The sequence below is a fragment of the Triturus cristatus genome, chromosome 3_2, assembly GCF_964204655.1.
Source record: "Triturus cristatus chromosome 3_2, aTriCri1.1, whole genome shotgun sequence".
NCBI classification, from domain to species: Eukaryota; Metazoa; Chordata; class Amphibia; order Caudata; family Salamandridae; genus Triturus; species Triturus cristatus.
This window is the reverse complement of record NC_140584.1, coordinates 915,341,361-915,918,076: the sequence shown is the minus strand read 5'-3', so window position 1 is coordinate 915,918,076 and position 576,716 is coordinate 915,341,361. Positions and strand designations below refer to the sequence as shown.

The 576,716-nt window shown below is 48.8% G+C and overlaps 1 protein-coding gene across 1 annotated transcript; it reads left to right on the top strand.

Moving 5' to 3' along the window:
- Positions 1–229,677: 229,677 nt before the first annotated feature.
- LOC146858451 (L-asparaginase-like) lies at positions 229,678–564,769 on the top strand. Its single transcript, XM_085647122.1, has 9 exons — positions 229,678–229,788; positions 387,977–388,072; positions 443,409–443,572; positions 506,117–506,200; positions 535,961–536,060; positions 536,545–536,607; positions 564,065–564,278; positions 564,324–564,579; positions 564,694–564,769. Exons 1-9 carry the CDS (start codon positions 229,678–229,680, stop codon positions 564,767–564,769), a joined length of 1,164 nt encoding a protein of 387 aa, XP_085503248.1.
- The last annotated feature ends 11,947 nt before the right edge of the window (positions 564,770–576,716 follow it).

Sequence of the window (576,716 nt, the reverse complement as noted above, 5' to 3'; positions counted from 1 at the left end):
AAACTGCTGAATTATAGAGACAGAGACACGGCCCTGCGTGTGGCGCGGGAAAAGGGGAAGCTGCAATATGAAGGGATGGATATCTCCATCTATCCCGACTTTACGGCAAAGGTACAGGAGGAACGCAGGCAGTTTGCACCCTACAAAAAACAGCTCCGCGACTTGGGCCTGGACTATGCAATGTTATACCCGGCGCGGCTCCGTATCAACAGGCAGGGGCAGTCGCACTTCTTCACGGACCCGAGGGAGCTGCAGCGATCCCTGAAAGAGTGGTCGAGGGAACAGCGGCGTGGAATACAGGACAACGCGACTGCCCGGGCGGAGGTCTCCGACCTGGGGGACCAGGACTAGATCACTGGCGGTGACCGCTTGATACGCTTTGTCTCCTGGTAAGGGGACGCTGCCCTGTTGCAGAGGCTGCCGCTCCCCTGGCGGCTCTGCGGCAGCTGGAACTTTGTTGGCGTGTAGGAGACGACGAACGCCCTGGAGGACTCTGAGGCTGCAGCTGGGTGAGAACATTCTGTTGTGTTGGGGGAGCCCCGGGTGTCGCTGCCCTAGAATTGGTGGGGGGGCGAGAGACTGGTCCTCTTCCACGGTTCTGATCGGGGGCGGGATAGCCCTGTGGCCCTAAGCATTGCGAGACTTTGGTGGGTATGGCGCCTGGAACGCACTGCATGGGCTGAGCTGCGAGATAAATGGGCTATGGCCTGGTTGACTGTCCGGGGGAGGTTGGGGGGTGCTGTGCAGATTCAGATAGACTGGGGAGCTCGCCGCTGATGGGCGGGCGGGGGTACCCCCCACCGCACCTACTGGAGGGGAGGCGATATTCGCTCGAGCTGCACTTAGATTGGGGGTTTGGAGGTGGGGGCATGGCCACATGGTGGACTCTTGAGAGTTTAGAGTAGCTGCTCAACGGAGGCCCCTGCCCCAGTGCTGATAGCTCTCTTGGCCCCCACGGGGGCTGGTTCAGGGATGGTTTTGTATGGTTGTTGTGGGGTAGGGTGGGGGGAGGGACAAGGGATCTGTCTGGCCAGGTTGGGGACGGTCGGCTGTGGGTGGGGGGCTGGGAAGTTAGGGGGACGTTCTGCTTTGGGCATTTGTGATAAGCACTGTCTTTTGTGTGGCAAGCTATTTGATTTACTGGTGTGTGGCTGTTTCAGACTGTCTGAACTTGAGGGGTGGGCGGGGACTCCCTGCTGCCCTAAGTGCAGAGGTGATTTTTGTATGCTTAACCGGGATGACTGGAACGGGTGAACGGATGGGTGACCCTGGTGGGGAAGCTCTTAGAGCGCTGACGTGGAATGTCCGGGGGCTGAATGACTACCGCAAACTCAGAAAAGTCTTAAACTATCTCCACCGACATCACATTGACCTGGCACTGCTCCAGGAGACTCATCTCCCACTTACAAGTAAGTTGTTAGCGGCGAAGGGCCTGGTGGGCTCCAGCGAGGCAGCAGGCTTTACATCGCACTCCAGGGGGGTAATTACCTGGGTAAACCCACGATCGAGACTGCGGTTGACGTCGCTGCTCTCCGACCCGGACGGGCGCTACTTAATAGCGAGGTGCGTGGGTAAGGGCCACGACTTGATTGTGGTCAATGTATACGGCCCTAACTATGATTCCCCTGACTTCTTCGATGCACTGGCGGCACAATGCAGGCTGCACGTGCCCACTGGCATGGTATGGGGTGGCGACTTTAACTTCACATTCAATCCGGAGTTAGACCGCTCCTCGGGGCCAGCCCGCCGCCCAGCGACCGCCGCCCTACACATGCAGGCGGAGTTGATCAGGCTCGACATGCTTGACGTCTGGCGACATCGTCACCCGGGTAAAGGGGGCTACACGCATTACTCGGCATTTCACGATGTGCACACCAGAATAGATTACTGGTTGGTGTCCCGGTCACTGCTCGCGTGCGTTACGGACTGCGAGGTGTTGCCGCGCACTTTGTCGGACCACTCCCCTCTGCTGCTGGCCCTGACCACTCCGCATCGGCGAGTACCGCCGTTCACGTGGCGGCTGCCGCCGTATTCACTGTTGGACGACGTGTTCCGTGGGGAACTGGCGGACGAAATAGACACGTTCTTTGAGGTCAACGCAGGCACAGTTCAGAGTTTCCAAATCGTGTGGGACTCGTTCAAGGCTTATATTCGTGGTGTAGCGATGACTAAGCATTCGGGAGTGCTTAAATCCATCCGGCGGCGGCTCGGGGCCCTGGAGACGCAGATAGCTCAACTGGAGGTGAGTCAGGGGGCTTCGGTGGACCCTGAGGTGGCCACGAGGCTGCAGCACCTGGTCACTGAGTTCAATAGTGAAGCGGACCGAGAGGTGCAACATATGGGGAAGTATGCCACAGCCCGCACGTACGGGGAGGGTGAGCGCCCGGGATCCTTACTAGCGGGAATACTGCGTAACTCTAGGCGACCCCTGGTCATTGATGAGCTCGTCACTGCTTCGGGCGATGTGATTACCGAGGAGGAGGGGATCATAGAAGAATTTAGGGCCTATTACGCTGGACTGTATAAATCGCAGTCCTCGCGCATGGAAGAGGATATAGACGACTACCTCAGTTACCTCAAAATGCCGTTTTTGTCCAACTCGCGGCGGGAATTCTTGGCGCTGCCCATACAAAAAGACGAGATCTTGGAGGCTTTGGGAAGTATGCGGGCGGGCACTGCCCCGGGAGCAGACGGGCTGACGGTGGCCTTTTATAAAGCCTTCCAGGACCAGCTCCTCCCGCACCTTATGGCCCTTTTTGACGACATTTGTCTCGAAGGTAGTATGCCCGACACGATGCGAGAGGCCCTGCTTGTTACAATTCTAAAACCCGGGAAGCCTCCCAACCAGTGCGGATCCTATAGGCCACTCTCACTGATCAATGTCGATGCCAAAATATATGCGAAGGTGCTGGCCACGCGTTTGGCGCTTCTGGTGCCGGAGCTCGTGGTGCCGGAGCAGGCGGGCTTTGTCCCATCCAGGAATCTCACGTACAATATCCGCACGGTCCTTGGAGTCATGCAACATGTGCGCCCAGAGAGTAAGGCCATAGCGCTCTTCCTTGATATGGAGAAAGCGTTTGACTCAGTGGAGTGGCCGTTTATGGTGCGGGTGCTGAGGAAGCTTGGGCTAGGAGAGCCTTTTCTGCAGATGATCGGGGCATTGTATTTCAGACCCACTGCCCGCCTTCGCCTCGGAGATCGTGTCATGGAGCCGTTTGCAATCACTAGAGGGACCAGGCAGGGTTGTCCTCTCTCCCCACTTCTTTACGCGCTGGTGGCGGAGCCCTTAGCGTGCGCAATAAGAGAATACCACAGATTCGAGGGAATTAACTTTCCCTCTTATAAGATTGGTATTTCTACCTATGCGGACGACACGCTACTGTACATCAGAGACCCGGAGGAGAATCTCGCCTCTATCTTGCGGGAGGTGGTCCGGTTTGGGGCGCTGTCGGGCCTCAAAGTCAACTGGAACAAATCGCTGGCATTTCCGCTGACCCCGGCAACATTGCCGTTTCCTATGGAATACCCCCTGCAGTGGACAACGGACTCAATCCGCTACCTGGGCATTCGGCTACACAGGGACCCGGAGGTCTTGCTGAGGGAAAACTATGGGGTGGCTTATTCCAAACTCGTGGATGAGGTGGAAGAGTGGAACAGGCTGCCCCTCTCGCTGATGGGCAGGATAGCCATTATGAAAATGATCATCCTACCGCGATTTCTGTTCCTCTTTACCAACATTCCTATAGTGCTGCCCAGGTCTTTCTTTGCACAGCTGACTCAGACCCTGGTCCGACTGGCTTGGGGTGGTAGACAACCGAGAGTCCAGTGGAAAGTGCTGACGTTGCCATACGAGATGGGGGGACTTGGAGCTCCGGACCTGGAGAGTTATTACAGGGTGGCGCAGGCGTCCCATCTGCATGCGTGGATACACGCTGAACCAGATGTCCCACATGTGCTACTGGAGCGCTTGTTCGCGGATCCGGTACCACTCCCGGCGACGATCTTTCTGCCCGTGGATCGGAGGGTGGGACTGTTGGACTCGCTCGGAACTACTAACCACGCGTGGCACATGCTTATGAAACGGCAGGAATGTGACCTCTTATACTCCCCGCTGATGCGGGTGGAGTGGGCAGTTTGGCTCTCTCCTCTGCGAGAAGCAGGGGTGACGCGGGCGCTGGGTGCTTTGGGTATAGTTAGGATGGCTGACCTGTTCCAAGACGGCGTGGCTAAGACGCTGGAGAGTGTTGTATCGGCACAGCCGGGGTGCACGTTACTCCAGCGCTTTCAATTCCACAGGGTTCGGGGCGCACTGCTGTCTCTTCTGGGGCCGACTGCGGCGGAGCCGCCCGAGATCCCGGAGCTTACCTATGTCATTAAAACTGCGGCGCCGTCCAAGCTGGTCTCGATACTCAAAAAGATTGGGGATCAACACAGGGAGCCCCAGTGTTCTGCTGCGCGGCGAGCCTGGCAAACGGACCTTGAAATGGACATTTCGGATGAGATGTGGAGATACTGCTGCTCCAGCACTAAAAAGGTCTCTTTGAACGGTCGACACCGATTAATACACTTTAAGTTCTTGCAGCGGGTCTACTACACCCCTGAAAGACTACATAGATATGGGTTGCGCCCCACGGCGGAATGCGAGCGTTGCCATGCTCTTGTGGCTGACTTCCTACACATGGCCTGGCTTTGCCCAGGTGTGGCCCGGTTCTGGACGGCGGTATTCCGTGAGTTGAGCCAGATCTTGGAAAAAGAGATCCCCCCTGATCCAGCTCTAGCGCTTTTGGGCTACTCCAAGCCGCTTCCGCGGGCGCTGAGGCGACTGACGGATGTGGCGTTGCTGATTGCGAGACGAGTCGTGGCGGCCTGCTGGATGAGAGGGCCTCTTCCCACTAAGAAAAGATGGGCCAGGGATATGCTGTACTGTAGCACATAGGCGGAAACGTATAGCGAACTGTTGCCCCCTAGGAGTCGCCCTAAGAACTTCTGGGCGCTGTATAGCACTTACATGACAGCTGGAGACTCTGAGGAGGTTGGTCGAGGGGAGACGCAGCATGAAGCCCCGGAGGTGTGCGGTGGGGTAGTGGAAGGTGTGCCACCGGATTAGAGTTCGATAGAGGTGAGATAGGCTATGATGATAGTGTGACGTTTGAGAGAGCGACTGGTTGGCGGGAGGAGGGTCGGGGTGTCCCCTGTATGAGGCGTGTGCTACCTTGCGGCGTACTTGCGAAGCGGAAACTGGAACCGCAGGATTGGCCAGGCCTGGAAGCATGGGGTGTGATGTCTGGCCGGTGTTCGGCGCCCTGGTTAGAGACAGCGTGCATGAGTAGACATGAAACGGGTGAAGACAGTTGCACGATGGCGAACGGGGTGGGGGGCTGGGTGTTGAGATATGGTGTACGAAACTTCAGGTGCTTGAGCAGACTGCCTGCAGGTTGGACGAGTGGGCTGGTTAAACCACGGTGCAGGCTGGGGGGGCATACGTATCACATGCGTTGGAAGTGCTTCAGCCCGGACTGTATTATGTAGAACTGCAATGCCGCCGGTCCTCCGGGATGTCGGCTAAATGGCTGTGTGAGAGCTGCAGGACCGTAACAGATGTGTTTTCTGAAGTAACCCATTGTATAAGGAGCATACGGCAGTCTGCTATGTCTATTTACTATATCTCAATAAAGGTTTTTGAAAAACTTAAAAAAAAAAAAAAAGTAGGGGCCTGACTTCTGTGCATTTCCAGCCGTCGGGGAAGGTGCCGGTCGTGAAGGTGGTGTTGATGGTGTGTCGTAGATCTGGTGCGATGGCGGCTCTGTGGTAGATGTGTGGAGGAAAGGGGTCTGTGGGGGCCCCGAGTGGATGCCTTTCATCGTTACTGCTGTCTCTTCGGTCGTGACCAGTGTCCAGGAGGAGATGGTGGGCTGGTTGGCGCTGGCTGAGGGTGAGGTGGTGGCGGGGTCGGGTGTCTGGCCGTTCAAGTTGTCGTAGAGGATCGTGATTTTCATATGGAAGTACGTTCCAAGCTTGTCGCAGAGGTCCTGGGAGGGGGTGATGTTCGTGATTTCAATGGGGGGGCTTGGTGGACTCCTGGATAACGCTGAAGCGTTCCTTGGAGTTGTTGGAGTTGGCAAGGATTTTGTTGTGGATGAAGGTTATTTTGGTGGTTCTGATGCGTTGAAGGTATTCCGTCATGGCGTTCTTGTAGGTGCTGTGGTTTTCAGGCGTCTTGCAGTTTCTCCAGTTCTTCTCGAGGCGTCTGCAGGTTCGTCTGGCCTCTTGTAGTTTGGTGGTGAACCAGGTGGCTTTCCTGGGACACTGTCTGTTGGAGTTGCGTTGTGGGGCAAGCTTGTCTGCGCAGTTGGGGATCCTTGTGTGAAGTTCCCTGGCTGTGCGGTTGGTGTCAGTTGTGACAGCGGGTGTGTCGCGGTTGAGGGTGGCGTTGAGCTGCTCCTCGGTGACTCTGCTTCAGTTCCTTCGTGGAGGCCTTGGAGCTGGTTTGGGCAGCTTGGGTTTGTCGACGATGAAGTGTACGCAGTGGTGGTCAGTCCATGGTGGTTGCGTGGTGTGGCTGAAGTGGATGCTGTTTCCTCCTGCGAAGATGGGGCCGAGGGAGTGTCCTGCCTTGTGTGTGGGTGTGGTGATGAGTTGTTTCAGTCCGATGTTGGCGAGGTTGTCCAGGAGGGTGATGGAGTTGGGGTTGATGGGGTTGTCGAGGTGGAAGTGCAGGTCTCCTACGAGTATGGAGTCTATGGAGGCAATGGTGTGGGGTGCTAAGAGGTCAGGGGGTCTGTAGGCGAGGGTGCAGCGGATAGTGGAGTTGGGGTTGGTCTGGATCTAGAAATGCAGGTGTTCGGTGGCGTAGAAAGCGTCGCTCGAGGTAAAAAGGCGGAGGGAGTTTTTGTGTGCGATGGCGGGTCCTCCTCCTGGGTGGTTGTGGCGGTCTTTTCTCTGGATCTTGTATCCGTCCGGGATGGCGATGTCGGGTTAACAGTAGGCATTGGTCCAGGTTTCTGTGAAGAAGGCGACGTCTGGTGAGAGGGTGTCTAGGAGGTTGCAGATCTCAACGGCGTGTCTGTGCAGGGAGCGTATATTGAGAATGATGCACCCCAGGGCATCAGCGGTGGGCGGTGGTGAAACTCTGACGGCAGTGGCGGCAGGAGAACTGGCTGTGGGTTGTGTTCAGTGTTGCCCACTGGCAGAGGATGTTCCTTCCGGGGTTGAGTATGAGGAGTGCGGCTGAGTCGTAGCTGTGGATGAGCGCAGACGGGCTTGCCTGAGGTGCGCCTTTCGGCGCACCAGCGGCGTGACCACCCAGCAGCTGCCATTAAGTAGAGGAGGGGGGAGGGACGAGCAGCTGGGAGGAGGGAGCGGGCGTCAGCAGGGGGGAGGGGCCCCAGGGGCAGCAGCGGCGGGCACGCTAGGACGGCTGGCACAGGGATTACCAATTAGACAATACTGGCACAGGGATTTAAACAACTATAAAATAAGAGCTGTACAGTTAAGGAAAAAGAGAGGCAAGAACGGCGCAGGACACAACGAGGGGCACTGACCGGCAGGAGCGAGTTGGCAGACTGGGATGGTCACAGCAGGAGCGCAGTGGCCTCGAACACCAGGCAGATGATGGCACAGGGTCAGCAGCGAGGCAAGGCACAGAGGAGCTGCCGGGGAGAGAGCAGATCACAGACCAGAAGTCAGAGGTCTTGCTCACGCTCCCCCGCAGTGGCCGTCATTAAGTAGGGGAGGGGGAGGGACGAGCAGCTGGGAGGGCGGGTGGTGAAAGGATGTCTATGTTACAAGGAGAATTGTTATTGTGAAGGAATGGATGCCTTCCTGCACAAAAACAATCTCTCAAGGCATTTTCCTCTTTCTATGTCTGCTGCTGATTCCAAAAGCACATTTCCAGTCTACAGCTTAGTCAGTCAGTTAAAAATACTTTATTCGGGTAATTAAAACCATAAAAGCATAAGTATACATAGAAATCTTAAACATGCTCTAAAATACAGTTTCACAGTACAGTAAAACTTTCCAAAAGTTACATTGTAAGAATAATAATGTCTAAAATACATTCTTGTGGCAGAGGTTTACTGCTGCGCTGGTACTCTGGAGGAGTTACAGAGAGCAACAGAAAATCTGTAAGAAGCAAAATCTGTAGGCGGTGATCATGAAAAAGCATGGCCAACCCTAATTTCGACCCTACTTATAAAAGTTCCAGTCAGAATACAACCATTTACAAACATAGAGGAAATTAACAAAAAAGGCGGTTCAGGAAGGCAAAACTGGTATAGCAGCGGGCTATGTAACTTAAAACCTCACATCGTTATAGGAAAAAGAGTAGCAAAGGAGATAAAGGGAAGCAGGTTGATTAAACCACATTACAAACCTTGAGATCGCAGTATCACAAAGATTGCTGGACAGCAAAAAGGAAGCTACCAAGAGGAATTGTGGAACAAGCTCTTACAGTCCAGCAAACACCCAAACAGCAAAAGGTTCTGGCATGTGGTAAACAGGCTGCTATCTGGAAAGGCCAGACATCAACATGCAGGAATTAAGGTGGATTCTTGGGAAGCCCATATCCATGCAATGTACGCTGAGCCAGTCATAGATGGAGAGGGAGATAGTCAACCTTCCAATTCTGAAACCTGGGAGTCCCAAAGGACACAGCGAGTTTCCGTAACTTATGGCGGCCAGGTGAACCCAACGAGTCCGAGAGTTCTGTAAGAAACTACCAGCACAATGTAAGTTTAATGGTAGATATAGATCATCTAGCAAACATACCGAAGAAACTGAAGCCTGAAGGGGCCGCGGGCCAAACTGACTCATTTAAGTGAGATTGGGCTCACTATCTAGTAACTCTTTTCAACTGCCTATATCCCATCAACTTTATTCCAGACTCATGGACAGGTAACATATTTCAACCCATCTACAAGAATGGAAACCCAGCCTCACCAAACAACTATAGGCTCATTGCTTTAATTGACATAGAAGCAAAACTATATGTATCATGTTTATTCTATCACCTACAAGCATGGGTAAATGAAAAAACCTGATACCACGAATACAAACAGGGTTCAGACTAGGCATAGGGACACTAACTTGCCTAACAGAACTAAGCATCCTACTAGAGAAGGCCAAACTCAGTTGTTTGGGTGCTTTGTAGACCTGAAGTCTGCCTTTGATCTGGTTCCTCGTGATTGGCTTTGTGCAAAATTGGAAGAATGTTGGATCCCAAATTATTTGCTGGTGGCAATCACAGCATTTTACACAGAAACCTAGGCTCATGTCAAAATAGAAGAAAATAGCTAGGTCACAAACATAATCGCCACAAATAATAGCCTCAGGGCGGCGTACTTGCCTCATGTCTGTTTAACTTATATCTAGAAGTTGTTGCAGGAGCTCTCCCACAAGCCAATAGCCACCCCACAATCCTGGCTTCAGAGAAATTAGGATGCTTGCAGTATGCAGATGATATTATTCCCTTGAGTCAAACACCAATAGACCTGCAACGCAACATGAATGACCTAAAAAACTATATGGATGATCATGGATTAGAGCTACACTTTAAACAAAACCTAAGTGCTTCATTTGGTTGATACCAAGTTTAAGTAATTCACCTGGGGGCATATTACCAGCCCCCATCGCCACCACAACGTCACTTTTTGTGACGTTGTGATGGCGATAGGGTCAGCGCCCTATTACCAAGGTAGCGTTAAACCACATACCTTGGGCAGCACACATGGAAAAAGCAAAATGCCAAGGTTTTTTTTATGTGCAGGAAGGTGTTCCTTCCTGTACATAAACACACCTTTTTTTCAATGAGAGGCACTTCCTAGATAATATGCCGCCTGGTTTTTAGAAGGCAAAAAGGTTGAGGTTGCTACTACATATAAATATTTAGGCATCAAATGATCTTTAAACAGCATGTAGCCGCTATGCACAGTTGTTAATAATTGGTTTCAAATTACTGAAAAAGAAACTGTCTGTCATTTAGCCTTCTACTTACTGTAATGTTAGCGCAACTAATGCCAACGGTGGCCTACGATACGAAGATCATGCATGGACGTCGATAGCTACACTCAACAGGATCCAAATGCAAGTGTTTACAACTGTGTTTCCCATAGCAAAAACAGCTTCCCCAGCCCAGGTTTGTCTAGAGTTTGGCTTTAACAATCAATCACTTCAAAGCATGAGTTGTTTGTCAAACTGTGCTGGAGACTGTGCGCTTCGGAGAGTAGCTCCATTAACAATCTATGTTGGCTTGAAATTGAGAAACAACAGCGCAATAACCAATAAGGCTCATGGAAAGAATACTTAAGCCAGGCCATTGTCATGCAAAACACTTGGGCTACCAGTATGGGAAAATCCGCCTTTAACCGTGTAACTCCTCAACCCAATTCCTTTCTCATCTACCAGACGAAACATGACTGGACAGTGATCAACTCTAGTTTCAAGTTTATTTATTTATTATGATTTGGAACTCCGAAGATTTCCACATAGAAGTACATCTGAAAATCAACATTACACTCCATAAAGATAGACAGCGGAGTATTAAATTCATCATAGCATATATATAAACACAGAAACACCTATAAATAGAAACCATCCTATAACTTTTGAGTGCCAAGGGGATTGATCCATAATGAATCAGATTCCCATAGATAGATACTTGCCGACTTGTATGAAAATTATAATCTAATGCTATCATAAAACTTTCAACAGTAAAACCTTATAATAAAATGCGGAATTTGACAATTCGCGATACAGTACTAGGTAACGAGCAGCATAATCATATGTAAAAAAATAAATTTAAAAAAATGGGAATTTTTCACTTCACATTACAGCACAAGATAACCAGCAGCGTAATAGCAGTGCGAGAGTATTTAAAACTTCACAGAACACGTTTAAACATACAGTACTCTATAGCTAGCAGCAAAGTTGGTAAAGTGAAAGTGCTCAGATGCATACATAGTAAATCTGCATACAGTCATCGTAAACTAGCAGCAAAAAAAGTTGGAAAAGTGCATGTACTCAGGTGCGTACATAGTAATTCAGCATCCTTTACTCCTTGGTTAGCAGCAAAAGCTATGATCCGTAATAAATCAAATTACCATAGATGGACACTTGGAGATTTGTATGAAGATAATGATCTAATGCTTTCGTAAAACCTTCAAAAATAAAACCTTATAATAAAATACGGAATTTGACAATTCGCAATACACTACTAGATAACGTGCAGCCTAACCATGTAGTAAAAATACGGAAATTACTATACAGTACAAGTAACCAGCAGCATAATAGCAGTGCAAGAGTATTTAAAGCCTCACAGAGCAATTCTCAGCATACAATGCTTGATAGCTTGCAGCAAAAAAGGTTGGTAAAGTGCAAGTGCTCAAATGCATACATAGTAAATCAGCATACAGTACTCGTCAAGTAGCAGTCAAAAAAGTTAGAAAAGTGTGCGTGCTCGGATGTGTACATGGTAATTCAGCATCCTTTACTCCTAGCAGCAAAAGAGGGCAGGTTAAAAAAGTGCAAGTGCTCAGGAACATACAAAATGAATCACTCATTACTACTCTTATATATATTTAAAAATTGTTTAAAAAAGCTACAAAATGTAAAACACATAAGTTCAGATGGGGGCGCCAGCAGACAGTTACGGGCCTCTTCTGCTGTGGTGATATTATACTTTGAAAAACAATTCCTTAGGTATCTGCGACGTACTGGTTGTAATCTGGGGCTAACAAATAGGACATGATTTAAGTTTTGTATACAGGAGTTACATAAATAAGTCTTTCCTGTCTAGCGATGCCCTCCCAAGCTCCCATTACAATTCTTAGACGAAGAAAATTCAGCCTAAGCAACAGAATGACCCTCTGACTCCATGTTTAAGATTCCATAAAACATAAGGTTGAGGTTTTTTGCAAATACTGCTCCCCACAATACAATCATTATTACTATTCTCTGTGCATATTTTAATGTCTCTTTCGCGGGAAGCCTCATAGATTGTTTTCTTAATTCTGATTTTCAAAGCCCATTTACAAAGATCCGCCGCACTATCCTTGTCTAAGCCGAATATTGTTATGGCTTTTAAATAATTCCAAAAAAGAGCATTCTTTTCTTTCATATTAACAAAAATGTCCTTGTGTAGTGCTACCCGCAACAAATTCTCGGAGCTGTTTAATAGTGCGTTGCTCCATCTTAAGCACGCAGCCATAGATAGCACATAAATGGAGAGTAAACCAAATTCAAGCCTAATCGCTGCAATAGGAGCGGCGCGATTCAAATTACATATTTGGCGCCAGATCTGCCCCTCCACTTTATCAAATTTATCCCACTCCTGAGCGTCTATTGTTTCACAAGCATAGCTCAGTGCTGGTGGTATCTTTATTATATAGACTGATAAGATATGAATGAAGTGTCTTTTCCCGCAGTGTGTGTAAAAACAATTGATTGCAAAGGCCTGTGAAATAGCCTTGCTTTTACAGTGGTCCATATGATTACTAGCGGAACATCTGTTCGTAAAGATTTTTCCTAAATATGGATAAAACTTAACTACTTCTAGTTTCTCTTTTCCCAGGAACCAATGCAAGTTTTTCTGACTTTACATCCTTGATAACTAAAAATCATATCTTTACTGTAAAATATTTATTTTTAAATAATATTCTTCTGAGTACCTAACCAAGTCAGCAAGGCGTCTTTGAAGTCTCTGAAGTCCGATTGGGGTTAAATCCATTATTATGGCATCATCTGCATATAGCAGACAGCTCAGCTTTAAATTTGCTGATTTAGGAGAATCCCCTTTGCTGAGCCCCACTCTTCTTGGCAAATCATTATTGTATTAAAAGTGATCCAGATATCCTTATAGTTAGCAACACCATGCGGACATACACTAATGTCTTGCCCACAATCAGTGTAAAGATTGCTAATGAAAAAATCAGGTAAAACCAAGCTCCCTTTTAATCTACGAGCCTGGTCCATGGGGATCATTTTGGTATTCCTGGCAAAGGCTTTCCAACTGTCAACATCCTCATATCACATTCCAGTTCCACAAATAAGATGTTTTGATCACTGAACTGGTTCCACTTGACCTCAATGGGGCATATTTACAAGGAGTCCTTCGCCTTATTTACCAGGCGGCGTAATCCACTTAGCGTGTCTTAACGCCACCTGGTAAATAATGCCGCTATTCATGCAGCACTTAGCATGAAAGGGGCGTGCAGTGGGTATTGCTTTGGGCATTGCACCGCAACACCCATTGCATTTTGACTCTGTCCCATATTTACAAGGTATGGTGCATCGTCAAAAGTAAGACGAGGAAATACCTGGTCTTAAACAGGTGATACTGGGATTGCTGTTCCCACATGTGCTGCATTCTGTACACCCAGGCCCTCGTCACCAGCTGACTGGACTACGGAAACGCCCTATACGCAGGAACCACAGCCAAACTTCAGAAACGACTTCAGCGCTTACAGAACGCCTCCGCACGACTCATCCTCGACATCCCCCGCCACAGCCACATATCCGCCTACCTAAGAACCCTTCACTGGCTCCCCGTCAGCAAGAGGATCACGTTCAGGCTCCTCACCCACGCACACAAAGCGCTCCACGACAAGGGCCCGAATACCTCAACAGCCACCTCTCGTTCTACACCCCCACCCGCCAGCTCCGCTCCGGCAGCCTCGCCCTCGCCACCGTCCCACGGATCCGCAGAACCACCACCGGAGGAAGATCATTCTCCTACCTGGCAGTCAAAACATGGAACTCCCTCCCCGCACAGCTACGAATGACCCAGGACCTTCTCACCTTCAGGAGACACCTCAAGACCTGGCTATTCAAGCAGTAGCGACACCCCCCCCTCTCCCTCCAGCGCCTTGAGACCCTCACGGGTGAGTAGCGCCCTCTATAAATGTACTGATTGATTGATTGATTGATTGGATAGAGCAAATCGCCTGTTAAGATTGTTTATATGCAGGAAGGTGTCCCTTTCTGCACATAAACACGCCCCTGCTGCCAGGCACCCAGGCAAAATGGCGCTAGGGTGCCTACGCTGACGCTAGCCTGCTTATCTGAAAGAAACACGTAGTGATAGATTACCTTAGAATTACCCCCAGGCATCAGACTGGATCCGGAAAGTTTTTGTCAGCAGTACCACTGCGCGTCGGAAGGTGGCGTCGTGCAGGTCTGCGGGCGTCGTTGGCGTCGTGGTCGCCGAGATGACGTCGCGCCAGCTAAATAGACGCAGCCCTCGCGCGCTGACGTTATTTCTGTCTTTTTCCATGCCAGCAAGCGCAGATTCGGAGAGAGCGGTACCCCCCAGTCACTTTTTGACTGAGTTTTTCGAGGCCTTTTTGTCTCTATTTTCGAGTAGATCGACTCCTGGTGCCGTAGGGATGCCTGGCTTTAAGTCCTGTGGGGACTGTCATCGCATGATGTCGGTGACGGACCCGCACCTCATGTGTCTCTGCTGCCTGGAGCGCGACCACGACCCCAAGTCGTGCCCCGACTGCGGGAGCGGTCCCGAAAGTTGCTTGAAGTCTGGAAGTCAGCTCCACGCCGCTTAAGGTCCCGGTCCCGTGTGAGGTCGAGGGACCGGTCGCGAAGCCATCACCATCGTTCGTCGGGATCGAAGTCTTCGCACTCGGGGTCAGGTAAGACGAAACATCACAAGAAGTTGAAGAAGCATCGTCGTTCTCTGACTTCCCCCCACCTGTCATGCGACGCGGCTGAGGGTGCGGGTGGTGCCTCCCCCACGGCTCTGGCAGAGCCTACGCAGTCACCGTCGGCCTACCCGCTCTTCCTGGGTTCGTCGGCAACTCCGGCCCAAATGTAGAAATATCTGTCAGCCATGGCCCGCCTCTTTGGGCCGTTGGACCCCGCCGGTGCGCCTTCGGGCCCCACGGGCCCGTCTGGCGGCCCTCGCCCTTCACTGTCGGCAGCTCCGGCTCCAGCATCGCTGTCGGCTCCGGCCCCGGTGCCGCAGGGATCCAGGCCTGGATCCCGGACGACGTTGGTTGACCTTGTGACACCTCCACCGACGTCGACCCCACTTGTATCACCTCCAACTTCGCCCGTTCCCCTGGACATAGTCATCCCCGGTTTCAGCCCTGATGTGGACAAGGCGCCGGAACGGCGTCACTCTACACCGATTCCGACACAGATGGGGCCTTTCTACCCCTATGTCCAGCCTCCTTATTTTCGGCCTGTTCATCAGCCTTCGGAGGAAGGGGAGGACTGGGAGGGGTCTGAAGACCCTCTCACAGCACAGTGTGAGTTTGACTCGGACTGGGCAGAGGAATTGGGGGATGCCAGTGGTCTTGATACCTCTCCTGACCGTGGCATGCTAACTCCTCCTACCGTGGCTACGGAGGAGGGTGCGAGTTACGCAGTGTTGTTGCCTAGGGCGGCCGAGGCTCTCCACCTCAAACTACCTACAGTGGCCGTCAGGACTAACCTCCTGACAGAAGTGCTTCAGCCGGCGGCTACCTCTGCGGAGCCACTGCTGCCTTTTAATGATGCACTTTCCGACGTTCTTTTGGGCACCTGGTCCAGACCCAACACAGGGTCTCCTGTGGATAGGAACGTGGGCCAACGCCATCGCTCAGCCCCGGGTGACCCCATTTTCCTTTCCCAACACCCCACCCCTGAGAGCTTGGTTGTCCAAGCCTCTGCGTCCCCAAGTGCATTCCCTAAAGCACCCCTGGACAGGGAATCCAAGAAACTGGAACAGTTCGGTAAGTAGATTTTCTCTTACGCCAGTTCAGGGCTCCAGTCTGTAAACACTGCATGCCTCTTGGGCCGTTATTCCCACTCTGTGTGGGATACTGTGGCGCAAGTGCTGCCTGAGTGTCCGGAGGAGGCGCGGACAGTGCTCTCTCAAGCTATTGCTGAAGGGAGGGATGCAGCAAAGTTCACAATTCGATGTGGCCTTGACACCGTCGACTCGCTGGGCAGGGCGATTTCCACGACAGTGGCGTTCCATCGCCACGCCTGGCTGAGGACTACTAGATTCTCTGGGGATGTTCAGAATTCCCTGATGGACTTGCCCTTTGATGGCATTCGCCTTTTTGGTAACAAGGCAGATAGTGCGTTGGAGCGTTTTAAGGACTCGTGAGCTACGGCCAAGTCCTTGGGCCTTTCCGCCACGAGCCCTCTCTGCCTTCTGCTTTTCGCTTCTTTCGTGGACACGGAAGGGCCACCCGAAACGTTCGCTTCAGAGCCACAGGTCGCCACAGCAACGGTCTCAGCGCGGCCGCAGATGTGGGAACTGCCGAGGCGGGTCAGGGGGCCAGCGGGCGGGTCAGTCCACTTCCACCCCGGCCACCACTGCCCCAAAACCGTCCTAGGGCGGTTTTTCAAGCCGATCAAACGCCAGTGGGCGGAAGAATCTGCCATCACCTCCGCCTCTGGCGCACTATCACTTTGGACAGGTGGGTTTTACAAATAGTCCGAATGGGCTACTCTCTCTCCTTTGAGACTACCCCTCCAGCCATGCCAACCCAGTACCACCGCATGTCGGGGGATCACTTGGTACATCTTCAACAGGAAGTCGTGGCTCTCTTGGCCAAGGGGGCCTACAAGCTCGTTCCTGTGCCAGAAGTAGGACTTGGTTGTTATTCCCACTACTTTCTGGTGCCCAAGAAGGGCAAGGGCCTGCGTTGTATTTTGGACCTCAGGGACGTCATTCGCTTCCTCCGGAAGGAGAAGTTCACGATGCTAACCTTGGCTCAAGTCTTGTCTGCCCTCAACCCTGGAGACTGGATGGTAGCGTTGGACCTGCAGGACGCATATTTCCACATTCCTGTCCTGCCGGCCCACAGGCATTACCTGCGGTTCACGGTAGGCCACGAGCACTTTCAGTTTACCGTGCTCCCCTTTGGTCTTACCAGCACCCCTCGGGTGTTCACGAAAGTGATGGCGGTGGTCGCAGCTCATCTGCGCAGATCAGGGGTCCCAGTCTTCCCCTATCTGGATGACTGGCTGTTGAAGGCGGGCTCGCCCCAGACAGTCGTCTCCCACCTCCAGACTACAGCCAACCTCCTACATTTGCTGGGGTTCTCCATCAATGTGCCGAAGTCGCCCCTGATTCCCTTTCAGAAGCTCCTCTTCATCGGAGCGGTTCTGGATACGACACACTTTCGGACCTATCCTCCCGAACGGCGAGTCTAGGATATTCAGGCTATGATTCCGTTCTTTCAGCCTCTATACTGGGTTTCGGTCAGGATGATCCTGAGGCTGTTGGCCCTCATGGCCTCCAGCATCCTGCTGGTCACTCATGCCAGATGGCATATGCGGGCTCTGCAGTGGGATCTGAAGTTCCAGTGGGCGCAGCATCAGGGGTACCTGTCCGGTTACGTCCAGATCTTGGAGGGCACTGCACAACAGCTGCAGTGGTGGCACATGAACCGGCATTGGGTCAATGGCAGATCCCTCTCCCTTCCACAACCGGAGCACTCAGTGGTGACGGATGCGTCCCTCCTGGAATGGGGGCCACATGGGAGAGGCGGAGATCAGAGGCCTCTGGTCTCCGGCGAAGTCCAGGCCCTATATCAACCTTCTGGAGCTTCGGGCGATCTGGCTTGCACTGAAGGCATTCCTTCCCTCTGTGAATGGGAAAGTAGTGCAGGTGTTCACAGACACCACCACCACCATGTGGTACTGCAACAAACAGGGCGGGGTGGGGTCGTGGACCCTATGTCAGGAGGCTCTGCGCCTCTGGACATGGCTGGAACATCAGGGCATTTCCCTGGTGGTTCAACACCTGGCAGGTTCACTGAACGCCAGGGCAGACGAACTAAGCCGCAGGTGCATGATGGATCACGAATGGCGTCTTCGCTTTGACATGGCGCAAGGTCTCTTTCGACAGTGGGGAGAGCCTTGGTAAGATCTATTCACCACCGAAGAGAATGCGCAATGTCAGCAGTTCTGCACGTTGGAATTTCCAAGGCGGCACTCGCTGGCGACGCTTTTCGTCCCGAGTGGAGTTGCGGTCTGTTGTACGCCTTTCCTCCTATACCACTTCTGCCCAGAGTACTGAAGTAGATCAGGCGCGACCGGGCCCAAGTCATTCTTGTGGCTCCGGACTAAGGCTCGAAGAGTTTGGTATCCTGAGCTACTCAGTATGACCATCGATCCCCCGATCCAGCTGCCTCTTCGGGAGGGTCTTCTGTCGCAGCAGCAGGGGACGGTCCTCCACCTGAACCTGTCCAGCCTCCACCTCTTTGCGTGGAGATTGAGCGGCGGCAGTTGATTCCTTTCCACTTGCCTCCTGAAGTCTGTGATGTCATTCTGGTAGCCAGGCGTCCCTCCACTAAGTTGGCATATGCCTGCAGGTGCAACAAATTTGTGGTATGGTGCACAGCAATGTGGATTCCCTTTTTTCCTCTCTTTCTGAGGTCCTACTGTTCCTTCTTTCTTTGGCCCAGCAGGGCTCTGCTCTGGGCACTTTCAAGGGCTACCTTTCTGCTATTTCGGCCTTTCTCAGGCTCCCTGATCAGCCCTCTCTTTTCAAGTTCCCTGTTGTACATAGATTCCCTTAAGGCATTACTCATCTTTTCCCTCCTATTCCCTTCGTAATGCCACACTGGGACTTGAACCTGGTTCTAACATATTTAATGTGAGCTCCCTTTGAGCCTCTTCACAACTGTCCTCTTCGTCTGTTAACTCTGAAGACTGCTTTCCTGGTTGCCATCACCTCTCCTAGGAGAGTGAGTGAGCTCCAGGCTCTTTCTTGCAAGCCTTCTTTTCTATCTGTCCATCCAGACAAGGTTGTGCTCAGGACACGTCCATCCTTTCTGCCAAAGGTTGTCACTGCCTTTCACATCAGGCAGACCATCACTTTGCCCACCTTCTTTCCGCCTCTGCATCCTTCCAGAGAGGAAGAGAGGCTCCACCGTCTGGACCCAAAACGTGCGCTCTCATTTTACCTGAATCGCACACAACAGTTCTGGGTGGATGATGGCTACGTTGGCGCCAAGAATGGTCGGGCCGTACACAAGTGGACTATCTCGAGATGGGTTGTCTTGTGTATTAAAGCCTGTTATTCTCTGACTAAAAAGGAGCCTCCGGTGAGGCTGGGCGCCCATTCCACCAGGGCCACGGCTGCCACTACGGCATTGGGACGTGGCGTACCCTTACAAGACATCTGTCAGGCAGCCACGTGGGCCTCGCTGCACACTTTTACTAAGCACTATAGCCTGGACAGCCAAGTCCAGAGCGACAGCTTCTTTGGCCGTTCTGTTCTCCGGGACTTTCTGGTGTGATCTTGGTTCGCAGACCCACCACTCGGGTTGGTATTGCTGGGGTATTTATTCTAAAGAAAAGAATCTATCACTACGTGTTTCTTTCAGATGAAAAAGTTACTTACCTTCGGTAACCATATATCTGTAAGAAACATTAGTTAGTGATAGATTACTTACCGCCCCACCAATCCTCCCCGTTCTACGAACTGATTTCTAGGGTTAAGGTCATCCCTTTCAGGGCCCTAGTTTCAATGCACCAGTGGTCAGTATCTTGCATGGCTTTGCGTTCCTGGGGCGGAAAGTCATGTACAGAACTGACGTCAGTGTGCGAGGGCAGCGTCTAAATAGCTGCCGCGATGTGATCTCGGCGACCACGACGCCAACGACGGACGCGGAGCCGCACAACGCCACCTTCCGACACACAGGGGTACTGCTGACGAAAACTTTCCAGATCCAGTCTGGCGCCTGGGGGTAATTCTAAGGTAAGGAATCTATCACTAACTAATGTTTCTTACAGATATATCGTTACCGAAGTTAAGTAACTTGTTCTTTTAGCACCAGGGCTAAGGAAAATGCAGGAGCATACTGTATTTTTGTAAATACCAAGCACACTCTTCATTTTAAATATGTTGGAGCACGGTGTTACCAATTTTCCCTTTTAATTTAAATATGCCACAAAGTGTTTAACACAGTGAACCAGAAAAGCTGTTATAATAACAGTATCAATTATGGAATTACATCCGCTCCCACTAAATGTTGGAATGGCTTCAACATGTATATCATGGTCGACGTGCTGCAAATTACTATCTGAAATGATGCCCATGAGCAAGCCCCTCTGTGGGGTGTGCTCGAAATGAGCAATGTTATAACATTTATAACATAAATCATCATACATAATGCAACCCATTTGACATAAATGAATATTAAAATCATCCAGTATGATAACCGAATAACGTAGATTCTGTTTTTCGGCATATGGGTCAGGGACAGTTCTTAAGCTTAACAGATGTTCAGTGTAATTAACTTGCACAAACGAGTTATAAAAATTTACGACCAGCAAGCTCAGGGCATTCTTAACCTCTTCAGTGCCACGCCCTTTCCCCGCCCTGTGCCGGGCGTTGCATTAGCGGGCGGGGTTCATGACGAGATAGTCTCGTCATGGGCACAGCGCAACCGCGCTCCATGACGAGACCATCTCGTCATGGGCACTGAAGCGGTTAAAATCTAGCTGAACCACCAACAGGTTACTAGAGCCTGTCTCTATTAGGTGGGTACTTCATTTAATTTTATGGGAAACTAGGGTAAGTAGACCTCTTTTAGCTCTTCCTGAGAGTTTAAAATTGCACTTTCACTTTAGTAAGCCATCTCTGGATTTGTTACCCTGATCTAAAAGAGTGCCCCTATTTAAGGCCTATTATTAGCAAAAACAATGGCTCCTGTGGACTATTATCAACCTTATACTGATATAATGATGCACAATGGCGATGTAAAGGGTTAGAGTGATGTTAAAAGGAGAGCAGACCACACCTGGTTCCGTGTGAGTAGGGTCTCCCTTGTTTCTGGTTCTCCTATTTAAGGCCTGACAAGGACAGCCATTTCAGACAGAATCAGAAAACTGCTGCTTTATGAGCTTCTGAGGATTGACGTATTTTCCGTATTCAAAAAACGAAAAATTCAAGTATAAAGAACAAATTGACAAGAATCATGCTTAATAAAAAATTATCTACTGGCTCTTCCTCGAGTGGCGGCTCTTCCACTAAGGTGGAGGAGCATCGCCCATCTGCTCTAAAGGGAAAATAAAATGATAACATCTTTATTATCATTTTATTTTCCCTATTGCAGTCAGTGGTTGGGCGGGACTGGCCAGAGCAGGGGGGGAGTGGTGTGCACTCTCCAAGTGCGCATGAACTGTTTGGCCGGCCCTCTTGGGGGGTTCCTACCAGGCTGCATTACAAGCCCTGGTCAGGAACATGCACGATGCCGATCCATGGTGCTCAGACCAATCACAACGCTCGTTGTGATTGGCTCAGGGGAGACTTTCTGCCTGGGTGCTTCCTGCTGCCCCCATTCGGGACAGGAAGAATAAGAGAATGAGGACTTTGGAGAGGCGGTGGCCAGCCGTTGAAGGTAAGTCTTTTTTTTAATGCATTCCTGCCCCCTACCCCACGCCTTACCACCCCCGTCTGGTAGCAGCCGCTACTGGATGTCTACATAGTTGCTGTTTCAGTGTCCTGAAACTGATGATTTTAAAACATGTCACTGTCAGTACCTGTACTTCCTGTATTTTTCCAGATTGTAAAATGGAGGGGCAGTGCTCTTCAAAGGTCCATCATGTTTCGATGACCTCCAGATAGGGCTCTGTGTCTCCTGATGGTCGAGATGGCATTGATACAGGAAGAGGCATTCAGGAGGTACCACAGGCAGCGTTCCTGGTCACCACCTTCTTGCTCGCCTCCTATACTTTCTTTATTGTTTCTCTAGCTGAGGGTTCTGTGCTCATTGCTTCTGTTGCTTGCACTGGGTAGCCTTTGAGTCATACAAATGCGTAGCAATAGACTTATTCGATTGAAGCCACTGTGCAGTCCATGCTGTATAAACCGCTGCTCTTCGGCAAGACTTTCAGGCTATTTTGACTTCTGTGAGGAGGGTTGAGATTCCAGTTCTCTGTTAGATACCTGGGAATTAGTTGTAATCTAAAATGGTCATGTCCTCCAATTCATCAACTTTTCTTAGACTTAGGTATGGTTTATATATCGGCCTTCCAAACTCCATAAGAGGAATTCTGTACAAGGAATATCAAATCTGTTACTGGAGAAAGTCATTGTTCTGATCCCGCTGGAGCAGTTGGGCGCGGGGGTGTTCTCCAACCTAACCCTGGTGCCAAAAACTGGGGGAGTAAATGTTTATATCAGAAATGTCTGCTTATGGATGGTGTGATTGCAGAGATTATTCTGATGGTGGCACCAGTAAACTTCCGGTGATCCATACACTTGGAGGGCACATCATTTCATATTCCAAAAGCAAATGACTGTCAGCAGTTACTTTACTTAGCAGTTTTTCAGGCATTATCAGTTTCATGTCCTGCCCTTTAGATTGATGCCAGCTCATCCTCAAGGTCCTGTCTCACTTGGTGGATCTTTGTTATGTAACATTAATTAGGTACATCTGCACCTCCTTTTTGAGACCTTTCTCACAGAACATCAGGGCATATTTACAAGGGCCATATCCCCGCTTTTTTGGCTTTTAAAGCCAAAAAATCGGAGATAAAAATATCGCCCTATTTACAAGAGGGTGATAACATGCATTAGCGCATGTTAGCACCCTTTTACCCAACGCCTCCCTTTGCATCTCTAATGAGATGCAAAGTGGGCGTCACTGGGCAGTACAACCTTGTAAATATCACTGATTTACACATCGCGATATTTACAAGGCTGTCCACGCATTGTAGCAGACGTTAGTTTTTGGCGAAAACAGCTGTTTTCTCCAAAAACTAACGTCTGATAAAATGCAGACTTAGCTATACTTACCATTGGTGTGGATTATGCTGATACGACCACAGGGTCGTATCAGCAAGGTTATCTCCGTTTTCAATGGAACATCGGTGGAAAACCAGCGATGTTCCATGGAAAACATCGCTATCACTGGGAAATTATTGCTATTACGCTATGCGTTGTTAATACAGCGCTAGCATGGCGATAATTTCCTGCGATAGCCAGCGATAACATTTTTTTCGCTACGAGCGGCCAGCGATAATCATCGCTGCCGCTTGGTAATATGCCCCCAAGTCTTTGATTGGATACTGAAATGGGAAAGTCTAATCTGATTCCTTGTCAATGGAGGGAGTTCATAGGTGCACTGTTTGACAAATCTTTGGTTTGTGCATTCTCCCACTTGCTGGGAATGTGAAACTGAGGTTTTTGATTATGGAGTCTCCTTAACTTAGTCTCTGAATGCAGTCCCAGGAGAACATGGCCGCAGATATTTCCATGGGGGCTTGACCTGGCAGCATCTGAAATCCATTGATCAAGACATTCTGACCTGCTGGTTTTTTGAATCCAAACCCATTTCGGTTCCCTGTTAAAAGTTTTTTCTCTGGTGGCTGGGGAAGGATCACCTCAACAGGGATGTCAAGATTCACCCTCAGCAGATTTTGGTTTTTACTTTAGATACTCGAGGCCGGGACTGGAGTACTAGATTGGGCATGGACTCATCTCTAATCCTATAATTCAACGGGGAGACTTCTATCTTCTTCTACTACATGAAGCTCAAGGTTGTGACGAAAGCAACACAGTTCTTTCCTGTACTGTTTGTTTGGTGCGGGAGGACACATCTGCGACCCAGTCACCTACCAACAGATTGGGGCAACACGTCTCATTCCTTTGCTCTGTTGACTCATTCTGTGCTGTCATGCTTGGAAATTTATCTTTCAGGCATGAAAACGTTTTGCGCTAACTCTCTCAATCGAGTGTTCGTGCCTCGATGGCTATCTCTCTTGTTCCAGGATATTTTGATACACATGGACCTTTCTATAGCTGGGCTTGTTCACCTTCTGCCAGCACCGTGATGCTATAGAGGGCCTAGGAGTTGAATGCATACGGGTGCTCTATTTGGAGGATGTCCTTGGTGGTTGCAGGGGCCTTCAGTAGTCCAGGTGCCATTGGGTCCTTTGAGCTTGTTGACAGTATTAGAGATCATTTTGTGCGTGGTATAAGGCGTACATCACTTCCACATTGGCATGTGATCTCATTGCTGTTTTTAATTTTCAATGTGTCTTCTCTGCTGTATGATGAATTGGCAGTAACCAGGGCTCTCCTCAGCAGGGAATCGTACTGAGATTCCATCCTATGGGTTTGCAGTTAACTCTGGGTTTCAATTCACAGGTTATGCCTCGATTCCACCTGTCCCAGAATGTTGTACTTTCTGCCCCAGGGGTTCTGATAATTCTGGTCCAGGTGTTTTTCATTTCCCTTGATGTGGGGTAGGTGGTGTGGCCCGTACAGCAGCTGTCTTCTAGTCAGATGCTTTGTTTGCTTCTTCGGGCATAGTCATTTCTGGGGTGCATCTGTCTCCCTTAGGAGGAGCTGGATTTGAATATGTTGTCCAGGGTGGCCCAGGCTGCCTTTCATGGTCGGTTCAGGGCTGCTGTTAGGTTGACTTTAATGGGGTTTGAATGGTGGATATTTTGCTTGGGCTTCTGTGAATACCTTTGTTGCTTATTACCATTTGCATGTTTTTCTGTAATCCTTTGGGCCTGCTATCCTCAGTGTGGCTTCTTTTCCTCTTTGTCCGGTTCTGTGAGCCTGGTGTTAGTCATTACCCTCCATTAAGTCCCATATGATTTCTCGTCACTTGCTATGTGTGTATTTTTACTAATAGTTCGGTTTCTGACGGAGCTTCCTATATTACACGATGTGTCTTTGTAGATTTGCTTCGACCCTGTTGGAGGAGAACCTGATAATAAAACATATATGAGGAGTTTACTTGCTTGCTGCCTGAAGTTGTGATGATTACCTGAGAATACTGAGGGATTTGACCCAATAGTTTGGGCTTCTGGAGCCTCTTTCAAAACTAAAAGGGCAAATCAAAGTGAATTTTGTTTTGTTCTTTTTGTGACCTATAAAACGTTACAAAGAGGATTCCCCCCTGACAAGGGAATATACTGTTTGTACCCATACCATGCAAAACTTAACTGTGACATTTGCTCATCTACAATTACCTCCAGAACAAAAGCGGATAGAGAAAAAAAAAGATAGGAGGTTTTCATAGTTTGCTGAAGTAGAGGTCCTCCTGTCCCTGAAGAAGGCAGCAACCCCCTCTGAAGAACCTTGGGGGCTGATTTAGAGGAAGGTGGTGATGGAAGCTCCGGTGCTTTCTGGAAAAAGAGCTAAATTGGCCAGAGTATCCACTCAGAGAAATTTCTCCATCTTTATAGGAAATTCCATATGTGGATTTGCCTCCGGATGTAGCACTTTACCCAGACGGAAGGGGATTTACCCTTACCGCCTACCTCTTAGTCTCGCTCTTGGAACTAAGCTTAGGAGAGTAACTTCAAAGGGCGGGAACAGCTTTCCTAAATCCCTGTTTCAAAAATTGTTTAGTTCCTGACTTGTTTCTGAAGTCTGCTAGCTCAGATAACCTAAAGCAATTCTTTATCATAAATGATATGATGATTTATCCCCATTCTTCCTGGGCTCATTCTCAGTCATTAGAGAGGGCTCTCCTGTGGATGACTAGGGTTCCAGCCTTCCCTGTGATAGTTTCTGGGCTTCTTTTTCTTCTCCTCATCAATCGGAGCAGCCAGTGACTCATCCCCCTCACTCCAACCAGGAATGGCAGTGATGAACACTGTGGGGCATATTACCAACAACGGGCGCTAAATATTGTTATGCGCGAGTAGCGCGATTTTACTTATCGCCAGCTATCGCTGGATTTTATCGCCCGGGTAGCACGTTATCAGCAACGATTATCACCCAGGTGATAAAAATCAAGCAATAGCCGGCGAAATGCGGGAATATCTCTGGAAATCCAGCGATATTCCTGCAGCGATAGGGAATTACTTGTAAATAGCCCATGGTGGTTGTAGCCTGAGATTCCACCCCCCATTACACATATAGCTAAGTCTGAATTTCTGCAGACGTTTGCTATCAGCGATAACCGCAGTTAGTGCGGGTTTTGACATCGCTATGGGTGTCAGGGCAGGCCTTGTAAATACTGCGATGTGTCGTTAGCGACTTATTCCCTGTGGTTTTGCTCGGGAACGCCTACTTTGCATCTCATTAGAGATGCGATGCAAGGCGTAAGCAAAACCGGTGCTACGACAAGGAAACACGTGCTAGCGTGTCCTTGCTGATACTGCAATGCCATTATCGCTGCTTTTCGGCCGAAAACGGCCGCTAAAGCGGTAATAATGGGCTTGTTAATATGCCCCTGTGACTTTAATTGTAAGAATTCCATCTGCGTGCTGTGAACTCGCAGACTTCTATATGTCAATGTAGCTTTATTAATAGCAAAAGTAGGGGCATATTTACAAGGGCCATATCTCCGCTTATTTGGCTTTTAAAGCCAAAAAAGCGGAGATAAAAAATATCGCCCTTTTTACAAGAGGGTGCTAACATGCATTAACGCATGTTAGCACCCTTTTTTTTCTGACGCCTCCCTTTGCATCTCTAATGAGATGCAAAGTGGGCGTCACTGGGCAGTACAACCTTGTAAATATCGCTGATGTGCACATCGCGATATTTACAAGGTGGCCCACGCATTTTAGCATACGTTAGTTTTGGGCGAAAACCGATGTTTTTGCCAAAAACTAATGTCTACTAAAATCATGACTAACCCATACCGAACATGGGGGTTGGATTCTTGTGTTACGATCACATGATCGTATCAACAAGCATATCGCCGTTTTGCAGGGAACATCGCTGGAAAACCAGCGATGTTCCCTGCAAAACGGCGATTACCCCGCTATCGCTGGAATTTATATCGCCATTGCGCTATGCGTTGCAAGCATGGTTATAAGTTCCAGCGATAGACGGCGATAAATATAAAAGCGCTAAGCGCACTTGTCGATATTTATCGCCGTCTGTTGTAAATATGCCCCCAAGGGGCATATTATCAAGAACTGCGTTAAAATTATCGCCGCTTTAGCGGCAGAAAACTGACGCTAAAGCGGTGATAATGAGCTTGATAATATGCCCTTGAGAATTCCAATAGAAGCCCAGGTTCACACCAGAACATGGGCAAGGGCATATTATCAAGTCCATTATCGCCACTTTAGCGGCAGTTTCCTGCCGCTAAAGCGGCGATAATTTTAACGCCGTTCTCGATAATAAGCCCCTAAGAGCCTCATTTATGAGGAATTGGCGTGGGGCAGCGCCCCATCTTTTTGCTGCGCTGCCATGCGCCAATGTGAAAAGGAAGGAATGCAGCGTAATTATGAAATACAGTGCATTGCTATCCTGGTGCACAATTTTCTGCCTAACGGCAACGTAGGCACTCTTGCAAAGTGGTGAAAGGGTTCCCTCGTTGCAAGCAGGATTGTTTTTGTGCAGGAAGGTGTACCTTCCGGCACGAAAACAAACCTGAGAGGCGTTTTCTTCTTTCCATGTGTGCTGCAGAATTCAGCATACATGGAAAGAGGAAAAAACAAGGAGAAATAAACATATTTCTCATCGTTGTGCCTGCTCTGGGTAGGCACAAGATTTTGGCACTGCCCCAGGTTCACATGATTAGGTAAATGTGGGGCTGTGTCAAATTCCATGGGTGCTGCGTGGGAAAAACCCCTGCAACGCCCATGGAAAGCCTCTTTGATGCACAGTAAGGCATGGCAGTGACTTGTCCTGCTTTGTCTTACTCCATATCTATGAGGCCATGCAAAACCATGCAGAGTGGCTTTGTACTGCCTCATAGATATGATCGAGAGGCTTGCGCCGCTGGAGCGTCAAAAAAGTGGCGCTTTAGTGGTGCAACCCTCTCATAAATAAACCCCTGATTGTTCTAAACATTGTGGCGTGCCTTATACAGAAAGTGTGATAGAGGGATTGACACCTACTGGTCAAGTACAGTGCTGTGCTTCAAAATGGTTGATCTGAAGCCTATCAACAACTGTGGGTTTTCTGTAAGAGGTACAGAATGGCCAAGCAACATCACAAGTGGATTAGGTTTATTGCCCAAGAATTTGAGACGTCCTTTAGGGAAAGTACAAAGCTCTAGCAGGTGCCCTAAAAGTTGTTGTCTACCTGACATTTTCATAATCTCTCTCAGCCATGATACACGCTCCCCAACTTTCGGATATAGGTGTATCGGGGTCGGCATGGGGCTGGATTAGGTTCTTACTGGAGGGACGGGTGCAACAAGTCTGGCTACCACCGGCAGCGTCTGCCCCTTTGCCGGTTACTACTGGGGTCCCACAGGGGTCGTCCCTTAGCCCCCTTTTGTTCAATATCTATGTTACTCCTCTAGTCGTGCTGGCTGAGGCTTTGGGGTCTAAGGTGATCGCTTATGCTGACGACACCCAGCTACTTTTCACCTGGAAAAAGGAGGAGGATTCCGTGGCCTCCGTTCAATTTTGCCTGTCTTCGGTGTTTAAGTGGCTTGCGGACGCCCAATTAAAATGTAATAAAGACAAGTTGTATATCCTCTTGTATGGCACTTTTCCCTCTGGTTTTAGAGATTTGAGCTGGCCGTCTGAGTTCCCGCCACCGTCTTCTAGCAGTAGTACCACGAAGAATTTGGGAGTTTGGTCTGAGGATAATTTATCTTTCGCCACCAAAGTCAAGAGACTTTCAGGGTGCTGCTTTGGTCTCCTCAAAGAGACAGTTGTCCTCGCGCTCATTCTTTCCCACCTGGATTATGCTAATGCTCTTTATGTGGGGATTCCGGCATACTCCCTTAATAAACTCCAGGTGGTGCAAAATGCGGCGGCTTGGCTCCTATTAGAGATCCCCTTAAGAAGCAGTGTGCAAGGTCATCTTCGCTCTCTTCACTGGCTTCCCATGGCGGCCCGGGTGAAATTCAAATCTATTACCATCGCCCATCGTACTCCTGCATGGTCATGGGCCAGCTTATCTGCGGAAACGTTTCTCTTTTTACGTCCCAGAGAGACAGCTCCGCTCCTCCGCTCTTATTCTGGCAAAAGTGCCCCGTTTCTACAGGCTTGGTGGCTGTTCCCTCACCGTTATGGCGGCTCAGGCATGGAACGCCCTTTCGTTTGTGCTTCGCAACATTAACGATCCTGTGGCTTTTTAAAAATTGTTAAAAACTTACCTCTTTGTTTAGTGCTGACGAGCTTCTTAGTCCCTCTGTGCTCGCGCCGGGACACTCCTTGGAGTAGCTGTGCACGTTAGAAAATTATATAACATAACATAAAATAACTTTTACCCGCTGGAGCCTGAACCCAACTTCAGGACAGCCAGCGCCAGAGAACGTCGAGCACCATAAGAATGTCCATGTCATTAAGGCAAGTTTGTTTACTAGTGCAAACATCCAAGGCTGATCTGACCATTTGTCCTTGTAGGTCAAGCTAGTTCTGCCTCAATTTCACATAGAGACAAACATTTTTCTGGATTTTCCATCACTTCATTTAAGATGCCATTAGTTTCCATTAACTTCTGCATCAACAGGCTCTCTTATTGACTTTCCTTACAATATTTGAAGATCATTTTCTCTGAGGCAGTAGAGAACAGAGGCAAAATATCACCTTGATTTGATTCTTTCCATCACCCTACAACGGTGAGTAGACAAAATATCGGAAATGTAATATCGATATACAGAAATATCGAAGTCAAAATATCGATGGAACAATATATCTCTGTCATTAATATCGATGTAAAAAATGTCGAGATTGTTATGTGTAGGAAAATATCGAGGTATAGTATATCGAAAGACATAGGTGCCGATCACGATCCGGCAAAAACCGGGTACGAACCGTCGGACGGAGCACAATCTCCGCCCGACGCGTACCCGGTCGTCAATTTTTACAAACAAGGAATTACGATTCGCACGGGTACACCATTACCGTACGAATCGTAAAAAAGCCCGACCGAACAAAAAAACACCTACCAATGCGATCCGGGAAAGCGCCGACCTGACGTCGGGACGCTCGCAGCCAGCCATTCACGACCCAGGAATCACGATTCGCACCGACGTCACCCCGCACGGTGAATATTTTGCGGCAGCCAAAAACTGCCGGGAAATCAGGACGACGCGAACAAGGACCACCAGTACGCGACGGACAGACGACGACGCGAACAAGGAGGACCAGTACGTGACGGACACACAGGACGACGCCACCAAGGAGGACCCGTACGCGACAGGACGACGCGATCAAGGAGGACCCGTACGCGACAGGACGACGCGATCAAGGAGTACCAGTACGCGACGGACAGACATGGACCCGAACCTACGAGTCATCCCTGCCCTCATAGCAGTCCACCTCCTCTACAGGTTACGACGCAGACGCCGCAGAAGGTCAGAATAACTAAGGGAGGGGGGAAAGTGGGGTGGGGTGGGGGTGGCAGGACCAGGGCAGGCCACAAAACAACCACATAAGTCACACACCACACATGGCCTGGACATACCTGACTCCCATGCCCTGGTCACCACGAGGGGGTGGGGGCGTGTCCTGATAAGCCAGCGACCGCCACAACGGAAGTCCGTCACCACGCGAACCGGCAACACAACCAGACAGGTACGTCCCGTACCCACGCCTGAAGAGCGTGGGTACGAGTCGGACCACGCCCACACACGTCACCCCAACAATGGCGGGACGGATCGCACCCACGTGGCAAAGGCCTGGGTACGGGCCGCACAAACATCACATAGCGTGGGGACGGATATGTACGGACCCTACCCCCACCCCGTATGCAAGGAGCGCACCCCCCACCCCAACAGTGAAAGTACGACCCGTACCCCCACCCGCGTATGCATGGAGCGTACCCCCACCCCAACAGTGTAAGTACGACCCGTACCCTCACCCGCGTATGCATGGAGCGTACCCCCCACCCCAACAGTGTAAGTACGACCCGTACCCTCACCCGCATATGCAAGGAGCGTACCCCCCACCCCAACAGTGTAAGTACGACCCGTACACCCACCCGCGTATGCATGGAGCGTACCCCCCAGCACAACAGTGTAAGTACAACCCGTACCCCCACCCGCGTATGCATGGAGCGTACCCCCCATGCCAACAGTGTAAGTACGACTCGAACCCTCACCCGCGTATGCATGGAGCGTACCCTCCATGCCAACAGTGTAAGTACGACTCGAACCCTCACCCGCGGACGTACGGACCGTACCCCCACCCCCACCAGTGTAAGTACGACTCCTACCCCCACCCGCGGACTCACGGACCGTACCCCCACCCCAACAGTGTAAGTACGACCCGTACCCCCACCCGCGTATGCATGGAGCGTACCCCCCAGCCCAACCGTGTAAGTACGACCCGTACCCTCACCCGCGTATGCAAGGAGCGTACCCCCCACCCCAACAGTGTAAGTACGACCCGTACCCCCACCCGCGTATGCATGGAGCGTACCCCCCAGCCCAACAGTGTAAGTACGACCCGTACCCTCACCCGCGTATGCAAGGAGCGTACCCCCCAGCCCAACAGTGTAAGTACGACCCGTACCCCCACCCGCGTATGCATGGAGCGTACCCCCCAGCCCAACAGTGTAAGTACGACCCGTACCCCCACCCGCGTATGCATGGAGCGTACCCCCCAGCCCAACAGTGTAAGTACGACCCGTACCCCCACCCGCGTATGCATGGAGCGTACCCCCCATGCCAACAGTGTAAGTACGACTCGAACCCTCACCCGCGTATGCATGGAGCGTACCCTCCATGCCAACAGTGTAAGTACGACTCGAACCCTCACCCGCGGACGTACGGACCGTACCCCCACCCCCACCAGTGTAAGTACGACTCCTACCCCCACCCGCGGACTCACGGACCGTACCCCCACCCCAACAGTGTAAGTACGACCCGTACCCCCACCCGCGTATGCAAGGAGCGTACCCCCCAGCCCAACAGTGTAAGTACGACCCGTACCCTCACCCGCGTATGCATGGAGCGTACCCCCACCACACCAGTGTAAGTAGACTCGTACCCTCACCTCGAATGCATTGAGCGTACCCCCACCGTGTATGTTCCAAGCGTACATATCCTGAAATCGGAGGTGTGTGTGCAGAGTCCACCCAGCAGTGCCCTGAGACAGGAGGGGTGGGTGTGGAGTCCTCCCAGCAGTGCCCTGAGACAGGAGGGGTGGGTGTGGAGTCCTCCCAGCAGTGCCCTGAGACAGGAGGGGTGTGTGCAGAGTCCTCCCAGCAGTGCCCTGAGACAGGAGGGGTGGGTGCCTATCACTCCCAGCAGTGCCCTGAGACAGGAGGGGTGGGTGCCCATCACTCCCAGCAGTGCCCTGAGACAGGAGGGGTGGGTGTGGAGTCCTCCCAGCAGTGCCCTGAGACAGGAGGGGTGGGTGTGGAGTCCTCCCAGCAGTGCCCTGAGACAGGAGGGGTGTGTGCAGAGTCCTCCCAGCAGTGCCCTGAGACAGGAGGGGTGGGTGCCTATCACTCCCAGCAGTGCCCTGAGACAGGAGGGGTGGGTGCCTATCACTCCCAGCAGTGCCCTGAGCCAGGAGGGGTGGGTGTGGAGTCCTCCCAGCAGTGCCCTGAGACAGGAGGGGTGGGTGCCTATCACTCCCAGCAGTGCCCTGAGACAGGAGGGGTGGGTGTGGAGTCCTCCCAGCAGTGCCCTGAGACAGGAGGGGTGGGTGTGGAGTCCTCCCAGCAGTGCCCTGAGACAGGAGGGGTGTGTGCAGAGTCCTCCCAGCAGTGCCCTGAGACAGGAGGGGTGGGTGCCTATCACTCCCAGCAGTGCCCTGAGACAGGAGGGGTGGGTGTGGAGTCCTCCCAGCAGTGCCCTGAGACAGGAGGGGTGGGTGTGGAGTCCTCCCAGCAGTGCCCTGAGACAGGAGGGGGGGTGTGGAGTCCTCCCAGCAGTGCCCTGAGACAGGAGGGGTGTGTGCAGAGTCCTCCCAGCAGTGCCCTGAGACAGGAGGGGTGGGTGCCTATCACTAACAGCAGTGCCCTGAGACAGGAGGGGTGTAACACATGTGTGTGAGGCCAGAATTATCCACATGCATACTGGCTACAAGGGAACGTGTCCCCATGAACTCATGTCAACAGACTCCACACACAAGTACAGTGATCACCAAGGATGCCACGATTGTTGCAGGTGGAGACATGGCCCTGCATGCATGGCCAAAGTAGAAGGGCTCCATCACACACACAGCTCATGTAGACACAGCTCTGCGCTAAACATTGGGAACACCCTGCAGGGAAGAAAGCTGGGTACACAGAGGAAGGAATACACCCTGGGACAAGTGCACCATGCAGTAACTGCTTACATGAACAAAGATAGTTAGCCAACACCTTGTGATGGCACACAGATCCCAGGGTCCCACCAATGAGCAGTACACTACTACATATCCCACACACCCAAACCCTTACACACCACCCAAAACCATGTAGCAGCCCCACCAACACCAATACCAGCATAGCAGTAGTGTGATAATGAAAACAAAATTAAGCTTTATTCAGCATGAGCACAATGTCCGTGGATCGCAGGCAGTTCAATCTTCACAAAGCCCATAGGGCAGTCAATGATTCTCAGCTGGATGGGGGACACAGTGGGATGCGTGTCCCCTACCTTGCCTGCACAGTCAAATGGCATCGTCTTCCACACTGGTGAGGGCATCAGGGGGGGGGGAAGCAACAGGCACCGCAGGGACATCAGGGCAAAGGGGCGGCGTTGTGGGTGCAGGGATGGAGGACTCCACCACAGGGGGTGGGTCAGTGCCAAAGGCGGAGGCCAGGATGGCACTACACACCTTTGCAAGGTCCTCCAGGGAGTCCCCTGCACCCGAAGGGACCTCAGGCCCCAAGGTGGGGGGGGGTCAGAGGGATGGGTCGCAGCGCCACCGGGGGAGGGTGGAGACAGGGGGGGAGACTCAACCACCCTGACCGGGGACCTCCTTGACCGCTTGCGTGGTGGTGTAACTGTGGGGCTCAGGGACAGAGCGGCCATGAAGGAGTCCTTGGGGGAGATGTGGCCAGGAGAGCTGAGGGGAGGGGATTTGGAGGGAGTGGACTGGGTGGAATGCGGACTCCCACTATGGCTGCGTGTCACACGTTTGCCCCCCGACCCAGTGGGTGTGCCTACCTCACCCTGTGTGTGCGTGTCAGGAGGAGTGCGGTGGACCTTCCCTGCTGGTGTGGTGCCCGTGTCCGTTGATGTGGGTGCATGCCGACGTCTGGGTGTACGTGGGACAGGCATGGGAGTGGGAAGTGTGGATGGGGCAGGGGTAGGTGGGGGGAGGTCGCGCTGCAGGAGACCCACTGCTGCAGTCAGTGTGGAGTCTATGGACCTCAGCAAGTTGCGTTGGTCAGCCTGCGATGAATGAATGCCCTCCAAGAAAGCCTCGATGTTGGTGAGGGTTTTGCCGTGGGCATGGAGGACATTAAGGATCGCAGCCTGACCAACCTGCAGTTGCCGCTGGATGTCCACAGACTCTGCATTGGCGGCAGCAGTGGAGACAGGGGCAGGGGGTGCGGTGCCTGGCAGGAAGGAGACATGCTGTGACCGGGCACGCTGGGAAGGGACACGAGCAAGTGGGAGGCGGCTGGTGGGAACTGAGGGGGCGGTGCGAGGTGTTGTTCCGCTGTCAGCTGCTGGTGCAGCCACCGCCCACTCGGAGACATCCTCCTCGGACCTGTCAGCTTCGTATTCTGACGTGCCAGTCGACAGGTCCTCGGCCGCACTATCCTCCACCTCTGTCCCACTCGATGTGCCAGCCGCGATTTATTTATTTATTTAAGCTTGTACCGCGCACAGCTACCCACAATGGGTTTCCCGGCGCCAGGGATAGACTGTAGAAGAAAAGAGAATGTCACCTTGACTTAAGGCCTCTGCCGACTATTGGTCACGCTTAGTAAAGAGCAGGGTCTTCAAAGCCTTACGGAAGCGGAGTAAGTTGGTCTCAGATTTTAATGCCAATGGGAGGGAGTTCCAGTATTTAGGACCAAGAGTGGAAAAGGAGCGGCCTCCCATTTTTGCCAGCTTCCATCTTGGTACTGTGAAATTGCCAATGTCCGATGACCTTAATGAGCGCAGGGGTCTATAGGGTTTTACCAGCCCCTGAACATATACTGGGGCGCTACCCTGCTTAGCCTTGAACATATAGCAGAGTGCCTTGAATTTAACGCGTTCTGGGATGCTCAACCAATGGAGGTCACGCAAAGCGGCAGTGGCTGAGGTGCGTCTGGGGACATTCTTTAGCAGGCGCGCGGCCGCATTTTGCACCACCTGCAGCACATGTATAGTAGCTTTATCTGCGCCCAAATAGAGAATGTTGCCATAGTCCAGGCGTGATGTTACAAGTGCCTGGACTACAGTTCTGCGAGAGGAGAGGGGGAGCATCCACAAAATCTTGTGAAGCCATCGCAAGGTTGAAAAGCAGATGGCTGAGACCTTAGTAGCCTGTTGTCTCATAGTTAGCCTGTCGTCAGTAATGACGCCCAGGTTGCGAACTGCCGTAGATGGTGTAGGCGCATTTCCCAGTTCGATGGGCCAATGGCGAGGACCCCAAAGATGTTTCTTCTGTCCCAGAATGACCACCTCGGTCTTCTCCCCATTCAGCTTGAGACAATTTCTCCGCATCCAGTCGGCCACAAGAGTGAGGCCCGACTTGAGTGCGGAGATGTTGTTTACGTCTCTCCCTGACAAGGAGAAGACAATCTGGGTGTCATCTGCGTAGGAAAACAGGGTTAGCCCAGCTTGTTCGACTATGGTTGCCAAGGGTTTAACATAAATATTAAATAATAAAGGGCTAAGAATTGAGCCCTGGGGGACGCCACGGGTGGAAGGACAAATGGCGGAGGCAGCTTTAGAAGAAAACACTTGGAAGCTTCGGTCACTAAGGAAAGACACCAGCCAGGCCAAGGCCTGGCCTGCCACACCTAGAGATTTCAGAGAGTCAATGAGGATGGAATGTGACACGGTGTCGAAAGCTGCGCTCAAATCCAGCAGGATGAGCGCCATGGTGTTTCCCTGATCGACACCGTGCCTAAGACTCTCTGTCACCCCCAGGAGGGCTGTCTCGGTTGAGTGCCTAGGCCGAAAGCCCGACTGAGAAGGATGGAGAAATCCAGTGTTTTCAACCAGTTTGGAGAGCTGAGAATTTATATGTCTCTCCAATATCTTTGAGAAAATTGGCAACAAAGATATAGGGCGAAAGTTAGCAGGATTTGAAGGATCTGCACCCTGTTTTTTTAATAACGGTACAACCATGGCGTGTTTCCAAGGTTGTGGGAGATGGGCCTCGCTCAGAGAAGCGTTGAGTAATTTAATGATGGGGGGATGAGTGAGGGGATCTAATTGTTTTAATATTTTGGCCGGGAGAGCGTCCTGTGGGGAGCCCGATCTCACACTATTTAAACAGGAGAGGAAAGAAATGGCGTCTAAGGGCTGCCAAGTAGTGACTACTGCATCAGTGTCATTGTTTTCCAATTTTTGGACTATGTCAAGGGCAGTGTACATAGTACCTGGAGGTGTAGTGAAATTTTCATAGATAAGATCAACTTTATCTATGAAGTAATCCGCTAAGGACTGACACTGAATGCCATCAAGTGCCGGGGGAGGAGGGATCGAGTTAGCACCAGTCAATTTTTTGACAACAGAGAATAGCACCTTTGGGCAGTTTTGTGCATCAGTCACAGTTTTCCTTGTGTAGTCTGCTTTAGCAGTTTTACAACTGTAGTGGTATTTTTTTAAGGCTTCTTTATATGTGGCTTTACGTGAAGGAGAATAGCCTTGTCTCCATTTACGCTCCAAGGTCTTACAATGTGAGCGGAGGCTTTTAAGTTGTTCCGAATACCATGGAGCAGGAGGGTGGTGTGAAAATGCGGGCTTTGATGTCATTGGAAGCGCTGTATTGACTGCAGTGGTTAGCCAGAGTTCAGTGGCGCAATTGAGAGCGGCAGTTGGTAGTTCAACACATGGAAGTGTTTTGATCAGTAGTTTATTGAGTTCTGGCAAGTTAATCTTCCCCCAATTCCGAACTGGCCGCGTAGTTTCCACCTCAGGTCTTATTACTGTATCAGCCATGTCATAAGAGAAGGGGACAGCTAAGTGGTCGGACCAGGTGATTTGTAGGGCTTCACGAGAACAATCTAGGGACAGGTTAGATAGGATCGGGTCCAGTAAGTGACCGGCACAATGAGTGGGACCTGTGTTTAGAAGTTGAAGGTTAAAAGCTTCCAGAATAGGGAGAAGCTGATTCCTATTAGGGCACTCATGGTCGTCAAAATGTATGTTTAGGTCCCCTAAGATTGTGAAATTAGGCGCTTTAAGCAGTACTGGGGCTAGGAAGTCCGGTAACGATGTTATCCAAGGGCTCGCTGTCCCAGGGGGACGGTATACCAGTAGCCCTGACAGCGTAAATTGGGGGGTAATGGATAATTTAAAAAGGGCTGATTCACAATCTTTTTGAGTGGTGTCTACCAATTTACAAGTGTATACATTTTTGTAAATAATTGCAATTCCTCCGCCCCTACCGGAAACTCTATCCTGACGAAGAATGGCGTAGTTAGAGGGAATGGCGTCTGCCACATCCGGGCCCGAGCAGTCTCTGAGCCACGTCTCGGTCAGGAATATAGCATCAGGTTGATTTTGATCTAGAAAATCGTGGATATTGTATCTATGTTGTGGTAAGGATCGGCAATTTATGCTCCAAAATCTTAAGAGGGGGCGAGTGGAAGTTGTCCTAGAGCATACCTGTCTCTTTCGTCTGCCTTGATGTTGGAGGGATCTGCATGTGGTAGGGGTTTTTAGTGAAAAGTTGCAGCGAGGACAGCTGAACTTGTGAGGCGGGAAAGGATAGGTGGAGCAGTTATTATTGGGAGCACCACGTAGCGCAAATAACTCTTCGGAGGAGTATGTAAGAGTCATGATGGATATAGTGGCTTTACTCACCAATAAAGGGTATGCCAGAGCCCAGAGCCCAGCGCCCAGCCTAGCGCGGACGAGCGCAGACGGGCAGGACTCTGGCTGGACTCCGGCGCGACTATGGCGCGCCCGCTGTGCGCGTTCGCTGCGCGAAGCAATGGACGTCTGTTTTTATACTGTCCCTATCCAAAATGGCCGCCGCCGTCTGCTCGAGCGTGGCCCTCCTGAGTCAGCCCTGAATCGGCTGTACACCCAGGGAAGGAGGCAGGTGAGCGAAAGTGCAGCGCTCCCTCCAGAGAGTAAGCTCAGTATTTTAAATCGCCTGAGCGGTAAATAGATCGAGCAGCGCGAAATTCCGTGACTGCTTGCAGGGGGGGGTAGGACACAAAGGATAATCACAGTAACAAGTTAAAATCTGAATCAGAGCGTTTTTAAAAGCTAGCAGCCCGGCTCAAGCCTCAGGCTATAGTGAAGGTAATCAGCGATGTCACGGCTGGCACTGGTGCTCGGTCCCTCCGCCTTGCCTGTGTCCATGTCTCCCTCTGTGTCCCCCAACGATGCTGTGGGCAGGGTGGAGAGACAGAAATTAATCAGACAGCTGTACACATCAGTCACATGAGTCCAATCGACATAGGTAACACTGCATAGCCTGAAAAGTAAGATCCCTAACATCTACTAAACAAGGTACCGATGTAGGGCATGAAACACACAGTTGGTTGAGCCACCATGCCACTGAAATACCATGGAGAGCATGAGACAATAGCTAAACACAGGAAACGGAGTCTGACATAGCACCCAGGCCCTGGGGACAATCCAGCACTGCATCTGCACCACACAGCGTTGGCAAAAATACCGATGACCAGGGAGCATATCCATGAACTTGAGACACATGCTGCATAGGTAATGCTGAAAACATGCCCAACATGACTCGGTCACTGCACATTGCGTGTGTGTCCAGACACATCACACACTGCCCAGACCCAGCAAGTAGAAATCAGGATTTGACACATAGGTATTGCCCGCCCCAACAAGACCCTACACGAGGCAAATTGTTGAGACACAGGTGGCACCAACATCTCATAGTCTGGGTGATACACACAGGGGCAGGCAAAAAGCAAGATTGGACGCCAAACAGCCAAGGTGCGCCTGTACAAATAATGAGGTACCAGTGCCCATCCTCAGATGAGTATAACAAGACACACAGGCACTGGCAACTGTGAGTATGAAGAAGGACAATCAGGTCAGGCTGCACAGTGGACACCTATACAAAATAGCACGTCTATATACATGGTGACAGGGGACAATGGCACAGAGCACAACCTACGCTGTAGACACTGAGATTGGCCACGTTTATGATGACACATACACCACTGAGGAAAAGGTGCCCCAGGGGACAGTAGTGGGCACGCAACTACATGCTACTGAATGGTAATGACTGCAACACACGTCACCATCCCTGCACTATGTGTATCGCACACTCATGCACATCATGTCACAGGCCACTACATAGGACATGCGCGCTGTAAGGCATGACACATGAGAGACCAACTCCCATGTCTGGAGTCAGCATCAGTGCCAACTGACATGGAACCCACATGCAGTGAACTTGACAGTGCACAGGCAAGGTCCCACAACCTGTTACACACCACCCCCACACATGATGCTACAGTCATTGTTCTCGTGGACAAAGCGCCAGCCTACATTACCTTGTGAAGGAGTGACTACACACAGACCAGGGAACACATTGCAAGGAGGGGAAGGGTGGCAGGGGCGCAGCGCTATACTGGGGCAAACAGGATCTGCACAGCACCTTTAAACCCTGCCAGTGAATTCATGCTACTGTGCCCTTACAAATGCCGGTGACACACAACAATATTCACACATGTACCTACCCCCTTCCGGCTGCTGCATCGCCTGTAAGCGCCTCTCCAGGTCTGGAAAGACCACCGGCAGCACACGCCTGTGGAGGTGGCTCAGACGGCGGCGGCCGCGGTTCTTGTGGCTCTCAGGTGAGTCCCCCAGCAGGAGCCGTGCAATCCTCCGCGTCCAGCACCGGATATTCTGCCAGCGTTTCCTCACCTGGGGCAGGCTCCGCCTCCGACCATCCACACCCCTCACGGCACTGACGGCGGTCAGCCAGATCTGCTCCTTGGCAGTGGCGCCTACCTGTGAGGAGGAACAAGTGACACCACATCAATACACCAGCCACATGTCACAGAGAGACATATGGGTACAAATTAGCTGGTTACAACAAGGCATGTCATGCAGCCAACGCATTGCACCTTTGTCATAGGGACATCATCCCCTGGTGAGGGAAAAAGCAGTACGTGCCACAGTGGGTACACAGGTGGAATGATGGCAATGTCACAATCAATGATCAAGGCTCACACTGTGCATCACACCCACCCCTCCTGTCTCAGGGCACTGCTGTTAGTGATAGGCCCCCACCCCTCCTGTCTCAGGGCACTGCTGGGAGGACTCTGCACACACCCCTCCTGTCTCAGGGCACTGCTGTGAGTGATAGGCCCCCACCCCTCCTGTCTCAGGGCACTGCTGGGAGGACTCTGCACACACCCCTCCTGGCTCAGGGCACTGCTGTGAGTGATAGGCCCCCACCCCTCCTGTCTCAGGGCACTGCTGTGAGTGATAGGCCCCCACCCCTCCTGTCTCAGGGCACTGCTGTGAGTGATAGGCCCCCACCCCTCCTGTCTCAGGGCACTGCTGTTAGTGATAGGCCCCCACCCCTCCTGTCTCAGGGCACTGCTGTGAGTGATAGGCCCCCACCCCTCCTGTCTCAGGGCACTGCTGGGAGGACTCTGCACACACCCCTCCTGGCTCAGGGCACTGCTGTGAGTGATAGGCCCCCACCCCTCCTGTCTCAGGGCACTGCTGTGAGTGATAGGCCCCCACCCCTCCTGTCTCAGGGCACTGCTGTGAGTGATAGGCCCCCACCCCTCCTGTCTCAGGGCACTGCTGGGAGACATCAGGCACCCCCCCCCTGGGACCCCCCCGACAGTACATGGCATGTGTTACACCTGGACACAATGGCAGAAGTCACAGTCACAACATAGGGACAGTCTGTGGCAGTGGCCTATGCACTCACCTGATACCCTGGTCGCCCATACAGCATGGAGTACTGTGGGAGGATCACATCCAGCAGAGCCATGTTCTCCTCCAGGGTGAATGGCTGTGTCCTCTCCACAGCCCTTGACATGGTTCCAGGGAATCAGTAGCAGCAGCTGGGTCGACGAATGCAAAGATGTGCAGGCAAGTACTCCCTCATGGGACCTGGCTGCCTTATATGTGCCCTTCTGCCCAGTCTCATGCACAGGAGTACAGAGTGATTGGTCACTCACATTTGCATCCTATGTTTCCACCAATCCCTTCAAACCTAGCAGTCTGTGGGTTCTCTATCGGTTTCATTCTCCTGCATGATGTCAGCCCCACAAACACATTGCAACAAAGTAGAAGAATTCCAACTGACTTCTGCTGTGCACCTTCCCGAATAATTTCGAAATTTGAACTTGGTCTCCATGACAACCAGCATGCATGTAGGCCTTAATACTTGTCCCCTATGTAATTTGGAGCATCACACACAGGTACGGTGCGTTTCGGGGCCCTAGGGCACCCCAAATGCATGGCAACGGCCCGTACATGCATGCCTACGTTCACTATCACTATGGGTCTGCACGCGTATGCGTACTCGTAGTGGTACGGGCCGTACACTCGCATGTACGCTCACTATCACTACGAGTACGCATACGCGTGCAGACCCATAGTGATAGTGAGCGTAGATGCGTGTGTACGGTCCGTACCACTACGGGTACGCATACGCGTGCAGACCCATAGTGATAGTGAGCGTAGATGTGTGTGCACGGTCCGTACCACTACGGGTACGCATACGCGTGCAGACCCATAGTGATAGTGAGCGTACATGCGTGTGTACGGTCCGTACCACTACGGGTACGCATACGCGTGCAGACCCATAGTGATAGTGAGCGTACATGCGTGTGTACGGCCCTATCACTATGGGTCTGCACGCGTATGCGTACTCGTAGTGCTACGGACCGTACAAATGCCTGTACGCTCGCCATCACGATGGGTACACATACGGCAGCACTCCCACAGTGATTTGGGAACATACACAGGCCCTCTTAGCAGCAGTACGGCGGTTTTTACACATCACTGTGGTGATAGGCGACACACAGGTAGGAATAGGGCGGACATACTTGTCCATGGATGGACATACTTGTCCAGGAATGGACATCAAGGCATCGTCTGTGCATTACTACATGTGTGGGGCACAGGTGTCACAGGCTGTGATGTGGAACATGCCTCCTGAGTGGAGAAGGCACCAGATGTATGATGAGATGTGTACAGGTGTACTGTGTGAGGGTGCAATGTGTGCCAGGCATGCCCATGACTCCTTTGACATGTGTGCATGTCGGACTGCGCACTTGGGGTGAGCGTCACTGGCATGGCACGGACACCAACACACGGAAGTGTCCCATGATGCCCGGTACAGGGGTCATGACACATGACTTGTCACTACCCACAGTGCACAATGTGACTATGTCATATATGTGTCCGGGATTTACATCAGGTTGATGTTGTAGCACCCTCAAAAGCTGCAGCCGTTGCAGCAACCAACATGTGGCTGTGTGTAGATTGTCATTGCACACTGTTCCGCACACCATGCCACATGTGCATGGGACACGGAGTAGCGTGACAAGGCCATGTCAGTATCCTCACAAGGAATGTGTGGTGAGTCATGACATGTGCACCTTCATGGCAAGGTGTGTGGGCTGGACTAGTGTAATGTCATGTGACCTGTGGCTCCAGTGTTCCGCTACCAGTCTCTGCAATCGGCATCCCACTTCTGCTGATGTGTGGGTGTATGTCACTCCTGTCTTGCGTCGGGCTGTTCACTTGCACTGGGACACAGCTATTCCCATGGCGTGGCATGGGGAGGTTCTCAATCACCGTGTGTAGCTGGGTCTTGGAAGGAGTGTCACCTTGCATCCATACGTGTCCTGGGCATGTAGCACATACCTGACTCCCTATGTAGCATGTGTGTATTGCCAGATTTACATGTGCTCAGTAGACATGAGTTGTTGTCGTAGTGCACTCACTCTTCCTTGTCACTTCCTCATTACTGCAGAGCACCGCCTCTTGCCCGGATAATTCCAGACTTGGCTGCCATGCAGGAGAATGACAGCATCCGGCTCTACCGCTTCACCCAACCGTTGATTCTGGAGTTGACGGCGAGACTGACACCACACCTGCAACCGCTGCACAGGTATCCCACGGCACTGACACCCCAGCTGAAGGTAATGGCTGCCCTCCATTTCCTTGCCACGGGTACCTTTCAATATACCATAGCTCATGTTGGTGGCATGTCCCAGAGCATGTTCAGCGGTGTGCTGCATGATTTCTTAGAGGCCATGTTGATTCACCTGGATGACTTCATCAAGTTCCCAACCCCTGAACAGATGACAGAGGTCAAGCGTGGATTCTATGCCCTGGGAGGGATGCCCCATGTCATTGGGTCCATTGATGGGACACATGTAGCTTTGGTACCACCACACGCACGGGAGGTGGCGTACCGAAATCGGAAGCACTACCACTCCATCAATGCCCTTGTGGTGTGTCTGTCCAACATGGTGATTTCACATGTCTGTGCTCGTTTCCCAGGATCAGCACACGATGCCTACATCATGAGGCGTAGCGGGATGCCTGATATGATGATGCAGCTGCGCAACGAACGGGCATGTGTTGTTGGTGGGTACAGTCTGTCTGTCCTGTATTCTGTATAGCCGAGCAGCACGACCGCTTCGCCAGTTCTAACGATATCCATGTGCTTTCCTTGTAGGGGACGCTGGCTATCCCAACATGCCTTGGCTGCTGACACCTCTCCGCAACCCCATCACGCCGGCCCAGCTCCGCTACAACACCGCCCATGGCCGGACAAGGCGAGTGATAGAGAGGACGTTTGGCATGCTGAAGAGCCGATTCCGGTGCCTCCACAAGACCGGCGGCGCACTCCCATATGCCCCGGCGAAGGTTTGCAAGATCTTCATGGTCTGCTGCATGCTGCACAACATGGCAGTTGAAAGAGCTGTGCCACTCATCCTGAATCAACATGACGAGGACCATCCACCCGTGGAGGACGAAGGGCTTGGCAATGGGGCTAGTGATGTGGAGGATGTGGAGCCGCAAGAGGACATCCGGACTCGGCTCATACGCGACTTCTTTGCTTAGTGGTGAGTACCAGTGTCTGAGTGTGCACGCATTGGTCCCCGTGTGGCATGCGTTGTGATGTGTGTCTCCACCTGCATGTATGGCACGTGGGTCAGAGGTGTGTGTGGGTGTGTCACTGGAGTGATGGTGGCAGTGATGGTAGTATTTCCCCAGTCATAATTGTGACCTAGCATGTTGTCATCCATACATGTGTCGAGTAAATGCACATGCAAGTGGCTGTGCTTTTTGTGGCTGACTTCTTGTGTGTCTCTCTTCCCCAGGTACCTGCGCATGCCGTTTGCTGGTTGCATTGTTGTGGCACTGCTATTCCTCATGGACATGACATCGTGGGCTGACTCAGCGTTACAGGCACGGACACGTTTGGAAGTCTCCATGGGGTAAGGGATGCATCTGGGGTGTATTGGGTGTGGCAGTTGTTCACGATGTGTGCACACTGCCCCGGTCGGGGTTTGGTTCCTCTGCAGACATGTGGCATCCCCATGGGACACGACATGCAGCTGGGTACACCTGAATAGATGGGCTGCCTGGTTGTCAGTCATCAGTGATGGGATAGTGGATTGTGATGATGGCATCAATGTGTGTGACACTGCCCTCGGACACATACGGTTAACATTGTCTTGACATGGCGTGGGACTTCCACATCAGCGGATCTATGGTGTATGTCAGGCTCTCCGTGTGCAGCTGTGGGTATTTAGCTGTTAGCCGACACTTGTGTGCCAGTTCCATGGCTATCACGCATTTGTGCTGCAGAAGGGGGGTGCCAGTGTTGGACCCACATGTTACTCCACATGATGTGTTCATGTGTACTTCAAGTTGCCTCTGCAATCCCAAAAACATGACTAATAAAGGTGTCCCTATGCCTCCAAGGTGCCTCTTCTCAGTCAATGCTGGTGTGTTGGCACGGTGCATCCTGCATGTCTGGCATGGTATTCCCTGATTGTGGCTATGTGTCAATGTGTCGAGTGGCAAGATGCAAGCTGTGTGTGTGTGCTGAGACTGTGTATTGGGCATGATGTCCATGACTGTGTGGGTATTGTGACATGTGCCATCCCCATGCATCCAACGTTGTCCATGACCCCATTCTCTGCATCCACCGGACTCAAGCTTGCAGGACATGGTTCTGCCACCTGTCTACACATACCTGGGTGCCCCCCAGGACACTGGCCAGGATCCCTGACCTCTGCGCATGACTGTTGCTGTACTCAATGTGTCTGTCAGCACGGTTGTTCGGCCACCCCCTCAGCTGGTTCTGCCCATCACGGGTGTGTATGGTGCTCCATGTCTGTCTTGCCTAATAAACTGTGACCCATGTGTCCTGTGCCAGACTCAGGCCCCAGGGTGTGGATGGTTGAAGAGAACAGATGACTCAGGCATGTTTAGACTGTACAAGACACATGTTAGGTAATAATGCTACCAGCAGGCATCTACTCTTAATAGTGTGATTTATTATTGGGGGGGGGGGGGACAAAGTGAGGGGCTTTCCGGGATTAGGGAATCCAAAGTTCAGTAGGGGAGTTGGTGTCCTTGCCATTGGAAATCCTCAGAGTCCATGCCACAGTCTTTGTCAACATTGGTCAGCCAGTGACCAGCAGGGCCATGTGGCAGAGAATGTCTCTTGATGCTGTGATGCTGTTGCTCCAGTGGGCCAGGTGCCAGGCCAGGTGTCCTGGGAGATGGTGATGTAGCAGCCACCCTCACGGTCCTTTCCGTGGACGACCCGGCTTCCTGCGGGGAACCTCAGCAGCAGGCCGTGACGACGTCTGGGATGCTCCGTCGGATGTTTCCTCCTCCTCCTCCTGATCCCTCCCTGTGGGTGGTGATGTTCTCCGCCTTCTGGCACAGGGAGGGTCGGCCATGGTGTCGGCCATCCGACGGAGTGTAGCGTGAATCCCCTGGAACGCCGTCACTTACTCAGCCTGTCTGTCCTCCATCCTCCGTTGGTGTACCAGTAGACAGGCTATTAGCTCCGCATGTTGCTGGGCCTGCTGGACCTTGATCCCCTCGAGGACGGACACAACCTGGGCCATGCCCGTGGTGTCCTGCCGGTATGAGTCCAGGATGTCACGGACATGGGAAAATACCGGATCCCCAGCCAACTGGTCAGGCTCGCGCCTCCGCCGTCCTCCACTCCCACCACCCCTGCCCACTTGCGTCTGGCCTGCACTTGTGGGCACATCGGGTCTCCGGGACCCCTGAGGGGTGGCATTGGCGTTGTCGCCTGCCTCCTCCTGGGTGCCCGGGACACCGTGTCCCTCCTGGCGAGCCTGGCTGCATTGTGGTGTTGGAGCAGGGATCCTGGGTGTCTCCTGGGATGTGGCAGGAGTGGGGGTGGTGGTTGGCACGGTTGTACCTGACGCAGGTGCTGCAGGTGGTTGGACACCAGAGGGGCCAGGTCGGTCGGGGTCGTCCGCAGAGTGGTGAGAGTGGTCGCTGCCGGTGGGATCGGTCTCCTGCAGATCCGGGTCCTGTGAGTGTTCCCCCCCAGTGTTGGGGGGTGCAGCACGACGTTGACCTGTGTGTGAGAGAGACAATGTTAATTTTGGTCCATGCAACATCCATGTTTCATCCGTTTCAAAGTTGGCACATTTCCTCTTGGAATTAGGATCTGTCTTGCATTCCACTCACAGTGCACTTGTGCATGGGTGTGTCCCTTGGGCACCAATTTGGCCCCTTTAACTATGTGTGGCACAGTCTTGCTGCGTCAAGTGTGACTGCAGTCAGCAGTGGAGTGTGCAGGTGTGGCGAGCCATGCATTTGCGCCTTCCTTGTAGCACTGTACATGTGCACATGGAGTGGATCCACACACTTATATGATGCAGGTAGCTGTCCATGTGCTCGTGTACAGGTTGTGACATGGCCCTGCGTTTTGCCATGATGAAGAGGGGGGGTTCTGGCACTGGCCACCCTTGTCTACATGCACGCAGTCCACCTGCTGACGAGCAGACATTCCCACACTCCAAAGGACTGATTTGCTCTCCCTGTGTCTCCCTCCTTCTCTGTCCCCCTCTCCCTCCCTCTCTGTCCCCCTCTCCCTCCCTCTCTGTCCCCCTCTCCCTCCCTCTGTGTGTCAGCCTCCTCCCTCTGTCCGTCTTCCTGTGTCTCCCTCCCTCTCTGTCCCCCTCTCCCTCCCTCTCTGTCCCCCTCTCCCTCCCTCTGTGTGTCAGCCTCCTCCCTCTGTCCGTCTTCCTGTGTCTCCCTCCCTCTCTGTCCCCCTCTCCCTCCCTCTCTGTCCCCCTCTCCCTCCCTCTGTGTGTCAGCCTCCTCCCTCTGTCCGTCTTCCTGTGTCTCCCTCCCTCTCTGTCCCCCTCTCCCTCCCTCTCTGTCCCCCTCTCCCTCCCTCTGTGTCCCCTGCTCCCTCCCTCCGTGTGTCAGCCTCCTCCCTCTGTCCGTCTCCCTCCCTCTCAGTCCCCCTCTCCCTCCCTCTGTGTCCCCCTCTCCCTCCCTCCGTGTGTCACCCTCTGTCACCTTGGCCCAGCTTCCTGGGCACACACTGTTAGCAGATCTTTGAGTGGCCCTTGGCCTGTTGATGTGAGTTTGTTTCTGATCTCCAGGCACCCATTTTGTCTGATGTGTGTCTGTGCGCTGCTGCTGTGGTGGTGTGTGCTGCCACTCTTTCACAATGTTGGCTGTTCATTAGCTGCTGTCATGTGCAAAACAGTGCCTTCACCCCCATGTGTTGATGCAAGGCGTCCGCCATTTGCTGGCAAGTCATTCCTGTGTTGGGACACACTGTTTGTCTGGCTGTGACCTAGCCCATATGGGCAGAGGGCATTGTTGTCTGCTTTGGAGTCGCACTATGTGATTTTTGGTGCCCAGCCTCCCGCCATCCGGGTTACCGTGTCATGTGTTGTTGTCTTCTGTGGCCTGTGACTTGACATTGTCCAGCTGGGTGCATGGGGCATGGTGGCAGCAGTGGCATGTGCCTGCTCATGGAGTGTGGTTGAGTCATGCGATGGCTTGTGGTGGTTGCGTGCCTGTTAGTAATTTTGGTTGTGGTTGCAGTTCCCCCCATGTGAGGTGCGTTGTTTGTGGACTCACCCGGGTCTCGGAGTCCTTCTAATCCTTCAACTGCCTCCACCGGCAGTATGGCCATCACCCTCTCCTCCCAGGGATGGTACTGTACGGCTCTGCGGGAGGGCCCTCCTCCGGTGGCGTTGGCCTGGTCGTGTTCCTCCTGCCTCTTGGCTCTGACCCTCCTCCGCAGATCGTACCACCTGTTCTGGCAATCCTGCTTGGTCCTCCTGGTGTCCACAACGGCATTCACAGCATCGACGATGGTCTGCCACATGGCTGTTTTGGCTGCCTGGCTGGTGCTTCTGACCAATGTTCCAAAGATCTGTGGCTCGACTCTGAGGATTTGATCAACAAGGACCTCCAACTCTCGGTGACTGAACTTTGGATTCTTGGTAGTGGGCATGGTGAGGGGTGTGGGTGGGGATGGTGTGGGTGTGGGGGGTGTGTGGATGTTGGGGGGGGTGTGGATGGTTGTGTGTGTGTGTGTGAATGTGATGAGAGGGTGTTTGTGAGGGTGGTCGTGTGAAGGTGTGCAAGTGTAAGGTGTGGTGTAGCTTGTAGTCTGGTTCTGTGGTGTCTGGCAGCAGTGAGTCTGTTGCAAAGGCTCATGGTTTGTGTGTGTGGGCCCTTTTTATTGGTCCATGGGTGGGTGTGGCAGTGTTTGAAGTTTGGGTGGGTGTGTTATAAGGAGTGGTGGTGTATTGGGCCTCTGTTTGTTTTTGGCAGTTGCAGGTCAGTGATTGTGTTATTTTAGTGGTTGTTGGCCATGTTTAGTGGCTTTGTGCCTTTCGAATGGTGTATTCTTGTGTTGTTTTGTTTTGTCCTGGTTGTGTACGTGCGTTTTGAGCGTGTGTACGGTGTGTACATGGGCCATTTGGTTGTACGATTATGTCCTTGTGTGTGGCTTTGTACGACTCGTACATGCGGTTGTGATGTTGGGGCATGGGGTGCGCTCCGTACTTAGGAGGTTGTGTTGGGGGTGCGCCAGGAACTACTGGGGTGTACATAGACGGTGGTACGACACGTACAGGGGTGGGGGGGTGTACATTGACGGTGTTACGACACGTACTGGGGTGGGGGTACGACTGGAACGTACTGGGGTGTAGGTACACGGGGGTATGACACGTACTGGGGTGGGGGTGGGGCTCGAACGTACTGGGGTGTAGGTTCACGGTGGTACGACACGTACTGGGGTGGGGGTACGACTGGAACGTACTGGGGTGTACATAGACGGTGGTACGACACGTACAGGGGTGGGGGGGTGTACATTGACGGTGGTACAACACGTACAGGGGTGGGGGGGTGTACATTGACGGTGGTACGACACGTACAGGGGTGGGGGGGTGTACTTTGACGGTGGTACGACACGTACTGGGGTGGGGGTAGGACTCGAACGTACTGGGGTGTAGGTTCACGGTGGTACGACACGTCCAGGGGTGGGGGTAGGACTCGAACGTACTGGGGTGTAGGTACACGGGGGGTATGACACGTACTGGGGTGGGGGTACGACTGGAACGTACTGGGGTGTACATAGACGGTGGTACGACACGTACAGGGGTGGGGGGGTGTACATTGACGGTGGTACGACACGTACTGGGGTGGGGGTACGACTGGAACGTACTGGGGTGTAGGTACACGGGGGGTATGACACGTACTGGGGTGGGGGTACGACTGGAACGTACTGGGGTGTAGGTACACGGGGGGTATGACACGTACTGGGGTGGGGGTACGACTGGAACGTACTGGGGTGTAGGTAGACGGGGCTATGACACGTCCAGGGGTGGGGGTAGGACTCGAACGTACTGGGGTGTAGGTACACGGGGGGTATGACACGTACTGGGGTGGGGGTACGACTGGAACGTACTGGGGTGTAGGTACACGGGGGGTATGACACGTACTGGGGTGGGGGTACGACTGGAACGTACTGGGGTGTACATAGACGGTGGTACGACACGTACAGGGGTGGGGGGGTGTACATTGACGGTGGTACGACACGTACAGGGGTGGGGGGGTGTACATTGACGGTGGTACGACACGTACTGGGGTGGGGGTAGGACTCGAACGTACTGGGGTGTAGGTTCACGGTGGTACGACACGTCCAGGGGTGGGGGTAGGACTCGAACGTACTGGGGTGTAGGTACACGGGGGGTATGACACGTACTGGGGTGGGGGTACGACTGGAACGTACTGGGGTGTACATAGACGGTGGTACGACACGTACAGGGGTGGGGGGGTGTACATTGACGGTGGTACGACACGTACTGGGGTGGGGGTACGACTGGAACGTACTGGGGTGTAGGTACACGGGGGGTATGACACGTACTGGGGTGGGGGTACGACTGGAACGTACTGGGGTGTAGGTACACGGGGGTATGACACGTACTGGGGTGGGGGTACGACTGGAACGTACTGGGGTGTAGGTAGACGGGGCTATGACACGTACTGGGGTGGGGGTACGACTGGAACGTACTGGGGTGTAGGTACACGGGGGTATGACACGTACTGGGGTGGGGGTACGACTGGAATGTACTGGGGTGTACATAGACGGTGGTACGACACGTACAGGGGTGGGGTGGTGTACATTGACGGTGGTACGACACGTACTGGGGTGGGGGTACGACTGGAACGTACTGGGGTGTACCTAGACGGGTGGGGGTATACATATACGGGGGGTACGTGTCGGATGTACGGGGGCTGGGGGGAGTGTTGGGCGCGTATGCGGGCACATGTCTCCATGGTTGCTATAGGTGTTCGGTGCGGACGGTGTTTTTTCCATACGGTTGTACGCTCGGACGCACGGGATGGATCGTGATTCCTCGGTCGGACTTGGCTTTTCACGTTTGTAAGGTAAATCGTCCGAGATCGTGTCGGACACATTTTCCGACCCGAGGACGTGTGGGGAATGATTCCCAGTGCGGTTCGTATGGACTTTTTACCATGCGAATCGTGATTGCCAGTTCGTACGGCACTTGTACGATTCGTACGGTAAAAAGACCCGATACGAGTCGCACGGGGGAATTTTTTGCCGGATCGTGATCGGCACCATAATATCGTGTAGTAAAAATATCGTAAAAGGATAGTATTAATTAATGTTGTTATTTGTTAAAAATTATTGTTTAGAAGTGTCAGCAAATGTTTATTTAAGTGTATTAAAAATGACAATTTTGTTTCTATTAATATAATTTTTTAAATTTTGATATATAATTTTAGGAGCGGGATGTTGGGTTTATAGGGGATAAGGGTGGGGAGTGTTTTAAAAATATATATTTGAACTAAAATATTTTAATACATTTTTGTAGAATTTGAATTTTAATTTAGAACAAAATTGTAATATTTAAATTTTAATTATGAAAAAAAAAATTTTAGTGGGATGTTGTGTATATAGGGGTTAAGGGTGGGGAGTGTTTTGGAAATAAATATTAAATTTAATATTTTATGATATAATTTTTGAAATATTATATTAAAAAAAAAAAAAAAAATCACATTTGTTTTTAAAATTTAAATGTGAAAATTGTAATAATAAAATAAATGTAATAAGTGGGATTTTGGGGTTATAGGGGATAAGGGTGGGGAGTGTTTTAGATATATATTTAATATTTAATATTGAATTAAAAAAAATGAAATTTCAATTTTGGTATGAAAATTTACAATTAAAAATTTGACTAATAAAATTTAATAATTTATTATATAATTTTTGAAATATTATATTTAAAAATTTCAAATTAGTTTTTAAAATTTAAATGTGAAAATTTTAATAATAAAAAAAATGTAATAAGTGGGATTTTGGGGTTATAGGGGATAAGGGTGGGGATTGTTTTAGATATATATTTAATATTTAATATTGAATTACAAAAAAATTAAATTTAAATTTTGGTATTAAAATTTACAATTAAACATTTTACTAATAAAATACATTTAATAAGTGGGATTTTGGGGTTATAGGGGATAAGGGTGGGGAGTGTTTTTGCAATATATTTAATATTTTATAAAAAAAAATAGAAAATTTAATTTTGGTATTAAAATTTAAATCAAAAAAAATTACTAATAAAATAAATGTAATAAGTGGGAATTGGGGGTTATAGGGGATAAGGGTGGGGAGTGCTTTCGAAATATATGTAATATTTTATATTTGAAAAAAATAATGGAAAATTCTAATTTGGTAATAAAAGTTAATTTTAATCAGTTTAATAATAAAATAAATGTCATAAGTGGTATTTTGGGGTTATAGGGGATAAGGGTGGGGAGTGTTTTAGAAATATATAATACATTTAATATTAATAAAAAATTATTTACATTTAGAAATGTTCTTTGAATTAACATTTAACAATTTTAAGAAGATAATTCATTTAATAAGAGTGATGTAGGATTTATAGGGGATAAGGGTGGGTAGTGTTTACAAATTAGTAATTGTTTTAAAAAATCTAAAATATATAGTAACCCTAATTCAATATAGATTGGAGTGGGAATAGTACATTATTTATGGTCAGTGTGCAGCACCTACTTTAATTTATTATAGACTGGAGTGGGAATAGTAAATTAGTTATGGTCAGTGTCAAGCATCTACTTTAATTTATTATAGACTGGATTGGGAATAGTAAATTATTTTTGGTCAGTGTCCAGCATGTACTTTAATTTTTTATAGACTGGAGTGGGAATAGTAAATTCTGTATGGTCAGTGTCCAGCACCTACTCTAATTTATTATAGACTGGAGTGGGAATAGTAAATTATTTATGGTCACTGTCCAGCACCTACTTTAAGTTTTTATAGACTGGAGTGGGAATAGTAAATTATTTATGGTTAGTGTCCAGCACCTACTCTAATTTATTATAGACTGGAGTGGGAATAGTAAATTATTTATGGTCACTGTCCAGCACCTACTCTAATTTTTTATAGACTGGAGTGGGAATAGTAAATTATTTATGGTCAGTGTCCAGCACCTACTCTAATTTATTATAGACTGGAGTGGGAATAGTAAATTATTTATGGTTAGTGTCCAGCACCTACTCTAATTTATTATAGACTGGAGTGGGAATAGTAAATTATTTATGGTCAGTGTCCAGCACCTACTCTAATTTATTATAGACTGGAGTGGTAATAGTAAATTATTTATGGTCACTGTCCAGCACCTACTCTAATTTTTTATAGACTGGAGTGGGAATAGTAAATTATTGATGGTCAGTGTCCAGCACCTACTCTAATTTATTATAGACTGGAGTGGGAATAGTAAATTATTTATGGTTAGTGTCCAGCACCTACTCTAATTTATTATAGACTGGAGTGGGAATAGTAAATTATTTATGGTCACTGTCCAGCACCTACTCTAATTCTTTATAGACTGGAGTGGGAATAGTAAATTATTTATGGTCACTGTCCAGCACCTACTCTAATTTATTATAGACTGGAGTGGGAATAGTAAATTATTTATGGTTAGTGTCCAGCACCTACTCTAATTTTTTATAGACTGGAGTGGGAATAGTAAATTATTTATGGTCAGTGTCCAGCACCTACTTTAATTTTTTATAGACTGGAGTGGGAATAGTAAATTTTTTATGGTCAGTGTCCAGCACCTACTCTAATTTATTATAGACTGGAGTGGGAATAGTAAATTATTTATGGTCAGTGTCCAGCACCTACTCTAATTTATTATAGACTGGAGTGGGAATAGTAAATTATTTATGGTTAGTGTCCAGCACCTACTCTAATTTATTATAGACTGGAGTGGGAATAGTAAAATATTTATGGTCAGTGTCCAGCACCTACTCTAATTTTTTATATACTGGAGTGGGAATAGTAAATTATTTATGGTCACTGTCCAGCACCTACTCTAATTTATCATAGACTGGAGTGGGAATAGTAAATTATTTATGGTCAGTGTCCAGCACCTACTTTAATTTTTTATAGACTGGAGTGGGAATAGTAAATTATTTATGGTCAGTGTCCAGCACCTACTCTAATTTATTATAGACTGGAGTGGGAATAGTAAATTATTTATGGTCAGTGTCCAGCACCTACTCTAATTTATTATAGACTGGAGTGGGAATAGTAAATTATTTATGGTTAGTGTCCAGCACCTACTCTAATTTATTATAGAGTGGAGTGGGAATAGTAAAATATTTATGGTCACTGTCCAGCACCTACTCTAATTTTTTATATACTGGAGTGGGAATAGTAAATTATTTATGGTCACTGTCCAGCACCTACTCTAATTTATTATAGACTGGAGTGGGAATAGTAAATTATTTATGGTTAGTGTCCAGCACCTACTCTAATTTATTATAGACTGGAGTGGTAATAGTAAATTATTTATGGTTAGTGTCCAGCACCTACTCTAATTTATTATAGACTGGAGTGGTAATAGTAAATTATTTATGGTCACTGTCCAGCACCTACTCTAATTTTTTATAGACTGGAGTGGGAATAGTAAATTATTTATGGTCAGTGTCAAGCATCTACTTTAATTTATTATAGACTGGAGTGGGAATAGTAAATTATTTATGGCCAGTGTCCAGCAACTACTCTAATCTGTCTGGTATTTAATGAAAGTTAATTACATTGATATAGCAATAATAAAAATATATTTAAGTGAATATTATTTGTATTTTATTATTATATATTGGATTTGTACTAATTAATTCAATATTTATAGTTTAGGATAATAAATACATGTAAAGTTTTAATGTGATATGTTTGGAATATTTAATATTATTAGTAGGAAAAATATATGAATATTTTGTATTGGAATAATGGGTAATGGCATTCTGTAATTTTATAATATTTATTGATTTTTATTTTTTTATAAAAAAAAAATTCTATATGTTAAATATTCATAATAGAAGATCAATATTAATAATCAGAGAAACACAATTAATAAGACAAGAACATGGTTTTTATTGTAGTTTTTTAAATTTTTTATTGTTTATTCATTTGAGTAAGATCATTCAGAAATAGCATTATTTACATTGTAATTAAATTCAAACATATTGCATATAGGTCAGAACAAATTTTATGTACATTTAGTATATTTTGTAACATTTTTTAGTAAATTAAACATATTATTAATAATGTTGTACAATGTAGTGTTTTAAATTAAATTTAACATAGCAATAGGTTTTGTAAATCTTTATACAAAACTTTTGGCAAATATTTTCATATATAAACATTTTAATATTTGTTGTACAAACATGTTATACCTTTTTTATTAATATTAATATGTAAAATATTAATATTAATTATTTTTACAATTTTTTCAAAACAAATATATTTTTAACATAAAGAAAATTTTAGTATTCATGCAAAAAAATGTTAACAATTTTTCATACATTGTTCTGTAGTATTATCTTTTTAGAAATTATAATAATAAATATTTTAAATTTTTTAATATTTATTTATATAATTTTAAACATTAGGTACATTTGTTGACAATTTGTAGGTACATGAAAAAAATAGGTCTATTTTTGCTAAATAATATAAAATATTTGTGTGTGAATTTACTGTTTTACCTGATTTAATTAGGGCTTTTTAGTATAGTTAAATGTTTTATTATGTTTTGGGCACTCTATTTTGTAACCCGGTAATGTTGTTTTGGGTCATTTGGTTTGAAGGGAAGCTCGCGGTTGGGAGTTACTTCGCGTTGTGAAAGGTAAGGTTTGTTTTATATGTTTTAGATGGTTTAAAACTTTATTTTGAGCCTAGTTAGATAATGTTTAGTGTAGCTGTACATATATTAGTTATATTTGGAAATGTTATGTGTTAGAGTTGCGTGTTGTGTTTTTACGTGTTTTTAACGATGTGTAGGCATGTTTCGAGAGTTAGGTTTAAGGTGTTTAATGTATATTTAGAACTGTTTTAAATCTAGTATTATTGTTAGTAAGTGTTTATGTGTTGTTTTATGTGGGTGGGAATGTATGTTGCTTTGTTTTTAACATTTCTTTTCTAGGTTATTCGTTTCGGATGGACTCGTTTTTTTTTTTAAAGAAGTGTGTGTTCGTTTTATTGAACAATATGTTTTTTACACTTCTTTAAATGTTTCGGTTTTCATGGATCGTTTTTTAATATTTTTAGCTATTTTCGGGTTTTTCATGGTTTTTCGAGGGATATTTGGTGAATGGATTATGGATTTAATCGACAGTTGTATTTTTGCATTTTTTTTTGGGAAACTTTTTTTTTATGTTTGGATTGTGTAAGCAGGAAATGGATTTTTCAGACTTTGGAATAAACTTGGTAAGTTAATTTATTATTATTTCTTGTGGGTGGGTATTGTTTAATATTATTGTTTATTTTTATTTTATTACAAATATTATTACTGTGTGTTAATATATTTTTGACAATATGTATAAATATGTTACACACAGTAATTATTTTTGTAATAAGATAAATATATTTTATGTGTTTGATATTATTGAAAATGGGTAATTAGTCATTTATTTGTATTTGTACTTTAAAGAAGTGTTTTAGCTATGATGTTTAGGTATTCTAGGCCTTTGGTAGTAGGGTACAATTTTACTTGTTGCTCTAGATATTTATACATTTGTTTAGTTTGTTTTGAGGTTTTTGGAGTTAGCTGAGTTATGGATTGTTCCATTCGGAACTCTTGATAACTCTGTTCTTTTTGTAGGCATGATATAAATCTTTCTAGTGTTGGTTTTGTTCTGCCTGTTGATTGTAGGAAGGCGTTATGCCAACCTTCAACTGCGTTATTAGTTTTGGATTCTCCATTTAATGTGCTTCTGTATACGTTCCACCAGGGAATTAAGAATTTAGGGTTTCTTCTGTGGCCAGATCTATGTAGTCTGCCGACCCATGTATCTTCGAAATAGTCCAATAGTGAACTTAGTTTTTCTTCATTTTGTTTGTAGAAGGCGCTGTCTATTAAAATGTTGTAATGTTCTGTTACGTCTGTGTCAGGTACATAAGCTAGTGCTATGAGTTTTTTTATTTGATATGCAAAAGATGAATTAGTTGCATATTCAATGCTTAGGGCTGATTTTTGCATGTGTCTCCATAGGCATTGATTAAAATGATAGTAACAGCCTTGTATGGAGGTATGGGGGTGTGTTTTTAATATAGTATTAATCATTGCATGTTCAAAATCTAGTATTATTTTTTGTGGGGAAAAATTATTTGTTTTTTGGTTTATTGTATTTAATAGTTCAGTGTATGTGGAGTTATGTTTGTTTGGTAATAATGTGTAAATTAATGGTATATTGCAATTGTGATATAGGACATGTATTGTATATAGTTGGAAAAAGGGTTTGGGACATATGGTAAAAGTCCCATCCATCATCCAGTTCTGTGATTCTTGTAGTTTACAGAGATTATTAGCTGTTCCAAATATTATTATTCTTTTGTCATTGTTTTTATTATCAAAAATGACAAATGGTTCTTTGTTTAAAGTTATACTTTGTTCTGGACTTAGAATAACTTCACTATATGGTGCCGATCACAATCCGGTAAAAAATTCCCCCGTGCGACTCGTATCGGGTCTTTTTACCGTACGAATCGTACAAGTGCCGTACGAACTGGCAATCACGATTCGCATGGTAAAAAGTCCATACGAACCGCACTGGGAATCATTCCCCACACGTCCTCGGGTCGGAAAATGTGTCCGACACGTCCTCGGACGATTTACCTTACAAACGTGAAAAGCCAAGTCCGACCGAGGAATCACGATCCATCCCGTGCGTCCGACCGTACAACCGTATGGAAAAAACACCGTCCGCACCGAACACCCATAGCAACCATGGAGACATGTGCCCGCATACGCGCCCAACACTCCCCCCAGCCCCCGTACGTCCGACACGTACCCCCCGTGTATGTATACCCCCACCCGTCTAGGTACACCCCAGTACGTTCCAGTCGAACCCCCACCCCAGTACGTGTCATACCCCCGTCAATGTACACCCCCCCACCCCTGTACGTGTCGTACCCCCGTGTACCCCCACCCCAGTACGTTCCAGTCGTACCCCCACCCCTGGACGTGTCGTACCCCCCGTGTACCTACACCCAAGTACGTTCCAGTCGTACCCCCACCCCAGGACGTGTCGTACCACCGTCAATGTACACCCCCCCACCCCTGTACGTGTCGTACCACCGTCTATGTACACCCCAGTACATTCCAGTCGTACCCCCACCCCAGTACGTGTCATACCCCCCGTGTACCTACACCCCAGTACGTTCCAGTCGTACCCCCACCCCAGTACGTGTCGTACCACCGTCAATGTACACCCCCCACCCCTGTACGTGTCGTACCCCCCGTGTACCTACACCCCAGTACGTTCCAGTCGTACCCCCACCCCAGTACGTGTCGTACCCCCCGTGTACCTACACCCCAGTACGTTCCAGTCGTACCCCCACCCCAGTACGTGTCGTACCACCGTCAATGTACACCCCCCCACCCCTGTACGTGTCGTACCCCCCGTGTACCTACACCCAGTACGTTCCAGTCGTACCCCCACCCCTGGACGTGTCGTACCCCCCGTGTACCTACACCCAAGTACGTTCGAGTCGTACCCCCACCCCAGGACGTGTCGTACCACCGTCAATGTACACCCCCCACCCCTGTACGTGTCGTACCCCCCGTGTACCTACACCCCAGTACGTTCCAGTCGTACCCCCACCCCAGTACGTGTCGTACCCCCCGTGTACCTACACCCCAGTACGTTCCAGTCGTACCCCCACCCCAGTACGTGTCGTACCACCGTCAATGTACACCCCCCCACCCCTGTACGTGTCGTAACCCCCGTGTACCTACACCCAAGTACGTTCCAGTCGTACCCCCACCCCTGGACGTGTCGTACCCCCCGTGTACCTACACCCAAGTACGTTCGAGTCGTACCCCCACCCCATGACGTGTCGTACCCCCCGTGTACCTACACCCCAGTACGTTCCAGTCGTACCCCCACCCCAGTACGTGTCGTACCACCGTCAATGTACACCCCCCCACCCCAGTACGTGTCGTACCCCCGTGTACCGACACCCAAGTACGTTCGAGTCGTACCCCCACCCCAGTACGTGTCGTACCACCGTCAATGTACACCTCCCACCCCTGCACGTGTCGTACCCCCCGTGTACCTACACCCCAGTACGTTCCAGTCGTACCCCCACCCCAGTACGTGTCGTACCACCGTCAATGTACACCCCCCACCCCTGTACGTGTCATACCCCCCGTGTACCTACACCCCAGTACGTTCCAGTCGTACCCCCACCCCAGTACGTTCCTGGCGCACCCCCAACACAACCTCCTAAGTACGGAGCGCACCCCATGCCCCAACATCACAACCGCATGTACGAGTCTTACAAAGCCACACACAAGGACAAAATCGTACAACCAAATGGCCCATGTACACACCGTACACACGCTCAAAACGCACGTACACAACCAGGACAAAATAAAACAACACAAGAATACACCAGTCGAAAGGCACACAGCCACTAAACATGGCCAACAACCACTTAAATAACACAACACTGACCTGCAACTGCCAAAAACAAACAGAGGCCCAATACACCACCACTCCTTATAACACACCCACCCAAAATTCAAAAACTGCCACACCCACCCATGGACCAATAAAAAGGGCCCACACACACAAACCATGAGCCTTTCCAACAGACTCACTGCTGCCAGACACCACAGAACCAGACTACAAGCTACACCACACCTTACACTTGCACACCTTCAAACGACCACCCTCACAAACACCCTCTCATCACATTCACACACACACACAACCATCCACACCCCCCCCCAACATCCACACCCCCCCCCACACCCACACCATCCCCACCCACACCCCTCACCATGCCCACTACCAAGAATCCAAAGTTCAGTCACCGAGAGTTGGAGGTCCTTGTTGATCAAATCCTCAGAGTCGAGCCACAGATCTTTGGAACATTGGTCAGAAGCACCAGCCAGGCAGCCAAAACAGCCATGTGGCAGACCATCGTCGATGCTGTGAATGCTGTTGCGGACACCAGGAGGACCAAGCAGGATTGCCAGAACAGGTGGTACGATCTGCGGAGGAGGGTCAGAGCCAAGAGGCAGGAGGAACACGACCAGGCCAACGCCACCGGAGGAGGGCCCTCCCGCAGAGCCGTACAGTACCATCCCTGGGAGGAGAGGGTGATGGCCATACTGCCGGTGGAGGCAGTTGAAGGAGTAGAAGGACTCCGAGACCCGGGTGAGTACACAAACAACGCACCTCACATGGGGGGAACTGCAACCACAACCAAAATCAATAACAGGCACGCAACCACCACAAGCCATCGCATTACTCAACCACACTCCATGAGCAGGCACATGCCACTGCTGCCACCATGCCCCATGCACCCAGCTGGACAATGTCAAGTCACAGGCCACAGAAGACAACAACACATGACACGGTAACCCGGATGGCGGGAGGCTGGGCACCAAGAATCACATAGTGCGACTCCAAAGCAGACAACAATGCCCTCTGCCCATATGGCCTAGGTCACAGCCAGACAAACACTGTGTCCCAACACAGGAATGACTTGCCAGCAAATGGCGGACGCCTTGCATCAACACATGGGGGTGAAGGCACTGTTTTGCACATGCCAGCAGCTAATGAACAGCCAACAGTGTGAAAGAGTGGCAGCACACACCACCACAGCAGCAGCGCACAGACACACAGCAGACAAAATGGGTGCCTGGAGATCAGAAACAAACTCACATCAACAGGCCAAGGGCCACTCAAAGATCTGCTAACAGTGTGTGCCCAGGAAGCTGGGCCAAGGTGACAGAGGGTGACACACGGAGGGAGGGAGAGGGGGACACAGAGGGAGGGAGAGGGGGACAGAGAGGGAGGGAGAGGGGGACTGAGAGGGAGGGAGACGGACAGAGGGAGGAGGCTGACACACGGAGGGAGGGAGAGGGGGACACAGAGGGTGGGAGAGGGGGACAGGGAGGGAGGGAGAGGGGGACTGAGAGGGAGGGAGACGGACAGAGGGAGGAGGCTGACACACGGAGGGAGGGAGAGGGTGACACAGAGGGAGGGAGAGGGGGACAGAGAGGGAGGGAGAGGGGGACTGAGAGGGAGGGAGACGGACAGAGGGAGGAGGCTGACACACGGAGGGAGGGAGAGGGGGACACAGAGGGTGGGAGAGGGGGACAGGGAGGGAGGGAGAGGGGGACTGAGAGGGAGGGAGACGGACAGAGGGAGGAGGCTGACACACGGAGGGAGGGAGAGGGGGACACAGAGGGTGGGAGAGGGGGACAGAGAGGGAGGGAGAGGGGGACTGAGAGGGAGGGAGACGGACAGAGGGAGGAGGCTGACACACGGAGGGAGGGAGAGGGGGACACAGAGGGAGGGAGAGGGGGACAGAGAGGGAGGGAGAGGGGGACAGAGAGGGAGGGAGAGGGGGACAGAGAGGGAGGGAGACGGACAGAGGGAGGAGGCTGACACACGGAGGGAGGGAGAGGGGGACAGAGAGGGAGGGAGAGGGGGACAGAGAAGGAGGGAGACACAGGGAGAGCAAATCAGTCCTTTGGTGTGTGGGAATGTCTGCTCGTCAGCAGGTGGACTGCGTGCATGTAGACAAGGGTGCCCAGTGCCAGAACCCCCCCTCTTCATCATGGCAAAACGCAGGGCCATGTTACAACCTATACACGAGCACAAGGACAGCCACCTGCATCATATGAGTGTGTGGATCCACTCCATGTGCACATGTACAGTGCTACAAGGAAGGCGCAAACGCATAGCTCGGCACACATGCACACTCCACTGCTGACTGCAGTCACACTTGACGCAGCAAGTAAGACTGTGCCACACATAGTTAAAGGGGCCAAATTGGTGCCCAAGGGACACACACATGCACAAGTGCACTGTGAGTGGAATGCAAGACAGATCCTAATTCCAAGAGGAAATGTGCCAACTTTGTAACGGATGAAACATGGATGTTGCATGGATCAAAATTAACATTGTCTCTCTCACACACAGGTCAACGTCGTGCTGCACCCCCCAACACTGGGGGGGAACACTCACAGGACCCGGATCTGCAGGAGACCGATCCCACCGGCAGCGACCACTCTCACCACTCTGCGGACGACCCCGACCGACCTGGCCCCTCTGGTGTCCAACCACCTGCAGCACCTGCGTCAGGTACAACCGTGCCAACCACCACCCCCGCTCCTGCCACATCCCAGGAGACACCCAGGATCCCTGCCCCAACACCACAATGCAGCCAGGCTCGCCAGGAGGGACACGGTGTCCCGGGCACCCAGGAGGAGGCAGGCGACAACGCCAATGCCACCCCTCAGGGGTCCCGGAGACCCCATGTGCCCACAAGTGCAGGCCAGACGCAAGTGGGCAGGGGTGGTGGGAGTGGAGAGCGGCGGAGGCGCGAGCCTGACCAGTTGGCTGGGGATCCGGTATTTTCCCATGTCCGTAACATCCTGGACTCATACCGGCAGGACACCACGGGCATGGCCCAGGTTGTGTCCGTCCTCGAGGGGATCAAGGTCCAGCAGGCCCAGCAACATGCGGAGCTAATAGCCTGTCTACAGCTACACCAACGGAGGATGGAGGACAGACAGGCTGAGCAAGTGACGGCGTCCCAGGGGATTCACGCTGAACTCCGTCGGATGGCCGACACCATGGCCGACCCTCCCTGTGCCAGAAGGCGGAGAACATCACCACCCACAGGGAGGGATCATGAGGAGGAGGAGGAAACATCCGACGGAGCATCCCAGACGTCGTCACGGCCTGCTGCTGAGGTTCCCCGCAGGAAGCCGGGTCGTCCACGGAAAGGACCGTGAGGGTGGCTGCTACATCACCATCTCCCAGGACACCTGGCCTGGCACCTGGCCCACTGGAGCAACAGCATCACAGCATCAAGAGACATTCTCTGCCACATGGCCCTGCTGGTCACTGGCTGACCAATGTTGACAAAGACTGTGGCATGGACTCTGAGGATTTCCAATGGCAAGGACACCAACTCCCCTACTGAACTTTGGATTCCCTAATCCCGGAAAGCCCCTCACTTGGCCCCCCCCCCCAATAATAAATCACACTATTAAGAGTAGATGCCTGCTGGTAGCATTATTACCTAACATGTGTCTTGTACAGTCTAAACATGCCTGAGTCATCTGTTCACTTCAACCATCCACACCCTGGGGCCTGAGTCTGGCACAGGACACATGGGTCACAGTTTTCTAGGCAAGACAGACATGGAGCACCATACACACCCGTGATGGTCAGAACCAGCTGAGGGGGTGGCCGAACAACCGTGCTGACAGACACATTGAGTACAGCAACAGTCATGCGCAGAGGTCAGGGATCCTGGCCCGTGTCCTGGGGGGCACCCAGGTACGTGTAGACAGGTGGCAGAACCATGTCCTGCAAGCTTGAGTCCGGTGGATGCAGAGAATGGGGTCATGGACAACGTTGGATGCATGGGGATGGCACATGTCACAATACCCACACAGTCATGGACATCATGCCCATTACACAGTCTCAGCACACACACACAGCTTGCATCTTGCCACTCGACACATTGACACATAGCCACAATCAGGGAATACCATGCCAGACATGCAGGATGCACCGTGCCAACACACCAGCATTGACTGAGAAGAGGCACCTTGGAGGCATAGGGACACCTTTAATAGTCATGTGTTTGGGATTGCAGAGGCAACTTGAAGTACACATGAACACATCATGTGGAGTAACATGTGGCTCCAACACTGGCACCCCCCTTCTGCAGCACAAATGCGTGATAGCCATGGAACTGGCACACAAGTGTCGGATAATAGCTAAATACCCACAGCTGCTCACGGAGAGCCTGCCATACACCATACATCCGCTGATGTGGAAGTCCCACGCCATGTCAAGACAATGTTAACCGTATGTGTCCGAGGGCAGTGTCACACACATTGATGCCTTCATCACAATCCACCATCCCATCACTGATGACTGACAACCAGCCAGCCCATCTATTCAGGTGTACCCAGCTGCATGTCGTGTCCCATGGGGATGCCACATGTCTGCAGAGGACCCAAACCCCGACTGGGGCAGTGTGCACACATCGTGAACAACTGCCACACCCAATACACCCCAGATGCATCCCTTACCCCATGGAGACTTCCAAACGTGTCCGTGCCTGTAACGCTGAGTCAGCCCACGATGCCATGTCCATGAGGAATAGCAGTGCCACAACAATGCAACCAGCAAACGGCATGCGCAGGTACCTGGGGAAGAGAGACACACAAGAAGTCAGCCACAAGAAGCACAGCCACTTGCATGTGCATTTACTCGACACATGTATGTATGACAACATGCTAGGTCACAATTATGCCTGGGGAAATACTACCATCACTGCCACCATCACTCCAGTGACACACCCACACACACCTCTGACCCACGTGCCATACATGCAGGTGGAGACACACATCACAACGCATGCCACACGGGGACCAATGCGTGCACACTCAGACCCTGGTACTCACCACTAAGCAAAGAAGTCGCGTATGAGCCGAGTCCGGATGTCCTCTTGCGGCTCCACATCCTCCACATCACTAGCCCCATTGCCAAGCCCTTCGTCCTCCACGGGTGGATGGTCCTCGTCATCTTGATCCAGGATGAGGGGCACAGCTCTTTCAACTGCCATGTTGTGCAGCATGCAGCAGACCATGAAGATCTTGCAGACCTTCGCCGGGGCATATGGGAGTGCGCCGCCGGTCTTGTGGAGGCACCGGAATCGGCTCTTCAGCATGCCAAACGTCCTCTCTATCACTCGCCTTGTCCGGCCATGGGCGGTGTTGTAGCGGAGCTGGGCCGGCGTGATGGGGTTGCGGAGAGGTGTCAGCAGCCAAGGCATGTTGGGATAGCCAGCGTCCCCTAAATGGAAAGCACATGGATATCGTTAGAACAGGCGAAGCGGTAGTGCTGCTCGGCCAAACAGAATACAGGACAGACAGACTGTACCCACCAACAACACATGCACGTTCGTTGCGCAGCTGCATCATCATATCAGGCATCCCGCTACGCCTCATGATGTAGGCATCGTGTGCTGATCCTGGAAAACGAGCACAGACATGTGAAATCACCATGTTGGACAGACACACCACAAGGGCATTGATGGAGTGGTAGTGCTTCCGATTGCGGTACGCCACCTCCCGTGCGTGTGGTGGTACCAAACCTACATGTGTCCCATCTATGGACCCAATGACATGGGGCATCCCTCCCAGGGCATAGAAACCACGTTTGACCTCAGTCATCTGTTCAGGGGTTGGGAACTTGATGAAGTCATCCAGGTGAATCAACATGGCCTCCAAGAAATCATGCAGCACACCGCTGAACATGCTCTGGGACATGCCACCAACATGAGCTATGGTATATTGGAAGGTACCCGTGGCAAGGAAATGTAGGGCAGCCATTACCTTCAGCTGGGGTGTCAGTGCCGTAGGATACCTGTGCTGCGGTTGCAGGTGTGGTGCCAGTCTCGCCGTCAGCTCCAGAATCAACGGTTGGGTGAAGCGGTAGAGCCGGATCCTGTCATTCTCCTGCATGGTGGCCAAGTCTGGAATTCTTCGGGCAACAGGAGGCGCTCTGCAGTAATTTGGAAGTGACAAGGAAGAGTGAGTGCACTACGAGAACAACTCATGTCTACTGAGCACATGTAAATCTGCCAATACACACATGCCACATAGGGAGTCAGGCATGTGCTACATGCCCAGGACACGTATGGATGCAAGGTGACACTCCTTCCAAGACCCAGCTACACACGGTGATTGAGAACCTCCCCATGCCACGCCATGGGAATAGCTGTGTCCCAGTGCAAGTGCACTGCCCGACGCAAGACAGGAGTGACATACACCCACACATCAGCAGAAGTGTGATGCTGATTGCAGAGACTGGCAGCGGAACACTTGAGCCACAGGTCACATGACATTACACTAGTCCAGCCCACACACCTTGCCATGAAGGTGCACATGTCATGACTCCCCACACATTCCTTGTGAGTTTGCTGACATGGCCTTGTCACGCTACTCCGAGTCCCTTGCATACATGTGCACCTCACATCCGGTAACACATGTGGCATGGTGTTGGGAACAGTGTGCAATGACAATCTACACACAGCCACATGTTGGTTGCTGCAACGGCTGCAGCTTTTGAGGGTGCAACAACATCAACCCGATGTAAATCCCGGACACATATATGGCATAGTCACATTGTGCACTGTGGGTAGTGATGAGTCATGTGTCATGACCCCTGTACCGGGCATCATGGGACACTTCCGTGTGTTGGTGTCCGTGCCATGCCAGTGACGCTCACCCCAAGTGCGCAGTCCCACATGCACACATGTCAAAGGAGTCAAGGGCATGCCTGGCACACATTGCACCCTCACACAGTACACATGTACACATCTCATCATACATCTGGTGCCTTCTCCACTCAGGAGGCATGTTCCACATCACAGCCTGTGACACCTGTGCCCAACACATGTGGTAATGCACAGACGATGCCTTGGTGTCCATTCCTGGACAAGTATGTCCATCCATGGACAAGTATGTCCGCCCTATTCCGACATGTGTGTCGCCTATCACCACAGTGATGTGTAAAATCCGCCGTACTGCTGCTGAGAGGGCCTGTGCATGTTCCCAAATCACTGTGGGAGTGCTGCCGTATGTGTACCCATCGTGATGGCGAGCGTAGATGCGAGTGTACGGTCCGTACCACTACGGGTACGCATACGCGTGCAGACCCATAGTGATAGTGAGCGTAGATGCGAGTGTACGGTCCGTACCACTACGGGTACGCATACGCGTGCAGACCCATAGTGATAGTGAGCGTAGATGCGAGTGTACGGTCCGTACCACTACGGGTACGCATACGCGTGCAGACCCATAGTGATAGTGAGCGTAGATGCGAGTGTACGGTCCGTACCACTACGGGTACGCATACGCGTGCAGACCCATAGTGATAGTGAGCGTAGATGCGAGTGTACGGTCCGTACCACTACGGGTACGCATACGCGTGCAGACCCATAGTGATAGTGAGCGTAGATGCGAGTGTACGGTCCGTACCACTACGGGTACGCATACGCGTGCAGACCCATAGTGATAGTGAGCGTAGATGCGAGTGTACGGTCCGTACCACTACGGGTACGCATACGCGTGCAGACCCATAGTGATAGTGAGCGTAGATGCGAGTGTACGGTCCGTACCACTACGGGTACGCATACGCGTGCAGACCCATAGTGATAGTGAGCGTAGATGCGAGTGTACGGTCCGTACCACTACGGGTACGCATACGCGTGCAGACCCATAGTGATAGTGAGCGTAGATGCGAGTGTACGGTCCGTACCACTACGAGTACGCATACGCGTGCAGACCAAAAGTGATGGAGAGCGTAGGCATGCATGTACGGGCCGTTGCCATGCATTTGGGGTGCCCTAGGGCCCCCACACGCACCGTACCTGTGTGTGATGCTCCAAATTACATGGGGGACAAGTATTAAGGCCTACATGCATGCTGGTTGTCATGGAGACCAAGTTCAAAATTGGAAATTGTTCTGGAAGGTGCACAGCAGAAGTCAGTTGGGATTTGTCTACTTTGTTGCAATGTGTTTGTGGGGCTGACATCATGCAGGAGAATGAAACCGATAGAGAACCCACAGACTGCTATGTTTGAAGGGATTGGTGGAAACATAGGATGCAAATGTGAGTGACCAATCTCTCTGTACTCCTGTGCATGAGACTGGGCAGAAGGGCACATATAAGGCAGCCAGGTCCCATGAGGGAGCACTTGCCTGCACATCTTTGCATTCGTCGACCCAGCTGCTGCTACTGATTCCCTGGAACCATGTCAAGGGCTGTGGAGAGGACACAGCCATTCACCCTGGAGGAGAACATGGCTCTGCTGGATGTGATCCTCCCACAGTACTCCATGCTGTATGGGCGACCAGGTTATCAGGTGAGTGCATAGGCCACTGCCACAGACTGTCCCTATGTGGTGACTGTGACTTCTGCCATTGCGTCCAGGTGTAACACACATGCCATGTACTGTCGGGGGGGTCCCAGGGGGGGGGTGCCTGATGTCTCCCAGCAGTGCCCTGAGACAGGAGGGGTGGGGGCCTATCACTCACAGCAGTGCCCTGAGACAGGAGGGGTGTGTGCAGAGTCCTCCCAGCAGTGCCCTGAGACAGGAGGGGTGTGTGCAGAGTCCTCACAGCAGTGCCCTGAGACAGGAGGGGTGGGTGTGGAGTCCTCACAGCAGTGCCCTGAGACAGGAGGGGTGGGTGTGGAGTCCTCACAGCAGTGCCCTGAGACAGGAGGGGTGGGTGTGGAGTCCTCCCAGCAGTGCCCTGAGACGGGAGGGGTGGGGGCCTATCACTCACAGCAGTGCCCTGAGACAGGAGGGGTGTGTGCAGAGTCCTCCCAGCAGTGCCCAGAAACAGGAGGGGTGGGTGTGGAGTCCTCACAGCAGTGCCCTGAGACAGGAGGGGTGGGTGTGGAGTCCTCACAGCAGTGCCCTGAGACAGGAGGGGTGGGGGCCTATCACTCACAGCAGTGCCCTGAGACAGGAGGGGTGTGTGCAGAGTCCTCCCAGCAGTGCCCTGAGACAGGAGGGGTGGGTGCAGAGTCCTCCCAGCAGTGCCCTGAGACAGGAGGGGTGGGTGTGGAGTCCTCACAGCAGTGCCCTGAGCCAGGAGGGGTGGGTGTGATGCACAGTGTGAGCCTAGATCATTGATTGTGACATTGCCATCATTCCACCTGTGTACCCACTGTGGCACGTACTGCTTTTTCCCTCACCAGGGGATGATGTCCCTATGACAAAGGTGCAATGCGTTGGCTGCATGACATGCCTTGTTGTTACCAGCTAATTTGTACCCATATGTCTCTCTGTGACATGTGGCTGGTGTATTGATGTGGTGTCACTTGTTCCTCCTCACAGGTAGGCGCCACTGCCAAGGAGCAGATCTGGCTGACCGCCGTCAGTGCCGTGAGGGGTGTGGATGGTCGGAGGCGGCGCCTGGCCCAGGTGAGGAAACGCTGGCAGGATATCCGGTGCTGGACGCGGAGGATTGCACGGCTCCTGCTGGGGGACTCACCTGAGAGCCACAAGAACCGCGGCCGCCGCCGTCTGAGCCACCTCCACAGGCGTGTGCTGCCGGTGGTCTTTCCAGACCTGGAGAGGCGCTTACAGGCGATGCAGCAGCCGGAAGGGGGTAGGTACATGTGTGTTTGTTGTGTGTCACCGGCATTTGTAAGGGCACAGTAGCATGAATCCACTGGCAGGGTTTAAAGGTGCTGTGCAGATCCTGTTTGGCCCAGTATAGCGCTGTGCCCCTGCCACCCTTCCCCTCCTTGCAATGTGTTCCCTGGTCTGTGTGTAGTCACTCCTTCCCAGGGTAATGTAGGCTGGCGCTTTGTCCACGGGAACAATGTCTGTAGCATCATGTGTGGGGGTGGTGTGTAACAGGTTGTGGGACCTTGCCTGTGCACTGTCAAGTTCACTGCATGTGGGTTCCATGTCAGTTGGCACTGATGCTGACTCCAGACATGGGAGTTGGTCTCTCATGTGTCATGCCTTACAGCGCGCATGTCCTATGTAGTGGCCTGTGACATGATGTGCATGACTGTGCGATACACATAGTGCAGGGATGGTGACGTGTGTTGCTGTCATTACCATTCAGTAGCATGTAGTTGCGTGCCCACTACTGTCCCCTGGGGCACCTTTTCCTCAGTGGTGTATGTGTCATCATGAACGTGGCCACTGTCAGTGTCTACAGCGTAAGTTGTGCTCTGTGCCATTGTCCCCTGTCACCATGTATATAGACGTGCTAATTTGTACAGGTGTCCACTGTGCAGCCTGACCTGATTGTCCTTCTTCATACTCACAGTTGCCAGTGCCTGTGTGTCTTGTTATACTCATCTGAGGATGGGCACTGGTACCTCATTATTTGTACAGGCGCACCTTGGCTGTTTGGCGTCCAATCTTGCTTTTTGCCTGCCCCTGTGTGTATCACCCAGACCATGAGATGTTGGTGCCACCTGTGTCTCCACAATTTGCCTCGTGTAGGGTCTTGTTGGGGCGGGCAATGCCTATGTGTTAAATCCTGATTACCACTTGCTGGGTCTGGGCAGTGTGTGATGTGCCTGGACACACACGCAATGTGCAGTGACCGAGTCATGTTGTGCATGTTTTCAGCATTACCTATGCAGCATGTGTCTCAAGTTCATGGATATGGTCCCTGGTCATCGGTATTTTCGCAAACGCTGTGTGGTGCAGATGCAGTGCTGGATTGTCCCCAGGACCTGGGTGCTATGTCAGACTCCTTTTCCTGTGTTTAGCTATTGTCTCATGCTCTCCATGGTATTTCAGTGGCATGGTGGCTCAACCAACTGTGTGTTGCATGCCCTACATCGGTACCCTGTTCAGTAGATGTTAGGGATCTTCCTTTTCAGGCCATGCAATGTTACCTATGTAGATTGGACTCATGTGACAGATGTGTACAGGTGTCTGAATAATTTCTGTCTCTCCACCCTGCCCACAGCATCGTCGGGGGACACAGAGGGAGACATGGACACAGACCAGGCGGAGGGACCGAGCACCAGTGCCAGCCGTGACATCGGGGCTGGCACATCGAGTGGGACAGAGGCGGAGGAGAGTGTGGCCGAGGACCTGTCGACTGGCACATCAGACTACGAAGCTGACAGGTCCGGGGACGATGTCTCCGAGTGGGCGGAGGCTGCACCAGCAGCTGGAAGCGGAACAACACCTCGCACCGCCCCCTCAGTTTCCACCAGCCGCCTCCCACTTGCTCGTGTCCCTTCCCAGCGTGCCCGGTCACAGCATGTCTCCTTCCTGCCAGGCACCGCGCCCCCTGCCCCTGTCTCCACTGCTGCCGCCAATGCAGAGTCTGTGGACATCCAGCGGCAACTGCAGGTTGGTCAGGCTGCGATCCTTAATGTCCTCCATGCCCACGGCAAAACCCTCACCAACATCGAGGCTTTCTTGGAGGGCATTCATTCATCGCAGGCTGACCAACGCAACTTGCTGAGGTCCATCGACTCCACACTGACTGCAGCAGTGGGTCTCCTGCAGCGCGACCTCCCCCCACCTACCCCTGCCCCATCCACACTTCCCACTCCCATGCCTGTCACACGTACACCCAGACGTCGGCATGCACCCACATCAACGGACACGGGCACCACACCAGCAGGGAAGGTCCACCGCACTCCTCCTGACACGCACACACAGGGTGAGGTAGGCACACCCACTGGGTCGGGGGGCAAACGTGTGACACGCAGCCATAGTGGGAGTCCGCATTCCACCCAGTCCACTCCCTCCAAATCCCCTCCCCTCAGCTCTCCTGGCCACATCTCCCCCAAGGACTCCTTCATGGCCGCTCTGTCCCTGAGCCCCACAGTTACACCACCACGCAAGCGGTCACGGAGGTCCCCGGTCAGGGTGGTTGAGTCTCCCCCCCTGTCTCCACCCTCCCCCGGTGGCGCTGCGACCCATCCCTCTGACCCCCCCCCTCCTTGGGGCCTGAGGTCCCTTCGGGTGCAGGGGACTCCCTGGATGACCTTGCAAAGGTGTGTAGTGCCATCCTGGCCTCCGCCTTTGGCACTGACCCACCCCCTGTGGTGGACTCCTCCATCCCTGCACCCACAACGCCGCCCCTTTGCCCTGATGTCCCTGCGGTGCCTGTTGCTCCCCCCCCCCCCCTGATGCCCTCACCAGTGTGGAAGACGATGCCATTTGACTGTGCAGGCAAGGTAGGGGACACGCATCCCGCTGTGTCCCCCATCCAGCTGAGAATCATTGACTGCCCTATGGGCTTTGTGAAGATTGAACTGCCTGCGATCCACGGACATTGTGCTCCTGCAGAATAAAGCTTAATTTTGTTTTCATTATCACACTACTGCTATGCTGGTATTGGTGTTGGTGGGGCTGCTACATGGTTTTGGGTGGTGTGTAAGGGTTTGGGTGTGTGGGATATGTAGTAGTGTACTGCTCATTGGTGGGACCCTGTGATCTGTGTGCCATCACAAGGTGTTGGCTAACTTTCTTTGTTCATGTAGGCAGTTACTGCATGGTGCACTTGTCCAAGGGTGTATTCCTTCCTCTGTGTACCCAGCTTTCTTCCCTGCAGGGTGTTCCCAATGTTTAGCGCAGAGCTGTGTCTACATGAGCTGTGTGTGTGACGGAGCCCTTCTACTTTGGCCATGCATGCAGGGCCATGTCTCCACCTGCGACAATCGTGGCATCCTTGGTGATCACTGTACTTGTGTGTGGAGTCTGTTGACATGAGTTCATGGGGACATGTTCCCTTGTAGCCAGTATGCATGTGGATAATTCTGGCCTCACACACATGTGTTACACCCCTCCAGTCTCAGGGCACTGCTGGGAGGACTCTGCACCCACCCCTCCTGTCTCAGGGCACTGCTGTGAGGACTCCACACCCACCCCTCCTGTGTCTGGGCACTGCTGGGAGGACTCTGCACACACCCCTCCTGTCTCTGGGCACTGCTGGGAGGACTCTGCACACACCCCTCCTGTCTCTGGGCACTGCTGGGAGTGATGGGCACCCACCCCTCCTGTCTCAGGGCACTGCTGGGAGGACTCTGCACCCACCCCTCCTGTCTCTGGGCACTGCTGGGAGGACTCAGCACCCACCCCTCCTGTCTCAGGGCACTGCTGGGAGGACTCCACACCCACCCCTCCTGTGTCTGGGCACTGCTGGGAGGACTCTGCACCCACCCCTCCTGTCTCAGGGCACTGCTGGGAGGACTCTGCACACACCCCTCCTGTCTCTGGGCACTGCTGGGAGTGATGGGCACCCACCCCTCCTGTCTCAGGGCACTGCTGGGAGGACTCTGCACCCACCCCTCCTGTCTCAGGGCACTGCTGGGAGGACTCTGCACACACCCCTCCTGTCTCTGGGCACTGCTGGGAGTGATGGGCACCCACCCCTCCTGTCTCAGGGCACTGCTGGGAGGACTCCACACCCACCACTCCTGTCTCAGGGCACTGCTGGGTGGACTCTGCACACACACCTCCGATTTCTGGATATGTGCGCTTGGCACATACACGGTGGGGTTACGCACACTGCATTAGAGGTGAGGGTACGAGTCTACTGACACTGGTGTGGTGGGGGTACGCTCCGTACGTCCGCGGGTGTGGGTACGGGTCGTACTTACACTGTTGGGCAGGGGGGTACGCTCCTTGCATTCGTGGGTGGGGGTTCGAGTCGTACTTACACTGTTGGCATGGGGGGTACGCTCCATGCATACGCGGGTGGGGGTACGGGTCGTACTTACACTGTTGGGCAGGGGGGTACGCTCCTTGCATTCGCGGGTGGGGGTACGGGTCGTACTTACACTGTTGGGCTGGGGGTACGCTCCGTACGTCCGCGGGTGGGGGTACGGGTCGTACTTACACTGTTGGGCTGGGGGTACGCTCCGTGCGTCCGCGGGTGGGGGTACGGGTCGTACTTACACTGTTGGGCTGGGGGTACGCTCCGTACGTCCGCGGGTGGGGGTACGGGTCGTACTTACACTGTTGGGCTGGGGGTACGCTCCGTACGTCCGCGGGTGGGGGTACGGGTCGTACTTACACTGTTGGGCTGGGGGTACGCTCCGTACGTCCGCGGGTGGGGGTACGGGTCGTACTTACACTGTTGGGCTGGGGGTACGCTCCGTACGTCCGCGGGTGGGGGTACGGGTCGTACTTGCACTGTTGGGCTGGGGGGTACGCTCCTTGCATACGGGGTGGGGGTAGGGTCCGTACATATCCGTCCCCACGCTATGTGATGTTTGTGCGGCCCGTACCCAGGCCTTTGCCACGTGGGTGCGATCCGTCCCGCCATTGTTGGGGTGACGTGTGTGGGCGTGGTCCGACTCGTACCCACGCTCTTCAGGCGTGGGCACGGGACGTACCTGTCTGGTTGTGTTGCCGGTTCGCGTGGTGACGGACTTCCGTTGTGGCGGTCGCTGGATTATCAGGACACGCCCCCACCCCCTCGTGGTGACCAGGGCATGGGAGTCAGGTATGTCCAGGCCATGTGTAGTGTGTCACTCATGTGGTTGTTTTGTGGCCTGCCCTGGTCGTGCCACCCCCACCCCACCCCACTTTCCCCCCTCCCTTAGTTATTCTGACCTTCTGCGGCGTCTGCGTCGTAACCTGTAGAGGAGGTGTACTGCTATGAGGGCAGGGATGACTCGTAGGTTCGGGTCCATGTCTGTCCGTCGCGTACTGGTACTCCTTGCTCGCGTCGTCCTGTCGCGTACGGGTCCTCCTTGATCGCGTCGTCCTGTCGCGTACGGGTCCTCCTTGGTGGCGTCGTCCTGTGTGTCCGTCACGTACTGGTCCTCCTTGTTCGCGTCGTCGTCTGTCCGTCGCGTACTGGTGGTCCTTGTTCGCGTCGTCCTGATTTCCCGGCAGTTTTTGGCTGCCGCAAAATATTCACCGTGCGGGGTGACGTCGGTGCGAATCGTGATTCCTGGGTCGTGAATGGCTGGCTGCGTGCGTCCCGACGTCAGGTCGGCGCTTTCCCGGATCGCATTGGTAGGTGTTTTTTGTTCGGTCGGTCTTTTTTGCGATTCGTACGGTAATGGTGTACCCGTGCGAATCGTGATTCCATGTTTGTGTATTTTGACGACCGGGTACGCGTCGGACGGAGAATATGCTCCGTCCGACGGTTCGTACCCGGTTTTTAACGGATTGTGATCGGCACCTATGTGTGAGGAATTGGGATTGAAGTAGTAGTGGTTTTTTTAGTACGTGCTATAGTTCTTTTGAGTGAAGTTACAGATGGCATTTGTGTAGTAGCAGTTTTAGGAATTTTGGGAAGCTGCTCTTTTAAAATTACACTAGTAGGTTTTTGAGAACTTGTGCTAGCTTCCTTTATAGTTTCTAAAGCAGATCTGACTTCGATTTCAGTAATGTTTGGTGGGTGGTTATGTTCTCTAGTGTATAGTACTGTTGTTTGTCGTGTTGTAGCACGCCCATAGCACTTATTAGAGTAATATTTAGTGCATTTCCAGTTAACTTTTAAACCATACACTTTTTCCTGTGTGTAAGTGTATCCCATATAGCATAGTAACATTTTTCCCTTCTGGCTTGTTATGAATTCAGCTCCTTCAGTCATTTTGATGTAGCTTTATCTATGAAAAATATATATTATAGTTATTATATATGATGTTATATTAATTTTCAGTAGAAAAAAACAAGATTTAGTTACTATATACTTACAAAGTTGGTTTTGATGTGTTTGAGTAGAATGCTCTTGATTCTTTATTTGTGGAATTTTCCTCTAGTATTTTCTTTGTCTGGAAAAGAAAAGGAAATTTGTTGTAATAATTGTTTCTATATTTTTATAGGGAATGGTTAGGGGATTTGCAATTGGGATTTAATTAGGGTGGTATTTTAATCTATTAGTTGATTTTTGGTTGTGAAATACTTACTTTTTAGTTGTATCTTTTTTGGTGCTGTTCTGTATTTTCTTAGTTTCTTTTGGAGTTTCCTGTAGTGAAAACATGAAATAGAAAGAAGACATTAATTTATTTATAGTGTATGTATATTGTAATTACAATTTATTAGATTTCAGTCTTCATGAGAATAATATAGTTAACTTACTTTTGATAGTTTTAAATATTTCCTCTATGTTGATGTTCTTATATCTGCAGTTGCAATCCAGTAGATTTTCCTCTTCATTCAATTTCGTTTTTTTGGTTCTGGACTGTGAATGAAGTTGAACTTCTTTTTATAGTGCTGTGCATGTTGTAATATGTGTTTTATTGGTTAGTTTGAATTCGGAGTGTTTTCATTGGTTAGTTCGAATTTTTTTTTTTTTTTTATTCTGGTAGTTAGTTTCCTAATAAGGAAAACGCTAATTAGTGGTTTTGTGGTGTATTATTCTATATGTATTTTTCTAAACATTATATTATGTATTGGATGCATGAATTGATAAAGTATAATTTAATAATATAGTTGTTTAATGTAGGAAGGTTGTTAATAATGTTTTAGTAAAGAGTTAATTATTTAAATCCACTTTTAAATGTAGTAAATATATAATTGTTTAATAATAATTTTGTGTAGAGTTAAAAGACATTATTTGGTGTTTATGTTGTTTGATTTTAGGTTTTAATTAAATGTTATATAGTCGATATTAGTAAAATGGAGATATTTTAGTGGTCGATATTTTAGTTTACGATATTTTGTTATGAAGTATATGTATATTACTGAGCATCGATATTTTTGGATTTCGATATTTGTGTTGGCGATATTTTGTGTACCTATATTTCTGTAGTTCGAAATTGTGTGTTCGATATTTTTGTAATGTTTTAAATAAGTATATGATGTCGATAATAATGTGATCGATTATTTTGTATCGATATATTTGTAGGTCGATTTTTAGTGTTTCGATATTGTGTCAGTGATTCCCCTACAACATCTAAGCATCATTTGTAAGTTAAATAGTGGCAAAGTAATGGAGACAACTTACCCTACTGAGGTGCCAATTCCGATCCGGTAAAAACCGGGTACGAACCGTCGGACGGAGCCTTTTCTCCGTCCGACTCGTACCCGGTGCGAAATCCATCCGAAAATGCAAGTACGATTCATACGGAAACACCATTTCCGTACGATTCGAACAAAACACCGACCGAACAGAAACTAAACACAATTCCGATCCTGAAAGGAGCCGACGTGACGTCGGTACGCATCCAGCCTACGTTTCACGAACCAGGAAGTACGATTCGAACCGACGTCATCCCGCACGGAAAATATTTACCGGCTGCCAAAAACTGCCGGGAAATCAGGACGACACACGCAAGGAGCAGCTGGACGCGACGAACAGACATGGACCCGAACCTACGTGCCATCCCTGCCCTCCTAGCAGTCCACCTGGCGTACAGGAACCGACGCAGACGCCGCAGAAGGTCAGCACAACAACCAGGGGCAAAGGGGGGGGCAGGGGCAGGACACACAACACCAACACATGGTACCAAATCACACATGGCCTGGACATACCTGACCATCAGGGCCTGGTCACTTCCAGGGGGTGGGGGCAAGGCCAGCAACGCAAGCGTCCGCCACAACGGAAGTGGATGGTCACGCGAACCGGTACGTACCCTACCCAGGCCGCAAGAGCGTGGGTACGGAACGTACCACGCGTCCCCCTACGTCACTCCAACAATAGCGGTACGGCCCGTACCCACGTCAGAAAGGCCTTGGTACAGCTCGTACCAGCATTGCTGGGGTCATGTAGGGGTACGCGTGGTACGACCCGTAGCCACGCCCCCAAGGCCTGTGTACGGTGCGGACCCCACGGCCCGCAACAATGGTGGGACGCACCGTACCCACACACCAAAGGCATGGGTACGGCCCGTACCCAGGCACGCAGAGCGTGGGCAGGGGTATGTACGGACCGTACCCCCACCCGTGGAAGTACGGCCCGTACCCCCACCCGTGCATGTACGCCCCGAACCCCCACTCGTGTATGTACGCCCCGAACCCCCACCCGTGTATGTACGCCCCGAACCGCCACCCGTGTATGTACGCACCCAAGCGCCACCCGTGTATGTACGCCCCGAACCCCCACCCCACCCTGGTATGTACGCCCCGAACCCCCACCCGTGTATGTACGCACCCAAGCGCCACCCGTGCATGTACGCCCCGAACCCCCACCCCACCCTGGTATGTACGCCCCGAACCCCCAGCCGTGTATGTACGCACCAAACCCCCACCCGTGTATGTACGCACCAAACCACCACACCAGCCGTGTATGTACGCACCAAACCCCCACCCCAGCCGTGTATGTACGCACCGAACCACCACCCGTGTATGTACGCACCGAACCACCACCCGTGTATGTACGCCCCCGAACCCCCACCCCAGCAGAGTATGTACGCCCCGAACCCCCACCCGTGTATGTACGGACCGAACCCCCACCCCAGCCGTGTATGTACGCACCAAACCACCACCCGTGTATGTACGCCCCCTAACCCCCCCCAGCCGTGTATGTACGCACCGAACCACCAGCCGTGTATGTACGCACCAAACCCCCACCCGTGTATGTACGCACCTAACACACACCCCAGCAGAGTATGTACGCCCCGAACCCCCACCCGTGTATGTACGGACCGAACCCCCACCCCAGCAGAGTATGTACGCCCCGAACCCCCACCCGTGTATGTACGGACCGAACCCCCACCCCAGCCGTGTATGTACGCACCAAACCACCACCCGTGTATGTACGCCCCCGAACCCCCCCCCAGCCGTGTATGTACGCACCGAACCACCAGCCGTGTATGTACGCACCAAACCCCCACCCCAGCCGTGTATGTACGCACCGAACCACCAGCCGTGTATGTACGCACCAAACCCCCACCCCAGCCGTGTATGTACGCACCGAACCACCACCCGTGTATGTACGGACCGAACCCCCACCCCAGCAGAGTATGTACGCCCCGAACCCCCACCCGTGTATGTACGGACCGAAACCCCACCCCACTCGTGTATGTACGCCCCGAACCCCCACCCGTGTATGTACGCCCCGAACCGCCACCCGTGTATGTACGCACCCAAGCGCCACCCGTGTATGTACGCCCCGAACCCCCACCCCACCCTGGTATGTACGCCCCGAACCCCCACCCGTGTATGTACGCCCCGAACCGCCACCCGTGTATGTACGCACCCAAGCGCCACCCGTGTATGTACGCCCCGAACCCCCACCCCACCCTGGTATGTACGCCCCGAACCCCCACCCGTGTATGTACGCACCCAAGCGCCACCCGTGCATGTACGCCCCGAACCCCCACCCCACCCTGGTATGTACGCCCCGAACCCCCAGCCGTGTATGTACGCACCAAACCCCCACCCGTGTATGTACGCACCAAACCACCACACCAGCCGTGTATGTACGCACCAAACCCCCACCCCAGCCGTGTATGTACGCACCGAACCACCACCCGTGTATGTACGCACCGAACCACCACCCGTGTATGTACGCCCCCGAACCCCCACCCCAGCAGAGTATGTACGCCCCGAACCCCCACCCGTGTATGTACGGACCGAACCCCCACCCCAGCCGTGTATGTACGCACCAAACCACCACCCGTGTATGTACGCCCCCTAACCCCCCCCAGCCGTGTATGTACGCACCGAACCACCAGCCGTGTATGTACGCACCAAACCCCCACCCGTGTATGTACGCACCTAACACACACCCCAGCAGAGTATGTACGCCCCGAACCCCCACCCGTGTATGTACGGACCGAACCCCCACCCCAGCAGAGTATGTACGCCCCGAACCCCCACCCGTGTATGTACGGACCGAACCCCCACCCCAGCCGTGTATGTACGCACCAAACCACCACCCGTGTATGTACGCCCCCGAACCCCCCCCCAGCCGTGTATGTACGCACCGAACCACCAGCCGTGTATGTACGCACCAAACCCCCACCCCAGCCGTGTATGTACGCACCGAACCACCAGCCGTGTATGTACGCACCAAACCCCCACCCCAGCCGTGTATGTACGCACCGAACCACCACCCGTGTATGTACGGACCGAACCCCCACCCCAGCAGAGTATGTACGCCCCGAACCCCCACCCGTGTATGTACGGACCGAAACCCCACCCCACTCGTGTATGTACGCCCCGAACCCCCACCCGTGTATGTACGCCCCGAACCGCCACCCGTGTATGTACGCACCCAAGCGCCACCCGTGTATGTACGCCCCGAACCCCCACCCCACCCTGGTATGTACGCCCCGAACCCCCACCCGTGTATGTACGCCCCGAACCGCCACCCGTGTATGTACGCACCCAAGCGCCACCCGTGTATGTACGCCCCGAACCCCCACCCCACCCTGGTATGTACGCCCCGAACCCCCACCCGTGTATGTACGCACCCAAGCGCCACCCGTGCATGTACGCCCCGAACCCCCACCCCACCCTGGTATGTACGCCCCGAACCCCCAGCCGTGTATGTACGCACCAAACCCCCACCCGTGTATGTACGCACCAAACCACCACACCAGCCGTGTATGTACGCACCAAACCCCCACCCCAGCCGTGTATGTACGCACCGAACCACCACCCGTGTATGTACGCACCGAACCACCACCCGTGTATGTACGCCCCCGAACCCCCACCCCAGCAGAGTATGTACGCCCCGAACCCCCACCCGTGTATGTACGGACCGAACCCCCACCCCAGCCGTGTATGTACGCACCAAACCACCACCCGTGTATGTACGCCCCCTAACCCCCCCCAGCCGTGTATGTACGCACCGAACCACCAGCCGTGTATGTACGCACCAAACCCCCACCCGTGTATGTACGGACCGAAACCCCACCCCAGCCGTGTATGTACGCACCAAACCACCACCCGTGTATGTACGCACCAAACCACCACCCCAGCCGTGTATGTACGCACCAAACCACCACCCGTGTATGTACGCACCAAACGCCCACCCGTGTATGTACGCACCAAACCACCACACCAGCCGTGTATGTACGCACCAAACCCCCACCCCAGCCGTGTATGTACGCACCGAACCACCACCCGTGTATGTACGCACCGAACCCCCCCCCAGCCGTGTATGTACGCACCGAACCACCACCCGTGTATGTACGGACCGAACCCCCACCCCAGCAGAGTATGTACGCCCCGAACCCCCACCCGTGTATGTACGGACCGAACCCCCACCCCAGCCGTGTATGTACGCACCAAACCACCACCCGTGTATGTACGCACCAAACCACCACCCCAGCCGTGTATGTACGCACCAAACCACCACCCGTGTATGTACGCACCAAACGCCCACCCGTGTATGTACGCACCAAACCACCACACCAGCCGTGTATGTACGCACCAAACCCCCACCCCAGCCGTGTATGTACGCACCGAACCACCACCCGTGTATGTACGCACCGAACCCCCACCCCAGCAGAGTATGTACGCCCCGAACCCCCACCCGTGTATGTACGGACCGAACCCCCACCCGTGTATGTACGCACCAAACCCCCACCCGTGCATGTACGCACCGAACCTGCTATAAGAATGGGGTGTGCAAAACACCCCCAGCAGTGCCCAGACACAGGAGGGGTGGGTGCAGGGTCCTCCCAGCAGTGCCCAGACACAGGAGGGGTGGGTGCAGGGTCCTCCCAGCAGTGCCCAGACACAGGAGGGGTGTGTACCTATCACTCCCAGCAGTGCCCAGACACAGGAGGGGTGGGTGCAGGGTCCTCCCAGCAGTGCCCAGACACAGGAGGGGTGGGTGCAGGGTCCTCCCAGCAGTGCCCAGACACAGGAGGGGTGTGTGCCTATCACTCCCAGCAGTGCCCAGACACAGGAGGGGTGTGTACCTATCACTCCCAGCAGTGCCCAGACATCGGACAATATACCCCATCAACAAGTTCAGTGACCTACAAGGGTGATACCCCAGATGCAGGCGGAGCCATCGCTGAGCCAGCATGGCTATATTGAAAGGCAACCCTCACACATCCAGGAAATGTAGACACAGCACAGCACAGCATTTGGGAGACACCCTGCAGGAAAAATGGCCTGGGCCACAGAGGACGGAACACACCTTGGGACAATGTCACCATACAGTGAGAGCAAACATGACCAAATACCATTTGCAGAGACCTTTGTGATGGCACGCAGATGGCAGGGTACACCCCATGAGCAGCACACTCCAACATTTCACAGACCCCTAACACATTATCACCACCCCAACGCAGGGAGCACCAGCACCAACAGCAAGTCCAGGAAAGCATCAGTGTGCAAAACAAAAAGAAAAGGCTTTATTCAGCAGGAAAATATATCAGAGAAAATGTCCACTATGTACAAGGGCCATGGGCCAGCCCAGCAGCAATGTCCGGGGGGGGGGTACACATCGGGACGTGTGTCCCCTAGCTTGCCTGCACAGTTCACAAGTCCATTTCATCCACAGAAGAGGGGGCATCAGGGGGGAGGGTGGAAACAGGCACCGCAGGGACAGGAGGGGAAAGGGTAGGTGTTGTGGGTGCAGGGAGGGATGAATCTGCCACAGGGGGGGTGCCAGCGCCAAAGGTGGAGGACAGAATGGCGCTGCACACGTCGGCAAGTTCCCCCAGCGACTCCCCCGTACCCAATCCAACCACAGGCCCCAAGGAGGGGGGGGGGGCAAAGGGATGGGTCGCAGCGCCACTGGGGGAGGGTGTGGACAGGGTGGGGGACTCAACTCCCCTGGCCGGGTCCCGCCTCCACCGCTTGCGGGGTGGTGTCATCCTGGGGCTGGGGGGCACACTCGCAGTGGATGATGCTGTCACTGACTGTTGGCCAGGAGAGCTAAGGGGAGTGGATTTGGAGGGAGTGGGTTGTGTGGAATGCGGACTCCCACTGTGGCTGCGTGTTCTACGTTTCCCCCCCGACCCAGTGGGTGTGCCTTCCTCACCCTGTGTGTGCGTGACAGGAGGTGTGCGCTTCGACTTCCCTGGTGGTGTGGTGCCTGTGTCTGTTGGGGTGCGTGCACGCTGACGTCTGGATGTGCGTGGGACAGGCACGGGAGTGGGAATTGTGGATGGGGCAGGGGTAGGGGGTGTTACGCAGCGCTGCAGGAGATCCAGTGCTGCAGTCAGTGTGGAGTCTATGGACCTCAGCAACTGCCGTTGGTCAGACTGCGCAGCCGACATGCCCTCCATGTATGCCTCCATCTGGGTCAGCACCTGGGTGTGGGCATGGAGGACATTTAGCATCGCAGTCTGACCAACCTGCAACTGCCTCAGGATGTCCACAGACTCCGCACTCACCGCAGCAGTGGTGACAGGGGCAGGGGGTGCGGTGCCTGGCAGGAAGGAGACATGTGGGGACCGAGCACGGAGGGAAGGGCCACGAGCATGTGGGAGGCCGGTGATGGAACCTGAGGTGGCGGGGGGATGTGGAGGGCTGCCATCAGCTGGGGGGGCAGACTCCGCCACCTCTGGGAGCTCAGCCTCGGACCCGTCTGCGTCATAGTCTGTGTTGGCAGTCAACAGGTCCTCCGCCTCACTCCCTTCGGCCTCCGTGCCACTCCATGTGCCAGACAGGACAGCACTGCTGGTACTGGTGCTCAATCTCTCCTCCCGGTCCGTGCTAGTGTCTCCTTCCGTGTCCCCCGGCGATGCTGTGGGCAAGGTGAAGAGACAGGAGAAAATCAGACACCTGTACACTTATGTCACATGAGTCAAATATACATAGGTCACATTGCATAGCCTGAAAAGCAACAGGAGTAACACCTACAAAACAATGTACACATGTAGGCCATGGAACACACAGTTTTTCTACCCACCATGCCACTGAGACACAATGGAGATCATGACACAACAGCAAATCACTGCACCTGAAATTTTAGAGAGGAGTCAGCCTCTGGGGACAAATGTGCACAGCACCTGCACCACACTGCGTCGTCAAAAAGGGATGAGCATGAATCATATCCATTTACTCTTGCCGCATGCTGCAAAGGCAATACATGAAACCAGGCCACACATGACAGGGTCACTGCACCTTGAGCGTATGTCCAGTCAAACATCACACACAGGCTAAACCCAGCAAGGAGGATGAAGCTTCTGACATGTAGGCCTTGTACGCACAAACCACCCACACCTGAGACAATCTCATTGAGACGGAGAAAGTATGTACACCTCTTACTCTGGGATGGAAACACATGGCCTCCACTAATTCATGACTGTAAACACACAGCCCCTGGTGGCCATGTCCACACATCATTGACAGGCAAACATCATCAGATTGTCTCAACAACACACACAGGTAATGCCCACTGTGAGTATGCACAAGCAAAATGGGTCCCCCTGTACAGTGGACACATGTAGCAACCTGTAGGTCCTAACAGTTGAGCCCAGGGTACAATGCCACCCTACGCAACCCATGGCAAAGACACAGTGAATGGCCATATTGTTGGATGACGCACATGATACCTAGGAAGAGGTGCCCCAGGGCACAGTAGTGCCCACACTCCTCCATGGTCCAGGATGGACATGACTGCAAATTAAGCAACCGTCCCTGCACTTAGCAGGCCTCCCACTCAGGCACATCATGTCAGAGGGCACACAATTGGACATGCATGCTGGAAGGCTGTACATTTTGGAGACACACCCCTATGTCGTGATTCACAATCAGTGCCAAGTGACATGGACACCACAATGACTGAAATTGGCCATGGCACACGCAAGGTCCCCATACCTGTGGCACATCACCCCCACACATGATGCTGATAGCATAGGGCACCTGCATGAACTGCCTGCATAAATAACCTTGTGCAAGAGTGGCGACAGACCAGGGAACACATTGCAAGGAGGGGAAGGGAGGGAGTGAGAACAGCACTGTGCTACTTTGTGGAGAAGTTGACGCACTGCACAATCAAACCCTGGCAGTGTATCCATGCAACTGCACACTTACATTGGCTGGGGACACACAACTGACACACATGTACCTACCCCCTTCCTGCTGCTGCCTCTCCTGTAGGCGCCTGTCCATATCGGGGAAGACCACCGCCAGCACACGCTTCTGGATGTGGGTCAGACGACGGCGGCCACGGTTCTTACGGCTCTCAGGTGAGTCCCCCAGCAGGAGCCGTGCAATCCTCCTCGTCCAGCACCGGATGTCCTGCCAGCGTTTCCTCACCTGAGACAGGCTCCGCCTCCGACCCTCTGTACCCCTCACGGCACTGACGGCTTCCCTCCAGATCTCCCCCTTGGCAATGGCGCCTACCTGTGAGGATGCAAAAGAGAGAATACATTAATCCACATGAGCAAAGACACAGAGACACACATATAGAACAATCCTCATTATGAACAGGCCATGGTATGCATGCAACTAATTGCACCTTTGTCATAGGGACATTATCCACTGTGGAAGGCCAAATGCACTACGTGCCAGTGGAAGCACACGGGTGGCATGAGGGGTACCACACACTCACTGACCAGGGATCACACTGTGCCTCACAGGCTACACCAGGATTATGTACAGCACCTCACAGCAGTCACCTGCCCCAGCACACTGATGCTACCTCAGCAGAGTACACAGACACACACAGGTACAGGACAATCACATGGCATTGCCAACTGCGGGTACACACCTCACTCTGCCCATGTGCCAGTAGACGGGGGTGTCACAGGTGTGGGGCTGGCTCAGCACGGCATGCACACAGCACTGCTCCCTGCTCACATCCGATGGCCAGGCCATATCCATCCCTCATGCTGCTTGTGTGCAACACTCCCCATATGCACTCACCCACATGACAGGGGACTAACACACACACCAATGTGCAGGGGACGAACACGGCCTTTGGACACTCACAGCACAGGTACACTGAACAAACACACATCCATGGGTACTGACACCTGTCACACTGGGGGGAACACAGGATCACATCAGGACTGTGGAAACAACATCCCCAGGAGGAGTATGCAGGCAGAATGTGGCATGCACCTTGCATTCATTGTCACAGTAGGCACTATGCAAGTGAGGAGTGCACACAGGAAACACAGCATGCTCTGCATGGGTGACATGAGGCCTTCCACACCCTGGGACCCACTCCAAACAACAGTGCATGTCTGTCACACATGGACACAATGCCAGAAGTCACTGTCACACAAAAGGGGCACAGTCTAAGCTAGTGGAGTCTGCACTCACCTGAACCCCTGGTCGACCATACAGGCTCTGGAACTGTGGGAGGATCACATCTATCAGGGCAAGGTTCTCCTCCTGGGTGAATGGCTGTGACCTCTCCACAGTCCTGGACATGGTGCCAGAGGAATCACTATCAGCAGCAGTGGTCAGGGATGAATGGATGTGCAGGCAAGTGCTCTCTCATGGGACCTGGCTGCCTTATATATGCCTGGCTGGCCTGTTCATGTATAGGAGTACAGATTGATTGGTCAGTCACATTAGCATCCTACGTTTCATCCAATCCCTTCAAACCTACCCCAGTGTGTGGCTTTGCATGGTTTCAGTTTTGATAATGATGTCAAGTCAACATCCACATTGCAACAATGTAGATTCTTTCAAACTGACTTCTGCTGTGCACCTGGTGCTCAAATTCAAAAATTTAACTCAGTCTCCATGGCAACCATCAGGCATTTAGGCCCTTATACTTGTCCCTCATGTGTCCCCTATGTGTTTTCATACATTTACACACAGGTACGGTGCGTTCCACGCCCTAGGGCACCCCACAAGCAGTGATACCGACCGTACATGCGCTTGTACGGTCCGGATCACAATATGGGCGCTGGCGTATGCGTACGCCACAGTAGTACGGACTGTACACGCGCTTGTACGGTCCGGATCACAATATGGGCGCTGGCGTATGCGTACGCCACAGTAGTACGGACTGTACACGCGCTTGTACGGTCCGGATCACAATATGGGCGCTGGCGTATGCGTACGCCACAGTAGTACGGACTGTACACGCGCTTGTACGGTCCGGATCACAATATGGGCGCTGGCGTATGCGTACGCCACAGTAGTACGGACCGTACAAGCGCGTGTACAGTCCGTACTACTGTGGCGTACGCATACGCCAGCGCCCATATTGTGATCCGGACCGTACAAGCGCGTGTACAGTCCGTACTACTGTGGCGTACGCATACGCCAGCGCACATATTGTGATCCGGACCGTACAAGCGCGTGTACAGTCCGTACTACTGTGGCGTACGCATACGCCAGCGGCAATATTGGCCCAGGGACCCTATACACGCGCTCCGAGCGTATGTACGGTGCGTATAACAACTGTCAGTGGTGACAGGCGGCACACAGACAGGAATGGAGCGGACAGGTATTGCCAAGGGTGGACACCAATGCATTGTCTGTGCAATACCACCTGTGTGTGACACAGGTGTGTCAGGATGTGATGTGGCACTTTACCCCTGAGGTGTGGGCAAAGCACATGTACGATGAGCTGTGTACACATGTCGTGTGTGATGGTGCGCATTGTACCACACATCCCCTGCACTCCTTTGACATGTGTGCATGTCGTACACACTAGTGGAGCCATGAGTCACTTGCATGTCCCAGTCACGGACACCCGCACCTGTCCCCTGATGCCAGGTACACGGAATATTACATATGACACGTGTATGGCTGCGTTGCATGCTGCAACCATGTCATGTGTGTGGCATGTCTTTCCATGATTTTGCTGTAGGTGTGTGATTCAATGTGTCAGCAGTTGCTGCTGCCAACATGTGTCTGTGTGTCGATGGGCATGGCACACTGTTCCGCACACCAGCCCACATATGTGATTTGCCATGAGGTGTGTATGTATCCAACTACACGGAGTATCAACACAAGTACATATCCACATGCTCCCTATGTATGTTCTGTCTCGACATGTACTCCTCAAAGGCAATGTGTGTGGCCTGTCCTATTCCTATGACATGTGACCAGTGCATATCGCATCCAACTACCTGTCTGTACCATACGCATACTACCTCTGCACATGTGTGGATGTCTGTGAATCCTGTGATGCGTGTGCATGTTCACTTACACTGGCCCACAGCTAGTCTCATGCCATGTCATCGTGATCTTGCCCCCCTCCGTTAGTGGCTGTCCCTTGGTAGGAGTGTAACCTGACTGGCGTTCGTGTCCAGGAACTGTGGCACAGACCTGACTCACAACGTGGCATATGTGTATTGGCTGTGTAACATGTGCTCAGTGCATTGACGATGTTGTTGTACAGTGCTCACTCTTAGGTGTTCCTTCCATTTCACTGCAGGGCTCCGCCTCTCCCTCGACGTATGCCAGACATTGCTGCCCTGCATGAACGGGACTGTATACGCCGCTACAGATTCAGCCAACGGTTGATTGATGAGTTGACTGGCCGGCTGGAAGCACAACTCCTCCCGCGCCACAGGTATCCAAGTGCACTGACACCCAAGTTGAAGGTGATGGCAGCCCTACATTTCCTTGCCACGGGTACGTTCCAACATACCATTGCTGATGTCGGGGGCATGTCCCAGACGATGTTCAGCCGTGTTCTGCATGATTTCTTAGAGGCCATGTTGGTTCACCTGGATGAGTACATTAAATTCCCAAATCGTGAGCAGTTGACAGATGTCAAGCGTGAGTTCTATGCCCTGGGAGGGATGCCCCATGTCATTGGGTCCATAGATGGGACACATGTTGCGTTGGTACCACCACAGGCACAGGAGGTGGTGTATAGGAATCGCAAACATTATCACTCCATTAATGCCCTTGTGGTGTGTCTGTCCAACATGGTGATTTCACATGTCTGTGTTCGCTTTCCAGGATCAGCACACGATGCCTTCATCATGAGGCGTAGCAGGGTGCCAGAAATGATGCTGCAGCTGCGGAACGAGCGAGCATGTATTGTTGGTGGGTAGACTCTGGCAGTTCAGTGTTTGGCGTCATCTTCCAATCTCACTGCCTGTGCTGACACACTTCTGTCCATGATGTTTCCTTGTAGGGGACGCTGGCTATCCCAACATGCCATGGCTGATGACGCCTGTCCGCAACCCCAGCACGGCTGCCGAGCACCTCTACAACAACGCACATGGGCGGACCAGGAGAGTCATTGAGAGGACGTTTGGACTTCTGAAGAGCCGATTCCGGTGCCTCCACAAGACCGGCGGAGCACTCCCATATGCCCCGGTGAAGGTGTGCAAGATCATCATCGTCTGCTGCATGCTGCACAACATGGCAGTGGAGGAAGCTGTTCCACTCATACTGGATCAAGATGACCAGGACCATCCACCCGTGGAGGATGAAGGGCTTGGTGACGGGGCAAGTGATGTGGAGGAGGAGGAGGCTGTGGAGGACATGCGGAGTCGGCTCATACGCAACTTCTTTGCTTAGTGGTGAGTTCCAGTGTCTGAGTGTGCACGCATTGGGCCGTGTGTGGCATGTGTTGCAATGTGTGTGTCCATCTGCATGTCTGCCAAGTGAGTCAGTGGTGTGTATTGAAGTGTCACTCAAGTGATGGCGCAATGGAAGGATGTTGTCTGAGGGTCATCATTGTCACCTGTCATGTTAACAACATGATACGTGTTAAGTACATGCTTGCGGATGTGCTCCTTTGTGCTGAATCCTTGTGTGTCTCTCTTCCACAGGTCCATGTGCATGCTGTCTGCTGGTGGCATTGTTGTGCTCCTGCTACTCCTCATGAACACAGCGACATGTGCTGATTCAGCGTCACATGCACGGGCAAGTGTTGAAATCTCCTCAGGGTAAGGGATGCCTCACGTCGTTTTGGGTGTGTGAATTGTTTGTAGTCTGTGTGCACTTCTCCGGTTCATGTGTGTTCCATTTGCATACATGGTGATCCTACATGGGGAACATGACATGGGGCAGGCTTCACCTGGAGCCATGCTCAGACTTGGTGACTGTCATGTGGCAGGGGATTGGGGATTGTGATGAGGCCATCATTGTGTGTAACACTGGCCTCGGAAACATACAGGTTGCACCGGGTTGACATGGTGTGTGATTGCCCCATCAGGGCCTCAATGGTGTATAGCGGCCTCTCCGTGGCAGCAGGGGGTGTTTAGCTGTTATCCGTCACTTGTGTGCCAGGTCAATGGGATGCCAGCATCTGTGTTGCAATGGGGGGTGCCAGTGTTGCTCCCACATGTACATCCACATGACCTGTGTATGTGTTGACAGAGTATCATTGTCATTCCAACACACATGACTAATAAATTTGTCCCTCTGTCTCCAAGGTGCCTCTTCCCTGTCAATGGTGCCCTGTTGCCACTGTGCGTGCCGCAGGTCTGGCATAGTTTTCATAGGTGGTGCATATGTGTCTATGTGTAGAGTGACAAGATGCTAGGGGTTTGTCAGGGAGTGGGAACTGTATTATGCACAAGATGCACAGTTCCATCCACCTCAAGGCAAGAGAGACCATCCCCCAGGGAAACTACAACATCTGTGTAGAATCCTACCCTGCAGTCTACGGACATGTGCCTCACGACTCCCATGGTACTTGTCCATATCCGGAGTGCATCTGCACAGCTCTGCTACTGCGTCGGGCAACCAGGCCACATCAACGTCCTAACGGGATGGGGGGAATGTTTCACAGCCAGCTGCAGGATGACCTTCTAGATCCACGCCCACACTCATGATGCAGCCCACAACCCCAACACAACCATGTGGCACAGTGATCCTAAACTGCATTCTGGCATCTCCATGCATCCAACCTTGGCCTAGCCACCATTCTCAACATCCGCCTGACGCAAGCATGCTGCACATTGTAGGGACACATGTCTAGACATACCTGGGAGCGGCAAGCCAGGTCACTCCACATGATCCCTGACCTCTGCGCATGACTGTTGCTCCCCTGAATGTGTCTGTAGCCACAGTTGTGCGGGAACCACTCAGCTGGTTGGGCCCAGCACAGGTGAGTTTGGTACTCCATGTCTGTATCAGATGAGACATTGGGACCCATGTGTGTCCTGGGCAAGACTGCGACCCCACGGTTTGGATGGTTGGAGTTAATTCTGAGATCAGGCATGCTTTGACTGTACGACACACACATGTATTGTAATAATGTAGAATCACGGCATCATCTTGTAAGTGTGATTAATTTATTTGTGGTGGGGTACGGGTTTGTGGGGATGACAAGAGGTGCACAGCGGGAGTGTAGAATCCAAAGTTCACTGGGGGAGTTGGTATCCTTGTCGTAGCAAAATGTCAGAGTCCATGCCACAGTCTTCGTCAACATAGGTCAGACAGTGACCAGCAAGTCCATGTGGCAGACAATGTCATGTGCTGCTATTGGGCCAGAGGGCCAGGTGCCAGGCCAGGTGACCTGGGAGATGGTGATGTTCTGCTGACTCTCACAGTCTTTTTCGTGGACGACCCACCTTCCTGCGGGGACCCTCGGAAGCAGTCCGTGACGATGTCTGTGACGCTCCGTCGGATGAATCCTCCTCCTCCTGATCCCTCCCTGTGTCTGGTAATGGCCTTCGCCTGGTGCCACAGGGAGGGTTGCCCATGTTGTCGGCAATCCGACGGAGTACACCGGTCATTTGGGTTTGCACCGCCACGAGCTCAGCCTGTCTATCCTCCATCCTTCCTTGGTGTTGCAGTTGACAGGCATGTTGCTGGGACTGCAGGGTCTTCATCTCCTGGAGGGTCCCCTTGATGTCATTGAGGGTGGACGCAATCTGGTCCATGCCCCTGGTGTCACGCCGGTATGTATCCAGGATGTTGCTGACCTGGGACACTACCGGGTCCTGAGCTGCCTGGTCAGGTTCGCGCCTCCGCCGTCCTCCACTCCCGCCACCCCTGCCCACGTGCACCTGGCCTGCCGTTGTGGGTGCATCGGGTCTCCGGGACCCCTGAGGGATGGCATCTGCGTTGCCGCCTGCCTCCTCCTGGGTGCCCGGAGGACCGTGTCCCTCCTGGGCAGACTGGCTGGGTGGTCGTGTGCGGGCAGGGCTCCTGGACGTCTCCTGGGATGTGGCAGGAATGGGGGTGGTGGTTGGCACAGTTGTACCTGACGCAGGTGCTGCAGGTGGTTGGACACCAGAGGGGCCAGGTTGGTCTGGGTCATCCACGGAGTGGTGAGAGTCATCGCTGGCGGTGGGGTCATCATCCCGCGGAGCCTGGTCCTGTGTGACTTCCCCCCCAGTGTTGGGGGGTGTTCGTCGACGTTGACCTGTGTGTGAGAGAGACAATGTTGACAGTGTCACATGTGGCATCCATGTTGCATGCATTTCTGATTTGGCACTCTTCCTCTGGGTAGTTGGATCTGTCCTGCATTCCTCTCACAGTGCACTTGTGCATGGCTATGTCCCTTGGCCACAGCTGTCAGGGCTTTACGCATGTGTGAGACACAATCTTAGTTGATGCATCTATTTGGGTACACAGTCAGCAGTGTGGTGTGCGGGCGTAGCGAGCCATGCAGAGGCGCCTTACGTGTTGCACTGTACGTGGCCAAATGGTGTTTTGGCAAGGCAATTTGATGTTGCAGGTAGGGGACTGAAGCATTTGTGACAGGGTTCTTACCGACACGGTGGGTGGGTATACTGGGTGTGTGGTTAGGTCTGTGCCTGCAGCACGGATGGACTCGTGCACAGATTGACACATGGACCGGTCTTCATCTACGGAAGGGGGGGTTGAGGCACTGCCAGACCTGGTCTGCATGCACACAGTCCACCGGCTGACGAGTGGACATGGCCACACCACCCAAGGGTGATTTAGTCTCCCTGTGTCTCCCTTCCTCCCTCCCTCTGTCACCCTCCTCCCTCCCTCTGTCGGTCTCCCTCTGTCACCCTACTCCCTCCCTCTGTCTGTCTCCCTGTGTCCCCCCTCTGTCTCCTTCCCTCTCATTCCCCCTCTCCCTCCCTCTCTTTGTCACTCTCTGTCACCTCAGGCCAGCTTCCTGGGCACACACAGTTAGCCGGTCTTTGAATGGCCATTGGCTTGTTCATGTGAGTTAGTCCCTGTTCTCCGGGCACCCATTGGGCAGTGTGTCTGAGTGTAGGCTGCTGCTGTGGCGGTGTGTGCTGAGACTCTATCAGAGCGATGCATCTTCATTGTCTGCTGTTATGTGCAAATTGTGCCTTCAGACCCATGGCATCCTGCATGGCAGCCATCATTTGCAGGCAAGACAGTACTGTGTGGGTACACACAGTTTGTATGGCTGTGCCCTGGGCCATATGGGCTGAGGGCATTGTTGTGTGCTTGTGAGTTGCTCAATGTTAGTTTTGCTGCCCCCACTCCCAGCATCGACCACATCCTGTGTTGTGTTGGTGTATTGTGTGGCCTGTGACTTGGCATGGCCCTGATTGATGCATGGGGCATGGAGGTGCCAGTGGCATGTGTGTGTTTGTGGAGTGTTGTTGTGTCCGGTGGTGGCTTGGGGGGGGTGGCATGCATGATTGATTGTGTATGGCATCCCCCCCATGTGAGGTGAGTTGTTTGTGTACTCACCAGGGTCTGGGAGTCCTGGCAGTCCGTGTAGTCCCTCCACCGCCAGCGTGGACATCACCTTCTCCTCCCAGGGATGGTATTGTACCGGTCTGGGGGGCGGCCCTCCTCCAGTGATGTTCCCCTGGTTGTGATTGTCAGTCATCTTCCTCTTGACCGTCCTCCGCAGATCGTACCACCTGGATTGGCACTCGTGCCTGGTCCTTCTGGTTGTCCCAACAGCATTCACAGAATCGACGATCCTCTGCCACATGGCGGTTTTTTCGGATATGCTGGTCTGTCTGACCAATGTCCCAAAGAGCTGTGGCTCGACTCTGAGGATTTCGTCGACAAGGATCTCCAGCTCCTCCTTTGTGAACTTTGGATTCTTGGTGGTGGACATGGCGTGGGGTGTGGTTGTGGGGGTGTGGGTGTGGATGGCTGTGGGTGTGTGGGTGTGGTAGTGGAGGTGTGTGTGTGAATGTGATGAGGGGGTGTTTGTGTAGGTGGTTGTGTGAAGGTATGCAAGTGTGAGGTTCAAGTATGGTGGTGTGGGTCGTCTGTGGGCTCTGGCAGCAGTGGGTCTGTTGCAAAGGCTCATGGTTTGTGTGTGTGGTCCATTTTTATTGGTCCATTTGTGGGTGTGGCTGTGTTTGAAATTTGTGTGGGTGTGTTATGAGGAGTGATTGAGTTTTGGGCCTCTGTTTGGCAGTTTGGCAGTTGCAGGTGAGTGTATGTGATGTTTGTGGGGTTGTTGGGCCTGTTTGGTGGTGTGGGGAAACTCTACTTGACTCTCCTTGTGTAAATATGGTTTGTCCGGGTTCAGTACGTGTTTTTTTGGCGTCAGTACGGTCCGTACATGCACTGGTGGGGGTGCGGTCCGTACATTCCCTGGTGGGGTGGTGGTTCGGTGCGTACATACACGGCTGGGGTGGGGGTTTGGTGCGTACATACACGGCTGGTGGTTCGGTGCGTACATACACGGCTGGGGGGGGTTCGGGGGCGTACATACACGGCTGGTGGTTCGGTGCGTACATACACGGCTGGGGGGGGTTCGGGGGCGTACATACACGGCTGGTGGTTCGGTGCGTACATACACGGCTGGTGGTTCGGTGCGTACATACACGGCTGGGGGGGGGTTCGGGGGCGTACATACACGGGTGGGTGTTTGGTGCGTACATACACGGCTGGTGGTTCGGTGCGTACATACACGGCTGGGGGGGGGTTCGGGGGCGTACATACACGGGTGGGTGTTTGGTGCGTACATACACGGCTGGTGGTTCGGTGCGTACATACACGGCTGGGGGGGGGTTCGGGGGCGTACATACACGGCTGGTGGTTCGGTGCGTACATACACGGCTGGGGGGGGGGTTCGGGGGCGTACATACATGGGTGGGTGTTTGGTGCGTACATACACGGCTGGGGGGGGGTTCGGGGGCGTACATACACGGCTGGTGGTTCGGTGCGTACATACACGGCTGGGGGGGGTTCGGGGGCGTACATACACGGGTGGGTGTTTGGTGCGTACATACACGGCTGGTGGTTCGGTGCGTACATACACGGCTGGGGTGGGGGTTTGGTGCGTACATACACGGCTGGTGGTTCGGTGCGTACATACACGGCTGGGGGGGGTTCGGGGGCGTACATACACGGCTGGTGGTTCGGTGCGTACATACACGGCTGGGGGGGGGTTCGGGGGCGTACATACACGGGTGGGTGTTTGGTGCGTACATACACGGCTGGTGGTTCGGTGCGTACATACACGGCTGGGGGGGGGTTCGGGGGCGTACATACACGGCTGGTGGTTCGGTGCGTACATACACGGCTGGGGGGGGGGTTCGGGGGCGTACATACATGGGTGGGTGTTTGGTGCGTACATACACGGCTGGTGGTTCGGTGCGTACATACACGGCTGGGGTGGGGGTTTGGTGCGTACATACACGGCTGGTGGTTCGGTGCGTACATACACGGCTGGGGGGGGTTCGGGGGCGTACATACACGGCTGGTGGTTCGGTGCGTACATACACGGCTGGTGGTTCGGTGCGTACATACACGGCTGGGGGGGGGTTCGGGGGCGTACATACACGGGTGGGTGTTTGGTGCGTACATACACGGCTGGTGGTTCGGTGCGTACATACACGGCTGGGGGGGGGTTCGGGGGCGTACATACACGGGTGGGTGTTTGGTGCGTACATACACGGCTGGTGGTTCGGTGCGTACATACACGGCTGGGGGGGGGTTCGGGGGCGTACATACACGGCTGGTGGTTCGGTGCGTACATACACGGCTGGGGGGGGGGTTCGGGGGCGTACATACATGGGTGGGTGTTTGGTGCGTACATACACGGCTGGTGGTTCGGTGCGTACATACACGGCTGGGGTGGGGGTTTGGTGCGTACATACACGGCTGGTGGTTCGGTGCGTACATACACGGCTGGGGGGGGGTTCGGGGGCGTACATACACGGCTGGTGGTTCGGTGCGTACATACACGGCTGGGGGGGGGTTCGGGGGCGTACATACACGGGTGGGTGTTTGGTGCGTACATACACGGCTGGTGGTTCGGTGCGTACATACACGGCTGGGGGGGGTTCGGGGGCGTACATACACGGGTGGGTGTTTGGTGCGTACATACACGGCTGGTGGTTCGGTCCGTACATACACGGCTGGGGGGGGTTCGGGGGCGTACATACACGGCTGGTGGTTCGGTGCGTACATACAGGGCTGGGGGGGGGGTTTGGTGCGTACATACACGGCTGGTGGTTCGGTGCGTACATACACGGGTGGGGGTTCGGGGCGTACATACGCGGGCGGGGGGTGGTGGGGTGTTCGGCGCGTATGCGGGCACATGTCTCCATGGTTGCTATGGGAGTTCGGTTCGGACGGTGTTTTTTGCGTACGGTTGTGAAATGGGGAGGACGGGAGGGATCGTACTTGCGCAGTCGGACTTTATTTTTCCGCACGGTGGGTTTCTCGCCCGGGGACGTGTCGGTGACTTTTCCCGACCCGAGGACGTGTGGGGAAATCTTCCCAATGCGATTCGTATGGACTTTTTTCCGTTCGAATCGTACTTGGCAGTTTGTACGCTACTTTGACGATTCGGACGGAAAAAAATCCGGATACGAGTCGGACGGGGAATTTTTTTACCGGATCGGAATTGGCACCTGAGTGTAGAACTTCTGGAACAAAAACACAGTATGGATGAGTGGGAACAATGCTGCAGAGTCAAAGAACCCATCCTTTCTTTCTGCTTGATTCTGCAAAGCAGCAATATAGGCAACTCAAGAAAACAAGCATCGGCAAAGCCACTTGGTCTGGCGATTTCAGAAATCAATACAGTAAATGTGCAACAAAGGCAGTGTGTGGGAGAAGCCTTCATTGAACTGTAAATAGTCAACCACACAAAGTAAGTTAATGAATTCACACAAAGAGATCTTTCCCTCTCACTAGTAGTGGCCAGTAGCTCTGCCCCTGTAAAAGGGATTCTCACCTTTTCTATCCATTTTCCTTTTAAATATTGACTGTTTCAGCATAAAAATATATCCCCCTTTTCTGAAGGCAAACAAAGTTAACCACCTGAGAACTTTTAAATGTACATTTTAGCAGCAGCAGCCCGTCCATATGGGCAGCGGGGTCACATCCTGACTTTTCCCCAACAACGAGTGTCTGTCACGCTGAACAAAGGTCAACCTCACAGACACTCTTCGTGTTCAGGCCCGACAGCCAAGAGCTAGACATGCACTAAATGCACATGCTCCTGGCTGCCTGAGCTGACCTTTGCCAGGCTGAGGATTTCACAGCCCTGTGGGCATGACTTCCTCAGCACAGCTGCAGTAAAGGTAAGTTTTATGTTTTGTGATGTTTGGTTGATGCATGCGTATATGTATAACTGTGTGTAAGTGTATTTGTTAGTGAGTGTTGTGAATAGGTGTATGTGCGTGTATGAATGTAGGGGCGTGGATGAGTGTGTATGTGTACGTGTGTGGCCTCCCACTCCCACCTTCCTGCTAAAATTACCGTCCGCCACTAGTACAAAGAGTGGTCTGGGAAGCAACAGAAGGCCCAACCTGAAGCATCATTTTTCTGCCCATTGCATGCCTGTTACCTACTACGTGTAAAATATGGACCTCACTGAACAGTGAGCAGCAATGTGCTGGCACCAATGCACTTAGGCATGTCTGTAAAGCAACGATTCCTGGACTTCGTGCATTTATATGCCAGAAGTTACATGTTATTAACCAATCGCCCATTGGTTGATATTATAATGAGCATTATTACATTGGTAGTCTAAGGGACATATTTACAATGAAATGGCACGGCGCGGCGCTGCAAGCAATTTAGCTGTGCCACGCTGCGTCATTTAAAAAATGCAGGGATGCGCCATATTTACAAGAATACAGTGCATTCCCATGTTTTCCCTTGCGCCGGCGCTAAAAGCCTAGCGCCAGTGCAGTAATCCTTGCACTATGGTGCAAGGGTGCCTGCTTTGCAGGTATGATTGTGTTTGTGCAGGAACGGACACCTTCCTGCACAAAAACAATAATTAATGGCATTTTGCTCACATGCAGAATGCAGCACAGATAGAAAGAGCAACAAATGATGAGAAATACAAGTATTTCTACTCGTTGCGCTATTCTAACGCCTCCTTGACAAAGGCTTTAGTTTTTGGCACTGCCTCAGATTTACATAAATCTGGGGCAGTCTCAAAAAGAAATGGGTGTTGCATGGGAATAACCACAGCAACACCCATTCGCGCCCCTTTGCCACAGAAAACTGCAGCGAGGAGGGCCATATTTACAAGGCGGCGTTAAGCCACACAAAGTGGCTTAGAGCTGCCTTGTAAATAAGGAGCCGATCATTGTGCCACCGGAGCACGAGGAAAAGTGATGACCGGTGGTGCAATGCCCTTGTAAATAAGTCCCATAGCTATAAATAACAAGATTGGGGAGTGCATAGGTAACGCCCTACAAGGGCATTGGAGGTGGATACGTCCTCCACATAGAATCAGTTACAAAACAAAGGAATCACCTCGGGTGGGGGGAAGCTGGGATCAGATATCATGGGTAGTGGAAGGTGTGTATCCTGCAGTGGTTGGACGCACACTGTTTGTTTAAATACCCTTCACACATCAAATTGGCCCTTGGTGTCATGCTTCATCATAGGGGTCTTCCCGCCCCGCTGCAGGACGGGGCGTGCTACGACCTGCGACTACGCGGGAGCACTGATGATGTAGTGCTATGTGTGATGCAAGAGGGAGGGTCTGGGGTGCATGTAGGTGGGTGAATTATAAAAAGGACCTGGCCTCTTAGACATACAAACTTTAGTAGGTCAAGGGAGGCTGGTGCTATTAAAAAGGTGGTGCGGGGATGTCCTGCGTAATGTGTGGATACTCCTAATGAGTCAACATGTTTCGATGCGGCAAGGCATCTTCGTCAGGAAAAGAAAAAGATCCCTCCTATATTTACTATGTTTACTCTAAATAGAGACTAGTAATGTTTGTGAAAAATCAGTCAATAAAGCATTTATATACAATACCTAATGGTATGCCTTAATCAGTGTCTGAAAGAAAGAAAAAGGAAAATATGATAACTGAGTGTCCCCAGGAAACGAAACACGTAGTACCTGCAAAAATAAGCAGTTCGCCACAATGTGACATTTAGTGTTGTTTAACCATAATCCTTTAACGCAAAAGAGGTGTAGTGACCTGTTGGGGAAAAAGGAGACAATACAAGACACACACACAAAAAACGGAAAACACACACTCTATCGTAATACTCTCAATTGGTGAGCAATTAGGAAAAAATGGCGTATAGTCTGATACATACTTATATATATGAGAAAGCAACGCCTCATGAACCTCAAGAACGGGTGGATAGGACGAGGTCACCTGATACTGGCGGGAGAAAGAAAGAGAGTCCTTTACCTTCCGGTTATACTGGAAGTAAAAGAAGTGTCTGGTCCCTGAGACGGCTATGCCGTAATTACGGACCCTGTGAAAGTCCCTAGCTCAATGTAGCTCCATCCCGCGGTTCCGCTGTGCTGCGGGAGAATGCTGAAGGCACTCTATTTATGCAGGCAGTAATTGGTGAAAACCGGGAAACGGTTTCACCTGGATCCTGTCAGCCAAGCAACCGGGGGTGTGACGCAGTGGTACTTCCGGTTGTGAGCTAACGCTGAACTAGGCTCGGTGCGAAGTTGCTCCCCATGCTGGTCCCGTGTTTCTGTAAATAATGCACCCCTTAGTACAGAAAGAAGTTTTTCTTGAGGGCCAGTGTGATGCACTCCATGACCATATTCCTTGGTGTATGATAGTTCCAGGTGGTGGAGAAAAGTACTTCTTCTATAATATCCAGAGTCTCATCATGTGGCAAGCTAGTGTATAAGCTTTCGACATCTAATCCAAGTAGGAGATGTTGTTCAGGATCAAACATAAGGTCTTCAAGAAGCTGCGGGACTGCCTTGGTATCTTTGAGATAGGTGTCAGTATTCTGAACCAATGGCCGGAGGAAAGCGTCGGCAAATTTTTAGAGTGGCTCGAGTATTGAGCCAATCCCTGATACGATAGGGCATCTGGGGCGATGCTCCAGATTTTTGTGAATTTTGGGGATGGTGTAAAAATAGGGTGTTCTAGGTGACTTTTGGATAAGGAAATCTGCCTCCTTTTTAGATATCCAGTCATGCGCTGTGGCTTCTTCCACCATCCCCATGATATGTATCCGGATCACCTCTGTTGGATCATCGAAGAGGGTCTCGTAGTTCCTTTGGTCTCCCAAAAGTCTCCTACATTCAGTGTCGTAGCTGTCAGATGTTTGGATTACGGTTGCCCCACCTTTGTCGGCAGGTTTGATAATGATGTCGGTATTGTTGGCCAGTTGCTGTAGTGCTTCCTTTACCAGTTGCGTGATGTTTTGGAAAGTGGTGTTGTCAGTTTTGAGTATACTGTTTAGGTCTTCCATTACCGCTTTTTCGAAAGCCAATAATTCAATCGGTAGTGTGGAGTCCAATGGTGTGAAAGTGGATTTTGGTCGTAGTCCAGTGTCAGATGTCTTGTGCATTATTTACAGAAACACGGGACCAGCATGGGGAGCACCTTCACACTGAGCCTAGCTGGTCTCTACGTACACCACCTTGAATCCCAAAAGATACTTCACCAGCACAACCCATTCTATGATAACATCATTCTATGGAAGCGTTACATTGATGAGGTTCTGGTAATTTGGAACTGTGACTCTGAATCGGTTACGACATTTATGACTTGGCTGAATCAACAGAACACCTTTCTGAAGTTTACCCACACATCATCCAACAAAAACTTGGTGTTTCTCGACCTAAACATCTACCCAGATGAGGGTAGACTAAAAACAAACACAGATTTTAAACCAACGGCGAAGAATTGTTTATTACTGCATAATAACTTCCACCCAAGACACCTCCGGGACAACCTCCCGGATGGTCAATTCCTCCGCCTACGGAAGAACTGTTCTGAACTAACAGACTTCAGAAGACAAGCCAAGGATCTAGAGAAGAAACTACTGGAACGCAACTACCCAGAACCCATCGTGAAGAGAGGATTAAAACGGGCTAGGAATAATAACAGAGACTCCCTTTTAGAAGATCACACATCACAAGAACAAGAAACTAGACCTATTTCTGTGACCACTTTCAACACTCACTCCAACCAACTGTCACAGGTAATCAATAAGAACTGGAAAATCCTCAACTGCGGGGGCCTCGACTTCCCTAAACCCATGTTCTCCCACAAAAGGGGTAGAAACCTTAGGGACATTCTGGTCCACACCAGACCACGCACACTACCAGCAAGAAGTCCCACTATTACGACTCTACCACCAATCCAAGGTCACCATCCGTGTGACCTATGTAGCACGTGCTACCTAACCAAGAAAAGCACGCACATCACCGTCCTTAACGGCACAACCTGGGAGCAAAGGAAGTTCACAAATTGTAACAGCAGGAACGTGATATATTTGATCACGTGTCCTTGCAGAATGGAATACGTCGGAATGACTACGAGACAGGTTAAGATACGTATCGGCGAACATAGGAGCAATGTACGCTGTAGGAAGAGTACAACCAAGATGGCCAACCACTTCCTAACTATGAACCACCGTGTTGATGACTTTAAATGGATAGTTATAGAACAACTAAACTCCGAGAATGGCCTTTTTGAGAAAGAGCAACGATGGGTGTTCCGTCTAGGTACCCACATAACAGGCCTCAACGATGATATACCTTGGTCACAACTCACATAGTGCCATTGTCACTTATCGACGGGGACATCTGATCTGGTCTCCCTCCTTTTGTCTCTAATTTTTTGATCCTTTTTGACCTTTGATCTCCTGACAACAGGGTGTACGGAACTAAGTCCAACTCGGACGATGGTGAGATATCCCAACACATTCAATTTTTTCAATATATTTTATTATATATTTTTTATAATATAAAACCGGGCTCCTGCGAACTCAATCACCCAATGCACTACATGTAAAGAGTATTTATGGATTTTTTGCTCCCGCTCTCAATGAGCTTTCTCCAATCTAAAAGAGCACAAACTTGCTAGCGCTACAGGTGATACTAATCACTGTGGGCAGCAAGTTTTCATCGTGTACATTGGCCGCTCCATTTGGGTACCGAAAGATGTCTTCTGACACCTAGGTGCCGATCACGATCCGGCAAAAAATTCCCCCGTGCGACTCGTATCGGGTCTTTTTACCGTACGAATCGTACAAGTGCCGTACGAACTGGCAATCACGATTCGCATGGTAAAAAGTCCATACGAACCGCACTGGGAATCATTCCCCACACGTCCTCGGGTCGGAAAATGTGTCCGACACGTCCTCGGACGATTTACCTTACAAACGTGAAAATCCAAGTCCGACCGAGGAATCACGATCCATCCCGTGCGTCCGAGCGTACAACCGTATGGAAAAAACACCGTCCGCACCGAACACCTATAGCAACCATGGAGACATGTGCCCGCATACGCGCCCAACACTCCCCCCAGCCCCCGTACGTCCGACACGTACCCCCCGTATATGTATACCCCCACCCGTCTAGGTACACCCCAGTACGTTCCAGTCGTACCCCCACCCCAGTACGTGTCGTACCACCGTCAATCTACACCCCCCCACCCCTGTACGTGTCGTACCACCGTCTATGTACACCCCAGTACATTCCAGTCGTACCCCCACCCCAGTACGTGTCATACCCCCGTGTACCTACACCCCAGTACGTTCCAGTCGTACCCCCACCCCAGTACGTGTCATAGCCCCGTCTACCTACACCCCAGTACGTTCCAGTCGTACCCCCACCCCAGTACGTGTCGTACCCCCCGTGTACCTACACCCCAGTACGTTCGAGCCCCACCCCCACCCCAGTACGTGTCATAGCCCCGTCTACCTACACCCCAGTACGTTCCAGTCGTACCCCCACCCCAGTACGTGTCGTACCCCCCGTGTACCTACACCCCAGTACGTTCGAGCCACACCCCCACCCCAGTACGTGTCGTACCACCGTCAATGTACACCCCCCACCCCTGTACGTGTCGTACCACCGTCAATGTACACCCCCCCACCCCTGTACGTGTCGTACCACCGTCTATGTACACCCCAGTACGTTCCAGTCGTACCCCCACCCCAGTACGTGTCGTACCACCGTGAACCTACACCCCAGTACGTTCGAGCCCCACCCCCACCCCAGTACGTGTCATACCCCCCGTGTACCTACACCCCAGTACGTTCCAGTCGTACCCCCACCCCAGTACGTGTCGTACCACCGTCAATGTACACCCCCCACCCCTGTACGTGTCGTACCACCGTCAATGTACACCCCCCCACCCCTGTACGTGTCGTACCACCGTCTATGTACACCCCAGTACGTTCCAGTCGTACCCCCACCCCAGTACGTGTCGTACCACCGTGAACCTACACCCCAGTACGTTCGAGCCCCACCCCCACCCCAGTACGTGTCATACCCCCCGTGTACCTACACCCCAGTACGTTCCAGTCGTACCCCCACCCCTGGACGTGTCGTACCACCGTGAACCTACACCCCAGTACGTTCGAGTCCTACCCCCACCCCAGTACGTGTCGTACCACCGTCTATGTACACCCCAGTACGTTCCAGTCGTACCCCCACCCCAGTACGTGTCGTACCACCGTGAACCTACACCCCAGTACGTTCGAGCCCCACCCCCACCCCAGTACGTGTCATACCCCCCGTGTACCTACACCCCAGTACGTTCCAGTCGTACCCCCACCCCAGTACGTGTCGTACCACCGTGAACCTACACCCCAGTACGTTCGAGCCCCACCCCCACCCCAGTACGTGTCATACCCCCGTGTACCTACACCCCAGTACGTTCCAGTCGTACCCCCACCCCAGTACGTGTCGTACCACCGTCAATGTACACCCCCCCACCCCTGTACGTGTCGTACCACCGTCTATGTACACCCCAGTACGTTCCAGTCGTACCCCCACCCCAGTACGTGTCGTACCACCATGAACCTACACCCCAGTACGTTCGAGCCCCACCCCCACCCCAGTACGTGTCATACCCCCCGTGTACCTACACCCCAGTACGTTCCAGTCGTACCCCCACCCCAGTACGTATCGTACCAACGTCAATGTACACCCCCCCACCCCTGTACGTGTCGTACCACCGTCCATGTACACCCCAGTAGTTCCTGGCGCACCCCCAACACAACCTCCTAAGTACGGAGCGCACCCCATGCCCCAACATCACAACCGCATGTACGAGTCGTACAAAGCCACACACAAGGACATAATCGTACAACCAAATGGCCCATGTACACACCGTACACACGCTCAAAACGCACGTACATAACCAGGACAAAACAAAACAACACAAGAATACACCATTCGAAAGGCACAAAGCCACTAAACATGGCCAACAACCACTAAAATAACACAATCACTGACCTGCAACTGCCAAAAACAAACAGAGGCCCAATACACCACCACTCCTTATAACACACCCACCCAAACTTCAAACACTGCCACACCCACCCATGGACCAATAAAAAGGGCCCACACACACAAACCATGAGCCTTTGCAACAGACTCACTGCTGCCAGACACCACAGAACCAGACTACAAGCTACACCACACCTTACACTTGCACACCTTCACACGACCACCCTCACAAACACCCTCTCATCACATTCACACACACACACAACCATCCACACCCCCCCCCCAACATCCACACACCCCCCACACCATCCCCACCCACACCCCTCACCATGCCCACTACCAAGAATCCAAAGTTCAGTCACCGAGAGTTGGAGGTCCTTGTTGATCAAATCCTCAGAGTCGAGCCACAGATCTTTGGAACATTGGTCAGAAGCACCAGCCAGGCAGCCAAAACAGCCATGTGGCAGACCATCGTCGATGCTGTGAATGCCGTTGCGGACACCAGGAGGACCAAGCAGGATTGCCAGAACAGGTGGTACGATCTGCGGAGGAGGGTCAGAGCCAAGAGGCAGGAGGAACACGACCAGGCCAACGCCACCGGAGGAGGGCCCTCCCGCAGAGCCGTACAGTACCATCCCTGGGAGGAGAGGGTGATGGCCATACTGCCGGTGGAGGCAGTTGAAGGAGTAGAAGGACTCCGAGACCCGGGTGAGTCCACAAACAACGCACCTCACATGGGGGGAACTGCAACCACAACCAAAATTACTAACAGGCACGCAACCACCACAAGCCATCGCATGACTCAACCACACTCCATGAGCAGGCACATGCCACTGCTGCCACCATGCCCCATGCACCCAGCTGGACAATGTCAAGTCACAGGCCACAGAAGACAACAACACATGACACGGTAACCCGGATGGCGGGAGGCTGGGCACCAAAAATCACATAGTGCGACTCCAAAGCAGACAACAATGCCCTCTGCCCATATGGCCTAGGTCACAGCCAGACAAACAGTGTGTCCCAACACAGGAATGACTTGCCAGCAAATGGCGGACGCCTTGCATCAACACATGGGGGTGAAGGCACTGTTTTGCACATGACAGCAGCTAATGAACAGCCAACATTGTGAAAGAGTGGCAGCACACACCACCACAGCAGCAGCGCACAGACACACAGCAGACAAAATGGGTGCCTGGAGATCAGAAACAAACTCACATCAACAGGCCAAGGGCCACTCAAAGATCTGCTAACAGTGTGTGCCCAGGAAGCTGGGCCAAGGTGACAGAGGGTGACACACGGAGGGAGGGAGAGGGGGACACAGAGGGAGGGAGAGGGGGACTGAGAGGGAGGGAGACGGACAGAGGGAGGAGGCTGACACACGGAGGGAGGGAGGAGGCTGACACACAGAGGGAGGGAGAGGGGGACAGAGAGGGAGGGAGAGGGGGACAGAGAGGGAGGGAGACACAGGAAGACGGACAGAGGGAGGAGGCTGACACACAGAGGGAGGGAGAGGGGGACAGAGAGGGAGGGAGACACAGGAAGACGGACAGAGGGAGGAGGCTGACACACAGAGGGAGGGAGAGGGGGACAGAGAGGGAGGGAGACACAGGAAGACGGACAGAGGGAGGAGGCTGACACACAGAGGGAGGGAGAGGGGGACAGAGAGGGAGGGAGAGGGGGACAGAGAGGGAGGGAGACACAGGAAGACGGACAGAGGGAGGAGGCTGACACACAGAGGGAGGGAGAGGGGGACAGAGAGGGAGGGAGAGGGGGACAGAGAGGGAGGGAGAGGGGGACAGAGAGGGAGGGAGAGGGGGACAGAGAGGGAGGGAGAGGGGGACAGAGAAGGAGGGAGACACAGGGAGAGCAAATCAGTCCTTTGGTGTGTGGGAATGTCTGCTCGTCAGCAGGTGGACTGCGTGCATGTAGACAAGGGTGGCCAGTGCCAGAACCCCCCCTCTTCATCATGGCAAAACGCAGGGCCATGTCACAACCTGTACACGAGCACAAGGACAGCTACCTGCATCATATAAGTGTGTGGATCCACTCCATGTGCACATGTACAGTGCTACAAGGAAGGCGCAAATGCATGGCTCGCCACACCTGCACACTCCACTGCTGACTGCAGTCACACTTGACGCAGCAAGTAAGACTGTGCCACACATAGTTAAAGGGGCCAAATTGGTGCCCAAGGGACACACCCATGCACAAGTGCACTGTGAGTGGAATGCAAGACAGATCCTAATTCCAAGAGGAAATGTGCCAACTTTGAAACGGATGAAACATGGATGTTGCATGGACCAAAATTAACATTGTCTCTCTCACACACAGGTCAACGTCGTGCTGCACCCCCCAACACTGGGGGGGAACACTCACAGGACCCGGATCTGCAGGAGACCGATCCCACCGGCAGCGACCACTCTCACCACTCTGCGGACGACCCCGACCGACCTGGCCCCTCTGGTGTCCAACCACCTGCAGCACCTGCGTCAGGTACAACCGTGCCAACCACCACCCCCACTCCTGCCACATCCCAGGAGACACCCAGGATCCCTGCCCCAACACCACAATGCAGCCAGGCTCGCCAGGAGGGACACGGTGTCCCGGGCACCCAGGAGGAGGCAGGCGACAACGCCAATGCCACCCCTCAGGGGTCCCGGAGACCCGATGTGCCCACAAGTGCAGGCCAGACGCAAGTGGGCAGGGGTGGTGGGAGTGGAGGACGGCGGAGGCGCGAGCCTGACCAGTTGGCTGGGGATCCGGTATTTTCCCATGTCCGTAACATCCTGGACTCATACCGGCAGGACACCACGGGCATGGCCCAGGTTGTGTCCGTCCTCGAGGGGATCAAGGTCCAGCAGGCCCAGCAACATGCGGAGCTAATAGCCTGTCTACTGGTACACCAACGGAGGATGGAGGACAGACAGGCTGAGCAAGTGACGGCGTTCCAGGGGATTCACGCTACACTCCGTCGGATGGCTGACACCATGGCCGACCCTCCCTGTGCCAGAAGGCGGAGAACATCACCACCCACAGGGAGGGATCAGGAGGAGGAGGAGGAAACATCCGACGGAGCATCCCAGACGTCGTCACGGCCTGCTGCTGAGGTTCCCCGCAGGAAGCCGGGTCGTCCACGGAAAGGAACGTGAGGGTGGCTGCTACATCACCATCTCCCAGGACACCTGGCCTGGCACCTGGCCCACTGGAGCAACAGCATCACAGCATCAAGACACATTCTCTGCCACATGGCCCTGCTGGTCACTGGCTGACCAATGTTGAGAAAGACTGTGGCATGGACTCTGAGGATTTCCAATGGCAAGGACACCAACTCCCCTACTGAACTTTGGATTCCCTAATCCCGGAAAGCCCCTCACTTTGTCCCCCCCCCCCCCCCCAATAATAAATCACACTATTAAGAGTAGATGCCTGCTGGTAGCATTATTACCTAACATGTGTCTTGTACAGTCTAAACATGCCTGAGTCATCTGTTCACTTCAACCATCCACACCCTGGGGCCTGAGTCTGGCACAGGACACATGGGTCACAGTTTATTAGGCAAGACAGACATGGAGCACCATACACACCCGTGATGGGCAGAACCAGCTGAGGGGGTGGCCGAACAACCGTGCTGACAGACACATTGAGTACAGCAACAGTCATGCGCAGAGGTCAGGGATCCTGGCCAGTGTCCTGGGGGGCACCCAGGTATGTGTAGACAGGTGGCAGAACCATGTCCTGCAAGCTTGAGTCCGGTGGATGCAGAGAATGGGGTCATGGACAACGTTGGATGCATGGGGATGGCACATGTCACAATACCCACACAGTCATGGACATCATGCCCAATACACAGTCTCAGCACACACACACAGCTTGCATCTTGCCACTCGACACATTGACACATAGCCACAATCAGGGAATACCATGCCAGACATGCAGGATGCACCGTGCCAACACACCAGCATTGACTGAGAAGAGGCACCTTGGAGGCATAGGGACACCTTTATTAGTCATGTTTTTGGGATTGCAGAGGCAACTTGAAGTACACATGAACACATCATGTGGAGTAACATGTGGGTCCAACACTGGCACCCCCCTTCTGCAGCACAAATGCGTGATAGCCATGGAACTGGCACACAAGTGTCGGCTAACAGCTAAATACCCACAGCTGCACACGGAGAGCCTGACATACACCATAGATCCGCTGATGTGGAAGTCCCACGCCATGTCAAGACAATGTTAACCGTATGTGTCCGAGGGCAGTGTCACACACATTGATGCCATCATCACAATCCACTATCCCATCACTGATGACTGACAACCAGGCAGCCCATCTATTCAGGTGTACCCAGCTGCATGTCGTGTCCCATGGGGATGCCACATGTCTGCAGAGGAACCAAACCCCGACCGGGGCAGTGTGCACACATCGTGAACAACTGCCACACCCAATACACCCCAGATGCATCCCTTACCCCATGGAGACTTCCAAACGTGTCCGTGCCTGTAACGCTGAGTCAGCCCACGATGCCATGTCCATGAGGAATAGCAGTGCCACAACAATGCAACCAGCAAACGGCATGCGCAGGTACCTGGGGAAGAGAGACACACAAGAAGTCAGCCACAAGAAGCACAGCCACTTGCATGTGCATTTACTCGACACATGTATGTATGACAACATGCTAGGTCACAATTATGCCTGGGGAAATACTACCATCACTGCCACCATCACTCCAGTGACACACCCACACACACCTCTGACCCACGTGCCATACATGCAGGTGGAGACACACATCACAACGCATGCCACACGGGGACCAATGCGTGCACACTCAGACCCTGGTACTCACCACTAAGCAAAGAAGTCGCACGGCCACCAGCTGCTGCGTGTGCCACTCCGCTTTGCCCTCTGCCTCGCTGCCCGCCTCATTGCCGGCTGACGCCGCTGCAGTCTGTCTTGCTTTGTAAATCATTTGTGCTTGTTCCGTTGCCTCGTTGCCGGCTGACGCCGCTGCAGTCTGTCTTGTTTTGTAAATCATTTGTGCTTGTTCCGTTGCCTCGTTGCCGGCTGACGCCGCTGCAGTCTGTCTCGTTTTGTAAATCATTTGTGCTTGTTCCTTTGCCTCGTGGCCGGCTGACGCCGCTGCCGTCTGTTTTGTGCTTTGCCTCTGTACAACATTTGTGCTTGTTTTCACTGTATTTGACTTCCTGTGTCAGCGTCTTGTTTGAGCATTTGTGCCTGCTGTTTTAGTCACTTTTGCCCGTTTTTATCGTTCTCCTTCCTGTCTGCCCGCCTACCTCGCCGCCCTCCGCCTTCCCTCCCCGCTCCCCGCTTCCCGCCACCACCGCTGACCACGCCCCCTTTCCCTTCTGCTCCCGCCTCCCAGCTGCCCCGCCCACCCGCGCACTTCGCCTTAAATGGCGACCGTGCGAACGCGCAGCGGGCGCGCCGAAGGTGCGCCAAAGGTAAGCCCGTCTACGCCCGTCCGCGCCAGGACCGCGCCCAGTGCCAGGACCCCTGGACCTCGAAGACCCCGTCCTACACGCCTGACGTACTCAGCCGCCACCCTCAGCGCTCTCAACACCGGCCGACACCCAGAATGCCATCAAGCCACTCCTGGACGTACCAACGGACCTTTCAGCTGCCACGCCTGCAAGTTCTCATGCATCCGATCCTGCCCCGCACCCACCAAGCCGAACACCAGCAGTACCCACCTCAAGTGCATCCTGCTCAACACCCGCTCCGTCCACAGACACGCCATCGAACTCTGGAACCTCCTCGACGCCACAGCCCCTGACGTTGCCTTCCTCACGGAGACCTGGATGAACGCCTCTTCAGCTCCCGACATCGCCATCGCCATCCCAGAGGGCTACAAGATCGTCCGGAGGGACCGAAACACCAACCAGATGGGAGGAGGCATCGCCATCATCCACAAGAACACCATCCGTCTCACGACCAGCACCGACAACACCCTGACCAGCGCCGAACACCTGCACTTCCAGATCCACACCAACCCGACCACCACCCTCAGAGGCACCGTGATCTACCGACCCCCTGGACCACGCACCCAATTCAGCGAGGACATCGCCGACTTGGTCAGCCCGCTTGCCCTCCCCTCCGCTGACTACATCCTCCTGGGAGACCTCAACTTCCACCTGGAGAACAACAACGACCGCGACACCAGCACCCTGCTCGACAACCTCGCCAACCTGGGACTCAAGCAACTGGTGTCCACCCCCACCCACCTTGCCGGACACACTCTCGACGCCGTCTTCTCATCCAGCCCAGACATCGACTTCAGCCACGCCACAGAGCTTCACTGGACGGACCACAGCTGCGTCCACTTCACCTTCAAGAGAACGCCGACCCACCATCACCAACAACAGGCCGCCCGCAGAAGCTGGAACAAGATCACAGCAGACCAGCTCGCCACCTCCCTGAGCCAGCACCCTCCTGCCAGCTCAGCGAACCCCAGCCAGGCCGCCGACAACCTCACGAAGTGGATCAGCAACTGCGCGGACGAACTCGCCCCGCTGAGGACCCCGCCCAGCAGACCCGGCAGCAAGAAGGCCCCATGGTTCACCGACGAACTCAAGAGCTCCAAGAAGAACTGCCGAGCCCTCGAGAAAGTCTGGAAAAGGGAACCGACACCGGACAACAGGACCTCCTTCAAGCTTGCTACCCGGAAGCACCACCAGCTGATCCGCGCCGCCAAGAAAACAGCATTCAAGGACCGGCTGGACAACAACGCACACAACTGCAAGGAACTCTTCAACATCGTGAAAGAGCTTTCCAACCCCAGCGCAGGAAACAACGACATCACCCCATCGCAAGACCTCTGCAACTCCCTCGCCTCATACTTCCACAACAAGATCACAGACATACACAGCAGCTTCGACAACCAACCAACGCACAGCATGACCGAACAACCACCCCCCACCACCACCCTCCACGCCTGGACCCCGATCAGTACCGAAGACACCATCCGCACGATGAACTCCATCCACTCCGGATCACCGACTGACCCCTGCCCTCACCACGTCTTCAACAAGGCCGACGCTGTCATCGCACCCCACCTGCGAGACATCATCAACACATCCTTCTACACCGCCACCTTCCCGGAGAGCTGGAAGCACGCCGAACTCAGCGCCCTACTCAAGAAACCAACAGCGGACCCCACCGACCTCAAGAATTACCGCCCCATCTCGCTTCTCCCGTTTCCAGCCAAAGTCATCGAGAAGACCGTCAACAAGCAGATGGCCGCCTTCCTCGAGACAAACGGATCCCTCGACCCCTCTCAGTCCGGCTTCCGAGCCAATCACAGCACCGAGACCGCCCTCATCGCCGCCACCGATGACATCCGAGCCCTGATGGACAATGGAGAAACAGCGGCCCTCATCCTCCTAGACCTCTCCGCGGCTTTCGACACGGTCTGCCACCGCACCCTAGTACGGCGCCTCAGCAACGTCGGAATCCAGGACAAGGCGCTAGAATGGATCATCTCCTTCCTCGGCGGTAGAACACAGAGAGTCCGCCTACCACCATACAAGTCAGAGGCCTCCGAAGTCATCTGCGGCGTCCCCCAAGGATCGTCTCTGAGCCCCACCCTCTTCAACGTCTACATGAGCCCCCTCGCGGCCATCGTACGCAAACACAACCTCAGCATAATCTCCTACGCCGACGACACCCAGCTGATCCTCTCCCTGGCCAACGACCCCGCCGCCGCCAAAGCCAACCTACAAGAAGGGATGAAAGAGGTAGCCGAGTGGATGACGACCAGCCGCCTGAAGCTGAACTCAGACAAGACGGAGGTCCTCATCCTGGGCTCCTCACCCTCCGCCTGGGACGACTCCTGGTGGCCTCCCGCCCTGGGCACCGCACCCAAACCGACAGACCATGCACGCAACCTGGGCTTCATCCTGGACTCCTCCCTCTCCATGACCAGGCAAGTCAACGCCGTCTCCTCGTCATGCTTCAACATCCTACGCATGCTACGGAAGATCTTCTGGTGGATCCCCACAGAGACCAGGAAGACCGTCACCCAGGCCCTCGTCACCAGCCGACTGGACTACGGCAACGCCCTCTACGCCGGCACCACCGCCAAGCTCCAGAAGAGACTCCAGCGGATCCAAAACGCCTCAGCCAGACTCATCCTCGACATCCCACGAACCAGCCACATCTCCGGACATCTGAGAGACCTCCACTGGCTCCCCGTCAGCAAGAGAGTCACCTTCCGCCTCCTCACCCACGCTCACAAAGCCCTACACGACCAAGGCCCGAGCTACCTCAACAGCCGAGTCAACTTCTACGCTCCCAAACGCCACCTCCGATCCGCCAGCCACGCCCTCGCCGCCGTCCCCCGCATCCGAAGAGCGACTACAGGAGGAAGGTCCTTCTCCTACCTGGCCGCCAAGACCTGGAACTCCCTCCCGACCGACCTGCGCCTGACCCAAGACCACCTCTCCTTCAGGAAGAAGCTGAAGACCTGGCTGTTCGAGCAGTAGCGGCACCCCCCCCCCCAGCGCCTTGAGACCCTACGGGTATGTAGCGCGCTCTAGAAATGTCTTTGATTGATTGATTGATTGATTGATTGATTGAAACGTGTCCGTGCCTGTAACGCTGAGTCAGCCCACGATGTCATGTCCATGAGGAATAGCAGTGCCACAACAATGCAACCAGCAAACGGCATGCGCAGGTACCTGGGGAAGAGAGACACACAAGAAGTCAGCCACAAAAAGCACAGCCACTTGCATGTGCATTTACTCGACACATGTATGGATGACAACATGCTAGGTCACAATTATGACTGGGGAAATACTACCATCACTGCCACCATCACTCCAGTGACACACCCACACACACCTCTGACCCACGTGCCATACATGCAGGTGGAGACACACATCACAACGCATGCCACACGGGGACCAATGCGTGCACACTCAGACACTGGTACTCACCACTAAGCAAAGAAGTCGCGTATGAGCCGAGTCCGGATGTCCTCTTGCGGCTCCACATCCTCCACATCACTAGCCCCATTGCCAAGCCCTTCGTCCTCCACGGGTGGATGGTCCTCGTCATGTTGATTCAGGATGAGTGGCACAGCTCTTTCAACTGCCATGTTGTGCAGCATGCAGCAGACCATGAAGATCTTGCAGACCTTCGCCGGGGCATAAGGGAGTGCACCGCCGGTCTTGTGGAGGCACCGGAATCGGCTCTTCAGCATGCCAAACGTCCTCTCTATCACTCGCCTTGTCCGGCCATGGGCGGTGTTATAGCGGAGCTGGGCCGGCATGATGGGGTTGCGGAGAGGTGTCAGCAGCCAAGGCATGTTGGGATAGCCAGCGTCCCCTACATGGGAAGCACATGGACATCGTTAGAACTGGTGAAGCGGTCGTGCTGGTCGGCTATACAGAATACAGGACAGACAGACTGTACCCACCAACAACACATGCCCGTTCGTTGCGCAGCTGCATCATCATATCAGGCATCCCGCTACGCCTCATGATGTAGGCATCGTGTGCTGATCCTGGGAAACGAGCACAGACATGTGAAATCACCATATTGGACAGACACACCACAAGGGCATTGATGGAGTGGTAGTGCTTCCGATTGCGGTACGCCACCTCCAGTGCGTGTGGTGGTACCAAACCTACATGTGTCCCATCTATGGACCCAATGACATGGGGCATCCCTCCCAGGGCATAGAATCCACGCTTGACCTCAGTCATCTGTTCAGGGGTTGGGAACTTGATGAAGTCATCCAGGTGAATCAACATGGCCTCCAAGAAATCATGCAGCACACCGCTGAACATGCTCTGGGACATGCCACCAACATGAGCTATGGTATTTTGGAAGGTACCCGTGGCAAGAAAATGTAGGGCAGCCATTACCTTCAGCTGGGGTGTCAGTGCCGTAGGATACCTGTGCTGCGGTTGCAGGTGTGGTGCCAGTCTCGCCGTCAGCTCCAGAATCAACGGTTGGGTGAAGCGGTAGAGCCGGATCCTGTCATTCTCCTGCATGGCAGCCAAGTCTGGAATTCTTCGGGCAAGAGGCGGCGCTCTGCAGTAATTTGGAAGTGACAAGGAAGAGTGAGTGCACTACGAGAACAACTCATGTCTACTGAGCACATGTAAATCTGGCAATACACACATGCTACATAGGGAGTCAGGTATGTGCTACATGCCCAGGACACGTATGGATGCAAGGTGACACTCCTTCCAAGACCCAGCTACACACGGTGATTGAGAACCTCCCCATGCCACGCCATGGAAATAGCTGTGTCCCAGTGCAAGTGAACAGCCCGACGCAAGACAGGAGTGACATACACCCACACATCAGCAGAAGTGGGATGCCGATTGCAGAGACTGGTAGCGGAACACTGGAGCCACAGGTCACATGACATTACACTAGTCCAGCCCACACACCTTGCCATGAAGGTGCACATGTCATGACTCACCACACATTCCTTGTGAGGATGCTGACATGGCCTTGTCACGCTACTCCGTGTCCCATGCATACATGTGCACCTCACATCCGATAACACATGTGGCATGGTGTGCGGAACAGTGTGCAATGACAATCTACACACAGCCACATGTTGGTTGCTGCAACGGCTGCAGCTTTTGAGGGTGCTACAACATCAACCTGATGTAAATCCCGGACACATATATGACATAGTCACATTGTGCACTGTGGGTAGTGACAAGTCATGTGTCATGACCCCTGTACCGGGCATCATGGGACACTTCCGTGTGTTGGTGTCCGTGCCATGCCAGTGACGCTCACCCCAAGTGCGCAGTCCCACATGCACACATGTCAAAGGAGTCAAGTGCATGCCTGGCACACATTGCACCCTCACACAGTACACCTGTACACATCTCATCATACATCTGGTGCCTTCTCCACTCAGGAGGCATGTTCCACATCACAGCCTGTGACACCTGTGCCCCACACATGTAGTAATGCACAGACGATGCCTTGATGTCCATTCCTGGACAAGTATGTCCATCCATGGACAAGTATGTCCGCCCTATTCCTACCTGTGTGTCGCCTATCACCACAGTGATGTGTAAAAACCGCCGTACTGCTGCTGAGAGGGCCTGTGTATGTTCCCAAATCACTGTGGGAGTGCTGCCGTATGTGTACCCATCGTGATGGCGAGCGTACAGGCATTTGTACGGTCCGTAGCACTACGAGTACGCATACGCGTGCAGACCCATAGTGATAGGGCCGTACATACGCATGTACGCTCACTATCACTATGGGTCTGCACGCGTATGCGTACCCGTAGTGGTACGGACCGTACACACGCATGTACGCTCACTATCACTATGGGTCTGCGCGCATATGCGTACCCGTAGTGGTACGGACCGTACACACGCATGTACGCTCACTATCACTACGAGTACGCATACGCGTGCAGACCCATAGTGATGTTGAGCGTACATGCGTGTGTACGGTCCGTACCACTACGAGTACGCATACGCGTGCAGACCCATAGTGATAGTGAGCGTAGATGCGTGTGTACGGTCCGTACCACTACGGGTACGCATACGCGTGCAGACCCATAGTGATAGTGAGCGTAGATGCGTGTGAACGGTCCGTACCACTACGGGTACGCATACGCGTGCAGACCCATAGTGATAGTGAGCGTACATGCGTGTGTACGGTCCGTACCACTACGAGTACGCATACGCGTGCAGACCCATAGTGATAGTGAGCGTAGATGCGTGTGTATGGTCCGTACCACTACGGGTACGCATACGCGTGCAGACCCATAGTGATAGTGAGCGTACATGCGTGTGTACGGTCCGTACCACTACGGGTACACATACGCGTGCAGACCCATAGTGATAGTGAGCGTACATGCGTGTGTACGGCCCTATCACTATGGGTCTGCACGCGTATGCGTACCCGTAGTGGTACGGACCGTACACACGCATCTACGCTCACTATCACTATGGGTCTGCACGCGTATGCGTACTCGTAGTGATAGTGAGCGTACATGCGAGTGTACGGCCCGTACCACTACGAGTACGCATACGCGTGCAGACCCATAGTGATAGTCAACGTAGGCATGCATGTACGGGCCGTTGCCATGCATTTGGGGTGCCCTAGGGCCCCGAAACGCACCGTACCTGTGTGTGATGCTCCAAATTACATAGGGGACAAGTATTAAGGCCTACATGCATGCTGGTTGTCATGGAGACCAAGTTCAAATTTCGAAATTGTTCTGGAAGGTGCACAGCAGAAGTCAGTTGGAATTCTTCTACTTTGTTGCAATGTGTTTGTGGGGCTGACATCATGCAGGAGAATGAAACCGATAGAGAACCCACAGACTGCTAGGTTTGAAGGGATTGGTGGAAACATAGGATGCAAATGTGAGTGACCAATCACTCTGTACTCCTGTGCATGAGACTGGGCAGAAGGGCACATATAAGGCAGCCAGGTCCCATGAGGGAGCACTTGCCTGCACATCTTTGCATTCGTCGACCCAGCTGCTGCTACTGATTCCCTGGAACCATGTCAAGGGCTGTGGAGAGGACACAGCCATTCACCCTGGAGGAGAACATGGCTCTGCTGGATGTGATCCTCCCACAGTACTCCATGCTGTATGGGCGACCAGGGTATCAGGTGAGTGCATAGGCCACTGCCACAGACTGTCCCTATGTTGTGACTGTGACTTCTGCCATTGTGTCCAGGTGTAACACACATGCCATGTACTGTCGGGGGGGTCCCGGGGGGGGGTGCCTGATGTCTCCCAGCAGTGCCCTGAGACAGGAGGGGTGGGGGCCTATCACTCACAGCAGTGCCCTGAGCCAGGAGGGGTGTGTGCAGAGTCCTCCCAGCAGTGCCCTGAGACAGGAGGGGTGGGGGCCTATCACTCACAGCAGTGCCCTGAGACAGGAGGGGTGGGGGCCTATCACTCACAGCAGTGCCCTGAGACAGGAGGGGTGGGTGTGATGCACAGTGTGAGCCTTGATCATTGATTGTGACATTGCCATCATTCCACCTGTGTACCCACTGTGGCACGTACTGCTTTTTCCCTCACCAGGGGATGATGTCCCTATGACAAAGGTGCAATGCGTTGGCTGCATGACATGCCTTGTTGTAACCAGCTAATTTGTACCCATATGTCTCTGTGACATGTGGCTGGTGTATTGATGTGGTGTCACTTGTTCCTCCTCACAGGTAGGCGCCACTGCCAAGGAGCAGATCTGGCTGACCGCCGTCAGTGCCATGAGGGGTGTGGATGGTCGGAGGCGGAGCCTTCCCCAGGTGAGGAAACGCTGGCAGGATATCCGGTGCTGGACGCGGAGGATTGCACGGCTCCTGCTGGGGGACTCACCTGAGAGCCACAAGAACCGCGGCCGCCGCCGTCTGAGCCACCTCCACAGGCGTGTGCTGCCGGTGGTCTTTCCAGACCTGGAGAGGCGCTTACAGGCGATGCAGCAGCCGGAAGGGGGTAGGTACATGTGTGTTTGTTGTGTGTCACCGGCATTTGTAAGGGCACAGTAGCATGAATTCACTGGCAGGGTTTAAAGGTGCTGTGCAGATCCTGTTTGCCCCAGTATAGCGCTGTGCCCCTGCCACCCTTCCCCTCCTTGCAATGTGTTCCCTGGTCTGTGTGTAGTCACTCCTTCACAAGGTAATGTAGGCTGGCGCTTTGTCCACGAGAACAATGACTGTAGCATCATGTGTGGGGGTGGTGTGTAACAGGTTGTGGGACCTTGCCTGTGCACTGTCAAGTTCACTGCATGTGGGTTCCATGTCAGTTGGCACTGATGCTGACTCCAGACATGGGAGTTGGTCACTCATGTGTCATGCCTTACAGCGCGCATGTCCTATGTAGTGGCCTGTGACATGATGTGCATGAGTGTGCGATACACATAGTGCAGGGATGGTGACGTGTGTTGCAGTCATTACCATTCAGTAGCATGTAGTTGCGTGCCCACTACTGTCCCCTGGGGCACCTTTTCCTCAGTGGTGTATGTGTCATCATAAACGTGGCCAATCTCAGTGTCTACAGCGTAGGTTGTGCTCTGTGCCATTGTCCCCTGTCACCATGTATATAGACGTGCTATTTTGTACAGGTGTCCACTGTGCAGCCTGACCTGATTGTCCTTCTTCATACTCACAGTTGCCAGTGCCTGTGTGTCTTGTTATACTCATCTGAGGATGGGCACTGGTACCTCATTATTTGTACAGGCGCACCTTGGCTGTTTGGCGTCCAATCTTGCTTTTTGCCTGCCCCTGTGTGTATCACCCAGACTATGAGATGTTGGTGCCACCTGTGTCTCAACAATTTGCCTCGTGTAGGGTCTTGTTGGGGCGGGCAATGGCTATGTGTCAAATCCTGATTTCTACTTGCTGGGTCTGGGCAGTGTGTGATGTGTCTGGACACACACGCAATGTGCAGTGACCGAGTCATGTTGGGCATGTTTTCAGCATTACCTATGCAGCATGTGTCTCAAGTTCGTGGATATGGTCCCTGGTCATCGGTATTTTCGCCAACGCTGTGTGGTGCAGATGCAGTGCTGGATTGTCCCCAGGGCCTGGGTGCTATGTCAGACTCCGTTTCCTGTGTTTAGCTATTGTCTCATGCTCTCCATGGTATTTCAGTGGCATGGTGGCTCAACCAACTGTGTGTTTCATGCCCTACATCGGTACCTTGTTCAGTAGATGTTAGGGATCTTCCTTTTCAGGCTATGCAATGTTACCTATGTAGATTGGACTCATGTGACAGATGTGTACAGGTGTCTGATTAATTTCTGTCTCTCCACCCTGCCCACAGCATCGTCGGGGGACACAGAGGGAGACATGGACACAGACCAGGCGGAGGGACCGAGCACCAGTGCCAGCCGTGACATCGGGTCTGGCACATCGAGTGGGACAGAGGCGGAGGAGAGTGTGGCCGAGGACCTGTCGACTGGCACATAAGACTACGAAGCTGACAGGTCCGAGGAGGATGTCTCCGAGTGGGCGGAGGCTGCACCAGCAGCTGACAGCGGAACAACACCTCGCACCGCCCCCTCAGTTTCCATCAGCCGCCTCCCACTTGCTCGTGTCCCTTCCCAGCGTGCCCGGTCACAGCATGTCTCCTTCCTGCCAGGCACCGCACCCCCTGCCCCTGTCTCCACTGCTGCCGCCAATGCAGAGTCTGTGGACATCCAGCGGCAACTGCAGGTTGGTCAGGCTGCGATCCTTAATGTCCTCCATGCCCACGGCAAAACCCTCACCAACATCGAGGCTTTCTTGGAGGGCATTCATTCATCGCAGGCTGACCAACGCAACTTGCTGAGGTCCATAGACTCCACACTGACTGCAGCAGTGGGTCTCCTGCAGCGCGACCTCCCCCCACCTACCCCTGCCCCATCCACACTTCCCACTCCCATGCCTGTCCCACGTACACCCAGACGTCGGCATGCACCCACATCAACGGACACGGGCACCACACCAGCAGGGAAGGTCCACCGCACTCCTCCTGACACGCACACACAGGGTGAGGTAGGCACACCCACTGGGTCGGGGGGCAAACGTGTGACACGCAGCCATAGTGGGAGTCCGCATTCCACTCAGTCCACTCCCTCCAAATCCCCTCCCCTCAGCTCTCCTGGCCACATCTCCCCCAAGGACTCCTTCATGGCCGCTCTGTCCCTGAGCCCCACAGTTACACCACCACGCAAGCGGTCAAGGAGGTCCCCGGTCAGGGTGGTTGAGTCTCCCCCCCTGTCTCCACCCTCCCCCGGTGGCGCTGCGACCCATCCCTCTGACCCCCCCCCCCCTCCTTGGGGCCTGAGGTCCCTTCGGGTGCAGGGGACTCCCTGGAGGACCTTGCAAAGGTGTGTAGTGCCATCCTGGCCTCCGCCTTTGGCACTGACCCACCCCCTGTGGTGGAGTCCTCCATCCCTGCACCCACAACGCCGCCCCTTTGCCCTGATGTCCCTGCGGTGCCTGTTGCTTCCCCCCCCCCTGATGCCCTCACCAGTGTGGAAGACGATGCCATTTGACTGTGCAGGCAAGGTAGGGGACACGCATCCCACTGTGTCCCCCATCCAGCTGAGAATCATTGACTGCCCTATGGGCTTTGTGAATATTGAACTGCCTGCGATCCACGGACATTGTGCTCATGCTGAATAAAGCTTCATTTTGTTTTCATTATCACACTACTGCTATGCTGGTATTGGTGTTGGTGGGGCTGCTACATGGTTTTGGGTGGTGTGTAAGGGTTTGGGTGTGTGGGATATGTAGTAGTGTACTGCTCATTGGTGGGACCCTGGGATCTGTGTGCCATCACAAGGTGTTGGCTAACTTTCTTTGTTCATGTAAGCAGTTACTGCATGGTGCACTTGTCCCAGGGTGTATTCCTTCCGCTGTGTACCCATCTTTCTTCCCTGCAGGGTGTTCCCAATGTTTAGCGCAGAGCTGTGTCTACATGAGCTGTGTGTGTGACGGAGCCCTTCTACTTTGGCCATGCATGCAGGGCCATGTCTCCACCTGCAACAATCGTGGCATCCTTGGTGATCACTGTACTTGTGTGTGGAGTCTGTTGACATGAGTTCATGGGGACATGTTCCCTTGTAGCCAGTATGCATGTGGATAATTCTGGCCTCACACACATGTGTTACACCCCTCCTGTCTCAGGGCACTGCTGTTAGTGATAGGCACCCACCCCTCCTGTCTCAGGGCACTGCTGGGAGGACTCCACACCCACCCCTCCTGTCTCAGGGCACTGCTGGGAGGACTCTGCACACACCCCTCCTGTCTCAGGGCACTGCTGGGAGTGATAGGCACCCACCCCTCCTGTCTCAGGGCACTGCTGGGAGGACTCTGCACACACCCCTCCTGTCTCAGGGCACTGCTGGGAGGACTCCACACCCACCCCTCCTGTCTCAGGGCACTGCTGGGTGGACTCTGCACACACACCTCCGATTTCAGGATATGTACGCTTGGAACATACACGGTGGGGGTACGCTCAATGCATTCGAGGTGAGGGTACGAGTCTACTTACACTGGTGTGGTGGGGGTACGCTCCATGCATACGCGGGTGAGGGTACGGGTCGTACTTACACTGTTGGGCTGGGGGGTACGCTCCTTGCATACGCGGGTGGGGGTACGGGTCGTACATACACTGTTGGGGTGGGGGTACGGTCCGTGAGTCTGCGGGTGGGGGTAGGAGTCATACTTACACTGGTGGGGGTGGGGGTACGCTCCGTACGTCCGCGGGTGGGGGTACGGGTCGTACTTACACTGTTGGGCTGGGGGGTACGCTCCATGCATACGCGGGTGGGGGTACGGGTCGTACTTACACTGTTGGGGTGGGGGTACGGTCCGTGAGTCCGCGGGTGGGGGTAGGAGTCGTACTTACACTGTTGGCATGGGGGGTACGCTCCATGCATACGCGGGTGGGGGTACGGGTCGTACTTACACTGTTGGGCTGGGGGGTACGCTCCATGCATACGCGGGTGAGGGTACGGGTCGTACTTACACTGTTGGGCTGGGGGGTACGCTCCTTGCATACGCGGGTGGGGGTACGGGTCGTACTTACACTGTTGGGCTGGGGGGTACGCTCCATGCATACGCGGGTGGGGGTACGGGTCGTACTTACACTGTTGGGGTGGGGGTACGGTCCGTGAGTCCGCGGGTGGGGGTAGGAGTCGTACTTACACTGGTGGGGGTGGGGGTACGCTCCGTACGTCCGCGGGTGAGGGTTCGAGTCGTACTTACACTGTTGGCATGGAGGGTACGCTCCATGCATACGCGGGTGAGGGTTCGAGTCGTACTTACACTGTTGGCATGGGGGGTACGCTCCATGCATACGCGGGTGGGGGTACGGGTCGTACTTACACTGTTGGGCTGGGGGGTACGCTCCATGCATACGCGGGTGGGGGTACGGGTCGTACTTACACTGTTGGGCTGGGGGGTACGCTCCTTGCATACGCGGGTGAGGGTTCGAGTCGTACTTACACTGTTGGCATGGGGGGTACGCTCCATGCATATGCTGGTGGGTGTACGGGTCGTACTTACACTGTTGGGCTGGGGGGGTACGCTCCATGCATACGCGGGTGGGGGTACGGGTCATACTTACACTGTTGGGCTGGGGGGTACGCTCCATGCATACGCGGGTGGGGGTACGGGTCATACTTACACTGTTGGGCTGGGGGGTACGGTCCGTGAGTCCGCGGGTGGGGGTAGGAGTCGTACTTACACTGGTGGGGGTGGGGGTACGCTCCGTACGTCCGCGGGTGGGGGTACGGGTCGTACTTACACTGTTGGGCTGGGGGGTACGCTCCATGCATACGCGGGTGGGGGTACGGGTCGTACTTACACTGTTGGGGTGGGGGTACGGTCCGTGAGTCCGCGGGTGGGGGTAGGAGTCGTACTTACACTGTTGGCATGGGGGGTACGCTCCATGCATACGCGGGTGGGGGTACGGGTCGTACTTTCACTGTTGGGCTGGGGGGTACGCTCCATGCATACGAGGGTGAGGGTACGGGTCGTACTTACACTGTTGGGCTGGGGGGTACGCTCCTTGCATACGCGGGTGGGGGTACGGGTCGTACTTACACTGTTGGGCTGGGGGGTACGCTCCATGCATACGCGGGTGGGGGTACGGGTCGTACTTACACTGTTGGGGTGGGGGTACGGTCCGTGAGTCCGCGGGTGGGGGTAGGAGTCGTACTTACACTGGTGGGGGTGGGGGTACGCTCCGTACGTCCGCGGGTGAGGGTTCGAGTCGTACTTACACTGTTGGCATGGAGGGTACGCTCCATGCATACGCGGGTGAGGGTTCGAGTCGTACTTACACTGTTGGCATGGGGGTACGCTCCATGCATACGCGGGTGGGGGTACGGGTCGTACTTACACTGTTGGGCTGGGGGGTACGCTCCATGCATACGCGGGTGGGGGTACGGGTCGTACTTACACTGTTGGGCTGGGGGGTACGCTCCTTGCATACGCGGGTGAGGGTTCGAGTCGTACTTACACTGTTGGCATGGGGGGTACGCTCCATGCATACGCGGGTGGGGGTACGGGTCGTACTTACACTGTTGGGCTGGGGGGTACGCTCCATGCATACGCGGGTGGGGGTACGGGTCGTACTTACACTGTTGGGCTGGGGGGTACGCTCCTTGCATATGCGGGTGAGGGTACGGGTCGTAATTACACTGTTGGGGTGGGGGGTACGCTCCATGCATACGCGGGTGAGGGTACGGGTCGTACTTACACTGTTGGGGTGGGGGTACGCTCCATGCATACGCGGGTGGGGGTAGGGTCCGTACATATCCGTCCCCACGCTATGTGATGTTTGTGCGGCCCGTACCCAGGCCTTTGCCACGTGGGTGCGATCCGTCCCGCCATTGTTGGGGTGACGTGTGTGGGCGTGGTCCGACTCGTACCCACGCTCTTCAGGCGTGGGTACGGGACGTACCTGTCTGGTTGTGTTGCCGGTTCGCGTGGTGACGGACTTCCGTTGTGGCGGTCGCTGGCTTATCAGGACACGCCCCCACCCCCTCGTGGTGACCAGGGCATGGGAGTCAGGTATGTCCAGGCCATGTGTGGTGTGTGACTTATGTGGTTGTTTTGTGGCCTGCCCTGGTCCTGCCACCCCCACCCCACCCCACTTTCCCCCCTCCCTTAGTTATTTTGACCTTCTGCGGCGTCTGCGTCGTAACCTGTAGAGGAGGTGGACTGCTATGAGGGCAGGGATGACTCGTAGGTTCGGGTCCATGTCTGTCCGTCGCGTACTGGTACTCCTTGATCGCGTCGTCCTGTCGCGTACGGGTCCTCCTTGATCGCGTCGTCCTGTCGCGTACGGGTCCTCCTTGGTGGCGTCGTCCTGTGTGTCCGTCACGTACTGGTCCTCCTTGTTCGCGTCGTCGTCTGTCCGTCGCGTACTGGTGGTCCTTGTTCGCGTCGTCCTGATTTCCCGGCAGTTTTTGGCTGCCGCAAAATATTCACCGTGCGGGGTGACGTCGGTGCGAATCGTGATTCCTGGGTCGTGAATGGCTGGCTGCGAGCGTCCCGACGTCAGGTCGGCGCTTTCCCGGATCGCATTGGTAGGTGTTTTTTTGTTCGGTCGGGCTTTTTTACGATTCGTACGGTAATGGTGTACCCGTGCGAATCGTAATTCCTTGTTTGTAAAAATTGACGACCGGGTACGCGTCGGGCGGAGATTGTGCTCCGTCCGACGGTTCGTACCCGGTTTTTGCCGGATCGTGATCGGCACCTTAGTGTATACCGTTACCACTTTCCTTTTTTGCTCCCGCTCTCATTGAACTTTCTTCAATCTCGAAGAGCCCTAACTTGCTAGCGCTACAGGTGATACTAACCACCTTGGGCAGTCATTTTTCATTGTGCGCATTGGCCGCTCCACTTGGGAACCGAAGGATGTCTTTTGACACCAAGTTAATACCGCTACCACGTTCTTTTCGAAGACGCACTTCCGGCAGTCCGCAACCAACACAGGTTAGCGCTCTAGTTTCAGTGTTAGCTCACTACCGGAAGTACCACTGCGTAACACCCCCTGTTGCTTGGCTGACAGGATCCAGGTGAAACCGTTTCCCGGTTTTCACCAATTACTGCCCGCATAAATAGAGTGCCTTCAGCATTCTCCCGCAGCTCAGCGGAACCGCGGGATGGAGCTACATTGAGCTAGGGACTTTCACAGGGCCCGTAAGTACGGCATAGCCGTCTCAGGGACCAGACACTTCTTTTACTTCCAGTATAACCGGAAGGTAAAGGACTCTCTTTCTTTCTCCCGCCAGTATCAATTGACCTCGTCCTATCCACCCGTTCATGAGGTTCATGAGGTTCATGAGGCATTGCTTTCTCATATATATAAGTATGTATCAGATTATACGCCATTTTTTCCTATTTTTTCCAATTTGCTCACCAATTGAGAGTATTACGATAGAGTGTGTGTTTTCCGTTTTTGTGTGTGTGTGTGTCTTGTATTGTCTCCTTTTTCCCTAACAGGTCACTACACCGCTTTTGCGTTAAAGGATTATGGTTAAACAACACTAAATGTCACATTGTGGCGAACTGCTTATTTTTGCAGGTACTACGTGTTTCGTTTCCTGGGGACACTCAGTTATCATATTTTCCTTTTTCTTTCTTTCAGACACTGATTAAGGCATACCATTAGGTATTGTATATAAAGGCTTTATTGACTGCATTTGCACAAACATTACTAGTCTCTTTAGAGTAAACATAGTAAATATAGGAGGGATCTTTTTCTTGTCCTGACGAAGATGCCTTGCCGCATCGAAACATGGTGACTCATTAGGAGTATCCGCACATTACGCAGGACATCTCTGCACCACCTTTTTAATAGCACCAGCCTCCCTTGACCTATTAAAGAATGTATGTCTAAGAGGCCAGGTCCTTTTTATAATTCACCCACCTACATGCACCCCAGACCCTCCCTCTTGCATCACATATAGCACTACATCATCAGTGCTCCCGTGTAGTTGCAGGTCGTAGCACGCCCGTCCCTCAGCGGGGCGGAAAGACCCCATGATGAAGCATGACACCAAGGGCCATTTTGGTGTGTGAGGGGTATTTAAAGAAACACAGTGTGCGTCCAACCGGGGAACTACCTTTACAACGCAACTTTTACAACGCTATGCTTTTACAACGCATGTTTTACAACGCAAAAGCTTTTACAACGCATGCATTTACAACGCATGCTATTATATGGTAAGTACTTTTACAACGCATATACCATTACAACGCATTCTTTGAAAAAGCCTTTACAACGCATGCATTTACAACGCATGCATTTACAACGCATGATGTTATATGGTAAGTACTTTTACAACGCATATACTATTACAACGCATTTTTTAATTTTGGGATTTTAACTTAAATAAATATATATTGTATAATTTAATGTTTTTTAAAAAAAAAAAATTTAAAAATGTGAGTAGTTTAACTAAATATTAATACTAGAGTATTTTTCTAATATAAAAGAGTATTTTTTAAGTTAAATTAATACTTGAGTATTTTTCAAAATACAAAGAGTATATTTTAATTTAAATATAAAAATATAAGATTTAAAAATGAGTATTTTTGTAATATGAAAGAGTATTATTAAAGTTTAATTAAATAAATATAGTTTTAAAAATTAAATGATTTGGCTTATGACAAATTAATAATTGAGTATTTTTATTTTAATTATAATATGTTAATAATTGAAAAAAAGATGTATTAATAATTATTTTTACTAGAGCTTTCTTAAAAAATATATTTAAAAATGTATTTAAAAATTAGTCTTATGAAAGAATTATACTTGAGTATTTTTAAAAAATTACAGAGTATTTTTTAAGTAAATTTAAAAAAAAAATATTAATAATAAAAGAATTGGATTATGATAAATTAATAATTGAGTAATTTTAATTTAAATAAAATATGTAATTAAAAGATAAATAAGGATTATTATTAAATATTAATACTAGACCAATTATTTAAAATTAATAACAATAAATTAAAAAATAAAAATTAGTATTAAGAAAGATTAATACTAGAGTATTTTTAAGCTTCTTATATAAAGTTTAATGTTTGTAAAAAAAAGGAAGAGTACTTTTGGAGTATTATAATAAAAAATTAGAGAAATGTTAAAAAAAAAGATAAAAAAGTAAAAATATTTTTAATATTAAAAGAGTAATTAGAAATGCATTTCAGAAATAATAATACCTAAAGATAATAGAGCAGGAAAAAAAAACTTACTTTAAAAAAAAATTCCCACGCTTTTGCATTGAAGTCTATGAGCTTATTTGTCCTTCATTTATTTTGGCAGCTTCAGAATATACAACCCGCGGAACAAGAAAAGAAGGATCAGAAAGAGAAGAAAGAGCAAGTTTTGAAGGAAAAAGAAAATAGAGTCGAGGTAAGGAACACATTTAGTAAATTTACATTAAAAAAGTTACATTTTAAAAGAATAAATTACAATTTATAAAATAATAACAGTAAACAAATAATGTTTTCAAAATATTTCTTTATTGAAAAAAACTTAAAAAATAAACCATATTTTTATTTATTTTTGCAAAGCAAGGAACATTTTTTAGAAAACATATAAATATTTTAATTACATTATTAAACATTTATTTACAGATTAGTTAAATAAAGTAGTCCGTTATAAATATTGAAGCACGCGATGACGTAATGACGTGAGCGTCGACGTAATGCGCCATTTTGAAGAGCATCGGAGGAGGAAGCAGCAGGAAGCTGATCTGCGTCCAGGTAGGAAATATTTTCACTTTAAATTATAGATTAAACCTTTAATAGTGATACATATATAGTAAGGAAAGAATAAGGAGAGGTTGCGGGAAAACTAATTGATGTTTTAAATGTTTTTAAACATGTCCACAATAATGTCATTAATGTATGCCTATGTCGGGTCGCGAAAAGTTATTGGTTTATTTAAAAAATGTATGTAACTGTTAAAAAATTTAAAGTTACTGTTCACAAAGTTTATTTCTTAACTTCGGAACTAAAAAAAGTGATTTTGTTCTTCATTTCTAAGAGAAAAAAAATAGCGTACTCGTAAATTTTGGGAATTAATGATTGAATACAAATTGGTGTTTATGCAGCATGTGCATTTTGGATTATGGCTTGACATGTACAATTTAGATTGGTTTGAGTTTTGGTGATTTTTTAGGTCGGAAATAAAAAACGAAGTTTTCTGTAATTAAACTAAAGGCGTTCGGTTGTTGAAAAATTGGTCCAATACTACGGAACAGTACATTTGATGACATTGGTAGTTTTGCTAGAAATGAAGATTTGAAACAAAAAAAAAAGGACCCGACTTGTTTGTTTGAAAACTTTTTTAGAAAAAACATTGTATGCCAATTGTAATTTGAAAAATATTTAAATTTGAAGCAAAGCAAGAAAGTAAGTAAAAAACTAATTTTCGAAAGAAAGAATGTTAGAAAGATTTTCCAGGTAGTCTATAGCCACACACAACGAAAATTGTTGTACAATAGCCAATAGTCTCTCAGACATTTCCCTTGTTTTGACAGTTACTCGTGGGTTTAGACTACCTGCAAGTGTTTGGGCTATTCTCATTTCTTGAAAACTTTGCTCCTTCTTCAAAGTTTCCAAAAAAGAGTAGAAGTTTGGATGAGGTTTGCCAATTGTGTGGTTGAAGGAGTTATGCCATCCCTCAATGGCATTGTTTGTTTTTGCTTCTCCCTCTAAACAACTCGTGTAGCAGTTCCACCACTCCACATGGAATCGTGGCTTCCTCCTGCGACCCGATCTGCTTAGGTGTCCAATCCATGTGTCTTCGAAATAATTTAGAATGGGTGCCAATTTTTCTTCGTTACTCGTATAATAAACAGATTCTATAATTGCAGTGTAGTACTCGTCCACACTATCGGGAGCAACAAAACAAAGTGCTGTTAATTTTTTTAGTTCAAATTGTAGTTTGCTATCACGAGAATATTCTGCAACTAGGGATGTTTTTTGTAATTTACGCCAAAATGCCTGGGAAAAATGAAAAAAACATCCCTGAATTTGGGTATCCGTGTACGTTTTAGTGATCACATTGATCATGCTCAATTCAAAATCAATAATTATTTTCCTAGGACTTTGAGATGTTTTACTTTTAATCACTGATAAAAGTTCAGTGTATGTTGCAGAAGTCTTATCAGGTAGCAAACTATATACTAATGGAATTACACTATTGTTAATTTTGGCATGTATAGTGTAAATTTGAGTGAAAGGATGGGGTGTACTTTTAAACGTCCCATCCATCATCCAAATTTCACTACTTTCTAACTTAGCAAGGTTACGTGGGGTACTAAAAATGAGAATTCGTTTCTGAGGGTTTTCGTTGTCATGCAGAAGGAAAGGTTCATCAGAAAAAGAAATAGAAAGATCATGTGGAATTCTAATGTCAGAGAAAGAATGTGGTGTAGATAATTGAATGTTACTTGCCTGCTTTTGTCTTTGAATAATTCTTCTCAAATTAGGAATTATAGGCATGTTACTAGCAACATGACTGGGGACATGCTGTGCAACCTCTCTTAAAATTGATCCTGTAGAATCATTGGAGGTGCTTGCAATAGCTTTCATTTCGTTCACTGTTTCTCTAATTTCTACCTCCATTGCAGAGGCAGAGTGGTTATGTTCTGTGGTTTTCACAACTAAATTATCAACAGTAACCGCTCTGCCACTGCAATGGGTAGTGTAGTATTGCACACACCTCCAATGATTTCTAGTTAAACTTATTCTTTCCTTACTATATATGTATCCTCCATGGTTTAATAAATTTTTTCCCTTCCTGGATTTAATGTACTTCGCAGCTTCAAGACTAGACATTATCTGAAAAGAGAAGAGAAGAAAAACAAATTAGCCTGAAAAAGTAAATGAAATACCTAAAATGTAACAGTTACACCTTCCCACACTTTCCCTACTGTTGCACCTTCCTGGAGTTGGAATAGAAAATTGCACCCCTACACCATCCAACACTTTCCCTACTGGTGCACCTTCCTGGAGTTGGAATAGTAAATTGAACACCTCCACCATCCAACACTTTCCGTACTGCTGCACCTTCCTGGAGTTGGAATAGAAAATTGCACCCCTACACCATCCAACACTTTCCCTACTGCTGCACCTTCCTGGAGTTTGAATAGTAAATTGCACCCCTACACCATCCAACAGTTTCCCTACTGTTGCACCTTCCTGGAGTTGGAATAGTAAATTGCACCCCTACACCATCCAACACTTTCCCTACTGCTGCACCTTCCTGGAGTTAGAATAGTAAATTGCACCCTTACACCATCCAACACTTTCCCTAGTGCTGCACCTTCCTGGAGTTGGAATAGTAAATTGCACCCCTACACCATCCAACACTTTCCCTACTGCTGCACCTTCCTGGAGTTGGAATAGTAAATTGCACCCCTACACCATCCAACACTTTCCCTACTGCTGCACCTTCCTGGAGTAGGAATAGTAAATTGCACCCCTACACCATCCAACACTTTCCCTACTGCTGCACCTTCCTGGAGTTGGAATAGTAAATTGCACCCCTACACCATCCAACACTTTCCCTACTGCTGCACCTTCCTGGAGTAGGAATAGTAAATTGCACCCCTACACCATCCAACACTTTCCCTACTGCTGCACCTTCCTGGAGTTGGAATAGTAAATTGCACCCCTACACCATCCAACACTTTCCCTACTGCTGCACCTTCCTGGAGTAGGAATAGTAAATTGCACCCCTACACCATCCAACACTTTCCCTACTGCTGCACCTTCCTGGAGTTGGAATAGTAAATTGCACCCCTACACCATCCAACACTTTCCCTACTGCTGCACCTTCCTGGAGTAGGAATAGTAAATTGCACCCCAACAACATCCAACACTTTCCCTACTGCTGCACCTTCCTGGAGTTGGAATAGTAAATTGCACCCCTACACCATCCAACACTTTCCCTACTGCTGCACCTTCCTGGAGTAGGAATAGTAAATTGCACCCCTACACCATCCAACACTTTCCCTACTGCTGCACCTTCCTGGAGTTGGAATAGTAAATTGTACCCCTACACCATCCAACACTTTCCCTACTGCTTCACCTTCCTGGAGTAGGAATAGTATATTGCACCCCAACAACATCCAACACTTTCCCTACTGCTGCACCTTCCAGGATTAAAAAAAAAAAATCTTCAATCAGAAAACTTTATGTTATACATTTTGGGAATATTATAATAAAAAAAAAAGAAAATTGTTTGTTAAACTAATTGATGGTTTAAATATAATGTTGTATAAAAATACCTTGTTTTTTTGGAATTGGTTTCCTTGGTGAGGCTTCTGAAGTGGGAATGGCCTGCAGGCTGGAGTAGACACTTATGTGTTGGTTGGAATCGTAAAACAAAAACAATTGTCTGCAAAAGTGTTAAAAGGATAAAATGAGAAAACTGAACGTTGTAGAGAAATGCGAATTTACAATAACTTTTTGCAAAAATGATATTCAATTTAACTTATAGTACATAACACTTTCCCTACTGCTGCACCTTCCTGGAGTTAGAATAGAAAATGGGACCCCTATACCATCCAACACTTTCCCTACTGTTGCACCTTCCTGGAGTTGGAATAGAAAATTGCACCCCTACACCATCCAACACTTTCCTTACTGCTGCACCTTCCTGGAGTTGGAATAGTAAATTGCACCCCTACACCATCCAACACTTTCCCTACTGCTGCACCTTCCTGGAGTTAGAATAGTAAATTGCACCCCTACACCATCCAACACTTTCCCTACCGCTGCACCAACCTGGAGTTATGAAAAAAAATTCTTCAAACTGCAACTCTTTTTTTAATTATTTTGGGATTATATTTACATTAAAAAATAAATGGTTAGTCTAATATATTGAAGGTTTAAAAACAATGCTGTATAACAATACCTTGTTTTTTTGAAATTGCTTTTCTTGGTGAGGCTTCTTAAGTTGAATTGGCCTGTTGGCTGGAGTTGTCACGTATGTGATGGACTGAATCTTTCAGCAACGAAACAAACAATTGTCTTTGGAAAAAAAAGAGAAAATAAAATAACTTAACGTTGTTGAAAAATGCAAATTCTGATTTACTTTTTTAAATTATGACATAGAATATAACTAATACTACATAACACTTTCCTAACTACTGCACCTTCCTGGAGTTAGAATAGAGAAATGTACCCCTACACCATCCAACACTTTCCCTACTGCTGCACCTTCCTGGAGTTAGAATAGTTAATTGTACCCCTACACTATCCATCAGTTATCCTATTTCTGCACTTTACTGGAGTAACAATAGCAAAAGGAATGACTATTAAATTGTGGAAATTATAACACTGAAAATTTAAAATACCTTTTTCAGTTGTTGTTTGTTCTCGTGCCTTTTTGGTAATGCTGGCTGCAGGATAAAGTTATTTTTTAAATTTAATTAATCCTGAAACTTGTAACCGATTTACTCTGGAAATAAAAAAAAGTTTTATAAATGAATGTTACTTAGCCAACGTTGGTTAAAACAAAATAACCAATTTTTGGAAAATATGATATTTGACAAATGAGTATGAGTAACAATTGGTAAAGCAAAACATAATACACATTGAATGCATTTTAAAATAAGAGTAATAATGGATACACCTACACTATCACTCAATTACTCTACTGCTGAACATTCTGGGACTTAGAATACTAATAGTTACCCCAGTAACATGAAACGCTTTTTCAAATGTAGTACCTAACTGAAGTCATATTAGTAATTGTTACCCCTGCACCATGGTATAATTTCGTTTATGATGTAGTGTGAATGAGTAAAAAAATAAAAAAATCACCTTTGCCATACAACACTTTAGCTAATGCTAAAAATATATTTTTAAAGTAAAATAATTACAATTAAATAACATTTACCTTCACAATAGTAAAGGTGAGTCGATTACGTGGAGGTGATGCAAAATTAGGTACACCAATTCTTGATTTTCAAAATATAGCAAGTTTCTGTTTTTGGAAAAGAAAGTAGTTGTTTTAAGTTGGTATATATTTTTAGTGATAACAAATTAGAAACAGTACATTTTAAAAGATAATATAAAAAATTTAAAAACATATTTTGTATGGAAAGCAAACATATTTTACGCTAAAGCAAGGTGTAAAAATATTTTACTGACTTACTAGTAGTTGCAAATTAATAATGCTTTTCCGAACGAATTCAGTGCTCTCTCTGAGGAGGTCGCAGTGGAGGTGACAGAGGGTCAGGTTTTGACGTCTGGTCTCTCTGGTAGTTGATAATCAACTGATTGCAAAATGGTGTCTTCCTGGTATTTATAAGTTTTACTCAGTGTCACTATTAATTTTTTTAAAAAGTGTGTTCGTTGTGTTTTTTTTTATACTTTATTTTACTGTGGAAAATGATAATTTAAAAAAGCATTTAAAAATGTATTGTTTTCATTCATTTGCTCCGTTTTGGCATCCATTTTGGAACATGTCTTTTGGTATTGTTTTCATAGAAAGTGTTGTAGGACAAGTTTTACAAGTGAGATGGATAAAATGGCGCCTATGTGTATGTGTCTTCTGTTTTACTCTGTTTACTTACTTTCCGATGTAATCATGATAAAAATGTGTATGTACTGTTGTTAAATCTTTCGTTCTTTGTGTAAAACTTTGAAATGTGTGAAAACGGAATTTTAGGGGGGATTTTGAGTATTAATTTTAATACTCGAGTATTAATTTTAATACTCGAGTATTAATTTGGTAATGCATTTCAGTAGATTTACGTACAGTTTTTCTCCACATTTTAATACACTTCCCCACCCTAAAACCCCTAATTTCCCTGCATCCCGTGCCAGATTTTATTGTACTTTTAAATAAAAAAAAAAAAAATTCGCGTTGTAATGGTATGCGTTGTAATAGATTTTGTTGTAACAGCACTTTTAAGTATTTTAATAGGTTTTGCGTTGTAAAAGTGTTCGTTGTAAAGTAATGCGTTGTAGTAGTATTTGTGTTGTAAAAAATGCGTTGTAATGGTATGCGTTGTAATAGCATGCGTTGTAACGTCATACATCCGTCCAACCACTGCAGGATACACACCTTCCACTACCCATGATATCTGACCTCAGCTTCCCCACCCCCCCCCCCACCCCCTGAGGTGGATTCCTTTGTTTTGTAACTTGTAAATAAGGCACCAGGGGGCAGATTTACAAGCCCCTTTGCGACACTTTTGTGCTGCTGTTGCGTCACTTTTGTGATGCAGCAGCGGCGTAAACAGTGCAGCCAATTTCCAATGTGACGCATCTAGGGAGATGCATCACGTTGTAAAGATTATACCTGCATCATAATGTATGCAGGGTGGGCGTTCCCAATACAGGAAAGCCTCCCGTGAAATCTACAAGATTTCACTGCGCCACTTCTGGGACGCCAATAAACCCTTATGCCTGCCTAAGGGTGACGCAGGCTGTTTCACATGGGGCTTCCCCATGTGAAAGGACACATTGCTGGGGTTGCGTCTGTTTTCAGATACACACCAGCAATGTGCAACTTTTGCACCGACAGGTATGTCAGTAATACTGACATATCTGTCATTTCTTGCAACATGATGCGTCGCATAGCAAATATGATGCATCCATCATGTCGTAAGGAGGGCGCACTGAGAAGTGTCGCATCGCTGCTTCCACGCAGCGATGGGACACTTCTCATAAATGAGGCTTCAAGTTGTTATGCTAGTGCTGTTATGCTAGTGCTATTTGTCTAAATTCACCCACTTACTTAGGCTCGCAAGTTTGCCAGAACTTGTTTGTATAATAGTAAAAACCGGTAATGGTAGGCAGCCTTCAGTCCCATATCTCTAAAATATTTGAATACTGCTGAATTGTTACATATAACATACCATTGGTGGTTGGATGATAAAATAAATCAAATGGGTAGAATAGACATTTTAGGATTTGAGAAATCACAGCATCATCTGGTTTGATAGCAATGCTATTACAAGCACAATGTGTGAAAGTGAAGTTAAGGTGTACTGCTCCCAAGCACAATGTGCTTGATATTTCTTTTTGCACAGCCTTTAACCATTGATTGCAGAATAGAGTGATGCGGTTCTAACTGACATACAGACAGTTTATGACTTCATTTGGCTTACCAAGCCATAAAAGATCAAAGCAAAACATATAGCATATATGCAATTCATATCATGCATATGTATGTATGTGTGGGATTTATAAAGCGCTGGAATCACCCCCGTATGTAGGGGTATCTCCGCGCTGCCAGAATGAGAGGGTACAGGATGAGCACAAATCAGTCCCGGAATAGTTCAGTCTTCAGGAGTTTGCTGAAATGAAGCAGACTGGGGCATTTGCGCAGGGCACAGTTCTGCCACCTGTGCGTAATTTTCTGTAGCGGGGGACCACAAGCAGCCTTTTCCCTTAAGATCTAAGTAGTCTGCTTGGATAGTAAACTTTAAACTTGTCTGCCAAATAGCTAGGACTTCTACCATAAAGTGGTTTATGGGCGAGGCAGCAAAGTTTGAATTTGATTCTCTGGCAGATAGGAAGCCAGTGAAGCTGTTTCAGAAATGGCCTAGAGGACGTACGAGGTGGCTTTTTGAGAGCCAAGTGTGCGGCAACATTCTGGACTATTCAGAAGAGATTAATTTGCTGATGCTAGCAGAGCGTTGCAATAGTCAAGACGACCAATGACCAGTGCCTGGATCAAAGTTCTTCGGACAGATGGGGCAGCCACTGGAACACTCTGCGCAAAAGCCTCAGGGTGTGGTAGCAGGTCCCTGAGGTGGTCATGACTTGATCCCTCATAGATAACGAGGCATCCAAGCGGTCCCCAAGATTTTTTGCAACAGGTGGCGGGATCGGGGCGGGGCCCAAAACAGCCGCCCATCACTTAGGGGACCAGGTTGTTTGAGCCAAGCCAAACAGCAGGATTTCGGTCTTGGCCGCATTTAATTGCAGAAAGTTCTCTGTCATCCAGGCTGATATGGCAAGCATGCCCTTAGCAAAACGGTGTTCAACTAGCTCTGTATCCTTATCAAAGGACAAGAGCAGTTGCTTATCGTCAGCATAAGAATAGGGAGTAAATCCGTACTCTCTAATAATCTTGGCAAGGCGGGCCACATACACATTAAACAAGGTAGAACTCAAACAAGAGCCCTGGGGCACCCCCTTAGTAAGCTTCAAGGTTTGGGAGCGAACGGGGCCATGATTGATCATCTGGGTATGCTGATCTAGAAAGCTAATAAGCCATTTAAGTGCCTGTCCCTGTCATCCAGACTCTCTCAATTGATAAATCAATTTCTGATGAGAGACTGTGTTGAAGGCTGCTGACAGATCCAATAGAATCAGCAGCACAACCTTGTTGTTGTCCAACGCCATTTTTATATAATCTGTGACACCAATGAGGGTAGTCTCTGTAGAGTGATTGGGTCTTAGCCCAGACTGGGAAGGGTCGAGGGTACCTTGAGATTCAAGATAACCCATCAACTGAGTGTTGACATACTCTTCCACCATTTTGCTCATTAGTGGTAGAAGCGAGATGGGGCGATAGTTGGCAATCACTTTGGTGGGTAACTGAGCTTTCTTCTTGATTGGTAGCACTTGAGCAGCCTTCCAATCAAGAGGGAGTACCCCTTCATGCAGAGATGTGTTAAGGATGTCACAGATGGAGGGTGCCAGGAGAGGAGCTAATAGGGCAAATACACGTGCTGGCATAACGTCTAGAGGGGATCCAGATTAGCATGGCTTCAGCCTGAGGTATCTGTATCGCATTAAAACACTGAAGGCCTTCATCATCACTTCTTAAGGTAGGAGGTTACGAGTTGGAAAGATCCCCGAGATAGGGACCCTGAGGAAATTGATTGTATATTAGGTTTATTTTTTCATCGAAATAATTAGGTATGCTGTCATAAAGACCCTGAGAGGGGAGCATCTGCTGGGTACAGGCTGTGGGATTGGTGAAAGAGTTGAGAATTCTATAGAGTTCTTTTGTTGAATTATCTGCCTGATTGAGTTCTAATATGACATTGGCTTTTCGTGCCTTTTTTCAATTCTTGTGATAGGAAGTGAGAGCTATTTTATAGTTACGTTTCTCTGCTTCCGAATGGCATGCGCGTCAAATTTTCTCCAGGTGTTTACATTTAGATTTTTCATTACGTGAATCAGGGGTATACCAATCTGCCCATTTTTTAGGAGTATTAATTTGTTGCTGTTTCAGGGGGGCAAGAGCATCTATCACAGAAGTAATGGCCTCATTGAAAACCCTAAGCTTATTGACAGTATTCATGTGTTCATTGAAAATAGGAGGCACAAACTTTTTGCTAAAGGAGTCAGACGTGACTATGCCATTGCCTTTGGAGATTTTTTTGGGAGTGCGAAGGAATTTGATTTCTAAAACAGCTATTAATCTAGAACGAAATCAATGAGTGATCTTGTGGGAATCGAAAATAATTGCTGTTAGCATGAGCTGAAGCCATCTTGTTTGCTGCATCCATTTTGTTAGCCTTGTGACTCTTCCGTCTTCACTGTTGCTTGCTTTACTATTCTGCTTAAGTCATCAGCTTTAGTTAACACTTACTATTCTAAACTCAAGCAATGTATATGTGCTGAGAAAAGACCTGTAGCTGCTAGAATGCACCTGACTAAAGACATAACTGTCAACTGTGTCTTGCAACTGTAAGCAGTTCTGTTCCCCCTCCCACCTTGCTAACTAAGTGATTTCCCATCTGCCCATGTATTTCTGTAACTACTCCTGTGTAGGCCTGTACCTTCTATTTGTAACTACATGCTTACTCTGCAACAAACTCTGGGGCAGATTGATATCAGACTTGCGCCACTTTTACGCCGCCGTTGCGTCACTTTTGTGACGCAGCGGCGGCGTAAACCCTGCGCCACGTTGCGCCCAATTTACATCGTGACGCATCTATGGAGATGCGTCACGGTGTAAAGCCGTGCGCCACGTGAAACCTGCGTCAGGTTTCATGTGGGCGTTCCGACACAGGGGGGGGGCGTTCCGTCGCAGGAACGCCCCTGAAAAGTGACTCAGTGAAATCTATAAGATTTCACTGAGTCACTTTCCCAACGCTGATGCGTCAAAACCCTGCGCCTGCTTGAAGCAGGCGTAAGGCTTGACGCACCATGTTAGGGATAGGGTAGGTTGGAACAGTGCTGGAGTTGCATCGCGCTTGCGACACAACTTCAGCACTGCGCCAACCTTATGCCGGCAGATACGTCACGCATCTGCTTGTCCTTGCGCCACGATGCACCGCATTGTAAATGCGGCGCATCTGCGGTGGCGCAAGGGCAAACTTGCGTGACGCATCTTCCCTGGCGCATCCATGCTGATTTGCAGGGATGGGCTCTGTATATAAGGCCTGTGTTCTGTGACCTCAATGTACTACCTCAAGCAGCACTTGTGTGTGCTTTGTGAACGTAGTCCCACTCATGAGTGAATAATAAACTTGTTATTTGGATTCCAGCTTCAGTGCCAATCTCTATTTTGTTGGTCTAAGGACCCGTTGACAGAGAAGGGTGACCCCTGCACCGGTGTGCTCATTGAAAAGCACATTTCCACAGTTGGTGCCCGAAATGTGGGTCCTCATCGGAGACGCGGCAGTCCAAAGGAGTGGTCTTGATGGAATATTGCTGAGGAGACGTCCTGCATGAGGAGACCCTTGTCTTTGCAGCCAAAGTGTTTTTTCCAGTTTTTTTGATTTGACCCTCCAGGTGTTGGCCGGTCCCGACTGAGGCATCCTTTGTTTTTTTTTTCAACCAAGAGAATGGCAGTTGGAAGTTGGAGACTCTTGTTTGGTAAGGTCGCTGAAGCGGCACTCTTGATTTGCTTGGCCAAGATTCTGATTTTGTTTGTTTTGATTTATCCTTTGCAAAATATAAAGGCAGGTAATGTGGAGATTGATTTCTCTCTACTTTGGTATATCTTGGAAACGTAATATTTTACAAACATTTGGTAGCATGTCTGTTCCTAGCACACTCCGTAGGTTGTGTTGCTGTCTTGGTGATACCAAAATGGATTTAGACAAAAGTCAGCTGGTTCCCCCAGAGGGGACACCTAATAGGCATATGTACATTAAATACGGTATTTCTTCCATAATGTATAGTACACTGTGGAACAAATATACGAAAAAGGATCTTGATCTACGATGGCCAGTGAATGGGTCATTTGATTTAAAAAAGATTCAGTATTTAGAGCAGTGTTTGTTTAAGCATAAGAGTCTACAAGATATGTTTGATTGTGTACAAATGTGGGAGAAAGAAGTGCAAGAGAGAGTGAGGATAGAAGAAGCTATAGCAGAAAAAGAACTGCGTAAAACGATATATCAAAAAGAATTGGAATAAAAAAAATAAAGAGATGAAGGCAATAAAAGAAAAAGAGGAAAGGGAGCGTCATTTAGGGATAACTGGCCAGTACCCTATTAGGCGCCCCATTTATCCCATACTTAATAAACCTCAGGATGACTCAATTTTGTTAGCTGGACCTCTGCCCCTGTATACATTTCCCAATGCCCCTGAGGACGCCCACCACAGCTATTCCTTCCTGGGGCTGTGTTGAACCTGGCCCTTTTGCCAGGTTCACCCCCCAAACTGTTTTCATTCATCCTGGCCTTTTTCCCTATGTAGTGTTAGTAATTTTAGGCCTATAGGCACTTTTAGCACTGGGTCCCAGTGTAAATTGCGTGCGCTCTGTGTTACATGTAAGTGAGACTGGCCTGCCCTCCCATAGGAATGCATGGGGGATATGTGTGTCCATGGTAGTTCCTGATGTGAGAGGAGTGCTGGGGCAAGTTTGGTATGTGCGAACTCGTGGGAATGAATGCTGCGCAATGGTGTGCGCAGATTTATGGTGACTGGTGGAGAAGTGCCACTTCTAGAAGTTGGCATGTCTGTGTGCTGTGTGATGTGAATTGCCTGTCTGGCTTGTGATTGATAGGAGCTGAGAGGGCTGGGGAATTCCAGGAGCCAGGGTGAGTCTGCCCGGTGGTGAATGGGGAGATCTGCATATAGATGGGAGGGAGGAGTTGCACCTGGGACCTGAATGGGGCTGGGCCTTCCCTTCACAATGCTGGCTCCACCTCCTGTGGTGCGTCTGATGTCCCTGGCCTGTCCTGTGAATAGAGAGGGGAGCTGGGCAAAACAAAGTGCTCCTGAACCAGTTGTATCTGGTTCTCCCCTTGCCCTACAGTTGCAGAACAAAGGAAAATGCTGTATAAAAGAAGGGGCTGTGACCCCATGAAAATGTTCCTGTTTGTGGACTTGAATCTACCAGGGGCGTGCTGCTGCTGGGGCTCAGGGGAAGGCTTGCCTCCCTGGGCCCTGCACTGCCCCTGGATACCTGGAGAACATTTTTTGGGGGGACCCTTCTGCCCTGCATTACCCCTTGATCCCTAAAGGAACTCTTGCTGGACTTGCTCCTTTCTTTTTTTTTTAGGAGAGACTGTCTTTCTGCAGCTAGCGCCTAGCGAGTGCTACGATTTATTTTAACTATCCCCCAAAGGAGCACGAGGGCTCCGCAGCACTGAGCTGCCCTTCAAGGAGAGGGAATCTCCGGTGTAGGGATTCCCCCGCATCGTGGTGCCTTTCGCGGGTGCCCACCCCGCTTCATGTTTTATTTTTTATAGCAGGAGCCCACCCTGCGTTTCACCGCTGCGGCCCGAGCCGCTAACGAATCTCTCCCCGGGCCGCGCGACTCAAAGTGGAGCTCTCAGGAGGAGAGAGAGCCCCACATGGAAGGTGCCGTTCCAGAGTCCCCGGAGACAGAGTCCTGCCTCCGCGAGGGAGTCCGGTGGGGAGAGGTAGAGCAGCCCCGTCTGGCAGTGGGCCGCTCCAACTACATGGCCAAATGTTCCAGAGCCTAGATGGCTCCCCCAAAGGCAAAGCTATTCTGGAAGGTCCCATGGGGGCCAGAGGGCCCCGTGGTGCCGTGCCCGCATACCTTGTTCCCGTTGCCCCGATGCCTAGAGAGCAGCTGCCACAGTTGGCCACGACTGTAAAAAGGGCCAGAGGAGGCCGTGTTCTTTTCCCACGTTTGCCCCCCATCATTTTTAGAGCCTAGGTGGCTCCAACGTTTGGCACCTTTGTTTTAAGGGCTACTGAAAGCCCATGCCGCATTTGAGTATTTACAGCTGCCCAGCAAGTAGTGCTTGTTTCCAGTCCAGGGAGGACCTGGCTTGGCAGTTCGGGCTGGACTGTTCCCATGGGGCACAGGGTCAAGACTGATTTGCATATGGCTGGGTTCAAACTGGAATGGCATGGTGAGCAAAAAAACGATGGATTTAGGCCCAGATCTCTGTACTGGGGTGAATGTATGACATTGTTCTGCATTCTGTCCATCAATTGTTGTTTTTGCATTTGTCACCCCGAGTGGGAAGGGTATGCTCAGACGTGAGTCCCTTGCTCACCATGCCGCTGGAATCAAGCTATCCTAGCTGACGAGGGCTGAAAGCCCGAAACCGGTCCTAGGATGCTTGTTTCTAGTCCAGGGAGGACCTGGCTTGGCAGTTCGGGCTGGACTGTTCCCATGGGGCACAGGGTCAAGACTGATTTGCATATGGCTGGGTTCAAACTGGAATGGCATGGTGAGCAAAAAAACGATGGATTTAGGCCCAGATCTCTGTACTGGGGTGAATGTATGACATTGTTCTGCATTCTGTCCATCAATTGTTGTTTTTGCATTTGTCACCCCGAGTGGGAAGGGTATGCTCAGACGTGAGTCCCTTGCTCACCATGCCGCTGGAATCAAGCTATCCTGGCTGACGAGGGCTGAAAGCCCGAAACCGGTCCTAGGATGCTTGTTTCCAGTCCAGGGAGGACCTGGCTTGGCAGTTCGGGCTGGACTGTTCCCATGGGGCACAGGGTCAAGACTGATTTGCATATGGCTGGGTTCAAACTGGAATGGCATGGTGAGCAAAAAAACGATGGATTTAGGCCCAGATCTCTGTACTGGGGTGAATGTATGACATTGTTCTGCATTCTGTCCATCAATTGTTGTTTTTGCATTTGTCACCCCGAGTGGGAAGGGTATGCTCAGACGTGAGTCCCTTGCTCACCATGCCGCTGGAATCAAGCTATCCTGGCTGACGAGGGCTGAAAGCCCGAAACCGGTCCTAGGATGCTTGTTTCCAGTCCATGGAGGATCTGGCTTGGCAGTTCGGGCTGGACTGTTCCCATGGGGCACAGGGTCAAGACTGATTTGCATATGGCTGGGTTCAAACTGGAATGGCATGGTGAGCAAAAAACCGATGGATTTAGGCCCAGATCTCTGTACTGGGGTGAATGTATGACATTGTTCTGCATTCTGTCCATCAATTGTTGTTTTTGCATTTGTCACCCCGAGTGGGAAGGGTATGCTCAGACGTGAGTCCCTTGCTCACCATGCTGCTGGAATCAAGCTATCCTGGCTGACGAGGGCTGAAAGCCCGAAACCGGTCCTAGGATGCTTGTTTCCAGTCCAGGGAGGACCTGGCTTGGCAGTTCGGGCTGGACTGTTCCCATGGGGCACAGGGTCAAGACTGATTTGCATATGGCTGGGTTCAAACTGGAATGGCATGGTGAGCAAAAAAACGATGGATTAAGGCCCAGATCTCTGTACTGGGGTGAATGTATAACATTGTTCAGCATTCTGTCCATCAATTGTTGTTTTTGCATTTGTCACCCCGAGTGGGAAGGGTATGCTCAGACGTGAGTCCCTTGCTCACCATGCCGCTGGAATCAAGCTATCCTGGCTGACGAGGGCTGAAAGCCCGAAACCGGTCCTAGGATGCTTGTTTCCAGTCCAGGGAGGACCTGGCTTGGCAGTTTGGGCTGGACTGTTCCCATGGGGCACAGGGTCAAGACTGATTTGCATATGGCTGGGTTCAAACTGGAATGGCATGGTGAGCAAAAAAACGATGGATTTAGGCCCAGATCTCTGTACTGGGGTGAATGTATGACATTGTTCTGCATTCTGTCCATCAATTGTTGTTTTTGCATTTGTCACCCCGAGTGGGAAGGGTATGCTCAGACGTGAGTCCCTTGCTCACCATGTCGCTGGAATCAAGCTATCCTGGCTGACGAGGGCTGAAAGCCCGAAACCGGTCCTAGGATGCTTGTTTCCAGTCCAGGGAGGACCTGGCTTGGCAGTTCGGGCTGGACTGTTCCCATGGGGCACAGGGTCAAGACTGATTTGCATATGGCTGGGTTCAAACTGGAATGGCATGGTGAGCAAAAAAACGATGGATTTAGGCCCAGATCTCTGTACTGGGGTGAATGTATGACATTGTTCTGCATTCTGTCCATCAATTGTTGTTTTTGCATTTGTCACCCCGAGTGGGAAGGGTATGCTCAGACGTGAGTCCCTTGCTCACCATGCCGCTGGAATCAAGCTATCCTGGCTGACGAGGGTTGAAAGCCCGAAACCGGTCCTAGGATGCTTGTTTCCAGTCCAGGGAGGACCTGGCTTGGCAGTTCGGGCTGGACTGTTCCCATGGGGCACAGGGTCAAGACTGATTTGCATATGGCTGGGTTCAAACTGGAATGGCATGGTGAGCAAAAAAACGATGGATTTAGGCCCAGATCTCTGTACTGGGGTGAATGTATGACATTGTTCTGCATTCTGTCCATCAATTGTTGTTTTTGCATTTGTCAGCCCGAGTGGGAAGGGTATGCTCAGACGTGAGTCCCTTGCTCACCATGCCGCTGGAATCAAGCTATCCTGGCTGACGAGGGCTGAAAGCCCGAAACCGGTCCTAGGATGCTTGTTTCCAGTCCAGGGAGGACCTGGCTTGGCAGTTCGGGCTGGACTGTTCCCATGGGGCACAGGGTCAAGACTGATTTGCATATGGCTGGGTTCAAACTGGAATGGCATGGTGAGCAAAAAAACGATGGATTTAGGCCCAGATCTCTGTACTGGGGTGAATGTATGACATTGTTCTGCATTCTGTCCATCAATTGTTGTTTTTGCATTTGTCACCCCGAGTGGGAAGGGTATGCTCAGACGTGAGTCCCTTGCTCACCATGCCGCTGGAATCAAGCTATCCTGGCTGACGAGGGCTGAAAGCCCGAAACCGGTCCTAGGATGCTTGTTTCCAGTCCAGGGAGGACCTGGCTTGGCAGTTCGGGCTGGACTGTTCCCATGGGGCACACGGTCAAGACTGATTTGCATATGGCTGGGTTCAAACTGGAATGGCATGGTGAGCAAAAAAACGATGGATTTAGGCCCAGATCTCTGTACTGGGGTGAATGTATGACATTGTTCTGCATTCTGTCCATCAATTGTTGTTTCAGCAAGTAGTGGGCAGCTGCACCGTTTAGGCCCCCAGACTATTGTTCTCAGCTGCCCAGCAAGCAGTGGGCAGCTGCAACGTTTAGGTTTTGCGCAGTGGCGCAACCTTGACCTTCGCTGCCTAGGCAGCTGCCCTGACTCTTGGGACCTAGGGCATTTGAGCCCTGTTTGAGATGGCCAGTTGGCCGGGGGGGCACTGTGAGTTGTGTAGGGCGCCAGGCCCTAATGTGATTTATGTTCATGTGATTATGCCTACTGTGAGTTATGATTAGGATGTTAGTGTCTAATGCGTTAGACTTCTAATGTGAGTGTGGTGCTAGGAAATATTATTCATTCAGTATAATTTACGCACCCGGTGTTATCCCCCTAAATGTGTTTTATGATTATGAGGTTGGTTCGCATATGATGGTTTATGCTAGTAAGAGTTATTCCCTAATGTAGTTATGCTTAGGAGGTTAGGATCTAATGTGTTTAGACTGGTGAGAGAATTGCATAATGTGTTTATGTTGATGAGGTTGGCGTACAATGCATTTGGCGCCTAATGTGATACTGTGCATAATGTAGTTTATGTTACAGGCTGATGCTAAGAGCAGTGATTCCCAGTGGTTGCAGGTTGTATGTTTATGATCTGCTGTACTTTTACTAAGTTCGCTTTGTGATGGTTCTGACAGTGGTCCATGTGGCCCTGTCATGTGTACATAATCCCTTGTAAATATTGCCCAGTGCCAGTTGTCACAGTGTATAATATGTGCGTACTATTCTAATGTGTTATGATAATACAAAGGCTATTTTATATAACCTTGTGTGGAGTTTCTTTTGTGGTGGGCCTGGGATGTTGTCGCTGGGTGCATGCGCAAATGCTTTACACATTGCCTCCGGGATAAGCCTGACTGCTCATGCCAAGCCACCAAGGGGGTGAGCAGGGGTTATCTTTGGCGTGTAATTTCCTTGCCCTGACTAGAGTGGTGGTTTCTGCCTGGCTTTGGCGCACGCCTTAGCCAGCCAGAAATCCCATTTCTAACAGGCTGCATTCGAGTGAAGGGGCTACTCTCCTCCTGCACCACCGCATCATCGCCGTGAGGGAAACGGCCAGCATTGCAGGAATCCGGTTCCACGAGCCGTGAGGGGAATGGCTTACCGGAACTACAGCCCCCAGCATCCTTTGCCCCGTCGATTGCCACTGACGGTGTGCAGCGCGTCAGGAGGCGCCATATCTTCGCCCCCAGCCTCCCACAGCGCGAGACGCCCACCACAGCTATTCCTACCTGGGGCTGCATTCGAGTGAAGGGGCTACTCTCCTCCTGCACCAAAGCACCATCGCCGTGAGGGAAACAGCCAGCATTGCAGGAATCCGGTTCCACGAGCCGTGAAGGGAACGGCTTACCGGAACTACAACCCCCAGCATCCTTTGCCTCGTAGTGCGAGTAACCGAGACCCCCGTCCTCTTGTGCTAATTGTTTTTTTTTTTTTTTTTATTCACTGAAAGACCCGGATTGTTATCAGTGTTTTGTGGATGCTTAACTAGGGGGGAAGGGTGTGGCGCTAAGCTGGAACACCAAGGAGAGCAGCGGAGAGCTCGCGGCCGCCACCATAGTGCTCACGGGCCAGAACACTTCACGGAAGACACCAGCGCGCGACTGCGGTGCCGGCGTGTACCAGAATCTATAATGATGAATGGCTCAAATGCGCCCAACACAACATCCAACAACAAATCTTAAGTTATCACATTTAAGGAGGAGGTTGGGGCATTGAAGGTGATGATTGAGGAGCCTGTAGGCACTGTTAAAATGTTAGGGGCAGATTTACAATAACTGACGCATCCCTGATTATCAGCAGGGATGCGCCAGTTATTATGCGTCACGGTTCCGCCACCATGGATGCGCCGCATTTACAATGCGGCGCACCATGGGGAAAAAACGGACAGCTGCGTGATGCATCTGTGCCGTAAAGGCAGCGCATTGCTGGACTTGTGTCGCAAGCGCGACGCAGCTCCAGCAAGGCTCTGGGGTGCCCTATCTTCACAATGCTGCGTCAATCCTTACGCCTGCTTCAAGCAGGCACAGGGTTTTGACGCAGCATGGGCTCAAAAGTGACTGAGTGAAATCTTGTAAAATTCATTCATCCACTTTTAAGAGGCGTTCCTGCGACGGAACGTCCCCCCCTGCGCAGGAACGCCTACTTCTGGCGCAGGGCTTTTACAACGTGACGCATCTCCCAGATGCGTCACACTGTAAATACCCCGCAGCATGGCGCTGGTTTTGCGCCGCCGCTGCGTCACTAAAGTGACGCAACGGCGGCGTAAAAGAGGTGCAAGGGGCTTGTAAATCTGCCCCACAGTCTTTAACAACACATTACATATACCAGCAGTTTCCCCACCACCTAACTTACAACAGGTACCAAAAATAGGAGATTCTGTAAGTAGTGGCCCGTCGCATGCTCCTGTAGCTCCATCTCGACGTGCCACTATGGCTCCGACTCTCAAGCAGACAGGTCCCCCCGAAGCTCATCTCTGCAGTACTCAGCAAAAGCATCTTTATTCTCAAGTCGCTGCAACCTGTAGAAGGCCTACCAATGTTTTAACAGTCCCATCTGTGGGCACTAAAGCTCATGTTCAACAGAATAAGCAATCTACTTACCTTCCTATACAAGCACAGACAGTTTTTATGGTTAATGTCCCCAAAAAATTTCTAGCGGCAGTTATGAGAATGACGAATCCTTGAAAAATAAATCAATGCTTTGGTTACGCCATGTTAGGGTTTGCCGCTCACTGATTAGGGAAGATATAATCAGGGCACGGAGATGCACATCCAATAATAAACCTATGGACTGCATCGAACTTACCCTGGCTAGCCCCGACCTGGCGGAAATACTTCTGGCATTAGAGTATAGGACCTGTCCCTCGGATTCTTCATCCATCCAGATTAGGTGCTTTCCAACAATTGCTGCAGCAAGGGCTCATGATAATGTGATATCGCTGCCCACACCAAGAGGCTCCTTACTCGAGGCTGTTGATTGACTATGTCATGATTCTCAGCCCCGGCACAAATCAGAATTTACTCCAAACACTAACATCCAAAGCGCCCCTAGCACTACCCAATTGTGTACTGTTCCTGAACATCTCCTGACCTCATTAATACTTAATAGTCACAGTGGCCATCCTGGTTGTAGCTCGAGGGATCAGGGGGCTGTAGGATATACCAATACCTCTGTTCCACCTTCCATTCTATTCCCCTTGGCCCAACAAATCCCTCCGTGTAATGGTATTTCAACCTCCCAGCTTAAAATCCTTTCTTGGAATGTGGCAGGTCTCCATAGCAAAATGTTGTTACCTGATTGGAACAAATTGATTAAGGAACACCACATCTGTATATTCCAAGAAACATGAAGCCTAGTTCCATTATATAAGTCTGGATATACTTGTTTTTTTACTTCTGCCGTTCGCATGGGGAGGGGGCGGCCTTCCGGAGGTTTTATTGTTTGGGCCAAGATTGATATGGGCTGCAAAATCACTGAACATCAATGTGCGAGCCCAGATATTATGTGGCTCTCGATCAAGGGAAGTAGAGGAGGTGAAACCCTTGAGCTGTTTAATGTTTACATAAGGGGGACACCAGGGGGTAAAGCATCAAATATTGTCTTGTCACTGGAACAGGAGTTATCTAACTGCCCATCAGATTCATATGTTATGATTGCTGGGGATTTTAATTGTACCTTTGAGCCATTAGGCTCTGAAGATTTGCTGGGGGTAGAGGAAGATAATCACAAGTGGGGTGTCCCTTTGCTAAATATACCCCCTATCAAGAAATGGTCACAGGTAGCAATTCAGATTAGTGCACTTACTTTAGAAATCGGACTAAGAGCTGTAAATGGTAGAATTCCCTCTGACGCTGCAGGGGCCAACACATACAATAGAGTCACTTGTCCCTCTCGAATTGACTACATATTAGTTGATGTTAGACTTTGGAGAACCATATTAGATATGGTAGTGGTTCCTTCTACTGATAGTGATCACAACACATTAAGTCTGTCAATGGAAATCCCCTGGGCTCTTTCTTTTTCCCCAATCCAGGGTGCAAGCACCCTCTTATGATGACAAAAGAACTCATCCCTTCGAATTGTAGAAGTTACGTTAAAGGGCCTAGAGTTGCTGCCCAAGAATCCCAAATGGCTGACATCAGGCATACTCTCAGTGAAAATACCCTCAAATTGCGGGAGGCCTTTAGCTAAACGGATGGTTTGTTCAAGATCCCAGAATTATATGAAAGAATGATAGCTCAGATGGAGTCCTTTTTTATCATAGCGAACCATGCTGGCAAATCAGGTGTATGCCGTAAAAATCGCCAGACTTGGTTTAATGGAGATTGCAGACAGAGGAAAAAGGCCTTGATCTTAGCAATACAAAGCAGAAATTGTTCCTTAATAAGAGAAACTAGAAAGGATCACAAAACTGCTGTTAAGTACGCAAAGCTTGAGTGGGATGAGACTCACTGGCAGAACTTAAAGGATGCAAGTGCAGCCAGGGATTCCAGTCTTTTTTGGAACATGGTTAGGCGGTCGGGTAATAAAGATCCCGATTTAATTCCTAATCATGTTAGAAGCCAGGACTGGTATAATCATTTTGGGAAACTTTACTCTGGGACTAATTCAACTTGCCAAAACGGATCAGAAAACCATTTTGGTGCCTGTCCCATTTTGAATGCTATTAACCATTTTACCGTAGAAGAAGTAGAGGTGGCCATAAAGAAAATAGTTCCAGCAAAAGCTTCGGGACCAGATGGCCTCCCGGGAGATTTCTTTCTTGCAGATCCCCCCCAAATGGGCAAATTATATTATGCTTTTAATCAATTCTATTGCAAAGGGCAGTGCAGTACCCGACTCATGGAATGGTGCAGAGGTGGTACCCATTTTAAAACAAGCATTGGCATAGCCAATAGGTCTCGCCTTTGGGACCTTATAAGAGTTTAGCCATGCAACAGTTGTATAACTAAATACTTATAAGGTTCCAAAAGCGAGACCTATTGACTATGCATAGGGGCTGTGCGGCCGCGAAAGTGATCGCGATCAAACATCAAGCGGCCGTAAGGCCGCGAAAGTGAAAGTAATCGTGGTCAAGCGCGGCGCGCGCGTCCGCGCACATGCGCTGTAGCTCTAGGCTGGCCTGGTAGCACTTTTTGGAGCCCTATCAATAAGTCTCGCCAGACCAGCACATGCGCTGGGTCAGGCGAGACCTAAAAAGGTGCAAGGGATGACCCTGCCAACTACCGCCCAATCAGTTTGATTGATGCTATGCAGAAAGTAGTTGACAGGGTGTTGTTGCAGAGAATCCATCATTGGGTGGACGATGAGAATATTCAAGCGGGATTCAGGGCCTGTACATGGACGGTGTATCAAGCATTTAGGTTGCTTTTAAATGTACTGGAAGGTTGTTGTAATTGGCAAGGGCAGTCTTTATTTGGCCTTTATTGACCAAAAGACTGCCTTTGACCTGGTCGCCTGTGAGCAGTTGTGGCATCTACTAGATGATATGGGGATCCCACCAATGGTTCTGAATCTGTTGATTCGTCTTCACGAGGGCAATTATGCCCAAGTGAGGCGGGGGTCCCAAGACCAGAAGACAGATAGGATCCCTGTAAATAGAGGAGTACGCCAGGGTTTTGTCATGCCGCCCACCCTGTTCTTTTTATATATGAACAGGGTGGTTAGCTTTCTCCAAGAATTTCCCTCTGACGCCCCTGCCCTGGCAAGAGAGAGGGTTCCTACCCTGCTCTTCGCAGATGACACACTTCTTATATCTTAGACTCCGGCAGGGCTCCAAAAGCTCCTCTATATAGATTTCATCTTATTTGTGAGTCTAGGGGGCTGATTGTTAACACCTCTAAAACCAAACTTGGGGGCATATCAGCAACACCCGGCTATAATTATCGCTCAGCGCTCTTAGCGTGAAAATAATTATCACCGGGTAACGTGGATTTTTATCGCTGAGATAGCGTGCTATTAGCAACGCTTATCTCCTCAGCGATAAAAATCCTCTCGCTAACTGCCTAATGTGAGATTATCGCTGGAAACCCAGCGATAATCTCACGCAATGTGGCGTTAGCTTGCTGATAGGGACTCACAAACTTAGCCATGATATCCACCCTCGATAGGATATCATGGCTAAGTCAGCCCTGAAGCAGGCGTAAGGAAAGTAGCGATAACAGGGGTTATCGCTACTTTTCCTGATGCTATGCTTCATAGCGTGGGGCTTGATGATAGGAGAAATGTCGCTTAGCGACATTTCTCCTGTCATGTTAGGTCAGGAACGCCCACTTTGCATCTCATTAGAGATGCAAAGCTGGGCGTTAGGAATCCTGTTGCTAAAGCAAGGTTTCATGCGTTAGCGCGGCCTTGCTAATTAGGCGGCGATAATTTTTTAGCGCCTGCTTGTAAATATGCCCCCACGGGTGTTTAACCCCTACAGGCCATATAGAGGCAATTGTACCTTAGATGGAACCCGCTTAGAGCGAGTCGCAACGTTTGATTATTTAGGCATACGACTCGCTGAGAAAATGCATTGGAGTCACCACATCGATAAAATGCTTTTGAGCCGCAAACGTGCAGCAGGAGCATTAGTTAGAGAACATCGCTCCTCGCAGAGCAGACCTGTGGCTCCTGCCCTTACGATCTACGCAGCGAAAGCAGTTAGCTCAGCCCTTTATGGTGCTGAATTATGGGATTTCGATAATGTAGATGGAATTAGCAGTTCTGAACATACATTTTTAAGAGATCTAGGGCCATATGTAGGTAGCATCACATTTACCGACTCATAAATACCGAATTTTACCGATTCGGTATTTATGAATCGGTAAATGTGATGTAGGTAATAATTCGGTAAATTTTACCGAATCGGAATAATTCGGTAATTATGAATCGGTATTTACCGATTCGGTAATGAGGCATACCTTCCCATTGATTCCTATGGGCCTGGAGGCCTGGAGCCCCATAGGAATCAATGGGAAGCCATTCACCATTACCGATTCGGTAAATACCGATTCGGTAATGGGGGGAGCATATTCAAGGGTGGCAGGGTGTCACATTGACACCCTGTTGCACCCCTGAATCTTGCATGTGTGCACATGTGGCGCACATACATGCCCTAAGGGCATGTATGTCTGCCACATGGCACTCTTAAATCTGCAAAATATTACTTTTTGCAAGGTATTCGTTATTTATCACCAACCTGTATTTGGTGGTAAATAACGAATTCTTAATAATAATTTTCACTCATTAGAGTGCTCCCTACATATGATTTCAGGATTCGGTATTTACCGATTCGGAATTTTACCGATTCGGTAATTTACCTAATCCTGAAATATGCCTCCTACATCTCAAATAGCTAAATATCGGTCGGTAACGGGATATTTACCGAATTTCGGCCGTTACCGACCGGTATTTAGCTACCTACATGAGGCCCCTAGTGATGCTCCCCTGTAATGTACCACTAAAACCCCTGGTGAGCGATATGGGCAGGCGTTCTTTTAGAGACATAGCCCGGCTGCGGCCCTTGTTATTCTGGGCCCGGCTGCGATGGACTCCTGAGCTTACCAGCTACGCCTCTGCGCTCATAGAATTGATGGCCTTAGATGGCAACCAAAGAATTAGTTGGTCCCCTAATCTCAAGAAAACACTTTTTGTGCTTGGCCTCAAGGAGTCGTGGGATACTCAAACCCCACCTAGTAAGGTTGAGCTCACAAAGCGCTACTGGGCATGGGTTGATGCCTAAGAGCTTAGCAATTTGAGTTCAGGAAGGCTTACAGAAGAATTTTACCTCCATAAGCAGCGTATACTTTTAGAACTATATTTATTTTTATCGAGACGCCAGGAGATAGGGCACTTTACATATAGTTTAGGGTAGGTTCACTCCCGGTACGAGAGCTAACTGTAAAGTGGAGTGCCCCTCATCAGACGACAGCGGATTGCCCCTGCTGTAAGGCACCGATTGAGAGTGTGGCCCATCTTATGTTTTCTTGCCCCGCCTACAAGAGGGCTAGAACAAGATGGCTTAAACCTATCTGTAGCCAATTGTGCACTTATGAACATAGTGTTGCTTTGCGCATCCTGAAGTCGGATGCGCAAAGCAACCAAGTATCTTGGCCGCGTTTGGATAGTAAGGTTTAAATTCTTATGTGGGACATCTCAATGAATTATTATGCTTTTACATTATTTTTATCCTGAGCTCAATTGGTCTGTTTATTTATATTGCACTGTCACTTTATATAATATCCTGCATACAAATTGGAATCAAATTTATTTTATTGTGTATTAATTTTTTTTTTATGCTTAAGGATTTGCATATTTTAACTGTTGATTTTTGACAACTCATATTTTATTGATGATTGTATGAATGTTAACGCTTTTAAGATACCTGTTATTGAATAAAGCTATCTTTGATTGATTGATTGAGTATGATCTTTCTGAAGAAGAACATCTTTCTTCAGATAATAAAGACTTAGATAAGCAATATGGGCGGCGGACTCGCTCTACTTTGACTGTTGATGAAAAAGCCACTATCAGATCCACTGCTCGCAAAGAAGCTCATGGGACTACTTTTGCCCAAGACCTTGTAGTAATGGTTCAGCATTGGAAAGATTTAGAGCAGCTATATTTTGCAGAGAAGTTTACCTGGGAGGTAATACTTGGTTTTTGAAACGTTTCTGAAAACTTAGGGGCATATTAGCAACGCTTTGTGATAAATATCGCAAAGCGCGCTTAGTGAGTATTTTTTCATTGCCGGCTATCGCTGGATTCCATCGCCGAGATAGTACATTATTAGCAACGGCTATTTCCATGGCGATGAAAAATCCAGCAATAGCGGTGAAAAGTGGGATTATCGCATGAATTACAGCGATAATAACCCAGCGTTAGGGGGGCGGTTGCTGATAGGCCATGGTGGTCTCAGCCACACAATCCACCCCCCCATTGAGTTGAATGGACAAGTCAGGTTTTGAGCAGGTGTAAAAAACCTGTGATACCCACGGTTAGCGCGACTTTCATCGTCGCTAACCGGGTCCCAGGGCCGCATTGCTGATAGGAGATAGGTGTGTTTGCGAGTGGATTCCTGTTGTTTTCGTGGGGCACGCCCACTTTGCATGTCATTAGTGATAAATATCGCTGACATGCAAAGTGGCAAGGGAAATGGTCGCTGTCGCCGGAAAGCTGTCGCTAACAGCTGTTAGCGACAGCTTGTTAATTGGGTGATAATAATATTGCTGCTTTAGTGGCAGAAAGGGCTGCTAAAGCGGCGTTAATGCCCTTGCTAATATGCCCCTTAGAGCTCACTGATATCAATTCTGATTATAAACAATTAAATGATGGAACTTTTCTTTTTTCAAATATACCTGATTTAATTAGGTGACAGACAATGACCCTAGTCATTCTGTGGTTACTGTAAAATCAATGCGTGAAGCTGCGCCTCTTTGTGTTCCTCCAAAGGGTATGGGAACAAGTGCTGATAAAGATTCAGATGATGCAACAGGATAGTTTGTCTATAATTGGGTTTATACTCCCTGGAGTAGAGCAGATGTTATGGCTCTTAAAGCTGCTTTGCCTGATCCACAGAAAAATCTGGCCGCTTTTTATGAAGAAGTGGAAGGAGCTATTAGCTCCTGTACTATGACTCAGCCAGATATTGACATGTTTTTTGAACTTTTTTTGCCCCCTGATATGTGGAGAACAATTCGGAAAATAGATGATAATGTAGCCTATAGTGATACTTGGGTGCATTTAGAAGAAATAGATGCGGCTAGAGAGCCTGCACAGAAACCACAAATAGAGATATTAGATCTTCCCAAAGCTATTGTAATTAAGTTGAAAAAGCGGATGAGTTAGTTTATGATTACTTTACATTATTTGAAGAGACATTCAATGACTTTAGTGGTCATTAACAGATGGCATGGGTAAGCATCTGTTCGTTGACAAATTTGTCGCTAACATGTTGCCAGAAATTGCTAGTCGCCTAAAGGCCAGCGAGAGTTCATGGTCTATGTCTTCACCAGTCTCCCTTTTGACTATGGCCCAGTATTATGAGCGTCAGGAATTAGAAGCAAAAGGCAAAGAGGATAAGAAGGTAAAGGAGTTAAAAACAAAAGTTATGTTGGCTCAAGTATATGGTCCACCATTCAGAGGTGGTGGTAGTGGGCGGACGTGTAGTATATACCTCTGGTGTACCCTCTTTCTCTCGATCAACTTTGTCTTCTGATCAGTGTGCTTATTGTAAAGAGATTGGACATTGGCGTTCTGAGTGCCCCCTTTTGCGAGGTCAGCAGTATCAAGGGGGTCGAGGAAGCATGAGAGGATGCCCAGGGAATTCAGGAAATAGGGGAGGAATAGGAACTTGTCCCAGGTTTGAGGCAGTTGAACATGGGTCAAATTATTCTAATACTTTTGATAGACGAAATCAATATCAAATTATTCGGCTGATAGTCTTAGGGATTCTGATTATGTATAGAAATGCCTAGGATGGGGTAAGGAACCGGTTGAGGTCCCAGTAGATCAGTAAGGTCCTTATATTGATGCAAATGTTTTGGGCTCTAAAGATCGATTTCTGGTTGATAAAGGAGCTACTCGTAGTGCTCTGTCTAAAAAATGGGTTCCTAGGGCTCCCCTGTCTGGCGCATTGATAACATCGATAGGATTTGATGGAACACCTACATCTAGCCCACTGTCACAGCCACTTGCATTTAGTCTTGATAAATTCACTGCAGCATGTCCATTTTTGCTTTCCCCTACCACGCCGGTAGCTAACATTGTGGGTATCGATATGCTCAAACATTTTCGTGCTACAATACGTTGTTCCCCAGAAGGTGTGCGGGTTATCTTAAATGATAACTATCCAATGGTTGAGAGGTCTTGTCTCATTAAAGAAGATATTGCTCTGGCATCTTTACCTAGTACTTTATGGGCTACATCGGATACCGATGTGGGACAAATGGTTATTCCACCAGTGCATATTCAAGTGAAGGAAGGTGCTTCATTGCCTCGATTGCCTCAATATAAAATATCTCGGGAAGGCGAAGAAGCATTGACACACATTGTTTAGGATTTGATTACGGTGGGGGTTGTGGAAGAAGACCCTTATAACATTTGTAATAGCCCTATCCTTCCTATTTTGAAAAGAGACACTGACACTAAAATTTACAGATTCATTATTGATTTACGAGAGGTTAATAAAATTGTGGTGTCCCAATACCCGGTAGTCTCTGACATCACAACACTCCTTACTATGAATCCTCCTACTGCCACTACATTTAGGGTCATTGATTTAAAGAATAAATATTTTCAATACCTAATCACTGATAGCCGTTATTTGTTCAGCTTCACTTTGAATATTAGATCATACAGGTGCTGTAGAGCTCCACAAGGGTATTCAGAGAGTCTTAGCATTTATCGTCAGGCATTGAAAAGGCAGCTTGATTCTTTTCCTGTACCGAAAGGGGTGGCTCTTATTCAATATGTTGATGACATTCTGTTGGCTGCCGATACCCCTGAACAGTGTAAAGAAGGAACACTGTCACTAATATCATTCCTTGCCTCTCATCATCACAAATTCTCTCGGAAGAAATTGCAATTTTGTAGACAGCAGGTTACCTATTTAGGTCACCTCCTGTCTAAGGAGGGACGTGCACTCACACCAGATCGCATTCAGACCATTTTAGACACACCTGTGCCCCGTACTCAGAAGGACGTCCGTGTATTGATTGGCCTTACTTCTTTCTGTAGGCAGTTGATCCTTAGTTTTTCAAACATTATTAAACCCTTGTTGGCCCTTTTGACTAAAGACACTCCGATGCCTCTGAATGCCAGAATGCCTTCCAACAGCTATGTCAAGCTCTTTGTTCTGCACCTGTATTAGGAACTCCAGACTACACTAAGACTTTCACACTCCATGTACACGAGAGGGAAGGTTGTGCCCTCTCGGTTTTATACAGACACACGGTGATAAACAACGTCCTTGTGCATAATTCTCAGCTGTCCTTGATCCAGTTGCTCGCACAGTGCCTGGTTGTTTCCGAGCTGTAGCAGCAGCGGCTGTGTCCATACGTCAGAGTGAGGGAATAGTCTTGTCACATAGATTGCTTGTGTTAGTACCTCATTCGGCTGATGCTTTGCTAAAACAAACAAAGACACCGCATTTGACTAGTGCTCGCTTGACAGGATATGAATTGACACTTTTGACCCCTCATATTACGTTGTTTGACTCTGAATCTTGCTACTTTATTGCCACTTCCAGCTACCCAATCTCAGCCACAAGAGCTACATGACTGTATATCCCTTACTGAAGAACACACAAAGGGTCGTGTTGACCTACAAGATACACCTCTTTCTAGTGTTGATGGGGAATTGTGGGTTGATGGATCCTGCCTGAAATTGCCTGATGGCACTACATCTGCTGCTTATGCAATTACAACACTTCAGACAGTAGTTGAGACAGCTCGTATCCCACAGATGTTAGCTCAAGCAGCTGAGTTGATAGCACTGACAAGAGCATGTGAGCTTAGTACAGAGTTGCTTGTTAACATTTACACTGATAGCTAATACGCCTTTGGCGTGGCTCATAACTTCGGGCAACTCTAGAAAGAATGAGGATTTCTCACTTCACATGGGACACAAATAGTGCATGGGGAATTAGTACATAATCTCCTTACTACCTTGACCTCTCCTAAGAAAGTAGCAATTGTTAAATGTAGCGCACACTAGAAAGTGACTGATAAAATAGGGGCAGGCAATGCCTTTGCGGATCACACAGCTCGAGAGACCGCAATGCAGCGAAGTACCACATCTATGTATGTAGTCAAATCACAGGCTGAACATTGGCATGATGCCAGGCAAGAAGTGCTGGACATGCAACAATCTGCTTCTGTTGAACAGTTAGACCAGTGGTCTAAGGCGTGAGCATTGGATGATGAGGGCTGTTGGAGGAATAAAGAAATGACAAAATGGAAATTACCCACAGCCTATTTACATCCTATGATTCACATGGCACATGGGCGGGCACATATTGGAGCATCCTCAAAAGCAAAGCAACTTATGCAAGTTTGAGATCATCCAGAGATTGTCGGTTCGGCTAAGAAAAAAGTCCAGTCCTGTCTGATCTGTCTCTAGTATAATCCTGGAAAAGGAACACGAACTCCAACAGGAGGGTTTGCAATACCTACTGCACCTTTTGAGGACCTGCAAATGGATTACATCCAGCTTGAGCGCTGTAACAACCTGAAGTATGACTTGGTAGTGGTTTGTGCCTTTAGTTAATGGGTGGAGGCATACGCTACGAAAGATAATACAGCTCTTACTACAGCAAAGGTGGTCCTAAAGGAGTTCTTTCCCCGATTCGGCATTTGCCGAGTTTTGTGGAGTGACAACGGACCCCATTTTATTGGGCAAGTTTTTGATTACCTCATGAAAGGGTTGGGAATGAAGCAGAAGTTTCATGCTTCTTTTCACCCACAATCAGCAGGGCTAGTGGAACGTTACAACTCTACCCTCAAATTTAAATTGTCCAAAATACAGGCTTCCACATCTTTGAAATGGCCTGATGCATTGCTATCTATTAAATCGATACCACATATACGATCTGGCCTCACACCGTATGAGGTGGTTTTTGGAAGGCCAATGAATATTTGGGGGATTCCTAAGCCACGCCCTATACATGATGTACCTTGTGTATTGATGAGTGACTATTTGTCTCAGCTGACTGACAGTTTGTCTTCTATTTATCAACAGGTTCGGAAGACTCTTCCAGACAGGTCGCAAGGTAAGGGCCATGATCTACTGCCTGGTGACTTCGTTCTGATGAAGTCCTTTTAGCAGACCAGCTCCTTGGAGCCTCGTATGCGTGGCCCTGATCAGGTGCTCTTGGCTGCCAGGACTGCGGTTCGAGTGACAAACCGGAAGAACTGGGTTCATGCGACACATTGCCAGAAAGTGTTACAAGACCTAGTGAGCCCAGCTGCATTGGCAGATCACCGCAATATCCTGGATACCGAGAAAGGACAAGCTACGACACCTGAAGGACCTGAGGAAATCTTCCCGGACCACACAATCCCTGGTACATCTCAATATCAGCTGCGACCCAGGAAGAAAGACACTTCGTTGCTGCAAAAGACTGTTTGAGCCACTGTCCTGGGTAGTGAAAGCCTGAGTTACATAGGAGGGTAACCTTTTAGGGACTACTTGTCTCAATCTCAGTGAAAAACCAAACGTCTGCCCAGGACCTTTAGGCACCATCTGTTTTTCAATGACGAGATGAACATGCCTAAGGAAAAGAAGTAAGCTGCTGCAAGAGTTTGTGATCAAAAGAGTATGTTCATTATTGGACTCAATTCGATTGTTGTTATTATTGCTACAATAACATGGGTTGCTAGGGAGTAGCTCCTGCCCGAAATCTACTGACTGCTACTACTCATGTCTCCTTTGAACACCACTATTTTTCTCTTCCTTATTATGAGCAGAAGTACAGAATGTCCTATCTCAAAAATACGTTCATTCAAATGTTGCATCACACCCACAATGCTACGAACATTACCAACTGTTGGGTGTGTGGAAATGATGCCAGCTCATCAGAAAAAGGGAGGAACGCCTTTTATTCCCTTGCCGTTTTCACATAATGGCTCCTGCAGAGCCTGGTTTGCACTATTGTAGGCTTCTCATATTGATAATATTACCAACTTTGATGTAGGAAGACTTAAAGCTCAGTTAAATAGATTTGTTACCCTGATGAGGAATGAGATCCACAAGCTAAAGGAACTGTATGGGAAATGGAGGAGTATTGCCAAGGAAATTCCTCCACACACTTTGTTTTCCCTAACACTCGAACTATCAAAGGTAATGGACCTCCTGATATAGCTGTTACTAGAGCTCGAGCAGACCTTTGTGTGAGCACTATTGGCACTATACCTGTGGGGAAAAGTGACTGTACCTTAGTGTTGAACATTACTGGAATGAACAATAGCAGTTTTTTGTCCTCACATAACACCTATTTCATTTGCAGAAATAAAGGTTTTTACCACCTACCTGTTGGGTGGTCTGGAAGCTGCTTTGTGTCCTTTTTGCTTCCACCTGTGTTTGTGGCACCTGCATCCTACCATAAAGACTATAAACTGTATAATGACATTTCTAACAGCTGATTCAAAAGAACAATAAATCATGATGAGGTGGATCAAACTGATACTGCACTACAGCAGTATATTGAGTGTAATTTGGGACTGTTCTTCTTTGTTGGTGCAGCCTTAAACAGCAGAAAGATAAGGTGCTTAACACGTGTTGTAGAGGCTGTAACCAATCAGACAGCAATGGCGCTTGGAAATATCACAGAAGAACTACAAATTGTGAGAATTGTGGCGCTCCAAAATAGGATGGTGCTCGATGTGATCCTAGCCGACCGTGGTGGAGCATGCCGCATCATTGGGAGCAGCTGTTGCGTGTATATCCCTGACCACGTCCCTTCAGTTTTTGAAACAATTTCTAAAATGCACAAAATAGCCGCTGAAATCCATCAGGATTCAGGGACATGGACTTTGACTGGATGGCTATGGACTATGTTTACTGTATGGGGCTGGAAAATATTGTCAGCCCTATGTATATTTTTTGCGATTCTTTTCACCTGTTGCCTATGTATCCAATGTGGCCCGATGCTTTGTTCCCTTTGTATTTCTACCTGTACCTCATGTATACCAGCTAAACAAAATGTCAATAATGTAAATGCCCGCCTAGCAATGGACCAGGAAATTAATGAACTCATGAGAATAGATGTACAGGATATCTTCCGTGCCCCTTCTAAGTCGTAGAGATGTCTTCAGCCAATGCTAAAAGGGTCGTCTGTCAGAATCGAAAATAATTGCTGTTAGCATGAGCTGAAGCCATCTTTTTGGGACATCCATTTTGTTAGCCATGTGACTTCCGTATTCACTGTTGCTTGCTTTTCTATTTTGCTTGAGTCATCAGCTTTAGTTAACTTCTTCTATTCTAAGCTCAAGCAATATATATGTGCTGAGAAAAGACCTGTAGCTGCTAGAATGCACCTGACTAAAGACATAACTGTCAACTGTGTCTTGCAACTGTAAGCAGTCCCGTTCCCCATCCCACTTTACTATCTAAGTGATTTCCCATCTGCCCATGTTTGTCGGTAACTATTCCTGTGTAGGCCTGTACCTTATATTTGTAAGTACATTCTTACTCTGCAACAAACTCTGTATATAAGGCCTGTGATCTGTGACTTCAATGTCCTACCTCAGGCAGCACATGAGAGTGCTGTGTGGACATAGTCCCACTCATGAGTGATTAATAAACTTGTTATTTGAATTCCAGCTTTAGTGCCAATCTCTATTTTGTTGATCTAAGGACCTGTGGACAGAGAAGGGTGACCCCTGCACCGGTGTGCTCATTGAAAAGCAAATTTCCACAATATGACCACGTCACTGGATAAGGGGGATCAGATGATATGAGGGGTGAATTAGTGAGTATGATGTTCAGGGTATGCCCTACCGAATGGGTAGGGCCAGTATTGATCTTCACAAGGCCCAAAGAGGCCATATGGGCCAGAAAATTCGCAACCTTCTGTGTTCTCACTATCTTCACTATGAATATTAAAGTCCCCTTGTAATAGAAAGTGTTTGGAGGTGATAGTATTCGGGGCAATTTTCGCCATCAGTTTTAAATGAATGTCTTTAAGTGGCACTGGAGGGCGATATATGAGGGCGCCCTTAAGATTTTCCTTGGGGGTCATCTCAATTTTAAATATACAAATCTCCAAATCATTATCAGAGGCGGAGTCCATGACTGCGACTTTCAACACCTCTTTCTAAATTATTGCAACGCCACCTCCCCCTTTTCTTTCTCTGTCTAATTTAAGAATACGGTATTTGTCAGGAAGAGCAAGGACAATATCTGGTAATGAGGAGGGTTTAAGCCAAGTCTCGGTAAGGAAGCCTAAGTCTGGAGAATCGGAGCTCAGCAGATCCCACAGTTCCATGGCATGTGTAGGTAAAGATCGCACATTCGCTGAAAAAACACTCCAAGAAGGGGTCAGGTTAGTGGTGTTGGGTCTCACTTGCCTGTGAGGGGACACACCCACCCCTACCAGTGTATCAGGGCTAGTATTGCCGCCCCCGACTCGGTAGAGACACATGTATCGTCATAGCTGTGAAAATGGCAGTGTAAACAGGAAAAAGGTCCTTCGAGGTTGGCAAAAATAGAGTTTAAAGGGCATGGTGTAATACATTGTTTGACCTGAAAAAATTGGGAGGCCGTATAACAGCGCCTGGAGTCATTATCTGGGGCAAAACGAGCAGGGCTCCAGGTGACATCCAGGGACGGATAGGCGCGGACAGGCTTGCCTTAGGCACGCCATCGGTGCTCCCACTGCGCGTGTCCGCTGTGCGTCGGTACCATCAGCTGCTTAAATGTGTGAAGCTTGGGAGAGTTGTGAAAAAGACTGGAGCGTCACCTACCCAAAATGGCCAACGGAGAATGGCCACATGTGGAAGTGAACTAAAAGACTCTCTGGTCCTCCCTCCACTCAAACAGCCGGGAATGCTGTAGTGGAACGGGGAGGAGCGGACTAGAACACGCAAGCAAGTGGCACAATATAGCGCCAATAAACGCCTAAGTTAAAATATACTACAACATGTCTTAGTAAAAATACACTACACAGCCTTGTTAAAATACCCTACACCTCCAAGTACAGCAGTTAGACCGCGTTATGTCTAAAAACAAATGTGCAAAAGCTGCGTTGTGCAAATCGTAAAGGGAGGTCCCCCACAGCAGAAGTCTGCCACCAAGGAATACACGAGCACGATTATCTATCTACCTGCATATGTCTATAATCAAAATCATTACATCCATAACGATTAAAACAACTCAATAGCAACTGTTGCCCCAATAACGTTATTAACCTTATCGCTTCCTGATATTTAAAGACCCACTAATAAAATTAAGAACAGCATGGCAAATATCTAAAGAATCAAGATGCAATAAAAATCTAGAACCTTCCTGATATGAATTAAAACTGTGCAAGCATAGAAAAGGAAGTAGGAATCAATACCCTTACAGATTTATAAAGTGCATAAAAAAGTAAAAAGTTCAATGTGCTTTGTCTGGAGGAGTTATTTCATGGTCATACACTTTTTTAACAAATTATGCCACTGAAGAGTCTAGTAAGTTGTGTACATTTCTCTTAAAAGTCCTAGGGGTAGTTTTACAAACATTCTACACTGGGTTAGCATCACAAAGGTGATGCCAATCAGCACAAAATGTTTTTTTCCTAATTTACTTTCCAGTGCAAAACTTGTTTTGCACAGAAAAGTACCCTGAAAATAATCCAAAGCAGCACGAAGCACTGCTTTGAGTTACTTAGCACCAAGGGGGCGTTTCATGGGTGGTACATGGGTGTTCCCATGCTACCACCCATGCCTTTTGACGCAAAACCCTATCTACAAACAATTTTGGACAGGGTTGAGCACCAAAAGTTAAAGCCACTTCACAGGATGCATTAGCAGGAGAAATGTTTTGATTTCTACTTTCTTTTCCAACTTGCATGCGTTCTCCATTGTGCAGCACACGTACAAAGTGGAAAAAGTGTTAGGCGTAGTATTTTGTATTGGAAGGGTACAGCCGCGGCCCGTGGAGGGAGTTCCGTGGGGCGGTAAGGCGGGGCGGGGGAGGGGCAGGGTGGGGGGTTCTAAAAACCGGAATATGGATAATTACAGGTAAGTAAACAATTAAATAAGTAAAACGAATTTCGTAGCGCGTGCTGCATCGCATTGTGAGTCCCTATCAACAAGCTAACGTGGGGTTTCCACCGATAATCTCACGGTAGCCAGTTAAGGCCAGGATTTTTATCGCTGAGGAGATAAGCGTTGCTAATAGCATGCTATCTCAGCGATAAAAATCGGCGCTAGCCGGCGATAATTATCCTGGCGCTAAGTGCGCTCAGCGATAATTATCGCCGGTTGTTGTTGATATGCCCCATGGAACTCCGGGGCATATTAACAAGCCAGGCGATAAAATTATCGCCGATTTAGCGGCAGAAAACTGCCGCTAAAACGGCGATAATGGGCTTGATAATATGCTCTATGGAATTCCAATTGAAGCCCATGTTAGACGTCCTTCACATTTAACATGGGCTTCAATTGGAATTCCATAGAGCATATTATCAAGCCCATTATCGCCGTTTTAGCCGCTAAAGCGGTGATAATTTTATCGCCTGGCTTGTTAATATGCCCCCTAGTAATGATGACTGGAGACCTTAAAAGAAGCTCTGGAATGCGCCTACAAAAAGAGAGCACGCGCTGGAGCAACGAGGACATAATGATATGCTGGCGAACAGCCAATTGCTTCTTCTTTTAGAAATGTAATTTGCATTTTTTACCATCCGATTAACATTTCGATTGTTGCATATGCTTATGTTTGTAAATTAAATAAAATATTTAGCCATGTGTGCATTTGCTTGATGTGCACCTGTTTGTGGGAATTGTTCTGAGATTCAAATTATAGAAATTGCTTGGGTGGAGGTCGTTGGTTTCCTGATGAGTCATCGGGAGTCCGCACGATGCAAAAAGTTAAGAGCCGCTGCTTTAGAAGATAAGTGTAAACCGTTTTATAACTTTGTAGTCTTATCATCTGCCACTAGGTGGCGCTGTGGCTACTGAAAGTAATAGGTAAATGAAATGGCACTTTCACGGAGAGAATGAAATGCTAGCGTGAAGCTGCTATCCTAAGGCGCCACGGCGGGGGAGTAAGCTATAATGGGCAGGGTCTGCCGGTGAAGAGAGGGGAAAGAACCTGTGGCGTGGTTTCAGAGAGGGCTGGCATTTCATGGCCACATACCAGATTGGGAATAGCTAAGTATATTTATATAATATTTGCAGCAGGCATAACACATTCAAACAGATTAAAAAATATTTCGGAAAATAAACGTATGCCAGGTATCAAGTTTGAAGCGAGGACCTGTAGATAGGAAGCACTTGTCTCTACTTTCGAGTTACAGGCCCTAGTATCGCGAATTGAAACAGCAGGTAGTTTATATTTGTGGTCACCCTGTGTTCTCCAGGCGTGAGTTGCTGCTGATGGCCAACTGTATGGAATGTACCATTAGCAGTGTGTGACAATACGTTTTGTAAATGTAATAAATATTGTAGAAGGCTATGGGGTGGATTTACAAACGTTGAGGCATATTTACAACAGAATGGCGAAGCATGGCGTTAAGCAAAAATTGCTAACAGCAAGCTTCGCCTGTCTGAAAACGCAGGTATGTGCTGGATTCACAAGAATGCGACACACCCCTGCATATTGACCAGTGCTGGCGCTAAATCAAGCTGCCTAGCGCCAATACAGGCACCCTTGCAAGAGTGCCTGCGTTTGGGGAAATGATTGTGCATGTGCAGGAAGATGTCCCTTCCAGCCAGGGCCTGACTGGTCGTGGTGGGCATCGGGCATATTCCCGGAGGGCCGGATGGATGTGGGGCCTGTTTTGGAGCAGTGGGTGCCGTTTTTCGGCTTGCTCGGTGAGATTTATTGTTAATGAAGAGTTTGAGAAAAGGGTTGAAGCCCGCCCCTAATTTCCATTGGCTGACGTCACCGTTTATGCTAAACGGTGGCCTGCCATTGGAAATGAGGGTTTTTGGTGGACGCCCTTTGGCCTCCAATATGGACTGGGTCACCTGCTTTGCTGCTGTCGCAAAGCACTTTCTTATCTTTATGGGGCCATCTGTTTCTAATTAGAAACACATGGCCCCATAAAGAGAAGAGATCTCCATGCTCCTGCCGCAGCGCGGTCCTCTTTCACTTTCTGGACCGCGCTTTTTTAATTGCGCTGTGCGTCTTAATCTACATGTCTGTCCAGCTGCAGGGTTGACTGTGGCGTTACAACCAGAACTGCAGAATTTGAGAACCATGATTGAATCTTGGCGTGCTCAAAATCCTGTGATTCTGGGCACATCACTTCTCCCCGTGCCTCAAAATGTGATCTTGTGTAATTTAACGAGTGCTCATGCACAGTGATCCAATATCTGAAGCCTTATTCATTAAATCTGCATTCACCATCTAAATTATGTTAAAAAAGTTATTTATTTTCCTAATCATGGGCAAGGGATGGTTTAAAGTGCTGCATCTAAATTGTAATATCACCTGAAACCCTTCCTTAAGTACTCTTTCTGGCAGCATCTCCAAGTTCTGTGTTTATTTATTTTTTGGAAATGTTGTGGCGGTTTCTGTCTGGTAACTTTACATCCAACAACTTACTAAGGCTAGAAACAGGCCCTGCAAACACATATAATTTTGACAGTCCTCCTGCAGCTGTTTTTACCGTTATTCATAAAGGATAATGAAGTACATTCAATATAGCCTTTGCACATACGTGCACATTAATCATTGCCACCTAATTACACTCTACTGAATACCAGATAAATACATCTCACATAAAACCACTATGCCACATACCAACCATCCGTACAAATACACTCCACACCATGCCACATAATTCCCATCAGCATAATTTCACTCATAATACCACACAGTTCCACGCCACGCAATTCTGCTCCATACATTTCCATTCTGCACCACATAATTCAACAACAAACCACATAATTCAAATCAACACACTTACACAACAAATGCATCCAACCCACACCTCAAAATTCAACATCATGTCACACAATTTAACAGCTCACCACATAATTAAATTCCACTACATACCACGCCACAAGACAACATACCAATACACATATTTACACTCCATAACACTCAATCCCATTCTACATATTCCAGCTAATTTAATACCACATAATTACTATCCACATAATTCCACTATACAAATACACACACACACTATTCCACCCCATACAATTCCATAACTAACAAGTTAAATCCAATCCATATAATTAAACTCCACACTACATACATCCACTCCATAAACAAAAGACATTGTCAGTTACAACCCCATTAACTCCAACTTTCACTAATGGGAGACCAATTGCATTGCAAATGCTTTTGTTATTGTACTTTGTGGCAGATCTGCTCCACTGTATCTCTTGGGGCTCTACAAACAAATTTGGTGATGAAGAGTAAATTGTATTTTTCTTAACAACTTTTTAATTAAAAAGTTCTTCTCTTTAATTTCCTGTAATTCCCATAGTTGAAAAAACAAGCATTTGCAATGCAATAGGTCTCGCATTTTGCAAGTTTGAGCTATTGGCAAGTGGGCAGCTGGATGCTGTTGGCGTAGGAGTGGTTGATCATAAGAACTTGCAGGAGACACGTGAACTCTCGTTCAACGTTGTGTGGTGCAGTGTGGCTGCAGTGCAGTGAGCGGCAGCCAGGCCTGAAAGCACAGAGGAGTGCAGCAAGGAGTGCAGGAGTGGCTTGGGACAGAACCAGGGTCCCTGGTGCTGGACACGGTGCAGGTGCAGATAGGTGCACCTGCGCCTGCTGCACGCATCCTTTCATCATCCGTTTGCAGCTGCCATTAAGTAGTTTGTGGGAAAGAGGAGGAGTGCAGGTTGCCGTGGGCGGGAAACGGAAACCAGTTCTGTCACTTCCTGTACGATGGATGATCAGAAATCCAGTGACGTCCCTTTCTGTGCAGATGGTTGATAGGAAATTAAGTTCTCTTTGTAGGTTTCTTCTACTGCCTAGATTTAAGCCCTCATTTATTCCCCATGCTTGCAGTGCAATACAGCAGGTTAAACATTCACACTACACTTATAGCCCGCGCACCTTTTTGCATGACGGCGTTTACATGCATGAGCACATTGAAGCTTGGTACAATCAGACTATAGCATTAGTTCTGTATTGAAGAGATAAAAGTTGGAGAGATTGCGGCACTTGTCCAGAGTACATATGGAAAGATAAACTGTTTTCGAAGCCTGCGTTCTAAATGTTTTATCTTGAGTAACACAGATGCAGGCCATGGAACTGCTAAGCTCGGCGTTTCATTATTGCAAAATATCCAAGATAAGGATTGAGTGAAAACTGGTAATTATAAAACTTTGCATCACTTTGCAAATAACATGAAGGTGTGTTATTACCATGAGTGCTTGCCGCTGTACCTGTGTGCGTGCAATCAGTGCTTGGTGCTGCACTGTAATGGCATTCTTGTAAAAAAAACATCTCTGGGGTAAAAATCTTTCACAACAGGGCACATCATTTGACAGATTATTTTCCCCTTCTTACTACCATACTCCCGTCGGTGCACTGTAGCCACCAGCAAGCCACTTTCGTCCTCATGAGAAGGAATGACGGCATCCGTTTCACCAACTCTCTGAGGAATACGGCTGGGTTTGGCAGGTACCATGCATGCAATCGGAACAACTTGCAAAAAAAAAAAAAGCATTACAAATGCAATAGGTCTTGCCTTTCATTAAGTTAAAGCCATTTGCTTTGCTATACAATACCTGTAGCAAAGCAAATGGCTTTAACTTAATCAAAGGCGAGACCTATTGCATTTTCAATGCTTGTTGTTACTGGGGCTGGATTTGTAGCAGTGCTGTAAAATTGCCCCCCTGTAACAAAAGCGCAGCAGCAGTATTTCAAAGCAACACTAGCTCCTCCCCAACCCCTCTCGGGCAATACGACATAATTGCCAGGGCTGGTATGTGTTCCCAGTCCGCCCTGTTATCTGCACATAAACAACTCAGAATCCAATTTGAAACACCTATGTGTGATGCATTGTTCAGCACACATAGAAGTTGCAAATAATAATTTTTTAAAGATTGTTTATGTCCACAAAGCAGCACACATAAGGCCAGATGTACAACTCACCAATTTACGACTCACAAATTGCGTCGCAATTTGCGACTCACAATTTGCGATTCGCAAATTGGAATGTATAACAGTGTCTCAGACACGGTTAGCAATTCTCTAATGGGGTCGCAAATTGCATGCTTCATGAATTTTAATGAGGCGACGCCATTAGGAATGGAAAGAACTCCCTGGGATGGTGGCCTGCTGGGGTCAGTACCACCATGTCTGGGACTGCTTCTAAATAAAGCTGTGTTTTTTTAAAAAAATGCAGCCTGTTTTCATCCAAGGAAAACGGGCTGCATTTAAAAAAGAAAAATGAAACCCTGGGACCACGGCCTGCTCTTAAAAATATTTTCACAAATACTCAATACCCTGGGGACCCCTTCCCGTTTGCGAGTGGTTTACCACCTACTTGAAGTAGGTGTAAATAGGGGGCAGCATCAAAATCAATGTGTATTGCGGCGGAACTTCCACCACAGCCCCCATTGCACACCCCTTTCACGCTAAGTGTAGTGTGAAAGGGGGCCTTATTTACAAGGCAACGTTACACTGCCTTGTAAATAAGGCGATGGGTTTATCGCCTCAGGAACATCATAAAAAGTGACATTACTGTGGCGATAGAGACTTGTAAATATGCCCCGTATTGCGCTGGGTTAAAATCAAACAAGCACAATTTTTTTTTTGCTAATTTACTTTCCAATGCAAAACTTGTTTTGCGCCGGAAAATACCCCGTTACTTAGTGCCAAGGGGGTGTTACATGGATGGTACATAGGCATTCCCATTCAACCACCCATGCTTTTTGATGCAAAACCCTACCTACAAACAAACTACAGGGTTTAGCGCCAAAAGTTAACAACATTTGAAAGGAGGCTTTAACCCCTTCAGCGCTGGGCGAATTCCGCCGCGGTGCTGAAGGGTTCGAGCGCGGGCGGGCTCATGACGGAACGGTTCCGTCATGAGCACAGCTCAACCGTGGCTCATGACGGAACCGTTCCGTCATGAGCATGGAAGGGGTTAAGAGAAGAAATGTTTTTATTTCTCCTTTGTTTTCTGACCTTGCATGTGTACTGCATTGTCGTCACACATACAAAGAAGAAAAAATTGTAAAGTGTGTCTAAGAATAGTATTTTGTACAGGAAGGCTACCTTCCCTGTACAAATCCTGTGTTACACTGAAGCACGCACCTGAGTGCTATGGCGCTAAGGTGTGTGCTTGACGCACTGCAGCTGAAATCAGCACCGGCGCTTGGGAGAGGGGAGGAGATAGCCATGTCTCTATAGATATTGTGCTGTCCTGCTCCCTCCCTGTCACACAACACAGAGCAGCATCTTTAGCTGTTGCGCTGCATTCCGTGCCTTACCTGAAAATCTGGGCCTATGGGGCATATCAACAAGGGCTTTATCTCTGCTTTTTTGGCATTAAGGGGCATATCAACAACAACCGGCGATAATTATCGCTCAGCGCTCTTAGCGTGAGGATAATTATCGCCGGCTAGCATGAATTTTTATCGCTGAGATAGCGTGCTATTAGCAACGCTTATCTCAATAGCGATAAAAATTCTCACGCTAACAGGCTAACGTGAGATTATCGCTGGAAACCCAGCGATAATCTCACGTTACCTTGTTGATAGGGACAGGCAAACTTAGTCATGATATCCTCCTTCCATAGGATATCATGGCTAAGTCAGAAAAATACCAGACGTAAAAAAGCAGCGTTAACCGCGGTTAGCGCTGCTTTTTTTGTCTCTAACAGGGTTAGCGACATTCTTGATAATAGGAGAAATGTCGCTTAGCGACATTTCTCCTATTATTTTACTAAGGAACGCCCCCTTTGCATCTCATTAGAGATGCAAGGGGAAGCGTAGAGTAAAAGGGTGCTAACATGCAAATTTGCGTGTTAGCACCCTGTTGTTGATAGGGCGCTAGTTTTATCTCTGCTTTTTTGGCTTTTAAAGCCAAAAAAGCAGAGATAAAGCCCTTGTTGATATGCCCCTAAAAGCTAAAAAAGCAGAGATAAAACTAGCACCCTATCAACAACAGGGTGCTAACATGCAAATTTGCATGTTAGCACCCATTTACTCTACGCTTCCCCTTGCATCTCTAATGAGATGCAAAGGGGGCGTTCCAGAGTAAAATAATAGGAGAAATGTCGCTAAGCGACATTTCTCCTATTATCAAGAATATCGCTAACCCTGTTAGAGACAAAACAAGCATTTACAATGCAATGGTCTCGGCATTGGTAAAGTTAGAGCTATTGGCATTGCTCATGACAATGCCGTTTCTTTACATGTTTTAAAAACAAAAACATAAACAAAAATAATGTCATGAGCAATGCCAATAGCTCTAACTTTACCAATGCCGAGACCATTGCATTGTAAATGCTTGTTTATTCAAGCATGCAAAGAAAACAACTGGCTTGGATGAAATATTCACGCATGGAACAGGGCAACATGAGGGTCCTACGTGTGATTATGTGAGATGCCTTCACAAGTAATGAAAAACACCAACACTGAGGGCACATAGTAGGTTTCTTGCTGACAAAAGCGAAGACAAAAAAGTTAGATTGGAGCTTTCCGACTTAAAAAATCTATTGAACTCAGCACAACTCAATTATTTTTTACAACTAAAACAACATTCGCTGTTTCTATAGATAATTAACTTAATGCCAAATTGTAGACTGCACGGCTCACTCAGTAAATTGTACAATCCAACATGGGTGTTGCGTTGAAGTCACTTGCCAATGGCACTTGACCAGCTGCGACGTGACAGCTCAATATTTCTTCTCTGTCTATTACCAAAGGTTCCGCCCATGTCGGATAAATCTGGTGCTCGCCAGGAAGAGGCCTGTGGCGTGATTACGCAATGTTTAGGGCAGGGTCCATAAATAAAAAAAGGGGAGTTAAAGCGCCATTGTAACTTAAATCTTCTGAAGGGGCACTGGCAGCCGCAAATATCAAGTTGTATGTAAATATTTCATAACATCACTCCCTTCAGTGACCGCTTACAGTATTACAGGCGTGAAGTGTATCCAAAGGCGAATAGGAAGACTTAACACATACACCACTAGCGGAATGGACTCACCCGACTACATGAACTCTCGCGATGACGATTTTACCTGAGGATGGTGACGCTACCCCTCCGCACAGGCAAAAACACCACTGGCTCGGACACCCGGATCGGCTTGAACTGGAACTTGCAGCCGAAGCACAGCGCCGAGTCGCTGAAGACGGACACAGAAACGATGGGCCTTTCGAAGATGTGGATGGGGTCCAGGTGCGAGACGATGCAGCCTCCGGGCTGGTAATCGTTGATGACGAAGGAGATCAGGTGAGGGAGCAACGCCGGGACACCACCGCCTTTCTCCGAGGCACAGCAGAAAATGCCTCGGAGAAACGCCACGTCCTTTTCGGATTTGGGGGCGTGTTTTGCTGTTGTCTCCTCCCTGAGACTTCTCGCAAAAAACACGCCCCCCGATCCGAAAAGGACGGGGCTTCAACGGAGTGACTGGACCTCTTCTCCAGTGGCTGGCCAGCATTTAAGAGGCCAGCCAATGGAGAACAGGAGAGAAGAGGGGCGGGTGCAAGCCCCTCTTCTCAAAGTCATTAAATCTCGGAGCGAGACTGCGCAAGCGCAGCCTTCGCAGCCGAGACCTAAAAAGCAGCGCTAACCTGCTAACGCTGCTTTTTTACGTCTGGTATTTTTCTGACTTAGCCATGATATCCTATGGAAGGAGGATATCATGGCTAAGTTTGTCTGTCCCTATCAACAAGCTAACGTGAGATTATCGCTGGGTTTCCAGCGATAATCTCACGTTAGCCACTTAGCGTGAGGATTTTTATCGCTATTGAGATAAGCGTTGCTAATAGCACGCTATCTCAGCGATAAAAATCAACGCTAGCCGGCGATAATTATCGTAGCGCTAAGTGCGCTTAGAGATAATTATCGCCGGTTGTTGTTGATATGCCCCTATGTTTTTAGCGGATGAGCACAAAGAAAATGCCGTCACTCACAGTGAGAGGAACCACTGCCTGAAGGGTGCAATGGATGATGAGGGCTGACTGGAAGCCACTAATATAGATTCATTTCTAGTAACATCCAAAGGTCTTGGCTAACGCCAAACCAAATAAAAATGGATGGAATGGTGAACAATTTTAAACATTCACCCCCGGTACAGAGATAGGGGCCTAAATCCATTGTTTTTTTGCCCACCATGCCATTCGACTTTTAAACCCAGCCATATGCAAATCAGACTTGACCCTGTTACCCATGGGAACAGTCCAGCCTATCCTCCCTGGACCGGAAGCAAGTATTCTGGGACCGGTTTTGGGGTACCACCCCTCATCAACCAGGCTAGCATAAATCCAGTGGCATGGTGAGCACTCATAGAAGTAGCAAATAGTCATTTTTTAATTATTGTTTCTGTGCAGGAAGGGACACCTTCTGGCACAGAAACAATCATAAATAGCGTTTTGCTCTTTCTATGTGTCCCGCAGAATGCAGCACACGTACAAAAAAACAAAAACGAATAGAAATAAAGGTTTTTCTCCTCTTTGAGCCATTTTAACGCCTGCTATTGCATGGCGTTAATTTTCGATGCAGCCTCTTTTACAGATCCTTGTAAATCTTGGGCACCGTCAAAAAGTAATGGGTGTTGCGGTGGAAAGCTCACAGCAACACTCATTGCATGCCCCTTTCACGCAGATACCTGCGTGAATGTCTACCATATTTACATAGTGGCCTTAAGCCACAAAAAGTGGCTTAATGCCACTTTGTAAATATGATACAGGCAATTGGGCCATCAGAACGTCAGTAAAAGTTACGTTCTGGTGACGCAATCCCCTTGTAAATATGCCCCTAAACTGGCCTATTTGTGTTTATTAAAATAATAACTTTCTTTCCATTCCCTGGGGAAAAATAACATTCTATTCCATTCTCCTCTACAATCTGTAAACTTCTGTGCATAGAGTAAAAGGAATTGATAACCCCAAGAATAGTGTTAGAAATTGTATTATGGTTTAAAGAAGAAACAAGATCTATTTAACTGTCTTACATTTGCTTAAATCTTTTCAATTACCTAGTGGATGATTCATTAAAAGGTGAGATTTAAATATATAAACACATTATTTTACTTTTTTTCCAAATAGGAAGACTAGATACACAGGTCCAGATTTACTAAAAAGAAATTCAAGGCAACAGCTAAAGTTACTACCCTCCGTTGCATAAAAGGGAGAAAGCAAGACAGCGCCATAGCTACTAAAATGTGACACTGTTGGAATGTGACTTCCGTAGTCCTCTGGCTTATTCCCCCCTAAGACACACTGCCTCTGCCTATCCGCACTTAAGCTTTTCCCTGCACCAGTGAGCTTCATTTGGTAATGTCTGAACTTTCCAGTACATAGCGTTGAGCCTATGTTTGATCAATATTGCAAAAACAATTAACCTGTTTGTAGCCGTAAACACTTACGGTAGTTTGAATAGCCCTAGCAAGGACCCCTCAGGGGTTCACAACCCTGTGCGACCAGTCACTTCTGTTTGAGCTATGGAAACCGTATCCCAAAGTGCCACAGCACAGGGACATCTTACGGATTTTTGGGGCCCTGGGCAAAAGATATTTTGGGGACCCCTGTTCAGAACAGCTTTGAATTTATGATCCAATTTGGGCCCCTGTTTCCCACGCAGTTTCCGCTTCCTCAGCTGCGTTAGCGATCCAGTTTGCATCATAGGCATTAGCCCCCGATGTAAATGGACGCGCGCAGCTGACAGCGGTAGGATTTAGTGTTTCCTACCCTGCTACTAGGTTTTTAATACTTTTTAAATTGTATATGTGTGGCTGAACTACTCTGTGCTTTTTAACGATTTCTCCTACCTATGCACACTTACACGTTACTTGATTCTGCTTGCCTACACCTCCTCAGCTGCTCAGATTCGCACCTCACTTTTTCTCCAGTCCTGGTCCGCGGCGGCTTATACGCCGATTGTGCGGAGGGCTGGGGCTACTATCGGGATCCTCACTTCTGCCCATGCAGTTTCCGCTTTCTCAGCTGCGTTAGCGATCTAGTTTGCATCATAGGCATTAACCTATAAATTCCCGATGTAAACGGCTGCGTGCAGCGGGTGCGCCGCTAGTGCGCCAAAGGCAAGCCCATCTGTGCCTGTCAGCATCCTGGAGGCGTCCAGCGCCGGCCATGCTGCTCAGTTCCCCTCCGGTGAGTGTCTTCCACTATATTACAATAGGGAAAAACTGCTTAGCTTTAGGCGGCTACCATTATGTCAGCGTACAGCGGCTGATCCGAGCTTGAAAGTAGACTTTTGATGCAATAAGTGCAACTGGTCTCTCTTCCAGCCCAGGAAACTCACACACAAGATCCTCCCACACAACAATAAGTGTAAAAACAATAAGAAAACAGAGTACTTAAAGGCCACCCTTTTAAACTGTCGCTCTTTGCAAAAGCATGAACCACACATTTATTAACTACTTTTAGACAAACAGCCTGATCTTTTATTTCTCACTGAGACCTTGCTGTCTGAAGCCTCCAACCCTACTATCACCTCGGCCATCCCTACAGGTTATAAAATCCTCAGGAGGGACCGACAGAGTGGGAAAGGGGGGAGGTGTCGCCATTATTTACAATCAAAAACTAGACTGCTCTCCCATTCCAATGGAAAACATCGAGGGCGCAGAGTCCTTAGGCTTCCGCTGTACCTTATCCCCCCCCTCATAGCATAGCTGGTTTTCTGATTTACAGACCTCCAGGTGCATTTGGAAATTGTATTACTACGCTTAATACAGCCACCACCTCCCTGCCCTTAGAGTACAACAACTGCCTTATTCTGGGAGATTTCCATATACTTATGGACAATGGACAAGACCCTCAAACAATTTCCTTGTTGGAGACGCTGCAGGCCTGCAACATGTTCCATCTATTTCTCCGGCCACCCATGAGAAGGGCCATACCCTAGACCAAATCTTTCACAACTTTGACATATCAGTAAGCCTGCCTCTTCCCATTACCTGGTCTGACCACCTCCTATTGAAAGTTGTCATTCCCATCTCTGCCGCAGCCCCTTGGGCTAACGCAGGGCAGAGGGTCCCTAATTACAGGGCGTTCCAGAAAATATCCATCCCGATGTTAGCAGACGCCCTCGGCCGTTCCTCTCCGGAACTGTCTGGCTGCCCCGACTCGGACGCCCTCTCAATAGATTCATGGCTGCGAACCAACATTGGTGCAGCGGTACCGGTTGTTTCCCGCTCTTCAAAGCAATCTTCCCCACCAGCTCCATGGTTTAACGATCTACCTGAGGACAGGAAGGTGTATAAAGACACTTTAAAAGCTCATTACATTCTCGTGAAGGCAGCCAAGAAAAACTTCTTTCAAACTAAGGGACATATCAGCAACAACCGGCGATAATTATCGCTAAGCGCACTTAGCGCTAGCATAATTATCGCCGGCTAGCGTGGATTTTTATCGCTGAGATAGCATGCTATTAGCAACGCTTATCTCAAAAGTGATAAGAATCCTAACGCTAACTGCCAAACGTGAGATTATCGCTGGACGAAGTTTGGTGATAGCTTGCTGATAGGGCCTCACATACTTAGCCATGATATCCACCTTACATAGGATATCATGGCTAAGTCAGTTTCAAAGCAGGCATAAGGAAAGTAGCGATAACAGAGGTTATTGCTACTTTTCTTGCCGCCATGCTGCTTTGCGTGAGGCTTGATAAAAGGAGTAATGTCGCTTAGCGACATTTCTCCCGTTATCCTGGGGAGGAACGCCCACTTTGCATCTCATTAGAGATGCAAAGATGGGCGTTAGGAATTCAGGCGCTAAGGCAAGGTTTCACGCGATAGCGTGACCTTGCTGATATAGCGATAAAATTATCGCCGCTTTTCGGCCGAAAACGGCCGCAAAAGCGGCGATAATTTTATATCGCCGCCTTGTGGATATGCCCCTAAGATAGAAAATGCCCAAAATAAGAGTAAGGAAATCCTTAGCATAGTTAAATCCTTTACCGCCCCGAAAGCTGGCACAAAGGAAGAGCCATGCACAGAAGAATGGTCTAAGCAAATAGCTCAATTCTTCCACAAAAAGATCTCTGTGATCCAACAAGCCTTCACTAACATCTCAGAGGAAGAACTGACCTTCTACCTTAGTTCTAATGGCAAATTTCACCTCTTAGATACTCCATCTTTACCAGCTTTCCCTGAGTTTCAGCTTGAAGAGTCACTCACCCTTCTCCAAAGCATTACGTCTGGCTCTCCTACCGACCCATGTCCAGCAAATATCCTGAACCTATTAGCTCTCACCATAAACCTCACGGTAAACCAGCTTTTTAATGCTTCCCTCTCCTCAGGCAACATGCCGAAATTATGGAAGAATGCTAAGATTCTTCCACTGTTAAAAAAGGCTAATGCCAAACCGACGGACCCTGCCAACTACAGGCCAATCTCCCTTCTTCCGGCCCTCTCCAAAGTATTCGAGAAGTATGTAAACAAGGCCCTCCAAAAACACATTGAAGCTGGGAAGCTCCTTCATGAGTCCCAATCTGGTTTTAGGGCTAACTACAGTATGGAGTCCGCTCTGCTGGAAGTGACTGACTGACTGAGCTGGACCAGGGAGGTAAGCCTGTTCTGATACTGCTCAATCTGTCAGCGGCCTTCGATACGGTCCCATTTGAGAGGCTCCTGGAGAGACTTGCTAACATCGGCCTAAGGGGGACCGCCTTAACATGGATGTCATCCTTCTTTGTAAATAGAACTCAGGACATCTGGCTCCCCCCTTTCTCATCTCCGGTTCCGGCCATGAATGTAGGTGTCCCTCAGGGCTCCATTCTGCTACCCTTTTTTGGTCTCGGCCTGGCGAAAGCAGCGCATGCGCAGCTCTGCCATGCAGAGGCTTTTTGGAATCGATACGATTCCAAAGCGTGCACGCGGGGAGACAGAAGATGTGCACGCGGGGATTGGATGCTTTACTGGCGGCGTGATACACTGGAGACTTTTTTTTTCACCGCCAGTAAAGGCAGTCCCCATGTGCACATCTTCTGTCCGTCCCATGATGGGTTGCGCTTGTTACTTCTCGCTGGCTACCACCTCCACTAACACCGTGCCCCCCCCCCCCACTCACAGTTTGTTAGTGCCCCAGACAGTGCTCCCCGCCACAGGCTCCCGCCGCCATAAGTTACATGCTTTTCACTGTCCCACAGGATTCAATAACCCAGTGACACACTATTAAGCCTGCCACGGCCTTAGCGCCAAACTCCTCACAGCCAGGTAACTGGCGCCCCCATCCGCGGGGTCTCCACAGGCTCCAATTGCCACACACTCCCCACTCATGGCAAACAATCACTGCCCCCCACCCCAATCAGCCAGAGCCCTGTACCCACCTGCACCAAGTTAAAGCGAAGGCTCCGACGATCGCCAGGCTCCCCACCCCAACTGACCTTAACAGCTGAACCCTTCACCTCCCAACCTCCCCCCCTTCCTCTGGGCTCTCACTCCAGCTCCCCACTGGTAATCATAATCCCTTGAGCATGCACTCAAAGCCCCCGGTGTCAGCCTCCCTCAGTGCTAGCCTGGCCTCTCCACTCGCCCTCACTGGATCGTGTGAAACGGGCACGCGGGGGCTGGGTTGGGGGGTTCAGCTACTCAAGCCGGGGCAGACAGACCCCTCCACTTACCCACCTTGTGTGTGATATCCGACAGTTCCACACACAGCGCGATTACCTCCCTCTGGCCGAGTAATCATTGAGACGGGTAAAAAGATACCTGCGGGGAAGACAGAGACGGCTGAGTGAGACCAGAAGGGGGAGACGCAGACCTATTCAATGACACCAGGAGAGAAATTCAGTGCGCGAGCAGGAGCCAGCAGCTCGCAGTCTGGATTGCTGCCCCACGCCGGGGCTGGAGGTAGGGTTACAGACCGGACAAACCGGCTCAGGTGGCTGGAAAAGGACAGGGGCAGGAGATGGACACAGGCCCCTGGAGGGGTCATCGGACAAGGTGTGGTGGATACAACAAAGGACAGCCCCGCTCCTCTTGGCCAACACCCTACAGGAGACAGCACACACCCCAAACAAGCACCAACAAATCCCCGACTGTGCTTACAGCCACTCGGAGGCTAATGAGTAGAAGTGATTGTGAGATAAATCACGAAATGCGTGGAGGGGTCGGGGTGTATGTAGTGAACGTGTCTGCGAATAACGCACCATAATCTCCAAAGAGTTCTCAATATAAACTGTACAGAGAGCTGAAAGCATCCTGCAATGACAGGTGTCACCTGCAGAGGGTTGAACATCACCTGTAACTCTAAGGAGAAAGAGGCCTGCAAGCTTAAATTTCGAAGTGGCACCATAGACGGCTGGCCATTTATTCATCGGGGATTTCCCCGGATGGCTGGTGCCATAGACAGAAGGCCGGTTTTAAAAGTCGAGGGCCTCCGGATCTGCACATAGAATTTATGGCAGCAGATAGAGGAGAGATACATTAAATGATCGAACACAGAGGGAAATCGAAGGGGAATGGAGTGAGGTGGTTTCAACATTTTTTGCCATGGCTGCTCTGGTTCCCAGTCTGGCTGTAGGTGCCACCTGAAAGATCTGCAAGTGACCTACAAAAACTGCATCTAGTGGCAAAAACACCATTTGCCTGAGGATGTTCAAGGTCTGCAGTGGCATAATTTATTAAACAAGGGTTGGCAAAACCAACAAGTCTGTCGAGCCTTTTCAATTTTAAGCAGTGGTGGCTGGTGACATTTGAAAGTGGTGAGGTGTGACATTATTGTTGTACTGCACTGCAGCGAGCGAGCGTAGCGAGCGAGCTAGAACAACCTATGGAGGGTTCTTCGCCCAAGAAAATTTAGAAAAAACAGTGGACAAACGGTGCATTTTTAAGCAAATTTGAGGAAGCAGGAAGGTTAATAAAGCAATTGGGGCTGAGCCTAATAAACATAGATCGGTCACTGCACCTCCCTTCCCCTCACTTCACTTCACACAGCTTTGCTCTTGTTGCTGAAAAAGTACAGCACCATCTCAACAAGTCTGACAGCCAATCCTATTGGTGCTAGAAAATGTGGACACTTCGCCATCTGAACCAGCAACCCCTGTACACCAGCCAAAGCATACAAGCTACAAACAATGGCCAACCTGCAGCATGCATTAGTAAAGAATTAACATGTAATATCAAAAGAAAGTCAACTTTAAAAACAGAGTGAATGACGAGTCCATCCCTCATTTTCACACATAAAGTCAAGAGAAGTCCAGTCCAGAGAAGCACTGTACTTGGCACTAGAGGCAGGCAGTCGAAAAAATTAATATCCTGAGCCGAACCAAGCCATAGTAAATCACGCAGCATATAACATGTACAAATATGACAAACAATTGAAATAAAGGAAGCAGGCATTCCATTTGTGAATCAGTCAGAATGCCCGAGAATGCTGGATGCCGGGAGGAATAGCGGACCACTATCCCTGCATTTAGCCTCTCAAAATAGTTTTTCTTTAATTGCAGCCACTGCCCATTAGACCCGGGCAGCATTAAAATCATCTGCCATGGTATGCGGGGCACCTGGGGAGCAGGCTGGCCTCCCCCATCAAACGCTTTCATAAGACGTAAATGCATTCACTCACTTCTACATATCCTCACACTCAATCACACTCCGGTCCTGATAAAAACCCGGCAACCATGCCCCTCCAACTACAGAGACCACATCAAAGCCAGTCTATGGCACATTGTACATTCCACAAACATCAAAAAGCAATAACAGCGGTTCTTCCGTAATTGACGTAAGTGGGAAATATTTGACCATTGAACATTCGTTGAACCAAATATTATTAAGTGTGGTGTGCAATACAAGTGTACTGTCTGCTCTTAAATTTAGGAGACGTCTTATGCTTTCGGTACATGTGGGCAATGAGCATCATTTACACGCACACTTACAAATGGGATTTACATCCTGAATGCATTTAAAGAGGAGCCAGGTTTGTTTAACTTCAAAGCTCCTGAGTCAGTTTATCTCAGATGGACTCAGAAGAGCTCCAAATGGCTTACCAAGAACAAAGAATGTGAACAGCTGGGGCTGGGAAAGACGGGAGCAGTATCTAAAGTTTGTCGTTAGTATTTATATTGTGTATTATAAATCGCATTTAGATAATGCAATCAATAGGGATAAGAAATATGGCGGCGTTTTAGCACGCGGAGACCCCGTCATGTTTTATGAGTGCATTATAAACTTCCATCAGTACAGTAAGGTGTTTGTGATCATACAACAAAAGGCCTGGCACAGCGCCATCCAATATTACAGGACTCCGCCGGAGCGCTCCTGGAATGCTTCGCTGCGCAACGGAGGCAATAAAAAGAGATTTCTTGCGTGCTCTGTGTTGTGGGCTAGCAAAACTCCTCCATCACAGGCACGAAATATCAACCCCCTCCAACACGGCATGCAGGCGCCATTAATCGGAACCGGTCGAAGGCTCTGGTAGGGTCAGCAATTATCTGCTGTTATATATGTCCTGCTGCAGTATACGTGTACGACCACATTATGTAAGTAATAACTACCTATTAGCAGTCACGGCTCGCGTGTCGTCACGGCAGAGTGAAAGATGTCACTGGTTTTCCGGACACTAACTGTAAAACCTGCATGTTATCTGTCAAGAAATCTGAAATGCGCTAAGGCCCTTCTGAGTTTGTGGGAAATGTGTGTGCCAAATGAAGATCACAACTGGTACAATAATAAAACACTTTTTAGCCACGTACAACCTGGCAGGATTTTTACATGGAAAGTACCACAAAGTACACGTTTTTGCAGTTCTGAAGGATGAAAACTTGCACCATTACTATGATAGCCCCATTCCGAATGACAGAGCTCCTAACGGAGGTTACAGAGCGCCGGTAAATACCGCACTCAACAGGTTAATGCTAGAGCAGTGGACTTTGAATCGGGGAACCGGGTTAGAGTCTGGCGGGAGGCTCCAACATCCTGTGATTCTGGGCAAATCACTTTAACTCCTCGTGCCTGACAAAAAAGTAATTTGTCCTTCTTTTTTTTTTTTTTTTTAAACCTTTATTCAGTTTATCCGGGACACAGCTATTCAGCCGACAGCCCGGAGGTTCGGCAGCATAAATGAAGCAACATAGAAATGCAGTCACACTGAACAAACAGGAGACTCAAGTAAAGGTTCAATTTTAAAGAAACACCAACACAAACCAAACCCTTGCAAGGCGTTAAACTTCGAGTGCACATGAGGGGTGCCCATCAGGGGAAGTCCGTCCCATTCGTCTACCAAAGACAATACTATAATGAGGGGAGGGAGGGGGAAAGCAGAGACCCACACTAGGCAATCAATCATCCACAATACGCATATAGCCGGAAAGAATGTCAAGGGGAGAGCTGCTCTTCTGGCTGATCCAGGTCAGGGGGCAGACATATGTCCCCTCTATAGTGATTCCATCGCCCCCATACTGCATGCCATTTCCGCGGGCGCCCTCTAGCACAATACACCGTCTTTTCCCTGAGCATGCACCAGTCCATATTTTCCTTCCACGCTGCCAGCGCGGGGGGCACTGCCGAGCCCCACAGGCGCGCAACATCCCGCTTGGCCACCATGTTCCCCAGGGTAACCCACTGAGTCTGTGCGTCATCTAGATCGGTAGGACCCCAGACGTTCAAGAGACAACACCGCGCCTCCGGTTGCATGACAATGCCCGTCACCTCCCCCATCACTGCATGCACGCGCTTCCAAACTCCACAATCACGCCGCATTCCCAGATAATATGGAGGAAGGTGCCCACCATGCCACAGCCTCGCTTACATAGACCCTCCTCCGAAAATCCCATATGGACCAGCCTAGGACCTGTCACGTAGACTCGATGAAGTATTTTGAGCTGGACCAGCCGCAGACGCGACGGAATCGCAACCTCCTTAGGAGAGGAGACTGCATATTGCCAGTCCTCATCGTCCAGTTCGAGGCCGTCCCTAGTCCATTGATCCCGCAACCCACGAAGAAGGTCAGCCCGGACATTAATCAGCTTCTTATAGATGAGAGAAATCGTGCTCTCCGGCATATGGCCATCCAGAATTCGGTCCTCCAATGGAGAGGACGCAGGCACCTTCTCACCCTCTATAAGGACCGATCGCAAGGCGTGACGCACCTGGGCATAGCGGAAAAACTCAGTGTTCCCCAACTCATACTCCTTCTGCAGCACCTCAAAGGACTTCACCTCACCCCGAGCCAGCAAGTCTCCCACCCTTGAGATGCCGATCAAATCCCATTTCTCAAACCCTTTTGTATGCCAAAGCTTCCCAAGGATATCCGAGTCAAATAGCGGGGTAGCAAGGGTAAGTCTGCCCTTCCAACCCAGGGAGTCCGTCGCCAACTTCCACACCCGCACCGCCACCCGAGTGGGCCCCGTAAGGGACGAGTCCAACGACTTTGTGTACAAGGCCCTGTGGTAATTACCGCCACGCAGTAGCCACCGATCCATAGCGAAGCCGGGGCTCGACGCCGAGCCATAGACGCCATGATTAATCGCGCACAGCTGGGTAGCCCAGTAGTATCTGCGAATGTCCGGAAGCGCAATACCACCATCGTACCACGGAAGCGTCAACTTAGCGATCGCTATACGTGGTCGCCCATCCCACAATAGCGAGCGTTGGAGGCTCTCGACCTCTCTAAAATAACTAGTCGGGACCCAGTCAAGAGTATTCTGCAATGCATAAAGAAAACGGGGAAGAGACATCATTTTAAACAGTGCGGCGCGTCCGAGGAGAGAGAGCGGCAGCCTCCGCCATCCCGCCGCAGACGCGCCAGGGGGGGGAGCAGATTCTTCTCATATCGCAGGATGGGGTTGTGAGAAGTTGGCCTGATGTATGATGTCACTAGTTCTAGTGTACACCTTATATCAGTCCAAATACCCTTATGGTGATTGGTTGTAAAGTCAACCTTATAGACCAGCTATCCTAGTGGTAGCATGGACAAGAGCAGTCTTAGGCTAAACTCTGAATGGCATGTGAAGCCAGCTGTGATACCATATATAATCCCTTGAATACCAAATGAAAGGACACCACAACAGATATATATATAAAATAAAGTGTATTTATTCTAGTCAAACCCTCAGCACTCTTTATGAGATTAGAGGTAAGTACAACACAGTCTTATTTAAGCATACATTAAGTCACACAGGTAAGTAATACAGTTAGGCCCTAGGGGCCACGCAAACCATATACTAAGTAAGTGGTATAAGGACCACTGTCACGGAAATAGAATAGGCCTAGGCCTAGGGAATCGCTTGGGCTACACTACACTAGTTTTAGTTAGGAAGTGGGAGGCCCACGGGATTCGTGTGCAGAGTGGAAACACTCACGCGTAATGCGTAAAAGTCAATAGCAATAGTACAGTTTAGAAAACGGTAGATTTAGGACACTTCCGGAGTAGCTAGGAAGTTGAGACTTGAAAACTAGACACTAGGATAGTCACTATCCTGATGAGCACCGGAGTACCCAAGTTACCTAGCCCACAGGCTGCGGGTGCATAGGGATGAAGATGCGTCGGTTTTCGTCGTCGACTCCTATGGATGCCTGAAGAAAGATGCTGACAGGCAGTCAGTGAAGAGTGTCCGGTGGATCCCAAGGCTGGGATCAAGAAGAGAAGAAACCTGCAAGCAGAAGGGACAGAGTCAAGGTCACTAGCCAGTGACCACGTGGAACCAGGAAGGAACCAGGCGATGTCGTGAAGATTGCAGGTGAAGGTGAAGCTTGTCGCTGCAGCCAGGAGGACCAGGAAGCGTCGAGGACGACCAGGACCAGGAGGCGAACTGTCCCACGAAGGCTCTTGCTGTCGGCGGCGTCGAAGTTGGACTAGGACTCACCAAGCCTTGGCAAGCGGAACCCACGAAGAACGGAGGACTTGCTTCTGGTGCAGACCAGGAAGGTCTGGGGTGCTTCTTCTTTGCAGAGAAGCGGGAGCCAGTCTGGAGGAGCCAAACCAGCGCAGAAGAGTTCAGGGTGCGTCGTCACAAAGGCCACTAGCCAGCGGGCAAGCAACCGGACAGACGCGGCAAGCAGGAAAATGCAGAAGGGCCCCACGCAGGACTCGTGGAGTGTGGGGGGCTGATCTTCGGTGCAGATGGTGCTTGGGGTTGGGGCTTCTCAATCCCCGGTGCACAACTTCGAGGGTGCCTCAGAAGCTGCGCTTTAAGTTACTAGCCACTTTTCCCAGGTAGCCGGTCCCACGTCGCTCATCGCCTCCACGGATCTCAGCTTTGCTGTGGATGTGGATCAGGGTCGGAGAAGTCTGGAAGTCAAGGCTCTGGTCGGGCTCTGCAGTCGGTTCCTCGTAGAACGTGGGCAAAGCAAAGGGTAGTCTCTTGATGGTGCCTGTTTGCACAGGGTAGCCACTCCTTGGCTACAAGGGAGATTCTTCAGTCTTCTTCTTTCGTCGAATGTCGAAGGTCCAGAGTTTCTGTTCAAGTTTGCAGGTTCAGGATAATCTAAAGTCTTGAGGCCCAACTCCCACTCTTATACTAATCTGGGGGGCTGGGATACCTGCTAGGTCACGCCTTATGGGTGGGACCTGGGAGGGGGTGGTTACACCCACTTCCCTTTTTCCAGTTTCGCGCCAGAGCTGGGGCTGGAGTGCCCCAGCGCCGGTTTGAACTGGACTATGCAAGGAACACCTTGTGTGCCCCAGGCATGTCTCATTCCTTTCAGCCCACCCTGCCCCAATACACTAAAGGCTGTCTGGGGAGGTGCTAGCACCTCCCCAAGCAGGAAACCTATTGTCCAGGCCTCCCTGGCTGGGATCACTCCCAGCTGCAGGAGGTCAGACTTGTGTCGTGGCAGCAGCATCCATTTTGTGATGCTGAGGCTTTGGTCAGAGGCTAACAGTTGAAGTATGATTTTAACATGTCTTTCCCTCTAGAAGGGGGGGAATAATATCCTCATGTCCAGAAATGGCATGGGGGTATTATTCCACAGTGTTAGACACCTTACACGACATGTTTCGATAAAGCCAAACCATAGTTACCATAACCGTCTAAGATTATAAGGCACTTTAAGAGTATATGGTAGGCTATATCATAGAACAGCTATAAGGACAAGGTTCCGAAAGCTGCAGACAGGCTCAGCTCATGCTAGAGCACCATCTCACATGTTACCAAGCACTCTGCCTCCAGGATTGTTAAGGCCTGCCATAGGAGTGACTGATAGGTACACATGTGTCTATATGTAAGTTAGGTATAGGAATACTACACCTAAGCAAGGGGTGATTACACGACCTTGCCCCAGCTGAGTGATCAGCCAGTTCTGTCAAAATGGAAGGCCAGGCCAGGGGTGGCGTAATACATGCTGCAGCCCCTGGTAGGCCTAGGGTACACCTATGCCCTGGGTACCTAGGGTACACTGTACAGGGGCCAATAAGGTGATCCTATCCAAATGGGTTATGCACCTAAAGTACATAGTATTAATTTAGAGAGAGAACAGCAGGGCTGTGGGTCTGATTAGCAGGCCCACAGCCACATCTAAGTCGAAAACCAGTAAAGCAAAAGCAAAAAGTGGGGGTGAACATAGAAAGCAGACCCTACTCTCCTACAGGGGTCAGTGGAGATGTAAATCCCAAGATATCGGAAGCCCTGCTGGGCGATCTGGATCGAACAGTTTCGGGGGACAGGTGGAACATCGCCACACAGTACATACAGATACGACTTTCCCCAGTTGATAACAAGGCCCGAGTTCCTACCAAAGGAAGTCAAGACGTCGCAAACCACTATGAGAGACTTCTGGGGCGAGGCAAGGTATAATAGGATGTCGTCGGCGTAAAGTGAGATACGATCCTCATAATCGGGCGACCTTCGGAGGCCACGTATACTCGGGTGCCATCTTATCCACGCTGCAAGCGGCTCAAGAGCAAGGGCGAACAACAAAGGTGACAGGGGGCACCCCTGCCGGGTGCCTCTCCCAAGCTTGAACGGCCTGGAAGCCCTCCCGTTTACCACAACACTAGCAAGGGGACCCTCATAAAGCAACCTCACCCAGCCAACAAATCCGGGTCCAAAGCCAAACTTAGCTAGTACCGCCCACAGATATGCCCACTCCACCGTGTCGAACGCCATCGTGGCGTCAAGTGACGCCACAATAGCCGGCTCCCGCAGCGTGTCCACCCTAGCAATCACACCGTGGAGGCGCCTAAGATTCAAAGCAGTGTTACGATGAGGAATGAAGCCCGATTGGTCCGGGTGGATCAAGTCCTCAAGCACTCGGACCAAGCGGTTCGCCAGGACCTTAGCGAGGATTTTCGGCTCAGCGTTAAGAAGCGATATCGGCCGATAGGAACTACATTTGTCCCGAGGCTTACCGTCCTTATGTATCGCCACTATGGTTGCCAGTCGTTGATCAAGCGGCAGATATCCGGTCCCCCGCGCCTCCACAAACATGGCGCGCAGGTGAGGGGCGATCTTATCCGGACAAAGCTTGTACAATTCGATAGGCAAACCATTTGGACCGGAGGCCTTACCCGAGTTTAACGCCCGAATAGCCCCCGCCACTTCATCAACCATTATATCACCATCCAGGTCTTCCCTATCTACGTCAGAGAGGCAGGGCAGAGCAATATCACGTAGGAGGTCACACGAGTCCGCTGTCGGCCTGTCCGAAACCGAGGTGTACACTACGCGGAAATAATCCGAGAAACATTGGACGATACCGTCGGGGTCAGTGACAATCGCTGCCTCCTCCGTCGTTAACTCCGGCACCACTCTATTGACCCGCTCTTTTTTGTCCAACCAAGCTAGCAGTTTCCCGGCCTTGTCCCCAACATCATACAGACGGCCCTGCTGCTCCCTGCTAAGGGTCCTGGCAGCATTCTCCACCAAATCCCTGTACTCCGACTGCTTCAAACTCAGATTATGCAGCGTGTCCGCTTCCACCCCCTCCTCTAGGGTCTTTTCTAAAGCCGCAATCTCATCCTCAATCTGCACCACCTCGGCGTCCGTCCGTCTCTTGGCGGCCACCACCAGTGAGAGGGCCTCCCCTCTCAAAACGGTCTTAAACGCCTCCCATAGAGACACCGCCGAATCTACCGAATCCTGATTGTCCCGGAAATAGTGATCAACTGCCTTCAGCAGTGCCCTGCGCGTCTTGGGGTCACGAAAGTACCAGGGGTTAATAGGAGCAACCCTACCCCCTCCCACCCGGCCAATATCAAAGCGGACCCACACCGGGGAGTGGTCAGATATGCCGCGTGCCATATGTCGAGCTTCAGAAACTAGCGAGGCATTCGCAGCCAGGGTGAGCACATAATCAATCTGGGAAAGACTCCCATGCGCCCCGGAATGAAAAGTATACTGGCACTGAGCAGGGTGCAGGAGCCTCCAGCAATCCACAAAACCAAAAGTGTCCATGAAGTCCGGAAGCCACTTCTTAGCCCCCCCGGTATCCCTGGGCGGGTGCCTATCGAGCTGCCCAGAACCAACAGCATTGAAATCCCCTCCCACCACCAACAGTCCCTCGGGGAGTTCCAACAAGGCTCTGCCCAGATCCGCAAACGTGGAGGCCTGCAGGGCCGGAGGAACATATACAGAAACCAATACCAATTTTCTACCCTCCCACCTCCCCGCCACAGCTACAAACCGCCCCCTATCGTCAACAATGGTGGAATCAACCTCCAGTGGCAGTGAGGCCCGCACAAGTATGCCCGCTCCCCTGGAGCCCGATGAGAAGCCCAAGTGGGCAATGAATTTGTAGCCCTTCCTATTGAGTGCATAGCACATATTGCCTATAAGATGTGTTTCCTGCAATAGGGCAACGTCAGGCGAGGCACGTTTCAGGAATTGTAAGACGATCCCCCGCTTAATCCGATCACCCAAGCCATTAACGTTCCAGCTAATAATATTGAGGCCCCTACCCCCCATCCCCAAACACCAAGAGACCGTCACCCCCCCCGAAAAGCCACCCCCAAACCATCCTGACAACAATTACTACGCCTTGCAAGAAAAAACCCCCCAACAACCACCCCAACACCCCATGTCCCCCCCCCTCCCTGCACCCCTGCGTCAGCTTACAAAGCCCCCCCAACTTGCAGTGTGCCTGTCGCCCTATCAAAAACCAAATCTACAAAAAGAACCCCAAGGGAGGAAAGAACTCCTAACGGCCCTCCGCCACCCCCTCATTACTGCAGTTAGTCACAAGTCATTGTCCGGGGGAAAAATAAAAGGACTCAACACACGGGGCATCACTCCTGCTCAGCCCGGTCACTGTCCTTTCCCGAGTTACAGTCCCCGCTGGTCCGCCTCCGTGGCAGAGCGTCCAACCACTCTCCGGCCATTTCAGGCGAGTCGAAGAAGAAAGTCCGATCCTCATACACCACACGCAGTCTGGCAGGGAATAGCATAGCGTATTTTAAATCCATCTCTCTAAGGCGCCTCTTTACCCCCAGGAAAGACTGCCTTTGCACCATCTGGGTGAAGTCAGGATAAAAGTTCACAGAGGCGTTCTGAAAAGGAACCGGGCCCGTCACCCTCGATGCTTGCAGGATAGCGTCCCGATCCCGAAAATGAAAAATTCGGGCGACAATCGGCCTTGGGGGAGCTCCCACCTTAGGCCTCCCGCCAGGTACTCTGTGAGCACGTTCTACTGCAAAAAACTTTCCAAGGCCCTTAGGCCCAAGATGGTTCACAACCAAGTCTTCGACGAGGAGGTCCACTGAGCGCTCCTCCGAGGATTCCGGGACTCCAGTAATGCGCACGTTGTTGCGCCTGGCCCGGCCTTCAAATTCCTCCAGCCGACGGGCAGAGAGATCACTAGCAGCCCGCAGCTTCTCGACCTCCGCTTGCAGTCCCAATACATCATCCGCAAGGCCCGTAGTCTTGAGATCCAGGGACTTGACCCGCTCATTGGTTTTTGCCAAATCCGCACGGATCAAGTTAACATCGACCAAAATAGTATCCACTTTTTGTGCCAAGGCATCAAACTGTCGCCCGATCGATGTTTGCATCCCCTCTAGAGCCCCCATAACATCCTGCAACGACAGCTCCGTGGCCGGGGCCGGGTCAGCTTTCTGTACTTCCAACGATTGTCCCGATCCACCAGGGGACCCCTTCTGCTGGGCATAGCGATCCATATTGTTGGATTGGGTATACCCTCCCCGCCTGGTTGTCTTGAGTTTCGGCTTGTCAGCCTCCGCTTTGGCCGACATTGCAGGCTCGAGAGAGACAATTCCGGAGAAAAGTCCCTCACCCAGTTAGCCGAGACAGGCCGGACCGTCACACAACGACCAAGGCTGGCACGAGTCCTCCAGGTATCCGTGGAGCCTCCGGATGCGCTCTCAGGCCAGATCCAGCACAAGGCTAGAAAGTGAAAGTGAAAGTGCGACGGTCACCATCCGCTCGTTCACACCCCGCTGGCCCGCTGTTGTTCAATTAGAGGCCGGGCATCTTGCCAACGCGAGCCCCTGGCATCCCTCGGATGTAGGCCTCAATCCGCCATCGTCCACAACTCCGGTCCCCGACGGGCGATTTTGGCCCGGACAGCGTCAATCGTCCCCTCGATGACTCATCTAAAAGATACCGTGCATAGATGACAGGATGATGAACAGGATAATTGACGGAGGGCGCGAGGGTCTCGGGAGCTCAAAGCTCACGCAGCCATCTTGGTCACGCGCTAGGCTCCTCCCCCAATGTGTCCGTCTTTAATGCAACCGGTACTCATATAAAGGCTGTGATACCTTGGGGTCGAGTTTGCGCTATAGAAAACTGCACAAAAAAAGAAAACCTATCAGTACTTACTGCCTCAATCAAGGCTTCTATACACGTTCTCCTTTTCTGATATTTGTTGTTGTCTCTTTTCTTCGCCATCTCATGGGGGGAGTGTTAAAATAAATTTTAAAAAATCCTTCTCCTGCCTGCATGTCCGCGCCGCCTCAGGTCCGTCCGTTGGCGCCAACAGCTGTACAGCCCCTCTCAGGCTCTCAGCCAATCCTGGCGCTGCCAGCAGCGCCAGGATTGGCTTAGGGCACTGTTACTGCTAGCCCGACTGGCCATTAGGAGACCGAGGTTTGAGCCTTTGCTCAACCCTCGGTCTCCTAATGGGCATGCGCCAACCAGAGCATACACTAGTGCTCATGACTGGGCACGGAGGGAAAATTCGCTCACCTTCCCAATCATGCGCACTTGTGCTGCTGCCTGTTGCCCTTGCCTGGTCCTTCTGACAATCATGTCAGTCAACATGACGCCGGACCGCCCACCCCCTTCAGACTCTGAAGGGGGTGGGCGGTCCGACCTCATGCTGACTGACATGATTGTCAGTTCTCCCTCTGCTTCTTTGAACTTAAGCAAACGGATTAAGTTCACTTAAGTTCAATGACGCCGACGCTGCGGGCGACGCTGCGCGCGGGGGGGCTACGCCCTAATGGAGGCACCGCTACTGATTTTAAGCCAGATCCACTGGCTTTGCAAAAGCTGCAGGAAGTGCTGAATATGTATTTCAGGAGTGTCCCAGCGGCAAGAACAGGGTAGCTGCTGGCAGGGCTACATCATATTAGCAGCCGAGCTGCACAATGTGGTTTCTAGGAATTCAAAATAGTCCTTTTTTTAATAGAAACAGACCAACCAGTGGCATCCCTAACGATTGATTTATTTTCTCATGAAATGGACCAATATGCCTTTTTTTAAACAAAGATTGCTCTTTTTACAATGCATGTTAAAGCCAAGAAATAAATTAACCAAAAGAGGGACAACTGACTGTCCTTCCAAAAGTAAAACATAAACTACAGTGAAACAACCCCAGAAACCGGAGTATTACACCAGTCAAACAATAGAATGGGGGGGGCCAGGTACTCCTCTGGGGTGGTACAACTTGTGATTGACATGGTTTCAAAGCAATGACTAAAGGGGGTGAACTAAAAACTATCCAATGGTAGAGAGGGGCTGGCCCCCGGACTTATGTATATCGTAAAAAATAATTTTTGCGGCCAGCTGCATTGTCAAGCTAGACGTAAAAATGATTAACTGAATGTAACCCAAAGTAATTAACAATGACTGAAATTAGCTCATGCACAAGAACTTTCCCTTTTTGTTCTCCTCAGTGAGTTACTTACTCTAAGTTGGACAGAAATGCCCAAATGTGAGTCCTGTACTTTGCTATGCTACTACAAGTCTTACGATGCACCTCACAGATGAGGTCTAAGGAGGTGAGGCACATTTGGCACTGCTTATGTTCCACTACAGATTGCACATGGATGAGTTCAGGCTGGGCAATCATTCTGGGGCAGGGCCAAGAGTGATTTTCATATGTTTGGTCGCTGTCCACAGAGGCAATTTGAGCACAAATAGGATGGTGGCTCATGTTAAGTCAAGTATTCCACCCATCACTCTTTAGATATAGCTAGAGGTATCAACGCCAAAAGCATTCAGGAGAGACTTTGGCTCAGCCGTCTTCAGCAACTGCTTTAGGAAAGTGTCATTCACTTTTTAGAGCAGGCCAGAGGGGTATTCCAGTGCCACTGTTAGCTACTGGAATAGGTGTGTTGGTTTGTCTGCCTAATGAGACTTCCAATATCAGAGTATCAACTGTGAATACAATGCATCCATACACCACAACGGATGCACATTTGTGTACCTGAAAAGTTTCTACTCTAAAGTTTTCAGGTCTCGCCTACACAGCGTGCATGCTCTGCATAGGAGGAGACCTTTAGGAATCGATTCACTTTTTGGGCTAAAAATGTGCACGCATTGCATTGCTTTCAATGGCAATGCGTGCACATTTGGCAATTCCCTTGTGGGAGTGAGGTTTGAAACCATCTGTTTAATTAACTTGCAACCAGATGGTGCCCCAGCTCGCTCCCGCAAGGGAAATGCTTTGTGTGCTCTTGGCCGCACTCCCCACACCCCTCCCCCCTCAGCTGCATTCCTCGCATCCCACGACGTTTTACCTGCAGGAGCGAGCAGTGCCTCCTTGTTTACATAGAAAGGGTCAGCTTGCCTGCATTACTGAGTATATCGTATATTTAATTCATCGCACAATAAAGTATTAAACATGAACCCGCAGCTTCGTAGCCTAAAAACTGATCCTGGCACCTGAGCATTTTGATGAACTGCTCCCACCTCTCTACCTCTCTCTACATCTCTACCTCGCTACCTCTACCTCTATCTCTCTATCTCTCCCTCTACACCTCTCTCTCTACACCTCTCTACCTCTCTCTCTACACCTCTCTCTCTACCTCTCTACACCTCTCTCCACCTCTCTCTACCTCTCTCTCTCTCTCTACCTCTCTCTCTATCTCTCTCTCTACCTCTCTCTCTCTCTCAACCTCCCTCTCTCTGCACCTCCCTCTCTCTAAACCTCTCTCTCTCTACACTTCTCTCTCTCTACACCTCTCTCTCTCTACACCTCTCAACCAGTTGAATTCCAGGAAGCCCAAACCATCAGTATTTCAAATCTGCGCGTGAAACGTGGGTAGATTGAGCCGTGCAGCTCGGAAAGGGATGTTCTTTTTACATAATTTGTATTTAATAGAATTGGGAAGCAGGAGAACAGTCTCACAGTTGAGATAGGGATTCATGTACACTGGCGACCGCTTGTGAATTGGCTTTAAAACCATTCAAAGATGGCTGCAGCGTCTACGTGGAATGCGGTGGACTAAGTGGCAGCTGGAGCCTTATAGCACTGCTTGTCCTTTAAAAATAAAAACAAGCATTGGCATAGCCAATAGGTCTCCCCTTTGGGACCTTATAAGTGTTTAGTTATCCAGTGCAACAACATCAAGAGGTAAGGTCCAAAACGCGAGACCTATTGGCTATACCAATGCTTGTTATTATATATCTCTCCCCCCTTGCATTTCTGGTAGAGGAAGAGGGCGCCAAAATTGTTTCCTATGCTGATGACACTCAGCTGATTTTTACATGTGAAAAAGGAACCGACTATGACAGGGCAATGATTAGGTCTTGCCTCACAATGGTTTTCAACAGGCTTAAGATCAATCAGCTGAAGTACAATCCTGACAAAACTGAAGTTGTTTTCTTTGGTAATCCCAAAACGCCTGACTATAGCTCTTGGTGGCCAAAAGATCTGCTGCCCCCGCCCACGGAAAAGGAGAAAGTAAAAAATGTAGGAATTGTCATAGACAAGACACTCTCCATGCGCTTTCAAATCCAAAATCTAACTGGCGCTTGCTTTGGCATACTCCGGATACTAAAAAAATTCCTGTCACTGTTACTGCTTGAGAGCAGAAAGATTGTGGTGCAGACTCTGGTGACATCAAAGCTTTACTATGTCAACAGCTTGTACCTCGGTCTTCCCAAATCCCTTATCCAGTGCCTACAAGTGGTACAAAACACAGTGGCCAGAGCCATCCAGAGACCTAAACCCAGATCTAGTATGACCCCTATTCTTAAGTCTCTACACTGGCTCCGCATAAAAGAACGGATCGATTCCAAAGCGATGACCATCATCTTTAAAGCTTTCCACGGCTTAGGAGCCGGCTACCTAAATAAGCTCGTTAACCACTACACAACATCTAGACCCCTAAGATCTTCCAATGCCAACCTGGCCATCGTGCCTAAAATATGCTGTGCCCGCACTGGTGGCAGATCCCTCTGCTTTCTAGTTGCAAAATTGTGGAATAGACTCCCCGAGTCTCTGAGACTAACCACAGACCTACTCTCTTTCTCTCTTTATGAAATACACTATTCCATTTCATTTAATTAGGTCCCTGACAGTGCAAGGAAACACTCCTCCAAATTCTAAGGACCTTATTGATAAGGCCTTGCTTCACTTTTATGCCGCCGGTGCGTCACTTTTTGTGACGCACCAGCAGTGTAAAAAGTGTGCCATGTTGCGCCCTATTTACAAAGTGACGCATCTAGGCAGATGCGTCACTTTGTAAACCCCTGCACCACATTATACCTGCGCCAGGTATAATGTATGCAGGGTGGGTGTTCCCCCACAAAAAGCCTGGTAGAAGTGGCGCATTGAAATCTATGAGAACTCAGTGCGCCACTTCTAGGACGCCATTGCTTCAAAATCTTACACCTACCTCATAGCAGGCGTAAGACTGATGCAGGCCCTTTCACATGAAGCTTGCCCCATGTGAAAGGACACATTGCTGGAGTTGCGTATATTTTCAGACACACCCCAGCAATGCATCACTTTTTCGCCTACAGATACGTCAGATATACTTATGAATCTATAACTCCTTGCGACATGATGCGTCATACAGTAAATATAACGCATCCATCATGTCGCAAGGAGGGTGCACTAAGAAGTGAGACATCACTGCTTTCACACAGCGATGCATCCCTTCTCATAAATAAGGCCCTAAATGTGTTTACATCTAATATTCAGGGATAGTTATGTGTGTTTTCAATATTGTAACATAGCAGCAGCTCACCAATATTACTGCAAATAATCTCTGTGATGCCCTCCCATTTCTTATATGTTAGGCCATGTTTTGATATAAAAAAACTTTTTTATGTATATTGCATGAAACATAAACACAACATTTCTCTGCAAAATAGCTGTACTAGACTCTCACACATCAGGTACATAATAAATTAATTAAAGGAAAACCGTATTTAAAACAATCTATTTAAGAAATATTAAAGGTCATTAGGACAAAACTCTGGAGAATGGAGCTGACTCTGTCAGGGGACCCCCTGAAAGGCTGGGGCCCTATGCCAGAGCCCACTTTGCCCATGCATTAAAACGTCTCTGCCACAGCAGCCAGACAACTCCAAAACATGTGTCCTATATCGGACCCCAGTTGCTGACATCGGGGGGCATTCAGAGGGGGACCCAAACATACGATGAAGTTTTTCCTGGGGTAAGATAAGCCCTATGAAGAATATTATGCTGAATATATTGGAACTTAGCATTCTGTGATACTTTCCTGGGATAGTGGAGCGCTCTCTCCCACTCTTTTTGTGTAAGGTCTCTGCCCACATCCCCTTCCAAGCATCTACGGATCGCTGCAAGTGGATCATGCGTGATGTATGCTAGAGTGCGAACAAGCCAGGTGATGAACCTGCGATGTCTACACATTACTTATAGTGTTTGTATCAAAGGGTGGTGGTCGGGTTCCATATCTGTAATGCCCCACAGGTTCTCCATTGCAGCCAACAAACTGCCATAAGTCAAACAATGGCCTGCCAGGAGTCCATACTCCTGTTATAACCTATCATAGGGCATAAGTACTCCATCACGGAATTATATACCAAGCATGTCGTCTCCACCTGCCAAGTGTCCAATCCCGTCCTGCCCAACAAATCTCTGTGGAGAAGTGTGGCTCAATGATTAGAGCTGCAGACCCTGATGCAGAGGTCTAGCCTGGGACCAGGGTTCAATTCCCTGCCTCGGCAGGTTTTGGGCTCAAAAATTCCACGGACCTGATAATTCTCGCCTCGGTGCCTATTCCAATCATGGAGTCCCACTCTGCAACTCTGGGCAATAGCTTGCTTAATCTCCACAATGGCCCCCACAACGCTAAGGATGCCTGGCCTCCACCTTGGGGTGCCCAGGAGTGGACGCCTCACAGGGAAAGCCAGTATGGGTTCCACAGCGGTATTTGTACAAGCTCCTTGAGACTGTAGTGGGTGAGTAGTGCGCTATACAAGTATTACATTTACATTTAAGGTGAGCAATGGAACTCCAGGGAATCTCAGGCAAACATTGGGGTATGCGCAGCATAAGTCACAGATTACGATAAAAGCTACTTTACGCTGTCCGAAGCACATTGGGTTGGAGTTTGGCATGGGGTCGGACGGTCTGTTGGTTTAGCCTATACGGACGAGCAGGCGCAGGAAGGCCAAGTTCCTCCGTGAGTTGACCCGCTAGCCAATGTGTAGGCCATGGCAACTGTGCTGCCAAAAAAGAATAATGTTTAAATTTCAGGGCACCCAGTCCCCCCTTCTCTACCCGTAGCTGCAGTTTATGACATGCCGCTTCCACTTATTCCAAATGGAACTCCCTAATGTGGAGTGTATGGTGTGAAATGTGGATTTAGGAATATGGACATGGAGATTATGCAAATAGCCAGGGAAGCATTACCATTTTTAATAAAGAAACTATGACCTGCACTGAAAGGGGTAAGGTGCTAAAGGACAACTTTAGGGGGCGTAACAATGCTATGACCCAAGCGGGATTACCATCTATGAGGTCTTGTGCTGCGCAGTAAATATTTACCCCCAGATAGCAAAAAGTGTGGGGTTTCCCAGCGCAAGGGCTGAGAATCCGCTGGGAATTCCTGTCAGGGACAATCTGGATGCAAGGGAAAAAGGGACTTTGCCCAATTTACCCCCAGCCCAGAAGCAGCGCGGCACTCCTGCAATATGGCATAGAGGCCAGCAATACCCTTCCGAATATTGCGTATATATGTTTTAGGACATCATCCGCATACACTGCAACAACATACATTTCATCATCAAGCAAAATAGCCCAGGCCTTGATTCCGAAGACGATGCCCAAAGGCTCCATTGCCAAAGCGATAAGCAATGGGAGCAACAGGCAGCCTTTCCGCTTCTCTCTGCTTACTGGAAAGGAAGGGAAAATAGATTGTTCCATTTTTTCCTGCGCCGTGCGCTCAGTATATAGTAGCCTGATAAGACCTTGAAGGGCCTTGTATGTCGAAGGCTGTTACTGTCGGAAAAAAACCCACACCCAGTCTACCATGTCAAAAGCTTTCTCCAGGTCCAGCACCATGCACACAGCATATGGCCACCGGACTGTGGAGAGCTCCAATACTTTATGCAGGCGGCGGATGTTTTCAGGTAGTCGATCGCCCAGGCACAAAGCTATTCTGGTCCGGGTGAACTAACCCCGGTATATGTTCATATAGCCTGCCCGCAATGACCTTGCTCAGGATCTTGTAGTCAGATCCCAGCATCAATACCGTACTATATGAGGTAAGCTCTAGCAGGTCCTTGTCCGGTTTGGGGAGAGACACTAACAAGGATTCACGTATCATAGGTGGTAGACAACCTCTTATCTGGGCGTCTTGGTATAATTCAAGCAGTTTGAGAGTCAGTTGGTTTTAATGTGCCTTCTAAAAATTAAATTGGAAAGCCATCAAGTTCCAGGGTTTTGTTGGTCGCCGTTCCTCTTATGGCTCCTTTAACTAATCGAGACACTTCTCTGGAGGTCACAAAGACGAGGAAGGAGTGTATGGCTTTGTGGCGATCTACAAATGGAGGGTCATAGAGGGCTTGATAATGCACAGTGAACGCCTCATGGAAATCCACATGTTTCATGGCTAAGTGCCCCTAAGAAGATCTGACCATGGTGATCAGTAAAGTTGGAGTAGCACTGTGTAATTGCCAGGCCTACGGATGGCTTGATTTGTCAGCATCCACATGCATTGTAGCTTGATTTGCACGGAAATCTAGATGATGTAGTTGTTCAGTAAGCTAGGCGTGTTTCCCTAGAGCCTCCATTAATGTGCCCTTCTTTGCACAATCATCAACGGCATCCACCTCCAGTCTATTCAAGGAAGACTAGATACTTAGCAGAACTCCCTGTAAATCGGCCCTCACCCCCACAACTGCACGGACACAATGGCCTCTTAGGATAGCCTTCATTGCATCCCCTTCTATTAGTTGGGAAGTAGAAGTGCACCAGTTTTCAAACAAGTATTGGAAGAGGGACTCGGCAGTCTTCCAACATAGCAGGCTGCAGTCTCCAGGTGGAGACCAGTGGTCGCACACCTCCCCACTCCAGCTGTTGTTGTCAAGGGTTATGGTCAAAAATGGTCTTCCTTAACGGGGGCGTGGCCAGGCGCCTAGGGAAATGGCCGCTTGATCCCGGAGCTCCGCCGGGGCCGTTGGTGTTCCTCGCAATCCGGCCATAATCCGCACGGAGGGGAGCGACCTGAGCTTCCCCCCGGATCCCCTTGATCTGGTGCCCCAGAGAGCTGCTCGGCGACCTTCGGAACGAACCACACCGCCCGGGAAATAGGCCGCGACGAGCGGCGGCGGCAGGGCGCCTCGGCCCTGGAGCTCTGCGACTGCTGCGGGCGCAACTCGAGGCCCCGGCTCGTGGCCTGCTTGGTGGCCTGTGCGGAGGAGCACCGGCCCGGAGGGACGCGGCCACGTGTGCGGCGCTGGATCGCCCCTGGATCCGGGCGCCTGTCGCCAAGGCCGGCGACCAACAGTAGTCCGAGGGAGGGACGCGGCACCGCGATCGAGGCTGGTGCGGAGTGACTCCCTGGCCGGGAGAGGGAGCCATTTGCAGCCGCTGGAGCGGGATGACGGGGTCCGGCCCGGGCTGTTTGCCGAGGAATACCCAACACAGACGACAGGTGGGGACCGCCGATCGCGGCTGGGGACAGCCTGCCGCCTAGGAGCCGGGGAGTGGGGCGTCGCGGCCCGCGCCCGATTGCGAGCCTGCCTGAGTGCGCCGGAGGCCTCCTTCCACATTGGGCCTTGAGAGAGCCAGGGACGCGCCGGAGGGCGCTGGTGCGGACCAGGGGGCGCTCGGTTGCGCGGCGGGCGGAAGAGCTCGCGGCCCCCGGGGCACCCGGACTACCATGAGGCCCAAGGGCGGCGCCGTGACCCAGGCCAACAAGCTTGACCAGTACACGGTGACCAGGGCGCCGCCTCAGACAGAAGGGGCTACGAAGGAGGCTGCAGGCCCGGCGGAACCGTCCTTGCAGTCCATAATGGCCGCGATTCAAACCCTGGGCACAACCCTTGAAACGAAGATGGACAAAATTACTATTGAAGTGAACCTGCTCCGAGCCGACCTTGGGAAAACAACGGACCGCTCCAAAGCCAATGAAGTCGATATCAAGGCACTGCAGGACTCGGAGAAGAGGCTCGAGGGTCGGGTAAATGAGCTAGTGCACCAGCACCGCCTGATGGCCCTGCGGCTGGACGATCAGGAAGGTAGGGCCCGAAGAAGCAATATCCGCGTCGTTGGTGTAGCGGAAGGGCTTGAAGGGGACTGCATGGAGCTCTTTCTAGAGGACCTGATCCTCAGGCACCTGAAACCCAAGCGTCTCTCTAAGTTCTTCACAATTGAGAGGGCGCATAGAGCCCCTATCCCATGACCCAAACCTGGGGCTATGCCACGGACGATCATAGCGAAAATCCTGAACTTTCGTGACCGGGACGCAATCCTCCAGGCGGCGAGACAACAGGGTGATCTAAAGTACGAAGGGGCAACGGTCCGATTCTTTCCTGACTTCACGCTCCAGGTCCAGCGGGAAAGGCGCTCCTTCCAGGGGGTCAAGGCGGCGTTGCGAGATCGTGGGATCAAATACATGATGTTCTTTCCCGCCAAACTGAAAATTATAGCTGGTGGCCGCTCCCTCTTTTTCAACTCGCCGGAGGCTGTACAGGAGTGGCTGGATGCCGGAGAGGCGGCTCAGGGTTCCCGGCGTGAAAATGAGCGGTGGCGCAACGCGGGCCTTCCCGCCACAGAGAGAGAGTCGGTGGCAGGACGCCCAGAGGGTGGTGAGCTGAGTCAGCGGTCCTGGCGTTCCAGGTCGAACAGTCCCCGTTGGGACTCGCCGGGAGAAGGAACGCCGCGTCGAAGCCACGAGAGCTGACACCATGAAGGCATCGAACAGTAATGTATAACACATGTGCCTTCACTCTGAGACTAGATGGCCCTGGGGCGCTATGGTTGCAAGTCCTTTGGGGGCTGGCTCCAGTTTCCATTTGGCACCAGGCCTTGGGGACTGAACGAACTGGGACACCACGGACGGGCGGCCAGGAGGGGGCTGGCCCACGAACTTCCCAAGTACAGTTTCTCGGTGGGTTCACCGGGGCAGGGTTGGGCGACAGGCGCTCTGCTAATTGGGGTGGTGGGTAGTTCGGAACCCACGGAGCAGGGGGCAGGGAGGGGGGGTTTGTTTTTGCAGGAGGGGGTAGGGATGTTGGGGTCAGACACGGGAGGGAGGGGGTGGCCTGACTGTTTTACTAGCTTTGGTGTACACTACCTGTCTTGCCATGGTGGGGTGGGACCCAGGGAGGGGGGGGAGTTGGGGAATTGGTACGGTCACACGAATCTTGTCGACACATATGATTCCGGGGTGGTGGGACTTGGCACCCTGATGAGACGCTGCAATGGCTAGGAGCTGGGAAAAAAGTTTGAAGATCCTCAGCTGGAATGTCAATGGATTGGGGGACAGACTAAAACGTACTATAGTGTTACAATTTCTCAAACGGCACCAGCCAGATGTGGTGCTATTGCAGGAAACACATTTGCTGGGGAATGTTTGTCAGGCTTTAAACAGATATGGCTACACGCTAGCGGCGCACTCAGGTTTCACCACGGGGTCGAGGGGAGCGGGGGTCCTCTTGCGTCGCTCGCTGCCTCTTCACATAGACCTCACCAAGACTGACCCGCAGGGACGCTTCACGGCGGTGTCGGGGCGTTGGGAGGGCCGGACGCTTAATCTACTCTCAGTCTATGTCCCCCCAGGCCTTCAGACCGGGGCCTTTGCAGACCTGGGCTCATTTCTCCTTTCGCTTCCTGAGGGGCAGCTGGTGCTTGGAGGGGACTTTAATGCAGTAGTATCGGGATCGCGCGATAGGCAGCCACCTAGAGAATTGCCACAGGGGCAGAGGTGGATGGCGGACTTTCTAGAGTCCTTTGGGCTTACTGACATATGGCGCATGCTCCACCCCACCGAAAGTCAATTTAGTTTCTTCTCCGGGGCACATCACTCCTTCTCGCGGCTTGACCACATCCTTACTCTGCTGCAGCACGATATGGAGGTACTGGAGGCTGTACTCCTCCCTCGCGGCATCTCTGACCATTCACCGGTCCTTGCACATATCGTATTCGGGAGTAGACGAGAGGGCTGCACTGCACCAATAAATGCCTGGCACCTGAAACATGAAGTCACTAGGAAACACATTTCCACCTCCATATCGCGTTACTTTACAGAGAATGAGGGGTCGGTGGACTCCCCGGTCACCCTGTGGGAGGCATTCAAACCCGTGGTGCGGGGTGAGGCGCTGTCGGCCATAGCGGCTAGACGGCGGGACCGAACCCAGCAGGTCACGACACTTGAGGCGCAACTGGAAGAACTGGAAAGGGAGGCGACGGCTAGCGGGGACCGGGAGGTTAGGCACAAGATGCAGCTCAAGGCTGCGGAATACAGAGCGCTGGCGACCCACGAAGCCCAGGCGGTGGCGCGGCACAAAATCGGCAGGATATACGACCAAGGTGATAAAGCCGGGAAACTCATTGCTTGGCTTGAGCGGAAACAACGTGCCGGTCGGGTGGTGCCTGAGCTGCGCACTGAAGACGGGAGAGTGATTACAGAGCCGCGGGAAATAGTACAACAGTTTGCCGATCACTATCAGCAGGTCTATAGGCGGGAATCGGACCGGCCAGAGGAGGACTCTATGGACCTCCTTGCCGACATACGCATGCCCACTCTCTCGGACACAGACCGGGAAGCTTTGGATAGCCCACTCACTGAGGCTGAGCTACAGCGGGCGATTGGGGACCTCCGCCCGGGTAAGGCGCTCGGTCCAAACGGAATTCCCATAGAGCTGTACAAGCTCCAGCCAGACGTCACTAGTAAACACCTTAAGCCCATGTTCGACCGTAGCAGGGAAGTGGGGCTGTTGCCCCGGGATCAGCGCATAGCGACCATGGTAGCACTCCTGAAAGAGGGAAAACCTAAAGACCTATGTGCCTCCTACAGGCCCATTTCGCTCCTAAACGCGGAACCCAAAATACTGGCGAAAACGTTGGCCAATAGGCTTAAGCCGGTGCTAGCCTCATTAATACACCCCGACCAATCGGGGTTCATGCCTCGCCGCAACACGGCCCTCAATATCAGGAGACTCCATGGGGTGCTAGGGCAGTGCCATAGGCTGCAGGAGGATGCGGTGGTGGTCTCATTGGATGCCACCATGGCCTTCGACACCTTGGAATGGCCGTATATGTTCGCAGTCTTACGCAAGTTGGGCTTTGGACCTCGCTTCATCGAGTGGGTGCGCTTAATGTACGCAGAACCCCTGGCGCAGGTGCTGGTAAACAACAAGGTGTCTGAAGTCTTCACGCTGGCCAGAGGGACTCGACAGGGCTGCCCCCTTTCGCCACTTCTTTTCGCCCTCTCCCTGGAGCCGCTTGCGGCCTGGATAAGACAGGTTGCCACCGTGCAGGGCATAGCGTGGGCGGAGGGGTGGGAGGATAAAATATCGCTGTATGCTGATGACATACTTCTTTACCTCTCTAAGCCGCGTGGATCCATGATCGCGGCGCTGGACATACTGGCTAGTTTTGGTCGCAACTCTGGGTTCCGAGTCAACTGGGCTAAATCGCATCTCTACGTCCTGCACGGGGACCCTCCCAGACTCCCTGCCACTTGTCCTATTCGGGTGGCGAAGGACGGGTTTAAGTATCTCGGAGTGTATATCACCGTTAATAAGGCCCCGCTGTACGAGCACAACCTCAAAGCGCCGCTGCTCCGGCTCCAAAGGGAGGCGAAATCCTGGCAGAACCTCCCACTGTCCTTGCTGGGCCGAGCAGCGCTATTTAAGATGTTATCGCTCCCGCGATTCCTCTACGCGCTGCAAAACTACCCTGACCTGGTTCCGAACAGTTACTTTCTGGCGATCGAGACCGCGGTACGCACCCTCCTCTGGGCCGGGATGCCCCGTATCTCGCTGGCTAAGCTCACGCTGGGGTGGTACGATGGTGGAATTGCTCTCCCCGACATCCGTAAATACTACTGGGCAGCTCACCTGTCCGCGATTAACCAAGGGACATACGGGGACGGGAACGACCCAGCATATGGTATGGATAGGTGGCTGCTTCCCGGTGGGAATTATGAAATAGCACTCTACTCTAAAAGAGGGGCGCGCGGACTCACCGGTCCGACGCTCCACTCGGTGCAGATATGGCACATCGCCCAGAAGAAGCTCGGTTGGTCTGGCGTCCTCACGATGGCCACGCCACTTTGGGCCTCCGAAGCACTGGGCAATCTCAGACGCACCAAGGGGTTCCGTAACTGGGACCTGATTGGCATCTCCCAGATCAAGGACATCTGGGGTCTGCCGGGATCCGCACGTTCGCCCAAATGCGAGAAGCATACGAGCTGGCGGATACTGAATACTTTAGGTACTTGCAGATAAGTCACTCCCTGCAGGCCAATATCCCACCGGAGGCCAAACTGCCACCTGCCTCCCCCCTCGAAGATAGGTTGCTGGACGGACATCTCGCGGAGCACGCCATCTCCCTCACCTACAAATAACCCCCCAGATATACTTCTTCCCCTAAAAGAAAAATGGGTCGTGGAAGGGTTGGAGATAGATGACGAGGAGTGGCTTTATGCCCTGGCTTCCCCGCGTGAAGTCGCGATATCGGCCCGATTGCGGCTTATTCAACTGAAGATTCTACACAGAGTCTACATCTCTTGCACGAGATTACACATGATGGGGAGGGCGGACACAGCGCGCTGCAGGAGGGGTTGTGGGGACACGGGAACCTTTTTCCACATATTGTGGGGCTGCCCGAAGATTCAGAGGTATTGGAGAAGAGTGGTGCGGTGTATGGAGGAGGTGTGGGAAGTGGAGATTCGCCCGGAGGCAAAAAAGTGCATCCTCAATATATGGGAACCAACCGACCTGCCGCCAAAAGGGAGGCTCTGGGTCACACTTGGCCAAATGGTTGCGAAGAGGAACATTGCTAGGCTCTGGGGAAGCGCTGTTCCACCAAAACTATCAGAGTGGAACAACGATATGGACTGGTGCATGCTGCAGGAAAGAACTGTGTATGTGGCGAGAGCGTGCCCTCGTAAGTGGGTTGAGGTATGGACCAAGTGGAACGATTTTAGGGGCGGCATTTGTGAACCTCCTGCCATCGCGCAGGAAGAACCCGGAGATGTTTAGTATCCTGCTGTTGCGGTTAGGGTGCTGGGAAGGGGGAGGCGGCTGCAGCCCCGAGCCTTAGACACTGAGACGAGCGTAGTGTTGACCGGTAGTTAAGGGGTGGGAGGGAGGGGGAGTTTGATTGTTGGGCACCTTAATGCAAATTGGGGCACTCTGCCCATATCTTTGTGGATGTTCTGAAGGACACTAGACCTGCCACATTCTGGTTACACCTTGGTACACCTGCATCCTTCAACGCCGCCGTACCTCCGGGTTGACGGCATAGGGCTGTGTGATTCGAGACATATGCAAGTATATTTACCGCGGCCGGCCCATAAGGGTTGTAGGCTCTCTGCTGTGTACCTTGAATCTTTGAATAAAGGTTTTTCAAAAAAAAAAAAAAAAAAATGGTCTTCCTTAAGTATTTCGGGCCTACTGCCAGCAGCCTGGTGGCCGGGTCACAGAGAATCCAATCAAGATGGACATGTAAATCATGCAAAGGGGAATATTAGGAGAAGTTCCTAATGTCAGGATGGAGCAATCTCCAACAGTTCAGCAAGGACCAGTGTACAATTGTGTGAGCTGAGCCACGGATGCAACTATCGGGAAAGTTGGGAGTGGCGGAGGTGAGCCGCCAAGGCACGGGTCTAGGACTCAATTAAAATCTCCACCCAGTGGGTGGAAGCCTTGGCCAGCCCCCGAGGTACGGCAATCTCAACATGAAACAGACTGATACAGTTTAAATACTTGCACCGTATATATTATACCCGATTCAGACTATGTAAGATGGGTGCCATCCAGTCCGCTGTATGCCTGAGATGTGGGATGGCTGAGGAGACCTTCATGCATACTGTCTGGGACTGTACTACATTTCAACCATTTTGGCTGAAGGTAGTGGCTTGCCTGAGTGAGGTGCTGTCGTGGGATCTACCACTTGAGGCAAAGTTATTGCTACTACATAGCACCAATAGTATTGGGGGGAACCGATACAAACAGCACTTATTGTTTTTAGCCGTCACCATTGCTAAAAGGGATATCGCCCAACAGTGGAAAAGTGTATTTCCTCCTAAGATCAGCAGATGGAAAAATGCAATAGATTAATGTATGAATGCAGAGATTGCTGTGCTTCTGGCTCGGGGATGTCCCCAAAAACATAAGAAAATATGGCTGCAGTGGGCATATTACAGGGGCATAGACTTACCCCAACTCATCGAGTCAGACCCTTGAAAGACTATGTCCCCTGGATGCGATAGGTCTCCGTACAAATGAAAGTTTCATTCGATCACTCCCGACTGCATATTTAGTGGTTCAATTATAATTTGGTGGGATTTGAAATGAACTGCGCAATGTTGGTATTGTTATGTTTGGTAGTTATACAACAAACACAAACAGATGTATATGGTGTTATGTATATCCAGCACAATGTACCCTCTGGCACATGTCCCGGTCAATTCCATGTAAAATCAAGAAAAGATATTGTTAAAAACTAAAATCTCCACCCAGGATCCTCGGAATGTGAGCCCATTTCGTAAGTATTGTGGAGCGACAGGAAAAGAAGAGTTGTTGAGCTGCATTGGGAGCATATATGCTTCCTAAAAGAAACTATCTGCCACCCATCTGCCCCTCAACTATCACATAGCATCCTTCTTGGTCAATCTCCGCACCCAGAAGATGAAAGGGGACCCCTGGGCAGACCCAGACTTACACACCTCTGGCAAATCCAGAATACATTGTACAAAAACATTGCCCTTGCCAGCGCTTTGGCAGGCAGGTATCCCCCCCTTCCACATGAGTCTCCTGTAAAAAAGCAATCTGCTCTCAACTCCGTCTAAGATATTGTTGGACTGCGTGCCTTTTCCTGGAAGTACCTATACCGTGGACATTTCACATGATTATATTAATATTAGTCATCTAGGTATCACAATAGGAGAATTAAATCCCTCCACCAAATAAAATCACTACATAGCACTGTGACTGTCCACTGTTGCACAGGTGTAGTGTCCCATGGGAAGGAGTAAAACAGCATGCTGCATGACTCAACAAACAATAACAATGGAACCCTGAACTTCCTACCCAGGACAAGCCCAGAAAACATGATCACCCAAAGAATGAAAGAACTGTTCAATGAGAGGGAGGCTTCTGAATGTGTGCTAGTGCACACCAACATCGCCCAGGGGCCAGACGAGGGAGGTAGCCAGCGCATCTCCAGATCTTACCATATCCGGGCCGCAAGGTGCACCTAAATCGAATTAATCGGGGAGGCCCATTACTTCTCTGTGATTGCGTAGGAGAATATAGAAAGTCATCGCGAAGGAGACTCTCGAGGGGAGCCATCCCATCGCTACTGCGTAACATCACAGGATCACTTCAGCTGTTTGTGGTGTTATAAATGGTAGAACGATTGAGGTCACACTACTGGCAGAGTAAATGGAGTCAGCGTCCGAGACTCCATCTTCAGAAGGTTGGGCAGATGGTGATCTACGGTCTGCCGGCAAGGCAACCGCCGCCGCAAGGCCTGAGCGTGTTCTTCCTTTGCTTGCTCTGACGTAGGAGCCCCATAGAGTTTGGTGGCCCTGGCACTATGAGATTTACATTTTTTTACGTCATGGGTGTCTGAGTGATGACTGATGTTAATACTGGTGAGGGTGGGCGGACGTCTCATAGTGGTGCTGTTCCACTGAGTCCCAAGTATCTCCTGGTTCCATGATGAAGTAGCTCTTATTACTGACCATCACTTGAGTCTGGCAGGGAAGAGCAAATAATAGAACAACACAACCTGACGTAGCTTGCATTTCAGCCTCAGAAAGAAGGCATGGTGTAACCTGTGAAGACAAAAACTTGTGCATTCTCATATTTGAGTGGTGTGATCATCCTGGCTGCCTGCAACAGAGCATCTTTAACTCTATAGTTCAGGAACCAGGCAACTATCGGTCAGGGAGGAGCCCCTGCAGGTGAATACTACACTGGAACACAGTGAGCACATTCCATCAGAAAGTGGGAAGATGGTAGGCCCGGAGCTACAGTCTGTGACATCCAGGTCTCAAAAAACTTCACGGGGTCATTGCCTTCTGCCTCTTCAGGAAAGCCCACTGTGCGAAGGTTATTCCTGCATGAACGCCCATCAGAATCCTCTGCACAGGCCAACAGATCCTCGCCTTGGTAGTGAAGGAGCGGACCTGACGCTCAAGCTCCTTCACGGATGGATGGAATTAGTGATCTCATGCCCAGCGTGCAAAACACGGTCTGTCAATTTCCGCTGATCCTCTCGTAGAAGCCCCAATTCAATTGCCACAGCATCAACAATAGTGCGCTGATCTCTCTCATATCCCCGATAGCGGTGAGTATCTTCTCGAGTTTGAGATACGTCTGTGTCTCTGCGGAAGGCTTGCTCGGTGGAAGGTCTCAGTCCGCTCCACCTCTGCATCTCATTGCTCCACTCCACCCAAGGTAGAACAGGCACCTGTAAGTGAAATCTGCTGTATTGGAGAGGCCACGGAAGAGTTAGGCATTCACGTCAGACCCGGCAGACCCCCATGTATGCATGCACAGTCAGATGGGGCGGCATGAGCAGTCCCATATAGCAGAGAAGTGAGAAAGGGGCCCCCACAGAACCTACCCCTGGTAGAAACGTACAGCTTCTGAAGGTCGTCTCTAAGACTCCAGTCTCACACTTCCCATGATGTTAATCTGGACCTTGTGGGTTAGCTTCTCAGAAATTTGAGCTAACCACAGTGTAGGACTTGCCCTCCAGTTGTATAATAAATCAAGTCAGTCATGTTGTAGGGCCCCTGTTTCGCATCACTGAAGGGAGGCAATAGCAGTACTGGCATAATTCCAGCAAACGTTTAGCCATTAGGGCAACAGTAGAGTATTAAAAGGAAAGGGGGCAGGAGCCACTCCACCAGACAAGTGTGAGCCCACTGGGGATCATCTGAATAGTGTCTGATCTCCTTGCAGTAGCCAGTAAACTATGCCAGGCCCCACAAGGCCAGAGGCTCCACACAAGAACACACTACGGGTCTATGAGAGTGAACAAGTGCTCTGTGAATACAGGCTCATATGTCCAGTGCAGCACAGGGGCTAGACAGCAAGCACAGGATGCCCCTCCTTTCTGTTTGTGTACCCAGATTCACCTGCAGAGTGGTTGATATATACGGAGGTACTGTGTTAGACTTGGCATCCTTTGTGTGGTTTTCCCTGACTTTTTGCCTCTTCCTCCTGTATTTGTGATGCTGTGCTGGATTTCGTTTTTGTTGGCTTAGATGCTTTGGCGGTGGCGGGGGTTAAGGTGTATCTTGCCTTTCCTGGGTGACTCAGAGCTGAGCTGAGCAGACTTTGGCTTCATTTAGAGTGGTGGGAGGAGTTTCACTTACACCTGAATAGGCAGTGTCTCCTCTGCACAATGCTGTCTGCACCTCCTGTAGTGAAGCTGAGCCAGAACTGGTTTGGACTGGGCTCAGAGACTCTTGCCACACAGAGAACAAAAATAAAATGGGGTATAAGTAGCATACCTAAACCCCGGAGATTTAGATCACTTCTGGACTCAAGAGGAACCTTTTGCCAAGGAGAAGAGCTGGAGAGCTGTAAGAAGGAGTACTGCCCCTTTGCTGTGTGCTTTGCTGATTGGTCTGCAGTTGCTGCTTCTGCCAAGGAAGAGGGAAAACGTTCCTGAAAACCTGCTTGAAGAAGAATCTCCAGGGGGTTGTGTGTGCTGGCCTCCTGTTCTGAAGTCTCAGGAACGCAAACACTTCGCCACCAGCTCCCCTGAATTTCACTGCTGGAATTTCTATTTTTTTTTTTTCTAAACAAATTTTATTATGTCAACCGTTACATAACATTCAGCACTCCCTATCTCAGGAAGCTGTCGACAAGTATCAAACCACGATGTACTGGTGTTGACATCTCGTTTACAATAGTCATACATACAACAAGTATATAACAATAAACTATTCTCTTTATGAACTCTCCCCCCAAAGTGCTGCACCTATTCCATGTCCCATATCTTTGAAGATACCCAACCGCCCTGAATAAACCATGCAGTGTCTCTTCACACACCCCTCTGTCCCGTTTCCTCCGGTATGCATGTCAATGCGTCAATTCCCCCTGGGCCTGTTGGCTCCAGCCATAGGCCCCGGTATTCAGCCCATTTTTCCCAAATTTTCTAATGTTTCTGCGGGCACCCCTTTGCCTTAAACACTGGTTGCTCCATGCCCATGCAAAAGTCTAGACCCTTTTTCCAGTCGGATAACTTTGGTGGGGCCGTTGTCTTCCGCCTAAGTAAGCCCTAACAGTAAAATGTGGCGTTTACACATATTGCCTCCGATACCCTCCATAATATGCAGTATACTCAATCTCAGTGATACGTAGATATCCCAGCCCAACACCTCCGAAAGGCATGCCACGACCCCCTGCCTAAACGTATTAATTACCAGGAAGTGCCATATTGTGTGTATGAGGGAACCATCCGCATGTCCACATCGCAGACACTCCGGCAATGCCACCAGTCCCGCCTTTCAAAGTCTCTGCCTTGTATAATAGACCAGATGCAGATACTTGAACTGTATGAGGCGCAACTGAGTGGCTATCACCGCCCCCCGCGAGGAAACCAATGCCTCCGCCCAATCATCCCCATCTAACTGACCCAGATCCAGTGTCCATGCTTCCCTTAGTTTGTCTAGTGTAGTGGGGCTTTTCATCAGACTGATACATTTTTGCTATTTTGTGTTCCCTTAAGTCCCCTATAAACACCTTTGCTTCGATTGTATTGTATTCGGGGAAGGCGTCTAACTCGGCAATACTGGGTAAGATAGCGTGTCTAAATTGCAGGTACCTGAAGAACTGGGTTTGAGGCATATCGAATTCTATTTGGAGGTCCTGGAACGATTTCAGTGTGGAGCCTCTCATGACATCCTCCAGAGTAGAAATTCCTGTATTATCCCAGGCCCTAAATCCCACCATCGTAGTCAACTGTGGCAATCTCCAATTGTGCCACAGCGGGGTCTCCACAGTTAACCTGCCCCACCATCCCATCCTACAGAGGGATAGTTTCCATAGCCTAAACACCACCTGGGACGCAGTCGGTAAAGTTCGAAGCTTTGGACCTGAATACAGAATAGTGTGCAGGGCCGAGTCCCCCCATCAGCCACCGCTCCACTGCGTATGCCGGTTCCCCTCTGTCCCCATACCACCACTTGTTTAGCACCAGAAGGTGCGAAGCCATGTAGTAGGATTGAATGTCGGTGGTGGCGAGACCCCGGCAATATGTCGATTGATAACAAGTCTGCAGGGCCACCTGGGCCGCGCCCCCATCCCATAGAAACTGTCTCAATGACGCATTCACCTGTCTGAACCCTTTTTGTGGGGTCAAGTACGGGTGATTTTGCAACTGATAAAGCAATCGAGGAAGAGAGACCATTTTAAATATGGCTGATCTCCCATAAATAGAAAGAGGCATATGCGACCACGTCTTCAGCTTCTCCTTAACTCGTGCCCACACTGGGGAGATATTCTTCTTCCATGCTGTAGGTTGCGAGGAAGACAAAAAGACCCCCAAGAACTTCACTCCGTCCATTACAGTCACAACTTCTGACGCCCAGAAACCTATTTCCTCCGCCCCCGTTAGTGGCCAAAGGGTGGACTTACGGGGATTCATGAAGAGACCCGATGATTCGCCAAAGACCTGCATGATGCGGAGCAATCTCGGGCCCGTCCTATTGGGGTTGGTCAGGAAGAACAGTACATCATCTGCATATAAAGCAATGCGGTCAGACATCCCATTGGACCATTCAAAGCCCTGTATTTGGTCATCTATTCTCACCCACTCTGCCAGGGGCTCCATTGCCAGGGCGAATAAATATGGGGCATCTCTGCCTAGTTCCCCTACCGATTGTAAATGTGTTGGACGCAGATCACGCCAACCTCACCGATGCAGTGAGGTCCGTATAGAGCATTTTTGCATATGGAAGGTACCTGGGTCTCAGATTCAACCGGCTAAGGAGAGCAAACAAATATACCCAACTCAGGGAATCGAATGCCCTATCCATGTCCGCTAGGAGCACTGCAGCCAATCCCTCATAGGCTGGGATAGCCACTGATCCGGGTGAACTATTTGCGTTATATGAGGCTGCAGGCGATTAGCCAAAGCCTTGGCCAATATTTTGGCCTCTACATTCAGTAGGGAAAGGGTGCGGTATGATGCATGTTGTTCCGGAGGCCGCCCTGGCTTGTGGAACACTACTACCTCAGCATGCCTCCAATCCCTTGGGAGGCTGCATCGCTCTTTTGCCTCTTTATAGAAAGTAACTGGGAGTTACTGGGAAGTACTTCTCATAGAATTTGCAAGGGAATCCATTCGGGCCCGGCGCCCTGCCTGTATACTGGTTCCCCAGTTCGGCAGATAATTCTTCCACTGTAAGGTGGCATCCACCATTTCTCTAGCCTCGTCCGACAGGGCTCGTGGCGGGAGGTCATCTATGAAGTGCTGTACCATGTCTTCTGACAAAGGTTCCCTAGGGGCATACTGTTTTGTGAAATATTTCGCAACTCGGGTGCGGCCAGCAATGCTGCCAATTACGCCGCAACCTGCACCGAGGCCAAGGGCACAATGCATTGTCCCCCTTGCAATTCAGCTCTGATGCCATTTGATGCTTGCCAATGCCTGCAGTTATCGCCTTTCCGATGCCAGCGCTCTCACTGATGCCGCCAGCATCACGTTATAGAGGAGCCGAGAACCGAAAGGGGTGATTTCACAAACTCTTCGACATCTCATCGCCTCACCGAAAGCGACGCCTCACCACCACCAACTTCCCCTGTCTTGGAGTCGACACGTTGCCTCCTGGTGCACACGATGCCTCACCTCCCCTTTGGCAACCAGGGAACCGGCCTCGACCTCCGCACTGCCGCCTCACCTCCAACACGCCATGCATCGTCCATAGACTTCAGGGCTATTTACAAGCCCCTTGCGCCACCAGTGCGTAACTTTTGTGACGCACGGACAGCGCATTTTACTGCTTCCTATTTATAAGGGCAGGAAAAGCCATCCTGCGTGGCATGGTGGCTTTTCCTGTCCTTGTAAATATGGCCCCTTTCCATGCAGCACTTTGCGTGAGAGGGGTGTTCCATGGGTGTTGCTGTGGTTGTTCCCACAAAACACCCATGGAACCTGACACATTTCCAGATTTACGAGAAATCGTAAACCTGGAAATGCGTCTTAATGCTACGCCTCCCCAGGGGAGACGTAGGGAGGTGCAACGAGGAGACATTTATTAATTTTTCTGTTTTTTTCTTCTTTCTAATAGTGCTGCATTCTGCAGCACACATAGAACGAGGAAATCACCTCTGGTGATTGTTTATGTACAGGAAGGTGTCCCTTCCTGCACATAAACAATCATTAAAAAACAATCATTAAAAAAATGACGTTTTGCAAGTTCTATGTGTGCTAATGCAGCATACATAGAATTTGAGAAACACCATTTCAGATTGTTTATGTGCAGGAATGGAACTCTTCCTGCACATAAACAATCATCCCCGTGACGCAGGCATCCTTGCACTATAGTGTGTGCCAGCACAGGGGAGAGCACAGGAATGAGCTATTTTGTTTCTACAGGTTCTATTTTAGTAATGACTGTTCTAAAGTGTTATTTTGAATCTATGTTTGTTGGATTTTTGCTGTTTTGGTCTTGTTTGGTTTATATGAAAGACAGGGTACGAGTCGGGGGTACACAGCGTCCACCCACTCTTTTCACAGGGTGGACACTGTCACCCCTGCCAAGGAGTTGGGCCCCACAGAAATATGCTGAACTTGTCCAGGTGTTATTTTCAGACACCGAGACATGTTCAGCAGGGCCTGCACGCTGTCTGCATTCTATTCCCAGCAGCAAAGTGCAGGCAGCGAGGGAGCTTTTGTTTGAATATCCTGACTGGAGGCGGCCTGGAACCTCACACTTAATGTAAATGCCATGGAGGGGAAACAAAGGCACACAGCTTGTTATCTGGTCACGGTTACTTAAGAGATGCATGCCTTTTACTTTGTTCAGTCCCTGTATATAAGTGCATGCACTGTACGAATGTCACGTGTGTTAGTCTGTCCCAGTATTTACTCAAATAACAATTTCAATAGCACTATTCTATTTCTTTTATAGCGCTATCCAACCCAATGCAGGGTGTCAAATCTCTTTACCTAACATACACATTATACATTGACAATAAATCATGTATATGTGTAAATCAATGTATAAGATGTTATGCAAAAGTTGGTCGCACACTGCTCGTCACACCAGCAAGTTGCCCCAAAGGACTGTGGTAAATGTAGTGGCGACGGCGGGTACGCCTATGCCACGATGTGTAAAAAGAACAGTATGTGTTGCGTTAGCCATCCCTGGACACGTGTTTCGAGGTAGTTGCCTCTCGTCAGCAGGGAGCAGGTCAGTGTAAAGGGGTGCCGTGTGGACTGCCAAAATGTAATTAAAACAGGTCAAGTACCTCTCATTTGTTAAATCTCATAATGAGGTCAAATGTACTCATCATATACCTGATAAACATATGTGTGAGGTCTTAATAGCTGATGTCACTTCTTATGATGTCACTTCTTATGATGTCACTTCCAGTGATGTCACATGCAATATCACGCGTCGTGAAATCACGGACTGTGATGCCACGTGTCATGATTTCCCTTGCATACTGCCATATCTGGTTATTCATCCCACTTCTGTTTTTTAGTACTTGTGCCCTGGATAAGGATACCTTATTCTTCTAAAGTGGTGTGGTGTCCATTTGTGGTGTTTTCACTATGTTACTGTGTGTTTTGAGTACAAATACTTTACACATTGCCTTTGGGATAAAACTGTCTTCTCGTACCAAGCTACCAAGGGGGTAAGCAGGGGTTATTTGAAGTGTGTTTCCCCCTTACCCTGACTAGAAGCAAGGGTCCCTACTTGGACAAAGTACATACCTCTGCCAACTAGAGATCCTTGTTTCTAACACTGGTGGTCAGTGGTGAAGATTGAACTTTATATTTGTACTTGACCAACAGTAATAGCTGCTCATCACTACACAACCACATACTGGGGCAGATTTACAAGCCCCTTGTGCCACCGGTGCGTCACTTTTTGTGTCGTACTGCTCCATATTTACAAGGACACGAAAAGCCACCCTGCATGACTTTCCACGGGTGTTGCTGTGAGTGTTTCCACGCAACACGCATGGAACCAGACACATATCCAGATTTACGAGGAATCATGAATCTGGAAATGCGTGTGAATGCTACGCCTCCCTTGTGGAGACGTAGGGAGGCGCAACGAGGAGAAATGTATTCATTTCTCCTCGTTTTCTTTTCCTCTTTCTATGTGTGCTACATTCTGCAGCACACATAGAAAGAGGAAATCACCTTTAATTATTGTTTTTGTTCAGGAAGGGTTCTCTTCCTGCACATAATCAATCATTGAAACAGTGCAGTTTTTCAACTTCTATGTGTGCTAATGCAGCACACATAGAAGTTGAAAAACTACATTTTCCAAATCGTTTTTGTGCAGGAAGGGAACCCTTCCTGAACAAAAACAATCTCCCCACGACGCAGGCATACTTGCACCATGGTTAGAGGTTATAAAGCTCCAGATGAAGAAACTTGAAATTGAGAGTGACACAACTCATGCCTTGGAGGAAAGGAAATTGCATTTGACCCATGAGTTGAGCATGAGAGAGCTGGACATCAAGGCCAAACAAGCAGAGTCCAGTGCAAATGGTGGCCAGCGTACAGCCAATACAATCTGGGGGTAAGGTCTACGGGGGATATCAGCAACAACCGGCGATAATTATCGCTAAGCGCACTTTGCGCTAGGATAATTATCGCCGGCTATCGCCGAATTTTATCGCTGAGATAGCATGCTATTAGCAACGCTTATCTGAAAAAGCGATAAAATTCCAGGCGCAAGCTACCAATTGTGCGATTATCACTGGAAATACAGCGATAATCGCACAATGTTTGGCGATAGCTTGCTGATAGGACAGGGCAGACTCAGTCATGATATCCACCTTCCATTGGATATCATGGCTAAGTCAAACTAAAAGCAGGCGTAAGGAAAGTAGCGAGAACCAAGGTTAGCGCTACTTTTCTTATCGCTATGCTTGTTAGCGTGCCCATTGATAATTGGAGAAATATCGGTTAGCGACATTTCTCCAGTTATTTTGAGCTGGAACGCCCAGTTTGCATCTCATTAGAGATGCAAAGTTGGGCATTACGGGAAAGGGCACTAAGGCAAGCATTCAAGCAATAGCGTGACCTTGCTGGTATAGCGATAAAACTATCGCAAACGGCCGCAAAAGCGGCGATAATTTTTTATCGCTGCCTTGTTGATATGCCCCTACATTCAGGTATGGGCTCACACCTTTGAAGTACAGGGAAATATTTAGATCTTTTTAAAAATCTTGAATCCAATATGTGGGTTGACTCTGTGAATCTTTATGGCAGAGCACTGGATGGTTGGATAAAGGGCAGCAAGGTAACTGATCACCAGGGGCTGTAAAATCTGATTGGTTGGGAAACCTTCAGTAGTCTTTGTGTTGCAGAGCTGCACCAGCATCTGATGGATAGTGAGCTGACTGACTCCAGGAAGCCTGCTCAGGAGGAGGGCCCACTGGAACCCAAGACAGTCCCTGGCAACAAGTATATCTAGCTATATGACGTCTTTATGGGAGGAGTGCGGTGTAATATACAAATTCACTACTCGTTACCTACCCAAAGCATATGGGTTGGCTGAGAGATTCAACCGCACCCTGAAAGGCACGATAAAGGGTCTTACAGAACCCATGAGACATAAACGGTGGCGTCTTCTTAACATGCCTGTTGTTTGCCTACAGAAAGGTACCGCAGACATCCTTGTGGTTCAGCCCCTTTTAATTGCTGTATGGGCACCCTGTGAGAGGACCTCTTAGTTTGGTGAAGAAGGGCTGGGGAAAAACTCCTGGTAAGACTCCCCAGGATGTTTTTAGTTACATGCTGGCCTTCAGAAACCAGACTCGATGTTGCAGGAAACTCACCCAGGCGAACCTAGAAGCCAGTCAGGAGGAAATGAAACAATAGTATTGCCAGAATGCCACTCTGGTACAGTTTCAGCCTGACCAAAAAGTGTGAGTGATGCCACCAGTGGAGCCTTGTGTGCTCCAAGACAAGTGGACTGGGCCATTAGAGGTGGTGGAGCCCAAGAGTGAAGTCACCTACTTGGTGAACTAGCAGACTCCTAGGAAACCCTTTGAGGGTTGTACACATGAACCTCCTCAAACCTCACTTTGAGAGGTCTGAAGTAAATATCCTCCTGGCTACAGATGATGGAATGGAAGAGGAGAGCGAGCCTCTTCCTTACTTTCTGCCTGCCAAGGAACATGATGGGTTAGTGGATGGTGTAAGCCTCTCTACCACCCTGACCCCAGAGCAGCGGAGGGACTCTTGCCAGGTGCTGGAAGAGTTCGCCTCCCTGTTCTTCCTGACCCCAGGAATCACCAATTGGTGTGTCCATGATGTGGACACTGGAGACAGGTTACCTGTAAAACAGAAGTTTTACAGGTTTGCTGACAAGGTCAGAGCTAGCATCAAGGAAGACGTTTTCAAGATGTTGGTGTTAGGGGTGATAGAGCCCTCCAGCAGCCCCAGGGCTAGCCCAGTGGTCTTTGTTCCGAAAACTTCTGGACCAGGTGCCAATCCTGAACTGTGGTTCTGCATGGACTACCATGGGCTCAATGCCATCATCAGGACTGATGCTCACCCCATCCCCGGAGCTGATGAGCTCACTCATTGGTTGGGAGCTGCCCAGTACCCCAGTACGTTTGATATAACATCTGGGTACTGGCAGATTGCCTTAACTGATGGGGCAAAAGAGAGGTCTGTGTTCTCAATGCCAAAGGGACACTATCAGTTACGTATCATGTCCTTTGGGTTGAAGAACGCCCCAGCCACATTCCAGAGACTGGTCAACCAGGTACTGTCCAGGCTGGAGGAATTCAGCGCCGCCTACCTGGATGACACTGCTGTTTTCAACTCCAGCTGGGAGGAACACTTGCAACATATCTGTGAAGTATTGAAGACCCTGCAGAAGGCAGGCCTCACTTTCAAGGCCAGTTAGTGCCAGATAGGGAAGGGGTCTCTGGTGTACTTAGGGCACCAGGTAGGAAGCGGCCAGGTGGCGCCCCTACACCCTAAGATCGACACCATTCTGGCTTGGGAGCCTCCCAAGGCCCAGACAGATGTGAGAGCCTTCTTGTTACTGTTCTGGATTTCGTTTTTGCTTTGAGCACTTTGCCACTGCTGATCAGTGTCAAAGTGCCAGTGCTCCCTGTGTAATTGTTATTATGATTGGTTATCCATGATTGCCATATTTGATTCACTGGTAAGTCCCTAGTAAAGTGCACTGAGTGTGCCAGGGCCTGTAGATCAAATGCTACTAGTAGGCCTGCAACACTGATTGTGCCACCCGCATGAGTAGCCCTGTGAAGGTATCTCAGACCTGCCACTGCAGTGTCTGTGTGCAGTTTTAAACTGCCATGTCGACCTGGCAGTTGCCAGGCCCTACCTTCCCTTTTCTAACATGTAAGGCACCCCTCAGGTAGGCCCAGGGTAGCCCCATGGAAAGGGTACAGTGTAGTTAAAAAGTAGGATATGTGCTTATGTGTTTTACATGTCCTGATAGTGAAATATTGCCAGTTACGTTTTTCACTTTTGAAAGGATCTGTCCAATAGGCTAACATGGGTTTTACTTTGTAACCTCTTACAAGTATAACTTTCCATTGGGACAAGACTGTGAAGTGGAGTTTAGGCTCTCTGAACTCAGAATTTAATAACACATCTTTTTAGGGAGATGGTTTTTAAATAGTGTGTTTGAAAATGGCACTTTTAGAAATTAGACATTCTCATTTTTAACCATTCTGTGTGTGTCCGCTGGTTTGTGTATTGACTGTATGGTTTTGGAGTTACAGGGGCTGGGGATGTGCATTCACTGTAGACAGCCACCAAGGGGTTTGAGGTGTGTACTGCCTTTCCTGGGTGACTCCGAGCTGAGCTGAATAGATCTTGGCTGCATTTAGAGTGGGAGGAGTTTCACTTACACCTGAATAGATAGTGTCTCCTTTGCACAATGTTGTCTCGACCTCCTGTAGTGATGCTGCACTAGAGAGGATAGAACCGAATTGGACTGGGTTCAGAGACCCTTGCCACAGATAGAACAAACACAAAATGGAGTATAAGTAGTGGACCTTAAACCCAAGATAATTAGATCACTTCTGAACTCAAGAAGAACCTTTTGCCAAGGAGAAGAGCTGGAGGTCTGTAAAGAGGAGTACTGCCACTTTGCTGCTTGTTTTGCTGGGTTGGCCTACAGTTGCTGCTTCTGCCAAGCAAGAGGACAAAGACTGAAAATTTACTGAGAACCTGCTTGAAGAAGAATCTCCAAGGGCTTGTATGTGCTGTTCTGAAGTCTCAGGGACACAAAGACTTCATCACCAGCTCCCCTGAACTCTGCTGATGGGAGGTCTGACTTGCCAGGAGGTGCCTATTCCTGTTTTGGGCCTCTGGACGTTGCTCCTACTATTGGAAGTTGGAAGAAACTTAAAAGAAAGCAAGACAAACATTGGCATAGCCAATAGGTCTCGCCTTTGGGACCCTATAAGTGTTTAGCCATGCAGCACATTGTCTATTATATTACATTAGCCAATAAAAAACATCAAAGTTTGGGGTAAATCAATGTGTGCTTCGAGGATCTCTATATAGGATGTTACAAGCAATCAAAGGCAGTGGGCAGTTCCTCTCTGCTTTTGAGTCCCTGCACTTCTTTTATTTGGAGCACTTCTCAGCACTGCTGCGAGCTGTGGCATTTCTCAGGAGCAAACGGGTGCCTTGAAAAGTGAGTCCCTGCACTTCCATATTTCACTAAAAACCCTGCTCACGGAAAAAAAGACTCACATTCAGAATAAGGGATCAGTGTTATTATTACAACAGGGTGGCAGGTCCTTGCATAAAGCGGTTCCCTGAGGTAACCATAAAAGATGTGACAACATTTTATGTACAACAGAATATTGAAAAATTCAGGCTTACGGAAAAGGTTAGTATCAGCCCAAATTAAATAAGACCTGAGAATTTGTAGGTTACGATGATGTTGAGAAGCAGGCACACCAAAGCGTAAATACAAATTCCAAACCTGCCTTAAGGCTCCTTTAGGCCTAAAATGAGTTTAACTTGGTGACATCACTCCTTGCTGAAGACATTTTTGAGCTTTCCTTTGAATATGTTTAGTTGGCACTTTCTGGGGCCCCTAATGTCTGGGCCTCTCCAGCCAATAAACGGAAATGACAGAGGGGAACAACAGAAGAACCTGGCAAGAGAACTAGAGAGCAAGGCAGACACACAAACACACACACTGTAACAACCACAGACAGAGTTAGATAGAAGGGACAGGGATATACCAAGAACAACAGCAGAAGAGAGGCCAGAAAAAGGAAAAGCCTGAGGCACAGTACAGAGAACAAGATATAAAAAAGAAGACGAATACACCAAGAAATAAGGCTCAGAAGTTAACATAGGAAGAAGAACGCCACGAGAGAGAATACATAGAAAGAAACAGTGAAAAAAAGCAGACAGCCAAAAGATAAATAGCAGACAAATGCAGACAAACATAGGCAAACAGGCAACAGAAAAGTAGAAAAGCTGGAGAGCCAGAACATATAGAAAACCTAGAAAACCAGTGATTTCTTTTCCTCATTGGTTGGGTGTGGAAAACAGGATAGGAGAAAAGGAGGGTGAGTGTTAGTTAGCGGGCAGTTTAAAAATAAGTCACGGCATCAGCTCAAAACCCTGTGATTCTGGACAAGTCGTGTAGTGTACCTAAGCTAGTTCACACTACATAAAAATTGCAAAAAAAGTTCCTCGAAGTATAAAAGTGGTGTTCCCTCTGTGCTGTGCTTTCCAGCTTGTTACTCTTAATACTCCAAGCAAGTGGCTTGAGTACTTCATGTTGGGACGGAGGTAAGGGTTGACCGGGTGGCCAACTGCAGGAGTACACAGTACCTGCAGCATATTAAAAGAGAAAAAAAGAGAACATCACTTATTGAAGATGAACTGGAGCCCAGTCAGATAAAAACCCTTGCGCAGTTCCCCCATGAAAAAAGCTAGCCTTGAAAATGGTGTGTAGTTAAAAGGGGCACGGCATACAACAAAGTTTGTTTACACATGCATAACACGCTATCTAGGAATACCCTAACTAACATTCAGTGTGACGCCGCGCATCTATTGTCCACCTCCTGTCTCCAATGACGGCACAGACTGGTGGGGGGGAGCTAGATAAAAGGGTGGGAGAGAAGATGAAGCAGCACGAGTGTGTGCAGTGTGAGAGGAGAGCCTTCCCAAGGAAACAGAAACCAAGCGATCTTCACTGTTTTCACTTTTCAAGCACTCGCACTCGTGCTTGTGGCGGCATCCACCTTGCGGGAGCGAGCAGCGGCCATATGTTTGTAATTAACGTGGCCGCGCTGCTGCGCGCTCCCGCAAAGTGGATGCCACCACAAGCACGAGTGCAGTGCTTGAAAAAGTGAAGACCAATGGCTAAAGGCCCTCCTAGCGTAGCGCATGCGTGCTGCCTAGGCGAGACCTAATAAACAACTCTGATGCCACCAAGGATGCCGCCAGTGATGCCGTGACCTGACCCGAGGCCACAGGCACCACTTGTGAAGTGCACGACGCACCGCCCCGCTGTGGCGATTGTGTATCGCTTTAAGTGGGTTCTTGTTCCATGACTAAAACCTGATTATGTAGTGGAATGTTGTTGCTTGAACGGGGAGTACGACCCACAGGCATTTTCCATCGTCACGACTGACGCCAGTGGTACAGGTCTAGGTTGGGTCTTATCTCAAATATCGGACCAGGGGAAAGAAGTAGTCATAGCGTTTGCTTCTCGTTCTCTTTCTCCAACGGAAGAGAAATATTCAGTAATAGAGCGAGAAGCTTTAGCCTGTGTCTGGGCCATAGAACATTTTAGGAAGTTTATATGGAGGAAGAAGTTTTTGTTACGTTCAGACCATAAACCTCTGATGAAACTACTGACGACTGAAGGTTTATCTAGAGCTTCAGCAAGAATTGCAAGGATGTCTATGCGACTCCAGGATTTTGTGTACGAGGTGAAATATGTACCTGGCACAAAAAATGTCATAGCGGATTTCTCAGTAGACTTCCTTTACCCATGAAAGAAATTGATTTGGATCCTTGGTGTGAATTTTCGGTAGCAGGGGTGTTTGATGACACCTCTGGTTTGCGTAAAAATGATTGGCACCAGGAGTGTAGCATGGACAAGATTTTGGAGACAGTTAGAAATAGAGTCATCCAAGGTTGGTCCAATGATTGCAAACGGGATACGGCACTGAGAGCTTTTTGGGAAGTGCGTGATGAATTGAGCTTAGATGGGGATTTTGTTTGCAGAAGTGGGAAAATTATACCCCCATTAGGTATGCGAAACAAAATCATGGTCATTGGCTACAAAGAACACCCAGGAGTTTCTCGCACTAAGAGGAACGTTAAGGCGTTGTATTGGTGGCTGAGGATTGATTTGGAAATTGAAAGATTTGTAAGGGAGTGTATAAGCTGCGAGTGCTCCGACAAAGCACAGAAAACACTTAATCCCCCTATGTCATCTCTGCCTTGCCCAAATTTACCCTGGGAAGAAGTCGCTTTAGATATAATGGGTCCTTTAGAGTGGCAAGATGGCGTTACTAAGTACATTTTAGTTCTTGTGGACTTATTTTCAAGATGGATTGAGGTTGAGGTTGTAACAAAAGTAAACACAGAGACAGTTATTAGTTTTTGGGAGAAATGTTTTTTGAGAGAAGGTTTTCCAGCGTGCACCTTGACAGACAACGGAGTTCAATTCAAGTCTGACCTGATGAGTAAATTTATGGATAGCACTGGCATTGAGCAGAAGTTCGCCGCTTTGTATCACCCAAGGGGTAATTCAGTAGTAGAACGGGTGAATAGATTATTAAAAGGCATTTTACAATTGGCAAAGAAAGGTAATAAGAATTGGGATGATGAACTGAATAAATTGATTTGGTCCTATAGGATAACTTCCCATGATACAATTGGGGAGAGTCCTTTTGGTTTAATGCGTGGTAGATTTCCCCATTGTACAATTAATCCAGGATGGATTGGTAGAAGCAGGAGATATGAGTGGGATGCTGATCTTGTAAGGGAATCCATCATAAATTCACAATGTAAGAATAAATTATATTTTGACAATAAACATGGTACGAAAGAACCATGTGTCAAAGTTGGACAGTGTGTTAGGGTCAAACTTGCGAGAAAATCAAGCAAGTTACAACCCAGGTTTTCGGATCCCAGAACCATCACAAGAGTCATGAGAAACACGGTGCAACTCTATGATGGCAGTGTCCATCATATGAGTCGCATTGCGTTTTCCAATGATCATGGTATTTCTAAAAAAATTATTTTGGAAGGGAGAAGAGACTATTGGTGGATGGATGTGTTTCCTTCCCTGGAAAAACGCAATGAGATGCTAGGGGACACAGATCTGGGCAGGAGTGCACAGTCTATACCTCCTTTGGTTTCTCAGACTTCGCAGGATGGAGCAGGTGGTGTTGTCTCTCATGATCATGATAACATCTGTGGGCATACCCCTGAAGGTGTGGAGGTAAGGGAGGGGCAACATTAGGTAGTGAGTAGTGAATTGGACGCACAGGGTAAAGGGGTAATCAGTGATTGCACCACTGGGGGCAAAACCAGCAAGTTTGGTAGGTGTATCACTGCTCCCAAGAAACTTGATGATTTTGTGCGTTTTTAATTGATGTGTTGAGGTATGTTTCCTTTAACTTTATTTCGTAACAATTTATATGTGTGTTGCGTATTAAATGTTATTTGTTAAAAAAATATATATAATTAAGAAGGGAGATGTGTAGCGATTGTGTATCGCTTTAAGTGGGTTCTTGTTCCATGACCAGAACCTGATTATGTAGTGGAATGTTGTTGCTTGAACGGGGAGTTCGGGAAGACACTATCGGTTGTGCTTTCGGAGCTGCTTGTCCTTGATTTACTTAGCTCCCATGGAATAAATACCTGAATTACATTTTACTCGTGTTTCCACTTCATCATTTTCTCGTGACAACTTCAAGGTTTCTACACCCGCCTGCACTGTAGTTTCGACCGAAGCCAGAGCTCTCACCGACCCTGTCACCACCAGCATCACGTTATCATGGAGGCGATAACCAATGAGGGGGACTTCATAAACTGTTCCTCTTCGCATCGCTTCACTGGAACCGACACCTCACCGCTGATGCCGCCTACATCCCCTCTCCTGTACTCAACACGTCGCCTCGCAGACACGACACGACGCCTTGCCTCCCCTGTGGCAACCAGGGAACAGGCTTCTACCTCGTCACCGCCGCCTCACCTCTACGACGCTGTGCATCGTTCACAGACTTCGTTACCAAGGTACTGTAGTTTGGGGGTCATGTGACTCCTTGCCCGACTACGCGCACCTCGCGGTTGGAGCCGTACTTTGCATTTATGCCTTTCACAACGTCATAATAGCCCAAGGTGGAGCTATTTTGTTTCTACAAGCTCTATTTTTTCAGTAACTGTTCTAAAGTACTATTTTGATATATTTATGTTGGATTTTTGTCATTTTGGTCATCCTTGGTTTAGATAAGGATACCTTATTCTTCTAAACTGGTGTGGGGTATATTTGTGGTGGTTTCACGGTGTTACTGTGTGTTTTGAGTGCAAATACTTTACACATCGCCTTTCGGATAAGTTTGCACCCCAAGCTACCAAGGGGGTGAGCAGGGGTTATTGAAGTAAGTAGCGGAAGTAGCCAAATCAGGTTTCCAGATAGGTTTATTCCACATAAGAGAGAACAGCTTAGACAACCACGACCAAGTAGCACATAGCCCAATCAACCGCCCGTCACAAGTGGAACATGGAACCCCACACGAGTAATAACATTCTATACAGAGAATACCACACACCTTCCCCCTTAAAAGAGGAAACAAAAAAAAAAACAACATTTATATAACCAATGAAACTTACAACATAGTTAACATTTGAAAGGAATCAAGATCTGACAAAATCATTCAATTTAACAGGTAATTTCCTAATGCGAGAACTTCTTCTTAGAACAGATACCTCATCATTTCGTCTCTGACCCGAAACCCCAGGTACCACATTACGATTCACAGGAGGAGCTATGGTTGTTGTTACATTGTCTGGACTTACAGTTGAGTCTACAGTAGCTTCACAAGTTTCTTGAACATTAGCAGAAGGAACACAAAAATCTTGCCCAGAAGAACCCTCAAAAGTATCAAAGAAATTTTGACAGTCATCCCAATTCTCCTTAATTCCCAAATCCTTTTTGGGCATGACATCTAACTTGCTAAAATTATTGTTAGACCTATACATGGACACTCGTCTAAAATTCCAGATTTTCCCACCTTGAACTCTAACAGCTTTGCTAAAAACCTCAATTACTTTGAGAGGATCAGACCACTTAGACCATTTTTTGTCAGGACACCCAAACTTGACACGTACCAAATCACCAATTTTAATTTTATGGTTGGAAAAACGATTCTTGCAATTTCCTCTTTGCATTTTGTCTTGGTATTTTAGTACACGTTCTCTGACAGCTTCAAAATCTACCAAAGGGTCATTAAGTTCGTTAGATTTTAACCACCAAGGTCTGAGTTTCGAACTTGCTTTCCTCCCTCTTAACATCTCGAATGGAGAACACCCCGTTACAGAATGAGGAGAAGTACGATATGTAAGCAAAGTGGCTCTCAAAGCTTTCCTCCAATCTATGTTACTTTTAACAGCCAATTGTATTGATTCTTTTACCACTCTGTTAAATCGTTCCACTTGACCATTGGCCATAGGATTGTAATTAGACACTCTCTTGTGGACAATACCACACTTATTTAAAAACAATTCTAGTTCTTTACTAATGAATTGTGGGCCATTGTCAGAAACAAGTTCAGCAGGCAAACCCTCTCTACTAAAAATATTGTCCAAAAACTCTATGACTTGAGTTGTTGTAATTTTGTCTACAATTTTGACTTCTGGCCATTTCGAGAAATAGTCCACCAATACTAAAGCAAAAACATTTTTCACAGGTGTAAGACCCAAAGGGCCAATTATGTCAATACCCAGTTTTTCCCATGGTCCTTGTGAATATTCAATCGGTGAGACACCCACCGATAGAGGTTTGACAGTCTTGTCACTTTTGGAGCAGAGAACACAATTTCCAACCCATTTATCTACCATGTTGTCAATGCAAGGCCACCAGTAAAATTCTCTTAAACGTCTTTTGGTACATGACATGCCCATATGTCCTTCATGAGATAGATTAATTAAATTGTTTCTGATTCCTAGTGGAGGTACTATTTTATCACCCCTACTTACAAAATCATGTGAGAACATAAGTTCGTCCTTGATTTTAAAAAACGAACTGATATCTCCATTCAGCTTCCTCTCTTCCGGCCAGCCAACACGCAGATAATTTATCACATTGTTCAGTGTAACATCTTTAGACATTTCTTTCCCCCACAACTCTTTTGAAAAACAACTCGAACCCATACTGTGGTTAATATCCTCCATGGTGAATGCTACATCACTTTCTTCTTTGTCCCTATCTAAATCTGGGACATCGGACAAAGGCAAAGACAGTCGTGACATACAATCTGCATGTACATTCATTCGGCCAGGAATATACACCACAGAACACTGATATTCTTGTAATTTTGCAGCTAGTCTTGCTAACCGCGCTGTAAGTGTTCTGCCACCTCCAGCTGCTAACATATTGATTAGAGGTTTATGGTCTGTCCTCAATTGGAACTTTGTTCCCCACAAGAATTGCCTAAAATGTTGTGCAGACCAAGTACAAGCGAGCAACTCCCTTTCAATCGTGGAGTAGTTGAATTCTGCCCCTCGTAGTGACCTAGAGGCATAAGATATCACAAACTCCTCTCCAAAATTCTTCTGCATCAGTACCGCCCCTAAACCTGTGCTACTAGCATCCACAGCCACTATGCATTCACCACCAATCTCAAATGGTCTCAAAAAGGGAGCAGAACTGATATCATTTTTTAGAATTTCAAAGGCTAAATTCTGTTGCTCACCCCAGATGAATTTCGCATTTTTTTTTAACAATTCACGTAGAGGGAATACTTTTGAAGAATAATTCTTCACGAATTTGCTATAAAATTCAGTCAATCCTAAAAAAGATAGCAATTGCTCTTTATTGGTAGGTGCCGGTGCTTTCTGAACACTCCTCACATGGTCTAATTTAGGCTTAATTCCTTCACTTGATATTTCATGTCCTAAATATTCTACACTACTTTTCCTAAACTTACATTTAGAGAATTTCAGTGTTAGCCCTTTCTTTTGTACAGCATCTAAAACCTTTTTTAAATTGGAATCATGTTCCTCAAAATTTCTTCCAAAAATTAAAATATCGTCTTGGAACGCAATCGCACCAGGACAATTCTCCAACACCTCTTTCATGATCCTTTGAAAGACTGAAGCTGCACTAGCTAACCCAAAGGGCATCCTTAAAAATTGAAACATGCCTTCGGGTGTGATAAAAGCTGTTAGTGATTTGGATTCCTCATGTAAGACAATCTGATGATACGCACTAGCCAAATCTACAGTAGAAAACACACACGCACCTGAGAGTGTTGAGATCATCTCATATATGTTGGGCAATGGATGTCTGTCGATCCAGATCTCTTTATTTAGGCTGCGTAAATCGACACACAAGCGTAGATCGACATTGCTTTTGAGGGAAAGAACCACCGGAGAAACCCAGGGGGAAGATTCAATTGGTTCAATAACGTTTCTAGACACCAAATCAGCCAATATGTCTTTCAATTTAGTGCGGTAAGCCAAAGGTACATTACGTACTCTGTGTCTTACAGGTAGTGCTGAGTATTTCAGGATAATCTTGTGTTTGAAATTTGTGTATTCTCCAAGAGTATCTTGAAATACTTTAGGATACGAACTTTTTATGGTTTGAACAAATGCCTCATCCTCTGCCAAAATGCTATACACAGGTGGCGAGGCATTAGGGTCCAATTTGATCCCCAACTCTTGTTGATGTGGCCATCCCAAAATGGATACCCCCTTGGTTGCAACATATAATTTACCCTTGCTCCTTTTCCCTTTAAATTCAAAGTCTGCCCAAATAAAACCTTCCAGGTCAATTTTGTGTCCTGAATAACTACCCGGTTTGATATCCGGAGGCAACAATTGCTTTTTGTCCCACAATTTTTTAAACAGCTCCATACCAATGATAGAGTACCATGCACAAGAATCGATCATCATTAGCACTTCTTTGCCATCAATAAATATTGTACCAGATGGAAAACCCTTGCAATTACTCCCAGTCACGCAAGAGATGCAATTAAATTCATTGAATTCTGTGGAAATGTCTTCTTCATCATATGTTACACAATTAACTTTTTGCGTTGACCTACACATTTTCCCAAAATGACCTGATTTCTTACACTTGATACAAATGTTACTCCACGCAGGACATCCTTTGTAGTTGCCTACATGGTCAAAACTGCCACATCTGTAACATATGATAGGATTTCTTCTATTAGACTTATTATCTTTAAAACTAAACTCCTTTCTGTTAACAAATTGTGGTCTTTTAGTTGTACTTGGTTTTTAACAAGTGATACCTCAACTACAGGATCTTGTACCTTAGTATTACATATTTGAGCTTGGCCTCTAATTTCACTAACAAACTTTTCCGATTGTTCGATGCCTTTGGCAATATTCACTACAGCAGTTAATGACGATTCAGTTCCTAACCACAACCATTCTTGTATTTTCTTACTTTTTGTTTTCATCATTATTTGATCCCTTAACACTTGCTCATAATTAATAGTATCAAATGCACATGAGCCTGCTAATGAGCGTAGGGCAGATACGTAAGTTTCAATAGACTCATCTTTTTGTGTGCGGGAATAAAATTTTAATCTTTCCATTACAACATTGTTTTTTTGTTTCCAAATCTAATGCTCATTTTTTTTACTGCGACTTCGAAAACATTTACTCCTTCTGTACTCTCCAAGGGAGGTAAGTTGTCAAACTCTTTAATACCCTGACCCCCTAAACAGTGTCTCAAAAGGTCTAGTTTCCGTTTGGGAGTACAGCCATCCTCTTCCAAAACTTCTACATAGGCTATGAACATGGGATACCATAGATCCCATTCCATTTTTGGCTCGCCAGCAGAAGGTAAGAAGTGTGGGGGTGCAGAAATATTTGACATGTTAAAATGAAAATAATTCTCTTACAATGAAAATGCAGTTGAATTTTAAAATTATTATGAATATTTAAATGATTTAGTGAAATTATTATTCCACACGCTGAATGAAAACGTTTCCCTATGCTAGCATGTCATATAATATATAAGAGCACATTGATGAGCAAACCAAAACAAAAAAACAAACAAACGAGTAACAAGCTAAATTAAGGAAAAACTAAAACAAAAGAATTTCCTCTTTACATAAGTGGTGTGCGAATCACCAAAGTTAGTGCTCGCCTTTCCTTTTCCCTTGAATAGCTGTTGTTGAAACGCGCTAGTGGTTCAGTACTTCCCTAAATATGGCCGCCAAAACGTGTGATGAAATCACGCTCTCAGCGTGCTACGTGTGCTCTCAGCGTTGTTCGTCGTCATTTTACAAAGATCGTGGGGATGCGCGGAGACCGAACCTTGGCATGGGATTCCAAACTCCGTTGAACGTGAGTTGTTTACTTTTGACCGTCTTGACACACGATCCAGTAAAATAAAATGTAATAAAATGTATAAGCAAACTCCGCTAATCCCAATACCAGCAGCAAACGCTCTCACAAACCACGGTCTCTCCAGGCACCGCAATTGAATCCGCTAGACTGGATGCGAGCGCTGAAGGACTTCTTGGCTTGAAAACGAGCATCAGGTACAGCCTTATCCTTATCCGCAATTCACACGGGAAACTTGACTCACAGTCAGTAATACGGCCGCAGGTGCAATCAAAGCACAATTATTTGATCAGCCGCCGGTGCGTGTGCAATCTCACATACACGCACTTTTAATAGAAAAAATAAAAATGTCTTGGTACCTTCAAGTGAACGCTGTTCTCTCTTGATCCCGATCGTCGCCAATGCGAAGTAAGTAGCGGAAGTAGCCAAATCAGGTTTCCAGATAGGTTTATTCCACATAAGAGAGAACAGCTTAGACAACCACGACCAAGTAGCACATAGCCCAATCAACCGCCCGTCACAAGTGGAACATGGAACCCCACACGAGTAATAACATTCTATACAGAGAATACCACAGTTATCTAAAGTGTATATCTCCCTTAACCTGATTAGAAGCTAGGGTTCCTACTTGGACATGGGTACATACCTCTGCCAACTAGAAACCCCCCGCCAACTTAAGACCAGGTTTTACCTGCCTCCTACTTACACTGCCCTTGTAAATAGGTGGCAGCATTAAAATCAATGGATGTTGCGGTGTAACGCCCACCTAAGCATAGTGTGAAAGAGGGCCTTATTTACAAGGCAGCGTTAAACCACGAAAAGTGGCTTTGCGCTGCCTTGTAAATAAGGCGAAGCCCCTATCGCCACGGAAACATCACAAAAAGTGACGTTCCTGTGGCGACAGGGGCTTGTACATAATAAAAGTAACTCAACCTGGGGCAAACTCCACGTTTAACATCAGAACTGTCTTTTCAACCCTGCCTGCTATTTCAATAAGTAATTACCTACTAATTCTGTGACTCAATAGTTTCTGTGCAAACCCCTGATCTGACCTCAGGGAATTATCAGCAACCGTGTTCAACACAGAACAGGCAGAACCCAGAAACACCCACAAAGGCAGTAGTATACAAAGCAATATTATAAATAAGTGAAGACATTACAATGAAAAGAGGATTACAAAACGCGCCGCACAAAAGGGGACTTGGAGCTTCACATCGCCTCCACCTGGAAAGTTCCCCTTCAAGCGAAGGCCAGCTGATGGCAACGAGGCGCGCAGGTGGGTTTGAAAACGTGTTGCTTCCCGGAGACACGCCTGAGCCCGTGACAAGCTGTTCCTGGTACGGGACTTGTAAATTCAAGCACGTATTGTACTGGCGGCCTTCAGCACTGAACATCGCTTTTGTATCTTCTTGTCTATGCTAACTACGGAATGATAGAGCCCATTGTGTCAGCGTTCTGTTGCTATGGTTACTTGAGGTCTAAGAACGATAATGAAGACAACTCAGAAATCCCTCAACACAATTGGTATGGCGACTGAAACTTTCGATGCTGGGCCATTAACCATTGCTGGCCGTGCCTCCGCTCTGTCCTGAGTTTGCAGAAGCATGTCCGCGGGCCTGGATTAAGATTCACACCTGCATCTGAACTGACAAAAGCGGTGTCATGCCCTCCAACTGCTACCTCTCTCAAATGATCATGAAAAGGTGCAACCATTTTAAATTGTCTGCAAGCTCATGATGGGCACGACTCATTCAAAGGTGATTTCAGAGCCGACTTACAGATTCTGGGGCGCCGTGGCTTCCGCGATCCGCATGGGCTGGCTTGGCATTAGAGACGGTCAGAAGGTACCAGTATCACCCTCCTTCTCTTGTTTACTTTCCTTGTTTCCGCCTCTCTTTTTCGGCCTAGCCAAGACCTTTTGGTTTAATACACTTATGACTATAATATAATTACTTATAGAGGCTTTCACCCAGCCCTCTTCATTCATTGGTCTTTTATTGTGTCACTCATGTTTTCTTCTGCCCTTTGCAGCATCCAGCATGGGGCAGTGGGCCAGCTCTCTTCTGCTATTGGCTGACTTCACTGTGGGTGACCACTTCCTGTTCTTTCATAAGGAGCACAGCAGCACGCAAAGTAGTTCCCTTAATGCTAGAGGCCACCATAGCAACCTGCGGTTTTTGAAAAGGTTTGTCCTTAAGGCAAATATTCTTTATATAAAAAGCAAGGGCCTGGCAGCTCCCCCAACAATAGCATTTTACAAAAGTAATGATGAAATAAAAACAAACATTGCCAAAACGAAAAGGATGGCAGCCAACACCAGACCTGCTGGGGTTGCCAATGCTTGTACTAAGCCTGGCACCATCTCCAGGAATTCCTAGCCACTGGCCTCTGAATGACAATCATATGTGAGTGTCATGGCGGCTTTCTTCTTTCGCTTTCTGGCTCATAGATTTTATTCATTATTACAGTGTTGACTGCAGACTTAATTGTCTCATTGCTCTTAAATATGGGTTGTTCTCATTGCCCAGCTCCATGATATTCATGTGAAGGGTAAATACTATGGTCAAAATGTGCAAGTGACTCAGCGTGGCATTGCAAGCCATTTGGCTGTGCTGCACTGAGTCACTTTCAAAACACAGGGATGCATCATATTTACAATAATATGTCGCATCCATGTGCTTTCCCCTGCACTGGCGCACAATTGTCTGCCATGCGCCAACGCAGGCACCCTTGCACCATGGTGCATGGATGCCTGCGTTGCAGGGAGATTGTTGTTGTGTAGGAAGGCACACCGTCCTGGCACAAAAACAATCATGAGACGTGTTTTCCTCCTTCAATGTGTGCTGCAGAGTGCAGCACACATAGAAAGATGAAACAAAGAGGGGAAATTACAACATTTCTCCTCATTGCGCCTCCCCTAGGAAGGTATAGGTTTCTGACGCATTTCCAGGTTTACAAAAGGTTGTAAATCTGGGAATGTGGCAGAATCCATAGGTGTTCGTGGGAACACCCACAGCAACACCCATGGAACGGCCCTTTCACGCAAAGTACTGCGCGAAAAAGTGTCCGGATTTACCAGGAAATGAAATTCCATGCAGAGTGGCTTTACGTGTCCTGGTAAATATGGCGCAGCAAAACGCGCGGCTGGTGCGTCACAAAAAGTGACGCACCGGCGGTGCAAGGGGCTTGTAAACATGCCCCAATATGAAGACAATTGTTTTTATCCAGGTTTCAAAACATGGGGCCTTCCTCAGGACCAGATAATATTAAACCAATGATGCCTCAGTGGTCTGTAAAGCAATATTATTTGAGCTGTAGCCGAAGTGTTTCTGGACATCAAATAAGTCATACTAACTTGGGGGCATATCATCAAGGCGCTGCGATAAAATTATCTCCGCTTTAGCGTCTGTTTTCGGGCGAAAAGCGGCAATAATTTTATTGCAATATCAGCAAGGTCACGCTATTGCGTGAATCCATGCCTCAGCGTCTGTTTCCTTAACGCCCAGCTTTGCATCTCTAATGAGATGCAAAGTGGGCGTTCCATGCCAAAATAACGTGGGAAATGTCGCCAACCGACATTTCTCCTTTCATCAATCTGAACGCTAACCTGCAGAGCGATAAAAAAAGTAGCGCTAACCGCGCTTTTCGCTACTTTTCTTACGTCTGCTTTTAATGTGACTTAGCTATTATATCCAATGGAAGGTGGATATTATGGCTAAGTCTGCCCTGCCCTATCACCAAGCTATCGCCTATGGCTGTGCGATTATCGCTGGATTTCCAGCGATAATCGCACATTTATCAGCTATCGCTTGGATTTTTATCGCTTTGGAGATAAGCGTCGCTGATAGCGCGCTATCTCAGCGATAAAATCCAGCGATAAAATCCAGCGATAGCCAGCGATAATTATCCTTGCGCTAAGCGCACTTAGCAATAATTATCACCGGCGGTTGCTGATATGCCCCTTAGAGAGGTTAATCGAGTCACTTCCTAATCGCTGAATTGAGCAATTATTGAATATGCCTCTAGTGATAAGTGCTCATGGGCAGGCAGTGCAGAAAAGTGGTTGTGAATGAGACAAAATAAGTTGAGCATTTGGTCCCACATTTACTAAGGCGATGCAAGGGCCTTGCAAGAGTGTTTGCAATCCAGCACATACTTTTTTTGCGCGGGAATGGTGCCTTTTTATCAGTAGAAAAATAGCTTTGTGTTGCTCTTCGTCAGTTTATATCACTAACACTACACTGGCAGACCTGATCAAATACCCAAAGGTTTTGACAGAAAGCCCAGCCTGCTAAAATAGTCAGACTGGGCTTTACATCAAAAAAATAACGCCTTCTTGAAGTAGGTGTATTTAAAAAATGTATTTTTTTATTGGTTTTCAAATAAGAGAAAAGGTACAGCATTGTAATTTATGTATCTCTTGACATGAAATGATATGAAATGAAAACCGTACAGTGGATTAAAGTCAAGTACATTGGACAAGAACCGCTCACTTGTAGGGTGGGAACTCTGTCTAGGATCAAACCCATTGTGGCTGAAGGAGGGAGATCACCGGGTGGATGGAATGGGGTGACAACTCTTTGGGGAATCCTGAGGGTAATTGGCCTGATTTGCACAGGTGGCCAGTAACCTTGCTTGAAGAGGGTAATGTCGGGAAAACTGGGGGTAAAGGCCAATAGGTTGGATGGGGGAATCGCACCCGTGGGGCATCGATGTGAGGCCCAAGGAGCGGCTCTCCTGGGCCCCTTAGCTCTGTGCTAAAAGGGCAAAATGATCACCCCTGGACCCCTTTTCAGCTGCCAGTTCAAATTAAAATATTGTAGTCGCCCTTCAGACTTGCTTTGCTGGCACCCCTCCCTCGGCCTATTCGCTGCATCTGCATGATAACAGCGATGTGAGAGGTGCTCTGCCCCCGCATGACTGGAAAGCAGGGTATTCTATAGGGCTCCCAGCAAATGAGAGAATGACCTCGCATCACAGTGGCCACTGCTCACCAGGCATGAAGGGAAAGGGAGAGATCAGCAGAGAATGGAAGGAGAGACGATTTATTTTTACAATTCTCTTTTATTGTTTTCTTCGTACAAACAGAAGTTAGGCAGAGTTAAGCAAACATTAGCTCTAGCTGAGCATAAGAGAGTAGCGTCTTTTTCATTTGTGTAATTTATGAGAAGCAAAGGAATAATAAATAATTGAGGCAGTAACAGAGCATGCAGAATTGGACTTGAAGGGGTGGGAATGGAAGGGGGGTTGCCCTGTGATGAATGGGGGCCCCCTAATGGACTGGCGCTCCCCAGAACTGTTGGGGGCCCGTCAGCTCCACAGGGACTACAAGGGCCTGTGTTACGCCCCTGCACAAAAGGTGAAACAAGGTAAGAGGGGGGAGAACTGTAATGAATAGCAGCACATGTAGGGGAGAGGCAGTACCAGCGAAATGAGGGTAGAGGTTAAAGAGATGAAACAAAGACTAGAGAATGGAGGGAAGAGGTGGACGTAAAGGGGGCAGAACCAGTCAAAAAAAGATGAGGCTGAAGGTAAAGATGAAAGGTAAAAGGCAGTGCTTGGACCGGAGAGGTAAACTATCAGGAGAATTTAAATAGTGAGTGGAGGAAATGGTGAGGGGTGGATATAAGAGGGCAGGACCTTGAAGAGCAGGTAAGAAGAGGCTAGGCGAGTTATGCAGGAAAGGGGTAGATGTTAAAGAGGTAGATGCAGCGAGAGAAGGTTACAGGCTGGTGAGAGATGAGAGGAAGTGTATAGCAGGGAGGTAAGAGGTGGATGTAATGGAGGCAGAACCATAGGGAAAGGTATGAGGCAGTAGGTGACATGAGGTGAAGTATAGAGCATGGAATGGAAATGTGTACGAGAGGCACAGTGAGGCAAGGTAACAGGCTGGGGTTAGTCAAAGGGGAGAGATGGATGTAAAGGGGTCAGAACAGCAATAAAAGTTAGAAGGCTGGAGGGAGAGGTTAGAGGTGATGGGCAGTACATGGATGGGAGATAAATAAATGTAGATGTAAAAAATAATTTTTAGAAGACCTTAAGCGGAGAAGAGAGAGGGAATGGTGAGAAGCAAATGTAGAATGGCAGAATCAGTGAGAAAAGTAAGAGGGAGGGTGAGAGATGTGGTGAGGTGTAGAGAGTGGAGGAAAGAGGTGGATATAAGGGGGCCCGAATCAGAAAGGGAATGTGACAAAGCCGGGGTAAAGGGGAGGGATGCAGATACCAAGGGCAGAATCCACATGACATGGTTAGAGGCTACAGAAGAGGTGAGAAGTAAACAGAACAGCATGAAGGGGAGAGGTAAAAAGTAGGGCATGGAACGGAGATGTGGATGTAAGAGGGGCAAGACCAGAAAGAGAAGGTGCAAGATTGGGTGGAATGATGGGAGGTAAAGGGTAGAGCATGAAGGTGAAAGATGGATTTAAGAGTTGCAGAACCAGGGAGAGAATTTAAGAGGCTTGCGGATAAATGAGACGTTGAGAGATGAGCATGTGGGTTGAGGTGTCTGTAAGAGGAGTCAAACAAGCAAGAGAACCTGAACCTGAACCTGAACCTCCTGAGGCGGAAGCCGGGAGCGCGACTTGTTTTTTTTTTTTAAACTGTTCCTCACCACTTGTGTCTAGCATTTTTAAATCACTCACCACTTGATCTGTGTTCCCCGTGCAGCCGACTTAACGCTGCTGCGGCAAGAAACCTAACAAATCCACCTCTGGACGCCATTCCGGCGAGCGCCGAGGCCACGTCCCTTCACAGAGGCCACGCCCCCCGCCGCCGCGCATAAAAGGGCGCTGAATACAAGCGTTTACCCAGATCACCTGAACCTCCTGAGGCGGAAGCCGGGAGCGCGACTTGTTTTTTTTTTAAACTGTTCCTCACCACTTGTGTCTAGCATCTTTAAATCACTCACCACTTGATCCGTGTTCCCCGCGCAGCCGACTTAACGCTGCTGCGGCGAGAAACCTAATAAATACACCTCTGGACGCCATTCCGGTGAGCACCGAGGCCACGCCCCTTCACAGAGGCCACGCCCCCCGCCGCCGCGCATAAAAGGGCGCTGAATACAAGCGTTTACCCAGATCACCTGATGAACCTCCTGAGGCGGAAGCCGAGAGCGCGACTTGTTTTTTTTTTAAACTGTTCCTCACCACTTGTGTCTAGCATTTTTAAATCACTCACCACTTGATCCGTGTTCCCCGCGCAGCCGACTTAACGCTGCTGCGGCAAGAAACCTAACAAATCCACCTCTGGACGCCATTCCGGCGAGCGCCGAGGCCACGCCCCTTCACAGAGGCCACGCCTCCCGCTGCTGCCTCTCCCACCACTAAATATGTGCCTTTTTCGGACGCGCAGCGGACGAGCACAGCGGGCGCGCCGATGGCGCGCCGAAGGCGCACCTAAGGCAAGCCCGTCTGCGCCCGTCCGCGACCGACCGGGCCTAGGGCCACCCCACCATGCCCTAACGAGACAATACTCGTCGGCGCAACTACATGGACTCCAAGGCCCGTGGCCGATGGATGACTCCGTGACCAACTACATCGATAGTTTGGGACTGTCTACCTTAAGCCCTTCTCCTTCTCTCCCCTCCCCGTCCCACCCTCCCTCTCTCCCCCTTGCTTCCCGCTCCGATTCCCCTGCTGCACCCAAACCTACTTCCCTCTCCATTTACTATCTCAACACGCGCTCTGCTGTCAAGCACTATCATGAACTCTCTGTTCTACTTGACCAGCACAAACCTGATCTCTTATTCCTTACAGAGACCTGGTTCCGTGATACCTCCCTCCCCTCTTTATTAGCAGCTCTCCCTGCCACTTACTACGCGCTTCGCACCGACCGACCCTCAGGCAAAGCGGGCGGGGGTGTCGCCTTGATCGCCCGCAAAGAACTCCCCTTTCAGCCTCTAACTTTCCCCCCTATCGGCACCTCAGAATTCTTAGTTATCCGCTCCCTTTCCCTCAAAGTTCCTCTTACCTGCCTACTTATGTACCGTCCCCCCCAACCCTCTCAAGTCTTCCTTCCTGGGTTTCAAGAGCTTGTGGCCACCCTAGCGGTTAACAACTCCTCCATTATGGTGCTAGGTGATTTCAACTTTTGTCCCTCTGACCCAGCAGAATGCTCCATCTCCAAAGAATTTTCAGATACCCTTCACTCCCTCAACTTCAACTCTCATGTCCACACCCCTACCCACATTCAGGGCCACATCCTCGACCAGATCTGGTCCCTCAACTGTCCTATAGCGTCCCTCTCCACCTCCCCCTGCTCTTGGTCCGACCACTCCCTGGTTTCTTTTTTTCTACAACTTGGCCCAGCCACCAAGCCCTCGCTTCCCAAAAACATTTGGGCACGCTCTTGGGGCCGGGTGGATGCGGCCCTACTAGCCACCACACTCTCTCCCTCTAGCCCAGATTTACTTGGCCTACCTATTTCAGCACAAGCAGAATCCATCAACTCCTGACTTCTGTCAGGCTGCGACTCGATCGCCCCTCTCAGACGAGTTTCCTCCAGACGGGCCAACGATTCCAACCGCTGGTTCAACGAGGAACTGAAGGCCCTAAAACTTACAGTCCGCCATGCCGAACGAGCCTGGAGATGACATTACTGCCCCAACCTCAAAGCCCAGTACACCTCTCTCCTGTCGCAATACAAAAAAACTATCTTGACCACCAAAACGGACTATTTTTCCTCGAAAATCTTAGCCGCCGAGAACCAGCCCAGAGAAATCTTCTCTATAGTCCACAATCTTGCTTACTCCGATAGAACCACCCTCAAACCTCCCCCGTCACAGTCTCTATGCGACTCCCTGAACACCTATTTCTTGGACAAGATCGCAAAAATCAAAGCCAATATCCCTTCCCCTTCTCCCTCTTTTCTCAATCCCCCTTGTCCTCCTGCAGAGGCTCGTCTTGACTCATTCCCCCTCCTAACGGAAGAATCCTTTCTTTCCCTTCTCCCCTTGGTCAAATCAGGAACCCCTCTAGACCCGTGCCCTGCTCACATCCTCAGGCACATCTTCACGACCTGTGTGCTACCCCCGCTCACCTTTCTCAACAGCTCCCTGTCTCAGGGCGTTGTTACCCCAACTCTAAAAAGAGCTATAATTCTTCCCATCCTAAAAAAACCTGGCGCTGACCCCTCTGCTCCTGTCAACTGTCGTCCCATCTCTCTACTACCCTTTTTAGGGAAAGAACTGGAACGACATGTGACCAGAGTGCTCACCGCCTACGTGGAAGAAAACCGAGTATTAGCCCCCCGTCAGGCCGGATTTCGCCCCGCTCACTCCACTGAGTCTGTGGTGTTATCCGTCCTCGACAACCTTAGAGAAGGCATGGACACCAACCTTCCCCAGGCCTTGGTCCTCCTTAACCTCTCCGCCGCCTTCGACACGGTGGACCACTCCATCTTACTCTCCCGTGTCGGGGCGGCTGGGGTCGGCGGTTCGGCCCGGGTCTGGCTGTCCTCCTTCCTAAGGGACCGCACCCAAGCAGTGCGCCTGGGCGACTTCTCGGCTGAATCACGTAAGGTTTCATGCGGGGTCCCTCAGGGCTCCTCCCTTTCCCCACTACTGTTCAATCTGTATATAGCCCCCCTCATCTTTGCTCTTCAGCAAATGGAGGTCTCCGTATATAACTATGCGGATGACCTCCAGCTTATATTTTCCCTATCTCAATCCCCTGACTCCATGTCTAACTTTCAATCTACTATGATCTTCATCCGGGACTGGATGAATCACAACCACCTGAAATTAAACCCAGACAAAACCGAACTGGGTTTGACAGGTGGTTGTACCAGTCCCTGGTCCCCCCTCTTTTGGCCCCCCTCCCTTGGTCCCCCTCCGTCCCCCTCTTCCTCCGTCAAAACGCTCGGTATCAAACTTAACGATCAACTCACTCTGCACTCCCAGGTGAGCACAGTGGTGTCCTCTTCCTTCCTCTCACTCCGCACCATCCGCAAGGTCTCCCGCTTCTTCTCCTTCTCTGCCCTAAAACTTATTGTACTAGCTATGGTCATCTCTCGATTAGACTACGGCAACGCCCTATACTGCGGCATGCCCGCATACAACATACGATGGCTACAGCTGGTTCAGAACCAGGCCGCTCGTCTAGTCTACAACTTGGCCAAATCCCATCACGTCACCCCGCTTCTAAAATCCTTGCACTGGCTCCCTATCCGTGAACGCTCCCAGTTCAAAATGGGCTGCATCACTTTTCAGGCTCAGTCAGGTTCCGCCCCTGCCTTTATCTCATCTGAGATTAAAGCCTATGCCCCCGCAAGGCAACTGCGCTCATCTTCTCAACACCTGCTGACTGTTCCTCGTTTTCGGCGTAATAAATGGGGAGGCTCAAAATTCTCCACTCTCGCCCCCACCTTCTGGAATTCTCTCCCGGCCCACCTCAGATCCTCCACCCAATACTCTCTCTTCCGAAAGGCACTAAAAACCTTTCTCTTTCTACAGGCTTCCCCACAATAACTCCTCCCTATGCCCCCCGGACCTCCCCGCTCTCTGAGGCTCAGTGAACTGCAGCGCCATGAAACCGCCAGGTGTACGCGCGCTTTAGAAATGATTTAAACTCAAACTCAAACTCAAGGTAATAGACTGGGCAAGAGGTGAAGTGGAAAGTACAGCATAGAGAGGAGAGGTGGATTTCAGTCGGCAGAATCAGGAAAATAAAAGTAAGAGGGTGGAGGAGAGTGAGAAAGTGCCCTCTTTCTGCATGGTTCCCCCCACTTTTTGCTGAATTGCAGCACTTATTGTGCCACCCTTACAGGCCCTGTACCTTCGCACTCACATACTGCCTTTGCAGGCTGCGTGTTTTGGTGCAGAGCAAATTCAAGAGTCGACATGTCACACATCCCTGTGTGCCATGCCTACAACCCACTGCCCTGGCATAGATCAGTCACCCCTCTAGCTGGGTGCACTATACTAGTGATGAGGGTACAGATGCATGAGACCTATACCCCTACAGTGTCTAAGTCCATTCTTAGACATTGTAAGTGCGGTTCTGCCATTAAGAGTATATGGTGCTGGGAGTTTTTCATTACGAACTCCACAGCACCATAATGGCTACACTGGAACTGAGAAGTTTGGTATCAAACGTCTGAGCACATTAAACCTGCACTGATGCCAGTGTGAGATTTAATGGAAAATGCACACAGAGGGCATCTTAGAGATGCCCCCTGAAAACTAACCTACCACTAGTGTCCAGGCTGAGTGGCAGATTTCAGCTGCCACCACCAGACATGTTTCTGGACCCCTGGGTCGAGAGCCTGCTGCTCTCGGGGGCCTGAAACAATGCACATTTTGGGACGAGGTGCCACACCTCCTCCCACAGGAAGGGCAGGGTCCACGAAGGAGAAGCTTCAAAGGCTTACCACCTTTGTGAGCTTCCCCAGGCCACTTGCTGTTTTCAGCAACTGGTCCCCACTGGTTCTGACCCCCACTTTGGGCGAGAAAACCAGCGGGAAAAACAAGTGAGGAAGAGAGGTGTGCCCACCTCTGCCAACTCCACCCCTCAGGTGGGGGAGGCGAGGTGAAGCACAACTCTCAGTCCCTGCCATCTTGCAGATGGGGGGACTCAGCCAACCAGGGAAAGGCTTATGCCCCCTCCCACTGGAGGGTGGCATAATAGGGCTGTACCCACCCCAGGGAGGGATCCATTGGTCCCAACCTTTTACCTACCTGTAACACCCCTAAACCTAGTATTTAGGGGCACTCCTGAACCTTGCTCCTGTAGACCAGAAGATACTACAAGAAAAGAAGAAGGACCAAACAGCCATGCCGAAGCTAACAGGAGGAAGACGCCCACTGACTTGTCCCCAGCCCAATGCCTGTCTCCACCTCGAACCTGCGCCTGCGAAATCCCGGTGTGTCCTGCAGCCAGCAACCTCGAAAACCCGAGAGGACCTGCCTGCCTTCAACCAAAAAGACTGTGTCTCCCGTGAACACCAGATTTGTTCATCTCCAACTTCTGGCTTTGGCCGGACTCTGCGTATCCGCACCACTCTGCTCCCACCGTCCACTGCCCGAGCTCGAGTGGGCAAACACCACGAGGAGGTCCCTCAGGTGATCCTGACCTGAGATCCGGCGACCCCTGACCTGCCTCAAGCCTCCAGCCGATGCCTGCAGCCTAAATCCGGAAGGTCCCCCAACCGTGACCAGGAGCTGGTAAGAAGATCCAACCCTAAAAGGCACCCTTGCACCCGACTCCCCACGGCCTTGGGTGGCCAAACCGACAGTGCCTAGCCAACTCCCAACATCACAACTTACCTCTCAAAGTGGTGGTCTCACCCAAAAGACCTTCGTCTCCGAGCCTGCAGTGCGTTTGCAAACCAGAGTTTCCCCATTGTAAACAACAGGGCGCCCGACGTCTAACAGCACCCTGCACCAGGCCGCCCTAGTGTGCTGAGGGTGCACCTTTGGTGCTACTTTGTTTCCCCTTTTGCCTTGAGCTAAAGTCCAGGAGCTTTGATCCCACAACCAAGTGGCCTGCTCGTCAGCAGCCACCAAGCGGAGGCCCCCTATCCTCCATTGGATAACATTGGGCCTCAGCACTCTGCACCCGGCCACCCTAGTGCCGCTGAGGGTGTAATGAGAGTGCCTCCCTGACCCTGGGGGACCCCTGAGTCTGCCCCCAGAACCTCAAGTCCCACTACCGAATACTTACCTTAAAACCGATAACACTATTTTCCTCCATAGGATAACATTGACTGTATTTCTTGGAAAAGTGTGGAGTTTGAAAACCTAAAGAAATTCTTTAAAATTGTACTACCTAACAAAAACGATTTTACTTACCTGTTTACAGGAAATGTCCCAGTGTAGTATCCAGGTACACTACACTGTGTAAGAAAAGTAATCTCAAAAGTAATTTACCTGTAATTTTACTCAAAATCCTATACAAAGTATATGTACTGTATTCTGAAAAGCATTGCATTATCAGTAGCACTACTGTAATCAAATCAAAATACATTTACAATTGCAAACCAACCTGTGTTACAATCTGTAAATTTACTGCAAAGTACTTATTACTTACCTGTGCCAGGCTTGCTTGGTTCTAGGATAAAATAACTGAAATAATATTTTTATACAAAAACAATTGGTCTGAAGTTCAGTCTTTGAGTGTGTGAAATCATTTGCTGATTGAGTGTGTGCAACAAATGCTTAACACTGTCCTCTGATAAAGCCTTACTGCTCGACCACAACACCACAAATAGAGATTAAGGTGCTATCTAACTTTACCTCTGCCTACCTTTGGGGTTCCACTGGACTCTGTGCACACTATACCTCACTTTGGTATAGTATATACAGAGCCAGCTTCCTACAAGGAGAAGTAAAAATGTCTTTGAACTAGTTTGCTGCGATATATAGTGAGCCTTCTGCCACCAATTGCAATTCCCTGTCTCTTTATTTTCCAGGTAAAAAATTGATTTAGTTTTGGGATGTGTGTCTTCCTTTCCAAAGGTTTTGATCTTGAACCATCCTTTATCTACCTGCAGAATTTTAGCCTGCTCTGTTTGCACTCTTATTCCTCTTTTTAAGAAATCTAGCTCCCAGTAGACTTTTTTTGCTCATGTCCTGACTAGACATTTTGAGATCTTAGCTCATGCCCTGCTGCCTGGCCTTCGGAAACGGTGGTAGTGGGATACTACAGGTCGACCAGGGAACTGTGTGCCCGGCCTGACAAAGCATACTGCCCCACAAGTTAGTGCAGGCCTAATGCCTTGGAGTAAGGCCTGCGGGTGAGCAGACCTGGATGCATGAAAGCGATTGTTTGGAAGGGAGTCGAATTGCTCAGCGCCGGAATTGACAGACGTTTTTTAGTTTTGTCAAGTACATCATCCCATGCTGCTTGAGGCTCCCTACACCGACCCGGCTACCTGACCTGCCGTGAGGTTGAGATCATGAAGAGTGGAGGCTCTGATGGAGGTTTGCTCTGATACTGCTAGACTCATCTGGACACCAAAGTTGAGACTGCGTGATCGGGCCGACGGGAAGTGCTAGGCCGGCCTGGATGTTATTACTGTGTCTTGGAATTTTAATCATGCACGAATCTGGAAACAAAAAGTGCATCAGAATAAAAAAATCAGTTTTAGCTAGACCTAGGCCTAGCTTTTCCATACAATTTGATTAATGTATTGTATTTCCACATAACAGAGCTTTAAAATATTTGCACTTATTATATTAGGGGTTTTATGTGTATGGTTAGGCATTTTAAAGATATCCACACTAGATAAGTAGCTGTTTCAACAATGCAAGAAAATGAATGGTCAATTGAAGTCACTTCTTGTGATGATACTTCCTGTGTTATTACATCTCATGCAAATTAGAGGGGCCTTGCATGTTCTGGTTCTGCCCGGGGTCCGACAAATCCTAGGACCGGCCCTGGGTAGAGGGGATGAGAAGGGAGTCTATGTTGAGTGGAGAAGTGATGAGTCCGCATAAGAGGGGGTAGAAATGTTTCTGGACTTGGGCAGAGTGTTGGTGAACAAGGTATGGATGGGATGAGTCCAGGAAATGGTAATAGGGGCCTGGGAAGTGAGAAAGAAGTTCAAGGAGTCGGGGAGTACGGGTTTCAGATGAAGCGTAGGGAGTTATTCCATGCACCCAAGAGACACCTCCGATCAGCTGACCTCTCTCTGGCCACCATTCCATGCATCTACAGGACCAAAACGGGAGGAAAGTCCTTCTCCTACTTCGCAGCTAAGGCCTGGAACAACCTCCACCTCCGGCAGGTCCCTACACTGCTCCAGTTCAGGAAGGACCTCATGACCTGGCTCTTCAGATGACACCATCACTCAAAGGAGCCGGCCCCCCTTCCCCCTAGCACCTTTAGACCCTTGCGGGTGAGTAGCTGCGCTCTACCAATCCTGATTGATTGACTGATTGAGGTATTAAGGATGAAGGGTATCATCCTAGGGTCTTTCCTCTATGGGCCATAAACTATCCAAGAATTCCGCTATTCGGTGAGTGCAGAGACTTTTCTCTTCTCCCTGTGTAGGGCTTTACTTCCCACTTGGGCACCTCTCCTAAATGTATTGGTTCAATATATTGTGGCTGGGGCGATTGGTGATTTCCATTTGTTTGTGATTGCCTGTTTAGCCAATAACAAACCCCGGTCCAGGAAACAGGCTGGCTCTTTACGGCTTTCCCGGCTGGGGAAGGCCCAGGGCTCTCACCTGCCACGTTTGTTAAAGGGGCACCCATGTGCATATAGAAAGCATGCAAAAAATATGACTCCAATACTTAGAGAGGAGGGGCAAGCCCATAGCATATGCTGGAGGCCCGCTTTTACAAATGATCAGCGGGGCCAAGAGGTGAGTGCTCCTGCGAATATTCTATGGAGTCTAGTAGGGGAAAGATAGGGCTGGTGTAATATAAAGATTTGGATCAATTATATGTGGGGGTAGTAAAGAACTCTTCTCGAGGTAGGTGTTAGCAATGGTAAATGGTAACCAAACCTTCTAATGGTTACGCTTAATCATCTTAAAACAATTATGTTAATTTTCAGCCTTGAAAGGTTTCAATAATCTAATTTGTACTCAGAAATATGCATCCTTTATATCATCATTGCTTTTATGGTTTTTTTTGTATAGTGGGTTCAAATGTTTCACTAAAACACAGGTAGACACCACATTAGAACTGATATGGCGTCCGTGCGGTGGTATCGATGGGAATTTAATTGTTTAAAAAGAAATGCAAAAATGCGTAGCTATCTTTTTTAAAGTAAATAAATACATTATTGATAGTCAGTAAAAAGCTTTCAATACATGATCATTTAAAAAAGCTATTTGGCTGACAAGCCCAAAGAAGCCACACTGAGGTAGATAAAACACTATAATAAAATCTATTTTTGCAAACATTAATACCTCTCAAAGCCACATTAAAGATTAAATGTATTAATGCAATCGGTTTGCTAAGTTAAAGTGGTTCCAGTCCATACAAATTTCAGCATTGTATCCAGAGTTAATAAGACAAGGGTCATGCATTTAGCAAGACTACTGATTAAAGTTCCATCTGTGCTATAAAAACAGGCAGCCATCACTGCTCTACAAGTTCGTATTTGTAGGCAGCGAAAAGCTGGAGCTAGCTGCTTGTTTTGTTCAGTAATAAAAACTAGGGAGCCGCAAATGATACGGATTAGAGATTAAGGGGTATCGGCATACTTACTAATATTTCACACATTATGGTTCAGTAAGGAAACTTGCTGCACTGCATGAAAGAGAAAGAGCAGAAATGCCCCATATTTACAAAGAGATGAAGCATTTCTGCTCTCATTTTGGGCTGGCGCATGGTGTGCTACCTAGCGCCAATGCAGGCACCCTTGGATTATTATTATATTTCTCTGTCCATATATGCTGCAGAATGCAGCACACGTGGTAAAACGAAGTAACGCAGAGTAATAAAGATGTTTCTCATCTTTACTCTTCTGTTGGATGGACGCACCATTCTGGTGCAAACCCAGGTTTACAAGTCTTTGTAATTCTGGGTTTACATCAAAATACATGCTCCACCCATGTAACGCCTCCCCGACACAAAGTAACAATGGGCACCAACTAAAGTTGCTACAATGCACTGCATTAAAGGGACAGAGCAGAAATGCACCATATCTTCTAAGCTATGGCATATTTCTGCTGTCTCCTAGCACTGGCACACTGTGTGCTGCCTAGCACCCAGGCCATGGCACAATAATGACTACAGAGGAAGGGATACCATTATGCACAAAAACAATCCTTAAAGGCATTTGCCCCTTTCTATGCGTCCTGCATAATGCAGCCTAGAAAGAAGAAATACAGATATTTCTCAATGTTACACCTGTTTCAGAGTGGCGTAACATTGTGGTGCAATCCCAGGTTTACTCACCTCAGTACATCTAGTATTGCATCAAAATCCATGGTTGGATGCATGTGAATGCTCATGCACCACCCATGGAAGGTGTCCCAGTGCAAAGTAATGCAAGTAAAAATCCCACGCAAAGCCGAGCACATCTGCTTTGTAAAACCAATTAATATTTTGCGCCATGCGTGTGCCAAAAAAGTGGAGCAACCACAACACAAAATGTGAGTAAATCTGGCTTTGATGGACTCATACATGAGGTCTGCAGTTAGGCAGCGCCGCAGGCGCTGCCCTACGGCAAAAGAAAAGGGCAGAAATACACCGTATCTATCAGATACGGTGCATTCTCGTCCTTTTCCCCTGCACCTGGCGCACAATGGGCTGCCGTATGCCAATGGAGGCACCTTCACACCATGGTGCAAGGGTGCCTGCGCTGCAGGGATAATTATTTTTGTGCAGGAAGGGAAACCTTCTTACACAAAAACAATCACAGGAGGCTTTTTCCTCTTTCTAGGAAAAAGAAAAACGAGGAGAAATAAAGATATTTCTGCTTCTTGTACCTCCCGTGGGAAGGCGTAAGATTTTGGTTCTGCCTCAGAGTTACGATTTCTCGTAAATCTGGGGCAGTGTCAAAAAGCCTTGGATGTTGCTGGGAACGCCCCCAGCAACACCCATGGAAAGCCCCTTTAACGCAGAAAACTGCATTAAAGGGTATAATATTTAAGAGGCAGAATACATTTTCCATAAGTGGCTTAGTGCTGCCTCGTAAATATGGAGCAGGCTCCCGTGCCACAGAACGTCACAAAAAGTGGCGTTCCAGTGGTGCAAGGGGCCTTATAAAGGAGGCCCTGAGTTTCTTATATCAGCTTCTTTGAAATGTAACTTCCTTAGGGCAGATCCCATTATCCTTATTAAGTGATGCTTGCTGGATTATCCCAGCAAGTTTCTTTTTCTCCTCCCTCAGCTCTCCATTAACCCTTTGATTTGTTATTTGTTCGAGGATTGTAACAATAGTTCTTAACCTAACTGTGAACTGATTCCATATTTCTTTTATAACATGTCTCCGTATTGCCTGCAAGATTTTTGAAAAATGGCAGAAAGTTTCAGGCGATGGTTTCAATTCAGTTTTCCAATTTCATATTAGTGTTAGAATCCCATTTTATACTGTTTAACTTATGGAGACCAATTAACAATGGAAGTAATACATGGGATCCAATATTCTTTTATTTGCGAAGTAAATGCTTGAGGATGATGGTTACTCTCCAATCGATGGATTATCTTGTACAGCTATTGTCTGTGTGTTTCGAGGAAGAACGGTTCCAGACAGGCTCACAAGACTGACATCGTGGGGCATATGTACAAGCCCCTATTGCCACGGGAATGTCACCTTTTGTGATGTTTACGTGGCAATAGGGGCTTCGCCTTATTTACAAGGCGGCGTTAAGCCACTGAACGTGGTTTAAAGCCGCCTTGTCAATAAGGTCCCCTTTCACACTGTACTTAGTGTGAAAGGAGTGGGCAGTGGGTGTTGCAGTGAACGTTCCACCGCAACAACCATTGATTTTGACGCTGCCCCTATTTACAAGGGCAGCGTAAATAGGTGGCAGCGCCAAAATTAAAACCAGGCAAAACCTGGTCTTAAATTGGGAAAACAAGGAGAAATGCTTTATGTCTCCTCGTTTTTGCTTTTTGCATGTGTGCTGCCTTGTGCAGAACCCATGGAAAAAGCAAAACACCTTGGATTGTTTATCTTCAGGAAAGTTGACCCTTCCTGCACATGCCACTGCTGCGTCACAGAAGTGCCACAACGGCAGCGCAAAAGTGTCGCACGGGGCATGTATATCTGCCCCTTATTGTTTTACAAATTAAGCACTGCTTTAGAGGTGCTTGTGTAGAGAAGTTGGGGGAAGAAGACGTGTGGGAAAAGAGGTCAGGAAGAGGTGTGACCAGCAAGAGCTGAGAATGGTGCAGGCTGTGAAATGTAGGTACGGTGAGAGATTTGATGTGGTAGAAGTGCACCTGGCTGCAGGCTGAAAGAAATGTGGGCAGGTTTAGATTTGAGCAAGGAGGGGACCAGGCATGGGAACGAGAGTTCAGAGCAGGGGAGGCCTGGGCTGGGAGAGGTGGAGGAAGCCAGAGGTACAGCAGGGATAGGCAATGCAGGCAGAGTTTTTGGAAGCGAGATGTGTAGGAAGTAAGAGGTGGAGGCTGGAAGAGATGTGGGCAGGGAGAGATACTAACAAGAAAGAAGAGGCAGAGAGAGAGGAGTGACCAGAGAGACATGTGAGCAGAAGAGCTCAAGTGAAATGTGTGGCAAGGAAAGATACAGAGATAAGTGGTGTGGCTGAGAGAGGAGCAAGCTGCAGGAGGTGCCGGCAGATAGGCGCGTTAGAGGTGTAGGATGGTAGGGCTCCTGGAAAGGAAGAGTGTGTTCATGGAAGGATACAGGTAGGAAGAAGTTAGGGTAGATGGTGTTGCGGCACAAAGAGGTCCCGCAGGGTGCAGATTAGGAAAAATGCAAGCAGGCAAGCCAGTGGGCGGGTACGGGTGGGGAGAGGTAAGTGAACGGTGAGGTGCGGACAGACAGAGGAACAGGCTACAGGGATGTGAGTGGGCAGTGAGAGGTACAGGCAGTGTGAGGTGAGAGAGGTGCAGGTACGGGAAGGTTTGGTGAAGGAAAAGTCCTGTCTGGGAGAGAAACCTGTGGAGGTGCAGCCAAGGAGATTGGTATGTTTGGCAGTAGAGGTGGAAGTGGGAGTAGCCGTCCTGTGACATCAAGAAAAGGGACCGGGAACCGAACCACGGGGTTTGGTGACCATACTAGCGCTAGAGCGTTTTGGTGTCAAGTCATTGTATAGGCCTTGCCTTTTTCCATAAAGCCCCCCATAGCCACATCCCATACCTGTGTCCACAACAGAACAAACTGGCGACGAATGTGGGATAAACTACACTGTTCCTTGCGGTGATCCTGGCCCATGATTTGCGTCCTGCTCGAGGCCGCCATTTTTCGTCTGCTGCGGGAGTGAGGCAGCCGCGGAGAACTGTATGCGGCCTCAAATCAGGTGAGACTGCCATAAGCCTGTTTGCCCGCCTTCACCCGCATAGTGCTTTTCTGCAGCCAGCAACGCGTCACCTGCACGCGTTTGCAGTGAAGCACCGCTTCAGAGGCCGCGAGGATTGGCTTCGACGTGCATCATGCGGCTGCACCACGGATTACTACGGTGGCCTCGAGACTGTTTGCCTGTGGCCACAGAGCACCTGGCATGCCGCTGAAGCAGTCCTTCCTTTTCCGGGGCCCATTTAGAGTGAACAGTAGCCGGGGATGCCAGGACTAGAAGGAACAAGCATTTGCAATGCAATAGGTCTCGCATTTCCAAGAGTTTAAGCTATTATCATTGTAAATGACAATGCCTTTTATTTATGTTTTAAAAACCAAAACATAAATAAAAGGCATTGTCATTTACAATGCCAATAGCTCAACCTCGCGTAAATGCGAGACCTATTGCATTGCCAATGCTTGTTTTAAACTTGGTTTACCTTTCTCTCATGCTGGTGAGATGGGCCTGTGGGGAGCGCAGCCTGTTGAGCTTGGACTACAACCTCCTTGTCAGAGATGGGTGCCATACCACGGGGCTGGCTCAGCTGTTCATACCTCCAAGGACGATACTTCGATTCTTACTGAGTTAAGCAATGGTGCCCGGTCTGAGAGGCGAGAAAGCATGCGCTCCGTAAAGCCCCATTGAAAGCCTATGATGCATTAAATGAGCGTCATCAGCTTCATACGGACAGCTGTCATTGGTTTAGGATGCTTTGAACATTTCATCTGCAGCGCTAACACAGGAGATGCGAAGGCATTAATAATGTGGAAAAGTCAACAACTATCCCGATGTGGAAGGAAAAAAAACAATGCCTACAGATAGATCGGCATATGTACAGCTGGTAGATGAAAAGAAATGCAAGCATACAACAGCTGGGACACAGACTGTTTAAAAATATTTTTTATAAAAGACTTTTGGAAAACCAGAAGGAAGAGCAGATACATACTAGTGATGACAAAATAAGGCACAATTTATACTCTATGATGAAATATTTGTGTTGTTTTATTAGAAATACAAATAAATACAGTTACAAGAGGAGCAAAAAAAATCGCGGCACATGGCCGTAAAAGTGAAAGCAACCGCGAATTGGAAACATGATCCTCCACAACTGATGGCTGCTCGCTCCCGCAAGTTGGATGCCTGGCGTGCACGAGCTGCTGAAAAGTGCAGACTGATTCCTAAAGTTCTTTTCCTAGGGCAGCACATGCACGTTGCCTAGGTGAGACCTAAAAATGGAACCAGTATAACAGAGCTGCATAAACAATACATCCTTAAGTTAGGACAGAGAAAAAAGGCAAGCTGTACTTTTTGCTGAGGGGGCACACAAGGCAGCCTAATATTTTACGAGCCTCGGTGTCATCAGAGACCTGCGCCTGTTTGCACTGAGAGTGGGCCGCCCCATTGTCGGGGGTTGCTACATCACTGTTGTGCCATTAGGACTACAGTCACGCATGTGTGCATTGGTTTGAGTCATTCGTACTTCATAATTTCGGGGAGGACATGCACCACGCACGTCATGTCTACTGTGCCACCCGTCGAACCCTCCCTGCTCGATGGCCCACCATCGGCACAAGCGGCCAATGGAGGGACTGGTTAGAGCCTCTTAAGACTTACTTTGCGGCGTTGGGCCTACAAGCCGAATGCCAACTCCCCATGTCACTGCACCTGGGTGGTGCTCAACTACACAAGCTAGGGAAGTCAGTAGGGGAAGCTGGACCACCGCATACATACGCCACGCTTAAGACCGTCCTGACCACCCACTTTGGACATCTCACTAACCCTCACTATGAAACCTTCCCACTGCGACAGGCGAGACAGTTCCCAGAGGAGTCTGTAGATGGTTTCTACTCCTGGCTCAAAGAGCTGGCAAGTACATGCACACTGCCGATCGCCAACGATGAGATACGAGTGCAATTTATCCAAGGGTGTGCATCCGCTAAGCTGAGGAAGCATATACTCTAAGCCCCAAGGATGGCAATGGCGGACATACTGGCAATAGGACGGTCGAAGGAGTTGTCAAAGGTGCGAGCAGCGCACATGGAAGCAGCGCTACAACGCCAGGTGAAGACGGAGCCGATCACCGCCGTGGTATCTGGAACTACTGACAAGAGGTTGGAGCGCAGAAAGTCATAAACCTCCAACAGGACATGCTACGGATGTGGAGGGTTTTTTCCCCATCACGGCCCATGCCCTGCCCAAGAAAAAAGGTGCTCTGCATGCAATAAACTTCACCAGTTTGCAAAGGTTTGTCGCTCTGCCACATGGATAGGACAGCGAAACAAACAAGTTAAAATCTTGAACACTCCTCAATCCATGGAAGACGGTGGGGACATGGATGACGATGACGTGGAGGGAGCCGTCCATGTCATTCACGCCATGCAACCAGACGGAGGTCCAGGAAGGCGGAATCTGAAGTGCAAGGTACTGATCGCAGGACACACGGTTCAAGCATTGATCAACACCGACGCGTCTATAAACCTCATGTCGCGCTCAATGCTGCAGACTCTTTCCATATAACCAGCTCTACGGCGCACGTCAACTCAAGTGTTTGCATATAGATCCACCACTCCTCTTTCATTGGCTGGAATATTCACAACCAGTATCGCCCATGATTCCCATTCCACTTGAACTAAGATATATGTCACCCAGGAGGGAGCGGGGATGCTGCTAAGCTGCCGAACAGCGGAACACCTACAAGTAGCGGCCTTCGCATTTGCCATTCATCAAGAAAGCGTGGAATCATTAGTGGCGGAAATGACACTTCTGTTCGAGGTCATAGGATGCCTCAAAGCCCATATGGTCCATCTCCACATTGATCACTCCATTCAGCCAGTGGCCCTCAAGCACAGAAGAGTGGTGTTTCATCTGAGGCTGAAGGTGGAGGAGGAGCTGAGAAAGCTCAAGCAGGCTGACATCATCGAACGGGTGGATGGCCCGACCCCCTGGATGTCTCCCATTGTTGTAGCCCCGAAGCCCAAACAACCAAATTAGGTGAGAATTTGTGTGAGCATGAGGCCACCCAATCACGCAATTAGAAGAGAGCGTCATCTGACCCCCACCGTAGATGACATTGTGGCTGAGGGCAGTGGCTCTAAACAGTTTTCCAAAATGGATCTGCGAGCAGGATACCACCAACTGCTACTGGATCCTGAGTCAAGAGCCATAACCATGTTCACGACACATGTCGGTCTTCAGAGGTATAAGTGCCTTCGCTTCGGAGTGTCCAGTGTTGCCAAAGTCTTCCAAGACACCATCCAAGGGGTGCTAGCAGGCCTAAAATGGGTCTTCAGTGTCAGCAATGGCATTCTCGTGCATGCCCCCACGTTGGAAGAACACATGGACCGCCTGAGAGACACTTTCCAGCGTCTGCAGGAGTGTGACCTTACTCTTCACATAGAGAAATGTGGGTTCCTCTAGAAGGAGATTGCATTCTTTGGATACCGTTTCACCCAGCACAGGGTATCACCGGATCCCTTCAAAGTCCATGACAGCCAGATGGAGCCGGCTCCCATGACAGTGACCAGAGTGAGGCATTTCCTAGACATGGTTACTTAGTGTGGACGTTTAATTCGAAATCTGACAGGCCTCACTGCCCCTCTGAGAGAGCTAATGAAAGCCAACGCCAGCTGGGACTGGGGGCCGACCCAAAAAAAAGCTTTTCAGGATACCAAGCAAGCACTCTCTGCTGACACCACCCTGGTGTACTTTGACTCAGCTCGAGAATCTGAATTTTCAGTGGATGCAAGCCCCACTGGCCTTGGCGCTGTGCTGTCACAGAAACAGGAGGATGGAGAATGGGCTCCCGTAGCCTATGCGAGTCAAGCCCTGATGAATACCGAGCAACTATACTCGCACATTGAGAAGGAAGCGATAGCCGTTCACTGGGGCTGTCACCATTTCCATCTATACCTCTATGGACAGCGGTTTATAGTTCACACGGACCACAAGCCGTCGATTCCACTTTTCATGGGACGTTCCTCGAAGCCTCCACCGAAGATTGAAAAGTGGATTTTACAGTTACAGTAGTATCAGTTCCAGGCAATCTATCACTCAGGGGCGCAGAACCCCGCCGTTTTCTATCCAGGTTTGCTACACTGGCCACAGAGGAGGAAGAGTTTGCGGCAGACGAGGTAGAGGAATACGTCAGGCTAGTGGTGTGGCAATCATGCCCGCGGCCCATCTCCTTGGAGGAGATCGTGAATGCCACGTCAGGAGATGATTGCTTGCACATCGCTGTAGTTACTTCAGGGAGATGGCATCTGCTGCTGGAGAAACTACCTTCCAGGACCGAAGAGGCACGCGCAGCCCTGAGCTCGTCACACAACATTTGTGTTGAACCAGCAGTGTCTCCAGAAGGTTGGCTCATGAGAGGATCTCGTCTTAGTTGTCATTGATGACTTCTCGAAATATCCAGAGGTTGAAATCCTGGAGTCAACCACGGCGAGAAACACCATACCACGGCTGGAGAACATAATGGCCACACACAGACTTCTCAAAGAATTGCGTACGGACAATGGGCCTCCTTTTTCCAGCCACGAATTCTCAGAATATTCAGTGTCTCGGGGTGTTCAGCATTGGAAAATCACCCCATGCTGGCCCCAAGCCAAAGGGGAGGCGTAGTGCTTAATGCACACGCTAAACAAAGTCCTTCGGATTGCACTAGCCCATGGACAGAACATGGAATGTGCACTATACACGTTCCTGAGAGAGTATCGACTTACACCCCACTCAACAACCCAAGTAATCCCGGTCTCTCCCTGTATTAACATGGGAGTGAGGGATTTTATTCCTCAAGTGGAACAACCGTCAAATCTACAGGAACGTGTTGCGGTGAAACTGAGGCAACAGCAGGCCAAGAATGACCACATGTCCAGGATCAGTGGAGCAAAAACAAAATCTTTTGCATTTGGTGATGTGGTCATGGTGAAGATCCGCCATTGACGGGGAACATTCATGCTCCTTTTTGAGATAGACCCCTGGATAATTCAAGCTGTGAAAGGGACAATGTCACGGCCCAGGGGGCAGGAGAGACCATCACAAGGAACGTATCCTGTTTCAAAGAGTACAGTCACCCGAGAAGCCTAGTGACAGAGACACCCTCCAAAATGACGGACGAGGGGTGGAATACGGCATCGAACCCCGTCCCCTGGTAGTCCCTAGTGACTGTCAGCAACCGCAAGGGACTGGAGGAGATGATGGCCAGGAGAGTGAGGGTCGCATGGGAATGGGAGGTACCATCTCCGACCATGTCCTGCAGCATCCTCCCGCCTGAAGGATTTTGTGTTGACCTAAAGTATGGAACAGTGCTGTTGTATATGGTTCTTTTTTCTCTCTATTTTCTCTCTCTATTTCTTTCTTTTTTTGTTTTTCTTTCTTCTATTTAAAATAAAGGAGGAATGTTATGTTTGGCGGTAGAGGCGGAAGTGGAGGTGGCCGTCCTGTGGAGTCAATACAAGGGACCGAAGCCTGACCATGGGGTTCGGTGACCATACTAGCACTTAGAGCGTTTGTGTGTCAAGTCATTGTATAGGCCTGGCCTTTTTAGGTCTCGCCTGAGACAGCGCTTTAGCGCTGCTCTGGCGAGACTTATAGTAAGCGAGTTTTGGAAGTGCAAACAGTGGCTTTTCAGGCCTCCAAGTACAGTGCATGTGCCCCGGGCGCGCGCACCATTTGGCGGCCTGAAAAGCCACTGTTTGCACTTCCAAAACTACTTTCACTTTCGCCTGCCACACGGCCGCGCTTTGAAGTGTGATCGCGATTGCGCGGGCGCTTTGATGTTTTCAGTGAGCCACGCGGCCACTGAGGACATCAAAGCGCCCGTGAACACCATTTGCCACCCCCTTCCTGCTTGTTTAAACTGGCTTGCTCTGTTGTCCTGCTATGGTTATATATATTTTTTAATAAGATGTTAGCTGTCACTGTGTATAGACTACCTGCACTAACAGCCAAGCAGCGACATTGTAAGCTGGTGTTACGCATCTGACCACACCCAGCAGAACAACTGCACGGTCCCCATTTTGCAGATCAAGCGGATGGAGAATTGTTTTCATTTTTCTTTTTACACCTCCCTCCTCATCTTTTAGTGCTCTTTTTGTAGCCTGCTAAACAGAAGATCAATCCGGCCGGAGCCAAGCCCCGCCTGCCTAAACCTCTCCCACTTTCAGAGACAGCAGCGCAGGGGCTTTGATGCGTGTGCGCTCGTGTGTTACTTCAGGGAAAAACTGAAGTGGCCGCCATATGCTTAGGATTTTTTAAACATTTCCCTCAAGTTCTTAACTGTAGGGAGTCTGGACATACACCTCAATGGGAAGTTCTCATTTGCTAAACAAGGGGTTGCCTCCTCTAGGTAAAACATTTTGCACTGTTCTATTTTATCCCGATTTCTTGCTTTCAGCGAGCTCGTGGGCGGCAGTGTTGATATCTGTGTATACATAAAGGCTTGTTCTGCTCCCCTCCCATCCCCCTCCCTTGGCCGCCTGCTTGCTTTGTGTGTGCTCTCTTGTTGGCTCCTAGTATGTCTCTCCCTGTCTCTTTCTCAATTTTTTCTCCCGTCCTGTCTTTCTTAGTCTCTGTCTTTCTTTTGCTTTCCCTCTTTCTATGCCTCTCTGGTCTCCCTTTCTCTCCTCGTCTTTCTCTAGCCATCTGTCATTCTGACGCTCTCTCCTTGTCTCTCCGCCTGCCTTTCTCTGCCACTTCCTGTCTGTCTTATTTTTCCCTCTCTCAGTATCTTTGTGTATCCTTGTCTCTGACTTTCTATTTTCTCCCTATCTTTGACTTTTGTCCTGCTCTGCCTGTCTCTCATTATCTCTCTCTCTGTCCTTATCTGGAATTCCTAATTTCTGTCCCTGATTTTCTTTCTTTCTACATCTCCCTCTCCCTCCCCCTCCTGTTTATTTCTCCCTCTTCCAGGCACCGAGCTATGGGTGTTCTTAATGTCCTGGACAAACTACAAATGTTTGGTGCTAAGTGTTATTTTTGTGGTGCATGGATAATGAACAAGCATTTGCAATGCAATAGGTCTTGCATTTGCGAGAGTTGGAGCTATCAGCATTGTAAATGACAATGCCTTTTATTAATTTGTTTTGAAAACCTGCAAGTGGTGCATAAACACGCACTTTGTACCTATAATTCTTAATTACGAGAAGCAAGGCTGTCAGTAAAAGAGACTGCCAGCTTTGCTTCTCAAAAGCAAGGACTATAAGTACAAAGTGCTTGTTTACGCACAGCCTGCAGGTTTTCAAATGCATAAATAAAAGGCATTGGTATTTACATTGCCAATAGCTCAAACTCTCGCAAATGCGAGACCTCCACCTCACCCTCCACACGTGTCTCCTCACCCTCCGTGTCTCTCCTCACCCTCCGTGTCTCTCCTCACCCTCCGTGTCTCTTCTCACCCTCCGTGTCTCTCCTCACCCTCCGTGTCTCTCCTCACCCTCCACGTCTCTCCTCACCCTCCACGTGTCTCTCCTCACCCTCCACGTGTCTCTCCTCACCCTCCACACGTGTCTCTCCTCACCCTCCACACGTGTCTCTCCTCACCCTCCACACGTGTCTCTCCTCACCCTCCACACGTATCTCTCCTCACCCTCCACACGTGTCTCTCCTCACCCTCCACACGTGTCTCCTCACCCTCCGCCTCACCCTCCACATGTGTCTCCTCCTCACCCTCCACATGTGTCTCCTCCTCACCCTCCACAGGTGTCTCCTCCTCACGCTCCACAGGTGTCTCTCCTCACCCTCCACACGTGTCTCTCCTCACCCTCCACACGTGTCTCTCCTCACCCTCCACACGTCTCTCTCCTCACCCTCCACACGTCTCTCCTCACCCTTCACACGTGTCTCTCCTCACCCTCCACACGTGTCTCTCCTCACCCTCCACACGTGTCTCTCCTCACCCTTCACACGTGTCTCTCCTCACCCTCCACACGTGTCTCTCCTCACCCTCCACACGTGTCTCCTCACCCTCCTCCTCACCCTCCACATGTGTCTCCTCCTCACCCTCCACATGTGTCTCCTCCTCACCCTCCACATGTGTCTCCTCCTCACGCTCCACAGGTGTCTCTCCTCACCCTCCACACGTGTCTCTCCTCACCCTCCACACGTGTCTCTCCTCACCCTCCACACGTGTCTCTCCTCACCCTCCACGTGTCTCTCCTTCACACTGCTGCACGCCACACACTGCTGCATGCCGCTGCACGCCACACACTGCTGCACGCCTCACACTGCTGCACGCCACACACTGCCGCACACTGCTGCACGCTGCACACTGCTGCACGCCACACACTGCTACACGAAACATTGCTGCACGCCACGCACTGCTGCACGGCACACACTGATGCAACCGGCACACTGTTGCACACTGCTGCATTACTCACTGCTGCATGCTGCACGACACTGCTGCATGCAGCACACTGCTGCATGCCGCTGCACGCCACAGTGCTGCATGCCTCACACTGCTGCACAAAACACTGCTGCACGCCGCACACTGCTGCACGCCGCACACTGCTGCACGCCTCACACTGCTGCACGCCTCACACTGCTGCACGCCGCACACTGCTGCACGCTGCACACTGCTGCACTCCACACACTGCTTTTATGCGAGTTTATGCTACTGACATTGTAAATGACAATGCCTTTTATTTGTTTTAAAACCAAAACATAAATAAAAGGCATTGCAATTTTACAATGCCAATAGCTCAAACTCTTATAAATGCGAGACCTATTGCATTGCAAATGCTTGTTCCATAAAGCCCCCCATAGCCACATCCCATACCTGTGTCCACAACGGAACAGAGATGTGCCGGGAGAGATAGGTGCAGGATGACAGAGACAGGGTGACAGAGTCAGACAGGCAGGTGTGTTGATAGAAGAAGGTGCAGTGTGGATGCAGACCGACAGAGGTGTCAGCAAGGAGACATGTGCAGGGAAAGGTACAGGTAGGGAGATGTAAAAGCAGTGAGAAATGTGTTCAGGGAGAGGAACAAGCGCAAAAATATATAATGAATTGGGGAATATGCCAAATTCCAAAATAAAACATCAATAATTAATAACTGAAATAGCTAATTGTTGCTTAAAGTTGAAATGTGCCACATAAGGACATCCAGATGGTGTTAAGTATAAGCAAACTGCAGTAAAATGTTTGAATAATAATTGGAGTGTGAACATTTGTTCTATCTCATAGAAAACGTCCACAAAATGCTAGTTTATAGCGTATTTTTCAGTAAGCTAGCCAATGCACACATTTTTGTTAGAAACACATACTGTTCCACATGCTTAAAATATATTTAGTTTAAACATTTCTGTTTACCTTGTCATGTTGTGACATTCTTGACATTATAGCTATGCTTTTATTTAGCTTCCTACAATGCCTACTTCGACATGTTCTCCTCCTCGTGTGAGAAACAATTATTGTGACAGAAGCATAGCCTAATAATAGCACTGTTTGTTTATTTAACACCTTTAATGGTGCCTAGGTGAGTGTACTGTGGACCTTATTTATGAAGGCCATTGCACCACTTTTAGTGACGCAGCGGGGGTGTAAATAATGCGCCATGTTGCGCCATATTTACGAAGTGACGCATCTAGGCAGATGCCTCACTTTCTAAACCCCTACGATACTTTATACCTGCGTCAGGTATAATGTATGCAGGGTGGGCTTTCCGCCGCAAGAAAGGGTCGTAGGAATGGTGCAGTGAAATCTATGAGATTTCACTGTGCCACTTCTAGGACCCCAATGCGTCAAAACCTTACGCCTGTTTCATGGTAAGGGTGACGCAGGCCCTTTCACATGGGGATTGCTTCATGTGAAAGGAACATTGCTGGAGTTGCGCCAGGCTTCCATCACAAATCCAGCAATGCCTCAGTTTTGCGCCGGCGTATACGTCAGTAATACTGACGTATCCGTCATTCCTTGCGACATGATGCGTCATACAGTAAATATGACGAATCTATGGTGTCGCAAGGAGGGCGCACAGAATGCAGCATACATAGAAAGAGGAAAAATGAGGAGAAATGAAGATATCTTTCTCGTTGGGCCACCCTTACACCTCCCCTGGGGAGGTGTACGCTTTTGGCGTGCCTCAGACTTGCAATTTCTTGTAAATTTGGGGCAGTGTTATGGATGTTGCTGAGAATGCTCCCAGCAACACCCAGGGAACGCCCCTCTCTCGCAGGTTTCTGGTGAAAGGGGCATATATTTATAAGGCCATGAAAAGCCACATAATGTAGCTTTACCTGGCTTTATAAATATGCCAGTGGCACACTGCGCCACCAGAACGTCAAAAAAGTGACGTTCCGGCAGAGCAATAGTGCTGGTAGGGCCTCATAAATGAGGCTTTAAGTTTGCTGATAAAATAATCCACTGTCCCAGATGTCAGGCAGAAGCAATTGATCACCTTCGTATGTTTACTGAGCTCCAGACTTCACACCATTTTCAGAACTGTATTTTATTTTATTTTCAACCAAAAACTTCACGGTGATTGAAAATATTTTCTAATTGTATACATTTATGAGAACTCTAACAATCTATGGGGGCCCATAGATTTATTTATGCTGCATTGCAATTGCTGGGAATATGATTGCTTAGCAATGTTGGGGTAGAAGAATGTTTTAATAATACAGCTATGAAAAGACCTTTGCCAATCATAGGAGTATTAGAATTAATGATAGATGTAGGAATTGGGATCTTCTCACTAATTAAGACTATCAAATATATAACAGTGACTACATTCAAAGGGTTATATAAACAGTTTGATGCTCGATTCTGATCACTGTATTCTCCTCTTCACTAGATTTTATGCTAACTTCCTATCTTCCTACATTGCTCTATATTTACATTCATAGTTTTGCATGCACTAATATGGCCTTTAGCTCTTTTACACAACTATGGGGCATATTCTCAAGGACTTATCGCCGAGTTATTGGCACTTTATCGCAGCCAAATTGGGGATAAATTTATCGCCCCATTCCCAAGCTGGTGCAACAACACCACACCTCAACATTCTCAACGACCAGCCAGATCTGCGATAAGAACACAAAACATGCGATAAGGCGCGTTAGCAGCAGGGAATTAACACCAGCTCTGACCTGGTGCAAAGTCGGACTACAACTTGCACCAGAAAAGGGAGCCCAGCCCAGAGCCACACCTGAAGAACAACAGATGCCATGGAGTCACTGATCATGCAGCTCGGACCCCCAACAGGGCCACAACACCCAATGCCACCACCCCCAGGACCACCACCCACCCAGACCCCACATGCCCCTCCAACCACCACAGAGGCAGAGCAGACCAAGACAGCGGACCTTCAGAAAACGCACCAACCTCACAGACCCAACACCAGAGAATGTCATTGTCCACTACAGGCTCAAAAGGACAACCATCCTACGCATCCTGACCACCATTGCCCTCAGGCTGACGGTACCAACACAGCAGACAACCAACATCCCTCCGCAGACAAAGCTGCTGGCTGTGTTGCACATGTTGGCCTCTGGGACCTTCCGACCAACAACCGCCAGAGTCGAAGGAGACTCACAGCCAGCCCTATCAAAGTTCATCACAACTGTCTTGGATGCCATCATCAGCTTGGTACCCCAGTACCTATACTCCACCCACACTGCACAGGAACAGCTGGACCCCAAGCAAGGCGTCTACGCCATAGCTGGCTTCCCGCACGTGTCAGGGGGCAATTGACTTCACACATGTCCTACTTGTGCCCCCTGGTAACACTTTACACAATTACCTCAACAGAAAGCACATGCATTCCATCAATGTTCAGGCAACAGTGGACCACCTGGGAGTCACCACCAACGTCGTCACCAACTACACAGGCAGTGTGCATGATTCCTACTTCTACCGACAGTACATCATCAACCAGCGCAAACAGGATGGCACCAATGGAAATGCACTGCTCATTGGCAAGTACCAAATGAACACACCACACCCCCCAACTCCACAATCATGCAACTCACAACTCTGGGAATGCACACGTCACAGACTCACATTCAACATGCCAAACAACATGCCCACCCACCAGACACGACTGCTGTGGCAACCTGAGCTAGCCATGTACATGAGCCATCAATGGCATGGCACCTCAGCCACACAATAGCGGAATGTGGGGACAGGTGGGAACCAGGCATGTGCGACAGAAGCAAGTGACCCATGAATGAGAAGGTACACAATGCCAAGTGTGACTGGGATGTGCTGGACAGACTGCAGTATGCAGACCACAGACATATCCATGTCCACATGCACTGATGGTGTATGGAGGGTAGTAGACAGTGGACGCAACCATGTCACCCCAGCAAGTGGGGAAGATCACGGAAATGTAGCTTGGGGCTTCCCCCCCTGTAAGCATGAGCGGAGTGGGCTGGCCCGGCGTACGCCAGGCCAGTGTAGGGGTGTGAATAAAAAGCACGTAGCTCTGAGCGTGGTTCTCTTCCAGAATTCCCAACGTCTCTGCCAGGGCTGCATCTCTCACCCTGCCACGAGGCCGACGCTGTCGCCGTGAACGGGGTTGCCTGTGATCCTGTGCGTCTGCTGTACCCTGGGCCCCAGGCCCCCGATCCCGTCCCTGCGCACCCAGGCCCCACTGCTCACCTGCCAACATTGGCGTGTGTCAAAGAGGGCCCACCACATGCCAATGCAACCCCCGAGGCCCTCGAGCTTAGCAGCCTCCTCAGACCATCACGGCCTCATCGAGCAAGGCCCGCAGTCTTCCTCTCACATTGACGTACTCCACCGGCATACACAGCGGACAAGTAGGTCACACATTTGGAACTGAGTCTTGGTTACACTATGGCAGAGTACATATCCATGGCTGATATTATGTCACTATACTCCCTTCGATGTGGTGCCACCAAGTCTGTGTATAGCATTCCAACCACAAGTGTCTGTGGGCCCTCGCGGACTACTGCCCTCGGTCCACACTGTGCCCGAGTAGGTCACACATTTGGAACTGAGTCTTGATTTCATCATGGCAGAGTCTATATCATTGCACGCAAGGAGAGGTGTAAGAGGAAGACGTGTTTCAGTCGGGAGGAAAAAAGGATCATTGTTACGGAGGTGATCGAGCACTACCAACAACTGCCCTGGTGTCACTAACTCTTTGCATCGCAAGCCGACGACACGTGCTTGTGAGCCCCGGCTGACCGCTGCCTTCGGCCTAAACTGCGGTCCAGCAGGCCTCACACCAATTCAATCCAGTCCGTACCAGGCAGGACACGTCATCGTCGCTGTCTGAACACCCACTCAGCTCTGCTGCTTCTATCTCCGTCAACCACAGGTCACTCCCACATGCCATTTCAACATTGTGTGTTAGAGTTCCAGGAAGAGCTCGCTGAACAGCGGTTGGCCTGCGCTGTCCACTGCCTTCGGCCTCAACTGCGGTCCACCAGGGCTCACACATCAAATCGAGTCCTGACCGGCCCGGACATCGCATCACTGCAGGAGGCACACGCCACCACCGCCAGGATGAAAGTGTTTTACTGCCAGACTATCAGAGTTGCTCACACCGGTCGTGGATGCCATCATCTGCCTGATACCCTGCTCAGCATTACAGGTGCCACTTACTCAGTGCACCACAGCTCATCGACACTTCTGTTTGCTCATTTGGTAACCTCTGTACTTGCTCCGGCTACCACCATGATGCTCCGCTGTTGTCTCTGTAATGCTGGTGTTATCTGTTTCCGTCTTAATAGTGTTCACGGTTGTAGTTGTTACCAGCACCAACCACTCCATTCGGGCTGGCTTACACTCACCCCACACACATCCAGCACAGGTGTCACTGTATATGTGACCCTGCCAATAAAGGGGCCGGGCGCACGTGCCCGTAGCCAGTCCCACAAACTATCTGCGTGTGTCCGTGTGGTCATAATGTATGCATGAGGGTGCCGGGCCCTACAACATTACATTGTGCTGTAGCTTTGTCGTCACCCACTCAATACGTGAGAGGAGTGGACTGGGCCATTGTACGTAGGTCCGGTGTGGGTGTGTGAATGAATATTCTGGGGCTCTGGGCGTGGTTCATTACAGGACATGTGCAAATGCATGTGTCTCTGTTGCAGTGTGGGTCTCCTTTGTGGGGTGTAGGTGGTCTCTGATGGGACTTAGACACCCACGTATCTGGTCCAGTTCGGCTTCCATGAGCTCTGACCCTACCCGCACCTGTTCAGCCACCTCCTTTTGGCATTCTGACACCTGGCATTGGAATGCGATGAGTGCCTCGGTGGAGTGTTGGGAGCCAGCCGTGGTGGGGGGTGCTTCCTGCTGTGTGGTCTGTGTAGGGGCTGGGGTCTCCTCTATGTAGCTTGACTGCCCTGCTCTTGGGGGTGGGTTGCCTAAGATGTCAATGAGCTGTTGTAGGGCGTCAGTGTCGGAGGTGTGGTGGTCCTCTCCAGCATCAATGTTGAGTTGTCTGCTCTGCTCTGCTGGAAGTGTTGTTTGTCCCTCTGCAATGTGAAGGGGAGATGCATGTTGACATTTTGTTGATATGTATGTTGGTGCATTGTTCTTGTTTACATGCAGACTGTATGACGATGTACATTGGGACTGTTTGGGAGGTGCCGAAATTTGAATCGGGACAGTGGACATTTGGACTACATAACTGATGTGAGCTTGTACACATACATTTCAACCTCACAGTTTCCTGCTATGTTAAATGTGATTGGCCTGTTTCTGTGCATGGGCGGACCCAGTTGTGTCCTCTGTTCTGCAGTGTCGGTGTTGCACTTTGTACCAAATTGTCATGGGATGTGCTGTGATTGCTATGTGTGTGTGCTGCAGTGTGCCGCGGGGATCAGGGACATTATCCTGGGTCATTGTGGGTGTGCAGTGTGCTACACATCATTGTGCATGTGTGCCATTGTTCACATCTCTCCCCGTACTCCCAGTCCCTTGTCATTGCTCACCCTGTTGATGTTGTGTTAAGCTAAATTTGCGATGGTTATCACACGTTCTTGAGAATATCCCCCTATAAATGTCTCTATTTTCTGAATATTATAAAAAAATATTGTGGCCCATCACGCTAAGACAAGACTACTCAACTGTCTTTGGTGATGGGACAGGGAACTCAATCACATAGAAACACTTTAACATCCTTGTTATGTTGAGTTTTTGGGGAATTTACAGATTTGAGTCCAGATTTGCTAGGAAATCACGCATCGCAGTGCAGCAAGTAAAGGTGCTGAGCTGCAGTGTGTAAACGGGGGAGAGCAGAACAGCGACATATCTACTAAGGGGCCGATTCCGATGGGCGGTCGGACAGCTGTCCGTAGCCTTACCCTGCGACTGACACGTACCCGGAGCCGGTCCGTCCTGTAGAGTAAGTACGATGCGCATAACTGCCAAAAACATGACCGACACGTAGGCTGTGAATCAAGCCCCATTCTCCGTCCGAGCCGTAACTCCCAAAGAGGAACCGTGTCGCCCGGAAGCAGTATCCATAGCAGTTTCCGGCATGACAAGTACGATGCGTACTTCCTACGCGCCGGTCGAGTCGTCACGTACGGCACGTCACAGCATCCGGAAAACAAGCATATCAGCTACGATTCGCGCCACAAATCAATACACGGCAACGAGACGGACCAGCTTGCAGCGGGACGGAGCAACAAGCAGCGTGTACGACACGAACACATCATGAATTCCATCGCGCAGGTCATTCCAGTACTCTACATCTATGACTGGCTCAGAAACCGACGCCGACGGCGCAGGCGGTAAGTCAAACACCTACCACATAAACTAACGACACGTACCCGCAAAATGGCACACACACACAGGGGATCCATATCCTGGCCACTAACAACAGCCCACCATAGGGGTTGCATGGCCAGCACCCCTGCCACCCCCATTCACAGGGGACCTGTTGCTCATCACTACTGCCACCCCCACCCATAGGGACTATGTTGCCCATCACCCCTGCCACCACCACTCACAGGGCTTATGTTGCCCATCACCCCTGCCACCCCCACTCAAAGGGGACCTGTTGCACATCACCCCTGCCACTCCCACTCACAGGGGACCTGTTGCCCATCACTACTGCCACCCCCACCCATAGGGACTATTTTGCCCATAACCCCTGCCACCCACACCCATAGGGACTATGTTGCCCATCACTCCTGCCACCCCCACTCACAGGGCTTATGTTGCCCATCACCCCTGCCACCCCCACTCACAGGGGACCTGTTGCACATCACCCCTGCCACCCCCACTCACAGGGGACCTGTTGCCCATCACTACTGCCACCCCCACCCATAGGGACTATGTTGCCCATCACCCCTGCCACCCACAACCATAGGGACTATGTTGCCCATCACCCCTGCCACCCCCACTCACAGGGGACCTGTTGCCCATCACCCCTGCCACCCCCACTCACAGGGGACCTGTTGCCCATCACTACTGCCACCCCCACCCATAGGGACTATGTTGCCCATCACCGCTGCCACCCACACCCATAGGGACTATGTTGCCCATCACCCCTGCCACCCCCACTCACAGGGCTTATGTTGCCCATCACCCCTGCCACCCACACCCATAGTGCTTATGTTGCCCATCACTCCTGTCAGCCCCACCCATAGGGACTATGTTGCCCATCACCCCTGCCACCCCCACTCACAGGGCTTATGTTGCCGATCACCCCTGCCACCCCCACTCACAGGGGACCTGTTGCCCATCCCCCCTGCCACCCCCACTCACAGGGGACCTGTTGCCCATCACCCCTGCCACCCACACCCCTAGTGCTTATGTTGCCCATCGCCCCTGCCACCCCCACTCACAGGGGACCTGTTGCTCATCACTACTGCCACCCCCACCCATAGGGACTATGTTGCCCATCACCCCTGCCACCCACACCCATAGGGACTATGTTGCCCATCACCCCTGCCACCCCCAGCCAAGGATGGGTGATGCGCAACACATCCAGCATACGCAAACATCAGGTATGTCCGCAAAATACATCCCCCATGACAACAGTGTGTAGTCTGTGACAAATGCCCACAACAGTGATTATGGCTACGAGCATACAATGTAAGTAACAGCACATTTCTGACCAACACATGAGTGTGACATACACAAGGTAAGCCTCACCATAGCACTGTGGCAATGTAAAAAGAACACCCCCTAACTGTGTAGAGCAGAAGTTAAGTGGGAGCTCACAAAATGCAGCAGATGTTGAGCATTGTGGTGATGGGGACCAAACCCCCCTCAACACAGTGACCAAAAGGTAAGTGTCATCATGGTCAAAGCTGCAAATAACAAACAGCATGTATGATCCCTGCTCCCAACACATCAAACACTTCTGGGGCAAACTAGTGGTTGTGTCCCATACACACAGAGATGTGGTGAGGCTAACAGTGCTGTGAAAACATAACACTCTCGGCCATGTGCAGACAAGCACCACACATGGGGGCTGTCAATGCACACAGCATACAATGACACAACAGCAGAAGTTAGCATCACCAAGCATGCACACATCTCGAAAATAGACACACCAATCAAAACAACATGTGTAGACTCTAGGTGTCAGCTCACAAACTCACATTCCATGCCAGCAATGGCACCCAACAACCATGATGAATGTGTACAATGATGTGAAATGACTCACAGGGACAGCATGCAAAATCATACAAACAGCATCCAGACCAAGGCCCACAACAGCAATACCAATGCACTGGTGCAGATGCACCAACAGGCAAACTCACACTGCACATCAGACACAACATGTGTGTGTGTGTGTCACAGTATCCCCAGGCAACTACACAACACATGAGGGGAGCTGAACCACAGTGACACAGATGTGGACATAGTGCCATACAAAAGTAAACCATCATTGGGACACCCTCAGTGGGCAATCAGGCGTTGGGAGATGAGAGGAAGCACAACAGACACATGTGACACAAGCTGGAATGAACACCAACTAACACAGCAAGAGACTGACACACAACACCACTACCCCCAGGGAACAGACAGTGGGGTGACACAAGCATGCATGACACCTCCACTGTGATGACAAAGGCAGATGTTGTACAAACTGGGAAACCCAGACATGTGTCCTGTGCCACAAACGTACATCACACATACACAAACACAAATCACTCAGCATGGCCCCTCATCCATGGACAAACGGGATCTAGGGTACCATCCATGCAAACATTCACATCAGTCCACCATCAACACCACACACCTGAACTGCAACAATGTGTATCTCTGAAGTCCACATGGACAGGTGACGTTGCACATGCACCCATGAAAAACACAGGAATGTTGCCAGGAACTAAGGTGCACACACACATCACACAAGGACTGTTTACAACCCTGGGGAACGACAGACACACTGCACAGTATGCGGTACATGGCTATGACCTCAAAGGTCATGTAACCTTCAGAATCCCTGCCACAGTCCCAGGACTATGCAGATGCCAAGGAGGAACACAAGGCACCCATGCTGACACCTGCCAGCATCGCTGCCGTGAACCCAAGTGGGAGCAGTCACACACACATACAAATGTCTCAATCACTGAAAACTACCACCTAGGGACAACTACATGATATTGCGAACAAACAAGTGCCTTGAGGAACCCTGACTGTGTCCCATCTGTGTCTGACAACATCATCACCACTCAGAACTGACTAATCACAATGATGATACACCAATTAACAGTAGTGTGTCATGCACCCACACATCTGGTAGCCCATTGGAAAAGTAGTGGGATGAACCCAGTACCACTCAGCAAGCATCAACAGAAACATATCAAGGGAACCCTGTCTGTGTATGAACAGGGATGTGGACACACACACATGCACATACAACACACACCATGGGCCCAGGCCATGTCACTGGACAACACACTAACTTGAGGGGACACAACTCCTGTGGGAGCCCAGCTGTGCCAAACATATTCACCGCAAGTCCCACTCATGTCTGCAGAACACTTGGTTAGTCAGCCATCAGTCACCACACAATGAAGGCTCTGGTCACAACAGCCTGGGTATGGGAGTCTCTCCTAAGTCAGCTGCACATACCCAAAACATATGTCTAGCAAGTTGCACAGAGGACCCAGTTGCTCCAATTACAATGATGCCCAAACCTGTAGGGCCAGTAGTGATGAGCACGAAGTATGTTGAAGTGACAATTTGGACAATGGTAAGCACATCATATGTGCAGGGGTGCAAGCCACTGATGTGACCATGCCAATGAAATGCTCACAGAGAGATGTACACAAATAGTTGATCCAGACACACCCAGGTAGCTGCAAAGGATGACATGGATACCCACCAGAATAGGATACATATCTCATGGACCACAGGGAGTACCTCACATCAACACATCAGTATGCAACATTGTAAACCAAGCATTACAGGTGCAAGGGCATGTAAAACAACATCAACATGATGTACAGCTAAATCAAGTTTACAGGGACAAAGTAAAAAGCTTTATTCAGCATATGAAAAGTGAAACGTCTGTTCCAACAAAAGGCCAATGGCCAGTACATGTCCAAATGGCAAGGAGGAACTAGAGTGACAAATTTAGTATATGAAATGCTAAACGTCTGTGCAACCAAAAGGCCAATGGCCAGTCCATGTCAAAATGCCAGGGAGTGAACTAGAGTGACAACTGTCACACCTTGCTTGCCTGCACTGCTAAGGACCGGGGTCATCCCCTCGGAGGGGCATACATGGGGGCAGGTCAGGCACCGCAGGGACAGGATCAGGGCGCAGCAGAAGGAGGCAGTAAAGAGGTGGGGGATGCCGGCGAGACACTTGCAACTACAGTGGAGCTGACTGAAGTGGTGGGTGCTGTCACAACTGTGGGGCACAAGTCAGATGGGGTGGGTGCCGGCACAACTCCAGTGGGCATGTCAGATGGAGTGGATTGGCTCACCACTGCAGTGCCCAAGTCAGACGGGGTGGTTGTGGACTCCAAAGCAGTGCCTTCATCCATGGGAGCGGAATGGGGGACAGGTGAGGTTGGCAGGGCAGGGGGGGGGCACGGTCCCCACATCAGTGGCACCAACTGTCTGACCAGGTGTGGAGGAGCAAGTGCTAGGGGGGGATGGCCTTAGCATTTTGGGGATGGTGTATCTGGGTGGGGGAGAACGCGGGGCAGGGAGTGGCGGGGGAACCTCTGGAGGGGTGGCCTGGGGGATGAAGGACGGAGACTTTGCCTTGGAGCTGCGTGCTGGCAGGGGGGGTCTTGCTCTTCTTGCGCCGGGGGACTTGCGGGTGGGCGTCTCGGTCTGACTGCGCCTGGGGAAGGGTGTCTGGGTGTGAGGGGCACTCCCTTCTGTGTGTGGGGACTTCCTCTTCCCCTTGTAATCAGGATCTGCTGGGTCGGTGGGGAAGAGGCCAAGGTCACAGAGGAAGAGCTTCTGGGGGGATGGGGTTGCAGGTGAGGCAAGGGAAGGGGGCTGGGAGGGAGAGGTCTCGGAGGACTGTGGAGTGGTTGTGGATGACTGTGTGTGTGTCAGCAAACCAGCCCCTGTGAGTGTGGAATCAGTCCCCTGCACTTGCTTGTGTGCACGTCTAGCCCTTGGTTTGGGGGTTTCTGTGCTTGGGACAGGTAGTGTGCTAGGAATCGTGGGTGGTGCAGGGGTAGGAGGGGTGTGGGACTGTTGGAGGAGGGGCACTGCTGCCGTCAGGGAGGAGGCCACGGACTGGTTGGTCCTCTGTAGGGCAGGCATGCCCGAGGAAATGCCCTCCATGAATGACACCAGTTGTGTCAACAGACCTGTGTGTGCATGGAGGACCTTCAGCATCGACGTCTGCCCTACATGGATCTGTCTAAGTAAGTCCACAGACTCCTCACTCAGGGCAGTAGGGGACACAGGGGCAGGGGGTGCGGTGCCTGGCACAAAGGATACATGCTCACGAACACGGGAGCCCACAGGGACCTCTGGGATGGGAGCCGATGGGAGGGGGGTGGTGGCGGTGGTGGTGGTGGTGGTGGCGGTGGCGGAGGCAGCCTCACTAGCTGGTGTTTGGTGGCTGCTGACACCCGCCTCCACAGGGGAGTCATCCTCAGAGCTGCTGCGGCCTTCTGCTGGGGGGGATGGTGCTGACGACTCCTCTGTGTGGCCCAACTCGCCCTCCGTGCCACTGGGTCCACCTGACTCCTCTCCTTCTGTCCCTGTAAGGTTCTGTGGCTCCTCCTGGTCCGTGGAGCTGTCCCCTCCTGTGGCCGTGGATGTATCTGGATAGGAATAGGAAGTAACAGAACAACATCAGTCACCTGCACCAACTGCACACACCACAGTGAGTACATCACATCACAGGGCAAGCCCTGGCATCATCAGCTGAACACAGCTCAAAGTGCCAACACTGTTTAGGATGAGACAAATGTCATTCTCAACATCAACCATGGCACACATATCCCTCCTTGACTTTCACACATATGTCCGTTGCATGTTGGATGCTAACACACCAATGTGCCAACATGCACCACCCACACATTAGTTGTACATGCAAGTGAACATGTAGGAGTATGTCACTAGACCCACAGCACATCTCTTGCGACTGACTCAGTACAGGTGTCCGGATCAAGGGATGGGCAGAGACTCATTTCACATGCTTGGGATGCATGTCAGCAACACACACTATGATGTACTCATGTCCTGATGGGCAAGGCCACAATGGGGTGCATGGTGCACACTTGAACACAACGCAGGCTCACTCATAGCAAGTTCAATGCCATGGCACTGGGATGCCCTGAAAGTCAGTCAACACTGTCTCCTGTCACAGGGGCAGGGCATCCAGACAACAAAAATATGCACTGACTCCTAGCTCAGGGGTAAATCTGACTCTGCAGATGACCAGCGCACTTGCCCATCCCATGCAAACAACATATCCAGGACCCAGAAAACCCCACATCATGAAAATCATTCATATGAGTCTCAGCAAACACAGATCCATGTACATTAACACATCACGGTCTGCCATGCATATAACCCAGCTGCATGAGGGACACAGTTGCATACACCATTGTGCGCTGTCAGATGATCACACACCTATATGTCACACAGGTCTTGTCTCCCACAGTCAAATTGCAGATGTCATGCTGACCCTCTGAATCATGGACACCCCAGTTGTACGTAGCAACAAGCCACACCCTAATGACACAGAGGCACACACCTGAGTGCACATGTCACTAAGCACAACCTGCAATTTCATACACAGGAGTGGGATTACAGAGTGTTTCTGAATGCTCTTGAGGGGGCATGACTGGGCAGGACTAAGTGAAACAGTGTTTTGCCTTGGAAAGGAGTCAGGTGGCTAAGCAATTGTGACATACTTGATATAAATACTCCTGATGCCCAAAAATTGGAGTCCCCCGCTGCATGGTTTTGTTTTGAATACCCCAGAAACATGTTGCAAGTCAGACCAGCAATTGGTACACATCTCAAGGGCACACACAGTTCACATGTCAGATCTCAGGCATTGTGTAAACAATGGAACCACCCATGAAACACACAACAGAGTCACAGGAACTGATCCTGACTGGTACCTGAAACATAGCTGACTGCAGGGACACAGTGCCCTAGTTACACAAGCAACAGACTGTAGGGGCCACACCTGTGGAACAGATGATGAGGGTGCATCACACAGATGAGGGACCTGATTTTGGGACTACAAGACCTACGTAATGTGGAAGTGTGACCCGGACAAAAGACTGCTGTTTGCATGTCAGACATAGTACACAGATCAGGCATGGACTTACCCCCTTCCTGCTGCTCTCTGGCCTTCAGCTGCCTATCCAGGTCCGGGAAGACCACCGCCAGTATCCGGAGCATGTGGGGAGTCAGGGTCCGGTGTCCGCCCCTCCTGCGTGGAGGTGACAGCTTCAGCTGGACTCTAGCTATCCTCCGGGTCCAGCCCCGAAGGTCCTGCCACCTCTTCTGGCAGTTGCAGATGCGGCGCTTGTAGACCCCCACAGAACGAACAGCCTGGGCGATGGTCAACCAGATCTCCTGCTTCTGGTGGGCATCAACCTGTGAGGATGACAAAGTGAAAAGTACAAACATTACATAGAGCACCCTAATGTATATAACATAATGTCGCTGGGGGTCGCGTAACTAGTTAGCATGGAGGAGTCTCGTTCGTTATCGGAATTAACCAGACAAATCGCTCCACCAACTAAGAACGGCCCGTTCTTAGTTGGTGGAGCGATTTGTCTGGTTAATTCCGATAACGAACGAGACTCCTCCATGCTAACTAGTTACGCGACCCCCAGCGACATTATGTTATATACATAAGGGTGCTCTATGTAATGTTTGTTAAATCCATTCTCTCTTTCTTGTCAATTGCTACAAACATTTCCTTGCCTGAACCTTGTCTTTTGTAAATATTTTCTCCTCTATCAACTGTACGGTACACAGGATTGTGTCCAACTTTGAGAATCCCTTTGTAAATTGGTGTTCTAACTATTGTATTAGTAAAAAATTTATGACCACTGTCCGGCTGGACAAGTCTTTGGAAAATAAGCACTGATTGGGTCCTTATTTACTTTCTTCTCTATCCTATCTTTGCCTAGGGACCTTTGTTGTTTATAACTAAGTGATAGGTCCAACACGGTTGTATCCTATGAATCTGGCCAATCCATTCAAAAGTACGACTTGTAAACGCCTTCCGCATCGTTCAAATCTTCACCTTCATGGAACACTTGAAATTGCAACATTGTTGTAGGCATCCAACTGAATTTCCAGTGCACAACTCGTACAAGTTTTGAATCCGCATCCGTCTCCATGACAGTCCTGAGCCAATGGGTGCGCCCGGCTCGTTCAACTGACTGTACAACGCGTATTTTGAATATACATATGCACCCGTCTCCATATGATTCAATGGCCAAGGCGTACGCCTGTCTCGGACCATGCCTGTCCGACGTGTATGCATGATAGTCACCCGCGTCGGACCTCATTGGATTCAATGACAAGGCGTACACACGGCTCGGGTATGACCCGTGCAATGCATACGCATTGTCACCCGCATCGGACCTCATTGCATTCAATGACAAGGCGTACGCACGGCTCGGTCATGACCCGTGCAATGCATATGCATTGTCACCCGCGTCGGACCTCATTGCATTCAATGACAGGGCGTACGCACGGCTTGGTCATGACCCGTGCAATGCGTACGCATTGTCACCCGCGTCGGACCTCATTGGATTCAATGACAAGGCGTACGCACGGCTCGGTCATGACCCGTGCAATGCGTACGCATTGTCACCCGCGTTGGACCTCATTGCATTCAATGACAAGGCGTACGCACGGCTCGGTTATGACCCGTGCAATGCGTACACATTGTCACCCGCGTCGGATCTCATTGGATTCAATGACAAGGCGTACGCACGGCTCGGTCATGACCCGTGCAATGCGTACGCATTGTCACCCGCGTCAGACCTCATTGGATTCAATGACAAGGCGTGCGCACGGCTGGGTCATGACCCGTGCAATGCGTACACATTGTCACCCGCGTCGGACCTCATTGCATTCAATGACAAGGTATACGCACGGCTCGGTCATGACCCGTGCAATGCGTACGCATTGTCACCCGTGTCGGACCTCATTAGTGTGACTATTAGACGGATGCAACACACATATACTGGCCATGGACACCTGCACACACCTGCCACACTATAGCATTGGCCACACAGTGTCCCATGGCATGTGAGGCTGCATTCCCTGGGTGTTTGAGGGGGCCACATCTGTTTTTTTGTCTGGCACTTTGTGCAGCCACTCCCAGGCTGTTATCTTGTACATGGGGGCAGAGTCCTTTGTGTGTTGTGCACATTAGCACTGTGATGTGCAATTGGACAATAATGGGCATGAGTGAAGGCCACAGTGTCAGGTTAGATATGTTTAAGACATGTCACATACACCCTGAGTCCTGGGGGTGATGGCATGTACGTCACAGTGAGACCTGTAGCCCCAATACTGATGTGCACCCACAGTCTGTGTGCATGTTGTGTCTCAGATGTGTCTGATCACATGTTACCAATGGGTGACAGTCTCCACATCCATGTGGTATATGCATCAATCTTGATGGGGTGTGTGTCTAAGAGACGTACATGTAGGGCCGGCATGAACAACAGTGGCAACTACCTGTGGGACTTACGCTTGCCTTGTGGTGTGTACGTGCTACGCCATGTCCATTGCTGTGTTGATGTGGCAATACAGGGACCCTGGGTTTCTGCATGGCAAAGATCTGTGATGCCTGGGAAACATGAGTCCTCATTTGTCACTGGGGTGGGTATTTTGAACATTGCAGCAGCACATAGGTTGGGTGACACAGCCAGATGATTAGCCCATTGCACTACATGGCACTGATGTGGACATGTGGAATTGAAATGTGAGGTGGTGGTCTTGTAGGTGACATATGTGTTCATGCCCAACAGCACACACCTCAGTACATTGTGTAATGTCATGAACTAGCATGTGATAGTGATCGTGGTCATGGCCACATGGGTGGATGTACTGACAATCTTCCTTTGTGCATCTCTGTACTGCAGGGTACCAGCTGTCCATCGACCGTTCCCAGACCTTGCAACCATGCAGGAACGCGACAGCATCAGACGGTACCGCTTCACCAGGCCACTGATTGAGGAGTTGGTGGAGCAGTTGGCGCCACATCTGCTACCTGGCTGGACATACCCTACAGCACTGACCCCGGAGGTGAAGGTGATGGCAGTCCTGCACTTGTTTGCTACCGGTACCTTCCAGTAACCTGTGGCTACTGCTGGTGGTATTTCGCAAACGATGTTTAGTCGGGTGCTACGCGATGTCTTGGAGGGGATGTTGCAATTCCTCGACCTGTATATCAAGTTCCCGAGCCAAGATGAACTCCCTGAAATTAAGGATGCCTTTTATACACTGGGGAGGATGCCAAGCGTCATTGGATCCATTGACGGGACACATGTTGCGCTGATACCACCACAGGCACATGAGCAGGCATACCGGAACAGGAAGCACTACCATTCGATCAGGGCTCTGGTGGTCTGTCTTGCTGACATGTTGATCACACATGTGTGTGCACGGTTTCCTGGTTCGGCGCATGCTGCCTACATTATGAGGAGTAGTCACATTGCAACGCTGATGTCACAGATGCCAGCTCAGCGTGCCTGGCTTGTCGGTGTGTACTGACTGTTTCTCATTGTGTGTGTTTGTCAGTGTTGTATTCCGCACTCTTACAAAACTCAGCTACTTGTTCATTTTTGTGTGTGTAGGTGACTCTGGATACCCCAACATGCCGTGGTTGCTGACACCCCTCAGGAACCCTGTGACACCAGCCGAGCTGCGCTACAATGAGGCACATGGTCGGAGCAGGAGGGTGATTGAGCGGACATTCGGCCTCCTGAAAAGCCGCTTTCGCTGCCCGGACAAGACCGGAGGCGCTCTCCCATATGAGCCTGCAAAGGTGTGCAAAATAATACTGGTCTGCTGCATGCTACACAACATGGCGGTGCAGAAGGAGGTGCCTCTCATCCAGGATGAGGATGACGACGACCAACGTCCGGCACCTGTGGAGGATCCCGGGCTGGGCCAAGATGCCAGTGATGATGAAGATGATGGTGACGTCCGCTCCCAGCTCATCAACAACTTCTTCACCTGAATGTGAGTTTCCAGTGTTGTTATGTGAATATATGGAGGTAGCCTGGAATGTGTTGAGCCAGCTCTGTTGCTGTCTGAGTGTGTCTGTGTGCCACTTGACTGGATGTGTGCTCTGATGTGTCTATTCAGGTGCTGTGTACTCCACAATAGGGTAGTACTGCTAATTAGTGTTTGTGTAGGTGTTTTGCAACATGTTTTGTGCATGTGTTTTTCATTTCTCTCCTGTTCGTCTGTGCTTTTGACTGTATCTTGTCTGTCCTTCCCAGGGTCCTTTGCCTGTTGTGTGGTCAACACTGACCCCCAACACCCAGAAGCCAACACCAGTGTGGAAGTTGACAATTCCCATCAACTGATGTACCACACATCCCTGGACTTCCATTCTCCAACACATTGTGAGCATGTGTCCACTGTTACGTAGAATTACCATGCAACTAGTGTGGAATAAACGTGTTGCTGATGTGTAATGAACCTGTGCTATGCTTTGTTATGTGCGTTGTCTGTCTTCCCACATCTGAGTGACATCTGCTTACCTCACCTGTGGACTTGTTACCACTGACAGTGCTTGGTGTTGTGTCTGTGCATACCAATGTGTTTCAGGTCAACATCATTGTGTGTGATGAGTAACATGGCCATGGTGAGAATGTTTTGTGTTGCTATAGTGGTGTGTCTCCCTCACATGTGTCACATCCCCATGACTCACCTTACGTTGGTCACATTGTTGCAGTATTTGGCATGCACTGTGTTGTGTAGCAGATCGACTTCGCCCTGAACATGACAAATTGGAATCACAACAGAGGCAAGTATGGTGTACTGGTGAGTTTATTTACAAACATTTGTGAGTGAAGTGCACAGGATGGTGGGTGCTGTACAGTGGTTTGGGAATCCAAAGTTCACATTGGAGTTGGAAGTGCTGGTAGATGAAATGTCCAGAGTAAAGTCCACAGTCGTCTGCTACATTGGCCCAACATGAACCCTCCATGTAATGTGGGCGAGTTGTGTGCGATTGGACATGGTGAACGGGTTGTGCACAAAGAACATTGTCCAGAACAAGTTTGTAGGCCCTGGGGGATGTGCTGGGCCATCTGCCTCTCACATGTCCTTCTTCGGACGACCCCCCTTCTTCCGGGGGGGAGGGATCCTCATGTGCAGGCCTCTGCGGTGCAGGGGACTCTCCGCCAGAGTCCTCCTCCCTCCCTGTGGCGCTGGCAGATGGGGTTGCGACAGATGTTGTGGGCACACAGCGGGGTGGGGACAGGTTGTTGTTGATCTGGCGGAGGCATTGCAGTATGTCCCGATGCACCGCAGTAAGGGCATCCCACTTTGCCTCCATGCGGGCATGGTGGGCGACCTGCTCGTGTTGCATGTCCTTGAGGATCCCCACTACCTGGCCAAATCCTCCGGTGCTATCCTGGTACGCATCTAAGATGCGTGCCAGTTGGGGGTCATCATGCAGTCCAGACCCCTCTGCAAGGCGCGCCCTGTGCCTCCCACACCTCCCAGCACCCCTCTCCACACGGGCAGGACCAGCGGTGGTACGCACAGGTGACACTGGGACCCCTTGGGTGGTGTTGCTGGTGGTGTTGGCTGTAGCTTCCGGGGGGTCCTGTGTCCCTGTGCTGTGGGTGTTGATTGTCCTTGGTCTGTCCGTGTTGGCGGGGGTGCCCTGTCGGTGTCCAGATGCTGGAGGCGTGGGTACAGGGGGGCAAGAGGTTGCTGCTGCTGGTACTGCATGATGGCTCACACCGGAGGGGCCAGGTTGGTTGTCGTCATCCGAACAGGACAATGAGACAGTCAGACCAGAGAGCTCAGTGTCCACCAGAGTCTGGGACTGGATATCCTCGTCATTTGGCGCTGGGTGCCCAGCACGACCTGTGTTTGGATTGGAAGAGACACACAATGTGATTTATGTTTCTACATGCATCGTTGGTTCACAAACATGACATTTTCTACTTTTCAAACAGATGTCTGCCTGTACACTGCTTTTTCCCAGCTTGTCACAGACAGAATTGGATCTTGTTGTTGGACATTTGCCAGCATGGCCTTGTGCTCCCCACAACAGAGCCCAGTGTCAGACATCTTGTTAGTCCCTTCCAACTCCCTGTGAGGCGAGTATGGTTCAGGTTGATCTTGCAGGGCCATGTGGGTGGGTGTAGGTTGTCTGTGACTGCGAGTCCCATCATACTCTTGGCTACACCCCCCTTCCCAGCATGCCCATGCTTCCTCCCTCTTGACTCTGCTTCCCTGTGAGGGGGTCTGACATCAATGGCAAGATGGCTGACTGTGAAATCCTGGTGTTTGTTTGGCTACCAGTCCCAGCATGGCTTTGTGCTTCCCACAACAGAGCCCAGTGTCAGACATCTTGTCAGTCCCTTCCCACTCCCTGTGAGGCGAGTATGGTTCAGGTTGATCTTGCAGGGCCATGTGGGTGGGTGTAGGTTGTCTGTGACTGCGAGTCCCATCATACTCTAGGCTACACCCCCCTTCCCAGCATACCCATGTTTCCTGCCTCTTGACTCTGCTTCCCTGTGAGGGGGTGTGACATCAATGGCAAGATGGCTGACTGTGAAATCCTGGTGTTTGTTTGGCTACAAGTCCCAAGTGAGCCCCTGTGCTTCACACAGCAGCACCCAGTACGGGGTATCTTTTGCTGATATTTCAATGAGGTGTGTGTCAACGCATTGTACCCGGTGAGTTGTGTGGCGTTTGTGTTGGGGGGGTGTCTCCCCATGCTGATTAGTAAGGTCAGGGCTGTCAGTCCTCTTTCCCATCATGAAACGTGCTTCCATTGTAGGGCGTGCAAGTTGTCTTTCAGGATGTCAGTCAGTGGTGTCCTGCTTCTGATTTGCACACAAGCCCTAGCAGGGCCTTGTGCTCCCCACAGCAGGAGCCAGTGTCAGCCATCTTGTCAGTCATTTTCCACTCCACATGAGGGCATGTTTCAGAGGGGTATTGATGGGCCAATCAGGAGGGGGAGCATTATCTGTGACTACAGGCCCCATCATGCTTTTGTCTACACTCACTTCACCTGCATCCCCACTATTCCTTCCTGACAGTCAGCTGCACTGTGAGGTGGTGTGTTTGTGGTGGTAAACTGTCTGGCTGGGTGTATTTGGCTTAGTGCCACTGGCTTGCTCTATTTGTTTGTAGGTTCTTGCATGTCATGACACAGTCCCCAGTCACCATGAGATGGCAGGTATTGTGTTTGTGTGACTGGCATGCACATCTTGGGTTAATTATCTATTGGTTAGTGTAGCTTTGCTTGGGGAGCATGGTTTCACTGTCCCCTTGCCACACACTCTTGGGTATGTTGTTTGTGTACTCACCAGTCTCTGGGATGTCTGTTAGGCCATGGACGCTCTCTGGTGGTAGGATGTCCCGCACCTTCTCCTCCCAGGTCCTGAAGTAGACTGGTTTGGCGTGATCTTTCTTGATGAGTTTCTTGACCCTCCTGCGCACGTCATACCACCGGTTCTGGATATCGTTGTTTGTGCACAACATTGGTGCTTGTGCGTTCACCTTGTCCACAATCCTCGCCCACATCTTGGTTTTCTGTGAGATGGGAGTCCTTTGAACCAATGTACCAAACATGTGTGGCTCTACTCTGATGATCTCGTCTACCAGCACTTCTAACTCACTATGGGGCATATTTACAACGAGGCGATAAAAAATTATCGCCGCTTTGGCGGCCGTTTTCGGCCGAAAAGCGGCGATAATTTTATCGCTATATTAGCAAGGTCACGCTAACGCGTGAAACCTTGCTTTAGCGTGGGGATTTCTAACGCCCAGCTTTGCATCTCTAATGAGATGCAAAGTGGGCGTTCCTGACCTGACATGACAGGAGAAATGTCGCTAAACGACATTTCTCCTATCATCAAGCCCCACGCTATGAAGCATAGCGGCAGGAAAAGTAGCGATAACACCTGTTATCGCTACTTTCCTAACACCTGCTTCAGGACTGACTTAGCCATGATATCCTATGGAAGGAGGATATCATGGCTAAGTTTGTGAGTCCCTATCAACAAGCTAAGGTGAGATTATCGCTGGGTTTCCAGCGATGATCTCACGTTAGCCAGTTAGCGTGAGGATTTTTATCGCTATTAAGATAAGCGTTGCTAATAGCACGCTATATCAGCGATAAAAATCCACGCTAGCTGGCGATAATTATCCTAGCGCTAAGTGCCCTTTGCGATAATTATCGCCGGTTGTTCTTGATATGCCCCCTTCTGTAAACTTTGGATTCTTCTTTAGAGGCATGGTGATGAGTGGTGGTGATGGGGGATGTGTGTGTGAGGGTGCAAGTGATGTTGAGTTGGTGTTGGTTTTGCTGTGTGTATGTGTGTGTGCTTTTGTATGAGGTGCTGATGGTGTGTGAGTTGTGTGATGGGTGAGTTGTGAGTGTGTCTGTGGTTGCTGTGTACTGGTGTTTGCTGCTGGCTGTGTCTCCTGTTTGCAAGGGATGAGGGTAGTGATTGTAGTCCTTTATATAGTTGAAGTTGTGGGTGTGTCTTTGTCCAATGAATTTTTTTAGGGTATTTATTGGCTTAGTCATTGCTTGTTTGGTCCTTTTTTTGTAGGCATGAAGGAGACGTTCATGTGATGGAAACGGACGCTGCTGTTGTCTCGTACGGGCTTCTCCGCCTCGTTCACGCTGCCTGTCTTCTGTGTTTGGTACGCGTCGTTCGCGGCGGTCTCTATTGCTTTTGTGCCGGGGTGTCTGTGCGTGTCGGTTGTGCGGCTTGGTCTCCGTGCGAGTCGGTCTTGTTTTACACGCATTGCATGGTACTGCGCTAATCGTACATCGTGGGTACGGGTCGGTCGGGTTGATTCCGGGTTTGTGTCGGTCGGTGAAAATCGCGTTGGTTTTCCGGCCGGATCACTATTTTCCCTCCGGCTCGGTCGTATGGCTTGTATTCTGTACTTGTCGGTTGTAATTCACTCGCGTTGCATCGTACTGCACGGGTCGTACAGCGCTGGTCCGTGTCGGTCGGAATTCTGTCCGGGTCCATGACGGTCGGTTCATTTTGCGGCCGGAATCGGCCCCTAAGTTGTAGTGCTGGTCTGTTATATTCCTGCACTGGGGCACTTTTAGCTGCCATGCACCAATGCAGACACCCTTGTGCCATAGTGAAAAGGTTTCTGCATTCTGGGAAGCCCAGGGCCTTATTTACAAGAAAGTGCTGCAGCGCTGGACCGCAAGCCCTTTGGCTGCACCTCGTTGCAGTACTTTCAAAGCACAGGGATGTGTCATATTTCCAACAATATTACGCATCCCTGTGCTTTCCCCTGCGCTGGCGCACAATTGGCTGCCATGGGCCAACGCAGGCACCCTTGCACCATGGTGCAAAGGTTCCTGCGTTGTGGGGAGATTGTTTTTGTGCAGGAAGGCACACCTTCTTGCACTAAAAGAATCGTAAGAGGTGTTTTCCTCTTCCAATGTGTGCAGCAGAATGTGGCATGGATAGAAAGAGGAAAAAACTAGGAGAAATTTAAACATTTCTCCTCATTGCACCTTGCTGCGCCTCCCCTGGGGTGGTGTAGCATACTGACGCATTTTCAGGTTTACGATTTCTCATAAATCTGGAAATACAGCAGAATACATGGGTGTTGTATGGGAACACTCACAACAATACCCATGTCACGCCCCTTTCATGCGTTGCGTGAGAAGGGCTATATTTACAAGGACACGAAAAGTTACGTAGGTTGGCTTTACGTGTCCTTGTAAATATGGGGCAGCAGGTTGCGCTGCCGGTGCATCACAAAAAGTGACGCACCGGCAGCGCAAGGGGCTTGTAAATATGCCCCCTAGTTTTTGTACAGGAAGTGGTCCCTATCAGTACAACATCTCTGCTTTAAGGCATTTCCCACTTGTATGTGGTCATGCAATGCACCACACAAGCAAAGTGAGACAAACAAAGAGAAATTAAACATTTCTCCTCAATACGTCTACCTTATGGAGGCGCAGGATTTTAGCACAAATCTCTGTCTCTTTGTAGAACCTGCACAAATGGAAAGAGAAAATTGTCCACATATATTGAAGTTCTTTCTAACAAGCTGTCTTTTGAGGAGACACTCGGTGTCCCAGGTGGATTCAATTGTTCTTTATGTACTTTAGGAAGCAGGTAAAAGGTTGGTATTTTGGGAATATTACTTTTTAGAAATTGATATTCTTCATACTCTGTTAGACTCTGTTTTTTCCATTTGCAATAACATTTCATGGTATCTTACAACCAATTCCTTATGATAGTTGTTATCCACGGTGGTATACAGTCAATGTTATCTAATTGTCTATGGGCCATCTGAGGGGTTTGCCCACGGCGAGACAGAGTAGTTTCCTCCATCGTCAAACCATGGCCTTTCTGCTTCTAAATCAGGCGGGCGTCCCACATTGTTGGCGGGGAGGGGACTCCATCCTCATTACTACTGAGTTCCCTCTACACCCACATTTAGATCAGGCCCTTAAAGTGAAATACTATTTTCCTCATAGCCACTTCTCACTATTTAGGTCACCTTTTAATATGTATGACAGATAGCTCATTGTCACTTCTTCTAAAATTTAACATTTACATGCTTGCAAAATATAGCTTTATTGTTTAATGCAAAACTGTCATGTTTTTTTTAGTAGGCAGGGTTTTGCATCAAGCACCATGAGTGGTTGCATGGGAATGCCCATGCAGCACCCATGAAATGCCCTCTCGGCACTATGTAATGCAAAGGAGCGCTATGCGTTCCTTTATACTACTTTAAAATGACTGTCCAGAACAAAACAAGTTTTGCGCTAGGAAATATATTGGAAAAAAATTATGTCGTTAGGGTCAAAGGTCATGTAACATCACTTTTTTGGATGTCATTGAGTCAAAGGGTGTGTGATGTCACTTCCCCTACACCTGCCATTTTGGTGAATTGACACCTATACCGTCTTCTAATGAATAAAAAACAATACAAAATGAATAATCCCCACTACCCACAAACCAATTAATGTTGTGATATTAGTACCAAACGGACTTACACTTAATATATTTTGCAATACTTATTTTAAACATTTGTCATAGAGTAGTACCTGTGCATGTGGAAAAAATGTTTTAGCTCTTGATCCTTTTTAAACATGCACGAATATTATATACAACAAACACCTTAGTTATAAACATTGAAAGTGAATATTATTGGTATATACAGTTGTTTACTCCACAATGTAAAAAACACAGGGGCATATTAACAAGGGCTTTATCTCCAAAGCCAAAGAAGCGGAGATAAAAATATCGCCCTATCAACAACAGGATGTTAACATGCAAAATCGCATGTTAGCACCCTTTTTCACTACGCTTCCCTTTGCATCTCTAATGAGATGCAAAGTGGGCGTTCCAGAGCAACATAATAGGAAGGTGGATATCTGACTATGGCTACCCCCACATTTTTGCTTAGTGTCTAGCTGGTTTTTCGACTTAGTTGGCCTGAGATCCTGCCAATCAGGCTCTCAGGCTATCTGCTCTCTCTGTAAAATGGACCCCATGTACCCTAGGTACATACCCAATTGGGAGGGATCCCCTTATCAGCCCCTGTACAGTGTACCATAGGTACCCAGGGCATTGGTGTACCCTAGGCCTACCAGGGGCTGAAGCATGTATTGTGCCACCCCTGGCCTGGCCTAACAATTTGACACAACTGGCTGATCACTCAGCTGGGGTAAGTTGGTGTATCCACCTCTTACTTAGGTGTAGTATACCTATACCTAACCTTAAATGGGACACATGTTAACCTATAAGTCACTCCTCTGGCAGGCCTTAACAATCCTGAAGGCAGAGTGCTTGGTTCCATGTGAGATGGTGCTCTGGCATGAGCTGAGCCTGTCTGCAGTGGTCGGAACAACTTCCTTCTACCGTTTCCAGATATCGCCATACCATATACTCTTAAGTGCATTATGAACCTCGCGGTTAAATGCTATCTTTGGTTTGGCTTTATCAAAACATGTCGAGTAAGGTGTCATACGAATTGGAATACTAACCCCTCGCCAATTCTGGCGACGGGGTTAGCATTCCACCCTTCTAGAGGGACACGACATGTACAGTACCTGAAACCCGGGTAAACTCAGACATAGCCTCAGCTCCACAAAATGGACGCTGCCACCACAGACACAAGTCTGCCCTCCTGCTGCTGGGAGTCCTTCCAGCTTGGGAGACGTGGACAAAAGGGTTTCCTGCCAGGGGAGGTACGAGCACCACCCCAGACAGGATTTTGTGTATTGGTCAGGTAGGGCTTGAATGGAATCAGACATGCCTGAGGCTCACAAGGAGCTGGGGCGAGCTGGACAAAGGATTGGGGGTGTAACCACCCCCCTTCCTGGTCCCACCCTTAGGGAGGGACCTAGCAGGTAGTCCGGCCCCTAGAATCCGCTTAAAGGTAGGAGCTGTGTCCTAAGACTTCAGACATCCTGGAATCAACTTAACTACAAGAAGAAGACGGGAACTTCGACGCTCTGCTGCACAGAGGACAGAAGGAAATCTCCCCTATGGTCAGGGAGTGACCATCTTGCTAACGCAAGCACCAACCAGCTACTCGACGTCTGCTTTGCCGCCGCCTCCTGCCGGAGCCCGAGCAAAGAGCCCGACAAGACCTGGACCTCCAGACCTCTCACCGCCCGATCCACAGTCCCTGAAAAGAAGGAACCCATGGAGGCACCGAGACACGTGGAGCCAGCCATCTTGAAAGACCCACGACAAGCTGCAAGCGCGACAACAGAGGCTCCCTACAAGTAGTGCTTTGGGTCCTGAGAAGCCCAACATCCGAGCAGCATCTGCACCAAAGGTGAGCCCTCCAGCATCTCCACGATCTGCGTGGGGCCCCTCTGCACTTTGCAACTCGACGCGCCTGCCCGGTCCCTGGCCCGTTGGCTAGTGGCCATTTTGGCGACGAACCTTGAAAACTACGACGCTGGTCTGGTTGCTCCAGACTGGCCCCTGCTTCTCTCCAAAGGAGCAGCCCCTCTGACCTTGCTGGTCAGAGTTACAAGCTTTCTTCATTCTTCACAACTTCTGCTTTTGCCAAGGCTTGTTTGCTTCCTTCGAGTCGCCGACAGCGAGAGCTTGCGTGGGACAGCTCGTGAACCGACTCCTGGACGTCGTCGACCTTCACGGACCAGGTGGCTACGGAGACAAGCTACCCCTCATCACCTGTTTGCACCCGACAACGCTGGTCACTGGCTAGTGACTGTGAACACTGTCCCCTCTGCTTTCAGGTCTTCTACAACTCCGATCCACTCTTGGATCCACCGCATCTCTTCTGGACCGGCCGCCTGCAGCATCTTTGTCACCAGGCTCCATTGAATTGATAGACGAAACCCGACGCACTTCGAGACCTATGCACCCGCTTCCTGTGGGTGAGGTAAAGCTGGCACTCCGGTGCCCAAGTGTAGAGAAACATCTCTAGTGTCTGTGTTTTAAGTCTTAAGTTCGTAGCCCATCCAGAAGACCCTTCTAGCAGTAACTTTTGAACTTTTACGCACCCATTGAAAACCTATGGGAGCCCGCATGTAACTTTCCTCACTGCACACGCGACCCGTGGACCTCCTGGTCACTAACTGAAGTTAGCTCCTTGTAGGCCCAGCGATTCTAGAGGCCCTATGCCTTTTCCCTTTCCTGTTCGTGGTACTTATACTACTATTTTAGTATATGGTTTGAGTGGCCACCAGGGCCCATCCATATAAAGTGCAACTTCTGTATATTGTAATACTTTCTTGTTTAACGATTTGTGCTCCTGTGCTCATAAAGAGTCTAGGGGATACTTTGAGTAATAAATACATATATATTTTGAATATATATCTGTGTGGTGTCCTTTCATTGGTATAAAAGGGAGTTACATATGGTAAAACAGCCTGCTTAACACGCTTTAACGAGTTTAGCCTCAAAGACTGCTTAGCCTACGCTACCACTAGGGCAGCTAGTCCGAAAAGGTTGACTTACAACCACACCATAAGGGTTGCTTGCCATGGTACAAGGTGGTCACTTTAACTAGTGAACATCATATACCAGGCCAACTTCTCACAGACATTTCTCCTATTATCAAGCTTCACACTAACCCTGTTAAAGACAAAAAAAGCAGCGCTAACCACGGTTAACGCTGGTTTTTTACGTCTGCTAATTTTCAGACTTAGCCATGTAATCCAATGGGAGATGGATTACATGGCTAAGTCCACCATGGGCTATCAACAAGGATATCCCTATCCTTGTAGTTTTATCGCTGCATTACCCGCGATAACCTCCCGAAATGCCGCTATCACTGGATTTTTTATCGCCTAGGCGGTTAGCGTTGTTAATAACGGTTAGCGTTGTTAATAACATGATAACCAGGCGATATTATCCAGCGATAGCGGGCGCCCTTAGCGTTAATTTTCCCTGTTCCTTGTTAATATGCCCCACAGTTTATGTGGTCTCTTGAAAGAGCACTTCACTACTTTAGAGAAACAAGCCCCCTGCTAGTCTTGTAATAGGTTTTAAATCCATCGTCCAGTCACTGATATCATGCTCCTTATGAATTTAACATGCTGACGCGTTTTGACCTCCACTGTTAGACACATGATTCAAATTAGGTTTTCTTCAGGGAGAGCCAAAATAAACTAATCAAGGCATTGTGAATATCCTCTGTAGTGGATTGCTGAACACTTGGTAAAACTCTGAACTGTTTGGCTTTTACTTCATGGGATGAGCAGCTAGGTATTGTGGGCATTTTGATGGTTGCGATAGAGGCAATCCTCTGCTGTCTGGCATAAGATTCTGCTCAGCACCCTGGCAGGAACTGAGAGCCATAATTATCAAAAATTCATCGAATGCAACACAGGACGTCACCTTGCTGCTCTGAGCTGTGTAACAGGAAAAGGACAGGACTGTGCCGTATTTACCATTATACAGCACATTCCTGTCCTTTCCTAGAGCTATTGGCTGTCTAGCACCAACCAGGCATCCTTGAGTCATGTTGCAAGGGTGTCTGGGATGCGGGCAGGATGCTTAGTTAATAAAAACCATTGCATAACGAGAGAGTAAAATTTATCCTTGAACCGTCCTGAAAGAATAAGACATTTGTAAAAATGCAGAGCGGGATATTATCAAAAACGCCGTTAAAATTAGTGCCACATTAGCGGCAGTAAACTGCTGCTAAAGCGGCGATAATGGGCTTGATAATATGCCGCAGAGAATTCCAATAGAAGCCCATGTTCTGGTGTGAACATGGGCTTCTATTGGAATTCTGAAGGGCATATTATCAAGCCCATTATTGCCACTTTAGCAGCAGTTTCCAGCCGCTAAAGCGGCGATAATTATAACGCCGTTCTTGATAATATGCCCCTTAGATTGAAATAATGAAAAGAAATTTACTACAATGTTATGATTAGAATACTTTGACCACTAATGACATAACCTGATATATTGGTGGTTAAAAAGGATGCAAATCTCCGCAGTTGAGGTACCTAATTGATAGTAAAGTGTTTTGTTTAAATAGCACGTGCACCAACGCATTTTACAAAGCAAGCTGTCTTGACCAGTAAAAATGTTAAAGTTATGGAACCAAAGGGCATATTATCAAGCACGACGATATTTCAATAGAAGCCCATGTTGACACCAGAACATGGGCTTCTATTGGAATTCTCAAGGGCATATTATCAAGCCCATTATCGCCGCTTTAGCGGCAGGTTTCTGCCGCTAAAGCGGCGATAATTTTAACGCCGTTTGTTGATAATATGCCCCCAATTCTTTTTCAAGTGCCAAATCCAAACTTTTTGTCACTTTTGTTAAATGGCAAACACTGTACTGTCCAGGCGGCTAAATTTCCCTAACCTTTAGGCGGCTCCATAAGTTGGTTGTGACATTGTTAACCTTCCCCCGTTTCCATTGTCTAGTGTGCAACAATGCATACTTCAAGTTACTGCCTCCTGTTTGCAAACAGGGATTTTCCAGGTTAAATGGTGTAATTTAACATGTCATCAGTGAATAAATATTTGGGGTCATAAGCAGTGCATGGGGCACAAGTTATTGTTAGTTCACTAAACTATAACTGGCGAATTTAAGGGGTTTTTAAACTTTAGTTCTTGTATCATTTCAACAGCAAACTATAACCACTTTTAACTCCTGTTTTTTTCAGTGTATATCTAAATATAGATTCGGTGAAAAAAGAAAGGTTTGACTCTCAATTCAGAAGAACATTGTGCAAGTAGTGAAACCACTGTTGTCCTCGAACATGAGCTCATACAAGGCTGCAGTACTAACTGTAGCCTCTGCCCCATGCACTGCCTATTTTATAAGAAATCTGTGCTATCCCTGAGGTATGAGGATGGAGCCTGCAACTGGAAAGAGATAATGGTCCACATATACTGAAGGGGCATATCAACAAGCAGGCGGTAAAAAATTATCGCCGCTTTTGCGGCCGTTTTCGGCCGAAAAGCGGCGATAATTTTATCGCCTAACTAGCAAAGTCACGCTAACGCGTGAAACCTTGCTTTAGCGTCAGGATTCCTAACGCCTAGCTTTGCATCTCTAATGAGATGCAAAGTGGGCGTTCCTGACCTGGCATGACAGGAGAAATGTCGCTAAGCAACATTTCTCCTATCAGCAAGCCTAACTCTATGAAGCATAGCGTCAGGAAAAGTTGCGATAACCCCTGTTATCGCTACTTTCCTTACGCCTGCTTCAGGACTGACTTAGCCATGATATCCTATGGAAGGTGGATATCATGGCTAAGTTTGTGAGTCCCTATCAGCAAGCTAACGCCAAACTTCGTGAGATTATCGCTGGGTTTCCAGCGATAATCTCACGTTTGGCAGTTAGCGCTAGGATTTTTATCGCTTTTGAGATAAGCGTTGCTAATAGCACGCTATCTCAGCGATAAAAATCGGCGCTAGCCGGCGATAATTATCCTAGCGCTAAGTGCGCTCAGCGATAATTATCGCCGGTTGTTGTTGATATGCCCCGAAGTTCTTTCAAACAAGCTGTCTTTTATTAGAATGTATTAGAATTTATGAATGTCATACTATACTAAAATCATTATTAGTCATTCCAAAACCATGCCTACTAAAAACAAGTTGACACTTTTGCATTAAACAATAAAACCCATTTGAAATAGGCGGTACCAAGGATGAATGCTTTTATTACTCTTTTCCTTTCCTACTTTGCATGTGTGCTGCGCTGTATAGCACACTGGCAAAGTAGAAAAAGTTTAAAAGTTACTATAAGTATAGTATTTTCTACTGGAACAGTGGTCTTCTACTATAAAATCTATACTAGACTCGCGCAAACACCTTTGCACTATGGTGCAAAGATGTATATGTGGTGCTCAGCAGCCTGACTGTATGCCGGTGCTAGGGAGAGAGGAGGAGAATGCCACATCTTTGTAGGTATGGCTCTGTCCTGCTCTCTCCTTCTAACGCAACTCAGCGCAGCACTTTTGGCTGTTGCACTGTTTGCATGACAATTTGGTGAACAGACCCCATTGTATCCTCAACTGAGCTTCCTAGAGCACTACGCATAATTTCTTTGACACAAAGAAACCCCTCATTTTGTTATTCACTGCAGTAATTCTCTGTAGGAAATAGTTTCAAATTTACAGCTTCGATTTGATCAAGATGATGTTCAGGTGTGCCACACTTTTGTCCAATATATCGAATGTTAGTGCTCAAGTTGTTCATTAGAACACCATGGTGAAACTGCAATCAACAGAACCTTATGCTGTGCTGTTCGAAGTACATATTTTACTCTGAATGTCAGACATAGGGGCAGATTTATGAGGGACTTGCGCCCCTTTTACGCCGCCGTTGCCTCACTTTTGTGACGCAGCAGCGGCGTAAACCCTGCGCCATGTTGCGCCCCATTTACATCGTGACGCATCTATGGATATGCGTCACGGTGTAAAACACTGCGCCACATGAAACCTGCGTCAGGTTTCATGTGGGCGTGTCTACTCAGGGGGGGCGTTCCGTCGCAGGAACGCCCCTGAAAAGTGACTCAGTGAAATCTATAAGATTTCACTGAGTCACTTTCCCAACGCTGATGCGTCAAAACCCTGCGCCTGCTTGAAGCAGGCGTAAGGCTTGACGCACCATGTTAGGGATAGGGTAGGTTGGAACAGTGCTGGAGTTGCGACGCAACTTCAGCACTGCGCCAACCTTACGCTGGCAGATGTGTCACGTATCTGCTTGTCCTTGCGCCACGATGCACCGCATTGTAAATGCGGCGCATCTGCGGTGGTGCATGGGCAAACTTGCGTGACGCATCTTCCCTGGCGCATCCATGCTGATTTACAGGAATGCGCCTGGGAACATAAATCTGCCCCATTGTTGTCCAATGGCTGACTAAAATAGTGTAAACTTATAGAAAATGTGTTTTAATAATAACTTTTAGTGCGCCCTCCCTAACTTCTATGATAAAATCGTGCGAAAAACTGTTTTCTGACAAACAGTATTCATCAAATGCCAGCAAACGATGAACATTTTTTAAGGTTAAAATCACATTAGAACACACCACGAATCCTAAAATTAGTATGCACCACAAATAAACGATTTACATTGTGACTAAAATCTCTTATCATCCTTCATATATGTCCTTTTTTGTCACTACACTGCATTTCAATGTGAACCACGTCCTGTAATGTCTGCCACAACGTATTTTCCATGTTGTCATGTTGTAGCCAGCCAATCAAGGGGGTGTCCCTGTAAGACTCTACCACATGCCCTGTCAGTCAGGGTGTGCTCAACTTACCCTCTTTTAAATTTATTTTCAGGATGCCTGGGCCGTGCCTCGAAGTCCTGTATTGGCTGCCTCAACCTATTATTCATGGTGTGACCATCCCTTTTAAATTGACCAATAAGAGCATACTGGTCACCAACAGTACAGATAGCCCTAACTTTGGGGCATATTATCAACGAGGCGATAAAAAATCATCTGCGCTTTTGCGTCCGTTTTCGGACGAAAAGCGGCGATAATTTTAAAGCCCTATTAGCAAGGACACGCTAACGCGTGAATCCATGCTTCTTCGCACTTTCCCTTAACGCCCATCTATGCATCTCTAATGAGATGTAAAGTCGGTGTTCCTCCCCAGAATAACTGGAGAAATGTCACTAAGCGACATTTCTCCTAGTATCAAGCCTCAGGCAAAGCAGCATAGCGACAAGAAAAGTAGCGATAACCTCTGTTATCACTACTTTCCTTACGTCTGCTTTGAAACTGACTTTTAGCCATGATATCCTATGGAAGGTGGATATCATGGCTAAGTATGTGTGGCCCTATTGTATATGTTTATAAATCTTTATAGACATTAAAGTTACAAGATTAAAAATAACAATATGAATTATGATGACATCATAGTAAACAATATTTTAAACATCAATTTCATTCCCTCCGCCCCCCCAAAAATAATACAATAATAGCCTTGCACTCGACATTATGCCCCTCAATTTTTGGCAGTCATTGGGTATATTTACAAGTACTTAACAACGCCGTAGCGTAAATTTTTTGACGTTACGGCGGCTTTCTTTTAACCGGCATATTTACAAGTTGCTACTAACTCCAGTTATCGGCATTTTTCTAGCGTTAACGTTAATTTTTACGCTAGAAATTTAGGCGTCCACGCATAAAAATTCCTGTAAAACACGCAATGAAATATTTAAAAGAAAATCCTTGTACGGCACTAAAGAAAAAAACCGCAGGTAAGTTCAATTAGAGGCAGTTACATTAGAAAATACCTGGGGGCATATTTACAAGTACCTATTGCACCAAGAACAACACTTTTAGTGACATTCCTGTGGCTATATGTACTTTGCCTTACATCCAAGGCAGCGTTAAGCCACTTAAAATGGATTAACACTTCCTTGTAAATAAGGGCCCCTTTCACTCTATACTCAGCGTGAAAGCGGTGGGCAATGGGTGTTACAGTAGGCGTTCCATGGCAACACCCATTGATTTTGGCACTGACCCATATTTAGAAGGCCAGCGTAAATATGGGGCAGAGCCAACATTAAGACAAGGGAAAACGTGGTCTTAAACAGGCGCAACGAGGAGAAATGTTAAATTTCTCCTTGTTTTTGCTTATTCCATGTGTGCTGTGTTGTGCAGCACACATAGAAACAGCAAAAGGCCTTTGATTGTTTATGTGCAGGAAGGGACACCTTCCTGCACATAAATAATCTCCCCCTCATCACTTGCGTTGGCGCTAGGCTGCTAAATTTAGCGCCAGTGCAAGGGAAAATGCAGGGCTGCTCTCTATTGTTGTAAATATGATGCAGCCATGCGTTTTAGAAGTGACGCCATGCTCCGTCACTTCTCTAGTAAATATGCCCCCTGCTCTTAGAAATGGTGCAAACACACTTTTGGCCTCATTTAAGATATTTGGTTCTGGACAGCAGTGCAAGGAGCCTTGCGACGAAACAAAAGGGCAGGAATGCACTCTATCAATAAGATAGGGCGTAGTCATGTCTTTTTCCCAGACGCTGGCACACAATGGCTGCCATGCCCCAACGCGCGCACCCTTGCGCCATGGTACAAGGGTGCCTGTGTTGTGGAGCTGATTGGTGTTGTGCAGGGAGGGACACCTTCCTGCACAAAATCAATCAATCCAGATGATTTCCTCTTTCTATGTGTGCTACAGAATGCTGCACACATTGAAAAATGAAAAAAGGAGGAGAAATGAAAACATTTATCCTGTTTGTGCCTCCCAAACGTGACCCTTGAGGTAGAGTTAGATTCTGACGCATTCCCAGGTTTCTGATTTCTCGTAAATCTGGGAATGCTTTAGATTACATGGGTTTTGCGTAGGAACGCTCACAGAGACACCCATGGAACGACCCATTCACGTAGTTTCATGCTTGAAAGGAGCACATATTTACAAGGTGATGAAATGGCACGTAAAGTGGCTTTACATGGTCTTGAACACATATGCTGTGGCAGGTTACGCCACCAGAACTTCAAAAAAGTGACATTCCAACTGTGCAAAAGTGCCGGCAGGGCCTCATTAATGAGGCATTGGACAATAGAAAAACTCCCACAATTCATCCTTGCAAGGTCAACAACTCCATGGACCCTGCCAGTGCAGCTAGGAGCACCAAGGAGACCACCACCACCAGCCCTGTCATGTGTCACTCACATGAACAACTGCTCAGTTCCCTTTGGGTGATGACTGGACCTGATCCCCTCTAAGTGCAGACCTCGGTAGAGCAGAACGTCAGCAACAGGAAGCTGGAGACCGGGAACCGCAGAAACCCAGAGACACTCCAGAGTCACCTGGAACTGTGGAAGTAGGAAAAACAGACAACCAATCAACCTTAAATTAGGTCATCTTGGGACGTGGTCAAGACAGCCAACATGGTGGTTGCTCGAAGCGCAAGCTCAGCCGCGAACCAACCTGGTTCAACAGATATCAGTAACGACGGCAGCTGCTTCTCCGCACATCTCTTCGTGCCTCGACTGGGAGGGCTCATGGTGACTCCTGAGACACCCAGCGGCCTCCGAAACGACCGAACTACCATGCTGCTACAGAGGCGAGGGGCAGGGCCAGCGGTGCAACGTAGGGCCTGGCCTGAGATGACTAGACTGCCGGCACCTGAGCCTGGGGCCGCGGGCCATAAGAGAGTGTGAAGTCACGTCGCTCCACGTGGCTTTTAGCTAGACTGGGGGGAACCCCTCGCCTACTAGCGTGACTGGGCAGTGCTCCAGAGGGCCTGCACCACAGCGACCGGGCGACTCCAGCCACTCAGCCTGACACATCGGCCCATCTGCTCAGGATCTTCCACTCCCCTCCCGCCCTTCTACTATAGCCTGTGGTGTTGAGCTGGGGCTGCTTGGGGGCAGAGGGCTGACGCCAGAGTGGCAGGAAATAGAGGGTAGGAGGCACGGCTTGGCCCTGGGATTGGAGCGAGGTACCTGAGGATGTAGGCCTGGCTTGAGCTCTAGTGGAGACAGCTGCTGCTGGCCCCCTCGATAGGCGGCTCTAAACTCGACCCCCTGCACAGATAGGTGCAGGGTTGGTGCCTGAGGCTGGGAGGCTCTGATTCTTCACCCTGCCTGGTCCCGCATTCCTGACGTGGCCTGGAGCGCCTTCCCGGGGGCCTCCGGAGCTGTGTCATCATCAGGGCTGTAGGGCTGACACTGCAACGATGGGCTCTATGTAGAAAGGACCTGACTCGGCCTGGGGACGCAAGAGGTGTGCTTGGGGGTGTGCGTGTCCCAGGCTCCGTCCAGAGTCTGCGGATTTTGACCCGCTGTACTGGTCGGTGCAGGGTTGGTGCCTGAGCCACCCCCCTTGAGGAGCGGGCTTTGGGCCGCTCACTGGACTGCTGTGCAGGTGCTGCCAGGGGGGATTCCCTCCGAGGGACCCCCTCGGATGGAAACTGTACCTGCCTGACGGTTGGGAGACTCAGCTGATGACGCCCTTGAGGTTGAGTGGACTGGCCAATGTAGACACACGGAGAATCGGCAGTGGCCCCCTCCACCCCTGTGCGCACTACGAGGCCCCGACTACACAGACAGTGTTCGTCCCCTCGATCCACATGAATTGGCATGCCTGGACCTGGCAGGAAGTGTAGCCCTGAGACACGGGTTGGCGATGGGAGGCCGGTCGCCCCTCTCCCCTCCCCTGACAGCAGGTCCTCCCCCTAGCCCTTTCGGGCCCCAGACCCACTTGTGTTGTCCTGTCTTCAGTCGGAGGCTCGGCCCTGCATGCCTCAAAGGTGATGGGCCCCTCACCCTCACTGACTTACGGGCTGCCCCTAGACCAGACTCTGGAGTCACACCACAAACTCTAGGCTATTTCGCTGCATGGCTTGGTGCAGTCCTCTCGCGTGTAGGGAGCACCCGCCAACTGTGCTCCTTCTCATTCTCTCCTGGGTGCCCGCGGTCGGTGGGGGCGCAGCCAGCAGACGTGACTCCTGTTGTCCCTAGAGTTTTTCGGCATTGTTACTTTTTTCTGCCCGGGGCGTATCCCACCAGACTTCGTGCCCTGGGGCCTGAAGCTGACCTGGCAGGGGCTCAAGATGCTCAGGTCATGGGAAAGGACAGGCCGCACGTGCCGCATCAATGCAGATGCCGATAGACCACTACACCACCAGCTCCAGTGGTCCCACCTCATCCTGTAGGCAATTTAAACCTCCCAGGCTGCGGTGGCGTTGGAGAGGTGAAAATGGACGTTGCTTTGCTCCACCAAGACCTCTGCAATGCCATAGTCAGGATCACAGAGATGAAGTCACTGATCTCTACAGTCGAGGACGATGTCTCAACCCTCAAATCCCAAGTTTCATCAATCCTGGCTCGCATGGCGGAGCTACATGTTCACGCAGAAGATGCGGAAAACCGCTCACTGAGTAATAATTTCCGGAACGTAGGGGTCCCTGAGTCCGTTGGGGATATGGCCCGCAGCAAATGGCAGATCTCATCAAAAAGTGCCTCAAGTCCTGGATGCCCTCCGTTCATCGTCCACATCTTGAACTTCTGCGATTGTGACATGGTCCGTGGCGAGGCACGCACCCGACCAGATCTCCAACATGGCGGCACCAAAGTCCTGATATTCCGGGACTACACCAGGGACGCCCAGCAATGCAGGCAATCCTTCCAAGACGTAAAACAGAAACTACGGAACATGGTTCTGCGGTATTGCTAGGCCTGGGCTAAAATTTCGTTCCGTTCGCGGAAATTGCGATAATTTGACATTTTCGCGTTCCGCGGAAAGCGCGAAAATGACAAAATTTCTGCATTCCGCAGCTTGGCGATAATTTGTTTCTTGCTTGCGCTGTAAAATAATACATTCTCGCGTGCGTGCGATCGCCTTACCTGAATCCCTGCGTTCGCCGACAAGTTTTCTTGATCCGGTCGCGTTCTCCATGAGATGTTGTATTGTTTTTAGCCATTTGCGCTGTCTCGCGACAGTTCGCGCCCGCAGTGACGTCATGCGTCGCGCGATCACGTCTTTCTTCTCGCGATCATGCACCGTGAGAGAACTGAAAACAAGATGGCCGCGCCCGCGAGCAACCACATGGGTAAGTTGGCGAGCCGCAACCATGCAGAAAATCTCACGAACATGCGGGAAAAAAACTTCCGCATCTTCGCGATATTTCCGAGTGTTTGCGATAATTTTTTACATTTTGGCGTTAATTTTCGAAAGTGGATTTCGCAAATTCCGCCCACCCCTAGGTATTGCCTTCTTTTCCCCGCCAGACGCCGGGTCATCTTCCAAAACAAATCTATCTTTTTCAACACACCTGAGGAAACCTGGCAATGGATAATGGAGGAAAGGCCTCTGCTGAAGCACTCCTCCGCCGGGAACCCGCAGCCCGACGGTGGACGGTGGACGTCGCCACACGCTCCCTGCCCCGATCCAGGGGGCGACTCCACTCTTCCCGGCGGTGACGCGGCGGGACTCGCTCGGCCTCTCTGCTGGGCTCCCACTCATCATCACTCCGTGCCAAAGGAGCCCCACCTATAGATCAATTGGCGGGCGAGAGGAATGGCCCTGAGAACGCCATGCAACCTCCATCTCCCTCCTTGAATATCTCCTACGCTCCTCAGCCAGACTCAAACCTTTCCCGTAGTCCTATACTTAACCCAACTTCAGATGTGGAGAATGCCGCTTGATGTGGTCACCATGGATTTTCGACACTTACCGGGGCGCAACTGACTCCTTGCCTTGCCGCCTCAATTGGAACTTAAATCGGCTTTTCAGCAGCAGCTGGCATTACAGTATCCTGTTTGGTTCACCCCAACCCTCATTGTGGATTCATCAAGGAAAAACTAATGTTAACTTTAATGTTTCATTTCCCTTGGGCTACAGATGCTTCTGGGGTAGAAGTAAAGGGAGGGGTGGGAGTTTTGGGGTGGGGTTTTTGTTTTGCATATTTGTTGATTGTTTATGACGTTTTCTCCCCCTTAGGCACAGGTACACTCAGTAATCACCCAGGTAACTGCCATCCCGCAGTCCGATGCATTCTCAGAGCCTCCCCGATGCCCGCATGCTGGCCCTCTCCATGGCCCCCTGTGGGTGCGCAACTCGGCCCATGAGAACATTTGACCCCACCCACCACATTTAAGGTATTATCATGGAATGTTAACGGTCTCCTAGACCGGATCAAATGCTTGGCGGTCTTTGCATTTGCCAGAGGTCCTCCTCCTGTAGGAAACCCACCTTCAAGGCGAATGTTGCCCCTGCCTGTCTCGCAAAGGCTACAACAGGGTCTTTTATGCTGGGTTCTCTCGGGGAGCGAGGAGGGTCACCATTCTCTTGGTTTCCCCCTGTTGGTTTCCTGAATTTCCTGTCATTCCCAAGGGTGTTTCATTGCACTAGAGGCACTTTGGAGGGGCAGGTAATCATTTTGTTGTCCATCTGTGCCCCCCCGGCTGCCTGGCAGACCTATCGTCACTTCTCGCCCGCCTCCCTCAAGGTCTCATCGTGTTGGGCAGTAACTTTAATCCAGTCCCAATGCCGACTCTCGACTGCACCAGACCCACTACCTCCAGGGGCTTCTTACAAACTAGCTCTCTTCCTGGGGCCTTTATGATGTCTGGCGGTCCTGGCACCCGACACGATAACAGTACATGCACACCTCGGACTCCCATCACACACACTCACATATCAACCTGATCCTTCTGTTGGCTCCAGACTGCCAATCACTGAACCACATCGACATATTGCCCAGAGGGGTCTCAGACCACTCCGCCATACTCCTCGGCCTGGGACGCGCACGCACGGCGCTGCGACCATGTGGCGCATCTACGCGTGGTATTTCTAAGACCAAACCTTTGTCCAAACAGTAAGAAAAGAGCTTCAATCCTACTTCCTTAATAACTTTGGATCGGTGGCCCGAGTGAGCATGTTCTGGTCCGCCAGCAAGGCTACCATTTGCGGATTCATCAAACACTTGGTCAGGTTGTGGGAATGTGAGCGCCTTTCCCTTATCACACAGCTGGAAGCCTAGGCCACCTACCTGGAACAACGCCTTCTCTCTACCTCAAGATAAGCCATTTACTGCCAGTTACATCTCGTCCAAGAGGACATACGCCTTCATTCTCTAGGAGCGGCCAAGCTTCTCTGGAGCGCAGCGATGGACAATAGCTACAGATGGGGCGATAAGAATGGAAACATGCTATATTGGCTGGCCTCACACCAGCAGGCCAATAGAATAGTCCTAGAGATTAGAGACGAAGCGAGCCACACTCACCAGGCCCTGCTGGACATTGCCCGGACCTTTGCCCTTTATTATGAGGAACAGTACTCCGTGCCGTGGGACATGGAATGGGCAGGCAGTGATCGCCTCTTGGACGTGGTCGGCCTACCGTCCCTTCCCCCAGGGAGAAACCCAAATACTAGACGATCCCATCACAATGGTGGAAGTTGGAGAGGCTCTCTCAGGGCTGCACCCTGGGTAGACTCAGGGCCAGGATGGGTTCCCCATGGAATACCTGATGAAAAACTGAAACTTACTGCTCCCTCATCTCCTCACCCTTTTCGAATAGGTGTGTCACCTGGGCTCCTTCCCCAACGACATGGACTCTGCTACTATAGTAGTAATCCACAACACGCAGCTCTCCTCTACCTCATGTGCCCACTGCAGTCCCATCTCCTTACTCAACTGCCAAATAAAAATCTTTGCCAGACTCCTGGCCAACAGGCTGAAAAGGGTGCTACCAGTGTGGCTTCATGCCACAAAGAAGCACACAACACTGCATTCAACGGCTCCATGTGGCCTTAGCCCACTGCCACTCCATACCACTTGACCTAGCCTTGCTCCTCAACAATTTCACAAAGGCATTTGATACAGTGGACTGGGACTACCCCCTAAGGTTCTAGCCTGTACCGGCCTAGGCCCGCGTTTCCAAGGCATGGTTGATGTGCTCTACTCCCATCCCTCGGCCCGAGTAGGCGTAAATGGGGTCCTTTCAGACTCCTTCCCTATTAGGCGTGGTACGAGGCAAGGTTGCCCTTTGTCCCTCCTTCTCTTTGCCTTAGCGATGGAGCCCCTATCTGCTTGAAACCTTTGGGCGAGCCTTCGGCCTGAAGCTAAATCCAGCCAAATCAGTGCTGGTTCCTCTGGCTCCATTAAGGTCCTGTTTCGACTGGCAGTCAAAAATCCCCCTCTGTAGGCTAACCTTCAAATATTTGGGTGTATGGGTGGCGCTGCACCTAGAACTCACCCTAAACCTACGACCATTGGTCCAGAAAGCAAAAGTGGACCAGACCAAGTGGCAAAGCCTACCCCTTAATGTGATGGGCTGTATTGCCTCATATAAAATGATGATATTGCCCTGCTTCCTCCTCAACCTCCCGCTCAAGATTTCAAGAGGTCTTGGTTCTGCAAACTAGAGGGCGACACTCAAACCTTTTCATGGTGGCGCCCAAGGCCACGTCTAGCGCTCATTCACTGTCAGCGAGGCCCATATGACGGTTGGCTGGCCATGTCCAGCCTATATCTTTATTAGCTTGCCTCTCAGCTCCTTGTTGGTTCAATAGAGGTGGTTGGACCCGGCCTACAAACTAGAACTCACACGACTTGGTTTCTTTGCTATGCAGGCACTGCTTTATGGTCCCCTGATGCCCGCCTACCTGTTAAAGGTTACACGGGTAGTACCTTTAGCCTGGCGTGCCACCTTATGTCATGTGCAGTAGGATGGTAAACTCACACAACAAACCCCCTATGGCACGGCACCTGCTAAAGGAAGTGACCACACTTACAGGCTTCAGAGCATGGGATACCATTGGGATTTCTCAACTAGGGGACATGTGGTCAGGAACACACTTATGCTCCTTTGCCAACCTACATGAATCATTTTCCCTCACTCGCTTTCAATTCTACAAAGACCTCCAGATCAGGCATGCGCACCATGCCCACATAAACAACGCAGAACAACTCACAGAGATTAATACCCTTGAAGCTAAAATCCTAATGGGCAACCTGGGGTGCAGAGGTGTCTTGCAAATCTTCCACACCATCATAATAAACTCCCCCGGCTCTCTCCACCATCTGCGGACCCAATGGGAGGGTTGGGTGGCTCTCCCTAGATGAAGCGGATTGGCACGATGCCCTGATGGCTCCCCGCGAGCGCACTATCTCCTCCAAACTGAGACTAATACAAACTTGCTACCTTCACATAGCATACCTGCCCCCTTCACGTCTACACAGGGCTGTTCTCCTGCCTGACACCACTTGTCCAAGATGCGCAGCTGCGCCCGCAGACTTCTTCCACATGGTTTGGTCCTGTGTTCCAATACAAGCATACTGCAGTAACAAGTGAGCTGTCAGAAGTTTTGGGGTGGTCGGTACCCCATCTCCAAACCTGATCCTTTTGGGAATAACAGCGTGTGCCGGGGGCAACAGGGCTGAGAGGGCCTTCCTGAGTAGGGCCATCCTGATTGCTAAACGCAACATCACAAAACAGTGGCTGTACCCCGCTCGATCTACTATCTCAAAGTGGCACCGCAGGAATGACTGGTGTGACCAGCATGAGAGGGTAGTGTTTGAAGCGAGAGGTTGTCCTAAAAAATATGGCGGAGTGTGGGGGAAGTGGTTGCACCTTTGACTTGCTGCTCCCAAACTCCAGCTCCAGGGAGGCTCAATGATCTATTTATGTATATGCCCTGGCTCGCTGGTTGAAGCCTGTATTACTGACGATGAATGTTTAACTTGTGCCTAGCTCTTATTAGCCATGCTGTGGCTGTTAAAAGCCAATAAAATCGTTTATATAAAAAAAAATAGGTCATCATCCGGGGGGCCGCTCGGACTCCACACCGGAAGGCCATATCACAGTGGAGCCATTGTTGCTGGGGAAGCATTAGGGGAAGTGTCTGGATCCTGTATTTGAGTTCAATTGCGCATCATCGCTGCTGCATGCAATGCCTTATGCAGCCACGGTCTGTGCAGGTAACAGCAGTGGGGCCGCATGGGGGGGGGATTTAAGGGACAATGCTGAGGGAAATTAATTATTTCTTTAATATTCCCTCTGCATCGCCCCTTGAAATCCCCCCCACCCTGCCCCACCGCCCCACCGCTGCTACCTGCATGGACCGCTGCTGGCCTTACGCTTCTCTTGTGTAACCTGCTCCAGATTGGGGGTGGCTTGTAGTTGTGGCTGAGGTGCCTGCTCCTCTTACCCCTTCCACTACGACTGGTTCAGAGAATGACAACTTGTTGCACAGGCCCTTCACGCTCTGTCCGCTGCACCTGGCGACCAATTGATGCCAACCAGGTCCAGACCTGTTCAGAGGCGTCACAAAATCCTGTGTTACCATCTGAGACCACTTGCAGCCTTGCCGGGAAGAAGGAGTATTTGATGCCCAACTCTCGGAGGCGTTGCTTAACCACTTGAAACGACCCCCTCTGACTCTGCACCCCGTGGTGGGTTCACTGACAGAACATTGATGCTAAAAACATCAATGTTCTGAATATCGAAAAAAATATATAGACTACAAAAATATCCACTCCAATACCTTAACAGGTAAGTACAAAATATTGAACCAAAAATATCGATGTAACAAATATCGATTTAAAAATATAAATAAAATAAAATAATATATGTTAAATATATAAAATATTACTATAATCTTTATCAAAATTAATTAAATTTATTATATATTTTAACTAAATATAAAAAAATGACTTAATTAAAAAAATTAACACATGCACATAATAATTTATTCATATACATATATTTACTTTAAAATAATTTATTAACTATTACCTTCATTTAATTTAAAAAAATTTAAACTATAGAAAAATTAAATATATACGTACATAAATAATCTAAAATAAAAAAATTCTATAATTATTTAAAACATTTAACTATTAAAAAAAAACATACATTTTGCATTACAATAAATACAACAGTAGGGAAAATGTTGAATAGTGCGGGATGATTAAATTTACTATTCCAACTCCAGTGAGTGCAACAGTAGGGAAAGTGTAGGATAGCGAAGGGGTAAAAATGACTATTTCCACTCCAGCTAGTGCAACAGTAGGGAAAGTTTTGGATAGCGGAGGGATAAAAATTACTATTCCCACTGTTGAATAGTGCGGGATGATTAAATTTACTATTCCAACTCCAGTGAGTGCAAAAGTAGGGAAAGTGCTGGATAGCAGAGGGGTAAAATGTACTATTCCCACTCCAGTGAGTGCAACAGTAGGGAAATTGCTGGATAGTGGAGGGGTCAAAAAAACTATTCCCACTCTAATGAGTGCAACAGTAGGGAAAGTATTGATTAGCAGAGGGGTAAAAATTACTATTCCCACACCAATAAGTGCAATGGTAGGGAAAGTGCTGGATAGAGGAGGGGTAAAAATTACTATTCCCACTCCAATGAGTGCAACAGTAGGAAAAATGCTCGATGGCAGAGGGGTAAAAATTACTATTCCCACTCCAGTGAGTGCAACAGGAAGGAAAGTGTTGGATAGTGGCGGCGTAAAAATTACTATTCCTACTTCAATTAGTGCAACAGTAGGGAAAGTGTTGGATAGTAGAGAAACAAAAATTACTAATAGAATTTAAGCAATTGAAAATGTTTTTATAATCTTTAAAATAAATAAACAATATTTTAAAAATATCTGATTAAATATATTAAACATTAACATTAAGGTGCCGATTCCGATCCGTTAAAAAAAATTACCGTATGACTCGTATCCATATTTTTTTACGTACGAATCGTACAAGTGCCGTCCCACCGGTGAAGTACGATTCGTAAGTGAAAAATACATACGAATCGCTTCGGGAAAAGTCTACGAGACGTCCCCGGACAGTTTTACATACAAATCGTAAAACTGAAGTCCGAGCACGCAAGTACGATCCGTACCGCCCTTCCGAAAACACAAGCGCATGGAAAAGGCCCCGTACGGAGTGAACGCTGTACCACTCGTATCCGGGTAAACTTGTGCCCGGGATACAAGTCGTACAACCCCCTCCTCCACCCCATATGTCAGCACCGTACCCCCCCATTGTCCGCACTCTACCCCAGCCCCGTACGTGTACGCACCATACCCCACCACCGTACCCCAGCCCCGTACATGTAGGCACCGTACCCCACCACCGTACCCCAGCCCCTTGTACGCACCGTACCCCACCACCGTACCCCAGCCCCGTACTTGGACGCACCGTACCCCAGAGCCGTACCCCAGGCCCGGACTTGGACGCACCGTACCCCAGCGCCCTGCCCCAGCCCCGTACCCCACCACCGTACCCCAGCCCCGTACATGTACGCACCGTACCCCACCACCGTACCCCAGCCCCTTACTTGTATGCACCATACCCCACCACCGTACCCCAGCCCCGTACTTGGACGCACCGTACCCCAGCGCCGTACCCCAGGCCCGGACTTGGACACACCGTACCCCAGCGCCCTACCCCAGCCACATACCCCAGCGCTGTACCTCAGCCCCGTACATGTACGCACCGTACCCCACCACCGTACCCCAGCCCCTTACTTGTACGCACCGTACCCCACCACCGTACCCCAGCCCTGTACTTGGACGCACCGTACCCCAGCGCCGTACTTGGACGCACTGTACCCCAGCGCCCTACCCCAGCCCCGTACCCCAGTGCCGTACCCCAGCCCCGTACATGTACGCACCGTACCCCACCACCGTAACCCAGCCCCGTACTTGTACGCACCGTACCCCACCACCGTACCCCAGCCCCGTACTTGGACGCACCGTACCCCAGCGCCGTACCCCATGCCCGTACTTGGATGCACCGTACCCCAGCGCCGTACCCCAGCCCCATACATGTACACACCGTACCCCAACACCGTACCCCAGCACCGTACTTGTACGCACCGTACCCCAACACCGTACCCCAGCCCCGTACTTGGACGCACCGTACCTCACCACCGTACCCCAGCATTGCGTATGTACGAACCGTGCAACAACATTGCATATGTGAGCACTGTACAACAACATCGCATATGTACGCACCTTACATATGCTAAAACGACTCGTACAGAACCAGGATACTGTAAAACAGCACAAGGAGGGTCAATTCGACTCGCACAACACCACAAAACACATCTACAGTAGAAAAAACATCTAAAAGACTGACCTGGCACATCCGAACAGGCAAACAGAGGCCCAAACTCACAACCACCACTTATAAAACACCCACCAAAATTTCAAACCCAGCCACACCCACAAATGGACCAATAAAAAGGACCCACACTCACAAACCATGAGCCTTTGCAACAGACCCACTGCTGACAGACACCACACACAAACAACTGCACCCATACACCTTAACGTACACACCTTCACACAACCTCCTTCACACATACCCCCTCTACACATTCACACACACACCTACACATTCACACCCACACACCCACAACTATCCACACCCACACCCCACACTATGCCCACAGACAAGAATCCAAAGTTCACAAGGGAGGAGCTGGACATCCTTGTCAACAAAGTCATCATAGTCGAGCCACAGCTCTTTGAAACATTGGTCAGACAGACCAGCATAGCCGAAAAATCACACCTGTGGCAGAGGATCGTCGATCGGGTGAATGATGTTGCGCCCATCAGAAGGACCTGGAATTAATTCCAAGCCAGGTGGTACGATGTGCGGAGGGCAGTCAAGCGCAAAATGAACGAGGACTACGCCCAGAGTAACATCACTGGAGGTGGGCTGCCCCGCAGACCGGTACATTACCATCCCTGGGAGGAGAAGGTGATGGCCCTGCTTCCGCCAGTGGGATTACACGGAGTCGAAGGAGTTGCCGAGCCTGGTGAGTACACAAACACAAACAACTTACGTAACATGGGGGTAATGGCATCCACACCCCAACTACAACAAATGCACTCACCTACCCCCAAGCCCTCACCGGACACAACCACACTCAAAAACAACGCTCATGCCACTAACATGTGTATGCCCCATGCCATGTCCCAGCCTACACAAACCAAAAACCCAAGACTGGATGTCTGGGATGCTGGGAGGGTGGGGATCACTAAACATATTGTACAACTCAGAAACAGACACCATTGCCCTCAGCCCATATGGCCCAGGTACATACCCATGCACCATGCTCAATGCACAGGGACTGGCCAAGTACTGACAAGGTAGCTGACACTTGGCCCTGCTGTAGGCAGCACAAGGCCCTCCTGTGACCACTGCAAACTCTAACACAAACACAACAAGCTCAGATATCTAGGACAGGAACTCACACTCACTGACGTGGCAGCATGCTCCATGGGGGGAAGATATATCACCTGGCAGACCCATTGCCAAATCACACTACACCCACCAGCAGGCACCGTCAATCAATCAACAATCGATCAGGGTACTTGTAAGGCGTGCTACTTACCTGTGAGGGTCTCAAGGCGTAGGGGGTGGGGGGGGTTCCACTACTACTCGAAGAGCCAGGTCTTGAGGAGTCTTCTGAAGGCAAGTAGGTCTTGGGTTAGTCGTAGGTGGGTTGGGAGGGTGTTCCAGGTCTTGGCGGCGAGGTAGGAGAAGGATGTGCCGCAGGCGGTCGTACGTTGGATGCGGGGGACAGCTGCGAGGGCGTTGTAGCCGCCGTTGGTGTTTGGATGGGAGTCCTGCGTAGAGTGCGTTGCCGTAGTCCAGTCTGCTGCTGATGAGGGCCTGTGTCACTGTTCTACTTGTTTCGGTCGGGATCCACCTGTAGATCCGGTGGAGCGTGTGTAGGGTGTCGTAGCAGGAGGAGGAGACGGCGTTGACCTGCTTGGACATGGAGAGGGAGGATGCGAGGATCAATCCTAGGTTGCGTGCGTGGTGGGTGGGTGTCGGTGCTGTCCCCAGAGCGATCGGCCACCAGGAGTCGTCCCAGGCTGAGGGTGTGGGTCCGAGGATGAGGACCTCCGTCTTGTCCGAGTTCAGTTTCAGATGGCCGCTCCTCATCCAGTCGGCGATGGCCCTCAGACCCTTGTGGATGTTTGTTTTGGCAGTGTGAGGGTCCTTGGTGAGGGAGAGGATGAGCTGGGTGTCGTCGGCGTAGGAGATGTTTTTGAGGTTGTGGTGGCGGGCCACTTGTGTGAGGGGGGCCATGTGGATGTTGAACAGCGTTGGGCTGAGGGATGATCACTTACCCCTTACACAAGCACACACCCCCGGGGCAGCCAATGGAGTCACCCACTCTCACAATGGACATGTGACACAACAAGATCAAGCCACAGCCAAAGAAGCATCCAAGCCCAATTTTGACATGTCAAACACCCTGGAGAACATTTCAATCAGTCCCCTGCAACATACCCATCCACAAGTGAACATTGATGTGAATGCTAGGCACATACAACTACCTGGAGGAACTGTGGCAACTAGAATATGTATGAAACATGGATGTTGCATTAAACAGCATTAACATTGTCTCTCTCTCACACACAGGGCAACGTCATGGATCTCCCCCCAACAATGGGGGGGAAGTACCACAGTCCCAGGCTCGGGAGGAACCTGATCCCACCGGCAGCGACACCTCACAACACTCCGCGGATGACCCCAACCCACTTGGCCCCTCTGGTGTCCAAGCCCCTGCAGCACCTGCTTCAGGTACATCTGTGCCAACCACCACCCCCATTACTGCCACACCCCAGGAGACACCCAGGAGCCCTGCCCACACTGAACAACTGAGCCAGTCTGACCTGGAGGGACAAGGTTCGCCGGGCACCCAGGAGGAGGCAGCCAACACCGACACTGCCATCCCTCAGGGGTCCCATAGACCCGATGTGCCCACAACGGCAGGCCAGGCTCGTGTGGGCAGGGGTGGTGGGAGTGGAGGCAGGCGGAGGCGAGAACCTGACCAGACAGCTGAAGGGACCGGTATGTCACACGTACACAACATCATGGATGCATACCGGCGTAACACCAGGGCCATCAGTCAGGTAGTGGCGACCCTCACAGACATTAAGAATCAGCAAGCCGAGCAACACGCCAGTCAACAACAACACCAAGGACGGATGGAGGCAAGACTGGCTGACCTCCTGGCGGTGCAAAGGGACATAAGCCACCCACTCCGTTGGATTGTTGACAACATGGGCAATCCTCCCTGTGACACCAGGCGCAGACCAGCACCAGCCACAGGGAGGGAGGAGGAGGAGGAGGATTTGTCCGACGGAGCGTCCCAAGCACCATCAAGGCCTGCATCTGAGGGTCCCCGGAGGAAGGTCGGTCGTCCACGGAAAAGACCGTGAGAGGCAGCGGACCATCCACATCTCCCAGGTCACCTGGCCTGGCACCTGGCCTTCATGCGCAACAGCAGCACATCATTCACTGACATTCTCTGCCACATGGACTTGCTGGTCACAGTCTGACCAATGATGACCAACACTGTGGTCTGGACTCTGATGACTTCAAATGCCAAGGATCCCATCTCCCGCTATGAACTTTGGATTCTATGCACCCGGTATAGCACCTTATTTTTTCTAGCAAAACACGCACCCCACCGAGAATAAAACTATTTATTTGTCATGAGATGTTGCAGTCATTTTGCATTAGTCCACAACATACGTGTGGGTAAATGTCAAACTATGCCTGAGTGTTGAACTAACTCCAGCCATCCATACCCTGGGATCTGAGTCCGGTACAGGACACACATGGGTCACAATGTATCATCCGATACAGCCTGGGAGCCCAATACTCACCCGTGATGGCCTCAAGCTGCTGAGGGGGGGCTTGAAATACCGTGCGGACACACCAATCAGGAAGAGGATGGTGAAGGCCTAGAGGTCATGGCTCATGTGGAGGTTCCCGGGGAGGGAGTCCCAAGTACGTTTGTCCAGCTGGGAGAACCATCTCCTTCATGCTGGAGTGTTGTGGATGTGAAGAATGGTGGCCAGGCCAAGTTCGGATGCATAGAGTTGGGCCAACGGGGTCTTGGATGACAGACGTACAAGGTTGATTTTGGGGTCTGGGGTTGTTGACTGCCTCCTGAGTGTGTGTGAGGAGTGTGAAGTTCATCCTGCAGCAGACAGTGATCCCTTGCAGCTATCTCAGGTGGACGGTGATGTGGATGGGGTGCGGGATGTTGAAGCTGAGTTGTGCAGATGCACCCTGGATGTGGACAAGTTTCCCGTGAGTTTGGATGTACTTGCTCCGTAGAGGGCGGGGCAGTAGTTGACACGGCTGGTGTCGTGGACCTTGGGGATGGTCTGTCTTTTCTTGGAGTGGATCTATCTGTGGATCATGTGCATCATGCAGAGGGTGTTGCAGCATGAGGTACAGATGCTGGTGATTTGCATGGCAAATGTGAGTGACAAATCCATGATGCACACCATCTTGTGTGCGTGGCCACTGTGTGCTTGTGTAGGGCCCCTGCGGGTGGGACACAAGGAGTTGTACCAGCTGTAAGGGGACAATCCTCAGATGCTTACCTCAGTCCTGTACAAGTCCAGCCTCAGGTGGCTGATGTTCAGCCATTCATCCACGGACCTCATGCCTTCTTGAATGTTGGAACTGGCAATGGCTGCGTCCTTGGTGAGGGTGAGGAGCACCTGGGTGTCAATGGCATACGACATGATGATGAGGTTGTGTGCGCATGTTATGGTGTAGGGGGGTCCTGGACACATTGAAGATTGACACGCTGAGAGATGATCCCTGGGCCATGTGCCAGATGACGCCACCATACTACATGCTGAAGGCTTGAGTCCCACTCCCATGGCCTTGCTGGTGGACGGAGCCGGTGTGGAGCCGGAGGGAAATGATCTGGTTGGTGTGACAGGGCCTGGAAGGCGGGGCAGCGCTGTGTAGGCAGTTGGAGTTGCACACTCAGCATGCAAAGGTGTTGTGTGTGCGCTTAGGGTATGCCTGAGAGCAGGCGGTTGAATTTCGGATAGACATTGCTTGGAGGGTGGCTGCAACATCAGACTGTAGTGTGATGTGGGTCATGCAAGGACATGAGGGTCGTGCAATGTGCACGTTGCATGTGCTGACGGTCCTGCCTTTGGCACCGCGTGGCCGCAACAGTGGCACAGACAAGATGATGACAGCCAAATGAATGGGTGGAGGGAGGCAGGGAGGAGCATCTTTGAGGCGTGTGTGTTGCCGAATCCCGCTATTTTTTGGGCCCTTGCTGCAGGGGCCGCAGCAGCAGGCGGCATGTCCTGGAAACTATGCCAAAAGTAGCACACAAAGACAAGGATGTTAGAAAGGACAACTGCAACAGGCTTATGTAAAGGAAGGAGTGTCCGGTTACCCATGGCACACCCAGAGAAAATGGATGCACAATCACCAAAGATGACTGACACAGGATCAGGAAACAGAAGGCCGAGCCGCGCACGGAGACACGACCTCAGCAGGCGTTGACGGCCCGTCATGGGGACCAACATGCCCAAATACACACACAACCATGGACTTCATGCACAATCGAGATTCTAACCCATGAAGAACTGCATGCATGTAGCCAAACTACACATAGACACATATGCACAATCTTTGACAACTATGCCAGAGATGCCGCATGCAAAGTGGCAAGAGACCTGCATTGACAGAGATGAGGCACCTTGCAGGGTGAGGAACCCCTTTATTACTCAGGCTCACACTAAGGGAAATGCATCAATATGAACAGACTCACAGGTCATTTGGCTGAACATGTGGGACCTACACTGGACACCCCCTTCACAACACAGATGTAGTAAATCCAAATGGCCTGGCACACAAGTTAAGGGGATGAGCCAAACACCCTCCTGCTGCACACAGAGAGGCTGCAATTCCCCATTGAGCCTCTTATGGGGATGTCCCACACTATGTCCACCCGTAGCATCCCGTATGTTTCTGAGGGAAGTTTTACACACATTGATGCCTTCATCAGAATCCACAAACCATTACAGATGACTGTCATGAAGGTTGACTATCAATTCATGGGAGTCATGCTACATATCATGTGCCCCATGGTGAGTCGACATGTATGCATGCTAACCCAACATGCACAGGAGCAGTCCCCACACATTCCAAACACGTAACACCCCCAAATGCCTTGCTCTGAATGAAAAACAAAAAATGATATAATATAAAAATAATGAAGTATATGAAGATGTATAAAAAGAGAGAGGGGGGAGTATATATAAGGATTATGTATACACCTTAATCTATAGTGGGAGGTGACGTCCCGAAGTCCAAAGACCCCTCTCAAAAGCAAGGCAGCCGCCAAGATTCCCATCCATCTCAAAGCCAACGCATAGAGGGCCGAGCAATAAAGCCACACATTAATACAATATGTGCAAAAATTTACAGAATCTACCAAATTACATTCCAAATAAACACACAAAGACCACGAATAATAGAGAAACGTCAGAATATATGCTAGCCATGGTATCCCATGACATTAAAATCCACAATTCACAATTCAAAATAGAAACGTCCCCCCTTCCCTATGCAGCATACTGCTTCAGATCAGGGCCCAGATTTCATCGTGGTCATTCAATCCCTGTGTAGATGTATGGTACCGTTCTATCATACGCGCCTCTAAGCGGTTCAAATTACTTTGTAATGTTATTTTATTGGGCGCTTTCACTACTGCTAACACAGTCCAATAAAGTTCATTCTCGCCATGATTCATTTCAATGAAGTGTTGGACCATAGGAGCCCCTACGGTCCCGCAGCATATGCGGAATTTGTGCTGTAAAATCCGCATCTCGATGGCTTGAGTTGTCTGCCCAATATATGTTTTTCCACAAGGGCACGTGACTGAATACACTACGGGGCAGATTTATGTTAGACTTGCGTCACTTTTGTTACGCAGCGGCGGCATAAACCCTGCGCCACGTTGCACCCTATTTACCTCGTGACGCATCTATGGAGATGCGTCATGGTGTAAAGCCCTGCGCCACATTAAACCTGCATCAGGTTTAATGTATGCAGGGTGGGCGTTCCAGCGGAAAAAGCCTCGGAAAAGTGACGCAGTGAAATCTACAAGATTTCACTCAGTCACTTTTCCGACGCTGCTGCGTCAAAACCTTGCGCCTGCTTGAAGCAGGCATAAGGCATGACGCAGCATGTAAGGTATGGGCAGCCCCTAAACATTGCTGGAGTTGCGTCGTGCTTGCGACACGACTCCAGCAATGCGGCGCCCTTACGCCATCAGATGCGTCACGCATCTGTTTATCCCTGCGCCACGATGCGCTGCATGGTAAATGCGGCGCATCTGTGGTGGCGCAAGGGTAAACTTGCGTGACGCATCTTTCCTGGCGCATCCCTGCTGATTTGCAGGGATGTGCCAGGAAACATAAATCTGCCCCTACATTTTTAGTATTGCAGTTAGAGAAACTCAACTGCAAGTGTAGTACTTTATTTATTTCCACAGACTTAGAATCTTTAGTTTGCGGGCACACAACGCACCCATTGCAACTATAATGCCCTATAAGTGCTGGTAAACCCATCATTCCTCGCAGGTCAACTGGGGCAGATGACGAACGGGTGGCTTGAACCAAATAGTTTCTCAGGTTCTTTCCTCTGCAGAAAGCGAACAGTGGCTTAGGGATATTCAAATGTTCTACTAGCCTGAGATTTCTTAAAATTATTTGCTTCACCTTATTAGCCTAAGGGTTGAAAGTCCGTACACAAACCAATTGTTCTGTTTCTTGTTTGATTTTGGGAATGAGTAGTGTTTCCCTAGGAGTATACCATGCTCTCTTTAAGGCTCCCCTCACCAGTTTCCTCGGGTATCCTCTTGTAGGGAGTTTTTTTTGCAAAATCTTTGCATTCCTAAAATAATCATTTTTGTCAGTGCAATTACGCCGTGCTCTCAGAAACTGCCCGTAGGGCAAATTGTCCCTGAGATTACGCGGATGTCCCGACGTGTATTCCAGTAGTGTATTCCGGTCGGTGGGCTTGGTGTATAAGTCCACCTCCAATTTGCCTTCCTAATCCACGATCCATACATCTAAAAAATTGATACGCTTGTTACTTGATGCCATGGTAAATTTTAAGTCTGGTGTCCGGGCATTAAGCCACGAATAAATTGTTCTAATTGTTCATGTGACCCTTTCCAAATCATGAGCACATCATCGATGAAGCGTACCCACCCAAGAGTCTGTTCCTTGAAGGGGGACGCTTCATGGAAGATGTGTCTCATTTCGAACTGATCCATTACTAAATTGGCAATTTCAGGTGCAAAGCAGCAACCCATCCCAACACCTTTAATCTGTAAAAACAGATCTGTTTTGAAGGCGAAAAAATTATTTTTCAAACAAATCCGTGCTAGGGAAAGTAAGAAATCTGTTGGTACGTAATGGGGTCTCGGTCTCTGATCAAATACTGACTTCATCACCAAAAAGACTTCATCCTGAGGTATGTTAGTATATAGACTCTCGATGTCGAAGGTAACCAGCAAATGCTGGGTTCCATCAAACATCGAGAGTTCTATCTTAGAAATAAGATCCATTGTGTCTCTGATATAAGCTTTTGTTAAAGGTACAAAGGGTTTCAGAAATACATCGATATATTTAGCCAGTGGCTCCAAAACAGACCCACAAGATGCAATAATCGGTCTCCCAGGTGGCTGGGTTGTATTTTTATGTATTTTAGGAAGTACGTATATATTAGGTACCTTTTGTTCAGTAAAATTCAAGTATTCATATTCTTTCTTACAGAGGTATCCTAATTCCATTGCATCAGTGGTAAGATGCAATATCTATGCTTTTAATCTCACTGTAGGGTTCTCTGTAATGGGGCGATAGTGGTCCCTATTACTCAATTGTCGCATAATTTCTGCGTCATACTTTTCATTATCCCATAAAACTATCCCCCCTCCCTTATCGGCTGGTTTAATAACCGTGAGGGGATTACGGGAGAGTTCCTTTAGAGCCAACTGTTCCTGTTTTGAAAAATTAGATTTAAATGCAATTCGTTTGGTATTAAGTTGATCAATTTCACGTAGAATTTGGTCTTCAAATTTCAGGACTTCCTCTGGCATAGCCATACGTTGGGGACAAAAAGAGGATTTTTTCTTTAAACCACTAATGTTCATCTCGTTGGTGTCATTATATTCAGAGAAAAAGACCTTGAGTCTAATTTTCCTTAAAAATTGTAAAACTTCAGTTTTAGTGTCAACTGGAACCTGCAATACCGTGGGGACAAAGGATAAACCTTTTTGGAGTATTTTTATCTCCATGTCTGTTAAAGGATGTTTTGATAAATTATAAATCGGCATTGTGGCCAACTCCATCTGGTTGTCATCCAAACTTGCTGGCTCTACCGCCTGTATACCCTGTGCCGTGTCCTGAAAAATCCCTGTTCTTGATTCTGTTGCATCTGCGTTCGCCATCCTCCTCTGAATCACCGCCCCCTGTTCCCACCTCTGTCTAAAAAAGGGGGTGCCAGCGCTCTTGGATACTGATAATATGGTTGGTATGGCGGGTATGGTTGAAAAAAAGGTCCTGGACCTTGATCTGAATCTGAGGAGGAGGAGGAATCAGAAAAAGTCACAAATTTGGTACGAGACCTACCTCTATATTGCAAATTTAGACTACTTGGGTTATTGTTCTTAAAAAAATCTTCTTTCAAATACGGGTAGACCCACTCCAATTTAAAGTTTTTTATATTTTTCACCAGTTTAGATGTCTTCAGGTTTACTGTATGTATTTTGAAATCCGCTAAGGTTTTATCTATAGTTTCTAACAATGACTTTGCATCTGATATAGAGGTGTCCCCCCCCAATTTCTTTTTCTAGCTTCTTAATTTCTTTTAGTTCCTCCTCACTTATTCTCAGCGCGGTCTGGATTGATAATACAATACAATCACGGGAACATTTTGTACCCACACCACTGAAATCCACCAGATACGCCTAATCATTTATAAAGATCACTGTGATGTTTTTTACCTGCATGCCTGCAGGTATTTTATTGGATTTAAGGTATTCCAATAATACCTGGGCATGAAGCTGTGTTCTGGTATACTTTTTTTTAAATTGAATTAGACGGTCGCCTTTATCTGAATTAAGGTTACTAGTCCCAGGTATATCGCTACCTAATAATGATGGAATCTGTTTTAATCTATTAATGTCTTCCTCTGAATAACTAACTGTTAGAACCGGCGGTCTCTAGTTGGCAGAGGTATACACTTCTGACAAATAGGGACCTACCAACTCTAGTCAGGGCAAGGGGATTACACACTCAGATAACCCCTGCTACCCCCTTGGTAGCTTGGCAGAGCAGACAGGCTTATCTCAGAGGCAGTGTGTTAAGCATTTATGACCACATACAGTAATAAAGTGAATACACTACAAATGGACACAACACAGGAGTTATTATAAAAATAGTATTTTTATATAAGGCTTAGCACAAGACCAAATAACGACAAAAATATACCACAATCTTAATAAATACTCTTTGGAAGGAAAAATAATAGTTCAGGTAAAGTTTCTTCTAGGAACTAGTTCTTTAGCAACAAAAGTAAGTATTCTTCTGAAACACAGTTCTTGGCAACAATGTGACCCCCACTAGAGTCACACGACGTCGAGTTTACGATATTCCCAAGGTTCGGCGTCGACCGCGAGGAGCGCTACGTCGAGCCTGGAGTCGCAACAGAACCCCCAAACACAGTACCTTTGGAAATGAAGAAAACGATGTTCCACGGCGTCGAGATGTCGGCGTCGAGGTCGGCGTCGGTCGTGCCTCGTATTCGGGTCGATCCGCAGCGGCGTCGAGAGGTGTCGGGCCGGAGCAGCGCTCACGGCGTCGAGAAGGGCGTCGAGTCGGTGCGATCAGCAGAGGCGTCGATACGGGGGTCGCTTAGAGCTGGAGCTGATACTCACTACTCAGCGGCGTCGATACCGGCGACAAGACGGGGTCACTTGGAGCTGGAGCCGATACTCACTACTCCTGGCGTCGCTACTGGCGTCGATCGGGCCCGGCGGCCGGCGTCGAAGACTCGGAACACTGGAGCCGTTACTCACGATGTCGAGCTGGATTCGGCGGCGTCGGCGGCGTCGAGACTGCAGATTTCCCCTGTGCACTGGAAATAACACTTTCCAGCAACCAGCAATTCAGTAGAGGGTGAAGTCCTTTGGCCCTGTGACTTCAACAGGAGGCTGGCACTCTTCCAGCCCTTGGAGATTTTCTAGCAAGCTTTTGAGAGTACATACCAAGTTCCTCTCTCCTTGTTCCTTGGCAAAAATAAAGAAGCGGCTTCAGGTTCCCCCCAGCAAACAGCACACTGGCAGAAGGGGGAGGCAAGTCCTTAGATCAGCAGGCTTCTTGTCCTTGGTAGAGGTTTCCTTGTCAGAAGTGATCTGAGTTCTTGGTTCAGGGGTCCTTCTCTTATACCCCTTTCCTGCTTTGTTCCCTTTGTCCAAGCAGGGAAATTCCCCCCATCCTGGGTTTGTTGTGGGTGTTGCCAGGCAGAGGCACCTGGCCTATTCACTGAGCAGGGCAGGGTCCTCAGCCGCCCAGCAGGAGGCGGAGCCAGTATTGTCACTGGCAGGAGCAGGGCTATCAGTCGCCCGGCAGGAGGTGGAGCCAGCATTGTGTCAGGCAGGGCAGGCCATCAGGGACTACTCTTCCCCCACTCTAAGTGTAGATGCCTCATTCACCCCACACTGACTCACTCAGACCTCTGGAGCCACCCAGCCCCTGACACACACACCAAACCAGCAGAGACCGGTGGAAAGTTGGACAAGAAAATAGCCACTTTCTAAAAGGGCTATTTTCAAACAAAGAATTTAAAAACCATCCCTCCTAAAGGGTGTGTTATTAAATTCTGCGTTCAGGGATACTAAACTCGACCTGCTACCATGCTCCCTGAGTCAGATAGATTATAATGGAGTTAATAATCAGTCTGCCCATTCTGGCCTATTGGAGGCAGGTAGCCCTTCAATAGTGAAAAACGAAAATGGCTGTAATTCACTATTAGGTCATGCCACACACATCAGGGCATGACCTACCTTTTACCCACAATGCACCCAGCCCTAGGGCCTACCATAGAGGTGTCTGAAATGTGGCAAAGTGAAGGTTTTAGAGACTGGCAAGTAGGTTTCCTTGCCAAGTCGACATGGCAGTCAGGGACCGCACACAGGCTCTGCGATGGCAGGCCTGAGACACATTTTACACGCTGCTTCTGTGGGTGGCAGAATCAGTGCTGCAAGCCCACCAGCAACAGTTAACTTACATGCCCTTGGCACACGCGGTGCACTAGACTAGGGTCTGAACAGTAAGTCAACCAAGCCAATCATGGTAACACCAATCAATGTATCAATTTAACATAGGGAGCACTTGCACTGTGGCACTGATCAGCAGTGGCACAGTGCCCAAAGCAATATTCTAGCAAAAACATCGTAAACAGCGGAGGCCAACTGAAAAAAATGGAGGAGAGACTCATGCCAATGATGCCAGGTCTAACACTAACCATATAGGGTTCAGACATTTCTCTATACACAATTCAATGTACATACAATCCACATAGGACAACCTAACGATTATAATCCTTCAATAGCCAAATGCCACAATCTGTAGAAATACTTTCCACTTTTTTATCCATACACAATGTAGTAAGTTTTTTAACAAAAGCAACACCTCACACTTAACAAAGAGTAAAGAACACCATGCGAACAACAGAGGTATACCCAATTAACCCTTTATAAACCTGGGTAAAGGACGTAATTTTATACAATCAAAAATTGGTATAAAGGAAATAATACACAGATTATAATTTTTTGAGTAGAGCACATTTAATTACTCCCTCTCTAATTATTACTCTAGAAGGATTCTATCAAAACATTTTTACACACTACATAAATAATGGCATCTGATCATGAAGAAATAACAATACATGTATACAGTACACAAGAAAATGTACATACACAATAACATGACATAAATCACAACAAACAATAGGACATCAATATATAATATACACTAACCCCAAAGCAAAATAATTTCCACTAGTGTCCTCCTTACAACTCTGGAAGGACCACTGGGAGGTAGTCTAGATAGTGCACTTAAGGTCTTTTAATTAATATAGGCCATCCCAGTGTACCATCAAGCAATGTCAAATCATTACTATATTTCCACGACTCGCCTTACTCCTTCTTCGGCCTCCTCAGGACAGGCTTAACACATTACTGCACACGTACTACAAAAAAGGTAATAAAATAATGGTGGTATTACTTCAACCCTCCATAGCGCTAGGGTAAGGTGGTAGGGAATGGTGGCTGCCCAAGGTGTCTTCTAATCACCAGTGCGCCTATGGCACTCATGCTTGATAAACAATATTTAATGCATCCCTCGTGCAAAATAGGCTGCCCAAGTGTCTTCTAATCACCAGTGCGCCTATGGCACTCATGCCTGATGAACAATATTTAATGCATCCCTCGTGCAAAATAGGGGAAAACTAAAGAAGAAAAAGAAAAAGAACAAGAAAAAAGAAGAAAAGCACTAACCCTGTCCACCAAGTGCTATTCAACATTAAAGAACACATGCCCAGGTGCTTCACTCAATTGGAATAACAAGAAAGATCATGCATATACAGCGGGGCTACCTTATACTCACATCTTATAAAAAAGTCCCACCGCCGCAATTTGCATTAGAGGCGGCAAGTTCTAATTAACAAGGTACTGCAGGAAATAATGCACCTAAAAAAATATAATCATATAGACACCTCTTGTAAAATCAAACATCAAGATTATAAGGCCAAAAGTAACCGGCTCAGAGATGTCTCATAATTCAAAGGGGTTTACCTCCCTAGCCCAAATGACGGCTCTCCGCCAATCCACAGCGCAAATATCGGTATTTCGTTTTCTTTCCTCTGCTGGGTCTACATTCAAAAATGACCTAAATAAAGCCAACATATACTGTGATAACAATATCTCGCCTCCTCTCCATGCTACAAACGCGCGCGCGTAATTCACCCGCGTTAAGTCGGTATACACTTACTTGACTAATCACGGGTCAAATCACTTATCCGGTCCTCCGTAGTCCGCCAACCATCAAGGTGAAAACGGTGGCGGTTAGCTCGTCTCTATACGTGTTTATTCCTTGCCCGGCATGCCGCGAGCCATCATAGACGCATAGAAATAGAAATAGGACTAAGTAACCTCTGTGTTTTAAATAAAGAACAAACGGCAGCCATCATTTGTGGCACCCTGCTACGCCTCATGATGTAGGCATCGTGTGCTGACCCTGGAAAACGTGCACAGACATGGGAAATCAGCATGTTAGCAAGACAGACTACAAGGGCATTTATAGAGTGGTAATGTTTACGGTTGCGATAGGCGACCTCCTGTGCCTGTGGTGGTACCAAAGCAACATGTGTCCCATCAATGGACCCAATGACATGCGGCATCCCTCCCAGGGCATAGAAATCTCCCTTGACACCTGTCAACTCCTCAGGAGTCGGAAAATGGATGAATTCATCCAGGTGCTCCAACATGGCTGCCAAAACATCATGCAGGACACGGCTGAACATCGCCTGTGACATGCCACCAACATCAGCTATGGTGAATTGAAATGTACCTGTGGCAAAAAAATGTAGGGCTGCCATCACCTTCATCTTGGGGGTCAGCGCAGTAGGATACCTGTGTCGTGGTTGGAGGTGTGGTGCCAGCTTGGCGGTCAAGTCCTCAATCAACTGTTGGGTAAATCTGTAACGGCGTATGCAGTCACGTTCCCTCATGGCACCCAAGTCTGGCATTGGTCTGGGGACAGGTGGTGCCCTGCAGAAAATTTGAATGAATAACGAACAGTGAGAACATAACAACATCAATGTCAATGAACTGAGCACAGGCTCAACTGCTAATACACATCTGCTAAATACAGAGTCTGGTCTGTGCAATACACCCAGGACACGTATGCCAGCCAGGTGATACTCTTACGAAAAGCCAGCTACACCTGTTGATTGTCAAGTCTACATGACATGCCCTGAAACGAGCTGTGGGCCAGTGTCAGTGGACAGCCAGAGACATCACAAGAGTGACATACATCCACATATCAGCATTTGAAGGATGTCATCTCATACAGACAGCTGACGGCAAGCTAGACGCACAGATCACATGGAATGTCAAATGTACAGATCACACACATTGCGATGAAGGGGTACACGTGAAAACAGAAAACACAGACATTGAGACGACGCAGATATGTCCTCATGTCATAATATCATGTTCGATGCATACAGACACACGTTACGTGCAAATCTACATGTGGCATGGTGTGCGTAGATGTGTGCCATGCCCATCTACACACAGACACATGTTGGATGCAGCAACAGCAGATGCAGTTGACGGAACACCAACAGCAAGCTCATGGGAACACATGACACACACATGACATAGTCACATCGGTGCACACTGGACGTTAAATGTCAGTTGTTAGTGTCCCTGTCCCTGGCATCAGGGGACAGTTGTGGGTGGTGGTGACTGTGCCATACCAGTGATGCTGTGCTTGACACGTTTGTACTACATGCACACATGTGCAAAGTGTGAAGGGGAAGTGTGCCACATAGTGCCCCATCACACATGACATGTGTACACAGGTCATCACACATCAATTGTGCAAATACATGAGGAGACGTGCAATATCACTGCCTGACACACCTAGGCCCTGCACATATAGGACAGCAATGACAATGACTTGATGTACATCCTTGTGCGAGTCTGAGACCTCCATTCCTTTCGTGTATGCATCCTATCAACAGTGTAAGCGTGGGAAACGCACCGTAAAAATGCTCTGAGGGCGTGTGTGGCCGTAGGAGTACGTGTGGTACGGACCGTACAAGTACGGTCCGTATCACTATAGTAGTGGTGCCGTAGGAGCACGCGTGGTACGGACCGTACACACGTACGTGCACTACCAGTGACTACACGTACGTGTACTACCAGTGCGTACCCATACGTGTAGGCACTGGTAGTACACGTACCCGTACGTGTACTACCATTGCCTACACGTACGTGTACTACCAGTGCCTACACGTGCGTGTACTACCAGTGCCTATACGTACGTGTACGCACTGGTAGTACATGTACGTGTAGGCACTGGTAGTACACGTATGTGTAGGCACTGGTAGTACACGTACCCGTAAGTGTACTGTGCCTACACGTACGTGTAGGCACTGGTAGTACACGTGCGGGTACGTGTACTACCAGTGCGTACAAGAACGTGAAGGCACTGGTAGTACACGTACACGTACGTGTACTACCAGTGCCTACACGTACGTGTACTACCAGTGCCTACACGAACGTGTACTACCAGTGCCTACACGTACGTGTAGGCACTGATAGTACACGTACCCGTACTACCAGTGCCTACACGTACGTGTAGGCATTGGTAGTACACGTACGTGTAGGCACTGGTAGTACACGTACGTGTACTACAATTGCCTACACGTACGTGTACTACCAGTGCCTACACGTATGTGTAGGCACTGGTAGTACATGTACCCGTACTACCAGTACCTACACGTACGTGAAGGCACTGGTAGTACACGTACGTGTAGGCACTGGTAGTACACGTACGGGTACGTGTACTACCAGTGCGTACACGTATGTGTCAAACGCACTGTGCAACTGGTGCCGTAGGGGTATGTGTGAAACGTACCGTACCTTTGTGTGGATTTGAATATTACATAGGGGACACATAAGGGACAAGCATTAGGCACTAAATGCATGCTGGTTGACATATATACAGAGTTTTCTGTACAAATTTTTCCATCAGGTGTCCTGGAAAAGTCAGTTGGCCACTAAATACAATGTTGCAAAGTGGTTGTTGACTTGACATGATGCTCAAAATTTGTCCGATGCAAATGCTGTCACTGGTGTATGTGGAAAGGGATTGGAGTAAACGTAAGATGTGAATGAATCTGACCAATCACTATGTACTCCTCCAAATGAATGCCCCTCAGCAAGACAGATATAAGTCAGCCAGAACCCATGAGAGGGCACTTGCCTGCACAACTTTCCTGTTGACAACACTGCTGCTGTCTGTGCTTCCTCTGGCACCATGTCAAGGTCTGTGGAGAGGGCCCAGCCATTCACCCAGGAGGAGAATGAGGCATTACTGGATGTCATCCTCCCACAGTACGCCAGCCTGTATGGGAGACCAGGGGAGCAGGTGAGTGCTGACCCCACTACCTTTGACTGTGCACCTTTTTTGTGACTGTCACTTCTGGCATTGTGTCCAGGTGTGGCAGACATGCAATGTTGTTTAGAGTGGGTCCCAGGGGGGGGAATGGCTTATGTCTCCCATGCAGAGCATGATGTAGTTCATGTGTGCACTCCTCACTTGCATTGTGCTTACTGTGACATTCACTGCATAGTGCATGACACATTCAGCCTGGCTAATCCTTTGTGGCATTTTTTGTCTAGAGTCCTGAGGTGATTCAGTGGTCCCCCCGGTGTGACAGGTGACTGTACACACAGATGTGTGTGAGTTGAGTGGAGCTGTGGTGAGAGTGTCCAAGTGATGTGTACGCCCCCTGGACATTGATATGTGTGAATGTTCCTTGTCATGTGGGTGAGTGTCTATGTGAAGTGTTGCACCACAGCTGCATGGAGGAGGCAACAGCTCTACCCATCTGATGTGAGAAGTAAGCCGTGCAGTGTGTCTGACTTGCTGAGCTCGCCCCACACCTGTGACACCCCACAGGCAAGTGGCACATGTGCAGAGTGAGCTTTGTATCCTCTGTTGCCAATGGCAGGTGATTTATCTGTGCCTGTGTGTGTCTGTGTACTCTGCTGAGGTTGCGTCAGTGGCCTGGGGCATGTAACTGCTTGGAGGTGCTGTCCATCAGCCTGGTGTTGCTTGTGATGCACAGTGTGTGCCATGATCATGGAGTGTGCTGCACTCCTCATGCCACCTATGTACTTTAAATGCCATGTAGTGCATTGGGGCTTCCACAGAGGCCAATGTCCATATGACAAAGATGCTATTCCTTGGCAGCATCCTATGCCCTGTTCAACATATCAAAGATGTTCAAATGTGTGTCTCTCTGACATGAAGCAGGTGTAGTGATGTTGTCTCACTTTGTCATCCTCACAGGTAACTGCCTACGTGAAGAGGGAGATCTGGAAGCGGGCCGTCAGGGCCGTGAGATTGGTGGAGTGTCGCAGTCGGCGGCTAGCCCAAGTCAGAAACAGTGGCAGGACATCCGGTGCTGGACTCGGAGGATCGCCCGGGTCCTGCTGGGGGACTCACCTCCATGCCCCCACGGCGGGGCGCCTACGCCTGACCCACCAGATTAGGCGTGTCCTGGCGGTGGTCTTCCCTGACATGGATAGGCGGTTACAGGAGAGACAGCAGCAAGGAGGGGGTAGGTACATGTGTGTTTGTTGTGTGTCACCAGCTTTTGGAAGTGCTTAGTCGCCTGGATACACTGCCAGGGTTTATATGTGCAGTGCATATCCTGTTCCCCCAAGTCAACCGGTGCTGTTCTTCCTCCCTTCCCCTCCTTGACATGTGTTCCCTGGTCTGTGTGTAATCACTATTGCACATGGTCATCTAGGCTGCCAGTTGATCCAAGTGCACATTGCTTTCTGCATCATGTGTGGGGGTGGTCTGTGACATGTGTTGGTACCTTGCCTGTGCCCTGTCCTGTTCAGTCATTTGGGGGTCCATATTTGTTGGCACTGATGCTGAGTCTAAACATAGGAGTGTGAGGTTTCAAATTAACAGACTTGCAGCATGCATGACCGATGTTGTGGCCTCAGACATGATGTGCATGAGTGGGAGATATGCATAGTGCCGGGACGGTTGCTCATGTTACAGTCAGATCATTCCAGGACCATGGAGCAGTGTGCCCACTACAATCCCCTTAGACACCCTTGCCTCGTAATCATATGTGTCATCCAACACTGTGCCCATTCTCTGTGTGTTCAGCATAGGTTGGCCTTTGTGGCATTGTTCCCTGGCCTCATTTGTATTTATCTAAAGTGTGCTACATGTGTCCACTGGACAGGGTGACCCCATTTGGCTTGTGCATCCTCACACTGGGCAGTGCCTGTGTATCTATTTACAACTACCTGTTGATGGTTGTTTGTCACAAATATGTGTTGGCAGCCTCACGAGGTGATGTGGAGTACATTTTGGAATTCTTGATGCACATTTTTGTAAACCCTGATTAAGAGGTGTCACTTCTTGATCTGTCTCAATCACATTGTCTCAGGTAAGGGGGGTTTGTGCGAGCGAGGCCTACATGTCCAAACCTTATGTCTCCTTGCCAGGTCTGACCTGTGTGTGATAATTGTCTGGCCAGACACTCAACATGCAGAGACCCAGTGATGTTGTGCAGGCTTTCATGTTTGTGCTTTGCAGCATGTGTCAAAAGTTTAAATACATGATTCCTGCTCATCCATTTTTGGCACCAGTGTGTGGTCCAGATGCTACGTAGTTTGGTCTTTGTGTGCTGACATCTGTGTGGACATTCTTGCTTGCCATGAGGGTGTCTCCTCAGTGCAGGTGTGCCTTATTCCGACACAATTGCAGGCCTATTAGCTTATGCATTGTCCTGTGTTTGGACATGTGTGCCACTCCACATGACAGGCAGTGGGTCAGATGTGTTGCCAACTGTGTCATCATGGTACGGATGGCCATGTGACAGGTGGCATGATTCAGGTTGTTAGTCAAGAAGTCTTGTACCTTGGCACTCACTACACTTGTCAACATGTCTTCATGTTTACAAAGCTTGACTTTGATGTTTTGTTGTGAAGGACAATAATGTGCCTGCATGACAGATGTCTCCCAAGGCAGTGCACAAGAAACCACCTTTACACTTTCAGGGGACACACTGGCACATTTTAAAGAAAGGCACAGTTCGAATAAGACTGTTTTTCAGATTATACATATCCATGTTCCCACAGTGTGGTGGCATTTGGGTAAGTCCTTGGTTGTTGCTGATACCAACTTACGAGTGTCAAGTCATCCAGACCGCCGTGGTGCCATGTATATGTACTTACTGAAACCCCATTTCTTTCTAACAGTGGCTTCTTTGAATAAGGCTGGCAGCTCATACAATGACTGTGTAAATGTAGTTTTGTGTGCACCTCCATTGTAGTGGTGATGTAGGGGTATGCGTGGTACGGACCAGCCCGCCTTTTTTGTCCCATAGGTAGAATGGGGAAGCTCCTGGAATGTGCTGGAACCTTCTAGAAGGGAGGTGTGGTTTTACTTTTGCCGCCTTGGCTAGAGGTCACCTGACCTAGGGCTACTTAAGTGAGGGGGGCAACTTTTTCTAGTCAGTTGGCCAGTGGGGTAAAGCAGAGCTGGAGAATCCACCAGGAGTGTAGGCGGTAGGGCCTAGTCAGGCTCTGCCAGCCTGACTAGGAAGGATCTAGTCGCCCTCTCCATTCCTAACCCCCAGTAACAGAACCCCTGAAGGGCGCCAGATACATCTGCGCCAACAAGACTTTATCTAACATCTGAGAACAGAGACTTATATGCCAAGCACTGAGACTGCGTGTCCAGATTGAACTCTCAAGCTTATATGCCAAGCACTGAGACTGCGTGTCCAGATTGAACTCTTAAACTTATATGCCAAGCACTGAGACTGCGTGTCCAGACTGACCCCTGAAGCCGTATGCAAAGCAGATTGAAGAGCCACTGGGGATCGACCAGGTATTAGCGCTGTGACCCCTGCGCTCTCTGCCCTGGTCTGGAACCCCCGGCAGCGTGCTCCGCTGAGCACAGAACCCCCATCCTTAATTTGAGCCCCCCCCTGTGAGGACGAAGCCAGCGCTCTCACCGCCGCGGCCTGGAGGCCAGGAGAAGTGCCCTGCCGTGTCACGAGGCCTGCGGAGAAGCCTGGGGCCCCGTCACTGCCGTCGCAGCTGCGTGAGGAGGTGTGCGAGGCCGGGGCCAAGTTCCCCCATCATCGTGGGAGCAGACGCCTGCTGACGCCGAGATCGAGGTAAGCCCGGAGGCTGGGATCGTCCCCGGTGCGCCCCCTGCTGGTTGGGAGCCGCACCGCACTCTAAGCCCGGGTTCCCCCCTCCGTGGGAGTCCTCCCCTGCCTTCGCGACGGAGAGACCCCGCCGAGGGATCCTTTCCGTGTGCCCCCCCCCCCTCGAGCGGTACTGAAGTGCGGTGCCCTACGAACTGCACCGGAGCCTGGAGACTCGCTCCTCAAGTCCCGTTGCGCTCCCCGCTGGAAGCTCCGTCCTAAAGTACTGACTATCAGTGATTACGAGGAGCGCTTGGATTTATATGCTCCGCTTCAAAGTACCAAGAGTCAGTGATTACGAGTAGCACTTTATTTTACATGCTCTGCTTGAAATTATTACATGCCATTGATTCTGAGTAGCGCTTTATTTTACCTGCTCTGCTTGAAAGTATTGCATGTCATTGATTACGAGTAGCGCTTTATTTTACCTGCTCTGCTTGAAAGTATTACATGTCATTGATTACGAGTAGCGCTTTATTTTACCTGCTCCGCTTGAAAGTATTACATGTCATTGATTACGAGTAGCGCTTTGTTTTAGGTGCTCTGCTTCAAAGTATTAAGTGCCATTGATTACGAGGAGCGCTTTGTTCTACAGGCTCCGTGTTGAAGTATCCAGTGTCACCCCTCACGAGTATTGCCCGGTGCTAGATGCCCCGTTCAGAGATAGACCTTGCTTAACGCGCACAGCGCGATAATCACCCCCAGGGCCCTACAGGTAGTTAACCCTCCTAGGGAGTCCCGCGCTGGTATAAGTGAAGCGTGCCTCGCCATATTCATGAAGTGAATGTATAGATTCTGAACTGCCGTTACATCTCATGTCTGGCCTGTATACCTTGATGGATTGTATTACATCGCACGCATTGCACTGATATCTCATGAACTGCATCTATCTGGCTTTACTTGGATAAACTTGAAGTATTTGCATAATTTAACCTGTGTGGCGTCACTTATTGTGTGTGTCTCCCGTCCATGAGAGGTGCGTGGTGTATGGTTGCTTAACACACAGACCTTTGGTGGCCCGACCGCTCGTGTCACGTTACCGCCCCATAGGGCCTGGAGACCCCAGGTCCTACACAGTGGCTTCTTTGAATAAGGCTGGCAGCTCATACAATGACTGTGTAAATGTAGTTTTGTGTGCACCGACATTGTAGTGGTGATGTAGGGGTACGCGTGGTACGGACCGTACCCACGCCCTCAGAGCGTGGGTACGGTCCATACCACCGTTGTAGTGGTGACGTAGGGGTACGCGTGGTAAGGACCGTACCCACGCTCTGAGGGCGTGGGTACGGTCCGTACCACGCGTACCCCTACATCACCACTACAATGGTGGTACGGACCGTACCCACACCCTCTGAGCGTGGGTACGGTCCGTACCACGCGTACCCCTACGTCACCACTACAATGGTGGTACGGACCATACCCACGCTCTGAGGGCGTGGTTATGGTCCGTACCACCATTGTAGTGGTGATGTAGGGGTATGCGTGGTACGGACCGTCCGTACCACCATTGTAGTGGTGACGTAGGGGTACGCGTGGTACGGACCCTACCCAGGCTCTGAGGGTGTCGGTACGGTCCGTACCACGCGTACCCCTACGTCACCACTACAATGGTGGTACAGACCGTACCCACACCCTCAGAGCGTGTGTACGGTCCGTACCACGCGTACCCCTACGTCACCACTACAATGGTGGTACGGACTGTACCCACGCTCTGAGGGCATGGGTACGGTCCGTAACACGCGTACCCCTACATCACCACTACAATGGTGGTACGGACCGTACCCACGCTCTGAGGGCATGGGTACGGTCCGTACCATGCGTACCCCTACATCACCACTACAATGGGGGTACGGACCGTACCCACGCTCTGAGGGCGTGGGTACGGTCCGTCCAACCATTGCAGTGGTGACGGGTACGCGTACACGTCCACTTCCGTTGTTGCGGTGCGCAGGTATTGGTGGACACGACCCCCGAAGTGACCAGACCCTGGAGGTAATGTATGTCCTCCATATTGTATGTTTTAATTTGTGTAGGGGGTATGTTTCATGCCCCTCACCCCCCCTTGACCCATGGGTGTTGTTCTCACCTTCTGCGGTGTGTGCGTCGGGTTCGGTGCACCAGGTCGTAGGCTAGGAGGGCCGGGATGACACGTAGGATGGGGTCCATGGCTGTCCGTCGCGTACCGGTGCTCCTTAATCGCGTCGTCCTCAATTTCCCGGGAGTTTTTGGCTGCCGTAAAAAATGAGCCGTGCGGAGTGACGTAGGCACGAATCGTACTTGCTGGTCTGTAAAACGCTGCCTGACTCCGTACGGACGTCACGTACGCGATGTCCCAGATCAGAATTGTGGGTGTTTTTTAGACGCACGTAGTTTTTTACGAATCGTACGGAAATGGTATTTCTGTACGAATCGTACTTGCTGGTTTGTAAGGTGGATTTCCCGGGTACGAGTCGTACGGAGAATACGCTCCGTACAACCATTCGTACCCGGGTTTTACAGGATTGGAATCGGCACCTAATTGTACATGTAACAAAAAGGTACAAACATTATCTAAGATAAATTTATAAATACATTTATAAACAAGATTTATATAAAAGAAGCAAATATTAACAAACAAACAAATATTTAAAACATAAATGTATCAATTTTATTTCCTACACTATAACACCACAACAATATAAAAAGTCAACATTTTTATTTACATTTATTTCCATAATTAACATAATTAATAATTAATTAAAAAACATTATTAATAAAAAAAATCATTGAATACACATTCTTTAACACTATAATATGCACAACACACACCTAAAATGAATTACACAATTACCATAATTAATTACTAATTAATTAATTTAAATTAATTAATAACTAATTATTAATTCATCAATTAAAAATAAATTACTTCCCACCATTCACACCTATAAACACCACAACCCACACCTAAAATTAATTACACAATTACCATTAATAATAACTAATTAATTAAAATTAATTAACTAATTATTAATTCATCAGTTAAAAATAAATTACTTTCCACCATTTTCACCTATAAACACCACAACACATGCCTAAAACTAATTACATAATTAACATAATTCATTGACAATTCATTCAAATTAATTAACAAATTAAATAAATAATAATAAATTAATTTACACATTTAGCACTATAACATCTTAATTCAACAAATAAATAACAGTTATTAAATACATTTTATATAATTAAATTATTTCCCATCCTATTCCCCAATAAACCCACAACCCGGTAAGGAAATAAAAACACAAAATTCAAATAAAAAAAATAATGAATAACTACTAAAATTTTAACACATAAAATAAAAATACAAACAACTCTTATACAAATAATACATACATCACACACATATATAATATATATTAAAATACATAACATTAGAAAAAAATCGATATTTTTAACAACATAGGGCCCGATTCACAGAACTTACTTAAGACAAAATCCTAAACTTACTACCATTTTGGTATTCACAGAAGGCACTTACTCATTTTGGTATTCACAGAAGGCAGTTACTCATTTCGGTATTCACAGAAGTTAGGAGTCCTAACTTTAGGACTCCTAAATGCCTTCTGTGAATATCGAAAGTCTTAAAATTAGGATTTTTCTCAGTTTAGTAGTAGTATAGTTAGGACTCCTAACTTTAGGACTCCTAAATGCCTTCTGTGAATACCGAAAGTCTTAAAATTAGGGGGCAGATTTATGTTGCACTTGCGCCACTTTTGCGCCGCCGTTGCATCACTTTTGTGACGCAGCAGCGGTGCAAATCCTGCGCCATGGTGCGGGGTATTTACAACGTGACGCATCTGGGAGATGCGTCACGTTGTAAAGCCCTGTGCCACATGTAGGCGTTCCAGGGCAGGTGGGGGCGTTCCGGCGCAGGAACGCCTCCTAAAAGTGGCTGAGTGAAATCTACAAGATTTCACTCAGTCACTTTTAGGCCCATGCTGCGTCAAAACCCTGCGCCTGCTTGAAGCAGGCGTAAGGATTGACGCAGCATTGTACAGATAGGCCCCCCCAGAACATTGCTGGAGCTGCGTCGCGCTTGTGACGCAACTCCAGCAATGCGCCACTTTTACGGCACAGATGCGTCACGCATCTGTGCCGTTTTCGCCCCATGGTGCGCCGCATTATAAATGCGGCGCATCCATGGTGGCGCAGCTGTGGCGCATAATAACTGGCGCATCCCTGCTGATATGCAGGGATGCGCCAGTTATCATAAATCTGCCCCTCGGATTTTTCTCAGTTTAGTAGTAGTATAGTTAGGACTCCTAACTTTAGGACTCCTAAATGCCTTCTGTGAATACCGAAAGTCTTAAAATTAGGATTTTTCTCAATTTAGTAGTAGTATAGTTAGGACTCCTAACTTTAGGACTCCTAAATGACTACTGTGAATACAAAAAGTCTTAAAATTAGGATTTTTCTCAATTTAGTAGTAGTAAAGTTAGGACTCCTAACTTTAGGACTCTTAAATGCCTTCTGTGAATACCGAAAGCCGTAAAATTAGGATTTTTCTCAGTTTAGTAGTAGTAAAGTTAGGAGTCCTAACTATACTACTACTAAATTGAGAAAAATCCTAATTTTAAGGCTTTCGGTATTCACAGAAGGCATTTAAGAGTCCTAAAGTTAGGACTACTAACTTCTGTGAATACCGAAGTGAGTAAGTGTCTTCTGTGAATACCAAAATGAGTAAGTGCCTTCTGTGAATACGAAAATGGTAGTAAGTTTAGGATTTTGTCTTAAGTTAGTTCTGTGAATCAGGCCCTATATTTTTGCAAACGATATTAAACACTTCGATATTTTTTAAATTGATATTACTTACCTTAAATCAATTATCATGACCACGAGAATTTGTCAGTCGATATTCTTGACCCACGATATTTTTGACATGATATTTGTGCAATTCGATATTTTTGACTTGATATTATGGTGCCGATCACAATCCGGTAAAAACCGGGTACGAACCGTCGGACGGAGCATATTCTCCGTCCGACGCGTACCCGGTCGTCAAAATATACAAACATGGAATTACGATTCGCACGGGTACACCATTACCGTACGAATCGTAAAAAAGACCGACCGAACAAAAAACACCTACCAATGCGATCCGGGAAAGCGCCGACCTGACGTCGGGACGCACGCAGCCAGCCATTCACGACCCAGGAATCACGATTCGCACCGACGTCACCCCGCACGGTGAATATTTTGCGGCAGCCAAAAACTGCCGGGAAATCAGGACGACGCGAACAAGGACCACCAGTACGCGACGGACAGACGACGACGCGAACAAGGAGGACCAGTACGTGACGGACAGACATGGACCCGAACCTACGAGTCATCCCTGCCCTCATAGCAGTCCACCTCCTCTACAGGTTACGACGCAGACGCCGCAGAAGGTCAGAATAACTAAGGGAGGGGGGAAAGTGGGGTGGGGTGGGGGTGGCACTACCAGGGCAGGCCACAAAACAACCACATGAGTGACACACTACACATGGCCTGGACATACCTGACTCCCATGCCCTGGTCACCACGAGGGGGTGGGGGCGTGTCCTGATAATCCAGCGACCGCCACAACGGAAGTCCGTCACCACGCGAACCGGCAACACAACCAGACAGGTACGTCCCGTACCCACGCCTGAAGAGCGTGGGTACGAGTCGGACCACGCCCACACACGTCACCCCAACAATGGCGGGACGGATCGCACCCATGTGGCAAAGGCCTGGGTACGGGCCGCACAAACATCACATAGCGTGGGGACGGATATGTACGGACCCTACCCCCACCCCGTATGCAAGGAGCGTACCCCCCACCCCAACAGTGAAAGTACGACCCGTACCCCCACCCGCGTATGCAAGGAGCGTACCCCCCTGCCCAACAGTGTAAGTACGACCCGTACCCCCACCCACGAATGCATGGAGCGTACCCCCCATGCCAACAGTGTAAGTACGACTCGAACCCCCACCCACGAATGCAAGGAGCGTACCCCCCAGCCCAACAGTGTAAGTACGACCCGTACCCCCACCCACGAATGCAAGGAGCGTACCCCCCACCCCAACAGTGTAAGTACGACCCGTACCCCCACCCGCGAATGCAAGGAGCGTACCCCCCTGCCCAACAGTGTAAGTACGACCCGTACCCACACCCGCGGACGTACGGAGCGTACCCCCAGCCCAACAGTGTAAGTACGACCCGTACCCCCACCCGCGGACGTACGGAGCGTACCCCCAGCCCAACAGTGTAAGTACGACCCGTACCCCCACCCGCGGACGTACGGAGCGTACCCCCAGCCCAACAGTGTAAGTACGACCCGTACCCCCACCCGCGGACGTACGGAGCGTACCCCCAGCCCAACAGTGTAAGTACGACCCGTACCCCCACCCGCAGACGTACGGAGCGTACCCCCAGCCCAACAGTGTAAGTACGACCCGTACCCCCACCCGCGGACGTACGGAGCGTACCCCCAGCCCAACAGAGTAAGTACGACCCGTACCCCCACCCGCGGACGTACGGAGCGTACCCCCAGCCCAACAGTGTAAGTACGACCCGTACCCCCACCCGCGGACGTACGGAGCGTACCCCCAGCCCAACAGTGTAAGTACGACCCGTACCCCCACCCGCGGACGTACGGAGCGTACCCCCAGCCCAACAGTGTAAGTACGACCCGTACCCCCACCCGCGAATGCAAGGAGCGTACCCCCCTGCCCAACAGTGTAAGTACGACCCGTACCCCCACCCGCGTATGCATGGAGCGTACCCCCCATGCCAACAGTGTAAGTACGACTCGAACCCCCACCCACGAATGCAAGGAGCGTACCCCCCTGCCCAACAGTGTAAGTACGACCCGTACCCACACCCGCGGACGTACGGAGCGTACCCCCACCACACCAGTGTCAGTAGACTCGTACCCTCACCTCTAATGCAGTGTGCGTAACCCCACCGTGTATGTGCCAAGCGCACATATCCTGAAATCGGAGGTGTGTGTGCAGAGTCCACCCAGCAGTGCCCTGAGACAGGAGTGGTGGGTGTGGAGTCCTCCCAGCAGTGCCCTGAGACAGGAGGGGTGGGTGCCCATCACTCCCAGCAGTGCCCAGAGACAGGAGGGGTGTGTGCAGAGTCCTCCCAGCAGTGCCCTGAGACAGGAGGGGTGGGTGCAGAGTCCTCCCAGCAGTGCCCTGAGACAGGAGGGGTGGGTGCCCATCACTCCCAGCAGTGCCCAGAGACAGGAGGGGGATGTGTGCAGAGTCCTCCCAGCAGTGCCCAGAGACAGGAGGGGTGTGTGCAGAGTCCTCCCAGCAGTGCCCTGACACAGGAGGGGTGGGTGTGGAGTCCTCCCAGCAGTGCCCTGAGACAGGAGGGGTGGGTGTGGAGTCCTCCCAGCAGTGCCCTGACACAGGAGGGGTGGGTGCAGAGTCCTCCCAGCAGTGCCCTGACACAGGAGGGGTGGGTGCAGAGTCCTCCCAGCAGTGCCCTGACACAGGAGGGGTGGGTGCAGAGTCCTCCCAGCAGTGCCCTGACACAGGAGGGGTGGGTGCAGAGTACTCCCAGCAGTGCCCAGACACAGGAGGGGTGGGTGTGGAGTCCTCCCAGCAGTGCCCTGAGACAGGAGGGGTGGGTGCAGAGTCCTCCCAGCAGTGCCCTGACACAGGAGGGGTGGGTGCAGAGTCCTCCCAGCAGTGCCCAGACACAGGAGGGGTGGGTGTGGAGTCCTCCCAGCAGTGCCCTGAGACAGGAGGGGTGGGTGTGGAGTCCTCCCAGCAGTGCCCTGACACAGGAGGGGTGGGTGCAGAGTCCTCCCAGCAGTGCCCTGACACAGGAGGGGTGGGTGCAGAGTCCTCCCAGCAGTGCCCTGACACAGGAGGGGTGGGTGCAGAGTCCTCCCAGCAGTGCCCTGACACAGGAGGGGTGGGTGCAGAGTCCTCCCAGCAGTGCCCTGACACAGGAGGGGTGGGTGCAGAGTCCTCCCAGCAGTGCCCAGACACAGGAGGGGTGGGTGTGGAGTCCTCCCAGCAGTGCCCTGAGACAGGAGGGGTGGGTGCAGAGTCCTCCCAGCAGTGCCCTGAGACTGGAGGGGTGTAACACATGTGTGTGAGGCCAGAATTATCCACATGCATACTGGCTACAAGGGAACATGTCCCCATGAACTCATGTCAACAGACTCCACACACAAGTACAGTGATCACCAAGGATGCCACGATTGTCGCAGGTGGAGACATGGCCCTGCATGCATGGCCAAAGTAGAAGGGCTCCGTCACACACACAGCTCATGTAGACACAGCTCTGCGCTAAACATTGGGAACACCCTGCAGGGAAGAAAGCTGGGTACACAGAGGAAGGAATACACCCTTGGACAAGTGCACCATGCAGTAACTGCCTACATGAACAAAGAAAGTTAGCCAACACCTTGTGATGGCACACAGATCACAGGGTCCCACCAATGAGCAGTACACTACTACATATCCCACACACCCAAACCCTTACACACCACCCAAAACCATGTAGCAGCCCCACCAACACCAATACCAGCATAGCAGTAGTGTGATAATGAAAACAAAATTAAGCTTTATTCTGCAGGAGCACAATGTCCGTGGATCGCAGGCAGTTCAATCTTCACAAAGCCCATAGGGCAGTCAATGATTCTCAGCTGGATGGGGGACACAGTGGGATGCGTGTCCCCTACCTTGCCTGCACAGTCAAATGGCATCGTCTTCCACACTGGTGAGGGCATCAGGGGGGGGGGGAGCAACAGGCACCGCAGGGACATCAGGGCAAAGGGGCGGCGTTGTGGGTGCAGGGATGGAGGAGTCCACCACAGGGGGTGGGTCAGTGCCAAAGGCGGAGGCCAGGATGGCACTACACACCTTTGCAAGGTCATCCAGGGAGTCCCCTGCACCCGAAGGGACCTCAGGCCCCAAGGAGGGGGGGGGGTCAGAGGGATGGGTCGCAGCGCCACCGGGGGAGGGTGGAGACAGGGGGGGAGACTCAACCACCCTGACCGGGGACCTCCGTGACCGCTTGCGTGGTGGTGTAACTGTGGGGCTCAGGGACAGAGCGGCCATGAAGGAGTCCTTGGGGGAGATGTGGCCAGGAGAGCTGAGGGGAGGGGATTTGGAGGGAGTGGACTGGGTGGAATGCGGACTCCCACTATGGCTGCGTGTCACACGTTTGCCCCCCGACCCAGTGGGTGTGCCTACCTCACCCTGTGTGTGCGTGTCAGGAGGAGTGCGGTGGACCTTCCCTGCTGGTGTGGTGCCCGTGTCCGTTGATGTGGGTGCATGCCGACGTCTGGGTGTACGTGTGACAGGCATGGGAGTGGGAAGTGTGGATGGGGCAGGGGTAGGTGGGGGGAGGTCGCGCTGCAGGAGACCCACTGCTGCAGTCAGTGTGGAGTCGATGGACCTCAGCAAGTTGCGTTGGTCAGCCTGCGATGAATGAATGCCCTCCAAGAAAGCCTCGATGTTGGTGAGGGTTTTGCCGTGGGCATGGAGGACATTAAGGATCGCAGCCTGACCAACCTGCAGTTGCCGCTGGATGTCCACAGACTCTGCATTGGCGGCAGCAGTGGAGACAGGGGCAGGGGGCGCGGTGCCTGGCAGGAAGGAGACATGCTGTGACCGGGCACGCTGGGAAGGGACACGAGCAAGTGGGAGGCGGCTGGTGGAAACTGAGGGGGCGGTGCGAGGTGTTGTTCCGCTGTCAGCTGCTGGTGCAGCCTCCGCCCACTCGGAGACATCGTCCCCGGACCTGTCAGCTTCGTAGTCTGATGTGCCAGTCGACAGGTCCTCGGCCACACTCTCCTCCGCCTCTGTCCCACTCGATGTGCCAGCCCCGATGTCACGGCTGGCACTGGTGCTCGGTCCCTCCGCCTGGTCTGTGTCCATGTCTCCCTCTGTGTCCCCCGACGATGCTGTGGGCAGGGTGGAGAGACAGAAATTATTCAGACACCTGTACACATCTGTCACATGAGTCCAATCTACATAGGTAACATTGCATGGCCTGAAAAGGAAGATCCCTAACATCTACTGAACAGGGTACCGATGTAGGGCATGCAACACACAGTTGGTTGAGCCACCATGCCACTGAAATACCATGGAGAGCATGAGACAATAGCTAAACACAGGAAAAGGAGTCTGACATAGCACCCAGGTCCTGGGGACAATCCAGCACTGCATCTGCACCACACAGCGTTTGCGAAAATACCGATGACCAGGGACCATATCCATGAACTTGAGACACATGCTGCATAGGTAATGCTGAAAACATGCACAACATGACTCGGTCACTGCACATTGCGTGTGTGTCCAGGCACATCACACACTGCCCAGACCCAGCAAGTGGTAATCAGGATTTAACACATAGGCATTGCCCGCCCCAACAAGACCCTACACGAGGCAAATCGTGGAGACACAGGTGGCACCAACATCTCATGGTCTGGGTGATACACACAGGGGCAGGCAAAAAGCAAGATTGGACGCCAAACAGCCAAGGTGCGCCTGTACAAATAATGAGGTACCAGTGCCCATCCTCAGATGAGTATAACAAGACACACAGGCACTGGCAACTGTGAGTATGAAGAAGGACAATCAGGTCAGGCTGCACAGTGGACACCTGTACAAATTAGCACGTCTATATACATGGTGACAGGGGACAATGGCACAGAGCACAACTTACGCTGTAGACACTGACAGTGGCCACGTTCATGATGACACATACACCACTGAGGAAAAGGTGCCCCAGGGGACAGTAGTGGGCACGCAACTACATGCTACTGAATGGTAATGACAGCAACACACGTCACCATCCCTGCACTATGTGTATCGCACAGTCATGCACATCATGTCACAGGCCACTACATAGGACATGCGCGCTGTAAGGCATGACACATGAGAGACCAACTCCCATGTCTGGAGTCAGCATCAGTGCCAACTGACATGGAACCCACATGCAGTGAACTTGACAGTGCACAGGCAAGGTCCCACAACCTGTTACACACCACCCCCACACATGATGCTACAGACATTGTTCCCGTGGACAAAGCGCCAGCCTACATTACCCTGGGAAGGAGTGACTACACACAGACCAGGGAACACATTGCAAGGAGGGGAAGGGTGGCAGGGGCACAGCGCTATACTGGGCCAAACAGGATCTGCACAGCACCTTTAAACCCTGCCAGTGGATTCATGCTACTGTGCCCTTACAAATGCCGGTGACACACAACAAACACACATGTACCTACCCCCTTCCGGCTGCTGCATCGCCTGTAAGCGCCTCTCCAGGTCTGGAAAGACCACCGGCAGCACACGCCTGTGGAGGTGGCTCAGACGGCGGCGGCCGCGGTTCTTGTGGCTCTCAGGTGAGTCCCCCAGCAGGAGCCGTGCAATCCTCCGCGTCCAGCACCGGATATCCTGCCAGCGTTTCCTCACCTGGGCCAGGCGCCGCCTCCGACCATCCACACCCCTCACGGCACTGACGGCGGTCAGCCAGATCTGCTCCTTGGCAGTGGCGCCTACCTGTGAGGAGGAACAAGTGACACCACATCAATACACCAGCCACATGTCACAGATAGACATATGGGTACAAATTAGCTGGTAACAACAAGGCATGTCATGCAGCCAACGCATTGCACCTTTGTCATAGGGACATCATCCCCTGGTGAGGGAAAAAGCAGTACGTGCCACAGTGGGTACACAGGTGGAATGATGGCAATGTCACAATCAATGATCTAGGCTCACACTGTGCATCACACCCACCCCTCCTGGCTCAGGGCACTGCTGTGAGGACTCCACACCCACCCCTCCTGTCTCAGGGCACTGCTGGGAGGACTCTGCACCCACCCCTCCTGTCTCAGGGCACTGCTGGGAGGACTCTGCACACACCCCTCCTGTCTCAGGGCACTGCTGTGAGTGATAGGCCCCCACCCCTCCTGTCTCAGGGCACTGCTGTGAGGACTCCACACCCACCCCTCCTGTCTCAGGGCACTGCTGTGAGGACTCCACACCCACCCCTCCTGTCTCAGGGCACTGCTGTGAGGACTCTGCACCCACCCCTCCTGTCTCAGGGCACTGCTGGGAGGACTCTGCACACACCCCTCCTGTCTCAGGGCACTGCTGTGAGTGATAGGCCCCCACCCCTCCTGTCTCAGGGCACTGCTGTGAGGACTCCACACCCACCCCTCCTGTCTCAGGGCACTGCTGTGAGGACTCCACACCCACCCCTCCTGTCTCAGGGCACTGCTGTGAGGACTCCACACCCACCCCTCCTGTCTCTGGGCACTGCTGGGAGGACTCTGCACACACCCCTCCTGTCTCAGGGCACTGCTGGGAGGACTCTGCACCCACCCCTCCTGTCTCAGGGCACTGCTGGGAGGACTCTGCACCCACCCCTCCTGTCTCAGGGCACTGCTGGGAGGACTCTGCACACACCCCTCCTGTCTCAGGGCACTGCTGTGAGTGATAGGCCCCCACCCCTCCTGTCTCAGGGCACTGCTGGGAGACATCAGGCACCCCCCCCCCCTGGGACCCCCCCGACAGTACATGGCATGTGTGTTACACCTGGACGCAATGGCAGAAGTCACAGTCACCACATAGGGACAGTCTGTGGCAGTGGCCTATGCACTCACCTGATAACCTGGTCGCCCATACAGCATGGAGTACTGTGGGAGGATCACATCCAGCAGAGCCATGTTCTCCTCCAGGGTGAATGGCTGTGTCCTCTCCACAGCCCTTGACATGGTTCCAGGGAATCAGTAGCAGCAGCTGGGTCGACGAATGCAAAGATGTGCAGGCAAGTGCTCCCTCATGGGACCTGGCTGCCTTATATGTGCCCTTCTGCCCAGTCTCATGCACAGGAGTACAGAGAGATTGGTCACTCACATTTGCATCCTATGTTTCCACCAATCCCTTCAAACCTAGCAGTCTGTGGGTTCTCTATCGGTTTCATTCTCCTGCATGATGTCAGCCCCACAAACACATTGCAACAAAGTAGACAAATCCCAACTGACTTCTGCTGTGCACCTTCCAGAACAATTTCCAATTTTGAACTTGGTCTCCATGACAACCAGCATGCATGTAGGCCTTAATACTTGTCCCCCATGTAATTTGGAGCATCACACACAGGTACGGTGCGTGTGGGGGCCCTAGGGCACCCCAAATGCATGGCAACGGCCCGTACATGCATGCCTACGCTCTCCATCACTTTTGGTCTGCACGCGTATGCGTACTCGTAGTGGTACGGACCGAACACTCGCATCTACGCTCACTATCACTACGGGTACGCATACGCGTGCAGACCCATAGTGATAGTGAGCGTAGATGCGAGTGTACGGTCCGTACCACTACGGGTACGCATACGCGTGCAGACCCATAGTGATAGTGAGCGTAGATGCGAGTGTACGGTCCGTACCACTATGGGTCTGCACGCGTATGCGTACCCGTAGTGGTACGGACCGTACACTCGCATCTACGCTCACTATCACTATGGGTCTGCACGCGTATGCGTACCCGTAGTGGTACGGACCGAACACTCGCATCTACGCTCACTATCACTACGGGTACGCATACGCGTGCAGACCCATAGTGATAGTGAGCGTAGATGCGAGTGTACGGTCCGTACCACTACGGGTACGCATACGCGTGCAGACCCATAGTGATAGTGAGCGTAGATGCGAGTGTACGGTCCGTACCACTACGGGTACGCATACGCGTGCAGACCCATAGTGATAGTGAGCGTAGATGCGAGTGTACGGTCCGTACCACTACGGGTACGCATACGCGTGCAGACCCATAGTGATAGTGAGCGTAGATGCGAGTGTACGGTCCGTACCACTACGGGTACGCATACGCGTGCAGACCCATAGTGGTACGGACCGTACACTCGCATCTACGCTCACTATCACTATGGGTCTGCACGCGTATGCGTACCCGTAGTGGTACGGACCGTACACTCGCATCTACGCTCGCCATCACGATGGGTACACATACGGCAGCACTCCCACAGTGATTTGGGAACATGCACAGGCCCTCTCAGCAGCAGTACGGCGGATTTTACACATCACTGTGGTGATAGGCGACACACATGTCGGAATAGGGCGGACATACTTGTCCATGGATGGACATACTTGTCCAGGAATGGACACCAAGGCATCGTCTGTGCATTACCACATGTGTTGGGCACAGGTGTCACAGGCTGTGATGTGGAACATGCCTCCTGAGTGGAGAAGGCACCAGATGTATGATGAGATGTGTACATGTGTACTGTGTGAGGGTGCAATGTGTGCCAGGCATGCCCTTGACTCCTTTGACATGTGTGCATGTGGGACTGCGCACTTGGGGTGAGCGTCACTGGCATGGCACGGACACCAACACACGGAAGTGTCCCATGATGCCCGGTACAGGGGTCATGACACATGACTCATCACTACCCACAGTGCACAATGTGACTATGCCATATATGTGTCTGGGATTTACATCGGGTTGATGTTGTTGCACCCTCAAAAGCTGCAGCCGTTGCAGCAACCAACATGTGGCTGTGTGTAGATTGTCATTGCACACTGTTCCCAACACCATGCCACATGTGTTACCGGATGTGAGGTGCACATGTATGCAAGGGACACGGAGTAGCGTGACAAGGCCATGTCAGCAAACTCACAAGGAATGTGTGGGGAGTCATGACATGTGCACCTTCATGGCAAGGTGTGTGGGCTGGACTAGTGTAATGTCATGTGACCTGTGGCTCAAGTGTTCCGCTGCCAGTCTCTGCAATCAGCATCACACTTCTGCTGATGTGTGGGTGTATGTCACTCCTGTCTTGCGTCGGGCAGTGCACTTGCACTGGGACACAGCTATTCCCATGGCGTGGCATGGGGAGGTTCTCAATCACCGTGTGTAGCTGGGTCTTGGAAGGAGTGTCACCTTGCATCCATACGTGTCCTGGGCATGTAGCACATGCCTGACTCCCTATGTGGCATGTGTGTATTGGCAGATTTACATGTGCTCAGTAGACATGAGTTGTTCTCGTAGTGCACTCACTCTTCCTTGTCACTTCCAAATTACTGCAGAGCGCCTCCTGTTGCCCGAAGAATTCCAGACTTGGCCACCATGCAGGAGAATGACAGGATCCGGCTCTACCGCTTCACCCAACCGTTGATTCTGGAGCTGACGGCGAGACTGGCACCACACCTGCAACCGCAGCACAGGTATCCTACGGCACTGACACCCCAGCTGAAGGTAATGGCTGCCCTACATTTCCTTGCCACGGGTACCTTCCAATATACCATAGCTCATGTTGGTGGCATGTTCCAGAGCATGTTCAGCGGTGTGCTGCATGATTTCTTGGAGGCCATGTTGATTCACCTGGATGACTTCATCAAGTTCCCAACCCCTGAACAGATGACTGAGGTCAAGCGTGGTTTCTATGCCCTGGGAGGGATGCCCCATGTCATTGGGTCCATAGATGGGACACATGTAGGTTTGGTACCACCACACGCACGGGAGGTGGCGTACCGCAATCGGAAGCACTACCACTCCATCAATGCCCTTGTGGTGTGTCTGTCCAACATGGTGATTTCACATGTCTGTGCTCGTTTTCCAGGATCAGCACACGATGCCTACATCATGAGGCGTAGCGGGATGCCTGATATGATGATGCAGCTGCGCAACGAACGTGCATGTGTTGTTGGTGGGTACAGTCTGTCTGTCCTGTATTCTGTTTGGCCGAGCAGCACTACCGCTTCGCCAGTTCTAACGATATCCATGTGCTTTCCATTTAGGGGACGCTGGCTATCCCAACATGCCTTGGCTGCTGACACCTCTCCGCAACCCCATCACGCCGGCCCAGCTCCGCTACAACACCGCCCATGGCCGGACAAGGCGAGTGATAGAGAGGACGTTTGGCATGCTGAAGAGCCGATTCCGGTGCCTCCACAAGACCGGCGGCGCACTCCCATATGCCCCGGCGAAGGTCTGCAAGATCTTCATGGTCTGCTGCATGCTGCACAACATGGCAGTTGAAAGAGCTGTGCCCCTCATCCTGGATCAAGATGACGAGGACCATCCACCCGTGGAGGACGAAGGGCTTGGCAATGGGGCTAGTGATGTGGAGGATGTGGAGCCGCAAGAGGACATCCGGACTCGGCTCATACGCGACTTCTTTGCTTAGTGGTGAGTACCAGGGTCTGAGTGTGCACGCATTGGTCCCCGTGTGGCATGCGTTGTGATGTGTGTCTCCACCTGCATGTATGGCACGTGGGTCAGAGGTGTGTGTGGGTGTGTCACTGGAGTGATGGTGGCAGTGATGGTAGTATTTCCCCAGGCATAATTGTGACCTAGCATGTTGTCATACATACATGTGTCGAGTAAATGCACATGCAAGTGGCTGTGCTTCTTGTGGCTGACTTCTTGTGTGTCTCTCTTCCCAAGGTACCTGCGCATGCCGTTTGCTGGTTGCATTGTTGTGGCACTGCTATTCCTCATGGACATGGCATCGTGGGCTGACTCAGCGTTACAGGCACGGACACGTTTGGAAGTCTCCATGGGGTAAGGGATGCATCTGGGGTGTATTGGGTGTGGCAGTTGTTCACGATGTGTGCACACTGCCCCGGTCGGGGTTTGGGTCCTCTGCAGACATGTGGCATCCCCATGGGACACGACATGCAGCTGGGTACACCTGAATAGATGGGCTGCCTGGTTGTCAGTCATCAGTGATGGGATGGTGGATTGTGATGAAGGCATCAATGTGTGTGACACTGCCCTCGGACACATACGGTTAACATTGTCTTGACATGGCGTGGGACTTCCACATCAGCGGATGTATGGTGTATGGCAGGCTCTCCGTGAGCAGCTGTGGGTATTTAGCTATTATCCGACACTTGTGTGCCAGTTCCATGGCTATCACGCATTTGTGCTGCAGAAGGGGGGTGCCAGTGTTGGAGCCACATGTTACTCCACATGATGTGTTCATGTGTACTTCAAGTTGCCTCTGCAATCCCAAACACATGACTATTAAAGGTGTCCCTATGCCTCCAAGGTGCCTCTTCTCAGTCAATGCTGGTGTGTTGGCACGGTGCATCCTGCATGTCTGGCATGGTATTCCCTGATTGTGGCTATGTGTCAATGTGTCGAGTGGCAAGATGCAAGCTGTGTGTGTGTGCTGAGACTGTGTAATGGGCATGATGTCCATGACTGTGTGGGTATTGTGACATGTGCCATCCCCATGCATCCAACGTTGTCCATGACCCCATTCTCTGCATCCACCGGACTCAAGCTTGCAGGACATGGTTCTGCCACCTGTCTACACGTACCTGGGTGCCCCCCAGGACACGGGCCAGGATCCCTGACCTCTGCGCATGACTGTTGCTGTACTCAATGTGTCTGTCAGCACGGTTGTTCGGCCACCCCCTCAGCTGGTTCTGACCATCACGGGTGTGTATGGTGCTCCATGTCTGTCTTGCCTAGAAAACTGTGACCCATGTGTCCTGTGCCAGACTCAGGCCCCAGGGTGTGGATGGTTGAAGTGAACAGATGACTCAGGCATGTTTAGACTGTACAAGACACATGTTAGGTAATAATGCTACCAGCAGGCATCTACTCTTAATAGTGTGATTTATTATTGGGGGGGGGGGGCCAAGTGAGGGCCTTTCCGGGATTAGGGAATCCAAAGTTCAGTAGGGGAGTTGGTGTCCTTGCCATTGGAAATCCTCAGAGTCCATGCCACAGTCTTTGTCAACATTGGTCAGCCAGTGACCAGCAGGGCCATGTGGCAGAGAATGTCTCTTGATGCTGTGATGCTGTTGCTCCAGTGGGCCAGGTGCCAGGCCAGGTGTCCTGGGAGATGGTGATGTAGCAGCCACCCTCACGGTCCTTTCCGTGGACGACCCGGCTTCCTGCGGGGAACCTCAGCAGCAGGCCGTGACGACGTCTGGGATGCTCCGTCGGATGTTTCCTCCTCCTCCTCATGATCCCTCCCTGTGGGTGGTGATGTTCTCCGCCTTCTGGCACAGGGAGGGTCGGCCATGGTGTCGGCCATCCGACGGAGTTCAGCGTGAATCCCCTGGGACGCCGTCACTTGCTGAGCCTGTCTGTCCTCCATCCTCCGTTGGTGTAGCTGTAGACAGGCTATTAGCTCCGCATGTTGCTGGGCCTGCTGGACCTTGATCCCCTCGAGGACGGACACAACCTGGGCCATGCCCGTGGTGTCCTGCCGGTATGAGTCCAGGATGTTACGGACATGGGAAAATACCGGATCCCCAGCCAACTGGTCAGGCTCGCGCCTCCGCCGCTCTCCACTCCCACCACCCCTGCCCACTTGCGTCTGGCCTGCACTTGTGGGCAAATGGGGTCACCGGGACCCCTGAGGGGTGGCATTGGCGTTGTCGCCTGCCTCCTCCTGGGTGCCCGGGACACCGTGTCCCTCCTGGCGAGCCTGGCTGCATTGTGGTGTTGGGGCAGGGATCCTGGGTGTCTCCTGGGATGTGGCAGGAGTGGGGGTGGTGGTTGGCACGGTTGTACCTGACGCAGGTGCTGCAGGTGGTTGGACACCAGAGGGGCCAGGTCGGTCGGGGTCGTCCGCAGAGTGGTGAGAGTGGTCGCTGCCGGTGGGATCGGTCTCCTGCAGATCCGGGTCCTGTGAGTGTTCCCCCCCAGTGTTGGGGGGTGCAGCACGACGTTGACCTGTGTGTGAGAGAGACAATGTTAATTTTGATCCATGCAACATCCATGTTTCATCCGTTACAAAGTTGGCACATTTCCTCTTCGAATTAGGATCTGTCTTGCATTCCACTCACAGTGCACTTGTGCATGTGTGTGTCCCTTGGGCACCAATTTGGCCCCTTTAACTATGTGTGGCACAGTCTTACTTGCTGCGTCAAGTGTGACTGCAGTCAGCAGTGGAGTGTGCATGTGTGCCGAGCTATGCGTTTGCGCCTTCCTTGTAGCACTGTACATGTGCACATGGAGTGGATCCACACACTCATATGATGCAGGTGGCTGTCCTTGTGCTCGTGTACAGGTTGTAACATGGCCCTGCGTTTTGCCATGATGAAGAGGGGGGGTTCTGGCACTGGGCACCCTTGTCTACATGCACGCAGTCCACCTGCTGACGAGCAGACATTCCCACACACCAAAGGACTGATTTGCTCTCCCTGTGTCTCCCTCCTTCTCTGTCCCCCTCTCCCTCCCTCTCTGTCCCCCTCTCCCTCCCTCTGTGTCCCCCTCTCCCTCCCTCCGTGTGTCAGCCTCCTCCCTCTGTCCGTCTCCCTCCCTCTCAGTCCCCCTCTCCCTCCCTCCCTGTCCCCCTCTCCCACCCTCTGTGTCCCCCTCTCCCTCCCTCCGTGTGTCAGCCTCCTCCCTCTGTCCGTCTCCCTCCCTCTCAGTCCCCCTCTCCCTCCCTCTCTGTCCCCCTCTCCCTCCCTCTGTGTCCCCCTCTCCCTCCCTCCGTGTGTCACCCTCTGTCACCTTGGCCCAGCTTCCTGGGCACACACTGTTAGCAGATCTTTGAGTGGCCCTTGGCCTGTTGATGTGAGTTTGTTTCTGATCTCCAGGCACCCATTTTGTCTGCTGTGTGTCTGTGCGCTGCTGCTGTGGTGGTGTGTGCTGCCACTCTTTCACACTGTTGGCTGTTCATTAGCTGCTGGCATGTGCAAAACAGTGCCTTCACCCCCATGTGTTGATGCAAGGCGTCCGCCATTTGCTGGCAAGTCATTCCTGTGTTGGGACACAGTGTTTGTCTGGCTGTGACCTAGGCCATATGGGCAGAGGGCATTGTTGTCTGCTTTGGAGTCGCACTATGTGATTCTTGGTGCCCAGCCTCCCGCCATCCGGGTTACCGTGTCATGTGTTGTTGTCTTCTGTGGCCTGTGACTTGATATTGTCCAGCTGGGTGCATGGGGCATGGTGGCAGCAGTGGCATGTGCCTGCTCATGGAGTGTGGTTGAGTAATGCGATGGCTTGTGGTGGTTGCGTGCCTGTTATTGATTTTGGTTGTGGTTGCAGTTCCCCCCATGTGAGGTGCGTTGTTTGTGTACTCACCCGGGTCTCGGAGTCCTTCTACTCCTTCAACTGCCTCCACCGGCAGTATGGCCATCACCCTCTCCTCCCAGGGATGGTACTGTACGGCTCTGCGGGAGGGCCCTCCTCCGGTGGCGTTGGCCTGGTCGTGTTCCTCCTGCCTCTTGGCTCTGACCCTCCTCCGCAGATCGTACCACCTGTTCTGGCAATCCTGCTTGGTCCTCCTGGTGTCCGCAACAGCATTCACAGCATCGACGATGGTCTGCCACATGGCTGTTTTGGCTGCCTGGCTGGTGCTTCTGACCAATGTTCCAAAGATCTGTGGCTCGACTCTGAGGACTTGATCAACAAGGACCTCCAACTCTCGGTGACTGAACTTTGGATTCTTGGTAGTGGGCATGGTGAGGGGTGTGGGTGGGGATGGTGTGGGTGTGGGGGGGGTGTGGATGTTGGGGGGGGGGTGTGGATGGTTGTGTGTGTGTGTGAATGTGATGAGAGGGTGTTTGTGAGGGTGGTCGTTTGAAGGTGTGCAAGTGTAAGGTGTGGTGTAGCTTGTAGTCTGGTTCTGTGGTGTCTGGCAGCAGTGAGTCTGTTGGAAAGGCTCATGGTTTGTGTGTGTGGGCCCTTTTTATTGGTCCATGGGTGGGTGTGGCAGTTTTTGAATTTTGGGTGGGTGTGTTATAAGGAGTGGTGGTGTATTGGGCCTCTGTTTGTTTTTGGCAGTTGCAGGTCAGTGATTGTGTTATTTAAGTGGTTGTTGGCCATGTTTAGTGGCTGTGTGCCTTTCGACTGGTGTATTCTTGTGTTGTTTTATTTTGTCCTGGTTGTGTACGTGCGTTTTGAGCGTGTGTACGGTGTGTACATGGGCCATTTGGTTGTACGATTTTGTCCTTGTGTGTGGCTTTGTAAGACTCGTACATGCGGTTGTGATGTTGGGGCATGGGGTGCGCTCCGTACTTAGGAGGTTGTGTTGGGGGTGCGCCAGGAACGTACTGGGGTGGGGGTACGACTGGAACGTACTTGGGTCTAGGTACACGGGGGGTACGACACGTACAGGGGTGGGGGGTGTACATTGACGGTGGTACGACACGTACTGGGGTGGGGGTACGACTGGAACGTACTGGGGTGTAGGTACACGGGGGGTACGACACGTGCAGGGGTGGGGGGTGTACATTGACGGTGGTACGACACGTACTGGGGTGGGGGTACGACTGGAACGTACTGGGGTGTAGGTACACGGGGGGTACGACACGTACAGGGGTGGGGGGTGTACATTGACGGTGGTACGACACGTACTGGGGTGGGGGTACGACTGGAACGTACTGGGGTGTCGGTACACGGGGGGTACGACACGTCCAGGGGTGGGGGTACGACTGGAACGTACTGGGGTGTAGGTACACGGGGGGTACGACACGTACAGGGGTGGGGGGTGTACATTGACGGTGGTACGACACGTACTGGGGTGGGGGTACGACTGGAACGTACTGGGGTGTAGGTACACGGGGGGTACGACACGTACAGGGGTGGGGGGTGTACATTGACGGTGGTACGACACGTACTGGGGTGGGGGTACGACTGGAACGTACTGGGGTGTAGGTACACGGGGGGTACGACACGTCCTGGGGTGGGGGTACGACTCGAACGTACTTGGGTGTAGGTACACGGGGGGTACGACACGTCCAGGGGTGGGGGTACGACTGGAACGTACTTGGGTGTAGGTACACGGGGGGGTACGACACGTCCTGGGGTGGGGGTACGACTCGAACGTACTTGGGTGTAGGTACACGGGGGGTACGACACGTACTGGGGTGGGGGGGTGTACATTGACGGTGGTACGACACGTACTGGGGTGGGGGTACGACTGGAACGTACTGGGGTGTAGGTACACGGGGGGTACGACACGTACTGGGGTGGGGGTACGACTGGAACGTACTGGGGTGTAGGTACACGGGGGGTATGACACGTACTGGGGTGGGGGTACGACTGGAACGTACTGGGGTGTAGGTACACGGGGGGTACGACACGTACTGGGGTGGGGGTACGACTGGAACGTAGTGGGGTGTAGGTACACGGGGGGTACAACACGTCCTGGGGTGGGGGTACGACTCGAACGTACTTGGGTGTAGGTACACGGGGGGTACGACACGTCCAGGGGTGGGGATACGACTGGAACGTACTTGGGTGTAGGTACACGGGGGGGTACGACACGTCCTGGGGTGGGGGTATGACTCGAACGTACTTGGGTGTAGGTACACGGGGGGTACGACACGTACTGGGGTGGGGGGGTGTACATTGACGGTGGTACGACACGTACTGGGGTGGGGGTACGACTGGAACGTACTGGGGTGTAGGTACACGGGGGGTACGACACGTACTGGGGTGGGGGTACGACTGGAACGTACTGGGGTGTAGGTACACGGGGGGTATGACACGTACTGGGGTGGGGGTACGACTGGAATGTACTGGGGTGTACATAGACGGTGGTACGACACGTACAGGGGTGGGGGGGTGTACATTGACGGTGGTACGACACGTCCTGGGGTGGGGGTACGACTGGAACGTACTTGGGTGTAGGTACACGGGGGGTACGACACGTCCAGGGGTGGGGGTACGACTGGAACGTACTGGGGTGGGGGTACACGGGGGTACGACACGTACAGGGGTGGGGGGGTGTACATTGACGGTGGTACGACACGTACTGGGGTGGGGGTACGACTGGAACGTACTGGGGTGTAGGTACACGGGGGGTACGACACGTACAGGGGTGGGGGGTGTACATTGACGGTGGTACGACACGTACTGGGGTGGGGGTACGACTGGAACGTACTGGGGTGTAGGTACACGGGGGGTATGACACGTACTGGGGTGGGGGTACGACTGGAATGTACTGGGGTGTACATAGACGGTGGTACGACACGTACAGGGGTGGGGGGGTGTACATTGACGGTGGTACGACACGTCCTGGGGTGGGGGTACGACTGGAACGTACTTGGGTGTAGGTACACGGGGGGTACGACACGTCCAGGGGTGGGGGTACGACTGGAACGTACTGGGGTGGGGGTACACGGGGGTACGACACGTACAGGGGTGGGGGGGTGTACATTGACGGGGGTATGACACGTACTGGGGTGGGGGTTCGACTGGAACGTACTGGGGTGTACCTAGACGGGTGGGGGTATACATACACGGGGGGTACGTGTCGGACGTACGGGGGCTGGGGGGAGTGTTGGGCGCGTATGCGGGCACATGTCTCCATGGTTGCTATGGGTGTTCGGTGCGGACGGTGTTTTTTCCATACGGTTGTACGCTCGGACGCACGGGATGGATCGTGATTCCTCGGTCGGACTTGGCTTTTCACGTTTGTAAGGTAAATCGTCCGAGGACGTGTCGGACACATTTTCCGACCCGAGGACGTGTGGGGAATGATTCCCAGTGCGGTTCGTATGGACTTTTTACCATGCGAATCGTGATTGCCAGTTCGTACGGCACTTGTACGATTCGTACGGTAAAAAGACCCGATACGAGTCGCACGGGGGAATTTTTTACCGGATTGTGATCGGCACCTATATCTCTGCACCCCATGGTGTAGTCAGGGAAGAAAAGTACTGTGGCGTTTTCCACTTTCACCCTCCCCCAGCTTGTGAACCTCCCTCAGGACAGCGTCACGATCCCTTGAGGAGGCGGGAGAGAAAGGGTCTAGAACCTGTCCCCGGCAGCGGATGCCTCGCCGGCATTTGATGGTCCTGCTCCACTCCAAAGAAATTGGGTGGGTGCACCTGCTGGCAATAGGTCACGCAACCATGTCTCAGTATATGCCACTGCATCAGCTCCTTCTGCTCCCTTGGGCAGACCCACTGCCTGCACGTTGTTTTGCCTGGAGTGGCCCTCTGCATTCTCCGCTCTTCTTTCTAGTGACTTCACACATGCCATTAGTTGCTGTACCGCCAATGCTGCGTTCCGGGTAATAGGGTGGACTTCGGCCAGTTCTTGCTCAATGTCATGCACCTTGTCAGTCAGCGTGCAATGATCTGTGCACTCCAGGGTGAAGTCGACTGTGATTTTGTAGATGCGGCCTTCAAGGGAAGCCAGCGTTTGTTTGAGGGAGGTTACTATTTTCTCCCCAGCCTCGGGTACAGAGTCTAGTTTGGAGTCCAGGGCGTCTGCTGTCACCAGCCCCGAAAGCCAGTGAGCCTCAGCCGCTCAGTCCACCGACACAGTAGAGTTGCAAGATGTCGCCATCGCCCCCATGTGCAGGCAGCCCATTGTTGCACCAGACACCTAGGCACAATGTAGGACATGCGGTGGAATGCAGTTTAGCCAGTCGACTCCTCTCCTCCAGTAAGGTGTATGCTATCCAGGAATCTTTGTTCTGGTGGTACCGAGGGAAATCAATCAATCAGGAACCTATATAGTGTGGCAACTCACCCGTGAGGGTCTCAAAGCGCTGGGGGATGGGGTGCTGCTGGTCAGACTGAGTGGAGGTTCATTTGAAGATACAGGTCTGGAGGTCCTTCCTGAATTGGGTCCAAGATGCGGTTTGTCTGAGGTGCAGAGGCAGGGTGTTCCAGGTCTTGGCGGCAAGGTAGGAGAATAACCTTCCTCCTGTTTTGGTCTTGTGGATCCTGGGGACAGAGGCGTGGGTGAGTTTGGAGGATTGGAGTTGTCTGGCCGGTACGTGGAATGTGAGGCGGTGGTTCAGGTATGCTGGTCCTTAGTTGTGCGGAGCCTTGTAGGCATGGTCCCTTGCTCACTTTGCCACTGGATTCAAGCTAGCCTGGCTGATGACGGCTGATTAGCCAGAAACCGGTCCCAGGATGCTTGTTTCCGGTCCAGGGAAGGCATGGCTTGGCAGTTCGGGCTGGAATGTTCCCATGAGGCACTGGGTCAGACTGATTTGCATATGGCCATGTCTGAACTGGGGTGGCGGACTGAGCTAAAGAATGATGATGGATTAAACCCAGATCAGTTGACTGGGGATGAGTGCTTGCAATGTTCAACATTTCGTCCATCACCTCCTTTGGTTTTTCCACGTTTGCAGTGCAACACGCGTCAGACTCACATTCATACCCCACCCTTTTGGGAGCCTATAAAAGACAGCACAGTCCTACGAGACGTGCTTGCTCTCATCGTTCCAGCCCTTCACTTACCTGAATTCCTTCCTCGGAACTCCTGCGTCTCAGATTCCTCATTCCTGGACTTCCGCTCCAAACTTCTTTCCGACTCGAAATTCAGTCCTCCCTGCAACAAAAAGAGAAAAAAAAGTGATTTAAGGTATTTCTGGACGCTTATTTTTACTAAAGAAAACAGTGCGAGAAATCTTCACTCATGTATTTCCTTTTTTTTTGGCAATACGTTAACATTCAAGGTTATGCTAAAAACATAAGATATGATTACTTCATTTTGCACCATTTGCGCATGGAAAGACTCATTATAAGGAAAAGACTTGATGGAAACATTTTGATTCAGAGACTTTGGACTCATTTTTATGAAACCACTTGTGACTATTATAATAAGTGTTTAACACCAGTTTGAGTGATTGCATTAATGGTCATATAATTATATGCAGTAAAAGTGATACATGTTATTTGTTTTAATACAGACAAAACTATACTTTTCGCAGACATGAATCCCTCCTGTTTTTTCCTGAGGATAAAGAGTGTCCATAACTCTTCTTGTAAATTGCGCAACATAAAGAACGTACGGTATAATTGTATGAGTAGAACACCATAATTTAAATATTGAAACTGGGTGCACAAGTTGGTTTTTATTCATTATTCTTTTATTGTGTTTAGATATCGAAATTGAAGGTCAATAACCCTGCAGTATAGCTGTAAAGATTGCAGACAGCGTCACAGACTAATCCTGATCGACAGGACGCAGAGTGTTTTTGTTTCTTTTTTTATTTTGTCCCATTTTCCTCCTTGCCTTGAAGATCTATTTTTGTCGGGCTGTGGTTTGAATGTAGCCAGGCAGGTATAGGTTTTTTGGAGCATAGAGAACAATCGTCCCATCATCTCTCAATTTGAATATCCTGGATTTCAGGTGAGTGAAAGACTTGACAGCAGGATTGGGAAGTGTCCAGTTTGTGATTCAATTCGATGAACACGGGGAGTTGGGTGTTGATGGTCTTCTCAATGTCCTTGGTTGGGAAGGGGAGGAGTGAGATCGGTCTGAAGTTCTTGAGGTGTGTTGGGTTTGAGGATGGCTTCTTCAGCAGAGGGTTGATCTCGCCATGTTTACAGTCGGGGAAGGTGGCGGTTTCAAAGGAGCAGTTTATGGTGTCGCAAAGCTGGGGGGTGATGGCGGTGGCTGCTCTGTGGAAGATGTGGTACGAGTAGGGATCCAATGGGGCACCGGAGTGGATGCTTTTCATGGTCTTGAGTGTGACATCTGTTGTGAGCGGGGTCCAGCAGAGCACAGTCTGTTGGGGTGTAGCTTCAATGTGTACAATGGTGGCAGGCGTGGTGGCTGATCTGGAGTTCCCAAAGCTGTCGTAGATCTTCCTAATTTTGTGGTGGGAGAAGGTGCCAAGGTTGTTGCAAAGGTCTTGGAAGGGGGGCATGCCTGTAGTCTCGCTGTTGGGCCTGGCGAACTCCTTGATCATGGCAGGGAGTTTCTTGCTGTTTTATGAGTTGGCGTTTATTCTGTCTTGGAGGGCCTTTTCCTTAGTGGTTTTGAGGTGGAGGTGTTGTGCTTTGACAGCGGATTTGAAGGTTGCGTGATTTCCGGGTTTTTGTTGTGCCTCCATCTCTTCTGGAGATGTCTAGAGGTGTGTCTGGACTAGTGGAGGGTGGAAGTGAACCAGCCGGCTTTCTTGGATTGTTGTTTGCCTGTGCTTTTCTTTAAGGGTAACAGGGTGTCGGCGCAGTTGGAGATCCATCGGTGGAAGTTGCATCCGTGGGCATCGGGCAGAGTGGTGGTGCTGAGGGAGTTGACAAGAAGTTCTTCGGTGGCCATGATCCAGCTGCGATGGGGGTCGATCATGGTGGTGGTGTATGGTGTACGCGGTGAAGGCAAGATATAGGCAGTGATGGTCGGTGCAGGAGAGTTCGGTGGTGTGGCTGTAGTTGAAGTTCTCACTAGAAGAGAAGACAGGGTTGAGCGTGTTCCGACTATGTGGGTCGGTGCGGTGACTAGCTGCTTGAGTCCGATGTTGGCGAGGTTCTCCAGGACGGACGTGGCGTTCTGATCACTGGGGTTGTCCAGGTGGAAGTTGAGATCTCTGAGTAGGATCTAGTTGGTGGATGCGAGAGCCTGGTGTGCGATGAGGTCTACGATGGTGTTGGTAAAGGGGTGTCAGGAGCCTGGGAGCCTGTAGACCAGGGTGCCATGGAGGGTGGTGTTGAGGTTGGTTTGGACCTGGAAGTGGAGGTGTTCCGTTGGGTCATTAGAGTGCGTGGTCAGTAGGTGCTTTTGTGGATGATGGCTATGCCTCCTCCTAAGCGGTCGGGTGGGCCTTACAGATGATTTTGTAGCTGCTGGGAATGGCGATGTCCAGTCCGGAGCAGAGGTTGGTCCAGGTTTCCGTGAAGGATGCAATGTCTGAAGAGGTGGCATTGGGGAGGTCCCAGATTTCTGTGGTGTGTTTGTGGAGGGACCACACATTGAGGAGGATGCAGTTGAGCCGGTCGGGTCACTGTCGGTCATCTGGGCAGCGAGAGGAGCTGGTGTGTTTGCATGGCCAAAGGTGGGGTTGCACTTTCAGCAGGTGAAGGGTCCAAGGGTATTGTTTGTTGATGCTAGATAGCAGGCGGTGTGGTGTCCTGGGTTGAGGGCGAGGAGGGTACTGGCGTCGTAGCAGTGGAGTGTCCGAGAGGCAGGGTTCCTGGCGCTGGGCGCGGTCCAGGCATGGTCAGACGCAGATGGACTTGGCTTTGGCTTGCCAGCGGTGTACCCGCTGCACCCTGCCACACAGCAGCGGCTATTAAATAGTGCTACGGAGGGTGCTGGACAGCTGGGTGGTGGGAAACGCAGGAGCTGGTAAGGACACTGGAGGGGCAGGGTGGAGGGGGATTGCAGTAGCAACAAGGGAGAGGACAGGGAAAAAGGAACTGAAAAAAAGCACAGAAAAAACAGACAAACAGACAAACAAAGCAAATAAAAAAAAAACACAAACCCAACCGCAGAGGCAGAAAAGCAACGGAGAGGAGCAGAAAGAGGGACAAAAACAGCAGAAAAAAGGGACAGGAGGGTAGTCAACCAGCAGAACAGTGACGCTCTACTAGTGGACCGGGAAACAACCTTTACAACGCAGTCATTACACCGCGATACCTTTACAACGCGGTCTTTACAACGACTGCGTTGTTAGTACGCAATGTAATGACAGCGCAAGTCTTTACAACGAATTCCACTAGGGGGAACTGAGGTATTGGAAATAAATGTCCAACACCTTCCCTACTGTTGTACGAACTGTAGTAGGAATTGTAAATAATAAGTCCAGCGCGCCCCCTAGTGGAAGTCGTTGTAAAGACTTGCGATGTAATACATCGCGCACTAACAACTCGGTTGTTGTAATGACGCGTTGTAATGGCACGCAATGTATTACATCGCGTTGTAATGTGCCATATTCTACTGGACCATTAGGTATGAGGCACGCAGGCAGGAGCCTGCGGGTAAAGGAGCGCTGAGAAACTCCTGACCTCTGGGTCAGAGAAACCAGCAACAGCAGATGGAGATAGCAGCAGCAGCTATCAATCTGCGCAGCTCTGTGGAAGGAGCAAGTCCACTAAGGGATAGTCCCCCAAAAACCCAAAAGTGCACAAACAGGATGCAAGGAAAGGCAGCACCACCTGGTCGCCTCCTCCGATCTAACTGTGGTGACCAAATTCCGTGTTCCCCAGTGCCCCAGCGATTAACGGCTTATCAAGCTGCTCGCCCAGGGGCCTGTCCCCAAACCTATCCCGTGCCCCTGCACCCGTTGCCACCAACGGCTGATATCAGTGACTTGAGCCAGTTAGGTGGGTGCCTCACCAGTCTTGTGCGGTGCCCTCGGCGATGTGGGTCTGCCGCAGCACAGGGATTGCTCATGCCACAATGTGCACCACCCAAAGGCGCTAGGCCTAGGCCCGTCATGACCCCCGGGCCTCCTCCGCTCCCTGTCCCACATTCTCATCACCTGGACATCGACACCAGAGCTCAATCCGCAGCGCTCCCACCAAATCTGTGACTCATCCAATAGGATCCTCACCCAGGCCGAATTTCACAAGCCTGGGTACAGCAGTCGCTTCCGAATCTGCTGGGGAACCTCTCGAGGCAGGTGAGCAAAAGGGTCCTCTTAGGCACAAAGTCATGTTGCTCCCGCCACACAAGTTTGGTGCAGCTCAGGGGCCATACCCTCCACAGCGTCCGGGCTGTGCCACCTTCTCCAGCTTGTGATGCAGAGAGGCGCAGTCCACCATCAGCAATCTCCTCCGTACAACCTGGTGTAGTGGTGGCGCATGTTATGCAATGCAGACTTCCCCGTGTCGGTGCGCAGGAGCGCATTTACCAATCACAGCTCCAAGGGGCATCAGGTGGTCTTCTCACACAGGTCAGCAATGTTTCTCCATTCGACCTGCCAGACTTCACCACGAGGTAAGGGCGATAGCCGATGCCTCAATGTTTACAGCTGCGGACCACAGGCCTGTTGAAGTCAGCTTCCACCATCAGACTGCAGTAACTCCATGGCACAGGTGCATCCCACGCCTGGTGTCAGATGCAGGCCCAGTGAGGCCTCCAGGGATGCTAGAGTTACCGGCAATATTCGCTGCTGCTTGCTGATCCTAATGCCATGCAACAATGTATTGTAAATACGTTGCTAACATGGCGATGGATTGCAGCGACAGACAACAGTAAAGAAATTGCTGCATACAACGTCAAAACTGCTTAGCGGCAATTCTTGTAAATATGCCTCACGATATTGTGGTCAAATTATATTTTGGAGGCGATATTCAGCTAACATACCAATACAATAGATAAGCACATTTTGGGACAAATCTGTGCTTAGCTTTGTAGGGTATTGTTTACAGTCCACCCTGGTCAAATGCTGAGCGATAATCGATAAAGAAAGGATAAATGTTAGATTATAGTTGCTCCATTCTGGCAGTGAGAGGGCCATGGTAACGACTGTCAACAAGCAGCTTTACGATTGATAAGTAGTTTAGGCCATTCTGTAATCCCCAAAAATAAACCTCTGGGCTAAAATATTTGGCAAAAAGGTATAGTTTAAAAATACTTGCAGTAAATTGGTAGGTCAATAAATTGGAGAATTTAAATGTCTCTGCTTTTATATGGCCCATCTTATGAGAATGAACAATGAAAGCTTCTGGTCCATTACAAAGACAAGTTTGTGTATCTGAAGACAGTGTTCTGAAATATTTTGCTTCATGTAACACCAAACCTGTTAGTAAAAGTGAGGCTGTCTCTGTCACAGAGGTTGGCTAACCGTGTATGGTGTGTATTTTGGATGTTTTATATACGATTTAAAATAGCTATGTTAGGACAAAACTATACCACATATTTTGTATACATTTCTCTGAAGCTACCTGTTTCTTGCATGATCAAAATCCGCAATGTCAATATTAGATGTAGCACAACGCAGTAAGACAACTTGCTGTGCTGCGACGCAGCAAATGTAGGGAGCAGCAACAACAGATAGAGCTTTCCTGCTCTATATCTACTCTGACTCACGGGGGGATATGAACAACAGAAGTGACGGAGTGAGGCGTTAGCCGTCATGGCTTAACGCCTCACTCCGCCACTTCAGAAACTCAGGGCTGCAACATCTTTACAACAATATGGTGCAGCCTTGCGCTACACTTAGCAGTGTGGCGCCAACACAGGCACCCTTGCACCATAATGCAAGGGTTTCTGTGTTGAGGGGAACATTGTTTATGTGCAGGAAGGTCCCCCGTCCTGTACATAAACAATCTTGAAATGCCATTTTGTCACTTCTAGGTGTGCTGCTTAATGCAGCACACATGGAAGTCACAAAATGTCCTTTTTTTAAAAGATTGTTTATGTTCAGGAAGGGGGACCTTCCTGTACATAAACAATTAAAGGCTTTTTGCATTTTCCATGTGTGCTGCACAAGGCAGCACACATGGAAAAAGCAAAAACGAGGAGAAATATAGTATTTCTCGTTTTGCCAACTAAAGACCAGGTTTTTCCTGGTCTTAATTTTGGCGCTGCCTCCTATTTAAGCTGCCCTTGTGAATAGGTGGCAGCATCAAAATCAATGGGTGTTGAGGTGGAACGCCCACCGTAACACCCACTGCCCACCCCTTTCACGCTAAGCATAGCGTGAAAGGGGGCCTTATTTACAAGGCTGCGTTAAGCCACAGTAAGTGGCTTAACGCTGCCTTGTAAATAAGGCAAAGCTCCTATCGCCATGGAAACGTTACAAAAAGTGACGTTCCCATGGCGATAAGGGCTTGTACATATGCCCCACTGTGTACTACCTCGCGCCAACACATGCACACTTGCACCATGGTGTACAAAACTAATCCTTAGATGTTTTCTCTTTCTGGGTGTGCTGCAGAATGCAGTACACTTAGAAAAGGAAAAAACAAGGAGAAATAAATATATTTGGTTTGTTGTGTCTCTATTGGCAAGGCGTACAATTTTGACATATTCCTAGGTTTACTTGTCTTGGTAAATATGGGAATGCTCCAAATTACTTGGGTGGGTGCGTGAGAATACCCACTTTCACGACTTGTGCTGCCTTGTGTTACTCCAGATTTACCAAGACATGCAGGCCCCTTCAAGGTGGCTTTGCATGGCTTGATAAATCTGACTCAAGGATTGCATTATCCTGGAGGCACCCTGCTTGATGCAATGGCAATGCAATCCTTTGATAAATCTTGGTCGAAAGATCCTAGCCTGGAGATCTTTCAAATGCATTTCAGCATATCACCTCGATGTGCACGATGTAGGATAGACGTGTCAACACTATTGAGTATAAATTCACCACCACTCTGATGTCCCTCATGAACCCTTCCAGCACAACAGGTGCAACAGATCCAACTCTAAAGGGCAACCTAACTCTTACCAAATCACTCTTCTTGATCTGGCACTCTCTGGAACCCTTCCTAGAATCCTGATACACCTTGTATTTGCCTTGAGCCTCCACAATATTTACTTTCTCCAGAGAACATTGTAGTAATCTAGACTTCACCAATCAACCTTGGTTATCCGTAATAAAAGGTACCCTACCTCTCATAATGGTAAAAGGACTTAAACCGATAACAGTGGGCGTAGTGCGATACATCCACACTGTTTTTCTGATGCTCACCTTCCCATCAAAGGGCCTAATTTACAAGAATGTGCCACAGCGCAGCACCTCAAGCCCTTACGCTGAGCCATGCTGCGGCACTTTCAAAGCACAGGGAAGCAACATATTTAAATAATATGTTGCATTCCTGTGCTTTCCCTGCTCTGGCGCACAATTGGCTGCCATGTGCTTGCGCAGCACCCTTGCACCATGGTGCAAAGATGCCTGCGTCATGGGGATGATTGTGTATGTGCAATCTGAAATGGCGTTTGTCAGCTTCTATGTGTGCCGCAATAGCACACATAAAAGTTACAAGATGTAATTTTTTCACCTTCCTGCACATAAACAATCATAAGAGGTGTTTTCCTTGTTCTATGTGTGCTGCAGAATGCAGAACCCATAGAAAGTGGAAACAAAACGAGGAGAAATTAATGCATTTCTCCTCGTTGCGCCTCCCTATGCCTCCCATGGAGAGGCGTAGCATTCAGGTGCATTTCCAAGTTTATGATTTCTCATAAATCTGGAAATGGGTCAGGTTCCATGGGTGTTTCGTGGGAACACCCACAGCAACACCCATGGAGTGCCCCTTTCACGCAAAGTGCTGCGTGTTAAGGGGGCGTATATACAAGGGCAGGAAAAGCCACGCAGAGTGGCTTTTCCTGTCCCTGTAAATATGGGGCGGAAAAATGCACCGCCGGTGCATCACATAAAGTGACGCACTGGTGGCGCAAAGGCTCCTAAATAAGCCCCCAAGTTGTTACTCCTAGTAATCTGCAAGGAGCCTTTTACAACTCTGTTAAACCTCTCAACCTTGCCATTACCGCTGGGATGATAGAGAGAAGTAAAATTGTGCTCAACTCCGTTGTGCTTCATGAACATCTTCAAATCCTCACTCCTGAACTGCACCCCGATGTCAGTTATGACTCTCTTATGAAGACCTTCTCTTTGGAACACATCATCCAAAAACACCAATACAGAATCAGCATTGGCACTGCGAACAAATTCAATCTGTGGCCACTTGGAAAAGTAATCCATAGCCACGAGCACATACCACTTACTACCGTCTTCCTCACGCGCAGGACCCATTATGTCTACCTCAATGGTTTCCAAAGCCACATTGGGGCAAGGCACAGTACGGAGACAAGGCTTCATCATCGCCTGTGATTTATCCACTCCTTCACACAGGTCCCACTCCCTGACCACTCTCTCCACTTCAATGTCACTACCCGGCCAATAGTAAGATTCTTTCACTTTCTTTTTACTCTTCACGATGCCTAAATGTCCTTCATGCCACAATTCCACTATAGCAGTACGTAAAGACATGGGAGGAATTATCCTGTCTCCCATTAAGACATTGTCACCCATCACAGTAAGTTCATTACCCACCTCCCAATACACCTTGCACTCTTCCTCCAAGGCACCTTTGACTGTCCAACCTTCCACCACAAACTTCCTAACTACAGTTTTATCCTGGTGCTAACATCCAATCTGTCTGCATTTACCCATGCAACATTGAAATCTTCAATACCTTCTCTGGAAACCTCCTCTAGGGGCAACAGTAGCTTACTTAGACAATCAGCCATTCTAGTCTTCACACCTGGCAAGTAGCATAGCTTATACCAATAATCCATCAATCTCACAGACGTCCTAGTGATCAGGGGAGTGGCCTTTAATAAATCCTCAGGAGTTAACACCTTCAATAAGGGTTTGTTGTCAGTTCTAATTTCTACCTCAAAACCTCAAAGGAAATTCCTAAAGTGTTCCAAACCCCATATAATACCAAGGTTTCCTTCTTAATGACTGAGTAAGTCTCCTTTGAAGGCGATAGTGCTCTTGACACGAATGCCACAGTAAAATTCTTCCCATTATCATCCTTCTGGCTAGAAAACCGCAGCAATTACTTTTTTTATGCTTGCGTCAGTGGTGAGAATACATTTCATATTAGGATCAGACCTATGCAAATTTGCAACTCAGCAAATACACATCTTGGTACATTCAAAATCACCCTGTACCACACTAGTCCAACCAAATTTTCCGTAATTCTTTACCATTTGCCATAAATTGTGAGTCTTTTCTAAAAAATTATGCACAAATTTGGCATAAAATTCGGCCAATCCAAGGAATGACCTTAACTTATCTTTACAAGTGGGTGTAGGAGCTTCCTTCACTGCATGCAACAACTCTTGCTCAGGAGACGACTTGCTGAACGTAATTCAAACTTTTCACTTTGAATTTGCATTTTGAAAACTCTGCGGTCAGTCCACTTTCTTGTACAATGTTAAGTACTTTCTCCACTCTTGTATCATGTATTTTTTCATTTTCCCCCTAATTAAAATGTCATCTTAGAAAACAATAGTGCCACTCTGGTCCCTCAACAGTTTATGCATTAACTTCTGAAATACGGCTGCCACCGATGCTAACTCAAACGGCATATGCACATACCTATAGCATCCTGAAGGCGTCATGAATGCCGTCAAATCCTTACTTTCCTCATGCAATTTTATTTTGGTGGTACGCCGATGACAAGTCTATTCACGTAAAAAACTTCATCCCCTTAGTTTACACCAACATTTCACTTACTTTTAGTAGAGGAAATCTCTCAACAACAATATTGTCATTTAGGTTCCTTAAGTCGATACACAAAGAGATCTTGTCATTGGCCACCTGGCTACTATAATCGGAGCAATCCACTCAGCTGCATCAATCATCTTAATAATTCCTTCATTCAATAATCTTTCAATCTCACAGTCGACTTATTTCCTTACTACACATGTAATGTTTCTGATTTTGTAAACTTTGGGTTCTGCATTCTATTTAAAAACAATTTTATGTGAATACCTAACCAATGTTCCAATTTTCCCTGAAAAGACCTTGAGGTGTCTTTTCCTTAATTCACTGCTACTAGTATTGTTGTTCCCAGTAACCAACACTTGTTCCCCACTCTTGGGGTCCAAAATTACGTTCAACACTCTCTGGTCCACCCACCCCAAGACTGATGGACCATTTTCCGCAACATACATTTTACTGATAGTTTTCCTCACTTTGAATTCGAACATCAATCTTCGAAACCCTACCGTGGAAATGGGTTATCCTGTGAAGCGCTCAGATACCACATCAAGTCCCTGCCTAAAATTCCTGATTGTTTTGTCTACAATGGTGTAAGGAGACCTGGAATCAGCAATAATGAGAATCTCTACACCACTTAACCTTATGTTGCATACCGGTTTGCTGCAGGAAGATTTAGAAAGAAGAGTCACATTGCTATCACCTTGTGTTTCCAGACAACTATTGATTTAGGCTCATTTTCATAATCATACTCACAACATATCGATTGTGGTAGGAACCAAGAGGCTATGTATGTGGTATAAAAGAACCACACCTTCACTAGGTCACTAGAGGAGACGCATCCACGCTGACACAAGACACTGAGGTCCCTGCACGCTGACGCTTCAACACACAGCGGTCTGACATCCCTTACGTGGTGTCCAACTCAAGACCAAGACAGGGTCCTTCATTCTCTCCCATCAGGTAATGGGGTTGGCTGTTTCATAGGGAATTCTTGGCTCTACACCCACATACATGCTAGGCACACTTAGGTAGGGTCCGCATCGTAGGAGTACGCTTGATTACTGTCATGTTTATATGTCTGCATATATTCACGGTTTTAGCACCATGGTAGAATTCTACCTGCAATTTACTCTGTTGGTGCTAGTAATCTTTTACATTTGCTTCTGTCTAATGAATGTCGCAGCAAACATCTTTTATACTAGAATGACACTGGTTCAATAAATGCTTATTGAAACCATCCCCAACGTTTATTCTTTGTATTTTTCTATATCAGCCCACAAACACTAAACGCAATTATGGGAAGAATGCCCACTAAACGTGAGCAAATGCCGTTCTGGATAGCACAGCTTGTAGCAGTATTTCCACATACGGGCTCGTAGGAAAAACACAGATCTGAAAGAAACACGTTAGTTAGATTCCTCACCTTAGAATATCCCCAGGCGTCAGACTGGATCCGGAAGATTTTTCGTCAGCAATACCCCTTGCGCGTCGCTAGGCGTCGTCTGCGGCTCCGCGTCCGTCGTCGGCGTCGTGCGCCGGGATGACGTCGTCGGAGTACTTAGACGCCGCCCTCGCGCGCTGACGTCAGTTCTTCTTTTTTCCGCGCCAGTAAGCGCAGATCCGGGAGAGCTACCCCTTTTAGTCTTTTTTGACTAAATCTTTTTGATCATTTTTGATCCCTGTCTGTCGACATCTGGTGCCGGTAGGATGCCTGGGTTCAAGGCTTGTGAAGACTGTCATCGACTGATGTCGGTGACCGATCACCACCGCCGGTGCCTCTATTGCTTAGGCCTCGACCACGACGCGGAGTCGTGCAACGACTGTCAGGCCCTGACTTCGAAGGCTAGGCGGGAGCGGTCCCGCAAGCTTCTCGAGCTTCGCCACTCGGCTCCGCGTCGTGCGCGATCCCGGTCCAGGAGGAGGTCCAAGGATCGCTCGCGGAGCCCTAGCCGACGCCACCATCGATCGTCGGGCTCCAAGTCGTCGGGTAAGTCCAAACACTCAAAGAAGTCCAAGAGGCGACATCGCTCTTCGGACTCCCCTCGCCGGTCGCGCGACTCGGCCGAGGGTCCAAGTGGTTCCACCCCCGCGGCTCCGGCGGAGCCGCAGGTGCCGCGTCCGCCCCCATACCTTCCGGTCCCTGGGGCTGACGCGGCGCCGGCGGAGATCAGTGCCTTCCTCTCGGCCATGAGGAGCCTGGCCCCGCCGTCGACGCCCGCTGGCGCGCCTTCGGGCCCCGCGGGCTCGACTGGGCGACCTCGCGTGCCGGCGGCTCCGGCCCCGGCGCCGTCGACGACTCCGGTCTCGACGCCGCAGGTCCCCGCGGGGCCCATGCCTGGGCCCCAGTCGACGCCGGTTGACCTTGTCACTCCTCCACCGGCGCCGACGCCTGAACCACCGACGCCGTCACCGGCGCCGCCGACGCCGACGCCTGTGACGCCGACGCCCCAGTTTAGCCCTCATCCGGACCCGACGCCGGCACGGCGTCCGCCGACGCCGCATCCGACGCCGCTAGAGACCTACCATCTCTACAGTCCGGTTCCGATCATTCCTCCTGTTTATCAGGAATCGGAAGAAGGGGGCGACTGGGAGGGGTTCGAGGACCCTCTGGCTGTTCAGTCACAGCTTTCTCAGGACTGGGCAGATGAACTGGGGGAGGCCAGCGGGCTGGACACCTCACCAGACGCTGGATTCACTTCTCCTCCGACCGTGGCTTCGGAGGAGGGTGCAGCATTTTCTGTGGTGCTGCGCAAGGCGGCTGAGGCCCTTGGGCTCGAGTTGCCTGCCGTGGCTGTGAGGACCAACATCCTCACTGAGGTGCTTCAAACCTCAGCAAGCTCCACTGAGCCTCTGCTGCCGTTTAACGAGGCCCTCACTGACGTTCTGCAGGGCACCTGGTCCAAGCCCTCCACAGTTCCTCCTGTGGATAGGAACGTTGCCAGGCGCCACCGCCCTGCTCCGGGCGACCCCAGCTTCCTGTCCCAACACCCCACCCCCGAGAGTCTGGTTATCCAGGCCTCTACTTCCCAATCCTCCTTCCCGACGGCTCCGCCGGACCGGGATTCCAAGAGACTCGAGCAGTTTGGCAAGAAACTGTTCTCGTCCCTTAGTTTGGGCCTGCGGTCTTTAAATACCGCCTGTCTCTTGGACCGTTATTCCCATTCTCTGTGGGATACGGTGGAGGACGTGCTGCCCCTGTGTCCGGAGGAGGTCCGGACGCGTCTTTCCCAGGCTCTGGCCGATGGGAGGGATGCAGCACGGCACGCCATAAGATGTGGGCTTGACACCACGGACTCGCTAGGTCGGGCGATTTCCACCACGGTGGCGCTCCGCCGCCACGCCTGGATGCGGTCCACGTCCTTTTCCGGGGATGTCCAGAACACCCTCATGGACATGCCCTTTGATGGCACTCGCCTGTTTGGTGAGAAGGCGGACAGTGCGCTGAACCGCTTTAAGGACTCCCGGGCTACGGCCAAGTCCTTGGGCCTCTCGGCTCCGCGGGCGCACACCTCCGCTTTTCGCCCCTTTCGTGGCCAAGGAAGGGGCGCCTCCTCACGTCCGCAGAGCCACCAGCCGCAGAACCAACCTGCGCGCGGTCGCGGACGTGGCTTCCGCCGTGGCGGAAATGGAGGCCGACGTGGTCAGCCCACATCCACCCCGGCAGCATCCGCCTCAAAGCCTTCCTAGTCCGAGCTTTCAGGCCCATACCACGCCAGTGGGCGGCAGAGTTCGCCATCACCTGCTCCACTGGCGGTCCATAACATCGGACAGGTGGGTGCTGCAAATCGTCCGAAGGGGCTACTCCCTCCCCTTCGAGACGACCCCTCCAGCCATGCCACCACAACACCACCGTATCTCGGGGGATCATTTGGATCTTCTCCGCGAGGAAGTTTCGGCTCTCCTGGCCAAGGGGGCCGTCGAGCGCGTTCCGAGTCCAGAAGTAGGTCGTGGTTGTTATTCCCACTACTTTCTTGTTCCCAAGAAGGGCAAGGGGGGCCTGCGCCCTATCTTGGACCTCCGGAACGTCAATGCCTTCCTCCGAAAGGAAAGGTTCAAGATGCTAACGTTGGCTCAGGTTTTAGCTGCCCTAGACCCTGGAGACTGGATGGTAGCGTTGGACTTGCAGGACGCATATTTCCATATCCCCGTCCTGCCGGCCCACCGGCGTTACCTGCGGTTCACGGTGGGCCAAGAGCACTTTCAGTTTACCGTGCTCCCCTTCGGCCTCACCAGTGCCCCTCGGGTGTTCACGAAAGTGATGGCGGTGGTCGCAGCTCATCTGCGCAGATCAGGGGTCCCAGTCTTCCCCTATCTCGACGACTGGTTGTTGAAGGCGGGCTCGCCCCAGGCAGTCGTCTCCCACCTCCAGACTACGGCGGATCTCCTGCATTTGCTGGGGTTTTCCATCAACGTGCCGAAGTCACACTTGAGTCCCTCTCAGAAGCTCCTCTTCATCGGAGCGGTTCTCGATTCGGCGCAGTTCCGGGTCCATCCACCGGAACAGCGGGTCCGGGATATACAGGCCCTGATTCCCATCTTTCGGCCTCTATCCCGGGTTTCGGTCAGGCTAGTGTTGCGGCTTCTGGGGCTGATGGCCTCCTGCATCCTACTAGTGCATCACGCCAGGCGGCGCATGCGGGCTCTGCAGTGGGACCTGAAGTTTCAGTGGGCCCAGCATCACGGCAACCTGTCCGACCATGTCTTGATCTCGGAGGGCACTGCACAGCAGTTGCAGTGGTGGCTCACGGACCGCGAGTGGGTCAAGGGCAAGAGCCTCTCCCTTCCCCAACCGGAGCATGTCGTAGTGACGGATGCGTCCCTCCTGGGTTGGGGTGGCCATATGGGAGAGGCGGAGATCAGAGGCCTCTGGTCTCCGGCGGAGTCTCGTCTCCACATCAACCTGTTGGAGTTGAGAGCGATCCGGCTTGCACTGAAAGCCTTCCTTCCCTCTGTCAGGGGAAGTGTCGTGCAGGTGTTCACGGACAACACCACCGCCATGTGGTACTGCAACAAACAGGGCGGGGTGGGGTCGTGGACCCTTTGTCAGGAGGCTCTGCGCCTCTGGACGTGGCTGGAACACCAGGGCGTCACCCTGGTGGTTCAACATCTGGCGGGCTCTCTGAACGCCAGAGCAGACGAACTCAGCCGCCGGTGCATGATGGATCACGAATGGCGTCTGAACTCCGAAGTGGTGCAAGGCCTCTTTCAGCAGTGGGGAGAGCCTTGGTTAGATCTATTCGCCACCGAAGAGAACGCGCAATGTCAGCAGTTCTGCGCGTTGGAATTTCCAAGGCGGCACTCGCTCGGCGACGCTTTTCGTCACGAGTGGAGTTGCGGTCTGTTGTACGCCTTTCCGCCTATACCACTTCTGCCCAGAGTGCTGAAGAAGATCAGGCGCGACCGGGCCCAAGTCATCTTGGTGGCTCCGGATTGGGCACGAAGATACTGGTATCCCGAGCTACTCAGTCTGTTGACCGATCCCCCGATACGTCTGCCCCTTCGGGAGGATCTTCTGTCGCAGCAGCAGGGGACGGTCCTCCACCCGAACCTGTCCAGCCTCCACCTCCATGCGTGGAGATTGAGCGGCGGCAGTTGATGCCATTTGACTTGCCTCCTGAAGTCTGTGATATCATTCTGGCAGCCAGGCGTCCCTCCACAAAGTCGGTATACGCCTGCCGGTGGAACAAATTTGTGGCATGGTGCACAGCAAAGGCTGTGGATCCCCTTTCCGCCCCTCTTTCTGAGGTTCTCCTCTTCCTTCTTTCTCTGGCCCGGCAGGGCTCTGCCCTGGGCACCCTGAAAGGTTATCTTGCTGCCATCTCCGCCTTCTTGCGGCTTCCTGATCAGCCTTCTCTTTTCAAGTCCCCTGTGGTTACACGCTTTCTCAAAGGCATTACACACACGTTCCCTCCTGTCCCTTTTGTAATGCCTCAGTGGGACTTGAATCTGGTATTGACCTTCCTGATGTGCGCTCCCTTCGAGCCTCTTCACAATTGCCCTCTTCGTCTTCTAACTCTAAAGACTGCTTTTCTGGTAGCCATCACCTCGGCTAGACGGGTGAGTGAGCTCCAGGCTTTATCTTCAAAGCCTCCTTTCCTATCTGTTCATCCGGACAAGGTTGTCCTTCGGCCTCGTCCCTCCTTTCTTCCTAAAGTGGTGACTCCTTTTCACCTTGGGCAGTCTGTCACCTTGCCCACCTTCTTTCCGCCTCCGCATCCTTCCAAAGAGGAAGAGAGGCTCCACCGTCTGGACCCAAAACGTGCGCTCTCCTTTTATCTGGACCGCACAAAACAGTTCCGGGTGGACGACCAGCTTTTTGTTGGGTACGTGGGCGCTAAGAAGGGGAAAGCTGTGCACAAACGAACCATCTCTCGGTGGGTCGTTTTGTGTATAAAAATCTGCTATTCCTTGGCTAAAAAGGACCCTCCTGTTGGGCTGCGCGCCCATTCTACTCGGGCCACGGCGGCTACTACTGCCTTGGGACGGGGAGTCCCTTTGCAGGACATCTGTCAGGCGGCGACGTGGGCTTCGCTACACACGTTTGCCAGGCATTATTGCCTTGACAGCCAAGTCCGGAGGGATGGCTTCTTTGGCCGTTCTGTCCTCCAGGACTTTCTGGTGTGATCTTGGTTCGCAGACCCACCACCGGGGATGGTATTGCTTGGGTATCTATTCTAAGGTGAGGAATCTAACTAACGTGTTTCTTTCAGATGAACAAGTTACTAACCTTCGGTAACGATGTATCTGTAAGAAACATTAGTTAGTTAGATTCCTCACCGACCCTCCCATCCTCCCCGTTCTGCGAACTGACATCTAGGGTTAAGGTTGTCCTTTCAGGCCCCTAGATTTTATTTTTGGCACCAGTGTCGGTCTTTGCATGGCTCTGCGTTCCTGGCGCGGAAGGCTATGTACAAGAACTGACGTCAGCGCGCGAGGGCGGCGTCTAAGTACTCCGACGACGTCATCCCGGCGCACGACGCCGACGACGGACGCGGAGCCGCAGACGACGCCTAGCGACGCGCAAGGGGTATTGCTGACGAAAAATCTTCCGGATCCAGTCTGACGCCTGGGGATATTCTAAGGTGAGGAATCTAACTAACTAATGTTTCTTACAGATACATCGTTACCGAAGGTTAGTAACTTGTTCAATACGAACAATTTGCTTGGCAATGGCGATAGCTCCCCCCGATAGAGGATTGTACCACTTGGGGTACAGTTTTCGCTAACGTTTATATCAGAGCTCATGACACCCCCTCAATAGCAGTTATGCCAGATGTATTGAAGCAAATACAGAATGGGTACAGGGCACAACCTGCCCTAGACCTGGGGATACAACTGATGGGAAATTTTTCCCAGGTATCAGCAGCTATGTTAGGTAACATAAAAGAGGAGGCAGCGGCGGTGGCTATACAGCAACGCTTGAGAGAAGTCACTCTTGCACTACAGGAGTGAGAACTATCTAAGATTATCAAAAAAACGTATGCTTCACTGGGTAGAGATAAATTGGGAGCTAGACCTGGGAACCACATATAATAAAAGCAAGCACCCGATTCTTTTAAAAAGAAATGGGATAACGAACAATCAAAAAATAATACGCAGAATACATCAAGATCATGGGGTGTGTCTCCTCAACAGGAGCCCTCTGAAAAAAGATATAATCTTAGAAACCATGATACTATTAAAAAACCTGACAGGTATCAGGATGCTGATGCACCTTCCTCTCATTCCTTTCAGAGTTCATTAAAACACTCGGAGAGGGAAGAACGGTCAGAACACAGATCAGAAGAGCGAGTAAAGCCGATAGGGGAGATACATCGCACTTCAGACTACATTATCAAACAATAAGATGAACCCAAAACTAAACCTCCTTTTACAAAGAAGAAGATAACTGGCCTTAAAATAAGAAATGCCCAGGCTACTGAGGACTCTGCTCTTGAAAGGGGAATGGGCTCTGACGATGCTAGACAGTGCAGCAGAAGTAACAATAGCTCACCAGAACCTGATGGAATTTCTGGTGACAGGAACGTTGAATGAACATATCACGGTTGAGACCCCGGATACAAGGGTAAGTGTCCTACATCGTTTATCCAAAATGATGCTCCAAATGGATGGGGACATACCCAGGAAAGTGAAATGTCTCTTTTGGGAGAGCCTGACATATGGATATGATATCCTTTCGGCAGTCTGAGTTCGTTATTAAATTCCCTAAGGAGGAAGATGTAATTTTCCTGGCTTTCTCCGACCTCGTTCCAGAGTCACTAAAAAATTCATACTTGCAGGAGTGGGCATTAGCACTAGCTCCTGCACTTTACCGCAATCATGTAGGGTGGAATGCTAAGTGGCCTCACCATGAAATCCCAATAAAATCTACTCCTACTCCACAGAGGCAGTACAAAATAACGTAACGTAAAGAAACAAGTCAGGGAGATCTTAGATCAACTTGAGTACCAAGGTATGATTGAAAACTGCACCTCTTCAATGCATAATCCTTTGTTTCCCGTAATGAAACCCAACAATTCATACCATCTTGTTTTAGACTACAGGCATTTAAACACAAGCACACGAACATTTGCAGTACAAAATGCACACAGTGCCGCACTAATGAATAACATTGTGCAGAAGAAATACAACACAAAACTAGATATCTCAAACAGATTCTTCTGCCAAAATATAGCACCTGGAAGCAGATATTTGACATCATTCTCGGCACTCAGCTCTTTTGCCAATTCTATAGACTTCCCCAAGGGTATAAGAATAGCCCCGGGTTGTTCTCAGGAAGAGTGACAGAGTTACTTCAAAATTGTGATGAGGAGCCATGTCCTACGTAGATGATGTTTATCTGACGGACGATGCGTTGAACAGGTTGAACAACATGATTTTGGGGTTCACCACTATGGGCTACAAATTTACCTTTAAAAAATCAAAAATTGTCCACCTGAATGTCCTATTTTTGGGACATGAGCTATCAAGTGAAAGGAAAAGCCTGGCAGCTAATTTGTTTGAAAAATGTGCGCTGCTCCAACCTCTAAAGACCTCTAAAGTCTTTTAGGGTTCCTAAATTTTTGGCAGAACATACATTTTGGATTACGCAGAATGGGTTAAATCTTTCTACGACCTAATCAGCCCTGATTTTTCAGTCCAACATTGGACACAGGAACACACGGAAATTCTCAGTTCTGTACAAGCTGACAGGATAGCTTCCAAACACTTAAACACACGTGTAAATACCACTAATTTGGTGATCCGTGTATGCGCGGGTCAATCAGGGTACACTTACCTCACCTTCAATGAAGGCAAAACTGTACCCATAGCATACAAATCACATTTGTACACAAACGCTGAAATGCATTTTACATCCACAGAAAAGATACTGACATCAGTACAAACTGCTATAGTGAGATAAAGAGCCCTAGCACAGGGGAAATGCATAATTGTTGTGACTCCAGTACCAACCTTAGAGGCTGTTACCAAAGCAAGAGTTCCAACGCAAAAGCAATGCATCCACGATGGATACAATGGGCTAATTCTTTCACTGCAATAGATGTAGACTTCAAATTTGATTCTAGATTAGTCAGTCAATCAATAAACTTTATTCGGTTTTTGTTATTAAAACCATAAAAGTTACACAGATACAATACAAACAATAAGTTGTGACATATTCTAGATTAAAAACACAAGCATTCCTGCAGTACGAACAAGAATATCTTCTCTCGAATAAATAATGCCTCTAGAACAGTATGAATACATCAAGAAACTGACTGATCTGCCCAGCCTGCCATAGGAAGAAAACAGCAATAAAGCGCAGCATGTGCAATTGTGAAGGGATGTGTGCGGACCAGCAAGTTCTGATCTAGCAATACACAGATGCAGTCTCTAGGAGACCGCACAGCACAGTACTAAATGCTGATATACTCTGCAGCCTTTATTGCCCAGCTGTCTGTACATGGTTTCGACTTTTGGAAAGAGACTATAGACACTAAGGGGCATATTTACAATAAAGTGGAGAAGCATGTCATTAAGCCAAGAAGGCCAACGACACGCTTCATCATGTTAGAAACGCAGGACTGCACCATATTTACTAGAATATGGTGCAGCCTTGTGTTTTTCCGTTCGCTGGCGCTAACTTTAGCTGCCTAGCACCAACGCAGACAGCGTTGCACCCTAGTGCAACTTAATGTAGCCCACATAGAAGTTGCAAAACTGCATTTTTTTTAAATGATTGTTTATGTGCAGGAAGGGGGACCTTCCTGCATATAAACTATATAGGCAATTTGCTGTTTCTATGTGTGCAGCACACATGGAAACAGAAATAATTTGGAGAAATTATGCATTTCTCCTCCTATTGCCTGTTTAAGACCAGGTTTTCCCTGGTCTTAATTTTGGCGCTGCCTCCTATGTACACTGCCTTTGTGAATATGAGGCAGCGTCAATATCAATGAGCGTTGCGTTGCGTTGGAACGCCCACCGCATCACCCATCGCCCTCCCCTTTCACGCTAAGTACAGCGTGAAAGGGGGCCTTATTTACAAGGCAGCATTAAGCCACGGTAAGTGACGTTGTAGTGGCGATAGAGGCTTGTAAATATGCCCCTAAATCTGTCTGGGGGACTAAAAAATGGCAGGTTCAGGGAACTGAGCCCTTATTTAGAGCATGTTTCATACCACATCAAGGGCCAGATGTACGACCACTTGGAATTGCGACTCGCAAATTGCGAAAAATAGCGAGTTGCAATCTGCGAGTCACAATTCCAAATGTACAACAGTGTCAGAGACACTGTTAGCGATTCCCAATGGGGGTCGCAAAATGCGAGGCTCATCAATATTCATGAGGCACTTGCATTTTGCGACCCCATTGACAATGGCTGGCCCTCCCAGGGATGGTAGCCTGCTTAGCTCAGCAGACCACCATATCTGGGACTGGTTTTAAATAAAGCAGCATTTTTGAAAATGCATCCCGTTTTACTTAAAGGAAAACGGGATGCATTTAAAAAACAAATTGTAAACGTTTTTGTTTCAGTTTTTAAGGGCAGGCAGTGGTCCCTAGGATCACTGCCTGACCTCAAAAACTATTTTAGCATGCGTTTTCAAAGGGAAGGGGTCCCCTAGGGACCCCTTCCTATTTGCGACAGCATTACCACCTACTTGAAGTAGGTGGTAAATTGCAACTGTTTTGCGACCGCAACTGCACTTACAAAACAGTCATACATAGGGCTCAGAGTTGCAATTAGGAAGGAACGCTCTTGAAACGCCCCTTCCTGATTGCGAGTCGCAAATAAATTGCAACTCGCTAAATAGCGTTTGTACATGGCCCTGTAGGGTCATACATCTGGCCCCAAATGATTTTCCTGAACAAGAAAGTGCAACAGACTTCCTGTCTTGGGCTAGCCAAGATCAAAGACTTGAACACCCCTCGCTTACACACTTCGAGGGTTGGGAAATTTACACACAACACAGTCAGGATACATTAGATGCCATACACAATGGTTCGTACAGTTCATCTGACCCCAATTGGATGGGATGGTTGGGTTGGCCTAGCGACACAAATAGGTGTCAGTCAAGATTCAGGGGTACCACCGAAGGGTTTAGTATCCATAGGCCTGATCAGCGCTATGTTCAATCAAAACACTTGGGACTGGTGACATCGTACAGTGTTGGGAAGTTATGCCTAGAGTGGCTAAAGACCTCAAAACTGTCCCAAATGAAACAACACTTATCCCTTCTCTCAGATGACATGGCTCTTAGAGATTTTTTGTTAGGTTCCCAGAAGCCACGTCAGAAGTGTTTCTTGTATGCTATTTACAACGAGCTATGGAAAACCTCTCAACAGGAAGCTGCGGAGAGAATACTTGAGATTGATAGGGTTAACCTAGAAAAGGCTTTGGCTATGGTCGACAATTGTAGGACCACACAATCATCTAGAATTTATTCACTGGCCAACATTGTGCCTATAATGGAACAGGATTTGTCTATTCTACAACGTGGACAATCACAATTGCGACCGCTTCTATTATTAAGGTAGACGCCACAATCATTGTTTATAGCCACGTGCCCTGGCTTTACATCAATAGCATGACTCTGTTTTCTGTATACAATCTAACGAAAAGACAGATGGTAATGGCACAAAGGGATGCAAAATACACCATGTTGCACATTGAAAAATTAGACCAATTACCTTTCACCATGGCAGCGTTACCTTCCACAGAATGGTTAATCCATGGCTATATTACACTGCCAGTCATGACATTCCAATTTCAATACTGTCTCAAATTCCAGCAGGTATGAAGCGCTAGAAGAAGGATAAATACACGCGTACTGGGAATTACAGTACAGATTTGGATGTAGGATTGGGGACACAGAAGTTTTTCTCAGCGGTTCAAACTGTGAAAGTGCCTAGTTTGCAAAGACCTTTCGCTTCACAGAGCCTGTAATGCTTCGGTTGCTAACTTGTCCTGTCACTTGAAGGGTTCCCCAGCTGCCATGATTTATCGGGTGTTCAAGTTGCTCTCGAATGGAAGCTATGTGATGCTGAATGATCAAGGTAGTTGTGGGATGGTAGTGGGCATCGTATATCTGGTCAGAGTGAGTTCCTGGGTTACTTGTTGTATGCAAGTATTGTTTTCACCGACCCACACAGTTAGGGAGGCAACGCTATGGCCTTCATTGAATGTTTCCTTTATGTGGTTTGATCCTCTGAGTAGACTGAAAGCCATGCTTTTTCAGAAAGATGTGGCCTTAACCTCAGCCCGAGAGAAGCTTGATCTCCAAGTTGCAAGGTCTTCATTTGGGAAAGAGAGGCGCTAGTCCATACGAACTTCCCGCTCCATTTCGGGAAAATGGTTCATTGTATCTGTAACATGTCTGATACGAATGGGATAGTGCACCTATTCAAACGTATATGTTCTGGACAATTGAGCACCTTTCAGTCAGTCTTCAGAGTCATTCCAGCATTCATAGACTCAGTATTGGGAAACGTTTTTGGAGGGCTTCCGCTGGTCCTACAAATTGTAGTGGGTATCCTTGTTTTAGTTTTCCTGCTTCACAATGGACGTCACTAGCACATTGCAGAACAGATCTTTTAGTTTGGATTGCTGTAATTTGCTATTATATATGTTGTCTATTTTTACGTTAGTATGTAAAGAACACATATGAACTGTTGGAATTTTTATGACATATGAATGATGTATGGCGCATATGTTATTGGAATATTTCTTATAATTGAAATTGATTGCAGGGTAATATAACGCTTTATTTAACAAAATCTTTTTTCCAGCAGCAAGGTAAGAACTTCGTCAAGCCAAAAATGAAAGTCTTGATGATAGCCTTGGTGAAGGGTCAATGGAACCAAAATGTCGACCTTTTGTCATAGATTGGGCTATAATTATTAAATTGTCTGTTGTACTTTTTTTGTTTATGGTACATGCTAAAAAGCCCAACAATATTTTTTTATTATTATGTGTTTATAATGTATATTTGTATTGATTATTGTTGTCTTCATGTATGTGTAGGCTCTCTCAACGTTCTTGGTTAAATTTAGACTAGATCATTTAATCAATTGGGGCATATTTATAATATTTGACTACCAGTACTGTGATTAGTTCCATTAGTGGCCTATAATGATTCTCTTGCAGAGTTCCTCATGTTGCTGATGTTCCAGACATTCATATGCCTTTTGTATGAGGTACAAGTGAGCTTTCAGCTTGTTCAGGGCTAAGAGATAAGTGACATTGCCGCAATTAAGTCTAGATTGGACAAAGGAATTTATTACTAGGATTGGAAGATGGTTTTCGATGAACGGAAAGGTGAATAGCATTTTTTGTTAAAAGAAACAAGAACTGACTACTCTGTGTAGTCAGTCCTAAGTCAGAGTCACTATTTATCCCTAGGTTGCAAACTGAGGAAGATGGAATGGATGTTGAGCCCATAACGGAAGGCCAGAGAAGATCCTCTTCAATAATAGTTTAAGATTGTCAAAGCAGTTCTGTGTTTGCTGGGCTTAATTCTATGTAGTGTGTGGACATTCACCAAAAGATCAGTGTCAGGCTTTTAGCTTCAGTAATGTCTGGTTTGAAATGTAGTGATAAAACCCCAAAAATGAATTGATTATCAACACTATACATGTACCATTTTACTGTGATCTGGTGGAGCAGGTGAGTAAGTAGGAATATAAATATATGTGTGTGTGTGCATATGTATGTATATATATATTTATAAATATATATATATATATTTTATTTCAACACGCCCTTTCCCACTCTGAAAACAGTCTCCAGCACGCTCAAGTTCTCAGTCAAGCAGCCTTTATTTGTGGCTCTGGTGACGTGTTTCGACCTTCAAGGTGGTCAATATTAATTGTAATTGCATTTATATAGCGCTTACTACCCTTGACGAGTCTCTTTTAGGGCGAGCAGGACGCCACTCCAAAACCCAAAAATGATTAGTGGCGAATTAATATATTGAGAAATCAAATAAATTTGAGCAGTGGATATGTTAGTCTGTTATTTGGATTGAAAAGGATAGTGGAGGGATGGAAGAGGGAAGGGTTTGCATTTAAATAGTGCTTGCTACCCCTGATGAGGTGTTGAAGCGCTTTTCAGCAAGTAGCACACTACTCCGGAATCCAAACAGGATTAGTGGGGCATTAGTATAGGGAGTTATGAAATTAACTTGAGCGGTGGACATTTAAGTCTGTTATTCGGATTGAATAGGAAAACTGGAGGTATAGAAGAAGGAAGGGTCGAGAAAAGATTTTTTTATGGAGTTCATGGCAATAGGAGGGGGTTTGGTATAAGTAAAGGGGAGGTGGAAGGGTAAGAGTTAGAAGGAAGGGTTTAGAAAGTTTTAGTTGGGAGATATATATAGATATGTATAAATATATCTTGCAAAGCAAGGGTGAAAGGTGAGCTGTGGACTACCACAGTTGAGAAGCCTTCACAAAGCAATGTGGTGAGCCATGTGAGAACTGCTCCTGTAATACCTATGTCTGAAATCCTGGAAAATGAGAATAGTATGATCAGTGGTGGCAAATGCCGCAAACTTTTCTAAAAGAAAACAATCCACTGTGTCTCTGGCATTCATTTTTCTCTGTTGATCATCCAGTATGGAGCTACAACCAATACAGTACTTCTAACAGAGCAGAGGACAGCATGACAGAAGTCCAAAGGGTTGTTTTGTTCTACAAAGCACTGCAGTTGCATGATAACTAATCATTCTAAAATGTTTCAACAGATAGGGGAAAAGTGAGATTGGGCTCAGTGCAATCTAAAGAAGGTTTCTTCAATAATGATATGACAACAGTTTTCTTCCATGATTTAGCCATTATTCCGGACATAATGTTTCCAACATTGAAAATGGACGCTATCATTGCCATATGCTGGTTATCTCTGACATGTGTTTGTGATACTCGGGGGCATATTATCAAGACAGGCGATAAAATTATCGCCGCTTTAGCGGAAAAAAACTGCCACTAAAACGGTGATAATGGGCTTGATAATATGCTCTATGGAATTCCAATTGAAGCCCATGTTAGATGTGAAGGACATCTAACATGGGCTTCAATTGGAATTCCATAGAGCATATTATCAAGCCCATTATCGCCGTTTTAGCAGCGATAATTTTATCGCCTGTCTTGATAATATGCCCACAGGCTCTGTCAGGCAGATTCTGTTTGCTAGAAATGGGGTTTCTGGTTGGCTAGGGTAGACACCTAAGCCAGGCAGACCCCACCATTCTAGTCAGGGTAAGTCCGATACACACATAAGATAACCTGTGCTCCCACTCTGTAGCTTGGCGCAGAGCAGGCAGTGTGTAAAGTATTTGCGCAGCACACTAAGTACAGTAACACAGTGAAAACACCACAAACGACTCCACACCAGTTTAAAACAATAACCAATTTTTATCCAATAAAAACGATGAAAATCCAATTCATATTTCAAGAGTTATTTATTTTGCAATATTACCAAACAGTGCTTTAACTTGGGCTCCCCTTAGGGTCTTTAAAGTAATTGCACAGTTCCTCACCACAGCCGTCTCAGCCTTAGGATCCGTGGAGGCTTCTAATTTGCCTTGCAGAGACACAAGATAATTTCCCCCAATTTCCCTCTTGGCCGACAGTAGACCACCAGGAGTCTTGCAGGGACAGAACCTGAGTTGCGAGCAGCCACTCTGGTCATCGGCAAGCCTCACACACGGGGCCTGCAGTGCTGGAGGTGGTGCATGGGGATCACTGACATAATATCGACTACAAAAATATAGACTTACAAAAATATCGATGCCAAAATATAGAATACCAAAATATCGACTCCCTATCTCCAAACAGGAAAGTACAAAAATATAGAATCCAAAATATCGTTGTACATAATATAGTTAGTCAAAATATCGAATTTTTTAAATGCCTTAAAAGTAATGTAAAATTAATGAAATAATACATATAATTAACTGACACATACTTAAAAATACTTAAATAACATTAAAATTAATAAATATTTAATGTAAGTAAAAAAATAATTAATACATATATATTAACGTAATATTTATTAAAAATATTCAATATTTTCTGCGTAGGATAGCGGGCGGGTAAAATTTACTATTACCACTCCAGTAAGTGCAATAGTAGGGAAAGCGTTGGATAGCGGGGGGTAAAAATTACTATTCCCACTCCAGAGAGTGCAACAGTAGGGAAAGCATTGGATAGCGGGAGGGTAAAATTTACTATTCCCACTCCAGTGTGTGCAACAGTAGGGAAAGCGTTGGATAGCGTAGGGGTAAAAATTACTATTCCCACTCCAGAGAGTGCAACAGTAGGGAAAGCATTGGATAGCGTAGGGATAAAAATTACTATTCCCACTCCAGAGAGTGCAACAGTAGGGAAAGCGTTGGATAGCGGGAGGGTAAAATTTACTATTCCCACTCCAGTGAGTGCAACAGTAGGGAAAGCGTTGGATAGCGTAGGGGTAAAAATTACTATTCCCACTCCAGAGAGTGCAACAGTAGGGAAAGCATTGGATAGCGGGAGGGTAAAAATTACTATTCCCACTCCAGAGAGTGCAACAGTAGGGAAAGCGTTGGATAGCGGGAGGGTAAAATTTACTATTCCCACTCCAGTGAGTGCAACAGTAGGGAAAGCGTTGGATAGCGTAGGGGTAAAAATTACTATTCCCACTCCAGAGAGCGCAACAGTAGGGAAAGCGTTGGATAGCGTAGGGATAAAAATTACTATTCCCACTCCAGAGAGTGCAACAGTAGGGAAAGCGTTGGATAGCGGGAGTTCAAAATTTACTATTCCCACTCCAGTGATTACAACAGGAGAGAAAACGTCTAATGGCGTAGGGGTAAAAATTACTATTCCCACTCCAAAGAGTGCAACAGTAGGGAAAGCGTTGGATAGCAGTAGGGTAAACATTACTATTCCCACTCCAGAGAGTGCAACAGTAGGGAAACCGTTGGATAGCGGTAGGGTAAAAATTACTATTCCCACTCCAGAGAGTGCAATAATAGGGAAAGCATTGGATAGCGTAGGGGTAAAAATTACTATTCCCACACAAGTAAGTGCTAAAGTAGGGAAAATAATAAATTAATATTGTGTTAAAAATTAATTAATTATTAATACCAAAACAAGTATTACAAATAATTACCAATCACACAAGATTTAATAATTGATTATTTATAAATACCAATATATTTTTGTTTAATTAATTACCTATTAATAATTAATTAACAACCAATTGTTTTTCAATAACAAACATTAATAAATGCTAATAATACCAATTAATCATTAATTAATAATATATTGATTAACGATATACACAAATTATTTAAATAAATAATTTTTTACAATTATATTACTTCCCACCATATTCCCCTATAAACACACTACCCGCTACAAATATTAAATGAATACAATTAACATAGTTATCAATTAAACAATTAATACAAATTAATTACCAATTAATACAAATTATTTACCAATTAATAATTAATCAACAACCAATTAATTTTCAATACCAATTAATAATGAACTAATAACAATTAAATTACTTCCCACCCTATTCCCCTATAAACCCACAACCCGCTACAGAACTAAAACGCTAAATTAAATTAAAGATATATTAATTAACAATATACACACATCAATTAAATAATTAATTATTTACAATTATATTACTTCCCACCATATACCCCTATAAACACACTACCCGCTACAAATATTAAATGAATACAATTAACATAATTATCAATTAAACAATTAATACAAATTAATTACCAATTAATACAAATTATTTACCAATTAATAATTAATCAACAACCAATTAATTTTCAATACCAATTAATAATTAACTAATAACAATTAAATTACTTCCCACCCTATTCCCCTATAAACCCACAACCCGCTACAGAAGTAAAACGCAAAATTAAATTAAAAATAATTAATAATTCCTACAAATTATTATTTAATGTACTATAATTAAATTACTTCCCACCCTATAAACCCACAACCCGCTACGGAATTAAATGACACAAAAATAAAATAACATAAAATTCATTACTTTAAAAATATACTAACATACATTACAATATTAATACATACTTTTAACACATATACTAACACTTAAAACACTATACAAAATTCGATATTTTTAACAACTATATTATGACTTTCGATATTACTTACTTCTATATTATTGCAATCGATATTTCTTACCTGTTTTTCGATATTCTTCACCACTATATTTTGGCAATTCGATATTCTGTCCATTCTATATTTAAAACTCGATATTCTGTCCACTCGATATTTTTTTTTCGATATTATGTCTATTTACCGGTGCATGGCTCTAAAGACGCAGGTGAGTCTGTGGCCAGTTATAGCAATGTCGGCTGGCCTCACACATAGGGCCATGTGGGAAAGAGAAAACAAAGGCGTCATTCTACTGTACTGTACTGGTGTTTCTTGGAGCTGGGGCACGGCGATGTTGGATGAATCGGACAGTCCTTAGGCCCCGGGGCGAGTGCGTGCTCAGCATGTTAAGGTTGCTAGGCAACTGAGTGAGGCCCCCATGTCGCTTGGGATTTCAGTGGTGTTTGCAGTGGGAAGCTTCAGTCCATGGCGCTTTGCCCCAGAAAGAAGTGCTCCTCTCTGGTAGTCATCAAACGGGAGTGCTAGGCAAGCAGCAAAGCACAAAGGCAGGCTCACTGTAGGTAGGGTGTTGCAGAGGCTAAAATGAAGCACTGCGCTCAATCTCTTAGCAATGAATAGGCACGCTCTTGTTGCTTGGAGCGCACAGATTGTAATAAGCAGGAACAAGATTTGATGTCCCTGAGACCTCGAGGAAACAGGGGGCAAGCCAGCAAGCATTTGGTGTTTCTTGGGATAGTAGAGGATGTAGAAGGTAATCTTGAGTTTGCCCTCACTGCGGAGTCAGAAGTCAGCAGGCCAACACAGTAGAGCAAGTTGCAAAGTGACAAACCATCCTGTTATCATAGCAATCAGCAGGCACCAGGCCAACACATCAAAGCAAGTGGCAAAGTGGCAGTCTCTCCTGACAGTTGCAGAGTCTCCTCCGGAACCCAAAGTGAACTAGTTTGGGGTTGTCAGAGGTCCAGTACCTATACCAAAATGTGTCTTTGAAGTGAGGAAGACAACAAAAGAGGTCTTTGAACCTCACAAGTTCCCTGCCCTTCCTTCCCTGGCTCTAGACACACTACAGAGAAGTAAGCTACTCTTTGTGTAGGGACAGGCACAGCCCTATGCAGGTGCAGGTGTAAGGCCCTCCTTCCTAATCTTCCGCCGGAAGACTCTTCAGCCTGGTGATGAACCATCATATGCAAATGTCACACCCCAGCTCCCTTTGTGTGAATTCACAAAGCCCAGCTGTCACCCTGTCTCAGATGGTTATTTAGAGACTTGCAGAGGCACAGTATGGTTAAAGTAAAAACATGTAAACTTTCTAAAAGTGGCTTTTTCAGGCATGCAATTTGAAAACCAAACTCCAATTTTCCATCTGCTCCCAATAGGTAGTTACACTAAAAAGATGTTTTAAGGCAATCCAACTGTTAACCTATGGAAGAGATTGGCCTTGCAGTAGTAAATTACTAATTTAGCAGTTTTTACTACCAGGACATGTAAGACCCAAAAGGACACGTCTTTGGGTCTGCCTACGGCCTAACGTAGGGGTTTCTTATATGTAATAAAGGGGAAGGTTTGGGCCTGGCAAGTAGGTTATCTTGTGAGATTGAAATGGCAGTTTAAAACTGAATACACAGGCTTTGCAATGGCAGGTCTGAGCCATGTTTAAAGAGCTACTGAGTGGGTGGCACAATTTGTCCTGCAGGCCCGCCAGTAGCATTTGATTTATAGGCCCTCGGCACACATAGTGCCCTTTACTTGGGACTTACAAGTAAATTAAATATGACAATTGTGGATGAGCCAGTGTTGCCATGTAGGTAGCAGTGGTAAATTCTGCAGAATCCTAAAGCCAGCAAAAACAAGGTCAGAAAAAGAGGAGGAGGAAGGCAAAGAGTTTGGGGTAACCTACAAAGTGGGTCATTTCCAACACTGTTCATGAAAAGCATAGAACATCAATAGTTGATGGTACTGGGTAAGTAGGGACCAGTGCCATAGATTCAATAAAAAGCATAATGTTGCCGAAAAAACTTTATTTTATAAAAATAGATGTATTTCATTTGTGGAAGATTGACGTTATTTACCCAAAATGAGAAGCTAGCATTTGGGAACAAAACCTATGTTTTTTTAGGAAAGAGAAACAAAATGATTATGTTTGCATCACTTAATAAACTCTGCTATTTGATAATTTATACTTAGTTATGTACACGTATTACTAATGCTGTTTCCTTGGTGCCAGCGGACATTTATTGCCATGAAAATTATATTATGATTTAAGTAGAAGAATATAATCAGCCTTTTAAGGCATTGTAATAAGTGTTGCTATCAGTGTTACCCTCAGAAGATGATGAATGTCTGAATCTGTAAGGTCTCTGTTGCGAGGGCTGAGCCTATGAGGTGTGTCTGACACCAAGGTTAGATGCTGTCATTTCAGATTATGAAATGCAACTCTGAATAGATTATCAGTCAGAGCAATTAATGGAAAATGAATGAATTAATATTTTGTAAAGCATGCGATTACCACGAAGAAGGTGTCCGGGTGCTACCTCCAATAGAAGACAAGCTGACACCTAGGGGCATATTATCAAGGGCAGTTCTGATGCTTTATCAGCACTTTTAGCCGCTAAAGCGGCGATAATCCCATCGCCCCATTACCAAGGCAGCGCTAACATGCATCAGCGCATGTTAGCAGCCAAATTGCTAACGCCACGCATCTTAGCGATATACATCGCTAATGAGATGCAAAGTAGGCATTCCCTCCTAGGACAAACAGTGCAATGCCCGCAAAACCTACATCGCGGTATTACCAATGCTGCCTCTGAACAGCGAAGCGATGAGAAAAGGAGCGCTAAGCCCCCATGATCGCAATATTCGAGGTGGATTGTAAAGTTAAGTCCACACTCCCCTATTACCAAGCTTGACATTAGCGCTGTGAAATCCTCACAGGATTTCACACGCTAATGTTCATTATCGCAGTCTATCGCAGGATTTCACATCGCCTGTCAGCTAAGCGTTGCTAATACGCCGCTGACACAGCGGTGAAATCCAGCGAAAGCCAGCGATAATTAAAATCGCACAAAGCGCACTTTGCGAAATTTATTGCGGACTGTAGATAATATGCCCCCTAGTGTCACAACTAAGGAAGGCGCAAGTGCCAGTTCAGTAGGAAATTGATGAGTCGGAGGAGTTTTTGAGATTTGATAAGCGAGCTTTCAGCATAAAGTTGTAGTCGGAGGGCTTTGCACGCCTCGGCAGACACCACGAAAAGGTACGTCCTCCTATGCGAACCTCCTGGAATTTAGAAATGCAGATATGGTGGAAAGACCAAGGGCAAATGGTATGAAGAATGAAGGAATATTGGGGCATATTATCAAGAACGGCTTTAAAATTATCGCCGCTTTAGCGGCAGAAAACTGCAGCTAAAGCAGCGATAATGGGCTTGATAATATGCCCTTGAGAATTCCAATAGAAGCCCAGGTTGACACCAGAACCTGGGCTTCTATGGGAATTCACAAGGGCATATTATCAAGCCCATTATCGCCGCTTTAGCAGCAGTTTTCTGCCGCTAAAGCGGCGATAATTTTAACGCCGTTTCTTGATAATATGCCCCGCAGTTCTTGGAAGCCATCCTGTACAAACTTTGTGATAGAAGAAAGCATGGAGCTTTGAAGACCCAAAGCATGAGTCTGGGATGCCTATGGGATTCAGTGAAATGAGAAGAGATACCGACCCCTTTGCTGACAGCAAGAATGAGGTGAGCACTGGCATTTTGGATCTTTTTTTTATAGATGATGTGCAGGCAGCCCTCAGTGCTAAATTTGTAAAAGAATGAGTGCTGATGAACAACGCTCTGCTTAGAAGCCCAGTCCAAGGCCGGTGCTATCAAATGTCAGCGCACTGAATGCATAGTCATAAATCCAACTCATGCCTCTTTAATCCATTACCAGACATTCCTTGCCCTTTTATCTCACTCTTGCAGGTTTCTGCCTTCTCCCTTTGTGACAGTTTTGCCATCTTTCTCCTCTTTCCACTGTGGTTTTTTCTGTCTCTTGCTCTCGATCAATGTCTGATGGGGAAAAATAAGTGCCGCCCCCAAAACTGAGGGGCATATTCAAAAGCCCCTGTTGCCACCACAACGCCACTTTTCGCGATCTTGTGGTGGCGATAGGGGCTTCGCCTTATTTACAAGGCAGCGTTGAGCCACTTAACGAGGCTTAACGCTGCCTTGTAAATACGGCTACCCTTTCACGCTATACTTAGCATGAAAGGGGAGGGCAATGGGTGTTATGGTAGGTGTTCCACCGCAACACCCATTGATTTTGACACTGGTTCATATTTACAAGGGTGGCGTAAATATGGGGCAGCGCCAAAATTAAGACAAGGGAAAACCTGGTCATACCCTGGCAACACTAGGAGAAATGTTTAATTTCTCCAAGTTTTTTCTGTTTCAATGTGTGCTGCATTGGGCAGCATGCATGCATAGAAACAGCAAAACGCTAATGATTGTTTATGCGCAGGAAGGTGTCACTTCTCGTACATAAACAATTATTTTAAAAAAATGACGTTTGCAACTTCTATGTCCGCTGCATTACGCAACACACATAAAAGTTACAAAACGCCATTTAAAGATTGGTTATGTGCAGTAAGGTGTCTCTTCCTGCACATAAAAAATCATTCCCCTACAACGCAGGCACCCTTCCACTATTGTGCAAGGGTGCAAGCGTTGGTGCTAGTCAGCTAAATTTAGCACCTGCGCAGGGGAAAGCTCAGGGCTGCACCCTATTCTTTTAAATAAGGTGCAGCCCTGTGTTTCTAAAGTGACAGAGCGCGGCGTTAGCCTTATTGGCTTAATGACATGCTTTGCCACTGTACAAATAAATATGCCCGACTGCGGTGGGATCCACCGGCAACCACCTGTTCAAATTAAGCACTTGCCTCCCCTCCAAAGAGAGAATTATAGTAATTCAGGCTACGAGTTTATAAGAGCTCAAACTAAAAAAATTCTGAAGAAATTGAGAAGAAAATAAATAACTTTGCATGATTTTACATCATGAAAAACCAGGGGGCTATTTACAAGAATTGGTGCATACCAGTTTTTGCTGTATTTAGCTGCAAGTTTATTAACACGGTCTATCGACAAAAACTATTGCCCTGTTAGCAACGTATTTACAATACGTCACTACATGGCGATAGAATCAGCTAGCCATGGCTAAAAGTACCGCTAACACTAGTGTCAAGGCGATAAAAAAATTGACGTTACCAAGAGAAAAGTCATGAAAGGCCAATTGCGGCAAAATAAATCACGTAAGTCAGCCCAACATCACTTTTCAGCCTCAAGAGGTAAAAATAGCCCATCAATTCACCTCTAATGAAAATAATAAAATAAAAACAATGGATGCAGAATGGAGCAGCCAGGGTCAAATTCAGCACAGGTCTAACCCCCAATGCCCCCAACAGCCAGGATGACCAGCCAGAGTCCCAGGGGAGAGGAAATGCAGAATCAGGGCCTCATTTATGAAAAGTGGAGCATCACTTTTCATAGCACCATCCTTGTGACACCATGGCAGCTGATGCCTGGAAGTGCGGACAGTGTACGGGGACCAGAGGTCTCGCTGGGCCTGCATCTGAGACCTGGAGTGGGAGGCAGAGGTGCTGTGGAGTTGCTGCGGTTTGACGGTGGAGGCGGGCCGCTTCGGGCCCTAGCCTGTGGGCTATTGTGGTACATATTGAGGAGTGTCGGCGATCTCCCTTACCTGGTGACGAAGTTTGCAGGTCGCATGGAGACACGTTGCTGACCTGTGTGAGAAGACCTACTGGTGCCCCTTGGAGCTGTGATCGGTAGAAGCGCTCCTGCGCACCGACGTAGGGAGGTCTGCATTGCATAACAAGCACCTTCACTACACCGGGGTGCACAGAGGAGACTGCCAATGTTGGGCCGCGCCTCTCTGCATCACAGGTCAGAGGAAGAGGTGCTGGCGTAACGTTGTGGAGGGGCCCCACCCTCCACAACGTCCCTGAACTTGTGTGGCAGGAGCGTTGCAACTTCATGCCTAAGGGGGACCTGTCGCATCACCTGCATCAGGAGGTTCCCCATTGGACTTGGCGGCCACTGCTGTACCCAGGCTTGTGAAATGCCGCCCTAGCTTATGCTCCTGGTGACTGAATCACAGATTTGGAGACAGCGCAGTGGTCTGAGCCTCGGTGTTGATGCCCAGGTGTAGAGAAGGTGGGCCATGGAGTGGAGGAGGCACGGGCCAGCTGTGCCCAGGCCTAGCACCAGTGGGTGACGCACACCATGCCCTGAGCAATCCATGTGCTGCGGTTGACCAACATCACCGAGGGCACCACGCAAGACTGGTGGGGGACTCCACTAACTGGCTCTAGTCGCTGATATTGGCCGTTGGTGGCGGCGGGTGCCAGGGGCACGGGGGTCGGGTCAGGACCAGGCCCTTGGGTGTGCGTCTTGATCTGCCATCACTCACTGGGGTACACGGAATCTAGTTGCCACTGTTAGATCGGAGGAGGCAGCCGGGTGGTGCTGCCTTTCATCGACCTCTGGTAGTGAGCTCTTGGGTGTACAGGGGATGTCCATCGGTGCCCCCTGAAAGAAGATTCCTGGCTAGCATACACCTGACTGGAGGAGAGGGCCCAGCTGGCCACATTGGACTGCACTGCATGTCATAAATAGTGCCTGGGAGTCTGGAACAATAATGGCCCGTCTGCAGATGGGGGTGTCGTCAACAATTGGCCGCTCCTCCGTGTCGATAAACTGAGCAGCTGAGGATCACTGGCCGCCGGGGCAGGTGACAGTGGACAGCCTGTACTCCAAAAGATACTCTGTACTCTCAGCGGGTACCTCCCTTAAACAAATGGGCACTTCCTTTGAGGGCCGCATAGTCAAAATCACAGTCGACTTCACCCTGGATCACGCAGATCATCACAAGCTGACTTACAAGGTACACAACATTGAGCAAGAACTGGCCAAAGTCCCTCCAAGTACCCAGAGCGCAGATTTGGAGATGTAGCAGCTAATGGCACATGTGAAGTCACTGGAAAGAACAGCGGAGAATGCGGATAGCCGCTCCCAGCGTAACAACATGAGGGAGTTGGGTCTGCCAGAGGGAGCAGAAGGGACTGATGCAGTGGCATATACTGAGACATGGTTGTGTGACCTACTGACAGCAGAAGCACTCTCCCCATTCCTTGTTGTGGAGGAGGCCCATCGAATGCCGGAGTGCCGCACACTTCCGGGGACAGGTCCTAGACCCTTTCTCTTCCCCCTCCTACAGGGATCATGACGCTGTCCTGAGGGAGGCACTGAAGCTGGAGAGGTGAAAGTGGATAACACCACAGTTATTTTCTTCTCTGAATACGCCACGGGGTGCAGAGGCAGAGGGGCTTGTCTCTAGTGGTTAAGCAATGCCTTTGAGAGTTGGACATCAAATAATCCCTCCTCTGCCCGTAAAGGCTGCTAGTGATCTCAGATGTTGACACGCAAATCATTGACGCCGCTGAACAGTGCTGGACCTGGCTCCAATCTACAGGTTGCCAGGTGCTGTGGACAGGGAGTGAAGGTTCTGTGCAACAAGCTGTCATTCTTGGAGCCAGTAGTACTGGGAGGTGTAGGAGGAGCAGGCATCCCCATCACAACTACAAGCCACCCCCAATATGCAGCAGGTTGTACAAGGCAGGCGGAAGGAGCTGCATGCGGCGCAGATGATGCGTAATCGCACTCAGAGACTGGATCCTGACACTTTCCCTGAATGCTATCCCAGCAACGTGGGCTCCACTGCGACGTGGTCATCTGGTGCAGAGTCCATGCAGCCTCCGGATGTGACTCCTTAGACATCAGATACCCTAATTTAATCTTGACTGGTTGTCCGTCTCCCCTTCTTCCATGGTTACAGACAGCTCCGGAGAGTCTCCGGCTTTCGGCAGTTCCTGGTCTTCAGCTTCCTGTTACTGAAGTTCTGGTCTACCGAGATCAGTACTTAGAGGGAATAAGGTCCAGTCGTCACCCAAAGGGAACGGAGCAGTTATCCAGGTGAGCGATGCATGTCAGGGGTGGAGGTGGTGGTGGTGGTCTCCTTGGTGCTCCAAGCTGCAATGGCATGAGGTCCATGGCGTTGTTGACCTTGCCAAGGATGAATTGTGGAAGTTCCTCGATTAACCTAGCGGCACTCATGCAATGCTGTGACATCACGTGTTTGACGTTCCGGTTGCGTAATGTGCCACAACATGTTTACAAGGCCATGCAAAGCCACTTTATGTGGCTTTTCATGGACTTGTAAATATGTGCCCCTTTCATGCATTAAACAGTGTGAAAGGGGCGTTTCATGCAGTGGTATCCAGCATGGCTCGCAGGTGGCGGGGCGAGGGTGGGTGCAGAGGATCACAGGGAGTCGCGATTGTGGGAGGGTGCGCATTATAAATTAAAAATGAAAAAGAAATATGCAACTTAGCTTGCTGCAGGTCCCGCGTCTCTGCTCCTGCTCTGCCCGAGGAACAGGATGCACAGCCAGGCCCCAGTGACTAATGACAATGCTGCATTGCAGCGTTATTGGTTTTGAGTGCCCTGGTTCACCGCTCAACCACGTAATGAGAGCTTGGGCATGTTCTCCAGGCAGGCTGTATGCAGCCTGCATGGAGAACTGGGAACGTGCGCATGACTGGTTTTGGTGGCCCGAGAGGGTAGATTAAACAGTCATTGCGCACTTAGGAGTGGGTAAACCACTCCTTCCCTGCCCTGCCCTGCTCTGAGAGCAGACCAGCCCCACCCACAAAGCAGCACAAACATAAAATGTTATAAGTGAAAGATATTATCATTTCATGTTTCTACTTCTTGCACTGCTTGAAAGCAGTGGGGCGACGCTCCTGCGCCACGGGTTTAATGGGTGTCGCTGTGGGCGTTCCCACACCAAACCAATGGAATCTGAAGGATTCCCAGGTTTATGAGAAACCGTAAACTTTTAGAATGTATCTGAATCTAATGCAACCCCAAGGGTGACGTTTGGGAGGTGCTACAAGGACAAATGTTTTCATTTCTCCTCTTTTTTTTCACTTTTTCTATGTGTGCAGCATTCTGCAGCACACAGTGAAAGAGGAAATACCCTGAATTGATAGGTTTTGTGCAGGTAGGTGTCCCTTCCTGCATAACACCAATCAACTGCGCAGCACAGTCACCCTTGCACCATAGCACAAAGGTGCCTGCGTTGGCACATGGCAGCCATTGTGCGTCAACATAGGGGAATTATACAAGGGGGCTTATTCATGAGCCCCTTCCGACAGTTTAATGCCGCCAGTGCGTCATTTTCTTGGCATACTTGCAGCATGAATTTTGCACCACGTTGCGCCGTATTTACGAAGTGATGGATCTAGGCATATGCGTGACCTTGTGAAGCCCTGTGTCACATAATACCTGCGTCAGGTATAATGTAAGCAGGGTGTGCATTCCTATGCCACAAAGCCTCATAGGAGTGGTGCAGTGTAATCTACCAGATGTCTTACGCCTATGTGTATGGTACCCAGTGAGCTGGGTACCATACACATAGGCATAAGATTTGGACTCGTAAGATTGACTCTGAATTGCAGGATGAGGACAGTCCAAGGAGGGGGAAGTTAAAAGGTAAGGTAAAAGGTAAAACTGAGGAAAGATGATGTATACCTCTCATGCTATGTCAAAATGCATATCATGATTATTTAAACTGTCTCGACAATTAGATTTTTTAGACAATATGTAGGAAAATTGAAGTGAAAATGGTCTATATTGTTATGTTTTTACTAAGTGTTATCAGAGGCATGCACCATGAACCCCTTGCAAAATACTCAAAGGGAGGATCAGGTTGGCTTGGGCCACAATAATGGTATTGCAATATCTCTTGAGTGCCTCCTCAGAACTGCCTGTGAAAACTATGGGGGATATTATCAAGGACGGCGTTAAAAATTATCGCCAGTTTAGCGGCAGAAAACTGCTGCTAAAGCGGCGATAATGGGCTTGATAATATGTTGCAGAGAATTCCAATAGAAGTCCATGTTCTGGTGTGAACATGGGCTTCTATTGGAATTCTCCAGGGCATATTATCAAGCCCATTATCGCCGCTTTAACTGCAGTTTTCTGCCGCTAAACAGGCGATAATGTTAACGCCGTCCTTGATAATATGCCCCTTTGGTTTTTACTAATTTACTTGCAAATTGTGATGTAACATGTATGGTTTGGTCACACTCTTTGAAAATGTTCTTGGTGAGGCGTGACTACACCAACATCTGTGGGGAAGGTCAGCCTCAGAAGGCAGTATTTCATAAATGCCTTAAAGAATTTTGGGGCATATTATCAAGACAGGCGATAAAATTATCTCTACTTTAGCGGCAGAAAACTGCCGCTAAAGCAGCGATAATGGTCTTGATAATATGCTCTTTGGAATTCCAATTGAAGCCCATGTTAGATGTCCTTCACATCAACATGGGCTTCAATTGGAATTCCATAAAGCATATTATCAAGCCCATTGTCGCCGTTTTAGCGGCAGTTTTCTGCCGCTAAAGCAGCGATAATTTTATCGCCTGTCTTGATAATATGCCCCTTTAGCTCTTGGCACCATCGAATCCAATTTGTTATGTTTTTTAAGTCTTGGGTGGAGAAAAACCTCTTTCACCCAAACACTTCTAGAGGGTGTCTAGACTTTCTTGCCCAGCACCGTTACAGTTCTGGCTCAAATTGGGTGCACTTCAATGCTCCTGCATGCTCTGTTTTCAGGGTTGGTAGTAAGCATTTCTTCTTGTAGCAACTCGCCCACCTCCTTTGTTGTGATCTGATCATTCCCTTTTCTTGTCTAGCCACAGAACCACCCATGACTTGAGGGGCGACCTGTTTCAAAACAGAACAAAGTATTCAGCTGTATGGGGCCACTTATAGCTTATTTCACCCTAGATTGATTATTAAAGGGAGAATTGTCTAATTTAATCTTCCCATGTTCTTAATCGTGTTTTAATCTTGTTCACTGTCACCATTATTTTTGCTTTAAGGGAATAAATCTAACTGGTGCACGAATGATTCTAAAATAACAACATTTTGAAAGAATGGAGGGTAGGATGATGCAAAACCTTTTTTTAGATCATCTGGTTGTCACCTGCAGTTCTCATTTTACACGTATGTCCTTTACTCAACCGGTGAAACGTTGCACTAAGACCCATGAAGTGACTGCAGAAGAGTGCCTAGTATCATTGTAAAAGTCACTTTCATTTTTGTGTTTTCCAGGAAATGAAAGCAACCAGAATAGCACTCTTTCCGTTGCTCATGTGCATTGCAGCAAGGCAAGGAGACATTGTGGTTCTGGAGGAGCACATTCAAGCGGTTGGTACATCTGTATCTGTGGGCATTGCCTGGGCAGTGAATGGCTGGTCTACATTGAGTGAGTGGTCATCCAGTAAGTGGCTGATTGCTTTTCTATTTAGTGAATATTCATCTGTTCATTGAGTAGTATTAAGCAGTATTAAGTGATTGGTGTTTCTTGAGGTGAATGGTTTTCAGTGAAGTGAGTGCCCGTCCCTTGAGTTGGTTCCACGAAGAAGTGAGCTTTTATCTTCCTCCATTTCGAGTAGTTAAGAAGTCAACTATTCACCACGTAGCATGTCTCTGAAAAAGGGCCTTTTAATGTGTAAATGATCGTTTGTTGAGAGAGTATTGTTTTATTGATTGAATTACCTTACACTAAGTGGTGTTTTCACTGAGCAAGCTGTGTTCCTCTGTATAAATAGTCTAGCTTTCCTTGAGTGGCTGTTGAGGGCTGTTTCACTGAGTTGACTCTGATTGAGTGAATGTTGTGTCATTGAGTAAATGCTTGTAGGCAATTGGGTTATTGGAGGAGGAGGGTGGAAGCCCTATTCAAGCAAAAACCACAATCCCTGTCAAAGTGAACCACAAAAGTCACCAAATTAGCTTGTGCTTAGCCCTCAGGTAGCTTGGCACGAAGCAGTCAGGTTTAACAGTGAGACAAGGAGTTGAGTTTTTTTGCAGCACACAAAGAGTATATAACACAAGAAAAATTCTAAACCATTTTAGAAAAACAGGAGTATATTGCAATGAATTGAATGATAACACAAGGACATAAATATAATCATTAGAACCGGAGATATTCTGTTTAAAAGTTTTATGTGAAAATTGCACCTAAAGGCACAAAGCGCCACTCATAGTTATCTCATTGCACTAGACTGGGGAGGAAGTAACAAGTTTGGGCTGATTGTGATGGAGCACGGGTTGGATACAGGGACAAAGTTACCTTCTAAGTCTGGCGCGCAGAGTTCCATTTGGATTGGAAGAGGATGAGCGTCACAAACAGTCATTGCTGCAGCGCAAAGATCAGGCCAGGCCTCACAGATAATCATTTGTGTAGGGCGAAGAGTCGGTCCGGTGTTGCAGATGACTGTGGCTGTATTGTTGTGTTGGCAGTCGTCACAGGCTGCTCTTGCTGAAGTGTAGGTCTCGCGTTGTTGGTTGTCTCTAGTGGTCTCTGTTGACGTGAACAGCAAGTTTCACTGGAGCTGTGAATTGGTGGTCATCACAAGAAGCAGTGTCTTGGCATGAACAGGCCTGTTTGCGACCACGAGAAGTCTAAACTTCAGGATTTTCACCTTTTCTTTAGGATGAGTACATTTGGATGCTAGCCAAGAATACAGGATTTGGGGGGCACCTCTTATGGATCAGGAACTCAATCCAGCAGAAGCCATCAGGGCTCAGTCAGGTCCAGTTGCAGGTCTAGGCATATCCAGTTGCAGCAGCGTAGCTGATCAGTTGCAGGAAGGCCTCTATAGCTTGTTATGTCCCTGCAGATCACACAGGAGGTCAGTCAACTGACCCTTGGAGTCACTCTGGGTAGCCTTGGAAAAGGCAAGCAGGTTCAGCCTTCGCTCTCAAACAGAAAGGCCATCCTTCAAGCAGCAAGGCAACCCCCTCGCAGCTTAGCAGTCCTCTGGCAGAAGGGCAGTACTCTTTCTGCAACTTCCACAGGTCCAGGAGTTTTCTGATGAGTGGCTCTGGAGATCCAATATTTATACCTGATGCCAGTCTTTGTGTGGGAGGTACTCCCTGTCCTACCCCCACATCTGATTCTGGAAAGTTCTTCCACTTCCCCTGTCATGGCTCCAAACTATCTGGGGTTGACAAAAGGCAAGGCAGGGCAGGTCTAGTGTCAGGTTCCTTTGTGTGTGCAGGAGGCCCCCTGTGTGTTACTGTGTGCAAGCAACACACAAACCCTAACAGCATAGCCATTCTCAGTCATGTGACCCAGGACACTACCAGAAGGCACAAATGGTTGGGACAAAAAAAAGGCCAATTTTCTAAAAGTGGCATTTTCAGAAGTGTTGCTTAAAATGTGACTTTACCATTAAAGGGGATTTTGAATTACAGTTAATTTCTATCTGTTCCCAATCCAAAGTTAGCACTTATTAAATATAACTCAGTGTTAGTCACTGGAAAACATAGGCCATACAACAATGAGAGCTAGGTCTAAGGGGCATATATATCGATTGATATGTTATGTTATTCCATTTCTTTTCTATCTTTCTGCCCAAGTGGTGGCCAGGGTCTCTTGGTGGTTCAGGTGATGGGTTTGGGATCGGCGATTACTCATGCATTTATTTCTGCAGCACACAGCTGCCGGGGTGTGATAGTAGTAAGGGTAGACAGGGGGGTAAAGTTCCTTATTTCCTTCAGAAAACTAGGATTGGCATGTGTCTTTGGGATGGTCTGGAGTGGGGAAGGGAAGGGAGAGGAAAAGTGTGGGGATCCGGGTTTTGGGGAGGCTGCTTTCCACACTGTCATAGGATCAACCGGATCCACTTGGGGGGTTGCTAATGTTTAAAAATGGGAACATATCAATCTGGGTCACTAATTGTTTAATCATAATCAGAAATCCCAAAATATTTTCTGATGGTCGAGCATGGCGAGGGAGGTGGTAGTCAGAGTATTCATATTTTTAGTTAGAACGTGAATGGTCTGAGAGCAGCCACCAGGCTCCGTTATGTTAAAGAGGAGCTAATCATGCTCAAACCGCAGCTGCTATGTCTAATCTTAGTTTATGGCAGGCTAAGATAGTGGAGAAGGGGGTCATATTACTGGCTAGTAATCACTGAGTAGTCGGTCTCTAAAGTTATTACTGATAAAGGGGGCCTTGGCTTCTCGCTCGAGTAGTTTACTTTCAAATTACCTTCTGTAGGCTGTATGCTCCTAACATGGTTGACCTCACTATTTTTAATGCCCTTCTGTTGGAATTGAGCCAGTGGGATGACTCGATTATATCTGATACTTGAGCCTGGTTTGTATTCAATCTCTTGGAGGCAGGTTGCTTCTAGACGTGTGAGGTGTTCTTGGTCTGCTCTTTATCAGGTTATGGACTCACATGTACTTCAGGATTTGTGGCAGGCTTGTTGGGGAGCTAGAGCTGGTCTTTATATTTCTTTTCAGCCCTGCATGCTATGATGTCTTAGATAGATATGATCTTAGGTAGTTGGAGTATCATATTGTCTGTTTGGGTCAAGAGACATCAGCAAATCCTCTTGGATGATAGTACTCTCTTGCTGTTATTTAGCCACAACTCTACTACCTGTGGGACCGGTCCAGCATGCTGGTCATTAGATCGCAAGTTATTACAGGATACGGCCTATATTAAGTTATGGCCACTTCTCTAAAATACTTTTTTGCTTTCAATAAAGGGTCAGCTTCATCTATCATTATTTAGAATGTGTTGAAAGGTGGAATAATCAGGCATTTTGTATTAAGAACAGTGAAGAAGTAGGTCGCATACTCGCCTTTCAGATTAATGACCGTCATTCTAAGAATGTTGAAAGGGCCAGGCCTATAAGTTCTAGACTGTTCTACAGTCACACTCTGATAGTTCTTTTTCGCAGCATGAAAGTGTAAAGGGGAGGGAAGTTGTTAAGTAATTGATCAATTAGCCAATATTCCCTTTGAATACATAATAACTAACAGATAACTACTTAAGGTTAGTTAATTTATTACAAACACAAGAATAACTGAACACAGAGACACCTCAACACAAGTGTCGAGAAATACAGAGGAATCAACATAAAGCCAAAACTGTGCATCCAGTTTAGATGGTGCAGCATAAGCAGCACAATTAATTCAAGAAGGAGAATACATAAAATCAGGAAGCATGAGTCCAAATGTCCATGCTTTGAGGGTTGGTGGGTAAAAAGCATTACATCTATCCTTACACTAACAATTATTTATTTTTTTAATCAAAACATGTACGTTTTTTTTATTTTATTTTTCATTGTATTCAGGTCAGCAATAGGAATACAGTGTGTACATCATAGATACCAATATCACACAGTTTACATATCACAATGATATTTAACTTATTGACATATACAGCCTGTTCTGTTATCTTTCAGAAGTACAGATCCTGTCTTCATCCCAGTAGCAATCATGCCCGTACTATTCACCCTCGGCCCACAGATAGTTAATTCCTACCACAGTCTATTACTACTACTCACTTCTACCGTAATTGCCACGGAAAACACATGTTCAAGTGTTACTGATATGCTACAGTAGGCAATCAATTGTCAATATGCAGAGATCTAAGGTGTTGCACAAATGGTTCCCAAAAATCTTTAGGTCTGGAGGCCTGCGGTGTTTCTTCTGCATACGTTTCCAGCGTCTCTTTGCAATACGTAATATCTGCAACCAAATCCTGATAACGGGGTGGGCGTCTACTCCCCCAGCATATAGCTGTACATCTCTTGGCCAGCAGTAGTGCTACGGCCAGTAGTTTACGCCATTTAGCCAGCCTTATCTTGTACATCCCCAACAAACAGACCAGCGGCTCATTGGGTATCTGCTCCAACAGCATGTGAGCTGGGGCATCAGTCACTTCCCTCCGATATGAAAGAAGTTGGGAAAAAGTCATGCCATATGCAAAACATCTGCACCAGTGGCGCCGCATCTGTGGCATTTATCATCGGCTCGCAACCCATATTTGTGCAGTTTTGCCAGTGTGTAGTAGGCTTGGTAGAAAAATTTAAAATGTATAATGTGTAAATTGCAATTTGATGTGAGCAGCTGCATCTGCCCACAACTGTAGTCCCAGTCCTCTTTTTTTTATAGTTTTACCAGCTGCCTCTTCGCATCTCTGTAACGGTTTATTTTGTGCACGAACTTGTTCATTCTGGGCCGCATTGTACAATTGTGTCACTAAGCGTTGTCGTGTAGGAGAAGTCAACAAAACCTGCAGAGTGTTAAGGGCCTGTGGTTCATCTGGGAATGAAGGGTATAATTCCCGTACCGCCATACGTAGCCGTAGATATGCAAATATCTTTAAGGGAGAGTGATGTGCGCTAAGGGAGACATCAGTCTATGATATGAATTGGCCGTGTGGGAAACCATCACTCATAAGGCGCAGTCCCATTCCCTCCAATAAGGACATCATTTTTGTCTCCTGCATCACTGTTATGTGCGGGTGATGGGACATGGGTAACGCTGGTGCATTAACCGGACGTTTCTGTGCTCGTTTAGCTATCATATACCATGCCTGCGATGTGCAAATCACTGGATGGATAATAGCTCTCGGGGTGGGACACCTCAGGTTCGATACAAAAGTAATCAGTGGAGTCAGCTTCACACTATCCTGTTCCACTGCTATCTGTGGTATATGGCCGTGCGGGTGTAACCAGTAGTGAGCATGTTGTGCCTGCGTGTAGTAGAAATACAATTGCAAATCAGGTGCCCCAAAGCCCCCTTGGATATATGGTTTGGTTAAGTCAGACCAGCCCACTCTTGCCTGTTTCCCTGCCCATGTAAGTCGTGACATGGCAGTGCGCAATTTAGTAATCAGTGACTCTGTAAGCCAGATAGGGATGTTCATAAATAAATAGAGAAATCTTGGCTGCACAACCATTTTTTGTATGCATATTCTATCCGCTAATGGAAGGGGTAATTTAATCCCCCCGTTTAACTGGTCTTCTAATTTAGCTCGAACCTTACCATAGTTTTCCCGGATTACCGTTTCTGGATCTCGCTGTATCCAAATGCCAAGATATTTCACAGGATCAGTACTCCATTTTAATGGGTAATCCAGAATGGGTTGTGTTGTAATAGGAGTAAGGGGAATAACCGCTGATTTATCCCAATTTATACTGAGTATTTTCAAATTTAATATATTCCCTAATGAGAGTGTTGAGATTGGTATCTGGGTATCGTGAATAAAGGACCATATCATCAGCATACAATGAGATACTGACTGGTCGTAGTTGGAATTGGAGTGCAGTGTCCGCATGTTTCTGTCGAGTTTTACATGCCAAGGGTTCTAGGGCCAGTGTGAAAAGAAGGGGCGAAAGTGGGCAGCTCTGTCTAGTCCCTCGGCCTATCTTGATCAGGTCTGATGTATTACCATTAACTCTGATACGTGCACTCGGCTCTGTATACAATAGCGCTATCCAATGTAAAACCGGTTCAGGAAAACCCATTCTACGCAACACCGTGAACATAAATGACCATTCCACAGAGTCAAATGCTTTCGCCGCATCTAATAGGGCCGCCGCAGCTGGCAGGTCTGGACTCAAATGGTGGAACATCGCGAAAATGGTTCCCAGATTTTGTGTAGTGGACCTTGTGGGTATAAAGCCAGACTGATCGGGCAAAACCAAGTTACGCAGCAAGGGTTGTATCCGTGTCGCTATTATTTTTGCTAAAATCTTAGCGTCTATGTTTATTAAGGATTAGGGGCGATAGGATTCACATTTGGTTGGATCTTTATCCGGTTTAGGGAGGGTGATCAGCAGCGCTTCACGTAGTGATGCCGGTAATAAACCCTCTCCATAGACCTCCTCATACATTCCAGCCAGGTGTGGAATTAATAGGTCTCTGTATTCTTTATAGAACTCCCCAGGAAGTCCATCCAGACCAGGGGCCTTATTATTGGGGAGAGAGTTAATTGCCTCTCTTATCTCGTCCTCGGTAATATGATGACAAAAATACTCACGGTGTTCATTTGACAACCACGCCAGGGCAATGTCATCTAAGTATTGATGTATGTCGGATGGGGATGTGTTAGTCTGTGTGGCACATAGATTAGTGTAATATTGTGAAAAACTGTTCAGAATTGATGGAGTGTCATACATAGATTGACCTTGTATATCTGATATTTGCGTGATATAAGACATTGTGTGCGCAGATCTTATTCTGTGTGACAAGGCTCGACCGTGTCGTCCACCCTCCCCATAGTTACGCGCTGTATATCTGCGCGAGATACACTTTATCTCACTATCTGCAAATTCAGGAGTCCTGTGTGATCGTGAATTCCGTTTCCAACTGTCTAATGTCGTGTTTGACCCTGGTCAGCTGCTGTTGGATATCTCTCAAAATACCTGCATGTTTGCCTATGCAATGTTCGCGAATCGTGAACTTAAAGGCCTCCGACAACACCCTGGTGCTACTCACCAAGGCAACATTATGATTAAAGAAGTCCACTATGGCCTGGTGTAGTTCAGAGCGCAATACCTGGTCCAATAGCAGGCTAGGTTGTAATCGCCATGTGTACTGTCTCAGAGTATGCGTGGGTATGGAAAGTGCAAGGCAAACTGGTGCATGATCTGACAGTGTTTTAGGCATATGTTCGATAGATGTGGTCCATGTACAGACCTCCTGAGTGGCAATCCAGTAATCAATTCTCGACCATGTACCATGGGTCGTGGATGTACAAGTACCCTCTTTGTGCCCTGGGTGTCTCAGGCGCCAGACATCCACCATTCCATATTTGTCCATACCTTCTCGTAATGGCCTGGTTGCTTGCCTGCCATATCTTTCGTCCCCCGTGGACCTGTCTATGGATGGGTCTAAGCATGTATTAAAGTCTCCACCCCATATTAGCGCAGTAGGCGTCAGAGTACTCAGTTTGGCCCAAATTTGTATAAAGAATGCAGGGTCATCAGTGTTTGGACCATATAGTGTGACTATAGTGAGGGGGTGCCCCAATCCTTACACTAACACTAAGGTGACATCACTAAATAAGCATTTTCAGAAGGAAGGTTAAAAGGTGTCAGCACGTGGAGTCTTCCTAAGAAGTTTCCCCACGATCAATGGGTCAAGTAGCATAAATCGACCAAAGATAAAGCTCTTTCTAAGATGCTTTCTCTCTGAAGGCAAGAAAGAAGTGGAGCACTATCCCTAATTCTAACATACAATTATTCTCCTGTGGCACTCCCATGGTGCGCTTTGAATCATTAATCAGAAAACTATGCCATCCACCCTGGGTACAGTCCAGAAGGACATTTTCCACGATGTCAATGGTGTACCTTCTCTCATACAGTTTGTCCTTGGTTCCCAGGCCTTCTCCTGTGTGAAGCACAATGACCTTCCTTAATTGACTCAAACCACACGATTGTAACTTTTTCTCCCCTTGCCTGACCAGTAAATCAAAGAAATTATTCTATCTAAATGAGCACTTCTTCATCTGCAACACAAAACGTGAGAAAGAACAGATTGCGCAGCACACATGAAATTCAAACTGTTAATCCTAAAGCGGGAGTTTCAGGGACCAATATTTCACGCCTGCAAATTTTAGCCCTTATGAGCTAAACAACATATAAGCTTTTGAAAGTTTACATAACATTAATGCAATTTCAACTAATGCATTTACCTATGTGTAAGATACCATAATTAATGAACACATTTAAAATGCAAATAAGTGTCAATTGCACAATACGAGTTCTTCATGTTAATGTTTCCTGCTAGTTCCATTCACTTTTTACATTATTTCTCCATGTTAGTTGTCAATGACCTAATATACACCACCTATTAATGTCAATACATTTAAAAATTCTAACACTTCACATTAATACAACAAGTGATTGTATGCGGGTGCACTCTAGACGTGATTATCATGCACCCCTACAATTAAATCAAATTTCTGCTTCATCTGTGTGATCACTAGTATTAGTAAGCCCTTGGGTCAAGTGGTATCAGGCACCAATGAGATTTTGGCTGTTTTTCACAAGTTCTACCCAGCATTATACACAGAGGATACACATCCTCCACTCTCAGGGGTAAATGAGTTTGTATCAGAGGTGAACTTGCTATTTGTGACTGACCCTCAGCAAGCAGCATTCGGGCACCAATTACGGTAGCAGAAAGCAGGAAAGCTTTATTCCAACTAGCTTCTGGGAAGGTGTCTGGTGTAGACTCTATACCGACTGAATTTTGCAAAACTTTTTTTTTACATAATAATTCCATGTTTTATTGAGCTAGTCAATTCATCTTCTTTCATCTCTATGGTACCACCATCTTGGGGAGAGGCACACTTAGTGATAGTTCTAAAAAAGGAGAAAGAGCATCTTAACTGTGCTTCATATCGAACACCAATGCTGGCTGTATATTCAGGTCCTTGCCAATCAACTTAAATCGATCATCTCTTCTTTGGTGGACCCTCCACGTCATGGGTTTATTCCTGCTTGAGATACCTCAGCTCACATAAATCTTGCTTGGAGGTTGCAGCAAGACTAGGTGAGTCTGCTGCGATTATCCTGTTGGATGCAAAAAAAGAAGGTTGAAGCCAGCTGGCAACAATTAATATTGCTATATTAAAAACCACGCTGTGCTATCTACTACTTGCAGCTTCCCCGGGATATGGGTGGTGTTGCACTTTTGTCACTGGCTCTATTTCATTTCCTCATTTTCTTTTTAGACTTTATTTTATTATCTCATCACAGACCCCTATATAGAGTCCACTGCCCCCATATTTTCTCCCACTTGCGTGGGCAGCCCCAGCTTTGATACACCACCTGCTCCACGCTATGGCAACAGTCCATATCACGGAGCCATGCAGCCACTGTCGGAGGACCCGGCGCCCTCCATGCTCTTGCAATGTTCCTCTTAGCAACCCCACCTGCCAGAACCAGCCATAATTTGGTCCATTTCGGCCACGTGATCTCTCCCGTGACACTGAGGATATGCCATCTGGACTCCAGCGGGACCTGTGCATCTGTTTCTGCCTCTATCACATGGGCGACGCCCCTCCAGTATTTCTGAATCTTGGGACAGGACCAAAAAATATGAAAGAACGAACCCCTCTGACCACATCCCCTGACCTAGTCTTCAACCCCCCCCCCCCCTAATATGGACCAGCACCATTCTTGAGGCATATGATCTGTGGAGGATGCGAAGCTGAACAAGTCAAAATTGCGCTCTGATGGCTATTTCCCTAGGACACTGGAGGGCCTCCGCCCAGTCATCGTCTTCTAGCATACCCACATGTGTTTCCCAGGCCTCCCGCAACGGACCCAAACAATCCGGAGTATTGTTAACCAGTTTCTTGTACGTTAGGGACACCGCCTTCTGGATCATGGGGTCCAAGAGAAGCCTATCCTCTAACGGGGAGTATTCTGGGAGCACAGTCCCTTCTTTCACGTGGCAGTGAAGCACCGAGGGAAACTGATGGTATCGAAGGAATTCACCTTCACTCATTTGGAAGCCCTCTCGCAGACTATCGAAGGTTACCATTTTACCACCTCTCCAGACATCAATGCCTATGAGGCTCAACCTCTGGAATCCCTGTAGCCTGTGCACTACTGTCAGGAAGTCCCCTTCCTATAGCGGGGTCTGTTAGGTGAGCTTCCGTTCCCACCCCGTCATCCTAGTTGCTCTGTGCCAAATATCAACAATCATTTTAGTGTGTGGTGGCAGGTATGCTGAGCCTCCACCCTTACTATATAATTTCCCCAACTGACTGCTCAAACCCAAAGCCCATCTGTCGACTCTATAGGCTGGTTCCTCAAGTGGGGAGAAGACACAACTATTGACATTGATAAGATGGGCAGCCCAGTGGTATTTTCTGAGATCTGGGACTGCGAGCCCCCTTTCGAACTCCTCCCTCTGCAATTTCTAAAGCGCAATCCTAGGACTACCCCCCACAATAACAGACATAACTCGGAATCAATCGTGTGAAATATAGAGTCCGGGATGCGATAAGGAGTGTTTTGAACGACGTACAATAAGCGCAGGAGGGCCATCATCTTGAAGAGGACTGCCCGTCCCATAAGGGAAATAGGCAGCCCCCTTCAGTGCGTAGCATCCTCACGCAACCTGAAAAGCTGCCCCTGAAGGTTCAGTTGTGTAAACTCCGCTTCAGTCTTAGTGATCCAAATGCCCGGATATTTGAATTTTTCCTGAAGCCCCATCTCCAAACTTGATGACATCAGAACCAGAGGGTCTCTGGCTAGAGAGAACACCAGAGACTTGTCCTAGTTGATACGATAGCCAGAGTAGGAACCAAAGGATCGTCTTACATGAATAAGCCGATGGAATGCCTGTCTTCCCAGCCCCCCCCCCCGAAGTCGTTCCCCCACACCACTGGGTCCCTCCTAATCCATGCCGTCAAGATCTCGAGTGCCAGCGCAAAGAGAACAACCCTGTCCTGTCCCCTTGTGCAATGCAAAGGCTCTGGAGATAACCCCCTTAACCCACACTCTGGCCATCGGGGCAGTATATAACAACCGGATCCACTGTTGCAGCCACGAGTAGATGCCCATCTTCCCCAACACAGCAAAAAGGTACAGCCATTCGATTCTATAGAATGTCATCCTCGCGTCTAGAGAGAGGAGAGCGGCTGGGACATCTGCTGCCTTCGAGTCATATACATGACTCCATATAATTGTCTCAGGTTTAACCACGTACTCCTATGGGGCATAAATCCCGATTGAATCAAGGATTGCAAAACCGGGCCTAGCCGGTTTGCGATAATTTTGGCTAAGACCTTAGCTTCAACATTTAAGAGGGACATCGGTCTGTAGGAGCTGCAGAGGTCATGTGGTTTTCCTTTTTTAAGAAGAACTACAATAGTTGCCGTTCTCATATCTTCCGGAAGTTGCCCCACTTTGGACGCCTTCTTAAACATTTCAAACATGTTTAGAGCTGGCTTGCCCGCCACACATTTAAGTATTTCAGTGGGGAGCCCATTCGGACCTTCTGCCTTCCCTGCCTCTCATGGCATTCTTTACTTCCTCCAAGTGAAAGTCAGAATCAAGCGCCTCCCTGTCCTCCGAACCTAAAGACGGAAGAGAAATGTCACGCAGATATTCATTGCATTCCTGTTCCTCCGTGTGGATTGAGATTGGTAAACGTTTTCAAAATATTTGGCAAAAATTTCCATCAGGGCCACTCCCGTACCACCCTGTGTCCCTTCTTCAGACCGAATCTTAGACACCCAATTACGACTCCTGTCCCTGCGTTCCAGCCAAGCAATTAATTTGTTGGCCTTTTCACCCAGATCATACACTCTACGCTGTGTAGCAATCACGTGAGCCCGGGCAGCGTTGTCAGCAAGGTCCCAGAGGGACCGTTCTTTAAGTTTGAGGGAGTGCTTGGGCCCAACGACCTCCCCGGTAGTATCGGTTAAGGTGCGCTCCAAGGCGAGTATTTCCTGTTCGAGTTCTTCGCATTGACTTTGTTTTTCTTTGCGTTGCGTTGCTGCCTGCACAAAATCCCTTGCCACCACTTTGTATGCCTCCCAGAGGATGATGGATTAAACCCAGATCTGTTGACTGGGGGTGAGTGCTTGCAATGTTCAACACTCCGTCCATCATCCCCTTTGGTTTTGCCCAGAGGATACCGGCGGAGCTAACAGAGCCCACATTTTCAGCAAAGTATAAGTCCATGTGTTCCCCAAAACACTCCCGAAATTCCTGGTCCCTAAACATAAATGGGTCTAATCTTGGGGGACGAGACCAATCACAGACTGGCCAATTTAGTTGCACCTCTACTGGTGGGTGGTTGGAGATACCTCTTGCCTTATGGCACCCATTCCGAAAGAGCCCCGCAGCGGTAGCCAGTGTAAAAATATAGTTGAGCCGAACCCAACTGCCACGTCCCGCAGAAATATGAATGTATTGTCTAGTGCTGGGATTGTGGCATCTGCAAAGATCCACCAGTCCCAAAGCTTGTGTAAAGGAAAACAACGGACGGGTTCCTTTAGCCCAGAGGGGATAATCTCCCGATCAATTTCAGGCATAATTGTATCAATCATGTCTCCTCCCAAGAGCAATAGTCCGGGCGGGAAATCTAACAGAATCTGGCTAAGATCAAGTAAAGTGATTTCGTGCAGTCTCGGGGGAATGTACACCGAACATATGTTTACCACCTGCCCCTCCAAAGTTCCTGACAGAGCCATGGTCACGCCATGGGGCATATTCTCAAGGATTTATCGCCGCCTTATCGGCACTTTATCTCAACCAAAGTCGCGATAAATTCATCCCCCCATTCACAAGCTGGTGCTGACAGCCGATACCACCAGTTTACCTGTGATAGCAGCCGCAAAAAACCTCGCCACGGATGACCCCGGCAATTATCGCTAATGAGATGCAGAGTAGGCATTTCCGAGCAAAAAGCCGCGACAACACCACGTCACAACATTCTCAGCGACCAGCCAGATCTGTGATAAGATCACAAAACAGGTGATAAGGCGCATTAGCAGCAGGAAACTAACCCCTGCTCTGACCTGGTGCAAAGTCGGACTACAACCTGCAGCAGAAAAGGGAGCCAATCCCAGAGCCACACCTGAAGAACAACAGATTCCATGGAGCAAACGATCATGCAGCTCAGACCCCGAAGAGGGCCACAACACCCACCGCCACCCACCCCCGGACCATCCCCCACACCCCCTGGAGCCCTACCCTGGGCACCACGAAACTCCCCCGGACCAAGAGATTGCACATCAAAGTCACGAAATCATGAACAAAATCATTCACCTGATGCCGCAGAATCACAACAACTAACAGTCATGTGAGTACAGAAAAAGCAGAATTAATCATTCACCATTGAAAGTCCAAACAAAATATCACAATCAAATTTGTATCCAAACAACTATTTGGAAGAGTCATGGCGGGTCATCCCTGGACAATCTGTAAGTGACAGCCTGTAAGACAATATCCAAGATAAGAAGGTGTGTCAGGCACTCATCAAAGGACAGCTAGAGACAGAAAGAGAGAGAGAGAGACTGAATAAGGAGCGCAAAGACAATCAGGCCCTTGGCTCATACATGACAACTGTTGCGTGTGTTTGCCAATTGGTGCACCCTAAATCTAAGGTCTGGCAACAATTTCAGCGCGAAGGCCACATCACATTTCAGAAATGCAAGCAGTAGTCAGACTAAAATTAGGCATGAAAGCTCCTTTGTCTCAATACACAAGGCGGAAGGACATCCAAACCTCTGACCTTGGTCTTCAATGCGCCCGGCACCCCCTCAGTGAGATACCATACCAGACTCTCACGACTCCCACACCACGAACTGCGCTAATGAAAGACCAACATGTTTCCACCCCACACACACTTGTCCCTGCTCGAGCTACACCTGCATGGGATGCCCCTGACACATTGGTAAAAAACAACCCATACGTCCAAACGTTTAACACATACACAACTCATTGCTCCGAGCTATAGCATATCGTCCACAGAACTGCCACCGGTCTGAGGAGTGGCGGTGGTACAAGACCAACAAACGCAATGGCAGGCAATCCCGGGCATATGCACAACCCCTGTCACGTGGAACTGTACCATGCACGAACGCTGCATCTGTTGGGAGCTGTGCCAATGGCAGTTTTGCGAATCAGTTACTGTCTGAGTTTCCGGCTTGCGTACATCACATGCGTTCAGCCCTGGTTCCACTGTCGATCATGCACGTTCGAGTGGCCCATGGATGTCTGCCTATCCAACACAACGGTAGCTGAACTGGATTATGACTTGTGTGTGCACCCCCTGTGGCCCACGAACAGGAGTGCAACCGGGAAACCCGTGCATGGGATGCCCTGATCTGTGGCGTATGTGCTGGCAGTAGTGGATGGGAGATTGCACAAGTCATCGTGTGCAGTGACCACATCGAGGCGCTCCCCTATTGGGCTGTGTTGTGGATTGGTGAAACTGCGTGGACGGAGAACATCTGTCCGGACCAGTCAATGGATTGGCTCTCCCTCATTTTCCTTGAACTCGAGAACGACGTACTTCTGGAACTGATTGCCTATGAAGCTGCGCTCACATTCATGGACGAGTAACTACCTTCCTGTAGCCACAACTGATTGACACTCAGAGAACAGGTCCCAACACCGTGTTGCATCGTGGAGGAATGGTCACATATCCCAGAACAACAGTGGATATGTGTGCATTCGCCCGGACTCAGAATGCATGTGCATGCACCTACGCGTGTTGTCACACACCTGTGCAAGGTGATGCAGCCCCATGGGCGGAGCTGCACAGCGTGATCTGGCAATGTTCCTAAATCTGACATACTGCTGGAGGAAGACTACACACATAGCAATGTAGCACGACATGTGACCTTGTTGGTCCCTTTCACCTGCTCACTGTCAGCATAGCACACATTCAGCGCAGTACGGTGGTACAGCTCCATGCAGATCCCATGGGCTGTGAGTCGTGTCCCCTGACACGGGACAATGAGCAGACGCCAAACATCACATGTCTCGACCAGCAAGGCAAGGTGGGCTGAGACCGTTGCCATCCATAAGGATATGTGTTCATTTTTGCCTTCTCATTTCTTGCACCTCGACACGTTCCCATTCTGCTTGTAAGTGTCTTAAGCATTTGTCTGCCTGTTGTGGCCCATTCCTTGCCCATACTGACACACACATGCTAATAAAGTGTATGCAACTTCACCAGTGTACAACTGTGATGAGTGTTGATTAGTATGACAAATCGTGTGCCTCAAAGAACATTGTCCGTACACAGGGGGGGAAAGACTGCCACATGTACATTGGTGGTGAATCCCTATTGGCAACTTCACCTCTGTGAGCCAGACATTGTGTTTGGGATAGTTGCTGGTAGTCCTGTGCTCTTACGTGTCTTCAGCAATGTGAGTATGGTGTCCAACTTCTTGCCATGTGGATCAATGTGATCCATTAAAACAGGCTGTGTCCACACTGATGTGTGTGAGTAGGTCATGCGAAGAGATGTTCTGTAGCCACATGCGATGGGGGACACACACTTCAGGTGTGCTACCGATTTTGACATTTCTACACACAGCCCTATATAATACATGGACGTGGAACTACGTTGGGGGGTTGTGAGACTGTTGTTCATGTGCAATGAGGTCACAGCTACTTCACACCTTCACAGTCATCTAGTTGGCCATGTGGGTCAGGGTCAAACATGCGCATTGATGACATTTACCAGGTTGGCCTTTTTGTGCAATCAATGTCCCTACATTCATCCATACTTGTATACGTGAGTGAACATAGACATGACACATCTGTGTGATTTGGAATGTTTTGTTCACATTCTGGGGAGTGTCGGAGCGGTAGCGGTGCATGGCCATTTCAAGCCCACATAACGTGGTTGCCCAGTAGTGGGCCAACCAGAGTCCTTGGGGGAATGCAAAGTTAATCTGAAGAGAAAGAGTTCAGCCCGCAGTTGGATTGATGTCATTGGTGCCAGAGCGGATATGGCAGGCCATGTTGGGGTCCAGGTAAATGTCGCAGAGTGTTCTGGGGGACAGTGGGAGGTGTTGTTCCAGGGCATGATGCATAGGGCTGAACCAGGCAGGGACAGGCCATGTGGCGGGTACGGATGCTACTGCCTCCTTCCTCACACAGTCATTACCCTCCACATCTTACTTCTCTGAGACGTCTTCTGTGTCCGGTGTGTCAGGTGTGTGTGGTGGTGTTATGGCTGCATCACTGTGGGCCACTGGCACATCAGGGTGCGGAGGTGATAGGGCTGCATCACTGTGTGCCAATGACACTTCATGGGGCAGAGATGTGTGTGTCAAGGTTCCTGCAGCAGTTATCTGTGACAGGCTCAGTGGCAGCAATGGCAAGATGAGGATCTGCAAGGCATGGAAGATCCCAGCTACATCTCGCTGGTGTTCAGCCGTGGCAGCCCTACTTCCAGCCTGCATACGCTCCATGATCTCCATTGTCCTCCGCATCTGCCAACTCTGTGCTGTTATCGCTGGAGCCTGTCTGACTAGACAGTTCTTGTATCCGAGTAATGGCCCCAGTGAGGTCAGCCAAGGATTGTTGGTGAGCATGGTGCGGACAGTGTGTGTCCGTTAGGGACTGTAGGTGGTCTCTGATGGGACTCAGACACCCACGTATATGGCATCAAGTTTGGCTGCCATGAGGTCGAACCCCACCCGCAGCTGATCAGCCATCTTCTCCTGGCACCCTAACACATGGCGTTGGAATTCCATGTGTTGGTCGTGGGGGTCCTGTGAGCCAGCCGTGGTGGTGTGTGCTTCCTGCTGTGTGGTCTATGTAGGGTATGGGGTCACAGGGATGCAGCTGAGCTACCCTGCTCCTGGGGGTGGTATGCAGAGGCTGTTCCACAAGCCGTTGCAGGGTGTCTGGGCAAATGTGCAGGGTGGCCTCTTCATCATCACTGTAGAGATGTGTGGTCTGCTCTGCAGGAGGTGTTGATTGTCCCTCTGCAATGTAACGGGGAGATGTAGGTTAACAGTGTGTTCCATGTATGTTCACGCATTGGAGATGTTTACATTCAGACTGCATGACAATGTACATTTTGGCTGTTTTGGTGAAGCTGGTTATTTGATGGGAGACAGTGGACATTTCGACTACATGACGGATGTGAGGTTGTACTCGTACATTATCTTCTCACAGTGTCATGCAATCCCAGATGTGATTAGCCAGTTTCTACGCACTAGCGGCACCAGTTGTGTCCTCTGTCCTGTGGTGTAAGGGTTGCACTTTGTACGACATTGTCGTCAATGTTGATGTACTGTGATTGCTATGTGTGTGTGCTGCATTGTTGGCGAGTCGCCCCTGCAGCTCTGATTTGGCGGTCCCTTATCCCTTTGAGTCGTGTGCCTTTGACTTGTGTGCTTTTCGGGTGCTGGGATGTTTGTGACTTGGGTCATTTGTGCTCTTGGACATATTTTGAACTCTTGTGCATTGTTTGTCTGCAGATGTGTTTTTGACTTCTTGGGTTGTAGGTGCACGTGGATGTGTCAGAGTGTGACCTGCTCCTCTACAGATGTGGTCCACACTCAGCTACCTCAAAGTCATATCGTGCAGCATGTCATGTATTGTGACTGCAGCCATGCTGTCTGTCATGCAGTGTCACTTGCATTGTCCGTGTGGCTCACAGAGCCACTGCTTTTCTACATTCAGCACATGTGCATGGGTAGGTTGTGGCATTGGTGATATGGAGGGATGGGGGCCTACTTGGTGTTTCTATGTGTTCTGCAGTGTGCCAAGGGTATCAGGGACATGTGCCACACTCATTGTGGGTGCACAGTGTGCTGCACATGATTGTGCATGTGTGCCATTGTGCCCATCTCCCTCCGTCCCCCCAGTCCCTGGTCGTTACTCACCCTGTTGCTGTTGGGTCAGTTCATATCAAGCTGTGTCCAGACCCCCAACTCCTTGCACTGTCTCCTCAATGATGACTGTGGCCACCATTTCCTCCAGCTCATCCAGCTCCTCCTGTGGCGCAGGACTCCCACCTCCAGTCGCCTTTTCTGCCTTCCTGTTGGCAGTGAGTTTCTCCTTGGTTTGGCTGTGCACTTCATGCCAGCACCTCTTGACCTCCTCCATTGACCTCCTCGATACTCCGACTGCATTCACGTTGGTGACGATGGACTGCCATATTTCCGTTTGTGTTGCCAATGACGCAGTAGAGGTGACAAACAGTTGTTGGTAGTGTTCTATCACCTCCGTGATGATTATCCGGTCTTCCTGCGGACTGAACCCCGTCTCCCTCTTCATCCTCTCCAGAACACGGGGTTCCTGGCTGGTCCGTGAGGCTTGTGGGGTTCGGGTTGTCCTCTGCACTTGGTCCGAGTGCATCCATGGTGCTACGCAGTTTGATTTGGTTTTGGTGTGTTTTTTTTTTCCTTTTATAGTACATTTTCCCGCATGACGCATGGGAATTGCAGGCCGGTCGCTGGTTGTCGCTGATTTTTGTATAGCGATTTGGAGCATCGTAACTTTTTTCGCGTTGGTGTTTCGCATTTTTGCGGAGTCACATTGATTTTAGCGTGGTCATTTGACGCGTTATCGTGGGATTATCGCATGGTACCACCAGCTTGAGAATACCACATTAACACGGAGTTATTTTCCAGCGATAGACTGCGATGTGAAGAGTTGCGTTAAGCTAATTTTGCGATAGTTATCACACGTTCTTGAGAATATCCCCCCATGTGCGCTTTATCACTAGAGGGATCACATTTTTGATGAGTATAGCCGCTCCCCTGGACCCGGACGTAAAACCAGCATGGGCCTGTAGTGTATAACCATACCTATTAAGGGCCAAGTACTTGCTCTCCTGGAGGTGCGTCTCCTGAAGTAGGACTATATCTGGGGAGTGCCTGTGCAGAGACTGAAGGACCATAGTATGTTTAATTTTGTCTTCCAGGCCATTAACATTCCAGGAGAGGATAGTCAGTTTTGTACTAGGCCGTTTAGCCATGTAGTCAGTAAATCCCAGCCCCCTCCTTCACCCAGCAAGAAGAGAACCCCTTAGTCCCCTGTGGACTCCTTCCCTTTTGCGACCCCATTACCACCCTCTTGGAGAGGGTGGTAATTTTCAAGTGTTTTACGCCCACAATTGCGGACACAAAACATCTTCCTGATAGAGAGTCACAAAACCCTATTATGCTAGTGGCAAAAAATTACGACTCACAAAATAGGGTTTGCACATGCCCCATGCCATTTGTGAATGTGCAAACGGGTTCGCAAACCCGTTTGCGCATGCAAAAATGGTCGTACATCTGGCCCCATGTCTTTTAAACACACTAGATTTGAGACTCTCGCTGTTTTTGAGAAAGTTTGGTCACATATTTGCACTCACTGTAAAATTACTAGGCTTAACCATTACAAGGACCTAGGAGCCAGTCCTAACCTTCTATCGATTATCCAAGATGGCTATATCCAGTTCTGACAGTCGACTGGTGTGCTTGATCAGCTTTGTAATAGTACTGTTTTCTCTTTTGAGGAATTATAGAGGTCTTTCCGGCTGCCTAAGCATGCCTTTTCTCACTATCTCCGGCTTCATGAGTATCTTTGTCACGCTTTCTCTATGGAGCTACATTTTTTGTGTTTTATCTGTAAGGGACTTAAGCGTGGTGGTGTGGGCATCTTTTATCAGATTGTTTTGGACTATCAGCCACATACACATTACCATAACCAACTGGCAACTAAGGGCCATATATTATTAGCAAGGAACGGCGATAACATTATCGCCGCTTTAGCGCAGGAAACTGCCGCTAAAGAGGCGATAATGGGCTTGATAATAGGCCCTTGTGAATTCCCATAGAAGCCCAGGTTCACAACAGAACCAGTTTCCAGCGCTAAAGCGGCGATAATGTTATCGCCGTTCCTTGATAATATGGCCCTAAGTTTGTCCAATAAATTAATCATCCAAGTTTCTCCAGAAGACATTAGGCACTCTAATCTGCTGGCTCAGAAATCTCTAAATATATCTTGTTTGTGAACCCATTCATTTAAAATCTTATATGACATGTATTATACACCTCATTGTCTGTTTAAAATGCATTGTCAGCTGTCCTTCGATTGCTTCCGATGCTGAGACTCAGATGCAGACACCACGCATGTCTTTGCCTCTTGTCCTTCTTTGTGTTTATTGCGGTCTGTGTTTTTTTAAGAATGTTGAATGATTTGATGGACGTAGCTGTTCGTTAGGAACCTAAGTTGATTATGCTGGGCTATTTTGATAACATACCGCTCCATCTTGGCGGTGTCTTTTTCTTTGCCATCATGGTAGCTAGTTTACGAATCACCAGGGTCTCGCTTAAGAAGGAACCACCTGATCTTAAGGCCAGGTAGCAGGAATTTATACTTGCTTATTGGTTGGAGCTTACTATTATATAAACACATCCAATAGGTGAAATTTGCGCGAGCTGCGGCTCAACTTAAGGAAAAGCTGGCTTTCCCTTTGTTTTATAAACCACGTGTCCTAAGATGCAGTACATTGGCTAACATAAGCAGACAAATGATCAAGATCAAAACCATCAGCATAGTTACAATACCATAGAAAATGAAAGGAGTAATCATAATAAAATGACAGTGGGTGACAGCCACCTTCCTTTCGCTAGTAAAGTAATATTATTATTATTAGACTAATAAAAGGTCTCTAGGCATGAATGGGGAACCCCATACCGTAAAGATCAGCTTAGTGGAATCACATCACAGGATCAGCTAGACTCTGCTCCTGGGAAAGCTCTTCTTCCGAATGTGTCAAAAGCATGCAGCACTGCAATATTAAAAGCACTAGACTTTCAGGTATTTGCAGCTGCGTGCGTGTTATGGCTAAATCGTGGGACGATCAATCTGAACCCAACAACATGCACCGTCTAGCGACCCAGACTGTTTCTTTACACAATGTTCAGACCAAGGTCGCTGCTCACTGTTAGGGATGTGAACAACAGACAGTTCTCATGTGAAGCAAAGGCGAGCAAGTATTTCTCAATTAATAACATGTAACTACAGTGTCATGTGCAAAAGCAGCAAAAGTGGCAAGATGGCTTTCTAACATCTAACGCGGTTGTGCTAACTTAGCATTGTACGTATATAAATAGCAGTCTTCACTACACCCCCCCTTGATCGGACCACTAAACAGTAGGGGCGCAATTTCAAGAACGCAGAGTTCAAGTTTGATATAACGGAACCAAGGGCATAAATTGCGAGTCCATATAAGGTAAATGAAAAGTTCGAAGAAAAAAAAAAAGAAAAAAAACATTTAAAAGGGGAAAAAAAAACAAAAAGGCATCCACAGGAATTTCGGATGACTTCCAAGTTAATCCATCAAGGTATAAGCACAATAAGTTGCAACAGCTTCCAAGAGGAAATCATTGGAACGTTCTGCAAAATTATCTGCCATCCAATTCAGCAAGGGGAAGGAACACACATGTTCCTCGACAACCGGAGCCTCTAGTACCATCAGAGGACAACTGGCGTGTTCTTCAAGATAACTTCTCGCCAAGAATTCAGCTGCAGCCGTTCCGATGTCCCAATTCCCTAGGACTCCATGTGCTGCTCCACAGGCCATAATCCTGATGCCAGAACAGTCCAACTCATGAGCCACTAAGGGGCTCATTAGCCGATCATAATCCGGGGCAGGAGACACCGAATTCGACAAGCACAAATCCAGAGCCCATTGGAATGGACACTCTAGGCAATGAAAGACAGGCTGCACGCAAGTAAAGTAGGGAAACCTGAAGGACAATCCATAGGCTATGCTTAGTGTTGCCAGTGGTAAAGTGCCATAGTATTCAAGCATCCGGTTACGAAGATGGAGCAGCCGGGACATGCTGTCATGTGACGCAAGTTGTGCATCCATAGCGTAGTACGCAGATCAACAAAAGTACCCCAGCTACGAGGGTGAGAATCAAAGGGAGACCTCCGAAGACGTGGGAAAAAATAGAATGAAAAAATGCTGGGATCACACCGAAAATAGTTTGAAAGGAGGTCACGAGGCCGGAGCCCATAATTTTGAAAAAATGTGCCAGGCCACTTGTTGACGAGGCATTGAAGATAGTCTGAATCAGGGCCCCAAAATGAAGTGGGAGATCAGTATTCAAAAGCGCTTGTACCTCTGTGCGCGTGTTTGCTACGTGAAGGACAAATGTTTCCCGGGATGAAGTCAACGCGATTTCTTTTTGAGACAATAGAGCCCTTATTCTGCTCATCTTGTTGAACTCTGCTTTCAAGGTTGGAATGGAAGGCCAGATGGATACATCGAGCCGTCCATGCGGGGGTGGGAAAAGGACGTTATTACAGCAGACTACTCTCTGTGATACAGTCACTATGTAGGGAATTCCCACTAACATCCCACAGCAAGCTTCATTATTTAATAGCAAATAACTACCGTTAGCAAGCAGCGTAAAAGACGGTGTTAGAACTGGCACCGGGATCCCTTTCAGGATGCAAACTAAATTAGGAGCGTGTGCATTACATGCACCATGCAATTGAATGTGCCTACACACCACAGAATGATCTGGAGTGGAAGTGCACTCTTCACCTTTTAAGTAAACCTCTTTTCTGTCCCTCACGCATCTGTACGTGAATGGAAGTGACCAAACTTCGTGCAGGAAGGCAGTACCCAGTGTTTCATATCTGCCTAGGGCATAATGTTTCATGCACGAACTGAACTTAAACAGGGGGAATGGTAATGTGATCAACCCGTGGATAAGCCACACAGCGGAGTTTAATTGATTTTGACCATGATACAAAACAGATAAATCATCCTGCACAATGTCTACTACAGATGAAACAATATTATCTAAGGTATAAATTCTGGAAGACAGGGTGTTAATGCTATTATCTTTTACAGCCAATACTTTCTCCATATTGGCTTGGTCAATAGCTCGTAATCTCGATGCAGCTTCAATCTGTGATAGCTTCCAAACTTCGTTGTAAACAGCATATACCCATCTTTTGGACCTGCCAACCGCAGGACCCTTAACAAAATCATTCAAATCTATAAATGAAGTTTAACAGATGCTAAGGTGGAATGTTGCAGCCAAGATTGGCATATATTCCCTACTGAGTAGGTAGTTACCGTGTGAGAAGATTCAAAACGGGGGTCTACACGAACTTGTGTATACCCCGGTGCCAAATCCAGACACTGATGTTGACAGGAATCTGAGCTTGTTTGCCATATTAACCACCCTTCCGGATTCAATTCAGAAATATTGAAGGATGTGTTGGAAATGTATGACTGCAACGTAGCAAGGGACAGATCCGTATGATTATCCCAATTAGGATAAGCACCCAGACCCGGAGTGGAGGGTGAATTTAATTTTTTAGAAGTAGCCAATCCAAAACAGGTGGTCTGAAAAATTTACGAATTCAAAAATAACATGTGGTTCGGGATGAGACAGGCACGATGCAAAGCTTCTGTTCCCTGTACCTGCCACGGTTTAGAACCCCAAACCGATTTGTAAATGTAAATGTAGTGCATTTATATAGCGCTCCGCACCCCCCCGAAAGGGTCTCTCAGGCGATGTGCACATACCACTGTGGAACCCTTCCTGGCCTTCCCTGTGAAGTGCCCACTCCTGGGCACCCCCAAGGTGAAGCCAGGCATCCTAGCGCTGTTGGGGCCATTGTGGAGATTAAGCAAGCTATTGCCCAGAGTTGCAGAGTGGGACCCATGATTAGAATAGGCACCGAGGTGAGAATTATCGAGTCCAGGGAAATTGAGCCCAAGACCCGCCGAGGCAGGAATTGAACCCTGGTCCGGGCCAGACCTCTGCATCAGGGTCTGCCGCTCTAACCATTGAGCCACACTTCTCCATTTAAGATCGATAGTAGCTTTCCACAGATCATAGCCTCCGATTTCCAACTCGTCCATAAAGGACTTGGAATACAACAATTTGGTGTGTGTCAGTCTAACTTTAGAAGCAGACTCAGCCGCAACCTTAAAATAAAAGGAGGCCGGATTCGACACACTGAAATCGGAAAAATATGTGAATTTGTCCACTAACGTGGTGGAGCTGCCCAGCCTAGGGGCTGGACAGTGTTCACATTGCGTATAATTTACAAAATTTCTAAATGTGTTTGCTTTGTGTAGGAAATGCGTGCCATAATGTTGATAGCAGAATTGCTCATCATAATTAGCAGTATCTAAATACAAATCCTCAGCATCAAATGCAGCATAAAATTTCAAATCAGAAAACAGTGCTTCTATTGCTTGAACATCCCAATCATCCGATTGGATGTTTTGCTTAACTACATCACCCATAGAAACACGAAATACATTTGGCACATTGATTACTTCAGTGGGACCATGAATTTGAAATTTAACAGCATCCCAAGCGATCCCATCCAGTACAGGCCAGGCAGTAATGTTCACAAAAGTCTGGTCCCTTTTCATAATGTGTGATGAGGAGTGGGGGGCCAAAGTTCCATCAATTAGTCTAATTGTAGATCTTTTTTTCAGGTAGTGTCCATTTATAAGTCTAAAAAACACTACCACAAAACCAATGGACATAAACAAAAATATACATATGAGTACTAGCCAAATGTAAGTCCAAGGGGGAATTAAAAAATGTCTTTTGAACCAAGCAACTTAAATCGAAACTTTTGATGGGGCAATGGAAGTCATTGAATTAGTGTCAAAGGAGTAGCGCGACTGGGTAACTGTGGTGGATTGTAAAACAGGCAACGGGACATCCGCAGGATAAGCATACTCAATATCTTCAGGTAGACCACCAGCTGTCGGTGGCAATAAAGGACCAGTAACTGTATGCATCTCGACGGCAACATCAGTCAAGGTGGTAGAAGCTGGGGCCACAACAGAATTTCTCAGCATCGAAGTGCAAGAAACCGCTGGAGTTATACTAAGAAGAATCGGCCACTCGCTGTAGCTTGACATTGTCAATAGAGATGTACCTGTTATCCTTTCGACCAGGAAGTGGAGGTAAAATGACTGTACGTGTACCCAGTACTCCAAGCACCGGAACTGGTGCACGATAAGAGGGGCCGAACTCCTTGTTCTCCACCTTCTCACGGACCAGATCACCAACTCGAGGTAGCCAGCCGACTACCGGAATCTGAAGCGCAGCATCAGATGTGGAGGGTACGTGTTCCTTCGCTAGACTGTCTCTGGCTTCTTGTAGATTCTGCAATACAGCACAGTGATCATCTACGTCAAAGGGTGCGGCTGACGCCGCCATGTCTAGACCATCAAGGTCCAGGACAAACATTCGTATGCCAAAGAGCATCATGTATGGGGTCCGCCCACCCAGAGACCTTCTAGTGAGATTATTAAGTGCACGTTGTACGTCATACAAGTGGGCTAGCCAGTTCCGACCAGTACCTAAAACCCTGGCTGTCAAAGATTGCTTTAAGTCACGGTTCATTCGCTCCACCACACTATTACCCTCAGGTTGGTATGGAGACGAAAATTTGACTTGGACCCCCAAATTTCTCATGGCTTCTTTGTACGCCTTAGAGGCGAACGCAGGGCCCTGATCAGAATGAAAGGTACCACATGCAAAACTTCCAACAAAGACACGCAAATCTTTGATGACAGTACGGGCATCAGCACTCCTTTGTGGCCACACCTATAGAAAACGTGTGCACGAATCCACTGCAACCAAGATTTATTTGTACGCAGTATCAGACATGAATGGACCGCAATAATCTAAATAAACACAACCCAGTGGTTTATTAGATATGTGCAACTGAGTTTGTGGTGGGCGCGCCGCAGTTGAAGGTTTTATCTACTGGCAAATGTCACAATTAAGAACATAAGCGCGAGCTTGTTTATATAAACCGCACCACCAGTAACGTTGTTGTAACAGAGATACAGTAGCTGCAACGCCGGCATGAGCAGACGCCATGCCCTCATGAGCGGCTAATATCAAAGATGGTCTGCAGTCCGCGGTGGGAATTAATCTGTCACCAACGTCGTTAATCCTCACTAACGGGATGTTATCAGGACTTAAGCGATAATGGTAACGAGAAGGGAAACCTCTAGGGTATTTTGTTCCCTTCTCTGTAGCAGCAATAGCTGCCAAGATGTCATCATCGATCTTACTTTGTGATCTTGTAACTGCTGCCACTAAGTATGTCGCCACTGCTGTTTTTGCTGCCTCGTCAGCTAGGCTGTTGCCGACAGCATGGACACCAACTCGTTGGTGACCAAGAGTGTGAATAACATTCACGAGAGGCAGATGTTCTTTAAGTTCTGCCACTCAAACCCAAAGCGTTTTATGCTTAATTGTGCTACCTTTGGAATCACGATAGTCATTTTGAGACCAAAAATGTAGATTGTCGTTGTAAGATTGTACACAATAAAACGAGTCACTCACTATAAGAGTAGTGACTCGAGGATCAGCAAACTCCAGTGCAAGCACCAGAGCCCGAAGCTCCGCCAACTGTGCGGTACAATCACCCAATGACTGCGTATGCACGACATCGGATTGGAATTCACCATTCACGAAAGTACCGACCACAATTGCGCAGGCCGCTGAATAGGCATGCTTCGGTCCAGTTGCCGGTTGCGCAGAACCGTCAGTGTAAATGACACAATGGTAATCCTCGAGCGGGAGCAAGGACAGAGGAGCTGGATGAATGAATTCATACTGTAAGAACTCCTGAGTCTGTCAGCCGCGTCAAAGATATATGTGACGTCGGGTGATGTCAAGGAAGTGGCCCATTGTATCCACCGTGGATGCACAGCCTTAGAATTAGGTACACTTGCTTTCGTCACAGCCTCAAGGGCAGGATATGGTGTTACCACCAACATGCGTTTACCTTGAGATAGCATTCGTTCTTTCAGAATCGCCATTTGCACTGCCGTCAGAACTTTCTCGACAGCGGAAAATCGCAGTTCAGCCGAAGTGTACAGGTGTGATTTGTAGGCAATGGGGACGGTGTCGCCCTCATTGAACATTAAGTACGTGAAACCCACTGCGCCCGGCACAATTCTTATGACCAGGTTAGTGTGGTTATCACGCGTCAGTAAGTATTTTGAAGCAAGAAGATCAGCTTGCAACGATTGCAATATAGCTGAATGCTCCGGCAGCCAGCATGATTTGGAAAAAGTAGGTTGTACCAAGGCATGAAGCGACTTGATACACTGGGCATAATCAGGAATGTATGTTCGACCGAAATTCAGAAAGCCCAGCAGAGATTGTAATTTCTTCAGTGTCGTAGGAGCACGTAGGCATGCGCATTTCTCTAGGAAGTGCGGAGCCAATCCTCGACCTTCATTGTTGAGTTCGTATCCGAAAAACAACACTGTATATTCCGCAATGTGAGACTTCGCAAAGTTGAATTTGTAACCGAAGTCTGCAAACAAAACAATAATGCGATCAACGCGACACAGATGCGGCCACAGCTAGTCATCTGTGAGATAAATATCATCCACATATGAGTACGCATCAGGGTCTATGCTCTCTAACAGAGAGACTACACGAGCGGCAAAGACACCAGGGCTGTTCTTATAGCCCATCGGTAATCTTTTAAAATGTTTTTGTTTGCCGCCCGAGGTAAATGCTGTCCATTCGCTACTAACAGAGGACAGGTTGCGGCTATAAAAGCCGTTCGAAATGTCAAGTGTGGTTTTAAACCGTTTTCTCACGAGACTATCGACGAGAGCCGAACTGTGGGTTTCTGTACTGCACATGTCCGGCAATGAGAGTTTAAATGCCGGTAATCCAAAACCAGGCGGTACGACCCATCAGGCTTCGTCACAGTGAATAAAGGATTATTCATTGGTGACACACATGTTTCAATTACACCTTGATATTCCAATTGTTCAAGGATAGCCGCGACGTGAGGTCTTGCTTCACGGCGCATGGGATATTGGGGTTGTGGCTGGGGCGTTGACCGCAACGGAATCTCATGGCTGGGGACAATTTATCCCAGCCTACCTGATTACGATACAAAGCAGGTGCAAGCACCAAAGCCCACTCCTTGGCAAACTTCTTAGCTTGGTCCTTTGGTACTGTGTGCGTAAAGGACGGGAGGATCATCTCCTTCCCTCTAGGAGAATCTAAAATGAAAGCCGGGGGCCAGACTGCCTCTGCCAATAGTATATCATACGAAGAGGTCAGATTATCCCAAAAAATCCCTTGAATCGTGCGTTGTATGTCACCTTCAATTAAGAGGACTATATTATACAGTCTGTCAGGGGGAGCCACTCTAGTGTCAGCAGTTTCTACAGTTATGAACGTATCATTTGCTGTCGCCACCAGATATGGACGCAGTGCTTGTCGCACTACTGTAACTTCCGCCGCGCTGTCGAGCAGCGTTAGTGCCCATGTCAGGTTCTGAAGCTGCGTCCGCACTATCTGTGGCATACCTCGCTGTTAGCGCAGCAACTTTCTTCTTCTGAAACGGGGGTCGTTGACGTGCAGACTCGTCCTGCTTGCCTTTGCCGTCAGTCTGACGGGGTTGCTCACGACTTTGGGCACCCCTTTCTTTCCCACGGTCTCCGCCAACGGATTGTGAAGCCGATGTTTCCTGTGAAGAACGAGGAGAGCGTTGTTCAGAAACCTGAAACCTATCAGGTGACTTAATACTAGATCGATCGCGCAGATCATATGTGCGTTCACTAGACGACTGTACGGGTGAGGCAGGACGAGACCCCTGTTTCTGTTGCTGCTTCCCCTGTTTCTTTGCTTGCCAATTTTGTTTAGGAAAATTAGGGCGTTCGTCTTTAGTAGACGAGCTCACCTTAGTTTGCTGTACTATATCAGGAATTATCACAGTAGGTTTAACACCTAAGGCACTGCGGCCTATGGTCCTATAGGCTTCCGCAATTATTTTAGCGAACTCCTTAGGCCTGTCGAGTTCGTCCACGCAGTCCAGCTTATTAGCTACTTGGAACTGCATGGCATCGCCTTTGAGGTTGCCTATTACCATGGAAGCAACCACATCGAACACTCCGACAAGCCTCATTCCCAATTCAACAGCAGCCTCCGCTCTGTGATTCTCTTGAACACGTTTAATGACGGAGGGTAGTACAGACATAGACGGAGTGCCGAAGCACTTCGAGTAGGTCGCGGCAAAGACCTTGCCCCAGTTTGCGCAATCGGCCATTTCTGGGACCAAGTCTTTTGGCAAACTAATGGTGAGAATCCTGTGTTTCTCCACAGGAGAGGTATGCGGAAAAACCGCCTCCAGTTGGTCCAATTTCTCAGCAAGCCAATAAGGTAAATCATCCTTATTTTGGGGGCGCTTGCCCTTCACCGAATTAACCATAACAGGACTAATAACCACCGCGTGGGTGTCCGTTGGTTGTCCCGCAACAGCAGGTGCCCCCATCTTCACGTTGCGTGACACGTACTGCACTAAAGCCCTGTGAACTGTAATCAGGGCTTTGTGTAGTACCCGCAACTCAGCCACCGCCACCGTGAGATAGCGGGGATGAGGCGTAAATCCGGCTAGCACCGGCCATGTGGCCCCTGCAATAGACAACGGGCCCATTCTAGCCGGTGCAACCGCATGGGGAAGGGCGCCATTAAACCAAATGGTATGCTGCCAGGCAGACATAGGAATTTCTTGTTTCCTATACGGCGTATAGATCGCAGGTAGCTGTGTGGGAGTATAGGAATGAAACGTATCATCGTCTGCATCCACTGCCGGAAAGGTCACCCAAGAGTAAAACAACTCATAAGGGTAGGACGCATTTGTGCTCACCACAAAAATAACAGCCATCCCATCATCCGGCACCCCATACGTCGTCAAATGACGGTGCAGAGGTGCACGACTATGTGCGGCTATGTCAACCGCCATAAGGACACACTAAAGAGTATCAACGATATCAACAGTAGCACTGGGGTTCAGTAAAAATAACCTTTTTAATGATCAAGCTTGAAAGAACTTATTAGTCGAAACACAGGTAGGTTAAACCCGTCACTCCCGTTAACCGGAAACAAGAGTGAGGGTGTTGTGGACTAATATAAGCACTACTAAGGCGTTTCAAATCAATCGAGCAAACGTTAGGTGCGTCATGTTGCAGGGATTCTGCTTATGCACAGAACTATGCACAGGAAACCAGGACCTCAGTGAATTGTGGTGTACCAAAAACTCACCTCAGAACCCAGAACCCCTTATCCGACCAGCATCAGTGTCCCATTCGTTATCCGAGTTTTATCTCGGCGGTCCCAATGTATAGACAACCCAGAACAAGCAACTTAGGGTATTCTCAGGAATGGTGGGAATCAGAAATACCTGTTCGTAATTATTCTCATATCAGTCCACAACAGAATAAACAGAGACACGGTAAAGTTTAAAGAGTTTATTTTATAAACCTTGTGTCCTAAGATGCAGTACTTTGGCTAACATAAGCAGACAAATGATCAAGATCAAAACCATCAGCATAGTTACAATACCATAGAAAATGAAAGGAGTAATCATAATAAAATGACAGTGGATGACAGCCACCTTCCTTTCGCTAGTAAACTAATATTATTATTATTAGACTAATAAAAGGTCTCAAGGCTTGAATGGGGAACCCCATACCGTAAAGATCAGCTTAGTGGAATCACATCACAGGATCAGCTGGACTCTGCTCCTGGCTAAGCTCGTCTTCCGAATGTGTCTAAAGCATGCAGCACTGCAATAATAAAAGCACTCGACTTTCAGGTATTTGCAGCTGTGTGCGTGTTATGGCTAAATAGTGGGCCGATCAATCTGAACCCAACAACATGCACCGTCTAGCGACCCAGACTGTTTCTTTACACAATGTTCAGACCAAGGTCGCTGCTCACTGTTAGGGATGTGAACAACAGACAGTTCTCGTGTGAAGCAAAGGCGAGCAAGCATTTCTCAATTAATAACATGTAACTACAGTGTCGTGTGCAAAAGCAGCAAAAGTGGCAAGATGGCTTTCTAACATCTAACGCGGTTGTGCTAACTTAGCATTGTACTTATATAAATAGCAGTCTTCACTACAGTGTTGCATGTCTGCTTGGAGATGATAAACTAGATAGGACAATGTTATGATTTTATGTATTTTCCAACAAAATAAGGAGATTTTTTGTATTTATTTGGATATATGTCTATGACTATATATGTATGAATTTGAATCTGTACATGTAATCCTATTTTTACATTTGCCCCCAAAAAATTAAAAATGACTTTAGGAATTTTTAGCTGCCAGGACATGTAAAACCTAAGCACACATGTCCTACATTTTAAATATAATGCACCCTGCCCTATGAGCCTTCAGGGTTGACTATGTACTATGTACTAAGTACTATGGGGCATAGCTACAAGGCGGTGATAGAAAATTATCGCTGCTTTTGCGGCCGTTTTCGGCATAAAAGCGGCGATAATTTTATCGTCTAATTAGCAAGGTCACGCTAACGCGTGAAACCTTGCATTAGCGCACGAAATCTTAATGCCCAGCTTTGCATCTCTAATGAGATGCAAAGTGGGCGTTCCTGACCTGACATGACAGGAGAAATGTCGCTAAGCGACATTTCTCCTATAATCAAGCCCCACGCTATGAAGCATAGCGGCAAGAAAAGTAGCGATAACCCCTGTTATCGCTACTTTCCTTACAGCTGCTTCAGGACTGACTTAGCCATGATATCCTATGGAAGGTGGATATCATGGCTAAGTTTGTGAGGCCCTATCAATAAGCTAACGCCACACTTCGTGAGATTATCGCTGGGTTTCCAGCGATAATCTCACGTTAGGCAGTTAGCGCTAGGATTTTTATCGCTTTTGAGATAAGCGTTGCTAATAACACGCTATCTCAGCGATAAAAATCCACGTTAGCTGACGATAATTATCCTAGCGCTAAGTGCACTTAGCGATTATTATCGGCGGTTGTTGCTGATATGCCCCCTAAAATGGGAGGTTTAGGCCTTGTTTTTTTTTTTTTTTTTTTTTTTCCAAGACCTTTATTGCAGACTTACATATTACACAGCTTCCACCCTACAACCCCTCGGGCCGGCCGCGGAGGATGTACACTGCATTCAATAGTAAATCACACAGCCCTGTGCCGTCAACCCGGGGGTACGGCGGCGGTAGAGGGTACAAGTGTCTCACTGTGTACAGATAGGATAATGCAGGACTCGTTTTCCTCTTTTTCAAACCATAAAACATAAGCATATTGCCAAAATGGCGTAACGTCGCCTAACAGTCAAACTGCCCCCCCCCCCCCCCCCCCAGTTAACGAACCAAGGTCATCACGTTCAGCACCATAAATCGCCTACGTACCGGCGGTGCGACCTCCGCATCACACTCTTTAGCTCCCGGGGCCACATTACGTTGGGGATTTACAGATCCCCTGCGCCTTCCTGCCCAACGGGAGGAGGCTCGCAGATGCCCCCCCTGAACTCATTCCAATTGGACCACACTTCAATCCACTTCCGGTGGCACCCTCTCGCTATATACACAGTCTTTTCATGCAGCATACACCAGTCCATGTCGCTGTGCCAATCCGACACTTTGGGCGGGAGAGGACTGCCCCGTAGCCTGGCAATGTTCCTTTTTGCCACCATTTGTCCGAGCGTCACCCAGAGCCTCCCTTTCGGTGACAGGTCCGTTGGCTCCCATATATTGAGGAGGCACCTCTTGGCCTCCGGGCGAATTCCCACCTCCCATACCTCCTCCATACAATGCACCACCCTTCTCCAGTACCGTTGAATCTTAGGGCAATCCCACAACACATGGAAGAAGGTACCCGTTCCACCACATCCCCTCCTACAGCGCACTGAGTCCGCCCTCCCCATCATGTGTAGCCTAGTGCAGGAGATATACACTCTGTGCAAGATCTTAAGTTGGATAAGTCGTAGCCGGACTGATATCGCGACCTCGCAGGGGGAAGCCAGAGCGTATAGCCACTCTTCGTCGTCTAGCTCCAGCCCATCAGCGGCCCATTTCTCTCTAAGGGGTAGGAGCATGTCGGGGGGGTTATTGATTAGCTTTTTGTAAGTGAGTGATATGGCGTGTTCCGTGAGGTGCCCATCCAGTAACCTATCTTCAAGCGGGGAGGTTTGTGGTAGCTTGGTCTCCGGTGGGATATTAGCCTGCAGGGAGTGTCGCACCTGTAAGTATCTAAAGTATTCGGTGTGCGCCAGCTCATACGTGTCTCGCATTTGGGCGAGCGTACGAATCCCCGTAGGGCCCCAGATATCCTTGATTTGGGAGATACCAATCAAGTCCCAGTTGCGGAACCCCCTGGTACGTCCCAGGTTGCCTAGTTTGTCGGAGGCCCAAAGTGGCGTGGCCATAGTAAGGACTCCTGCCCATCCGAGCTTCCTCTGGGCAATGTGCCATATCTGTACCGAGTGAAGTATAGGTTCGGTGAGTTGACGTATACCCCGTCTGGAGTAGAGTGCTATCTCATAGTTTCCCCCGGGAAGCAGCCATCTGTCCATGCCATAGGCGGGATCATTCCCATCTCCATACGTACCCTGGTTTATCGCGGATAGGTGGGCTGCTCAGTAGTATTTGCGGATGTCAGGGAGGGCTATACCGCCGTCGTACCACCCCAATGTGAGTTTGGTTTAGGCCTTGTTGAGGGTTTATTTTGTCAGGCAGCAGTGTCAGGCCTGAGACATGTTTTAATAGGCTGCTTTAGTGAGTGGCACAATGAGTGGTGCAGCCCACTAGTAGCATTTAATTTACAGGCCCTGGGTACATGTAGTGCCATTTACTAGGGGCTCACACGTAAATTAAATGTATCAATGAGGTATATGTCAATTGAACCATGTTTTAGGGAGAGTCCACAAGCCCTTTACTACTGGTTAGCAGAGAAGAAGTGTCCTGAAGCAAATTAAATTGGGTTCAGATACAGAAGTTAAAAAGCTGAGGGTGACCCTGCAAAAAGGGCCAGGTCGAACAATGCTTTCATTGAAAACATGATCTTCAATTGAGTGTGTGTTTCTGCCTTTGAGTATTTGGCCTTCCATGGAGCATGTGGGATTTTGTTGAGTGAGTGGTCTTTCGTTGTATAGGTTGCCGTATGTTTGACAGATATTTCTCTTTCAGTGAATGTCTGACATCTGAAAACATTTTACATAAATCAGCCTAAACCATTTTAATATTATTGGTTACATGGTCCACAGCAGTTTATAATGAAGGCAACAAGATAACAGATATATAGATATTGACCAATAACAAGGACTATTAAATCCCCTTTTATTTGTCTATTTCCTAACCCTCTGTAAAATAATATTTCTAAATAACTCCAGCTCTGTGTTCGGATTAATAATAAAAGCATCTGTTTATAATCGTTTTGAATCCTTTGACTTGTATTGATACACAAATTGACAATATGTTGTTTTGTGACGTCCAAACCAACATGTATGATTTCACAGAACACTTACATGACTTTTAAACTGAACTCATTACATATGCAGGGGCAATGTTGTCCTTTAAAAACCCAAAAGTAGACACAAAGGCCCAGAGTTACAAAGGGCTTGCGTTTCCCTTGCGCTATACAAGGTGACCCAAGGCAACGCAAGCCCTTAAGTCAGATTTACTATGCCACACAAAGCCACATTGCGTGGCTCTGCATTGCTTAGCAGTAAATCTAGAGTAATGCTGGAAGCGCAAGTCACTGCTTTGCATTCTTCTGTGTTGGGAAGGTGTTTTGTGGGTGGCACGTGGATGTTTCAACGCATCCATTAATAACCTTTGGTGCATTTCTAGTTTACTAAGGCTAGTAAACATGGACTTGTGTCAAAATGATATGCCATCCCAACAGAGGCGTAGTTGTTGTTGGTATTGCCTCTTTCTACATGTGCTGCATTCTGAAGCACATGTAGAAGTGGGAAAATGCCTCTAACCTTTTTGTGGAGGATGGATTATTTTTGTGCTCATTGCCTTTCCTCCACAAAAACAATCCTGCCCACCTTTTTACCATGGTGCAAGGGTGCCTGCTTTGGCACTAGGCAGCACATAATACGTCAGTGCAGAGAGACAGCAGGAAGGCACCATATATTAGTAAATATGGGGCAATGTTGCTCTCTCCATTTAACGCAGTGCAGCAAGTTGCAGGGACAGCTCCTCCTTTGGAGTGGAGGAGCGTTGTCACACTTAAATTCCCCTCCAAAGCCGCCGAGATCAAAAATAAAATGGTAATTTTTTACCATTATTTTCTTTTCATCCCCAGTCCTCTACAGAGCATCAGAACTGGGGGCGGGGCTGCTGCTGAGTGACAGCAGCAGGGACGAGGGTGGGCTGGCTATCCACTTTTCAAAGTGCGCATGTTTCTTTGGCCAGTTGTCTTGAGAAGACCAGCCAGACATGTGCAATTTGAACCATCTAACCCAGCTGTCTTAAGACAGGTGGGTTAGAGTAAGTGAAGGCATCCAGGGCACTGTGGAGCGTCGAGTGAGGCCACTCCCACCAATCCTGGCACTGGTCTCACAGCATGAGAGCAGCGCCACGATTGGTTCTAGCATCCTGTTTCTGTGGCCTTGGGACAAAGAAGTGCTCCAGAGCCAAGGACGTCATAAGTTAAGTCTTTAAAATTTAATTTTGCAAGCGCGTCCTCCCGCCTTCCCGGTAGATGCCAGCCACCATTAGCAAGTTGTTTTGCTGCATTGTATTGCACCAAATCTTAGTAAATCTTAGCCCAGGTGTGCTTTGATCGTGCTCGAATGAGAGCCACTACACCTTTCCACATCTGAAAAGCTACAGCTCTAAAATAGTTTACATCATTTCCCACTGATTGCACCCCCAGCTGGAACTCCTTGACCACTAATATACCGTGCAATATCCCTCAAGGATTGGCAGTATTGCCCTTCCTCTTTAACATCTATAGGTTCCCTTTTCCAAAAGTGCAAGTAGTTATATTATTAGCTTGTGCACGTACGTGGATGACCCCCAACTATATCTTATACCTGGTTGTTTGAAAAAAGCTTATAGTTCACATCCTGCACCTCCCAGATGTGGATGCTTGCACGCCAGCTATGTCTGCACAAGAAGGAGGATCAGAGACATGGGCAACCCTTCATTCGCTTTCCCTCAGGTCCTAAGCCTCTTGCCTGTAACCTAAAAGTCTCTTATAAAGCTGACCTATAGTGTATTCCTTAACAGTACATACTGCCTATTACAACCTGAAACTTCTGTGAGAGAATCTCACCTTCTCACAGACAGCCCAGAACATGACATTAGTTTTTCAGTCCTCATGTCCCAGCTAAACAATGTATCGGCAACTCTGTTTATGGACAATAAGAGTCATGTCTGTTCACTTTGAAGGTGAGCTCTCAAGTGCAGACCTCAATGTAAAAAAGTGAAGGGGCATATTATCAAGAAACGGCGTTAAAATTATCGCCGCTTTAGCGGCAGAAAACTGCTGCTAAAGCGGCGATAATGGGCTTGATAATATGCCCTTGTGAATTTCCATAGAAGTCCATGTTCCAGTGTGAACATGGGCTTCTATGGGAATTCACAAGGGCATATTATCAAGCCCATTATCGCCGCTTTAGCGGCAGTTTTCTGCCGCTAAAGCGGTGATAATTTTAACGCTGTGCTTGATAATATGCCCCCAAGTTCTTTAAATAGCAATTGATGCCTGCATCTAACTTCTAAGGGCTTCTAGATTTTTGGAAGTGAAGAACATTTACAAGAAGAGTTAAATTCCGGTTATCCGCATCAGAGAATGTTATGTTATGTCATTTATGCTTATAGAGCGCACGGTTACCCTAGGGTAACCTGGCGCTAAGCACTGATTACCTGAGGAGCATTAGGCCTAGACGTGAGAAAAGAACCATGTCTTCAAACCCTTCCGAAAAGAAATAAGATCTGGGGAATTTCTCAGTTGGAAAGGCAGTTCATTCCATGCCTTAGAGGCGTAGTGAACAAAACGTCTGCCTCCCCAGTTCGTTTTCTTAAAAGGAGGGGTTATTACTTGTTTAGACCCAGTTGACCTTAGTGTTCTGTTTGGGATATACCATGAGAATTTGAATTTAAGGAACTCAGGACCTGTTCCATTCACAACTTTAAAGACAATACAATGTCAGAAATTGTGCTTGCGTTTGAGAACCTGGATAGCAACCAATTTCGCAGATGATAGTCACCAACATTCTCTCAAAAACAGGTTTTCTACCACGTAGAGAATCTCTAGGCTATGATGACAATTGGATATGTTAAAAAAGGCTAGCATATTTGTGAGGACTGTGGGAGTTCCAGCTACATATTTAGCCTATCAAATGCTACAGCCTGCTTTTTGATGCCTGTACCTGTACCTGTGCAGATGTCTATGCCTGAAAGAGTAATTTATAATCAAATACCTGTAGGTATATATGACACTATGTAACATGCTTAAAACCAAGTGTCATATCAGACAGCGTCAAATGGATACAAGACAAAAAACATGGGCTCCCCCAATAGCATCATTTGCTACTGAGCGCTGCGAATAACCTACGGGTCACATATTTGAATTCTGAAGGGCAAACTCTTCTTTCATCCTTCAAAAGAGGATAAATGAGGGACTCCGTTGAAGCCCGTTGGGCTCTGGGATTAGCTTCTCTGACTAGGAAACTCCACCAATAGTACAGAAAAGGTCAAGAGTTCTGCCATCAGGCTTACAGGCAAAGGCGGATGCCACAAACTCACCCTCTGCAACAAGTGTTTTATTCCTTACTGGGGCAAAGGATCTGGCAGAGGCAGGTACCACAATTTTCATCCTCTTCTTTCTCCACGCCCTTCACTCAAGGGGGCTTATTTACAAGGAAATGGCGCAGCACTGCACTGCACTGTATTTACAAGAATAATGGTGCACCCCTGGGTTTTCCCTTGAGCTACAAATAGCTGCCTTGCGCCAACACAGACACCCTTGCGCCTTAGTCAGTAGCGGGCAGCACCATTAACATCTAGTGAGGAGCGATGCCCACAAAACTGACCAGAAGTATGTTGCTGGCCACAGAGTCCAGTCGCCGTCTCTCTCTTCTTCTGGAGCACTTGGGGTCCAAAGGGAGGGACTTCCTCCCTTGTGTCACGCAAATCCACGTTGCAGCTCCAGGATTGGTTGGAGCAGGCTAACCCAGCGCTCATTTTGAGGTTCGAGCCTGTGGGTGCAGTTCCTTGGCTGGTTCTCAGTCTTGGGATTGCAGGCTCTGAAGTGCGCAGGGCCGACTGGTCGGCTGTTGACAGCCTGACAATCTTCTATGCGCAATGGCAGTGGGCTGATGTAATAGTGCAATTGAACTATTTAGCCCTGCCCCCGTGCTGTAGCAGTGTGAGCCTGCCACACTTGATAAAATGGTACATTTTAACCATTTTATGAATGTGTGTGCCTACTGCACTGGCAGCAGGCGGGGCAACACTATTCCGCCATAACGGAGAAGATGGCGCTGGCCATAGTGCAGGGATCATTGTTTATGTGAAGGAAGTTGTCCCTTCCTGCACACAAACAATCAATAATGGCAATTTGTTACTTCTATATATGATGAGGAATGCAGCACACATAGAAAAAAACAAGACGAGGAGAAATAAAAGTATTTCTCCACGTTGTGCCAATCCAACGCCTGGTTTTGCATGGCGTTAGTTTTTGTCGCTGTTTCAGATATATAAATCTATAACACCCATTGTCGGCTCCCTTCATGCAGAAAACTGTGTGAAATGGTACCGTATATATAAAGAGGCATTAAGCCACGCAAAGTGGCTTAACATCACTTTGTAAATATGGCACAATCCCCTTGTACCCACTAGTTTCTTAATTGCAATTGCAATTATTAACAATAGTTATTGTCATCCACTGCGTATAACGCCTGATTTAAATAGCTTCTTGCACTATAAAAGTCAGAAGTTTATGAATGCTCTCTCCCTTGTAGATTGAAATCTGTCCATGAACTAAGGGATCCATCGTATCATTTTGGACCTTGAAACTTATGAATCAGGTACAATCGTGACTCCATCCACACTGTGCCATTTTTATGAATTTGGTTGATCTTCACATCGGAAGGCTACAGGTAATTCATGTTAGCAATTTCCATCATTTCACATCACCAATTAGCTACAATTAATTGTAGAGTTAGAGGAGCGACATCTAGATTAATATAGCGTTTTGCCCTTGTTTATTTCTTCCAGCTAATTTTCATCAATGTGTCTCAAGACACCATCAATACTCCTGCTGTTAAAATTAACAATTACATTGGATTATCTGTGCCTCCAATTTTAAAAGGTACCAACTTACCGTAGACCATATTATATCCACACGAAGAGCCTACAGTACTCTGTGCTCAATACTCTATTTTTTCTTACAGTTTATCGGCTTTTGCGAGAGCGTCGTATTCGTGTACACCATATTCTAAGACACTCTCCCTTGATTAGACCATTACTCAAGGTAACTTCTGATATCATAAAGCATATTAATGAAGGCAAATAGCACATATAATAGGGTGGACTTACTATTCGGTTTATCTTTGGTGGTAGATTATTATTACTTTCTCTTCTGTTTTTTATCAATATTCCTTTTGAATCTATTTGTCATTGCTCATTATCACTTTTTACCCACTGTAACGGTGCACATACTTTTCTTTTTTATGTTCTGCAGATTATCTGTGGTGTTTTAACCATCTATATTGTTCAACTTTTCTTTTTCCATTCACGATCTCGGTGAATACATTTCTTTGTTCAATGCACATCAGTTGTGGTGCTACATCCTCATTTACCACTACTGTTACTGCTGAACCCAGTTTTGATTACCCTTTTCATGTTTCATTCTTTTTCAGAATAATCCTTGTCCCTCTGTCAGTGGCCTATTTTTCCTGACGAAGGCACCTGTGTGTGCCGAAACACGCGTAGAGCACATTCCAGTCAATCAAAAAAAAAAAATTGTGCCACATTATTTTTATGTAATTTGTGTTATATTAATTATTTCATTCGCTATTGTTTATATATCTTCACTTGTTTGTATATCTTTGAGTGTATGATTGATAGTGTGCATGATGGACACGTTAACTTCTGTATGAATGATTAAATTACTTTTATATATTTTAAATGTATAATAAAAATTGTTTTGTATTTTTTCTTTAATTAGTGTTGTCTCTGAGTTCTCATTGACAGTATGTAATATCATTTCTACATTGTTTTTCTGTTTATTGGTTTCCTAAATTCTGTACAATTGTTGTGGATTCCCTACATTTAGGAACCATATCCTCAAAGTAGGGGGCCCCTTTTCTTTACAATTTTTTGTTTGTCAGAATACTGACATAACTGTTATTACACATGGGGAAGTCCCATGTGAAAGGGCCTGTGTCACTCCTTATGCCTGCTTGAAGCAGGCATAAGGGTTGTGATGCAGTCAAGTCGTAGAAGTGGTGCAGTGAAATCATGTAGATTTTACTGCGCCACTTCTACTACCCTCTTTTACGTGGGAACATCCACCTTTCATACATTATACCTGAGGTAGGTCTAATGTAGCACAGGGCTTTACAAAGTGACGCATCTGTCTAGCTGCGTCATTTTTAGGTCTCACCTGAGCCAGCTCATGCGCTGCTCTGGTGAGACATTTAGTAAGCGGGTTTTCGAAGTGCTACCCACAGGCTTTTTCCGGCCACCAGCTTGCTGTTACACGCACAAGCACGGGCGCCTCGCTCCGCCTCTCCAATGTTGTGCGCGCATCCCTCACGTGCTTAGCACAGAGCTCGTCATCGCAATCGCGACGACTTTCGCTTTCACGGCCGCGCGGCGTTACTTTTACGGCCACGCGGCCAATATACCTTTAGATGGCTTCATTTCGACTTTTTACTACTTTACACTTTTAATGCCTTTTACATATGTTTGCAAAAAGGAAATAAAGAAAATCACAGGCTGGCCGAGGTATAGCTCTCTTGGCTTTGCCGAAGCATCCGTAACATAAGGTATGCCACACCTTGCAACGTGTTATTTTGAATTCCACTGCTTCGATGTCTTTCTGCGGACCTTCACTGTGTGTTCCCTTTCCACTCTTCCGTCTAGCAGCGCGAAGCCTGCCAGCAGTACTGTTACACCGAAAGGGAAGGTACAAGGAGAGCAGTACATTTCTATCCCCCTCCTTTACACACACAAGTTCCTCCCCACATAAGCTCCTTCCCCAAACACATTCACTTGAAACGTCTTCGCTCGTGCGTGGAGCTAACCGTAGCGATTTGGGCTTGGTAGAGAGTAACATTTTCCATCTCGTGGAAGGTACAGTGCATAGAAAATTCTTTAACAAGAACTCTTTTATTTCTTTATTTTTACGCCTGGCTTCAAGACAACGTTAGCTGTAAGACCAGCTTCATACTAAACCAAAAATAAAATCACATACGTAAATATGTGTAGAGTGGAGGTTTCAGTCAGCCGTCTTCTCATAGTGGTGTATTCACGTGCCATTCACTTTTGTTTCTGCCCACCACAGCCTACTGCATGGAACAGTGTATCAGCCGTCTTCAGCCATTAGTTATTTCACTGTGAGCGGCAACATTGTGCTATTTCATATGTGCACGTACTCCTTAAAAGCAGTCCACTTCACTGCCAGGGCTGATTGGCAAAGTTATGCTTACATTTCATATTTGTTTTTAATTTATTCTTGCAGTGGTTCCATTTTTTTTGTGCCAAATAATAAACACTATCCTTAAATGGCAGTAGTTGTATTTTTTTATTTATTACTTTAGCACTATTCATGTCTATTAAATATGTTTTTTTTAAAAAGTAATTTAAAAAAGGCAGGTTTGTCAAGGTCAGACCGATTGACTTTGCCAATGCTAGTTCATTGTCGCAGTGGCTTTTGTTTAAGTCTTTAAAATGCTTTATCTTACTGTAAGTTCTCGTGGAGTCAAGTATGACTCCAAGCAGCGTATCAGCATAATTCACCCCCTATGTTAGGGATGGCTAAGTCAGGATTTTAGCAGACGTTAGGTTTTGGCGCAAACGGCGTTTTCGCCAAAATCTAATGTGTGCTAAAATCATGTGGGCTGCCTTGTAAATATGGGGATATAAACATCAGCGATATTTGCAAGGTAGTCCATCTTGGGTACGCCCAGTAACGCCCACTTTGAATCTCATTGGAGATGCAAAGTGAGGCGTTGGGAAAAAGGGTGCTAACATGCGATTATGCATGTTAGCACCCTCTTGTAAATAGGGCGCTGGTTTTATCTCCGCTTTCTTGGCTTTGTAAGCCAAAAAGTGGAGATAAAGACCTTGTAAATATGCCCCATGGTTATTCCCAGTTACACACCTAAGTGTACACTTGTGCTCCTGGTGAGAAGACATGCATTTGGTGCCAGGATCGTGAAAATGCTTTCTTATGTGACTGACTTACAAAAGTTATTAGAGCAAGTATGTTGTCAATCTTACCCGGAGGCAGGGGAGCTGCTAACAACAAAGATGGTTGCTTCAGTTTCCCCTTTTTCGTTGATAAATTCCAACCCTTTCTGATATAGACAGTGCTGGGACCAGAGCGTCTCTTGTTTAAGACATGTTTACGTGTCTTTGTATCTAATCTGCATATTTCCAACCAGACCAGTAATGGTCAACCTGTTCTGTGGTTTGGCATGAGTATTAGAGCGTGGAATCATTCTCTAGAATTCTTGGGAAGAGATGACATGCAAACTTCTTGTAGACCGATTAAGTGCAAACGTGCCGAACCATTTGTACAGGGCATTGGGGCATATCAGCAACAACCGGCGAGAATTATCGCTAAGCGCACTTAGCGCTAGGATAATTATCGCCGGCTTATCTCAAAAGCGATAAAAATCCTAGCGCTAACTGCCTAACGTGAGATTATCGCTGGAAACCCAGAGATAATCTCACAAAATGTGGCGTTAGCTTGTTGATAGGGCCTCACAAACTTAGTCATGATATCCACCTTCCATAGGATATCATGGCTAAATCAGTCCTGAAGCAGGCGTAAGGAAAGTAGCGATAACAGGGGTTATCGCTACTTTTCCTGCCGCTATGCTTCATGCGTGGGGCTTGATGGTAGGAGAAATGTCGCTTATCGACATTTCTCCTGTCAGGTCAGGTCAGGAACGCCCCCTTTGCATCTCATTAGAGATGCAAAGCTGGGCGTTAAGAATAGGTGCGGTAATGCAAGGTTGACAGAAGCAAAAAAAAGAACTTTACTAAAATTGAATTTGTCCTTCTGCAATTTTTTCTTTTTTACTAGTTTGTTTCTTATGCTGTACTTTTGCCTTTTCTAAACGTAGCAAATAGTGGTGTTCATACCCAACTTATTAGTACTCAATTCACCGACCTCAGAAGGATGTAAGACTGAGCTGGCTCTGCCACAATTTTAGCTCATGAGCTGTAGATAACAATATATCTCAGCTGTGAGTTCCTAACTCACGGCCATCAGCTGCTTTCCCACCTCCACATTAGAAATTGCTTTCAGAAATATCTTCCCCCCCTGGAAATTTCTACAAATTTATTTTGTGGCCTTAATTAACCCCATGGGTGCTCAGGACGGCTCCCGGCCGTCATGAGTCATGGTAGTCGTGTGCTCATGATGGCCGGGAGCCGTCCGACCGTTGCCGCTCCGCCCACACGCAGCTAATTCCCCGCCTGTGCGGGCGAATTAATTAGTGGGCGGAGTTCGGACGGCTCCCGGCCGTCGTGAGCACACGCCCACCGTGATTCATGACGGCAGGGAGCCGTCCTAAGTACCTGAGCGCCACGCCCAGCCCTGCCCCCCATCGCACCGCGGCAGAATTTCACGCGCGGTGAAGGGGTTAAAATGACTCCTTCTCAGACCTCACGTAAAGGTCTTTTTTTTGTATGTACCTCTGCTCAGTTTATCGGCTTATCAAGATTTGACTGGAAATGCTTTACATCCTAGTCTTGCTTCAGTTTTGTTGTTTCAAAATCCACACATGACACTTCAGCACGTGGTTGTTGTGGGTATCCAGAAACGTGCCTGCTTTGCTAGTTCTTTTTCATCTTAGCTATCTTCGATTTGCTGAGCACAATCAGTTCATGAATTTAGTATAGTCAGCATAGTTTGCTGACTTTCAGTATTTTTCTGACAGTCCATATTTCAAATTGTTACCTCCTTCCACAGATGTTTTACTTTAAACCCTTCCCACTCTCTAAAGCAGATCCAGGTTTTTTCTTCACTTTGTATGCAGGGTCTCAAGGCAGAGCCTTGAGACCCTCACGGGTGAGTAGTGCTCTTATAAACCCCTGATTGATTGATTGATAGGTACTCACACCACTTGGCTCTGTCCGCCATCAGGGATTCGGCCTTCAAGGCTTCATGGGAAATGATGTTGCAGCTGCACTAAAAGGCACCTGAGAAGTCAGCTATTTTACTTTTGTGCTTCCATTGAGATGGCATTTAAAGCCACTTTCCCCCTGTTTTATCCAACATATTTAAGCATCTTTTTTACTTTCTTGATCAAACGTCTTTTCCAAAAGCTTCAAGTGGAGTGGGGTTTTAAGCAAATGAACAAGAAAGCGGCATTGTGGAGTATGGCAGAGTGGTTCGGAGGGTGAATATGTAAAAGTGAAAGCGTACATAAGAGCGTCTCGAAGGACAAAGTTGTGGAAAATTACATTTTTATAATGTTATAGAAACAAATACGCAGGGAGAAGAGGGAATACACAGAGAAGGGGGAAAATTCATGCACCTAATGGAGCGATTATGCTGGGATAAGTGAAATAAGCAATGGCATAGCCAATAGGTCTCGCCTTTGGGACCTTATAAGTATTTAGTTATCCAGCACAATATCCTTGGTGCAACAACATCAAGTGTTGCATGGCTAAACGCTTATAAGGTCCCAAAGGCGAGACCTATTGGCTATGCCAATGCTTGTTTAAATAGAGCTTAGTGTGGCACATTATTTACACTGCCACAGTGTCATAAAGAAGTGACACAAAGGCGGCGCAAGCCCTCATAAATAACGCCCTTAGTGTTTGGTCAAGGGGACTGGTGGTGGCTCACTTCAGGAAAAGCAAAGCTATAACCTTGGATGGGTGGGTCCTTTGGAATATTTCTTGTGGTTATTTTCTTCGTACTTGCTAGTTCTAACGAAGGATGGCGATCTATGCCCCATCCCAGATTTTCGTTTCCTAAACATGATTTTATAGAATGGCAGATTAAAGTAATATCTTTTGCTTATGTGCTCCATTCTCTGCAGCTGAATATATGGAAGATATTGCTCCATCTGCATGTTGTGTACTTGCACACTACAATTGCTGCTTCTTTTGTTCTTTTGTTCTGGGAGACTAGCACTAGCAGTTTGCTGTGTTGCATACCATCTTTTCTCACAGGTTATCACCCACATTTGCATGTCTGATTGGTAAAGGCATCCTGTCCAGAAATTACCTGTACACACCTTAGTGCTACAGTCTCCCTCTTGCAGGATAAGCGGTTTATGGTAAATGTATTGATCAGTCAATCAATCAATCAAATGCTTGTAAAGCACTGCTATTCACCCGTAAGGGTCTCAAGGCTCTGAGGGGAAGGAGGTGGGTTGCTGATCTGTCCAGGCACTGTGTTTAAGTCGAAGAGCCAGGTCTTGGGGTCCTTCCTGAATTATGGCAGCAACGGTGATTGCCTGAGGTGGAGAAGCAGGGTGTTACAGGTTGTGGCCGTGAGGTAAGAGAAGGGTCTTCCTCCAGCCCTGGTCCTATGGATCTGAGGGACGGTAGCCAGTGCCTGTTGGGCGGAGCAGAGGTGTCTGATGGGTGTGTAGAATGAGAGGCGGTGGTTCAGGTACACAGGTCCCGCGTTGTGAAAGCTTTATAGCCATGTGTGAGGAGCTTGAAGGTGACCATTTCTTTGACTGGGAGCCAGCGGAGTTCTCTCAGGTGTTCGGTGAAGTGGCTGCGGCAGGGGATGTCAAGGACGAGTCTTGCTGCTGTGTTTTGAATGTTCTGCAGTTTCTTGAGGAGGTGTTGGATGACGCCGGCAAAGAGTGCATTTCCATAGTTGAGTCTGCTTCTGAGGAGCGCATGGGTAACTGTCTTTCTGGACTCAGTGGGGATCCATCTGAAAATCTTTTGAAGCAGAAAAAGTGTGTGAAAACAGAATGAAGAGATGGCGTTGGTCTGGCGGTTCATGGTGAGTGAGGAGTCCAGTATGATGCCATAGTTTTGTGCGTGGTCTGTGGGTGTGAGGGGTGTTCTTAATGCGGCAGGCCACCAGGAGTCATCCCAAGCGGAGGGAGTGGGTCCCAGTATGAGGACTTCGACTTCATCTGAGTTGAGCTTGAGGCAGCTGTCTCTCATCCAGGTGGCAACCGCCTTCATCCCGTTCTGGAAGTTGCTCCTGGCGACTGTGTATTCGTTGATGAGGGAGAGGATTAGCTGAGTGTCGTTGGCATACGAGACAATGTTGAATCCGTGGTTCCTGGCGATGGCTGCGAGCAGGGCCATGTATATGTTGAAGAGGGTTTTGCTCTGGGAGGAGCCCTAGGGCACTACACAGCTGATCTCTGTGGTTTCTGAGAGAAACAGTGGTAGTCTAGCTCTCTGCGTTCGACCGGTGAGGAAGGAGTGGATCCATTCCAGGGCTTTATCGTGGATATCGGTGGATGTTTTCTATAGTGGCAAGGAGGGTGGTCTCTGTGCTGTGGTTGCATTGGAAGCCGGAATGTGAGAGGTCCTGCACGTGTTTGATGGCTTTCTCTATGGCCTTGGCTGGGAAGGGGAGCTGAAGTTCTTGAGGTTTGTAGGGTCGGCGGAGGTCTTCTTTAGCAGGGGGTTGATCTCAGCGCATTTTCAGTCTTCAGGGAAGATGGCAGGCTTGATGGAGTAGTTATGGTGCAGCGGTGCAGTTATGGTGCGATGGAGGTGGCAGTTCTGTGGAAGATGTGGTGCAGACAGGGATGCGAGGTGGCTCCGAAGTAGATACTCATCATGATGGTGAGGGGGTTCAGTCGAGGAGGATCTGGTGAGGTGCTGCGTCATTGGGTGCAATGGTGGTGAGTGTGGTGGGAGGGTCTTGGGTGTCAAAGCTGTCATAGATTGGGGAGAGGAGTTGGCCTAACGGCTAGGGCGCTCAACCTCAGACCTGGGGAACTGGGTTTAAGTCTTGGTAATGATGCTGAACATCCTGTGATTCTGGGCAAATCACTTAATCTCCCTGTGCCTAACAAAAATGGAAGGTGTGTCCTCATGTAACGTCACTGGTGCTATGTAAAGCGCTCTGATACCTGATCGGACTGTTCAAGTTCGCGCTATATAAAACTCTGCAAATAAAAAGATCTGCTTGATCTTGTAGTCAAAGAAGGTGGCAAGCGATGTCTGTAGTATCAGTAATGGGTTTGGTGAAATCCTTGACTACGCCGAAGAGTTATTTGCTGTTGTGCACGTTAGTGTTGATTCTTTCTTGAAGGGCCATTTCTTTGTTGTTTTAAGGAGGATGTGGTGTGCGGTGATGGTAAATTTGAAGGCTGTGTGGGCTTCTGGGGTTTTGTTGCTCCTCAATGTATCAAAGTCAAACTTGATTCTAATGCAAAGGGTTTACTTGATTGGGGAAACTGTGGACACTGCTGGATGCCTTTTCCTTGGCAGAGATATTCTCCTACATCTGAGATCTCAACACTTTACCTCTTGAGCCAGTGAGATCAGTTCTGCAGTTTCTAGGCCTTGTGGCATCTTCATCGGATAAGTGCTCGTCAGTGCAGAGACAGTTTTATGTAAGATTGAGGAATATATTTACTAGGGGTTATCACAAACAGAACTTCACTTTTTTGCACCAACGCAGGCACCCTTGCACTATAGTGCCTCCCCAGGGGAGGCGTAGAAGGCCCAACGAGGAGAAATACTTTGATTTTTCCTAGTTTTTTCCTCTTTCTGTGCGTGCATCGTTCTGCAGTACACGTAGAAGGAAAAATACACCATCAATTATTGTTTTTATGCAGGAAAACAATCATCCTCGCAATGCATTGTGCAAGGGTGCCTGTGATGGCTGATGGCAGCCAATTGTGCGCCAACACAGGGGAAAGCACAGGGATGTGTCATATTGTTGTAAATATGACGCATCCCTGTGCTTTTAAAATTACGTAGCTCGGCACAACAAACTGGCATGTGGTGCTGTGCTGTGTCATTTTTTTGTAAATGAGGCCCCAAGTATTTTGCCGGGAGTGACCTCCTGGGATTCATCTGTTACCAGGCACATAGGCAGATGGCCCAGGCTGGATCCCGGGGTACCAAAGAGAGCTGCTCTATTAGAGGCTGGCCAAGAGGAAGGCCGTCACGAGGAGCTAGGGGTGCACATGCCCAGGGAGCAGCAGTTCGGGGAGCGGCTGGGTGTTGCAGCCCCGCAAAGAGACCACAGCCCAGTCAAAGGAGTCCCTGACAATGCCTAAACTGGAGTGCTAGGGTGAGGCCTGGCCGTACAAACCTGAGGGGTCATGCCTGGCCATGCCCACGGATCAGAGGGGGACAGTGGATTCCATACCCAGTCCCCAAAGATAAGAGGGGGCAAAGATGAGGTGCTACAAGCCCTCTTAGCCACCAAGGGGGAGGAAGAGCCGGGTGCAATGGAGGCACCGGCCCAGCAGCAGCCACCTGAGGTGGAGAAAGGGTCAGAAACCCATGCGCAATTATCCTGGCAGCTATCAAAGGCACTAAAGAGGTGTTGGATCCGAAAACTGAAACAGTGGCCAAGAATGTGAACCTACTTAGAGAGGACACCCACAAATTGGTTGACAGAGGGGCGGACAACGGAATCGACTCTGGCGCAAACTCGCCTGACAGTATTGGATCATGACACCTGCATTACTAATGTAGAAAAAGAACCGCTAGTGCTGCAAAGAAAGATCAATTATGTGGAGGGCCACTCCTGATAGAACAAAGTTAGAGTGGAGGGCCTCCCACAGAGAGCGGAAGACAGTTAGTGGAACGTTTCTGAAGGACTGGCTTGCAGCAGTTTTCTTGGAGGGGAAACTCTCCAAATAGTTTGTAATGGAGCGCGCTCACCGGGTGCTGGGCAAACTGCCAATACCCGGGGCTCCTCCCAGCACCATGGTGGCAAAACCCCTGAACTATAGAGACATAGACGCAATCTTGCAAAGGGCAAGAGCGCAGGGGCCCTGGCAGGTTGAGGAGGCATGGTTAATATCTATCGGGACTACACTCTGATGGTGCAGAAGCAAAATTCATGGCTGTCAAGAGGCACCTGAATACCTTCAACATAAAATATGCTATCTTTTTTCCTGCCAGCTCCGCATTACCGTGGATGGCGAAATATACTTTTCCTCCACACCAGTGGAGACGTGAGAGACTGGAGCATCACGGAGTCTCAACCCCCAAGGGGGCAGAGAAAGGGCCGTCAAATGTTGGTATGGAGAGAATCTAAGTGACACCATAGACCTCAAAGGAAATCATCCCTGAGGCTGACCAGGGATGAAGAGTCTACGGGTGGAAAGCGGAGATAATTGTATCGCCCTATTAGCAAGGTCACGCTATCGCGTGAATCCTTGCCTCACCGCCTTTCCCTTAACGCCCAGCTTTGCATCTCTAATGAGAAAAACAAAAACAGTAAAATACGTAATTAAAAAAACTAGGTGATGAGGTCCGGCCCACCCCTTGGATAAACATTCTGTCTCCAACTCAAGCAAAACTCTGCCCATAAGGACAGTAACCAACAGAGGCCACTGACAGCTATCAGGCCATAGGCCATCCACAGCCAGGTGGAGGCTGTTAGCGGGGATATTGGGTAAGCCTCTCTACCAGCCTTGGGGCTGGCAAGGAGCCCCCTATGGGCTCCTGAGGTTTCTATGACCTCTGAGGTATCTCAGATGGGGGGCAGTAGCCCCAGGGATTTTGCACCCTACTTTCACTCTACCTCCCATCAGTACAGGGTTGGTATCTTTGCACTGACCAACCAACCCAGGATCTGTACCCTGAGGCTAAAAAGGAGGGAGTTCTCACTCATCCTGCCTCTTCATCTGGGATACCGTACCCTCTGCTTAGGGGGTGGTACCCCCAGAGAATGGAACTGTCAGGGCAACCTTGACGCTGCCTCTCTCAGTTCTCCTAATATCGGGAGCAACTCATTCCCCAGAATGAAGTCTATTGGTACCTGGGGACTAACTATGACCCTCCTCTGGATTACCTCCAAACCCCACTCCTGGGATACTAGGGCCATAGAGTAAAACATGTCTTGGCCATACGCCTGGGTTACCCTACTCATCTGGCTGGTGCACTGCTCTGGAGAAACGAACCTGCCCACCAACATGGTCTGACTAGCCCTGGTATCCCTCAGTGCAGTCACTGCGACCCCTTTCACTTTCACCTGGTTGAAGTGGTCACTTGCACCCTCAGGGATCCCAAGCTCAACCTTTGAGTCTATCTCCCAACTAAGGGAGATCATGGCATAGTCTATGACTAATCCTGGGAAGGTAACTCAGCTCTGCCAGCGGAGTTTGTGGAGATTTGCCTACTCCGCGCTCTGTTGCAAACGCGGACGTAGGCAAAAGTCTGCATCTGTGGCGGAGCAGGATTAGTCGCTCCCTCTCCCCTCCCAAATTCTTTAAAAAAGAAAAAAGGCACTTTCCTTCCTGCTCCTTTCGCGTCCTTCTTCATTGAAAAAAACACTACGTTATATGTGCAAGACGTACAATGTACTGTTTTTTCAATGAAGATGGATGTGTGGAGCAGGAAGGAGAGCGGCCAGGCAGGGGAGACGGCAGACACGCAGGTGAGTGCCTTCTTTTAACATTTTTAAAGAATTTGGGAGGGTTTGGGTTGGGGTAGGGAGTGGAGCGGAGCAAAGCATAGCTCCAAAGAGTTTTTTTCAAAATCCGTAGAGCTATGCGTAGAGGCACTATGCCAGCTACACCCACCCTTATCTATGACCTGCCCCTGGGGACTACTTAACCCTAAGGCCATACTGGACACCGTTGTAAAGGTCCTGCCAGTGGATGATTTCCTTGGAAAGACAGAGGGGCATATTTACAAGCACCTAATGCCACCAGAGCGTTACTTTTTCTGCGCTCCAGTGGCATTGCTCCATACCCCATATTTACAAGGTGGCATTAGACCACTTACAGTGGCTTAACACCATCTTGTAAATATGCCCCTTTCTGCAGCAGTCCGGTACGGCAAAGGGGCAGGCAATGGGTGTTGCAGTGGGCATTCCACCGCAACATAGATTGTTTTTGATGCTGTTCTATATTTACAAGGATAGGTTAGCGCCAATACCAAAGGCCAGGTTAAACCTGGTGTCAGGATGGCGATATGAGAAGAAATTATACATTTCTTCTCGTATTTTGCTCTTTCGTTGTGTGCCTGATTCTGCATTCATGCTGCTACCTCGCATCCAACCATTTAGTGCCTTGCTGGAGTAATTCACAGAATCTACCTGGGACTAGTTAGAGAGCTTCTGGCTGTTGCTGAACCTATGGTGGTACTTCTCATTGGTCAGCCCAAACTTTGCAATCAAAATAGCCTTTATTGGATTGTACCTGGTTTGGTCCCCAACCTCTAGTCTTAGAAGTGATTCCTGCACCACAGTAGGCATGTGCTTCCACAAACCCGTCTCCCACTCCCAGTGCTCTTCTGGGCCCTTGTAGACCCTCAGGGATACATAGTAGACAGAAAAACATTTGCCTATGTTGTCTCCCACCACATAACTGGGCACCAGATCTTTAGATATGCAAACTCTTTTGTCCCCCTCAGACACTGAAGGTATGTTGCCACTATCCATCACTGCTGGAATCTGCCTGCCTGGCTTTGATGTCTTACTCTTTGCGACCCAGTTTGTGAACCTGTAACAATTTTCTTTCTTCTAAGGCCCTTTCAGCCTTCTTTTGCTCTGCTTCCATCTTTTGACCATTTGCAGCTTAAACTCTCACTCTTCCCTCCTCTCCACCCGTTCCTCTGGGGATAGGCCATGGGAAGAGACACCGCTCCCTGCCCTGGCAGGGATTTTAATTCTAGGGGTCAAATCCTCCCCCTCTGCTGCTGGTGGCTCCTCCACCTCCTCATCCCCTCCTGTGGTCTCACCCAGTCTGGAGTAAGCTTCTGCCTAGGCCATTGCGATGCAAAGTCCAATGTCGAGCATGCAAGTCGAAGCCGAGGCAATACATCGGTTCTGATGAGTGATGAGGCTCCAATGCAGGGTTCCATTGTTGAGGCTGCTGTCGATGAGGGATGTGAGGAGCTTGCGCCAAAAAGCGTTGTGGAGTGGCGGTTCCGAAGGCAATGCCTTGGTCCCAAAATGTGGAAGTCTGCAGTGATGTGAGTCTTTTGCGATGGGTCCAGTCAACGCTTGGTTGGTTCTGCTCAGGATGCGCGTTCAGCTGAGGAGATACATCGTTTCTGCAGCTTCCAGGTTTCTGGGACAAGGGGTGGAACCACTTTGCAGGGTAGACTCACAGAGGGCAGAGTCCAGTCCCTGGAGTCACTCTGGGTTCAAGTGATGCAAGTCCAGTCCTTCTCACCCAGGCAGGGGACAGCAGGCTAGATAACACAGCAAATTAAGAGCCCAGCAAACCAGCAGTCCAACAGAGTGGTAGTCCTTCAGCAGCACAGCAGTCCTCCTTTCTAGCAGAGTATCCACAGCTCCAGAAATGTACAGTCTTGGTGGTATCTGAGGTCCAGTACTTATAACCCAATGGTGGCTCTGAAGTGGGAGGAGATTTCAAAGACATGCCTTTGAATTGTACAGAGGTCTGCCTTTCCTGACTGGCTCCAGGCTTACTACAGGGGGGTAAGCAGCCTTTTCTGTGTGGACAGGACACAGCCTATTCAGGTGTAAATGAGGATGTGCCCAGCTCCTCCTTTCCATCCTGCCAGAGATGGCCCATTGAGACACTCCTAAGCTCCCATTGTGTGTGAAGGAATACAAAAAGCCCAACTGCCAACTACACCCAGTCATGTGATCAGAGGCAGGCTTCAGGTACAAATGGCTAAAGCAAGAAATGGCAACTTTCTTAAAATGGCATTTTTCAGAATTGCAGTTTTTCGACTTCACCATAAGTTTGGATTTTAAATTGCGATTCCGGAGACACCAGACATTTTTATTTTATCAAAAAACAGAACCAATACCTAATTTTGGCACTTTGTATCATGCATGATACCAAAACAGTATAACTTACAGCGTCCCCGGAAACACACTTCCTACTCCACAAACCTCTCCCCCCGCGCAAAGGGTCTATTACATCCACAATTCACCTGAAACACACCTTCTCTCATTCCGTCCCCACCATCATTGAGACCGCTATACCTGCCCAACATTTGCCACCAGATCCAGTAGACGTAGCTGCACCAAGTGAAAGCATGCTCTTATGACCACCTCCCTGGGTGAACAAATTGCTTCCTCCCATTCCTCCTCCTCCATAACTCCTGCATCTACCTCCCACCCTCCTGGAGCTTCCCAGGCCATCAGGGGCGTTGTTCATCAAATTGCTATACGTAAGTGAATTCACACTCTTATGCAGGGGTTCAGCCAACAGCCTGTCCTCCAGAGGGGACGCATCTTCGAAGAGCGTATTCTGCTCCATATGCACCAACAAGGCAAGCCTCAACTGGTAGAATGGGAGGAACTCCCTGGATGTCATGCCATACTCTCCTAGTCCACCAGCGTCCCCCCCTCCACATGTCTTCCAGAGTAGAGATCCCAATTAGGTCCCACCAAGCGAAACCTTCGAGTCTCCGTACCTCCTTCAGCCTATCACTGTCCTAAAGTGGTGTCATCGCCATGGGTTGCCCCTGCCAGTTGAGGAATGTAGTAGCCATCCACTGTACGGACACCACAACCCTTGTTAGGGGAGTGAGTGACCTACAGCCTCCCCTGGAATACACTCCTCTCGTTGAGCCCCGAGGGCCTAGCACTCTATGATCCGCCCTAATTGAGGGGCCCTTCTAAGATGAGAAGAGCCACTCATTAGTTAGCTGGGAAGCCCAGTAGTATTTTTCCACATCAGGGAGGGCAATGTTTCCATCATACCACCCTCTCATGAGCTTGGGAGTGATATCCTTGCTGCTCCCCTGTCCCAAAGGGGCTGACGGACCATCTAATTGACCCGTCCAACGTACTGTGGTGGAACCTAATACTGCAAATTTTGGGGCGCATGTAGGTAAGGTCATCATTTTATACATGGTCGCCCTGCCCTGCCTCAGAGACACCAGACTTTAAGGCTTTATCTCTACCCAATTGTTAATTACACTTATAAAATGTAATAAGGTAATTTTATTGTTATATGAGAGCGATAGACCTTGCGATAGTGAAAAAACGAATTTGACAGTTTTTCACCACCAGAATATGTAAAACTTAAAAGTACATGTCCTGCTTTTTAAATGCATTGCACCCTGCCATAAGGGCCTATCCTGGGTGTAACATATATAATAAAAAGGAAGGTTTAGCTTAGTTGAAATGGTAGTCTAAACTGTACACACAGGCTCTGCAATGACTGAGACTGGGTTAGAGGGTTACTTAAAGTGGGTGGCACAATCAGTGCTGCGGGCCCACTAGTAGCATTTGATTTACAGGCCATTGGCATATAATGCACTTTACTAGGGACTTATAAGTAGATTAAATATGCCAAGTGGATATGAGCCAATGTCACCATGTTGTCGGGAGAGAGCACATGCTCTTTAGCACTGGTTAGCAGTGGCAAAGTGCTCAGGGCCTTACTTATGACCCCCTGAGTCACTTTTGCTCCACTGTTGCGCCACTTTTTGTTATGCAGCGGTGGTGTAAATAATGCGCCATGTTGTGCCATATTTACAAAGTGACGCATCTAGGCAGATGCTTCACTTCGTAAACCCCTGCACTACATTATACCTGCGTCAGGTATAATGTATGCAGGGTCGGCATCCCCTCCAAGAAAGGGTCGTAGGGGTGGGCAGTGAAATCTATAAGATTTTACTGCGCCTCTTCTAGGACGCCAATGCGTCAAAACCTTTTGCCTGCCTCTTGGCAGGCATGGAGGGTGATGCTAGCCCTTTCACATGGGGCTTGCCCCATGTGAAAGGACACATTGCCGGAGTTACGTCGTTTTCAGACGCACCCCAGCAATGCGCCACTTTTGCGCATACAGATACGCATCTGTCATTCCTTGTGACATGACCCGTCATACAGTACATATGACACACCCATACGACACTTCTCATAAATGAGGCCCTCAGAGTCCTAAGGCCACTGGAAAATGAATTCAGCATAAAGTAGGAGGAGAAGGGCTAAAGGTTTGGGGGTGACAATGCAGAATGGGCCATTTTCCAACACAGTTTAATTAATGTAACAGGCTTATAATGTGTGTACGAGAGAACAGTGTGCTTTCCTTTCTATCATGGCTCATCTTTTCTCATGAATACAGGTAGTGTTGTATATATGCAATGGTGCCTTTTGTACTTTATAGGGAGCAGATGTTACTGTTGTTGATTACGATGGCCGCACGCCACTCCACATTGCTGCATCAGAAGCAGACCTAGAGACAGTTCAGTACCTGCTACGGAAAGGAGCAGACTTTGACGTGAAGGACCGGAACAATGAGACCCCACTCAAAGTCGCCATGCGAGCCAAGTAAGAACGTTGATATATATCGGACAGTAAACCTTTAAGAGCCTGATTCACAAAGGTAAACGTAAACGTTTGTGTAAAATTTACAGCTTTTTTGATAATCACAAACTATGAGTTTACAAAAGTACTTTTATGACTGAGGAGACACCGCAGTCATGGTGGAGACAACACACACAAAAAAATAGGCCTGCTCTATCTTTTTATGTTTGGAGTTCCCCGCCCCAACTGTGGAGTCTCCACAGTCGTCATTCCCATTAGTAAAATTAAACTCATAGTTTGTGAATACCAAATCCTAAAGAAACTTACATAAAAGTGTAAGTTTACCTTTGTGAATCAGTCCCATAATGTGCATCACAACACGTATTGTGGGTGGCTGAGCAGAACAGACATTAAGTTTGCTGTTTTTGGGAATGTGGACCATGAAATTTCAAAAGATGGTTATAAATATAGTGCCCATAACCCTAAATAAGGCTGCTATTAAAACACCACTTCCAAAAAATTACCATGGACACTACCAGATTTTCTCCAGATTGTATCTTTTACCAGGTTGTTTCAAACTTTTTAGGTCGAACCTAGCGGCAGCGTGCATGCGCTGCTCGCTCTGGGAGACTGCTATAGTAGAGTATGGGAGAGAAGCAGCGCCCACTCTCCTCTTATATTTTTCATTGGCTTGTGTCGTCTTTAATAAATGCTGCCTTCGGATTCGTTAATAGGCTTGTTAGGCCCTCTTTAGTACAGCCTTGTCTTCATTCGTACCCTCCCATGGCGGCTGGCCCTTTTACTTCAGTTATTACACGGGACCAGTTATTTAGTCTGTTAGTGCAGGCCGGACATGCACTGCTTCAGCTGAAACCACCTGTGTTTTTTTAAGCAGCATGACCGCCCCTGTAACACGGGCGCCTGCTTTCAATCACTTTAACCCGGCAATCTCTGTTTCAAGCCCCCAGGTAAAATGGATTTAAAAATGATTAGCGAATTAAGTCATGTGAATTCCAGGTAGCACATAATCCTGTGCAAATGGGCTGCAACTGACAACAGCACATCTGTATTACATGTCATCTGTACTAAAGCTAATTCACAGGTTGTTTTCAAAAGCCTGTTTTTATTAACAACAACACTAGCACCAATACCACCACCACCACCAATACTACCACCACAATACCACCCACCACCGCCAATACCACCACCACCACCACATACCACCACCACTATCAATACCACCACCACCACCAATACTACCAAAACCAATACCACCACAAATACCACCACCAATACCACAACCAATACCACCACCAATACCACCACCACCAATACCACCACCATCAATGCCACCACCTCCACCACCACCACCACCACCATCACCAATACCACTACCACCCCCACCAATACCACCACCACCAATACTACCACCATCAATACCACTACCATCAATACCACCACCACCAATACCCCCACCAATACCACTACCACCAACACCAATACCACCACCATCAATACCACTACCACCAATACCACTACCACCACCACCATCAATACCACCACCTCCACCACCACCAATACCACCGCCACCACCAATACCACCACCACCAATACAACCAATACCACAACCACCATCAATTCCAATACCCCCAATACCATCACCACCAATACCACCAAAAATACCACCAACAATACCAATACCACCATCACCACTAATACCACCACCACCAATACCACCACCACCAATACAACCAATACCACAACCACCATCAATTCCAATACCCCCAATACCATCACCACCAATACCACCAAAAATACCACCAACAATACCAATACCACCATCACCACTAATACCACCACCACCAATACCACCACCACTACCAATACCACCGCCAATACCACCACCACCATTACCACCACTAATACCACCAACACAACCATCACCCCCAATACCACCACCACCGATACCACCACCAATACCACCAAAACCACAAACAATGCCACCACCACCAATAGCACCACCACCAATACCACCACCACCAATACCACCACCATCAAAACCAGCACCAATGCCACCACCACCAATATCACCACCACCACCACCCATACCACTACCACCACCACCACCAATACCACCACCACCAATACCACCACCATCAAAACCAGCACCAATGCCACCACCACCAATATCACCACCACCCATACCACTACCACCACCACCAATACCACCACTAATAACACCACCACCAATACCATCGCCATCATTAACACTACTACCAATACCACCACCTCCACCAATACCACTACCACCAATACCCCCACCAATACCACCACCATCAATGCCACGACTAATACTACCACCACCAATTCAACCACAACCACCAATACCACAACCACCAATACCACCACCAACACCACCAGCAATACCACCATCAGCAATACCATCACCAATATCACCACCACCACCAATACCACCACCACCATCAATACCAACACCTCCACCACTACCAATACCACCAACCCCACCACCCATACCACCACCACCAATACCACCAATATCACCACTACCAATACCACAATCACCATTACCACCACCAAGGCCACCACCACCACCAATACCACCACCACCAATACCATCACCAATACCACCAAAACCACAACCAATACCACCACCACCAATAGCACCACCACCAATACCACCACCACCAATACCACCACTAATAACACCACCACCAATTCCATCACCATCATTAACACCACTACCAATACCACCACCACCAATATCACCACCTCCACCAATACCACTACCACCAATACCCCCACCAATACCACCACCATCAATGCCATGACTAATACTACCACCACCAATTCAACCACAACCACCAATACCACTACCACCAATACCACCACCAACACCACCAGCAATACCACCATCAGCAATACCATCACCAATACCACCACCACCACCAATACCACCACCACCACCAATACCACCACCACCACTATCAATACCACCACCTCCACCACCACCAATACCACCAACCCCACCACCCATACCACCACCACCAATACCACCAATATCACCACTACCAATACCAATACCACAATCACCATTACCACCACCAAAGCCACCACCACCACCAATACCACTATCAACAATACCACCACCAATACCACAACCACCACCAATACCACCACCATACCACCACACCAATACCACCACCAACACCACCACCAATACTGCAAACACCACCACCACCAATACCATCACCAATATTAAAACCAGCAATACCACCACCACCACCACCAATACCACCACCAATACCACCACCACCACCAATACCGCAACCACCACCAATACCGCAACCACCACCACCACCAATACCACCACCAATATTACCACCAGCAATACCACCACCACCACCAATACCATCACCACCATCACCAATACCCTCATCAATACCACCACCTCCAATACTACCACCAATACAACCACCACCATCAATGCCACCACCCCTACCATCAATACCACCACCACCAATACCACCAGCACCAATATCACCACCACCAATACCACTACCACCACCAACAGTACTAACACCTATACCACCACCATCATTACCACTACCACCAATACCACCACCAATACCACCACCAATACCACCACCACCACCAATACCACCACCACCACTAATACCATTACCAATACCACCACCATCACCAATACCATTTACAATACCACCAATACCACCAGCAATAACACCACCAGCAATACATCACCAATACCACCACCACCACCAATACCACCACCACCAATACCACCACCATCAATACCACCACCATCACCTCCACCACCAATACCACCAACCCCACCACCCATACCACCAGCACCAATACCACAACCAGCACCACTAATACCACCACTACCAATACTACCATCACCATTACCACCACCAATGCCACCAACATCAATACCTCCACCACCACCAATACCCCAACCACCACCACCAACAATACCACCACCACCACCAGTACCAGTACCACCACCACCACCACCAATAGCACCACCACCAATTCGGCAACCACCTCCACCGCCAATACCACCACCAATTTTACTACCAGCAATAACACCACCACCAATACCACCACCACCAATACCACCACCACCAATACCATCACCACCATTACCAATACCTTCACCAATACACCACCACTACCAATACCATCACTAATACTACCACTAATACCACCACCAATACCACCATCACCACCAATACTACCACCAATGCCACCACCAATACCACCGCCACCACCACCACCAATACCACCACCACCACCACCAACACCACTACCACCACCACCACCAATAACACCACCACCAATACCAATACCACCACCACTACCAATACCACCACTAATACAACCACCACCAGTACCATTTCCAATACCACCAATACCAATACCACCACCAATACAACCACCACCAATACCACTACCACCAATACCACCACCACCAATACCTACACCACCAATAACCCCACCACCACAGATACCCCTACCACCAATACCCCACCACCACCAATACCCCCACCACCAATACTAGTACCACCACCACTAATACCAATACCACCAATACCAATACCACCACCACCAATACCAGTACCCTGACCACCAATACCACCACCACCACCAATACCACCACCACTACCAATACCACCACCAGCACCAGCAATACTATTACCACCACCAACACCATTACCAATACTACCACCAGCAATACCACCAGCAGCAATACTGCCACCAATACCACCACCACCAATTCCATCACCACCATTACCACCACCACCAATACCACCACCACCAATACCACAGCCACCAATACCACCATCACCATCAAAACCACCACCTCCACCACCACCGATACCACCACCAATACCACCACCGATAACACCACCAACATTACAACCAAGACCAATACCACCATCACCATTACCACCACCTATGCCACCACCAATACCCCCACCACCAATACCAGTACCACCCCCACTAATACCAACACCACTACCACCAATAACAATACCACCACCACCAATACCAGTACCCTGACCACCAATACCACCACCACTACCAATACCACCACCAACACCAACAGCAATATCACCACCAATTCAACCACCACCACCACCAATACCACCACCAACACCGGCAATACTATTACCACCACCAACACCATTACCAATACTACCACCAGCAATACCACCAGCAGCAATACCGCCACCAATATCACCACCACCAATTCCACCACCACCAATTCCACCACCACCATTACCACCTCCACCACCACCAATACCACCACCACCAATACCACAACCACCAATACCACCATCAAAACCACCACCTCCACCACCACCAATACCACCAACACCACCACTGATAACACCACCAACATTACAACCAACACCAATACCACCATCACCATTACCACTACCTATGCCACCACCAATACCACCACCACCAATACCACAACCACCACTAATACCACCACCACCACTAATACTACCACCAATAACACCCCCACCAATACCCCCACCAATGACACCACCACCAATACCACCACCACCAATACCACTACCACCACCAATACCACCACCAACAATACCACCACCAATACCACCACTAATACCACCATCACCCTTACCACCACCAATACCACCAACACCGGCAATATTATTACCACCACCAACACCATTACCAATACTACCACCAGCAATACCACCAGCAGCAATACCGCCACCAATACCACCACCACCAATTCCACCACCACCATTACCACCTCCACCACCACCAATACCACCACCACCAATACCACAACCACCAATACCACCATCACCATCAAAACCACCACCTCCACCACCACCAATACCACCAACACCACCACTGATAACACCACCAACATTACAACCAAAACCAATACCACCATCACCATTACCACTACCTATGCCACCACCAATACCACCACCACCAATACCACAACCACCACTAATACCACCACCACCACTAATACTACCACCAATAACACCCCCACCAATACCCCCACCAATGACACCACCACCAATACCACCACCACCAATACCACTACCACCACCAATACCACCACCACCAATACCACTACCACCATCAATACCACCACCAATACCACCACCAATACCACCACTAATACCACCATCACCCTTACCACCACCAATACCACCACCACCCCCAAAACCATCACCACCAATACCACTACCACCACTAATACCAATATCACCACCAACAATACCATCACCAATACCACCACCAATATCACCACCAATACCACCACCACGACCAATACCACCACCACCCCAAATACCACCACCACCCCAAATACCACCACAAATACCTCCACCACCAATACCACTACCACCATTACCATCATCACCAATACCACCACCAGCAATACCACCACAACCAATACCACCAATACCATCATCACCACCACCAATACCCCCACTAATACCACCACCACCAGTACCAATAACACCACCAATACCAATACCACCACCAATACCACCAATACCCCCACCACTACCAATACCCCCACCACAAATACCCCACCACAGCCAATACTACCACCACCACCACCCCTACCACCCCTACCACAAATACCACCAATACCAGTACCACCATCTCCAATCCCACCACCACCAATAGCAATACCGCCACCACCAATACTGCCACCACCAATACGACCACCACAACCAATACCACCACCTGTACCACCACCACCAATACCAATACCACCACCACCAATACTGATACCACCACCACCAATACCACCACAACCAATACCACCACCACCAATACCACCACCACCAATACCGATACCGCCACCACCAGTACCACCACCACTAATACCAATTCCACCATCAATACTACCACCATCAATAACAATACCACCACCACCAATACCACCGCCACCAATACCAGTACCACCACCACCAATACCACCACCACTACCAATACCACCACCAATAACACCACCAATTCAACCACCACCACCAAAACCACCATCACCAATACCACCACCAATACCACCAATAGCAATACCGCCACCACCAATACTGCCACCACCAATACGACCACCACAACCAATACCACCACCTGTACCACCACCACCAATACCAATACCACCACCACCAATACTGATACCACCACCACCAATACCACCACAACCAATACCACCACCAATACCACCACCACCAATACCGCCACCACCAGTACCACCACCACTAATACCAAATCTACCATCAATACTACCACCATCAATAACAATACCACCACCACCAATACCACCACCACCAATACCAGTACCACCACCACCAATACCACCACCACTACCAACACCACCACCAATAACACCACCAATTCAACCACCACCACCAAAACCACCATTACCAATACCACCACCAATACCAGCAATATCATAACCACCACCACCACCAATACCATTACCAATACCATCACCATCAATACTACCATCAATAACACCACCACCAATAACCCCACCAATAACACCACCATCAATACCGCAACCACCGCCACCAATACCACTACCACCACCAATACCACCACCATCACCAATACCACCACCAATACCACGCTTACCACCACCAATACCACCACCACCAATACTACCACCACCCCAATACCATCACCACCAGTACCATTACCACCACCAATACACCACCAAAAATACTACCACCAATACCACCAAAAGTACCACCACCAATACCACCACAAAAACTACCACTAATACCACCACCACCACCAATACCACCACCACCCCAAACACCTCCACCACCAACACCACCACAACCAATACCACCACCTGTACCACCACCACAAATACCAATACCACCACCACCAATACCAATACCGCCACGACCAGTACCACCACCACTAATACCAATTCCACCACCAATACCACCACCACCCTTAACAATACCACCACCACCAATACCACCATCATCAATACCAGTATCACCAATACCACCACCACCACCAATACCACCACCTGTACCAATACCACCACCAATACCACCACCAACACCACCACCAATAACACCACCAATTCAACCACCACCAATACCACCGCACCACCAATACCACCAGCTACACCATTACCACCACCACCACCAATACCATTACCAATACCACCACCAGCAATACCACCACCAGCAATACCACCAGCAATACCACCACCAATTCCACCACCACCATTACCACATCCACCACCACCAATACCACCCCAATACCATCACCACCAATACCACTACCACCACCAATACCAATACCACCACCAACAATACCACCACCAATACCACAAATACCACCACTAATACCACCACCAGCAATACCACCACCACCACCCCAAATACCTCCACCACCAACATCACCACCAATACCACCACCACCAATACCACCACAACCAATACCACCACCACCACCAAAACCACCACCACCAATACCGATACCGCCACCACCAGTACCACCATGACTAATACCAATTCCACCACCAATACTAACACCACCAATAACAATAACACATCACCAATACCACCCCCACCAATATCAGTACCACCACCACCAATACCACCGCCACTACCAATACCACCACCAACACCACCACCACCAATACCACCACCAACACCAGCAATATCATTACCACCACTACCACCAATACCATTACCAATACCACCACCAGTAATACCACCACCAATACCACCACCAACAATACCACCACTAATACCACCACCACCAGCAATACCACCCCCACCCCAAATACCACTACAAATACCTCCACCACTAATACCACCACCACCAATACCACCACAACCAATACCACCACCTGTACCACCACCACCAATACCACCACCACCAATACCAACACCACTAATACCAATACCACCACCAATACCACCACCACCAATACCACCGCCACCAATACCACCACCACCAATTACACACACCACTAGTACCATCTCCACCACCACCAATACCACCACCACCAATACCAAAACCACCACTAATACCACCACCTCCACTAATACTACCACCAATAACACCACCACCAAAACCACCGATAACACCACCACCAATACAACCACCACCAATACCACCATCACCATTACCACCACCACCACCACCAATACCACCACCACCACCAGTACCAGTACCACCACCACCACCAATAGCACCACCACCAATTCGGCAACCACCTCCACCGCCAATACCACCACCAATTTTACTACCAGCAATAACACCACCACCAATACCACCACCACCAATACCACCACCACCAATACCATCACCACCATTACCAATACCTTCACCAATACACCACCACTACCAATACCATCACTAATACTACCACTAATACCACCACCAATACCACCATCACCACCAATACTACCACCAATGCCACCACCAATACCACCGCCACCACCACCACCAATACCACCACCACCACCACCAACATCAATACCTCCACCACCACCAATACCCCAACCACCACCACCAACAATACCACCACCACCACCAGTACCAGTACCACCACCACCACCAATAGCACCACCACCAATTCGGCAACCACCTCCACCGCCAATACCACCACCAATTTTACTACCAGCAATAACACCACCACCAATACCACCACCACCAATACCACCACCACCAATACCATCACCACCATTACCAATACCTTCACCAATACACCACCACTACCAATACCATCACTAATACTACCACTAATACCACCACCAATACCACCATCACCACCAATACTACCACCAATGCCACCACCAATACCACCGCCACCACCACCACCAATACCACCACCACCACCACCAACACCACTACCACCACCACCACCACCAATAACACCACCACCAATACCAATACCACCACCACTACCAATACCACCACTAATACAACCACCACCAGTACCATTTCCAATACCACCAATACCAATACCACCACCAATACAACCACCACCAATACCACTACCACCAATACCACCACCACCAATACCTACACCACCAATAACCCCACCACCACAGATACCCCTACCACCAATACCCCACCACCACCAATACCCCCACCACCAATACCCCCACCACCAATACTAGTACCACCACCACTAATACCAATACCACCAATAACAATACCACCACCACCAATACCAGTACCCTGACCACCAATACCACCACCACCACCAATACCACCACCACTACCAATACCACCACCAGCACCAGCAATACTATTACCACCACCAACACCATTACCAATACTACCACCAGCAATACCACCAGCAGCAATACTGCCACCAATACCACCACCACCAATTCCATCACCACCATTACCACCACCACCAATACCACCACCACCAATACCACAGCCACCAATACCACCATCACCATCAAAACCACCACCTCCACCACCACCGATACCACCACCAATACCACCACCGATAACACCACCAACATTACAACCAAGACCAATACCACCATCACCATTACCACCACCTATGCCACCACCAATACCCCCACCACCAATACCAGTACCACCCCCACTAATACCAACACCACTACCACCAATAACAATACCACCACCACCAATACCAGTACCCTGACCACCAATACCACCACCACTACCAATACCACCACCAACACCAACAGCAATATCACCACCAATTCAACCACCACCACCACCAATACCACCACCAACACCGGCAATACTATTACCACCACCAACACCATTACCAATACTACCACCAGCAATACCACCAGCAGCAATACCGCCACCAATACCACCACCACCAATTCCACCACCACCAATTCCACCACCACCATTACCACCTCCACCACCACCAATACCACCACCACCAATACCACAACCACCAATACCACCATCAAAACCACCACCTCCACCACCACCTATACCACCAACACCACCACTGATAACACCACCAACATTACAACCAACACCAATACCACCATCACCATTACCACTACCTATGCCACCACCAATACCACCAATACCACAACCACCAATAATACCACCACCACCACTAATACTACCACCAATAACACCCCCACCAATACCCCCACCAATGACACCACCACCAATACCACCACCACCAATACCACTACCACCACCAATACCACCACCAACAATACCACCACCAAAACCACCACTAATACCACCATCACCCTTACCACCACCAATACCACCAACACCGGCAATATTATTACCACCACCAACACCATTACCAATACTACCACCAGCAATACCACCAGCAGCAATACCGCCACCAATACCACCACCACCAATTCCACCACCACCATTACCACCTCCACCACCACCAATACCACCACCACCAATAGCACAACCACCAATACCACCATCACCATCAAAACCACCACCTCCACCACCACCAATACCACCAACACCACCACTGATAACACCACCAACATTACAACCAAAACCAATACCACCATCACCATTACCACTACCTATGCCACCACCAATACCACCACCACCAATACCACAACCACCACTAATACCACCACCACCACTAATACTACCACCAATAACACCCCCACCAATACCCCCACCAATGACACCACCACCAATACCACCACCACCAATACCACTACCACCACCAATACCACCACCACCAATACCACTACCACCATCAATACCACCACCAATACCACCACCAATACCACCACTAATACCACCATCACCCTTACCACCACCAATACCACCACCACCCCCAAAACCATCACCACCAATACCACTACCACCACTAATACCAATATCACCACCAACAATACCATCACCAATACCACCACCAATATCACCACCAATACCACCACCACGACCAATACCACCACCACCCCAAATACCACCACCACCCCAAATACCACCACAAATACCTCCACCACCAATACCACTACCACCATTACCATCATCACCAATACCACCACCAGCAATACCACCACAACCAATACCACCAATACCATCATCACCACCACCAATACCCCCACTAATACCACCACCACCAGTACCAATAACACCACCAATACCAATACCACCACCAATACCACCAATACCCCCACCACTACCAATACCCCCACCACAAATACCCCACCACAGCCAATACTACCACCATCACCACCCCTACCACCACTACCACAAATACCACCAATACCAGTACCACCATCTCCAATCCCACCACCACCAATAGCAATACCGCCACCACCAATACTGCCACCACCAATACGACCACCACAACCAATACCACCACCTGTACCACCACCACCAATACCAATACCACCACCACCAATACTGATACTACCACCACCAATACCACCACAACCAATACCACCACCACCAATACCACCACCACCAATACCGATACCGCCACCACCAGTACCACCACCACTAATACCAATTCCACCATCAATACTACCACCATCAATAACAATACCACCACCACCAATACCACCGCCACCAATACCAGTACCACCACCACCAATACCACCACCACTACCAATACCACCACCAATAACACCACCAATTCAACCACCACCACCAAAACCACCATCACCAATACCACCACCAATACCACCAATAGCAATACCGCCACCACCAATACTGCCACCACCAATACGACCACCACAACCAATACCACCACCTGTACCACCACCACCAATACCAATACCACCACCACCAATACTGATACCACCAATACCATCACAACCAATACCACCACCAATACCACCACCACCAATACCGCCACCACCAGTACCACCACCACTAATACCAAATCTACCATCAATACTACCACCATCAATAACAATACCACCACCACCAATACCACCGCCACCAATACCAGTACCACCACCACCAATACCACCACCACTACCAACACCACCACCAATAACACCACCAATTCAACCACCACCACCAAAACCACCATTACCAATACCACCACCAATACCAGCAATATCATAACCACCACCACCACCAATACCATTACCAATACCATCACCATCAATACTACCATCAATAACACCACCACCAATAACCCCACCAATAACACCACCATCAATACCGCAACCACCGCCACCAATACCACTACCACCACCAATACCACCACCATCACCAATACCACCACCGATACCACGCTTACCACCACCAATACCACCACCACCAATACTACCACCACCCCAATACCATCACCACCAGTACCATTACCACCACCAATACACCACCAAAAATACCACCACCAATACCACCAAAAGTACCACCACCAATACCACCACAAAAACCACCACTAATACCACCACCACCACCAATACCACCACCACCCCAAACACCTCCACCACCAACACCACCACAACCAATACCACCACCTGTACCACCACCACAAATACCAATACCACCACCACCAATACCAATACCGCCACGACCAGTACCACCACCACTAATACCAATTCCACCACCAATACCACCACCACCCTTAACAATACCACCACCACCAATACCACCATCATCAATACCAGTATCACCAATACTACCACCACCACCAATACCACCACCTGTACCAATACCACCACCAATACCACCACCAACACCACCACCAATAACACCACCAATTCAACCACCACCAATACCACCGCACCACCAATACCACCAGCTACACCATTACCACCACCAATACCATTACCAATACCACCACCAGCAATACCACCACCAGCAATACCACCAGCAATACCACCACCAATTCCACCACCACCATTACCACATCCACCACCACCAATACCACCCCAATACCATCACCACCAATACCACTACCACCACCAATACCAATACCACCACCAACAATACCACCACCAATACCACAAATACCACCACTAATACCACCACCAGCAATACCACCACCACCACCCCAAATACCTCCACCACCAACATCACCACCAATACCACCACCACCAATACCACCACAACCAATACCACCACCACCCTCAAAACCACCACCACCAATACCGATACCGCCACCACCAGTACCACCATGACTAATACCAATTCCACCACCAATACTAACACCACCAATAACAATAACACATCACCAATACCACCCCCACCAATATCAGTACCACCACCACCAATACCACCGCCACTACCAATACCACCACCAATACCACCACCAACACCACCACCACCAATACCACCACCAACACCAGCAATATCATTACCACCACTACCACCAATACCATTACCAATACCACCACCAGTAATACCACCACCAATACCACCACCAACAATACCACCACTAATAACACCACCACCAGCAATACCACCCCCACCCCAAATACCACTACAAATACCTCCACCACTAATACCACCACCACCAATACCACCACAACCAATACCACCACCTGTACCACCACCACCAATACCACCACCACCAATACCAACACCACTAATACCAATACCACCACCAATACCACCACCACCAATACCACCGCCACCAATACCACCACCACCAATTACACACACCACTAGTACCATCTCCACCACCACCAATACCACCACCACCAATACCAAAACCACCACTAATACCACCACCTCCACTAATACTACCACCAATAACACCACCACCAATACCACCGATAACACCACCACAAATACAACCACCACCAATACCACCATCACCATTACCACCACCACCACCACCAATACCACCACCAATACCAAAACCACCACTAATACCACCACCACCACTAATACTACCACCAATAACACCACCACCAATACACCACCAATAACACCACCACCAATACTGCAACCACCACCACCAATACCACTACCACCACCAACAATACCACCACCAATACCACCACCATCACCAATACCACCACCAATCCCACCACTACCACCAGCAATACCACCACTAATACCACCACCACCCTTACCACCACCAATACCACAACCACCCCAATACTATCACCACCAATACCACTACCACCACCAATACCAATACCACCACCAACAATACCACCACTAATACCACCACCACCAATACTACCACCACACCAAATACCACCACAAATACCTCCACCACCAACATCACCACCAATACCACCACCACCAATACCACCATTACCAATACCACTAATACCACTGCCAGCAATACTACCACAACCAATACCACCTATACCATCACCACCAATACCACCACTAATACCACCAGTACCAATACAATATGGATGAAGAGGGTTCTGTCTAGGGTTTTCACGTATACAGGAAGAATGGCGCCTAGCCTGGTAGCGGTGGGTTCTAGTAGTAAGCAACAACAATGATACGGTGCTGAAAGGTCAGAGGAGACCCCAATAACCTCTGAAGGAAGTGGCAAGGGCCCACTCAGTAAATTCAACAAAAGTCCTGTGCACTCATTAAGGTAGGTACATATAAATGTCTGACATCAAAAGCGAAAAGGAATTTGTAGCGAATGAGACAAGGTAGACACAATTGAGTGCTTTCTTTCAAAACGAAATGTATTGGACCTTCCTTTTGGGAAGGATGACATCAAAGAAACAACCAGCCGACACGTGTTTCGTCAAGCGGGCAGTGAACCCGTGACCCTTCAGGGCTGTATTAAGTCAATAGATACAGGTTCGTATGGCCAGTGATAATTTCTCCCAATTGAGCGAGCACTGAGGAAGACACTACTCATCTCTCCTTCTTCATACCAACAGATATTCTGGTTTGACGGATGTACCCGCCCGTCCCTTGGTTATGTCCTGGCTAGAGTTAGCCTTTTCTGGTATTTTACCCAAACCGTTAAGCGCTGGGTTGGAATTATCCCGGGCCATATGAACCTGTATCTATTGACTTAATACAGCCCTGAAGAGTCACGGGTTCACTGCCCGCTTGACGAAACACGTGTCGGCTGGTTGTTTCTTTGATGTCATCCTTCCCGAAAGGAAGGTCCAATACATTTCGTTTTGAAAGAAACCACTCAGTTGTGTCTACCTTGTCTCATTCGCTACAAATTCCTTTTCGCTTTTGATGTCAGACATTTATATGTACCTACCTTAACGAGTGCACAGGACTTTTGTTGTACCATATAGATGAACTTAGATGAGCTAAGGCTCACTACGGACAAGGAAAGCCCCGCTGCATTGATCCTATTGGACCTCTCAGCCGCATTCGACATGGTGAACCACGCACTACTGGTAACCCGTGTTCGACGGCTGGGAGTGACTGGGACAGTCCTCAAGTGGATTATCTCCTTCCTGGAGGATCGGTCCCAATTAGTCCAATTAGGTGATTGTACATCTAGGTATGGCGCTCTGCCTTGTGGGGTGCCGCAGGGTTCGGCATTGTCACCGCTGCTTTTTAATATCTACCTTCAGCCGTTGGCAGAAGCACTGGACTGTCAGGTGTTTCATTACACCGATGACACACAGCTAATTGTGTGCATTGACAACTCTGCCCAGGCGCTGTTAAATGTACAGAATATCCTCCGGTTCACTATGAACTGGATGACCCACAACTCGCTCAGGGTAAATCCTATTAAGACTGAGGTGTTGGCTCTTGGTACAAGGGCCAACCCATGGTCCAGTCTTTTCTGGCCACACGAGCTCGGCACTACTCCGGTACCGGTACCAGTTGTGAAGAGCCTGGGCATCAGGTTAGACACCAAACTAACAATGAACAATCAGGTAGCAGCGGTTGTGGGGAGCTGAGCGAATCTGATAACTCAGGAAATGGGTTCCTCTGCTGTCATTTTCCCCCATGAGTACCATTGTTTCCGCACTAATCTTATCCCGTTTGGATTATGGCAACGCAGTCTATATTGGGCTCCCTGAAAAACTCTTGGGGAAACTCCAGGTGACACTAAATGATGCAGCAAGACTGATTTTTAAGCTGCCAAGAAGATCTAGTGCCACACCTCTGCTACAACAATTACATTAGCTCACGATTAAGCAGAGGGCCAGGTTTAAGGGCCTGTGTATTGCACATAAAGCTCAGTATGGAGTAGCTCCGAGCTATATAAAAGATCGACTGAAGCCGTACACTCCAAGTTCGTGTCTCCGCTCATCCGGGAGAAATCTGTTGACTTGTCCGCGCTTTAACAGAGCTAAGTTGGGAGGGCAGTCTTTCTCTGTGGTAATTCCCCAGCACTGGAATAAGCTACTGGAGAGCCTACGTGGAGAATCTACGTTACTTCCTTTTAGGAAGAAGTTGAAGACCATCCTGTTTATTGAGGCATTTGGATAAGCTTCCCCACCTTTGTTTGATCAGCTGACACTAGGGGGCATTTGGGTTCTGGGTCAATGTGTTAGCGCTTAGAGACCATTGGTGATTTGGCGCTTTATAAATACATATTAACATAACATAACATAACACCACCAATACCAATACCACCACCAATTCCACCAATACCCCCACCTCCATCAATACCCCCACAACCAATACCCCCACCACCAATTCCCACCACCACCAATACTACCACCACCACCACCCCGGCCACCACTACCACCAATACTACCACCAATACCACTAATACCAGTACCACCATCACCAATCCCACCACCAATCCCACCAATAGCAATATCGCCAGCACCAATACCGCCACCACCAATACCACCACCACAACCAATACCATCACCTGTACCACCACCACCAATACCAATATCACCACCACCAATACTGATACCGCCACCACCAATACCGCCTCGATCAATACCAATACTGCTGCCACCAATACCACCACCGATATCACTAATACCAATACCACCACCACCAATACCAATACCATCACCAAGAATAAAACCACCACAGTGAATACCACCATCACCACCACCACTAATACCACCACCAATACCACCACTACCACCAATACCACCACTACCCATACCACCACCACTATCACCACCAATACCACCACCAATTCAACCACCAATACCACTACCACCACCAATTCCAATACCACCACCATCAATACCACTACCACCAATACCACCACCATCAATACCACTACCACCACTACCACCACCACCACCAAAACCATTACCACCACCAATACCATTACCAATACCACCAAAACCACCACCAGCAATACCATCACCAATACCACCACCAATACCACCCCCACCCCCAATACCTCCACCGCCAATACCACCACCAGTAGCAATGCCAACACCAATACCACCACCAACACCAATACCACCACCATCAATACCTCCAGCACCAATACCCCACCACCCCAATACCACCACCACCACTACCACTGATACCACCAATACCACCACCAACACCACCAATAGCAATACTGCCACCACCAATACCAAAACTGCCACCACCAATACAACCACCAAGACCAGTACCATCACAACCAATACCACCACCACCAATACCACCACCACCAGTACCGCCACCACCAATACCGCCTCCACCAATACCAATGCCGCCACCACCAATACCACCACCAATATCACCACCACCATCAACACCACCACCTCCACCACCAACACCACCACCCATACCACCACCACCACCAATACCACCACTATGAATACCACCATCACCCTTACCACCACCAATGCCACCAACACTAATACCACCACCAATACAACCATCATCAATACCACAACCACCACCACCACCAATACCACCGCCACCAATACCATCACCACCAATAACATTACCACCAATACCAGCATCACTAATACCACCACCACCAACACCGCAACCACCACCACCAATACCGCCACCACCAATACCGCCTCCACCAATACCAATGCCGCCACCACCAATACCACCACCACCAATAGCACCACCATCAACACCACCACCTCCACCACCAACACCACCACCCATACCACTACCACTACCACCAGGAATACCACCACCACCACCAATACCATCACCAAGAATAAAACCACCACAGTGAATACCACCATCACCACCACCACTAATACCACCACCTATACCACCACTACCACCAATACCACCACTACCCATACCACCACCACTATCACCACCAATACCACCACCAATTCAACCACCAATACCACTACCACCACCATTTCCAATACCACCACCATCAATACCACTACCACCAATACCACCACCATCAATACCACTACCACAAATATCACCACCACCACCACCAAAACCATTACCACCACCAATACCATTACCAATACCACCACCAACACCAGCAAAACCACCACCATCAATACCATCACCAATACCACCACCGCCAATACTACCACCACCAATACTACCACCACCACTAATACCACCAGCAATAACAACACAACCAATACCATCACCACCACCTCCACCAATACCACCACTAATACCACCACCAGTAGCAATGCCAACACCAATACCACCACCATCAATACCTCCAGCACCAATATCCCACCACCCCAATACCACCACCACCACCACTACCACTGATACCACCAATACCACCACCAACACCACCAATAGCAATACTTCCACCACCAATAACAAAACTGCCACCACCAATACAACCACCAAGACCAGTACCATCACAACCAATACCACCACCACCAATACCACCACCACCAATACCGCCACCACCAATACCGCCTCCACCAATACCAATGCTGCCAATACCACCACCACCAATACCACCACCATCAACACCACCACCTCCACCACCAACACCACCACCCATACCACCACCACCAATACCACCACTATGAATACCACCATCACCATTACCACCACCAAAGCCACCAACACTAATACCACCACCAATACCACCATCACCAATACCACAACCACCACCACCACCAATACCACTGCCACCAATACCATCACCACCAATACCACTACCACCAATACCAGCATCACTAATACCACCACCACCAACACCGCAACCACCACCACCAATACCACCAGCAATACTACCACCAGCAATACCACCACCACCATCACCAATACCATCACGAATACCACCACTAATACAACCACCAATACCACCACCACCAATACTACCACTAATACCAGCACCACCAATACCACCAATAACACCAATACCACCAATACCACCACCATGACCACCAGCAATACCACCAACACCAATGCTACCAATACCACCACCACCAATACCACCACTAATACCACCACCTCCATCAATACCCCCACAACCAATACCCCCACCACCAATTCCCACCACCACCAATACTACCACCACCACCACCCCTACCACCACTACCACCAATACGACCACCAATACCACTAATACCAGTACCACCATCACCAATCCCACCACCAATCACACCAATAGCAATATCGCCAGCACCAATACCGCCACCACCAATACCACCACCACAACCAATACCATCACCTGTACCACCACCACCAATACCAATATCACCACCACCAATACTGATACCGCCACCACCAATACCGCCTCGATCAATACCAATACTGCTGCCACCAATACCACCACCGATATCACCAATACCAATACCACCACCACCAATACCAATACCATCACCAAGAATAAAACCACCACAGTGAATACCACCATCACCACCACCACTAATACCACCACCAATACCACCACTACCACCAATACCACCACTACCCATACCACCACCACTATCACCACCAATACCACCACCAATTCAACCACCAATACCACTACCACCACCAATTCCAATACCACCACCATCAATACCACTACCACCAATACCACCACCATCAATACCACTACCACCAATACCACCACCACCACCAAAACCATTACCACCACCAATACCATTACCAATACCACCAAAACCACCACCAGCAATACCATCACCAATACCACCACCAATACCACCCCCACCCCCAATACCTCCACCGCCAATACCACCACCAGTAGCAATGCCAACACCAATACCACCACCAACACCAATACCACCACCATCAATACCTCCAGCACCAATACCCCACCACCCCAATACCACCACCACCACTACCACTGATACCACTAATACCACCACCAACACCACCAATAGCAATACTGCCACCACCAATACCAAAACTGCCACCACCAATACAACCACCAAGACCAGTACCATCACAACCAATACCACCACCACCAATACCACCACCACCAATACCGCCACCACCAATACCGCCTCCACCAATACCAATGCCGCCACCACCAATACCACCACCAATATCACCACCACCAATACCACCACCATCAACACCACCACCTCCACCACCAACACCACCACCCATACCACCACCACCACCAATACCACCACTATGAATACCACCATCACCCTTACCGCCACCAACACTAATACCACCACCAATACAACCATCACCAATACCACAACCACCACCACCACCAATACCACTGCCACCAATACCATCACCACCAATAACACTACCACCAATACCAGCATCACTAATACCACCACCACCAACACCGCAACCACCACCACCAATACCGCCACCACCAATACCGCCTCCACCAATACCAATGCCGCCACCACCAATACCACCACCAATACCACCACCACCAATACCACCACCATCAACACCACCACCTCCACCACCAACACCACCACCCATACCACTACCACTACCACCAGCAATACCACCACCACCACCAATACCAATACCATCACCAAGAATAAAACCACCACAGTGAATACCACCATCACCACCACCACTAATACCACCACCAATACCACCACTACCACCAATACCACCACTACCCATACCACCACCACTATCACCACCAATACCACCACCAATTCAACCACCAATACCACTACCACCACCATTTCCAATACCACCACCATCAATACCACTACCACCAATACCACCACCATCAATACCACTACCACAAATACCACCACCACCACCAAAACCATTACCACCACCAATACCATTACCAATACCACCACCAACACCAGCAAAACCACCACCAGCAATACCATCACCAATACCACCACCGCCAATACTACCACCACCAATACTACCACCACCACTAATACCACCAGCAATAACAACACAACCAATACCATCACCACCACCTCCACCAATACCACCACTAATACCACCACCAGTAGCAATGCCAACACCAATACCACCATCATCAATACCTCCAGCACCAATACCCCACCACCCCAATACCACCACCACCACTACCACTGATACCACCAATACCACCACCAACACCACCAATAGCAATACTTCCACCACCAATACCAAAACTGCCACCACCGATACAACCACCAAGACCAGTACCATCACAACCAATACCACCACCACCAATACCACCACCACCAATACCGCCACCACCAATACCGCCTCCACCAATACCAATGCCGCCACCACCAATACCACCACAACCAATACCACCACCATCAACAACACCACCTCCACCACCAACACCACCACCCATACCACCACCACCAATACCACCACTATGAATACCACCATCACCATTACCACCACCAATGCCACCAACACTAATACCACCACCAATACCACCATCACCAATACCACAACCACCACCACCACCAATACCACTGCCACCAATACCATCACCACCAATACCACTACCACCAATACCAGCATCACTAATACCACCACCACCAACACCGCAACCACCACCACCAATACCACCAGCAATACTACCACCAGCAATACCACCACCACCACCACCAATTCCAATACCACCACCACCATCACCAATACCATCACGAATACCACCACTAATACAACCACCAATACCACCACCACCAATACTACCACTAATACCAGCACCACCAATACCACCAATAACACCAATACCACCACCATGACCACCAGCAATACCACCAACACCAATGCCACCAATACCACCACCACCAATACCACCACTAATACCACCAGTACCAATTCCAATACCACCACCAATACCACCACCACTAATACCACCACCACCAGTACCAATTCCAATACCACCACCAATACCACCACCACCAATACCCCACCACCAACAATACCACTACCACCCCTACCAACACTACCACCAATACCACCACCACCAATACCACCACCACCAATACTAGTACCACCACCAATAATACAAATACCACCACCACCAATACCACCACCACCAATACCAATACCACCACAACCAATACCAGTACCACCACCACCAATACCACCACCACTATCAATACCACCACCAACACCACCACCAATTCAACCACAACCACCAATACCACCACTAATACCACCACCACCAGTACCAATACCACCACCAATACCCAAACCAAGACCAATACCAATACCAGCACCAATACCACCACCACCACCAATACCAATACCCCCACCACCACCAATACCCCCACCACCAATACCCCACCACCAAATCTACCACCACCACCCCTACCACCATTACCACCAATACCACCACCCCCAATACCAGTACCACCATCACCAATTTCACCACCAGCAATAACAATACCACCAATACCACCACCACCACAACCAATTCCACCACCTGTACCACCACCAATACCAATACCACCAACACCAATATCGATACCGCCACCACCAATACTGCCTCGATCAATACCAATACCGCTGCCACCAATACCACCACCAATATCACCAATACAATACCTCCAATACCACCAATACCAATACCATCACCAATAATACCACTACCACATTCAATACCACCACCGCCACCACTACCACCACCACCAATACCACACCCCACCGTCAATACCATCACCAATACTACCACCACCACTAATATCACCACCAATACCAATACCACCACCATCAATACCACCACCACCAATATACCACCACCACCACCAAAACCATTGCCACCACCAATACCATTACCAATACCACCACCACCAATACCACAACCAACACCAGCAAAACCAACACCAGCAATACCATCACCCTTACCACCACCAATACCACCACCACCCCTAATACCATCATCACCAATCTCAACACCACCACCACCAATACCACCACTAACAATAATACAACCATCAATACCACCACCAATACTACCACCACCAATACCACCACCACCAATACCACATCACTATTACCACCACCAACGCCACCACCAATACCAAAACCACCACTAATACCACAACCACCAATACCACCACCATCAATATTACCATCACCAATGCCGCAACCACCACCAATACCACCACCAATACTACCACCACCCATAACGCCACCAACAATACCACCACCAATACCATCATCAATACCACCACCACTAGCACCACCAATACCACCAATATCACCACCACCACCAACATCACCATCAATACCTCTACCACCAATAGCACCATCACCAATACCACCAATACCACCACCACCAATACCACCACAACACCAATACCACCACCAGCCATACCACCACCAGCAATACCACCACAACCAATACCATCACCACCACCTCCACCAATACCACCAGTAATACCACCACCAGTAGCAATGTCACCACCAATACCAATACCACCACCATCAATACCTCCAGCACCAATACCCCCACCACCAATACCCCACCACCCCAATACCACCCACACTACTACCACTAATACCAACAATACCACCACCAATACCACCACCACTACGACCACCAACATCGCAACCACCAATAGCAATACTGCCACCCCCAATACCAAAACTGCCACCACCAATACCACCACCAAGACCAGTACCATCACAACCAATACCTACCACCACCACCAATCCCGCCACCTCCAATACCGCCTCCACAAATACCATTTCCGCCACCACAATACCAATACCACCACCACCAATACCACCACCACCAATACCACCACCATCAACAACACCACCTCCTCCAATACCACCACCCATACCACCACCACCAATACCACCACTACGAATACCACCATCACCATTACCACCACCAATGCCACCACCACCAATACCACAATCACCAACAATACCATCACCAATACCAAAACCACCACCAATACCACCACCACCAATACCACCATCACCAATGCCACCAACACCGCAACCACCACCACCAATACCACCACCAATAATACCACCAGCAATACCACCACCACCACCAATACCAATAACACCACCACATCACCAATACCATCACCAATACCACCACTAATACTACCACTAATACCACCACCAATACTACCACCACCATTAACACCACCACCAATACCACCAATACCAACACCATGACCACCACCGATACCACCACCACCAACACCACCACTAATACCACCACCACCAGTAACAATTCCAATACCACCACCAATACCAATACCACCACCACCAATACCACTACCACCAATACCACAACCACCAATACCACCACCACCACCGATGCCCCTACCACCATTACCCCACCACCACCATCCCTACCAACACTACCACCAATACCAGCACCAGCAATACCACCAAAACTAGTACCACCACCACTAATACCAATACTACTACTGCCACCACCAATACCACCACCACCAATATTAGTACCACCACCACCAATACCACCACCACTATCTATACCACCGCCAACACCACCAACAATTCAACAACCACCACCAATAACACCACCACCAATACCACCACCAATACTAATACCGCCACCACCAATACCTCTCCCACCAACACCAATGACGCTGCCACCAATACCACCACCAATGCCACCAATACCACCACCAATACCAATACCACCATCAATAGTACAACCACCACTGTCAATACCACCACCACCAATACCACCACCACCACCACCACTACCACCACCACCAACACCACCACAAATACAACCCGCACCACCAATACCACTACCAATACTACCACCACCACTAATACCACCACCAATACCACGACCACCACCAATACCATCACCAATTCAACCACCACCACCAATACCACCACCACCCCAAAACCATTACCACTACCACCAATACCATTACCAATACCACCACCAGCAATACCACCGCCAACTCCAGAAATACCATCACCAATACCACCACCAATGATACCACCTCCACCACCACCAATACTACCACCACCAATACCACCACCACCAATACCACAACCACCACCAATACCACCACCACCCCAAAACCATTACCACTACCACCAATACCACCACCAGCAATACCACCATCAACTCCAGAAATACCATTACCAATACCACCACCAATACCACCACCACCCCAATACCACCACCAACGATACCACCTCCACCACCACCAATAGTACCAACACCAATTCCACCACCATAACCACCATTACCTCCACCAACACCACCATCACCACCATCAATACCACCACCTCCAGCAAAGCAGCAACTTGCCTCACACCATATCTATAAGGCCATGAAAAATCCTGCAGGGTGGTATAGCACTGCAAAGTGCACCACCAGAGTATCATAAATAGAGACGTTCCAGTGGTGCAGGGGCCTTGTAAATGAGTTCTCTACCATCCCTGGTCGAATCTGCTAAAAACCTAGGAAGTAATTTTTGATAATGCCCTAACCTTTGATGCCTAGGTTAGCAGGACAGTGAGTTCTGCTTTGTCATCATTAGAACATTGAAAAGAACCTTTGCTTTCATCCCCTCTGAACTCCGTGTGGCAGTGGTCATTACCACCACCACCAATACCACCACCACCAATACCAGCACCAATACCACAACCACCAATACCACCACCACCATCAATAGCACCACCAATACCACCACCAATACCACCAACACCACCACCAATAACACCACCACTAATACCACCACCACCAATACCACCATCACCATTACCAATGCCAATGCCACCACCACCACCAATACCACAAGCACCAATACCATCAACAATACCACCACCAATGCTACCACCACCACCACCAATACCACCACTAATACCACCACCAATACCAATACCACCACTAATACCACCCCCACCACCAATAGTACCACCACCAATACTCCCACCACCACCAATACCCACACCACCAACACCCATACCACAACCAATACCACCTGCACCACCACCCCTACCACCACCACCACCAATACCACCACCACCAATACCAGAACGGCCATCACCAATACCACCTCCACCAATAGCAATACAACCACCACCAATACCACCACCACTCCCAAAACCATTACCACCATCACCACCACCAATACCAATACCATTACCAATACCACCACCAGCAATACCATCACCCATAGCACCACCAATACCACCACCACTTCCAATACCACCACCACCAATACCACCTCCACCACCACCAATACTACCACCAACAATACCACCACCACCAATACCACAAACACCATTACCACCACCACCACCAATACCACCACCACCATCAATACCACCACCTCCAGCAATGCAGCAACTTGCCTCACACCATATCTACAAGGCCATGAAAAATCATGCAGGGTGGTATTAGGTGGCCTTGTAGAAATAGCACTGCAATGTGCACCGCGTCATAAAAAGTGACGTTCCAGTGGTGCAGGAGCCTTGTAAATGAGGCCCTCAGGGTGGTCTGAGCTCCGGTGGCCATAGACACCCGGTCCCTTACCATCCCTGGTCGAATTTGCTAAAGACCTAGGAGGTAAGTTTTGATAATGCCCTCACCTTTGACGCCTAGGTTAGCAGGACAGTGAGCTTCTGCTTTGTCATCATTAGAACATTGAAAAGAACCTTTGATTTCATCCCCTCTGAACTCTGTGTGGCAGTGGTCATTGCTCTTATTACGTCATGGTTAGACTATATTAATGCTTTATATTTTAACATCAATAGGTCCTCACTCAACAGACTGCAGGTCATTCAGATTGCGCCAGCACACCAGATCCTGAGTGTACCTTAACATCTTTCGGAGAGAGAGGGCATTTGCTCCTTTCGCTGGCTGCCAGCAAGAAAGCGGGTGATATATAAAGCACTCTGGATGGCCTACCCGGCACTTCACCATCAAAGGCCAGCTCCTCAGAACAACGTTTAACCGCACACCTCCAAAAGTTACCAGATTCTGCAAAGCCAGATGTGCTAGATGCTCTTTTTTAGTAGCCGCGGCTAAATTATGGAACACGCTGCCCGTACATATTGAGGCGTTGGATTCTTTCCTAGCAGTCCGTAAACATCTCAGAAGTAAAAACCTGGCTTTTTTTTGCTTTCGTTAGTGTTTTCCCTTGGTTCGCAAGGATGCTTCCTGACTGGCTCTAAGGCTTTGGCACCTTCGGGTTCAGTGTGCTTTACAAATCCCATTCCAATACATAAACCATTCAATGGAAACAAGCATTGGAAATCCGTATCTCTCAGCAGCCGATTCCTGACCTATTAGCTTTGCATTAGCTTTGTTTTCTTAGCACCTAAAAGAAGGACATCATTTTCTTTATCATTTCTGATTTCAGAGCATTACAGTCAGAGTTGAAGCCTGGATATGCAATCATAGAGCACAGTTCATTGTTATCTCTTTGAAGGAGGTGAATAATTTTAGGATGCCAACTTACAAACTTATTACAGAACAACGATATTCATTTAGGGGGGAACCCTGCTAGGCCATTTAATTATATTTTGAACATAGCAGCAACGTTATTCTTGGTTTGTAATCCCGATCATTATGGACCCATTCTGTCTCAGCTGTGAGAGAGGTCAGCCTTCCGGAGAATACAAGAACCCCCCCACATGCAATGTCAAAGACGTCCAGGGAGCAAGAGCAGCTTACCAGTATGCTCCAATCAAATGTGAGAAGGTAACAGAGCGAAGGACCGGTCATAAAAGAGAACAATCACAATCCTGGACACAATGGGGCAGATTTATGAGCCCCTTGCGCCACTTTTGCGTCACTTTTAACATGGGAAAAGTGACGCAAAAGTGGCGCAAGAGGCTCATAAATCTGCCCCAAAGGGCCTTGTTACAAGTTTGGCGGTCCTTCTGGCGTCCCGCCACCTCTATGCCAACAGCAGGACCACCTAGCCGGTGTGCACCCACAGGATTACGAGTGCAATCCATGGCGGGTGGGTAGTACTGCAGCGGTCTCACGGCGGGGGTCTGTTAGGCTCAGAAGAGAGTCTAACATGCCGAGCACTGCTGCGAGAGCGTCGACTGCACATTCATGCATGGTGTGGGATGTCTCATGTTGTGCATGTTACACCATGCAGAAACATGGGTGCAGGTCCAGGGGGGCACAACATGCCCCCCCTTGCATGCACACCCAGATCCAGGAGTGGCAGCGGGAACTAGTAGGGCCCTCTTAGTTGCCTCTCTGCCACCCTTTTCACGGTGGGCTCACCGCCATGAAATAGGCGGTGGACAGGCAACTCATAATATGCTAGGCAGTGCAGCAGCGGCACCGCCAGCATATTACTGCTCCTGACCTCTCTGCCTCCACCATGGAATCCTTGATCCCAGTAGGGCCAGCAGCCCTGTGGCAGTCTGACTACCACACTGAATACTACGGGGGGAGCCCGCAGTGTTCGGACCGCCACCACGAGTACGGCAGTTAGGTGGACCGAAGTTCTTGTAAGGCTCAAAGTATAATCTTGTAGGAACTAGTGCAGGAGTCTCAGGGAAAGTAGGATTTAACAAGCTCCAATTCTGATAATTAGGGTCTCTTACCTCTGCTGTACTGGACCTTGCCTACTTTTCGAACCAAATCCTGAGCCCCAGGCACCCCTTAAGAACTTGACTCGCTGGATGATGAGGCAGAGCAGTCCAAGCCTTACAGGTAGTTTAAGGTTAGAGATTCACAACTCTGAAGAGCAGAAATAACATGTCATAAATCCTTGTCCGAAGCAGTGATTTGTCTTTTAAAAACATCACAGTACTTCATTCTACTCACAAAATGCTGCACATTCAATCACACAGACAAGGAAATCCAACATGATTTAATAGTGCAAACAAAAGTCTGTGGCTTATGGTAGCGGCATAACCACAAAGGTTGAGGGGTCACCTACCACTTTGTCAGTGGCGTAGCTAGCCCTTTGGCGGTCCCTGCGTTTGCGGGGGCATTGAAGAGCGGGGGCATGAGGGTGCTTTCGAGATTGCTCCGCTTGCTGCCCAGCTTGAGGAGCAGGGCGGCAGGTAAGAACGGGGAGGCTGCTGCCCCCAAAGCTCCGACCGCCCCCTCCCTTGCTATGCCACTGCATTTTGTAATGTACCCCACTCCCACCTCCTCTTTCTGCTCATGTTGGCACTGCCCCTGCTACTTTGACATGGCAGAGTATTTTTCATGGGTGCAGCCTCAAGACTGGCTCTGCGGCTTGGAGCGGGAGTGGGCCCAGTGCTCCATCCATGACCTTTTGTTATTATCCTCCCGGTCCTGAATCACCTTGAATGTATGTGAGCATCACAAATTAACCTCTTTTGTGATTGTGATCAACATGTGCTTCCTGCACACGCCGCATGGTTTGAATCATGTAGTTTTCAGTGGGGACATCATTCCCTAGCACACTGTGAAAAGTTTTGGAGTTGTCAGGAAACCAAAGCAGTTTGCCAATGAAAGGCATGGAAAGAAAGAAGAGGACATATCATGATGAACTGTGCTGACTCAGGGTAGAGGGAAACATCTGTTCTATTTGTATCTGACACACCTAAAGTTCATACACATAACTCCGAGGTAATGGATGAACTTTAGGAAGAACAAGTTGTAATCTTTGATTTCCATACCTGTTACATATGTGAACCTTAGATGCCTCGGAGACAAAAAAAAGGTGCTCAGCTCTTTGTTGGTCAGGTCCACCTGATCATGATACGGCCCCTGATGTCAATGCTCTGGGCTGGTGTTTTTTGTGGCTTCACTCTGTCAATTTTGGGGTGGCACGGAACCACTGTAAAGCCACAGGGAGCTGACAGGAAGGGGCGTTGCTGAAGAATTCCCTGGATCCAGTCTGGCGTCGGAGAAAGGATCCTTCGGTTAGAGGTATCCATCAGAAATATCCCCCTTAATCCTCACTCTTAAGTTGTTACAGTGGAATAGTCAAGAAAAGGTAAAACCAGGGTACAGGAACTATAGCTTCCAGCCTTTGCCCAAACAAGGTAGCAGCCTTGGTGTGCGGGAACGGGCATTGAGAATCTATATGCAGAAGGTGCAGGGGACAGATGAGGTCAGGCAGGGGCCTGGGGTAAAGACAAAAAAGACAACCTGTGACCACCAAAGCAACATAATGTCCATAGCACTAACAAAAAATGGGGTGTAAATGGCGGGGAGGGAACTGGAACATAGCAAAGGAAAGGAAGGCTGGAACCAGGACGTGGGGACTCCAGTGAACAGGAGAAGTGGGATAAGAGTGTGGTCACCTAGGTAATCAGGAGTTGGCTCTAATTTTCTATTTATCTGTTTATTCATAAACAGCTAACACCGCCTTTATGATCTTTTGGCACTAAAACAAGGCAAAGTCAGGAATTAACATTTGCAAGGCTAAGTGAACAGTGGTGAGAGGAGATTTCCCCATTTATAGCACAATGTAGCAACCAAAGAGGAGAGAACAGGGCAGCTCCATATCTCCTAGGAGATGACTCTACTGCTCTCTGGCCCATTTCTGGTGCTTTTTCAGATTGCCTGGTGCGACACACACACCAGACTACAGTGCAGCACACATGTTTCCTTCTTAGTACCTGCCTCGAGGAAGTTTTATTTCTGGCACAAAGCCCTCTGTAGCATTGTTAGTAAATAGGGCTTTGTGTCAAAAACCATGAGTGGTAACTTGGTAATGCATAGCAACGCAAAGCGCTTTTTGCGTTAATTATAGATCCACCTTCCAGCATTGGAAACAAAATAGTGTTTCAACATTATGCACCAGTTTGCATCACTTTTTTGTGACCATGCACCATCACAAAGTGTTGATAATTCGACCCCCTAGATGGTTATTTGCTTGGATCTAAGAATTTTTCTCACAGTTAGAGACCGGGAATTCCACAATGAGTTGTCTGGCCCCTAAAATATCCAACTTGGACTGGTGTTGTAAAAGACCCGATCCCAGATTTGCCCAAATAAATCAACCCACTCAGCGCAGCAAGTGAAGTTGCTGCACTGCGTTGCCTGAACAGGAGAGAACTAAACAAATCCATATCTAGTAAGATGTGAAATTGTTCTGCACTTTCCCTTTGCTGGTGCACTTTTGGCTGCCATCTCCCACGAAGCACCCTTACGCCATAATGCAAGTGTGTTAGTTTTGTGGTACGCATAGTGGGGCAGATTTACAATAACTGGCGCATCCCTGCATATCAGCAGGGATGCGCCAGTTACTCTGCGTCACGGCTGCGCCACCATGGAAGCGCCGCATTTACAATGCGGCGCACCATGGGGCAAAAATGGACAGATGCGTGACGCATCTGCTGCCGTAAAGGCGGCACACTGCTGGAGTTGCGTCGCAAGCGCGACGCAGCTCCAGCAAGGCTCGGGGGTGCCCTATCTTTAAAATGCTGCATCAATCCTTACGCCTGCTTCAAACAGGCGCAGGGTTTTGACGCAGCATGGGCCTAAAAGTGGCTGAGTGAAATCTTGTAGATTTCACTCAGCCACTTTTAGGAGGCGTTCCTGCGTCGGAACGCCCCCCCCCCTGTGCCTTAACGCCTACTTCTGGCGCAGGGCTTTACAACGTGACGCATCTCCTAGATGCGTCACTTTGTAAGTACCCCACACCATGGTGCTGGCTTTGCGCCGCCGCTGTGTCACAAAAGTGACGCAACGGCGGCGTAAAAGAGGCGCAAGGGGCTTGTAAATCTGCCCCAGTGTTTGTACAGGAAGAGGTTCCTTCCGGTACAAAACCTGTGCTTTAAGGCGTTTGCCACTTTGCATGTGTCCTGTAGAATGCACCATGCATGCAAAGAGGGAAAAATGAGAAGAAATTAAACTATGTCTCCTTGTTATACCAGCCTCAAGTGGGTAGAGGATGTTTGTGCAAATCCCTGTCTACAATTCTTTGTAGATAGGGATTTGTGTAAAAAAGCAATGGGTAGTTGCATGGGAACGCCCATGCATAACCTGTGGCGCACCCCCTTGACTTAAAATAATGAAAGGCAGCGCATTACACAGGTCTGGATTATTTTTGATTACAACCCAATTCGAATTGCAGTTTTGGTTGGATTGTAAATACAACCACTACACTTTGCATCAGGTTTGCGTTTAACAAGTAACGCAAACACAATGCAAAATGTTTGAAAATCTAGGCCCGACGCATATAACACGCTATTTTAAAAAAGAAAAGCTGCTCTATGATATTAGCATCCATGTCTCTTTCTAAAAGCTTCTTGCTTCTGGTATGATGTTTGTCTAAGGGTTCTTCCCTGTTGCATTGCCTCCATCTGATTTCAGGTTTAAGTGTGAAGCAGGCCTATTCATTCATATACGTGGTCAGGTGTCTGCACTCTGAAGTTAACTTCAGAGATTTTCTCACATTACAGCAGCTTCCAAATTTTGTGAAGCCAATTGGTCTGTTATGACACCAGACTATTTTCCAATATTCAGTCAGAGAAGAAATCGGGATATTTAGGCTTTTGTATTTGACATTAAAAAGCCTGATATTTACATTTGGAGCTGACATTTTGTAGTGTGTATCTGCTTTGAGACTGTGTAAACTCCTTTCTCCTATCCCCAGCGCTGCTATTTATCTAGCGGTAACCTGGTTAATCACCTGAGCCAGTAATCTGCCCAGATTGCCGCTTTGCGCCTAAAATCTAGCCACAGCTATTTTTGTGTTGACACTTTGGGCCAGATGTACAAAATCACGTGTTTGCGATTTCCTAATAGCGAATTTTAGCGATTCACGATTAGGAAATCGCAAACTGCGTGGTACAACAGTGTGTTTGTGTTAGTGACTTGCAATGGCTCGCAAATTAACCAGCCTCAATAATATTCATGAGGCAGGTCGCAATTTGCGACCCATTGTGAATGGCTATCCATCACAGGGATGGTGGCCTGCTGGGGTCAGCAGACCACCATCTCTGTGATTGCTTTTAAAATAAAGCAATATTTTTTTTATTTTTTTAAGGCAGCCCGTTTTCCTTAAAGGACAATGGATGCATTTCAAAAATAAAAAATGAACAGGCACATCTGTCTGAACAGTAGATGGCGCTAGTGTGAGCACTTCCTTTTTCCCAGTTGCCGCACGGACAGCACTTGAGGATGTTCTGATTTTCGCCGGCCAGCCGATCCTTAGAACCTTGAAGAAATTAGTGTGGGCTCAGCGGTAAATGCTCGGAATTGTTGCGGCTTTCCAGGCACCCGTGTCTCGGGCGCCCAGGGCCTCAGCCTATGGTTCCAACGGCCCAGGAGGGGCGAGGCTTCATGTGTGGTGCTCCGTTGGGCTCAGTTTTCCCGGTAGTGCCGATTCCACTTCCAGCGCGGGAAAAACTACCGCTTTCTTTGCCGGGAGGATTCGGGCTCAGCTGGTCTTGCTAGGAGGTAGAGGTGTCAGCAGAGGGGCAGGTGATATCCTTAGCAGACGCCGTTGTTGGGGAATGGCTACCCGAGGACAGAGGATACACAAATCTAGACCCGCCAACCCACAGGAGGAGATGGGAGAAAAGGAAAAACTGGATAAAACTGAGAGACCTGACTTTTCTTCAAAAGGTAAAAGGGACTTGGGAGCAAAAAAGAATATGAATAAATCTGGAGGGGGTGGTATGTGTTTAAAAGAGAATGCTGGGAGTTCTATAATTAAACATTTCCCAATTCTTAAGCATACGCCCTTTCCTTCTACAACTGCCTCCGTGAGTTCTACTGAGCCCCTCATAGAGCATGGAATACCATCTCTGCAGTCTCCTCAAGACAAGGTATCGGCGGATAAGACAGATAAGGTGCTAGTGTCTGAGCCTAGTTTCTGCAATCAAGATATCGTTAGTCTCGCCTCCACGACTTCCACGACTTCCGCCTCTACCTCTGCTGCTTCCAATACTACTCTCTTGGCTACAACAGCCCCCCCCGCTCCTTCTATCATCTCTGAGAATGGTTTGGAGAACCTGACACCCGGTATGACAGACCCACAGACTCCTGATCTAGTTAACAAGAACTTTTTTTCCGTTTCAGATGGGTCTCAAACTGAAACTGACAATGAGCTAGCGAGCTCCGCAGGAACCAGTGCTTCTGAAGGGGAGCTGAACTGCCTCGCCTCTAGAACTGTTAAACAGAAAAAATATCGGCTAAAAAACGTACCCAATTGAAGCGAGGACACATAGAGCTTCATGGTTCCCCCTCAAATGGAGATGCTAACTTACAATTACTAGCAAGCCCACAGTCTACTATTGAAATCCCTTTGGAGCCTTCTCTATCAGTAATATTTGCCTCCATCAAGCAGTTTCAGGAAGAGGTCTGATCAGACAACCTTGCCGCAAAAGGGGCTACCAAAAAACTCCATGGCAGTGTAAGGAAACTAAATAAAATCTGCACCGATATTGGCGACCGGGTCTCTATGGTAGAAACCCGGACAGAGACCCTAGAAGCAGAGGTCTCCCTACTTAAGGAACAAGGAGCATCCCATGAGGCCCGTCTTACCGATATGATGACCAAGCTCGAGGAGCAGGAAAACAGGCTGCGGAGAAACAACTTAAGACTGTTAGGGATACCGGAAGGAGTAGAGGGAGGCGACCCTAGAGGGTACATTGTAAAACTGCTCCGAACCGCCTTCCCATTACAGACTAGCTGAAATTGGGACCAAGAAGTACAAAGGGCTCACCGCTTTCCCTTTAACCTAAGACAAAACAAGGTTAGCAGTAATCATGAAAAAGAGAGGCCCAGAGTTTTTTTGGTTTTTTTTGGCAATTTTCTTGTAAGGCAATTCATTTATGATCAGGCTAGGCCAAACTCCCAGAGAGAAGTCGATGGAGTTAAGTTTTTTGCTAAGCCAGACTTTGGGCACACAACAGTGGAACGCAGATGGCGTCTGCGTCAATTAATATCTCCTCTGCAGTCGCAAGGTGGTCAAGCCTTCCTGATGAACCCCGCAAGACTGAAAGTCATTTTTGAGGGTTCAACCCGAATGTTTATCTCCGAAATCAAAGCTGAACAATATTTAAAGGAATTAACTGGTAGAAAGAGAAAATAAATCTTGTAGCTCAGGACTCTTGGGACTCTTGGGACTTTTGGTGCTTCCGGGATAAATAACATCTATCGGTGTGGGGGTGTCAGCCAAAAAAAAAAATGGGGGGGGTTGAGTGGGGTGGTGGGGGGGATAAGGGGAAAGTTAAAAAAAAAAAAAAGTAAGTTACTTCTTTAAGGCAACTGATAGCCTATTCAGTTTGGACTGTTTTTTTTTTTTTGCGGCAGCTGGGGGTCTCACATTTGTTTCCATCATTCAGGGGGTCCCTGACTGTTTTTTTTGGGGGGGGAGGTTGGGGCTGGGGGTGGGGGTCCAGGTTTGCATTGAATACTTTGGAGCTAAAAGCTAATTTGTTAGTATTTTTTTTGGGAAAAAATATTTAATGTTACTTTTTAGGTCTTATTCACGCTGGCAATTTAAGAGAGCAGGAAATTGGTTTGGCCGGAGAGTTTACAGTGGCAGGGGGGAGGAGGGGGAGAATGGTGAGAGGTGGGTTGTGGGCTATGGGTGTGTGGGAGACTTGATCGATACAGGACTACATGCAGGGTATCAGCCTGACTATTATCAACATTTAAAAAGTAAGAGGAAAAGATGAATACGCCAAATAAACTTAGAATAGTCTCATTAAATATTTGCGGCCTAAACGAGTTATTGAAAAGGCAGAAAACTGCGCCGGCATTACGTCAGATGGGGGCAGACATGGTATGCCTCCAATAGACTCATATTGAAGGCTCTCAGAAATCTTTGTTGAATATTCTTGGTTTTAAACTTATTGGGGCAACCTCGCAGGGGGTCCGGATAAAGGGAGTTGGGATTCTGGTACGTAATACACTACCAAAAGTAGTGAATCAGGTTAAATCCGACGCATTGGGGAGATGGGTAATCGTACAATGCTCTTTACCTCTTAATCCTGTGTTTACCATTTGCTCGGTATACGCTAGCAACTTAGACGATCCTAGGGTGATAAATCACGTTAATCAAGAATTAGTGCATTGGCCACTTCCGATAATCTTATGTGGTGACTTAAATCTAAATCTCCCTAGCATTTGGGATTCCCACAAATCTTGGGACTATAAGGGAAGAAAACCTAAAGTTTTTCGGGCTCTGACTAATCTAATAAATACACATGGCCTAGTAGATGTCTGGGCTTATCTCAAACCTGGTCAGAATGGCTTCACTTTTTTTTCTGCCCCTCATCGGTCTCTAGCTAGACTGGATTATTTCTTCGTTTCCTCTACTTTTATCCATGATTGTTCTATTGATGTTTCCCCCCGATTACTGTCGGATCACAATCCTCTTATCTTAAATATAGAGGGCTGGGGTGTTCAGCGACCAGGCGTAACTTGGACGTTTGAAAAGGCTCTGTTATATGACAATAACTACCGAGAGTACATGGCCGGTTGGTTACGGGAATTTTTGGATATGAATATTGGGACAGCATCTGTAATGGTGGTCTGGGATACCCTTAAGGCAGCCATCAGGGGGGAAACATTACGTTTCTCAATCCGAAAGAATAAACAGGAAAAAATACAAATTGAATTATTACATCTACAGATGATAGAAGCGGAAAAAAAACTAACACAGGCAGTTCTGACGGGCGTTGGATTAGATGAGGCACAGACTATGGTAGCAGTTTTTAAATCAGAAATGGGGGCTGTGTTAGCGGAAAAAATAGCTAGCAAATGGGCAGCATCTAGAGAGAAATGCTACGAGTGGAGTGAGCGTATCGGACATCAGCTCGCTATTTCCACAAGACAAAGAATAACAGCAAATACCATTACTGCTATCAATACCGAGTCTGATGGGCTTATCACCGATTCGAAAAAACATAGAGGAAGCCTGCAGGCAGTTTTATGAAAAGCTGTATTTAGAAGAAATTAATGGGTCATCTGAAGACTTAGATATGAAGATAGGAGAATATCTAGTGGGAATATCGATTGGTAAACTGAATGATGCTACTCGAGACTCACTGGAAAATATCCCTGTTTGGGATGAGATCGCAATAGCATTGGCTAGCCTTCCGGATGGTAAAGCTTCTGGGATGGACAGTATCCCAGTCGAATTTTATAAAATTTTCTCGGCTCAAATTAAAGACCTTTTTACAAGTGTAGTAAGGTCTATTTTTGAGGGGACTGCTCCTCCGAATTCCTGGTCTCTAGCCAAAATTGTGATATTCCCAAAAAAAGATAAATCACCTCTCGAGATGGCATCCTACAGACCGATAACCTTAATTAATACTCACTCAAAAATCTTCTCTAAAATGATTGCCATGAGAATATCTCTAAACATTGAGTCACTAGTATCTAAATGGCAACATGGATTTATACCAAGAAAAGGTACCACTGAACATGTTCGTCGGACTATTACTCTATTTGACGCCGCTGAGGTGACAGGAGACCCGATCTCGTTAATACTTCTTGATGCTGAAAAGGCATTTGATCGGGTCTCCTGGCAATTCCTCTGGGCCATCATGCGGCGTCTTGGATTTGGAGTAAGACTTATTCAGGCTGTACAGGCATTATATAAGAATCCAACAGCCAAAATATGCATCAATGGCCAATTGACTGAATTAATACAGATAACTAGAGGAACGAGGCAGGGGTGTCCTTGTTCACCCTTGCTTTTCGCTCTTTATATTGACCCTTTAATAAGAAAAATTGAAGCCAATCTCTTAATTCCCCCGGTCTCGAGGTTTGGTATTGATACAAAGATTATGGCTTACGCCGATGACATCGCTATTGTTACCCCGGCACCCGAGCTCGCTATCAGGACCTTGGAGCAAGAAACTCAAAAATTTGGAATGATTTCTGGTTATGCCCTGAATCGAGCAAAGACACAGATAGTTATTAATAAAATGATAACCTGGGTAGATGAAAGAATTACCAAGAAAGCAAAATATCTCGGGGTTGATATTGTGTCAGACCTGGACACCTTAGTGAATGAAAACTTGACCCCCCTGGCTACTAATATGAGAAAATCACTCAGGAAAATTTCCAATTTACATTTAACTATAATTGGAAGATGTAATGTCTTAAAAATGACTTATTTTCCAAAATTACTTTATTTTTTTCGCACAATTCCGCTTATTTTTAATAGACGTATACTTCTAGTTTTTGAACACATTTTCTCTCAATTTATCTGGTCATACACAAGACCGAGAAGGGCTTTTAACCTTCTCTCTTTATTTAGCGAGAGGGGAGGCTTGGCTCTTCCCAATTTAATATTATATTACTGGGCTGCTTCTTTACAACAATGCTGTGAATTGAGGCATGAGGAAAATATTCTTTCTCCTTCAGGCCTGCCCTCTCCCTATGTTTTGTTGATGGGGGAAAATGTAAAGGGGTGTCTCTGGCGCCAGTTGGAATATAGCTACTACAAGCGAGTGAAATTTAAGACAATGATCTGTGCCTACCAGGTCTTTCGTAACATCCGTAAAATATTTGGAATTAATAGGTTAAGCTACTACACTCTGATCAGAAATAATGACAACCTCCCACTAATATTTAAAAACACATATCTCCGGCAATGGCACGCGCTGGTGTTTATAGATTAGGTGATTTATATAGGGCTGGGTGTTTTCTGTCATTTGAGGAATTGCAAAACAGCTTTAATTTAAGCAACGACCAGATATTTCCGTATCACGCGATTATAAATTACTTAGTAAAGAACATTGAGGGGTCTGTTGGGCTTGTAGCTCTAGATCTTATAGACAAATTACTTGGCTTTAAAATACCCAGGATTGGAGATATTTATCGCATGTTGAACGAACTAAGACCAGATGATTTGAGTAAAATAGAGGCTAAATGGCAGCTGAAGCTGAATATCTCTTCTAATGTTTTTTGCTCTGCATTCAGTCTAGCACGGACATACCTCTTATCCCCTAAATTGCAAGTACAATTTTATAAGACCGGATATTTTATGTATATAACTCCTAATAAGGTCGCGAAATGGGCAGTTGGCTCTGGAACTACCTGTCCTCGTTGTACAGAGTATGGTGCGGATTCTGTGCATATGTTCGCTACATGCCCAAAACTCGTGCTGCTTTTGAAAGAGGTACAAATGTTTTTGAATAGAATCCTTTCTTTAGATATTCGACTTATGCCAACTACCATCATGTTAGGGTTATATGAATTGCTTAATGTTAAAGAAGGTGGTGCCTTGTTGTTCGTTGCTATGTCTATTTTGCGGATATGTATTGCTATGCAGTGGAAGGATTTGAACCCCCCTTCTTTTGGACAATGGCAAGCTAGATTTTTTGTTACGTATAGGCTGGAGAGAGCTGTCTATGCTAAGAAGGGAAGAAGAGCTAGAGAAAAGGGTCTAGTGGTTTGGGACCCTTTGACTAGATGGCTTGATACTCTGAGCCCCCATAATGCATAATGTATATTTTTGGTATATTTGTGATTCATTCTTCCCTTTCTGTTTCGCTTCACCGATCCCCTGCTCTTATTCGGACCAATTTTTCTTTTTTTAAGCCTGCTCTCTTTTTTGTTTTTTTTTGGCATAGACAGCTACTCTTTGGTTTTTTATATATATTTGTAAGGACCGTGTCTTAGTTTTGATAAGTATATAATGTCCTTTTTTTTTTGCTCCTTTTTTGTTTCTTTGTATTTTTTTTTATGTTTATTGCTTTTATCCTTGTTACCTCTTGGACACGGGGTGGGGGGGTGGGAAGGCACGACGTTGTTGAAGATGATTTAATTTGATTCTGTATGTTGGTAAAGAACAATAAAATTTAAAAACAAAACAAAAAAAAAAAAAATGAAAAACTACCTTTCCATTTTTTAAGAGTAGGCAGTGATTTGTGGGATCTGCTCCTAAAAAATTTTGCCACCCACATTCACAAAGGTCCCTTTGGGATCCCTTCCCGTTTGCGAATAGATTACCACCAACTCGCAAATGTTTTGTGACCGCATTCCTGTCGGAAAACGTTTTTATATACCAGTGCTATTCGGTATTGGGAAGGGATGCCCTAAACATGCACCTTCCTAATACCAAATCACGAAAGCAAAATGCAATTTGGTAACAAGTTACCGAGTTGCATTTTGCCTTCTGTACATGGCAAAATGCATTTTTCTGGTTGCAAACGGCCCAATGGGCTGTTTATGACCGGCAAAATGCTCCGCAGATCCAGCCATTAACCCTCCCCGTGAAAAGGTCACAGATGCCATATTTCACAGTGTCAATCCGGTGAAATGTGGTCAGTTTTTTATCGACTTTTGAGAAACTGTGGGGCATATTCTCAAGGAGCTATCGCTGAGTTAACCGCACTTTAGCGCAGCCTAAGTCGTGATAAATCCATTGCACCATTCACAAGCAAGTGCAAACAGCCCATACCACCAGTTTCCCTTCGATAGCATCCTCAAAAAACATCACCACGGATTACCCCGGCAACTATCGCTAATGAGATGCAGAGTAGGGGTTCCCGAGCAAAAAGCCGCGACAACACCACACCTCAACATTCTCAATGACCAGCCATATCGATGATAAGATCATAAAACATGCGATAAGGACAGATAGTAGTAACACCTACTCCAACCTGGTGCAAAGTCGGACGACAACCTGCAACAGAAAAGGGACCCCAGAGCACAGCCACACCTGAAGACCAACAGATGCCATTGAGCCGCTGATCTTGCAGCTCGGAGCCCCAACAGGGACACAACACACCCTGCCACCACACCCAGGACAGCTCACCCCCTGGATCCCCCTTCTGGACCACCACAGAGACAGTGCTGACAAAGACAGAGGACCCCCAGGAAACGCACCAGCCTCACAGACCCAACACCTGACAATGACATTGCACACTACAGGCTCAAAAGGACAACCATCCACGCATCCTGACCCTCATCGCCCAACATGTTGACGGCACCAACATAGCGGACAACCAACATCCCACCTCAGACAAAGCTGCTGGCTGTGCTACACCTGTTGGGCACTGGTACCTCCCAACCAACACCTGCCAGAGTCGGAGGAGTCTCACAGCCTGCCACATCCGAGACCCTCACACCTGCCCGGGATGCCATCATCAGCCTGGTACCCCAGTACCCATACGTCCACCACAATGCGCTGGAACTGCTGGAGACCAAGCAAGGACCATACGCCATAGCTGGATGCACGCACGTGTTGTGAGCAATCAACAGCACACATGTCCCACTTGTGCCCCCTGCCGACACAGCACACAAGTACCCCAACAGAAAGCACACCCCTCCCATCAATGTGCAGGCAACATCCCAACACCGTTGAATCGCCACCAACGTCGTCGCCAACTACCCAGGCAGTGTGCATGAGACCTACAACTTCCGACAGTCCTATATCAACCAGCGCTTCCAGGATGGCACCAATGGAAATGCACATCTCGGTGGCAACTACCAAATGAACACGCCACACACCTCAACTCCACAACCATGAAACCCACAACTCTGGCAATGCACATGTCACAAATTTACATGCAACATGCCAAACAACATGCCCACCCACCAGACACGACAGCACAACTTACCATGGTAACCTGGGCTAGCCGTGAACATGAGCCATCAACTTCATGGCACCCCAGCCACACGATAGCCGAATGTGAGGAAAGGTGGGAACCAGGCATGTGTGAAGGAGGCAAGAGACCCATGTATGGGAAAGTACACAATGCCAAGTGTGGGGGTGATGTGCTGGACAGACAGCAGTATGCAGAACACACCCATATCCATGGCAACATACACCGCTGGTGTATGGAGTGTAGGGGACAGTGGACGCAACCACGTCACCCCAGCCAGTGGGGGAGTTTGTGGAAATGTAGCCTGTTACGTCACCCCACCATAAGCGTGTGCGGAGTGGGCTGGCCCAGGGTAAACCAGGCCAGTGTAGGGGTGTGAGTAAAAAGCACGTAGCCCTGGGTGTGGTTCTCTTCTGGAATGCCCAACATCTCTGCCAGGGCGGCGCCTCTCACCCCGCCACGAGGCCAACGCTGTCGTCGTGAGCGAAGTTGCCAGTGATCCTGTGCGCCTGCTGGACCCCGGGCTGCTGGACCCTAATCCGTCGGGCCTCCCCCTGCACAGCCAGCCCACACTGCCCACCTGCCGACACCAGCGTGTGTCACAGAGGGCCCACCACGTGCCGGCGCAAGCTCCAAGCCTGAGGCCCGTGACCTTGGCAGCCTCCTCAGACCATCACGGCCTCCGCGACACAGGCCCGCTTTATTCCTTTCTCGTTTACGTACTCTACTGCCGCCTCTGGCCTACACTACGGTCAAGTAGGTCACTCATTTGGAACTAAGTCTTGATTATGCAATGGCCTAGTACACACGTCATTGCTGAGTCATATGTAGTCCCTTGCTGACTACTGCCTTCGGCCTACACTGAGTCCGAGTAGGCCACACACTTGGAACTGAGGGCCATATTATCAAGAACGGCGCAAATATAATCGCAGCTTTAGCAACAGGAAACAGCCACTAAAGCGGCGATAAGGGGCTTGATAATATGCCCTAGAGTATTCCAATAGAAGCCCAGGTTTGATGTCCTTGACACCAGAACCTGGGCTTCTCCTGGAATTCTCTAGGGCATATTATCAAGCCCCTTATTGCCACTTTAGCGGCAGTTTCCTGCCGCTAAAGCTGCGATAATGTTTGCGCTGTTCTGGATAATATTGCCCTGAGTCTTGATTTATGTATGCTAGAGTTCATATCATTGCAGGCAGGGAGAGGTGTAAGAGGAAGACGCGGTTTAGTCCAGAGGAGAAAAGGAGCATCGTTACGGAGGTGATCGAACACTGCCGACAACTGCTCTGGTGTCACTGACTCTGTGCATCACATGTCAATGACACGTGGCTGTGTGCCCCTGCGGACCGCTGCCTCGGGCCTACACTGCGGTGCAGTAGGTCACACATATGGAACTGTGTCTTTATTACATGATGTCCGAGGCCTTACATACATGGCAGCCTTACTTCACTGTACACCCTTTGATCAGGTGGCAGCAACTCTGCATGCCATCCCAACGAGACGTGGCTGTGGGCCCGTGCGGACCACTGCCTCCAGCCTACACTGAGATCCAGCATGCCTCACTCCAATACAAAGCAGTCCATAGCAAGCAGGACACGACATCGTCGCTGACTGTACACCTGCTCAGCTCTGGTGCCACTGAGTCTGTTCCACAACATCCATGGATACTTTCTGGGTGAACTGTGGTGGCAAATGGGTCTATGGCACTGAGATTGTCGTCATCATCATGTCTGTGATACTGACTTTGTGGCGAAAACGAGGCAGTAGCATCCCACTCCTCCATTTGCCGCTACCGGACGGCTTGTACCCTCTGCATCCTGCCCTGGAGGACACCTTCCACTGGTTCCCGCAACCCTGTGACTCGTTCACCTCGGACATCGATGAGGACCCGCTCAGCACTTTGCGTGGCCCGATCTCAGTGCACCATAAGTCACGATCCCTTGCGGGTGTGCCTGTCCCGGCCGCAATGCATCCGGGGCCACTAACTCTGTGCAGCTCTAGTCAGGGACCCTGTCTGCTGAGATATTGGATGGCCTCTGAGATGGCCTTGGGTCCTCAACGCCATGTGTCTGTGGTCCTGCACTGTTCGCTGCCTCCGGCATCAGCAGCGGTCCACCAGGGCTCACACATCAATCCAAGTCATGACCGGCCCGGATGTCTCATCACCGCAGGAGGCACATGCCACCACCGCCAGGACCACCTCCAGATGACAACAGCCAGAGTCGTATGTGTCTTACTGCCAGACTGTCAGAGTTGGTCTGACCTGTCTTGGATGGCATCATCTGCCTGATGCCCTGGTCAGCCCTCGAGGTGCCACTGACTCAGAGCACCACGACTCATGGACCATTTCTGATTGGGTCGTGTAATGTGGGGAGCTCACGCAGCAATGTCACCTCAGGCAGTGTGGGAGACCGGGGATAATGTTGAGGAAGATGATGCAGGTGTGACACACCCCACTGCAGCTGCATCAGGTATTTTCCGAAGGGACACAATCCTTGACATTTTCTTCACATAAGCGAGCTCAGCTCTGATGCCCCAACATCGGTGCACTGCAACTCATGGACACATCTGTTTGCATGTTGTTTGACCTCTGTAGTTGCTCCGGCTACCAACATGATGCTCCGCAGTAGTCTCTGTAATGCTGGTGTTTACGTTTCCATGGTATTCAATGTTCAAGTTGTTGCCAGCACCAGAAACTCCATACTGGCTGGCTTACACTCACCCCACACACATCCAGCACAGGCGTCACTGTACATGTGTCCCTGCCAATAAAGGAGCTGGGCGGTCGTGCCCGTGGCCAGTTCCACGAACTATCTCAGTGTGTCTGTGTGATCATGATGTATGCATGAGGGTCCCTGGGCCTACAACATTACATTGTGCTGTGTGCATTGTGCGCAACCATGTTACCTTTGGCAGTGGGTAAGACCTTGGACATGCAGCTTCGTCATCATCCGCTCAATGCGTGGTAGGAGTGGACTGTGCCGCCGTACGGAGGTCCAGCGTGGGGGTGTGTAGGATGCTTCCTGAGCTCTGGGAATGGTTCTTTGCAGGAAGTATGCATGTGTCTCTGTCGAGGTGTGGGTCTCCTTTATGGGGTGTGGGTGGTCCCAGGTGGGACTTGAACACCCACGTGTGTGCTCTGGTTCCGGTTCCATACGCTCTGACCCCGCACCTGTTCGCCCACCTCCTTTTGGCATTCTAACACCTGGCGTTGGAATGCGATGTGTGCCGAGGTGGGATGTTGGTAGACAGACGTGGAGGAGGGTGCTTCCTGCTATGTGGTCTGTGCATGGGTTGGTGTCTCCTCTATGTAGCTTGGCTGCACTGCTCCTGGGGGGTGGGTCGCCTAAGATGTCAATGGGCTGTTGTAGGGCGTCGTTGTCGAAGGTGTGGTGGTCCTCTCCAGCATCACTGATGAGTGGTCTGGTTTGCTTTGCTGGAGGTGTTGTTTGTCCCTCTGCAATGTGAAGGGGAGATGCATGTTGCAATTGTGTTGACATGTGTTTTGGCACATTGTTCTGGTTAACATGCAGTTTGTATGACGATGTACATTGTGGCTGTTTGAGAGGTGCTGTATATTTTATGCGGGACAGTGGACATTTGGAGTACATGACCTAGGTGAGGATGTACACGTGTGTTTCCATCTCGCAGTTTCCTGCTGTGTTACATGTAATTGGCCTCTTCCTGCGCATTTGCGGACCCAGTTGTGTCCTCTGTTCTGCAGTGTCGCTGTTGCACTTTGTATCACATTGTCGTGGGATGTGCTATTGTTCAATGGCAACGTGTGCACGTGTGGAGATTCACTTGCGGGAGCATGCGGCTGGCGCCATATGTTATCACTTGTTTAGGCTAGTTTTTGCAACCCGAAGGTGGTCTTAATATACAGTTGTGTCCGCTGGCCTGCTGGAAGTACTGTATATCACACATTGAGTCCTCACTGATGACCGAAAGGGGGTGCTGTTTAGTCACACATACGGTCTCTGTGACTTTCAGAGGTTTGTTTTTTCCTTTGTTTTGTGAAAAAAAGGCCAAAATTATCGACGCCTCCCAGTGCATGATTGTACATCTAGATAAATTGGGTTAGGAGCTACCCTCGTCATCTGAGCTGTTTCAGAGGAGCATGAGCGTCCAAACAATATTTGAAAGCGGGGTTAGCGTGTACCCATGTGCCGCAATTTATTCAGTATAAATTCCCACTTGTACATACTCCTCTTTTGAACAGTACGCTTACCTACACATTCCTCTCTTGTTACCTCAGGAGGTGTTGCTTAATATCACTGTTTTCAATTCACAAATTTATAATGGATCCGTAAAATGATATTGCTTCATTCGTACATTGTATGTCTTTCTTTAGTTTTAGTAAAACATGTTTTTTTGTTGCTACTGAAGTGTCTGAAGGCGTAATCTCTAGGCCCTTATACTTTTTGTAAACGATAACATAGACACTGCTTTAAATGTTACTCAACTAGTCACAAGCACGTGCGCACGAGCCTTTTTAATAGCCTTTTTATGGCCAGCTGTCAAAGGAGTGACTGGTTAAACTGGTGCCTGCCGAGACACTAGAACGTGTCCAGCAGCACTACAGTGTCTTCTGTTCATCACATGCTCCCATCGAGATAGATCTGTAAGTTCCCTTAATGTTTGAAGCCTGCTTCCTGCAGAGACGTCACCGTCTAGGCACTGAACAGGCTGTGACTTCATCCTTAGTTCACTCCCTGCCTGAAAACACATAACGCACTTAACCCTCAAGTACTGCACCGTCGCATCTACCAGAGCTCCCTGTATAAGTGTTTTGTGATGTATGGAAGACTGGATTTCAGCTTGCTAGAGGCAATATTTGTCTTAATATCAGAGAAATCTACAGTAAAAACTGTCCATGCAGACAATAACAAGCATTTGTAATGCAATAGGTCTCGCATTTACTCGAGTTTAAGCTATTGGCATCGTAAATGACAATGCCTTTTATTTAGGTTTCAAAAACAAAAATAGCTCGAACTCGCGTAAATGCGGGACCTACTGCATTGAAAATGCTTGTTTTTAGTTGCTTTTATGGCGCATTTTCCCGCATGACGCGTGGGTATTGCATGCCTGCCGCTGGTTATCGCTGATTTCTGTATCACGGTTGGCCTCATCGCTACTTATCTTACGTTGGTGTATCTCATTTTTATAGAGTCGCGTTGACTTTATCGCGGACATTTGACGCGTTGCCGTGGGACTATCGCATGGTGCCAACGGATTGTGAATACTGCGATAACATGGTGTTGTTTTCCCGCGATAGACTGCAATATGCAAAGTTGTGCTACGCTAAATTTGCAATGGTTATCACACGTTCTTGAGAATATACCCCTGTGTCTCTATTTTTTCCACTTTTTTAAAGTCAGGTCTACTACCTCTGCCGTACTCTTGCTTTGGATGTTGCATCTCCACTGCCTTAAACTCGAACCATACACACCTAAGGCATACTCTGATGTCACCATTGCATTTGACTCAGGTGACTAGAAAGGCATGAGCCTGATCTTTACTGGCAGATGGTACGTTTCGTGCTACGGATCATCACGCTTTCATGAACTGCACATTCTTCCCACCATATCCAATCTTAACGGGGACGAACTGGCCTACCCATAATTCTATTTTGTCTCTAGGATGGCTGCTTGGCCAAGCTCTGGCACAAGGGTGTGTGCGTTGGCAGCCCACAGTAACTCTAGCGAGAGGAAAACAGGCCCATATCTTAACCCTTTCACCGCGGCGGGAATTCCGCCGCGGTGCTGGGGGATGCGGGGGGGCAGCGCGGTGGCGCTGTGCTCATGACGGAGCCGCTCCGTCATGAGCCACGGTTGGGCTGTGCTCATGACGGAACGGTTCCGTCATGACTCCGCCCATTTGCGTTGTCCCCCCGCACAGGCGGGGAAACAGCGCCGCGCAGGCGGAGCGGCCGCCAACGGGCGTGTCATGACGGAACCGTTCCGTCATGAGCACACGGCAACCGTGGCTCATGACGGAACGGTTCCGTCATGAGCAGGGAAGGGGTTAATAGATATGGCACTGTTCTACTTCTCCTTTCCACGCAACGTACATCTAGATCCTGGTCTTCTAAAATGTTGTGTCTTTGCTTCTCACCACTTTGCACAGTCTACATTTAGTTATTCTCCTACCTCTGGTATTCTTTTATAAAGCACTTCTTCCAGTTTCTCTGCCTCCAGTATTATATAGCACTTCTTCATGTCCATCTTCCTCCATGATTATAAATTGCTTCTCCCTCTTTGACCATTTTCCTGCGTTTAAAGGTGCAGGTACATCTTTTTTCTCGTTTCCCAAGTACCCCTGCACATAACTCTTGCCTACTCCTTTTTCTCCAGGAATAACAGATCACACCCCACGCATTGAATCGTGGCAAACTATTCTCTTTCTGTAAAACTCTCAAGTAGTCATTGGACCGGTGTCAGATGGTTGGCCTGACCAGAGTTTTTAGCACTTATCGCTTTGCTTTCTGATATTGGTAGTGTTGTGGCCCTTATGACTACAGGCTTCAAACTGAAGTAGTAGAATGAATAGTAAAAGGCAGGACTGAAGGCAAGAGAAGTTTAGAGAACACTTTGGGTTTGTAAAGGAGACCTCTGAGATCCTCTGTATCCACTTTATAGACAACTTCTTATTTTATATCTATAAAGAGTATGAATTTAACTCATAGGACAACAGACACTGAACCAAAAACATTAGTGCAAAATCTGTAATATAAGCACTGCTTTCAACAAGCACCATTTAAACAAGAACTGGGTTTAGGCTTATATCAGTAAGGCCAAGCCTGTAAACTTAAATAACATCAAAAATACCAATACTGATCTTTAACTTTCTATCCGCATCTTTTTGCGGAGGGACATATTGAGTGAAAACAACATGAGCCTTTAGACCACTTTTTCCGTCTATTTAATCAATCAATTTTCTCAATTTTTTGTTATATTACACCATAATTTTTCGGTGACTCAACGAAGAGAATTTCAAACACATATCACAAAAATATAGATGTGAACACATAAAAATGTCTTACAATCACATTCTTTACGCACTTCATTCATACCAAATCTTTCGTATCCTACATTCACTCCCATATCACACTGCACAGTCCAGAACAGACATACTCACAACTTTCAAATAACCAATTCTAAAAAATACTCTCAAATAGGCCATAGAACAATTTTCAACAAAGTAATTAAAATACGATGTTTTCAAACATTTTTGGCCATAAGAATCCCCAAAAAATGTTTGAACACATCGTATTTTGATTACTTTGTTGAAAAATGTTCTATGGCCTATTTGAGAGTATTTTTTAGAATTGGTTATTTGAAAGTTGTGAGTATGTCTGTTCTGGACTGTGCAGTGTGATATGGGAGTGAATGTAGGATACGAGAGATTTGATATGAATGAAGTGCGTAAAGAATGTGATTGTAAGACATTTTTATGTGTTCACAGCTATATTTTTGTGATATGTGTTTGAAATTCTCTTCGTTGAGTCACTGAAAAATGATGGTGTAATATAACAAAAAATTGAGAAAATTGATTGATTAAATAGACGGAAAAAGTGGTCTAAAGGCTCATGTTGTTTTCACTCAATATGTCCCTCCGCAAAAAGATGCGGATAGAAAGTTAAAGATCAGTATTGGTATTTTTGATGTTATTCAACAAGCACCATGTCATGAAGGTTATTGTCCACCAGCCCTGATTTTTCAGCAAACGTCACTAAGCCTTCTGAGAGTTGTTGTTTCACTTTATTCATGTTATGGATGGGCCTCTATGTCCCAGTATGGTTTCTGTAATTGGGTGAAAAAATGGCAGAGCCCTCAAGTTTCCCAGGTCCACGAGTAAGTGGCTCGTCCAGGCCAGGTCTGTTCATTGAATTCCGATTTTTTAAATGGACTAAATAGAACTACAAATCCAATGATGCAATGAAAGATGCCTGAACTGTGTGCGTTACGTAGGCCTTTGGCCAGCCCTGGTTTCTTAGCCACCTGGATTCTTCATGCTGGCATTCATTCCTACACCTATAAAAGAATGCAAAGTGCTGCTGGCTGAAAAGGCTGAATTGACTGATGGAGTCACATTTGACATGGAGCCACGTGGATGCTGCTGCTCTGCATTTATTTCATAGAGTTCTAGTGGTGCTGGAATATTTCTCAGAGCGGAGATGCCGCCATTAATGTTATATCACCGAGGTCAAAAGGCTGGTTTAAAATTCAAGTGTCTCACAAAGAACCAGTCTAGCAAATGAGCCATGCCCATTCGACTGGGGAGTGGTAAGGGTGTGGTATGTAGCCGGTGGTGCATTCTGGAGCACTGATGTGGTAGCACACTTGTCATTTACAGTCAGCACACATTTCTGTTGAAATGGCCACTAAATTTGCATAGGCATGCATTTGTGCTGGTAAAACTATATGGTGCACAAACAGTAATGTGTGGAAATCGGGACGCAGCAAATATTTATAATTTGCACATCTGGAAGTAAAGTGTCTTGATCTGCTTTGATCCTATTAAAATCATTGTTTCCACCACCCTTCAGAATTACAAAAAAATGTGTTTCATTTGTGCTTTTCTAATTACTGATATATTTTGAAATTTGTTAAGATCTGTAAATGAGCTATACTTATATTAATAGGTAATGCACTTGATGGAGAAATCTGTGATTTGTCTAGTCACAGTTTTGACTGGTGTAGCACAGAGGGTTAATACGTTATTTGTATTGCACCCCCAATTAATGGGTTATGTTTCAAATCTTAAGTTTATGGGGAGGATTTACGTACACTTTCTGCCAGGTTTACATGAAAAAAGTGACACAAACCTGGTGCAAAGTGTTATTTTAGGGTTTACATTCCTGCTAAAATCCTGAATTGCATTGGAATGTAGCTCTAAAGTAACAAATAGTAGCTACCTTACATCAAGGAGGCATACCATGGGTGGTACAATGATATTCTCTTGCACTCACCCATAGATTTTGACGCTAATCCCTATCTATTAACTTTTGTAGAAATAGATTTGCAACAAAACATGACACCTGCTCGAGGAAGGCAATAAAGTTCAAGAAAATATTTATTTTCTCCAAACCTTTTCAACTTTACATGTGTGCTGCACCATGCAGCACACATTAAGTGTTAAAAACATAAGGGCAGATTTACAAGCGTCTTGTGCCGCCGGTGAGTGATATTTACAAGCAGGCATAAAGCCACCCTGCTTGACTTTACCTGTGCTCATAAATATCGCCCCTTTTCACGCAACACTTTGCGTGACACCCATGTCCCCTAATGCATTTCCAGATTTACGAGCGATCGTAACTCTGGAAACGCGTCAGAATGCTATGCCACCCTAGGGGTGGCGTAGCGAGGTGCAACAAGAAGATTTTTTTTATTTCTCCTTGTTTTTTTCCTCTTTCAATGCATGCTGCATTCTACAGCAGGCATTGGAAGAGAACATTCCCACAATGCAGGCATCCTTGCACCATGGTGCAAGGGTTGCCTGCGCTGGGGCATGGCAGCAGTTTTTGCGACAGCGCAGTGGGAAGCACATAGATGCAACATATTGTTATAAATATGTTGCATCCCTGTGCTTCGAAACGAATGCAGCATGGCACAGTAAAATGACTTACGGCACAGCGCTACTTTAGTTTCTTGTAAATCTGCCACTCAGGGGCTTATTTACAAACCCCTTGTGCCACTGGTGCGTCAAGTTGCATGAAGCATTGGCGGCGCAACTTGCTGCATGATATTTACAAGCTCACATAATGCCACCCTGCATGGCTTTACATCTGCTTGCAAATATCGCCCCTTTTCACGCAACACTTTGCATGTTAGGGGCATGACATGGGTGCTGTTGTGGGTGGGTGCTGTTGTGGGTGTTACCACGCAACATTAATGTCCACTGATGCATTTCCAGATTTAGGAGCAATCATAAAACTGGAAATGCATCAGAATGCCACCCCACCCCCAGGAGTGGCGTGGCGCGGCACAACAAGGAGAAATGTTTTCATTTCCCCTTGTGTTTTTTCCTCTTTCAATGCGTGCTGCATTCTACAGAACGCATTGGAAGAGGAAATCACCTCAATTGATTGTTTTTGTGCTGGAAGGTGCCCCTTCCTGCGCAAAAACAATCTCCCCACGACGCAGGCATCCTTGCACCATAGTGCAAGGGTGCCTGTGCCAGCACATGACAGCAGTTTGTGCACCAGTGCAGGGAAAAGCACAGAGATGTGACATGTTGTAAATATGTCGTATCCCTGTGCCTTGAAACTAATGCAGCGCAGCGCAGTCAAATGACTTGCGGCACAGCGCTGTGTTAGTTTCTCGTAAATACGGTCCATAGATCATTTGTGCTGGAAGGGCTCCCTTCCAGTATAAAGCCTCTGCCTTACAACATGCACACACCATTGCACTATGGTGCAAGGGTATGTGCATTAGCGCAAGGAAGCCTTATGTACACCAGGACTAGAGAAAGCGACAGCACCATATCTTAGTAGATATAATGCTGTCATGCTCACCTATTTTCATGCAACACAGCACAGTAACTTTGGTTACAGTGCTATGTGACAACCTAGTAAATCCGCCACTTTGTGCCGTATTTATCATTATTTCACGCTACGCAGCCAGACACCTCGCTGCACTGTGCTCCGTGAAAGAGAGAGGGCAGGAATGCTCCATATCTATCTATCTATCTAGATATGGCACATTCTTGCTCTCTTCCTGTGCTGACGCACAAACAGCTGCCTATCGCCAAAGCAGGTACCCTGGCACCGTGGTGAAACGCAGCCCTAAAGTAACAAATACTAGCATCCTGCATTACAGGCAGGATTGTTTTTGTACAGGAAGGATTATCTTCCTGCACAAAAACAATCCTTTGAGGCTTTTTCCTCTTTCCACATGTCCTGCATAATGCAGCACATGAAGATAAGAAAGTTGGTATTTCTTCTTGTTGTGCCTCCTCTGGGAAGGTGTAGCATTCAGATGCAATTGCAGGTCTACTAGTATTGGTAAATCTGGGAATGTTTCAAAATCCATGGATGGAAGCGTGTGAAGACTCACGCTCCACCCATGAAACGCTCCCCTGGGGTAGAGTAACACGAGACAGCAACTTGCGCTGTCTTGCATTACTCCAGATTTATCAGGCCACACAGGGCTACGCAAGGTAGCCTGGAGTGGCTTGGTATATCTCATTACAGGTTTTGAATCGCCCTGCACCCCTATGCGTGGCGCAAGGGCCCGTAATAAATATGCCCCTAAGTTTCTCCAGGCCAGACACTCTTGACTAGGCGGAGCAGACAATGTGTGTAGACACGTGTTCCAAAATTTAATTTAGTTAAATGAAATGGGAAAAATACAGTTGCATTTTCCTTTATAAAGCAGCATGTTTCTCTTGACCACAGGCACTCAGACCCATTGTGCTGCTCTATGAAGCTGGTGTTGTGAATACTGTACAGAATGGAGACTTTGAGGAATGTAGAAGGCTTCTAGTCCCCTGAATAAATAAAGGAGTGGAAGTGTAAGGAGTAAGAGGAGTGAGGGATAAATTGAAAGTAGTCAGCTCATTTCTTTTCCTGTGCGCTTTTATATATTGCAAACGTGGCCCTAAGACATTGGAGCGCTTCACCGGTTACATTACACAAGATCAGCTTGCTCCTTTTTTAAGGCACAGGGAGATTGAGTGACTTGCCAAGAAAATTGAGCTGGCACTGGGACTCTAGCCTGGTTCCCCATTCGGAAGCTATCGCCCCAAAGCCACATCCTCAGGTGTTAAGAAAAGAAAAGGCTGACAGATGGTCCCACATCGGTGTTCTTGCTGCATGAAGGTGTAAAGACAGAGGCTGCTTGGGCATTCTCTTGCCCTCGTCCCAGATACGATGGATAGATGGACGGACAAGCAGATGTCTGTATCTCTGCATATGACGTGTGACAGCAACGCCTACATATCATGTTACAGCTCTTATCACCCCTATTTCATATCAGACATCTATCTGCCATTTTGTATTATCACTACTGTCTAGCTATCACAGTCCCATATACATAGGCCCCAGCCCCCCTGTGCGAGCATCTCACGGGTCCTCCCGCCGTTCCTTCTTTCCCATCAATTATGTACACCAAGACCTTTGTGGTGTTAGAACGGCGCTTTTTATTCACAGCATAATTTGGTACATACTTGTCATGATGACATTAGTCATAAACAACTGCTGTGTGTCACTTAGAGCTGATCGCGGCTTCGAGGCTTCAACTTGCTACCGAATGTGTAGAGTTCATGGCCCCAGGGCCATGCCTGGGCTGCAACTACCATGTCTGCCCAGCACTGACCATTTTTATCTTTTTTTCTGCCCGCAAGTATCCCTGCAATGAGGCATCACAAAGGACCTTGTCTGGGCACTTGTCTCAAGAGTCCCTGCCATTAAGTCATCCCAAGGACCTTGTTCGAGCAATTGCCCTTTTACATCTTTACGTGAAGATATTTATTGGTAAACCTCGTGACTCCCCGCCCCCTTGTCTCAGTGCAGCTGCGATGCCCGCATTCTCTGGTGTGGGAGGGTGGGATCAATTTCCTCTGATGACAAAGCTGGGGACCAATTGTCCCGTCGAATCTTAGGCCATTCTTGCGACCATGCCCCTCTTTCCTGTTTGAGCCATTTGAATCCAAACTCCCCTGGTCATTCGCTGACACTTTCCTTTGTGCGCTCTCACGCCCTGCTGTTGCTTTGCTCATAGTTTACTGCCCACAGGGGTGTTTAACCCCCCTCCCTCTACAGTCTGCTGTGCCTCCCTGTCACCAGTCATATTTATCAATAATTCCTGCAACGCAGCAAGCCTCGGCGCAACGAGAAAGGGAAAGGGCAGGAATGCGATGTATTTAACATTATACGGCAGAAACCTGTCCTTTCCTAGCACTGGCACACTTCTGGCTGCTTAGTGCCAACGCAGGTCCCTTTGCGTCATGTTGCAAGGGCGCCTGCGCTGCAGGCATGTTTGTTTTTGTGCAGGAAGCCTCTGGCTCTGAGGATTGCAGCACACTTAGTAAGAGCAATAAAGATATTTCTCCTCTTTGCGCCTTTGGTGGGGAGAAGTTTACGTCTGACGCATTCCCAGATCTACCAATGTTGGTAAATCTGGGAATGTGTTGAAATTCATAGACGTCGATTCACCAAAATGCCAGGGATAGTGGAAGTGACATCACATGCCATCTGATGTCACAGGAAGTGACATCACACAAACTTTGACCTGGTGACATCACAGAAAGTGACATCACCTATCCTTTAATCCACCACCATGATGTCACACTAAGTAACATCGCAAGGTATTAACCTGATGACATCACAGGAAGTGACATCATGTGACCTTTGGAACCCATGAAATCCAAGGAAGCGTCATTGCATGACCTTTGGCTTGGTGCTATCACAGGAACTGATGCATCTAACTTTTCTTTGATCCAAACAAAGACCACGATTACAGCTTTAACCTGGAGAAGAAGTCTTGGCCGCTCCCATTCACCTACATTTAAATACTTCTACTCTTAACCATGTCTGAGCGTTTAGGGCATGGTAAATGTAGAAATCTACAAAGTCTGCTAATCTGTAACACCACCCAACTAATGAATTCATACAGTGCTGTGGTGGTTTACTCTTCATTCAATTGGTCATCCATGCATTCATTTGTGTCTTAATACGCTGTGTGGGGGCATAGATAGCAGCACCAACCGGCCTCTTCTGGGTGATTTTGACAAGTAACTACGGCATAAGCATGACACCAATGACATGTGTGTCCCTGGAAAGCAGTTAGAATGCTAGCTAGGATTCAGGCCTGTCCCAGACAGGGTGAGATACACTGAAGGGTTTGTTTTTCGAACAGTGAGGCTCGCCGGCAAACCTGCAGCTGGGGCCAGGATGTGTACCAGTGTTTTTTGGGAGATTACTCAACTGTAGAGACGAAAACCTACAAATGATGCCATTATGCAATTAGAAGGTTTGCCGAACGCCTAGGGCACGGTTACTCATAGTACGGCCCGCGGGCCGCCCGCGGACCGGCAAGCCTTCCTGGGCGGCCCGCGGAACTTGCAGACATCCTACCTGTGTTTTAAAAAAAACAAATTAAATAGTGTTAGCAAACAATGCCGGGTGCAGCAGCCCGGACTATGAGACTCTGCTCTGTGGAGGCTGGGGGATTCCAGTGATTGTCAAAGTGAAGATGCAGGGGCCTAAGAGGTGAAATACAACAAAGCTGTGTGAGGCAGAGGGAGAGAGACGGAGGGTGACAGAAGGAGGGAGGGAGAGGGAGGGAGAGGGAGACAGAGGGAGAGAGACAGAGGGAGGGCAGACAGAGGGAGAGATAGAGGGAGGGAGACAGAGAGAGAGACGAGGGAGGGAGACAGGGAGACGGAGAGAGACGGAGGGAGACGGAGAGAGAGGGAGGGAGAGGGAGAGGGAGGGAGAGGGAGAGAGACAGAGGGAGAGGGAGGGAGACAGGGAGAGAGACGGAGGGAAGGAGACAGAGGGAGGGAGACGGAGGGAGACGGAGGGAGGGAGACGGAGGGAGAGGGAGGGAGAGGGAGGGAGACGGAGGGAGCGTGACAGAGGGAGAGGGAGGGAGACGGAGGGAGAGAGACAGAGGGAGGGAGACAGGGAGGGAGACAGAGGGTGACAGAGGGAGGGAAGGAGGGAGAGGGAGACAGGGAGGGAGACAGAGGGAGAGAGACAGAGGGAGAGAGACAGTGGGAGAGGGAGGGAGACAGAGGGAGGAAGAGACACAGGGAGAGAGACAGGGAGAGATAGAGGGAGGGAGACAGAGGGAGGGAGACAGAGGGAGACAGACGGAGGGAGGGAGGGAGACGGAGGGAGGGAGAGGGAGGGAAGGAGATGGAGGGAGGGAGACAGAGGGAGAGAGGGAGGGAGACGGAGGGAGACAGAGGGAGGGAGGGGGATGGAGAGAGACAGAGGGAGACGGAGGAGGAGGGAGAGAGACAGAGGGAGAGAGAGAGGGAGGGAGACAGGGAGAGATAGAGGGAGGGAGACAGAGAGAGAGACGGAGGGAGGGAGATGGAGGGAGACAGAGGGAGGGAGGTAGATGGAGGGAGGGGGAGGGAGGGAAACAGAGGGAGGGAGATGGAGGGAGACAGAGGGAGGGAGGGAGACGGAGGGAGATGGAGAGAGACGGAGGGAGACGGAGGAGGAGGGAGAGAGACAGAGGGAGAGGGAGGGAGACAGGGAGGGAGATGGAGGGTGACAGGGAGGGAGGGAGACAGAGGGAGAGGGAGGGAGACAGGGAGGGAGAGAGACAAGGAGAGATAGAGGGAGGGAGAAAGAGAGAGAGAGACGGAGGGAGGGAGATGGAGGGAGGAAGACGGAGGGAGGGAGATGGAGGGAGGGAGATGGAGACAGAGGTAGGGACGGAGACGGAGGGAGATGGAGGGAGGGAGACGGAGGGAGACAGGGAGGGATGGAGACGGAGGGAGACAGGGAGGGAGGGAGGAAGAGGGAGGGAGAGAGACAGAGGGAGAGAGAGGGAGGGAGACAGAGGGAGAGGGAGGGAGGGAGAGGGAGGGAGAGAGAGAGACAGGGAGGGAGACGGAGGGAGGGAGACAGGGAAGGAGACGGAGACAGGGAGGGAGGCGGAGACAGGGAGGGAGAGGGAGGGAGGGAGAGGGAGGGAGAGAGACAGAGGGAGAGGGAGGAAGAGAGACAGGGAGAGAGACACGGAGGGAGACGGCGGGAGGGAGACGGCGGGAGGGAGACGGCGGGAGGGAGACGGCGGGAGGGAGATGGAGGGAGGGAGACAGAGGGAGGGAGACAGAGGGAGATAGAGAGGCCGACAGAGGGTGGAGGGCGACAGAGGGAGTAGGGCGACAGAGGGAGGAGGGAGACGGAGGGAGGAGGGAGACGGAAGGAAGGAGACGGAGGGAGGAGGGAGACGGAGGGAGGGCGACAGAGGGAGGAGGGAGACAGAGGGAGGACGACGGAGGGTGGGAGACAGAGGGAGGGAGGGAGAGGGAGGGAGACGGAGGGAGACGGAGGGAGACAGAGGGAAGGAGGGAGACGGAGAGAGACAGAGGGTGGCGGAGGAGGAGGCAGAGAGACAGAGGGAGAGGGAGGGAGACAGGGAGGGAGATGGAGGGCGGCAGGGAGGGAGGGAGACAGAGGGAGAGAGACAGATGTAGAGGGCCGGAGATAGGAAGGGAGAGAGACAAGGAGAGATAGAGGGAGGGAGACAGAGAGAGAGAGACGGAGGGAGGGAGACGGAGGGAGGGAGACGGAGGGAGGGAGATGGAGGCAGGGAGATGGAGACAGAGGGAGGGAGGGAGACGGAGGAAGATGGAGGGAGGGAGACGGAGGGAGACAGGGAGGGAGGGAGACGGAGGTAGACAGGGAGGGAGGGAAATGGAGGGAGACAGGGAGGGAGGGAGGGAGATGGAGGGAGAGGGAGACGGAGGGAGAGAGACAGAGGGAGAGAGACAGAGGGAGAGAGAGGGAGGGAGACAGAGGGAGAGGGAGGGAGACAGAGGGAGAGGGAGGGAGAGAGACAGGGAGGGAGACAGAGGGAGGGAGACAGGGAGGGAGACGGAGACAGGGAGAGAGACGGAGGGAGGGAGAGGGAGGGAGAGAGACAAAGGGAGAGGGAGGAAGAGAGACAGGGAGAGAGACAGGGAGGGAGACGGCGGGAGGGAGACGGCGGGAGGGAGACAGAGGGAGGGAGACGGAGGGAGGGAGACGGAGAGAGGGAGACAGAGGGAGGGAGAGAGGGCGACAGAGGGAGGAGGGTGACAGAGGGAGGAGGGCGACAGAGGGAGGAGGGCGACAGAGGGAGGAGGGAGACGGAGGGAGGAGGGAGACGGAAGGAGGGAGACGGAGTGAGGAGGGAGACGGAGGGAGGGCGACAGGGAGGAGGGAGACAGAGGGAGGAGGGAGACAGAGGGAGGAGGGAGACAGAGGGAGGAGGGAAACAGGGAGGGCGACGGAGGGAGGGCGACGGGGGGAGGGCGACGGAGGGAGGGAGACAGAAGGAGGGAGGGAGACAGAAGGAGGGAGATGGAGGGAGGGAGATGGAGACAGAGGGAGGGAGGGAGAAAGAGGGAGGGAGATGGAGGGAGGGAGATGGAGGGAGACAGGGAAGGAGGGAGACGGAGGGAGACAGGGAGGGAGGGAGACGGAGGGAGACCGGGAGGGAGGGAGGGAGACAGAGGGAGAGGGAGACGGAGGGATTGAGACAGAGGGAGAGAGAGGGAGAGAGGGAGGGAGAGAGAGGGAGAGAGGGAGGGAGACAGAGGGAGAGGGAGGGAGACAGAGGGAGAGAGACAGAGGGAGAGGGAGGGAGAGAGACAGGGAGGGAGGCAGAGGGAGGGAGACAGGGAGGGAGACGGAGACAGGGAGGGAGACGGAGGGAGGGAGAGGGAGGGACACGGAAGGATAGAGACAAAGGGAGAGGGAGGAAGAGAGACAGGGAGGGAGACAGGGAGGGAGACGGCGGGAGGGAGACGGCGGGAGGGAGATGGCGGGAGGGAGGGAGACGGAGGGAGGGAGACGGAGGGAGGGAGACGGAGGGAGGGAGACAGAGGGAGGGAGAGAGGGCGACAGAGGGAGGAGGGAGACGGAGGGAGGGCGACAGAGGGAGGAGGGAGACAGAGGGAGGAGGGAGAGAGAGGGAGGAGGGAGACAGAGGGAGGGCGACGGAGGGAGGGCGATGGGGGAGGGCGACGGAGGGAGGGAAAGGGAGGGAGAGAGAGGGAGAGGGAGGGGGAGCGAGGGAGGGAGAGGGGGAGGAAGGGGGAGGAGGAGGGAGAGGGGGAGGGGGAGGGAGATGGGAGGGAGGGGGAGAGGTAGAGAGAGATGTGTGTATGCCGGGTCTGGTGGCTAGGTGGTCGAAAGCGTATGCTGCAGGGACCTGTGTTCAACCTCATGGTCAAATTTTTTTGCTTTAGCCCCGCCCCTCCCCCTCTGACCCCGCCCCCACCGATGTGGCCCTCGGCCACAAACCACACTGTAAATTTGGCCTCCGAGAGAAAGTTTGTGAGTACCCATGGCCTAGGGTGACCAGACGTCCCGGATTTTCCCAGACAGTCCCGGTTTTCAAAGGACTGTCTCGGTGTCCCCTTGATTTCCTTAATTTTAAACTTATGTCCCAGTTTTTGGGACAGAGGTCAAGTCACCCTGAAAGGAGAATTTAAAGGTATGCTCTCCTTTAGTAATTAGTCTCTTCCAGCACACTGCAGCAGATGGAGAGACAGAGTGGGGATGGAGGGCAGGGGGGGATTCAGGGAGAGTAGAGGTCGTGGCACAGCTAATATTATGTATATCTAGCTTGGAAATGTAGGGTCTTATTTATGAGCTTCTGTTGCATCACTTTTTGTGACGCATTGGCGGCGTAAAACATGCCTCCTGTTGCGTCCTTTTTGCAAAGTGACACATCTAAGCAGATGCGTCACTTTGTAAACCCCTGCGCTACATTATACCTGCGCCAGGTATAATGTATGCAGGGTGGTCATTCCCACGTATGTAAGCCTCGTAGAAGTGACGCAGTGAAATCTACCAGATTTCACTGCGCCACTTCTAGGGTGCAAATGCGTCAATATCTTACGCCTGCCTCACAGCAGGCGTGAGACTGACACAGCCCCTTTCACATGGGGCTTGCCCCATGTGAAAGGGCACATTGCTGGAGTTGCGTCACTTTTGTGACACACTCCGGCGATGCGTCACTTTTGCGCCTACAGATACGTCAGAAATACTGACGTATCTGTAATTCATTGCGACATGATGCGTCATACAGTAAATATGACGCATCAATCATGTCGCAAGGAGGGCGCACCGAGAAGTGACGCATCGCTGCTTTCACGCAGCGATGCGTCACTTCTCATAAATGAGGCCCGTAGCTTTTAAATTTGGGGCATATATATATATTTAGCTACGTGTGTGTGTGTGTGTGTGTGTGCACGTGCATGCACACATTTACAAGGCTAGGCAAAATCGGGACTGGCCAGAGAGAAAAGTAAGGTAAAAGCTTTAGTCCTGCTTTAATATCTTGCCTGCCCCAGTTTTTTCTAATCAAAATCTGGTCACATTACCAAAGCCTCATCATGTGGTGCCTACCTGACTGTGTCGCTACAACGGCCATGGTGGTATTGCGCATTCTTTGGGAAAGAGAGTGAAGCTAAAATTAAAGAAATGCTAAACTGCCATCGCCTGGGGATTAATGCAAACCACACATTACCGCCCAACTGTGTTTGTCTGCCTCTGCGTACTCGGAGTTGTACATTTATTTCTGTGTGTCCCAGCATATTGCGTTCCTGTGAGATTCTTCATATGTACACTTTCTTGCAGGTCTTTATGCGTGGTGAGTGTGTGCGAATGAATAAGAAGCAGCTTCGGTTTCTTCTTCATGAGGCGGAGTCTACCCTGCGGCGCTAAACATGAAGGGGCATATTTACAATAACTGGCGCATCCCTGCATATCAGCAGGGATGCGCCAGTTATTGTGCGCCACAGTCATTAAGCTACATTGATTTTTAGGTTTGGGTCGACAGTGCAGCTGACCAATTAACCTACACCAGTATTATTCTACAGCTGTCTATGTCCACACAAATACATATCTATTCCCATGGTAATTACTTGTAATGCTTCACATTACCATACAACATTCCTTTAAAGCCAGAACTATTGGCATTGCTTAGTGCTCTGCAAACCACAAAATATGGTGTGAGGTCCTCCATTAGGTGGAGGGAGACATGGGCTTTTACCAATGTGGTGGGCTGGCAAGCCATCTTCCAATGTCTAACTGAGGCCCGCAGTCATTCTACTGGGTACCTTAAATATTACTGCCACCAATTACTTCCTTAGAAAACCTATCCTTACCAACTGCTCTCTCTCAAATAGAGCCTGACCATATGTTACCCATTACATTTCATCATTTTTTCTCTTTTACAGAAGCACAGATGTTGTAAAGTGTTTGTGCAAGGAAGGCATGTATGAAGTGGAAGATCCTTGTGAAGTTGGAGTTGACCTCTGCTAGTAAGATTCACTAAACCTCTGATTTAAAGTACACTTAAAGAAAGTTATAGAAAGTTATTGCAAGGGGTACAATTTGCCAGTGAGTGGTGCACAGGTGAGACTTCAAGCACCAGTATTCTTGGTGCCTGCAGAGAAAAGAATGAGGTGGGCCCTGCTGTCATCGCGCTATATAGCGCTCAACTGAGTCGGGCAAAGATCAGACCAAAAGCAGGCCCGTCTGCACCTATCAGAGCCAGGCAGAGGCTGGACCCTCCTTCTTTCATTTGCTATTTGAGCCCCACTTTCTAGTCCATACCATGGGAAAGAGAAAAGAAGCCCCACAGCATTCCTCTAGGAATAAACACTTTGCCTTATTTACAAGGCAGCATTAAGCCACTTAACATGGCTATCGCTGCCTTGTAAATAAGGCTCTCTTTCACACTATTCTTAGCATGAAAGGAGCGTGCAATGGGTGTTGCCGCAACACACATTGATGCTGCTCCCTATTTATAAGGGTGGCATAAATAGGAGGTAGCACCAAGATTAAGACCAGGGAAAAGCTGATCTTAACATGGCAAAACGAGGAGAAACGCTTAATGTCTTCTTGTTTTTGCTGTTTCTATGTGTGCTACATTATGCAGCACACATAGAAACAGCAAATCGTCATGAATGATTGTTCATGTGTAGGATGGTGTCCCTTCCTGCACATAAATAATAATTTATAGAATGACAATTTGCAACTTCTATGTGTGCTGCACAATGCAGCACACATAGAAGTTACAATTCACCATTCTGGATTGTTTATGTGCAGAAAGGGATACCTTCCTACACATAAACTATAATTCCCCTTAATGCAGACACCCTTGCACTTTGGTGCAAGGGTGCCTGTGTTGGTGTTTGATAGGTATATTTAGCGCCAGCGCTAGGAGGAAACGCAGGGGTGCCCCACATTCTTCTGAATACGGCGAATCCCTGCATTTTCAGAATGGTGTAGTGTGGTGTGAGCAATGTTTGCTTAATGCCACGCTTCGTCATTCCCTTGTGAATATCCCTTCAAGGATTTATGAAGGGCACACCAAAAAACGAATAACAATGAGTGTGCTTGAAACCCACAGAGTAGATACAACATGTCTTGAAGAGACCGCGCATGCGCTGCCTAGGCGAGACCAAATCAAAGGGTCTATATACAGGCAGAAACTGAAAATAATGTCCAAGGATGTAATGTTAGTTTTGACGCCCTCTAAGCTTTCACAGAAGGGGGAAAGCAATTTGTGGATCACAGCAGTGTGACATCTAAAGCTGGGAAGGTGCACACTTTAAAAGCACAGCCTTAACTTTTAATGGCTAATAATTCACGTTCACTTGAGGGTGTGATGAAAGACAAGCTTAAAAACCCTTTTGAACAGGTTAGACTCTTGGGAAATCCCAGTGAAATATTTATAGAATTGGCAGATTTGACTTTACAAGAAGTGATTCGACTAATGGTCAGGAGGGGGCCATGCATATTAACATAGCCCAGGAATCTCCACCCAGCAGGGGCCAGATTTTCGCCATGGGCCTATCCCAAATGGTTCAACAGGCCACACAAATGTTAATTTAGAGCAGGACTGTGGTCCCTTTTCTGTCCCACAGCATGGCGTTCCAGCATCTCTGACTGAAGGGAATAGATCTCAGTTTTTGCATTTTCCACCGAATGTGCACGATATTTCATTGTGTGTGTGGGGGTCAATTTCAGATCCCCGTTTTTTGCAGAGAAGGCACTAACATCACTGGCCAGTTTCACCGTGCATGATGGTAAAATCTCTGTGGTTCCCATGGGTTTTTCCTACAGACCTTCTCTCACACGGAATGAGGTTAGGCGGGTACTCCAACTATTACCCTTTAGCAAACGAAAGCCTCCTGTCCCAAGCTGGTCCCATTATGCGGTACTGCTAATTGTTTTACTCCCTTTAGTTCACTTGTAGATCAGGGGGATGCTGAAGTTATTAAAGGGACTTCATAATGGACCAAGGTTACAACTTGCGGAGGCAAATAATACTAATAGTAATGAAAGGGATTTGAAGTTATTGTGATGGAATATTGCTGGGGTGAGAAGTAAGTTGTCAAATAAAGATTGGTGTGGTTTTATTCAACTTTTTCATATAGTGTGTTTGCAGGAAACATAGCTAACTACCTCTTTCCACATGGAGGGGTATAGTTCTTTCAGTACCCCAGCTACTGCATCCGATAAAAAGAGGGCATAGGCTTGTTTGACTATTCTCATTCCTAATAATATGTTGGCCTCAACTCCTAATATTTTCAGTTTTTATGTTACAATCTTAAGGGTGGTAGTCAATTGTTGCTAATCAATTTTTACTATAGTAATTTTGAAGGTTCTTGAGGGCATGGCTTTGCAAGCCAACATGGTGGCCGCCAGCTCAGTGAGCTCCCAGTGGCGGGCTCTTAAATCCATAGCAATCTACTGCTACAGGACAGTGGGGGAGTTCCGAGACATTGCTGCACCTCTGTGGGGCATGCGGGCGAGAGACACACTGAGCCACGGTTGCCACCTTGTGCCTTCCTGACTGGTGGCGCTCAGCGCAGTAAGGCTCCTGCATCAAGATGACACGTGCAGCGGCGCTTTCTCCCCTGAAGGCACCTCGGCCCTAGCTGGGCCTGTCACTGAGGTGTAGGTGGGGATGGAGGAGCTGTGGGCATCTACCCAGAAAGTGGTGGAGATGGGGGCATCTGCCCATAGAACTTTGGGGGACTCGGCCTGACATGGTCTATCACACTACCCCTGGAGAGAAGTGGTTCCAGCTGTGACTCCCGCATCAAAGCACTGCATCCTGTTGAGGACTGGTTGTGGCCAACAGCAACACTGCAGGGGAGGAGAGGAACCCCCTTTCCGGCTATTACCTGAAACACCGGGGGGCCATTAGGGTGCCACCCACACCCTCTCTGGGCGCAGATCGAGTCCTCCTCACTGTTGTGCCACTTGGAGGACTGGAGCTTCCCCGCCTCTGTATGATCTACCGGGGAGGTGGTGAGCAGCATTAGTCGAAGGGGCAGCATTAGTCGAAGGGGACACTGCTGCGCCACATAGGACCTGCTTCAAGCCCCCTCGTAGATCAACAGTCAATTCAATTTAAAGCTTTTATTCGATTTGTACATACAAATCATACAAGCAGAAGAATACATGATTAAAAATGTGAAAAATCACCATATGGCCACTTATAAAAAACAGTAAAGAGACATTATACAAAAAGACTAAAGTGCAACAGTTAGGTAATCATGCCAGTTTGAATCAACAAGCTGGTATAGACGGAAATACAAACAGGTAATCAGTGGGAATTCCTCAATGGGCCTATCCTGGCAGCTGTACATCAGAGTTAATAAATAGTCATAAAATACTGTAGTCAAAAAAACAAAAATAAAACCCTAATTACAAAGAAGGTATAAAACTTAAAACTTATATATACAGGCAAAAATGTAATCAGTAATAGCAACACGATATCTGGCAGCTGTATAACATAAGTACAGACAGGTAAGTATAAAAATTCTTATGGTACAATACTTTCCCTGGCAGCTGTACATTTCAAGATAAAAGTAGCCAGGAAAAAACAAATTTCTTCGTTCTCTAATGAGAATAATAGTATCAGTGCTGTTTCTGTAGTACGAGTATTATATTTGATAAAAATTGGCTTAAGGTATTTTAACCTAAGAAAATGATAAAATTTACAAAAAAGTAAAAAGTGGCGACTATTCTGTCGGGAAATACTATCGCACGGACAGGGTATATCTGAACTGGTTCTTGTGTTTGGAAATGCAACCAGATGGTGAACAATACCCAGTCTAACGCGTGTTAAAACATACTGGTGGGAAGGACGGGTCACATACGCAAGATAGGGTTGGAACCCCGAAGTTAAATTTAAATCTTTATAAAATTTCACGGTGACAAGATTACCAGAAATTTTATCTCGCTCTGCCTTTCGAAAGTTTAAAAATGTTGTCTTAATTTCTTTCTTTGAAATGGAAACAACCTCCTCTGGCTCGCGGAGTGCATCTATATTGAAAAGAAGAAGATACCAGCGGTGGATGTATCTCAGCCACTGTATGCGTGAGGAGTGGTCCAGGCCTATACAATCAAGAATAATATCCTGAGTGAATCGAGTCTCTGGTTTAGCCCAAATAGAACGCCACAATAAGAGTGGCCGGACTGCTGCTAAATCAGAGATAAACTCGATCCCAACTTCTTCGTGAATCAACAGAGTGGAAGCAGAAGGGGGAACACATAACAACCTTCTTAAAAACTTGTTTTCCTCCATCTGCAGAGATGTACCCGCACTATGGCCCCATACACCTGCCCCATGCAGTGCAGAGGAGACACAACGAACATTGTATATGTTCATCATGTCTAAAATGCTACGTGAGCCGAGTTTAGAGGCAAAACGAAAAATACTGCCAGTAGATCGCAGCATTTTTAATCTTATAGAATCAAATTCCGAGGTCCAAGACCCAATATTATTAAAAGTGATTCCTAGATAACAAAAGGACTTGACAGGAGTCAACTTTTCCTTATCCAGAAAAAAGGTATGCTTTACCTGCTTAGCTGCCCGACCGCATGACATAACATACGTCTTAGTTTTATTCACGCGTAGCCGCCTAACTTGAATAAAATGAGTAAAATTGTCAATTAGGCGCTGAAGTCCCAACTGTGTACGGGATAAGAGAACAGCGTCGTCCGCGTAAAGTAACAGCGGAACAGGTTTACCACCAATCAGGGGGGCATCTGCTGGGATGTCAACCAGTGAACGGTCGACGTCGTTGATAAAAAGGGAAAATAGCAACGGGGCTAAAACGCATCCCTGGCGTATGCCCCGAGACACTTTGAAAAACGGGGTACATTCGCCATGGGTGCCATAGCGGACTTTGCAGGAAAGTTTTTCGTAAAGTCTAGCTAAAAAGTGGACTATTTCCCTCGGAGCCCCTGCGTCTAGCAAAACCTCCCAAAGGATAGTGTGGTTAACCAAATCAAATGCACTGCTCAAATCAGCAAAACATAAAAAAAGGTTGCCATTTTTGGCCACAGTATATTTATTAATTAAAAGGTCCAAGTTTACACATTGCTCCAATGTGCCCAGGCCTTTCCGAAAGCCGTATTGGACTCTAGTTAAAATGTTAAAATCGGCTGCCCAATCTTCCAACCTCTTGAGTAAAATCCTACTCATCACCTTCACAGAGGCGTCCAGTAATGAAATTGGACGATAGTTGGAAGCCTCTGATTTATCACCTTTCTTGTGTAGAGGGATAATAACTGATTGACCCCAAGTGGGCGGGGGGTTAGTTTCTGCCGCACAATTAAATAACCTCGCCAGGATTGGAGCCCATAGTGCCGGTTCATCCTTGTATAAATCCAGCGGGACCCCATCAGGGCCAGGGGCCTTACCTCCTTTGCTTGAAGAAATTGCATCGTGACTTTCTTCTAAAGTAATTCCCAACGGAAGGGGTAGCCATGAGATAGACTCAGGTAACATTAGCTCAAGAGGTAACCCGTCTGGGTTAAAGATTTTGGAAAAGTGACTGACCCAATCGCTACATGCCACATAAGATGTTAATTCAGGGGCATCTTCCTTATTGAGAAACGGGCTGTTAATGGTTTCCCAGTACAGTTTGCAATTTTTGGTCTCGGCCGCTTCCTTCAACTTATCCCATGCATCGGACTGTAATACCCTTTTCCTGGTTTTAATTGCAGTTTTATATCTTGCCCTAAAAAATTGTATGTCCGTCTTAACACGTGGATTAGTGCCTAAAGCCTTCTTTAAATCATGGAGGGCGGCTATACAGGTCTTATCAAACCACCCCTGCTTCGGGCCGCTATTTAATAACGAGGCCTTAGTAAAAATGCCATCAATAATACTATTCATGGAGATAAAGTGGGCTAGTAAACAGCCTAGGTCACAATCATCCTCCAAGCAGAAACTAATTAGGTTCTTGCATCTGGTGATGACCTCCTTCTGCTTAACCTTGGAATTTAGACCAGTCCATTTGATCCTTAGACCCTTCGGTCTAATAGGTACTAAGTCAGTAGAACATTTCCCACCTGAAACAGTCGAAGTACCATGCCTCAGAAGGGTGACACGAAGGCTATTATGGTCACTGAGACTTTCCTCATTTACATACAAATCAGTGAAGCCTCCACTGCTAGACAACAGGATATGATCTATAAATGATCCTGCATCTCTACCTGTAAATGTAGGGCATATTTTCGCCTGCTTGTTTGTGTTGCAATTTAACAGGTTCATGTCTAAAGCAACTAGCATATTATTTAATGTGGAACCATAACTGCAATGTTGAAAATGAGGAGAATCCTCCCCCACACCCAAGCCCCCCCAATGACTACTCATTGCTGCACCAAAGCCACAGATGTTCCCGTTGGACAAATGACAGGGCTGCAAGTTAAAATCCCCTGCCCAGACAACCTCAGCCGTTCTTTTCGAGATACCAAGGGCTTTGGTTATTTCCCTTTCTAGAGGCGGTAGAATATCCCCTCTAGTAGCATCAAAGAGGTTGTTATAAAAGTTTATCACAACTAAATCGATATTCTTTTTACACTCCAACCTTATAACTTGGCTATGAGCCCCAACTGTCGTGCTGTATTTAACTGTACAATCGCACAGCTTGGTAGATATAAGCAACAGAAGGCCCCCCTTAGCCCTACCCGAGCTCGATTTGGTGGCTCTGAGACAGTAGGATATGTACCCTTCGATGTTAATAGGATCCAGACACCAGGTTTCCTGCAACAAAATTAGGTCAAATCCCTCCCCCAAAAAACTGGTCCAGAAGGGTGTGCCCAATTTACTGGCAAGGCCAGCTATGTTCCAGGAAACAAGGGAGAGACCTGCTGGTTTGCCAGAATCACCAACTACAGATTGCTCTGGCTGGATAGCTCGTAATAGATTAGAACCATCTTCCCGGGAAACGATGTCTGAACTTAATCTGGGAATGACAGTATCTATATCTACATCGTAACTATCCCTGTTTTCTAAACACCAACAAGGTATTACTGATAACACCCTTAGCGATTCGGGGGGTGCAATTAAAGGTGTAACAGGAGAAACACTCGCCATGTCTGAAAAGGACAAAGAGATGCTTAAATCCAAAGCTTCGGTAGAGCTCAGTCAATCTACCTCATCCAACACAGCATATCTGTTGGGGTGAGCAAATTGTGAATACAATGAATCTTGGGAAGGGGGCAGGTTCTGCCATGCTTGCTGCCACTGGGGTTTAACAGGTTGTAGTGGCTGTAAGGGTTGCTGCCACTGATGGGCAGACTGAAATGAAGGTGATGGAAAATGGGGAGGATGTGGCCAGTGAGGATTAACATGGTGCTGGGGAAAAGATGGAACATGTGGTGGCTGCTGGTGAAAATTAACAGAATGTGGAGAAAAAGAAGAAGAAAAATAAGGTGGTTGCTGCCATGGTTTAGTAAAATGTTGCGGGGGATACACGAATCCTCTGTTACTTTGTAAAGTGGAACAGGGAGGGTTTGATCTTGTAGGCATCGGTAAAAAGTAAGATAGGGGGAGTGGGTTAATTTGAGTCGCAGGACCACTGTTAGGAACATTACATATATAACTAACTGTCCCTGTATCTCTAAAATTAACTGTAATTACATCCCCCACTATTGTTTTCTTGCTTCTGCCCACCCAATCCCCTCTGCGTACAGTAAGAATTTCCCCATTCATACCGTTGGGTAGAGGTTTATGTAGGTGAAACCATTGGGCACATTTGTTTCTTAGTTCGACATGACTTTCTTTTACTCCCTCCTTCAGCGGGGGGACTGCTGTCAACACAACCACAAAAGGGGAAACCTCTGGTGGTAAAGTGATTGACCTAAAACGTGTCTGCTTTGGTTTAGGACCTTCAGGTATAATCGTGGAAAGAGAAGGTGCTAAAGGGGTATTAGATTTCCCTACAACATCTTTTACTTGTGTAGTGGTCGTATTGTTGCCAACAACAAAGTGTTGAGAAGTCGAAATCGGTCCCACCACCCTCGGAGTGGGTATAGATGTGGATTGAGCAGAATTACTCCCAGTTTGCATCAAGTTAGGTATAACTGGATTCCCGGGGGCTACAGTTACTTGAGCGTTAATTAATACATCTTTAGGGGGCTGGATACATGGTGAACATTTGGGGACTGCTTCTGTACTCCCATGTGGCTGATCAGGCCCTTGCCCATTCGTTTTTTGTGGCCATTTCGAATGTATTAAAGATGTAAGCCTATCCAGTTTGGAAATTAGAGGTTTAATTTGTGCTGCTATTGTAGCTTCAAGGTCTAGTTTTAAATCTATTACCAAGTTTTGCACCCAACAAGGAATACCTGAGGTCATTTGTGGGGTAGGGGAAATCAAATTATGATTCCTAACTGTAACTTTAGCTTTACTTTTTCTCTTAGGTATAGCCTTTGGGAGACTGGTAGCCCTTCCCCAAGGAGCTGTAGGTACAGGAGCTGTTACCACCTCGTTAGTCCCACTCAGACAAGGGGCCGCTATGGCGGAAGTCTGACAGGCCTCTAGGTCTGGAGTAACCTCCAGGTCCGCAAAAGACGTATCCAGGTCTGATATGGCAACCGATAAATCAACAATATTCGGCACAATTGGTGCACTATTGGTGGGTATAGTTAGGGGTAGGGAGCAGACATTTGAAGACTGCAATACGGGTGATTTAACATTGGCAAAGGAACCCAGGGATGAACGTTTAGCATTTGCAAGATCCATGGAGACTCTTTTTTCCAGTACAACAATACTTTGGTCAATAGTCTCATTTACACGGGAAATAAAGAGGTCTATTGGTCCTGTCACCTGTGTGATCGCCGCAGCTTTTTTCGCACTGCTTCTAGTTCTGTTACGCATGGCCGACATCTGAGCACACAGTCAGCAATAAATGATGTAGAAGGTGGTGGCCGTTAATAATGATATGCGAAGAAACAGGACACAGTTCCGCCTACCTTAGTCTTTAGTTGAAAGGTATAGGCAATAAGTCAGGGATTCAGGGCCAGGGCCGTCCTCACCCGTCCTTGAACGGCCTTAAACGGCCCGCTCTTTGCCCGGTCTTCGCCCCGGGCTGCGTCCCGCGCGCGTCCCGCGAAACGCGGTCCAGAGCGCGCACTTTAAAGGGAAGTAAATTGTAGGGGCGTGGCGCTGTGAGGGGGCGCGGCTCACGCGGGAAGAGGACCAGCTGGAGCTCTGGAATGCTGGTCCTCGCAGTCCCGGGGCCTGCGCCTCACCCTCCTCGGCTGCTGAGCAGTTGCTGCCGGCGTCCCAGCGGGTCCTCCAATGAATAAAAGGATCGTTGCGCTACTCCGGTAGCGTTACAGGGACAGCAACGGACGTAGAAACCAAAGCGAGTGGCACCCGCGAAGCGGGTGCCACGAGTTGTTGTAGGGCTTGGCTGGGGGCGTGGCGCTGTGAGGGGGCGCGGCTCACGCGGGAAGAGGACCAGCTGGAGCTCTGGAATGCTGGTCCTCGCAGTCCCGGGGCCTGCGCCTCACCCTCCTCGGCTGCTGAGCAGTTGCTGCCGGCGTCCCAGCGGGTCCTCCAATGAATAAAAGGATCGTTGCGCTACTCCGGTAGCGTTACAGGGACAGCAACGGACGTAGAAACCAAAGCGAGTGGCACCCGCGAAGCGGGTGCCACGAGTTGTTGTAGGGCTTGGCTGGGGGCGTGGCGCTGTGAGGGGGCGCGGCTCACGCGGGAAGAGGACCAGCTGGAGCTCTGGAATGCTGGTCCTCGCAGTCCCGGGGCCTGCGCCTCACCCTCCTCGGCTGCTGAGCAGTTGCTGCCGGCGTCCCAGCGGGTCCTCCAATGAATAAAAGGATCGTTGCGCTACTCCGGTAGCGTTACAGGGACAGCAACGGACGTAGAAACCAAAGCGAGTGGCAACAGTCATAAAGTGGACCTCCCAACCATCCACCAGTCTGATAGATAGCTGGCCTTTTGTGATGACCTCCCCAGCCCAGAAACTTGAATCCCACCCCTGAGCACTGACACCCAACCTGCTGGTGCTGCCCAACCCCCAGTGACTCATAAAAGGGAACGGTGGGCAAGCGGACCTGGTCCCACCTCTCTGAAGCTTTGTGGCCTCCTGAGGCCTATGACTACTGGCAGTGACATTGGGTGGGGGGGGACCACCCCGGGTTTCTCCCTCATGCACTATGGGCTGCCCTGGAACACAGGTCACACCCATCCTGTGCAACAGATGAGGGTCCCCCACTCAGCGGTAAGCTGTTTGGTCAACTGGCACTACCCCTCACATTTCAGACCTCCAGAAGCAGCTCAAGGACCTCACGGATGTGGTCCACTTCTTAATATATTGGGCAGAGGAGGCAGAGGGACGAGCCAGATGCGGCAACATATGGATAGTGGGACTGCCAGAGGGAAGCGAGAACACCTACATTGCAGATTGATTTGAGACCTAGTTCAGAGACGTACTGACCCCCCCCCGCCCCACGATCTCATTCCATTCTTCTCAATCAAAAAGGCCCATAGAGTGCTGGAGAAACATCCTCTGGTGGGGGCGCCCCTTTGACCAGTTGTATGGCTAGACCGTGACACTATCCTCAAAATGGTGAGGTGCGCGGATCCGCTCCTACAGGACAACCAACACTTTTTCATCTTTCTGGATTACACCCTGGCAGTTCAAAGACAGCGTGCATCCTTTCTAGGAGTAAATTGGCAGTTGCTGAAGCTGGGGATCAAATACGCCCTTCTGTTTATAGCTAAGCTGAAAGTCATTGCCGACAACTAAATCCACTTCTTTGCAGCCCCCTCGGATGCATGGGACTGGCTGGAGGCCATGACTCCATATACCAGTGGGCCACCCCCGAGGGTGGTTTGAGGGACATCATCAAGGAACCGCAGTTGATGCTCCAGGAGAAGGAAGGTCACCCAGGTCAAGTGGACATCAATTTGCCCTGGCCATGGTAGATGCCTTCTTGGACCCTACTGAGGTCCTCTCCCGTTCCTTGTCAGCTGATTCAGATGCTGGCCTGTGGGACCTCGGCTCTCCTCCTCAGGTGACCCCACAAACAGAAGATAATTTACTCAACACCTGGAATAATGTATCCCCCACCTGGCCTAATGGTCCGAACTTGATTGCCTTCCTACATGGCCCACTCACAGTCAGAGAGAGATAAATCAGATTTTATCTTAGCATGGATGATCCATCATGAAAATCGACTACCCCAGATAATCTTGGTCCGTGATCCGATGGGTACTCTCCTTCACTACTAAAAAGAGATCCATGATGCCTTTACAACATGAAACACAAGCCTCTATGCTCCCTGCCGATCCCCCCGATTTGGCGATGCACATCTACCTAGTGGACACACCACTCCCCAGACACTCTCTGGAGTTAGATGCCCCTATCATGGAACAAAACATTTGTGCTGCCATATCAAGGCTGGCCACAGGGATGACCGCTGGAACGGATGGTCTTTGCTGGTATGCTAGCCCCCAAACTGACCAAAATCTATGAGACCGTCATAGGTGAGGGATCTCTTCCGCCCACACTTCACGAGCAGCATTGGTTTCCCTGCTGAAACCTGGAAAAGAACTGACAGACCTCTCTTTGTATCGCCCAATAGCTATTCTAAATATGGGTTATAAAATCCTCAACAAGATCCTTGTCAGTATCCAGCAAGTATTCCAGTGGCTGATCCACGTTGATTAAAATGGTTTTGTCCCCAGTAGAAACACTTTCCCTTCACTGGGACTTCCTCTTTGGTGTGCTGGAGTGCTTTGGTAAGGTCCCTGCCCTTGCCCAACTGATCTGTCTTCTCTACATGTAACTGTGAGTCAAGGTGTACTACAGGAAATGACTATTTAACTCCATCCCAGTATATAGGGGCTTGAGACAGGGATATCCCCTATTGCCTCTCCTTTTTGCCTTGACAATGGAGCTTTTGGCAAACTGGGCTTGCCTGCGGATGGGGACTGGGGCATACCCTTTCCTGATGCCACTCATATTATATGAATTTACACAAAGTCTTCTTCTACCTCAGTGATGCCTCACAGTATTGCTCCCTGATAGCTTAAGTCCTATCCAATTTTGGTGCACTTTCAGCTGAGAGAAATCATATGAATTCCTACTCTCCTTGGAATGCGATTGTAACATCTGGACATGGCAATGGGCCTAAACCACCGGGAACCAACTTGTTTCAGATACCAGATACCAACCTATCATTGGCTGTGTCACCCCTCGCTCCCAGGTGACATTCTGGAGGTCACTCCTGTTGTCTGTAATGGGCAAGATAGCAATCCCTAATGTGGTGATGCTCCCACGCCTTCTCAATTATTTCGTGAATCATCCTGTTACTCTCTCCCGCTCTTCATTCAGAAAACTCCATGCCCTCCTAGTCGACGTTATATGACATTCCTTGCATAAAAGGGTCGCTTGTGCAAAATGTCAGCTCCCCCCAATATTAGAGGACTGTGGGCACTTATTTTGAACATTAATTTTTAGCTGCCCAATTGTAGTGGGTCTCATACTGGCCGGCCGTTATGTGGCAGATAAAAACACAGTCGACCTCCTAGTTTCCAGGACAGCACTCCTGAAATGGATGCTTCCCAAGTCAACCCACAGGCCAAACCCTCACGCCTCCTACGGGCAGCCCGCATATTGCAGTTCACTCACCCAATAGCCCCTATGCACCGGCTATCTCCCTGCTGGGCTTGTGAAACTGCAGTGGCTACACCACCAGGGACAGGCTGCATCCCCGGGCACAAGAGGACTTGACAACACTGGGTGATCTCATCCAAAATAGATGGTTCAGATCCGTTGAAGCTCTGATGGACCAGTTTGGCCTACATGAGGGCCAATTTGTACTATATGCCATGTATACATGCACATTCAGGGACTTTTGTGGGAATCCAGGACACTGACCCTGCTGCCCATTCATTCCCTCAAACCATATATACTCTCATGAGTAGCTGGAGACTGATCTTTTGGTTGGCCGGAGCCGACACGGCACAGGCCCAAACCTCACTGCAGAAGCTAAGGGGTACATGGGAGATGGAGTTTGGTAGTACCCTTAATGAGAAGGAGTGGGCCAGGACACCGGCATACCTGTAGAAGATCTCCAGAAATGACCAACACCAATTGATCCAATTCTTTATATTTCATAGAGCCTATCTCTCTCCCCAATGGATATTCCTGGGAGCCCCGAACACTTGAGCCAGATGCAGCGCTCCTACTGCAGACCTACGACATATATTATAGGACTACAACTAAATTGCCCATTCTGGGTAGGAAATTTGCACCACCTCTAGAGGACATGGGGAACAGTGGAGATCGACACCTGGGAGGCTTGTGCCCAAGGAATTCTAGGCACCCCAAAATGCTTAAGACAGCACTTCATAATGAATTAAAAACTTAATTAACCTCATCCACAGAAGCCTGGTAACATACCTTCATAAGGTGTGTGGAAGCAGAGGGGACCCCTGCCCCTGCAGACAACACAGTGCAACCACCGACTTTGGGGTAAAGAGACCAGACGGTGGCAGTCAAATTCGGACTCCGCACCCCAAAGGGTAAATTACTACTCCTGGCTTCCCCTCAACATGCCTGATGGCTCAAGACTCACTCCCCCACACAGACAAGAGTAGTAACCAAGAGTAGGAACCTCCCCCTCCACTGGATTTTATGCCCTTCCCATTCTCTCCTGTCCCCACATTCCTCCTCCTGGTCTCTAAGGGGTGGGTAGTTTCCCCTACTTGGGTCTTGCAGATTCCAAACCCTTACAAATATCAACACTGCCGGTCTTCATGCGTCAACTTGTAATCAAAGTTCTTTTTCCATGACCCCAAACTCAATTTCCTGAAATTGTTTGCTTTCATTCAGGTAAGCATGATGTTATCTCTCCCCTGCAGGTGTGATATTGGGCTTCTCATTAGCTAGGGAAAGGCTTATTGTTATGTATGAGATTGCTGCTAGTGAGGCCTGTGAGAGACAAGTTGGCAAAGAAAGTAGAGCGTCGATGGTGAGAGTAAGCCTCCTGTTCATGATGTACCATGCAGACGCAACATTCAAGCACAACAGATTTGTACTGTGGAGAAGTGTGGCTCAATGGTTAGAGCGGCAGACCCTGATGCAGATGTCTGGCCCAGGACCAGGGTTCAATTCCCTGCCTCGGCGGGTCTTGGGCTCAAAATTCCACGGACCTGACAATTCTTTCCTCGGTGGCTATTCCAATCATGGAGTCCCACTCTGGGCAATAGCTTGCTTAATCTCCACAACAGCCCCCACAACGCTGAGGATGCCTGGCCTCCACCTTGGGGGTGCCCAGGAGTGGACACCTCACAGGGAAAATCCAGGATGGGTTCCACAGCAGTATTTGTACAAGCGCCTTGAGACCCCTTGCGGGTGAGTAGTGCGCTATACAAGTATCAATTTACATTTACTCAATGGTTTGGAGATAAGAAATTAGGGAGTATGTTGACTCCCCTAAAATGTGGGTACAGGATTGGCTCCCAGTGGTGGGAATGAAATATAGATGTTGTAGGTGTTTTATAATTTGTTATGCAGACTTCATCCTGACCTGGAGACAGAGCAGATTCCTCTCTCTGCTGGACTTTTCCTGAGTGGAAGGCTTCATGCTGAGCACTCTTTGGGGCATATTATCAAGCCAGGCGATAAAATTATCGTCGCTTTAGCGGCAGAAAACTGCCGCTAAAACGGCGATAATGGGCTTGATAATATGCACTATGGAATTCCAATTGAAGCCCATGTTAGATGTGAAGGACATCTAACATGGGTTTCAATTGGAAATTTGTTTAATTATTTCACTAAAAGATTGAGGTTTCGATATCCACGATCAATCGGGGGTAATCTCAGTATTCATTCACATTTCTTTAAAACTTCGGTTATAAAATGCATTACTGAGAAACATATAAAGTGTGAGTGCAGCAGCTGCAAATACAATAAAGCAAGACTACAATGTGCAAATTGTAAATCTTTAACTAGGGGCAGAATAAATTCTTTGTTCGGCTGCAAATAAAAGTTAAAAATAAATAGCAAGTGTAAAGTATTTTGTTCGGATAAATCATCACATGGAAATACAGGTAATTTTAACATCTCATTGGCCTGATGCCTGTAGGCGACAAGCAAGTGCACTCAATCAAAACGAAATCTAGTCAGCAGAAAGTGGTGTTGCATGTTAGATACCAGACTGTGGGCCAGCTTCACTAAGCATTTTACGGCGACTGGTAAAATGCTTTTTATCAAGTACCAACCCTTTTTTGCGAATTGGTAACCTCTTACCGACTCGCAAAATAGGGTTTGAGAGTCGCTATTAGGAAGGGTGTCCTTTCCTAATATCAAGTCGTACTGGTATGTAGGAATGTTCCGCAACCGAGAATGAGGTCGCAAAACATTTGCAGTTACCACCAACTTCAAGTTGGCGGTAGCCCATTCGCAAACGAGAAGGGGTTCCTAAGGCGATTGTAAGTGTCAACATTTTTTTAAAGCAGGCGGTGGTCCATGAAGGCATATCTTTTCACTTTCATTTTTTAAATTGATCCTGTTTTCCTTTTCGGATTACAAAAAAAAACAATGCTTTATTTAAAAAGCAATCACAGACAGGTGGTCTGCTGACGCCAGCAGGCCACCATCCCTGTGAGTGCAGGCCATTCCGAATGGGTCGCAAAGCGAGACCTACCTCATGAATATTAATGAGGTAGGTCTATTTGGAACACACTGAGAATCACAAAATGTTTCTAAGAGACATTTGTACATGGGTGTTTGCGATTTCCTAATTGCGAATTGCAAAAATTCACAATTAGAAAATCACAAATTGACTTTTTTGTATATCTGGCCTTCACATACGGCTGGATACCTGGCTTAATGCGCGTACTAGCATACACTACCACAGAGTATTTTTTTAATTCTGCATGATCAAGCTCTTTCACCATGAAATCTAATAACAACAACTTGAGATCTTTCTACTCATGTCCTGCAAAACTTTAGGATCATTGAGATGGGAACCATATCCCATCTTTAAAGAAGAACGTTTAACATAGCTTAACCAAGGAATATGATTGACACAATCCAGAAGCAAGAAATTCCTAACTAATTCTTGTTTAACTCAGCTGTTGGCTTAGACCAACAGCATGCCATGGAGGTGGGGTGGTAGAAATTGAAATGTTCAATAAGCAACAGCCCCCAAAACCCCTCACTGTAACAAGCTCCACACACGCATTTGCCTCTATATGTCCAAAATGTATTATCATGCCCTCATCCACCCCCATGTCAAATAAAGGGTCCCACAAAAAGGATCGACTGACAGAGTCAAATGCGCAGGAGAATAGGGACCTTGGGGCAGATTTATGAGCACCTTGCGCCACTTTTGCGTCACTTTTAACATGGGAAAAGTGACGCAAAAGTGGCGCAAGGGGCTCATAAATCTGCCCCCTTATTACGATGTTGGTCGGAAAGACCGTCCGACCGACGTGGTTGAGGAGACATTCCGCCTGACTAGTCCACGATGTCTCCGACTGGCATATTATGATGTATACCATGTAAAAACTCCGTCGGTTGTAAATGAGTCCGATCCGAGTGGAGGAGTGTGGCTCAATGGTTAGAGCGGCAGACCCTGAAGCAGAGTTCTGGCCAGGGACCAGGGTTCGATTCCCGCCTCGGCGGGGTTCGGGCTCAATTTCCTCGGACCTGTCTATTCTCGCCTCGGTGCCTATTCTAATCACGGGCCCCACGCTGCAACTCTGGGCAATAGCTTGCTTAGCCTCCACACCGGCCCCAACAGCGCTAAGGATGCCTGGCTTCACCCTGGGGGTGCCCAGGAGTGGACACTTCACAGGGAAAGCCAGGAGGGGTTCCACAGCGGTATGAGTATCAGCGCCAGGAAACCGCAAAGGCGACACCGCAAGGTGGCCGTCTGGTGACAGTGCGCTCTATAAGTACCTTGACATTTACTTGACATTTGACTGCGTCGGTCGGTAAGCAATGTCTTTTTGGGCATCATAATACTGCGGTTGGAGCGACTGCCTCCTATGCTACATTGGTCGGTCTCACCGTCCCTGACAGATCCCCAGAGATACCTCCAACCAACATCGTAATCAGTCCCTAAGTCTTTCTCTAGCTAATGAAAAGCACAATATCACACCTGCAGGGGAGAGAAAACCGCATACTAGGCAGAATTAAAGCAAACAATTGCAGCTAAGGCGTAATGTTAACTTAACTTGAGTTAACTTGAGAAGCAAAATGGATGCACATTACAGCATTATAACTCAGTGAAAAGCAATCATTATGTAACATGAATGCATCATGAATATGGTTAAATCAGTTTATTAATCAACCTAATACACCTATGTGTAAACTCTTTACTGAACGAAATGATTACATACTATTAATTCATTTATATGTATCACATATGTTAATGAATTTAAACCACACTTTAAATATACATATTGCACACGTGCATAAATGCCTATATAGATGACGTATATAGGGTGGAGCCAAAATGATGCTGCTGCACCCCCATTAATATAATTTTAGAGCCCTAATGTGTGTTGGGTGATTTCAATCTATATTTTATTCATGTTTTTGTTATGTTTTTAATTGAGGTTGTGTCTCTGTATTATGAAATGTAATTTTTATCATTGTACAAGGGTTGCGTTAGTTATGTGGGAACCATGTTGTTATGTTGTTTTTAGATGTTGAGTTGTGTGTTTTCTTTTATGGAGTGTTAATGCTTTGAACAAAGAGGATTGACTGAAAGGAGGAAATGTGAAATTGGCCAATGACCATGTAGGCCCTGTAGGTGTCAGTGTTATACACGACCAATTTGCAGTGAAACTACTGATAGATCTCTTCAGCAACAAGGAGAGTCGGGTTTGGCATGGCTCTAGGAAAAGGTCTGGCTGCTAGTGTGCCTGCGCATTGTCTGATTAACCAAGTGGAACTGTCTGAAGTTTGCCTGAGGATGAACGCAGTGAAGTAGAATGACTGTAGAGAGTTGTCAAGGTGGAGCAAAAAAGACGTAGTTCCTTGTAGGATACTGTTGCTCAGCACAATTAAGGATTTGCCATAAGAAACTTCTTGCCTAGTATCCTAGAATGAGAGGAGCCTGAGTGTGAGAGGTAAAAACTAAGGGCCTCATTACGATGGCAGTCAGATGAGCATTTGACCACCATCCCTGTGGGCAGGTGACCGCCTGACAAGACGTCGGCGGTCCCGCTCGCCCCATTACAATATGACCGCTGTGCAGGCAGCCGTAAAATGCCTATTTCCACTGTGACTTCTGCTACAGCCTGGAAATGGGTCACAGCACAATCGTGGTAGACAAAGGCACTTTTCAAACATCCATGCACCCTGTGCCAGGCACCATGTGGTGCCTGGCACACAGTGCATGGATATTTGAGGGTGCACCACAGGTGCCCCCCTTGCCACTTAGCAGTGGCCCACAGGGGATCTGCTTGCGGCTCTGAAAGTCCCTTTCTGAGAGCCTTTTCATGGCGGTGGGACCGCCATGAAAAGGCTGTAGGAAAAAAACATCCTAATACCTACTGCAGTGCCTGCGCGGGCACCTTCTCCATTGTAGGGATTAATGTCCGACCGCCACCCCGACTGGCTCCTTGAGCCTGTCGGAGGCCTCGGTCTCTCCCCCAGACCACTGCGGTCCAACTGTCTGCATCATAATGCAGCAGTCAGACCGATGCCCTAGATGTTGGTGGCAGTCTCACCAACATCAGAATGAAGCACTAAGACTTTTCTGAGGTGCTGGTAATGGATCTCTTGGGGCAGTACAGTCTCATCATTCTGAAATATCCAACTGACTAGACGACCCAGCCGCTGGTGGGCAACACTGCTCCAATGGATGAGTGGAGAGCACTGGAACTACCTATCCTTTGGCTGGATGGCGCACTTGGAAAGTGTCCTAACTATCTGACCAGGGTGGGTTCTGTTGTGTGTCCTGGTGGTCTTCTGGCTTGGAACCTATTTTGAGGGACGGAAAGGAGCCTTACCAGAGTGGTACATGGCACTGCATGTACCCACGCTTTTGGTTGTTGACCTGCTTCTTTAGAGCAACACAATGCACTAGCTTCAGGGCACAGGAAACTGCACTCTTCCCTATGTCTCACCTTTAGGGAGTGGGGTGGTACCAGAATATCATGGCCTAAATATCATCCAACAGAAATATTGTGGTCTAAATATTGATTACAAAAATATAGCACCTTTGGAGGTGATATAAACACTACACCTAAAGGAGCAATCGTTTTTTTAACAATATTTAGATCACACTATTCATGTCAGATAATTTTTTTATCCATAATCGGACATACAACCCTTGGTGGACGCATTGGAAGCTGATGTTACATGAGCAGCTCACCAATTCGTGTCTCTTGCAATGGGGAATTACTCAGGAAATAGTTTTTTCTGCTCTATTTTCCAAAGCTTCCTCGTTCACATTTTGACAGTTTTTATTTTGTGAACTTTGAATAGTTCACGGACGGAATATCGTTTACCAAAATACTGTGTGGACAGGATAGCGTCTCTAACATATCAAGGACCAAAACATCAAGATGGTAAGTGCAAACAGGTAAGTATAGATTTACTATTCTTAACTCCACATCTATGTACCTTGAAGATATAAAAAACTTACCTTCAAAATATTGTCCTCCTCAATATTCTTAACAGGATATTTTTTCAATATTTTGTCTAAACAGAATTTGAATAGGGATAGTCTCAATGTCTGGGCTTTTGTTAGAAATGTTGGCAGAGGTAGGTGCTTTTGTCCAAATAGGGACCCTTGCTTCTAGCCTTGGTAGCTTGACATGAGCAGACAGACTTATCTCAGAGGCAGTGTGTAAAGCATTTGTGAACACATACAGTAATACATTGAAAGCACTACAAATGGACACCACACCAGTTTAGAAAAATAAGTAATCTTTATCGAAACCAAAACAAGAATAAACAACAAAAATCCACAATACAGTAATAAAAATATGACTTTCAGATGTTAGAAATAAGCAACACTTTTCTCACAAAGTACCTGGGATGCGTCACGCAAACAAACAAACGGGCCGCAGGGAAGGTGATGCGTCAATTCCTTACACTCAGGGAAGGTGATGCGTCGGTTCCTTGCTTCGGGGGAGGTGATGCGTCGGTTCCTTAATGCAGCGCAGGGGAGGTGATGCATCAGTTCCTTACCAAAGAGGAGGTGATGCGTCAATTTCTTACTGTGTGGGGAGGTGATGCATCGTTTCTTACTGCGTCCCCAATGATGCGACAGACTTGGCGCCTCAATGCGAAGCGACGATCCGATAACAATGCATGAACTCGTGCAGCCGCACAGCAGGCCTAGCGTCAAACTCAGTGTGATGATCTTGGACTTCGGAGATTGGTGCGTTCAATGCCACGTGCGCCGATTTCTCGAGCCGTGGCAGGCGCTGTGATGGTTTCTTCTGCGATGCGTCTGAAACAGGTGCAGATGCATCTCGCTTCGTCGATGTTGCGAGGTTTTTCCAGCTCCCAGCGGAAAACAATTTCTAGAGGTCCAGAAGAGCAGCAGGCACTGCTTTGCAGGTTAGAATTCCCAGCAAGGAAATTCTGGGGAGCTGGTGGTGAAGTATTTGTTGTGTCCCTGAGACTTCAGAACAGGAGGCAAGCTCAGTTTCAAGCCCTTGGAGATCTTCTTTCAAGCAGTTGATAAATCAAACAGCAAAGTCCGTTTCTCCTTTCCTTGGCAGCAAGTAGTCACTGCAGGCCAACCTCAGACAGCAAACAGCACAGGGGCAGTATTCCTCCTCAGCTTCTCCGGCTCTTCTCCTTGGCAAAGGTTCCTCTTGCTTTCCAAGAAGTGATCTAAAAGTTTGTGGTCTGGGCCCCTCTTTTTATACACAAATATCCTTTGTTCTCTGAAGGCAGAGAGTGTCTGTACCCAGCCAAAACCAGTTCTGTCCTCACTGGTACAGCTTCCTGGCAGGAGGGAGCAACAGCACTGTTGAAGGCAGACCAGGCCCATTCAGATGAAAGGGAATCTCCTCCCTCTACTCTAAATGCAGCCCAGGTCAATTCAGCTGACTCATTAGACTTCTGGAGCCGCCGCCCCTCTCCAGACCCTGTCATCCAAAAGCCAGACATGCAATACACAAACCTAGCAGAGGCACACTGAATGGTAAGGCAAGAAAATACCAACTTTCTAAAAGTGGTATTTTCAAACACAGAATGTAAATATCACCCTCACTAAAAGATGCATTTTAACATTCTGAGTTGAGGCACACTAAACTTTATTTTTCTACCTTGTTCCCGGGACCAGTAATGTTTATAAGATGTTATAAACAAAAACCCCATTCTGTCCTATAGGAACAGGTAGCCTTGCAGTAGTGAAAAACGAAATTAGCAGTATTTCACTATCAGGACATCCCCCACACACATCAGGGTATGTCCTACCTTTCACATACAATGCACCCTGCCCACAGGGATACCTTGGGCCAATCTTAGGGGTGACTAATATGTAGAAAAGGGAAGGTTTAGGGACTAGCAAGTGTGTGCACTTGCCAAGTCGGCATGGCAGTCCCAGACTGCACAAAGGCTCTGCAATGGCAGGCCAGAGTTACATTTTATAGGCAGGGCCAGCTCTAGGGCGGTGCGATCGGTGCCACTGCACCGGGCGCTGACTTGGAGTTGGGGTGTCATTCTTGCAAGTATATTAATATTTTGAAAGCACCTGCTGCCGTGTTTCTGGGCTCCAGCAATTTTCAGGCCTCAATTAAAATGTCTAGATAACTCTGGGGATTAATCATCTTCCTGGAAAGAGACTGGAGGTTTGTCTAGTGGAAGTTTTGACTCATCCAAAGGTAGCGCAGTGGGTTAAAATGCCTGCTGCTAAGACCGTGTACCATGCAGATAACAAACTGCATGTAATGTAAATAGGTCAGTGGGTTACTGCTTCTGTAAGAGAGCTCATTTTGTTACTTGTGGTTTGTAAGTCAAAATCCTAATAGAGAGCATTCAGCTATTAACTGTCGTCAAACAGCTGTGTGCGAACTGCAAGCATTATGCTAGAGCAATAGGTTTTTTTGCCCAGTCTTTCATTATCCTAATCTTGCCAAAAGGGTTCATTTGGGTAGAAAACAATTCTTGTTATTAAAGAGAACCCCTAAGAATGGTGTTACATTTTAAATTCTGAATTTGGCCTTTTCCAGAATATTGCCTACCAGTATCGATGAACTGCTACCCCTACACTACACCTTGTAGTCCTGTCTGATGTAACATTTCCTACACAATGATATACACGCCTATGATTGCAATGTGTGTGTGATGTAGAGTGCTCTGACACCTTACACTGGTAAGAGTGATGCTATAAAACAAAATGAATCTGAGAGACAGTGATCTGGAGACTTGAGGGGCTCTGTTAAAGGGCGGTGGTGAGGGAATCCGTGGCAGAGGTGGTCATTGGTTGGGGCGCCAGCAAACATTGTCGCACAGGGAGCCACCAGTGCTGTTTACAGACTGCTTCTGTGGATGGCACAATCAGTGCTGCAGCCCACTAGCAGCATTTGATTTACAGGCCCTGGGCACACACAGTGCACTATACTAGGGTCTGACAAGTAAATCAAATATGCTAATCGTGGAATCACTAATCCATAACAACAATTTACAAAGGAAGCACTTGCACTTTGGCACTGAACAGCAGTGGCAAAGTGCCCAAAGCATCTAGACCAGCAAAACGGAGTCCAACACACAGCAAAATAACAGGATGCAAAGGCAAAAAGGCAGGGGAGACCCACGCCAATGGTGCCAGGTCTAACAGTTTTCCTATCAATCAATCAATCAATCAGTGTACTTGTAAAGCACACTACTTACCCGTGTGGGTCTCAAGGCGCTGAGGGGTGGGGGGGGGGGGCGCTACTGCTCGAAGAGCCAGGTCTTGAGGAGTCTTCTGAAGGCGAGTAGGTCTTGGGTCTGTCGTAGGTGGGTTGGGAGGGTGTTCCAGGTTTTGGCGGCGAGGTAAGAGAAAGATCTGCCGCCGGCGGTCGTACGTTGGATGCGGGGGACATCTGCGAGGGCGAGGCTGGCGGAGTGGAGCTGGCGTGTGGGGGTGTAGAAGCTGAGTCTGCTGTTCAGGTAAGCTGGTCCGGCGTTGTGGAGTGCTTTGTGTGCGTGTGTGCGGAGCTTGAAGGTGATCCTCTTGTTGATGGGGAGCCAGTGCAGGTCTCTCAGGAGGGGGGTGATGTGGCTGCGGCGGGGGGCGTTGACGATCAGTCGGGCGGAGGCGTTTTGGATGCGTTGTAGCCGCCGTTGGTGTTTGGCTGGGATTCCTGCGTAGAGTGCATTGCCGTAGTCCAGTCTGCTGCTGACGAGGGCCTGTGTCACTGTTCTTCTTGTTTCGGTCGGGATCCATTTGTAGGTCCGGCGGAGCAAGTGTAGGGTGTTGTAGCAGGAGGAGGAGACGGCGTAGACTTGCTTGGACATGGAGAGGGAGGAGTCGAGGATGAATCCTAGGTTGCGTGCGTGGTCGGTTGGTGTGGGTGCTGTCCCTAGAGCGGTCGGCCACCAGGGGCCATCCCAGGCTGAGGGGGTGGGTCCGAGGATGAGGACCTCCGTCTTGTCCGAGTTCAGTTTCAGACGGCTGCTCCTCATCTAGTCGGCGATGGCCTTCATGCCCTCGTGAATGTTGGTTTGGGCGGTGTGGGGGTCCTTGGTGAGGGAGAGGATGAGCTGGGTGTCGCCGGCGTAGGAGATGATGTTGAGGTTGTGGTGGCGGGCCACTTGTGCGAGGGGGGCCATGTAGATGTTGAACAGCGTCAGGCTGAGGGATGAGCCCTGGGGGACGCCGCAGATGATGTCGGTGGCTTCTGACCGGAAAGGTGGGAGGCGGACGCTCTGGGTTCTGCCGGAGAGGAAGGACATGGTCCAGTCAAGGGCCTTCTCTTGGATTCCGGCTTCTTGGAGGCGTGTCTTTAGGGTGCCTGGCAGACCGTGTCGAATGCGGCTGACAGGTCCAGGAGGATGAGGGCTGATGTTTCGCCATTGTCCAGTTGGCGTCTGATGTCGTCTGTGGCGGCGATGAGGGCTGTCTCAGTGCTGTGGTTTTGTCTGAATCCGCATTGGGACGGGTCCAGGATGTTGTTGTCTTCGAGGTGGCGGGTCAGTTAAATGTTGACGATTTTCTCGATGACCTTTGCCGGGAACGGGAGCAGGGAGATGGGTCGGAAGTTCTTGAGGTCCTTGGGGTCCGCCTTTGGCTTTTTGAGGAGGGCGTTGATTTCGGCGTGCTTCCAGCTTTCCGGAAATGTTGCTTTTTCGAAGGAGATGTTGATGACCTTCCGTAGTTGGGGTGCGATGGCCGCATCTGCTTTGTTGAATACGTGGTGTGGGCATGGGTCTGACGGAGATCCTGAGTGGATGGAGTTCATGATCTTGCGTGTCTCATTGTCGTTGGTGTTGGCCCAGGAGGTCAGGCGGTTGGCGCTGTTGGTGATTGCTGGGGGGGTTGGAGTCGTGCATCGTTGGAGCGGTCGTGGAGTTGAAGCTATCGTGGATGTCAGCGATCTTGCGGTGGAAGAAGATGGCCAGTGAGTCGCACAGTTCTTGTGAGGGCGGGATGTCGTTGGCGCTGGCGTCGGGATTGGAGCGTTCTTTCACGATGCAGAAGAGCTCTTTGCTGTCGTGGGTGTTGTTCTCCAGGCGGTCTTTGAAGGAGGATCTCTTGGCTAGTCTGATGAGGTGGTGATGTCTGCGGGTGGCGTCCTTGTGGGCTGCGTGGTTTTCTGGCATTTGTTTGTGGAGCCATTTCTTGTTCAGCTTACGGCAGGTGCATTTGGAGGTCAGGAGCTCGTCGGTGAACCAGGTGGCTCTCCTGCTGGCGTGGCTGTTGGATGGTCTCTTGAGTGGGGCGAGGGTGTTGGCGCAGTCGTCGAGCCACTGTCTGAGGTTGCGGGCTGCGGCGTCAGGGCAGGTGGGGTTGGTAAGTGGGTTCTGGGAGCGAGGGTGGTGGTCAGCTGGTCTTCGGTGACTTTGTTCCAGCAGCGGCACGGTAGCTGTTGGGTGCGATGGTGCGTGGTTGGTTTTTTGAAGGTGAAGTGGATGCAGCGGTGGTCGGTCCAGTTGGGTTCGGAGGTGTGGTCGAAGGCGATGTGGGTGCTTGTGGAGAAGACGGCGTCCAGCGTGTGGCCTGCGGCGTGGGTGGGTGCGGTGACGAGTTGTCTGAGGCCGAGGTTGGCGAGGTTTCGATCAGAGTGGCGGAGTTGGCGTCGTTGTTGTTCTCGAGGTGGAAATTCAGGTCCCTGAGGAGGATGTAGTCCGTGGAGGCGAGTGCGTGGGTGCTGGCGAGGTCGGCGATGGAGTCGCTGAACTGAGCCCAGGGTCCGGGGGATCTGTAGATGAGTTTTCCTCTGAGGGTGGTGTTGGGGTCGGTGTGGATCTGGAAGTGCAGGTGTTCGGCGGTGTTGAGGGTGTCGTCTGCGTGGGTGGTGACCTTGAGGGTGGACTTGTAGACAATGGCTATTCCTCCTCCGATTCCATTGGCGCGGTCCCTGTGGGTGATCTTGTAGCCATCCGGGATGGCTATGGCGATGTCGGGTGCCGAGGAGTCGTTCCACCAGGTCTCGGTGAGGAAGGCCACGTCTGGGGCGAGGGTGTCGAGCAGGTCCCAGAGCGACCTGGCCTGTGAACAGGGTCGAGGGTCGCTCTCTTAGTGCGCAGCGGCCTCCATTAAGAAGGGGGCGAGGGAGGGAGGAGCAGCTGGGAGGGGGAGCGGGTGGCGAATCAGGCGCGGGGGGCGGGGCCGCAGGGGAGGCAGCGGCGGGAGCGGGAAAGCGTGAAAAAACGGCGGGAAAAGGCAGGAATCACAGAGGCAGCAAGGGGGATGCTGACGCGGTGGGGGAGCGACCTGGCCTGTGAACAGGGTCGAGGGTCCTACATCATTCCCTCATTACATCGTGCTGCCTGTCAAATAGAAATCTGTGACTAACTTAAAAGGAGGACCTTTGAAAGCCAATTTCAAATAAATTGAGAAACTAGCAATGATGACGCTAAAAATGCTTCAGTAATAGGGTTAATTCTCATGATCACACCTTAGAGCGGAGTTCTTCAATCTGTGGGGCGCGCCTGGGGGGGGGGGCGCGACACCATCTCAGGGGGGGCGCGAACTTCACTCTAATCTTACCTTCGTTCCCTGCATCGTAAGTCTTCTTGGAGAACTCCGGTATGGTTGGAGGGGGGAGGGAGGGGAAATCGATGGGGCACTACGTGCCCATGCGTTTGACTTGCTAACTCTCCCAGGAGGGGGTTAATTCATAGAGCTGAAATGCTTCAGCTGCAGTGGGAGGCAGAATGTGTCCTCTGCTAAAACCAAAAGGAATCGAACAGACAGTCCTGTTCCTTCGGCAGAGGAGACCCCTTGCTTCCCACTGCAGCTGAAGCATTTCAGCTCTATGAATTAACCACCTCCTGGGTGAGTTAGCTTTTCTCAGAAAGGAGAATAGGGGGCATATCAGCAAGGCGAGGCAATAGAATTATCGTCGCTTTTGCAGCCATTTTTGGCCGAAAAGCGGCGATAATTTTATCGCCTAATTAGCAAGCTCACGCTAACGCATGACAACTTGCGTTAGCGTAGGAATTCCTAACGCCAACCTTTGCATCTCTAATGAGTTCCTGACTTGACTAAGCGACATTTCTCCTATCATCAAGCCCCACGCTATGAAGCATAGTGGCAAGAAAAGTAGCGATAACCCCTGTTATCGCTACTTTTCTTACGCCTGCTTCAGGACTGACTTAGCCATGATATCCTATGGAAGGTGGATATCATGGCTAAGTTTGTGGGGCCCTATCAACAAGCTAACGCCACATTGCGTGAGATTATCGCTGGGTTTCCAGCAAAAATCTCACATTAGGCAGTTAGCGTGAGGATTTTTATCGCTTTTGAGATAAGCGTTGCTAATAGCATGCTATCTCAGCGATAAAAATCCACGCTAGCCAGCGACAATTATCCTAGCGCTAAGTGCGCTTAGCGATAATTATCGCCGGTTGTTGCTGATATGCCCCAAAGTTTTCAGAGACGTTTTAAGGCATGGGCAAAGTGGGCTCTGGCCCAGGGCCCCAGCCTTTCAAAGGGGGTGAGGGGGGTGGGGGGCTGAAACAGCCAGCTCTGTTCTAAAGAGTCTTGCCCCCATGACCTTGACATTTTTTTAAACACAATATTGTAAATAGCGTTTTTCTATCATTCATTTTTAATGTTTAAGAGTCTATTATAGACATTTTGCAGACAAAATGTGTTTATGCGTCATGCAACATCCATATAAAAAGTTTATTTTCGATCAATACAGGACATCGCATATGATAAATGGGAGGGTGTGACAGATTATTTTTTAGTAATGTTAGTGAACTGCTGTTGTGTTACATACTGAAAACACACATCACTATCCCTAAATATCAGATGTACACACATTTAGTATTTGACCAAAGAATGCATGAAAGAGCTGAGAATGGATCATAAAATCAAAGCTGGTCCAAACAGGGCCCCCCAAAATACATTTAGCCCAGGGCCCCCAAAATCCTTAAAACGTCCCTGAAGGTTTCTTTTAAAATTACACAGGCAGACGCGCAAAATGCCAGCCAGCCATGTGTTGTATAAACAGCCTGCAAATTGCTTGTCTTGACACTAAATATGGTTATAAATGAAGAAGTATGTATTTATTTGTAATGTGACTTTTCTGTCTTAGTTCCCTTTTATTATCAGTCATGAATCATTCAAGTAGCTCTAGAAAACAATTAAAAGTTATTTCTATTTATATTTGCTGTTCACAGTATGCACAGACAAGTGCTGAAAATACAGCTTTAGAGACTTCTTATTTTTATACAGTCTGTGACATCAAAATAATGAGCTGGCAACCCTAATCATAAGACTGGAAGTTTGTTGAGGGATCAACACATTATTTCTTTCCTCCACCCTGATCCCTGGTTACTGCCATAATAGCAATAGATTAACACATTTGAAACCCTAGGCTGCTGTCAATAACATGCTGAGTTACTTCAAGTGTCTGGGATTGCACCTTGCATTCAGACAACTTGCCCCTCATTCTCGCCCTTCACTTTCACCCTCACCCTGCACTCACACTGATCCGATACACTCACACCATTCACCCACTTACCCTCCACTCACAGTGATCACTCTGCACCAACAGCGATCACAATGCACTCACACTTATCACCATGCACTCACACCATTCACCCACTGACCCTCCACTCACAGTGATCACTCTGCACTCACAATGCACTGGCGCTGTTCACCCTGTACCTCACCCTGCAGTCAAACGATCACACTACTCAACCTGCACTCATGTGATACTTCCCACACCTGTCCCCCTCACTGCTCAATCTGCAATCTCACTCAAATAATCCCCACCCCTAACCATACATTTATTTGTCCCACTCTGCACTAAAATGCGCACCCAAATTCATATGGTCACCTCACTCACCCCTGTACACAAGTATGGGCATGTCGTGCCCCATCAAGGTTTTCATCCTAAATTACAAATGGAGACATCTAAATGCACTGCAATCCAGCCTTCCAGGGGCTCCTTGATAGAGACAGTTCTGTTTTTGCCCTGATGGCTTGGAATAATTCCTCAACAGATTCTTGCAAATACCGTTTTGTTTAATTTCTTTTTAATGTGATTGATGTGAGGGAGTCTATTACTATTTGCAGAGAAATGTTTGTTTCATGCAACAACCATAAAAAAAGTTAACCATAAAAAAGTTAGATCCAAGAAGGTCCTCACATATGAGAAATTGGAGGATATCACAGATATTATTCATTGTAAAATTAGTGGGCTGCTGCTTTGTTACAACAGTGAAATCACATCACTATCTCTAAATATTAGATGTAAACGCTTTTAGAATTTCGACTACAGTGCCTGTGCACCGTTAGTAACCTGACTAAATAGGGTATGGCAGAGCTGAAAGTAAATCATAACTGGTTGGTGGGCAATTATCCCATTATAATGCTGCCTAAAACGTTTGGTAATGATTTCTAGAGAAGATTTGTTTCTCGTGTACCAGCTCTGAGCTAGGGAGTGCTTGAAAAATCTGACAACACTGTCTCCCTTACAGTCCCCGTCTTGGCTGAAAATGTCTGCAGAATATTCAGCTTTGGGAGAAACTGCTATCAAAACTCTCTTGCCTTTCAGCTCGTCCTTTTTATGTGAGATTGGGTTCTCAGCACTTGTGGCATTAAAGACTAAGTACCGTTCAAGACTGGACGTGGAGCACAACCTGAGGATGGCATAGCAAAAATCCATCCACAGATTGACCGTCTCTGAAAAACAGACACACCTCTAACATTTATGTTTGTGGTGTTATTATCAATCTATCTCATGTGTAAAACAAAGCATCCTAGTAAAAACAATTTGCGCACATTTTTATCTTGGAAAGTGGTGTTTTGAGCTGTGTGATAAGCCTCTGTCATTTCACCACACCCACTCACAAACCTGCCGTTTACTTAACACTCTTATTGTATTGAACATTATTTGCTGGATATGCCCGGAATATGCACGTGGCTGTCAATTCCAGAAATTTCTGTCAGGTGGTGGGGGGGCCCAACATCTAACAAAAATTCAGCTGGGGGGCTCAACCTACAAAAGTTTGAAGACCTCTGCCTTAGAGTCATTAAACCCTATTTAACTTCCTTCATTTGGTGATTTGGCTGTGAGAGCACTTGCTCTTGCATGAAAGTGTTTCTGCTCGCATGCAGACCTACTTATATGCTCTTTTGCTTTTCAGCCTTGTGTTTGCTGATGACTTGAAGCAGATGGAAGCCTGGCTCGCTAGTGGCATCAGCTGCAATCACACCGACTACGACAACCGGACGCCTCTTCACGCGGTGAGACCTAGTTGTTTTTACAAGCATTATGTCAACCTTCCTTTAGATCTAGTCGTTCCTGGACATCCAAAGGCCTTCTTTGTGTCTTTTACAGATGTTTATATTAAAGCTATTTATTTTTTCATATTATAACTATTGTATGGGCTTTTTGGACGTTGAAGAAGCTTTATAGAAAAGATGACATGGTCAAAGAATGCACCCATGTAACACTACAGGTGCTGGTACTTGCATGACATGTCTCCATGTGCTGCAACGTAGTAAGTTGTGCTTTCTCTGAATCTCCACAGTATGATTTGTAGACGGTACTTGCTTCGTTTCCATACTGTTGTTGATATAATAGGATCAGTACTGGTGGTTTAGATACGACTGAAATAACCTGTGGGTGGCCAGGAAGTTCATGAAAGAAGATCATGCAGAGCTTGTTCTTTATATTATATATTATATAGGGATTTCCGCCTTTTGATATTTCATTTATCCTCCACAGGCGGTGAACAACAACCATTTGGAGATGGTAATGCTCCTCTTGCAGAACGGTGCAAACACAGAGGTAATGTTTTATACTCTGACTTAACGAATTGGTGCCATTCTAAACAATGATACTCTGAGGCGATTTGGTAGTGGACTTGCTAATAATTTTGCCAATATTTACTAAAGTGCAACCCCTGACAATCATTCAACATGATTATATGGCATGTCGAACTATCTATAAATATAGTTTTTGTAAATCACATTTATTCTGTGATGAGCTGTGTGTATTATTATTGCATCTTATGAATTGTTTTTTTGATAATCAAGTTTTATTGATTTTGTGAGAGACCAACAAGAAAGAACAATACCAGCATTACATACAGTTATCAGTGCGAAGCAAAGATGTTGCATCTTATGTATTGTTAATGTAATGTTTGTATGTGATTTCGTATTATTAAATGTTAAGTTATGGGGTATTTATATATTAATACTATTATTAGAGTAACAATTCAGGGCAAATAGTTTCTGTCCAGTATTTTCTATGTTCTCCTATGTTTTGCCCTCTTGTACGCCGTAATGGTAGTGTTATACTGTGCTACAATGGAGTGGAGTTGAAGAAAAAGTTTTTGTTCAGATAGTAGCAGATAAGAACAAAGCACTGGGAAACCTAAGGGGCCTCATTCATGTGTTTTTTGCCACGCTGCCGTACGGCAAAATAAAAGGGAGGGAATGCGCAGTATCTATTACTTACGGTGCATTCCTGTCCTTTTCCCATGCTCCGGCGCACATTGGGCTGCCATGTGCCAACACAGGCACCTTTGCACCATGATGCAAGGGTGCCTGAGTTGCGGGGAAACCTTCCTGCACAAAGAAAATCACAAGGGTCTTTTTCCTCTTTCTATGTGCACTGAAGAATACAGCACACATTGAAAAATGAAAAACGAGGAGAAATAAAGATATTTCTCCTCGTTGTGCTTCCCTTACGCCTCTTGTTAGGAAGCATAGGTTTTTGTCACTGCCTCAGACTTAGGATTTCTCGTAAATCTGGGTCAGTTTTAAAAAGCCATGGACGTTGCTGGGAACACCCCCAGCAACACCCATGGAATGCCCCTTTCACGCAGTTTACTGCATGAAAGGGGCACTTATTTATAAGGCCATGAAAAACCATGTAACACGGCTTTATTTGGCCTTATAAATAAGCCAGTGGCACATTGCGCCACTGGAACATCAAAAAAGTGATGTTCCGGCGGCACAATAGTGCCAGTAGGGCCTCATAAATGAGGCCCAAATTGTCTGGCACTGGCAAGCAGGTACGTTTTTAAAAATGTATTCAGCAACCCTAAAATAAGCAAATATTTAATCAAACATAAGAGCATACATTAGGTGCATTACAAACATTAGCAGCTTGAATGCAAAAGTCTAAAAAGTGTGAAAATAAGTGCAAAGATAAAGTGCATTACGACAGTATAATTGAAAAAAAACACATCAATCAAAAGCTTATTACAAACCAAGGGCCTCATTTACAATGAGGCTACGCCACCGGAGCATCAGGTTTTGCGACGCTGCGGTGGCGCAGGGTCCTCCTCAATATTTACCAGGCAGCACTAAGCCACTAAGCCAACTTTCTACAGTTGATTTGATACAAACTCTCCTACTTGATTAATCCCTTTTTTGTTCCACTTCTGTATTATGTGTTTTGACGTATCCAACCTCGAATAAAGACACTCTTTCAGCAATATAAAAAAAAACAACCAGAAATCCTATATTCTTTACATAACTTCTTAATCCGCATGTAACATCTTATATCTTGTCTTTGGACGTTTTGCTAACTTTCGAAAGACTGGATGATCATTTTTCGATTCTCTTACCATTTTAATAAGAAAAAAGGTATCATATCCCCTTTGTGATTAATATGTGTAAGACAATGTAAAAGAGTAGTTTAGAAGTAAAGTCTGAGATGAGGCAGTTCTACCCCATCTCCTTATTTAATTGATGAAAATTGGACCCGTGGATATTTATCATTTTAAATATATATGCAAATTAATTAATCAGTGTCCTGGAAATAAGTGTGATTCATTTTGATTTGAACATTGCCAAACAAAAATAAAAATAATGTTAAAATTGACATTTTAATGAGAGAGACATGACCAATTAACAATACCAGTCAACAAGACCATCGGTTGAGTAGGTTATGAACATTTTTAAGCTCAGTAATGTAATTCAGGTCATATAGATCTGAAAAATTGGATGTAACAAATATCCCTAGGTATTGAATTGACCATTGGGGGGGGAAGATTGTTGTCTTAAATGTTCTGGAAGATCACTCTTCTTATGCCTAAATAAGGAAATCTTTGACTTTGAATTATTAATTTTTTAGCACTCGGCCACAGTAAACTCTTGAATTCTATCCAGAGTCCCTTGAATATCATCTTTCTCTGCTTTTGAATAATGAATAATATCGTCCAATAAAACATACAATTTGGACAATGTGGTAGAACTGAAGGATCATTACGTATTCTTGATGAAACATGAAATTAAATAGGCAACATCAAAAACTCCTGAAGGGTACCGCTATTAATTGCTGCATATCCTATCTCCTTTCAATTTATAACAATTCTAGCTACTCAATTCATAGAGAAGTGTTGAAGCATTGTTAAAAATTGTATGGAGAATTTATATTTAGCAAGAACCACTTAACTAGATCAATGGCCTTCTTGCCATCGATCATTACTTTCATAACTTTCACTTTATTAGCTAAAAAGAAGTCAAATGCCTGGACCAGATAACTTGTATTTGCTACAATTGATCTTAATGATAAGAATTCATTTTGATCTTTCAGAATACTTTTTTGATCAATAGGCTTAATATGTTCATATCTACAGAATCTTTGTAAACAGTTTGTAATAAGAGTTCAGAAAGCTTATCAGCCTGTAGGAGTTACAATTATTAGGTGGCTTATATTTATCACAAAACTAATTACTACTGTTTTGGCCAAAGAGGAAGGTGTTGGAATAACCCAATAGAATTTGATTAAAGAGTTCTATTAGGAAGGGTGCCAATTCAGGGAAAAAATCCTTATAGACCTCTGTTGGGATCCCATCACTACCACATCCCTTTACATTATCCAATGGCATAAAACGTCCTATATCTCCTTGGAAGTTGCTTTCATTATGAGACTTTGTTGCTGGTCTTCCAAAAGTGTTGGTAGGTTAATAGAGTTAAGACATTTCTCCACATTCTCTTGTGAGATCCAATCAGACGTCTGATACAACCCTTTATAATGCTTACGTGAGAATATATTCCTTTCTTAACTCTTAATAACTTCCTGGTTTGTCTCCGGATAGGGTTCTTATTTGATCTTACTTTGGACAACCATGGGATAAGTCTACCTATTGGCCGAGTTTCCCCACAAGAAGGCCAGGGATAACCCTCTATCAGAATTTCTAGAGTAACAATTAAATGACCTGAAAAGGCAATAGACCAGATACAAGTTTATTTTATCATCATAATATGGGAAATAAAAAAAAGTAAACCCGAGAGGCAGTTTTTAATTGTTTAAGAAAACATGTGTATTGTGAAGTATCAGGGAAATTTGAGTGCATGGATCCAAAAAAGTATAATCTTGCTTAAATTGTTGCAAGAGTGCTGGCATTTTAGGTTTTAATTGCCTTTTCCCTTTCCTGAAGAAACTAACTTTGCATTTTGTATCAAAATAAAATCACCGCCCAGAACGGTAGGCACAATCACATCCATAGCAATCTTATAAAGCTGGCATACTGCCACTACTTCGTCCTCAACAGGTCCATAATATTTAACAAAATTATATTGAAGTCTTTAACCCAGATTAATCTACCTAATTCATCATTCTTGGCTTCTCCTCTTTGCCAGTTTATATTAGAAGAAAAATAAATTACCACACCCATCATTGCAACACTGGAAGAAGCAAAAAGAAAATGGGAAAACAACCTATGAATTGCTAAGTTTGGGTTGTTTATTTAAAATGTATTTCCTGCAAATAAATCACATTTTGTTTAAAAGTACTCAACCAGTTCATAATAAAACCATGTTTAACCGTGTTCAACATGCCATTAACATGGCACGTTGTAACCCTGGTTAATTGTGCCATTCGTTATAAAACTTCAAAGAACATTAAGCCAATTTCTTGGGTAATCTTACTCTATAATCTTTGTACCCAACAATTATTATTTTTTTTTTTATTGAATACCAAAACCAACACAGTACATTGATAGCATTATGTTTACATTGGGACAGTTGTGAAAGTGCATACGGCCAGTGGAAATGTCCAGTGGTTCTTGATACTGAATCTTGATCATTGTCTACAGTTCTCGTGCTGGTGTCCCAATTTCAATGTACCATTGTATGCTCCCCCCACCCACCTCCTGCAGGAGCAAAGTCAAGAAGGGAGAAAGGTAGGAAAGAGAGGGGGGGAAAGAGGAGGGGGAATGGTGCTCTCTGGCTTCCTGGGTGGCGTGTGTACAGGCTACCCGAGTGTGCGCTATACGTACGCAAGTGGGCCCCCATCCACCCCGCGTCTCCCTACCCGTCTCCCCTGGGGTCTCAGTTTGGGCCAGGGGGTGGGATCGGCGGTAGCTCTGCAGTGGTTCCCATATATCCCGAGGGTGTGCGTGTGCAGGCATCAGTTCCCAGTATTTGGACAGCTGATCGGGGCAGAACGCCGCATCCTAGAGCCAGTCGGTGACGCCCGGGCACCTACGTTGACCCAAGCACATCGCGATTCTCCACTTAGCCAGCAATAAAAGCATAGCCGCTAGTTTCCTAATTGTTGTTGGCACATTGCGCACATATCCAAGCAAAGCCAGCAGGAGGAAACGCTCAAACGTATCCCCTCCAGCACTTCAAATATAAGTCCCCAGTATCGTGTGATTCCTGGGCAGGTCCAGGCAAGGTGCAAGAATGTTGCATCTGGTGCCTGACACCGCATACAGCGTGCTTCCTCAATCAGGCCAATTCTGTGCAGCCATACAGGGGCCCTATATAGTCTATGTATGAACTTAAAGTGGATTAGCCTCAATCTCTAATTAGGAGACAACGCCCTAGCCTGCGCGCAGCAGTACACCCATTTATCCTCCTCCAGGGGGAACCGCAGTATCTCCTGCCACACGCGTCGCCAAAAAGGGACACTGACCGGTGCTGTGCACTGCATGCTGGAGTATAGCCGGGTGATGAGTTTGCGCAGTGACGGGTTCCCCAAAAACTCCTCCAGCACCTGGAACATTGGGGACACTATCGGGAAGGAGGCAAAGAGGTTACGCATCGCCATTCGAAGCTGGTAGTGTGTCATTCTGTTGAATAGGCCCATGTTTTTGCCATCAATTGTTCTGTCTAGTGATATGAAGGTACCGTTGGGAAACGTGTTTCCCATAGTGTGGAGCTGGAGCTTCTCAATCTCTGGCATGCGCCCGTCTCTGCTGCGAAGTGTAATGCGGGATGTCTCATCAGAGGTATCGAGGGAGCATACATTGTCTCAAGGTGTGCTCTGCGTCTCAGCTCTTGCCATGCGCAAACTGTGCAGCCGACCGTGTTCACCTCTGAGCGCGGCCTGGGCTGAGGCCTGTGCAGGGCCATATGTAACGGCGTTGGGCTGCCTGGTCATGTTCTGGCACGGTGTACGCCATGAATTGGGTCGGGTATGGCCAGTAGAACCCGAACTGGGCCATGGAGCAATTGTGATGTAGCTCCATGTTCTGGGTCCCCAGGCCCCCTTGCTCAAATGGCAGCATTAGTGTCTCCCAGGCAACCCTGTGCTGCTTGCCAGGCCAGGCGAGATTAATCAGGTTAAAGTGCAGTCTACGCCTAAAAACATCGCTGAGAGGGTGCAGGAGATTGCCAAAGACAGGAACTTAGGGAGCACCACCATCTTTGCTATGGCTAGTCGTCCCACAAGGGATAGAGGAAGTGCCATCTAACGGCCTATCCGACTCTCAAGCCAGTCCATGAGTTTCCCGTAGTTGTAACGCCAGAGCTCTTCGGTGTCACGACCGAGCCAGATTTCCAAATATTTCACCGGGGTCTCTGCCCAACTAAGTGGGAATTCCTACTGGACCCGGTCTGTGGCCATGGTCAGCGGGAAGATGATCGATTTCCCCCAGTTTATGGTGACACCCGATAGACCGTTGAACTGAATAATTTCTTGGATTAGGGGATCAAGATTCTCCGCCGGGCGCTTGACATACATGGCTACATCGGTAGCATACATGGATACCAGAATCACTCTTGGAACGAATGCTAGGCTGTGATGTGCGGAATGCTGTCTTAATTGGGCAGCCAGAGGCTCCTTGGTCATTGCAAAGGGAAGGGGTGACAGCAGACACCCCTGTCTCATGCCACGGGCTACCGAAATGGGGGAGGAGATTATGCCATGTATTCAAAGCCTCGCAGTCGGTGCAGAGTACAGCAGAGCAACCTTTTTTTAAAAGGTGGGGCTAACGCCGACTCGGGAGAGAAGTGTAAAAAGATATGGCCATTCCAAGGTATCAAAAGCCTTGGTGGCAACAAGAAAGATTGCAGCAGCTCGGAGGGAGGGACCTATTTCTTGTATGGTCGCAAAAAAGGTGCAGAGTTTGTGAGCAATGCCCATACTGGGGACAAAGCCAAACTGGTCGGGTCGCAGCACCGTGGGCAACAGTGGGAGTAGCCGAGTTGCTTTCAGTTTGGCAAGGGTTTTATTGTTCAAGTTAATCATCGAGAGCGGTCTGTTGGAGTCGCACAGCTGCGGGTCCTTTTCTGATTTAAGAATTGTGATGATTAGTGCCTCTCGAAGGGAGGGAAGGGAGTGTGCCCCGCTCCAGCGACTCCTCATACGTGTTGAGGAGATGTGGCGCTAGTAGCGGGGCAAACTCCTTATAAAAAGCGGACGTCAGTCCGTCTACTCCTGGAGCCTTATCTCCTTGCACGGCTCGGATCACACCGATCACCTCCTCCTCCGAGAGCGGCTCATCCAGGTATCTACGCTGGCCATCACTTAGACACGGTAGCTGTCCAGAAAGGGGGTCAAATCAGGGTAGGTGCCCCATCTGATTGGTGGTGAAATATTCAGTTTCGAGCTCCTGTATCTCTCTCTTGAGGCGCTTGAGATGTCCTCGTTGTGAGCTTAGCACGCCCGCCTGATACATTCAGTCCTGATGACCGATTTAAATGCTTTTCACAATGTGGAGGGGGATTCTACTGTGCCTTCATTCAATGCAAAGTGCATGGCAGAGCGAATCGCATCTCTGAAAACTTGGTCTCAAAGTTGAAAGCTCTGCTGGGGCACCTGGTAATGCGAACTCAAGCATTGCCAGGGCATGGTCGGATTGGGTGCGAGCAAGGTGTGTGGCCTTGGACACCCATGCTACTACATCCTTCAAGGTCAGCCAAAAGTCTATTCTGGACCATGTGGGGCCCGCTGCGGACATGCACGTGCCCTTTGGTTTGTGCAGGTGGCGGCGGCGCCAGATATCTTCCAGTTCATGGTGCACCATGAGAGTCTGCAACTGTGCTACTGCTGTTGGACTGCAAATGCGTCTAGCCAATCCTTCTAGCATTGTGCGAGTTAAGTTAGCATTTGCGGCACCATTTTGTTTTTAACCGCCATTTTGTACTGTGATCGAAAGTAATCTTCTGTCTCATGAACTGTCTGCCTCAGCAAAAAGCTGCTTTGAGCTACTTCTTCTTATCGTATTCAAGGTTGAATCCTAATGCACTAATGGATAGCTTATACTGTTTTCGCATGCCATTCCTCTCTCGTAACCCTGCTCCCACACTAGAGAGCGTTGAGCCTGGACAAGACAACCTTGAGAATGTGATAACATGTACCCGTTCTGCAGGTGGTAGCTCATCCTTCGGTACCTCCTTTGTTCATCAGTGCCCAAGCTGGAAGATTCCAGTCTGGGCGGGTCTTTAGGGGTGTTTAAAATGCATATTATGTTTTACCAAGTGTTCTGAAGTCAGTCCCCTCGGTAGCATCTCAGGAGGCTAGTCTGACTGGACTCCGCTCGAGTGCAATTGCTAATAAATAACTTGGTTTGTATTCTCTACTGTCTCATCGACTCATCATTTCTTGGAAGGCAGAGAGGTGGTCGTGAGTGACCCGGTGGCCCTAATCGGGTCACTTCCTTCAGTTGGCGCCCAACAGGGACTCCATCAGGCTGACCCGTCTTCGCACGCGGATGGGTGGAGAGGAAGGGGCCACGTTGGGTGGGATGGGTGGATCGGGATCTCTGCATGATAGAGCCTAGTACACACAACTGCCCCGGCTGTCTGATTGCCCAGTGGTCGTTCCAGCTTGGATCCTGAAAGGCGAAACCCTTGGATCTGACGGAATGGTCCGAAGACTCGGCAGTGGAGAATAACTTTGTTCAACCTGTGTGCACCAGGTGAGTTGGTCTTGATTCTTGGTGAAAATGACGCCATTTTGAATAATCTTGGGTAAGGTCTGAAGACCATTTCTTGGCTTGTTTGAGCCTGCAGACCGTTTAGATACGTAGGGGCAGATTTACAAGGACTGGCCAGGTAAGATGCGTCACGCAAGTTTTCCTTTGCACCACCACAGATGCGCCGTATTTACAATACGGCGCATCGTGGCGCAAGGATAAACAGATGCGTGACGCTTCTGATGGCGTAAGGGCGGCGCATTGCTGGAGTCGTGTCGCAAGAGCGACGCAACTCCAGCAATGCTCAGGGGGTGCCCATATCTAACATGCTGCGTCACGCCGTACGCCTGCTTCAAGCAGGTGCAGGGTTTTGACGCAGCAGCATCGGAAAAGTGACTCAGTGAAATCCTGTAGATTTCACTGCGTCACTTTTCCGAGGCTTTTTCCGAGGGAACGCCCACCCTGCATACATTAAACCTGACGCAGGTTTAATGTGGCGCAGGGCTATACAACGTGACGCATCTCTCTAGATGCGTCACGTTGTAAATAAAGCGCAACATGGCGCATGGTTTACGCCGCCGTTGCGTCACAGAAGTGATGCAACGGCGGCGTAAATGTGTCGCAAGGGGCTTGTAAATCTGCCCCAGAGTGTCTGCGGACACGCTGCCAGGCTACATAATGGATTTGGCTTACTCTTGAAAATGCCTGGGGCTTGAGCCTGCCTCTTTAGTGCAGTCTGAGGACTGACTCTTGGTTTCCTTTGTTTGATGCAGTTAACGTGTCGCTTATTAGGAAGCCTTATTTGAGTAAATTGTGGTGTCTGGGGTGCCGTTGTTGTTCTGCTGATGCTCGATTAGAGGAAAGACAACCTGCACCTCCGTAAGGCACCCCGAACTTTGATATGTATACCAAGCACTGCATCGGCCCTATTATGTTTAGTACACTATGGCACAAATATACGAGAGACAATGCCAAGCTGCAATGGCCACTAACAGGTACCTTAGATGAACAAAAACTGAATTTCCTGCAGGATAAATTGTTTGCAAAATGAAGTAGACAGTCGATGTTTGATTCTCTTCAGGTATGGCAAAAGGAAGCGAGGCAAAGGTGCATGAAAGCAAAAAAGGAAACCCGGAGAGGGAAGATGTAGACAGTGACTCAGAAAGCAGTAGAGTATGATAGAGAGAAAATAGAAAAAGGTATAGAGTGTGCTGATAGGAAGTTTCGATTGCAATGTGACAAATCTTATGTCGCCCGAGAGGAAGGCGATACATTCGTGGAGGAGCTGTTAGATACCCGATCTCCACCTCCCTATGCCCTGCAGAGAATATACCCTGCTGTCCGGACGCCTCAGTCTTCTACCCCTCCTGCTTCCACCGCTGGTTCTTCTGCTCTTGACCTGTTTGCTTCAGCTACGGCACCTCCTGCTCTTTCTCTAGCTTCACATGCCGCGGATGCAGTGACTGCAAGTCTTCCCGCTACGCCTATTGTTTCCACTTATGCTCTTTCTCCATCCCTCACACCCTCAACACAGCCATTAATAACTTTAGTGCCTGTCCCTTCATCTATTGTGTCTTCCTCAAATGTCTCTTCCCCGACATTGCTGAGTATTGGGATGCTGGAGCGTGGACCGGACGAAGGGAATTTAGCAGCAGCTCGAGAACGAATGGGGCTAGTGTTGATTTGATCTGATGGAGGGAATGAGGAGAAAAAGAGGGCGGCTGATCAAGCCACACAGTGAGCTCGGAATCGGATTTACAGCGTGGAGGATGTGTGAAGTGTGGTGAAAGATTATGAGCCGTTTGTGCAACAGCATGCCCTCAAGCATATCTCTCGGCCACACTAATAGGGTTGTGGGAACAGTGTTTCAATAGTGTCGCACCTCAGATAATTTATGACATCCGGGACCATTTATATGCTCCCAACGTGACGTTTTTAGTAATGTTGCCACACTGATTGGTTATTGTGGTAGGTTGCCGGAGAAAGACACCAACAACAGTGTCCCAGTTTCCGATGAGGGAAGTCCATCCTATTTTTCACCCTGAGATACCGGAGCTGTGCAATCAGCAGGATGCCATTATCAGAAAGCGAGTAGAGGCCAACCTTCAAGAACAATGGGTTTACACTCCATGGAAAAGGAGTGAGGTTTTAGCTCTTAAGAGTCAGTTGCCAGACCCTAGGAAAAATCTGACTGCATATTACAAAGAATTGACAGAGGCCGCCTCGTCACCAGTGATGATGTTGTCAGATATCGAGATGTTTTTCGGTTTGTTAGTACCGGTGGATATTTGGAGGCAGGTGCATACACAGGACCAGGTTGTGGAGTTGGGTATCACTTGGGACGAGATCAGAGCATGGGTTAAAGAGAGGAAGCCTAGTGAGAAGCCTAGGGCTGAGATGCTAGCTTTGCCGAATCGCATTATCACTTACATGCATTCCCTCATCCCACCTAGACGGGTAGATTGGGACAAGTTAGCAATATGTCATCAGAAGAGAGATGAAAGCGTATTCGATTTCTTTACTAGATTTGAAGGTGTGTTTTGGGCTTTCAGTGGGCAGGATTATTCAATGGAGGGAGGTGACCGAATGTATGTTAACAGATTTGTTACAAACGTGCTTCCCGAGATTGCGACTCGGTTACAGGCTTCGGAGAGCACTGGAACTACGTCCTCCAGTGATATTGAATATGGCCCAGTATTATGAACATAGGGAAAACGAGGAGAAGGAAAAGGTGGAGAAGAAGAATAAAGCGTTGAAGATGAAGGTGTTGATGCAGCAGGCAGCTAGGGAGAACAGTGGAGGATGTGGCACCGGTCCGGCTCGACAGCTGCCCCGCACTAGCAGAAATAGTACACCTGTGGGGCCGGAACAGTGTGCGTATTGTCAGAAGGAGGGCCACTGGTGAAGTGAGTGCCCGGAGTTGTTACAGAAAGTTACGGCCCCCAGAGGAAGGGGTCCTCGTGGATGGGGTGGTGGTGGTGGTAGTCGTGACAAGGTTCAGGTAGATGAGTCGTCGCAGGGTTGCTCTGATCAGAACTATTTTGATGACCCTCAAGGAAGACAGTACTATCACAATGATTATGATATGGATGAGGTTCCCAGTGGTCCCCGACATCACCGCCCTTCTGACGCTAATTCCTTCCACTGCAAAGTTCTTTTCTGTGATTGATTTGAAAAACGCTTTCTTTAGCATTCCCATTCATCCAGATAGCAGGCAACGTCGCGAGAGCCCTCCCGAGCTGTCTAAGAGTGGTCGCGGCTATGGCCGTCTCTATCCGACAATTGGCAGGGCTCCTCCTTGATACCGATCTCACAGTCATTGTACCTCATGCTGTGGATACACTTCTGAACAAAACGAAGACACAGCACCTCACCAGTGCACATCTGACCGGCTATGAACTGACCCTCTTTGCGCCACATGTCACAATTAAAAGATGTGCCACTCTGAACCGAGCCACGTTACTACTCCTTTCTTCTGAAAGTGAGGAGATAGACGTGCATGATTGCATTTTTCGTACCAAATAAGAGACAAAAGGATGGGAAGACCTGACTGATGTTCTTTTATCTGACCCACAAGGGGAACTATATGTCGATGGCTCTTGTTTTAAACTACCAGATGGCACCACCACTGCAGCGTTCTCTATTACTACGCTGCATACTGTAGTTAAGACATCACGTGTTCCTCATCAATCGGCCCAAGCTGCAGAACTAGTTGCTCTCCTTCGAGCTTGCGAGTTAAGTGAGGGACTGACTATCAATATTTATACTGACAGCCAGTACGCATTCGAGGCTGCCATAATTTTGGCCGGAGAGGAGAGGGGATTCGTTACTTCGCATGGGTTAAAAATCCAAAATGGCCCTCTGATACACAGGCTTTTGTCAGCTCTGACACTTCCCAAAAAGCTAGCAATAGTGAAGTGCAGTGCCCACAAGGCAATTACTAATGATGTGGGGAAGGGAAATGTGTTTGCAGATCAGACAGCTAAGGAGACAGCTCGATCTAAAATGAAAAGAATGCTTGTAGCAGGCTTGCTAGATGGGTATCTGACAGTGCAATGTTCGAAGATACATTGGAGAATGTTAAAGAGATTCAAAGCGAGGCAACATTTGAGGAGTTAGCAATATGGCAGGAGAGAACAGGACGTTTAGACGAAGAAGGGTGTTGGACTGATAAGTCAGAGAAGCAGAGATGGATGTTACCAGATGTATATGTACTCCCTGTAGTCACAATGGCACACGGGCCAGCTCACATTAGTGCGAAGTTGCTAGACCCTGTATGGCAGAATGATAACATCCCTAAGGTAGCTGCTCATCTAGTGAAGTACTGCATGGTCTGCATGATACACAATCCTGGAAGAGGTACCCCTATACCCTCTGGTAATTTTGCACCACCTTCCTTCCCTTTCGAGGTTCTCCAGATTGATTTCATCGTAATGAAACAAGTTAACATTTTGAAATATGTGTTAGTGGTTGTTTGTGCGTTCAGTACATGGATTGAAGCTTACTTGACTAAAAAGAACACAGCCATGGCAACAGCGAAGGCACTCTTAAAAGAGTTCTTCCCGTGCTTTGGCTTGCCATGTTTGATTTGGAGTGACAATCGAAGTCACTTCAACTCAAAGGTTATCCAGTTAGTGTGCGATGGTTTGCACATCAAGCAGAAATTCCATGCAGCAAACCATCCCCAATGGGCAGGTTTAGTTGAAAATTACAATGGTACTCACAAGCTGAAGTTGGCAAAGATCAAAGAAAGCAAAATCCAGATGCATTACCCCTAGCCCTGTTGTCCACAAAGGCGACAGCCCACCCTAGAACAGGATTGTCACCATATGAAGTCATTTTTGGTCGCCCGGCAAATGTCTGGGGCGTCCCACGGCCTCGTCGGTTTTCCGAGATAGAATACCCTTTGCTTGTGAACTACTTGTGCGAGTTTACTAAAACTGTGGGTTCTATTCACCAACAGATTGACAAGGCTCTGCCGCCAATACCTGAGGGGCCAGGTCACGTTATTCAACCCGGTGATTATATCGTGGTGAAGAACTACCAGAGGAAGGGGTGTTTGGAGCCACGCTGGAAAGGACCTCTGCAGGTCCTCCTCGCCACCCGGACAGCAGTGAAGGTGGACGGCTGGAAGCATTGGATCCATTCATCTCACTGCGGGTGAGTCTCGTTACCCCTCCCCTGTGACCAGTGGGTCCTGGACAGCATGTGGGACCACGAGACAGAGAAGGTACCACGTTTCGTCCCCTTTTCTGAAGCACAAATGACATAGGCGCAAACGGAGGAGGAGAGCGACGTTGTCTTGAATGAGGCGGCCCCCCCAGAAGTAAGGGCTGCCCAGGATCCTCCTCCATTCGGCCCACAGGAGCTTGAGTCCCAGTCCCTTAGCCCCTCTGAATTTAAGACCCTTTTCCGTAATGACACAGTGCCCGGAGTGGCAAGGTACAATTTACACCCCGACGGAGGGACAGTGCACCAAAGGAAAAGTCAGATTAGCAGGGATGGACTGCATGGAAGAAGAATAGGGTGTATGTACCCTGTCTGAGGTACCAATGATAGATCAGGGAAAGGGAGATTGGTGCATTGTCTGAGACAGTGGACAGGATAAGTTGAGGGTATCTTCCCAGGAGGGAGGGTGCCCTATCCTGAGCGACGTGGATTTCTTCAGAAAGGGCTGCTTTCGCACAGCTCCACCGAGAAGTGCTCAATAGCACCACCGTCGATGAACAATAGGAGTCTACCAGCGAGGCTCAGAAGGATGCTGGGTTTTGTGCCTCTCTTCTTTCTTTTATCATCGTTGGCTCCATTGTATAGTTGGTTTCAACTGTTTACATGGTATATCAATCAATCAATCAATCAGGACATTTGTAGAGTGCACTTCTCACCCATGAGGGTCTCAAGGCGCTGGGGAGGGAGGGGTGCTGCTACTGCTTGGATAGCCAGGTCTTGAGGAGCCTCCTGAAGGTTAGTAGGTCCTGGGTCTGCAGTAGAAGAATGGGGAGGGTGTTCCAAGTCTTGGCGGTGAGGTGGGAGACCGATCTGCTGCCGGTGGTCGCTCTTCGGATGCAGGGGACAGTGGTAAGGATGAGGTCGGCGGAGCTGTTGGTTTGGGGTGTAGAAGGTGAGTTGTCTGCTGAGGTATGCCGGTCCAATGTTGTGGAGCGCTTTGTGTGCATGGGTGAGGAGCTTGAAGGTGATCCTCTAGTTGACGGGTAGCCAGTGCAGGTCTCTTCGGTGCGGTGTGAAGTGGCTGTGGCGAGGGATGTCGAGGATCAGACATGCAGAGGCGTTCTGTATGCGTTGTAGTCGTTTCAGGAGTTTGGCCGAGGCTCCTGCATAGAGGGTGTTTCTGTAGTCCAGCCTGCTGCTGACGAGGGCCTGGGTGACCGTTCTTCTTGTTTTGGTGGGGATCCACCTGTAGATCTTGCGGAGCATGCGGAGGGTATTGAAGCAGGAGGACGAGACGGCGTTGACTTGCTTGGTCATGGAGAGTGTTGAGTCCAGGATGAACCCCAGGTTGCGTGCTTGGTCGGTGGGTGTCAGTGCTGCTTCCAGTGCGGACGGCCACCAGGAGTCGTCCCAGGCTGAGGCGGTGGAGCCGTATATATCCATTACCACACTGATGCAATTAACATGACGTATGCTGATTATGAGACGGTGTATATATCCGTGTACACCAGGGACGTACACTAAGAGAACAAGGGGTCCCTGATACTTTGCACCCAGATGCTTATATGAATATTTACGAAGACAAGAAGAATGTGATGTGGCTCCAAAATGAAATGATGGATTTCCAAGATTTTAATGTCACTGAATACTTCAGGTCCTTTCAGATGCGTAATATTACTCAAGATGAAGCAATGCTGTGAGACCTGGCACCTTGGCGTGAGTCTCCCTTCCACTTTTTTGTCACTGTGCCTCATGTGCTTTGCTGGTGTTAGCTGCTCAGAGCACTGTGCCACTGCCAACCAGTGCCACAGTGCAAGTGCTCCCTATTTAAAATGTATATGTTGGTTGGATTCCATGATTGACTTACTTGGTTTACTGTCAGACCCCAGTAAAGTGCACCAGGAGTGCCCGGGGCTTGTAAATACAAATGCTGCTGGTGGGCTTGCAGCACTGGTTGTGCCACCCACAGAAGCGGCCTGGTAAAATGTATCCAAGGTCTGCCATTGCAGAGCCTGCGTGCAGTCTGGTACTGTCATGCTGACTGGGTAAGTGCACACACTTGCCAGTCCCTAAACCTTCCCTTAACTTCATATCAGTCACCCCTATGGTAGGCCCAAGGGCAGGGTGCATTGTAAGCATAAGGTAGGACAAGCCCTGATGTGTGTGACATGTCCTAATAGTAAATTACAACCATTTTCGATTTTCACTATTGTAAGGCTACCTGTTCTCCATACGCCACAATGGGCTTTTAGAATTGTTACATTCTATGATCCTAACAGACCCAGGAAACATGGTAGAAATTCGAGTTTAGTATGCCTGAACTCAGAATAATAAAATACATCTTTTAGTAAAGTTTATTTTAATATTCTGTGTTTGCAAATACCACTTTTAGAAAGTTGGTATTTGCTTGCTTGACCATTTCAGCCCGCCTCTGCTATGATGTGTATCTGCCTGTCTAGTTGTGTGAGTGGCAGGGCTGGGGAAACCCAGAGGGGCAGGGCTAGGTAGCCTGGTGGTGAATAGGAAGATTGGCAGTCAGATGGGTGGGAGGAGTACACCTGGGCTCTGAATAGGGTTGTGCTCTGCTACCACACTGCTGGCTCCACCTCCTGCGGAGCGGCTGATGGCTCTGCCCTGCAACCTGAATAGAAAGGCAGAGTCATGTCAACAGAGTGCTCAAGAACTGGTTTGGACTGGGCAAAGGCCCCTCAACCCCAGAGGAACAAAGGAATTAGGGGTATAAGTATTGGGACCCTGCTCCCAAGAAATTAGATCCTGCTGAAACAAGAAGAACCTCTGCCAGAGGAGAAGGAACTGGGAAAGCTGTAGGAGGAGTAACTGTCCCTGACCTGGGGGATTGGCCTGCAGTGGTTGCCTTGCTGCTGAAGGAGAGGAGAAAGACTGCTAAAGACTTTACTTCAACTTGTGCTTTGAAAAGATCTCCAAGGGCTTGAACTGAGCTTGCCCCCTGAACGAAGTCCCAGGACCAGTGGACTTCACCCCCAGCTCCCCAAAGTCTATTTGGAAGTGCCTGCTGTTGTTGTTGAGCCTTCTGAGGGACTGCGTGTCGCAAGGAGCTGGAAGCGCGACGCAAGGAAGAGAAGCGTGCCGCCGTCGGAGCCGCTGTCGTCGCATCTCGCAAAGAGTGTCGCTGCTGCAGCATCGCATCGAGCGGAAGCGTCTCGCATCATTCCGGAAGTGTCTCGCAACGCCGAAGAAGCGTGTCGCCATCGCAGCCATCGTAGCTGTCGCATTGCACCGCATCGAGAGAAGAGTCTCGCATCAAGGAGGAAGCGTGTCGCCATCGCAGCCATCGTAGTTGTCGCATTGCACCACATCCAGAAAAGCGCCTCGCATCCACGGAGAAGCGTACCGCCGTCGGAGCCGCTGTCGTCGCATCTCGCAGAAGGGGTGACGCCGCTGCAGCATCGCATCGAGCGGAAGCGTCTCGCAACGTCGGAGAAGAGTGCTGCTGCCAAGGCCGCTGTCGTCGCATCTCGTCAAGGGTGACGCTGCTGTAGCTGACGCATCGAGTCGAGCCTTCTCGCAACATCGGAGAAGCGTAACGCATCTGGAAGATCCCGTCTTTATTTCTTTTGCACCAAGAACTTCAACGCAACTGCATCGCTGCAACACTTTCGTTGCCCTGCGTGTCGCATCTAAGGTACATTGACTTAATGTGTCGCATTTAAGAACTTAAGAGAAACTAAGCAATCTTCTACCAACTAAGCAACCGTATTGTGTATTTTTAATCGTTTAATGGTCTTGTGATAATCCTATATAAAGAATCCTTATTTTTAATATAAATACCTGTGTGGTGTCCATTTGTAGTGTTGTCACTTGGTTACTGTATGTGTTCACAAATACTTAACCTATAACGCTCTGAGATAAGCCTTGTCTGCTCGCGCCAAGCTACCTAGAGGGTGAGCAGGGGTTGTTTTAGTAGTGTAACCCATTACCCTGACTAGAGGAAAGGTTCCCTGCTTGTCACAAGTACCTACCTGTGCCAACCAGAGAACCCGGATTTTAACAAATGCCAGTACCAATAGTTAACATGACAGCTAGTTTCGGTGTCCAAGGTTTGTGAAGTGTTAAAGTGGGAAGGAATATTTGCAATTATACCTATGACTTGAGCACGACTAATAGTCCACCTTTACTTCCACCCCATAATATGCATTTTGTTTGTGGGTCCCAGGCTTATACATGGATTCCCAGGGGGTTGTCTGGCATATGTTATGTCTCTTTCCTCCTACCGCCAGTATATATAGCACCGTCCAATTACCATAGGGATAATCGATTACAGCGTAGGGGAGTCAGTCTATCCCAAGTTTAAAAGCGTTAGCAACACAGAAGACATAGATCAGACAGACAGTACTCTGCAGCAGTTTACTGATGCTATGAAGGGTATTCTGCCCTTCTGGGGTCCTATGTCCAATAGCCTTAACATTCGCAGACTCACAAGGGTTGTGGAGGGAGTTATTAACACCACGGCAGGAATACTGACCAACACTACAGCTGAGCTTCAGGCTACGAGACTTGTTGTTCTTCAAAACAGGATGGTGTTAGACGTCATCCTTGCTGATCGAGGTGAGGCCTGTCGCGTCATTGGTAGTAGCTGCTGTGTGTACATACCAGACCATGCTCCGAATGTCTATGCAGCATTACAGAAGTTGCATCGACTTGCATCCAATATTCACCAAGAGAATGGCACATGGTCCCTTTCTGGTTGGTTCTGGGGTTTAATAGCATCCTGGGGTTGGAAGATACTCCTTTTCCTAGTAGCTATTGCGGGTGTAATTTTCACTTGTTGCCTGTGTAGTAATTGTCTTCCTGCCTCCTGTACAAATTGTGTTAGCAAGTTAACATCTGCACCCAAGGCCCCAGGGCATGATGCTAAGCCCTCAGCAATGATGATGAAAACTGTTCATGATTAAATGAATATAAATGAGGGTATTTTTGAATATTAACAGTATGTGAATTGCCCTGCAAATAATTTTCTTATTTCGCTAGAATATACAGAATTGTAAACAAATGCTAAAAGGAGGGTCTGTTGGACTGCAAATGCGTCTAGGTGACTCCTTCTAGCATTGTGCGAGTTAAGTTAGCATTTGCTGCGTAATTTTGTCTTTAGCCGCTATTTTGTACTGTGATCGAAAGTAAGCTTGTGTCTCAATAACTGTCTGCCGCAGCGAAAAGCTGCTTCGAGTTACTTCTTCTTATCGTATTAAAGGTTGAATCCTAATGCACTAATGAATAGCTTATACTGTTTTCGCATACCCTTTCTCTCTTGTAGCCCTGCTCCCATACTAGAGAGCGTTGAGCCTGGACAAGACAACCTTGAGAATGTGATAACACGTACCCATTCTGCAAGTGGTAGTTCATCCTTCTGTACCTCCTTTGTTCATCAGTGCCCGAGCTGGAAAATTCTAGTCTGGGCGGGTCTTTAGGGGTGTTGGAAATGCATATTATGTTTTACAAAGTGTTCTGAAGTCAGCCCCCTCGGTAGCATCTAAGGAGGCTAGTCTGACTGGACACCGCTCGAGCGCAATTGCTAATAAATAACTTGGTTTGTATTCTCTATTGTCTCATCGACTCTTCATTTCTTGGAGTCAGCGAGGTGGTTGTGAGTGCACCGGGTAGCCCTAATCGGGTCACTTTCTTCACTGCCTGCGGGTAGGAGTGGCAGGCATCCCCCAATCTGGCCTCGTCGGGGTCAACAACTATTTTAAAGTCCCCCCCACAGGACAGTGCTGGAACCAAGCATCTCAGTCAGTCGCCACACCTCACTAAAGAAGTTCGGGTCATCTACGTTGAACCTATATACCAAGAGCAGCCTTATCGGGTGTCCCCCCAGCACGCCTGCCACGATTAAATATCTCACTTGTTGGTCGCAAAGCGCAGTACGTGTGCGCCAAGGTTGCCCTTTCCTGAGAATAATCGCAGTGCCCCACGCATAATTGGAGTAGCCAGCAATGAATTTCTCTCCCATCCATCCGGCACGCAGGCGCGTGCAGCTGGCTCCTGTCAGATGCAATTTGTGTACAAAGCAAATATATGCACCATGCCAATTAGGATATGCCACGACAAGCCTCACCTTCCTGCAGTCATTCAGGCCACAGACATTCCACATCACTGCTTTTAGGTTGATAACACTGTTAACAGGAGCCCCCATACATTCAGTTGCGAAAGACCTTGTGTGCCTGTGGTACAACTTCTGCTGGTGAGCGGCAGGGGGAGGCCACAGAGGGGGAAGAGAGAGACGGTAGAAAGGAAGTAGAAAAACAACACAGCCATTCTGAACTGCTCAAAATACGGTAACCCCATCCCCCTCCCACCACAGCCACCCAACTTGGCTGAAAAGTGATATCCCTACCTCAAAAAGGCTCCAAGTGGCCAACTATCTGGAACAAATTAGGACTCATCACAGAGGTAAACACTAGGGGCCCGGCGTAGCCCTACTGGTAAAAGCTGGGTGGCTGGACAAAATAAACTCCATTGGGGAATCCCCGCTGGCAGACAGACAGACAGAGCAAAGAAATAAAGGAGCTTCTTGAAGGGGTAAAGTCTGCCCGAGAGAGGAACAAGCGGGCCATCTCTCCGTCAATCAGAATGACTTATAACACAAAATGCAACTTAGTTCCCCCAGTCACTCAATCATTTTCGTTGAAGGAATCTCCTTCCTCTGCATTCCTCTCTGGATGTGGGGGCTGCTTGGGCGGTCGGAGATTGCGAACAAATTTGGCAGCAAGTTTGAGATCAGTGAAGTATGTTGTTTTGCAGGGGTGAAAGAAGCGGAGTTTTGCAGGATAGAGCAGAGAGTACTTAATGTCCCGAACTTATAACAGTCTTTTCAATGGCACAAACTCTCTCTTGGCGGCTTGTACCTTTAGGGGGAAGTCTGGATAGAACGACACGGCGTTGCCCTGATATATCATTTCTTGTTGGTCTCTGGCGCAGCGCAGGACCACGTCCCGATCTCTGTAATTTAATAGGCGCACAATTATCTGTGGGCTCTTTCTACTATGCAGACCGCAGATATAGAGTCGCCGAACAGGGATCGCAGCATTTCTTCTACGTAGTGCTCGACGCGGCTGTTGACTCATGGATCCCCAGGATCCGCAGGTTGTTGCGTCTTGACCTTGCTTCAAGGTCTTCTTTCTTATTTCTGAGGACTTCCAGGACTTTCTCCATTCTAAACAGTTTTTCACGCGTGGCAGTCCCCTCGTCCTCCAAGGCAGATGTGCGCTGTTCAACCTCCGCAATGCTTTTGTCATGGCCCGATAACTTGTCTTTAAGCCCATCTAGCCTGTCCGACATACAGTCAATTTCCACATCAATGGCCGATAGAGACTGTTTAAGGTCTTTAAATATCTCATGGATGTTTGGTGCTGGTGTGGACGTGGCCTCCAGGATTATCTCTGGCTGTTCTTCCTCTGAGAGGGTGCCCCCGCAGGGTGTCTTACACTGTTCAAAGTGGAGCTTCAATTGCCTGGCATCCATTTTTCCCTTGGTTGTTTGCCACTCCTAAGCACCCCAAGTTGTGCTGCACTAGGTCAACAGAAGCTGTTCTCGTTGCTTGTCTTCCTTGGGTGTCAGGGCTTCAAGGGGCCTCCCTGCACTGTAGGTATTCCCCACTAGGTGGCAGCGGTGGTATTCCAGGGGTGAGAGCTGTTTCTGTATTCGGTCCCACTCACAGTGAGGGGGCAGTCACTCTCCTCTGCTATGTTCAGCCCGGTAGGTCCTCCTGGCCTACCAATGAGGTGGCGCTCCGTTTGGCCTATAGTCTACTCCTGGCTTAGCAGGGCTTGTGGGCTATCCCTCTGCTAACATTTGTCGTGTAGCACTTGCCCCATGTGGGTTCCCCTTGACCGGCGGGTCCTCATTGGTGGGCAGCGGTGGGCTCGGCTCATCCTCCGCCATGGCGCTTCTTCTGATGCCCAGCGCTCTTGCTCGGTATCAGCTCGGGGGGGCTCGTCTCACCCTGCTACCACGTCTCACTTCCAGTGACCTGTGCCATATCTTCACTGGTAGGGGCGAGTGCACACGTCTGCCAGTAACGCCCCCCCTCTACACTGTGACTCTCTTTCTGATTTGGGTGCCCCCCACTCTACATCACTTGGGCATGGGCCTGCTCCGGTTCCGGTCCAGGACGCTCTCAGGTGGGTCTCTCCGTAGCCAGCCGTCCCAACGGGGTCTTCCAGGGTGTCGCGGTCTAGGCTCCGCCACTTCGGGTCCTGCGGGGACCTCCTGCACTGGCTCTTGCATAGGCTGAAATCCGTGCCACAGCTCAGTTTACGTTTTGGCTCAGAACGGGGGCCTCCCTGCCTCCAGCTCCCCGCTCCAGTGCCTGCAGTCTCTATGCAGTCCACACGGGAGGGGGCTGTGTGCTCTTCCCTGCCGGGTCCCCCTCCCGCAGTGCCTGTCACCTTCTTAGTCAGGCAGGCTATGCTGGGCATTGCTCCCATTGTCCTCGCTCCGGTACCTCTGCGTTATTGTAGCGTGTGGCCTGCTCCAGCTCCGGTCTGCACTCAGGTAGGCTGAGCTTCGTCCGCGGCTTGGCGAGGCATAGCTGCTGTCTTGATTGTGCCGTTGCTCAGGCCGCGTGGGCCTCTGTTCTGCTTGGGCCACTCTCAGTCCATTGCACGCGACATATCAGCTACGCTACCCCTTCCGTGTTTCGGCGGTGCTTGGCGGCGCCACACGGTCTTCTCCCCTACTGATCACCTAACCCCGGCCAGGGGGGAGATACAGGGCCAGTGTAGTGTCATGCTGAGAGTCGCCAGTAGCCGTCCAGTGCCCCCAGCTCAGCGGTGCACACACGTTTTGCTGCAGGCTATCTACCTCTACCGCGGCTCCGCTCGTCCCCGTCTCAATCTGCACGTCCCAGCAAGTCCTGAGCTCGATCACTCTGTGCCTCAGTGGCCGTGTGGTCATTCCCCACAGTTTGGGCTCACTATGTCTGTCTGGGCTGCCGGATTCATAACGGATCATGCATTCAGCCTGCAGAGCCTCACAGGGTGGCGGCCTTCTTGCAGCTGGGCTCCCTAGCGCCCTCTGCACCCAACAATTTAATTGCAATAGCTATCCTTAATTAGACATACTGCCAAATGACAGAAACCAAGGAAAGGAAACAGGTACGTTACAATGCACTTACCTAAATCATGTGCACTGCCCATTTCCTAAATATCCACCCCTGCAATCCCTCCCCCTCACCTGTGCCCCCTTCCTCACACTGTGAAACCCACAAGGGGGAACTTCTGACCAAACGCAGTGGGCCATTAAGTGGCCCAAAATTAACACTAGCGAGTGCCATGATATTGCACCCAGGTCTGAAATTCCTCTTGCAAGGAGAATGGGAGGACTCTTCTATCCCACAACCCTTCCTTAACCAATATGAAAAACAAAAGAGACAAAAAACAAAGAAAACACTCTAATCTTGACCCCTCATGTTAAAAGGATAAATACATAATGCAACAATTTTTCATAATTTAGCATTTCCAATCAAAAGTCTTGTCATTCTGTTTGTTCCAGGACCTTTTTCAAAAGCGCATATGCTTCTGCCACTGATGTCATTATCTGATAGATTGCCTTGAACAAGAGTTTCAATTTTGATTGCTCAATCGGGGAAGCCTGAGCTCTCTCAGCCTTAAAATGATCCAATAAGCTAAAATGTACACATATGTAAAGACTTGAAATTGTTTCCCATCGGTAGTTGCAAAAGACTTCTATTGAAGGGCCACAGATCAAATTTGTTCCTTGATACAATACTCTGCAAACTTCACAATTATCGTACATGGCGATTTCATATTTGGGGATCACTGACTGGGCAGTCTTGTGCCTTCATAATAGACAGACCTTTTGGGAAATTAGGCAGTATATGTGCCCTTATCAGGTTTTCAATAAGTGGACTGGCCTATCATGACCCCCCTGAATTTCATGACCCTCAAGAATACCAAGAAAGCTTAAGTTCCACCTGTATGAATGGATTTCTAAACCCTCATTTTTGCTTAATAGGAAATTAGCATAAATTTGTAATTCCATAGATCTTTTGCTACGCAAAGCCAATTTATCTTCAAGATCTGACACCCTTTGCTCATCAACTTGTGATCTGGTCCACACCCCCATTGATCTTAACTAATTTAGCATGTAGAGGTGAGAAATCTTTTCATATTTCTAATTTCCTGTGGTATCAGTTTCAACAGCTCATTTAATGTCCTTGTTTGCGAATGTTCTTTAGCCGGACTTCCTTTTTTCAGGAGCCAGGCTATATATATATAGGGGCACATTTATACATTTTTTATGCACTGCAACTCAGAGAGCCACCTAGCTGCCCTGTGTGAAAGGGAAGGAATGCGCCATATTTAACATCATATGGCGCATTCCTGTCCTTTCCCTACACTGTTGAACTCTTGGCTGCCTAGTGCCAACACAGGCACTTGTACACCATGGTGCATGGGTGCCTGTGATATTAGCAGGCTTGATTTTATGCAGGAGGGAAAACCTTACTGCACAAAAGCAATCCTCTGAAGCATATGCTCTATATATGTGTGTTGCAGAATACAGCACACAGAGAAAGTGGTTGTAAACTACGAGAAAATGAGGAGAAATACAGATATTTCTCCATGTAACGCCTCACCAGGGGAGGCATAGCATTTTGATGCATTCCCAGGTCTACCAGTAATGGGAAATCTGGGAATGCACCAAAACCCATGGGTGGATCATGGGAACGCCATCAGTCCTCCCTAGGGCAGAGTAACGCAAAGCAGTACGCTACTCTAGATTGTTCAAGCCAAGCAGAGCCACGCAAGGTAATCTGTGTGGCTTGATAAATCTTACTTAGTGGCATATTATCTAGGGATGGCGATAAATAACGCAAAATGCGCTTAGCGCTTTTTTATTTATCGTCATCCATTGCTGGAATTTATCGCCCTTGTAGCGCGATATTAACAACGCGTTTCTCCAGGACGATAAATACTCCAGCGATAGCATGGAAATCGCTTTTTGCAGGGAAAATCGCTGGTTTTCCAGAGATGTTCCCTGCAAAACGGTGATAACCTTGCTGATACGACCCTGTGGTCGTATCAGCATAATCCACCCCAATGTTAGGGATAGGTAAGTCTGCAATTCCCCCTGCGCTGGCGCTAACTTTAGCAGCCTAGAGCCAACGCAGGCACCCTTGCACCATAATGCAAGGGTGCCTGTGTTGAGGGGAAGATTGTTTATGTGCAGGAAGGTCCCCGTTCCTGCACACAGACAATCTTTAAATGTGTTTATGTGCAGGAAGGGTGACCTTCCTGCACATAAACAATCATAGGCAATTTGCCGTTTCTATGTGTGCTGCTCAAGGCAGCACCCATTGAAACAGCAAAAACGAGAAGAAATGAAGAATTTCTCCTTGTTTCACTTGTTTAAGACCAGGATTTCCTTCGTCTTAATTTTGGCACTGCCTCCTCTTTACGCTGCCCTTGTAAATAGGAGGCAGCATCAAAATCAATGGGTGTTGTGGTGGAACGCCAACGAAAACACCCATTGCCCTCCCCTTTCACGCTAAATACAGCATGAAAGGGTGCCTTATCTACAATGCCGCTTTAAGCCACGTTAAGTGGCTGAACGCTGCCTTGTAAATAAGGCGAGGGCCCTATTGCCATCACAACATCACTGAGAGTGACATTTGGTGGGATAGGGGCTTGTAAATATGCCCCCGAGTCTGGGAGAGTGGTGCAGTGGCCAGAGCGGTAGACTCCATCCGGTGCATGGGGCTCGCGATTCGATCACCGCCACCGGCGGCAGCTCAGTTCAGCATTGTGTGACTCTCGGCAATAACTCACTTAGGGGCATATTTACAAGCTGGCGATAAAAAATTAGCGCCGCTTTTTTGCAGCAGTTTTCGGCCAAAAAGCGGCGATAATTTTATCGCCTAATTAGCAAGGCCACGCTAACGCGTGAAACCTTGCTTTAGCATCAGGATTCCTAACGCTCAGCTTTGCATCTGTAATGAGATGCAAAGTGGGCGTTCCTGACCTAACATGACAGGAGAAATGTCGCTAAGCGACATTTCTCCTATCATCAAGCCCCACGCTATGAAGCATAGCGGCAGGAAAAGTAGCGATAACCCCTGTTATCGCTACTTTCCTTACGCCTGCTTCAAGACTGACTTAGCCATGAAACCCATGGAGGGTGGATATCATGGCTAAGTCTGCCCTGCCCTATCAAAAAGCTATCGCCAAACTTTGTGAGATTATCGCTGGATTTCCAACGCTAATCTCACATTTAGCAGTTAGCGCTTGGAATTTTTCGCTTTTGAGATAAGCGTTGCTAATAGCACGCTATCTCAGCGATAAAATTCCACGTTACACTGCGATAATTATCCTAGCGCTAAGTGCGCTTAGCGATAATTATCACCGGTCCTTGATGATATGCCCCCACGAGTTTTTATAACTATTATTCTGCCTTACATGGCTCGGGGCTCAAAGACCTATGCATGTGAGTCACTGTAAAGTGGAAGTATCGTGCACCTCTTGAATAGGTTATGTAAGAGATACTTTCTTCAAAGTGAGCACTGAAAATGTTAAAATAATATTGAAATTATCTACGAGGAATTCATTTGTCCCTTGCTGGCAATAAGATTTGGCAGTTCTAATTTTTATTGGCGTTGAAATGTTAATAATTTTTATTTGACCACATTCTTGTAAATGATTATTGAGTTGGATATACAAAGTCGTTTCAGACAATGAGTTGTCCCCTTTCAGTATTGCACCATGAAAGGTCATAAAACATAACCCATTAAGGCGAAATTTAAGGGGCATGTTTTTAGGGTCTTTGCAAATTCTGTGAAAAAACATACTGTTTGCAAAACCAGAAAACGTGTTTGAAAACAGTTACTATGTTGAAAAACGTCTGAAAAATTAAATATAAAGTAAGACATACTCTAGTTCTTATACTTAAGGGACCATAGTATGGAATGTTAAAGTATCGAGGATAAGCGTATTGGAAATAATCCTAATGACAATTATGAGACTAATCTACTCATTAGAATTATTTTCATTGTTGTAGCAAGTATTATTTGTCAAAGTATTGTGATTGATGTAGTTATCATTCTTACTGGCACATGCATCAACATAGGCTTTTGCGATTCCTTAATTGCGATTATTAAGGAATCGCAATTAAGGAATTGCAAAAGCCTATGCATGTAGGAATCGCTATAAAAATAGCGATTCCTACAAATTCCTTAATAGCGACTCGCAAATTGCGAGTCGCAATTAAGGAATGCCGTCCCAATCATTCCTATGGGCCTCCAGGCCCATAGGAATGAATTGGAGATTGCATGAGCAAATTGCGAGTACCAGTATGTACTCGCAAATTGCTCATGCAATTTCAAGGGTGCAAGGGTGTCAAAATGACACCCTATTGCAACCCTGAAATTGATCTGTGCACATATGTTGCACACACACATGCTCTAAGGGCATGTGTGTGCGCAACATGAAACTTTGAAAAATGCACAAAAGTGCATTTTTCAAAGTTTTTGCAAATTACCATGAAGTTCAACTTCATGGTAATTTGCTCCCCCTATTAGCGAAATCGCTAATTTTTTAACTTTAATGCATTGCATTTAAGGAATCTCAATTTGGGATTCCTTAAATGCAATCGCAATTTAAGGAATCGCTATTTAGAGATTCCTTGAATTGCGATTTTTGCATTTGGGATGATGCATCCCAAATGCAAAAATACCAGTCGCAAAGGGGCAGATTCTGCTAATCTGCCCATTTGCGACCAGTTTTCTCGTTGATGCATGTGGCCCTTAATATTGGCATCATTCACGTTAACAGTAACAATGCATATTACTGTCATTACTACCATTGCTAATGATTCATTACCCTTCGGATCAAATGATTCACACCATGTGTATATATCACCCCTTAGGATCATGTCATTGATGCCAGGATAATCTTTATTTCTCCTTGTCCACTCTTCCAGCTAAAAGACAGATGGAATCAAAGGCCCGTTGATGATGCCCGGCGTTTGGGCTATGAGGATATAGAAATACTTCTGGAAACCCATGGGAAAAATATGAAAAAAGAATTACGTGTCTTTGGCAAACAAGACCCACAAACTTCTCAGAAAAGTTTTCTGAGATTACCCCAGGTAGTGGAGGAGATAAGCGAACAAGATTTTGAGCAGTCTCAAAACGGTATCCAGAAATTTTCTCTCGGAAGCCAGGATCCTAACGAAGAAGAGTCCCAGCAATCTCTGAATGATATTCCGAAATCACCTGAAGCAGACGAGGACCAGAGCACAGACGACTTTGAGCAGCCTCAGAAAGATGTCTGGAAATCTTCTTTCGGAAGCCAGGATCCTAACGAAGAAGAGCATCAGCAATCTCTGAAAGGTATTTTGAAATCACCTCGAGCAGACGAGGACCTGGGCAAACAAGAATTTGAGCAACCTCAGAAAGGTGTCGAAATATTATCTGTCAGAAGCCAGGATCCTAACAAAGAAGAACCCCAGCAATCTCTGGAAGGTGTTCTGAAATCACATCAAGCAGACAAGGACCTGAGTACACAAGAATCTGAGCAGCCACAGACAGGTAACAGAAACATGGATTTTAAACAAGAATCCCAACAATCTCAGAAGAGCAAGCACCTGGAATTATCTCCCAGAAGGAAGGAGTCAGACAAATAGAAATCCTATAAATCTCAGCATCAGGTCATGGAATTCTTCTCACAAGAAAGGAGCTTAACAAGATTCTCAGAAATCTCATAATTTGACCAATCAGAGATTTAGCAGGTCTACTGGTTACCTCAGTGGGAAAGCAAGCATGTGGATGGACCGGCGGTCATGCACCAGAATGAGAGTAATGGCATCAAGAAGGCGAAGCCAAGCCAAACGAATTTGCAGAGATATTCAGTGGTACCTCAAATTGTATTTGAAAGATCTCATGAATTATAAAAGAACAATAAAAATAACTTAAATAAAATACCTTATTTTTATTGTGTCTCGCCAACTACAGATGCCAACGTAATTTGCCCCTGTTGCATTAATTCTTGGTGCATTCCTATTTTGTTTTTTATTCTTTTGGAATCCCCATTTCGTCAGCCATTCACGCCTAAAGTTAACTTGTAGCTTCAAGAGATAGATGGTTGTAGGTAACTTCATAATTCTATTGGGGTTAACCTGGTGCAACTAAATGCCCTCTTTTCAAGTTTATCGTTGCAGCACTAATAAACATATTATATACCACAAGACTCAACTATCTGTTTTACCATGACCTTCCTCCTCTGACTTCCTCGTCACAGTCCTGACCTAAAAGCACTTGAGCCTCATCTGCAAAACATTTTGCTGTGCTGTGCTGTGTCCTTTTCAAAGCATAGGGATGCGTCATATTAACAACAATACGATGCATTGCTGTGCTTCCCTTTGTGTTAGCACACAATTGGCTGCCATGCACCAGCGCAGGCACCCTTGTGCCATTTTTCAAGGGGGTTTGCGCTGTGGGGATGATTGTTTTTGTGGAGGAAGGGTCCGAGGTAGAGAAAACTGGTTTTCCTAGATTCCAAGCCAAGGAGTATCCTCTCAGTAATTTCCAAAATCTGTTCCCTCTTCAGGTGAAAGTGGACTCTCTTATGGCGGGCCTAGTCTCCAGTGGCTCCATCATATCTGAAGATGCTTCCCTAAGGGACCAGGTTGATAGAAAAGTGGACAGTGCAGCCAAAAGAGCCTATTCTGTCTCAAATGTTTCAATTAGTGCAGGAGAATATGCCTCGTATAGGGTACAGTCCATCTTGCATGACTTTCAGGCCGTTTCAGAAGAACTACAACAGGAAGAAGATATTAGCTCTAGACTGTCTATTATGGAACAACAGGTATGCTTCCTATCAGACATTACCTTTGATTACCTGTCAGTGGCAGCAGCCATTTCTGGGTCCATTATCTCAGCTAGACGCCACATATGGATGCGGTCATGGAAGGCGGAGAGCTCCCAGATGGAACTCCTATCTCATCTACCTTTCAGTGGGGTAAAACTGTTTGGTCCTCAACTAGAGAAGTTATTGAAGAAATCAGAAGTGGACAATAAACTTCTGACACCACTGAAACCTGCAGCTAGAGGTCAGGGTTTTCCTGCAGGCATGCTTTTGGTAATTCTTCTACGGCTGGGAAGGTGCAGACTCAGCCCTTTCGAAGGAAGGGAGGAAGCCGTGGCACTCCCTCCTCTGATATTTCCCAGCAACAACCAGCAAGCATCGCCCATACAAGTTCCACTCCAAAAGCATGACTTTCAAAGAGTGGGAGGGCGAATTAGAGAGTTCTCATTCATTTGGACAAAAGATGTATTCAAAGCATTGGATTTCCGATTAGTGAAAAAAGCTAGTTTATCAAGTTTTCTTCCCGGCCTCCAGATCTTTTTATTCCTGCAGCAACTCCTTGAAATCTCCAGAAACTCCAGGTTCTACAAAAATGAGTCTTTGGGTTTCTCCAGAAGGGAGCTATCATTCCAGTGCTAGAGTTAGAGATCGGTCAGGGCTGTTATTCTCTGATGTTCTTTATTCAGGCAGCAACAAGGGGTTATCGCCTAGTCCTAGATCTGAAAACAGTGAATTTCTATGTTCCCTGCCAGTAGTTCAAGATGGTGAGTTTGCAAGATATTTAAATCTCATTTCTCCTGTGTCATTTCTTGCTTCTTTAGGCCTTTTGGAGACCTATTTCCATATCCCAATTCATCCACTTTCACAGATGTTTTTGAGGTTCTTTGCCCTAGAGCAGCATTTTCAATTGTGTGCGCTTTCCTTAGTTCTTGCTTCAGCCATTAGGTTGTTCACTAAAACCCTGGGCTCTCTGTTGGGATTTTTACATTCGTGGGTAGGTACTTTTAATACCTTTCCTGGCTGATTGTTTAACTTCTTCCTCATCTTTCCTTAAGGCCCAAGAAGCTGAGGAGATGGTTTGTGGTTGCCTGGAGAACCTGGTTTCATTGTAAATCTCAACAAGCCCCATCTCCTCCCTACTCAGGAACTCATGCTCATAGGAGAACTATGCCCATAAGATGTATTAACATGGACACCCCCCTCCCCCAGACTCCTACACTGTTTCTGCCCGTGGATCCTTTACTGGGTCTTAAAACCTCCTTTTGAGCTCCTAGAGACAGTGCATTTAAAGTTACTAACGGTAAGACGTTCTATCTAGTGGTGATCACAATACCCAGGAGACTGGAATAGTTGGGAGCCCTTACATATTAACATCCTGGGGCAGATTTACAAGAAACTGGCATCTGTACAGATGCATCAGTTTCCCTGCGCCTCCATACGAAACCCTTGCGCCACCATGGATGTGTTGTATTTACAATACGGCGCACCATGGCACAAGGATTGACAGATGCATCAGGAATTCTGACGTATCTGTTGACACAGAAGTGACTCATTGATGGAGTTGCTCATGAAAGTGATGCAACTCCAGCAATGCGCCACAACAGACAGGTGAGTGCCATGCAAAAAGCCCTGCGTCATTCCTTACGCCTGGTCTGAGCAGGTGTAGGAATTTCGACGCAGTGAAGGCGTAAAGTGACGCAGTGAAATGTTGTAAATTTCACTGCGTCAGTTCTACATGGATTGTTGCATGGGAACGCCCACCCTGCATACTTTGTACCTGACGCAGGTGTAATATGGCGCAGGGCTTTACAACATGACGATTCTCCCTAGATCCGTCAAGTTGTAAATTGGCTACAACGTGGAGCATTGTTTACGCCGCCGCTGCGTCACAAAAAGTAACGCAACAGCAGCACAAAAGTGTCGCAAGGGGCTTGTAAATCTGCCACCCTTTCTTTAGGATGTTTCAGGCTAGGATTGTACGGAGATCAATACTATCTTTCATTCCCAAAGTTAGGGGCAAATTTATCAACAAGTTGCATCACCCTTGTGCCACACAAGGGGGTGCAAGAGCGATGCAAGTACTACGTTAGATTTATCGAGCCATGCAAGGCCCCCTTGCATGACCCTGTGAGGCTTGATAAATGTAAAGTAACACAACGCAGTGCAAATTGCTGTGTTGCATTACTCTGCCCTAGGTAGTGTTCCATGGGTGGAGTGATGTTGTTCCCATGCAACCACCCATGCTTTTTGATGCAAAACCTTATCTACCAAAACATTTGAGACACGGTTTTGCATCAAAAGTTAGCGCCATATGAATGGAAAAATGTCTTAATTTTTCCTTTCTTTTTCGACTTTGCAAGGGTGCTGCACTGTACAGCAATTCTGGCTGCTCCAAGGCATTGTGTGAGAAGTTAGTGAATCTGGCCCTTTGGGGTAGATTTACTAACATTTTGTGCTGGGTTTGCGTCACAGAAGTGATGCAAACCACCTCAAAATGTTTTTTTGTCATTCACTTTCCAGCTCAAAACTTATTTTGTGCTGAAAAGTTAACTAAAAGTAACGCAAAGTGCCTAGTGCTGGTTTGCATTACTTAGCGCCAAGGGGGCATTCTATGGTTGGCCCATACAACCACCCATGGTTTTTGATGCAAAACCCTATCTAAAAAAATTTGAGACAGGGTTTTTGTTTAAAAAAAATAATACAATTTGAAATCTGGCCTTAAAGGGAGGAAGGTTTTCATTTCTCCTTTTTTACGACTTTGCAAGTGTGGTAGACTGTACTGCACACATACAAAGTAGGTAAAGTTTTGAATGTCTTCTAAGCATAGTATCATGTACTAGAAGGTATAGCCTTCCAAGACAAAACGGATGCTAGACTCACGCACATACCCTTGCACTATGGTGCAAAGATGTTTGCGTTGTGCTCGGCAGCAAAATTCTGTGCCAGTGCTAGGGAAATGCTGTAGATATGGCGCTCTCCTGCTCTCACCTTCTCACGCAACGTATTGCAACATTTCTGGCTGCTGCATTGCGTTGTGTGAGAATTTAATACATCTGGCCCGTTGGGATAGATTCAGTAACATTTTGTGCTAGGTTTGCATCACAAAAGTGATGCAAACCAGATCAAAATGTTTTTTTTTATTTACTTTCCAGCGCAAAGCTTGTTTTGTGCTGGAAAGTTGACTAAAAGTAACGCACAGCAGCACCTAACACTGCTTTGCATTATTTAACCCCAAGAGGGCATTCCATGGGTGGGACATGGGCCATCCCATGCAACCACCCATGGGTTTCGACTCAAAGTCATATCTAGCAAACATTTGGGCTTAGTGCCGGTGCATCACTTTTTTGATGGGAAAAAGTGACGCACCGGCAGTGCAAGTGGCTTGTAAATAAGCCCCCAGGTTTTGCGGCAAAAAAAAAATGCATTTAATATTTTTCCTTTTTTCTGACTTTGCATGTGTGCTGCACCGTACAGCACACAGGCAAAGTAGGTGAAGTTTTAAATGTAGTCTAAGCATAGTACTTTTTACTAGAATGATACACTTCCAGTAGAAAACCTATGCTAGACTCATGCACACACCCTTGCACTTTGGGGCAAAGGTGTGTGTGTGTGGTGCTCAGCAGCAAGATTCTGCAGCAGTGCTTGGGAGAGGGAGGAGAGTGCCATATCTCTGTAGAAATGGTGCTCTCCTGTTCTCTCCGTCTCATGCAAAGCAACACAGCTTTTTTGGCTGCTACACTGGGTTGCGTGAGAATTTGGTAAATTTGGTCCTAGGGAGTATATTTGCTAAGATTTTGCACCGTGTTTACATTATAAAAGTGATGCAAATCAATGCAAAATATGTGTTTCCCAATTTACAATCCAGTGCAAAACTTGTTTTGCTCTGGAAATTCTCCTAAAAGTAACTTAGCGCCAAGGAGGCGTTTTATGGGTGGTGCATGGGCATCCTCATGCAACCATCCATGTTTTTTGACGCAAAACCCTATCTACCAAAAACAGTAGATGGGGTTTTCTATAAAAAACAACCATTTCTAATAGGAGCTATCAAGCAGAATTGCTTTTATTTCTCCCTTCTCTTCTGACTTTACATGTGTGCTGCACTTTACAGCACACATAAAAGTGCGAAAAGATTTCAAGTTACTGTAAGCCTAGTATTATTTTGTACCGGAAGCATCTCTTCCAGTACAAAACCTATGCTAGACTCATGCAGACACCCTTGCAATATGGTGCAATGATGTTTGCGTGGCGCACGGCCGGCTGATTGTGCGCCGGTACTAGGGAGAGGGGAGGAGAGTGCCATATCTCTGTAAATATGGTGCTCTCCTGCTCTCTCCTTCTCACGCAGGAGATGACAAAGGATTTACAGGATCAGGCCTCAGACGGCAAAAATATCATACAGGTTACACTGATCACACAGGAGTTAGCCGTCAAATAGTGAAGCTGTTTTCCAGGCGTTACAGCTTACAGACACAAGCCTCACTCACCAGAACTATCCTTCAGGTGGCAAATACATGCAGAGGCTTTGGCTTCAGAAAACAGATTTAATATCAGCTTGCACTGATCATACAGGTGTTAACTTCAGTCAGACCCTCAGGTAATACAGAACGTAAATGCTTTGGCAACAAACAAGCCACTGGGCCTTCCTCCAGACCTGACGTGTTTACCCACCTCCTTTCGATATCTGGGAATCCAGATCTTCCATTCCCTGGAGGACCTCCGAGAGCGCATTTTAGGGAGGGCTCTCCAGCCCCTGAAGTCCTGCGTTATTTTTGGGCGGTCTCTTAAATTGTCCATTATGGCTCGGTTCTCGGTGTCTAAAATGGCTATGCTCCTGAGGCTCCTATACATTTAGGCTAATTTACTGGTGGAAGTCCCTGTCTTGTGGTTTAAACAACTTGACTCCCTGCACCGTGTATTGATATGGGATGGAGGTCATCACCGGATGTCCCTGGCTGTCCTCTGATGCCACTATGAGGAGAGAGGTTTGAATGTCCCAGACTTTGAGTTATATTTTCTGGCTTTTCAACTCCAGTGGATTACACTGTGGCTTGATGGGGCAAATAAGGGTGAGCTGGGAATGATCGGACAGTCGGTCCAAATGGAAACTTTACTGGCAAAATTGCTTCGCCCGGCGGTGATAATCCCACGCCCGGGAGTGCTGCTGTCTGTAGTGCTGAAATGGGTAGGCCAAAGCATGCTGAGGACTGCGGGAACGACTTTGTATGCATCGGAACTGCCCTTAGTGAGACTCCCACATGGTGAACCCCTCTCCTATTTCACTGCTGGTCAATTGTCAGCGTGGACTGATGCTGGGCTGGTGACGGCTGGGGACTGTGATCAGCAGGGCACATTCCTGCCATTGGATGACCTGATGGCGCATTACAATTTGCCGTCAGGCCAATTCCTTATGTATGAGGCGCTAACATGGGAGTTCCAGAACCTGTGGGCCAGAGAATAAGAAGAGCCCATGCAGTCTTGCACGTGTTGGTCTCCATGGGTGCTACCAGACACCTGGTAACCTGGTTCTACCGCTCCCTGTCAACTACGGTTCATGGCCCTTGATCCGCTCTGCGGGAAAGAGGGGAAAAGGTCTTACAGCGTGATTTAATAGACCCTGAATGGCATAGGATGTTGTAGTCCCCCCAAAAAATCTCTAGGAACACAAGGTTGAAATATCTCCAATTTGACTATGTTCACATGACATATATGACACCGCACAAAGTCCAGGAGGTCTATGGAGGTGAGCCTCGCCTCTGTCCAAGATGCAGACACCTGGATGCTGATTTTGTTCATATGGTTTGGGATTGCCCCCGACAGTGACCCTTCTGGGATGAGATGCTTGCCACCCTGAACTCCACACTTGGGAACCCTCCCCCTTTCCCCTAGAGACCTGTATTCTGGGATTGTTCATGAGGTCGGGCACACGTTTGTAGATCTGGCCCTCGGCTAGCTAAAAGGCATACTGCTTTGACCTGGAAATCTGTGATCGGACCAAGGGTTGGAACCTGGAGATTTGATGTGACCCAGTGAGCAAGAGCAGAGGAGTGAGCATTGATCAGGGAGGAGATCAGGGGGGTGAGAAGACGCCCTATAGCGGACTTATGGACTGAGGTGTTGGCGGCTTGGGAGCACCCAGAGTATGACTCGAGGGGAGACCCAGAGGCAAGTGATGGTTTACTTGAGTGAGGGAGAGTGGATATACTGGGAGACCAAATGGGTGAGACGGAAGAGCATTGATCTGGTGGGAACTCAGGTGGCCCTTGCCCCGGTTTACTGTCGCAGCGCTGCGAACTGGGGAGTGCAGATCCTTTTGCCTGCTGTACAGGATTGGCGATGAGGCCCTGGCTGGTATGGTTAACTGTTGTGCCACCCGAGAGGAGTTACCTAGAGGCGGACTCCTGATTTAACCCCCCACCCGCCCATTTGATACCCATTCTTCATCATTTACTTATAATAGTGACCGGCAGAGTCGACCTAGTTGGGTCCTTTACTTGTGCTCATATAGTTTTCGTAAAAGCAAGGGGATATATCCTAAAAACAGCAATTTTGTACATTAACTGATGCATTAAATAAGGTTGGAATAGATTGTTTATCACTGACGGCAGGTGTGCATTGCACCCTGAATGGTTTACTGTTTTATGATAGAATGCTGTAGGTCACAACAGTTTAACATGCCAATAAACAGACGTTTTGAAAAAAATACTTTGGCAACAAACAGTTGAGCCATCTCTGGGAATTCACAGAATTTACAGGTTTAGCTCTCAGATGGCAGGGTTATCCCTGAAGTCATGCATATTTTACAAGATGCGTGTGAGAAGTTGGCCTGGTATATGATGTTCACTAGTTAAAGTGACCACCTTGTACCATGCCAAGCAACCCTTATGGTGTGGTTGTAAGTCAACCTTTTCGGACTAGCTGCCCTAGTGGTAGCGTAGGCTAAGCAGTCTTTGAGGCTAAACTCGTGAAACGTGTTAAGCAGGCTGTTTCACCAAATGCAACCCCCTTTTATACCAATGAAAGGACACCACACAGATATATATTCAAAATATAGATGTATTTATTTCTCAAAGTAACCCCTAGTCTCTTTATGAGCACAGGAGCACAAATCGTCAAACAAGATTACAGTAGAATACACAGAAGTTGCACTTTATATGGATAGGCCCTGGTGGCCGCTCAAACCATATACTAAAATAGTGGTATAAGTACCACGAACAGAAAAGGGAAAGGGCCTAGGGCCTCTAGAATCGCTGGGCCTACAAGGAGCTAACTTCAGTTAGTGACCAGGAGGTCCACGGGTTGCGTGTGCAGAGCAAATAGTCACACGCGAGCTCCCATAGGTTTTCAATGGGTGCGTAAAAAGTACAAAGTTACTGCAAAAGGAATCTTCCGGATGGACTATGAATGCAAGATTGGAAACACAGACACTAGAGATGATACTCTACACTGGGGCACCGGAGTGCCAGCTTTACCTCACCCACAGGAAGCGGGTGCGTAGGTGTCGAAGTGCGTCGGGTTTCTTCTATCTGTTCAATGGAGCCTGTGGACAAAGATGCTGCAGGCGGTCGGTTCGGAAGAGATGCGGTGGATCCAAGAGTGGATCGGAGTTGTAGAAGACCTGTAAGCAGAGGGGACAGTGTTCACAGTCACTAGCCAGTGACCAGCGTGGCACCAGGTGGGTACCAGGCGATGTCGGGTGCCAACAGGAAGGAAGGTGTAGCTTGTCTCTGCAGCCACGTGGTCCCTGAAGGTCGACGACGTCCAGGAGTCGAGTCACGAGCTGTCCCACGCAGGCTCTCGCTGTCGGCGGTGTCGGCGACTTGATCGAAGCAAACAAGCCTTGGCAAAAGCAATTGTTGTGGAAAACGAAATAAGCTAATGGTTCTGACCAGCAAGGTCAGAGGGATTGCTCCTTTGGAGGGGAGCAAGGGCCAGTCTGGAGCAACCAGACCAGCGGTGTATTTCTTGAAGTTCGTCGCCAAGATGGCCACTAGCCAGCGGGCCAGCAACCGGTTAGGCGCGTCGAGTGGCAAAATGCAGAAGGGCCCCACGCAGATCGTGGAGATGCTGGAGGGCTCACCTTTGGTGCAGATGCTGCTCGGGTGTTGGGCTTCTCAGATCCCAAAGCACAACTTGGAGGGAGCCTCGGTTGTTGCGCTTGCAGCTTGTCGTGGTCTTTTCAAGATGGCTGGCTCCACGTGTCTTGGTGCCTCCACGGGTCTCCTCTTTTCAGGGACTGTGGATCGGGCGGTGAGAGGTCTGGAGGTCCAGGTCTTGTCAGTCTCTGGGCTCGGACTCCGGCGGGAGGCGGCGGCAAAGCAGACGTCGATTCGCTGGATGGTGCTTGCGTTAGCAAGGTGGTCACTCCCTGACCACAGGGGAGATTGGCTTCAGTCCTCTGTGCGGCAGAGCGTCGAAGTTCCCGTATTCTTCTTAGTTTCAAGTTGATTCCATGATGTCTGAAGTCTTAGGACACAGCTCCTACCTTTAAGCGGATTCTAGGGGCCGGACTACCTGCTAGGTCCCTCCCTAAGGGTGGGACCAGGAAGGGGGGTGGTTACACCCCCAATCCTTTGTCCAGCTCGCCCCAGGCCCGGGACTGGTGTGCCCCAGGACCGGATTGAACTGGCATATGCACCGAGGCTCCTTGTGAGGCTCAGGCATGTCTGGTTTCTTTCAAGCCCTACCTGACCAATACACAAAATCCTGTCTGGGGTGGTGCTCGCACCTCCCCTGGCAGGAAACCCTTTGTCCACGTCTCCCAAGCTGGAAGGACTCCCAGCAGCAGGAGGGCAGACTTGTGTCTGTGGTGGCAGCATCCATTTTGTGGAGCTGAGGCTATGTCTGATTTTACCCGGGTTTCAGGTACTGTACATGTCGTGTCCCTCTAGAAGGGTGGAATGCTAACCCCGTCGCCAGAATTGGCGAGGGGTTAGTATTCCAATTCGTATGACACCTTACTCGACATGTTTTGATAAAGCCAAACCAAAGTTAGCATTTAACCGCGAGGTTCATAATGCACTTAAGAGTATATGGTATGACGATATCTGGAAACAGTAGAAGGAAGTTGTTCCGACCACTGCAGACAGGCTCAGCTCATGCCAGAGCACCATCTCACATGGAACCAAGCACTCTGCCTTCAGGATTGTTAAGGCCTGCCATAGGAGTGACTTATAGGTTAACATGTGTCCCATTTAAGGTTAGGTATAGGTATACTACACCTAAGTAAGAGGTGGTTACACCAACTTACCCCAGCTGAGTGATCAGCCAGTTGTGTCAAATTTGGTAGGCCAAGCCTGGGGTGGCATAATACATGCTGCAGCCCCTGGCAGGCCTTAGATACACCAATGCCCTGGGTACCTAGTGTACACTGGTACAGGGGCTGACAGGGTGATCCACTTCCAATTGGTTATGCACCTAGGGTGCATATTTTTAATTTAGTAGAGAGAACAGCAGGCTGAGATCCTGAATGGCAGGATCTCAGGCCAACTAAGTCGAAAAAACAGCTAGACACTAGGCAAAAATTTGGGGGTAACCATAGTCAGATATCCACCTTCCTACAATGCGGCATAAAAGAGTCGAGATCTCTCAAAAACATGCTCTCAGGAACCTGTGCTATCTTGCATGTCTGTCAGTCTGAAGCCTACCGGGGTATCCTGTAGATTACGTAAACTAAAAGGGTATGGCTTAGGCAGTAGGTTACCCCTCAGGTGCCTTATTTATGAGGCCATTACACCGCCGTTGCGTCACTTTCAGTGATGCTGCTGTGGCTTGAAAAACGCACCACACTGCGCCATATTTACAAAGTGACGCATCAAGGCAGATTCATTTATTTGTAAACCCTTGAGCTACATTATACTTGTGACAGGTATAATGTATGCCAGGTGGGCTTTCCGGCGCAGAGAAAGCTCATAGAAGTGTCGCAGTGGAATCTATGAGATTTCACTGCGACACTTATACGGCCTCACTGCGTCAAATCCTTTCGCCTGCTCGAAGCAGGCGTAAGGGGTGACGCAGGCCTTTTCACATAGGGCTTTCCCCATGTGAAATGACACATTGCTAGAGTTGTGTCTGTTTCCAGACAAACACTCTAGCAATGCGCCATTTCAGCGCCAAAAGATACGTCAGAATTCCTGACGTATCTGTCAATTTCTGCGACATGGAGCGCCGTACCATAAATACGGCGCATCCATGGTGTTGCAAGAAGGGTGCACTGAAAAGTGTTGCATCGCTGTTTTACCACAGCCATGTGACACTTTTTATAAATGAGGCCCACACACTCATGCATCACACAGCAGCAATGCCACTCGGCTGTTCAAAGACTTGCATGCTCATAGGTCGCACATCAGAGGCTAGAGCACCCCATCAGGTTATAGAGATTGCGTAACTGTTTGCTTTAGACAGAAGTGCCACCCTTCAGTTTACAGGGATCTTATTGGTGTTACCTTCTAGACATCAGAGATATATATCTCAGGCTATGCAGCTCTTACAGGGTAAGGCCTCAGAGAGCTAAATACTTGAACATACAGACTCTGGTATTAGACAGCAGAGCTGACTCCCAGGTTACGCATGTGTGACAGTGGTTGGCAATATTAAGCAAAGCTATCTTAAGGTCGATTAAGAAGGTTTCGTTTCAGGCATCCGGTAGCAGAGTTATATTACTATTCAAATAAAAGGTACAAGCTCATATCTCAGACTTCCACTGCTCCTGTTACATGACTGGTTAACCAAAGCTCAAGAGTGAGCTGAGTGGGATCCTACGAAGTGTG

What these genes read in the sequence shown, in the direction of transcription:
- LOC146858451 (XM_085647122.1), top strand. Translation starts at nt 229,678, where the DNA reads ATGATGGGCACGACTCATTCAAAGGTGATTTCAGAGCCGACTTACAGA. An exon ending in AAAGTCGCCATGCGAGCCAA is followed by an intron (nt 443,573 to 506,116) that starts GTAAGAACGTTG and finishes TCTCTTTTACAG; the next exon opens with AAGCACAGATGTTGTAAAGT. An exon ending in ACCGGACGCCTCTTCACGCG is followed by an intron (nt 536,061 to 536,544) that starts GTGAGACCTAGT and finishes TATCCTCCACAG; the next exon opens with GCGGTGAACAACAACCATTT.